Source organism: Homo sapiens, chromosome 7, assembly GCF_000001405.40.
Source record: "Homo sapiens chromosome 7, GRCh38.p14 Primary Assembly".
In the NCBI taxonomy this organism is placed as follows: Eukaryota; Metazoa; Chordata; class Mammalia; order Primates; family Hominidae; genus Homo; species Homo sapiens.
The window spans coordinates 65,802,356-66,372,306 of NC_000007.14; the positions used below are offsets into that span (position 1 = coordinate 65,802,356).

Here is a 569,951-nt window from a genome sequence, read left to right on the forward strand (position 1 = left end):
CAACAACAACAATATTAAAAAAGTAAGTTATATTTGCCACTGTAGTCATTTCTGGAATTAAAACAATAAAATGATATTTCTACTAAAATGTTTTTCTAGCTAGAGGTGACAGGCGTGGCTGTAAGTCCTTGATGGAAAAGCCTGGCTCTGAGCTGCAGTCCTGGCACTCTCCATTGCCCCTGCAGTCCCCCATCCTGTACTCAGCTGTCTTTGTCAGTGCAAGAATAGTGACCACTGCCTCCATGGTGTTGAGAGGCACCATGGTGGCTCACAGTACACCTAAGTACTTGAATGAAGTCTAATTTGCTGGGTTTTAGCTGCTGTGTTATTCCTGGGTCAATCTTGTGAGCAACTAAATATTAATGATTGAGTTTCTTTTCTTTTTTGTTTTTTTGAGACAGAGTTTCACTCTTGTTGCCCAGGCTGGAATGCAATGGCGTGATCTCGACTCATTGCAAATTTCGCCTCCTGGGTTCAAGCGATTCTCTTGCCTCAGCCTCCCAAGTAGCTGGGATTACAGGCATGCACCACCATGCCTGGCTAATTTTTGTGTTTTTAGTAGAGACAGCTAATTTTTCTGTTTTTAGTAGAGATAGGGTTTCACCAAGTTGGTCAGGCTGGTCTCGAACCCCTGACCTCGGGTGACCCACCCACTTCAGCCTCCAAAAGTGCTGGTATTACAGGCATGAGACACCGCACCTGGCCTGATGTGATGGTTGAGTTTCTTATTATATCTACATTTCTGTAGAATTTTAGTGGCTGAAGAAAGTATACTAGTGTTAATTTTTTTTTTCTTGAAAGAAGTAATTTACTCTTCATATAATTACTTGCCAGTCATGGGAAGGAAAAGTCAGGGTTTTTGTCCACAATGATAGAAATTATTGTTACATTACAGGATGATTCTGCGAACTCCTTTAGGGAAAAACACTGGTCACATCACGACTGTTTTACTAGCTGTGAGACCACCATTGTACTGGCTACCATAACATTTCTTGGTTTTCTTTCTAGACCTGAACTAGTTATTTCCTACTCGCCTCCTGGAATGGCTAATAAAATAAACACTAAAGGTAAGAGATTACCTGTACTTCCTATTATATTTCACTGCGTTAAGACATCCTTTCTCAGCATTCCTTAAATCACACAGAATCACTGGCCACTCTCTTTGTGGAACTGGCAGTTAGTTTCTTGGCTTTTTAAGGTGTTTTATTTAATGGACCTCTTTTTCCTTCTTTTTTAAAAAAAAAAAAAAATATTGGAAATGTCACATTTGCAATCCCACTTCATTCATGTTTCCATGGCTTTGTTGAGCCCCCTGTGGAGGATTACACTACAAGTTTAATTCTGCAGGTTCCTTTGAAAAGAGCCAAACTGAATAAATTTTAATACTCTGCTCTTATAAAGCATCTCCTTCTGTATTTTTTCCTACAATATACTAAAGTAATTCTGTGCTTATTTTTCAGCTTTGCAGTCCCCAAAAAGACCATGAAGCCCTGAGAGTAATGGAAAGGTTCCTGAAATTGAGGTCACTGTGGAAGGTAAGGGCCAGTCCTTGGCATGTTTCTGTTGATTCTCCAGTTTAATAGTTATGTCAATTCACTAGCTACATGTGTATACAGATGAAGGTAACCAAATTAGTTTTACGTGTGAACAGCTGCCTGTGATAAAGCTAAATTTCCGAATGTCTTTAATTAATTTAATTTCTGAATGTCTTTAATTAATTAATTAATCAATCAGAGATCTCTCCTCTACACGAGGTGCCATCCTTTCCTGAAGGAGCTCCTTGTAAAGTGCATGAGGTGTTCTTTTTTTTTTTTTTTTTTTTTTTGAGACAGAGTTTCACTCTTGTTGTCCAGGCTGGAGTGCCGTGGCGCTATCTTGGCTCACGGCAACCTCTGCCTCCTGCGTTGAAGTGATTCTTTGGCTTCAGCCTCCCGAGTAGCTGGGATTACAGGTGCCCACCACCACACCCAGGTAATTTTGTATTTTTAGTAGAGACAGGGTTTCTCCATGTTGGTCAGGCTGGTCTCGAACTCCTGACCTCAGGTGATCCATCTGCCTCGGCCTCCCAAAGTGCTGGGATTACAGGCACAAGCCACTGTGCCTGGCCAAGGTGTTCCTTTTGGTAAAAAGTCACACTCCGTGACCACACAGGCCTGAGCCTGAATTTATAAAGATTTGAACAAGGTGAACAATGACACTATGTAGAAGGGAGGTTAATTCCAAGGTGACAGGAACTTTATGAAGTAAATTACACTTAAATTAGGCCTTGCTGGAAGAGAAGAATGTCACCAGGGAGAGACAAAGCTACTCCTGATAGAAGGAATAGCATGAGCAAAAGTGCAGATTAAAAAGTCCAGGTAATGATGACAATCTCATTCTAGGGAGCATATTTTATTCCAACTATATCTGGTTTTAGAGTCAGAAGAAGTCCTGGGACCAGCTGGTTCTAGGGTCACAGTAGTTGTACTCTAAAGCAACTCATCCATACTGTCTTCAATTGATATATTAGTGAGGGAAGCAACTGAAGAAGTAATGACCCCAAAGCTTCACCAGGATAGTGAGATGAGAGGCCACCACAAAGACCAAGACGTTCAGAAGGAAAGGCAGGACAGTGAGAAGACAAGCTGTCCTGAAGCCAAGTAACACATGCTTAGGTTGAGAGGTGGAGGAGAAGGTGTTTTATAGCATGGTGACACATTCTGCAAAAGCACTGAGAGCTGCACAAGACAGTGGTGTGAGCCTCCGCAAGGAGAGAGTGCCAGGTCAGCGAGCCCTGGGGGAATACAGTCTCCTTTAAAATATTCTGGACAGAGGAGAGCAGCTAGCAAAGTGAGTCTGATTTCTACTCTTTGTTTCACCTCCTAACTCTAGTATAAAGTGACATTGTATATGCTGGTGCTCTGATCTCGGTCTGTGGATATTAGATATTAAGATTGGGGAGAAAATAAAACAGCCAGTTAAAGTGCACCATTTTTACAGGCACTGTCAGTAGCATATAAGAAATAGCATGTTTCTCAAAAGTAAATTGGTTCATAGTAGTCAGTTGGCACATTCAGCGTGTACTTCTATGAGATTTTTTTGGTATCTTTAAACTCTTCATTCATTAATCCTGTTAACTCAAAGCTTATTTAATAACATAAGCTCTTGGTTATGAACTAGATGTTAGGAACAATAGAGAAATGTAGAGCTAATGTCATGAGTTAAAAGGATTGGGGCTGTAGGAATAATGTTACCAGGAATAACTTGAGGAATGTTTGCTACTGTAGCTAGCTGTGATTTTCCAAATAGGGAGGTGCCTGTTTTTCTCACATAAAAGTAATTGTGCAGGTAGGCTGAAGCTGACATTGGTTCAGTTGCTCAAACATGGTTAAGACTGGCTTCCCTGTGCTTCTCTTCACTCTCCTTTCTGGTGCACGATGACCAAGAGAGCTCCTGTCATCATATCTCCATCCATCATGTCTCCATCCAATTATAAGTAAAGAAAATGCAGCATGAGCCCTGCCTGCACCCATGGTCAGGAAAAGCAAGAGGCTTTTTTTGAATCCTAGCAGAATTTTGCATAAGCCTCTTGGTTTTAAAAAAGATGAATTTTAAAATAATAAAATAAAGCACAAACTCTGAGGCCAAAGTGATAGGATTTAAATCTGTGCTCTGCCACTTAGAAAAATTACTTAAATTCTCTGTTGTTTAGATTGCACACCTGTAAAATGGGAGGAGGAAAATAATATTTGACTCATGATTTTTAAAATTTGAGATGTTATTTCTTTAATAAACAGCTGCTATCATTTCAGAACACTTGCTATTTAGGCAGTTAGGAATTTTGCACTAGAAGGAATGTAAAGAAAGACGGTGGGCATTTGTAATGGATTTAACATTCATCATTTGGCTGCCTGACTGACCCCCAGAGCTGTGATTTTACTCATGAATTTTTCAGAAGTCCCTTAGCTAGCAATGAGTGTAACCAGCCTCCCACTCTCACCATTCAGTGCTCTTTTGTTCTTCTCTGTTTCCCCTCAAACTTGTTTATCCTCACAGAGTGATTAAAACTTGCATTTCTTTTCTTTCCTTTTTAGAGACAGGGTCTTGCTCTGTCACTCAGGCTGTAGTGCAGTGGTGTGATCATGGCTCGCTGTAGCTTCAAACTGGGCTCAAGCAGTACTCCCACCTCAACCTCCCAAGTAGCTGGGACTACAGACGTACACCACCATGCAAAGCTAAATTTTTTATTTTTTGTTGTAGAGATGGGATAGTGCTGTGTTTCTCAGGATGGTCTCAAACTCCTAGCCTCAAGTGATCCTCCTGCCTCAGCCTCCCAAATTGCTGGGATTATAGGCAGGTATGAGCCACCTGTGCCTGGCCCCCATTCCCTTTTTTTAAATAACAACTTTATTGAAATATAGTTCACATACCATAAATTCATTTATCAAAGTATGCAATTCAGTAGTTTTTATAATATTCATGGAGCTGTGCATCTATCATCACAATCCGTTTTAGAAGCTTTCATTACCCTGTAGAGAAATCCACACTTCTTAGCCACTTCTACTCCCCTCATCCCCCTGTGTTCCCATAGGCAACCACTGATCTATTCTCTGTCACTATAGATTTGCCTAATCTGGACCTTTTTTTTCTTCTTTTTTTTGAGACAGAGTCTTGCTCTGTCATCTAGGCTGGAGTGCAATGGTGCAATCTCAGCTCACTGCAGTCTCTGCCTCCTGGGTTCAAGCAATTCTTCTGCCTCAGTCTTCTGAGTAGCTGGGATTATGGGCGCCTGCCACCACACCTGGCTAATTATTGTATTTTTAGTAGAGACAGGGTTTCACCATGTTGGTCAGGCTGGTCTCAAATTCCTGACCTCATGATCTGCCTGCCTCGGCCTCCCAAAGTGGGATTACAGGTGTGAGCCACCGCACCCGGCTTGGACCTTTTATATAAATAGGATTGTGCAATATGTGATTGTTTGTGGCTGGGTTTTTTTTCCCTCTTAGCACAGTGTTTTCAGAGTTCCTTCCTGTCATAGCATGTGTCAGTATTTCGTTCCTTCTATGGCTGAATAATATTCCATGGTAGAGACACACCACATTTTGTTTATTCATCAGTTGATGAACATTTGGGTTGTTTCCATGTATTGGCCACTGTGAATAATGCTGCTATGAATATTCATTTATAAGTTTTTGTGTGGACGTATATTTTTATTTCTCTGGGATATATACCTAGGAGAGAAATTGTTGCATTCTATGATACTGTACATTTAGCATTTTGAGAAACTATTTTCCAAAGTGGTTACACCAGTCAGGTGCAGTGACTCACACCTGTAATCCCAGCTACATGAGAGGCTGAGGTGGGAGGATCACTTGAGCCTACAAGTTAAAAGAGACCAGCCTGGGCAAGATAGTGAGATCCTATCTCGATTTTTTAAAAAATCAAATTAAAATGACAAAAAAGAAACACCCAAACAAAGTGGTTAAACCATTTTTTGTTCCCACCTATAATGTATGTGGGTTCCAATTTCTTCAAATTTTCACCAGCATTTCTTTTTTTGAGACAGGATCTCGCTGTGTCACCCAGGCAGGAGTGCAATAGTGTGATCATGGCTCACTCCAGCCTTGAACTCTCAGACACTTGGGATCCTTTTACCTCAGCCTCTTGAGCAGTTGGGACTACAGTCACAAGCCACCACACTCAGCTAATTTTTTTTATTTTTAGTAGAGACAGGGTTTCACTATGTCACTCAGGCTGGATTTCGAACTCCTGGACCCAAGTGATCCACCTGCCTTGGCCTCCCAAACTGCTGGGATTATAGGAGTGAACCACCATGCCTGGTCCTCTATCTCTTTTCTCTCTTCCTTTTTTCCTTGCTAGATTGAAATGTGTCATGTACCAGCTATCCATCCAATGACTGCCCATCAGTTCCAAATTCACCCTTCACTGCCGGCTCTGCAAACATAGACGTGGGTTCCTTATATGCTTCCTCTATCAGCTGGTACATTATTAAATGTTGTCACTACATTGTGCTAGAGGGACTTTGTAAGAGGCTGTTCTTTCTGATTGTAGTGTGTCAATCTCCACAGCCACTGAGCTTGTCCAGCACTGGGCTCCTGCCCTGCACGGTGCTCAGCAGCACCCAGTGACCAGCAGTTTCTCTGAACCTGCATGGGTGGTTTTGTAGTGAGACAACTGTTCATTCATAGCTTAATCTAGCACCATAGAAGGCAGATTTTCAGCAAATTCCAGAGGGCAGATTGCTAGCATGTTCCACCATGTGGTAATGCAGCAATTCTGCCATTGAATTACCCATGACTGTGCCCTCTCCAAGGGTGACTGGATCTCAGCCCTAGTGAAGAGTCCCTTTCTTGGTCACTCCATCTCATCATAGGGACAGTAGGGGCAGTTACTGTTCATTGTATCAGCTGGTCCTATACTTTTTTTTTTTTTTTTTTGAGACAGGGTCTCCCTCTGTTGCCCAGGCTAAAGCACAGTGACGAAATCATAGCTCACTGCAGCCATGACCTCCCTGGCTCAAGCAATACTCCCACCTCAGCCTCCCAAGTAGCTAGGACTACAGGTGTGCACCACCACACCTGGCTATTTTTTTTTTCTTTGGTAGAGACAGGGTCTCACTGTGTTTCCCAGGCTGGTCTCAAACTCCTGGCCTGAAGCAATCCTCCTGCCTTGGCTTTTCATATTACTGGAATTATAAGCATGAGCCACCATGCCTGGCCTCTGATAGTCCTGTGTTCTCTAGAGTTCTTCTTACTTTTTGGTAGCCAATCTCTTATTATGCTGTTGCCCTGTTATAATGAATAATTCTCTGTATTAAATTTTACCACTTTAAACTTTTGAGTGGTTTTTGTCTCCTGATTGGACTCTAATATGCTAAGAAGGGTCCCGGCAGATAGACTCACACAGATGGGATTTGGGCATAGGTTTGGTTATCCAAGGGACCATGCTGAGCTCCTTGCCAATGGGAAATGGGATGCTGGTGATTTCCAGGAAGTGACCTCACAGTTTTCTTGGGGGACTTTACTGGTCCTTCTTCAGGAAACCCTGTCCTTACCCCCATCATCACTCTTTCACTCTCGTCTTTACTCATCTTTAGCCTCAGCCGAGATGTCTCACCCCACTCTCTCTGATGCAACAAGAAGCCCCTGGGGAACGTTTCAGTCCCACTCTGTACTTCTGTCACATGCTCATCACAGTCTGGTAAGTGCTGGCATACGATTCCTAGATTAGTACATTTTGCATTGCTATAAGGAAACACCTGAGGCTGGGTACTTTATAAAGAAAAACAGTTTATTTGGCTCACAGTTCTGCAGACTATACAAGTAGCATGGTGCCAGGCTGGGCACAGTGGCCCACACCTGTAATCCCAGCACTTTGGGACGCTGAGGCAGGAGGATTGCTTGAGCCCCGAAGTTTGAAACCAGCCTGGGAAACATGGTGAGACATTGTCTCTACTAAAAAAAAAAAAAAAATCAGCCAGGCATGATGGTGCACTGATGCATGCCTAATGCATGCCTATGGTCCCAGCTACTTGGGAGGCTAAGGTAAAAAGATCTCTTTAGCCCAGGAGGTCAGGGTTGCAGTGAGCCATAATTACACCACTGCTCTCTAACCTGAGTGTCAGAGTGAGACCCTGTCTCAGAAAAAAAAAAGCATAGTGCCAGCATCTGCTGGTGAGGACCTCAGGAGGTTTCCACTCATGGTAGAAGGAGAAGGAGGAGCCGGCACGTCACTTGGTGAGAAGACGGAGCAAGGGAGAGGGGAGGAGGTGCCAGGCTCTTTAAACAGTTAGCTCTCACATGAACTAGTAGAGAGAGAACTCACTTATTACCATGGGGAGGGCACTAAGCCATTCATGAGGGATCTGCCCCCATGACCCACACACCTCTCACCAGGCACCATCTCCAACATTAGGGATTTAATTTCAATATGAGAATTGGAGGAGACAAACATTGAAACTATATCAATTTCCTGCTACCCTATAAGCTCTGTGAGGGCAGAAACTCTTACACCTTGTTCACTGCTGTTTCCTGGGCACCTATTATAGTGCCTGGTATGTAGTAGGTGCTCAAGAAATATTTGTTAGAGCCTGATGTGTTGGCTCAAGCCTGTAATTCCAGCACTTTGGGAGGAGGGGGCCAGGGGATTGCTTGTGCCCAGAAGTTGAAGACCAACCTGGGCAACATAGTGAGAACCTGTCCCTAGAAAAAATAATAAACTGGTTGGGTGCAGTGGCTCGTGCCTGTGATCCCAGCAGTTTGGGAGGCCGATGTGGGTGGATCACCTGAGGTCAGGTGCTCAAGACCGGCCTGGCCAACATGGTGAAACCCCATCTCTACTAAAAATACAAAAATTAGCCAGGAATGGTGGCATACACCTGTAATCCTAGCTACCTGGGAGGCTAAGGCAGGAGAATTGCTTGAACCTGGGAGTTGGAGGTTGCAGTAAGCCGAGATCGCCCCACTGCACTCCAGCCTGGGTGACAGGGTGAGACTTCATCTCAACAACAAAAAAAAAAAAAGAAAGAAAAAGGAAAAATAATATACTTAACCAGTTGTGGTGGTACATGCCTGTAATCCCAACTACTTGGGAGGCTGAGGTGGGAGGATCACTTGATCCCAGAAGATGGAAGCTGCAGTGAGCCATAATCACCCCACTATACTTCAGCCTGTGTGACAGAGGGGGACTCTGTCTCAAAAAAAGTAAAAAAAAAAAAAAAAAAAAATTTGTTGGGGAAAAAAAAAGTGAACAAGAAAAGGTGTCAGGAGAGTACTGTGAATGTGGGTCATGTCAGTAGAGTGTAGGGACTTGGGCAGGAGCAGCTGGACCCCAAGAGTAGATTGGTGGAGACCAGGTCATTCATCCTAAGCAGTTTGCCTTGTAGCATGTAGATGAAATATCCCACGTTGGCTGCTGGTGACTGAACTGGGCTTCCTGTTTCTGTGTTTGGTTTGACCATCACAGTGTTGAAGAACTGTTGAAGTGAATACCTTGCAGTTTGCTACGGTTTCCCCCCTTCTCCCACATTACTCCAGCCTCCTTCCCTCACGTAGGTTGCCTGACCCGCTGATACCTGTGTTTGCTATCCCTGCAGATGGGTGGGTAGGAGGCAATTTAAGGAGGAAGATTTAATATGTGAGTTATAGAAAGATAAATAGACTGGGCACAGTGGCTAAAGCCTATAATCCCAGCACTTTGGGAGGCCAAGGCGGGAGGATTAGTTTGACCCAGGAGTTCAAGACCAGCCTGGGCCACATAGTGAGAACACCCTCTCTACAAAAAATGAAAAAAATTAGCCAGGCATGGTGGCATGCACCTACAATCCCAGCTACTTAGGAGGCTGAAGTGAGAGGATAGCTTGAGTCCAGGAATTGAAAGCCTCAGTGAGCCATGACCTTGCCACTATACTGCAGCCTGGGTGATAGAGTGAGAGACCCTATCTCAGAAAAAAAAAAAGCAAGAGAGAGATAAATAGATCCAGCATTGGTGGGAGTGTGCTTTTGAGTGCTCTTTAGGAGAAAATTTTATTTTAACATTTTTTTCTTCTTTAAATTTTTTATATTCTCTTTTCTTTTTTTTTTTTTTTTTTTTTTTTGAGATGGAGTTTTGCTCTGTCACCCAGGCTGGAGTACAATGGCACAGTCTCAGCTCACTGCAACCTCCACCTCCTGGGTTCAAGCAATTCTCCTGCCTCAGCCTCCTGAGTAGCTGGGACTACAGGCCCGTGCCACCATACCCAGCTAATGTTTGTGTTTTTAGTAGAGACGGGTTTCTCCATGTTGGCCAGGCTGGTCTTGAACTCCTTACCTCGTTATCCATCTGCCTCGGCCCCCCAAAGTGCTGGGATTAGAGGCGTGAGCCACTGTGCCTGGCCAAATTTTTTATATTCTAGCAAACCATTTCTTCAACAAGGAGAAATTAATTTCATCCAAAGAGCCCTAGGAGCAGGGCAGACTCAGAAAATCAGAGGCACTGTACTCAGTTTGAGCAGCTTATATCTTTGGACCGCTAAGTTGGCCAGCATCAGTCTGGGTCCATTCTCTTCTCTTTAATTTCTCAAACACAAAGTGCTCTGCTGGAGTCTGAAGTCAGATATGTAGTAGATCAGCAGTGACTCGGCAGCCTGCTATGTTTTGAGGCCTTACGCTAGGAAATGTGCGGGATACAAAATGTAAGGGAAGGCTGGAATAGAGCATCTCCTGGGGAAACAAGAGCCAGAGATATGGTGTTGCCCCATGGAGACAGCCAGCTGGTGTTTGGCAGTGCTTTGTGGAAAGGCCGTACTTTGGTAAGGTCTCTCCAATCTGGAATGTGGCCTACAATATTATAGGCCCCCAAACTCCAGTTTTGTTTTTTGTTTTTTTTTTTTAAGACAGAGTCTCAGCTCTGTCACCTATGCTGGAGTGCAGTGGTGCGATCTCGGCTCACTGCAACCTCCACCTCCCGGGTTCAACTGATTTTCCTGCCTCAGCCTCCTGAGTAGCTGGGATTGCACACATCCACCACCACACCCAGCTAATTTTTGTATTTTTAGTAGAGATGGGGTTTCACCATGTTGGCCAGGCTGGTCTCGATCTCCTGACCTCAGATGGTCCACCGCCTGGGCCTTCCAAAGTGCTGGGATTACAGGTGTGAGCCACTGCGCCTGGCCAAACTCCAGTTTTTCATGTTCCCTGCATAGGTCAGGGTTGTAGGGAGTGATTCATTCTAGCAGAACTCCCTCGATTTTAAGGCAGGTATTCTATTTATTAATTGACAAAGGAGGCATATTTCTCCCCTGGTAATATAAAGATTTAGGTCCTTTTCCCAGTGACTCTGTTTCCACTGTGAGGGTTCTTGGAAAACTAAGCAGAGGATGAGGAAAAGACTGTGAACAAGCTTGCTGGTCCATCCCTGTCCTACAAAAGAGCATACCTCTTCTGTAACCAGAAGACCCTTTTATTTAGTCAAGGCTGGACAGACTGAGATGAGGGGGTGTGTGTGTGTCTGCATGTGTCTGTGTGTGTGTGCGTGTGTGTGTGTGTGTGTGTGTGTGTGTGTGTGTGTGTATGTATGTGTATGTTGAGACAGGGTCTCACTCTGTCACCCAGGCTGGCATGCAGTGGTGAGATCAGAGCTCACTGCAGCTTCCACTTCTGCAGCTTCCACTTTCATCCTCCCACTTCAGCCTGCAGAGTAGCTGGGACTATAGGAATGTGCCACTGCACCCAGCTCATTTTCTAATTTTTTGTAGAGATGAGGTTTCACTGTGTTGCCTAGGCTGGTCTTGAACTCCTGGCCTCATGGGATCCTCCTGCCTTAGTCTCCCAATGGGCTGGGATTATAGGTATGGGCCACCTCAGCTGACCTACGATGATTTTTCAACAATGCGATTCCTCTTTTACAGAGCCACCTAAGCTGAAGATTCCCTTGAGAACAAGGGCTAGCCTGTGATTTCGTGACCTTTCTTCCATTTGTGGTTCTTGCCAAGTGGAATTTAAATGACCTTTTATCAAGATGGATAAACCCAAGTTTCCCAGTGCCAGAATATAGAAAATGGATGGATAAGTAAGTCCCACTCAGCACCCATAGCCCAGACATGGGGACCTCAACACACCTGGGTCCCAGACATCACCTTTCATTGTGAGTAGCTCAGAGATGACATTCTTGGTTGTTAAGTACCCACTGGCAATAGTTTATATAACAGCAAGTGAAGAAATAAATAGTCACCAAAACATTTTCTGTTCCCAATTCCAGCATTAATTGGATTAGATAGTTATCTTATGAAGAATTTTCATATACCACAGTCCTGACCATATGTTCAAGTCAACAGAAAAATTCTATTAAACAGTCAACCTTCTGTCTCACTCTGTTGCCCAGACTGGAGTGCAGTGGTGCAATTATGGCTCACTGCAGGCTCAAGCAATCCTCCTGACTCAGCCTCACAAGTAGCTGGGACTACAGGTGCTTGTCACCACACCTCACTAATTTTCTCATTTTATATATATATATATATCTCAATACCCCAGGACTGACTGGAAAACTTGAGTATGTGTGGATTTTGGTATACATAGAAATGGAGGAGCTGGAACCAATCCCCCCATATACCAAGGGACAAATTGTATCTGTTTTTACAGTTATACTGTAGGATACATTATGTTCCATGACAATGGTAATTTTTAGTGACAATTTTTAATTGAGTGGAATTACCATAAAAATAATAAAAGTAGCAGCTAATATTTACTGAGCTGTTATGAGATCCCTATAAATACCATAGATTTTTAAATTCCCCGTAACTCTTCCTTATTTCACTTAACCACTTTATCTTAAATTACTCATGCTTGCTTCGGTAGCACATATACTAAAGTTGGAACAATAGAGAGATTGGCATGGCCTCTGTGCAAGAATGACATGCAAATTTGTGAAGCATTCCATATTTTTTTAAAAAAGAGAAAAAAAATACCCCAAGATTTTCACTGTGTTTGTGCATATGACCTTTTGTTTAGGTTGAATTATATCCAAAGATGATATTTCCAGAAGTGAGATTACTGTGAGTCACAGGGCATGAGCATTCTTATTATGCTTGATGTAAATTGCCAAGCTTTCAGGCATGGTGGCTGTCGACCTATAATCCCAGCACTTTTGGAGGTTGAGGTGGGAGGACTGCTTGAGGCCAGGAGTTGGAGGAGGCAGTATAGTGAGTCACTGTCTGTATTATTTTTAAAAAATTGCCAAGCTTTACCCTGGAAGGTTTATTTACAATTTAAACATCACTAATAGTAAAAGAAAATGCCCATTTCACTGCACCTTTGCCAGCACAGGGTATTATAATTTAACAAGTTATTTTCTGTTTGATTATTTTTAATAAATAAAAGACCTCATATTACTTTATTTTCATTTGTCACTTTTTTTTTTTGAGACAGAGTCTTGCTCTCTCACCAGGCTGGAGTGCAGTGGCATGACCTTGGCTCACTGCAACCTCCGCCTCCCAGGTTCAAGCAATTCTCCTGCCTCAGCCTCCTGAGTAGCTGGGATTATAGGCACACGCCACCATGCCTGGCTAATTTTTGCATTTTTAGTAGAGACAGGGTTTCACCATGTTCGTCAGGCTGGTCTTGAACTCCTGAACTCATGATCCATCCACCTCGGCCTCCCAAAGTGCTGGGATTACAGGCGTGAGCCACCGTGCCCATCTTATTTGTCACATTTTAACATCTTTTCTTATGTTAGCTTGTTAGCTTTATTTCTTTATTGTCTTTTTTTTTTTGAGACTAAGTCTCGCTCTGTCTTCCAGGCTTGAGTGTAGTGGCACAAGCACAGTCTCAACTTACCACAGTCTTGACCTCCTGGGCTCAGGTGATCCTTCCACCTCAGTAGCTGGGACTGTAGGCACATGCCACCATGCCTGGCAATTTTTTTTTTTTTTTTTTTTTTTTTTAGTACAGATGATGTCTTGCTATGTTTTCCAGGCTGGTCTGGAACTCCTGCCCTCAAGCAATCCTCCCCGACCCCCTCCCAAAGTGCTGGTATTATAAGTGTGAGCCACCATGCCTGGGCTGTCTGTGACTTCTCCATTTATTTATAGAGTTAATGTGTCTTTTACTAATTTGACAATCTATTTATTTAATCTCTTTAAATTATAAAAATAGTAAATATTTTTAAGAAAGAAGTGAAAATTTTCCTTTGCTCTTTAGACCCATGATCTTATCTCAGGAAATAATTGCTATTGAGAAAAAGGGCCATATTTTTCAAGATACAGGCTAATTGGACTTCACTTCACATTTTCATATTTCATGGACATCTATGCCAATACCTATTGATCTTTCTTAATCCTTTTCATGGTTGCATAATATTTTATTATATGGATGTATCACAGTTTACCAGTCAGCCGCTATAGGCATTTAGGCTCCTTCTACTATTTGCTTTGAGCTCTTTATATAATTAAAAATTAACCCCCTCAGCCAGATGTGGCAGCTCACACCTGTAATCCCAGCACTTTGGAAGGCTGAGGTGGGAGAACTGCTTGAGGGTAGGAGATTACCATCAGCCTGGTCAACATAACAACACTTTGTCTCTACTAAAAATTAAAAAAAAAAATGAGCTGGACATTGTGGTGGACACCTGTAGTCCCAGCTCCTACGGAGGCTGAGACTGGAGGATCACTTGAGCCTAGGAGGTTGAGGCTGCAGTAAGCTATGATCATACCACTGCACTCCAGCTTTGGTAACAGAGTAAGACTGTGTTTCTTAAATAAAATAAAAATCAGGTGGGAAGATTTCTTGAGCCCAGGAGGTTGAGGCTGCAGTGAGCTGTGATCGCACTACTGCAGTACAGCCTTGGCAATAGAGCAAGACCCTTTCTCAAAAAATAAAATAAAATAAAAATTACCCTTTATCATATTTCCCAGTGACACCTTCCCTCCTACATTTTTCCTAGAAGCCCTTGAATTTTGTTTGCTTTTCACATACCATTTAAAACTTTTAAGTACTGATGTCTGTCTGTGTCATCCCTCTTTTTTTTTTTCTTTTTTTTTAAAGAATGTCTTTATGTCACTTTCAGCTGAATCTACCATGAAAGACTTCAGAGTCCAGGAAGAGAGACTGACTGGGCAACATCTTATTCAGGTACAAAAAGACTTGAACTATAACACAAAAATGGTCAAATAACAGTACATGCATGAAGTGCAATGGGAAGCTCTTCTGGAGGGTGAGAGAAGCTTCCAGTTAAGATAACATTGAAACCGGGTCCTGAAAGATGAGTAAGAGTTGCATGAGAGTGGGGAGGGAAGGGGGAGGTGGAGGGGTGGGGAATGGGCTGGGATGGGTTGGAGTGAGCTCCCCAGGCAGGGAAACCAGCACTGTAAAGACCTGGACAATGAAAATGGCACATTTTATTCAGGGAATGGTGAATTAAGTGTGGCAGGAATGCATTGGAGAGACAGTAATTTGCTTGTATGGAATTTTGCCCAAGAGACCTCATTACAGTTTCTAATCTGTTGACATTATTATGCATCCCTCTCCTTGTCAAATAGTTTAGAATAGGTATAATGATCACAATAACACCAATCATAGTATTTCATTAGTTCTCACAAAATCACAGATAGGTGCCACAGTTATCTCCATTTTACACACAAAATGGTGAAGACTTGTGGATAATAAGTGATTTGCCCAAGCTCACCTGGATATTAAGACTGAGTCAAATGTTGGGTCTTGTTTGACTTTAATGCTTGCTTTGTTCATGAGCACCATGCATTGCCTCTCCTATGCAGTTAAGCAGGTAGACAGGTGAGAGAAGAACCCATGTTTCTCTCTACTCACACACTTCTGACAAAATGTGAGTGCAGAGTTTCTACACCAATTCTCCAACTCTCTGGATACCAACTGCGTATCCCACAGTTCCATCCTGACACTACCTGGAGTTAGTGCAGACCCTACAGATTAGGGGCTCAGTCCCACGAGACCACCCTCACTTTAGATGCTAGTTGCAAGTCCTAGGTTGTCACCTGTATTTTGACCAACCAGTTAGAAATCAGGGGTTCCCATGATCCTCTTATTGGGTTTAATTATTTGCTAGAACAACTCACAGAACTTAGAAAAACAGGGTTTTTTTCCTTTTTTTTTAAGAGACAGGGTCTCGTTCTGTTGCCCAGGCTGGAGTGCACTGGTGCAATCATAGCTCATTGAAGCCTCAACCTCCAGGGCTCAAGTGATTTTCCTGCTTCAGCCTCTCAAGTAGCTGGAATTACAAGTTTCCCACCACCACATCTGGCTAATTTTTTTAATTTTTTGTATAGATGGGGTCTTGTTACATTGCCCAGTCTGGTCTCAAATTCCTGGGCTCAAGTGATTCCCCCACCTCTGCCTCCAAAAGTGCTGGGATTACAGGCATGAGCCACCACATCTGGCCAGTTTATTTTCTATTACTGGCTCAGTGTAAAGGCTGCATCTCAGGAACAGCCAATGAAAGAGATGTATTGCAGGGTAAGTGGGGAGGGGCACAGAGCTTCCATGCCCTCTGTTGGGCATGCTACCCTCCCAGCACCTCCTTGTGTTCAGCAACACAGAAGCTCTCCAAACCCTGTTGTTTAGGATTTTTATGGAGGCATGATTGATAAAATCATTGGCCATTGGTGGTTAAGTCAATCTCCAGCCCCTTTTGCCTCCTGGAGTTCAGCCAGTAAGGCTGAAAGTTCCAAGCCTCAAAAAATGTGGTTGGGGTTGGGCACGGTGGCTCACGCCTGTAATCCCAACACTTTGGGAGGCCGAGGTGGGCAGATCACCTGATGTCAGGAGTTCAAGACCAGCCTTACCAACATGATGAAACCCCGTCTCTACTAAAAATACAAAAATTAGCTGGTCATGGTGGCACATGCCTGTAATCCCAGCTACTCAGGAGGCTGAGGCAGGAGAATAGCTTGAACCCGGGAGGCGGAGGTTGTGGTGAGCCGAGATTGTCCCATTGCACTCCAGCCTGGGCTGCAAGAGCCAAACTCCATTTAAAAAAAAAAATGTGGTTGGTTTCTCTGGCAACCAGCCCTTCTGAAGCAGTCTAGGAACTTCCAGCCACCCAGGCATCTCAACAGCATCCCACATGCTTTCTTACCATGCTGCAGATCTGAAAGAACTTAGAGGTCCTTGTGTCAGGAACCTGGGACTAAGACCAAATATTAAAACAGAAGGTGCTCCTATTACCTCTATCACTAAGGACTTTATAAGAGCTTTAGAAGCTTTGTGCCAGGAACCAGGGGCAAATACCAAATATGTATTTCTTTTCTTATATTTGAGACAGAGTCTCACTCTCCTACCCCAGCTGGAGTGCAGTGATGTGATCGTAGCTCACTGCAGCCTTGACCTCCTAAGCTAAAGCAATCCTCCCACCTTCACCTCTCCAGTAGCTGGGACTACAGATGTGCATCACCATGCCCAGCTGATTTTAATGTTAATTTTGTAAAGGCAGGGTCTTGCTATGATGCCAAGGCTGATTTTGAACTCTTGGCCTCAAGCATTCCTTCCTCTTTGGCTTCCCAAAATGTTGGGATTATAGATGGGAGCCCCCATGCCCGCCAATCACAAGGATCTTTATAAGAGAAAGGAGGTAGGAGAGTCAGAATTAGAGAAGGAGATGTGGTGATGAAAGAAGAGGTCAGAGAGGAAGATTTGAAGATGCTGCACTTCTGACTTTGAAGATGGAGTCAGGGGCCATCTTCAAGGTGAGTCAAGGAATGGGGGTGGCTTCTAGAAACTGGAAAAGGCAAGGGAGCACATTCTCTCTAGAGCCTCCAAAAGGAATGCAGCCCCTCTGACACCTTGACTTTAGCCTTACTAGACCTAGCTGGGTTTCTGGGCCCCAGAACTGTAAGATGGTAGATTTCTGGTGTTTTAAGCCACTAAATGTAGGGTAGTTTGTTGCAGCAGCAAGGAGAAATGAACATGAAGCCAGGGGCAGTTGCTCACGCCTGTAATCCCAGCACTTTGGGAGGCTGAGGTGGGAAGATTGCTCAAGCCCAGGAGCTTAAGACCAGCCTGGGCAACATAGTGAGACCTCATGTCTACAAAAATTTTAAAGAAAAGGCTAGGCGTGGTGGTTCACACCTGTAATCCCAGCACTTTGGGAGGCCGAGGGGGGTGGATCTTGAGGTCAGGTGTTCAAGACCAGCCTGGCAAAGATGGTGAAACCCCGTCTCTACTAAAAATACAAAAATAAGCCCGGTGAGGTGGTGCGCACCTGTAATCCCAGCTACTTGGGAGGCTGAGGCGGAGAATCACTTGAATCCGGGAGGCAGAGGTTTCAGTGAGCCAAGATCATGCCATTGCACTCCAGCCTAGGTGACAGAGTAAGACTCTGTCTCAAAAAAAAAAAAAAATTAGCTAGGTGTTCTGGCGTGCACCTGTAGTCTCAGCTCCTAGGGAGGCTGAGACAGGAGGATTGTTTAAGCCTAGGGCATTGAGGTTGCTGTGAGCTGTGATTGCACCACTGTACTTCAGCCTGGGCAATAGAGCAAGACCCTGTCTCAAAAAGAAAGAAATGAGCATGCTGGGAATGGGGACAGATGGCAATGTTAGGTAGAGTGGTCAGGGTTGGCCTCATAAGTGAAAATTGAGCAAAAGTTTGAAGCAGGTGATGGAGCTGGCCAAGGTGCTGAGGGAAGAGCACTGTAGGCTGAGTCAACAGGATAAAGGCGTTAGGAGGAAACTCCCTGGTGTGTCTGAGGCTCTGGAAGGAGGCCAGAGGAGCAAAGAGATAGAGGGAGTGAAGCAGGCGAGGAGGCCAGGGAGTTGCTGGGCTGGGATCAGTACAGATCATGTAAGCCCTGGAGGCTATTGCTGGGGCTTTGGCTTTTATTCTGACTGAAATGGGAACTGTGGGTGGGGGTGTTGGGGGTGGGTTCTGAGCAGAGAAGCATCGTGATCTTTCTCCTGATTTAAAAGCACCCCCTGGCTGCTGAGTTGAGAAAGACTGTGGGAAGATTTGGGTAGAAGCAGGGGGGCTGAGATTTGGCAACATCCAGGCGGGAGATGAAGTCAGTCAATAGGATTTCCTGACAGACTGGATGTAAGCTGTGAGAGAAGGCAGGAGTCAAGGTTGAGTTTGGTTCTAATTGAATTATTAAGTAATTTTTGAAAACACTACTGCCTTTCCCAATCCTACCAAGTAAAGGATGCTAGATTAAAGAAATCGCAAGTCAGGCCACACAGGTGCAGTGGCTCACACCTATAGTTGCAACAGTTTGAGAGGCAGAAGATGGGAGTATGTTTTAAGGCCATGAGTTCGACAACAGCCTTGCAACATAGCAAGACCTCCCTCTACAAAAATAAAAGAAAGAAATTTAATAAAATAAAATAAATATGGCCGGGCATGGTGGTGTGTACCTATGGCCCCAGTTACTCAGGAGGCTGAGGTGGGCAGATCTCTTGAGGCTAGGAGTTTGAGACCATCTTGGACAACATAGTAAGACTTCTCTGTCTACAAAAATTAAAAAAAAAAATAGCCTGATATGGTGGTACTTGCCTGTATTCCCAGGTACTGGTACAGCTGAGGCAGGAGGATCTCTTGAGCCCAGCTGGTCAAGGCTGCAGTGAGCTATGATTATACCACTGCACTCCAGCCTGGGTGACAGAGCAGGACCCTGTCTCAAAATACAAATATGAATGAAGTGAAATCTCAAGTCAGACCAGTCCCTTCTAGGCTATGCAGGCCTTGCAACCACATAGCTGCGTGATCAGGATTGTGTGGCTGTGGATGAGGAGACCCCTGCCCAATTGTTGTTGGCTATATAATCAGTTTATTTTTAAATATAGTAATCAGATATATTTCATCATGCTTAATGGTCTCAAATATGTGTGGGTTTTGGAATTCTCCTTAGAACAGGTTGTAACATCTTATTGGCTCTGTCATTCCCTGATTTTTTTTATCTTATCAGTTTTTAATAAGATCAGAATTGGTATTAGACTACCTAATCAGTTTTGATTAAGGAGAAAATGAAATTGTTGTTCGCACTTTATCCAAGATTGGTGTCATATTTGCTAAATCAAATCAATACTTGAACAAATGCAAAATTAGGGCTTCTTTATCATGAAACACTATGTCATTCTTGAAGAAGATGCCTTTTTTTTTATTTTTTAAAGATGGTGTCTTGCTTTTGTCGCCCAGGCTGGTGCAATGGCGTGATTTTGGCTCACTGCAACCTCTGCCTTCTGGGTTCAAGCAATTCTCCTGCCTCAGCCTCCTGAGTAGCTGGGATTACAGGTGCCCGCCACCACACCCATCTAATTTTTGTATTTTTAGTAGAGATAGGGTTTCACCGTGTTGGCCAGGCTGGTCTCAAACTCCTGACCTCAGGTGATCTGCCCACCTCAGCCTCCCAAAGTGCAGGGATTACAGGCATGAGCCACCATGCCCAGCCTCCATTTCTTTTTTGTAGTTTTTAATAAACAGTTGCTATCATTGCAGACTTGCTATTTAGGCACTTAGGAATTTTTCACTAGAAGGCATGTAAAGAAAGACCATCAGCATTTGTAATGAATTTAGCATTCATTCTTTGACTGCATGACTGTCCCCAGAGCTTTAACTTTACTAATGAATGTTTCAGAAGCCACTTAGCTAGCAACTGGGCCTTACCAGCCACTTACTCTCGTTATTCAGTGCTCTTTTATTCTTGTCTATTTCTCCTCAAACTTGGCTACACTCACAAAGTGATAAAAACTTGTATTTTCTTTCCTTTTTAGAGACAGGGTCTTGCTCTGTCACCCAGGCTGCAGTACAGTGACATGATCATGGTTCACTGTAGCCTCAAACTCCTGGGCTTAAGCAATCCTCAGTCTCCCAGGTAGCTGGGACTACGGACGTGTGCCACCATGCCCAGCTAATTTTTTAATTTTTTTATCATAGAGATGGGATCTTGCTAGATTGCTCAGACTAGGCTCAAACTCCTGACCTCAAGTGATCCTCCTGCCTCAGCCTCCCAAAGTGCTGGGATTACAGGCAGGCATGACCACCTGTGCCCAGCCACTTATTATTTTAAATAATAGCTGTATTAAAATATGATTCACATACCCTTCAATTTATTTATTTATTGAAATCTGCAATTCAGTAGGTTTTAGAATATTCACAGAGCTGTGCATCGATCACCACAGTCACTTTTAGAACCTTTCATTACCGTATAGAGAAATCCGCACCTCTTAGCCACTACCTCCTACTCCTCCCTACCTGCCTTGGCCCCCCAGCCTTAGGCAACCATTGATTCATTTTTTATCACTATAGAATTTCCTAATCTGGACAAATAGAATTGTACAATATGTGATCTTTTGTGGCTTTTTTTTCCCTCTTAGCACAATGTTTTCAAAGTTCCTTTATGTCATAGTGTGTATCAGTATTTCATTTCTTGTATGACTGAATAATATTCCATGGTAGAGACACACTGCATTTTGTTCATCTGTTCATCAGTTGGTGGACATTTGGGTTGTTTCCACGTATTGGCTATTATGAACAATGCTGCTATGAAGATTGCTGTACAAGTTTTTGTGCGGACATATATTTCTATTTCTCTGGGATATATGCCTAGGAGTGAAATTGTTGCATTATATGATGACTGTATATTTAGCCTTTTGAGAAACTGCCAGTTTGTCTTCTAAAGTGGCTACACCAGTTGGGTGTGATGGCTCACACCTGTAGTCCCAGCTACTCAGGAGGCTCAGTTGGGAGGATGGCTTGAGCCCACAAGTTCAAGATCAGCCTGGGCAAGATAGCAAGACCCTGTCTTGATTTTTAAAAAATCCAATTAAAATGACAAGAAAAGCGTGGTTACACGATTTTATGTTCCCAACAGTAATGTATGTGGGTTCCAATTCCTCCACATCTTCGCTGACTTTTTTTTTTTTTCTAGACAGGGGCTTGCTCTGTCTCTCAGGCTGCAGCACAGTGACGGCATCACAGTTCACTGCAGCCTTGACCTCCCAGGCACAAGTGATTTTCTCATCTCAGCCTCCTGAGTAGCTGATAATTACAGGTGCATGCCACCATGCCTGGCTAATTTTTATATTTTTTTGTAGTGATGGGGTTTTACCATGTTGCTCAGGCTGGTCTCTTACTCCTGGCCCCAAGTGATCTGCCCACCTCAGCCTCCCAAAGTTCTGGAATTACAGGCTAAGCCACTGTGCCCGGCCTTCACCAACATTTGTTATTATCTGGTTTTTTTTCTTTATATCTTAAAGCAGTATAAGAACAAGTGTCTTCAATTATAGTAAACAAAAAATATAATCCCAGGGCATTGGGAGGGTGGGAGGGTGAGATAGGAAGATCTTTTGATGCCAGGAGTTTTTTTGTTTGTTTGTTTGTTTGTTGTTTGTTTGTTTTGAGACAGAGTCTCACTTTGTCACCCAGGGTGGAATGCATGCAGTGACGTGATCTTGACTCACTGCAACCTCTGCCTCCCAGGTTCAAGCGGTTCTCCTGCCTCAACCTCCCGAGTACCTGGGATTACAGGCTCATGCCACTACTGCCTGGCCAATTTTTGTATTTTTAGCAGAGATGGGGTTTCGCCACATTGGCCAGGCTGGTCTCGAACTCCTGACCTCGGGTGATTTGCCTGCCTTGGCCTCCCAAAGTGCTGGGATTGCAGGCATGAGCCACCACGCCTGGCCTGATGCCAGGAGTTTTAGACCAGCCTGGGCAACCTAGCAAGACCTCGTCTCTACAGAATATTTAAAAATTAGCCAGATGTGGTGGTGGCTGCCTATAGTCTCTCTCTGTATTTTTTTATTTTTTTATTTTTTTTTTACTTTTTGAGACATGGTCTGGCTCTGTCACCCAGGCTGGAGTGCAGTGGTGTGATTATGGCTCACTGCAGCCTGAAACTCCTGGGATCAAGTGATCAACCCTCCCACCTCATTCTACCAAGTAGTGGGGACCACAGGTGCATGCCACCTGGGTCTCGCTATGTTGCCCAGGCTGGTCTTGAGCTCCTGGCCTCAAGTGATCCTCTCACCTTGGCCTCCAAAAGTGCAAGGATTACACATATGAGCCACCATGCCTGGCCCCTACCCTGCCTATTGAGAACCAAAAGAATGATCCAAATTCTCCTTAGCTCAACTCGAGCCATTTCCCTATTGCTTCATCAGCAAGCAGCTGGTTATTGGGCTGTCCAGGCCTCCCAAGCAGCACAGAAATGAGGTGAGGGAGTTTTCCTGCTGCTCCACTCTGTGAGGAGTTGGAGGATGATGTTTACTTGTTTGCAGAGAGAGATGCCTTGTAGGTACCTTAGGATGGAGGGGATCCTGATTCCAATGTCCTTTTTTTCTTTAGAAACAGGACCTTGCTGTGTCACTCAGGATGGAGTTCAGTGGTCCTATCATGGCTCATTGTAGCCTCAAACTCCCAGGCTCAAGCGATCCTCCCACCTCATCCCTCCCAGTAGCTGGGACTATAGGTAAGTGCCATGACACTCGGGGAATTTTGGGTTTGTTTTTTTTTTTGTAGAGATGGGGCCTTGCTATGTTGCCAGGGCTGACCTTGAACTCCTGGACTCAAGGGATTTTCCTGCCTTGGCCTCCCAAAGTATTGGTAATACAGGCATGAGCCATTGTGCCCACTATCTCTGGTTCTTAACCTTCTGCCTCCCTCTTCCACATTTAAAGAACACTTGTAATTACATGGGCTCACCCAGATACTCCAGGATAATCTTGTTTTAAAGTCACCTGATTAGCAACATTAATTCCATCTGCACTCTTAATTCCCCCTTCCTATGTAATTGTGTGGTGTAACATAGGACATGAGCAGTTGGGGGTGGGGGTCATTACCTTGGCCACCACAGTGACTGTTTTGTGCCAGGCACTGAGCTAAGCACTGGTGAATTAAACATGAATAACACATACTCCCTAATCTCCATTCATATATGGGAGGAGCACCTCACCTCCCATGCTCCTGAGAATCTGGGGAGTCAAGGAAGGCTTCCAGGAGGAGATGATGCCAAAGCAGACAAGTGACAGAGGAGCCAAAGCTAGCCAGGAAGAGAGTAGAGATTTAAGGGGAAGCATATTCTAAGCAGAGGGCATCACCCACTTCAGAGGCTCCCAGAGGAGAGAGAGTGGGCATTCAAGGTGCAGATGAGGCTCAGTTGGACTCTACAGCAGGTAAAATGGAGAGGGGCAAGCAGTGAGGCTGCCTTGCAAGGCAGGGTAGAGCAGGGGTTTGGACTTAATACCCAAGGCAAGGAGAAGTGATGTAAATGGGGGAGGAGTAATGTGATGAGATTCATGGATTAGAGACGTGGCCCAGGCTGCTGTGTGGAGAAGGCACCAGGGAAAGCAGATGGCTCAGTGGGTGTGCTGGAGACCTAAAGCAGGGGAAACACTGAGTTTAGGGAGAGGTTTTTTTTTTAAATATAAGAAGTTTGATTAGTTTAAATGATGGTGAAGGAGCTAAAAGGGGGGGATAGGTAATGATACAGGGAAGTGGGAGGAAGAACTGACAAGTGAGGTTCCAGAGAGGGCGGGAGAAGTAGGGGGATCAGCACTTTCTTTTCTTTTCTTTTTCTTTCTAAGACAGGGTCTCACTATCTCCCAGGAGTGCAATGGCATGATCTTGGCTCATTGTAGCCTAGACTTCCCAGGCTCAATGGGTCCTCCCACCCCAGACTCCAAGTAGCTGGAACAACAGGTGTGCACCGCCACCACACCTGGCTAACTTCTTTCTTTTTTTGGTAGACACAGGGTCTCACTATGTTGTACAGGCTGGTCTCCAACTCCAGGCCTTGAGCGATCCTCCTGCCTAGTCTTCCCAAATTGCTGAGATTACAGGCTTGAGCCACCATGCCTGGCCTCTGCTAGTTCTGTATTCTCTCGAGTCGTCTTTACTTTGTGCTGTTTTGTCCCTCATTATGCTGATCCTCTATTAAAATTAATACTTTTTTTTTTTCAGATGGAGTTTCACTCTTGTTGCCCAAGCTGGAGGGCAATGGTGTGATCTCGGCTCACTGCAACCTCCGCCTCTCAGTTTCAAGCGATTCTTCTGCCTCAGCCTCCCAAGTAGCTGAAATCACAGGCATGTGCCACCACGCCCAGCTAATTTTGTATTTTTAATAGAGGCGGTGTTTCTCCATGTTGGTCAAGCTGGTCTCAAACTCCCGACCTCAGGTGATCTGCCTGCTTCAGCCTCCCAAAGTCCTGGGATTACAGGCGTGAGTCACCACGCCCAGCCAAAATTTAATACTTTTTATATTAAAATTACATATATATATTCTTACTTTTATTTTTTGATACTGGCTTTCACTCTGTCACCCAGGCTGGAGTGCAGTGGCACAATCTCTGCTCACTTCAACCTTCACTTACCAGGCTCAAGCAATTCTGCCTCAGACTCCCGAGTAGCTGGGATTACAGGTATGTACCACCACACCCGGCTAATTTTTGTGTTTTTTGTAGAGATGGGGTTTCACCCTAATTCCCAGGCTGGTCTCAAACTCCTGAGCTCAAAGCGATCCACCCGCCTTGGCCTCCCAAAGTGCTAGAATTACAGGTTTGAGCCACCTTGCCCATTCTAGTTTAAACTTTTGAATGGTTTATATCTCCTGATTGGACTCCTACAAATACAGAATTGATGCTAGGAAGGGTACCAGGAGATAGACCCACACAGATGGGATTTGGGCACAGGTTTGGTTATCCAAGGAGCAGAGCTGAGCTCCTTGCCAATGGGACACGGGATGCTGGTGATTTCCAGGAACTGACCTCACAATGACTCAAGCTACCACTTATTGTTGATTGTGATGAAATGCTAGCTGAAGCATATGCCCTGCAAGCTTAGGGGTGCTACACTTGACCACGGCGGCAGTAAAGATGACTCTGAAGAATGGCATGGGATGGATCCTTTTGAATGCACTCAAGCAGGGGTCTCCAACCACAGGTCCATAGAGCCGGAGGTGAGCAGCGGGCGAGTGAGGGGAAACTTCATCTATATTTATAGCCCCTCCCATCGCTCCCATGACCACCTGAGCGCCATGTCCTGTCAGATCAGCAGCAGCATTAGATTCTCATAGGAGCACGAACCCTGTTGTGAACTGTGCATGTGAGGGATCTAGGTTGCACGCTCCTTGTGAGAATCTAATGGCTGATGATCTGTCACTGTCTCCCGTCACCCCAGTTGAACAGTCTTGATGCAGGAAAACAAGCTCAGAGATCCCACTGATTCTACATTATAGTGAGTTGTATAATTATTTCATTATATATTACAATGTAATAATAATAGAAATAAAGTGCACAATATATGTAATGCACTTGAATCATCCCAAAATCATTTCCTTCACCCCGAGTCTGTGGAAAAATTGTCTTCCACAAATTCACTCTGTTTTTTTGGTAGAGACAGGGTCTTAATATGTTGCCCAGGCTGATCTCAAACTGCTTGCCTCAAGTAATATATCCCTCTCAGCCTCCCAAAGTGCTGAGATTGTAGGCATAAGCCACTATGCTCAACCAAGACTGAGTTTCTTAAACCAAATAAAGATTAAGTGAGATTACCTGAGCCCAGGTGGTTGAGGCTGCAGTGAGCCCTGATTACACCACTGCTCTCCAGCCTAGGTAACAGAATGAGACTCTGTCTCAAAAAATAAAATAAAATAAAGTACGATAACATATAAATTAACCCTTTATAACATTCCCAGTAACTTTTCCTCCTAAGTGTTCCCCACAAGCCTTTGAATTTTGTTAAATTTTCACATACCATTTAAACCGTTTAAGAACTTATGTCTGTCTGTGTCATCCCTCTTTTTCAAAAGAATGTCTTTTTGTCACTTCCAGCTGAATCTACCATGAAAGACTTCAGAATCCAGGAAGAGAGACTGACTGGGCAACATCTTATTCAGGTACAAAAAGACTTGGACTATAACTCAAAAATGATCAAATAATAGTGCATGCCTCAAGTGCAATGGGAAGCTCTTCTGAAGGGTGAGAGAAGCTTCCAGTTAAGGTAACACTGAAGCTGGGTCCTGAAAGATGAGGAAGAGTTGTATGAGAGTGGGGAGGGAAGGGGGAGGTGGAGGGATGGGGAATGGGCTGGGATGGGATGGAGTGAGCTGCCCAGGCAGGTAAACCAGCACTGTAAAGACCTGGACAATGAAGATGGCACATTTTATTCAGGGAATGGTGAATTAAGTGTGGCAGGAATGCTTTGGAGAGACAGTAATTTGCTTGTATGGAATTTTGCCCAAGAGACCTCATTACAGTTTCTAATCTGTTAATGTTATCATGCATCCCTGTCCTGGTCAAATAGTTTAGAATAGGTATAATGATCACAATAACACCAATCATAGTATTTCATTAGTTCTCACAAAATCACAGGTAGGTGCCACAGTTATCCCCATTTTGTGAATGAAGTGATGAAGACTTAGGAATAATGAGTGATTTGCCCAAGCTCACCTGGATATTAAGACTGAGTCAAATGTCGGGTCTGGTCTGACTTTAATGTTTGCTTTGTTCATGAGCACCACGTATTGCCTCTCCTATGCAGTGAAGCAGGTAGACAGGTGAAAGAAAAGCCCATGTTAGTCTCTACTCACACACTTCTGACTGAATGTGTGTGTGGAGTTTCTACACCAAGTTCTCCAATGCTCTGGATATTAACTGGGTATCCCACAATTTTATTCTGACACTACCTGGAGTTGACACAGACCCCACAGGTTAGGGTCTCAGTACCACGAGACCACCCTCATTTCAGATGCCAATGCAAGTCCTAGGTTGTTACCTGTACTTTTGACCAACCTGTTACAAATCGGGGTTCCCATGACCCTCTTCTTGGGTTTAATAATTTGCTAGAACAGTTTACAGAACTCAAAAAAACAGTTTATTTTATTTTTTTCTTAGAGACAGGGTCTCATTTTGTTGTCCAGGCTGGTGTGCAGTGGTGCAGTCATAGCTCACTGCAGCCTGGACTGCCTGGGTTCAAGTGGTCCTCCCACCTCAGCCTCCCTAGTAGCTGAGACTACACACCTGCACCACTACATCTGGCTAATTTCTTTTATTTTTTGTAGAGATGGGGTCTTGTTGTGTTGCCCAGTCTGGCCACAAATTCCTGGGCTCAAGCGATCCTCCCACCTCAGCCTCTTAAAGTGCTGGGATTACAGATGTGAGCCACCACATCTGGCCAGTTCATTTCCTATTACAGGTTCATTGTAAAGGATACATCTCAGAAACAGCCAATGAAAGAGATGTACATGCTGGATGTTGTGACTCACGCCTGTAATCCCAGCACTTTGGGAGGCTGAGGTGGGAGGATTGCTTAAATTCAGGAGTTTGAGACCAGCCTGGGCAACATGGTGAAAACCTGTCTCTACAAAAAAAAAAAAAAAGCCGGGTGTGGTGTTGTGTACCTATAGTTCTAGCTACTAGGGAAGCTGAGGTGAGAGGATGCCTTGAGCTGGGGACTGGGGAGGCTTAGGTTGTAGTAAGCTGAGATTGTGCCACTGTACTCTAGCCTGGACAAAAGAGCCAGACCCTGTCTCAAAAAAAAGAAAAGAAAGATGCCCAGGGCAGGGTAACTTTGGGAGCACAGAGCTCCCATGCCCTCTGTTGAACATGCTACCCTCCCAGAATCTCCTGCGTTCAACAACCCCAGAAGCTCTGCAAACCCTGTTGTTCAGGGTGTTTATGGAGGCTTTATCATGCAAGCACGATTGATAAAATCTTTGGCAGTTGGTGATTAAGTCAATCTCCAGCCCCTCTTCCTCCTGGAGTTCAGTGCATGAGGCTGAAAGTTCCAAGCCTCTAATCATGTGGTTGCTTTTTCCGGCAATCAGTCCTCCTCCTGAAAAAATCTAGGAGCTTGCAGTCACCCAGTCATCTCAACAACATCACCAAATGCATTCTTGTCATGCTGGAGATCCCAAAGTTCTTAAAGGCTCTTGTGTCAGAAACCTGGGACCAAGACCAAATATTAAAACAAAAGATGCTCCTATCACCTCTAACACTGAGGTCTTTATAAGGGCTTTAGAAGCCCTCTACCAGGAACCAGGGACAGAGACCAGATATATATTTCTTTTGTTTTCTTTTTTTGAGGCGGAATCTCCCTGTGTCATCCAGGCTGGAGTGCAGCGATGTGATCATAGCTCACTATAGCTTTGACCTCCTGAGCTCAAGCAATCCTCCTACCTCAGCCTCCCAAGTAGCTGGGACTACACGTGCATGTCACCCATGCCCAGCTCATCTTTGTAGAGATGAAATTTAGTTATGTCGCCCAGGCTGATCTCAAACTCCTGGGCTAAAGTGATCGTCTTACCTCAGCCTCTCAAGTAGCTGGGACTACAGGCACACACCACATCCAGCTCACATTTATTTTCATTTTTTTCTAGAGGTGGGGTCTCTCTATGTTGTTCAGGCTAGTTTCAAACTTTGGGTCTCAGATGTTCCTTCTGCCTTGGTCTCCCAAATTGTTGCGATTATGTGTGGCAGCCACCATGCCCAGCAATCACAAGAGTCTTTATAAAAGAAAGAGGGTAGGAGAGTCAGAATTGGAGCAGGAGATGTGGTGATGGAAGCAGAGGTCAGAGAGGGAGATTTGAAGATGCTTCACTTCTGGCTTTGAAGATGGAGTCAGGGGCCATGATCCAAGGAATGGGGGTGGCTTCTAGAAGCTGGAAAAGCCAAGGAAACACTTTAGAGCCTTCAAAAGGAATGCAGCCCTGCTGACACCTTGACTTTAGCCTTAATAAATCTAGTTTGGGCTTCTGGCCCCCAGAACTGTAAGATGGTAGATTTGTAGTGTTTTAAGCCACTAAATTTAGGAAATTGCAAACTATGTTGCAGCAGCAAGAAGAAAGGAACATGAAGCCAGGCATGGTGGCTTATGCCAGCAATCCGTAGGAATTTTAGGCAGGAGGATCACTTGAGGCCAGGAATTCAAGACCAGCCTATGCAACACAGTGAGACCTTGTGTCTACTAAAAAAAAAAAAAAAAAAAAAATTGGCCAGGCGCGGTGGCTTATGCCTGTAATCCCAGCACTTTGGAAGGCCGAGGTGGGTGGATCACCTGAGGTCAGGCGTTCAAGACCAGCCTGGCCAACATTGCAAAACCCCATTTCTACTAAAAATACAAAAACTAGCCGGGCATGGTGGCACATGCCTGTGATCCCAGCTACTTGGGAGGTTGAGGCAGGAGAATTACTTGAATCTTGGAGGTAGAAGTTGCAGTGAGCCAGGATCACACTATTGCACTTCAGCCTGGGCAAGAAGAGTGCAACTCCATCTCAAAATAAAATAAAATAAAATACTAAAAAAATTAGCCAGGCATGATGGTATGCACCTGTAGTCCCTGCTACTAGGGAGGCTGAGGTGGGAGGATCGCTTGAGCCTGGGAATTTGAGGTTGCAGTGAGCTGTGATTGTGCCACTGCACTCCAACCTTGGTAACAAGAGTGAGATCTTGTCAAAAAAATGAAGGGAGGTGGGGGGAGGGAGGGAGGACAGGGGAGGGGAGGGGAGGGAAGAAAAGAAAGAAGGAGGGAAGAAATTAGCATGGTGGGCATGGGGACAGATGGCAATGTTAAATAGTATGATCAGGAGTGGCCTCCTAAGTGAAAATTAAGCCAAGACTTGAAGGAGGGCAAGGAGCTGGCCAAGGTGCTGAGGGAAGAGGATTGTGGGCAGAAACAACTGAATAAACTGTCTGAGGTGTGTCTGAGGCTCTGGAAGGAGGCCAGTGGAGCAGAAGGAAAGAGGGAGAGAATTAGGGCAGGAGGCCAGGGAGTTGCTGGGCAGGGATCAGTACAGACTGTGTAAGCCCTGGGAGGTTATTGCTGGGCCAGATAGGAAATTGAAGAGGGTTCTGAGCAGAGAGGCGACATGATCTGTCTGCCGATTTAAAAGCATTCTCTGGCTGCTGAGTTGAGAAAGACTGTGGGAAGATTTGGGTAGAAGCATGGGGGCCAAGCTGTGGCAACATCCAGGCGGAAGATGATAGTAGTCTTGACCAGGGTCATGGTGGTGTTGAGAGATGGTCAGAGGAGAGAAGTAGGAGAGGAGGCCAGGGAGTCGGTGGGTGGGGATCTTCAGTATGTGTTGAAGACAGTCAACAGGATTTCCTGACAGACTGGATGTGGGGTGTAAGAGAAGGCAGGGGTCAAGGTTGAGTTAGATTCTTACTGAATTATGAAGTAATTTTAAAAACGACTACTGCCTTTCTCAATCCTGTCAAGTATGGGATGCTAGATTAAAGAAATCTCTTCAGGCTCAGTACAGTGGCTCATGCCTGTAGTCCCAGCTGTTTGGAAAGCAGAAATGGGAGTATCTTTTAAGGACAGGAATTCAAGACCAGCCTGGGCAACATAGCAAGACCTCCTCTCTACAAAAATATTTTTCTTTTTTTTTCTTTTTGAGATGGAGTTTTGCTCTTGTTGCCCAGGCGGGAGTGCAATGGCTCAATCTCGGCTCACCGCAACCTCCACCTCCTGGGTTCAAGCGATTCTCCTGGGTTCAAGTGATTCTCCTGCCACCTCAGCCTTCCTGAGTAGCTGGGATTACGGGCATGCACCACCACGCCTGGCTAATTTGGTATTTTTAGTAGAGACGGGGTTTCTCCATGTTGGTCAGGCTGGTCTCGAATTCCCAACCTCAGGTGATCTGCCCACCTCGGCCTCCCAAAGTGCTGGGATTACAGGCATGAGCCACCACACCCGGCCAAAAATATTTTTCAATATTTAATAAAATAAAATAAATGTAGCTACGCATGGTGATATGTACTTGTAGTCACAGCTACTCAGGAGGCTGAGGTGGGCAGATCTCTTGAGGTGTCAGGAGTTTGAGGCCAGCTTGGGCAACGTAGCAAGACCCCTCACTCTACAAAAAATTTAAAAAATAGCCAGGTATGGTGGCACTCAACGCTAGTACCAGCTACTGGGGAGCTGAGGCAGGAAAATGGCTTGAGCCCAGGAGGTCGACCCTGCAGTGAGCTACAAGTGCATAGCCACATTCCAATCTGGGTGACAGAGCAGGACCTGTCTCACAACACAAATAGAAATACAAATAAAATAATAAAATCTCAAGTCAGAGACTTTTGTCTCTGCAGCCCTTGCAACCCCAGAGCCGTGCAGTGGGGTTTGTGTCACTGGGAATGAGGAGACCCTTGCCCAGTGTTGTTGCCTGACTAATCAGTGTTTTAAAAAATATATTAATCAGGGTGGGCACAGTGGCTCATGCCTGTAATCCCGGCACTTTGGGAGAGCCAGGCGGGTGGATCACCTGAGGTCAGGAGTTCAAGACTAGCCTGGCCAACATGGCAAAACTCTGTCTCTACTAAAAAAATACAAAAATTAGCCAGGCATGGTGGCAGGCGTCTGTAATCCCAGCTACTCGGGAAGCTGAAGCAGGAGAATCACTTGAACCTGGGGGGCAGAGGTTATGGTGAGCCGCGATCACGCCACTTCACTCCAGCCTGGATGAAAGAACGAGACTCCGTCTCAAAAAAAAAAAGTATTATATCAACATGTAATTGTTTTATTATTAATATTTAATGAATAATAAAATTTTTTTTTTTCAAGACAGAGTCTCACTCTGTCACCAGGCTGGTATGCAGTGGTGCGATCTCAGCTCACTGCAACCTCCGCCTCCTGGGTTGAAACGATTCTCCTGCCTCAGCCTCCCGAGTAGCTGGATTACAGGCGTGTGCCACCACGCCCACCTAATATTTGTATTTTTAATAGAGGCGGGGTTTCACCATGTTGGCCAGGATGGTCTTGATCTCTTGACCTTGTGACCCGCCCACCTCGGCCTCCCAAAGTGCTAGGATTACAGGCATGAGCCACTGCGCCTGGCCAAATATTTTAAAAATTTTGTCTTGTATTACTTATATCAACATGTAATAGTTTTATTATTATGTAATGAATATTTTTAAAATTTTGTCTTATTTTCTAATTTTAATATAATTATTTATATAAAGAAAAAGTCTTAGAGATCTTCAATAAAGTTAAAAAATGTAAAGGGATGCTAGACCCCGAAAGATTGAGAACTTCTAGTTTAGAAATATTCAGAATAAGCCACATACAACTTGCACTTGGTCTATTTTCTTTCTTTCTTTTTTGTTTTAGTAGATGGGATCTCACCCTGTCACCCAGGCTGGAGTACAGTGGTGCAATCACAGCTCACTGCAGCCTTGAACTCCTGGGCTAAGGATCCTCCTGCCTCAGCTTCCTGAGTAGCTGGGACCGTAGGTATACATGATGACATCTGGCTAATTTTTAAATTATTTTGTAGACATGGGGTCTCACTTTGTTGGCCAGGCTGGTGTCAAACTCCTGGCCTCAAGTGACCCTTCTACCCCTGCCTTCCATCCTAGAGGTATGAGCCACCACAAGGAGCACTTGTTCAATTTTCTAAAAAAATAAAAAAATTCTAAAGTAAGGCTATGAGATGATGGCAGGAAGATAAAAGTAGAAAAACAGAAGAATAAGTTCAAATGACTTATTCACACATATTCTTTTGATAGCAATAATAACTTAGTAGATAGATTTCTTTCAAACAGAAAGCAAATAAACAATGTACAGGAACTTCAACACACACTATACAATATTTCCACGTTGCTGACATCAGTTGTGTAAATTCTTCGTGGTTTACTTGACTGTCGCTATCGGTAGTTGGCTTCTCTGATCATTTTTATCAACTTCCTCATCTGTTAACTTCTCTCCAAGGTATGTCATATCATGACATACTGCTGCTGCACGAACATGGCCAGTGTCATTTTATTAAACTCGTAGAATGCTTCACTAATTTCTTTTTTTACCCTCTGTCTCTGTGTTTTGCATTTTTCTTACCTTTATTGTCAGAAACTCCAGAAAGTCAATCATACTAATTCATCACCATTTGCTTCATTAATTTATACTTTGCTTATATGGAATTTTGCCCAACAGACCTCACTACAATTTCTAACCCATTTTTTGTTTTTTTGTTTTGTTTTTTTCTGACACAGGGTCTTGCTCTGTTGTCCAGGCTGGAGTGTAGTGGTGCCATCACAGCTGACTGCAGCCTCAACCTCCCAGGTTCAAGTGATCCTCCCACCTCAGCCTCCTAAGTGGCTGAGACTATAGGTGCTTGGTACTGTGCCCAACTAATATTTGGACTTTTCCTATATGTGGGTTCCAGAGGGCTGACTGTGAAATGTGAGTATGCATGGATTTTGGTATATGCAGAGATGGGGGGCTGGAACTAATCCTCTCTGTATACCGAGGGATGACTGTATATGTTTTTACAATTATGCTGTATGACACATATTGTTCCATAGCCTTGAAAATGATAATTTTTAATGAAAATTATTTTTAATTGAGAGGAATAATAATAAAAGTAGCAGCTGGCCAGGTGTGGTGGCTCACACCAGTAATCACAACACTTTCGGAGGCTGAGGTAGGAGGATGGCTTGAGGCCAAGAGTTTGAGACAGGCCTCGGAAACCAAAGGAGACACCATCCCTACAGAAAAGTACATGAATTATCCTAGTGTGGTGACATGTTCCTGTAGTCCCAGCTACTTGGGAGGCTGCTGTGGGAAGATCACTTGAGTCCAAGGAGGTTGAGACTGCAGTGAGTCGTGATCAGGCCTCTGCACTCCAGCCTGGGTGACAGAGTGAGACCCTGTCTCAAAGCAACAAAAAAGTAGCAGCTAACATTAACTGACCTTTTACCAGGTGCCTATAAATACCATAGTATAATTTCTTATAACTGTTTCTTACTTAACTTAACCACTCTGTTTTCAATTACTCCCAGAATTTCACTGTGTTTATGCAGATGACCTTTTGTTTAGATTGAATTGTCTCCCCAAGGTATTTCCAGAAGTAAGATTACTGTGAGTCATGGTGAATGGGCATTCTCATTGCCCTTGATGTACATTGACAAGGTTTTGGGTGCCTCCTGGCTATAATCCCAGCCCTTTGGAGGCTAAGACAGGAGGATTGCTTGAGGCCAAGAGTTGGAGGAGGCAGTAAGGTGAGACCCTGTCTCTATTATTTTAAAAAATTGCCAACCTTTACCTTGGAAGACTATGTACAATTTAAACACCCCTCCTAGTATAAGAAAGTGTCCATTTCACTGCACCTTTGCCTGCACAGGGTATTATAATTTAATAAGTTATTTTTTGTTTGATTATTTTAAATAGATAAAATACCGCATATTACTTGGTCACATTTCAGCATCTTCCCTTAGCTTATTAGCTCTATTTCTTTTCTGTCTGTAAATGGTTGTTGTTGTTGTCGTTTTGTTGTTTTGTTTGAGACGGGGTCTTGCTGTGTCACCCAGGCTTGACTGTAGTGGCATAATCATGACTCACTGTAGCCTTGACCTCCCAGGCTCAAACTATTCTCTTACTTCAGCTTCCTGAGTAGCTGGGACTACAAGTGTGCACCACCACTCCCAGCTAATTTTTTTCTTTTTTTGGATAGAGACAGGGTCTCACTGTGTTGTCCAGGCCAATCTCTAGCTCCCGGCCTCAATCAGTCCTCCTGTGTTGGCTTCTTAAATTGCTGGAATTTCAGGCATGAGCCACCATGCCTGGCCTGGGCTAGTCCTATATTCTCTGGAGTTCTCTTTACTTTGTGCTAGCCAGTCTCTCATTATGCTGTTCCCCTGTTACAATGAATAATTCTCTGTATTAAATTTACCACTTTAAACTTTTGAGTGGTTTATGTCTCCTGGTTGGACTCTAATATGCTAAGAAGGGTCCCTGGAGATAGACTCACACAGATGGGATTTGGGGATAGGTTTGGTTATCCAAGGGGCAGTGCTGAGCTCCTTGCCAATGGGAAACGGAATGCTGGTGATTTCCAGGAAGTGACCTCACAATGACTCAAGCTACTGCTTACTGTTGATTGTGATGAAATGCCAGCTGAGGCACATGCCTTGGGAGCTAAGTGGTTGCTGCACTTGACCGCTATGAAGACTGGTGTGGGAATGGTCCTTTTGGATGCACTTCAGCAGGGGTCCCCAACCCCTGAGCCATGGAGCTGTAAGGAGCCACACAGCAGGAGGTGAGTGGTGTTGAGTGAGGGAAGCTGCATCTGTATTTACAGCCACTCCCCATTGCTCACATTCCCGCCTGAGCTCCGCCTTCTCTCAGATCAGCAGCAGCATTAGATTCTCATAGGAGCATGCATCCTATGCAAACCGTGCATGCGAGAGATCTGGGTTGTGCTGTCCCTATGAGAATCTAATACCTGATTATCTGTCACTTTCTTCCATCAATTCAGATGGGACCATCTTGTTGCAGGAAAATAAGCTTAACATGTCCACTGATTCTACATTATGGTGAGTTCTATAATTATTTCATTATATACTACAATGTAATAATGGAAATAAAGTGCCTAATAAATGTAATGCGCTTGAATCTTTTGGCTCAGCTCCTGCCTCCCGGCAGCCTCTCCAGGTCCAGAACTTTCTCCAGTCGGCCTCTACGGGCCAAGCTTGTGGCTCACAATGGCCTATTTAGGCCCATACCCTACCTCATGGCAGTCTCCACAGATGAGGCTGCTGCCTCATGGCAGCCCCCACAGGCCCAGCTCCATCATTACAATGGCCTCTTTAGGCCCAACTCCTGCCTCCCAGCCTTCTCTCCAGGCCCAGAGAGAAGGTTCTCAAGTCAACCTCACCAGGCCCAGCTACTGCCTCTCATCAGCCTCCCAAGGGCCATCTTTTGCCTCACAGCCACCTTCCAAGACTCAGCTCCTGTTTTACAGTGGACTCTTGAGGCCCACCTTTTGCCTCCCAGTGGCCTGTACAGGCCCAGCTCCTGCCATACAACAGTCTCTTTAGTCCGAGCTCCTGCCTCTGGGCAGCCTATACAGGCCCAAAATGTCCATAAGTCAGCCTCTCAAGGCCAAGCTCCTGCCTTCTTCCGTTGGCCTCTCCAGACCCAGCTGCTGCCTCCAGGTGGCCTCTAAAGGCTGAGGTTTCTCCTGGCTGTGCCTGGAGGCCCAGCTCCTGCCTCACAACAACCTCTTTTGGTTCAGCTCCTGCCCAGCTCCTGGTGGCCTTTGTAGGCCCAAAACTGCCTCAAGTCAAGCTCTCCAGACCCACCTTCTGCCTCCCAATGGCCTGGACAGGCCCAGCTCCTGTGTGACAACAGCATCTCCAGGCCCAGCTCTTGCCTCCCAGCTGACTCTCCAGGCCCAGCTTTTGCCTCACGGAGGTCTTCCCTGAACAAGTTTCTACCTGCCTCCCGGCAGCCTCGACAGGCCCAGGTCCTGCCTCACACTAACCTCATTACGCCCAGCTCATGCCTCACGGCAGCCTCTCCAGGCCCAGCTCCTGCCTCCGACGGGCTGTCCAGGCCCAAAACTTCCTCAAGTCGCCTCTTCAGGCACAGCTCCTGCCTAACACTGGCCTCTTTAGGCACAGCTCATGCCTCTCAGTGGCCTCTCCAGGCCCAGCTCCCGCATCCCGGTGGCTTCTCCAGACTGAGAACTTTCTCAAGTCTGCCATTTCAGCCCAAACTCCTGCCTCCCATTGGCCTCTACAGGCCCAACCTCTGCCTCACAGCAGACTTTCCAGGCCCAGTATCTGCCTCACCACAGCCTCCCAGGCAAAGCTCCTGCCTTTCGGCAGCCTCTACAGGCCTAGCTCCTGCCTCCCAGTGGCCTCTCTAGGCCAAGCTCCTGCCTCATGGTGGCCATTCCGGCCCAGCTTTTGCCTTTTTGCAACCTCTTTAGTCACAGAACTTCCACAAGTGAGCCTCTCCAGGCCCAGTTCTTCCTCCTAGCTGAATCTCCAGGCCCACCTCCTGCCTCACAACAATCTCTTTTGGCTCAGCTCCTGCCCAGCTCCTGGAGGCCTTTGTAGGCCCAAAACTTCCTCACGTCAAGCTCACCAGCACAATCTTCTGCCTCTTGGTAGCCTGGATAGGCCCAGCTCCTGCATGACAATGGCCTTTCCAGGCCCAGCTCTTGCTTCACGGAGGTCATCCCTGGCCAAGTTCCTGCCTACCTCCCAGCAGCCTTGACAGGCCCAGCTCCTGCCTCACACTGGCATCATTAGGCCCAGTTCATGCCTCACGGTGGCCTCTCCAGGCCCAGTTCCTGCCCCTGACAGACTCTCTAGGCCAAAATCTTCCTCAAGTCGGCCTCTCCAGGCCGATCTCTTGTCACACTGGTCTCTTTAGGCCCAGCTCATGCCTCTTGGCAGCCTCTTCAGGCCCAGCTTTTGTGTCCTGGCAGCCTCTCCAGGCCCAGCTCCTGCCTTCTGTCAGCCTCTACGGGCCCAATATCTGCCTCACAGCAGATTCTCCAGGCCCAGCATCTGCCTCACCGTGGCCCCCCACAAGCCAAGCGCCTGCCTTTCAGCAGCCTCTACACACCCAGCTCCTGCCACCCAATGGCTCTTTAGGCCAAGCTCATACCTCACGATGATTTTTCCAGGCCCAACTTTTGTCTCATGGCAACCTTCCCTGGCCAAGTTTCCACCTATTTCCTGGCAGCCTGGACAGGCCCAGGTCCTGCCACACACTGGCCTCTCTACGCCCAGCTCATGCCTCACAGTGGCCTCTCCAGGCCCAGCTCCTGTCCCGGGACATCATCTCCAGGCCCAAAACTTCCTCAAGTCGGCCTCTCCAGGCCCAGTTGCTGCCTCCCGGCATTCTCTCCAGGCCTAGCTCTTCCTCCTGGCTGTATCTACAAGACCAACTCCTGCCTCACAACAACCTTTTATGGCTCAGCTCCTGCCCAACTACTGCCGGCCTTTGTAGGCCCAAAACTTCCTCAAGTCAAGCTCTTTAGGCCCACCTTCTGCCTTGCAGTGGCCTGTACAGACCCAGCTCTGGCTTGAGAACAGCCTCTGCAGGCCCTGCTCTTGCCTCTTAGCTCCCTCTCCAGGCCCATCTCTTGCCTCACAGTGGCTTCCGTGGGCCAAGTTCCCGCCTGCCTCCCAGCAGCCTCAACAGGCCTAGCTCCTCCCTCACAATGGCTTGTTTAGGTCCAGTTGATGCCTCTGGCAACCTGTCCAGGCCCAGCTCCTGCCTCACACTGGCCTCTCTAGGCCGAGGTCCTTTCTCATACTGGCCTGTTTAGGCCCAGCTCATTCCTCTTGTCATCTCTCCAGGCCCAGCTTTTGCCTGTTGTTGGCCTCTACCTCACAGTGCACCTTCCAGTCCCACCTCTTGCCTCACCATGGCCTCCTCTGACCAGGTTCCTGCCTTTCGGCAGCCTCTACAGGCCTAGCTGCTGCCTCCCAATGGCCTTTGTAGGCCACGCTCATGCCTCACTGTGGCCTTTCCAGGCCTAGCTTTCGCTTTTTGGCCACTCCAGGCCCAGAACTTCCCCCAGTCAGCCTCTCCAGGCCCAGCTCTTCCTCCCAGCAACCTCTGCAGGCCCAAATCATCCTCAAATTGGCCTCTTCTTTCCCAGCTCCTGCCTCCTGGTGGCCTCTGAAGACCCAAATCGTCCTCCAGTTGGTTTTTCCAGGCCCAGCTCCTGCCTTTTGGTGGCCTCTCCAGGTGCAAAACTTCCTCCCATCAGCCTGTCCAGGCCCAGCTCATGCCTCTTGGTGGCCTTCTCAGGCCCTGCTTTTGACTTGGTGGCCTCTTCAGGCCCAGAACTTGAACTCAAGTCAGCCTCTCCAGGCCCAGCTCCTGCCTTCTTAAGGTCTGTACAGGCCCAGCCTCTACCTCACAGCGGACTCTCCACACCCAGCTCTTGCCTCACTGTAGCCTCCCCAGTCCAAAACTCCTGCCTTTTGGCAGCTTCGACAAGCCCAGCTCCTGCCTTTCAATGACCTCTTTAGGCCCCGCTCATTCCTTACAACGGCCTTTCCAGGCCCAGTTTTTCCCTTTTGGCGGCCTCTCCAGGCCCAGAACTTCCTCAAGTCGGCCTCTTTAGGCCCAGTTGCTGCCTCCTGGCATCCTCTGCAGGCCGAGCTCTTCCTCCCTGCTGTGTCTACAGGCCCAACTCCTGCCTCACAACAACCTCCTTGGACTCAGCTTCTGCCCAGCTCCTGGTGGCCTTTGTAGGCTCAAAATTTTCTCAAATCAAGCTCTCCAGGCCTACTGTCAGCCTCGTGGCAGCCTAAACAGGCCCAGCTCCTGCCTGACAATGGCCTCTCCAGGCTTTTCTCCTGCCTCGCAGCAGGCTTTCCAGGCCCAGCTCTTGCCTCATGGTGGCCTTCCCCGGCCATGTTCCTATCTGACTTCTGGCAGCCTCAACCGGCCCAGCTTCTGCCTCACACTGGCCTCTCTAGGCCCAGCTCCTTTTTCACAGTGGCCTCACTAGGCCCATCTCCTACCTCAGATCTGCCTCCCAAGACCCAGCTCCTGTCTCATGGTGGTCTCTCTTACACCAGCTCCTGCCTCACAATGGCCTCGTCTGGCCCATCTTCTGCCTCACAGTGGCCACTCAAGGCCCATCTTTTGCCTCATGGTAGCCTCTTCTGGTTTTGCTCTTGCCTCACAGTTGCCTCTTCCAGATCCAGCTTTAAGCCTTTGATGGTCAACAGCATCAAGGAGCCTAAAGCTTCCCTGGACTCTCATTTGTTCACTTTACAGCAGAGTGCCTTAGCAAAAACTGTCTCTTAACCTTGAGAGTGGATTTCTGACAAATCGATAGTAAATTCTGCCTGTGTGGTTTCACAGTGATTTCTGTTTTATTTAGTGTCTCATGGTTTTTCTTGTCTACTGGGGGTGAGGAGGGGAATGGGCTTTTGCTTGGGCCCTTTGTCTTTGCCCTGGACATGGTAGCTTCTCACTTCATGTCTTCTTTTTATATTTTTTATAGTTTTCTTTTTCTTTTATAGTTTTCTTAGACAGGGTCTTGCTCTGTCACCCAGGCTGGAGTGTAGTCATGTGATTATGGCTTACTGCAGACTTGGCCTCTTGGCCTCAAGTGATCCTCCCAACTCAGCATCTTGAGTAGCTGAGACTACAGGCATATGCCACCATGCCTGGCTAATTTCTGATTTTTTCTGAGAGGTTGGTTCTCACTAGGTTGCCCAGGCTGGTCCCAAACTTTTAGACACAAGCAATCTTTTTGCCTGGGCCTCCCAAAGTGCTGAGATTACAAACATGAGCCACCATGCCTGGCTTGCCATTTGCTTGTCATGAACTATTAAGAATTTACTTTTTGATTAATACACTATGACTATATACATTTCTATGTAGAGAGAGATTTTAAATTTTTCTTGGATACCAATTTTTTTCTTTTCTTTTCTTTTTTTTTTTTTTTTTTTGAGGCAAGGTACTGCTTTGTCACTTAGGATGGACTGCAGTGGTGTGATCTCAGCTCACCACAACCTCTGCTTTCTTGGCTTAAGTGATCCTCTCACATCAGCCTCCTGAGTAGCTGGGACCCCAGGTATAAGCTGCCATGCCCAGGTAATTTTTATATTTGTTGTAGAGAGGGGGTCTCACCATGTTTCCCAGGCTGGTTTCAAACTCCTGGGCTCAAGTGATCCTTCCAACTCAGCCTCCCAGAGTGCTGGGATTACAGGTGAGAGCCACACCTGGCCTGCCATTTTCTTTTCAAGGATGATTAAGAATTCACTTTATGCCAGGCACAGTGGCTCATGCTTGTAATCCCAGCAATTTGGGAGGACGACGTGGGTCTATTATGAGGTCAGGAGTTCAAGACCAGCCTGGCCAAGATGGTGAAACCCTGTCTCTACTAAAAATAGAAAAATTAGGTGCCTGTAATCCCAGCTACTCAGGAGGCTGAGGCAGGAGAATCGCTTCAATCTGGGGGGGCAGAGATGGAATTGAGCTGAGATCGAGCCACTGCACTCCACCCTGGGTGACAGAGTGAGACTCCATCTCAAAAAAAAAAAAGAATTTACTTTTTTATTAGTATACTGTAAATATTTATATATGTATGTGTGTGTATATATATTCATATATGTATATATGTGTATATTTTCATAGCATACACATACACACACACATCTATATATTGTGAAAGAGATATTTGAATGCCTAGAAGTTGATAAGCTTCTTCCAGGTTTTGAAACCACCCTTAGCACAAACATGAAAGAAGTACAAAGTATCATTATTAATGACCATGGACCAAGATGACCATGAGTCAATAGTACTTTGCACCTCAACCACCTTCCAGCAGAGCATCTCAAAGGGCTGGATGTATCTGAACATCACACCCTTTCACAGGGACTAGGATGCTTTGTAATTGTTACTTCTCTTAAGACCTCAGTGTGACCCTTGTCAACATGAAATCAAACTATTTCTCAAGTGATAGAGATATTGAATAACAGCTTTGGTCAGGAAATAGGTATTGCATTTGGTTTGTCATGACAAGTTCCTGACCTAGTCAGATGGAATATTGCAGAAATTGTGTGTTTGTGTGTGTGTGTGTGTGTGCGCGTGTGTGAACATTCTTGTGCACAGATGTGGGGGTGGAAGTGGGGTTTGAATTTGATAAGACCAGCAGTGGGCAGGCTGCTGGGAGGGGGCACTTATTTTGGCAGCGGCAGTGTAACTCTAGAATTAACAAATGCTTCTAAGCCTCAGTTTTCTCTCTTGGAAAATAAAGATTATAATTCTTGCCTTGATATGTGGATTAGGTGATCCGCTATATGCAAAATATCTAGCATATAATAGGTGCTGAATTAATACTACTTTCTGTAGCTCTTTCTTAATCACTGCTTAATTTTTAAAAGTTTAGAATGACTACTGCTTTTGTAAAAATTATTTGTAATTATTATATAAAATCTAAGTCCTATAGAAAAGTACAAAGCACGCCGGGTGCTATAGCTCACACCTGTAATCCCAGCACTTTGGGAAGGCAGGGTAGAAGGATTGCTCAAGGCCAGGAGTATGAGACCAGCATGAACAACATAGCAAGATCCCATCTCTATAAAAAGTTAAAAACCAGTTATGATAATGTGCACCTGTAGTCCCAGCGACTCGGGAGGCTGAGATAGGTGGATCACTAGAACCCAGGAGTTTGAGACTGCAGCCTGGGCAACAGAGTGAGACCCTGTCAGAAAGAGGGAGGGGGAGAGAGAGAGAGAGAGGAGAGAGGAAAGAAAAGTACAAAGAAGCAAGTAGCAAATCATGAAATTTTCAACCACCAAGAAATAACTCTTAACATTAGGTGATATGGCCAGGCATGATAGCTCATGCCTGTAATCCCAGCACTTTGGGAGGCTGAGGCAGGCAGATCACTTGAATTCAGGAGTTCGAGGCCAGCCTGGCCAACATAGTGAAACCTCATCTCTACTACAAATACAAAAATTAGCTGAGCATGGTGATGCCTGTAATCTTAACTACTTGAGAGGCTGAGGCACGAGAATCTCTTGAGCCTGGGAGGCAGAGGTTGCAGTGACCCAAGATCACACCATTCCACTCTAACTTAGGCAACAAAGAGAGACTCTGTCTCAAAAAAAAAAAAAAAAATTAATTCATACCTCTTTTTGTGCAAATAGGTAGCTAGATAAGTAGATAGATTAATGGACTGAAAATAACTTTGATGAGTGCGGTGGCTCACACCTGTAATCCCCAGCACTTTGGGAGGCTGAGGCAGGTGGATCACAAGGTCCAGAGATCGAGACAATTTTGGCCAACATGGTGAAACCCTGTCTCTACTAAAAATACAAAAATACAACTCCAGCCTGGTGACAGAGTGAGACTCCTTCTCAAAAAAAAAAGTAACTTTACGTATTTTTTATTGTGTTTTAGTTTAAATATATATATAACTTTTATTTTGCTTGCTACAACAGAAGCTGAAGAAACTAAAGTAAGGTGGGAGAATTTCTGAACTTCAGATAAATGCCTATGGGAAAGTGATATCTTTTTATCAATGTTCATTAAAATTATTTTAAAAATAATAAAAGTATTATGATTCTTTTTAATCTGCAGTTTCTGTTTTCACCCACAGCTGCTGTATTTTTGGAATTGGTGCATGTTTGATAGTTTCTGTTTAATGTGTTTATCCTTGGATGACTTTTTTTTTTTTTTTTTTTGACAGAGTCTTGCCCTGTTGCCCAGGCTGGAGTGCAGTGGTGTGATCTCAGCTCACTGCAACCTCCGTCTCCCAGGTTCAAGCGATTCTGCTGCCTCATTCTCCTAAGTAGCTAAGATTACAGGCACACACTACCACGCCTGGCTAATTTTTGTATTTTTAGTAGAGATAGGCTTTCACCATCTTGGACAGGCTGGTCTCGAACTCCTGACCTCAGGTGATCCTCCTGCCTTGGCCTCCCAAAATTCTGGGATTGCAGGCATGAGCCACCGCACTTGGCCTGGGAGAATATTCTTGATTCATTTTCCTTTTCTTCAGGTCTTCCCGTAAGTTCTGACTCTATTCTCATCTGACTCTGGCTGGGGCTAAGGGAAGGTCTGAGGCTGGCTGGAGGTTTTTCTCACATGTACTTATGTTTTCCTGCCCAAAGGCCAGTGGAGTACTTTCTTTATCATTGAAGTTTGATAGCTTAGCCAGGGTTGGCTCGAGGCCAATCACTCCGTATTAGTTTTTCCAGGTATACGGTGTGCCCTTTGGCTACTATGTACTTCTCTATCTCTGCATGCAATCTTTCTTTCTCTTTCTTTCTTTCTCTTTCTTTCTTTCTTTTCTTTCTTTCTCTCTTTCTCCTTTCCCTCCCTCCCCTTCCTCCCTTCCTTCTTCCTTCCTTCCTTCCTTTCCTCCCTCACTCCCCCCACCCTCCCTTCCTCCTTCCTCCATTCCTATGTTTCTTCTTTCAAGACAGGGCCTTGCTCTTTCACCCAGACTCTAGAATACAGTGGTGTCATCATACCTCACTGCAGCCTCAAACTCCTGGATTCAAAGGATCTTCCTGCCTCAGCCTTCCAAATAGCTGGGATTACAGGCATGCACCACCAAACCTGGCTAATTTTTGTTAATTTCTAGAGATGGGGTCTTACTATGTTGCCCAGGCTTGTCTCAAACTCCTGGCCTCAAGCTATCCTCACACCTCAGCTTCCTAAAGCACTGGGATTATAGGCTTGAGCCACCATGACCAGCCCTGTTTTATTTTTTTAGGTTGTCTAACTCAGGGTCACCAATTGACAACCCAGTGTTAGACTACTGTCTCTAATTTCCATAATTATTTTTTCAGTTGTTTTATTGTAGTTCTTTTATCCTCTGATTCAGTTTGATTATATCAAGCATTTCTATGTGTTGAACTTTTTTTTTTTTTTTTTTTGAGACAGAGTCTGACTCTGTCACCCAGGCTGGAGTGCAGTGGTGTAATCTCAGCTCACTGCAACCTCTGCCTCCCAAATTCAAGTGATTCTCCTGCCTCAGCCTCCTGAAGTAACTGGGATTACAGGTGCATACCACCATGCCTGGCACATTTTTGTATTTTTAGTAGAGACAGGGTTTCACCCATGTTAGCCAGGCTGGTCTCAAACTCCTGACTTCAGGTGATTCGCCCCCCTCAGCCTACCAAGGTGCTGGGAATACAGATTATAGGCATGAGCCACTGCGCCCGGCCGCCACATTTCCTTTATTCTTTTTTCCATTGATGGAAAGAAACATAGGTTGATTCCATCTCTTCACTGTTAAGAATAGTTGTCTACAAATTTTTTTTTTTTTTTTTTTTTTTTTTTTTTGAGACGGAGTCTCGCTCTGTCGCCCAGGCTGGAGTGCAGTGGCGGGATCTCGGCTCACTGCAAGCTCCGCCTCCCGGGTTCACGCCATTCTCCTGCCTCAGCCTCCCAAGTAGCTAGGACTACAGGCGCCCGCCACTACGCCCGGCTATTTTTTGTAGTTTTAGTAGAGACGGGGTTTCACCGTTTTAGCCGGGATGGTCTCGATCTCCTGACCTTGTGATCCGCCCGCCTCGGCCTCCCAAAGTGCTGGGATTACAGGCGTGAGCCACCGCGCCCGGCCGTCTACAAATTTTTTTACACTTGTCATCAAGAGATAGAATCTGGTTTCAGGCTGGGTGTGGCGGCTTACGCCTGTAATCCCAGCACTTTGGGAGGCCGAGGTGGGTGGATCACGAAGTCAGGAGATTGAGACCATCCTCGCCAACATGGTGAAACCCCATCTCTACTAAACATACAAAAATTAGCTGGCCGTGGTGGCTTGTGCCTGTAGTCCCAGCTACTCAGGAGGCTGAGGCAGCAGAATCACTTGAACCTGAGTGGTGGAGGTTGCAGTGAGCTGAGATCGGGCCACTGCACTCCAGCCTGGGTGACAGAGCAAGACTCTGTCTCAAAAAAAATAAAAAATCTAGTTAATCTTCCCTTGAATATGAACTTAGTCCCCTGCTTCTATAAGTAGAATACAATGGAAGTGTTGCTCGTGATCTGCCAAAGTTAGGTCATAAAAGATGTTTCCACTTGGCTGTCCTTCCTGGGATGGGTGCACTTAGAACCCATTCACCATTTTGTGAGAAAGCCCAGGCCACATATGGAGGTGATGTGTGGGTGTTCCACCAGATAGCCCCAGCTGAGGCCCTAGCTAACAGCCCACATTAACCAGGAGATATTTGAGCAAGGAAACCATTGAGACTATTCTAACTGCATACTGTTTGAAGGCAACCACATAAGACATCCTAAGCCAGAACTGCCTAGGTGAGTCTAGTCAGCCTTCAGTATTGTGAGAAGACTAATAAGCATCATTGTAACTTTATACCATTACGCTTGGAGTGGTTTGTTACACAGCAATAGATAGCTGATACACAAAGTGGTCTTCCAATACGAATATTATGTCAGTTCTCCACTTGACAGCATTTAATGATTTAGAATTGAGTGTAAAAGTCAAAACCCAATTCTGAATCCATCTGACAAGGGATTAATAACTAGAGTACATAAAGAGCTCAGGTGGAAAAAAAATAAATGGGAAAAAATATAATAATCTGATTTTAAAATGGGCAAAAGATCAGAATAAATATTTCTCAAAAGAAGACATACAAATTGCAAACAGGTATATAAAAAGGTGCTCAACATCATCGATCATCAGAGAAATGCAAATCAAAACTATAATGAGCTATCATCCTACCCCAGTTAAAATGGCTTATATCCAAAAGACAGGCGATACCAAATGCTATTGAGGATGTGGAGAAAAGGGAACCCTGATACACTGTTGATGGGAACGTAAATTAGTACAACCACTATGGAGAACGGTTTGGAGGGTCCTCAAAAAATGAAAAATAGAGTTACTTTATGATGCAATAATCTTACTGCTGGATATATACCCAAAAGGAAGAAAATCAGTATATTGAAGAAATATCTGCATTTCTATATTTATTACAACACTATTCACAATAGCCAAGATTTGGAAGCAATTTAAGTGTCCATCAACAGGTGAATGGATAGAAAAAATGTGGTATATATACACAATGGAATATTATTCAGCCATGAGAAAGAATATAATCCTGTTATTTGCAACAACATGAGTAGAACTGGAGATCATTATGTTAACTAAAATAAGCCAGACACAGAAAGACAAATTTTGCATGTTCTCAGTCATTTGTGGGTGCTAAGAATTAAAATAATTGAACTTATGAAGATAGAGAACAGAATGATGGTTACCAGAGGCTGGGAAGGGTAGTGGGCTGGAGGGGGTGCACAGGAATGATTAATGGGTACAAAAATACAGTTAGAATGAATAAGATGTAGTATTTGGCAGTACAACAGCATGACTATAGTAAACAATAATTTATTGTATATTTAAAAATAGCTTAAATAGGCCAGGTGTGGTGGCTTATGCCTGTAATCCCAGCACTTTGGGAGGCCAAGGGGGGCTGATCACCTGAGGTCAGAAGTTCAAGACCAGCCTGGCCAACATGGAGAAACCCCACCTCTACTAAAAATACAAAAATTAGCGGGGCGTGGTGGTGCACGCCTGTAGTCCCAGCTACTCAGGAGGCTGAGGCAGGGGAATCACTTGAACTGAGGGGGCAGAGGTTGCAGTTAGCCAAGATTGTGCTACTGCACTCCAGCCCCGATGACAGAGCTGGACTTTGTCTCAAAAAAAAAAAAAAAAAAAGCATAATTGGAGATTGTAAAACAAAGAAAGGACAAATGCTTGAGGTGATGGGCATCCCATTCACCCTGATGTGATTATTACACATTACATGCTGTGTCAAAACGTCTCATGCACCCCATAAATATATACACCTACTGTGTATCCACAAAAATTAAAAGTAAAGCATTTTTTAAACCCCCAATCTTGGCCAGATGTGGTGTCCCACACCTGTAATTCCAGTGCTTTTATAGGCCAGGATGGGAGGATCACTTGAGTCCAGGAGTTTGAGACCCACCTAGGCAACATAGCAAGACTGTCATCTCTAATAACAATAAAAAAACTTAGCCAGGCATGGTGGGGCTCAGGCCTATAGTCCCAGCTACTTGGGAGGCTGAGGTGACAGGATCTCTTGAACCCAGGAGGTTGAGGCTGCAGTGAGCTATGATTGCCCCACTGCACTCCAGCCTGGGTGACAGAGTGAGACCATGTCTCTTAAAAACCAAACCAATCCTAGCATGATCGGACCCTGTCTGCCACCCTCTATTCCTTTCCTCTTGCTCAGTGTGCATCAGGCATCTGGGCTTCTTTTCTGCTCCTGTAAATGAATGCCAAGTGGTTTCCCTCTTCAGGACCTTTGCACATGCTCTCCCCTGCCCGAAATGGACTTCCCATACCTCCTGCCATAGCTGGATTTTTCTCATGTTTCAGACCTCAGCTCGCACATCATCTCTCGAGAAATCCTCCCTCATCCTGTGAAGAGAAAATCATCGTCCTTTTCATTGCCTCGTCCTGCCTGGTTCTCTCAAAGCAGATACCACACTAAAAAATCAGCTTGTTATTTATTGAACTGCTTGTCTGCATATCCTCCTCCCAAACTCACGGCAAATCAGAACAGAGGCTCCTTGTGGCAGGAGTCCCATCTTGTTCATTCTCAGAACCTAATATAGTACTTGGCACATAGTAGGCACACAACAAATGTCATTAGAATGAGTAAGTATCAAGGGGTCAGGCGCGGTGGCTCATGCCTGTAATCCCAGCACTTTGGGAGGCCAAGGCAGGTGAATCACCTCAGGTCAGAAGTTCGAGACCAGCCTGGCCAACATGGTGAAACCTTGTCTCTGCTAAAAATACAAAAGTTAGCTGGGCATGGTGGTGCACACCTGTAATCCCAGCTACTTGGGAGGCTGAGGCAGGAGAACCACTTGAATTTGGGAGGCAGAGGTTGCAGTGGGCCAAGATTGTGCCACTACACCCCAGCCTGGGTGACAGAGTGAGATTCCATCTCAAAAAAAAAAAATGAATGAATAAGTATCAAGGAAGGGAGATTTTGTGATTTGCCACCTTTACATGGAAAGCCTACTTAACATTGACATTTTCTATTTGATGGTATTTTTATAATAGGAAATTGAAACTGAGCTAATTAAAAAAGAATAAGGCTGGGCATGGTGATTTATGCCTGTAATTCCAGCACTTTGGGAGGCTGAAGAGGGAGGATCACTTGAGGGTAGCAGTTTCAGACCAGCGTGGGCAACATACAGAGACCCCTGTCTCTGTAAAAACAACTTTTTTTTTTTGAGACAGAATTTCGCTCTTGTTGCCCAGGCTGGAGTGCAGTGGCACGATCTCGGTTCACCAGCCTCTGCCTCCTGGGTTCAAGCAATTCTCCTGCCTCAGCCTCCCAAATAGCTGGTACTACAGGCATGCACCACCACACCTGGCGAATTTTGTATTTTTAGTAGAGATGGGGTTTCTCCATGTTGGTCAGGCTGGTCTGGAACTCCCGACCTCGTCTGATACACCTGTCTTGGCCTCCCAAAGTGCTGGGATTACAGGCGTAAGCCACCTCGCCCGGCCAAAAATAACTTTTAAAAAATAAACCAGGTGTACCAGGTGCAGTGGCTCATGTCTGTATTCCCAGCACTTTGGGAGGCTGAGGGGGGCAGATCACCTGAGGTCAGGAGTTTGAGACCAGCCTGGCCAGCATGGTGAAACCTCATCTCCACTAAAAATACAAAAATTAGCTGGGCATGGTGGCAGGCACCTGTAATCCCAGCTACTCAGGAGGCTGAGGCACAAGAATCACTTGAACCCGGGAGGCAGAGTTTGCAGTGAGCCGATATCAGGCCATTGCACTCCAGCCTAGACAACAAGAGTGAAACTCCTTCTTGAAAAAAAAATTAACCAGATGTGGTGGCACATGCCTATAGTCCCAGCTCCTCCAGAGGCTGAGGTGGGAGGATCACTTGAGTCCAGGAGATAGAGGCTGCAGCGAGCCATGATTGCCCAACTGCACTCAGCCTGAGCAACAGAGCTAGACCTTATCTCTAAAATCAAAAAACAAAAACAAAAAAAAAGGCCAGGCGCGGTGGCTCACACCTGTAATCCCAGCACTTTGGAAGGCTGAAGCAGGTGGATTACCTGAGGTCAGGAGTTCAAGACCAGCCTGGCCAACATGGTGAAACCGTCTCTACTAAAAAATACAAAAATTAGCCGGGCATGGTGGCAGGCACCTGTAATCCCAGCTACTCAGGAGGCTGAGGCACAAGAATTGCTTGAACCCGGGAGGCAGAGGTTGCAGTGAGCAGAGATCACACCACTGCACTCCAGCCTGGGCGACAGAGCAAGACTCCATGTCAAAGAAAAAACAAAACAAAAACACGAAAAAGAACATTTCAGCTGCTTGTCAAGAGACTGGACATGGAGGGGCAAGAGTTGGAGCAGGACATCTGGTGAGGAGCTGTCATTTCAACATCTTTTGATCACTCCAGGCCACGTTTTGAGTGGGGCCTCGGCTAGAATGTGGCCCAGCCTCAGATGCCTTAATTCTGACACTCAGTGCCAGTAGAGGCCCTGTGAGGTCACACTGTGGAGGCTTGTTGGGAAAGTGTTGGCTCTAAAATCAACATCCTGGTTCATTCCTTTGATGCTGGAGACAATGACCTGTGTCTCCTCATATGTCTGCTCAAGACTGTTACAAACAGGGTGGAGTGTCTCTTAGTCTAGGAGCTTGGGCTGCTCTGGAGTTTGCACAAATACAAATAATCATCACAGGTCTCAGGCCATGTGTCTTGGTTATGACACAAAACAGCCCTTCAGCAGTGGATGTCTACATAGTGGAAGTTCCCAAACACCTCTTTTTTTAAAAAAAATATAGAGACAGGGTCTCACTATGTTGTCCAGGCTGGTCTTGAATTCCTGGCCTCAAGAGATCCTCCTGCCTCAGCCTCCCAAAGTGCTGGGATTACAGGTGTGAGCCACTGAGTCTGGCCCTTTTTTGTTGTTGTTGTTTTTAGACAGGGTCTTGCTCTGTCACGCAGGCTGGAGTGCAGTGACGTGATTACAGCTTGCTGCAGCTTCAAATTCCTGGGCTCAAGTGATCCTCCTGCCTCAGCCTCCTGAGAACCTGGGACCACAAGCATACAGCCACACCCAGCTAAGTAAAAAAAAAAAAAAAAAAATTCTGGAGACAAGGTCTCACTATATTGACCAGGCTGGTCTTGAACTCCTGATCTAAAGCCATCCTCCTGCCTCCACCTCCCACCTTGAACACCTCTTTTCTCCAGTTTGAAAATGAAATCCACACTTTGAGAAGGAGGAACAAATGGGGAAGACAGGAAGCCAAGAAGCCAACCAGGCTTGCTTGGATAAACACTAAATCCCTTACATTGGTTTTACTTCAATGATACAGCTAATTAAGGGTTGTTGATTTTTTTAAGTTCCTATTTGGCAAGTGAACAGTTTCTTCCTCAGTAAATTTGAACATCAAGTATCTGTTCTGTGATTGAATGAAGCAAATATTTTACACATGGGGAACCATTGTTAAATGATTGTATTATAGAAAGGGATGAACGGGACAGGGGCAAGGCAGGGTCGGATGTCAGTGCCTGTGTCCCTGTGCTCCCCACCCACCTCCTCTGTCCCTGCTCCCCATGGTGTTTGTCAAGGGGCATAGTGCACTGAAGGAGGGGTTACCAGGTGGCACATCCAGAAGACATCATTCTCGGCTACATGGAATCCACTTACTTTGATCTAATTTCTTTACTCATAAAATTCATTTAACATTCACATCAGCAGCTTCTGAATATCTAAGCCAATTGTTAAACATAGTGATGTTACTGGATTCTTAAAACAAGCTGGAGGCCGGCCGGGCACAGTGGCTCACACCTGCAATCCTAACACTTTGGGAGGCTGAGGGTGGATCACCTGAGGTCAGCAGTCAGAGACCAGCCTGGCCAACATGGTGAAACCCCGTCTTTACTAAAAAAAATACAAAAAAATTAGCCGGGCATGGTGGCAGGCCTGTAATCCCAGATACTCTGGAGGCTGAGGCAGGAAAATCACCGGAACCCTGGGGTCAGAGGTTGCAGTTATCCGAGATCGCACCACTGTACTCCAGCCTAGGTGATAGAGTGAGACTCCGTCTCAGAAAAAAGCAAAACAAGTTAGAGAAGGGTTTTTTTTTTTAGCTTCATTTTGAAATTGTGAAGACAGGCAGTGAGAGTGAGTGAGTTGTCCAAATTCAGGCTGCAAGCTGGAGAGCATGCGATTCCTGGCCTTTTGCAGCCAGGTTGTGTGGGCCAGCTGTGTGGTGGTGTGCACTCCCCTCTCCGTCTGCTGGCACTACCATATACCACGTCTGGCCTTGTCACCTGGAGACCTGGGAGTCTTCTTTTGTTTTCCCTGACTTTTGTCACCAGATCTGCTTACTTACAAGTCCTGTTGGTTTTGCCCCTCCCAGCCTTTCCCGTCTTCCTCCTTTTTATCTTGGTCATTATTTCAACCCAGCTAGAATCATATCTGGCCCAGATTACTGCATTAGTTCCTAGTTGGAGTCCTTTAAACTATCTTTTTTAAACAAAGATGGCTGAACAGGTGGCTCCTGCCTGTAATCCAAGCACTTTGGGAAGCTGAGGCAGGAGGATCACTTGAGGCCAAGAGTTCAAGACAAGCCTGGGCATCAGAGTGAGACCCCCATCTCTACAAAAAAAAAATTAAAATTAGCTGGGTAAAGGAAATAATGTATACAGTGGTCCATTTCCAAGACAAAGTGCCTTAAATCAGATTAGGTCAGCAAACTACAGAAGAAACAGGGTATACACGGCTCAGCATGGTGACTCACGCCTGCAATCCCAGCACTTTGGGAGGCCAAGGCGGGTGGATCATGAGGTCAGGAGATCAAGACCATCCTGGCTAACACGGTGAAACCCCGTATCTACTAAAAATACAAAGAAAAATAGCTGGGCGTGGTGGCGGGCGCATGTAATCCAAGCTACTCAGTAGGCTGAGGGAGGAGAATGGCAAGAACCTGGGAGGCAGAGGTTGCAGTGAGTCGAGATTGCGCCACTGCACTCCCACCTGGGCGACAGAGCAAGACTCCATCTTAAAAAAACAAACAAAAAAGACACCTAAAGCCCCTATCCAACAACCAATAGGTGACATCCAGGAAGATTGTGACCCCATAGTACTCAGCCTATGTATGAGGAAGCGGGAGGGACCTGCACACAAGAGGATAAATTGCTTGTTGAAACTGTTATGAGTGTGCCTGCCTATCAGACACCCAATCCTGCAAGACCATCGTTAAAAGTCTTACTTTCGCTGTTCTCTGGGTATCTGAGTCCATTCTTTGTGTTTGGACAGGTGAGTTTGTTTCTGACACTGGGCATGGTGGTGCAACCTCCACCTCCCAGGTTCAAGTGATTCTCCCTTCTTCAGCCTCCCGAGTAGCTGGGACTACAGGCACCCGCCACCATGCCCAGCTAATTTTTGTATTTTTAGTAAAGGGGTTTCACCGTGTTGGCCATGCTGGTCTTCAGCTCCTGATCTCAGGTGATCTGCCTGCCTCAGGCTCCCAAAGTGCTGGGATTACAGGTGTGAGCCACCGCTCCTGGTCCAGTTGTGAAGTCTTATACAGAGTATCAATCAGTCGATGTTATTCCTGGTTTTGAATGTATTTGTTTTACTTCAAGAGTAAGTTGCTGGGCACGGTTGATCATGCCTCTAATCCCAGCATTTTGGGAGGCTGAGGCAGGTGGATCACTTGAGGTCAGGAGTTTGAGACCAGCCTGGCCAACATGGTAAAATGCTGTCTCTACTAAAAATACAAAAATTAACCAGGCACGGTGGTGGGTGCCTGTAATCCCACCTACTCGGGAGAGTTTGAGGCAGGAGAATCACTTGAACCCAGGAGGCGGAAGTTGCAGTGAGCTGAGATCATGCCACTGCGCTCCAGCCTGGGGGATAGAGTGACACTCTGTCTCCAGGAAAAAAAAAAAGAAGGGAAGTTGTATCTAGAGGAATTAAATGAAATTTGATGCTAAGAGATAAAGGGAGAAAATTGAGAGTGTAAAAAAGCAACATTTAAAGAGTTTAGCTGGTGTTTTTATCAGAAATAGTGTTTCTTGGACTCTTCTCCATTAAAAAAGTGGCCAGGTATAGTGACTCATTCCTGTAATCCTAACAATTTGAGAAGCCAAGGCAGGAGAAATTCTTGAGACCAGGAGATCAAGACCCAGCCTGGGCAACATAGCAAAACTCCATTGCTCCAAAAGGATGTTTTTCAGATTAGCCGAGTGCAGTGGCACACACCTGTAGTCCCAACTACTTGGGAGGCTGAGGTGTGAGGATCACTTGAGCCCAGGAGGCAGAGGTTACAGTGAGCCAAGATCTCACCACTGCACTCCAGCCTGGGTGATAGAGCAAGGCCCTGGCTCTAAAGGAAATTTTAAAGATTGCCCTTGGAATTAAGATTAATATGTATTCCCTGTGATTTCCAGGGTATTAAGAAAAAAAAAAAAGGAGGCAGAAAGACAGAGAAGAAGAAAAAGGAAAATTTGAGCAAGAATGGAAGAAGGGCTGGGTGTGGTGGCTCATGCCTATAATTTCAGCACTTTGGGAGGCCTAGACGGGCGGATCACCTGAGGTCAGGAGTTCGAGACCAGCCTGACCAACATGGCGAAACCCCATCTCTACTAAAAATACAAAAATTAGCAGGGCATGGTGGCGGGCACCTGCAATCCTAGCTACTCGGGCGGCTGAGGCAGGAGAATCACTTGAACACAGGAGGCGGAGGTTGCAGTGAGCTGAGATCATGCCATTGCACTCCAGCCTGGGCGACAGAGCAAGACTGTCTCAAAAAAAAAAAAAAAGTTTTCTGAGCCCGGGTGTAGTGTTTCATGCCTATAATCCCAGCACTTGGGGAGGCTGAGGCAGGCAGATCATTTGAGGTCAGGAGTTTGACACCAGCCTGGCCAACATGGTGAAATCCCATCTCTACTAAAAAATACAAAAATTAGTTGGGCATGGCAGTGAGTGCCTGTAATCCTAGCTGCTTGGGAGGCTGAGGAAGGGAGAATCACTTGAACCCGGGAGGTGGAGGTTGCAGTGAGCCGAGATCGCGCCATTGCTCTCCAGCCTGTGTGACGAGTAAAACTCTGTCTCGAAAAAAAATAAAAATAAGTCAGTAAAATAAATAAAAATACAAAAATTAGCTGGGCATGGTAGTGGGTGCCTGTAATCCCAGCTACTTGGAAGGCTGAGGCAGGAGAATCACTTGAACTCAGGAAATGGGAGGTTGCAGTGAGCCAAGATAGCTCCATTGCACTCCAGCCTGGGCAACAAGAGTGAAACTCCGTCTCAAAAAAAAAATTTAAAAAAAAAAATATATATATAATATATAATATATACTTATATATAATATATATATATATATATATATATAGTGAGAGAGAGACAGAGAAAGTTTACCTCTACTTGATGAGCCAAGTCTCTTCAGTGTGTGAAAAATAAATGCTTTTTTTTCCAGCCACCCCAGACCTCTGGGAAAGGACCCTGGAGCTGTGCCCAAGCATCCCAGCCTTTGCCCTCAATTGCAAACAGAGTGGAGTGTCTCTTAGCTAAGAAGTTTGTGCTGCTCAAGGGTTTGCACAAATACAAAGTTGAGAAATACTCCTTGCTGAAAGGGGTGTAAAAGGCAAAGGACAAACCGGTTGTCCTCTGAAGTGGAGACATTTCTATTCTATGTTGGGCTATGATCTTGGAGAATGCAGGCAAGGAACGAGTTTCGCTGGTTTTTCAGTGAGAGACCCCTTGTAGTAAGAGAGGCTCTTCTCTCTCTACCTGGTGAGTTATTTCACCTCTTTGGTACCCATTTCCTCATGTTTAAACTTAGGAGTGAAACCACACGTCCCCTAAGATCCTTTTCTCTTAGCTGTTCTGTGAGTTAATTAATGAGATTTGTTTTCCCATTAGCATATATCCAAAAAGGTAGTCAGGGTAGGTTTTTCATGTTTCCTGGAACCTTGTAATTGCCCCAAATGAAGTGGGAGTATTTGGAGGAGAAGCCCTTCCTTGCTTCCTTTATTTCATTTTTAGAGACAAAATCTCTCTGTCACCCAGGGTGGAGAGCAATGGTGCAGTCCTGGCTCACTGCAACCTCCAATTCTTGGCCTCAAGTAATCCTCCCATCCCAGCCTCTGGAGTAGCTGGGACAACAGGCTAACACCACCATGCCCAGCTAATTTTTTTTTTTTTTTTTTGAGACCGAGTCTCACTCTGTCGACCAGGCTGGAGTGCAGTGGCGTGATCTCGGCTCACTGCCTCACTACAAGCTCCACCTCCCGGGTTCAGGCCATTCTCCTGTCTCAGCCTCCTGAGTAGCTGGGACTACAGGCACCCGCCACCATGCCCAGCTAATTTTTTGTATTTTTAGTAGAGACAGGGTTTCACCGTGTTAGCCAGGATGGTCTCGATCTCCTGACCTCGTGATCCACCCATCTCGGCCTCCCAAACTGCTGGGATTACAGGCGTGAGCCACCGCACCCGGCCGACCAGCTAATTTTTAAAATTATTTTGTAGAGACAGGGTCTCACTATGTTGCTCAGGCTGGCCTCAAACTCCTGGCCTCAAGTGATCCTTCTGCTGCAGCCTCCCAAAGTGCTGGGATTACAGGCATGAGACATTGTGCCTGGCCCTTCATTGCTTTTTAATTACCTTAATTTTTTGAATATCTTTAGAACTACAGTGGTTTTGTCTTTTGAGGCTAGAGTTGATTTCCATAAATAGTCATTTTGAGCCAGGTCTTTTGAATAAAGTGAGTGGTCAGAGATGAAGCCACAACTTTGGCGAAAACAGTTTCCCAAGGATTATGCCATGAACTCTAAAATGCTGTGTGCCAGTCACTGGGCCACAGTTCACTCCTCTTGCCAAATTCAGAATTGCAAATGAAAACTTTATTTCATTTTATTTTATTTATTTAATTTTTTTAGACAGAGTCTCGCTCTGTCACACAGGCTGGAGTGCAGTGGTGTGATCTCAGCTCACTGCAACCTCCGCCTCCCGGGTTCAAGAGATTCTCCTGCCTCAGCCTCCCATGTAGCTGGGATTACAGGCATGTAATGCCCAGCTAATTTTTGTACTTTATTTATTTATTTATTTATTTATTTATTTATTTATTGAGATGGAGTCTTGCCCTGTCACCCTGGCTGGAGTGCAATGGTGCGATCTCAGCTCACTGCAACCTCCACCTCCTGGGTTCAAGTGATTCTCCCTGCCTCTGACTCCTGAGTAGCTGGGATTACAAGTGCCCACCACCACACCCGGCTAATTTTTGTATTTTTTGTAAAGACAAGGTTTCACCATGTTGGCCAGGCTGGTCTCGAACTCCTGATCTCAAGTGATCCGCCTGCCTTGGCCTCCCAAAGTGCTAGGATTAGAGGCATGAGACACTGCACCCGGCCTAATTTTTGGACTTTTAGTAGATACGGAGTTTCACCATGTTGGTCAGGCTGGTCTCCAACTCCTGACCTCAAATGATCTGCCTGCCTTGGCCTCCCAAAGTGCTAGGATTACAGGCATGAGCCATTGTGCCCAGCTGATTTTTTCTGATATCAAAGGAATCACCAAGGTCTTCCCTTTCTTTTGATTCATTTATTTTCTTGGTTCTGAAATATTTTTTAAAATATGGAATGCTTCATGAATTTGTTTGTCATCCTTTCACAGGGACCATGCTTATCTTCTCCATGTCATGCCACCTTTTGTATATGTGCTGCCGAAGTGAGCACTGGTTCTGGATTGATTGATTGATTTGTTTGTTTGTCTGTTTTTGAGACAGGGTTTCACTGTGTCTTCCAGGCTGGAATACTGTGGTATTATCGTGGCTCACTGCAACCTCTGCTCCCCAGGGCTCAAGCAGTCCTCCTGCCTGGGCCTCCCAAAGTGTTGAGATTACAGGCATGAGCCACTGTGCCCAGCCTGGAATGTTTAACTGCTGACTTTGATGCCTGGTTTTGGTTGTACTAGACACTCCCACTACTTTTTTCTTTAAAAATTACTGGTTTCTTTAGCTCCTTAAAAAGATCTTTGGTGTTTTATATATCAAAATATGTGAGGCCAGGTGTGGTGGCTCATGCCTGTAATCCCAGCATTTGAGGAAGCCAAGGTGGGAGGATCTCTCGAGCCCATGTGTTCAAAACCAGTCTGGACAACATAGTGAGACCCCTGTCTGTATAAGAACTAAAAAATTAGCTGGGCACGATGGTGCACGCATGTAGTCCCAGCTCTTGGAAGGCTGAGGCAGGAAGATCGCTTAAGCCCAAGAGGGTGAGGCTTTAGTGAGCCATGATCATGTCACTGCAGTCCAGCTTGGGTGACAGAGTGAGACCCTGTCTCAAAAAAAAAAGAGTAATAATTGCAGAAACATTTTCTATGCTCCAGATTACTTTAAAAATTAGACCTAATCTTGGCCAGCCATGGTGGCTTATGCCTGTAATCCCAGCACTTTAGGAGACCAAGGCAGGTGGATCACTTGAGGTCAGAAGTTGGAGACCAGTCTGGCCAACATGATGAAAGCCTGTGGGTGAAAGTAAAGTTGGGTGCGGTGGCTCTCCCTGGATTCCTTGATGCTTTTAATACCCTGAGTCCTCTACCCCACTCTGAGCCACACTGACACTTGTGCACCAAGGTGCGTGGTGTGGCCCCAGTGCCCACAGGATCGCTTGTAAGAACTGCTCCTTCAGCCCCCACCTGTGGCCTTTCCTCCAGGGTGAAGTCTGGTTCCTGATGTTCACGCCATGCTCCTTCTCACCAGGGTGCACGGGCATCACTGCCTACAAAACATTTGATTGAAACCTGTTCCTCGTGGGGCCACCTCACCTGTCCAGGATGGCTTTCTCTGAAGTCAGTTCTCCCACCACAGTGGAGGTAAAGAAAATTATGAAAATTGGCCAGGCACGGTGGCTCACGCCTGTAATTCCAGCACTTTGGGAGGCCGAGTGGGGCAGATCACTCAAGGTCAGGAGTTCGAGACCAGCCTGGCCAACATGGCAAAACCTGGTCTCTAATAAAAATACAAAAAATTAGTCAGGCATAGTGGTGTGCGCCTGCAATCCCAGCTTCTCAGTAGGCTGAGTCAGAAGAATTGCTTGAGCCTGGGAGGTAGAGGTTGCAGTGAGCTGAGATCATGTCACTGCACTCCAGCCTGTGCGACAGAGCAAGAGACTCTGCCTCAAAAAAAAAAGAAAAGAAAAGAAAAAGAAAATTATGAACACTCTCTCTTGAATAGATGGGCATCTCCTGAACAGGGAGGTGCTTGAGGGGAGGTCCTGGCAGGTGGCACAGGGAATCCTGGCAGAACAGCAGCTGGGACTTCAGTGTATTCAGTGTCTGGACCACAATGGTTCCCTTTGTCACAAGTATCCATCTACATTCACTGACTTATATGGGGGAACCTGGGGAAAAACCAATGATATGGTTTGGCTGTGTCCCCACCCAAATCGCTTCTTTAATTTTAGCTCCCATAATCCCCACATGTTGTGGCAGGGACCCAGTAGGAGGTAATTGAATCATGGGAGTGCGTTTTTCCCATGCTGTTCTCATTGATAGTGAATAAGTCTCAGGAGATCTGTTAGTTTTATAAAAGGGCAGTTTCCCTGCACATGCTTTCTTGCCTGCCACCATGGAAGATGTGCTTTTGGTCTTCCTTTGCCTTTGGTCACAATTGTGAGGCCTCCCCAGCCATGCTGAACAGAGAGTCCATTAAACCTCTTTCCTTTATAAATTACCCAGTCTCAGGTATGTCTTTGTTAGCAGCGTGAGAACAGACGAATACAATCAACTTCAATAGCTTAAGTAGGTCTAGCCACCACTCCAGAAGAGATACAGGATTATAAACCATGGTGGCATCCACACAGTGCTAACTCAGCATATGTGCAGAGTATATGAACTGTGGGGCTATGGTGGGCTCCACCTAGATTTCTTTCTTTTTTTTTTTTTTTTTTTTTTGAGATAGAGTCTTGCTCTGTTGCCCAGGCTGGAGTGCAGTGGCGTGATCTCAGCTCACACTGCAAGCTCCACCTCCCGGGTTCACGCCATTCTTCTGCCTCAGCCTCCCAAGTAGCTGGGACTACAGGTGCCCGCCACCACGCCCGTCTAATTTTTTGTATTTTTAGTAGAGACGGGGTTTCACTGTGTTAGCCAAGATGGTCTCGATCTTCTGACCTCGTGATCCACCCGCCTCGGCCTCCCAAAGTGCTGGGATTACAAGCATGAGCCATGGCGCCCAGCCCTCCACCTAGATTTCAAAACATGTGTTGAACAGCTGGGCGCCCCAGGCAGAAGTTTGTCACAGAGGTGGAGCTCATGCCTGTAATCCCAGCACTTTGGGAGGCCGAGGAGGGCGGATCACGAGGTCAGGAGATCGAGACCATCCTGGCTAACATGGTGAAACCCCATCTCTCCTAAAAAAAGTACAAAAAATTAGACGGGCATGGTGGCGGGCACCTGTAGTCCCAGCTACTCAGGAGGCTGAGGCAGGAGAATGGCCTGAACCCAGGAGGCGGAGCTTGCAGTGAGCTGAGATATAGCCACTGCACTCCAGCCTGGGCGACAGAGCAAGACTCCATCTCAAAAGAAAAAAAAAAAAACTTAGCTGGGTGTGATGGCGGGCCCCTGTAATCCCAGCTACTCAGGAGGCCAAGGCAGGAGAATCGCTTGAAATCAGGAGGTGGAGGTTGCAGTGAGCCGAAATTGTGCCATTGCACTACAGCCTGGGCAACGAGCGAAACTCCGTCTCAAAAAAAAAAAAAAAGTGGCCAGGCGTGGTGGCTCATGCCTGTAATCCCAGCACTTTGGGAGGCCGAGGCGGGTGGATCACGAGGTCAGGATATTGAAACCATCCTGGCTAACATGGTGAAACCCCGTCTCTACTAAAAATACAAAAAATTAGCTGGGTGTGGTGATGGGAACCTGTAGTCCCAGCTACTCTGGAGGCTGAGGCAGGAGAATGGCGTGAACCCGGGAGGCCGAGCTTGCAGTGAGCCGAGATCGTGCCACTGCACACCAGCCTGGGCGACAGAGTGAGACGCCATCTCAAAAACAAAAACAAAGAAAGAAAATATCTGCCTTATATCTGTCCTACCATTATATTTTGGAGGCACCTTTTTTTTTTTTTTAATTTCACAGGCTCACAGCTGTTGCCTCAGAATGAATTGTGCCGTGGGTCTCACCCATATCTGATTTAGATGAGACTCTGAACTTTAAACTTTTGAGTTGGTCCTGAAACAAATTAAGACTTTTGGAGCTATTGGGATGGAATGAATGTATTTTGCAGGTGAGAAGAACATGAATTTGGGTGGTTGGGGCAGAATGCTATGGTTTGAATGTATCCTCCAAAGTTAATGTGTTGGAAACTTAATCCCCAATGCAACAATGTTGAGCGGTGCAACCTTTAAGAGATAATTAGGTCAGGAAGACTTTGCCTTCAGGAATGGATTAATGTCGTTATTGTGGGAGTGGGGTTCATTATGATGCGAGTGAGTTTCTTATGAAGGATGAGTTCTGCCCCCTTCCTGCTCTCTCTCACCATGTGATACTTTCTGCCATTGTCTGATATAGCAAGAAGGCCCTCACCAGATGTAGCCCCTCTACTCAGACTTCCCAACCTCCAGAACCCTGAGTCAAATAAATTTCTGTTCATTATAAATTACCTGTTATAGCAGCACAGAATGAAGACAAGTGCGTCTGAATTATTCACCCTGGAGAGAAGAAACTGGTTTAAAAAACGCAGATTTTTTAGTGTCTCCCAGAGCTCTGAATCTAAATCTCTGGATATCTAAACCTCTGGACATGTAATTTTTAACAATTTTCCTGGTGATTCTTAAGCACTTCAAATTTGAGAACTGCTGCTCTATACCCAATATCATTTTAACCTGGAAAATATGCACTCACCAACCGTTCAATGTTATTACCTGAGTTTGCCTGATCATAAAGGTCACTAGAGGGCTTAATAAAAAACCAAACACCGAATGTTCTCACTCATAGGTGGGCACTGAACAATGAGAACACATGGACACAGGAAGGGGAGCATCACACACCGGGGCCTGTTGTGGGGTGGGGGGAGGGGGGAGGGATAGCATTAGGAGATATACCTAATGTTAAATGACGAGTTAATGGGTGCAGCACACCAACATGGCACATGTATACATATGTAACAAATCTGCACGTTGTGCACATGTACCCTAAAACTTAAACTGTAATAAAAAAATAGAACTAAGAAGTTACATAGTATAATATGCCATGAAAGTAAATGTATTTAATAAGAGAAGAAATGGAAAATATCAAATAAAGCAATATAATAATTTCAAAAAATATATATATATATTTACATTCTTAGGTCGCTCTGCTGGTGGGAATCATGAATGAAACAAAGCCCAAGAATTTACATTTATTTACTTATTTGCTCTTTTTAAAATGGAGTCTCTGTCACCCAGGCTGAGGTGCAGTTGTGCGATCTCAGCTCACTGCAACCTCCACCTCCTGGGTTCAAATGATTCTCTGGCCTTAGCCTCCTGAGTGGCTGGGATTACAGATGCCCGCCAACATGCCCAACTAATTTTTGTATTTTTAGTAGAGACAGGGTTTCACAATGTTGGCCAGGCTGGTCTCAAACTCCTAACCTCAGGTGATCCACCCAACTTGGCCTCCCAAATTTCTGGGATTCGAGGTGTGAGCCACCATGCCCAGCCAAGAATCTACATTTAAATGCAGTTGTTAAATGTTCTTCTAAGTAACTGTGTACACATTTATCTATTTTGTGGAATTACTGGAAGATAGATCACTTACATTTTGGATAGCTTTAGCCCAGTATGATAATTTTAGTTTTTGAATAGCAGTTTATTTTAAGCCATTGCTTCCAGAAGAATTTAATCTGATCCAATGTTGCATTTTTCTTTCACCCATAGAGACAAGAATGAAGATAATAGCTATAGCATTTATTGAACATTAACTATGTGCCTGTCACCATGTAACTGATTCTCCTCAAACCCTCAGAGGCATGGACCACTGTACTACTGCCATCCCCATTTTATGGAGAAGATACTGAGGCAAAGGGGAGTTAAGTACCTTGCTAGGCACAGGCAGTTATTAACGCGGTAGAGCTGGGATTCCAAACCATTCTTGTAAGCAACGCAACACTGCGTCTCTGGACTTAATCCAGACAAATTTCTCTGATGCTTAAAAGTTGCCTGCATTAAATGCGCTTTTGTGAAATTCCTTCCTTCCTTCCTTCTTTTTTTTTTGTTTTTTTTTTGAGATAGAGTCTCTCTCTGTCACCCAGGCTGGAGTGCAATGGCACAAACTCCGCTTACTGTAACCTCCACCTCCTGGTTCAAGTGATTCTCCTGCCTCAGCCTCCCGAGTAGCTGCAATTATGGGTGCCCACCACTACACCCGGCTAATTTTTGTATTTTTAGTAGAGACAGTGTTTCATCTTGTTGGCCAAGCTGGTCTCAAACTCATGGCCTCAGGTGATCTGCCTGCTTTGGCCTCCCAAAGTGCTGGGATTACTGGCGTGAGCCACCACACCCGGCCAAAATATATTTCTTATATAAAAGAGAAAGTTTTCCTTGTGTTGTGTTCTACTCATGGTTAAAAGGTTCCTAAAATGGGCCTTGTTGTTTTCTCTTCTTCTTCTTCTTCTCTAGAGCAGCTAGAAAGAAAGACACTTGTTCTTAACCCAAAGAGGCCTCTTCTAAAAATGTTTTCTATATTGGTGAGACTAATTAAACTGGAAAAGTTCATCAACTAAATGATGAAACAAGGTAAAGCCTTTTGTTAATTATTTTTGAATAATTTATTCCTGGCCTGCCACCGTGGCTCACGCCTATAATCCCAGCATTTTGGGAGGCTGAGGTGGGAGGATCACGAGGTCAAGAGATCGAGACCATCCTGGCCAACATGGTGAAATCCTGTCTCTACTAAAAGTACAAAAATTAGCTCAGTGTGGTGGCACATGCCTGTAATCCCAGCTACTCGAGGGGCTAAGAAGGGCACTTGAACCTGGGAGGTAGAGGTTGCAGTGAGCTGAGATGGTGCCACTGCACTCTAGCCTGGTGATAGAGTGGGACTCCGTCTCAAAAAAAAAATTATTCCTGGGCTCCGTATGACTTGTTGAGGAATTGCAAGATACTGGGAAGTCTCTAATTAGGGAGTTTTAGAATAAACAGAAGTATAAACATTCATAGGAGTTAGATTTGAAGACAACTGCTTTTAACACACAGACCCACCAGGAAGTGAGCATCTTGGTGGGGGTTATTTATTATGTGTTTTACTTTGAACAGAGAACATGCACGTTCATTAGCTCAAAAGTGTTCTTGTCCTCGCATAGTGAAGGAAATGTGTGCAAGATAAGGATGAATGTGGCATGCAGGGAGATCCAGGCACGGCTGGCATTTGGCTTTGCTGATGGCTGCAATGTGGACTGTGGACTGTGGGCAAATTAACTCACCACTTTTTGAATGGCCTTTAGAGAGGAAATCCTAAAAAGATTCCAGGACCTGCAGCAGCCACACAGGAGATTGAGTATTCAAGGGAATAGAATGCTGGAGAACACAGAGACAGTTAGGTTAACTAAAGAAGATGAAAAATTAGTCTGGGCTCAGTGCTTCATACTTGTAATCCCAACACTGTGGGAGGCTGAGGCAGGAGCATCACTTGAGCCCAAAAGGTTGAGGCTGGCCTGAGTGACATAGTGAGACCCCCATCTCTACAAAAAATAAAAAGAAATCAATTGGGTACGGTGGCATGCACATGCGGTCACAGCTACTCGGGAGGCTGAGGTGGGAGAATTGCTTGAGCCTGGGGAGGTGAGACCCTGTCGAGGAGGAAGAGGAGGAGGGGGAAGAAGAGGAGGAAGAAAAAATAGAAGAAGAGCTGGGTGTGGTGGCTCATGCCTGTAATCCCAGCACTTTCGGAGGCCGAGGTGGGCAGATCATGGTCAACAGATGAAGACCATCCTGGCCAACATCATGAAACCCCATCTCTAATAAAAATACAAAAATTAGCTGGGCGTGGTGGCATGTGCCTGTAGTCCCAGCTACTCAGGAGGTTGAGGCAGGAGAATCACTTGAACCCAGGAAGCAGAGGTTGCAGTGAGCTGAGATTGTGCCACTGCGCTCCAGCCTGGTGACAGAGGGAGACTCCATCACTAAAAAAAGAAAGAAGAAGGAGAAGGAGAAGGAGTAGGAGAAGAAGAAGAAGAAGAAATGGTCTCTGAGCAGCCATGAAGAGTAGGAAGATAACCCAACCTACCTCTCGCTGGGTCTATGGGGAAAATATTGATTAAGGCAGAGCAGGTCTTCAGAGAGAGACTAGGTTTGGTGAGTAAGAGATTCGAAAAGCTAGAAGGGAATGAGGATATTTAAGTTACTCTTATTGCATAATATATAACCCCAAAACTTTGGGTGCTTAAAATCATCTTTTTTTTTTCATGGTTCTGGGAGTTGACTGGGTTCAGGTAGGTGATTTTCACTCGGGGTGTCTCATGCTGTTGCAGTGGCTGGGGCTGGAGTCTTCACAAAGCCTTCTTCAGTCCCATGTCTGGCAACTGATGTTGGCTGTCATCTGAAACCTGTGCTGGGACTGTTGATTGGAACATCAAAATGTGGCCTCTCCCTGTGATCTGGGCTTCCTCACAGCATGGTGGCTGGGTTCAAAGAGCAAGCATCCCAGGAAGACCATGGAGAAAAGGTGTCCCCTTTTATGAGCTACCTTGAATCACTTCTGCCAGTCACAGACCTTCTTGAATTCAAGGGGGAGGAGCACAGACCTGACCTCACCATGGGAGCAATGTTAAAGTTATGTTGAAGAAGAGCACATGCTATTATTATTATTATGTCTTGCTCTGTCACCCAGGCTGGAGTCCAGTTGTGCAATCTCGACTCACTGCAACTTCCACCTCCCAGATTCAAGTGATTCTCCTGCCTCAGCCTCCCGAGTAGCTGGCATTACAGGCACATGCCACCATGCCCAGCTAATTTTTGCACTTTTAGTAGAGATAGGGTTTCCCCATGTTGGCCAGGCTGGTCTCAAACTCCTGACCTCAGGTGATTCACCTGCCTAGGCCTCCCAAAGTGCTGGGATTACAGGTGTCAGCCACCACACCTAGCACATGCTATTAGTAAAAAGTCAGAAAACAGTCAGGTGAGATGGCTCGCACCTGTAACCTTGCACTTTGAGAGGCTGAGGTGGGCAGATAACTGGAGGTCAGGAGTTCGAGACCAGCCTCGGCAACATAATGAGACCCCCATCTCTATACAAATAAAAAATTGAAAGTCAGAAAAAAAAAGATGTTGGTGAGGATTCAGAGAAAAAAGGAACGCTTATACACCGTTGGTGGGAATGTAAATTAGTACAACCATTACAGAAAACAGTAGGGAGATTTCTCAAAAAACTAAAAATAGAACTGCAATCCAACCAGCAATCTCACTACTAGATATCTACCCAAAGGGAAAGAAATCAATATATCAAAAAGTACCTGTACTCATATGTTTATCACAGCACTATTCATAGTAGCAAAGATATGGAATCAACCTAAGTGTCCATCAACAGATGATTGGATAAAGAAAATATGGTACATGTACACCACGGAACATGACCTAGCCACATAAAGAATGAAATCGTGTCTTTTGCATCACTGTGGATAGAACTGGAGGCCATTCTCCTCAGTGAAATAATTCAGAAACAAAGTCAAATACTGAATGTTCTCATACATGGGAGTTAAACAATAGGTACACATGAGGAGCAACAGATATTGGAGACTCCAAAAGATGGGAGGATGGGAGGAGGGTGAGGGGTGAAAATTTCCTATTGAGTACAATGTTCACTATTTGAATCATGGCTACACACAAAGCCCAGACCTCAGCACTCCACAATATATGCATATAGCACTCCACAATATTTGCCCCTGGTCCAGTTGTGAAGTCTCATACAGAGTATCAATCAGTCAATGTTCTCCCTTGGTTTTGAATGTATTTCTTTTACTTCAAGAGTAAGTTGTCAAGTGTGGTGGCTCACACCTGTAATCCCAGCACTTTGGGAGGCCGAGGCGGGCAGATCACTTGAGGTCAGGAGATCAAGACCAGCCTGGCCAACATGATGAAAACCTGTCTTTACTAAAAATACAAAAATTAGCCAGGCATGGTGGCAGGCACCTGTAGTCTCAGCTACTCAAAGGCTGAGGCAGGAGAATCTCTTCAACCTGGCTGATGGAGGTTGCAGTGAGTCAAGATCACACCACTGCACTCCAGCCTGCGTGACAGAGCTAAAAAAAAAATTTATAAAAATAAAACTAAATAAATAAAAATTGTAAAAAAAGCACACGGGATGGCAGAACTTGTTGCAGCCACCTTGGAATATAGAATTTGCCACAGAGGGCAAGTAGAAAAGTATGTCAGAGTTTAAGATTTCAGAAATCTAGCCATCCAAAAGGATCATAAGAGCCATTCCTGTGGCGGCTTTGGGGAGTGGATGCAAAGGTCATCAGAGCTGAGAAAGACGTGGGATGATGAGTCAGGCGAATTGCATGCTCATCCACATGGATGCTGACATCCTCAGGAAAGCAGAAGGACTTCAGATAACAGAGGGCAAAACACGATTTCATTCTTTTTTTTTTTTTTTTTTTTTTTTTTTAGAGACAGGGTCTTTCTCTGTCACCCAGGCTGGAGTGCAGTGGCATGATCATAGCTCACTGTAGCCTTGAACTCCTGGGCTCAAGTAATCCTTCTGCCTTGGCCTCCTGAATAGTTAGGGCTACAGTGTGTGCCACCACGCCTGGCTAATGTTGTATTTTTATTTTTTGTAGAGATGGGGTCTTGCTATGTTGCCCAGGCTGGTTGATAACTCCTGGCCTCAAGCGATTCTCCCACATTGGCCTCCCAAAGCATTGGGATTACAAGCGTGAGCCACTGTGCTCTGCCTCAAAACACTCTTTTAAAAGCTTTTGTTTTTTTTTTTCTGTAGTGGTGAAATAATTAACCTCTGTGGTGAGGACTTCCTTTTTATTTGGGAAAAGATATTTGCTGTGGGCCTATTGTTTCTGCAAAAATACTAGTAGCTAACATTTTTTGAGTGTCCATTCATTCATTCATTCATTCAAAATATATATATGGGGGCCAGACATGGTGGCTCACACCTGTAATCCCAAGGCCAAAGCGGGTGGATCACCTGAGGTCAGGAGTTCGAGACCAGCCTGACCAATATGGTGAAACCCCATCTCTACTAAGTACAGAAAAAAAAAAAAAAAAAAGCCAGGCGTGGTGGTGCATGCCTGTAATCCCAGCTACTTGGGAGGCTGAGGCAGGAGAATCACTTGAACATGGGAGGTGGAGGTTGCAGTGAGTCGAGATTGCATCATTGCCCTCCAGCCTGGGCAACAAGAGCAAAACTCTGTCTCAAATTTAAAAATAAAAATAAAAATAAGTGAGGGCTTATGAGGCATCAAAGGTCATTTATAGAATGTTGTTAGCAATTTAATTCATGATAGCTAAAAATGGGCCAGATGTCCATCCGTAGTAGAATGGACACGTAAAATTGTGGATATCTAATATAATGGACTATTATACAGTAATGAAAAATAACAATCACTATTCACAATAGCATGGGTAAACCTCCCAGACCTATTGATGAAAGAAGCCAGATGATCAAGAGATCTCATCAACTGAGTAAAGGAATCTATAAGAAGGGAAGTTGCAGGAGTCTACTTAGATTTATTAAAATCATTAGGGATGTAGAGTGAGGTTTTTGTTTTTTGTTTTTGTTTCTTAATCAGTGTGTCATTCTGTCATCCAGGCTGGAGTGCAGTGGGGCAACGTTGGCTCATTGCAGCCTCAATCCACACCCCTGCCCCAAGCCCTCTGGGCTCAGTCAGTCCTCCCAAGTAGCTGGAACAACAGGCATGCACCACACCTTGCTAATTTTGTATATATTTTTGCAGAGACCAGGGCTCCCTATGTTGCTCAGGCTGGTCTTGAACTGCTGGCCTCAAGCAATCCTCCTGCCTCAGCCTCTCAAAGTGTTGTGAGCCACCCCACCTGGGCAGAGCAAGGATGTTTTTGAGGACTGTGGTAGATAGCTTCCTCATATTCATGTCCTGTGTAATCCTCTCCCTCTGAGCATGGGCTGGACCTAGGGACTATTTTCTTTTTCTTTCTTTCTTTCTTTTTTTTCTTCTTTTTTTGAGATGGAGTTTTTCCTTGTAAGCCAGGCTGGAGTGCAATGGTGTGAGCTTGGCTCACTGCAACCTCCACCTCCCAGGTTCAAGTGATTCTCATGCCTCAGCTTCCCAAGTAGCTGGGTTTACAGGCATGTGCCACCGCATCCGGCTAATTTTTGTATTTTTAGTAGAGACGGGGTTTCACCATGTTGGTCAGCTGGTCTCGAACTCCTGACCTCAGGTGCTCTACCCACCTCGGCCTCCCAAAATTCTGGGATTACAGGTGTGAGCCACCATGACTGGCTGGACCTAGAGACTATTTTCTAAGTAGCAATAGACTTCGTAAAAGTGATGGGATGTCACTTCTGGGATTAGGTTTCAAAAAAGGACTGTGATCTCACTCTCATTTTCTTTTTCTGTCTCTTCCTCTTTCTCCTCCCTCTCCCTGGGGTAAGCCTGCCGCTTCTTACCAAGAGGTGCAAGTGGACAGGAAATGATGTCTCCAGCCAACAGCCAGAGAGGACCTCAGGCCTGCCAGCAGCAGTGGAAGTGAGTTTGAAAGAGGATTCTGAAGCCTTGAGAGAGCTGCAGCCCTGGCTGACAGCTTGATTGTATCCTCATGAGAGCCTGAGCCAGAGGACACAGCTAACCTCACCCAGATTCCTAGCCCGTGGAAACTGTGAGGGAAAAAAAAGTTTATTGTTTATTAACTGCTAAATTTGGGGTGATTTTTACCCAACAATAGATAACGAATACAAGGATATTGCTTATTATTCAAAATCACTATATAAAGCCCCTGAAAAATTGAAAGCTGCAACCAGGGAAACACTGAAAATCTCCAAGAACCCTGTGTTTCTTCTTAAAGACAGTGAGAAAAAGCACATACATCTGTTTTCCTTTTAGTTTTGGCCACCAGGAAGCTCAGAGCCAAATTTATGATGCAATTTTAATAACTATGTAAGCCCCTATGGCCTGCTTATCTGTGTTCTTATTCCTGGCCTTTCATTTTATTCTGACTTTTCTTTTTCTTCGTCCTGATTGTATTAGCTCATCTTTATTTTTCTATATTATATGAGTTATGGTAAGCAACTTCAAATTCAGCTTACGGAAAAGCAAGGCATTCGTAAATCTCTCTTTTTTTTTTTGAGACTCTTACTCTATCGCCCAGGCTGGAGTGCAGTGGCACGATCTTGGCTCACTGCAACCTCCACCTCCCGGGTTCCGGCAATTCTCATGCCTCAGTCTCCCGAGTAGCTGGGATTACAGGCGCCCACCACGACACCGGGCTAATTTGTTTTTGTTTGTTTTTTGTATTTTTAGTAGAGACGCGGTTACGCCATGTAGGCCAGGCTGGTCTCGAACTCCTGACCTCAAGTGATCCACCTGCCTCGGCCTCCCAAAGTGTTGGGATTACGGGTGTAAGCCACTGTACCCGGTCCATAAATCATTTTTTAAAAATAGTTTTTAAATTTAAAACATAGTTTTGCACATTAAAAAAAAAGTTTTGCACAGGTCTAACCGAAGGTGGTGGTGGGAAGATCAGGTCATAGGTGTGGGTCTCTGGAGCTCCAAGCATTGGCCAGGGTTGATTTGGATTGGGTCAGAAATATACAACGAAAAAGGGAAAAAGGATGGCAATTGATTGCCATCCCCAGAGGGAGGGGCCGAGGGTTCGCCCAGTCACCCACAGTGGCATCCTTGCAATGTGCTAGTTAGACCGCTCCTTTAAGTCCCTCCCGCACTGGCCCGCTCGGCCCCGCCCCTCTCTGGCTCCGCCCCTCCCCACCCCTGCCCCGCCCATCCCCACCCCTGCCCCACCCCTTTCTCCCCCGGGCTCCACCCCTCGCGCGCGACCGGCCGCGCGGCGCAGCGCCACGCCGCCTCAGTCTCCGCCCGCCGATCCGGCCTCTTCGGCCGTTGCGCACTCCACCCCCTCCCTCCGCGCCCGCGCGCGCCTTCCCCGCCCCGTCCGCCTCACTCCTTTTGGGGCGGTTGGGCCGCGCGCCTGTGGGGGCGGGGCCCGGAGCAGGCCACCGAGCCAATGGGGCGCGGCGGCGGCGGCGGCGGTGGTGGCGGCGGCGGCGGAGGCGGCGGTGGCGGCGGTGGCGGCTGGGTCGGGCCCCGACGGGCGGCGGCGGCTGAGGTGGAGGCGGAGGGAGGCGGCGGCGGCGGCGGCGGGAAGATGGCGGCTCCCGTCCTGCTAAGAGTGTCGGTGCCGCGGTGGGAGCGGGTGGCCCGGTATGCAGTGTGCGCTGCCGGAATCCTGCTCTCCATCTACGCCTACCACGTGGAGCGGGAGAAGGAGCGGGACCCCGAGCACCGGGCCCTCTGCGACCTGGGGCCCTGGGTGAAGTGCTCCGCCGCCCTTGCCTCCAGGTAGCCGGCTTGGGGGAGTGGGCCAGGAGCGGCCGAGCGGGGCGAGGGTGGAGTCTCGGGGTGGGGAGCGCGCGGCGGGAGCTCAGGCCTGGGGGCGGCGGGGACCGGGCCGCTGGGGAACTGACGGGGTCGGGTCGGGGCCAGGCGGGGGGCGGCGGCGGGGCGCTCCTGCCCGGGGGGCGGCCTGAGCCCAGGCCGCGGGGCGGAGGTGGCGGGGCCGCGAGGCAGCCGGGGAGGGATGAGGTGGCAGAGTGCAGCCGGGAGGCCGGGGCGGACGCGGAGCGGTCGGGCGGGCTGGGGCCCGGCTGTGCAGGAGCGCGAGGGGGCTGCGGAGGGTGGGTCCAGGCTGGCTTGACAGGTTTCCTGGTTCTCGGGAGGCGGGCCGGGGGTGTGGGACCTTGTCCACCGCACCCTTGAGACCAGCGGCAACCTCTTGTCCCCCCGATCGCTGCAGCCGAGGCTTTGGGGCCGGCGCGGAGACAGGGGGGTTGCCTTTCCCACTGTCTTCCTGGTGCTAGGACAGGTGTTTCCGTGGTCAGGCCTCTTTGTACTCCAGCGCTAGTGAGAATTTGCAGACTTAACTGGGACGGTGACATTTGCTGGCAAACACGAATTTGACCCTACTGTGGAAGAAGATACCCGCACTTAACATATCTGATTTCTTGGATTCCCTCTCGTATGTTTCAGTGTGCCAGGAGAAGGAAATGGTCTGAGTTTGGGTCTAGTTTAAGCTTCATTGGAGTAAAGGACAAGTATGTTATGTATATGGTGGTGTTTTAGGCATTGGAATGACTTTTAAACGTTGTTGCCTATTAGCATATTCGAGACCAGCATATTGGTCAGGCTGGTCTCGAACTCCTGACCTCAGGTAATCCACCCACCTCTGCCTTCCAAAGTGCTGGGAATCAAGCATGAGCCACCGCGCCTGGCCTGCTTAAGTGCTTAAAATTGACTTTTCTTGGCCGGGCACAGTGGCTCACGCCTGTAATCCCAGCACTTTGGGAGGCCGAGGCGGGTGGATCATGAGGTCAGGAGTTCAAGACCAGCCTGGCCAACATGGTGAAACCCCGTCTCTACCAAAAATACAAAAATTAGCTGGGTGTGGTGGCATGTGCCTATAGTCCCAGCTACTCGGGAGGCTGAGGCAGGAGAATTGCTTGAACCTGGGAGGCAGAGGTTGCAGTGAGCCAAGACCACACCATTGCACCCCAGCCTGGGCAACAGAATGAGACTCCATCTCAAATAAATAAATAAAATATAAATAAATAATTTTTAAAAATTGACTTGTCTTTAAAAAAGTGTATTTAGCATACACTCTAAATATTCTCATAGTTATATCCTGCAAGAGCTGCATGTTTGTGCATAAAACATCAAGTAGTATATTAAAAGTATGTATAAGTACATGTAAGACTAAAGGTAACTGGATCTCTTTATAGTTTTAAATGTGAATTTAATATGTTGTGACTGAAAGTGATGTTTCATTGTGTAGCTGTGGACATAAAATAGTTTAACTTAGATGCTTGCCAAAGGAGGGTAGGTAAAAATAAGATTTGCTAATAAGAAGAGTAGATAACTTATTTGCCATGTATACAGTGAAATTAAGAAATTTGTTCAATTTGATCAGCCTGTTTATAAACTACTTGCAAAAATCAAGTAGCTTATAAACTACCCATTTAATAAATGAATTTACAAATCAACTTGTTTTGCAGGTAGTTTATATGCAGGCTGATCAAAATCACATATGTATATATACATATATAATCACATATATGTACATATATAGACTCATTTTCTTTTGGAAGTGTGTAGACAAAACATCATTGAAAGTTTTTATTTTGTCAAGCTGAAAGACACTTTTCTTTTTTTTTCTGAGACGGAGTCTTGCTCTGTCACACAGGCTGGAGTGCAGTGGTGCGATCTCGACTCACTGCAACCTCCACCTCCCGGGTTCACTCCATTCTCCTGCCTCAGCCTCCTGAGTAGCTGGGACTACAGGCGCCCGCCACAACGCCCTGCTAATTTTTTGTATTTTTGGTAGAGACGGGGTTTCACCATGTTAGCCAGGATGGTCTCGATCTCCTGACCTCGTGATCCGCCCTCCTCGGCCTCCCAAAGTGCTGGGATTACAGACGTGAGCCACCGCGCCTAGCCTGAAACAGACTTTAAATGAAAGCTGATTATTGGACACCTCAAGTTAGTTTTTTTTGAGTGGTGATTGCCATGTAGCAGTAGTACTCAAATATGTGACTCTTTTAGGAAAAGAAAGTTTGAGCCCAGAGGAAAGTTAACAGACAAAGATTCTGAAGAAAATCATCTTCCAGGATCCAGAGTCAGCACGTGGTTTTGGATTGCTCAAACTCACTTTATTCTCATTTCGCAAGCCCTGTGTCTTAATCCAAACACGGTAAGGTAGAGATTAATGAGAGAATCTTGAGAGGCAGGTGTTATCTGTGTGTAAAGTCCTCTATTATTTTGGGGAGGCATAATGATGGAAAGTTCCAGATTTTATATTTCTAAAGAAATATTTCACCGAAATTAGTAGGCTACAATAGAAATGCTGATTTTTCAATTCTACCATGTACAGCCAGTAAAAACAATAACACACCACTATCTCCTGTCACCATCATTTCATTTAACAAAAGGATATTTCCATTCAAACAATTTGAAAGAACAGAATCTCTCAGAATAAAATATTTTTAAATGGAATCATTTAGCTATATGGAAAAGTTTACTTTCAGACCAGCCTGGCCAACATGCTGAAACCCCGTCTCTACTAAAAATACAAAACAAGCTGGGCGTGGTAGCATGCACCTGTAATCCCAGCTACTCGGGAGGCTGAGGCAGGAGAATCACTTGAACCTGGGATGCAGAGGTTGCAGTAAGCCAAGATCGCGCCATTGCACTCCAGCCTGTGTGACAGAACGAGACTCTGTCTTTAAAAAAAAAAAAAAAAAGTTTACTTTCGTGTCCTTACTTTTTCCCATTTTCCCATAAATCGGTGAAAACTCTGCTGCAAACCTGCACCAGCCTGCCAGCTAACATTCAGTTAGCAGTCCCTGCCCCCTTGGTTTGGTACACTGAGCTCAAATCTAAGGGATCTGGGTGGGCTTCCACCTCTCCCAGTTCTTAGGCTTGTGGCCTTATCTTCATGGTGCCTCAGTTTCTTATGTTAAATAGGGCTTTTAACACCTACTTAGGGCCTGGTGCAGTGGCTCACACCTGTAATCCCAGCAGTTTGGGACGCTGACACCTGGCAGACCTCTTGAGCTCAGGAGTTTCAGACCAGCCTGGGCAACAGGGCAAAACCGTGTCTTTACAAAAAATACAAACGTTAACCGGGCATGGTGGCGCATGCCTGTATTTCCAGCTTCTTGGGAGGCTGAGGTGTGAGGATCACTTGAGCCTGAGAGGCTGAGGTCTGCAGTGAGCCATGATGGTGCCACTGCACTCCAGCCTGGGTGGTAGAGAGAGACCCTGTCTCAAAAAAAGAAAAACAAAAAAACCTACTTTGCCAGATTAGTGTTACGATGAAAAGTGATACATGTATGTTCCTGAAATAAAGCCTGTCCTCAGTTATAGCTGTTACCATTGATTGGAGATGTTCTTTTTTTTCCAGTGTTTGATAATAAATGCCTTTAAGTATAAGTTTCTTGTACATACTTGTTTATATGTTTAAACATTAATTGTTTTAATGTAGTTTATTGCTGACTTTATAGCATAGTATAAAGATGTGTTCATTTAAAACAATTTTGAAGTTGTGCAAGAGAAACTAATGCAGAATATTCTTTTTTTTTTTTTTGATGGAGTCTCGCTGCTCTGTCACCCGGACTGGAGTGCAGTGGCATGATCTCAGCTCACTGCAACCTCCACCTCCCGGGTTCAAGCGATTCTCCTACCTCAGCCTCCCAAGGAGCTGGGATTACAGGTGCCCACCACCATGCCCGGCTAATTTTTGTATTTTTAGTAGAGACAGGGTCTTGCCATGTTGGCCAGGCTGGTCTTAAACTCCTGACCTCAGGTGATCTGCCTGCCTCAGCCTCCGAAAGTGCTGAGATTATAGGCATCAGCCACCGTGTCCAGCTGTAATATGCAGAATATTCTATGTAGGTATTTTCTATATATAAGACCCCCTCTAAGAAGGGTTTCTATGTAAGAATAGTACAAATGATCTGGAAAGGTTAATAGGCTTGACAAATCTATGTTTCTTAAAACTGTAAAAATAGTCTGGTTGTCCTATGGTCTATGTATAGAACATATACCATAGGGGATTGGTTTCAGGACCCCTGTTTTTACTGAGATCCTGGCATACTCAAGTCCCCACTGTGGGCCCTGCAGAACCTGAATGTGAAAATTTGGGCCTCCATATATGCAGGTTTCGGTCTGCATTTGGTTGAAAAAGATCCACGTATAAGTGAGCACACACAGCTTAAACCCGTGTTGTTCAAGGGTCCACTGCATTTGAAAATCAAGTCCATAAAAAAGTTGCCTTATTTTACAAAATGTCGGATTACTACCTCTCCCATATCTTAAAAAAAAAGTACCATCTATTTACTACCCCATTGAGATAATAAAACTTTTAGAATTAGAATAGAACCTAGGGCTGGGCATAGTGGTTCACGCCTGTAATCCCAGCACTTTGGGAGGCTGAGGTGGGTGGATCACCTGAGTTCAGGAGTTTGAGACCAGCCTGGCCAATATGGTGAAACCCCTTGTCTACTAAAAATACAAAAAATTAGCCGGGCATGGTGGTGGGCACCTGTAATTCCAGCTACTCGGGAGGCTGAGGCAGGAGAATCACTTGAACCCGGGAGGTGGAGGTAGCAGTAAGCCGAGATTGTGCCACTGCCCTCCTGCCTGGGCAATAAGAGGGAAACTCTGTCTTACAAAAAAAAAAAAGAACCTAGAAGTATTTACTGCTCTTTGCTTTGTCTGAGACTCAGAGGTTAAGTGACTTGCCCAAGATAGCACAGGTAGTAGCAAATTGAGACTTGACACCTGGCTTCCAGAGTACTTATTTAAAGTCCCCTTTGCACCCCCATTTTAAAAATTAAATTCTTGGCTGGACGCAGTGGCTCACGCCTGTAATCTCAGCACTTTGGGAGGCCGAGGTGGGCGGATCACGAGGTCGGGAGATCAAGACCATCCTGGCTAACATGGTGAAACCCCGTCTCTACTAAAAATACAAAAAAAATTAGCCAGACATGGTGGCACACGCCTGTAGTCCCAGCTACTTGAGAGGGGCTGAGGCAGGAGAATCACTTGAACCCGGGAGGTGGAGGTTGTGGTGAGCTGAGGTCGTGCCACTGCACTCCAGACTGGGTGACAGAGTGAGACTCTGTCTCAAAAAAAAAGAAAAATTAAATTCTTGTCTAGGTAAGGCATTCGCTGCTTCGGATTTGAAAGATAACAAAGCATGTACAGTGAAAAGTCTCCTTCATATCCCTTCCACCAGACAGTTCTCCCGCTCAGTAGACCGCTGTGAAACTTTTCAGAGCCGTTTGACACATAGACAAACATCCACGTGACCATATGATTCCTCCCTTTTTTTAACATGGAAGTATCACGTATGCATCCTTATTGATAGCCTGCTTTTTGCTTGGCATTCGTTCCATTGCTCCCATACTTTAAATGCTTATGTTCATATTTAGTGAAATGTTAATAACTGCTAGTACGTAAAAGAGAATTTGTTCTAGTAGTTTTGACTAACCAAGATAAATTTCAGAAATAAAATTCTTAACATTATCATTGTTTCTTGGTATGGAAATTTCAGAAGCAGGTTGAACTGAAAAGAGTCCAAGAGGAATAGAGAAATATCACAAGGAAGTGAATCTGGACTGTAGTAGAGATAAATGTTAATACTTACAGATAATGCTTACTATGTGCTAGGCAGTGTTCTAAATGTTTTGCATACATTATTGAAGTCTCTCAAGAGTCCCATGAGGCAGGTAGCTTTTATCACCATTTTACACATGAGAAAACTGAGCAACGCAGACTAACACTTGATCCAGGTAGTACAGTGGCAGAGGCCTGATTCTAACCCAGGCAGTCTGGCTCAAGAGTCCAAGCTCTTTACCACTACTCTTTCGTCTTCCTTTCTTCCTTTCCCTCCCACCCTCCTTCTTCCTTTCCTTTCTTTTCTCTCTTTCTTTTCCTTCCTTCTTTTCTTTCTTTTTCCTTCCTTCCTTCCTTTTCTTTATTTTTCCTTCTTCCTTCCTCCTTCGTTCCTTGCTTCCTTCTTTCCTTTTCTTTTTCTTTCCTTTCCTTTTTTTTTCTTTCCTTTCTTTTCTTTCTTCTTTAACTTTTTGAGACATTGTCTCACTCTGTCTCCCCAGGCTGAGTGCAGTGGTGCAGTCATGGCTCACTGCAGCCTCAACCTCCCTGGGTCAAGTGATCCTCCAACCTCAGCTTCCTGAGTAGCTGGGTCTACAGTTGCACACCCCACCATGCCTAGCTAATTTTTTCTATTTTTCATAGTGACGAGGTCTCACTTTGTTGCCTGAGTTGGTCTCAAACTCCTGGCCTCAAGCAGTCTTCCCACTTGGCCTCCCAAAGTGCTGAGATTACAGGTGTGAGCCACCACGCCCAGCCTTTTACCACTACTTTAAATTCCATTTAGATCTAATATTGATAGAGTGATAACCATATCAACCAGATTTTTTAAATATGCAAACAATGGTGCCAGTTTCTGTATCTATGTGACAAAAATATATAGAGTTTGTGGTATCACTTTTACCTGTTTAGAGCACTCTTTGGAAAGGCAGGGAAATTACTGTGAAGGTATTGGTATTCCAGAAGTAAGTTCCTGGAGTGTTTGCCTTCTAAGGTGTGAGGACGTGGTTTGTCACACCCAGTTAACTAACAGATAGACGGTGTAGTGAGCTGTCCGGAAGACTTAGCAGGTTAGCCTAGGGAGGAAGGAGAAAGGGGTTCTGGGCACATGGAGGGAGGGGGAGGGAAAAGAGTTTGTTTGAATCTGTCCTAGATTGGGGTAGCTTTTTCGGAGGGAGGCCTTGTCGTGTGGACCTGCTGCATATAAAGACAGGAGAATTGGACCTGAGGTGTGGTGCTAGCTAAAGCGCCACACAGATCTGGGAATTTAAGAGGAGTTCATTTCCTCAATCATTAGGAAGAACTTGAAAGGGTAGCAAACTGTGGTCATTTGAGAAGAACAGCAAGTGGTCATATTTGAATGTAACATATTCAACTGGGTTGGGAAAGAACCAGAATCTAGATCTTGCCCATAGCAAGTGCAAAACCAGGCGTTCTTATAAACCATGTACTCTTGTAAACACTGATAAGACATAGCACTGAGTCCTGAGCTTTTCTTCTATAAAGTTATTGTACAGGTTGAGGATCCCTAATCCGAAAATCCAAAATCTGAAATGCCCCTGTGAGCATTTCCGTTGAGTGTCATTGGCACTCAAAGTTTTGGATTTTGGACCATTTCAGATTTTGAACTTTCAGATTTGGGATGCTCAACCGGTATATAATGCACATATTCCCAAATCTGAAAAAATCCCAAATCCAAAGCATTTCAGCTCCAAAGTGTTTCAGATAAGGAATATTCAACCTGTACTACATTGTACTAGGCTTGTATTAGATTCCCAGTTTTCAAAATTTGTATCTCAGAATCCCTGTTCTCTGTCAATGAAACAGGGATTTCATACACCTTTGATTCACATTTTAATGTTTTAAGTTTAAAATATTATAAATGTTTATACACAGTCAAATGAATCTCATGCTAAATTTTAATATATTAGAGACAACTGATTTGTCTGCCAGGTTATCTCAAGAGAGTTAATACTGAGTGAAAACAAGTGAGAACCCTAAAAGATTACATACTGTATGATTGCATTTATGTAACATTATTGAAATAACAAACCTGCAGAGATGGAGAACAGATTTAGTGGTTGCTAGGAGTTAGGAATGGGAGGTGAGGGGTGGTGTGGTTATAAAGTGGTAGCATGAGGGAGCTGTGTAGGGATGGAACAGTTCAATGTCTCAGGTGTGATTATACAAAGCTGCAAATGTGATAAAAACTTCATACAACCACACACACACATACTGCATATAAATCCTAGCGTACTCAAGTCCCATTTTGCATACAAAACTGGTGAAACCTGAATAAACTCAGGATTGGAGGAATTTGGGCGAGGGTACTTGGGACCTCCCTGTGTACTTTTTTGTAAATTCCTGTGATTTATAATTATAGTAATTTTAAAATAAAAAGTTGGCCAGGCACAGTGGCTCATGCCTGTAATCCCAGCACTTTGGGAGGCTGAGGCGGATGTATCACGTGAGGTCAGGAGTTCAAGACCAGCTTGGCCAACATGGTGAAACCCCATCTCTACTAAAAATACAAAAATTAGCCGGGCATGGTAGTGGGTGCCTGTAGTCTGAGCTACCTGGGAGGCTGAGGCAGGAGAATCACTTGAACCTGGGAGGCAGAGGTTGCAGTGAGCTGAGATCATGCCACTGCACTCCAGCCTGAGCGACAGAGCAAACTCTGTCTCAAGAAAATAAAATAAAATAGACTGGGTGTAGTGGCTCACGCCTGTAACCCCAGCACTTTGGGAGACTGAGGCGGGTGGATCACCTGAGGTCGGGAGTTGGAGACCAGCCTGACCAACATGGTGAAACCCCATCTCTACTAAAAATACAAAATTAGTCGGGCATGGTGGTGCATGCCTGTAATCTCAGCTACTCGGGAGGCTGAGACAGGAGAGTTGCTTGAACCCAGGAGGCAGAGGTTGCAGTGAGCCAAGATCACGCCATTGCACTCCAGCCTGGGCAACAAGAGTGAAACTCCGTCTGAAAAATAAAATAAAATAAAATAAAAAGTAAAAAAGCAAAAAAAAAAAAAAAGTGCATTTAGAATATTTGAGAGAAAATAAGCAAAAGGAAGAAAATGTAAATTATCTATAATGCTTACACCCAGGACAATAATCCTTGGAATAGAGTGTCTCACTTTGTGTATAGAAATGAAACTTTTAAAATGCCATTTTATTTTTTAATTAAAATTTTTTCTTTCCTTTTTTTTCCTCCTCAGAGTTAGAAAGGATAAAAATGTTATTGATTAGTAAGACTGTAGCTTTATGTTGATATTTTGAAATTTTAGGCTAGTGCTTGTTTGTTCATGTAACATATAAGCACATTCAGTACTATTAGAACTGTTGCATTATGCAATAACATGACTGCCTAATGCATATATCAGGATTAGTACATATTGTAAAGTTTTTATTTTTTACCAAAATGTTTACGACTACCAAGTATTCATTCCTTAACACTATTACATAATTAATTTAGAAATGTTTTACTTTTAAAACTTCTGGACAGGTGTAATTAAATCCTTAGATAGCGTTAATGTACTATTTAAAAAACACACACAAAACATTATCATTGGCAAAACATGCTTTATCATCTATTCATCTTTGTGAATCCGGTTTTTCTTGATACCATGCCATCAAAACAAAACAAATTTGACATAAGACTGCCCAATCATCCATAATTTAAAGTTGGTGTTCGTCAGAAGAATTTTATTGTTCTCATTATACATGTTATACATTTGAGCTTTTTTTTTTTTTTTTTTTTTTGGAGATGGAGTCTCACTCTGTCACCCAGGCTGGAATGCAGTGGTGCCATCTCGGCTCACTGCAACCTCCACCTCCCAGCTTCAAGCGATTTTCCTGCTTCAGCCTCCTGAGTAGCTGGAACTACAGGCATGTGCCACCATGCCTGGCTGATTTTTTGTGTGTGTATATTTTTAGTAGAGACGGGGTTTCACCATGTTGGTCAGGCTCGTCTCGAACTCCTGACCTCAAATGATCCACCCCCACTTGGCCTCCCAAAGTGCTGCAATTACAGGCATGAGCCACCACACCCGGCCACATTTGAGCTTTAAAATACATTGATAGAATAAAATACTGCTTTAATCTTTTTTTGTTTGTTTTTTGAGACGGAGTTTCACTCTTTCACCCAGGCTGGAGTGCAGTGGCGGGTTCTCGGCTCACTGCAACCTCTGCCTTCCAGTTTCAAGTGATTCTCCTGCCTCAGGCTCCCGAGTAGCTGGGATTACAGGCACCTGCCACCAAACCCGGCTAATTTTTGTATTTTTAATAGAGATGGGGTTTCACCATGTTGGCCAGGCTGGTCTCGACCTCCTGACCTCGTAATCTGCCCGCCTCGGCCTCCCAAAGTGCTGGGATTACAGGTGCAAGCCACCACACCCAGCCTAATCTGTTTATGTTATAGATGCACATAAAATTTCATTTAGAAAAATGTTCTTGTAGTGCAATATTTAAAGCTATTGAATTACGATTCATAAGTTTTATTTTGTAGTTAGCATCTCTAACTAGGGGAATTTCAGGGACACTGTTGGCTGTCTTGTGATTACCGATCCTTTTAAAAACTCATCGTATTTGAGAAGTAAAGTAGTAGAAAATCTATGACAAAATCAGGAATTAAAGTAGACAGTATACTCAACTCCACTGTGTTTAAAGTGTTTGATTAATTTCTATACATTGTGCCAGTGGTTAAGATCTGGGACTCTAGAGTCAACCTGAGTTGAAATCTTGGCTCTGTCACTTGATCTCTTGTCTCAGCTTCTTCCTCCATAAAATGAGGGTAGTAATAGTGTTAACTCATAGGATTATTGTGACTATGAAGTGTACCAGTACATGTAAATAGTCCTGGTGTCTGGCATAAAGGTACTCATAAAACATAGTTACTGTTATTTTAGAACATGGTTTAGATCTTGCTGTATGTTTAATTTGTCTTTTCCTCACTTAACATGTCACAGCAGGGCACGGTGGCCATAATCCCAGCACTTTGGGAGGCTGAGGCAGGTGGATCATCTGAGGTCAGGAGTTTGAGACCAGCCTGGCCAACGTGGTGAAACCCCGTCTCTACTAAAAATACAAAAATTAGCTAGGCATGGTAATTCACACTGATGGTCCCAGCTACTTGGGAAGCTGAGGCAGGAGAATTGCTTGCACTGGGGAGGCAGAAGTTGCAGTGAGCCGAGATCATGCCATTGTACTTCAGCCTGGGCGACAGAGTGAGACTGTCTCAAAAAAAAGAAAATATTACCACTATTTTCCCATGTTGTTAAAAATTCCACCAGTAATGGAATAGAATATTAGGTGCCCTGTGCCCTTGCCAAATTGGGCATTCTCATTTTTTAGATATTTGCCAATATGATATATGAAAATTGTCATGTTATTGTTTTGATTTGCATTTTCCCCAAGCATCAGCAAGATTTAATGGTTTCACATTTAAAAAATTTATTTTTTAATTTATAATCACCTTGTTTGATAATGAGGTTTTCATGTTTTTATTAACTGTGTTTCTTCTCCTGCCTGGATAAATTTTAGAATTTTTCACATTGATTTAGACGAATGCTAGTACAAAGGTTTTTTCAAGTCTATGATAATTTTAATGATTTTTCTTGGTAATTTTTGTCTGTAGATTCAAGTTCAGACAGGCATTTCCCATTCTGATATTGTGTAAATATATGTAATTTGTTAGTTCTGAAAAACATGACTTCTTAAATCTCCTAGCATGTAGTTTACTGGGTGTTACATGAGTCTACAACATAATTTTTGTACAGACAAAAATTTTGCATTTCTTCTGGATATTGCCTGTTCATACCTTTGCCCATTTTTTCCCTTTCTGGGTTGTTTATCTTTTCTTCTTATTGCTTTATAGGAGTTCTTTAGATGTCACAATGGTTAATCTTTTGTTATATGTGTTACACATTTTCTCTTCATTTGTTATTTGTCTTTTAATTTTGTTTATGATGTCTTTACATAGAAGTGTTAACTTAGGTGGTCAGATCTTTCACTTAAAAAAATTCTTCATTATTCAACTGGAAAATCTTTCACATATTTATAGTTGTTTTTTTTTTCTGGTTTAGCAAAATCTCTACCATCCCAAGATTATCTTTAAAATATTTTCATATATTTTATGTGAAAAAATTTTTTTCACACTGAGCTCTTTTAGTTTGTATGGAATTTCCTTTTGTGTCTAGTGTAAGGGTAGGGATCTAAATTTTTCCTAAATGGATAGGCTTTTGCCTCTCTCAGTTCATTGACTTGTTCATATTTCAAATGCCACAAGGCTTTTCTGCATACATAAGGCCTCTTTCTGGATTCTCAGTTCTGTTCCAGTGACAGGTCGGTCTGTGTTTATTCCATTACCACCCCTCCCCCGTGGCTTTTTATAGAAGTTTGATATCTGATAGGGCAAATATGCTCATTTCCAAATTTTTCTTTGCTATTGTCATGAATTTACTGTTTCCGGTGAATTCTAGAATAATTTTGATGAGTTCTAAGACAAATCCCACTGAGATTTTGATTAGAATTGTGCTAAATTTATAGACGAATATGGGAAGGAGTCAGTTCTCACTAGCAGGTCTTTCCATCAAGGAGCATATCGTATCTGTTTATTCTGGAGTTGCCTCTCTGATAATGGTTTTAACCTAGATGCTTATTGTGGCATTGTTTTGTTCTAAACACATGTATTACAAAGATAGTATTAGAGTAAATTAGTTGAGGGAAAAGCCTTATATCATCTATCCCTGTTTTCATTTCTCTTTTCACCTTTACTTTTGGTCTAAAGAGACTTTATCATGATATATGGTATATGTATACTCTGGTTCTTGTAATAATCGGCAGTATATTATGATCTCTTTTTCTTGTAGTCATTAATTTAATGATTAAGGACCATTTAATCAAGTTGATAACTGTACTTAACTCTTATTGTTAGATATGAAGGATGTTTCCAGTTTCTGAGGGTACACATTAAGATAGTGCCTTTACTTTTGTTTTATTTGAAAAATGTTTCAGGAGGGGTTGTTTTATTTTTTCAAAAAACCTCTTTGAGGTAATACGCAATTGTTGTGAAAATGTCGTACAATATTGCAGCATATAAAGAAGAAGGTGCCTTTTGAGAAGGTGAGAGTTTTTTTTTTATTATTTTATTTATTTTTTTGAGACGGAGTCTCACTCTGTCGCCCAGGCTGGAGTGCAGTGGTGCAATCTCGGCTCACTGCAACCTCCGCCTCCCGAGTTCACGCCGTTCTCCTGCCTCAGCATCCTGAGTAGCTGGGACTACAGGCGCCTGCCACCATGCCCGGCTAATTTTTTATATTTTTAGTAGAGACGGGGTTTCACCGTGTTAGCCAGGATGGTCTCAATCTCCTGACCTTGTGATCCACCCACCTTGGCCTCCCAGAGTGCTGGGATTACAGGCGTGAGCCACTGCGCCTGTCCGAGTTTTTTTTTTTTTTTTTTTTTTTTTTCTGAGACAGATTGTTACTCTGTCGCCCAAGCTGAAGTGCAGTGGTGCAATCTTGGCTCACTGAAACCTCTGCCTCCTGGGTTCAAGCTATTCTCCTGCCTCAGCCTCCCAAGTAGCTGGGATTACAGGCGCACGCCACCAACCCTGGCTGATTTTACATGTTTTTAGTAGAGATGAGGTTTCACCGTGTTAGCCAGGATGGTCTCAATCTCCTGACCTCATGATCTGCCCACCTCAGCCTCCCAAAGTGCTGGGATTACAGGCATGAGCCACCATGCCTGGCCGGGAAGGTAAGAGTTTTGTTCTCCAAACTTTCAGTCATTAGAGTGCCTCCTTGTTACTTTTGCCATATGCTTGTATCATCTGTACTGTTAATTCATAACAGTTTTCTTAAAATTTACTAAAGAAACCCAGAAATCCTTAGTGATAAGAGCTGTGAACTCATACATTGATCTATATTAGATAAATACATAACGTTGATATTATGTACATTGCTGTATATTAAAGAAATATAACATTGATCCATATTAAATGAGTTTTTCAAAAGTATGTATACTTTATGACACACTGGCACAGTGAGTGGAAGTGTAGGTTCTGAAATCAAGGTTTGGTGCTTTTAGATCCTAATTGTGCTATGGCCTCCCTCAGTGATACTAGATAATAAACTTAAGCCTCCACTTCCATTTTATTTGTTAAATGAGGTTAGTATGCCACCTGCCTTGTAAGGTTATTGTAAAATTAAACAGCAAGTGTACAAGCAGTCAGCACAGCCCTAGTACATAGGTGTTGCCCAAATACTAGCTATCATTCAGTAGAATAATTTGTAAATACCTTGCTCCTCCTTCAAAGTTAGTTCTCACACAAGTGTCTCATTTTTAAAGTGTTTACATAGTATTCATTGTAAGAATGTATTGTGATTTATGAAACATAGCCTTTTTTAATTTTGTTTTTTTTCCTGTCATTTAAAAAAAAAGCAACAAATAACAGGATTGCTTCGCAATATGTATCACCATATTTCCCTCCCAAAGGACTGTACTAATTTGCTGTTCTGTCAGTTTAGACTTTATCACTTAGTGATAGTGGGTTTAAAAATAAAAATTGTTTTTGTTTTAGTTAACATTTTATTATTATTCACCAGCCATTAAGGAACACATTAATTACTATTTATTCTTTCTCGTTGAATCTGTGCAATTTTCTGAGAAGTAGGTAAACCCGCCCCTGTGTGTGTATGTGTCTGTGTGTGTGAGATGCAATTTGTGTGGTGCTAGAAATTGAGAAATTACAGTAATTTCTTATTATTCTGGTCAGAGATCCCTGGAATATCAAAATTGTCTGCAATCTATAGTCACTGTTTTCAAGTCTATAGGGTCCCTGGGAGAAATACTTATATTAAATATTTGCACTGACAAATGGACAACAAAAGGACTCTACGTTTTATTCTTAACTAGGACTTGGGCACCAAACTCCAGGGTAAAAGACTGGAATGAACCCAGCTGGTTCAGGTGGAAATGTTGTTTTTTTGGAATCTAGTTAAGCTTAAATTGTTTCAAACTAAAGCAGGCCATGAGATGAACCCTTTTCATCTTCCCAGTTCTCAAACACACTGAGATCTTCCCCACATTTCACTCCTTTCTGTCAGTTGCTCGAGGTCATGTAACCAGAGTGAGCCCATTTGCCCTGGCTGACTGCTGATCTGGCCTTGGACACCTGCCTTGGCCTCTTCTACCGAAGCTGCAGGTTTGGCCCTGTCTCTCCCTTACTGCGGTGGTGAGGGGGGTGCAGGGGGGAGTTGACAACCTTCTTAACCACTTCAGTCACATGAAAGAAGCAGACAAGTGAGCTTGCATCTGTGTGCTGACCTTTTAACAGTGATGCTGCCCAGTACACTCAGACCCAATCAGTGTTCTCACATCTGCCTTCCTCCTTCCTGAGAATTAGGAGAAAGAAGAGCTCAGCCTTGATTTCTTACCTCAAAAGACAGCACAAACAAACTTGCAGCCATTCTCAGAAGTATTGGTTTTCTGTTGGGTTGTTGCTTGTGTCAAGTCAGCTAGAAAGAGGTGGAGTAAAAACTGGCCTGCTGAGTAGTACCCATAATCCATGTCCTCCCCAACCCCCCAACTACACATCAACCTGCAGGGAGTGACTTCTTACTCTTGAGACGCTCTTTCCTCTTGCTTAATGGTTCGTGACAGTTCTTCATTTTCCTCCTACCACTCTCAATTTTTTTTTTTTTTTGGCTGGCTTATTCTCCTGTATCTGGCCATTAAATGTTGATGTCCCACCAAGCAGCCTTAGGCCCTTCTGTCATTCTTCTTTCCCTTAACAGTCACAGCCATGTCCATGGTCTCACTCATGGGTGAATCCAACATTTTTATCTCTACCCCAACCTCTGCTGTTGAGTACTTCATTTGCTAATATCTAATTGCCTACTAGACATCTCTACTTGGATGTCCCAAAACTAATAAATTCAGTATGTCCAAGATTTATTTCATACTCTTCCTCCAAAAATGCTGTTGGCTATCTCAGTGAAAGGCATCACCACCTAAGCAGTTGTGCAAGTCAGAAACCTGGGACTTGTCCATGATTCTCTTCCTCCCCTCCCCCACCAAATTCAATCAATCACCAGGCCCCATTGATTGTTTTTCACGTTCTTTTATTGTGAACTATAACTTACAGAAAAATCATTGAGCGGTGCATCTTTTTGTTGTTGTAATCACCAAAGTATAACCCTGTAACCAACATTCCGGTCATTAAATAGACCAATGCCAGCACTCCAGAAAGCCCTCCCTTAACTTTCCCCTAGTCAACTATATGCGTCCCCCTTCTCAAAAGTTACCTCTGTCCTGACTTTTATGAGAATCATTTTCTTACTTTTCTAAGATCGCACCTAAACTTAGTAGTTTAGTTTTGCTATTTGAACTTTATATAAATGGAACCATTTAGTTTGTTTTCTTTACTTGGCTGCTTTCACTCAGTGTCATTTTGTGAGATTCACCTGTGTTTTATGGAGCTGTAGTTTGTGCATTAGTCATTGCTGAATAATACTCTATTATGAATATAACACAATTGATATATTCATTCTCTCTCTTTTTTTGTTTTTGTTTTTGGAGACTGAGTTTCACTCTTGTCACCCGGGCTGGAGTACAATGGCATGATCTCAGCTCACTGCAACCTCTGCTTCCTGGGCTCAAGCAATTCTCCTGCCTCAGCCTGCCAAGTAGCTGGGACTACAGGTGCACACCACCACACCTGGGTAATTTTTTTTTTTTTTTTTTTTTTTTGAGACAGAGTCTCGCTCTGTTTCCCAGGCTGGAGTGCAGTGGTGTGATCTCGGCTTACTGCAGCCTCCACCTCCTGGGTTCACACCGTTCTCCTGCCTCAGCCTCCCGAGTAACTGGGACGACAGGCTCCTGCCACCACGCCCGGCTAATTTTTTTGTATTTTTAGTAAAGACAGGGTTTCACCTTGTTAGCCAGGATGGTCTCTATCTCCTGACCTCGTGATCCGCCTGCCTCGGCCTCCCAAAATGCTGGGATTACAGGCGTGAGCCACCACACCCAGCCCCTAATTATTGTCTTTTTAGTAGAGATGGCATTTCACCATGTTGGCCAGGCTGGTCTCAAACTCCTCACCTCAGGTTATCCACCTGCCTTGGCCTCCCAGAGTGCTGGGATTACAGACGTGAGCCACCACATCCAGCCTTCACTCTCTTTTTGATTGATATTTGTCTCCAGTTTGCAGCAATTATGAATACTGCAGCTATAAACATTTTTGCATATCTTCAGTTTTACTTGGTAATGCCAGACTATTTTCCAAAGTGGTTGCACTAGTTTAGATTCCTACCAACAATGTGTGAGAATTCCTGTTTATCCACCTCTTTGCCAAGGCTTAGAATTGTCAGTCTGTTAAATTATATTAACCATTCTGGTAGGTACATAATGGGTTTTTGTGTGTAACTGAGGTATATGTCATACACAATAAAAACAAAAATGTACAGCCTGAAGAGTATTTTACCTATAAATGTATCTATAACCACTACCCAGATGAAGATATAGAATATTTCCGTCACCCAGAAAGTTCTTTCATGGTAATTTCCAGAAAGAAGCTGCTATTCTAACCACACTGTTTTGACTTTGGCCACTATACATGCGTTTGGCCTGTTTTTGAACTTCATATAAATGGGCTCAGACAGTAAGGACTCTGCTGTGTCTGGCTTCTTTTGCCCAGCATAATTTTTTTTTTTTTTTTTTGCAATTTATCCAACTTGGTGGTGGTATGAGTTACTCTTTTTTTCTTGCTGAGTTCTGTTGTATGATTATATTACCCTTTGTTTATTCATTTTCTTATTGATTGTTTCTAGGTTTTGGCTATTGTGAATTAAGCTGCTATGAACATTCTCATATATACTAATTTCTCTTGTGTATATATCTAGGAGTGGATTTCTGGGTCATGGGATAGGTGAGTGTTTAACTTTATTAGAAACAACAGAACAGTTTCCCAAAGTGGTTGTACTAATTAACACTCCACTTTGGTTTTAATTTGCATTTCCCTGATTACTAATGAGGTTGACCAGCCTTTTATATGTTTTTCGGCCATTTGGATATCTTCTCTGTGAAGAGCTCATTGAAGTCTTTTGGCTAATTTTCTGGTTGGTTTGTATAAGGGATAAATGTATTGATCCCCTCCCCTCCCTGCCCCATACCTGTGTTGCATGTATCTATTACTAGCTAGTGGCTGGCCTTTCCTTTTTATTCTCTTAAAGGTGTCTCTTCACTAACAGAATTTTTTTTATTTTTGTTTTTAATTATTATGGATACATAATAGCCATACATATTTATAGGGTAGATGTGGTATTTTGATGCAAGCATAGAATGCATGGTTATCAAATTAGGGTAGAGTACCCCATCACCTGAATCATTTATCATTTCTTCATGTTAGGAATATTCCAATTCTAGTCTTTTAGTCATTTTGAAATATAAAATAAATCATTGTTAACTGTAGTTGCCCTATTGTGGTACTGAACACTAGACTTACTCATTCTTTTTAACTGTATTTTTGTGCCCAGTCACCAATCCCTCTTTATTTCCCACTTCCCTTCCTGTCCTTTACTCTGTCTACATGGGTTCAATTTTTTTTCTTTAACTCCCACATATGGGTGAGAACATGCAATGTTCATCTTTCTGTGCCTGGCTTATTTCTCTTAACATAATGTCCTCCAGTTTTATCCATATTGTTGAAAATGACGGGATTGCATTCATTCTCATGGCTGAACAGTACTGCATTGTGTGTAAGTGCCACATTTTCTTTATCCATTCGTCTGTTGATGGACACTTAGGTTAATCCCATATTTTGGCTATTGTGAATAGTGCTGCAGTAAACATGGGAGTACAGAAATCTCTTCGATACACCAATTTCCTTTCTTTTGGGTGTATACCCAGTAGCAGGATTGCTGGATCACACGGTAGTTCTATTTTTAGTTTTTTTGAGGAACGTCCACATAGTGATTGTACTAATTTACATTACCAACAACAGTGTACAAGGGTTCCCCTTTTTCCACATCCTCACCATCATCTCATCCATTTAAACTGGAGTGAGACGATATCTCATTGTAGTTTTGATTTGCATTTCTCTGATTAATGGAAATTCTTAATTTTAATGTAGTTGAATATTTCTGCCTTTTCCTTTGTAATTGGGGGTTTTTGTATCCTGGTGTGAAGATAATCTACATTATTTTCTGTTACTGTTTTGCCTTTCTCATTTAGATCAACAATCTCTGGAATTTTTGTCTGTGTGGTGTGAGATGGGGTCAGTTTGTTATTCTAGATGACATGAAGATGATGATGATGATGTTTAGTTCCATTTATTGAAAAGGCCATCTCCTCCTGCTTTGTAGAGCTACCTTGGTCATAAATCAGGTAGTTATGTATACCAGGATTTGCCTGCCTCTTCTATTCCTGTTTGTCCTCTCCCAGTGACCCATTGTCTTAAGTACTGTATTTCAGCAATTCTCAAAGTGTGGTCCCAGGACTATGCAGGTTTCCTGAGACCCTTTCAGAGGCCAGGTCAAAACTATTTTGATAGTAACACTTGGTTGTTTTTTGCCTCACACTCATTCTCCCACAAGTGTACAATAGGGTTTTCCAGAGGCCGCATGAAATGCAGTGTTGCAACAGATTGAATGCAGAAGCAGATAAGAGAATCCAGCTGTCTCCCATCAAGCCAAACATTAAGGAGATTTCCAAAACATATCCAACAGTGCCACTCTTCTCACTCATTTTTTTAATCTGTTTTGGAAAACAGTTATTTTTCATTAAAGTGTTATTTATGTTAGCATATAATAGATTTCTTGTTATTTTTAAATGAATGAATTGATATTTAAAACTTTCCTGTTTGGACCTGGTGTGGTGGCTCATACCTGTAATCCATCAGTTTGGGAGGCTGAGGCGGGCAGATAACCTGAGGTTAGGAGTTCGAGACCAGCCTGAGCAACATGGTGAAACCCTGTTTCTACTAAAAATACAAAATTAGCTGGATGTGATAGCACATGCATTTAATCCCAGCTACTTGGGAGGCTGAGGCAGGAGAATCACTTGAACCTGAGAAGTGGAGAGGTTACAGTGAGCCGAGATCATGCCACTGCACTCCAGCCTGGGTGACAGAGGGAGACTCTATCTCAAAAAAGTAAAAATAAATAAATAAATTTCCTGTTTTAATTTCTAATGTGATAAATATAATAGGTATGTGCCACTGCACTCCAGCCTGGGTGACAGAGGGAGATTCCATCTCAAAAAAAGTAAAAATAAATAAATTTCCTGTTGTAATTTCTAATGTGATAAATATAATAGGTATAATGCATGTTAACTAAAGCATTTTAGAGTCTCAGTAGTTTGCAGGAATGTCAAACCAAAAAGTTTGAGAATCACTCGTCTAGTTTTATGTCTTGATATCCAGTGGATAATAAATCTTGGTTATGTGTGGCCCTGGGCCCTGTGCATTTCCACATACATTTTAGAATCAGCTGTGATGTTCCACAAGAATACCTGTTAGGATTTTGATTGGAATTGTGTTGAATCAGTTTGGGAATAATTGACTTTTTTTTTTTTTGAGACGGAGTTTCGCTCCTGTTGCCCAGGCTGGAGTGCAATGGTGCGATCTCGGCTCACTGCAACCTCCGCCTCCCAGGTTCAAGCAATTCTCCTGCCTCAGCTTCCTGAGTAGCTGGGATTACAGGCACCTACTAGCACGCCCGACTAATTTTTGTATTTTTAGTAGAGATGGGGTTTCACTATGTTGGCCAGGCTGGTCTCGAACTCCTGACCTCAGGCGATCCACCTGCCTCAACCTCCCAAAATGTTAGGATTACAGGCATGAGCCACTGCGCCCAGCCAAAATTTTTTTTTTTTAATCTACACCTGCTGTAATGGGAATTTGAAATCTTTATACTATTGAATCCTCTGATTCATAGACATAATTTCTCCATGTGTTTTGAACTTTAATTTTTTTCTCAATTTTGTTACACAATTTTGTGTATAAAGGTTTGCACATTTTCCAAACAGAATTTTTGAAGGAAAAAATTCTACTTAGAAATAAATTGGGGCCGGGCACGGTGGCAGCACTTTGGGAGGCCAAGGCAGGTGGATCACGAGGTCAGAAGATCGAGACCATCCTGGCTAACACGGTGAAACCCCATCTCTACTAAAAATACAAAAAATTAACTGGGCATGGTGGTGGGCACCTGTAGTCCCAGCTACTCGGGAGGCTGAGGCAGGAGAATGGTGTGAACCCGGGAGGTGGAGGTTGCAGTGAGCCGAGATCGCACCACTGCACTCCAGCCTGGGCGACAGAGCGAGACTCCGTCTCAAAAAGGAAAAAGAAAGAAAAGAAAAGAAGTAAATTGGCCAGGCATAGTGTCTTGTGCCTGTAATCCCAGCACTTTGGGAGGGCAAGGCAGGAGGATCACTTGAGCCCAGGAGTTTGAGACCAGCTTGGGCAACACAGTGAGACCCTATCTTTACAAAGAAAAAGTAAGAGAAACTTAAGAATTAACAAGAAAATGAAAGATATTTCTGAAAAACATTGCAAAACTTTACTGAAGCTCATAAAAGAATTGAATAAATGCTAAAACATATTTTGTTCTTGAACAGGATAGCTCTCACATTTGTAAGATGTCAGTATCTGCTGTAAGTTGCTGTATTTTATATTGTTAGAAAGATCCTTTTTTACTTTTTATGATTTCTAAAGTTAAGATACGCCTTAAAGCTGATGACATCTTCCAGGTACTTCTGGCCATATGGTAATTATGAAGTTAGGTTAGGAGCATCTTAACCAACTTACCTTACATAACTTTACTTTCATTATAAGCACAAGTTAGATGGGATATGAAAACAGAAACATTTAAGTCTAAAGAAGCTATTTCAATTGGCATAAAATAACTGTGCATCTTAAATTGAAAATGTATTAAATTTAGTGAAATAGGCCAGGCACAGTGGCTCATGCCTATAATCCAGCACTTTGGGAGGCTGAGGATCACTTGAGGCCAGGAGTTGGAGACCAGCCTGGGCCATATAGTGAAATGCCATCTGTGAGAAAAAAAAAAAAAAAAAAAAAAAAAAAATATATATATATATATATATATATATATATATATATACACACACACACACACACACACATATAATTTGTGAATTTAAAGTAATCCCAATTAATATCTCAATAGGCTTTTCAAAACTTGATTCTAAAGTTTATATGAAAGAACGAAAATGAAACTTTTCACAAAAATTATGAAAATCTGTTCATGAGGGAGGTATTAGTGCTGTGAAATATTAAAGTGTATGTTGAAGCCAAACCAATTTGAGCATCAGATCACTGGCACAGAGCTGACAGCACTGAAGTAGCCTCATCTATAGAAATGTTTTATGTGGTCAACAGTGGTATATGTGATGAAAATAGTGAATTCCTTAGTAAATGGTATTGGGTGAACTGAGTAGCCATTGGGAAAAAAAGAGAACTATCTTGCTATCTCACTTCTTTTTTTTTTTTTTTTTTTTTTGAGACAGAGTCTCCCTCTGTCCAGGCTGGAGTGCAGTGGCGTGATCTCGGCTCACTGCAACCTCCGCCTCCCGGGTTCAAGCGATTCTCCTGCCTCAGCTTCCCAAGTAGCTGGGATTACAGGTGCCCGCTACCACACTCGGCCAACTTTTTTTTTTTTTTTTTGTAGTAGAGCCGGGGGTTTCACCATGTTGGCCAGGCTCGTTTTGAACTCCTGACCTCAAGTGATTCACTCGCCTCAGCCTCCCAAAGTGCTAGGATTTTAGGTGTGAGCCACCGCGCCCAGCCATTATCTCACTTCTTTTGTTTAACATGTCTATGAGATTTATTTATGTTGTATATTGCAGTTCTTCTTTAGGATATCACATTTTATCTGTTTTACTATTGATGAAAATTTTGGTTGTTTCTATATTTTGGCTAAAGTGAATAAAACTGCTAAGAACATTTATACATGTTTGGTGGACATAAATACTCATTTTCTGTTGGAATTGAGTGGGACTGCTGGGTCATAGGATGTATGTTTGTTTAGTTTTGGTATATATTGCCAGTTTTCCAGAATAATTGCAACAGCTTACCCTCCTACCAGCAATGTAATAGGTTCCGCTCCTATCTTCCCCTCCCTCCCTCCCTTCCTCCCTCCTTCCTTCCTTCCTTCTTTCCCTCCCTCCCTCCCTCCTTCCCTTTTCCTCTTCCTTTTCTTCTTCCTCTTTCTCTTCCTGCCTCTCTTATGATTCTTCATCATTCAACTTGAGCCCTTGCATACAGAAAAAAAAGTTGATGAATTTGCGTAAAAACAGACACGCTGCTGGGCCTGGTGGCTCATGCCTATAATCCCAGCACTTTGAGAGGCTGAGGCAGGCTGATCACTTGAAGCCAAGAGTTCGAGACCAGCCTGGCCAACAAGGTGAAACTGTCTCTATTAAAAATACAAAAATTAGCCAGGTGTAGTGGCACATGCCTGTAATCCCAGCTACTTGGGATGCTGAGGCAAGAGGATTGCTTGAACCTGGGAGGTGGAGGTTGCAGTGAGCCGAGATCGCACCATTGCACTGCACTCCAGCTGGGGCAACAGAGCAAGACTCCTCATCTCATAAATAAATAAATAAACAGACAACCTAGACATGGCAAAAACTAGTATAAACAAAATTGGGACTCCAGTGATAAGCTGGGAAGAAATAGTTGCCATGCAGCATGTTCAAAGGGCTAATTTCCTTTAAAAAGCAGGATCGCTTGCTGATAGAAAAGACCAACAACTCAGTAGACAGGTGGGCACATTCAGAGACAGTTCAAAGGAAAGACAAGTGGCTCCTAAATGTATGAAATGATCCTCAGTTGCAGTCAGTGTAAGAGTTAAGCAAATTGAAACTATACTGAAAGCATTTTAAAAATACCCGATTAACATGATTAAGAAGTTTGATTAGCTATTGACTAAGGTGTAGGAAGATAGCTACTTCCGTATATTAATGGTAAGTTTCTAAACTCTATGGAGAGCAGTTGAATAATATCCATTAAAGTTTAAGAATGCACATACCTTGTGTAGTATAGTATAGTTTAGATCAATTGTGATGTATTTACACAATGGGATATTATAGAGCAATAAGAATGAATGAATTACAGTTCACCCAACATGAATGACTCACAATCATAATGTTGGGTGAAAGAGCCAAACACAAATATAAATTCAAAAAAAGACAAAATTGTGGTGTTAGAAGTCAGGGTAGTATTACTCTTGCGGAGCTCACTGGATGGAGACATGAGGGGATTTTGGAGGCTTATAATCTTTTTTTTTTTTTTTTAATCTCTGTGTTATGTGGAATTACACTGAGAAAATTCATCAAGCTATGAACTTAAGAATTATGTACTGTTCTGAATGTATGCTATACTTCAATACACATTTTAATATAAATAAAAATAGTGTGTATACATCAAGTCACACATCACACAATCACACATAAAGAATGCACATAACTTTTGTTTTAGCAGTTTCATCCTAGGCATGTAACATATATTTACACACACTCTTGTATATGTGGGGCTTAAAAATAGCATGAAGGTATTCATTGCTGTGTTTATAAGCACAAAAACTTGTGCAAAACCTAATTACCCATAACTAGGGAACTGGTAAAATAATTGATACAGTCATACAGTAAATTTGTAGCAGGTTTTTTTTTTTTTTTTTTTTTTTTTTTTTGAGACAGAGTCTCACTTTGTCACCCAGGCTGGAGTATAGTGGCACGATCTCGGCTCACTGCAACCTCTGCCTCCTGGGTTCAAGCAATTCTCTGCCTTAGCCTCCCGAGTGTATGGGTTACAGGCGCCTGCCATCACGCCCGGCTAATTTTTGTATTTTTAGTAGAGACGGGGTTTCACCATCTTGCCAGGCTGGTCTTGAACTCCTGACTTCATGATCCACCCACCTCGGCCTCCCAAAGTGTTGGGATTACAGGTGTGAGCCACTACGCCCGGCCAGGTAGCAGCTCCTAAAAGGAGTAAGGCAGTTGTATATGAAGTAATTTAGAAAAGTCTCTGAGATACATTAAATGAAAAGACCAAAGTGCATGAACAGTATGTGTAGTATGCCACCGTTTGTGTATGGGTGTGTTTTATCTCTATAGGCATATATTTGCAAGCATATATAATTGGAATATATTTGGAAAGATGGGAAGATATGCTAACACTGGCTGTCTCTGAGGAGTGGAACCGAGTGGCCAGAAGGCAGAATTGGGTGACACTTTCTATACTAATTTGTGACTTAACATTTTTTAAAATTTTTAATTGTGATAAAATACATGTAGCAAAACTTACTATCTTAAACATTTTTAAGGGTACTGCTCAGTAGTGTAAAGTATATTCATATTGTTGTACAACCAGTCTCCAAAACTTTTTCCTAGCCATTAAACAAGTACTTAATACTTCCCCTACCCTTGGCAGTCACCATTCTACTTTCTGTTTCTATGAATTTGACTACTCTAGATAGCTCATGCAAGTGGAATCATATAGTGTTTGCCCTTTTGTAACTGGTTTGTTTCACTTAGCACAATGTTCTCAAGGTCCATACTATTTTGTGACTTTTGAATACTTTACTTTGTTTATTATCCATTTTTAAAAGAGCACTAAAGTAAAAAGACATGACCTTATTCAGAGCTGATTAATTACATGGTAAAAAGTTGAAGGCTGGCGTGTCTTATTCATTTCAACCAATATTAAATGCCAGTTTGGGCAGCAAAACAACTTTCTGCCAAAGTGCCATTTGAAGCCTGGTTTATGACATGTTTCTCCTTTTGTCATCTTTGGGTGCCACCCAAAATGCAGGCTCAAGGCCGCAGCCTCTTGACTCTGTTCAACAGTTTCCCCCCTTGGCTTATTGTCCAACATTGGCCTACTCTTCCAAATCCACCTCTTTATCCCAGGAACAAGCTGCTTCTATGCCAAGGGCATGGCTTCCTCTTTGCAGATTGTCTCATATCTCTGACCTGGAAAAAAGGGGGTTTTTCATTCTGCTAGCTTTTTAGTGCTGCTTTGAGATCATTATTCTAGAGCCCTCTGCAGTAATGTTTTTTCTCATGGATTGAAATTCATTGTTTCCAGTAGGATTTTTGACTAGACGTGGAAACAGAAGGACAAATTGAAATGACTCTGAAGCTTATGGGAGGACTGAGTATCATTAACTGGCACAGAGGGAGAAAGGCAGGCTCTAGGTGGAAGGTATGTGACTTGCTTTTGAAAACAGTGGTGTGAGATTCTGGCCTGTGAAAACAGCTGGAGTTACGAGATAGAAATGGGGACTTAAAAAATAGCTTCATACCAGACGTGGTGGCTCACGCCTGTAATCCCAGCACTTTGGGAGGCTGAGACAGGCGGATCATCTTAGGTCAGGAGTTTGAGACCAGCCTGACCAACATGGAGAAACCCCGTCTCTACTAAAAATACAAAAATTAGCCAGGCGTGGTGGTACATGCCTGTAATCCCAGCTACTCGGGAGGCTGAGGCAGGAGAATCGCTTGAACTCAGGCGGCAGAGGTTGCAGTGACCCAAGATCACGCCATTGCACTCCAGCCAGGACAACAAGAGTGAAACTGTCACACACACACAAAAATAGCTTTGTGCGTGTGTGCATGTGCACGCACGTGTGTGTGTGTGTGTGTGTGTGTGTGTGTGTGTGTGTGTGTGTGTATTGAAAATACAGAAAAATAGCCAGGTGTGGTGGCTCATGCCTGTAATCCCAGCATTTTGGGAGGCTGAGGTGGGCAGATCACAAGGTCAGGAGATCGAGACAATCCTGGCTAACACGGTGAAACCTCATCTCTACTAAAAATACAAAAAAATTAGCCAGGCGTGGTGGCGGGCACCTGTAGTCTCAGCTACTCGGGAGGCTGAGGCAGGAGAATGGCATGAACCCGGGAGGGGAGGCGGAGCTTGCAGTGAGCTGAGATCATGCCACTGCACTCCAGCCTGGGTGACAGAGCGAGGCTCTATCTCAAAAAAAAAAAAAGAAAATATAGAAAAATAAAATGTTACACACAAAACAGATCATCATTCTTAATACCTTAAGTGAATTAACTGCTGTTTGTTCCTCTGGTTGTATACGTATAAAACTACATACATAGCTGGGCATGGTGGCTCACGCCTGTAATCCCAGCACTTTGGGAGGCTGAGGCTGGTGGATCACTTAAGGCCAGGAGTTCGAGACCAGCCTGGCCAACGAGGTGAAACCCCATCTCTACTAAAAATACAAATATTAGAACTGGGTGTTGTGGCACATGCCTGTAGTCCCAGCTACTCGGGAGGCTAAGGCATGAGAATCGCTTGAACCCCAGAGGCAGAGGTTGCCGTGAGCCAAGATTGCGCCATTGAACTCCTGCCTGGGTGACAGAGCAAGACTCTGCTAAAAATAATAATAAAAATAATAATAATAGAAGTACATACATAAACTTTAAAATGTAATAGAAATTATATTTTGTATTCACCCTTTTCCCCTCTGTGAATGAAGAAGTCCAAGGCCAGTCACGTAGTACTTCTGCAAAAGAGGTTATGAATGAATTTGTGGGACTTGTTGAAATTTCACAGGTGAGATCCTACACAGATGGAGAAGAAAATGAGGCAAGAATAGGATTTTGGAAACTTGCCTAGAACTTTCAAGATTCAAGAATCAGAAATGATAATCAAAGAGATAGGAGAATTAAGAGTTTAGTGTCAAACTAAGAAGAGTGAATTCCAAGAAAAAAAGGAGGAAAAATTTTGTTCGGTGTTATAAAGAGGTAGAGCTGGATGAAGACTAAGCATTTAAATACTAAGTTGAGGGCATAGTAGCTGGCATGTGCCTATAATCCCAGTGTTTTGGGAGGCCTAGGCGGGAGGATGCCTTGAGCCCAGGAGATTGAAGCTGCAGTGAATTATGAGCCAATGCACTCCAGCCTGGGTGAGAGTGAGACCCTATCTCAAAACAGCAACAACAACAAGATACAAATTGAGAAACTGTTACTTGATTTGCGATATGTATTCTGTCCAGCAGTGATAGAATAACAAGGACTGGGTTTACCTTGCTATTTTAAGCAACAATATATGAAATAGCAATTTGTAGGCATTGGGTAACAGGCAAAGCAAGACTGTGGTCACTGAAAGCTGGGAAACAAACCTACTGAGCTCTATGGTTGCCCCAATTTATTATCTGGAGGTAGTTTTCAGGCTGCAGAGCAGGGATGGGGAAGTCAAACAGAGCATGGTGTCTTAGAATTGGGAGGACAAGATGGGGGTTGGCGGGGAGGGAAGGTTGTCATCATTCGTGGGGCAGAGTACCAGAGAGGTGGGAGTTGTACACAGAACTCCAGTGATAGGTGGAGGAGTCTCCTGAAATCTGGTTGAGTCCTGATCTACAGGTGCATGAGAGGAGAACACCTGAGGCCAGAGAAAGAACCCCACTGGAAAGCAGCAGGCCAAACAATTCCTGGGACTCAACACAGAGCTGGGAATAGTCTGTGTTCCCATTAGCCAGAGTATATACAAGGGCATCAAAAGGGCATTGTAAAGAGGCTAAATTCGCCCTAATTTAAAGGCTACTCTGGATCTACTCTAACAATGAAAAAGCAAGTCTTGGAAGATACAGCCGATTTAAAGAATCTTACCTGTGTGTGAGAACAAAGTCCAGCCCTATTTAAAGAAAAACACAAAATCCAACACCCAAAACACAAAACTCATAGTGTTTGGCATTCAGTAAAATGACCAGGCATGCAAAGAACCAGGAAAATGTGATGTAATCAGGAGAACAATCAGCAGAACTAGATCCAGAAATGACAGAGATGATGGAATTAACAGACAAAGACATGAAAACAGCAATTACAAATATGCTGTCAGTTCAAAAAAGTAGAGGAAATGGTTAACATAATGGAAAGAGAAGTGGAAGGTGTATTTTAAAAAGACCCAAACAGAACATCTTGAGTTGGAAATAAAATTTAAAATACAGTGATGGCATTAACAGAAGTTGAGGCACTGCAGATCAGTGGACTTGAAGACAGCAATAGAAACTGTCCAAAATGAGAACAGAAAGAAAAATGGAAACATTGATAGAGCATCAATGACTGTAACAAGGACAATTGTTAGAGATAGAAATAGTCTAACATATGTGTAATTGGAGCCCCAGAAAAGAGGGAAAGGGGAGAACAGAAAAAAAAGATTGTAAAAAATAATGACAAGAAAATTCTCAAATTTGATGAAAACAGTAAGCCCACATATTTAAGAATCCCAAGGAGAATAACTATAAAGGAAACCACACCAAGGCACATCATCATCAAACTGTTGGCAACCCATTATAAAGAGAAAATCTTGAAAGCAGGCAGAGAAAAAATACACATCATGTACAGAGTAACAGAGATAAGGATGATAGCAGACTTCTCATCAGAAATTTAGCAAATCAAAATACAATTGAGAGACATCTTTAATTTTATTTATTTATTTATTTATTTATTTATTTTGAGATGGAGTTTTGCTCTTATTGCTCAGGTTAGAGTGCAATGGCGTGATCTTGGCTCACCGTGACCTCCGCCTCCCGGGTTCAAGTGATTCTCCTGCCTCAGCCTACTGAGTAGCTGGGATTACAGGCATGTACCACCATGACTGGCTAATTTTGTATTTTTAGTAGAGACGGGGTTTCTCCATGTTGGTCAGGCTGATCTCGAACTCCCGACCTCAGGTGATCTGCCCACCTCGGCCTCCCAAAGTGCTGGGATTACAGGTGTAAGCCACCACGCTTGGCCTTCATTTTTTTTTTTTTTTTCAAGACAGAGTCTCACTCTTGCCCAGGCTGGAGTGCAGTGGCATGAACTCAGCTCACTGCAACCTCTGCCTCCTAGGATCAAGTGATTCTCCTGCCTCAGCCTCCCAAGTAGCTGTGATTACAGGCGCATGCCACCACGCCTGGCTAATTTTTTTATTTTTAGTAGAGACAAGGTTTCACCATGTTGGCCAGACTGGTCTCAAACTCCTGACCTTGTGATCTGCCTGCCTCAGCCTCCCAAAGTGCTGGGATTACAGGTATGAGCCACTGTGCCCAGCCTGGAGAGACACCTTTAAAGTGCTTTTTAAAAAAGACTACTGGGGCTGGGTGCAGTGACCAACACCTGTAATCCCAGCACTTGGGGAGGCAAGGTAGGAGGATTTTGAGATCAGCCTGGGTGACATGGCGAAAGCCTATCTCTACAAAGAATGCAAAAATCAGCCAGGCATGGTGGCGCGCGCCTGTGGTTCCAGCTCCTTGGGAGACTGAGGTTAGAGGATTGCTTGAGCCTGGGAGGCAGAGGCTGCAGTGAGCTATAATTGAGCCACACTGCACTTTAGCCTGGGTGATAGAGCGAGACCGTGTCTCAAAAAAAAAAAAAAAAAAAGGCCTACTGGAACTTGTTGCCAGCAGACCTGCACAAGAAGTGTTGAAGTTATTCAGGCAGAAGGCAAATGGTTTAAAATGGAAATTTAGATCTTCACAAAGGATTGAAAAGTGCTAGAAATGGTAACTGGGAGTAAACATAAGAATTTTTTTTCCATTTTATTCTCTTTAAAAGATGACTGCATTGAAGGTGATTGCTAACAGGTACAGGATTTCCCTTTTTGCACGATGGAAATGTTCTGCAGTTAGTGGTGATGGTTGCACAACATTGTGAATTAAAGAAATAGTAGCTTTAAAAAGATAGTTGCTTAAAGCAAAAATAATAATGCATTATAGGTTTTATAACACATGGGAGTAAAAGTTATGACAATAGCCCAAAGAATGGAAGGGGACGGGAAGGGTATAAGAAACCTTAGTCAGGTTATTTATTTATTTGAGACAGAGTATCACTTTGTTGCCCAGGGTGGAGTACAGTAGTGCAATCCCAGCTCACTGCAACCCCTGCCTCCTGGGTTCAACAAGGTTCAACAAGCCTCCCGAGTAGGTGGGATTTCAGGGGTGTGCCTCCACACCCAGCTAATTTTTGTATTTTTAGTAGAGATGGGGTTTCACCATGTTGGCCAGGCTGGTCTCAAACTCCTGACCTCAAGTCATCTGCCTGCCTCAGCCTCCCAAAGTGCTGGGATTACAGGCGTGAGCTACCGTGCCTGGCAGAAACCTTACTAAGGTTCTTAAGCTGTACATGGAGTGGTATACTTCACCTGGAAGGCAGACTGATAGTTAACAATGTATAATTTAAAACCTAGAACAACTACCATAAAAATTAAAGAGGTATAGCTAATAAACTGATAGTGGAAATAAATAGAATTCTAAAAAGTAATTAACCTAAAAGAATGCAAGACATATGGGGAAAGAAACAAAGCACAGATGGGATGAATAGAAAAAGACAGCAAAATGGTAGATTTAAACAGTCTTGGATCCATTATCACATTAAATGTAAATGGTCTTGAAAAATTCATTCAGGTTAAAAATACAAGAGAAGATAAAAATCTCCATTTTCACCATCATTAAGTGTACTTCTTTCCAGTTGATTTTTGTCTGTGTATATATATGTGTGTATACATTTCTTCCTGTGTATGTATGTATATATGTATGTTATACACATCGTATACATATTATGTATATATACATGCACGTGTATATACATACACATGCCTGTATGTATATGTATATGTATACATATAGGTATGTATATATATACACCTACATACATACACACACATATGCATACAAATGCAGGTGTATACACATAAATAATGTGCAGTTTTTTAGAAACAAAATTGGAATCATGCTTTTTGTTTCCTTTAACTTTTAATCGTGAACATTTGGACCTGTAATAAAATATTTGAAAACAGCTTTTAATGTCTGTATAGTATTCCACTGAGTGCCACATTATAACTTGTTTCAGTCTAGATAATTTGTCACATAAGTTGTTTTAAATTGGCGTGGTTATTTTTTTTATTTTTTTATTTTTTTTGAGATGGAGTCTCGCTCTGTCATCCAGGCTGGAGTGCAGTGGCGCGATCTCAGCTCACTACAACCTCTGCCTTCTGGGTTCATGCCATTTCCTGCCTCAGCCTCCCACATAGCTGGGACTACAGGTGCCCGCCACCACACTCGGCTAATTTTTTGTATTTTTAGTAGAGACAGGGTTTCACCATGTTAGCCAGGATGGTCTCAATCTCCTGACCTCGTGATCCACCCTCCTCGGCCTCCCAAAGTGCTGGGATTACAGGTGTGAGCCACTGTGCCCAGCCAAATTTGCCATTTTAAATAATATGAGTATTCTTGTATACTTCCGTGTAAATCTTTACATCATTGATTTTTTTGGCTGTATTCCTACAAGTAGAATTGTCAAATTTACATCTAGAAAATTTAAACAATTTGTGTTTCCACTACAGATGTATGGAAGTGCCAATTTAACCTTATGCTTGGTCCACGTGTGGTATTAGTATAAAAACATCGCCACCCAGATTTTTCAAAAACTTGATTACCCCAGACACCCAATCCTCACCGTGCTTGTAGGATACTTACTTTATCTCTGAAATCTTTGAAATTCTATCAAAATCTCTTTGCCTTAAATTTGGCTAAAACATAAAACGTATACATTTATTTTTTCCTTTTCTTCTCTTCCTGCCCCTTTTCTTCATCAACCTAGTTTTCTTCATTCACTTCTTTGGTTACTGCTTCAGCTTCATTGGTTCTAGAATGTGAGCGTTTTGAAGACACATTCCGTATCTCCCATATTCTCTGTTGTATCATGGCCATAGTATACTAGATGCTCAATAAATTTGTCAAAAAGGCCAGGCACGGTGGCTCATGCCTGTAATCCCAGCACTTTGGGAGGCCAAGGTGGGCGGATCACCTGAGGTCAGGAGTTCGAGACCAGCCTGGTGCCAGTGGTCTCAACTACTCGGGAGGCTGAGGTGGGAGGATTGCTTGAGCTCAGGAGGATGAGGCTGCAGTGAGCTGTAGTACCACTCCACTCCAGCTTGGGTGACAGAGCAAGACATTGTCTCAAAAAGAAAAAAAAAAGGAGTATGGTGAAATTTTTAGTAGTATAAAGTTAGGTCTAAGAGTTTTATTTGCAAAGATTACCATGTGGGAGTAATCTCTAGACATTTTTGACTTACTGGCCTATTTTGTAAGACCCCCAAAGGTGGAGAACTGGATCAGGGAAACAAGCAGATCTTGAATACACACTGCCTATTTTTGAGAGGACCACAAATTCAGAATTTGAAAGAATTGGAGTTATTCCTTTCCTTAATTACACTTTGGCCCTAGGGACCCAGAAATGAATGTGAGTTCCTCTTCTCTAGGAGTCCAGTTTAATGCTAGACATACATGGTAATAAGCAGAGTCCGTGCAACAGAAATCAGTGGCGTGAAAGTAAAGGGGAAGAGATCCATAATTCATGGTTGACTTGACGTTTTCCACTGAGGGGCCAGCATGGGTTTTATGCAGAATGAAGGACATTTGAGATTTCATTTTGGGGCCATAGGAGGCTATAACCTGGGATGGGTAAAAAAATTATAAAGCAGTGCTTACGCTCAGGTTGGGGACCTTGAACTTGTACTGGTGCTAATTATGGGTTTTTTCCTAGTAGTATTTACAGCCCCTATACAAGGGTGGAAAGTGAAACTAGTGTATTTACTCAAAATAGGTGACTTGAAGGAAAATGGGATGGAGCAAAGTAGTGCTTTATAATCAGCCCCAGTTTTAAGGATAAGACTGCTAGAGACTCATTACTTTTCACATTATAATGTGAAATTAATCATTAAAACTTAAGTAAAAATGGAGGTTTTTGGCCAGGCTCGGTGGCTCATGCCTGTAATCCCAAGCACTTTGGGAGGCCGAGGCAGGCACACCATCTGAAGTCAGGAGTTCGAGACCAGCCTGGCCAACATGGTGAAACCCCGTCTCTACTAAAAATACAAAAATTAGGCATGGTGGCGTGTGCCTATAATCCCAGCTACAACAGAGGCTGAGGCATGAGAATCGCTTAGAACCCGGGAGTCGGAGGTTGCAGTGAGCCGAGATCATGCCATTGCACTCCAGCCAGGGTGAGACTCTGTCTCAATAAATAAATAAATAAAATAAATAAATGGAGGATTTAAATATCTTTCCTCATACAAAAAACTATTCATGGTAGCAATATTTCTGACGGCCTCTGGCATCCTTTTGTTACTAGCTAGAAAGAGAAATGTAGATTGCTTTCACAGTCCAGAATGACCCTCCCTAGGCCTCCCGCTGTTCAGTTGTGATTACTGTCAATAAACACCACTGTGAATACTACTGTTTTGTTTCATTTTGTTTTAATCAGAGAGAAAAGGTTTTAATACTTTCTCTGTGACTAGGTAGGCTAATGATCTACAGATCTTTGAGCAGGTGTTTATTTTTCAAGTTCAAGTTCACTTGAACTTCAGGGAGTCTGAGATTACAATCAGAACATTTGGTTATTTCCAATGACAGTTTTACTCAGCTGGTTAACCTAAGCAAGATAGGTTTTGTTTTCAAGATCTTCCCTCATCAGTTTTTTTTTTTCCCGTATCAAAGACAACAGTTTCAATGGAGCGAACACTGGATTAAGTATGAAAATGTGCTCTGGTCCCAGCTTTGATTACTTACTGGGAAAACAAGCAAGCAGTGTGTCAGATCTGTTAACTCCTTTGATACACAGAGGCCACAACTGCTCTGCTCATGAATATTGACAGTTAAGACATTTTCCTATACCCTTCAAATTTGTATTAGTAGAATCTCAGTTAATAGAAATTTATTTGGCTGGGTGCTGTGGCTCATGCCTGTAATCCCAGCACTTTGGAAGGCCGAGGCGGGCAGATCACCTGAGGTCAGAAGTTCGAGACCAACCTGGCCAATAAGGTGAAACCGCCGTCCCTACTAAAAATAGAAAAATTAGCCGAGCATGGTGGCGCATGCCTGTAATCCCAGCTACTTGGGAGCTGAGGCAGGAGAATCGCTTGAACCCGGGAGGCAGAGGTTGCAGTGAGCCGAGATCGCGCCACTGCACTCCAGCTTGGGTGACAGAGCAAGACTCCATCTCAAAAGAAGAAGAACAGAGATTTATTCAAGATTATTTATCTGGATTTAATCTGTTGACACAAATTCAAAATGCAAGTAACTACTTAAGGCTAGCCTGGTATTTCTCAAACCACTGAAGGCAGAGTTTTTAAAATTTCAAATCCAGGCCGGCCATGGTGGCTCATGCCTGTAATCCCGGCACTTTGGGAGGTCAAGGCAGGTGGATCACGAAGTCAGGAGATGGAGACCATCCTGGCTAATATGGTGAAACCCCATCTCTACTAAAAATACAAAAAATTAGCTGGGTGTGGTGGCATGCACCTATCTTCCCAGCTACTCAGGAGGCTGAGGCAGGAGAATTGCTCGAACCTCAGAAGCAGAGGTTGCAGTGAGCCAAGATCGTGCCAGTGCACTCTAGCCTGGGTGACAAAGCAAGACTCCATCTCAAAAAAAAAAAAAAAAAATTCCAATCCATTGTAGACTGATATGTTTGCAAGATGAAGTATTAAAAAATAAATAAAAACATCAGACATGTAAAATACAAGCTCATGTAATTTATTCAGCTGAATTACGTTTTAATAATATCAATACAATACAGGCTGGGCACGGTGGCTGATGCCTGTAATCCCAGCACTTTGGGAGGCCGAGGTGGTTGGATCACCTGAGGTTGGGAGTTCAAGACCAGCCTGGCCAACATAGCCTTGGCCTCCCAAAGTACTGGGATTACAGGCGTGAGCCACCACGCCCAGCCTAATTTTTTTTTTTTTTTTTTTAGTAGAGACAGGGTTTTGCCATGTTAGCCAGGCTGGTCTCAAACTCCTCACCTCAAGCGATCCACCCACCTCGGCCTCCCAAATTGCTGGGATTGCAGATGAGCCACCGTGCCCGGGCACAGCATCACTTTCAAGTGACAATATAAAGCTAAGCTTTGCTATGTTTTGATTTAATAATACTCTTAAGTAGAGAAACCATTGTTACCGAGATGTCGTGATGGGAATGGAAGAAGAGATCTTAAAAACAATTTCACCAAGTTCAGGATATGGACTTCCAATTGTATCCACAATAAAGCAAGTCTCTTTAATCCTTTATCTTTCAGCATTAGCCAATTGTAACAGTTTATGCCATGAAGAGTTAAATTATCTTTAGGTGAAGGAAATAGATTTGGTTCTATTACATTTCCTGTGTGTGGATCTCATTGGTTGAAAAATTAAATTTCAGAATGTTCTGTTTCATTTATAAGGTATTTGGTGATCATCTGTCGAAACTGTTCTTTGAAGCTTCTAACTTTTGTTTTAGCCTTTGTGTGTGTGTGTGTGTGTGTGTGTGTGTGTGTGTGTGTGTGTGTGTGACGGAGGCTTGCTCTGTCGCCCAGGCTGGAGTGCAGTGGTGCAATCTCAGCTCACTGCAACCTCTGCCACCCAGGTTCAAGCGATTCTCTTGTCTCAACCTCCTGAGTAGCTGGGATTACAGGCATGTGCCACCATGCCCGGCTAATTTTTGTATTTTTAATAGAGACAGGGTTTCAGGATCTTGGCCAGGCTGGTCTTGAACTCCTGACCTCGTGATCCACCCACCTCGGCCTCCCAAAGTGCTGGGATTACAGGCATGAACCACCGTGCCTGGCCTTGTTTTTGCCTTTTAATCTTACCTGTTGTTAAAAAGCCTGTTGCTTTCCTTCCTCGTAAGGAAGTATTAAGATAATTAAAAGTAACAAGTTGGCTAACAAGTTCACATCTTTTAAAAGTTGGAAACAAACTTGTTTCTTACCTTGCAGAAGCACTGAGTCTGTTCTGTAATTCAAATTTCTCCTCAGTACCATTGTTTTAATATGAACATTATTTTAACATTAATTCACTAACAGTATCCTTTTCTATTAGCACATAATAAAGACAATAATCATTAATATGTATTTGCATTCTCATGATTCTTATTATGACACTACACACATACTGTTTAGTTCAACTGACATTTTTTGTACCGAGATCACACACCAAGCAGTGTGTGATTTTCTTTCTGGTGCAAGCTGCTTAATCTGGGGAACTACTCCAGAATGTTTTCTTGTCATTGCAGCTGTGCTATCAGAACATTCTTGTATACAAAATTCCAGACCAGTTTTGTTGCCAACATAATTCTCATCGTTTTACCCAGTTCAGAACTAGTTGTGTTTGTTGGATGTAAAACTGAGAAAAAGAGTTAGTTCTTCCTTCACATCACCATCATCTTTGGATAGCACATTAGCAATATCTGTGCGCTTGTCAAGGTACAATGAAAAGCACTTTGCAAGTTTTTTTTTTTTGTAAATTGGTCTTCTGTATCATTAGTTTCCAAAGGTAGCAAGCTGTGCTTTCATTGGAAAGTGCAGATTTACCCTTTCATGTAAGTGATATTCACTTGTTCTTGACAATAGCATTTTCATTTTAGCAATCCAAAGTGCTGGGACAGGAAGCATGTAAAACATTTATGGATAAAATACTGATCATCTGCTTCTATTAGCCTTTAAAATGTAGTATCTTTCAAAGAATTCTCTCTGTTTTGAGCTTATGTCTGTACATTTGGTTTATAAATGCCCCTTAAATTTTGATGATTTTGTTGCTCCATTAACCAGTATATCTCTTCAGTTAACACACTGTGATGTTACACTTCACCATTAATTATGGCTACAATCCTGAACTCAGTATATGAGGGCTCAGCCCCACTCCTGAGTGAAAGTGGTGTGGCATCTTTTGGTCTTCATCTCTTTGGATTCACTTCCTTCACTGTCCTGTGGTTTACTATATTCAGAGGCATGTCTTTTCCACTGAAAAGATGCTGCAAAATCAACTGAAGCTTGTTTATCCATATGTAAATTTGGTTAAAAAGAATGTAAACTTCATTTCTCTAGTTTAACTCATGTTAAATTACAAATTTAAATACAGGCTTAAAATGAAAATGTTTGCAAAATTAAGTAGTTATAAAAATGAATAAACCCATGCATTTTCTCAGATTTTTGTATACATTTAGGTAGTTGGTAAAATAGGCATAGCATTTCCCACATAACTTGATTCTGCCATACCTGCCTAGTACATGTCATGCCATATACACCTCCCCATGTGAGCTTGACAGCACCTAGATAGGTTATTACTCTCTGTTCAGCAAGACAAATCACTGGTCGTGCACTTGCATGTCATGGCATTGTTGAATGTGTATAAAAGTTTTGTTTGTTTGTTTGTTTGTTTGTTTTTAAGCAGAGACAGCATCTTGCTATTTTGCCCAGGTTAGTCTTGAACTCCTGGGCTCAAGCAGTCCTCCCACCTCAGTGTCCCAAAGTGTTGGGATCACAGGCATGAGCCACCATGCCTGGCCTATACAACTTTCTAAACACTTATTCTCAATTTCTGAACTGACCCTGTCGTGGATTCATAACAAATAATTCATAGACCAGCACTGGTTTGTGGTTTTGCTCTGATAGGCATTTTGCTCTGACTGGATGATTGTATCATTCTTAGAAAGTTATAGGCTTTACATGCATTAAGTCCATAGAAAATAGCTAGTTTCACTGCATCTTTTTAAAGGATTTATTTGATACCTATTATATCACACAACAGGGCACATTACCCACTATTGACATATAATCCCATAATATAATATCAAGGTAAAAGGGGGAGGACTGATTGAGCCTGGGAAACAGAGGTTGCAGTGAGCCGCTATTGCACCATTGTACTCCAGCCTGAGTGACAGAGCAAGACCCCATCTCAGGGAAAAAACAAGAAATGCTGTAACTTTATATTTCATCGTATTGCACTCTAATTTTCAAAAGCTTGACAATGCATTCATTTATAGGCGTCTACTATTTTAACTAGAATTTCAGAACATTTAAAGTAGGCATGAGCTGTGCGTAAATGTTTCTGAGGTGTGAATTTACAAAAGTAGCTTATATTAGTGGAGCTGTAGAATATTGTTTTTTCTCCAGGAAGCCACCAGGAACCATATATTGTGTGCTGGAGCTTGTGGCTCTTTCCGAGCTCACAGTGTTGACAGCTGATGCATTTCAGTGCGTGTAACATCCCGTGTTTCTCAGCTGGCTCAATCGCATGTCAGTTTCTTCTGATTTGTGTAATGGATTAGTGAGAATAACCTCATGAAGCATCTGCATGTTGAATCTTAATGCACAAAGGCCCATGTAGCAGGCAGTATGTTCCTCAACAGCTGACTGAGGGCTCCAAGGAAGCTTTACTGACACCATGACTAGGTTTGTCGTGGCTCGTACCCTTTGAAACTGGGCACTTAAGGCCTAGTGTGTAAGAATCTAGTACATCAGTGCTTCTCACATTGTGATGAGGAAATACTCCTCCCACCCATCAGGTGGGGATCTATACTTTGTAAAATACAATTGAAACAAAGTACTAGAAAAATTCATTTTAAAAGATAAAAATATAAAATATAAAACATATGCCACATTTTTATTAATAGATTCAATCATAAAATTACATTTTAGTAAATTTACAACATGGGAAAGTTTTTCTTTTCCATTTCTGTATGTATTTCATCATGGACTAGTAAACAGTTCCAGGAGCAGCACCGGTCCGTGGAACCCACTCTGAGTAGCACTGTGGTAGTTACTGAGCCTTGTGTGCCAATCTGTCTGCGTTACTGGCAAGATTAGGTAGGGAGGTGTGGGTATCTCAGAGAGCTGGTAATGCTGTCAGCAGCAAAACTGCAAATGAAAGAGCATCCTGTGGGGCTGCTCCCTCCACAGATCTGAAATGTGTATGTCAGAGCCCATCTTGGCTGCTATAACTATGAAAAATTGAATTTTTATGAAATATATATCATATTCTTAATTCTGATAGTGAATTTTCTGTAGAGGAAGATTGCTTCTCTGAGTTCTGGGAACGTTCCTGGTTCCCTTCTTTAGCACTGTTGCATAGACCCTTTGTTTTTTTCATGTAACGTCCTTATGGAAGGAGATCTGGGCCTGCTATTCATTGTACTACAGCAGTCAAATAGGAGTTGGGGTGTTCTCCACCCAGATCTTCACACACATATAATATTCTGTGCCATTAGAAGGGAAAAAAGAGGCAGGCGCGGTGACTCTCACCTGTAATCCATACTTTGGGAGGTCGAGGCAGGTGGATCACTTGAGGTCAGGAGTTTGAGACCAGCCTGGCCAATGTGGTGAAACCCCATCTCTACTAAAAATACAAAAATTAGCCGGGTGTGGTGGTGGGTGCCTGTAATCCCAGCTACTCAGAAGGCTGAGGCAGGAGAATTGCTTAAACCTGGGAGGTTGGAGGTTGTGGTGAGCCGAGATCGGGCCACTGCACTCCAGCCTGAGCGACAGAGTGAGACTCTGTCTCAAAAAAAAAAAAAAAAGGGAGGGGGGTGGGGGTGAGATGTGGTGGAATGAGAATATTCAGTTACCAGGATGAACATTCAGAGGTCTGATTGAAATTATATGGATGAAATCACTAAGGAAAATTTCTGAGTAGTTCTTTTGGTGTGGCTTTTTGTGCCAAAATAAACTTTTAGGGCCTCCCTCCAGTACTAGGTATATGGGAGAGTTTCCAAAGCTGCCAAAACACAGAGCTGGAATGACTACAAGTGGGAATTGGAATGGCCTCTTGACACACCTTAGACTCCAACCCTTATTTCTTGAGTTTAGAGGCATTATAAAAAAATAAAAATGTGTCTTGAATTTGGTACAGTGTATTAATATAGAGACAGTAAATCTTCAGTGCCTTTATTTTATTTTTAATTTAATTTTTTGAGGCAGGGTCTCACTCTGTCACCCAGACTGGAGTGCAGTGGTGCAATCCTGGGCTCAAGCGATCCTCCCACCTCAGCCTCCTGAGTAGCCAAAGCTACAGGTGTGCACCATCATACCACCATGCCCAACTAATTTTGAAAATTTTTGTAGAGGTGAAGTCTCACTTTGTTGCCCAGGCTGGTCTCCAACTCCTGGACTCAAGTGGTCCTCCCGCCTTGGCCTCCCAAAGTGCTGGGATTACAGGCGTGAGTCACTGCACCCAACCCAGGCACTTCTTTTTTGCCACTGTCTCTCCTATCCCTTCCCTCTATATCTTCTGTAAATAAATTGTCCTGCATCCTTAACCTCCCCATCTTTCCCTTTGCAATCTTACCTCAATGAAACTCACCTCTTCCAGCACTGCTTTTTAATGGCAATTACTCATTCTCTCACAGCCCATATACCATGGAGTCCAAGAGAGTGGTAACAGCATTCTTTCTGCTTCCCCTTGCTGTTTTCAAGCTAATTCTTTTCCACCCCTATATTGTTTTATTATTTTCATTCTTAGAATTCTCTTGTTTGCATCTACTTACTCTCCCTCTGGCTGGGTGTTGTGTCTCAACCCTGTAAGTCCAGGACTTTGAGAGGTTGAAGCGGGAGGATAGCTTGAGACCGACCAGGAGATTGAGACCAGCCCGGGTAACATGGCAAGACTCTGTCACTACAAAAAATAACAAAAATTAGCTGGATGTGGTGGCACATGCCTTGTGGTCCCAGGTACATGGGAAGCTGAGGTGAGAAACTCACTTGAGCCTAGGAGTTCGAGGCTGCAATGAGCCATGATTGTGCTACTGCACTCCAGCCTGGGTAACAGAGCAAGACCGTGTCTCAAAAAACAAAAAAACCCGCAAATACTTAACTCTCCCTCTTCGGTTTGTAATTTGTGATTGTGAGCTTATTTTTTTTCTTTTTTTTTTCTTTTTTTTTTTTTTTGAGACAAGAGTCTCACTGTGTTGCCCAGGCTGGAGTGCAGTGGCTCGATCTCGGCTCACTGCAAGCTCCGCCTCCTGGGTTCACATCATTCTCCTGCCTCAGCCTCCCGAGTAGCTGGGACTACAGGCCTCTGCCGCCATGCCTGGCTAATTTTTTGTAGTTTTAGTAGAGACGGGGTTTCACCGTGTTAGCCAGGATAGTCTCGATCTCCTGACCTCGTGATCCACCCACCTCAGCCTCCCAAAGTGCTGGAATTACAGGCATGAGCCACCGCGCCCAGCCTTTGTGAGCTTATTTTCTGAACTCTTTTTTTTTTTTTTTAGATGGAGTCTTGCTCTGCCACCGAGGCTGGAGTGCAGTGCTGCGATCTCTCCTCACTGCAACCTCCGCCTCCTGGGTTCAAGTGATTCTCCTGCCTCAGTCTCCCAAGTAGCTGGGACTACAGGCGTGCCCAGCCTGATGGTACCTTTAATCTGTAATTCTCCCTTCGTCTCTCCATCCCTTGCAGTTTATTAAAGAAACCAGTTTTTTTTTTTTTTTGGTTTAGTAGAGTTTCCTACCATCTGGGAAATTGGGAGTTAGATAGTAGAGGCATGATTGGGGGTGAGGCTATTTATATTCAATGCCTAAATCAACACCTAATTTATTAGGTGTTGCAAAATGGTGCTATTCCATCATTCATTCTTCATGTGTTAGCTGCAATACTTGTATAAGAGGAAACCTCCTGGCTGGGTGCAGTGGCTCACACCTGTAATCCCAGCACTTGCTGAGGCGGGCAGATCACTTGAGGTCAGGAGTTCAAGACCAGCCTAGACAAAATGGTGAAACCCCGTCTCTACTAAAAATACAAAAATGAGCTGGGCATGGTGGTGTATGTCTGTAATCCCAGCTACTTGGGAGGCTGAGGCGGGAGAATCGCTTGAACCCAGGAGGCGGAGGTTGCAGTGAGCCAAGATCACGCTACTCTACTCCAGCCTGGGCAGCAGACCGTGACTCTGTCTAAAATTAAAAAAAAAAAAAAAAAAGAGGAAACATCCTTTTTGTCTACTGCTTGATTACCCAGTGATACAGTTTGTATAGAGAAGGCAGGTTATGTGCCTGGTTTTTTTCTCTTTATTTGCCAGTTTTGAAAATAATGAGTTGGTTCCCTAGCATTTCCCATGTTGACCAATTAGTTTGTATTATTAGAAAGTCATAGAATTTAAATGTGTTTGATGTGCTTCAATCCATTGTGGTTATTATTCTTATTGACACCCAGACTTCTCTGCCTTCTTCTAAGTCCTTTTCTCCTGACTTCCATCGCCTTCGATAGCTTCCTTGTTTGGTATGACCAGATGTTCTTGGTTCATCTTGTGCATTTCCTGTCCCCTACCTGAAACTAGCCATTTCTCTGAGCTCAGAGTCCTAGATTCTTTTAGGGGGAAATGGAATTAGAAGATCACAACCTAGATCTTATTGCTATAGATTGGTCATTGTTTGATATAGGAAACATCTTTTTTTTTTTTTTGAGATGGAGTTTTGCTCTTGTTGCCCAGGCTGGAGTGCAATGGTGTAATCTCAGCCCACTGCAACCTCCACCTCCCAGGTTCAAGTGATTCTCCTGCCTCAGCCTCCTGAGTAGCTGGGATTACAGGCCTGCGCCACCATGCCTGGCTAATTTTGTATTTTTAGTAGAAACGGGGTTTCTCCATGTTGGTCAGGCTGGTCTCGAACTCCTGACCTCAGGTGATCCACCCACCTTGGCCTCCCAACGTGCTGGGATTATAGGCATGAGCTACCAAGCCTGGCCTGAAATATCTTTTTTTAGGATAACAGTTCATGGTTATCTTTAAAACATTCCCAATTCAAATTCAGGACTTCAGAGTGTTTATTTTATCTCCTATATCTTATCCCTTTTCTTCTACACCAGGAGTTTTAGGTCTCAAGGATGTTAGATGATAGTATTAGCATATCACGTAATTAGTCATTTACTTAATTCCTCATTTTACAAAGTGAGACTTTCTCCCGTGCACCAAGAGCCCCAACGAGACAAAAAAGTGTCCTGGTTACTTTCTCACAACTCTTTTTTCTTTATCTTCACATTCCTAATCCAATTGGTGATTAAGTCCTATTGATTTTACTTTAATGTTTCTCATCTCCACCCCTTCCCTCCACCTTTTCTCTGTGCGTTGATTTAGGCCTTCATTGTTCTTCTAGGTTTCCTATCCTTCCATTCTGCTGTGCATGTGGCTATGAGGGTATAGTGTAAAGTGCTTTTTGCCTGCATAGGACAGTCAGAATTCCTGTAAGTCTCTCCATGATTTGTCTTCTGTCTACCTCTCCTTCCTTGATACACTATACTCCAGGCATTGGAAGTAACCTGCAGTTTGCCAGACTTTTCATGTTCCTCTGCCTTTGCTCAGCTACTTACTCATTGGGTCTCATATGCCCTTTCCTCTCCCATGATAAATTTTTCCCAACATTTTATTATGAAAATATGAAACATACAGAAAACTTTAAAGAATTTTCTAGAGAATGCCTGTATATCCACCACTCAGATTCTACCATTAACATTTCACTTGTACTTGCATTTTTATTTGCTATACAATTATCTACCCCTGTATCCATCACTAAAAACTTTCTCCTAAGTACTTTAGCATGCATATCATTAGTTCATTATTTGACACATTTTCTTTTGAGCCAAAATACACATACAATGAAATACACAGATTTGAAATGTATATTCTCTGAATTTTAATGAACATGTACGCCTAAGTAAGCCAAAACTCTGTCAAGTTATATAGGGTGGTGGCTTTGCCTACCAGGGAACATTTGACAATGGTCTGGAAATAGTCTTGGTGTCACAACTGGGCAGGGTCGCGATAGGTTAGTAGTGACATCTAGCAGGTAGAGTCCAGGGACAGCTACAGTGACAGTTCTGTCTCGATAGTGCCACTGTTGATGAGCTTTGATACTTTGCTACTACATTACTACAACCCTAAAGGTTTCATCATGCCTCTTGCCAATCAGTTCCCTACCCCGCAACCTCCTAGAGATAACCATTGTGATTCTTTTGTTCTACTACAGTTTTCCTTGTTCTAGAAGATCATATAAATGGAATCAAACATTGTATACTTCATGGCAGTATTGCCTAAAAAGGGAAACATTGCCTGTAACTCTTCAGGGAATGCAAAGTTTTTCCATGGATTATAAAAGAAATCCCTTGGAGGGTTTCACATAAAGGACACAGAGATATGTAGATAATATTTTCAGCAACATTGCCAGAGCAAATTAAGCAAAGGCATTCGTATGACCATTTCCTTTTGAAATTACTAAGACATAATGCTGACATGAAACTCACTGCAAGCGCTTTTACATAGGAGAGACATACTGTCCAAAGACATAGCTTTCTGGTGGTCTGGGTTGATTTAAGAGTCAAACCTAGAGAAATGAATGGTTGGGATGATCTTCACTTTCCACAAAGGGCACTTTTCTCAGCCAGGTGTCAGTAACACATGCACAGCATCCATTTCAAGGTGCTTTCTTGCTTCAGTGCAGGTAACCTATGGTGTCAGTTAAGGCGAAAGCCACCAAATTTGGAGATCAAATAAGAGGTAACTGAGAAAATATATGTCGTGTTAATGTTAGCTGTGCAATTTTTTCTCAAAGGTGGTATAAGAGAATATCTGAAGGCAAAGGAAGATTCTTTAAAAACCAACAAAACAGGCGGGACGCGGTGGCTCCCATCTGTAATCCCAGCACTTTGGGAGGCTGAGGCAGGCAGATCACTTGAGGCCAAGAGTTCAAGACCAGCCTGGCCAACATGGTGAAACCCCATCTCTACTAAAAATACAAAAGTAATCCAGGTGTGATGGTACGTGATTGTAATCCCAGCTACTCCGGAGGCTGAGGCACAAGAATTGCTTGAATCCAGGAGATGAAGGTTGCAGTGATCGCGCCACTGCACTCCAGCTTGGGTGACAGAGCGAGACCCTTTCTCAAAAAATAAATAAGTAAAAATAAATAATAAACTAAAACAACAGCATAGCTGTGGTTCCACTCCAAGAGAAGCTCAGGTCCCCATAGTCCTACACTACCTGTTCATCCTTAACGGCTCTGATGGCTAATAGTCATATGTTTATTAGTCATTGATTAATGGATTGATGGATTTATCAAAGGTTACTTGTTGATGTCATTCAGTCTCTTGACTTTAAATACCAAGCTATATGCTGACCACTCCAAAATTTTTATTTCTAACTTAACTTGCAAATTCATATATCCATTTGCCTCTCTGACATTTCCACTTAAAAGGTAGTTCAACTTGTGTCCAAAACTGAATTCCTGATCCTGAATTCCTGGTCTCTGAAGCCTTTTCTTTCCTAACTCAGAAAATAGCAACTTTTCTTCCCAGCTAGTAAAGTCAGAAACCTCTGTGTCATCTTAGACCATTTTCTTGCCTCATGCTGCACATCCAGTCTGCGAGCAAGTCTTGGTGGCTCTACCTTCAAAATATATCCTGGGCCTAACCAGTTTTCACCACCTCCACTGCGGTCATCTTGTTCTAAGCTACCATGCTCTCTGCTGGGATCATTGCAGTAGCAGACTGAGTTTATTTCCATCCTTCTTCCTCATAGTCTATTTTCAATACTACAGCCAGAGTGACCTTTTAAAAATATAAACAGTGGCCAGGCCGGGCGCGGTGGCTCATGCCTGTAATCCCAGCACTTTGGGAAGTAGAGGCGGGCAGATCACAAGGTCAGGAGATCGAGACCATCCTGGCTGACACAGTGAAACTCTGTCTCTACTAAAACTACAAAAAAATTAGCCAGGTGGCCAAAACCACCCCTTGGATGCCCATTTTGTTCAGAGTCAAAGTCATCATCATGGCCTAAAGACCCCATGATCTACTGCTACCCTTGCCCTGGTGTTTTTTTTCTTGTGGCTCCTGTTACTCTTCCCTTCTTACATTTGCTTGCTCTGTTCCATGCATCCTGGCTTCCTGGCTGTACCTCACACCCGCCGGGCATGCATGACTTGCTTTCTCACCTCAGCGAGGCCTCCTCACCTCACCACCCGACTTCAAATTTTGAATATAAGTTTAGATTGCAGTTCCTTCAACCCTGTACTCATCTTTCCCTGCTTTGTTTCTGTTTGCTTTTCTGCTCGTCTCTCTCTCCATGAGAGGGTAGACACCATGAGGACATACAATGTTGTCTATTTTGTTTATTGTGTTCCCATCACCTGATACCATGCCCGACAAATGCTGGGCACTCAATAAGTATTTTTTAAATAAATGTTTGGGTCTCTCCCACCTGCTGGACCCTGCTACACACTGGGGACTCACTGCTGAATGATCCTTCTCCTCCTGGAGCATAGACTGGTATAGGAGACACCGTTATTGATTAACATATAGATTCGTGTACATAATTTGAGATAGAAGCTCTTGAGAAAGGAGCTTTGGTTGTAGGAGAGGATAAAATAGAAAGCTAACAGGAGGAGTGGGGAGGCTCCTTCTTGGCCAGGTGTCAAAAGCTGGGATCTGAAAGATGAGAATTAAGTAGCTTCTGTGGTGTCGTGTCCTTTCTCTTTCCTACACTGTTTTTCTCTCTTTTAAAAATTAAAGATGGGCCAGGCACGGTGGTATGCGCCTGCAGTCCCAGCTTCTTGGGAGGCTGAGGTGAGAGGATTGCTTGAGCCCAGGGGTTCAAGGCCAGCCTGGGCAACATAGTCCCTGTTTTTAGAAAAAAAAAAAGACAGAAAGGAAGAGAGGGAGGGAGGAAGAAAAGAAGGGAGAGAAGGAAGAAAGGAGAAAGGAAAGAGAAAGAGAAAAAGGAGAAGGAAAGAAAGAAGAAAGAAAGAAAGTTAAATATGGGTCTTTCTACACATTGACCACTTTTATTAATCTTTGATTTGTACTATTTTTGTTTCCTTTTTCATAGACTGCTTCTCTTACATTTATTAGTATCTTTTACTTTGGGGGGGGTTTAACTGGCTGTTATTTTTGTAACTTTTTGAGATTGATACTTAGAGCACTAATGCATGAAGTTATGGTTATAATTTCTCTCTAAACACAGTGTTAGCTACATCCTACAGGTGTTGATAGTAGTATTTTTAGTAGGCATTTTATAGACCTTTTATATGTTCAATTTAATTATGAATATATTTGGATTTAAAGCTAACGTCTTAGGATTCCTATTTCCCCTACCAGTGCCATGTTCATTTTTCTCTTTCCTTGCCTTCTTTTGGATTAATCAAACATCTTATTCCATTTCCCCCCACTGTATTATCTTATTCATATACATTAATTTACCTTTTAGAGACAAGGTCTTGCTGTGTCACCCAGGTTGGAGTGCAGTGGCGAGATCATAGCTCACTGCAGCCTTGAACTCCTGGCCTCAAGCAATCTTCCCACTTCACCTTCTCAAGTAGTTGAGATTACAGGTGCGTGCCACCATGCTCAACTAATTAAAAAAATTTTTGGCCGGGCACGATGGCTCACGCCTGCAATCCCAACACTTTGGGAGGCCAAGATAAGTGGATCATGAGGTCAGGAACTCAAGACCATCCTGGCCAAAATGGTGAAACCCCGTCTCTACTAAAAATACAAAAAATTAGCCGGGCGTGGTGGCGGGCGCCTGTAGTCCCAGCTACTCTGGAGGCTGAGGCAGGAGAATGGCATGAACCCGGGAGGCGGAGCTTGCAGTGAGCGGAGATCATGCCACTGCACTCCAGCCTGGGCGACAGAGCGAGACTCCATCTCAAAAAAAAAAAAAAAATTTTTTTTAGAGACGGGTCTCACGGTGTTACCCAGGCTGGTTTCAAACTCCTGGCCTCGGGGATTCTTCAACCTTGGCCTCCCAACGTGCTGTGATTACAGGCATGAGCCACCTCATTTCTTTTAAATCATTACCCTGCAGGTTATACCATGCATCCTTGGTTTATTGAACTCTAATATAAATTAATAGTTGTATCACTTTTCTGTCAGTGCGTGGACCTTTGGATATTTAGGCTTCATTTACCAATCACGTACCTTTTTTGTCATTATTGTCATTTATTTTAATTCTGCATATTTTTGACTCCACAAGACATTTTGTTTGACATAGTATTCATTTAGTCTCCCTCGTATTTCTCCTTTCAATCGTTATTTCCCCCTCTATCTTTGCAGTGCTTCTGTCTAGGATCATGTTCCTTTTTTTTTTTTTTCTTGAGACAGAGTCTTGCTCTGTCACCCAGGCTAGAGTGCAGTGCAGTCGCGCAATCTTGGCTGACCGCAACCTCTGCCTCCTGGGTTCAAGTGATTCTCCTGCCTCAGCCTCCCGAGTAGCTGGGATTACAGATGTGCTGCACCACCACTTCTGGCTAATTTTTGTATTTTTACTAGAGACGGGGCTTTGCCACATTGGCCAGGCTGGACTCTAACTCTTGGCCTCAGGTGATCTGCCCGCCTCAGCCTCCCAAAGTGCTGGGATTACAGGCGTGAGCCACTGCGCCTGGCCAGATCATGTTTCTTTTGCCTGAAGAACTTCCTTTGGCGTGAACAAATTCAGTTTTTATTCATCTGGAGAAGAAATTGTTTTTAACCTTCATTTTCAGCCGAAATGTACACTTGCACCTGGAATTGTGGATTGGCAGTTGATTGTCTTTTGGCTTTCTTTCCTTCTGTTGGTATTAGCTGTCAGTCTTAGTTTTGCTGCTTTAAGAGTGCTGTGTTCTTCCCTGCCTTCTCTGGCAGCTTTTAAAGATGGCTAATTTTCTTTCGTTTTCAGAAAGTTTACTGTGATGTGCTTGCAAAAGTATTTACGTGTCCTGCTTGGGGTTCAACTCTTCTTGAATCTGTGGCTTAGTGTGTCTTTCTTCAGTTTTGGAAAAATTTTAACCATTATCTCTCTCTCTCTCCAAATTTTGCTTTTGTCCTATTCTTCCCCTGTTTTTGCTGATGATAAAGTAGAGCATTTGATCATAGGAAAGGTAACTGAGTTGGAGTTATTAAGGACATAATTGATGTGCTTGTTCGTCTGTGTGAGGCTGACATCTCTTAAAAAGATGATAGGAGCAGGGTGCAATGGCACTTTGGGAGGCCAAGGCAGGTGAATCGCTTGAGCCCTGACGTTCAAGACCAGCCTGGGCAACATAGCAAGACCCTGTCTCTCAACAAATCACAAAAATTAGCCGGGTGTTGTGGTGCATGCCTGTAATTCCAGCTACTTGGGAGGCTGAGGCAGGAGGATCACACTTGAGCCTGGGGAGGTCGAGGCTGCAGTGAGTTGTGATTGCACCACTGCACTCCAGCCTAGGCGATAGAGACCCTGTCTCAAAAAGAAAAAAAAAAAGATGATAGTAATTGGGGAGGAGAGAAAGACTGATAAGCAAGGAGTGAAACAGCTTCCTTGAATGAGAGCGTGTGAGGGAGTGACTCCAAGTGTGATTATGAGGTTGGCAGGTGGCAACAGAGAGCAGTGGCTGGAGCATATGTAGTTATATGGAAACACACCTCCAAGAAGCAGGAAGATTTGCAAGAGGGAAAGAGAAGCAAACTCCTGACAGCAAAAATGAAAAGGAAGGACGGTATTTTCCTTCCTGGCCTTGACAAATTAAGAGTGTGAGACCAAAAAGTGTTTCCAGCTGAATGGGCTGCAAGAGAATTCATATTGTCAGGGAAGAGCGAAAGAAGGCAGAAATATTTTTCTAAAGTTAATAGCTTATTGATCAATGAGCAGGGATTTCAGAGGACAGAGCTGAGAGGTTTTGGACAGGAAAGGAATGAGACATTAGATTTTAATGAAAAGTACAGAGCAGTGTGGGTTCATGTGATGATCGGTGACTTAGGAAGCCTCACCTTCTGGCAGTGACAGGTAGAAGGGATGCTTCGAAGCTAATGGGATCGGTCTTGCTAGTTTCTGAGATATGGGTGGGTAGTTGGATTTCTACTCTGATTACAAAGTCTTCCCCTTCCAGTATAGCAGTGCATGAGGTGGTACCACCCTAAGGTTTTAATGTGTTGAGACTTAAAGCCTGTAGCAGAGGGTGATCTAGCCGGGGTAGGCTTCCCAGTAAGGAATGTGAGATCAGTATGTTCTAATATCTTCATACATGGCTTACTGAGGCTGGGCATATCAGCTTCCCAAGGTTTTTCAAGGTTTTGAGATTGTAAAACCCAAAGCTAGACCCTGGACCAGGTTCAATGCACCAAGTTAAACACCCATTGTGAGGCCTTTAGTGGCCAATCAGCCACTTAGCAGCAAACTCGTCTTTGCCTTCTGTTAATCTGGACGCTGACTTTTCATCCTAGAATGGCACACTCTATTGATAGTGACATTATACTGCAGTTAGCCAGCTTTTTCTGTTAAGAGCCAGAAAGCAAATACTTTAGGCTTCACGGGCCATAGGATCGTTGCCAAACTAACTACATGACTATTCTATAATATTATAGTTTGAAAGCAGCCAGAGTAATACAAATGTAAATGGCTGTTTTCTGATTAAACTTTATTTACAAAAACAAGCAGTGGGCTAGATTTGGCCATGAGTTGTAGTTTGCCAACCTCTAGCCAAGTAAAACCTCCAGGGTATTCCTCACTGGAACCACTGTTAGACTTTGACAGTACACTTCATGGTAAACTTTTTATGTGACACGTGGTCTTCAAATTGGGTGAAAATCTATCTAGTAATTTTTGCAGATGTGGTAACAAATGATGAAGTGCTTAGTTTTTATTTATATGGAATATAAATATTTGTTACTCTGTATTCTATGAATCTTTTTCTCAGCATTTGATACAGAATATTGTGTTCTTCCTTAGATTCTCCTGTACCTTCCTGTTACCGTTCTCTCTCCTGGTTCTCCCCCGCTTCCAGCTGTTTTCCATCACCTTCATGGGTGCTTTCCCTCCTGGTTGGTCCTTTGCTTAACTTGTGGTGTTCCCTAGTACTCCATCCGTAATCTTCCCTTTCCCTCATATTCTCCCTGAACACTCTTCTTCATGGCTATCATGTTTAGAACCATACTTCTAAATCTGCATTTCAGATCCATCTAGAAACCTTCAGGTTTTTATTTTGGGCTGCTTATTGGATGGAGTTATCTGTGTGACTTGGAGGTATGTGAAAAGTCAACATGTCAAAACTCAACTCAGTCATCTGTTCTTCCTCCTGTGTTCTTTGTCCCTTGAATGGCCTCACTATCTATTCAGTCATCCTGGAAACCCGGGAGTCAGTCATTCTTCCTCAATTCAGCCAGTTGTCAGATCCTGTCAGTCTTACTTCTTCAATCTTCGGATCCATCTTCAGTGCTCTAAACTGTTACAGTCTCCGAGTTGGTCTCACTCTTTCCAGTTCTGACCCCTTCAATCTGTGTTGTATACCAATGCCACAGTGACTGTTAACCCCTCAGGCAGAATTCAGCCTCTTCATTTGAGTCCATAGGTACTTGGTGTATTTAGTACATTATATTATGTTTCAGAGTATGATGTTTTTCCCTGTTCTTTAAGCTTCTTGAGGGTAGGGGCTGTCATTCAGTCACAAGAAATAGGTGTTGGAAGCAGTAAGGGCTTTGAGGTTCTCTATATGTTAGGTTGGTGCAAAACTTCAAAGCCTTTACTGCTTGTAACACCTATTGCTTATTATATAGGATTTGATAAAATTTGAGTAAGTGCATTTTAGATTCCAAGATAAACATAATAGATTTAATGCACGTGCTTATTTCTATACCCTTAGGAAACCCCAAGGAAATGAGAGTAAAGGAATACAAGAAATTGTATAAAACCACAGGACAAAAAGAATGAGAAAATAGGCAGAGTCCAAGAACACTGGCAGCCAAGCGTCTTCATTCCAATCTGTACCCTAGAAGTAGGAGGCTGGTGGAAATGATTTTTCTGAGAGAAATATTTTTTTCTAGAAAAAAATATGTACAGATATTGACCTTTGGGGACCACTAATGATATAATTAACTCTGCTTAATTATTCACCTATGGTAACATCTGTAATTATTCACCTATGGTAACATATGTTGGGTGTTGACAAAGCCACACTCAATAAGAATTCTATTCTGCCTTTAAATTTTAATGAATTATTATTATTATTATTATTATTATTATTTGAGACAGAGTCTCACTCTGTTGCCCAGGCTGGAGTGAAGTGGCACCATCTTGGCTCACTGCAACCTCCGCCTCCTGGGTTCAGGCGATTCTCCTGCCTCTGCCTCCAGGGTAGCTGGGACTACAGGCACCCGCCACCACGCCCAGCTAATTTTTGTAGTTTTAGTAGAGACGGGGTTTCACCATATTGGCCAGGCTGGTCTTGAACTCCTGACCTTGTGATCTGCCCGCCTCAGCCTCCCAAAGTGCTGGGATTATATGCATGAGCCACCACACTTAGCCTAATTAATTTTTAAGCTTCAAGGGAACACTTACATACTGCTGGTGAGAATGTAAATTAATACAACCTCTTTGGAAAACAGTATGGAGATTTCTTAAAGAACTAAAAGTAGAACTAACTACCATTTGATCCAGCAGTCCCACTCCTGGGTATCTACCCAGAGGAAAAGAAGTCATTCTATGAAAAAGACACCTGCACATGCATGTTTATAGCAGCACAATTCACAATTGCAAAGACATGGCACAAGCCTAAGTGCCCACTGGACCAATGAGTGAATACAGAAAATGTGGTATATATACATCAGGGAATACTACTCAGCCATAAAAAGGAATAAAGTAATGGCTTTTGCAGCAACTTGGATGGAGCTGGAGGCCATTATCCTCAGTGAAGTAACTCAGGAAGGGAAAACCAAAAACAATATGTTCTCACTTATAAGTGGGAGCTAAGCTATGAGTACTCAAAGGCAAACAGTATATATACTAGATATACTAGACTGTGGAGATTCAGAAGTGGGAGGTTGGAAGAAAGGTGAGGGATAATACACATATAGTGTGGCCAGGCATGGTGGCTCACGCCTGTAATCCTTGCACCTTGGGGGGCTGAGAAGGGCAGATCACTTGAGGCCAGGAGTTCAAGACCAGCCTGGCCAACATGGTGAAACCCCATCTCTACTAAAAGTACGAAAAATTGCTGGGCATAGTAGTGGGTGCCTGTAGTCCCAGCTACTTGGGAGGCTGAGGCAGGAGAATCATTTGAACCTGGAAGACAAAGGTTGCAGTGAGCCAAGATCGTGCCACTGCACTCCAGCCTGGGCAACAAGAGTGAGATGGTGTCTCAAAAAAAGGAAAAAAAAAAATCATAATGGGTACAATGTACACTAATTGGGTGACAAGTGTACTAAAATCCCAGAATTCACTATATGTAGGATGGATATGGATTCACTATATATAGTGGATTCTGGGATTTTATATATTGTATAATTCATCCATGTCAACCAATAACCTCTTGTACCTGTGAGAAACAAACTCATCTGTCCAAACCCAAAGAATGGACTCAGAGACCAGGAGAACAGCGAAAAGTGAGACTTTGAATGGCAGCCTTGCAAGATAAGGTGTCTGGTGGACAGGCACACCCAGCACAGTCACAACAAGCCATTTATCCCCTCGTGTGCAGGTCCCTCCCCCAGTTGCTCATTGGCTGAGTACTGCAGGTTTACAATCTTCCCAGACTTCGCCTATTGGTAGTTGGATTAAGATTTCAAGTATGTTCTTTAGGATCTTTCTGCTGCATTTTATTGTAGCCCACCATGCATTGCAACAGTCTCAGCACTCTCCAAACATTTGTCTTTTGGCCCTAGTGGCTGCACTTAGCTGATAAGAAAGGGTACAATTATTTATGTTGCAAGATAGCCTAAACTAAATTATTTGGTGGGGTGGGGAGAGGGTAGTTAAGGGGGCCCCAACTGATAGGCGCCTGGCTGCTGGGTGAAAGGGGAGGCAGGAAGGAGGAGGGAGCGGTGTTGGCTCAGTACACTCTGCTTCTTTATCTCTTTATTTCCGTGAAGGCTGTTTAAACCTATAGTAAGGCACTTAGAATTGAAAGTGGACTGCCACATATAGGTTATTTTCTACATGCCCCAAGAACTATTGAATTTTTTTTTAATGGGAAGAAAATTTTAAGCTTCTATACAGTGATATTCACTATTTGGTTTATAGTTTGTTGAGTTTAGAGAAACATGTATAGTCATGTAGCCACTATTAGCATCAACATCAAAACAATCCCTACCCCTACCTTTTTTCCTTCTTTTTTTTTTTTTTTTTTTTCAGATGGGGTCTCACTGTGATACCCAGGCTGGTCTTGAACTCCTGGGATCAAGAGATCCTCTCACCTCAGCTTCCCTGATAGCTGGGATTACAGGCATGTGCTCCTGGCATAGAACAATTCCCTTTTGTAGTCAGGCTTTCCCCATCCCTAACTCCTGGCATGTGTTTATTCTCTACCCTCATAGTTTTACCTTTTCCAGAATATCACTTAAATGGAATTTTATACTGTCTAGTCTTTGAGTCTCACTTTGTTCACATGTATTTGAGATTTATCCGTGTTGTTTCATGTATCACCAAATGAAACAATTCCTTTTTATTGCTGAGTGATAGTCCATGGTATGTACCAGTGTATTCATCCATTCACCCATTGAAGGACAATTGTGTTGCTTACGTGTGGGACAATTATAAATAAAGCTACTCTACGTTTCCAAACAGGTTTTTGGGTGAGCATAAATTTTTGCTTCTCTTGAGTAAATGGGGTGGAGAGGGTGAGGATTGCTGGGTCATATGATAAGTATATGTTTAACTTCATAGGAAACTCCCAATTTGATTTCCATACTATTTTGTGTGACCACCAGCAATGTGTGAGAGTTTCAGTTGCTCCACATCCTCACCAGTACTTGGGTATTTATTTTGTTATGTTTATTTGCTCTTCTGGTAGGTGTGTAGTGGTGTATCATTGGGATTCTCATTTGTATTTCTCTAATAACTAAAGATAATGGGCATCTTTCCATGTGCTTATATGCCATCTATATATATTTGGTGACTTGTTTGTTTAAATCTTTTGCCTTTAAACAAATTAGATTGTTTGTTTCCTTATGGTTCAGTTTTTAAGAGTTTTTGAAAAAAGAGGGCTGGGCATGGTAGCTCACGCCTGTAATCCCAGCACTTTGGAAGGCTGAGGCAGACGCATCACCTGAGGTCAGGAGTTCAAGACCAGCCTGGCCAACATGGTGAAACCTCATCTCTACTAGAAATACCAAAAAAAATTAGCTGGGTGTGGTGGGAGGCACCTGTAATCCACCTATTCAGGAGGGTGAGGTGGGAGAATAGCTTGAACCCTGGAGGCAGAGGTTGCAGTGAGCCGAGATCGCGCCACTGCACTGTAGCCTGGGTGACAGGGAGACTCTGTCTCAAAAAATAAAATAAAAATCAGTTGTGTCTGTTTCTGAGCTCTGTATTCTTCTCTGCTGATCATTGTGTCTGTCCTTTCACCACTACCACACTGTCTTGATTACAGTAGCTTTACAACATCTTGAAGTTAGTATGTGTTCACCAACTTTATTTTTCAAAACTGTTTCGGCTTTTCTAGTTTCTTCACTTTTCTGTGTAACATTTGTCACTATCCACAAAAAAATGCTACTGATATATATATATATGTATGTGTGTGTGTGTATGTGTGTGTGTGTATATATATATATATATATATGGTTTTTTTTAACTTTACTTTTAAAAATTTTTTTTTGTAGAGACAGGTTCTCCTGGGCTCAAGTGATCCTCCTGCCTTGGCCTCCCAAAGTGCTGGGATTGTAGTTGTGAGCCACCATGCCTGACCCCTACTGATATTTTGGTTAGCTTGCATTGAGTGCAGAGATCAATCTGAGGATAATTAATATCCTAAAAATATTTAGTCTTCCAATCCACAAACATAATATCTCTATGTATATAGGTTGTCTTTATTTTTATCAGTTTTATAATTTTCAGCTTATAAATACTACACGTATTTTGTTAGATATGTGCCTATGTATTTGTCTGTGTGTGCTATTATAAATTATATTACAAATATTTTTATTTCTAATAGTTCATTACTAGAATAAAGAAACATAATTTTGATTTTTGTATATTGGTCTTGTGCCGGGTAACCTTATAAACTTCTTAATTCTAGAAGCTCTTTTGCATTTTCCTTATGTGGAAATGAGACCACTCAAATGAGGATGAGTAAAGCTATTATTCAGAGCTTGCTATAGGAAGGTCATCAGTCACTACTATTTGCATTTGGCATAGACTCAAATGGGATTCTTAAAGAGGAGTGTAAAAGCTTTAGAGTGGAAGAAAGAAAAGACTTCAGGTGTGCCCTGACTGGAAGTTGTTGGCGTGGAGGAGCTGGAAGCAAGGCTCGCTAGAAGTGAGTCCTCCTGAGTGAGTGGTTAGGGGAGCGTATTTGGCTTGCTGTGCTTGTTCCTAAATTGGAAACAGCAAAAATTAGGGAAGCATGCAGTTATTGATCAAGCATTGGCTGTTTGGAACTGATTGCTACAGCGGTTGTAGTTTGGCTTCCTTGGTTGGTGGCTGCAGAAATTGTGGGTCAGAGTTCTGTATGTATATATGGTTTAGGCATCGTCCATTTTTGTATTCAGTCTCACTTGGGATTTTCTATATAGACAATTGTGCCATCTACAAATTGAGTTTTATTCCTTCTTTTCTGATCTGTATGCCTTTGATTTTTTTTTCTTCCTTTATTTTACTGGCTAAGGTCTTTCAGTACAATGTTGAGTAGGAGTGGTGAGAGCAGACATCCTTGCCTTCTTCCTATCTTAGGGAGAAAGAATTTCGTCTTTCCCCATTGAATGTGATGTTAACTGTAGGAGTATTTTAGATGACCTTTATCAAATCAAGGAAAATTGCCTCTCTTCCTAGCTTGCAGAGAAATTTAATCATGAATAGATTTTGTATTTTGTCAAATATATTATCTGCATCTATTGAGATGATCATATGGTTTTTCTTCAGTCTGTTAACATGATGAATTACGCTGATTGGTTTTTAAATGTCAGACCTGCCTTGCATTTCCAAAATTAATCCCACTTGGTCATGATATATTATCCTTTCTGTATATTGCTGGATTTGATTTACCATATTTTGTTGAGGGGTTTTAAGAGTCTATTTTCATGAATGATATTGGTCTGTGGTGGTTTTTTTTTTCCTTTTTTTCTTTTAATGCTTTTATATGGTTTTGATGTCAGGGTAAAGCTAGCCTTACAAAATGAGTTAAGAAGTGTTCCCTCCTCTTCTGTTTTCTGGAAGAGATTGTGTACAATTGGTATTACTTCGTATATATTTGGTAGAATTTGCCAGTGAAACCATCTGGACCTGCAGTTTTTGTTTTCTTTCAAGATTTTTAACTAGTAATAGGAATATTCAGATTCTGTATTTCTTGAGTGAGTTTTGATATTTGTGAATTTCAAAGTATTGGTCCTTTTCATCTAAGTTGTCAAATTTATGGGCATAGAGTTCCTTTATTATCCTCTTAATGTATATAACTGTGTCTAGTGATATCCCTTCTTTCATTTCTGATATTAATACTTTGTATCTTGTTTTTTTATTCTTTTGTCAGAGGTTTATCAATAAAGGTTAGCTAGAGGTTTATTGATTTTCTTTTTCTTTTTTTGAGATGCAGTCTCGCTCTGTGTCCCAAGCTGGAGTGCCGTGGGGTGATCTCGGCTCACTGCAACCTCTGCCTCCCAGGTTCAAGGAATTCTCATGCCTTGACCTGCAGAATAGCTGGGATTACAGACATCCACCACCATGCCCGGCTACTTTTTATATTTTTAGTAGAGACAGGGTTTCACCATGTTGGCCAGGCTGGTCTCAAACTCCTGACCTCAGGTGATCCCTGGCCTCAGCCTCCTAAAGAGCTGGAATTGCAGGCATGAGCCACCATGCCCAGCCCATTTATTGATTTTCTTGATCATTTCAAAGAACCAGCCTTTGGTTTCATTTATTTTCTCTATTGTTTTTCTGTTTTAAATTTCATTAATTTCTGCTCTAAGTTTTGTTTTGCTTTCCTTCGTTCTGCTTGCTTTAGATCTAAATTGTTCTTTGGGTTTGTTGTTGTTGTTGTTTTGAGGCAGGGTATCATGCTGTTGCCCAGGCTGGAGTGCAGTGGCACGAACTCAGCTCATGGCAACCTCTGCCTCCCGGGTTCCAGTAATTCTCCTGCCTCAGCCTCCCAACCAGCTGACATTACAGGCACCCGCCACCACCTCCAGCTAATTTTTGTATTTTTGGTAGAGACAGGGTTTCACCATGTTGGCCAGGCTGGTCTCGAACATCTGAGCTCAAGTGATCCATCCACCTTGGCCTCCCAGAGTGCTGAGATTACAGGGTGAGCCACTACACCTGGCCTGTTCTTTTTGTCATTTTTTAAGGTGGTAGCTTGGAGTAATAATTTTAAACTTTCCTTTCTAATATAAGCATTTTAATGCTATAAATTTCTCTCTCAGCACTACTTTAGCTGCATAACACCAATTTTAATTTGTTATATTTTTATTCAGTTCAAAATTTGTTATTTCCTTGAGACTTCCTCTTTGATCCATGAATCTATTGTTCAGTTTTCAAAGAGTTGAACATTTTGAAGATATCTTTCTGTATGAGTTCTAGTTTAATTCTATTATGGTCAGAGGACATACTTTGTACAATTTCAGTTATTTTAAACTTGAAGTTTGTTTATGATATGTTTATGTTTTGTTTACGATGTGGTCTATCTTGATGAAACTTCCATGTGTATTTGTAAGGAATGTGTGTGCAGCTGGGCGCAGTGGCTCATGCCTGTAATCCCAGCACTTTGGGAGGCCAAGGCGGGTGGATCACGAGGTCAGGAGTTCAAGACCAGCCTGGCCAAGATGATGAAACCCCATGTCTACTAAAAATACAAAAATTAGCCAGGCACAATGGCAGGTGCCTGTAATCCCAGCTACTCGGGAGGCTGAGGCAGGAGAATTGCTTGAACCCAAGGGATGGAGGTTGCAGTGAGCCGAGATCGCGCCACTGCACTCCAGCCTGGGCAACAGAATAAGACTTCGTCTCAAAAAAAAAAAAAAAAAAAAAAAGTGTGTCGGCTGTTGTTGGGCAGAATATTTTGTAAATGTCAGATCAGGTTGCTTGATGGTTCTCTTCAGACCTGTATCCTTTCTGATCTTCTGCCCACCTGTTCTGTCCATTACTGAGAGAGAGAGAGATTGAAGTCTTTAAGTATAATTGTGGATTTATTCTTTCTTTCAGTTTTGTTAGTTTTTGTTTCATTTATTTGGGAGTTCTCTTATTAGATTTCTGTATATTTAGGATTGTTTTATCCTTTTGGTTAATTGATCCTTTTACCGTTATATGTCTCTTTCTTCTCTGGTAAGTTCCCTTGTCCTGGAGACTACATTTTCTGGTATTAATACAAGCACGGTACCTTTTGTTTTTTTTCTTGTGCAAAGTTTATACAACATAAAGTTTACATTTTAACCATTTTCTGGATTTCTTTTGATTAGTGTTTGTATGATGTAACTTGTTTCATCTTTTTACTCTTAACCTATGTTATTATATTTAAAGTGAGTTTTTTGTAAATAGCATATACTTGGGTCTTTTTTGCTTTTCAGTTCAGTTTGACAATGTATGTCTTTTATTGGTATATTCAGACCATTTACTTTTAATGTAATTGTTAGTATGTTTAGATTTAGGTCAACCTCTCTGTTTTGGTTTGTCCTTTCCCCTATTTCATGCCTTTTAGATATTGGTATTTTTTGGTATTTTATCTATTGACTTTTTATTTTTATCTCTGTGAATTCTTATGTGGTAGCTCTAGAGATTACAGTATGCACACATAGCCTTTCGTATTCTAGTTAGATTTTATATTTAGCAACTTTAAGGAGAATATAGAAATCTTACAACTATTAATATAAAGATTCCTTAATCCTCCCCCGCCTTATGTTATAATTGTCATTTGTGTTATATCTACATATATTGAAAACCCCACTCCACAATGTTACATTTGCTTCCAACAATCTTAAGTTTTTAAACTGAAAAAAAATCTTTTGATGCATCTTTAGTCAGTTTTCTAAAAATTTTAATGTAAATTAGCTGCGTGTGGTGGCTCATGCCTGTAATCCCAGCACTTTGGGAGGCTGAGGTGAGAGGATCACTTGAGGCCAGAAGTTCAAGACCAGCCTGGGCAACATAGTGAGACCCCCATCTCTTTAAAAAAAAATCATTTTATTGTAAATTGACAGTCAATAATTGTATATATTTATGGAGTACAACATGATGTTATAATTTACCAATATAATATAGAATAATTAAATCAAGCTACTTAACATATCCATCACCTCAAATACTTATTTTTTGTGGTTGAGAACATTCGAAATTTATTCTCTTGGCAGTTTTGAAATGCAGAACACACTATTATTTACTATGTTCACTATGCTGTGCAATAGATCTCAAAATAAAACTTATTCCTCCTGTCTGAGATTTTTGTATCCTTTGACCACCATCTCTTCATTCCTCCCACTCCCCCAGCCTCTATAACCACCATTCTACTCTCTGCTTATATGAGTTCAATTGTCTTAGTTTCCACATGTAAGTGAAAACATGCAGTATTTGCTTTCTGTGCCAGGCTTATTTCATCCAGCATAATGTTCTCCAATTCCATCCACGTCACCAATGACAGAATTTCTCTCGTTTTAAAGGCTGAAGAATCTTACAAATGTTAAAGCACTTTAGATATTAAAAAAAAGTCTAGGCTGGGCTCAGTGGCTCATGCCTGTGGTCTCAGCATTTTAGGAGGCCAAGGCGGGCAGATCACGAGGTCAGGAGTTCGAGACCAGCCTTGCCAACATAGTGAAACCCCGTCTCTACTAAAAATACAAAAAATTAGCCGGGCGTGGTGGTGGGTGCCTGTAATCCCAGCCACTCAGGAGGCTGAGGCAGGAGAATCACTTGAACCCGGGAGGTGGATGTTGCAGTGAGTGGAGATCGCACCACTGCACTCCAGCCTGGGTGACAGTGTGAGATTACATCTCAAAAAAAAAAAAAAAAAGGGGGTCTATTTCAGATATTTACCATTTCTGAAATTTCATATTTCCCTCTGGTGTCATTCTCCTTCAATGTGAAGAACTTCCTTCAGCATTTCTCATAGTGCCAGTCTGCTGGTAGTAAGTTCTCTTTATTTTCTTGCTTCTGGAAGTGTCTGATTGTTCTTGATCCCTCAAAGAGATCTTGAGGGATGTAGAATTCTCAGTTGACAGTTCTTTTCAGTACTTTAAAGATTTCGGCCTCCATGGTTTCTTTTTTTTTTGAGATGGAGGCTTGGTCTGTCACCAGGCTGGAGTGCAGTGGCGTGATCTTGGCTCACTGCAACCTCTGCCTCCCAAGTTCAAGCGATTCTCCTGCCTCAGCCTCCCGAGTAGCTGGAATTACAGACGCACGCCACCACGCTCATCTAATTTTTGTATTTTTAGTAGAGACGGGTTTTCACCATGTTGGCCAGGATGATCTTCGATCTCCTGACCTCGTGATCCATCCGCCTCAGCCTCCCAAAGTGCTGGGATTACAGGCATGAGCCACTGCACCTGGCCCCCTTCATGGTTTCTGATGCAAAATTGGTAGGCATTTGAATTCTTGTCTACTTATATAATGTGTCATTTTTCTCTGGATGCTTTCAAGGGCTTTTCTGTCTTTGGTTTTTAGTAGTTTGGTTATGATGTGTCTGGGTGTGGCATTCTTCGAGTTTAATCAACTCTCATGTTAACTGAGTTTTTGAATCTATAAATTTTTATATTTGGCTAAATTTGGGAAGTTATTAGCTACTATTTTTTCATACCTTTTTGTGCATCAATCTCTTTCTTTCTCCTTCCAGAAGTCCAGTGAAATAAATGTTAGACCTTTTGATACTGTCCTATATTTCAGATTGATATTTAAGATTGTTCTTTAAGTCTCTATTCTTTTTTTTTTAACATGTTTTTCCTCTCTGTTGTTCAAATTGGATAATTTCTGTTAATCTTTCAGCTCACTGAATCTTCCCTTTGGTATCTCCATTCTGCTATTGACCTCATCTAGTGGATTTTTAATTTCAGATCTTATATTTTTTAGTTCTATAGTTTCCATTTTTTTTTTTAATGGTTACTTTTTCTCTGCTGAGAACTTCCATCTTCCCAGTCATTTCTCTTTACTTTCACTTATGGAACATAGATGTAATAACTGTTTTAAATCTGATTCTGGTAATTCCAGCATCTGTGTCATCTCAGGGTTGACATCTGTTCATCATCGTTTGTTTCTCTTGAGAACTGGTAACATTCTTCTAGTTCTTTGTATGTCATATAATCTTGGAGTGCATCGTCAGTGTATTTTGAAGAGTATGTTTAAGAGTCTGGGTCCTGTTAACATCTGGAGAATAATGATTTTGCTTTGTTTTAACAGGCAATCCAGTTTCACAAGCTCTGCCTCTCCTTCTGTGGGTGATGGGTTCAATGCCAGTTTTATTTTAAAAGCGTTTGCTATCCTGTTTGAGTTTGCCCTCATGTGCGCCTCTCAGTGATTTGTCTGCAATTTGAATGATGGTTTATATCATAGTTTATTTCTGAGAGACTTTGCTGTGCCTTTGGGGTCTATTCCATGCATGTGCCACTTGGGTGAGTCTGGGGCTTGTGTTAGTTCCTACACAGAATTAAGGGATTCCCTTCTCTGGTCCTTTCCTTGCTGGGATTTTCTTCCCCATCTCTGGCTCCCAGGCACCCCTTTCGCTGTTTCTCTTGCTAGAAAGATGGGTTTCTCTCAGACAGTTTTAACCTCCTTCTCTGTCACACAGTTCCATGTGACTGGCTTCACCCGAAGAGTGAGGCAGTGAAAGAAAAGAGAAGAAACAACAGGATTCCTTTTACATGCTTACAGCCACAGAGACCCCTTCTCTCATTTCTTCCAGGGAAAGAGACAGGCTTTGAGGTGCCTGGACTGCTGGCCAACCTTTAGGCAAGGCCAAGAGGGAAAAAATAATGAATGTGAAAGTACGCTGTCATCATGCTCTCCAGCCCACATGGATCTCTTGTCCTCATCCTCTGGCCAGAAAGAAGTTTTATGGGTTTTGTTTTGTTGTTGTTGTTGTTGTTGTTTTGCTGTCTGACCCCTCACACACCTTACCCCTTGGGCAATTCTGCAAAGAAGAGGGGAAAAGAACCCAAGAAACTCCAGTGTACTACTTGATCTTCCAGTTTTTACTCTCCTCTATCAACCAGCTATTTTTCCTTTTCAGAATCCTCAATTGCTTTTTGTGTTGTCCAATTTTTAATTGTAACCTGTCAGGAAGAGCAGCTTGTAGTGGGCATATTCCATTTTATCCAGCACTGGAATTGGCATTCAGATTTTTTTTGTTTTATTTTGTTTTGTTTTTGAGATAGTATCTCATTCTTTTAGGCTGGAGTGCAGTAGCACAAACACAGCTCACTGCAGCCTTGACCTCTGGGCTCAAGTGATCCTCCCACCTCAGCCTCCCTAGTAGCTAGGACTACAGGTGTGTGCCACTACATCCAGCTAATTTTTTTTGGTGGTGGTTTGTTTGTTTGTTTCGGTAGAGTCAGGGTTTTGCCATGTTGCCCAGGCTGGTCTCAGACTCCTGGGTTCAAGCAATCCCTCCAACCTCAGCCTCCCAAAGTGCTGGCATTACAGGCGTGAGGCAGTGTGCCTGGCTGACACTCAGATTTTTAATGCCTTGGTCTTACAAATGAATAGACGGTTAATGGTCCTCAAACATTTGAGAAAAGTCTCTAGTATGAGAGACAGACACATATGGATGTATGTCCAAGGAACTCAGAGCAACCAAAAATTGAAGTAGCCAGAAATAAACTTAAAATAAACATAAATTATTTGATCTCCTTAGATCTAAGAAAAAGTGATATCCTTGGCTGGGTGCAGTGGCTCGTGTCTGTAATCCCAGCACATTGGGAGGCTGAGGTGAGTGGACCATTTGAGGTCAGGAGTTCGAGACCATCCTTGCCAACATGGTGAAACCCCGTCTCTACTGAAAATATAAAAATTAGCCAGGTGTGGTGGTGGGTGCTGGTAATCCCAGCTACTTGGGAGGCTGAGGCAGGAGAATTGCTTGAACCCAGGAGGCGGAGGTTACAGTGAGCAGAGATCAAGCCGCTGTGCGACCGAGCGAGACTCCGTCTCAAAAAAAACCATCTCAGAAAAAAAAAATGATATCCTTAAAACAAGATGCTATTTATGTAAAAGGAATAATCAGAGACTAAGAGAGAACACATAAAATTAAACATATGTTAGCAATAAGTTTAATAAATGAATTTAACAGGTTTGGGAGAGTATATCATGGTAATCTCCTAGAAATGGAGTAAAAGGAAAAAGAGGGCAAATAGAAAAAAAGATCAAAGAAAATTAGAGGGCCAACATTTGGCTAAGAAATGTATGAAAATTTCCTAATATTGAATAATGTGAATTTCTGCATTGAAAGAGCCCTTCACAGTGAATGACTCAACTCCCACAACAAGGCACATCCTTTGTGAAATTTGAGAATGCCCAGATTAAAAAGAAGATTCTTAGAGCAGAAACAGGTCACATTCGAAGCTCAGAATAGCATCAGAATTTTCAAGAACCACCTCTGAACGCAGGATGGTGGAAGAGTATCTTTAAAAATGTTGAGGGATTTGTGGCCTTCAGTGCTGCCAAGGAAGCATCATTCAAGCCTCTCTTCCCACTGTGGGCATGTCTAAACCAGAGTCTCCTAAAGAGCCCGAACAGCTGTGGAAGCCTTGAAACAGCGAAGCCTTGAAACAGCCGAGTCCGGGGAGCCCTTCTGAACCATGGGGAATGCTCATGACTGTGTGGTCCTAGACCCAGACTCCAAGCACTCCGGGGGCTTTGGGTTGGTCATCTGCCACTGTGGAGGAGATGGATGCAGCCATGAATCAGGGCCACACCAGGTGGTTGGAAGAGCTGTGGAACCTCAGAGAGCTGTCTGAAGAGAAGATTCTCAAAGACTGGGTGCCCATGTGACTGTGGAAAAGATATTTGTTGGTGGCATTAAACAGGACACCGAAGAACATCACGTAAGAGATTATTTTGAACAGGATAGGAAAATTGAAGTGATTGAAATCACAACTGACTGAGGCAGTGGCAAGAAAAGGGTCTTTGCTTTTATAACCTTTGATGACCACGACTCCGTGGATAAGATTGTCATTCAGAAATACTATCCTGTAAATGGCCACGGCTGTGAAGTAAGGAAAGTCCAGGTTGCAGCAAGACATGGCTGGTGGCTCATCCAGCCAAAGAAGTAAAAGGGGTCCTGGAAACTGGTGGTGGTCGTGGAGGTGATTTGGTGGAAGTGACAAGTTTGGTCATGGTGGCTTTCATGCCAACCATGATGGTGGTGGATATGGTGGCAGTGGGGATGGCTATCATGGATTTGGTAATAATGGAAGCAATTTTGGATGTGGTGGAAGTGACAGTGATTTTGGCAGTTACAACAGTCAGTCTTCAAATTTTGGACCTATAAAGAGAAAAAACTTTGGAGGCAGAAGCTCTGGCCCCTATGGTGGTGGAAGCCAATATTTTGCCAAACCCTGAAACCAAGGTGGCTGTGGTGGTTGCAGTAGCAGCAGTAGGTATGGCAGAGGCAGAGGGCATTCATTTCTGCCGGAAACAAGGCTTAGCAGGAGAAACAAGGCTTAGCCAGAGCAGCGACAGGGAAGCCACAGGTTACAACAGATTTGCGAACTCAACCAGGCACAGTGGTGTCAGGGCCTAGCTGCTTCAGGGATATGCTTCAGACAATACTCATGTGTATGGGCAAAAGACTCGGGGGCTGTAATTGTATAACAGGGCATTTTAGTTTCTGTTCTCTGGAAACTGAAAACAGTCCAACAAAGAATTTTAATGTAGACTATTTTTGCACCCATGCTGTTGATTGCCAAATGTAATAGTCTGATCATGACGCTAAAGAAATGTGTCTTTAAAACATTCTGAGGGAAAATTGTCTTTTTTTTTTTAGTTTTTATGTTTTTGTGACAGGGTCTCACTCTGTCACCCAGGCCGGAATGGAGCGATGTGATCCTTGTTCACTGTGGCCTCGAACTGCTGGACTCAAGCAGTCAACCTACCCCAGCTGCCCGAGTAGCTGGGGCTACAGGTGTGTGCCACCACACCTAGCTAATTTTTTTATGTTTTCTAGAGATGGGGTCTCACCATGTTGCCCAGGCTGGTCTGGAATTCCTGTCCTCAAGCAATCCTGAACCTCCCAAAGTTCTGCAATAACAGGCATAAGCCATCACACCTAGCCAGAAACTTATTTTTAATGTATAATTACATACCCAAACAATCAATCAATTATGATAGCAGAAGAAAGATATTTTTAGATGTCCAGCATCTCAGAAATTTGACCTCCAGTGTGTATTTTCTCAAGGAAAGAAACTATTAGAGGATTGTGCCACCAAGTAAAGTAAACCAAGGAGAAATGGAAGACACCAAATATAAGAAATGGAAGATTCAGTGTGGGGAAGAGATTGGAAGTCTTAGGACGACAGCTGCAGCAGGACCAGAGAGTAGCCAGCCTGACATGTCATCCAGAGTGCTCCAGGAAGGCAAGGGCTCCAAGAGAGATGTCTTCAGAGAAAGATGCAAATCATAGATTCCTTCACATGGTTGATCTTGTTTAAAGTATTGCTCAGAAGGGGTTCAGAAGACCAATAATAGTGACATAGAAAACTAAGCAAACAAAATATAAATTCATAACTCCATGAAAAGCAATTTGTGCTCAAAAGGAAATATGATGACAGCTAATTATAGATATTTTTGTGATGGACAGTATAACATGTCCCTGGAAAAATTTATTTTCTACGGAATTGAGCCCTAAAAATACCAGAGCAAGGAACCTATAGCTTAAGAGAGTCCTAAACAACATATCAAGTAAAATAGAATGAGAGTGGGGATTAAACTATATAGTGTCTAGGAATGCTCACTTGTCAATCCTTAGAGAAACTAAGGATAAAAGTTGGGATAGTTAGTGCTTTTAGAGGAAAGAAGAGGTGTTTAATTGCATTGGGGCACAGACAGGGGCTAGCAAAGTTCTATTTCTTTTTTTTCTTTTCTTTTAAGACAGGCTCTCACTCTGTCACCCAGGCTGCAGTACAGTGGCACAATCATAGCTCATTGCTTGCAGCCTCAAACTCCTGGGCTCAAGTGATCAGCCTTCCAAGTAGCTGGGACTACAGGCATGTGCCATCACGCCCAGCAATTTTTTTTCTTTCTTCTTTTTTTAGGTAGCGACAGAGTCTCATAATGTTGCCCAGGCTGATCTTGAACTCCTGGGCTTAAGCAGTTCTCCCACCATGGCCTCCCAAAGTGCTGGATTACAGGCATGAGCCACCATGCCCTGCCAAAGTTCTATTTCTAGATGTGGGTGTGGCTATAAGGGTATGTGCCTTGTAAAAAATAATTTTTAAAAATACATTATTCAATGTATTTTTGTACGCTTATTTTATATTTACTATACTGTTTGGTATATTATGATGTTAATATAATATTTTTTAGAAAGACCCCAGGAGAGTGGTTATTCTGGGGGAGGAAGGGTAACTGGAAGAAGGGAATGGGTGCCTCTAAGGTGCTGCTGGTATTGTTGTGTTTCTTTTTCTTAAGGTTTTTTTTTTTTTTTTTTTTTTTTTGAGAGTTTTGCTCTATCATCCAGGCTGGGGTGCAGTGGCGTGATCTCGGCTCACTATAACCTCTCCCTCTCGGGTTCAAGCGATTATCTGCCTCAGCCTCCCAAGTAGCTGGGACTATAAGGCGAGTGCTACCACGTATTTGAGTAGAGATGGGATTTCACCATGCTGGCCAGGCTAGTCTTGAAATCTTGGCCTCAATTGCTCCACCTGCTTTGGCCTCCCAAAGTGTTGGAATTACAGGCGTGAGCCACTGCGCCTAGCCGTATTGCTGTTTCTTCATCCGGCTACTGATTCACGCATGTGTTCAGCTCATAGAAATTAACTGAACTTCATACACCTGTACTTTATGATGTATAATGATGCTCCAATAAAAAGTATTTTTAAAAAGTACCAGAGGTTATGGGACAGGAATGGAGCAGACCACTCAAAACCAATGTAATCTTGGGACCAGAGGATGAAAGCAATGATATTTCTAGTAAAACTACTGACAGAGTTTAAAGACTTGTTGGCCGGATGCAGTGACTCACACCTGTAATCCCAGCACTTTGGGAGGCTGAGACGAGCGGATCATGAGGTCAGGAGATTGAGACCACCCTGGCTAACACGGTGAAACCCCATCTCTACTAAAAATGCCAAAAAAAAAACTAGCCTGACATGGTGGCGGGCACCTATAGTCCCAGCTACTTGGGAGGCTGAGGCAGGAAAATGGCATGAACCCGGGAGGCGGAGCTTGCAGTGAGCCAAGACCACGCCACTGCACACCGGCCTGGGTGACAGAGCGAGACTCCATCTCAAAAAAAAAAAAAAAAAAAGACTTGTTGAATTTTTTTCTTTTCTTTTCTTTTTTTCTTTTAATCGAGATGGAGTCGTGCTCTTTCACCTAGGCTGGAGTGCAGTGGCGCAATCTCGGCTTGCGTCCTGGGTTCAAGCGATTTTTCTGCCTCAGTCTCCCAAGTAGCTGGGATTACAGGCGCCCGCCAGCACATCTGCATAATTTTTGTATTTTTAGTAGAGACGGGGTTTCGCCATGTTGGCCAGGCTGGTCTCAAACTCCTGACCTTAAGTGATCTGCCTACCTCGGCCTCCCAAAGTGCTGGGATTCCAGGCATGAGCACTTTTAACATGCTGGGGAAAATGATGTCTGGACCGTGCAACTTGGTGTTGTGTTACTGTCATTCTTCTATTTACTGATCGCCTATGACTTGATTTACTCTACAGAATCTTGTTAGAACAGATCATTCTGGGCTCTGTGTCAGACAATATAGTGATAACCATATAAACAATATATACTGATAGAACCAAAAATTTTGATATAAGTACAAATTATGGTATAATTGGGAGGGGGATAGGGAAATGAAAGTCTACGAAATCATAGTCTAGTTTAGCATACAGTGCTAGATGATCCAAAAATAATAAGTGGCCAGGCCTGGTGGCTCATGCCTGTAATCCCAGCACTTTGGGAGGCTGAGGTGGGAGGATCACTTGAGCCCAGGAGTTCGAGACGAGCCTGGCCAACATGGCGAAACCCTCTCTACAAAAAAAAATGTTTTAAATTTAAAAACAAAAATAATAAGGAATTTTTGTAAAAAGAAATTTGTGGGTAAATATTGAGAGAAACCAGTAAAATGAGTTGCTTCTAAGGAGGATACCTCAGGGGTCAGAAGAATGCTGCTTTTTGTTCCAAGTCTTGTAGCACTATCTGATTTTTTTAAACTATATATAACTGTAATAACATTAAAAATAATGAAAACAGCAACTTACCAAATAAGTTTACAAATCTTCCACTAAGTTCCTCAGAGCATCTTACATGTACCCATCTAAGCCTCATAATTGTTTCTCCCACCTTTTTAGACTTTCCAAGGTCCATTCTTCCTTTTTAATGGTCAGGAGTTCGAGACCAGCCTGGCCAATGTGGTGAAACCCCAACTGTACTAAAAATGCAAAAAAATTAGGTGGGGTAGTGGCAGGCACCTTTAATCCCAGCTACTCAGGAGGCTAAGGCAGGAGAATCCCTTGAACCTGGGAGGTAGAGGTTGCAGTGAGTCGAGATTGTGCCATTGCACTCCAGCCTGGGCAACAATAGTGAAACTCTGTCTGAAAAATAAATAAATAAAAATAAAGATAATTTTAAGATTATTGTTTTAAAGAATAAATGTTGATATTCTTAAGGTGGTAAAAGCAAGATAATGGCATATTTATTAGTAACAAAAATTTAAACAACAAAGAAAAAGCAAATGATTTCCAAAATATCAATAACAAATCAGTAAATAAAGGTAATCAGAAGTTTAACTTCCTTGTGGCTGGGCACAATGGCTTGTGCCTGTAATCCCAGCACTTTGGGAGGCTTCAGTGGGCGGATCACTTGAGGTCTAAAAACTACAAAAAATTAGCCAGGTGTGGTGGAACATGCCTGTGGTCCAGCTACTTGGGAGGCTGAGGCAGGAGAATCACTTGAATCTAGAAGATGAGACCAGCCTGGGCAACATGATGAAACCCTGGCTCTACCAAAAATAAAAAAAATTAGCCCTGCGTGGTGGTGGGAGCCTGTAATCCCAGCTACTTTAGGAGGCTGACACAGGAGTCTCACTTGAACCCGGGAGGCAGAGGTTGCAGTGAGCCGAGATAGCACCACTACACTCTGGCCTGGGTGACAGAATGAGACTCTGTCTCAAAAAATAAAAATAAAAGAACTAAAAGTAATTCTCAAGTGATGAGTATGTAGAGGTGGAGATGAAACAAGAAAGGCGTAATTATTGAAGCTGGGTGATGGGTACCTGGGTTTTTTTTGTTTTTTTGTATGCGTTTTGTTTTTATAGTACCCTTTCTCTTTACCATAGCAAAATAATACATGGGTGTTTATTACACTCTTGTGCTCACTTTGTGTATATGCATTTGAAGTTTTCTATAATTTTTTTTTTTAAGAAAAAGCAATATTTGGCTGGCCACAGTAACTCACACCTGTAATCCCAGCATTTGCAGAGGCCAAAATAGGTGGAATGCCTGAGCTCAGGAGTTCGAGACCAGCCTGGGCAACATGATGAAACCTCATCTCTACCAAAAATACAAAAATTAGCCAGGCACGGTGGTGGATGCCTGTGGTGCCAGCTATTCGGGAGGCTGAGGAGGGAAAATTGCTTGAGACTGGGAGGTGGAGGTTGCAATGAGTGCAGATTGCACCACTGCACTCTAACATTATTGACAGAGTGAGACCCCGTCTCAAAAAAAAAAAAAAAGCAACATTCTGGCTTACCATATTAGCGAGTCAAAAGATAATATTTAGGGCTGGGTGCGGTGGCTGATGCCTGTAATCCTAGCACTTTGGGAGGCCAAGGCGTACGGATGACCTGAGGTCAGGTGTTCAAGACCAGTCTGGCCAACATGGTGAAACCCCATCTCTACTGAAAATACAAAAATTAGCTGGGCGTGGTGGCGGGTGCTAGTAATCCCAACTACTCAAAAGGCTGAGGCAGGAGAATCACTTGAATCCAAGTGGTGAAGGTTGCATTGAGCTGAGATTGCGCTGCTACACTCCAGCCTGGGCGACAGAGCCAGACTGTCTCAAAAAGAAAAAAAAAAATAGCAATGTAAACATATTATTTAGAAATGTGGAAGTAAATAAGAGTGAAAACAGGGCCGGGCGCAGTGGCTCACGCCTGTAATCCCAGCACTTTGGGAGGCCGAGGCGGGCAGATCACGAGGTCAGCAGATCGAGACCATCTTGGCTAACACGGTGAAACCCCATCTCTACTAAAAATACAAAAAAATTAGCTGGGCATGGTGGTGGGCGCCTGTAGTCCCAGCCACTTGGGAGGCTGAGGCAGGAGAATGGCCTGAACCTGGGAGGCGGAACTTGCAGTGAGCCGAGATCGCGCCACTGCACTCCAGCCTGGGCGACACGAATGAGACTCCGTCTCAAAAAAAAAAGGTGGAAACAGTTAACAGACATCAAAGTGGATGCCTCTGGGATGAGAACTGACTTGGGGAGGGCTGGAGGAGGGAACATCTCTGTATTAGAAGGCTTTGATTTTATTTTATTTTGAAACCTTATGCATGTATAACTTTGATAATATATTCATTTGTGGATTGCCACATTGTTTTCGAGGAAAATACCCATGTGATCTTACATGAATAATCAGGCATAGACCAGTGCTTTGAATATATAAAAATTCTGTTTAGCCATGATAATTTTGGCAGTATGCCATTTATTTCTGTTGCCAAAGGCAGTGATTTAAATTGGAATTCCTGCCTGGGATGAGTAGGGCTAAGAGGTTTGATTACATATAGTTTCCCCATCTGTACTCTGGCCTCCAGCAGTTTGTTCTTTATGCAGCAGCGAAGAGTGATCATAAATAAGCTTATCTCACTCTCCAGTTTGAAAGCTACTAAACGTCTTTCATAGCAATTAGAATAAAATTCAAACTCTTCGGCATGGCCTACACACAAGGCCCTAAATAATGTAAATGATTGGACTCGCTCCCAGTTCTCCTGTCACTCTCCTCAATCACCATGCCCCAGCCTCAGTGGCCTTCCTTGGCACACCCACAGCTCATTCCTACCTCAAGGCCTTTGACTTGCCATTGCTCATGAGACCGATTGCTTACCATCACTCAGGATCTCATTCAAAACTTCATTCCTGGAAAAGGTCCTTCCCGACCATCAAGCTAGAGGAGCTTGCTGCACCCCTTCTCTGCCCACAGCTATGGATCTCCAAGTGTGGGCTTCAGACCAGAAGCGTCAGTGTTGCCTGCAAGCATTTCATTTTGTGTTGTGTTTTCTCTGGAAATGCAGAGTCTTAGGCCCCACCACAGACCCACTGAAGGAACAGCTACATTTTAACCAGACCCCAGAGTGATTGTGCTTTAAAAATTTCAGAAGCACTGATCTAGAGTTTCCCCTTCTAATTTTCCTGTGTATCTGTTACAAGGTGTGTCCATTGCTGCAGGTAATCTGGCATTTGTTTACCTGTTTATTATTTCTCTTCCCTAAATAGAATTTAAGGTCCACAAGGGCAGCACCTCGTCTGGCTCGTTCACTTCTGGATCCCCGGCACGTAGCGTCAGTGCACACAGTACATGCTCAATAAGTATTTAGATGAGTGAAAGAATAAATGAATATAATGGAAATTATTTTATGTTCTTTGAAATGTATAACTGAAGGCTGGGTGTCATAGCTCAGCCTGTAATCCCAGCACTTTGGGAGGCCAAGGTGGGAGGATTGCTTGAGTCCAGTACTTCAAGACCAGCCTTGGCACATGGCAAAGCTGCAACTCTATAAAAAAATACCAAAAAAAAAATATATATATATAGCTGGGTGTGGTAGTCTCAGCTACTTCGGGAGGCTGAGGCAGGAGAATCACTTGAACCTCGGAGGTCAAGGCTGCAGTGAGTCATGATTGCAACTGCACTGTAGCCTGGGCAACAGAGGAACATCCTGTCTCAAAAAAACAAAACAAAACAAAACAAACAAAAAGGATTGCATAATTCTACAATAAAAATCTTCATGGCTTTCACTTGTTTGTAAAATCGGGGTGATTTTTCTCTCCCAACATCATCGTTATACAGGGGTTTCATTCTATATCTTGGGCATCAAGTGCTATTAAACTATTGTGGCCTGTGAAGAATTACTTATTTATCCTTGCTTTGGGGCAGTTTGTCTTCAGAACCAAAGTTTAGATTTTGTTTAGACTGATTCTCTACTGACTTAACACCATAACTGGTTTTTTTTTTTTTTTTTAGTATTTAAGAAGCACTCTCGTTCAATCCAGAGTTAACATTATCTTTAAAGGTTTTTTATTCAAAATGAATGTTTGATATTTGTATCAAGTTTTATCAAATAAGTTAACAATTTAAAAAAAATCAGGTTTTAAAAATGTTAAGTCAAATGCAAGATTTAAAGTTAAATTGCAAATAAAAACTGATAGGGCATATAATGTATCCAGTTTTTTACATCTGAGATAGGATTCCAGGAAAGACCTATAGTTTCTGATATTATCCTGCATTTTTTTTTTTTGAAATGGAGTTTTGCTCTTGTTGCCCAGGCTGGAGTGCAGTGGTGCAGTCTCGGCCCACTGCAACCTCTGCTTCCAGGGTTCAAGTGATTCTCCTGCCTTAGTCTCCCAACTAGCTGGGATTACAGGTGCACACCACCATGTCCGGCTAATTTTTTGTATTTTGAGTAGAGACGGGTTTCACCATGCTGGCCAGCCTGGTCTCGAACTCTTGACCTTGTGATCTGCTCGCCTCGGCCTCCCAAGGTGGTGGGATTATAGGTGTGATCCACGGGCCCGGCCCTACATTTAAAAAATACATTCCCAGTATATTTCTTAATGCATATCCTGGTGAAATTTGTGAAGAAACAACTTTTCAATCTATATTCTTTGAGTGAATAAATAGCACAACTTACATTCTATGGTTTTCAACTGGGGGCAGTCGTGTCCCAGCGGATGTTTGGCAATGGCTGTGACTGCATTTTTGGTAGTCACACCTGGGATGGAGGAGTACTGGCAGCATCTAGTTGGGGGAGCTCTGGGGTACTGTTAGTTATGTAATGCACAGAACACCCCACAGCACAAAGAATTATCTAGCCCAAAATGTCAGTAGTCCACTGTTAAGAGACAGTGGACAACTGTCTCCTTCTGCATAGAGAAGTCTCCTTCTGCAAATACTAATGCCATTGGAAAACGAATACTTTGCCCTACCTTCTGGAGAAGAGAATATATAGAAATTGGCAACTGAGAGATTCAGATGGGTATACTGGCACCTTTAGATATGTTCATTTTAGATGATTATTTCTAATCAGAAATCTAGTGACTGGCCTCCCTCTCTTTGGGGCAAATCACTCTCTCAACACAGGACATTTAAGACATTTCACAACTTAGTTGATTTTAGAATTGGATAACGTTCTCAAATAATGATACATTTTTTAAAATAGGGAAATTCAAATATAGGGTTACTGGTTTTCCTTATTTTACAGATGGGGTCGAGGATTTGGTCTTTTGGGTTCCATTTTTGGAAAGGATGGTGTATTAAACCAGCCAAACAGTGTCTTTGGACTTATATTTTATATACTACAGTTATTACTTGGTAAGTATTTATCAATACAAAAATAAGTTTGTTATATTCCGTTTAGTACTTTGTGTCTTTGCCCTGAAGTGTCTTGATGTTAAAGCATGTGTTATTTATAGAACCACTAGCGTGTACAACATTTTTGTGTTATGAAAACTTGATTCACTGAGATTTTTATTATATTATTGTTGAATTTATGTCAATTGCTGTTTAATCATGGAGAGCAGTATCTCATGATGTCCAGAAAAACCAGTCCCATTCCAGGAAATTATCACTCCCATCTTCCCTGTTAACGTTTTTCCTTATTTTATAGACTCAGTGGCCTTGAAAAATATCATATATTAAGGGGACATTAACAAGAAACCATATTCATAATCCCATTACCTTTACATATCCACTATTTCCACAGTCTTCTGCTTTTAAAAATAATTTTTGGGCTGGGTGCGGTGGTGCACACCTGTAATCCCAGCACTTAGGGAGGCCAAGATAGGCAGATCATCTGAGGTTGGGAGTTCGAGACCAGCCTGGCCAACATAAAGAAACCCTGTCTCTACTAAAAATACAAAATTAGCTGGGCGAGGTGGTGCATGCCTGTAATCCCAGCTACTCATGAGGCTGAGGCTGGAGAGTCACTTGAACCCGGGAGACGGAGGTTGTAGTGAGCTGAGATCGCGCCATTGCACTCCAGCCTGGGCAACAAGAGCGAAACTCCGTCTCACAAAAAAGAAATAAATAATAATAATAATAATAACTTGGGGCCAGGTGCAGTGGCTCACACCTGTAATCCTAGGACTTTGGGAGGCCGAGAAGGGCAGATTACTTGAGCCCAGGAGCAACATGGTGAGACTCTGTCTCTGTAGAAAATACAAAAATTAGCCAGGTGTGGTGGCACACACCTGTAGTCCCAGCTACTTGAAAGGCTGAGGTGAGAGAATCACTTGAGTCCAAGAGATGGAGGTTGCAGGGAGCCGAGATCACACCACTGCACTCCAGCCTGGGGGTCAGAGCAAGACGCTGTCTCAAAAACTAATAATTTAATGTGAACTGTGTTTCAACATAGTGTCGTTTATCCTAAGTGTTATTGTTAACATCTAGGTTTCACTCCTTTTACTTCCAAATAATGCTGCAGTGATCAACTTTGTTTAAAGACCTCCTGCTCCTTCCTTCCTTTGAATTATCTCCACAAAATAAATTTCCAAGCATAGTATCAAAAAACACAGATATTTTCAATTTTAATCAGTGTTACCAATTTGCTTTTCCCTCAGTTCTTTGGTTTCCCTGAAGCTCCAGCGGTCTTTATTTTTAAGACATGCTTTGTAAAATTTCTTTTTTTTTTAATTGTAACGATAATCTTCACCTGGAAAAATTGCTAATAGTTACACATTAGTACCTATTACTTTAATTTTTACTCTTTTTAATTTCCTTTTATTGCCCATTTAGCATTTAGTTATTGGATCCCGATACTAGTACATTTTTATATGTGTTACAAACATTTTATGCATTCTTTATCCTTTTTTGTTAGTGTTATGAATTTGTATTGTATTAAGTTTTTATACTTTTAGAGTTAAATCCATCTGTTGATGCCTTTGCATTTTATTTTTCTTCTTTTTTGTAGATCTTGTTGCATACCAATGCTTTTGTATTTTAATTGTTAATATTCCATTACCTGTCAGCTCTTCTGATTTGGTTCATTAAAAATACATGTAACTCTTCTATCTGAAATTGATTTGTTATGAGGCAAATTATAAATCTAAATCATCCTCAGTAGTTCTGTCGAGTTTGCCCAGTTCCATATCTATGTATTTATCTTGCAGAAGTAGAAAGATGTGTGCACAAGGATATTCATAGCAGTACAGTGTAAAATAGCAAAAAAAAAATGGAGGTAGGTTACAAATAGATAATGGTTGAATAAATTAGAAAATACTATGAAATACTATGTAGCCATTAAAGGAAAAAGGAGATCTATGTTTATATCCTAGAAAGATAAAGACACTATTTAGTGAAAAAAGCAAATTTTGGTATAATAGGTATAGGATAAACGTGTTTGTATACATGCATGTAAATGCATAGAAAAGGGTCGGGTGGTTGGGGAGGAGGGAGAAATTTCACTAGGTATTCTGCATGTTTCCATTTTGCTGGATTTCTAGAGAAGAATATGAAGTATAAGCCCAGATGCAAGATGTTTTCCTTTAAAGGCAAAGAACCTAAGAACAGCCTTTGACTAGATTAACTCTTGAAGATAGAGGTGTGACAGCCAAATTTTTGTTTTACCATTAATTTAATGCCATGGTATATACATATTTTAAATCATATTTATCACATGTGTTTTTTCATTCGCATTTTTTGACTCGCATTTAGATGCTTCACGTGCCTTTTAATGTTGGTGTCTTCATGGGAGGCACATTTGAACTAACCTAGCAATTTCCAGAGCACAGCATCTGTACTCCCTTCTAACCTGTTTGAGACACAGCATTTTTAATTTAATTTTTTCATAGGTAATCCATTCACGTGGTTCAAAAGTTTTTAAAAAGGACCGGGCACAGTGGCTCATGCCAATAATTCCAGCATTTTGGGAGGCCAAGATGGGTGGATCACGAGGTCAGGAGTTCAAGACCAGCCTGGCCAACATGGTGAAACCCCATCTCTACTAAAAATACAAAAATTAGCCAGGTGTGGTGCCGCACACCTGTAATCCCAGCTACTTGGGAGGCTGAGGCAGGAGAATTGTTTGAACCTGGGAGACAGAGGTTGCAGTGAGCTAATGTCGCACCATTGCACTCCAGCCTCGGTGACAGAGCGAGACTCCTTCAGGAAAAAAAAAATATATATATATATACATATATAAAATGTTACACAAAGAAAAATCTATCCCACCCCTTCCCTTTATGCCTGGTTTCCAGTGCTCCTCAGCCCCGACTGGTAGCTTGTTATTGTCTCTTTATGCATATACGAGAAAGTACAAATACACAATCTTAATTTTCCTCCTTTTTAAAATATAAAAGGCAGATGCTATACCCACTGTTCTGCAGCTTGCATTTTCTTTTTTTGCCTGATGAATATATCATGGTGATTTTTCCATATCAGTATATTAAATGTCTTCATTCTTTTCTACAGCTGCAGAATAATCCATTGCATAATTGTACCATCATTTATTTAGAGTTACAGCACATTTTAAATTCCACTGGGAATTTGACCCTGAGCCAAACGTACCTAGCTGCATTACAGTAGCATTTAATGGATATCTGGTATTTATACACTATTCTAAGTGCTTTAATCCTGCATTATCTCAGCTCATTTAATTGCCCAGCAGTCTTAAGAAGTAGGCATGATTGTTATCCCAATTTTACAGTTGAGAAAAGAAAGGCATAGAGGAAGAAATAAGTTGCCCGTATCATTCTGAAGTTAACTTTCTTAGGTAAAATTGTGACCACATTAATTTCGAAATGTTAGTTGTTTAGCATAGGTGAAGTCAGCAAACTTTTTCAGTAAAGGGCCTGGCAGAAAATAGGCTTTGCCAGTTGCCGCAGCCACTCAACTCTTCTAGTATGAAAGCAGTCACAGACATTACGTAATGAATGACATTACATAAATGAATGAGCATGGCTGGGTGCCAATAAAACTTTATTTACAAAAGCAGGTAGCTGGCCAGATTTGCTAGTCCCTGCAACAAGTAATTCAGCAGCACCTTAGTCTTGAAGTGCCCTATGAAAGCATCTAGGCCCGTGGCTGTGCGGCAGCCGGCCCACAGGCGTCTTCTTGTTGCATTTTTTTTTTTGCCAACAGGGCCCAGGATTTCAGCTCTTTAACTGACTTCTTTATACCTGCTCCCACCTGTTATTTTGTTCCTGTTTCTGTTATCCTTATCCATGAGTCATTGGGTAGGAGGGTAGTTTAACATGCTCTGCCTTCTCTGTCCTTGAAAATAAATGCACATATTCTCTATACTGTTGCCTATAAGAAATTAAAAACAATACATGTGAAGATAGAGTCCAGAATTCAGGTGCCTTTTTTTTTCCTTTTTTTTTTTTTTTTTTTTTTTTGAGACAGAGTTAAGACTCTGTCGCCCAGGCTGGAGTCCACTGGTGCAATCTTATCTCACTGCAACCTCCGCCTCCTGGGTTCAAGTAATTCTCGTGCCTCAGCCTCCCTTGTAGCTGGGGTTGCAAGCGTGCAATACCATGCCCAGCTAATTTTTTTTTTCTCTTGTACTTTTTAGTAGAGAGGGGCTTTCACCATGTTGGCCAGGCTGGTCTCAAATTCCTGACCTCAAATGATCTGCCTGCCTTAGCCTCCCAAAGTCCTAGCATTACAGGCATGAGCCACTGTGCGTGGCTTCAGGTGCCTTTTTGTATTGAGAGCCTGGATTTAGCACACATGTCCACCATTTTTCTTGATCAGGTTTGACCCACATGCAGCCAACGGGCAAAATGTGGTTTCCCTTATCCACCAGGGTGAGCCCTTCCTGAAATGTTTATCAAGAGTTTCTTTTTCTCTCTTCAGCAGCTTGTTGGTGTAGTCACCTCTCATTGTGGATTTTTAATCAATTTGATCTAAACATGGAAAAGCAAATTTTACTTTCCACAGATGGGCAGGATGTAGTGAAAGTCCAGAGAAGGTTCTCACCAAATGTGTGCAGCTCGGAAGAAAAAGGTTGTGGTCCTCATGTCCCGTTATTCATTTGGTGTCTTGGGGCTGTTGATGTTACAAGTCAGCTTCATTGCTTAATGTGATTGTGAGATTGCATGTTTTCTTTGTGTGCATATTTTCAACTAGGCTAGTTTGTGAAATTAGTAATGTTTTACCTGAAAGATTGAGAAATCAAAAACATCACAGCTATAAAACTGGCATTTGGCTGGGTATGGTGGCTTATGCCTGTAATCCCGGCACTTTGGGAGGCTGAGGCAGGAGGATCACCTGAGGTTAGGAGTTGGAGACCAGCCTGGCCAACAAAAAATCAGCCAGGCGTGGTGGCACGTGCCTGTAATCCTGGCTACTTGGGAGGCTGAGGCAGGAGAATTGCTTAAACTCAGGAGGTAGAGGTTGCATGAGTTGAGATTGTGCCACTGCACTCCAGCCTGGGCGGTAGAGTGAGACTCCATCTCAAAAACCCCAAAACCTGGCATTATCAACTGCAGAGTCAACCTGTATAATTTTAACAAAACAGAGCAGTATTTCTGTTCTCAATTTTCAGAGTTGGCAGGAAGATCAGTATTCAAACACTGCAGCAAGTCACACAGTGTTATTCCTTGTCACTCAGAAAGCCTCTCTCCAGCACCAAGGCCTGACTGAGCCTGCGTCTCTTCTCTTACAGGCATGACAGCAAGCGCTGTGGCGGCTTTGATCCTCATGACGTCCTCCATCATGTCGGTCGTGGGGTCCCTGTACCTGGCCTACATTCTGTACTTTGTGCTGAAGGAGTTCTGCATCATCTGCATCGTCACGTACGTGCTGAACTTCCTTCTTCTCATTATCAACTACAAACGACTAGTTTACTTGAACGAGGCCTGGAAGCGGCAGCTGCAACCCAAGCAGGACTGACGCCCGACAGACTCCACCCTAACAGTCTCAAGCCCCTTTCCATTCAGTTTATTTTGCAGCAGGTTTTTATTATTATTATTATTATTATTATTCACAACAGACACTTTCCCTAAGAATCTCAAACTGATTTTTAAAAATCCGGTAAATTAGAAGGGGCCCTCGCTATTTTCTGTGTCAGTCTTCATTTTAAATATGGATACAAAAAGGATACGCCGAGCCAATCAAAGACAAGCTTTAACTTTACTTTGAAGTGTTTCTGAAATGATAAAATGTAGCCCTAGCCCCCTGCCCTCAATTGTAAAGTGAGCAACCATTGCTAGTAATTCTTTAATGTGTATAAATTCAATTTCAGGTATAACAAATGTGATCATGACATGAAAATATTCTAGAATAGATACTGTATTAAATATTGCCATGTTTACAATATGTAATATGTTTTTAGCCGATGGATTTAAACATGTAGATTCAACTAGAATCCATTTGTGATATTTGTAAATAAAGGTAGAAATATTAGATCCATTTCTGCAGAACTTACTGTACAGTTTAGTTGGAGTGTAGCACTGAAGAACTGTCAGCTCAGCGTTGACTGAGGAGATAGTGAAAATAGCCTATACACAGCATCTTGTGAAAAGTACTGGCAGCCGTGGTTGCAGCAAATAATAGGGCAAAAAAAATAATAATAGGGTGGTCGGTTCCCTTTCATCTCCCTCTTCTGAAAGGAAAAAATTGAATTGGAACGTTCAAGTCCAGTTTGTGTTCAGTCATAAAACTGGGCCAGTTGTTAACCTTACAGAATGAGTCATGTGGCCAGACCTTCAAGTCCAAGGCCTTCAGACACTAAGGATGGGAAAATGGGTATTTTTCTTTGGAGAAAAGCTGGAAATATAAACATGGCATTTTTAGGTAAAGTTTCTTCCACTAGTTGAATTTTCATGCAGATATTTTTCCTTAACGTTGGTGCCAGTCAAGCAAAGAGTATTATGATGGAAAAGACCAGTCCAAGCCCCATCGCTCCGGAGTGGGAGCCAGTGTTCTTGCTAATTGTTTCTTTCTGCACTAACCACTCAGATGTCTAATTTAATTGTTTTGCAGTCAAATACTGGATTTGTAACCTTCAGGGCTGACATGCTGCCCAGTTTGCTTCATCGGGAGAATAGCAACAGGTAGACACATCTCAAGGCTAAATCTGCTCATGTCGCCACTGCTCTCATAATGACACACATGCAGTAAGAAGACTTTTGTAAGGGGATTTGAGTACACCCAAATGAAATTGTGACAGGATGTTTGTATGGTTAACATCTGATATCAGAATGTTAAAAGTGCCTTCTGTCTTAAATCTCAAACCAAATATTTTGTGTGTTGACCTTGGGCAGAAGAAGTGTCCTTCCCTCCTTTCTTCACCGTCAGGTAGAAAACCTGCACTCTGCAGAAGGGTCCTGTGTGATCACTTAATCCTCTGGTTGAGAAGCAGCAGTAATGTTTTTGCTTCCAACCTGATTAATCATTTTATGTTGAAAATAGTCAATGAGACCAGTATCTCTTGAGTGCTTTATTTGCCTTCTCTTTGAAGGGAGGGGACGGGCTCTGCTCTGTAAACTCAAATGTGTAGAGTCAGCAACAATTCCGTAGCTTCCAACTGACTCAGAATTGATGCAACGTAGGTCTTCTGGCCCGAGGCAGGTATCAAGTCCAAATCATAATGAACTTTTCACCAGTTTCAACCAGTTTCTTAAAAGAGAGCTTAAGTCAAGATTTCATCAAGACTTGTGTTTTCCCATGAATGTGAATCTTTCAATGGCTGTTGGAGTATGTATGTACTGTTCTTGCATTCTGAAGTAGTTAAAGAACTCTAGAAAGTACTGATTGGCCATCTGGTGTCTATGGAGAAAGAAGTCCTCACGTTTGAGGGCTGTACAGTGAGGCCATCTTGTAGCAGCGCATCCAGCTCTACCAAGGCAGTCCTCTGGTTCTTTTTTCTAAGCTACAGTGGAAATGGCCTAATGGTTAAAACTGTGGTATACATGACATCGGTTGTGCTAAACAAGTTCCTCGTGTCCCAATATCCAATGGTTTTTCATCCTATTTTGTATCAATCAACAGAGTATAGTTAAAGCTTGTCTTGATGTTGCATTCTTGCAAATGTCTTCAACTCTTACCTGAGAAAACATGGCAAAATGGTCAGCCAGACCCTTCCAGTTTTTCCTTTGCTTTTCTAAGCCTCGGGGAAACCACTGTTTCAGTTGTATAAAAACTTTTGCCACATTCCTATGGCCCAGTCGAATTAATACCCTTTTTCTCACTGAGAGAGGAACACGTACTGCCTGTCATAACAGCATTGTAATGCCAGTGTCTCAGTAACAGAATCCTGGTGGGTGTTAATTGGGTGTTTTTTGCCCTGGAGAATTCAGATTCCTTTCTATACCTCCGATTCTGCCCAGAAGAGGGGGGGAATCACCAGTGTTACAAAATTAGAAGATTGTTTTGCCTGTTTTAGACTGAATATTTGAACACTGCAGCATTACTAGCCACCAGTGTTAAAGGACAGATGAGGGGAAACATTTGTTTTTAGCAGTAATTCCATGCCTCATCTTTTTTAAGTGATTTGTTCCAAATGAAGCCATTTATTGACTTGATGTTCACAAATATCATTTGAAGAAATAACAGGAATTGGGGTTAGATGATAAATTCTAGGGAATCTAGGTGATTTGGAGGATTTCATTTGTTTTGCATTACAGCTAGTTGCTCTCACTAAAGGTAAATTTCCGGTGAAATAACTCAGGTTTAACTAGCTGTGTGCCCAGAATCACTGTTCCTTCATACATGTGTCCTCTCCTTAAATTCATTACTTTCAAATGATGTTCAAAGCATTGACTATTTTCATTCAAAGAAACTACATTCGGCCGGGCACGGTGGCTCACGCCTATAATCCCAGCACTTTGGGAGGCCGAGGCGGGTGGATTACCTAAGGTCAGGAGTTCAAGACCAGCCTGGCCAGCATAGTGAAACCCCATCTCTACTAAAAATACAAAAATTAGCCAGGCGCAGTGGCACACCCCTGTAATCCCAGCTACTCGGGAGGCTGAGGGAGGAGAATTGCTTGAGCCCGGGAGACAGAGGTTGCAGTGAGTCAAGATCATGCCACTGCACTCCAGCCTGGCCAACAGAGCGAGACTGTCCCCCCCCCAAAAAAAAAAGAGAGAGACTGCATTCAAAGAGGACCAAGACTACAGTGAAATTAAAACTGTTTGCTGGCTGGGCATGGTGGCTCACACCTGTAATCCCAGCACTTTGGGAGGCCGAGGCGGTTGGATCACCTGAGGTCAGAAGTTCGAGATCAGCCTGACCGACATAGTGGAACCCTGTCTTTACTAAAAATACAAAAATTAGCTGGGCATGGTGGCGGCACCTGTAATGCCAGCTCCTCCAGAGGCTGAGGCAGGAGAATTGCTTGAACCCAGTAGGTGGAGGTTGCAGTGAGCCACAGTTGCGCCATTGCACTCCAGCCTGGGCAATGAGTGAAACTCTGTCTCAAATAAAAAAATAAAAATAAAAACTATTTGTTGACTTTTGTTTTTCATTTAGTTTTGGAAAAGACTATTTGCAAAAGTACAGAGTTATCTTCAGCAATTACTTCACAACTTAGATTGGTACCAAGAGTGACAGGAGATCTTGTCTTGGAAGATCATTATTAGATGCCAACAAGGAGACCCACTGTGATTTCTGGTAACCTATTTGGGGAAAAAGACCTAATGACCTAATATGCAATTTCTGTCCTCGTGTCTTTTTCTCTAACACACAGTCATGGGTGAAACATTTCAGACACCTCAGGCAGCACTTATGGTTTCTAATTGTGAGAACTACCCTTCCATCAAACAAAAAGGGCAAGGGTGGGAGCCCCGGCTACTTGGTTAAACATTTTTTACTACAAATTCGCCCAGAAAAGGTGAAATATTTTGTTATAAAACTGTATTAAGCATGGCCTAAGTATTTATTAGGTATATGATCTGTGTAGTATGTTCCATCAGAAATATTTCTTACTAGTGCTTTAAGCTCCAGAGTAAACAGTCATTTAAAATGGAGTTCACTGGGCAGGTTTCCCCTTTAATCTAGATAGAAATACTCTTTATCAGAGATTTAAGGCACTGTTTTGCTAACTGGTAAATAAAACCAAATGTAAATATGTAAGAATGTTTATTTGTTGCACATAACTTTTTTGGTATAAAATAAATGTAGAAGTTACCTGTGGAAGTTGTGCTCCCATTATTCTTAAACTGCAGGGTTGCATTCCAAAAGAACTGAAACGAAGTCTTTTTAGACTCAGTAGGAGCCTTATATTCTTGAAGTCAATACTGTAACCTCATTTCTAAGGTATACAGGGTTGATTCTTTTTCTCTTAAATCATATGTAACTTGCAGAAGATTCAGAGTCCTCAGACCTCTAGTTCTTGGAATTCCTGTAGGTTTACGGTGTATGTGATTGTCAAGAATTAATGACAAAAATGTGTCACTGCCTACAGTTCTGTGAACACTCAGAATGTATTAATGAGCTGTTTTTCCATAGTTTTACTTTAGCTTACCTTGAATACTCCCTGTATAATCCTCTAAAAAGGTAGCATCGGCAAGAAAGATGAATCCGTTGGAAATACAGCTGAGCCATACTTCACGGAATAGAACAAGTGTGTTCTGTGCTGGAGCTCAAGACCTGTGGAAAGGGACTGCCCCCACTGGGTGCAATGGCTCATGCCTGTAATCCCAGCACTTTGGGAGGTAGAGGCGGGTGGATCACTTGAGGTCAGGAGTTCAAGACCAGCCTGGCCAACATGGTGAAACCTGCCTCTACTGAAAAATACAGAAAAATTAGCCAGGATTGTGGTGTGCGCCTGTAATCCCAGCTATTCAGGAAGCTGAGGCAGGAGAATTGCTTGAACCAGGGAGGCGGAGGTTGCAGTGAGACGAGATCACGCCACTGCACTGCAGCCTAGGCGACAGAGGAAGACTCCAGCTCAAGAAAAAAAACAATGGACTGCCCCTAATTTGTAAACCATTTAAATGTGTCTATTACATTTAACTTTTCTTAATGTTTGTCAACTAAAAGTTTTATTCATTATACTTTGACATACTGGAACACAAAACTTGATTCCTTTGAAAAACTAAAGAGAAGTTGATAAAAAAAATACAGAAGCTCTAGATTCCTAATTGGAACTGACTACACTCATTTTTAAAAAATGGACGATGCCTAATAAAACCACATGAAATTAACTTTATTCTTTCTTTCATGGAGCTTGCACAGGAAAGCTAAAAAGGAGGGTCTGTGTGGAGACACGGGGCTCAACCACAAGAGAGGGGAAAATCAAGTTCTATAGCAAGAACCATATTGGAGGCCGGGCACAGTGGCTCACGCCTATAATCCCAGCACCTGGGGAGGCTGAGGCGAGCAGATCACCTGAGGTCAAGAGTTCGAAACCAGCCTGGCCAACATGGTGAAACCCCATCTCTACTAAAAATATTTTTAAAAATTTAGCTGGGAATGGTGGCAGATGCCTGTAGTTCCACCTACTTGGGAGGATGAGGCAGGAGAATTGCTTGAACCCCAGAGGTGGAGGTTGCAGTGAGCCAAGATTGCGCCACTGCACTCCAGCCTGGGCGACGGAGCAAGACTGTCTCAAAACAAACAAAACAAACTGTATTGGTTCATTGTCTTTCAACTGACTGGACACCAAAAGGAGTATTTTTCCAAAGCGTATACTTCAAATCAGAATTGATGCACCATCCTTGCCTTACTGGAGCCCAGGAAGAGAGGGAGGACAGATTCCTTAAGGAAAGACTGTGCTCTGGGAGGGGGCAGGTAGCGTCATTTTGGGGTGTAAAGGCATGGAATGCTGATTTGTAGGCAAAGTTGTTTAAGGAGGTCCTGTCACATTCAGTGGCATCCGTTATGATAAAGCCAATAGGCTTTTACACTCATCTGTCCATTTCTGTCAAGACCCTATGGCTGAGGTCAAAACAATGTTCTGGGAGAACCAGTTACCTCTAACCTTCCAATTCAGACACTGCCAGCTTAACTATGTAGAAACTGGCACACAGACCCTGTTAAGTGCTGCAACAATGACAGCGTTTCTATGAATTTGTTGGTACATGTGGGACTTTAGCTCATCTGAGGAGTCGAACAGCAGCTGTGAAAGTCTTCTACTCACTCCCTGTCGAGGCTGGCCTGGTTTGCTACACAAACACGGTGGCCCTAGGACCATGGGGCTATTCCTGCAGACGCCCTCGGGAACCAGCTGCTCTGAACGTGGTGGGGGTGTTGGAGCAGCAGTTTCTCAAAAGTCCACACACAGTTAAAGCTCTGAAAACAGCACGACGCACAGAAATGATTTCAGATGCTTTTCAGTAGCCACTTTCATGCCAACTCTTTATTTCCATAATAGAAAATCTTTTATTTCCACCTTTAGTGTTCCCTGCTAGAATAGATGACCACAAAACCCAGGCCAGAAACGTTCTGGTCTGCCGTGAACAGTCCAGGAGGCACTTGTTCTGCTGCTGTGGAAGTCGCCCTGACTCGGGGAGGAAGGGACACGCAGGTGGTATCAGTCTTGCTCAAGTAAACAGGCTGTTTTCCAAACATTGTGACTTGGCTACTGAGTGGGGATACCTGGTTTCATTGGCAATCTTCCAGTATCTCTCTCGCAAAAGGAACGCTGCACTTTTTGGTTGTCTCTGCCGAGTGAAGATCCCCTTTTTATTCCCCAGCACTCTCGTCGGTGCTACAAAAAAAAAAAAAAGACACAAAGCGATTCAGATGTCTTCTGATGGGTCAAGTTAGAACCAGTCTGGAGCTAAGGTAGGCACTAAATAGAAATGTCTTTTTTTTTCTTTTTTCTCCCTGTTGCCCAGGCTGGAATGCGGTGACACAATCATAGCTCACTGCAGCCTCAACCTCCTGGGCTCAGGCAATCCTCCTGCCTCAGCCTCTCCAGCACCACCATGCCCGGTAATCTTTTATTTTTATTTTTTAGTAAAGACAAGGTCTCATTATGTTGTCCAGGCTGGTCTCAAACTACTGGGCTCAAGCAATCTGCCCTCCTTAGCCTCCCTAAAGTGCTGGGATTATAAGCACAAGCCACCATGCTCAGCCAAATGTCCTCTTACAGTTTCAGGATGCTTGCTCTGAAGTGACAATTTATGGGTTGAAATATTTAAATACCACTGCTCTGCCCAAACACCCAGGTTCCCTGGTGTGTTAATTTCTAGTTTTCTAGTCTGTTAGGGGAAAAAAACCCAAAACAGTGGCCAGGTGTGGTGGCCAACGCCTGTAATCCCAGTGCTTTGGGAGGCTGAGGCAGGTGGATCACCTGAGGTCAGGAGTTCAAGATCAGCCTGGCCAACATGAGGAAACCCGCCTCTATTAAAAATACAAAAACTGGCTGGGCACATTGGCTCATGCCTGTAATCCCAGCACTCTGGGAGGACAAAGCAGGCGGATCACAAGGTCAGGAGATTAAGACCAGCCTGGACAATATGGTGAAACCTCATCTCTACTAAAAATACAAAAATTATACAGGCATGGTGGTGGGTGCCTGTGGTCCCAGCTACTCAGGAGGCTGGGGCAGGAGAATCGCTTGAACCCAGGACGCAGAGGTTGCAGTGAGCTGAGATTGTGCCACTGCACTCCAGCCTGGGCGACAGAGTGAGACTCCATCTCCAAAAAAAAAAAAAGCACTAAAAGTTTATCTTTTATTTGCAAACTAAGGTTTACATGCTGGGTACCCAGCTGTCTGGTAACTGGGTAGGCAGAGGGCTAGGGGTATCTGGGACAGTTACCCTTGAAAAGCCTTGGGCCTTTCTGAAGAGATAGCGCCTAGTGGGAGCCAGGGTCCTGACCAGCCACAGGTCCCTGCGTGGGACCTACTCATGGAGTTCAAAGTCCGCCGGGGCTGACGTCCAGCTTGGCAGCACCCACCACTGGTGGTCATTAGGCCTGAGCTGAGCCTGGTGGAGGAGCACAGCTGGCAACGACCTGTCAGGGCTGTGCTCTCAGGACATTCTCTGTCCCCAGTAAGACCACCACTAAATGGAAATGTTAAATGGAAAGGGGGCTTTCCCCACCAAAAGGTTCAAGACTGTTTCTTCCATAAGTGAACACAGGCATCGCCAAGTACTTCATCAAATGCAGCCCTTACGACACCAACAAGGAGGTGGCATTATCCCCACTGGACAGGCTTATGAAAAGCTTAGGTGACTTGCCCAACGTGATGCAGCTCATTTCTTTTTTCTTTTTAAGACCGAGTTTCAGCTGGCCATGGTGGCTCATGCCTGTAATCCCAGCACTTTGGGAGGCCCAGATGTGCGGATCACCTGAGGTCGGTAGTTCAAGCCCAGCCTGACCAACATGGAGAAACCCCGTCTCTACTAAAAATACAAAATTAGCCGGGTGTGGTGGCGCATGCCTGCAATCCCAGTTAATCGGGAGGCTGAGGCAGGAGAATTGCTTGAACCTGGGAGGTGGAGGTTGCAGTAGGCTGAGATAGCGCCACTGCACTCCAGCCTGGGAAACGAGCAAAACTCCGTCTCAAAAAAAAAAAAGAGTCTCACTCTATTGCTCAAGCTGGAGTACAGTGCTGTGATCTTAGCTCATTGCAACCTCCATCTCCCAGGTTCAACAGATTCTCATGCCTCAGTCTCCCAAGTGGCTGGCATTACAGGCATGCGCTACCACACCCGGCTAATTTTGTATTTTTAGTAGAGATGGGGTTTCTCCATGTTGGCCATGCTGGTCTCAAACTCCTGACCTCAGGTGATCTGTCCACCTTGGCCTCCCAAAGTGCTGGGATCACAGGCTTGAGCCACTGCGCCCAGCCTGCAGCTCATTTCTTACCGCATAAAGCCTCGCACCTCTCCACAAAACTGCCATCAGGGATGTCCCCAGAAACCATTTATCACAGGTGCCACGCAGAGGACAGCTTCCTGTTCTCCTTTTCCCTTTACCTCTTCCTTCTCACCTCATCTTGTTCATTCATTCATCCGTATTCCATTCTCACTCTTACGCTTTACCTTTCAAAGGCCTGTCTTTCCCTGTAAGTAATGTATTATAATTCCCACCATTACCACATGCTTCTCCAACCCACCAAACTGCTATCTTCAGTTTATGGTAAGTCCATAAACTAAGAAGAAATGGGACACATTCATTGCGAACTTGGCAGCCCCTCATCCATCCTCACAAGACACCGCAGATGTTATTCTCTTTGAAGACCAATCTTGTGTTTTAAAGACAAGTCTCACTCTGTTGTCCAGGCTCTTGTGCAGTGGTGCAATCATAGTTCACTGCAGCCTCCAACTCCTGTGCTCAGGTTATCCGCCTGCCTCAGCCTCCCAAGCAGCTGAGACTACAGGCACACACCACCACGCCTAGCTAATCTGTTTATTTTTTGTAGAGATGGGGTCTTGCTATGCTGAACAGGCTGGTCTTGAACTCCTGGCCTCAAGCGATCCTCCCACCCTGACCTCCCAAAGTGCTGGGATTACAGGCGTGAGCCACTACACCTGGCCTGAAGACTTGTAAATGCTGCCAAATTCAAGATGCGTTGAAACTCACCTGTATTTGATAAGCCTGCTTTTCGCAAGTAATATACAACAGACTGAAATACCTTAAGTTTCTCAGGCTTTGTACCCTTCTATGGAATAATGAGTGTATCCCAAAAGTAAATCCATGATGAGGTCCCGTTTTTCGTTCCTCCTTGGCTACAAAATAGACAAGGAAAAGGCAAGCCAGCCATTTCCGATTCACTATAGCTGACTCTCCTGTTTGCTTTTTGACCGTATTTGGGAGGCGGGGGCCTGATTGCTTTCCTACTTCCTAAACACAACTTACTTTTCCTAGAAAATTCTCAACGCAACCTACATGGATTAAACCAGCTTCCCCAACTTTGTTTCCAATATTCTTACAATTGAAATGGCCAGAATTGGAAAGGCAACCTGAAAAAATGAGGACGGGTACGTTATCCCATGAGCCAAACTGCCACTTACACTGTTCAGTCATGAAATCGGCAAAATTCCAAATGAGCTCTCCAACCACGTATTTTCTGCGTTTTTGATCCAGACCCAGATGGTACTGCTCTAGCAGACTTTTCTGGTACTCTTCAGTGAACATCAGAGGTGGATCCTAGGATTCAAGGCAAAGAGAATGTAAGAGTCAGAACTGGCAGAATTGTAAATGTTAGATAAAAATAAAGATCCACTTGATGGTGACCAAAATATCTGTCTTCACAGGGGGCTATAGTGACTGCAGGACTCACTGATGCTGGGGTAAAGACAGCCAGGGAATGATGTAACCCAGAATAAAAAAGGAGGTTTAAAAAAAAAAACAACCTTAATGAGCAGCTGCTTTATTTATAAACGTAATTTGACATTCGTTTCACATTACTTTTCCACCTCTATCTGCTGGTACAGTCTTAAGGCTAAACTACACTACAGGCAAAAATATGTCTTTCAGTCAGGTGCAGTGGCTCATGTCTGTCATCCCAGCAATTTGGGAGGCTGAGGTGGGAGGACTGCTTGAGCCCAGGTGTTCAAGACCAGCCTGGGCAACATAGCAAGACCCCATCTCTACAAAAAGTACAAAAATTAGCCAAGCCTAGTGGCACACATCTGTGGTCCCAGCTACTTGGGAGGCTGAGGTTGGAGGACTGCTTGAGCCCCAGAGATCAAAGCGACAGTGAGCTGTGTTCACACCACTGCACTCCAGTTTGGGTGACACAGTGAGACCCTGTCTCTAATAAATATATATATATATATAAAAATTAAATTAAATTAAACTCAACCAAACCAGGCTGGGCATGGTACCTCAGGTCTGTAATGCCAGCACTTTTGGAGGTCGAGACAGGAGGATCACTTCAGCCCAGGATTTCAAGACTAGTCTAGGCAACACAGTGAGACCCAGTCTCTACAAAAAGTCAAAATATTAGCCAGGTGTGGTGGCGCACGCCTGCAGTTCAAGCTACTTGGGGCTAAGGAGGGAGGATCGCTTGAGCCCAGGAGGTTGAGCAGTGAGCTGTGATTATGCCACTGCACTCCAGCCTGGGCAACAGAGTGAGGCTGTCTCAAAAAAATTTATTTAATTAAACTAAATCAATTCAGTTATCCTAGTCATATATCAAGACCTCAGTAGCCATGTGTAGCTAGTGTGTACCATTTCAGACAGTGCAAATATAGAACATTTCCATCATTGCAAGTTTGTTTTTTTTTATTTTTTGAAACAAGGTCTCACTCTGTCACCCAGGTGGGAGTACAGTGGTGCAATCATAGCTGAATGCAGCCTTGACCTACTGGGCTCAAACAATCCTCCCACCTCAGCCTCCCAAGTGGCTTGGACTACAAGCACTCATAACCATGCCCAACTAATTTTAAATTTTTTGTAGAGATGGGGTCTATGTTGCACAGACTGGTCTCAAACTCCTGGGCTCAAGAGATCCTCTGACCTTGGCCTCCCAAAGTGCCAGCATTCCAGGTGTGAGCCACCATGCCCAGCACTGCAGAGGTTCTATCAGCACTGACCTAGACCCTCTCAAGAGTTTCTTAAGAATTCAGAGCTAGGGCTTGGCACGGTGGCTCATGCCTGTAATCCCAGCACTTTGGGAGGCCAAGGCGGGCGGATCACTTGAGGTCAGGAGTTCAAGACCAGCCTGACCAACATGGTGAAACCTCATCTCTACTAAAAATACAAAATGAGGTGGGCGTGGTGGCGCATGCCTGTAATCCCAGCTACTCGGGAGGCTGAGGCATGAGAATCGCTTGAACCAGGGAGGTGGACATTGCAGTGAGCCGAGATCGCGCCACTGCACTCCAGCCTAGGCAACGAGAGCGAAACTCTGTGTCAAAAAAAAAAAAAGAATTCAGAGCTGGTTACCTTTTCAAAGAGGATGCGCAAGCAAATATATCCAAGAGCCACTTCCCCTACTTGACTAGTTTGCAGAAGTGGCATTCTGTAAGCACGATAAATTTAAGGGTGCAAACAGAACAGCGCAGTCCACTGTGGGTGGCTGTTCCCTGTGTGTCAACCAGGAGCTGTGACAAACAAGTGTGAGCTGGCTGGGGTGGGAATGAGGGGCTGGATGGGGTTCAGGAATCCACAGGAAAAAAAAAACCTCACAAGACAAACCAACATATCTTTGGTGAGGAGGACAAAAAAATGAGATAGATTAAAAAAATGACGACAGGCTGGGCATGGTGTCTCATGCCTGGATTCCCAGCACTTTGGGAGTCTGAGGCAGGACAATCACGTAAGGCCAGGAGTTCTAGACCAGCCTGATAGACTCCATCTTTACAAAAAAATTTAAAAATAGGCTGCACATGGTGGTTCATGCCTGTCGTCCCAGCTACTCAGGAGGCTGAGGTGGAAGAATTACTTCAGCCCTTTAGTTCAAGGCTGCAGTGAGCTATGATGACACCACTGCACTCCAGCCTGGGCAACACAACAAGACCCTGAAAAAAAGAAAAAGAAAAAAAGGCTAGCACAGTGGATCATGCCTGTAATTCCAGCACTTTTGGAGGCCAAGGCAGGAAGATCAATTGAGTCCAGGAGTTTGAGACCAGCCTGGACAACATAGCAAGACCCTATATCTAAAATATGAAAATTAAGAAAAAGGATATTTTAGTTGGTGATTATGGTGCCAACATGGGCATTCCAGGCAGAAGAAACAGCTCAAGCAAGAGCAGGAGAGCAAGCGAGGGCAGTGGAAACAGATCAGTGGCTGGGATAGAGGGGAGAAGGGGATGAAAACCCAGGAGAGAGCAGAGGACACTGAGTGTCCTGACCAGAGGTTAGGGCTTTGTCCTGTGGGCCTGGGGGAGCCAATGACAGGACTCCCAAAATTTTCAACTGTGGCTGGTGCAGAGGCTCACACCTGTAATCCCAGCACTTTGGGAGCCTGAGGCAGATCACTTGAGGCCAGGAGTTCAAGACCAGTCTGGGCAACATGGCAAGACCCCATCTCTACAAAAGTAAAAAAATTAGCCAGGCGTGTTGGCATGTGCCTATGGTCCCAGCTACTCAGGAGGCTGAGGTGGGAGGATCACTTGAGCCCAGGAGGTTAAGGCTGCAGTGAGCAGTGATCGCACCACCACACTCCAGCCTGGGTGACAGAGAGATCCGGTCTCAAAAACAAATACAAATTTGGATCTGTTAGAAAGACCACTTGGGCACGGGTGATAGGAGGCTATCTGGAAACAAAGCCAGTAAGGAGGCCACCTCTGAGGACCAAGTGAGTGGGGCACAGGCCTGGCTGTTGGCGGTGAGGGAACGTGGACGGGGCCGTGGGAGGAGAGCCCAAAGCTGAAGCGAGGGGAGCAGTGCAGTGGGCGCAGGTCAGGCTGGAGGAGGTGAGTGACATCTCTGCCCTGAGAGAACACACAAGCAGAAAGCTCAACACTGCTTACCTGGTGAAACCCTGCAATCGTTTCTGCTCCATACTCGCTCTGAATAATGGGCTTCTGATACTTCTTATACCAGTTCTCAAACTGGGTGGCCAGCTGCAGCTGAATCAACTCCAGGTGCCCGTAGTCGTGATACCAAGAGTAGTAGCTGTTCAAACAGATCACATCCACATACGGAGCCTAGGACCAGAGCAGCAGAGCCCGTTCAGCACTCAGTAGACAGCATGACTCAGCATTCACACACTGCGGGGGCTCCTCTGGCAGAGAAGGTAAGGGGGATGTAATCCCAGCACTCTGGGAGGCTGAGGCAGGAGGATGGCTTAAGACCAGCCTGGGCAACACAGCAAGACTGCAGCATTACAAAAAATAGTAGTAAGAAAATTAGCAGGGCACGGTGGCTCATGCCTGTAATCCCAGCACATTGGGAGGCCAAGATGGGAGGATCACTTGATCCCAGGAGTTCGAGACCAGCCTGGGCAACATCACAAGCCCCCATTTCTACCAAAAAAAAAAAAAAAAAAAAACCTAGAACGGGAACAGCTGCCTCCTGGGGCTGAGAACGTCCAAGTGTACCAATTTAGATCCTGAAATTACCCTGCCATAGGCAAGAAACATGGTCACAAAGTGGCCCAGAGGAGGTAGGCCTGGGACTCCACACTGACACTCATGACGTGCGCCGCTGGGAAGGGCTGTGAGAGGCACAGCAGCTGCCAACGCACAGCCCTCAGCCAAAGCCCAGGGCCCCCACCACTGGAACTGACTCCTCTCCAGGCAGCACTCCCATCACTGGGCTTCCCCTCACCTTGCCCTGGAGAAGCGCTGCCACCCGAGGGGCCGATGCAGTCATTCTCACAGAAAATCTTTTGTTTTGTTTTGGAGACAGAGTCTCGCTCTGTCGCCCAGGCTAGAATGTTAGTGGTGCGATCTCAGCTCACTGCAACCTCTGCCTCCCACCATCAGGTGCTTCTCATGCCTCAGTCTCCCGAGTAGCTAGGATTACAGGCGTGCGCCACCACGCCCAGCTAATTTTTTGTATTTTTGGTAGAAATGAAGTTTCACCAGTTGGCTGGGCTGGTCTTGAACTCCTGATCTCAAGTAATCTGCCTGCCTCGGCCTCCCAAAGTGCTGGGATGATAGGTGTAAGCCACCATGCCCGGCTGTCACAGAGGATCTTGAGGGAGCTTTCACAAGGCAGCACTGTGGACTGCAGAGGGCCAGAAAAGTCACTCCAAGGAGCAGGGCGGTGACGACCGAGTAGGACCACCCCAAGCTTCAGCATAGCGGTGCTTACAGCTGAGCAGCAGGGGCTTCTGTGTCCAACTGGCTAGTTTCTAATGCGTCCTGAACACATTTCTTTCTAGTAAAAATGCTGGCCGGGTGTGGTGGCTCACGCCTGTAATCCCAGCACGTTGGGAGGCCAAAGTGGGCAGATCACCTGAGATCAGCAGTTTGAGACCAGCCTGGCTAACATGGCAAAACCCCATCTCTACTAAAAAATACAAAAATTAGCTGGGTGTGGTGGCATGCACCTGTAATCCCAGCTACTCAGGAGGCCGAGGCAGAATTGCTTGAACCTGGGAGGACGAGGTTGCAGCGAGCTGAGATTGCACCATTTCACTCAAGCCTGGGCAACAGAGCAAGATTCCATCTCAAAATAAATAAATAAATAAATAAAGAATGCTAATGTCAGCCAGGCACTGCAACTCATGCCTGTAATCACAGCACTTTGGGAGGCCAAGGCAGGAGATCACTTGAGCTCAAGACTTTGAGACCAGCCTGGGCAACATAGAGAGATGCCACCTCTACAAAAAGATATAAAATTAGCTAGGCGCAGTGGTGAAAACCTGGAGTCCCAGCTACTCGGGAGGCTGAGGCAGGAGGATCACTTGGGCTCAGGAATTCAAGGCTGCAGTGAGCTGTGATTGCACCACTGCACTCCAGCCAGGGCAAGAGAGTAAGACCTTGCCTCTACAAAAGAAAAAGAAAAACTCAAGTTCCAACCCTGGACGTACTAAATCAGGACCTCAGAATGCAGAGATCTGGCATTTCATAAAAACTTCCCCTAGAGATTCTCATCAGCCAGGTGTGGGCCAGATGAACTCTAAGCTCCCTTAAATCTTTGATGTTTTATGAGTCTATTAAATCGAAGTGCAAAAAATGCTGAGTCCAAACTGAGCAAACAAATCCCATCTCCCTATGCCCAGCCTCCTTGGATTGAGAAAGCCACACTGCCTGGCGAGTAAGCAGGGGGAGAATTCTCATTAACCCAAAGACCATCTGTGAAAACAGACTGGCTGCGGCCGGGGTGTGGTGGCCCACACCTGTAACCCCAGCCCTTTGGGAGGCCAAGGCAGGAGGATTGCTTGAGCCCAGGAGTTGGAGACCAGCCTGGGCAACATGGCAAGACCCTGTCTCTATCTTTTTAAGTAAAAAAGAAAATGAAATAAAACCCAGACTGGCAGCGCATGGTTCTTCCTGGCTGTTCCCATGACCAGGCTTCAGGACAAGCCCAGGCAAAGGCAGGGAGAAGTGGGGTGGGGACCCCCAGGCTCACCCCCTTGTCTGCTGCATAGTTAGAGTTGCTCACAAAGGTCACAGGCCGGGAGGGGTCCAAGGATTTGGTGTGAGCGATCACCATCCTGTCCACAAAAGGCAGAAGAAACAGGTTCCATCAGTCCAGGAATGGCTCAGACACCCTCCCATCCTCTCTGTCCCATCTTCCACCGCCAGAACACAACACGGGGCCAGGCACGATGGTTCACACCTGTAATCCCAGCACTTTGGGAGGCCGAGGTGGGTGGATCACTTGAGGTCAGGAGTTCAAGATCAGCCTGGCCAACATGGTGAAACCCCAACTCTATCTACTACAAATACAAAAATTAGCGGCCAGGCGCAGTGGCTCACGCCTGTAATCCCAGCACTTTGGGAGGCCGAGGCGGGCAGATCACAAGGTCAGGAGATCGATACCATCCTAACACGGTGAAACCCCGTCTCTACTAAAAATACAAAAAATTAGCCGGGCGTGGTGGCCGGCGCCTATAGTCTGAGCTACTCAGGAGGCTGAGGCAGAAGAATGGCGTGAACCCAGAAGGAGGAGTCTGCAGTGGGCCAAGATCATGCCACTGCACTCCAGCCTGGTCCACAGAGCAAGACCCTGTCTCAAAACAAACAAACAAAAACAAAGGGGAAAAAAAAAAAAGCATGGAGCCGCTGCTTTCTTCCCTAACTTGAGATGTATTTTACATAAGGGCATATGATCCTCTAGTCCTAGACCGAGCTCTCTAACATCACTCCTTCTACCCCCATCTCCGAATCCTATACCCCCAGAGGAGCAGCCACTCTTCCAGGTACACAGAGCTGAGGTCACTAGGCTGGACACTGGCAAAAATGAGGTTGACGCCCTGAAACAGCTCTTGAACACAGGAGGTGGATGGATGCAGATTTGGGAGGGATATTTATTAATGCATCAAGCAAACGGAGTGCAGGCTGGGAGGCAGGCATGGGGCTAGGTGCGAGGTGCTCAGCAGTGACTCAAATCTAAGTCCACAGGTCCTGGGCAGTGGGAGTGGAGACGCATGCAGAGAAATGGTGCAAGTGCCGGGCAAGGCGGCTCACGCCTAGAATCCCAGCACTTTGGGAGTTTTACCAGAGACCAGGAGTTCAAGACCAGCCTGGGCAACATAGCAAGACCTTGTTTCTACAACAAATTTAAAAATTAGGGGCGGGCATGGTGGCTCACGCCTGTAATCCCAACACTTTGGGAGGCCGAGGCGGGTGGATCATGAGGTCAAGAGTTTGAGACCAGCCTGGTCAACATGGTAAAAGTCTATCTCTACAAAAAAATACAAAAAAAACCTAGCTGGGCATGGTGGCATGCGCCTGGAATCCCAGCTACTCATGAGGCTGAGGCAGAAGAATTGCCTGAACCCAGGAGGTAGAGGTTGTAGTGAGCCAAAATTGCACCAGTGCTCTCCAGCCTGGGCAACAAGCAAGACTCCATCTTGCGGAAAAAAAAAAAAAAATTTAAACTTAGCCTGACATGGCCGCACACACCTGTGGCCCCAGCTATTTGGGAGGCTGAGGCAGGCAGATAACCTGAGGTTGGGAGTTCGAGACCAGCCTGACCAACACGGAGAAACCCCATATCTACTAAAAATACAAATTAGCTGGGCGTGGTGGCGCATGCCTGTAATCCCAGCTACTCGGGAGGCTGAGGCGGGAGAATCACTTGAACCCAGGAGGCAGAGGTTGTGGTGAGCCGAGATTGTGCCATTGCACTCCAGCCTGGGCAACAAGTGCAAAACTCCATCTCAAAAAATAAATAAATAAATAAGAAGAAATGGCCCTTAGAAGGGAAGAAAAACCCAACAGAGGGACCCGTCTGTGCTCAGAGCTCCTGGCACCTGCCCGAGGCCTCCACAGTACAGACTGTTTTTGTTTTTGTTTTTTTGAGAGACAGAATCTCACTCTGTAGCCCAGGCTGGAGTGCAATGACATGATCTTGGCTCACTGCAACCTCCACCTCCTGGGCTCAAGCAATTCTCCTGCCTCAGCCTCCCAAGTAGCTGGGATTACAGACGCCCACCTCTGTGTTCCGCTAATTGTTTTATTTTTAGTAGAGACAGGGTTTCAATATCTGTTGGCCACGCCGGTCTCAAACTCCTGACCTCAGGTGATCCACCCACCTTGGCCTCCCAAAGTGCTGGGATTACAGGCGTGAGCCACCGCACCCAGCCTAGACTGTTGTTGAAGCCTGTTTTCCTCTTCTCTTTCCTCAGTTCATTTCTTCTTTTACGCCCTCCCCCATCATTGCTCTGCCTATCCGAAGGCTGTGGCTGGCACAGATCAGAAAAGAACCCCCTAGCCTCAAGTTCCAAACCCACACTCTCCAACAGCCAGGCTCTCAGATGGGAAACTTCAAAGCCTGTGACAGCCTGGCTGAACCTCTCCAGCCTGGGTGGCTCCCTCCAAATCCTGCCCCAGAAAACAGGCATCTCCTCTGGCCACCTCCCAAAGAAGCCTCAAACACCTGCTCCTGGAAGCCTGTACTCTTCCCCTTCGCAACAAAGGGCCTGTCCACCCAGTCCTGCTGAGCACACCCCTGTGCCCCCAAGCTCTGAATTGTCCTTGGCCCAGGCTGCAACAACTTCTCAGAGCCTTCTGCCTGCTGCAGACTTGGCTCAGCCCAAAGCACTGCATGAAATTGGGGTGTGCTGTATGAGTCAAGAGGCATTTCTACCACCTCTCCTGCTTCTACCCCAAGTGAAAAATCCAACTCTGAACGCTGAGTTAGAACTGCACGATTGTAAGGAAGAAAAGGGGGCCAGGTGTGGTGGTTCACACCTGTAATCCCAGCACTTTGGGAAGGTGAGGCAGGAGGATCACTAGAGGCCAGGAGTTCCACGCCAGCCTGGCAAACATGGTGAAACCCAGTCTCTAATTAGCCGGGCACGGTGGCTCACGCCTGTAATCCCAGCACTCTGGGAGGCCGAGGTAAGTGGATCTCCTGAGGTCAGTAGTCCAAGACCAGCCTGGCCCAACATAGTGAAACCCCGTCTCTACTGAAAAATGCAAAAGTTGGCCAGGCGTGGTAGCTCACGCCTGTAATCCGAGCACTTCAGGAGGCCGAGGCAGGCGGATCATGAGTTCAAGAGATCGAGACCATCCTAGCCAAAATGGTGAAACCCCGTCTCTGCTAAAAATACAAAAATTAGCAGGGTATGTTGGCGTGTGCCTGTAATCCCAACTCCTCAGGAGGCTGAGGCAGGAGAATCACTTGAACCTGGAAGGTGAAGGTTGCAGTGAGACGAGATTGCGCCACTGCACTCCAGCCTGGCCACGGAGTGAGACTCCATCTCATAAAAAGGAAAAAAGGAAAACTTAGCTGGGCGTGGTGGCATGTGCCTGTAATCCCAGCTACTCGGGAGGCTGAGGCTGGAGAATCACTTGAACCTGAGCGGCAGAGGTTGCAGTGAGCTGAGATCATGCCCCTGCACTCCATCCTGGGCAATAGAGGGAGACTGCATATCCAAAAAATAAAAAATAAAGCAAAAATTAGCTGGGCGTGATGACACACATCTAGAATCCCAGCTACTTGGGAGGCTGAGACAGGAGGATCACCTGAGCCTGGGAAGTCAAGGCTGCAGTAAGCCAAAACTGCACCGCTGCACTCCAACCTGGGCAACCAGAGTGAGAACCCATTTTGAAAAAAAAAAACAGCCCCAGCACAGTGGTTCATGGGTGCCTGTAATCCTAGCTACTCAGGAGACTGAGGCAGGAGAATCACTTGAACCCAGGAGGCAGAGGTTGTAATGAGCGGAGATCACCCCACTGCACTCCAGCCTGGGCCATATAGTGAGACTCCATCTCAAAAAGAAAAAAAAAGAACAAAAAAGAAAACCACAATTTGGGTGGGTAGATATTTGGTCCCCTGAACTATCTGGGTATGGACGGCCTTCCCATTGGGCTGGACACGAGGCCGATCTTGAACAGCACATGCCCACCGAGGCCAGCCACCTGCCAGGGTCTCCTTCCCACTCTAGCCGAGGGCAGGGAGGGAGCACTCACTTCAAGTAGTAGCCAGCAGATTCTAGGTGGGACGCAGGCTCGTTGGCCACAGACCACATCACGACCGCGGGGTGGTTCTTGTCCCTACGCACCACTTCTTCCATCACCTGCATGTGGTGATGCAGAGAAACGTTGTTGAAGAACTGCCTGCGGGCCAGGAGGGAAGGGACAGAGGGTCACGGTGACGCCCCCGGGCTGGGCAGGCGGAGCAGGTGCACAGCAGAGACTCACGGCAGCGCCAGGCCCACGCCGGGACACTCATCGATGACCACAATCCCATAGCGGTCACACATCTGCATCACTTCCTCTGCATAGGGGTAGTGGCTGGTACGGAAAGCGTTGGCACCAAGCCAGCGAAGCAGGTTGAAGTCCTTCACCAGCAGCGGCCAGTCGAAGCCCTTCCCTCGGATCTAGGAGATAGCAGAGCCAAGTGACCCCTGTCCCTGTCGAAGCTGCACTTCCTCTGAGAGCCAGGACCCTGGAGAGCCACCCCATGAGCCCCCTCTCCATTTGGAGCCATTTGCCTCATTGCCCTGAGCTGCCCTCAACTGCAGGACACAGGGAAGGCGAAAGTGGAGGGTGACCAGAAGCAGCCCCGACAAGGACCCAGGAGCCCCAACACACGTCCGCATCCTCATGCTTGTTGACACCGTGGAAATAGAAAGGTTTCCCATTGATGAGGAACTGGCTCTTGGTGACAGCCACAGTGCGGATCCCCACAGGGAGTGTGTAGAAGTCAGACACAGGCCCCAGTGACGTCTGTGCAGTCAGCTGCACCTATGACAGCCAAAGCACCAGGTGTGAGCACCCCGACAGCCTGAGCCCCATCCGGCCTGCCCTCCAGCAGGAAGGCCCCTCGTGCACCCCAGCAGCTGCCTCTGGGCCTGTAAGCAGAGATGCAGCAATCAGAGGTTCTGCCCTACCCTGGCTGACCCTGGGAACCTGCCCTTCAAAACATGGCCTTCCCTTTGACAAGACAAGGTGGCTCATGCCTGGAGTTCCCACACTTTGGGAGGCTAAGGCAGGAGGATCACTTGAGTCCAGGAGTTGAAGACCAGCCTGCTGACAGACTGAGACCCCATCTCTATAAAAAAAAAATGTTTTTCTTCTGAGACAGTCTCAGTCTGTCCCCCAGGCTGGAGTGCAGTGGTGTGATCTCAGCTCACTGCAGCCTCTGCCTCCTGAGTTCAAGCAATTCTCCTGCCTCAGCCTCCCGAGTGGCTGGAATTACAGGTGTTCGCCACCATGCCCAGCAAATTTTCATATTTTTAGTAGAGATGGGGTTTCACCATGTTGGCCAGGCTGGTCTTGAACTCTTGGCCTCAAGTGATCCACCCACCTCAGCCTCCCAAAATGCTGAGATTACAGGCATGAGTCACTCTGCCCAGGCTACAAAATTTTTTTTATTTAGCCAGACATGGTGGCATGTGCCTGTAGTCCCAGCTACTCAGGAGGCCAAGGCAGGAGGACTGCTGCAGGCTGAGAGTTCAAGGCTGCAGTGAGCTGTGATCAGGCCATTGCACTCCAGCCTGGGTGACAGAGTGAGACCATCTCAAAAAAAAAAAAAAAAAAGAAAATGGGCCTCCCACCAAGGGTGAGAAACATCAGAAAGCTCAGAGGACCATGCCTGCCCATCCACCTGTCTTGGGCTCCTGCTGAAGCCAGGGTCACCACATGGGGGCAAAAGACCTCCCTTAGGCATGTCCCAAACCACCATTACCTCCAATGAATACAGATAGGCAGGGCGTTCGTGCATCAGGTACGGCCACCAGAGGCTGACACCTGGCACCTTAAGTTGGCCCTGGGTCCCAGTCCCATTCGCCACGACTTTGTTTTCTGCATCCAAAAGACGCACTTCCAACTTGAACAGGTTACTGCCCTTGACAGAGATCTGGTAATTCACCAGCCCTGCAAGAAACAAGAGAGACCAGGGCTGAGGGAGGGACACGACCTGAGTCACACAAACAGGAGCGCCCTGCAGCCACCGCTGCCAGGCAGCCATTTGTTTCTGTTGCTTTTTTTAAATTTAATTTCTTATTTTTTTTTTTTGAGACGGAGTCTCACTCTGTCCCCCAGGCTGGAGTGCAGTGGCATGATCTCGGCTCACTGCAACCTCCACCTCTGGGGTTCAGGTGATTCTCCTGTCTCAGCCTCCCAAGTACCTGGGATTATAGACGTGCACCACCATGCTTGGCGAATTTTTATATTTTTAGTAGAGATGGGTTTTGTCATATTGGCCAGGCTGGTCTTGAACCCCTGACCTCAGGTGATCCACCCGCCTTGGCCTCCCAAAGTGCTGGGATTACAGGTGTGAGCCACCGCACCCGGTGCTTTTTTTAATTTAAAAAAAGATTTTGGCCAGGTGCAGTGGTCACACCTGTAATCCCAACACTTGAGGAGGCTGGGGTGGGAGGATCGCTTGAGACCAGGAGTTCAAGACCAGCCTGGGTAACATAGGGAAACCACTTCTTCCCTAAAAATACAAACAATCAGCCGGTCGTGGTGGTGCGTGCTTGCAGCCCCGGCAGCCCCAGCTACTTGGGAGGCTGAAGTGGGAGGATTGCTTGAGCCAGGAGTTCGGGGCTGCAGTGAGCTATGATCTTGAGGCAGGATAGGTAGTCAAGGAAGTGACCGTGTCCCTCAGACATGCCAACCACGGCACTGAGACACGTGACGTGTGAACAAGCATGTACAGCTACTACGCATGTGCAACCAGAGGACGGCCCAGAACGTGCTTACAGTAACACCTCTTCCCAGCTCCTTAGGAATTCATCACGGAAGACTCCCAGAAAGGGAGTTTCCCCAGTAATAATCGGTGCTGTCTCATCCTTACGAGCAGCCTGTCCTGAATTCTGTGTCTCAGGGTGAACTGTGCATTTTGCACTTCACTATTTTTTTTGAGATGGGGGTGTCACTCTGTCACCTAGGCTGGAGTGCAGTGTTGCAATCTCAGCTGACTGCAACCTCCACCTCCCGGGTTCAAACAATTCTCCCATCTCAACCTCCTGAGTAGCCGGGATTGCAGGCTCACACCACAATGTCCAGCTAATGTTGGCTAAGCTGGTTTGAACTTCTGAGCTCAAGTGATCCACCCATCTCGGCCTCCAAAAGTGCTGGGATTACAGGCATGAGCCAGTGCACCCAGGCTGTTCTAAACTTAACTTCCAAAATACCTTTCCTTGGCAATAAATTGCTCTATGGTGCATTGTCTTTGCTGTGGGATTCTTTTTTAAATTCTTTTTTATTCATTTATTTTATTTTATTTATTTATTTTTTTCTTAGATAGGGTCTCAGTATGTTGCCCAGGCTGGTCTCAAACTTTGCAGCTAAAGCGATCCATCCACCTTGGACTCCCAAAGTGCTGGGATGACAGGCATTAGCCACCACACCCAGCCTAAATTCTTTTAAACTTAGAACCGCGGCCCCACAACGGCTGTCAATAATCTCACCACTGCACTCCAGCCTGGGCCACAGTGCAAGCCTCATCTCAGAAAAAGAAAAAGATATATATATATTTTTTTATTTTTATTTTTTGACATGGAGTCTCGCTCTGTCCCCTAGGCTGGAGTGCAGTGATGCAATCTCAGCTCACTGCAAGCTCTGCCTCCCAGGTTCACGCCATTCTCCTGCCTCAGCCTCCCGAGTCGCTGGGACTACAGGCCCCTGCCACCATGCCCGGCTAATTTTTTGCATTTTTAGTAGAGACGGAGTTTCACCATGTTAGTCAGGATGGTCGCGATCTCCTGACCTCGTGATCCCCCCACCTTGGCCTCCCAAAGTGCTGGGATTACAGGCATGAGCCACCGCGCCCGCCCTGAAAAAGATATATTTTTAAAAAGAAAAAAAACTTAAAACAAAAATTTTTCTTAAATACAGACCGAGCGCTGTGGCTCATTCCTGTAATCCCAGCATTTTGGGAGACTGAGGCGGGTGGATCCCGAAGTCAGGAGTTGAACCAGCCTGGCCAACATGGTGAAACCCCATCTCTACTAAAAATACAAAAATTAGCTGGACGTGGTGGCACACGCCTGTAATCCCAGCTGCTCAGGAGGCTGAGGCAAGAGAATTGTTTGAACCCGGGAGGCGGAGGTTGCAGTGAGCCAAGAACACGCCACAGCACTCCAGCCTGGACAACAGAGCAAGACTCCATCTCAAAAACAAAAAACAAAAACAAAAAAAACAGGGTATCCCAGCTGGGCACAGTGGCTCACGCCTGTAACCCTTGCATTTTGGCAGGCCGAGGAGGGTGGATCACCTGAGGTTAGGAGTTCAAGACCAGTCAGGCCAATAGAGTGAAACCCTGTCTCTACTAAAAAAAAATAGAAAAATTAGCCGGGCGTGGTGGCGGGTGCCTATAATCCCAGTTACTCGGGAGGCTGAGGCAGGAGAATCGCTTGAACCCGGGAGGCAGAGGTTGCAGTGAGCCAAGATCACGCCATCGCACTCCAGCCTGGCGACAGAGCGAGACTCCAGCTCAAAAAAAAAAAAGAAGAAAAAAAGAAAGACAGGGTCTGCGTCTGTTGCCCAGACCAGAGTGCAGTGGTGTGGTCATAGCTCACTGCACCCTTGACATCCCAGGCTCAAGTGATTCTCCTGCCTCAGCAGCTGGGACTACCGGCACACATCACCATCCCTGGCTAATTTTTTAATTTTTTGTGGTGATGGCCTCACTATGTTGCCCAGGCTGCTCTTGAACTACTGGCCTCAAGTGATCCTTATACCAGGGCCTCCTTGCAAAGTGCTGGATGACAGGCATAAGCCACCATGCCCGGCGCCCCCCCCACCGAAGCTGCCTGTTCCTTGAGCACGATGTGTAGCAAGGGGAGATGGAGTGAGAGTAGCACCATAGAGAAGGGACAGGATTGCCACCCCGAGCTGTGTGACGTTAGGCCAGACCCCTCTTCTCCTAGCGAGGTCAACCACACGGGTGATTTTGGGAGCCCGTATCCGCTCACACAGGCTGAATTTTAGCTTCATAGGTGGAAGGGAATCTGTGAGGGTGTAGAGATGCTGGGAGCACCTTTTTCCTGGGAGAGCTTTCCAAACAGGGAACAAACAGAGCCACCCTGGGCCCCGCTGAGAGGATCCTACCAGAAGCCCTCACCACTGTCTTGCTCCACGCTGGTGGTGACGGTGATGTCATCGATGTAGGTGGTGGGTGTCGTGTACAGAAGTACAGACCGCTGCAGTCCAGCGTAGTTGAAAAAGTCAAAATATGTGTTCTGGACAAAGTAACCCTTGGGATACCTAGGATGGGAGGACTGTGGTTTGCTGGGCCCTTGCTCTGGGTCCCCTGACCTCAGCTCACAGGCCTCCCTGGCCTCCCCAGATCCAAGGCCTCCACTCTGTGAAGGCCACCCAGTCCCTACCAGGAAGACCACAGGGTGGGGCGGGAAGGTGGGTGTGTGCAATGGAGGCAGGATGGTACCCACTTGGAGGTGTCAGTCAGGTATTGGATGGTCCCTGGTGGCAGGGTGGTGGGGGTGAGTGTGTTGTTGATGGCGATAGTGATTCGGAGCCGGGAGGGCAGGGGCCCCACCTGGACCAGGTTGCTGATGTCGGCCTCGAAGGGGAGGTAGCCCCCCTCATGCTCTAGCGTGTCGACCCCATTCACCCACTGCAGACACAGGAGATACGGGGAGGGGGCTGCAGGTCAGGGCATGAGGAGGCGCCCTACTATCGGGCACTCCCTCACATAACCTGCAGCATGGGGCTCCGGGGCCTTCCAGCCAGACGGGAAGAATGACATCCCAATGGGGTAGATCAGGCTACCTATCCCCCTATACAGGGCACAGCCCCCAGGGCAGGGCAGGGCAGGACCCCCCACCATCCCACCCCAGCATACATGCCGTGGGTGGCAGCTGGAGGTCCCATGCTGTTCAGCAGCCGTGCCCCCCCACCCGCCCTGCCTGCTCCTGGCCGCACTGACCACGATGGCATAGGAATGGGCACTGCCAATCCTCAGCACCACTCTTGTGCGCAGGTCCTGGGTCCATCGCTCCGGCAGGATCACCTCCCGTTCGTACCACACCCAGCCGACAAAATGCCGCAGACGCCAGTCCTGGCTGATGTCATTGAAGCTGGAGGGAACTGGCATGTCCACGGTGGGGCCTGACTGTGGAGAGAAGAGCCGGGCTCAGCTCCTAGGCCCCCAAAAGGGTCCAGGACCAGTGTGCTGCACGGCTGTGCCCCCAGGCCTAGCACAAGCCCTGACACATAGCGGGGATTCTTGGCAGAAAGGACAGATAACTTGCTGATGACAGGTCAACTGCCAGGGCGATCTGTGCACCTGGGCCAGTGGGGCCAGGAGTTCCTCCTCAGAGTGGATGGGGCACAATATCTCCTGAGACAGGAGCAAGCCCAGGGCCACATCCCAGCCAGAGGCAAGAAGGTTCAGACCTGTGACTAAGAGGCAGATGGCCACTGCCTGTCACAGGGAGGAAGGCTGGTTGGAGGAATGGGGGGAGCTTTGCTTAGGACACTGTGAGTGGGGTGCACACTGGCACCCAGCCCCCTCCTCTTTCCCTCCTGTACTGAATGCTGCAAAGTCAGAATAAGAGGATGTAGACCAGGCAAAAGCCGCCCAGACCTCACCCAGTTCCACTTCTCTGCAGATCACATCCAAGTCAGGAGGGGAACAGGGGTGGCGTCCTGGGCCTGATGTCATGTCCTGTCCTCTATGTGAACCTTGAAAACCAAGGGACTTCCTGCCTCGGCAGAGCTGACCTCAGGACATCTAAACTGTCACCTTCTCCCGATCCCCGGGCCCAGCTCTGTGCAGTGCATGCCGCTGTGGCCAGAGTGTGTGGGTGGCTCATGCCAGTAATCAGCGCTTTGGGAGGTCAACGTGGGAGGATGGCTTGAGGCCAGGAGTTCGAGACCACCCTGGGTAAATAGTGACACCCTGTATCTTTTTTTTTTTTTTAAGTTTTTTTGCCTTTTTTTTTTTTTTGGAGACGTAGTCTCACTATGTCGCCCAAGTTGGAGTGCAGTGGCATCCTGATCTCAGCTCACTGCAACCTCTACTCCCGGGTTCAAGCAATTCTCCTGACTCAGCCTCCCAAGTAGCTGGGATTACAGGCATGAACCACCACACTTGGCTAATTTTTATATTTTTAGTAGAGATGAGGTTTCACCCTGTTATGTTGGCCAGCCTGGTCTCAAACTCCTGGCCTCAGGCGATTCGCCCGCCTCCACCTCCCAAAGTGCTGGGATTACAGGTGTGAGCCACCGAGCCCAGATAATTTTTTTTTTTTCAATTAGCCAGGCGTGTTGGCACCCCCTAAATTGCAAGGCTGGGGCGGGAGAATCGCTTGAGCTCAGAAGTTAGGCTGGCGCCACTCCGCCCCAGCCTGGGAAACAGGTGCAAACCCAGTCTCAAAAAAATTTTTAAAAATTAAAAATAAATATTGAAAGGAAGGATACTGCACAGACTCAGCCTTTACCTCGGGAAAGGGCTCGGCAAGAGCCTTTTCTCCTCCTGCCTAATCCGCCCCGGCCCTCCAGGGTGCTCCTGTTCCCCCGTCCCCCAAGCCGGCGCCCCCAAGCCCGTTGACCTTTAACCTCCTGCGGGCCCCAGCTCGGAGACGCCCAGGGGAAGAAGTCTGCGGGGGGCCCGGGCTCCCCTACTCCCACCGCCGGGCTTTCGGGCGCCTCCCGGCCCTGCCCCGAGATCGCACCTCCCACAGCGGCCGCCGGTACCACTGCTCCTCGAAGCCCCGGCGTCGGTTGTCAGAGAAGTCGGCGCGGAAGCTCCAGAGGCCGTCCAGCTCCTTGCACTCCCGCGACGGGCTCTCCTGGGGGTACAGCATCCCGCCCTGCAGCCCCAGCGCGCAGCCCCACAACAACGGCCCGAGCGCCGCCCAGGCAACCGCCGACCCCCGGGCCATGCTTCCCGGTCCCCCGCTCGGCCACCGTCTGCGGCGCTAAGAAAAGCGCGGGAGGTGCCCGTAGGGCGGGTCGCGTGACGCGCCGGTGTCGTGATGCGCCTGAAGCCATCCGCGCCATCTTGGTTGAGGACGAGTGCCAGGCCTGGAGGGGCGGGGCCGGGCGCTGCCCGGTAGGGCTTGTGGCTGGAACCCCAGGCTAGGCCTTTGGGGAAACGGGACCCTCACCCTCAGCCCCAGCCGATAAGGGCGAGGTCTGCTCCCCACCCCGACCCAGGCTGGACGATCCAGGGCCGCAGGCCAGAACAGAACCCCTGAGATCGGTGGGATCCCCCTGTTTCTTCAAGGAGCACCTCCACTTGCTTTTCCCAGCAGGAATTCAAGGAGGCCCCAGCGGCGCCTCTTCCATGCCTGTCTGATGCAGCCTCTTGCAGGGATGCACGTCCTTGGGATGCGGCCATAGCCTTGACCCTGGGCTTCTGGAGCCCTGACCTTAACCCAGGGGCCAAGAGCTCCCTCTTGGTGTTGCAGGCACATAAAGATGCAGGGAGAGAGGCCAGGTGCACTTTGGGAACCCGAGGGGGGCAGATCACTTGAGGCCAGGAGTTCGAGACCAGCCTGGCCAACGATAGTGAAACCCCGTCCCTATTTTGTAAACATACAAAAAAAAAAAAAAGAATTAGCGGGGCGTGATGGTGCGTGCCTGTAATCCCAGCTACTCAGGAAGCTGAGGTAGGAGAATCGCTTGAACCCGGGAGGCAAAGGCTGCAGTAAGCCGAGATCGCACCACTGCACTCCAGCCTGGGCAACAGAGCGAGACTCTGTCTCAAAAAAAAAAAAAAAATTGCAGGGAAAGGGTGCCCTGCGGGACCCCAGTTTACTCCAGTAGGGAAGGCACCGTGTGGGAGAGGTAGAGGAGGAGATCTGGAGACAGCAAAGGAGACATAGATTTATGGAGGGGACTTTCATACAGGGACGGTGCAGTGGCCATTGCTGGACATGAGAACCACTACCATTTGTAAAAAGCATGCAGCTTACATAACATTTTCAACTAGCATCCTCGACCTGTTACTGGTGGAGTTCCGGGTGGTGAATCCCTACACATCAGCAACAACCTCAATTCTTGCCTCCTCAGAAGAAAGAATTGCACTGAGGGGCATAAGGCAGAAAGCCAGAGGGAGGTAAGCTGCAGAGCAGTAGTAAAAGCTTGTTAAAAAGCAGGCCAGTGCTGAGCGTAGTGGCTCACACCTGTAATCCCAGCACTTTGGGAGGCGGAGGTGGGGGGATCACGAGGTCAGGGGTTTGAGACCAGCCTGGCCAATATGATGAAACCCCATCTCTACTAAAAAATTAGCTGGGCATGGTGGCATGCGCCCGTAGTCCCAGCTACTCGGGAGGCTGAGGCAGGAGAATCGATTGAACGCGGGAGGCAGAGGTTGCAGTCAGCCGAGATCGCACCACAGCACTACAGCCTGGCGAGAGAGCAAGACTCAGTCTAAAAAAAAAAGCAGGCCAGGCACAGAGGTTCAGGCCTGTAACTCCAAACTCCAGCACTTTGGGAGGCCAAGGCGGGAGGATCACTTGATATCAGGAGTTTGAGACCAACCTGGCCAACGTGGAGAAACCCCATCTCTACTAAAAATACAAAAATTAGCCAGGCGTGGTGGCAGGCACCTGTAATCCCTACTATTTGGGAGGCTGAGGCAGGAGAAATGCTTTAACCCAGGAGGCAGAGGTTGCAGTGAGCTGAGATCACGCCACCGCACTCCAGCCTGGGCTACAGAGTGAGATGCCATTTCAGGAAAAAAAAAAATATTAAAAAACTTTAGAACAGGAAGGAAAGAAGGAAAGTACAACTTGGAAGAGGGCCAAGTGGGTGATCTAAGAAACCAAGTGCCTTGGCCAGGTGCGGTGGCTCACGCCTGTCATCCCAGCACTTTGGGAGGCTGAAGCAGGCAGATCACCTGAGGTTGGGAGTTCGAGACCAGCCTGACCAATATGGAGAAACCGCATCTCCATATTTAGCTGGGCATGGTGGCACATGTCTGTAATCCCAGCTACTCGGGAAGGCTGAGGTGAGAGAATCGCCTGAACCAGAGATTGCAGTGAGCCGAGATCACGCCATTGTACTCCAGCCTGGGCAACAAGAGTGAAACTCCTACAAAAAAAAAGAAAAAGGAAAACAAGTGCCCAGCTTGACCTCTTGACTCAGGGTTTCATAGATTGGCATCCTTCCAGGATCTTGCCACTCCTGATTCCTTAGCTGGGGCTCTGAACATACATTCTTAGACCATAAAGTCATTCGCAGGGTGCACAACAGTTACGGATGTCAGGTGCCTCTGCCATACAGAGGGAGCCCTCATGTCCTAGGAAGCTGGCCTGGACACAATTGTTTGTATGATTACTCCCCCACCCCCTTTTTTCATGCTCACCAAATCCACCTTCTGAAAATGGACCTCAATACTGGAAATGGAGTCCCCAGCATAGTGAAAATAAGTACATTCTGGGAACTGACAAGGCCTAAAGGCTCTCTCCCAAATGTTTACATTGTTTTTTTATTTTCATATTTTCTTTTTTTAAATTTTACTTTTATATTTCATTAGTGAAATCTTGACATGCTTAAATTAGAATACAGTTCACTGTTTATGAGGCAGCTTTAGGCCAAATTTAACAAAAGTAAGAAAAAGTAGGATGCAGACGTTTATACAGTATGTAAAAATCAGTAATTCAGGCCAGGGGCAGTGGCTCACGCCTATAATCCCAGCACTTTGGGAGGCTGAGGCGGGCAGATCACCTGAGGTCAGGAGTTCAAGACCAGTCTGGCCAACAAGGTAAAACACCATCTCTACTAAAAATACAAAATTTAGCCAGGCATGGTGGCAGGTGCCTGTAATCCCAGCTACTAGAGAAGTTGAAGCAGGAGAATCACTTGAACCCGGGAGGTGGAGGTCACAGTGAGCCAAGATCACACCACTGCACTCCAGCCTGGGGGAACAGAGCAAGACTCTGTCTCAAAAAATTAAAAAAAGAAAAGAAAAGAAAAAAGAGTGAGAATCACTAATTGCCACGAGAATGGCACCATGCCATTCATGAGGGACCTGCCCCTATGACCTAAACACCTCCCACAAGGCCCCACTTCCAACATTGAGAATCAAATTTCTTTTTCTTTTTCTTTTTCTTTTTTTTTTTTTGAGACAGAGTTTCGCTCTTGTTGCCCCAACTGGAGTGCAATGGTGCCATCTTGGCTCATCACAACCTTCGCGTCCCAGTTTCAAGCAATTCTCCTGCCTCAGCCTCCCGAGTAGCTGGGATTACAGGCATGCATGCCCGGCTAATTTTGTATTTTTAGTAGAAATGGGGTTTGTTCATGTTGAGGCTGGTCTCAAACTCCTGACCTCAGGTGATTCGCCTGCCTTGGCCTCCCAAAGTGCTGGGATTACAGGCGTGAGCCACTGGGCCCAGTGGGGAATCAAATTTCAACACAACACTTGGTGGGGCCAAACAAACCATAACCAAACCACAGGATAGGTACTATTATTACTACCATTTCTCAAATGTGGAAACTGAGACACATGAAGGTTCAGTAACTTTTCTAACACCACAGAGCTAGTAAGATGCAGAACTGGGAATCTGACCTAATCAATCTGTTTCCAAGTGTTTATGCTGTCACTCTGAATCACTCTGCCATACCACCTGGCAAAGGCTTTTTTTTCTTGAGAAAGTGTCTTGCACCCAGGCTGCATCACAGTTTACTGTAGCCTCGACCACCTGGGCTCAGGTGATCCTCCTGCCTTAGCCTCCCAAGTAGCTGGGACTACAGACACATGCCATCACACCCAGCTAATTTTTAAAAAAATTTTTATTTATGTATTTTTTTTTTGAGACGGAGTCTCACTCTGTCGCCCAGGCTGGAGTACATTGGAACAATCTCAGCTCACTGCAACCTCCGCCTCCCAGGTTCAAGCGATTCTCCTTCCTCAGCTTCCTGAATAGCTGGAATTACAGGTGCATCACCATGCCTGGCTAATTTTTGTATTTTTAGTAGAGACGGGGTTTCACTATGTTGGCCAGGCTGGTCTTGAACTCCTGACCTCAGGTGATCTGCCTGCCTCGGCCTCCCAAAGTGCTGGGATTACAGGTGTAAGCCTTCATGCCTGACCCTATGTCCAGCTAATTTTTACAACATTTTGTTGGCCAGGTGTGGTGGCTCACACCTGTAATCCTACCACTTTGGGAGGCCAAGGCAGGTGGATCACCTAAGGTCAGGAGTTCAAGACCAGCCTGGCCAACATGGCAAAAGCCCATCTCCACTAAAAATACAAAAATTAGCCGAGTGTGGTGGTGCACACCTGTAATCCCAGCTAATGGGGAGGCTGAGGAAGGAGAATTGCTTGAACCTGGGAGCTGGAGGTTGCAGTGAGCTGAGATCACAGCACTGCACTCCGGCCTGCGAGAAGGGAGCAAGACTCCATCTCAAAAAAAAAACAAAACATTTTTTAGTCTGGGCATGGTGGCTCATGCCTGTAATCCCAGCATTTTGGGAGGCTGAGGCAGGTGGATCACCTGAGGTTGGGAGTTTGAGACCAGCCTGACCAACATGGAGAAACCCTCATTTCTACTGAAAATGCAAAATTAGCCAGACATGGTGGTGCATGCCTGTAAACCCAGCTACTCGGGAGGCTGAGGCCGGAGAACCACTTGAACCAAGGAGGCGGAAGTTGGAGTGAGCCAAGATCTCACCATTGCACTCCAGCCTGGGCAACAAGAATGAAAGTCTGTCTCAAAAAAAAAAAAAGTTTGTATTCAGGGTTTCACTATGTTGCCTAGGCTGGCCTTGAACTGCTGGCCTCAAGCAATCCTCCCAGCTCAGGCTCCCAAAGTGTTGAGATTACAGGCATGTTACCCAGGATAATCTCGATCTCCTGACCTCATGATCCGCCTGCCTTGGCCTCCCAAAGTGCTGAGATTACAGGAGTGAGCCACCATGCCTGGCCTGATCTGTTTCTTTTTCAGAGACACAGATACTATCCAACATTTTTCTTTTTTCTTTCTTTCTTTCTTTCTTTCTTTCTTTTTTTTTTTTTTTTTTTTTTTTTTTTTGAGACAGAGTCTCACGCTGTTGCCCAGGCTGGAGTGCAGTGGTACAATCTCAGCTCACTGCAACCTCCACCTCCCAGGTTCAAGCAATTCTCCTGCCGCAGCCTAATAAGAAGCTGGGATTACAGGTGCTCACCACCACAACTGGATAATTTTTGTATTTTCAGTAGAGACGGGGTTTCACCATGTTGGCCAGGCTGGTCTCAAACTCCTGACCTCAGGTGATCCTCCAGCCTTGGCCTCCCAAAGTGCTGAGGTTACAGGCATGAGCTGCCATACCTGGCCAGCCATTCAACATTTTTCTGATATCTTTGTTTTAGCTGTTGTGTTTTGCTGAATTAAAGCATCTGAATTTGGTAAGCATTTGTAAATCAAAGAAAATTACTGAAGCGTGTCTCAGTCATTTTTAGAGGTCATTTTGTGAAAGTTGAGGATGCAGTGGGAGGAAAAAAGAAATAAAAACCACAGGAAATATTTGTGATGCATGCTTTTTTTTTCCAAAGACGGTCTGGGGACTTCAATATTTAAAGGGAAAAAGAGGCCGGGCTGGGTGGCTCATGCCTGTAATTCCAGCACTTTGGGAGGCCTAGGCAGGCGGATCACCTGAGGTCAGGAGTTTGATATCAGCCTTGCCAACATGGTGAAACCCCGTCTCTACCAAAAATACAAAAATTAGCTGGGTGTGGTGGCACATGCCTGTAATCCCAGCTACTCGGGAGGCTGAGGCAGGAGAATTGCTTTAACCCAGGAGGCAGAGGTTGCAGTGAGCCGAGATCACACCACTGCACTGCAGCTTGGGCAACAGAGCAAGACTCGGTCTTAAATAAATAAATAAATAAAGGGAAAGAAAGTGAGTAGTAGGGGAAGGCAAAATAAAAAAACAAGTGGGGAGGGAGAACAAATTGAAGCGCCAAGTGATCGTGTTCCTTTGAGTCTTTGATCAGCGTTTACAGAATCTACATTTTACATGTGGAAAGAAAAGGGTGGAGAAATAGTCAATTATGCATTTATCTTGAGCTCAGTGAATATGCATTTTTTTCATGAGATAAATAAACATAGAGTACAGGAAGCAGTCAGATATGCTTTTGTCTCCAGTGCACAGAGGGATGACTTTTAGTTCTGTCCTTTGTCCTTTACCTGTGAAGACAAGTTTTTCATTTATGCTGTCAGGGTGAAATTCAACAGCACTGTTTTGCCCAGGCATGGTGGCTCGTGCCTATAATACCAGCACTTTAGGAGGCCAAGGTAGGTGGATTGCATGAGGCCAGGAGTTGGAGACCAGCCTGGCCAACATGGTGAAACCCCATCTCTACTACAAATAAAAAAATTAGCCAGGTGTGGTGGTGCATGCCTGTAATCCTAGCTACTCAGAAGGCTGAGGCAGGAGAATCACTTGAACCAGGAGGTAGAGGTTGCAATGAACTGAGATGGCGCCATTGCACTCCAGCCTGGGCAACAGAGCAAGACTCTGTCTCAAAACAAAACAAAACAAAACAAAACAAAACAAAACAAAACCAGAACTGTTTTAGATGAAATTCAAGAAATTAAACAGAACTGTTTTCCTTTCACATATTCAATGTCAGTAACTCATCTTTCTGGGTTTGAGATACTGAAAGAGCAATGTCTGGCCTCATCCAAACCCTGGTAGATTTATCACCCAAGAAATTTTGAATATCAAGACCCTACCCTCTTCCCTGAATAATGACTGTGAAAGGAAAATAAATCTCAGGACCACCAACTCACTAAGCCAAAAGCAAAAGTCAAGCTGGAAACTGGATCATGCAAACCTGCCTCTCCCATTTTATTCCTAAATAGATAGCTACAAAGATTTTTTTTTTTTTGAGATGGAGTCTCACTCTGTCACTCAGGTTAGAGTGCAGTGGCGCAATCTCTGCTCACTGCAAGCTCCGCCTCCTGGGTTCATACTTTGGGAGGCCAAGGCAGGCGGATCATGAGGTCAGGAGATCAAGACCATCCTGGCTAACACGGTGAAACCCCATCTCTACTAAAAATTTAAAAAGTTAGCCAGGCATGGTGGCACACGCCTGTAATCCCAGCTACTTGGGAGGCTGAGGCAGGAGAATTGCTTGAACCTGGGAGGCAGAGGTTGCAGTGAGCTGAGATCGTACCACTGCACTCCAGCCTGGGTGACAGAACGGGATTCTGTCTCAAAAAAAAAATAGAGACAGGGTCTAGCTCTGTCACCAAGGCTGGCATGCAGTGGTGCAATCGTAGTTTGCTGCAGCCTTGATCTCCTGGACTCAAGTGATCCTCTCATCTCCACCTCCTGAGTAGCTGGACCATAGGCATGCATTACCATGCCTGGCTAATTTTTTTATTTGTAGAGATGAATTCTCACTATGTTGCCCAGGCTGGTCTCAAACTCCTGGCCTCAAGCAATCTTCCTGCCTTGGCCTCCCACAGTGCTGGGATTTCAGACAGGAGCCACCACGATGGCCACATAGGCAAGATTCATTAAATCATTGGTCACTGGTGATCAACTCAACCTTCAGCTCCTCCCTATCTCTGGAAATATGGGGGCAGGGGGCTGAAAGTTCCAATCCCCTAATCATGAGGTTGGTTCCCCTGGCAACCAGGCCTCATTTTGAGGCTATTCACGAGGCCCCAGAGATCAGTCGTCTCATTAGCATCCACAAAGACACTTACCACTTTGCAGATTTCAAGGGTTTCAGGAGCTGTGCACCCAGGAAACAGGGACAGAGACCATATATGTGTGTTTGTGCATATATGTATATATGTTTGTGTGTGTGTATTCTTTTTGTGTGTTCTTCCTTCTTTTACACTGTAGTTTTCAGATCTTACAAATATATATTATTATTTCATGTTTATATTATAAAAGGAAAATAAAATCTCGGGACCTCAGACTCACTATTCTACAGGGAAAAGTCAAGCTGGGAACTGGGTCATGCAAACCTATCTCCCATTTTTTTTTTCTAAAGAGATAACTACAGACCGGGTGCGGTGGCTCACACCTGTAATCCCAGCACTTTGGGAGGCCGAGGCGGGCGAATCATGAGGTCAGGAGATCGAGACCATCCTGGCTAACATGGTGAAACCCCGTCTCTACTAAAAAAAAAAAAAAAAAAATTAGCCAGGCATGGTGGCAGGTGCCTACAGTCCCAGCTACTCGGGAGGCTGAGGCAGGAGAATGGTGAAACTGGGAGGCAGAGCTTGCAGTGAGCTGAGATCGCACCACTGCACTCCCGCCTGGGCGATAGAGCGAGACTCCGTCTCAAAAAAAAAAAAAAAAAAAGAGATAACTACAAAGATAAAAGACTACATACCTCCCTCCGAATTTGCTCCAAGAAAATTCCTTGTGGGCCTCAAGATATTGACCCTAAAAGACTTCTGTTGAGACTGGGTGTGGTGGCTCACGCCTATAATCCCAGCACTTTGGGAGGCTGAGGGAGGTGGATCACCTGAGGTCAGGAGTTCGAGACCAGCCTGACCAACATGGTGAAACCCCATCTCTACTAAAAATACAAACATTAGCCAGGTATGGTGGTGGGTGCCTGTAATCCCAGGTACGTGGGAGGCTGAGGCGGGAGAATTGCTTGAACCTGGGAGAAAGAGGTCACAATGAACCGAGATCATGCCACCGCACTCCAGCCTGGGCGACAGAGCAAGATTCTGTCTCAAAAAAAAAAAAAAAAAAAAAAGAGTTCCGTTGAATTTCACCCTGATAATGTCAATGGATAACTTATGTTCACAAGTGATGGACAAAGGACAGAACTAATTGTCACCCTTCCACCCACCTGAGACAAATCTACATCTGGCTGCCTCCTCTACTCTATGTTTATTTATCTTATATAAAATGCAGATTCACTAAGTGCAAAATTAATGCCCAGGTGACTGTTCTTCTACCCTCTCCTTCCACATGTAAAATGTGGACTCAGTAAACACTGATCAAAAGATCCGAATGCAATTGCTTTCGAATGCAACTCTATTAGATATATACCTTCTCTTTTTTCTTTCTTTGCTCTTTCTCCTACTGCCCGCTCTTTTCCCTTTATTTATAGAAGTCCCCAAACCCTCTTTGGAAAAAGCACAGATAGCAGATGTTTCCTGTACTTTTGTGTGTGTTTTTTTTCTTTCCTGGATACGCCCTTAACATTGGCAAAATCAACTAAAATGATTCAAGACTCACCTCAGTCCTTTTCTTTGGCTTGCGATATAAATGGAATCATAGAGGCCAGGCACGGTGGCTCACGCCTATAATCCCAGCACTTTGGGAGGCCGAGGCGGGTGGATCACCTGAGATCAGGAGTTCAAGACCAGCCTAAACAACATGGCAAAACCTTTTCTCTACTAAAAATACAAAAAATTAGCTGGGCATGGTGGTCCCGCCTGTAATACCAGCTACTTGGGAGGCTGAGGCAGAAAGAATTGCTTGAACCCGGGAGGCGGAGGTTGTAATGTGCCAAGATCATGCCAGCGCACTCCAGCCTAGGCAACAGAGTGTGACTCCACCTCAAAACTAAATAAATAAATAAACAAATGAAATCATATAATGTGTGATTATTTGCCTCTTAATGTTTTAAAATCAAACATTTACACTGTAATTCTGCTTTGTACCAAAATTCATCAGAAACAATTTTCTTAGCACTGTGATTTTATTTTCAAAATTAGCTGAACATTATAGCAAAGCTAAGTTACAATTTTCTCCTGCCTTCCCTGAAGAAAAGCCCTGAGGGATTTTGTTTTATTTTGTTTTTAGGTTTTTTATTTATTTATTTATTTATTTATTTATTTATTTTGAGACACAGTTTCGCTCTTGTTGCCCAGGCTGGAGTGCTGTGGTGCGATCTCAGCTCACTGCAACCTCCACCTCCCGGGTTCAAGCAATTCTCGTGACTCAGCCTCCTGAGTAGTTGGGATTACAGGCATGCGCCACCACACCTGGCTAACTTTTGTATTTTTAGTAGAGATGGGGTTTCACCATCTTGGCCAGGCTGGTCTGGAATATCTGACCTCATGATCCACCCACCTTGGCCTCCCAAAGTACTGGAATTACAAGCGTGAGCCACTGCGCCAAATGTTGCCATCTCTTTTCCATTAGTGGAAGCATGTCTGTTGCACTGGGACAGGAATTAAAAGAAATTAAAGAATGTGTAAGCAGAAACTCAGTTGTATGTGAGAAAACCCAATTCCCCCTTAGAAAGAAAGAGCTGGAGTCCTTTAAAAATTAACTGGCTGCTTTTCTGTGGCTAGTGAGCCTTATCACTCCTCCTTTCCCAGGTTTTGTGAAGACCCTGTTTCTCTTTTCTTTCTTTTTTTTTTTTTAAGGGTGAGAAGGGCAGGGTTTATTGGGCAAGAAGGAAATAAAAAGGGAAACAGGGACTCTCAGCAAAGCGAGAGTTCTGCTGGTAGGCTCACTGCCTCACAGATTGAATTCCCAGTTACCACTCCAGAACAGGGGAAGCCAGAATCTTCCCCTCTGCAAATGGTGTGAAATTCCATGGCTCCACCCCAGTGCACATGCCTCCCTGTGCACAGGCCGGTCGAAGGTTCTCGGGGAACCCCTTTATACTTGGCTGTCTCACTGGGGTCAAGCAATCCTCCAGCCTTGACCTCCCAAAGTTCTGAGATTACAGGCATAACCTACAGCATCCAGCCTCCAGTACTTTTATCATTGGTGTTTCTGTGAGATTTCTTTATATATATATATATATGTATATATTATACTTCAAGTTCTAGGGTACATGTGCACAATGTGCAGGTTTGTTACATATGTATACATGTGCCATGTTGGTGTGCTGCACCCATTAACTCATCATTTACATTAGGTATATCTCCTAATGCTATCCCCCCGACTTCCCCCACCCCACAACAGGCCCCGGTGTGTGATGTTCCCCTTCCTGTGTCCAAGTGTTCTCATTGTTCAATTCCCACCTATGAGTGAGAACATGTGGTGTTCGGTTTTTTGTCCTTGTGATAGTTTGGTGAGAATGATGGTTTCCAGCTTCATCCATGTCCCTACAAAGGACATGAACTCATCCTTTTTTATGGCTGCATAGTATTCCATGGTGTATATGTGCCACATTTTCTTAATCCAGTCTATCAATGTTGGACATTTGGGTTGGTTCCAAGTCTTTGCTATTGTGAATACTGCCAATATCCCTGATGAATATTGATGCAAAAATCCTCAATAAAATACTGGCAAACCAAATCCAGCAGCACATCAAAAAGCTTATCCACCATGATCAAGTGGGCTTCATCCCTGGGATGCAAGGCTGGTTCAACATACGCAAATCAATAAACATAATCCAGCATATAAACAGAACCAAAGGCAAAAACCACATGATTATCTCAATAGATGCAGAAAAGGCTTTTGACAAAATTCAACAGCCCTTCATGCTAAAAACTCTCAATAAATTAGGTATTGATGGGACGTATCTCAAAATAATAAGAGCTATTTATGACAAACCCACAGCCAATATCATACTGAATGGGCAAAAACTGGAGGCATTCCCTTTGAAAACTGGCACAAGACAGGGATGCCCTCTCTCACCACTCCTATTCAACATAGTGTTGGAAGTTCTGGCCAGGGCAATCAGGCAGGAGAAAGAAATAAAGGGTATTCAATTAGGAAAAGAGGAAGTCAAATTGTCCCTGTTTGCAGATGACATGATTGTATATCTAGAAAACCCCATTGTCTCAGCCCAAAATCCCCTTAAGCTGATAAGCAACTTTAGCAAAGTCTCAGGATACAAAATCAATGTGCAAAAATCACAAGCATTCTTATACACCAATAACAGAGAAACAGAGAGCCAAATCATGAGTGAACTCCCACTCACAATTGCTTCAAAGATAATAAAATACCTAGGAATCCAACTTACAAGGGATGTGAAGGACCTCTTCAAGGAGAACTACAAACCACTGCTCAATGAAATAAAAGAGAATACAAACAAATGGAACAACATTCCACACTCATGGATAGGCAGAATCAATATCGTGAAAATGGCCATACTGCCCAAGGTAATTTATAGATTCAATGCCATCCCCATCAAGCTACCAATGACTTTCTTCACAGAATTGGAAAAAACTACTTTAAAGTTCATATGGAACCAAAAAAGAGCCCGCATTGCCAAGTCAATCCTAAGCCAAAAGAACAAAGCTGGAGGCATCACGCTACCTGACTTCAAACTATACTACAAGGTTGCAGTAACCAAAACAGCATGGTACTGGTACCAAAACAGAGATACAGACCAATGGAACAGAACAGAGCCCTCAGAAATAATACCACACATCTACAACTATCTGATCTTTGACAAACCTGACAAAAACAAGAAATGGGGAAAGGACTCCCTATTTAACAAATGGTGCTGGGAAAACTGGCTAGCCATATGTAGAAAGCTGAAACTGGATCCCTTCCTTACACCTTATACTAAAATTAATTCAAGATGGATTAAAGACTTAAATGTTAGACATAAAACCATAAAAACCCTAGAAGAAAACCTAGGCAATACCATTCAGGACATAGGCATGGGCAAGGACTTCATGTCTAAAACACCAAAAGCAATGGCAACAAAAGCCGAAATTGACAAAAGGGATCTAATTAAACTAAAGAGCTTCTGCACAGCAAAAGAAACTACCATCAGACTGAACAGGCAACCTACACAATGGGAGAAAATTTTTGCAATCTACTCATCTGACAAAGGGCTAATATCCAGAATCTACAAAGAACTCAAACAAATTTACAAGAAAAAAACAAACAACCCCAACAACAAGTGGGTAAAGGATATGAACAGATGCTTCTCAAAAGAAGACATATATGCAGCCAACAGACACATGAAAAAATGCTCATCATCACTGGCCATTAGAGAAATGCAAATCAAAACCATGATGAGATATCATCTCACACCAGTTAGAATGGCGATCACTAAAAAGTCAGGAAACAACAGGTGCTGGAGAGGATGTGGAGAAATAGGAACACTTTTACACTGTTGTTGGGACTATAAACTAGTTCAACCATTGTGGAAGACAGTGTGGCTATTCCTCAGGGATCTAGAACTAGAAATACCATTTGACTCAGCCATCCCATTACTGGGTATATACCCAAAGGATTATAAATCATGCTGCTATAAAGACACATGCACACGTATGTTTATTGCAGCACTATTCACAATAGCAAAGACCCTGTTTCTTTAGCTATGCTGCTGCAAGGTCACTAGACAGATAACCTCAAGTCATAAAACATGTTTTTCCTTGAAAAGTAAGAAAGTATGTAATGCATGTCTCAGTTAATTAAATAACTGTCTTTGTTTCTCTCTTCTGTAATATGCTTCCCCCTGCACAGATCTCCCCCGACCCCATGAAATGCTTTTTTTTTTTTTCTGAGACAGAGTCTCACTCTGTCCCCTATGCTGGAGTGCAGTGGCGTGATCTTGGCTCACTGCAACCTCCACCTCCTGGGTTCAAGCAATTCACTGCCTCAGCCTCCCAAGTAGATGGGATTACAGGTGCCCACCACCATGCCCGGCTAATTTTTGTATTTCTAGTAGAGATAGGGTTTCACCATCTTGGCCAGGCTTGTCTTGAACTCCTGACCTCAGGTGATCCACCTGCCTTGGCCTCCCAAAGTGCTGGGATTACAGGCATGAGCCACTGCACCGCACCCATGAAATGCTTAAAAGGCAACTTAACTCTTTATTCGGGGCTCAATCCTTTGGATGTTAAGCCGACTGGGCCGGTGCACCAAAATAATAAATATCCTCCTCAATCCAGTCGGTCTCTCTGATTCCTTATCAATCCTACCACATTTCCTTATAAAAAATATACTCGGCTGGGCATGGTGGCTCATGCCTGTAATCCCAGCATTTTGGGAGGCCGAGGCGGGCAAATCACAAGATCAGAAGATTGAGACCATCTGGGCTAACACGATGAAACCCTTTCTCTACTAAAAAAATAAAAAAAAAAATCAGCCAGGTATGGCGGCAGGTGCCTGTAGTCCCAGCTACTGGGAAGGCTGAGGCAGGAGAATGGCATGAACCTGGGAGGTGTAGCTTGCAGTGAGCTGAGATCGCACCACTGCGCTCCAGCCTGGGCAGCAGAGCGAGAGTTCATCTCAAAAAAAAACAAACAAACAAACAAACAAAAAAAACCCTATTTTCCTTGGATACTTTTCACACAGTCACCTGTATTATATTTAGTAGGTCAATTATGTATATTGATCAGAATTCTTAACACTTCCTAACTTTAATTTCCAGTGAAAATGAGGTTGTAGGCAATTATGGACTACTTGTCATTTAACAGCATTCTCTAGTAGATTAGCATACTTATTAATACATCATTTTATAATTTTTTTCTGCGACAGGGTCTCACTGTGTCAGCCAGGCTGGAGTACAGTGACATGATTATAACTCTCACTAAACCTCAAACTCTGGGGCTCAACAGACCCTCCTGCCCCACCCTCCAGAATAGCTGGGACTACAGGCATGCACCACCACACGGTGCTAATTTTTGTAGTTTTAGTAGAGATGGGGTTTCACCATGTTGGCCAGGCTGGTCTCGAACTCCTGATCTCAGGTGATCCACCTGCCTCGGCCTCCCAGAGTGCTGGGATTACAGGTGTGAGCCACTGCACCCAGCCTCATTTTCTTTGACTTCACTTTGTTGTGGTTCACTTTATTGCATTTCTTAACTTTTTTTAATTAAAAATATAATTAATATTTGACACAATTGAGATGGAGTCTCTCTATGTTGACCAGGCTGGTCTCGAACTCCTGGCCTCAAGCAGTCCTCCCATCTGAGCCTCCCAAAGTGCTGGAATTATAAGCTTGAGTCACCGTGCCTGGCCCATTTCTTTCTTCTTTTTTTTTTTTTTTTTTTTTTTTTTGATGGAGTCTCGCTCTGTCATCCAGGCTGGAGTGCAGTGGCACGGTCACGGCTCACTGCAAGCTCTGCCTCCCAGCTTCACGCCATTCTCCTGCCTCAGCCTCCCAAGTAGCTGGGACTACAGGTGCCCACCACCATGCCTGGTTAATTTTTTTTTTTTTTTTGTATTTTTACTAGAGATGGGATTTCACTGTGTTAGCCAGGATGGTCTTGATCTCCTCACCTGGTGATCCACCCGCCTCAGCCTCCGAAAGTGCTGGGATTACAGGCATGAGCCACCCACCCGGTCCCTTTTTTTTTCTTTGAGACAGAGTCTTGCTCTGTCGCCCAGGCTGGATTGCAGTGACTCGATCTCGGCTCACTGCAACGTCCGCCTCCTGAGTAGCTGGGATTACAAGAGTGCGCCACCATGCTCGGCTAATTTTTGTAATTTTAGTAGAGATGGGGTTTCCTCATTTTGGCCACGCCGGTCTCTAACTCCTGACCTCGTGATCCGTCCACCTCAGCCTCCCCAACTGCTGGAATTACAGCCGCTGCAGTTCAATGGCACGATCTTGGCTCACTGCAAACTCCGCCTCTCGGGTTCAAGCGATTCTCCTGCCTCAGCCTCCCAAGTAGCTGGGATTACAGGTGTCCATCACCAGGCCCGCCGAATTTTTGTATTTTTAGTAGAGACAGGGTTTCGCCATGTTGGCCAGGCTGGTCTTGAACTCCTGACCTCAAATGATCCTCCCGCCTTGGCCTCCCAAAGTGCTGGGATTCCAGGCATGAGCACTTTTAACATGCTGGGGAAAATGATGTCTGGACCGTGCAACTTGGTGTTGTGTTACTGTCATTCTTCTATTTACTGATCGCCTATGACTTGATTTACTCTACAGAATCTTGTTAGAACAGATCATTCTGGGCTCTGTGTCAGACAATATAGTGATAACCATGTAAACAATATATACTGATAGAACCAAAAATTTTGATGTAAGTACAAATTATGGTATAATTGGGAGGGGGATAGGGAAGTGAAAGTCTACCAAATCACAGTCTAGTTTAGCATACAGTGCTAGATGATCCAAAAATAATAAGTGGCCAGGCCTGGTGGCTCATGCCTGTAATCCCAGCACTTTGGGAGGCTGAGGTGGGAGGACCACTTGAGCCCAGGAGTTCGAGACCAGCCTGGCCAACGTAGTGAGACCTCATCTCTACAAAAAAAATTTAAAAATTAAAAAATATGAATAAAAATAATAAGGCATTTTTGTGAAAAGAAATTTATGGGTAAATATTGAGAGAAACCACTAAAATGAGTTGCTTCTAAGGAGGATACCTCAGGGGTCAGAAGAATGCTGCTTTTTGTTCCAAGTCTTGTAGCACTATCTGATTTTTTTAAACTATATATAACTGTAATAACATTAAAAATAATGAAAACAAAACAGCAACTTACCAAATAAGTTTACAAATCTTCCACTAAGTTCCTCCGAACATCTTATATGCACCCTTCTAAGCCTCGCAAATGTTTCTCCCACCTTTTTAGACTTTCCAAGGTTCATTCTTCCTTTTTAATGGTCAGGAGTTTGAGACCAGCCTGGCCACCATGGTGAAACCCCACCTCTACTAAAAATGCAAAAAAATTAGCTGGAGGTAGTGGCAGGCACCTGTAATCCCAGCTACTCAGGAGGCTGAGGCAGGAGAATCCCTTGAACCCGGGAGGCAGAGGTTGTAGTGAGCAAAGATTGCACCACTGCACTCCAGCCTGGGCAACAAGAGCGAAACTCTGTCTCAAAAATAAATAAATAAATAAGGATAATTTTAAGATTATTGTTTTAAAGAATAAATTTGATATTCTTAAAAGTGGCAAAAGCAAGATAATTGCATATTTATGGTAACAAAAGTTTAAATAACAAAGAAAAAAGCAAATGATTTCCAAAATATCTATAACGAATCAGTAAATAAAGGTAATCAAAAATTTAACTTACTTAAGGCTGGGCCCGGTGGCTTGTGCCTGTAATCCCAGGACTTTGGGAGGCCAGGGTGGGTGGATCACTTGAGGTCTAAAAAATTCAAAAAATTAGCCAGGTATGGTGGAACATGCCTGTGGTCCCAGCTACTCGGGAGACTGAGGCAAAAGAATCACTTGAATCCAGGAGATAGAGGTTGCAGTGAGCCGAGATCGCGTCATTGCATTCCAGCCTGGGCAACAGGGTGAGACTCTGTCTCAAAGAATAAATATAAAAATAAATAAAAGAACTAAAAGTAACTCTCAAGGGATGAGTATGTAGCGGTGAAGATGAAACAAGAAAGGCATAATTATTAAAGCTGGGTAATGGGCACATGGGTTTTTTTGTTTTGTTTGGCCTGTTTGTTTTGTTTTTATTTGGCTTTTCTCTTTACCATAGCAAAACAATACATGGGGGTTTATTACACTTTTCTGCTCACTTAGTGTATATGCATTTGAAGTTTTTTAGTATAAAATAAATTAAAAAAAAAATTCACGCTGGTAATCCCAGCACTTGGGGAGGCCAAGGCAGGTGGATCTCCTGAACTCAGGAGTTCAAGACCAGCCTGGGCAACATGATGAAACCAGGCTCTGCCAAAAATACAAAAAATTAGCCCGGCATGGTGGTGGGCACCTGTAATCCCAGCTATCCAGGAGGCTGAGAAAGGAGAATTACTTGAACCCAGGAGGCAGAGGTTGCAGTGAGCCGAGAAAGTGTGACTACACTCTGGCCTGGGTGACAGAACGAGACTCTGTCACAAAAAATAAAAATAAAAATAAATAAAAGAACTAAAAGTAATTCTCAAGTGTTGAGTATGTAGAGGTGGAGATGAAACAAGAAAGGCATAATTATTGAAGCTGGGTGATGGGTACCTGGGATTTTTTGTATTTTTGTGTGTGTTTTGTTTTTATAATACCTTTTCTCTTTACCATAGCAAAATGATACATGGGTGTTTATTACACTCTTCTCTTCACTTTGTGTATATGCATTTGAAGTTTTCTATTACATAGTAAACTTTTTTTTTTTAAAGAAGCAATATTTAGCCAGCCACAGTAACTCACACCTGTAATCCCAGCATTTGGGGAGGCCAAGACAGGTGGATCACCAGAGCTCAGGAGCTCGAGACCAGCCTGGGAAACATGGTGAAACCCTATCTCTACTAAAAATATAAAAATTAGCCAGGCATGGTGGTGGACGCCTGTGGTCCCAGCTACTTGAGAGGCTGAGGAGGGAAGATTGCTTGAGACTGGGAGGTGGAGGTTGCAATGAGCGCAGATCGCACCACTGCACTCCAACATGATTGACAGAGTGAGACCCCATCTCAAAAAAAAAAAAAAAAAAGCAACATTCTGGCTTACAATATTAGAAAGTCAAAAGATAATATTTAGGGCTGGATGCAGTGGCTCACACCTGTAATCCTAGCACTTTGGGAGGCCGAGACGGACTGATGACCTGAGGTCAGGAGTTCGAGACCAGCCTGGCCAACATGATGAAACCCCATCCATACTGAAAATACAAAAATTAGCTGGGCATGGTGGCAGGTGCTAGTAATCCCAGCTACTCAAAAGGCTGAGGCAGGAGAATCACTTGAACCCAGGAGGCAAAGGTTGCATTGAGCTGAGATCATGCCACAGCACTCCAGCCTGGGCGACACAGTGAGACTGTCTCAAAAAGGAAAAAAAAAGAAATAGCAATGTAAACATATTATTTAGAAATGTGGAGCTAAATAACAGTGAAAACAGTTAACAGACATCAAAGTGGATGCCTCTGGGATGAGAACTGACTTGGGGAGGGCTGGAGGAGGGAACATCTCTGTATTAGAAGGCTTTGATTTTATTTTATTTTGAAACCTTATGCATGTATAACTTTGATAATATATTCATTTGTGGATTGCCACATTGTTTTCGAGGAAAATACCCATGTGTTCTTACATGAATAATCAGGCATAGACCAGTGCTTTGAATATATAAAAATTCTGTTTAGCCATGATAATTTTGGCAGTATGCCATTTATTTCTGTTGCCAAAGGCAGTGATTTAAATTGGAATTCCTGCCTGGGATGAGTAGGGCTAAGAGGTTTGATTACATATAGTTTCCCCATCTGTACTCTGGCCTCCAGCAGTTTGTTCTTTATGCAGCAGCGAAGAGTGATCATAAATAAGCTTATCTCACTCTCCAGTTTGAAAGCTACTAAACGTCTTTCATAGCAATTAGAATAAAATTCAAACTCTTCGGCATGGCCTACACACAAGGCCCTAAATAATGTAAATGATTGGACTCGCTCCCAGTTCTCCTGTCACTCTCCTCAATCACCATGCCCCAGCCTCAGTGGCCTTCCTTGGCACACCCACAGCTCATTCCTACCTCAAGGCCTTTGACTTGCCATTGCTCATGAGACCGATTGCTTACCATCACTCAGGATCTCATTCAAAACTTCATTCCTGGAAAAGGTCCTTCCCGATCATCAAGCTAGAGGAGCTTGCTGCACCCCTTCTCTGCCCACAGCTATGGATCTCCAAGTGTGGGCTTCAGACCAGAAGCGTCAGTGTTGCCTGCAAGCATTTCATTTTGTGTTGTGTTTTCTCTGGAAATGCAGAGTCTTAGGCCCCACCACAGACCCACTGAAGGAAAAGCTGCATTTTAACCAGACCCCAAAGTGATTGTGCTTTAAAAATTTCAGAAGCACTGATCTAGAGTTTCCCCTTCTAATTTTCCTGTGTATCTGTTACAAGGTGTGTCCATTGCTGCAGGTAATCTGGAATGTGTTTACATGTTTATTGTTTCTCTTCCCTAAATAGAATTTAAGGTCCACAAGGGCAGCACCTCGTCTGGCTCGTTCACTTCTGGATCCCCGGCACGTAGCGTCAGTGCACACAGTACATGCTCAATAAGTATTTAGATGAGTGAAAGAATAAATGAATATAATGGAAATTATTTTATGTTCTTTGAAATGTATAACTGAAGGCTGGGTGTCATAGCTCGGCCTGTAATCCCAGCACTTTGGGAGGTCAAGGTGGGGGGATTGCTTGAGTCCAGTATTTCGAGACCAGTCTTGGCACATGGGAAAGCCCCAACTCTACAAAAAATACAAAAAAAAAAGGATTGTATAATTGTACAATAAAATTTCATGGCGGCTGGGCGCGGTGGTTCACGCCTGTAATCCTAGCACTTTGGGAGGCCAAGTTGGGCAGATCACAAGGTCAGGAGATTGAGACCATCCTGGCTAACATGGTGAAACCCTGTCTCTACTAAAAAAAATACAAAAAATTAGCCGGGCGTGGTGGTGGGTGCCTGTAGTCCCAGCTACTCTGGAGACTGAGGCAGGAGAATGGCATGAACCCGGGAGGCGGAGCTTGCAGTGAGCTGAGACCGTCCACTGCACTCTAGCCTGGGTGACAGAGCGAGACTCCGTCTCAAAAAAAAAAAAAATCTTCATGGCTTTCACTTGTTTGTAAAATCGGGGTGATTTTTCTCTCCCAACATCACTGTTACACAGGGGTTTCATTCTGTATCTTGGGCATCGAGTGCCATTAAACTATTGTGGTCCGTGGAGAATCACTTATTTATCCTTGTTTTGGGGCAGTTTGTCTTCAGAACCAAAGTTTAGATTTTGTTTAGAGTGTTTCTCTACTGACTTAACACCATAACTGGTTATTTATTTTTTAGCATTTAAGAAGCACTCTCGTTCAAGCCAGAGTTAACATTATCTTTAAAGGTTTTGTTATTCACAATGAATGTTAGCTTGTTATTTGTATCAAGTTTTATCAAATCAGTATTAACAATTTAAAAAAGAAAATCAGGTTTTAAAAATATTAAGTCATATCCAAGATTTAAAGTTAAATTGCAAATAAAAACTGATAGGGCATATAATGTATCCGGTTTTTTACTTCTGAGATAGGATTCTAGGAAAGACCTACAGTTTCTGATATCGTCCTGCATTTTTTTTTTGAAGTGGAGTTTTGCTCTTGTTGCCCAGGCTGGAGTGCAGTGGTGCAGTCTCGGCTCACTGCAACCTCTGCCTCCTGGGTTCAAGCGATTCTCCTGCCTCAGCCTCCCAAGTAGCTGGGATTACAGGCACGCACTACCATGTTGGGCTAATTTTTCGTATTTTGAGTAGAGACAAGGGTTTCACCATGTTGGCCAGCCTGGTCTCAAACTCTTGACCACGTGATCTGCTCACCTCGGCCTCCCAAGGTGCTGGGATTACAGGAGTGAGCCACGGGCCCAGTCCTACATTTAAAAAATACATTCCCAGTATATTTCTTAATGCATATCCTGGTGAAATTTGTGAAGAAACAACTTTTCAATCTATATTCTTTGAGTGAATAAATAGCACCCCTTACATCTATGGCTTTTAACTGGTGGCAGTTGTTTCCCAGTGGACGTTTGGCAATGGCTGTGACTGCATTTTTGGTAGTCACACCTGGGGTGGAGGAGTACTGGCAGCATCTAGTTGGGGGAGCCCCGGGGTACTGTTATGTAATGCACAGAACACCCCACAGCACAAAGAATTATCTAGCCCAAAATGTCAGTAGTCCACTGTTAAGAGACAGTGGACAACTGTCTCCTTCTGCATAGAGAAGTCTCCTTCTGCAAATACTAATGCCATTGGAAAACGAATACTTTGCCCTACCTTCTGGAGAAGAGAATATATAGAAATTGGCAACTGAGAGATTCAGATGGGTATACTGGCACCTTTAGATATGTTCATTTTAGATGATTATTTCTAATCAGAAATCTAGTGACTGGCCTCCCTCTCTTTGGGGCAAATCACTCTCTCAACACAGGACATTTAAGACATTTCACAACTTAGTTGATTTTAGAATTGGATAACGTTCTCAAATAATGATACATTTTTTAAAATAGGGAAATTCAAATATAGGGTTACTGGTTTTCCTTATTTTACAGATGGGGTCGAGGATTTGGTCTTTTGGGTTCCATTTTTGGAAAGGATGGTGTATTAAACCAGCCAAACAGTGTCTTTGGACTTATATTTTATATACTACAGTTATTACTTGGTAAGTATTTATCAATACAAAAATAAGTTTGTTATATTCCGTTTAGTACTTTGTGTCTTTGCCCTGAAGTGTCTTGATGTTAAATAAAAGCATGTGTTATTTATAGAACCACTAGCGTGTACAACATTTTTGTGTTTTGAAAACTTGATTCACCAATATTTTTATTATATTAATGTTGACTTTATGTCAATTACTGTTTAATCATGGAGAGCAGTATCTCATGATGTCCAGAAAAACCAGTCCCATTCCAGGAAATTATCACTCCCATCTTCCCTGTAAACATTTTTCCTTATTTTATAGACTCTGTAGCCTTGAAAAATATCATATATTAAGGGGACATTAACAAGAAACCATATTCATAATCCCATCACCTTTATATATCCACTATTTCCACAGTCTTCTGCTTTAAAAAATAATTTGGGGGCTGGGTGCGGTGGCTGATGCCTGTAATCCCAGCACTTTGGGAGGCTGAGGTGGGTGGATCACGTGAGGTTGGGAGTTCAAGACCAGCCTGACCAACATAAAACCCATCTCTACTAAAAATACTGAAAGGGTGGCCTGCCCCTCCACACCTGTGAGTATTTCTCATCAAGTGGGACAAGAGACTGAGAAAAGAAATAAGACACAGAGACAAAGTATAGAGAAAAAAAAGTAGGCCCAGGGGACTGGTGTTCAGCATATGGAGGACCTACACCAGCACCAGTCTCTGAGTTTTCTTAGTATTTATTACTATTTTTACTATTTTAGTGAGAGGAATGTGGCAGGAGAGCAGGGTGATAGTGGAGCGAAGGTCAGCAAGAAAATGTGAGTAAAGGAATCTGTGTCACAAATAAGTTTAAGGGAAGGTACTATGTCTGGATGTGTACATAGGCCAGATTTATGCTTTTTTCCACTCAAACATCTCAGTGGAGTAAAGAATAACAAAGCAGCATTGCTGCCAACATGTCTCGCCTCCCACCACAGGGCAGTTTTTCTCCTATCTCAGAATCGAACAAATGTACAATCGGGTTTTATACCAAGACATTCCCTTCCCAGGGGCAGGCAGGAGACAGAGGCCTTCCTCTTATTTCAACTGCTAGAGGCCTTCCTCTTTTACTAATCCTCCAGGGCACAGACCCTTCACGGGTGTCAGGCTGGGGGATGGTCAGGTCTTTCCCATCCCATGAGGCCATATTTCAGACTATCACATGGGCAGAAACCTTGGACAATACCGGGCTTTCCAGGGCAGAGGTCCCTGCGGCTTTCCGCAGTGCATTGTGCCCCTGGTTTATTGAGATGGGAGAATGGCGATGACTCTTACCAAGTATACTGCCTGTAAACATTTTGTTAACAAGGCACATCCTGCACAGCCCTAGATCCCTTAAACCTTGATTCCATACAACACATGTTTTTGTGAGCACAAGGTTGGGGCAAAGTTACAGATTAACAGCATATCAGGGCAAAGCAATTGTTCAGGGTACAGGTCAAAACGGAGTTTCTTATGTCTTCCTTTTCTACATAGACACAGTAACAGTCTGATCTCTCTTTCTTTTCCCTTCATATCCCCCTTTTCTTTTTGACAAAACCGCCATAGTCATTATGGCCTGTTTTTGTTGGTCGTTGTCTTTTTGGAGCTGTTAGATACACCTGTAAACTAACAACAGACAGAACAGGCATGCAAGGATTAATACAAATTTACAATAGTGGAACTTTTGATAGTTTTAACCCAAGTGACGAGGTTAAGATTTGTGAGGCCATCAACAGCTTTTACAATTGTCTTAGTTTTTGGTACCAAATTTAAATGGGCTTTTGATGCCTTAAAAATTTGGTTTTTTAATTTTGAAATATTTAAAGTAAGATTATTTTTTCTGTTTTGTAGATGGCGTTTAACCATGTCCCATTGATGTTCAGAGTCATTATAGGCTCGGGGTGTAATACAAAAATCTGACGTATTTCAGTCACACTGTAACTGAAAAAGATATTTCAAGCTCATGGAGCCTATCTCTCATTTAAATGACAGTTTGTCTAAGATTATTAATTTGGTTTGCCAATTTTGGATCTATTTGGGTCTGAGAATTGCACAATTTTGAGGAATTCTTTTGCCAATTATTTACATATTTAGCAGTTTGAATAGAAGAGTGTAAAGCAATTCCAGCAGCCGCAGCAGTAGCTGTGACTGCAATAAGACCCATAATCACATAATTAAAGTAAAAATGAATCTTTTGGATCTAGTTAGAACTTTTTTTAATACTTTTGTTAAAATACGGACAGATGGGGAAGACTCTCATGGTCGGTCTATGGACACAGGGATCCACATGCCCTCTCTTGCCCTCACTAGCAGAATATGGTGCTGCCAATTAAAAGTTGAATCAATGCAAGTAAACAATCTACAATTTTCACAGGTTATAGTTTGGGAATCTGGTTTAATAACTGTGTTTTTTACAACTAGTATATAAGGGGGTTTTACACAACTTTGTAAAGGAATTGTTAAATTGGAATTTAGGTTGATAGTATAATATGGCTTACGACTTTTTGGTTTTATAGCTTGATTTCCAGACCAAATTTTAACGTGGTGCAAAGCCACAGTAAGTTTTTATAATTTTGGATGTTTAGGACTAGTAACAGGACGAACTAACTTTGGTTGAGGTGATGAAATTCTCTTTTTACCCCATTTTTATGGATAGGGTGATTTAAACCTTTATAAAACCTGGTCTTGCCTTTTAGTTAAATCACTAATAGAGGCTGGATGAATGGGCCAGATGGATGGGGCCTGTGAACATGAGTGAGTCTGGCCTGTACAATTATAATATAATTGGCCTCGAGGGGCCCAGTTTATAATAGTTTCCAATTTATTGTTTTGTAATACCACAGCAGTATCAGTCACACATTTTTTCCAAACTAAGACTTTTGGGCCTTTTGATTTTTTGGGAATTTCTTGGGGCAAGGCTTCCCCTTACGCCTAAATTTTAATGATCTTTGATAAGAAGAGTCCTGTAAATTATTTATCTGTGGCTCCAGTGACATTTCACTTACCATGTGATAAGTAAATCTACTGGTGGCACTGACAGTAGGTACTTCTACCCACCAAATTTGGGTTGTAGGCGTTAAGCATCCTGGTGCCTTTTCTAGGCAAATAGGGGGATAATAATACCCAATGGAAATATTTATTATTATTTCTTTTTTTTTTTTTGATTGGGCACGGCAACGATCATCTGTGGGGCCTGGTACCCACGCACTATTATTAACATATTCTTTAATAGGATTATTTATCCATGTGACTGCCCAAATTAAGGACAGGAAAGGCACATAGGCCCAGTAAGTATAATTAGCTGCAGCTGTTTCTGCAGACATGAGGAGACTTACCACCGTTGATACAATTATCAAAGCTGTAACCAGTATATTTTCTAGAGTTTGTATTACCCTTGTTTTTTTAGGCTTTTTTTAGCTAACTGTGTCAGCTTCTTTAGTGGACCCCAGGTCGGCAGCTCCGCTTTTTTGGTGGATGACAGCTTTATCTGTTTTTTTGATATTACCATTTTGTTTACTTGGGGAGTCGATGATGCTTGATTGTGGGTTTTTTGTTTTTGCAGAGGCGCTTTTTTTGCATCTTCGATGGGTTTATTGTAGAACTTTAAATGTCTAGTGGGTATTCAAACAGGAAGCTGATTTTTTTCTGGTGAAACACAAGTAGTCCCAACTACGGAAGGCAGAGGACAAGGGGGGTGAGGCAGGAGGATCACTTTAGCCTAGGAGTTGGTGGCTGAAGTGAGCTATGATCGCACCACTGCACTCCAGATTGGGTGACAGAGCCACATCCTATCTCTAAAACTAAAAAATTAAAACATACAAAATCATCTTGTTTGGTCATCTCTTAGAAATGGATGAATTCCTTTTCGAGATGAAGATTTAATGTTTCCCAGATTTCACCTATTATCTTAGTAAACAAAACGGGGACTTAAAGAGGCAGGAGTTAATAAACAGAAATACAGGTACAGTGCCTCTGCCCTGAAAGCACTTAACCCAGCTGGAGAAAAAAGACAAATACATGCAAATTTTCACAACAAAAGATCTGAGTGACAGATATAGTGATCATCTGCCTCAAAGAAAGACACAGCTCATTGCTGAAAGGGTGGCCGAACAGTGTGGACCCTGAAAGACTACAGAACTTCAGAGGAGATCAAATGACTGCAGTGACCACCCCTGTGCAGGCGACAACTTCTACATTTCTCTCTCAATTTGACCCTGGAGCTGCAGATCCATCTTTCCAATCAGCTCAGTAAGTATTTACTGCGTTAAAGAGCTTCTGGAGTGAAAACATGAAGAAGCCATGACTCCTGCAGCCATGTGTTGGGGGAAGCAGAACACTTACCCACTCTCCCTGAGCCTCAATTTCCTCATCTGTGAAATAGGAATGATAACAGTACTTACTATCTTATGAGAGGATTAAGAGGGATGAAAATCTTCCCAGAGGCTGCAGCTACCATTTATTGCTTGCTTTCCATGTGCAAGTACATTGAATCCTCAGATTTCACTGACACTGAGATAGCAAATAACTTGTCCACAGTTGCAAAGCTAGTAAATGGCAGAAAAGCTCCTGTTCTTGGCCATCTGCTTCTACTGTACATGTGATAATGGATCGAAAGTGTCATAATGCCATCTGTCCCACGATAGTTTCTCCATAAATGGCAGTCATTATTAGGGCAGTTCTAGTCAATTTCTACTGCTTGTAGAATGTTTACTCCCCCAAATGTTTACTCTAGACTCAAGAAAGGAGACTCCACAGAGATGACCCTTGCACTAGACCCTGAAGGCTTTTCAACACAAAAGGGATGGAAGGGACAGACAGCCAGGGCAGGAACAACACAAAGACATGCCCAGAGGAAAGAAAGCTCCCGGAGTTTCAGGAAACAGCTAGAGAGGGGTAGGACATGGGGTGAAAAAGTCATCTGGGACAAGATCGAAAGGGCCCTGACTATCAAGAGGCTGGGTGTGACTTGGTCAATATAGGAGAACAACCAAGGAAGAGGGGCATGTTCTGGCTGGTGCTGGCAGCGATTCTGGAAGACCCAAGAAAATGGAGGCAGACAGTGAGGAACGCACTGTAACACCCTCTGGGTGAGCAAGAGTAAGGTTATGAAGTTGGCCAGCAGCGGCAGGCATGCCAGTAAGTGTCTAAACAGGTGAAATGCTTCCCGTTACCCTCAGGTAAAGTCAACAGGACCTGTGTAGATTGTGTCGGGGGAGGAGGAGTGAAGGAACAGATAGTTAAGGTTAGGTTGTTTAGAAAAAAATACATTATTTAGGCCGGGCACGGTGGCTTACACCTGTAATGCTAGCACTTTGGGAGGAGGTCAGGAGATCGAGACTATCCTGGCTAACACGGTGAAACCCCGTCTCTACCAAAAATACAAAAACTTAGCCAGGTGTGGTGGTGGATGCCTGTAGTCCCAGCTACTCGGGAGGCTGGGGTAGGAGAATTGTATGAACCTGGGAGGTGGAGCTTGCAGTGAGCCGAGATTGCACCACTGCACTTCAGCCTGGGTGACAGAGCGAGATTCCGTCTCAAAAAAAAAAAATTATTTAAAATGAAATTTGAGTTTGCAGTACCTTTATACCTCTGAAGACGTTTCTGTCAAAAGTGTGTCTTAAAAAAAAAAAGCGTGTCTAGTTTGAGGCCTAATTTGGTCTAGAACTAAAGAAAAAAACCAGCACTAGATTTAATTGCAAGGAGTTATATGAAACTGTGGAGTGGATATTATGCTCCAAAAACCAACTGTGGAGTGAGTGAAGACCAGGACAGAACACCATAAAGTGCCTCCATTTAAGAGGCCAGGAGAAGCCAGGCCTCCCCTGGGATTATAGGCACATGCCACCATGCCCAGCCAATTTTTATATTTTTTTAGTAGAGACGGGGTTTCACCATGTTGGCCAGAATGGTCTCGATCTCCTGACCTCGTGATCCACCTGCCATGGCCTCCCAAAGTGCTGGGGTTACAGGCATGAGCCACCGCGCCCGGGGTTAACCAAACCTCTTCTTTTTTTTTGAGATGGAGTCTTGCTCTGTTGCCCAGAGTGGAGTGCAGTGGCGTGATCTCGGCCCACTGCAACCTCCGCCTCCGAGGTTCAAGCAATTCTTCTGCCTCAGCCTCCTGAGTAGCTGGGACTACAGGGGTGTGCCACCATGCCTGGCTAAGTTTTTGTATTTTTAGTAGAGACAGGGTTTCACCGTGTTAGCCAGGATGGTCTTGCTCTCCTGACATTGTGATCCACCCACCCTGGCCTCCCAAAGTGCTGGGATTACAGGCGTGAGCCACCGCACCCGGCCACCTCTTTCATTGTCTCTACTTTCTCCCCTTGCTTCTCAACTCCCTGCACCCTAGCTCTTGCCCAAGCGATCACCAAAAGTGTTCTTCCTTCAAGGGCCTGGTGCCTCCACATGGACAAATCCAGCGGTTGCTCCTCGGTCCTACTCCATCTGACACTGCTGATCATTCCCTCCTTAAAACTGCCTGCCCTCGGGGCTTCCATGACATCTTCTCTTTCAATTCTTTTCTGATATTTCCGACTCTCCCTTCTTCATCTCCTTCTGGATTTTCTCTTCTCCCACGAGGCTCTGGCACTCTCATGGTGCTGACTTTCATCCTCTGACCCTCCTACTGACGTCCTCACCCAGGCCTCACAATGTCAGCTACCACTACAAGCTATAACCAAGAAGTCCATGCTTTCTGGAGACAGAGAGAGGAGAAGGACCAGAGAGCAGCAGACCAGAGGTGGGGATGGGCAGTGGGGTGGGTGAGGTGGGGGAAGTGTGCGTGGTTAATGGGTATGAAAAATAGAAAGAATGAATAAGGTCTAGTATTTGATAATCCAACAGGGTTACTATGGTCAGCAATAATTTCATTATACATTTAAAAATAACTACAAAAGTATAACTGGATATGTTTATAAGACAAAGGATAAATGCTTGAGGTGATGGCCACCCCATTTACCCTACTGTGATTATTACACATTGTATGCCTGTATTGTAATATCCCATATACTGGCCAGGCGCAGTGGCTCACGCCTATAATCCCAGCACTTTGGGAGGCTGAGGCGGGCGGATCACTAGGTCAGGAGATCGAGACCATCCTGGCTAACATGGTGAAACCCTGTCTCTACTAAAAATACAAAAAAATTATCTGGGCGTGGTGGTGGGTGCCTGCAGTCCCAGCTACTCGGGAATTTGAGGCAGGAGAATGGCTTGAACCTGGGAGAGAGAGGTTGCAATGAGCTGAGATACGCACCACTGCACTCCAGCCTGGGCAACAGAGCAAGACTCCGTCTCAAAATAAAAAAAGGAATATCCCATATACCCAAAATATATACACCTATCATGTACTCAGAAAAATTTAAAAATTAAAAAACAGCCATGTCCTCATGCCATGTGACCTGAGCTTCACACATTTGTGGCCGACTGCCTGCTAGATTTCTCCACCTTGACATCTCTGACATGCCATGAACTTAACACGCCCCAGAGTGACCCTACAGCCTTCCCAACAAACCAGCTCTTCCCATTGTACTTCTCTTCTCGGTGAAGTGCCAGGCACCCAGGCCAGAAATCTGAGGGTCCTCCTTGACTCCTCCTTCACCCACTGCACATATTCAGTCACCAAGTATCAATGATTACACTTCTTTCAGGACATCTAGGCTAGGCGTGGTGACTCATGCCTGTAATCCCAGCACTTTGGGAGGCAGAGGCAGGCGGATCATTTGAGGTCAGGAATTTGAGACCAGCCTGGCCAACATGGTGAAACCCTGTCTCCACTAAAAATATAAAAATTAGCCGGGCATAGTGGTGGGCGCCTGTAGTCCTAGCTACTCGGAAGGCTAAAGCAAGAGAATCTTTTGAACGCGGGAAGAGGAGATTGCAGCGAGCGAGATCGCGCCACTGCACTCCAGCTTGGGCAACAGAGCAAGACTCCAACTCAAAAAAAAAAAAAAAAAATGCTGGGCTTGGTGGCTCACGCCTGTAATCCCAGCACTTTGGGAGGCCAAGGCGGGCGGATCATGAGGTCAGGAGATCGAGACCATCCTGGCTAACACGGTGAAACCCCGTCTCTACTAAAAAAATACAAAAAATTAGCCAGGCATGGTGGCGGGCACCTGTAGTCCCACCTACTCGGGAGGCAGAGGCAGGAGAATGGCATGAACCCGGGAGGTGGAGCTTGCAGTGAGCCAAGATCGTGCCACTGCACTCCAGCACTTCAGCCTGGGCGATAGAGCAAGACTCCGTCTCAAAAAAAAAAAAAAAAAAAAAAAAAAGATACCTATCCCTTCCTCACCATTTCTACAGCCCACTCCAACCTCTTGGTTAGAGGATGATGGCCTTCATCTTCAGTGGGCTGCCACTTTTTCAATCTATCTGCACTCATACAAATAAAGTCTCTTTTAAAAGACAGAAACATAGTCATCTCATTATCCTGCTTGTAATCCTCCCACTGTCCTCACAGGTTGTAGTCTGAACTTGAATTTCCTTAGTTCAGCCCCCAGAACCCTCTGAAATCTGGTCTTTGTCAGTCTCTATAGCTTTGTATGGCCCTACTTTGCACTCATATCCCAATTGACCCAAACTGCAAACACCCTACAGAAAAGCACGAGGCTACTTCCTGATCTCAGGCCCTACTTGGCACATGGTGTTTGCTGACACTTCAGTGTCTCTCCACCGTGTCCCTACCATAGCACCTCCACTGTGTTCATCTTTGTGTCCCCAACAACCAAGACAAAGCTGCCATGAGGTAAACGTAATCTGAAGCATACATGAGAGAAAGAGCTAGGGAAGCCCCGACTTGCAAAAGTTCATGGGAGAGAAAGGGGAAAACTCTGGGGAGATACGGGGCAGGACTCCACTCTCTGAAAGCAGCCAGGGTACCCGACTGCAGACACCAGGAAACCTACAACTCATCCGTCGACTCTGAGCTTTGCTGGTCCCAGAGGAACATATTCCAAATACGTTGTCAACTCCCAAGAATAATCTGTGCCCAGAAGAGTCCTTTTTAGGGATGCAAAGTTATTTATGACCCTATCTAAGCTGGGTCTTGAAGGCAAGTCCTCTTGCTATATTCCCGGCAGACCTAATCCCAACCCTAACACAGAGCTGTATACTTTAGGGAGGAGATGTCAGTATGAGAGCTGGGGCTACAAGCCAGGCTGCAGTTCTTTGGGAACTAGGTGCCTGAAGCAAAAACTAAAATGATTAAAGAGCCAAATGCTTCAGAGGAAGTAACATGCTGTAGAAAAAAATGACACAGAGCCAGGTGCGCGGTGGCTCACGTCTGTAATCCCAGCACTTTGGGAGGCCAAGGCGGGTGGATTCTTTGAGGTCAGGAGTTCAGGACTAGCCTGTCCAACATGGTGAAACTCCATTTCTACTAAAAAAAAAAAAAATTAGCCGGGCATGATGGCAGGCGCATGTAATCCCAGCTACTCAGGAGGCTGAGACAGGAGAATCACTTGAACTGGGGAGGCGGAGGTTGCAGTGAACCAAGATCACGCCATTGCACTCCAGCCTGGGCAACAAGAGCGAAACTCCACCTCGAAAAAAAGAAAAAATGACACAGGACATCGTATCACAGTGACTTGCAGTTGAGTCCCAACACTACTGCTTTGCTGAATAAGGTTATAAAGTCAAACAAAACATGGTTCCTACCCTACCCGCAAGGTCTCTCTGGTAGTGGAGGTATTTAAGCAAGTTAATAGAGCCCCAGCTTGTACTAACAGAATCAGACCCATTAAGGGCTGTTATCTTGAATCTCCTCTCCCTGAGAGAATGGCAGAGAAAAATTCTGTTGTGAATATTCAAACACCAGGATTAAAGACGCTTCAGGAGTTCCTGTTGTAAGTGTAATGTCTTAAGCTGCAACTAGCACACAATGGTCCAGGTCTTGATGGCTTTGGTCAAGCAGCTCCCTGGGTCACGGGACACTGAGGCTGTTTGAACTGCAAGGGCTGCAAGTTCCCAGAGAAGGAGCCAGGCCCAGCCACAGTGAAGAAGCCTGCCTCTCCCTCTACTGGCTGTTGGACAACAACACTGCCTGTAGCGTTTGCTCTTGGCAGTCATGGAACCAAGTAATTAATGAAAGGGTTGAGGTTAAAAGGTTTAGAAAGCCTTTTAAAAAGATTTTTGGCCAGGCGTGGTGGCTCACCCCTGTAATCCCAGCACTTTGGGAGGCTGAGGCAGGCGGATCATGAGGTCAGGAGATCGAGACCATCCTGGCTAACACAGTGAAACCCCATCTCTACTAAAAATACAAAAAATTAGCTGGGCATGGTAGCAGGTGCCTGTAGTCCCAGCTACTCGGGAGGCTGAGGCAGGAGAATGGTGTGAACCCGGGAGGCAGAGCTTGCAGTGAACCGAGATCGCGCCACTGCACTCCAGCCTGGGCGACACAGCGAGACTCCGTCTCAAAAAAAAAAAAAGAAAAAGATTTTTTAAAATCCTCGATTTCAAGATCACAAGTGGAAAAAAGGAGTTGAAATTAATCCTTCTTGAATATTACAGTCTGCTTTAAATTTATATAGATTATGGCCAATCATGAATCAGCTTGCAAGACAATGCCTATTTATGTGTAGGTTTTTTGAACAGTCTTTGTCCATATTTATAGTGGAAAAGATGTTGGGCTTAGGAAGCAATACATCAGCCCAGACAAAGAGCTGAAAAGAGGCCTTAGAAATCAACTGTTAGGACTTCTGCTATAGGACAAGATGGAGAAAGCCCACGAAAGCCTTTCTCTCTGCATAGATTACAATGAGAAATTTTGAGACAGCTGGGCGCAGTGGCTCACACCTGTAATCCCAGCACTTTGGGAGGCTGAGGCGGCGGATCACCTGAGGTCAGGAGTTCAAGACAAGCCTGGCCAACATGGAGAAACCCCATCTCTACTAAAAATACAGAAATTAGCGCTGGTGGCATGCACCTGTAATCCCAGCTACTCAGGAGGCTGAGGTGGGAGAATCACTTGAACCCAGGAGGCAGTGGTTGCAGTGAGCCGAGACTGTGCCAATGCCCTCCAGCCTGGGCAACAGAGCGAGACTCCGTCTCAAAAAAAAAAAAAGAAAAAAAAGAAGAAGAAATCTCCAGACAAAATACACAAAAATATACCTGAGGACTCTGAAAAGCAAATTAAAAGCAGGTGGCCTGGGAGGGAAACAAAACCTGAGAACCATTTGGGGTGGAGGATGAATCTGAGTTTCTTGGGGCTTTTTTCCCTCTTTTCTCTCAGGGCCTCAATCCTGGTGCAGCTGTGGTGGCCTCTATAGAAAGCTCCAACTCCAGGAGAAACCCAATCTTTCTGGCCAGGGAACTGAGAAAGGCTGGAGACCTGGGAGGAGCTCACAACTCAAGGGCAGCCCCCAACACAGGGACCAGCAGCAGGCATAGCCCGGAAGGGAGCCCTTGCTCTCCAAAGTGCCCAAGAGTCATTTTTTCCTTTTCCACTTTCCCTGCTCTGCTCCAAGGACAGCTCTAGTAACAACCACACACAGGCAGGCAGGTAAACCTTTGAGAGACACTGGGAACAACCACACCTAGGCAGGCAGGTAAACCTTTGAGAGACATTCAGAACAACCACAAACAGACGGGCAGGCAAACCTTTGAGAGAAACTCAGAACTTGTGGCTAGAGGACCAAAAAAGGGATCTCATGTGAACCAGAGTACGAGCGGGGGAGTCCCAGAGAGGAGAGCTAGAGAAGGGGACTCCTCCAAACTTGAATATCAATCAACACAAATCCTAGGTTCACCTGAGCTATTTATGTGCAGAACAGCACCAAAACAGCAAGCATGGAACAGACCCAGCACAGCAAAGACCCCGAGTGAGAAGGGAGCAAGTTCCACCGCCAGTCCAGTCCCATATGCAAAGACTCAGAGTGGCAGGGCAAAGGTTTCAAAAACCAAATGACACTGAAATCCTTGCCCCGACTTGAAGTCCGAACCTAATTGGATTGACAGTCTCCTAAAACACAAACCAGAGGCTTTTAACAGGACCCAGAGTCCAAACAATATAATACTCAAATGCCCAGGATACAATCTACAATTACCTCGACCACGAAAATATGACTCATTCTCCAGGGAAAAGGTAATCAACAGATGCCAAGCCCATGATGACCCAGATGTTAAAATTATCAAGATTCTGCTACTATAACAACCGGTGGTAAAAGTAAACATTCCTGAAATGAATGGAACAATACTAGTTCTCAGGAAAGAACAGAAGTTATAACAAATAACCAAATGGAAACTTTAGAACTGAAAAATACCTGAAATGAAAAATTCACTGGTAGGCTTGATAACGGAAGATGCCAGAACAATCTGTGTGTATACAGACAGATCAACAGAAATTATCCCGTTAAGACTTTGAGGCTGCAGTGAGCCTGATCGCGCCACCGCACTTCAGCTTGGGCAACAGAGTGAAACCCTGTCTCTATTTAAAAAGAGACAGAAAAAAAGAGAGAAATTATTCCATTTGAAATATAATTTTTTTTAAAAAAAGGAACAGAACCACAGAAACCTGTACAGCAGCATCAGAGGTCTACCAATCACCCAGGAGTGATTGGGTGATTGGAGTCTCTCTCTGTCACCCAGGCTGGAGGGCAGTGACACAGTCTCAGCTCACTGTGTTTTTGGAATTCAAGAAAAGGAGGAGAAAGAGTTTGGGACAGAAAAATATTTCAAGAATAGTTAAAAACTTCACAAATTTAGTAAGAAACATAAATTTACATAATCAAGAAGCTCAGTAAAGATAAATTGGGGAAAAAATGCTGAAATATATCATTATCAAATTATTGCAGACCAAAGACTTGAACAATCTTTTTTCAAATTTAATTTTATTTAAAAAAATTTTCCTTAGGCTAGTCAAGTGAAGCAGTGGGAGTAGAGAGGGAATACAAAAATCTTAAAAGCAGCCAGAGGAAAATGACACATTAGGGTTAGGGTGATAGCAGATTTTTAAAAACTTTTTTTCAATTAATTATTATTATTATTATTATTTTCTTTTTTTGAGATAGAGTCTCACTCTGTCTCCCAGGCTGGAGTGCAGTAGCACGATCTCCACTCACTGCAAGCTCTGCCTCCCGGGTTCATGCCATTCTCCTGCCTCAGCCTCCCAAGTAGCTGGGACTACAGGCACCCGCTACCACACCCGGCTAATTTTTTGTATTTTTAGTAGAGATGGGGTTTAATCGTGTTAGCCAGGATTGTCTCGATCTCCTGACCTTGTGATCCGCCCTCCTCAGCCTCCCAAAGTGCTGGGATTACAGGCATAAGCCACCACGACCGGCCCCCATCTCTATTTTTTAAAAAATAATTAATTGGGCCAGGCGCGGTGGCTCATGTCTGTAACCCCAGCACTTTGGGAGGTCGAAGCGGGTGGATCATGAGGTCAGGAAATCAAGACCATCCTGGCTAACACGGTGAAACCCATCTCTACTAAAAATACAAAAAATTAGCTGGGCGTGGTGGCGGGAGCCTGTAGTCCCAGCTACTCAGGAGGCTGAGGCAGGAGAATGGCGTGAACCTGGGAGGTGGAGCTTGCAGCGAGCAGAGATTGCGCCACAGCACTCCAGCCTGGGTGACAGAGCGAGACTCTGTCTTAAAAAAAAAAGAGATGGGGTCTTGCTATGTTGCCCAGGCTGGTCTCAAACTCTTGGCCCCAAGTGATCCTCCTGCTTTGGTCTCCCAAAGTGTTGAGATTACAGGCATGAGCCACCACACCTGGCCTGATTACAGATTTCTAATCAGAAACTGTGACAGTCAGAAGTCACTGAAATGACATCTTTAAAGTTCTGAAGGAAAAGACCAATCAACCCAGTGAAATTATCCTTCAGGAATGAAAGAAACTAATTACATTCTTGGCTGGCGCTGTGGCTCACACCTGTAATCCCAGCACTTTGGGAGGCCGAGGCAGGCGGATCACAAGGTCAGGAGATCGAGACCATCCTGGCTAACACGGTGAAATCCGGTCTCTACTAAAAATACAAAAAATTAGCCAGGTGTGGCGGCGGGCGCCTGTAGTCCCAGCCACCTGGGAGACTGAGGCAGCAGAATGGCGTGAACCCAGGAGGCGGAGCTTGCAGTGAACCGAGATTGCACCACTGTATTCCAGCCTGGGCGACAGAGAGTGAAAGAAATGATGACATCTTGGGTAGACATAAAAGACTATTTTTGTTATCTTAAGTTCTTTAAAATATGTAAGAATATAGAAAGTAAATAGGCCAGGCACGGTGGCTCACGCCTGTAATCCCAGCACTTTGGGACGCAGAGGTGGGCAGATCACGAGGTCAGCAGATCGAGACCATCCTGGCAAACATGGTGAAACCCTGTCTCTACTAAAAATATAAAAATTAGCTTGGCGTGGTGGCACATGCCTGTAATCCCAGCTACTCAGGAGGCTGAGGCAGGAGAATAGCTGGAACCAGGGAGTCCGAGGTTGCAGTGAGTCAAGATCGCGCCACTGCACTCCAGCCTGGTGACAGAGTGAGACTCTGTCTCAAAAAAAGAAAAAAAAAAGAATATAGAAAGTAAATGTTAAAACACTACTAACAGTACCTAGATTTTATGTTTCAATGTATGTAGATTATATGTTATAAATACAACAACTATAATGTAAAGAGACTTATATACATTTACTAACTGGTCAAATATTAACTCTGGACTATAAATGGTCAGGCATGCATATTATTATCCTTACAGTAACTACTAAAAATAAAAATAAACAAAAAAGATACAGCCAAAAGACTACAAATCTTTTTAGATTTATAGATACAGAAAAAGCAAGTGACAAGATTCAACACCCAATCTCAGCAATTTGAACTTCGTAAACCTGTTGAAGGACATCCATAGAAAACCTACACTAACATCATACTTAATGGTAAAGGACTGACTGTTTCCCTTGAGATCAGGGACAAGATGAGGATGTCTGCTCTCACCACTCCTACTCAACATCGTCCTGTAGGCCCCAGCTGGGGCAATGAAATAAGAAAAAGAAAAGACATACAGATGAGAAAGAAATAAAACTCTATTTGCAGACAACATGACTGTCAGCATAGAAAATCCTAAAGAATAAACTAAAAAAGTTCCTGGAACTAATAAGTGTATTTAGCAAGGCTGGAGGGCATAAGATCAATATAAATTCAGCTATATTTCTATATCAGCAATCAAGAACTGGAAATGAGCACCATTTATAATAGCACCCAAAATTATAAAATAGGTATAAATTTTAAAAAATTTGTGCAGAACCTGTACGCTACACTGTTTTCATGGACTGGAAGGCTCACTATTGTTGTTGTTTTTTTTAACCTTTGACTGATCTTAAATTATTCATATTGTTGGCCGGGCGCAGTGGCTTACGCCTATAATCCCAGCACTTTGGGAGGCCGAGGCGGGCAGATCACGAGGTCAGGAGATCGAGACCATCCTGGCTAACACAGTGAAACCCCATCTCTACTAAAAATACAAAAAATTAGCCGGGCGTGGTGGCAGGCACCTGTAGTCCCAGCTACTCAGGAGGCTGAGGCAGGAGAATGGCATGAACCCAGGAGGTGGAGCGTGCAGTGAGCCGAGATCGCACCACTGCACTCCAGCCTAGGCGACAGAGACTCTGTCTCAAAAATAAATAAATAAATAAATAAATAAATAAATAAATAAATAAAATTATTCATATTGTCAAGATGTCAATTCTCTGCCAAAACTGACCTATAGATATAACACAATCCCAATCAGAATCTCAGTAGGATTTGTTGCAGGTATCAACAAGTCAATTCAAAAATGTTACATAGGCCGGGCACGATGGCTCATGCCTGTAATCCTAGCACTTTGAGAGGTCGAGGCAGGGGGATCACCTGAGGTCAGGAGTTCAAGACCAGCCTGGCCAACACGGCGAAACCCCATCTCTACTAAAAATACAAAAATTGGCCGGGTGCAGTGGCTCACGCCTGTAATCCCAGCACTTTTGGAGGCTGAGGCCGGCAGATCACCTGAGGTCAGGAGTTTGAGACCACCCTGACCAACACGGTGAAATGCCATCTCTACTAAAATTACAAAAATTATCTGGGCGTGGTGGCACGTGCCTGTAATCCCAGCTACTCAGGAGGCTGAGGCAGGAGAATCGCTTGAATCCGGGAGGCAGAGGTTGCAGTGAGCAGAGATCACACCACCGTACTCCAGCCTAGGTGACAGAGCGAGACTCCATCTCAAAACAACAATAACAACAACAATAGAAATTGTGAAAGATGACACAAACAAATGGAAGCACATCCATTGAAGACTTCCTAATATTAAGATGTCAATACTACCTAAAGTGATTGATATATTATTCAATGCAATCCCTATCAAAATCTCAATGGTAGGCCGGGCACGGTGGCTCACACCTGTAATCCCAGCACTTTGGGAGGCCAAGGTAGATGGATCACGAGGTCAGGAATTCGAGACCAGCCCGGACAACATAGTGAAACCCCATCTCTACTAAAAATAAAAAAATTAGCCATGGTGGCACATGAACTCGGGAAGTAGAGGTTGCAGTGAGCCAAGATCACGCCATTATACTACAGCCTAGGTGACAGAGCGAGATTCTGTCTCAAAAAAAAAAAAAAAAAAAAAAAAACCTCATTGGCATTTTTCTCAGAAATAGGGAAATCCATCCTAAAATTCATATGAAATCCAAAGGGACCCCAAGTAGCTAAAACAATTTTGAAAAAGAAAAATAAAGTCTGAGTAGTCATACTTCCCAATTTCAAAACTTCTTGTAAAGCTATAGCAATCAAAATAGTGTAGTATTAGCAGAGAAACAGATATACAGACCAACAGAGTAGAGAGCCCAGAAAGAAAACACTTGCATATATGGTCAAATAATTTTGATAAGGAGACTAAGACCATTCAAGAGAGATGGATCATCTTTTCAGCAAATGGTACTAGAAAAACTGGATATTCACATGCAAAGGAAAGAAGGTGGATCCTTACCTTATGCTATATACAAAAATTAACTGAAAATGGATAAATATTTGCAGTGATAAGTATGCTAATTACCTTAATTTGAGCATTAAATATTATATACATATCAAAATATGACTTTATATGCCATAAATATGCACAATTATGTCAATTAAATCTTTTAATTTAAAATTCTTTTTAATTTTTAAATAGAGGATCAAATACTTAAACATAAGACTAAAACAATAAACTTCTTAGAAGAAAGCATACAGAAAACGCTTCATGACACCGAAATTTTGTTTTTTGTTTTTTTTTTGAGACAGAGTCTCACTCTGTTGTCCAGGCTGGAGTGCAATGGCATGATCTTGGCTCATCACAACCTCCACCTCCTGGGTTCAAGAGATTCTCCTGCCTCAGCCTCCTGAGTAGCTGGGACTACAGGCGTGCGCCACCACACCCAGCTAATTTTTGTATTTTTAGTAGAGACAGGGTCTCGCCATGTTGGCCAGGCTGGTCTCGAACTTGAGAACTCAGGTGATCCGCTCACCTCGGCCTCCCAAAGTGCTGGGATTACAGGCATGAGCCACCGTGCCTAGCCATGACACTGAATTTGATAATAGTTTATTGGATTTCTGACATCAAATGCACAAGTAACAAAAGAAAAGCGACAAATTGGACTTCATTTAAAAACTTTGTGCACCACAGGACTCTTACCAACAGAGTAAAAAGACAACCCACAGAATGGGAGAAAATATTTGCAAACCATATATCTACAAAAGGATTAATATCCAGAATATATATAAAATTCCTAAAACTGAACCAAAAAAACCTCATTCGAATTTGGAAAAAGGACCAGGTGTGGTGGCTCACATCTGTAATCCCTTTGAAAGGCTAAGGTGGGTGGATCAGTTGAGCCTAGGAATTTGAGGCCAGCCCAGGGAATGTGGAGAAACCCTGTCTGTACAAAAAATACAAAAATTAAGTGGGCATGGTGGTGGCATGCCTGTAGTCCCAGCTACTGAGGAGGCTCACCTGAGCCTGGGAAGGTCAAGGCTGCAGTGAGCCAAGATAGCACTATTGTACTTCAACCTGGGCATCAGAGTGGGACCCTGTCTCAAAAACAAAAAGAGGGAAAATGACTGGAATAGATATTCTCCAAAGAAGACATACAAATGGCTAATAAGCATGTAAAACCATGCTCAGCATCACTTATCATTACGGAAATGCAAAATAAAACCACAATAAGAGACTACTTCACACTTCATAGATGCTAGAGGGAGGGAGGAAAGAAGGAAGGAAATAAATGAGAAAAGTTGGCAGGGATGTGGAGAAATTGGAACTCTAGTGTACTGTTGTTAGGACTGTAAAATGGTGTAGCCAACAGAAAAAAATAGTATGGTAGTTCCGCAAAAAAGTTAAAAACAAAAATATTATATGATGTATCAATTTCACTTCTGTGTACCCAAAGAACTGAAAGCAGGGTCTCACAGAGATATCTGAGCCCCCATGCTCATAGCAGCATTATTCACCATAGCCAAAAGGTGGAAGGAAGTATCCATCAATGGATGTTAGAAAATCAAACTGTGGGCCAGGCGCAGTGGCTCACACCTGTAATTCCAACACTTTGGGAGGCCGACACGGATGGATCACTTGAGGTCGGGAGCTCAAAAATAAGCCTGACCATCATGGTGAAACCCTGTCTCTACTGAAAAAATACAAAACAATTAGCCAGGCTTGGTGGCGAGTACCTGTAATCCCAGCTACTTGGAAGGCTGAGGCAGGAGAATCGCTTGAACCCGAGAGGCAGAGATGGCAGTGAGTCGAGACTGCTCCACTGCACTCCAGTCTGGGCAGCAGAGCGAGACTCCATCTCAAAAAAAAAAAAAGAAAGAAAGAAAAACAAAATGTGGTTTACATATAAAATGGAATATTACTCAGCCATACAAAGGAAGGAAGTTCTCATACATTATTTTTTGAGATGGAATTTTGGTCTTGTTGCCCAGGCTGCAGTGCAATGGTGCAATCTCAGCTTACTGCAACCTCCGCCTCCTGGGTTCAAGTGATTCTCCTGCCTCAGCCTTCCAAGTAGCTGGGATTACAGGCATGCGCCACCACGCCTGGCTTATTTTGTATTTTTAGTAGAGACAGGGTTTCTCCATGTTGGTCAGGCTGGTCTCGAACTCCCAACCTCAGATGATCTGCCCACCTCAGCCTCCCAAAGTGCTGGGATTACAGGCATGAGCCACCACGCCCGGGCAAAGACATTATGCTAAATGATATAAGGACAAATACTGTGCGATCCCATTTACATGCAGTACTAAGTATAGTCAAATTCATGAAGACAGAAAATAGAATGGTCGTTGCCAGGGGCTAGGAGGAGGGGAGAATGGGTAATTTATTGATTACTGGGCACAGAGTTTCAGTTTTGCAAGATAAAATGTTCTGTGGATAGATGGCAATGATTGTACAATGTGAATTTACTTAATGCCACTGAACTGCACACTTCAATTGTTAAAATAATTTTAAAAATTAAACATTCAGATATGACTTAAAAAAAAGAAAAAAACACCGTATGGTTCCACTTGTATGAGGGAGTCAAACTCATAGAAACAAAAACCAGAACGGTGGCTGCCAGGGACAGAGGAGAAGCAAGTGCAGAATTGTTTAAGGGATACAGAATTTCAGTTTTGCAAACTGAAAAGGTCTGCATATTGGTTGCAACAATTGAACTGTACACTTAGAAATGGTTAAAATGGTAATTTTTTTTGAGACAGAGTCTTGCTCTATCACCCAGGCTGGAGTGCAGTAGCGCAATCTTGGCTAACTACAACCTCCCAGGTTCGAGCAATTCTCCTACCTCAGCCTCCCGAGTAGCTGGGATTAGAGGTACCTGCCACCATGCCTGGCTAATTTTTTATTTTTAGTAGAGACAAGGTTTCATCATGTTGGCCAGGCTGGTCTTGAACTCCTGGCCTCAAGCGATCCACCCGCCTCAGCCTCCCAAAGTGCTGGGATTACAGCTGTGAGCCACCACACCTGGCCTAAAATGTTAGATTTTGATATGTGTATTTATTTATATATATTTTTTGAGACAGAGTTTCACTCTTGTTGCCCAGGCTGGAGTGCAATGGCGCAATCTCAGCTCACCGCAGCCTCTGCCTTTCAGGTTCAAGCGATTCTCCTCCCTCAGCTTCCCGAGTAGCTGGGATTACAGGTATGTGCCACCACACCCAGCTAATTTTGTATTTCTAGTAGAGACAGGGTTTCTCCATGTTAGTCAGGCTGGTCTCGAATTCCCAACCTCAGGTGACCCGCCTGCCTCGGGCTCCCAAAGAAATGGGATTACAGGCATGAGCCACGGTGCCCGGCTATGTTATGTGTATTTTACTACAGTTTTTAAAAAATGTTATACACCAGTACAGAAGATACACATGGAAGATTTGCACACACACACGGAAGATGTTTTGTCTTCAGAGTTCACTTGGAGAAAGAGGGTGGGAGAAGTGCATTTAGTTCGTGGATTGTACCACCTGTGTGCCTGATGTAACACCAAATGGGTCCTCCAAAAGAAAGTTACTGATTATTCTAAGTGAAATGACAAAAGCTTTTGAAATTTATCAGCTCTAGAACTGACTCTAAAAAACTTGGGCTAGTTTTTTTCTCCTCTAAACTCTTGATCTATGATGTTTTCGATTTTAATAGGTTGAACTCATTCCAGACCAAGAAAAGGAACTGGACACTACAAGAACTCACAGAATATGATCAAGCCACTTTTGCCTCAAGCAAACACAAACATCAAAGGACTTCATTGATCAATTTTATAAAAAGTACTTTAACTTGTCAACCCTACTTTTCATCCAATTTGGTCTGAATTCTGGGAGTGGGGGTGATGGGATAGGTCATACAAACTGGAACTCCAAGAAAAGATTTTTAAAACCCCATTAAGTTTTGTTCCTTACTCTAGAAGGGTCCCTATGTCTAACGTTTAATTGTTTCATCTACAATACTATAATCCTCCTTTAAATCCAAACTCAGCTGAATATCAATACACGGTTGCTACGAATGGCTTTCCTCAGCTATCATTTCACCATGTGTCACTCTCTTCCTACTTAAGAGGTTAACTTACTTGGTCAACTTGTGGCTTTTCATTGCTGTGAGAAATTCTCTGACAATCTCAGGACTCTGGTGCCTGCACAGTGTTTTTGATATGTATTTTCACGTCTGGAAAAAGAAAAAAGCCAAACATAACACAAAGAACCCTGAATGAGAAAAAGGAAACGCAATGGCTGTAATTAAAATTCTAAAATTTTGTTTTAAAAATCCTGTACAAGCCGGGTACAGTGGCTCACACCTGTAATTCCAGCACTTTGGGAGGCCAAGGTGGCCAGACTACCCAAGGTCAGGAGTTCGAGACCAGCCTGGCCAACATGGTGAAACGCCATATCTACTGAAAATACAAAAAAAAAGCTGGGCATGGTGGTGCATGCCTGTAATCCCGGATACTAGGGAGGCCGAGGCAGAAGAATCACTTGAACCCAGGAGGCAGAGGTTGCAATGAGCTGAGATCGCACCACAGCACTCCAGCCTGGGTGACAGAGTGACACTCTGTCTCAATAAATAAATAAATAAATAAATCCTGTATAAAACAAGCAAAGAGGTGTTCAGGAGAACCAATCTTCATGTAATTGGAATTCCTGAAAGAGAAAACCAGTAGCTAGGACAGGAAGAATAAGTAATGAAATTTTAGGAGAAAACTTTTCTGATGTTAAAAAAAAAAAAAAAACTCACTCTGACAATTATGTTATATTTCGGACAATTTTTTTAAAGGGGGAACCCAAAGAATAAAATAAATTGCCTTGAGTCTACATGGATATATACTAATGAATAAATAAATGGGTAAGAAGAGACAACTTTTTCTTATGGAAGAATTCTAACTCATATGACCTGGGTGCAGTGGTGCATACCTGTAATCCCAGCACTATGGGAGGCCAAGGCAGGAAGATCACTTGAGCCAGGAGTTTGAAACCAGCCTGAAGCAACACAGCAAAATCTAGTCTCTTAAAAAAATATATATATAAAAATCTAATAAGCATAGAAGGAATGAGAAAAATTTTTAAATCACTATCAGGCAACTGTACCATAGTTATAATTACTTCAGGAAAGATCCACCAATGAATGCTAAAATTGGTGGTTAAAAGCATAAGCAAAGGGTAGGCTGTTTTCCTAGCCACAAAGCATCTCCCAAAAAATATTTTTTAATTACTGTGGTGGTTTTAACATATATCCACAAATTCTTTGATATCCCTCCCTTCAAGAGGTGAAGCTTAATCTCCCTCTTCCCCTTGAATATGGGCTGAACTTGGTGAATCCTTTCTAACATAATATGGAAATGAAGAAACAGTAGCTTTACAGTGGACAATCCAGGCAGATACTATCTTAACCAAATGACCAAAGTTAACAATAGTAGCCATAAGAAACACCGACATTGGCCGGGCACGGTGGCTCACACCTGTAATCCCACCACTTTGGGATGCCGAGGCGGGCGGATCACGAGGTCAGGAGATTGAGACCATCCTGGCTAACACGGTGAAACCCCGTCTCTACTAAAAAAATACAAAAAATTAGCCGGGCATGGTGGCCGGCACCTGTAGTCCCAGCCACTCGGGAGGCTGAGGCAGGAGAATGGAATGAATCCAGGAGGTGAAGGTTGCAGTGAGCCAAAACTGTGCCACTGCACTCCAGCCTGGGAAACAGAGAGAGACTCCATCTCAAAAAAAAAAAAAAAAAAGAAAGAAACATCGATATCATGTACCCTGAGATATCAGGACACGAGAAGGGGAGATCACCTCTGTGGTACTCTTCCTCAAAAGCCACAGGTTCTGTGTAATCATAAGAAAACGTCAGACAATCACAAATCAAGGGACGTTCTACAAAATACTTGACCAGCCCTTCACAAGTGTCAAGGAAGACAAAGGAAGAGTAAGGACACAGAACAAATGACATTATGGGAACATGTTAACTAAATATAAAATGGTATCCTGAGCCAGGTGCGGTGGCTCACACCTGTAATCCCAGCACTTTGGGAGGCCGAGGCAGGTGGATCACAAGGTCAGGAGATTGAGGCCATCCTGGCTAACACGGTGAAACCCCGTCTCTACTAAAAATACAAAAAATTAGCCAGGTGTGGTGGCGGGCGCCTGTAGTCCCAGCTACTATCGGGAGGCTGAGGCAGGAGAATGGCGTGAACCTGGGAGGCGGAGCTTGCAGTGAGCCGAGATCATGACACTGCACTCCAGCCTGGGCGACAGAGCGAGAGAGACTCCCTCTCAAAAAAAAAAAAAAAAAAAAAAAAAAAAAAATGGTATCCTGAACTGAATCCTGGAACTCAGAAAACAGCAGTGGGAAAACAAGGTATTCAAATAAAATTTTAGCTTAGTTTAATAGTATGTACCAATGTTAATTTCTTGGTTTTTCATGGTATAGACCATGGTTATGTAAGATGTTAACATCGGAGAAAACTATGGGAAGGGTACACAAGAACTCCCAGCACCTGTCTCTACAACTTTTATGTAAGAGAAAAATGGCTGGGCGCAGTGGCTCACACCTATAATTCGAGCACTTTGGGAGCCCAAGATCGGCGGATCACCTGAGGTTGGGAGTTCGATACCAGCCTGACTAACATGGAGAAACCCCATCTCTACTAAAAATACAAAATTAGTCAGGCGAGGTGGCGCATGCCTGTAATCCCAGCTACTCAGGAGTCTGAGGCGGGACAATCACTTAAACCTGGTAGGCGGAGGTTGTGGTGAGCCAAGATCGTGCTATTGCACTCCAGCCTGGGCAACAAGAGGGAGACTCCATCTCCAAAAAAAAAAAAGAAAAATGATTTCAAAATAAAAGGTGTTTTTTTAAAATTGATTTGCAATGGTCTGATATTTTCTCATGATTACACAGAATTTGTGGCTTTTGAAGAAGAATACAGATATAATTTGAGAGGAATTATAATTACATATTTTGGGAAGAATCTGAAACTTGAAAAATAAACAATAGCCTTAAGTGTCTAAGTCCCCAGCACTTTGGAAAGATGCGGTGAGAAGATCCCTTGAGCCCAGGGATTCAAGACCACCCTGGACAACAACAAAAAAATTAGCCAGGCATGGCAGTGCATACCCATATTCCCAGCTACTTGGGAAGCTGAGCTCGGAGCACCACTTGAGCCTGGGAGGTTGAGGCTGCAGTGAGCAGTGATTCCCTTTCAAGGAGAAGTGAGAGCAATCTTTTAGACTATTCCTTCTAACTTTGTAGCTGGCTAAACACTACACTTGACCAAACTCCTCCCACTTTTATAAACAGAATAAAAATCAGGTTACAGTAAAAGTATTCAAATCAGATAAAAGGCGATCTTGATTTCAGCAGCCAGTCGTTGGGAGAATAAACCCCCCTCCCTCAATGGTACTTTAGGTAGGCCTGGCAGAAGCCCAGCCTTACTTCATAGGTGATAGTGTTCAAGTTCTGTTGCCCAGAGCTGTGTTTATTCTTTCCACTTTCTTTACGCTGCTCTTTCAGATCAGTTAGTAAATGAAACACCCAGGAGAAGATACACAAAAGAAGTTTATGAATAAATTTGAGAAATATATCTATCTAAGGTCAGTGGTTTTGAAGGATAAACAGGAAACTGTAGTACTTCCTTTCACCCGCCCATTACGCAGCTTCCAATTCTTGGATTTGAGCAAATATGAGTCCCAGAGGCATATGACATTAAAAAAATGCTCTTTTATATAAGCCAAATAATCCAAATTCATTAATTTACCTAAAATATTTCAAATATGGCCAGGTGCGGTGCCTCATGCCTGTAATCCCAGCACTTTGGGAGGCTGAGGCGGGCGGATCATGAGGTCAGGAGATCAAGACCATCCTGGCTAAAATGGTGAAACCTCATCTCTACTAAAAATACAAAAAATTAGCCAGGCGTGGTGGCAGGCACCTGTAGTCCCAGCTACTCTTGAGGCTGAGGCAAGAGAATGGCGTGAACCTGGGAGGCAGAGGTTGCAGGTTGCTGAGATCACGCCACTGCACTCCAGCCTGGGCAACAGAGCAAGACTCCATCTCAAAAAAAAAAAAACAATTTCAAACATTTCCTATGAATATACACATCACTAATCTCCTCTGATCTCAAAAATATACTATTTGAAAGCAAATTTTCTTAAAACAAATATTTTGTTAAAAAAGAATTCTGCTTCTCTAGTATAAAAATCTAACATAGGCCAGGTGCAGTGGTGCACACCTTTAATCCCAGCACTTTGGGAGGCCAAGGCAGGCGGATCACGAGGTCAGGAGATCGACACCATCCTGGCTAACACGGTGAAACCCCATCTCTACTAAAAATACAAAAAAAATTAGCCGGGCGTGGTGGCGGGCGCCTGTAGTCCCAGCTACCCGGGAGGCTGAGGCAGAAGAATGGCATGAGCCCGGGAGGTGGAGCTTGCAGTGAGGCGAGATCATGCCACTGCACTCCAGCCTGGGCGACAGAGTGAGACTCAATCTCAAAAAAAAAAAAAAAAAAAAAATCTAACATAATAATTTCTTTCTGGAAAAGAAAAATTTTGAAGCAAGTGATAAGACAGAGTTTACCAAAAAAAGGGGAGGAAAAAATGCTATGGATTTTTAGAAGCAAACTTTCCCCACAAGGATAAAACATGCATGCATTAGAGTGCTGGAGGCAGGGGGGAATCTCAGTCTCATTCCTGTTTTAGAGATTCTACCACAGAAGTGAAGAAAATGCAGGCTCACACACCATCACTAAATACAATGCGACCCCTCTCATCTGCTGTTCCTTTCAGAAATAGTGGCATGAGATCAATGAATGCAATGTTTCCCCAATGGATAAAACACCCAAACGCCTAGCAAAGTCCAAACTGGACAAGGAGGCTCCTAAAAGCCAAAGGCTTGGCCAAAAACCATTCAACCATTTCCTTCCTGTTCTAAGCTGCAACCACTTGAGACTGAGCCTTTAGAGAGGAAAGAATATGGCCAACTCTGTTTATTCTACTACCTTCTTTTCTTTTGGGGGGATGTGGAAGGGAGGCGGTTTCTTTCTTTTTGCTGTCTTCCACTCTGGGAGCTTTTTTTAGGGGACAGGGTCCCAAAGGCTGTCTCCCAGGCTAGAGTACAGTGGTCATCACTGTAACCTCAAACTCCTGGGCTGAAGCAAACCTCCCCTCTGCCTTCCAAGTAGCTAGGACCATAGTAGGTGTTTGCTACCATGCCCAGCTAATTTATTTTTTTAAGAGCTGGGGGTCTTGCTAGGTTTCCCAGGCTGATCTCTAACTCATAGCCTCAAGCAGTCTTCTCTCCTTGGCCTTCCAAAGTGCTGAGATTACAGGCATGAGCCACAGCACTTAAGCTACTACCTTCTAGACCTCCTCTGAGTCTTCCTGAGTTTAGACTCTAGCACATGGAAAATTCACAGTCAAGGTATAAATGGTTCTTTCTACACCTGGAGTGAGCCTATCAGATGGTTTTGCTAGTGCCAAATAGGAGGCAAAAATGCTGGAATATCTTCCGTCTTACCAATCTTTTTCCTTCTTTTCCTTTCCCTGGGAACCCCACCCTAGGCCCCAAAAATTATAAATTTGTTAATTTCTACTATTCAGAAAGGTGAGTCAACTAAACTCACTTTCAAAATAACAATGTTAATACCCAAAAGACTATTTGAAGATTAAAATAACAATGTATAAAAGCATTATAAATATATAAATATATCAAGGGTGATAATTAGGAAAAAGCATAAATATTTCAATGGGAAATTTTGCAGAAACAGCTCTAAAATAGATGCTTCTATCCTATGACTACATCCCAAATGATTATCTAGAATCTTTGAGATTTACTGAAATTTGCCTGCTCTGAATTAGAGTCTTCCCAGCTTCCCTGAAGTACTACGTATACGTATAACATATAAAGCTTAGACTATTCCAAGGTCCACTAGATGGTGCCACATGTCTTGTTTTGAAGTGGAAAATTCAACTACATCCTTTTTTTTTTTTTTTTTTTTGGAGACAGAGCCTGGCTCTATTGCCCAGGCTGGAGTGCAGTGGCGTGATCTTGGCTCATTGCAACCTCCCCCTCCCAGGTTCAAGTGATCCTCCTACCTCAGTTGGGATCCCAAGGAGCTGGGACTACAGGCACGTGCCACCACAGCTGGCTAATTTTTGTATTTTTAGTAAAGATGGGGTTACACCATGTTGACCAGCCTGGTTTCGAACTCCTGACCTCAAGTGATCCATCTGCCTCAGCCTCCCAAAGTGCTGGGATTATAGGCGTGAGCCATTGCACCTAGTCTGAATTCAGTCATTTCTAACCAAAATCAATTCAACAATCTTACAAGCAAAGGGCAAATTATCAGAGAGGAAAATGTAACAGTTCAATTTACCACGTAGTTACTGAGAAGCGCAGAATCGACATCCTTCCTGAAAAAGAAAAGTAAGTTATCAGTCTGGGCTCACACCCCTTTCTGGGTATCAAATATCTGTAAAAGAATTCCCATCTGCCGGGCGCTGTGGCTCACACCTGTAATCCCAGCACTTTGGGAGGCCAAGACGGGCGAATCACATGGTCAGGAGATTGAGACCATCCTGGCTAACACAGTGAAACCCCGTCTCTACTAAAATGCAAAAAATTAGCCAGGTGTGGTGGCGGGCGCCTGTAGTCCCAGCTACTCAGGAGGCTGAGGCAGGAGGATGGCATAAACCCAGGAGGCGGAGTTTGCAGTGAGCAAAGATCACGCCACTGCACTCCAGCCTGGGCGACAGAGCGAGACTCCGTCTTAATAATAATAATAATAATAATAATAATTCCTGTCAAGTTGGGGGCCAGGCACGGTGGCTCACACCTGTAATCCCAGCACTTTGGGAGGCCGAAGCAGGCGGATCATGAGGTCAGGAAATCAAGACCATCCTGGCTATCATGGTGAAACCCCGTTTCTACAATCAATCAATCAATCAATCAATAAAATACAAAAAAAAATCAGCCGGGCGTGGTGGCAGGTGCCTGTAGTCCCAGCTACTCGGGAGGCTGAGGCAGGAGAATGGCATGAACCGGGGAGGCAGAGCTTGCAGTGAGCCGAGATCGCGACACTGCACTCCAGCCTGGGCAACACAGAGAGACTCTGTCTCAAAAAAAAAAAAAAAAAAAAAGAATTCCTGTCAAGATGTAGTAGTCCGCTTTTAGAATTTGGGGACTACCACCTAAAACTGAAACTGAGAAATGTCTTAAGTCCAACATGGTTTAGCTAGCTGTGGGCAATTTCAGAGCAGACTTGGGAACAAAGTGCTGTCCCATCCAACAGCCATGTCCTCTCCCCATTATTATCTGCCTCCCATCAGCTATTGACATCTTGGGCAGCCACGTCCTCCTGCTGAATCAACAGAAATGGCCCACTTAACACCAATGTCACCACTGGGAATTCCAGCCATGGGCAAGTATCCTGCCAAATATCCACCATGCTCCCAGGGTGTTCACCACCTACGTCAACTCAACAGGTACAGTCAGGGTGGCAAGCAGTGGCCAAAAGCCTGGTTCCCTGTGTAACAGTTAATCCAGGCAATATGCCATCTTTCCTGAGTGAAGAAACAACAATGTGATGTATATTAAATCACAATCGATCCACTCTACAATAGCATATCAGAAAGCATTGTTTTCAGCAGTCTGCAGGCAGTGGAGTATGACAAAGAATATAGTTTTGAAATCAGATTTGGGTTCACATTCTAGCTCTGCCATTTATATGCTGTGAGAGTTTTAGTTAATTACTCCCTAAGTTTTCCTTCTAAACTAAAAATGGGATGAAACTAGTATCTAAAAGTGTGGCCTGGATTTCAATCCAGCTCTTGCATTCTTTGGCTATGTGAATCTGGGCAAGTTACTTAATCTCATTATGCTTAAATTTCCTATCTATCAAATGGCAATTATAGTATCAACCTTGTAAGACTGTTCACAGGGTTCACTGGAAACATGTAAAATACCCGGAACATATTAAGTGCTCAATAAGCACCAACGTTATCATTACTACTACCTGTGCAACTACCACTACCACCAGCTCCTCCTACCTCATCAAACTGTTATGATGAAGTGAGACAACAAATTTTAAAAGTTTAGCACAGTTCTTGGTACTTGTATTAACATCTCCATAATGGAAGGTTATTATTTTTAAAAGATATTATCTCAGTTAATTGTCATTAAAAACCCTATGATGTAGAAGCTATTCGTATGATTCCTACTCTATAGACAGGAAGCCAAGGTTCAGAAATTAAATAACTTGCTCAAGGTCACACAGTAAGAAGTCTAAATAAAGTGGAAGGCAACTATGGAGTTGTGGGAAATGAGACTGGACTGGATGAATGGAAACTGGTAATGCAGAATCCTGAAAAATCAGGTAGAGGGGTCTGTGCTTGACATATTGTGCAACAGAGACCCCTGTATGTCTTAAACCAGGAGTGCAGTGAGATGATGCAAATGATGACCCAAGATTTCAAAAGCATGGGCCAAACAGATAGTTGATTTCCCAGTCAATAAATAAAGCAAAACCAACAGTGGTTCACACAGGGCTCAACCTAGGCCTTAGGTCATCAGCACAGTGATGTCAGCACTGTAATCAAATCAGCTCTGTGAAGCTTACCAAATGCTACCAGTGATTCAAGCTACGATTTCACAAAAGTGCTGCTTTGCCCAAATGACCACAAACACACTGAAGTCACAAAGAGTATCATATTTGAAAGGAATCTAACACAGGAAAGACAATGCATAATTAGTGCATGTGACAGAGCTCATTTAAAATTGAAAATGACAAATCAAACCACATGTCATCTTTGCCTGCTTAATCAGGAAATCAGCCCACTGGCTTCCTCCTATCTTTGCTTGAAATTGAGTTATAACTCCCTGTGCTCTCCAAAATATGAGGCGTTAAGACATCCCTTCCTGGAATAGTTAACTGGAGAAAAAATATGAATATTGTTTCTCTTCAGGACCAACGGATCCATCCCAGGTGCACCGTTACAATTTCATTTCCAAATCATTGCCCCTTCTCTGTCATTCAGAATATTGCACGCTCTGCGAAAATTTGTCCTTGGCCATTCCAAGTTACTATGCCACTGAAAAAGTCAATACTGTAATGTAAGAATCCAAAGAACATTCTTTGCCTCTTCTAGAACAAATATAAAGGAGGAAAACTCTCTTTCACATAAGTTTTAATGAATCTGTGTTTTGGGATCAAGAGAACAATCGATGTTTACACAGGTACTGCATTTTGCAGACTCTGGCTGACAGAAACTGATTTATTCATTGATTTTCTTTTATCAGCAAGATAATTGTTTTTAACCCAGCTAAATACTCTGACAAAATGCCAATGTATGCTAGGCCCTTCTTTATTTAACAAAAGGTCAAGAGGTACCTTATCTACCTTTTTATGAAGTCCTAAACGGGCTGTATGTGTTGTGGAATTTTTTTTTAAGGCAGTTTTTACCCTTGAGAAGTTACTGTAACCACACTAAATGACAGGTTGTTGGCAACAGGATATGGTGAAACCAGACAGACATCAACTTAATCAAGTTATCCAATTTCACAGCACCAATAATGATGTGATGCATGAGAAAGACATCCCTCAGAGCAATCCAGCCCCAAGATGTTTAATTCAAATCTATCCATGAGGATATAATCAGAGAATTCCAAATTGAGGAACAGTCTTCAAAACAACTGGGTTAGATTTAGACTCTTCAAATATCAATGTCATTTGTCACAGTGCCAATGTCACAAAAAGAAGCTAAGTAAACTTCCAGAGGAAAGGAAATTAAAGAAACATGACAACTAAATGCAATGTGTAGTTCTTCACTGGATCCTGAATTGGGAGGAAAAAGAACACTATTAGGACAACTGAAGGAATGTGAGTTTACATTGCATCTTTTTTTTTTTTTTTTTTTTTGAGACAAAGTCTGGCTCTGTTGCCCAGGCTGGAGTGCAATGGCACGATCTCGGCTCACTGCAACCTCCGCCTCCCAGGTTGAACCAATTCTCCCACCTCAGCCTCCCAAGTAGCTGGGACTACAGGAATGCACCACCACACCTGGCTAATTTTTGTATTTTCAGTAGAGATGGGGTTTCATCACGTTGGCCAGACTGCTCTCCAACTCCTGACCTCAAGTGATCCGCCCGTCTCAGCTCCCAAAGTGCTGGGATTACAGGCATGAGCCACCGCACCTGGCCTACATTGTATCTTAATAATAGTAGATATATCAGCGCTAAGTTTCCTGAGTGTGATAAGGCGACTGTAGCTACATAGAATGCCCTTTTCCAAGAAGGGGTGAAATGATCTGCTGTCTACAACTCTCTAATGGTTCAGTAAAGTAAGTGTGTGCACCTGTGTATGGAGAGAAAGCTCATGCCTGTGCAAAAGAAATAAGGGAATTCCAGGCACGGTGGCTCACACCTGTCATCCCAGCTATTCCGAAGGCTGAGAAAGGAGGATCGCTTCAGCCCGGAGTTTAGATCCAGCCTGGGCTCAAGTGTCTCTAATTAAAAAAAAAAAAAAAGAAAGAAAGAAAGCCAACCTGGCCAACATAGTGAAACTCTGTATCTACTAAAAATACACAAAATTAGCTGGGTGTGGTGGCAGGCGCCCGTAATCTCAGCTACGCAGGAGGCTGAGGCAGGAGAATCACTTGAACCTGGGAGGTGGAGGTTGCAGTGAGCCAAGATGGCAACACTGCACTCCAGCCCAGGCGACAGTGTGAGACTCCCTCTCAAAAAAAAAAAAAAAAAAAAAAAGAAGGGAAGGGGGAAGGGGGAAGGGTAGCAAATACCCAAATCAAAATGTTAACAAGTGGTGACTTCAGGTAATGAGTATAATACAGGTATTTGTGGTACTGTTTTTGCAGCTGTTTCACAGGTTTAAAATTTTTCATGCTAAGAAGTTAAGGAATATGAAAATGTAAAACTAAAATAAAGAATGCCATAAAGTTAAAAATAAAATTACTGTAACTTATAATTGAGGATGTAAAATACATTTGCCCCAAAAGTTTTTTTTGTTTTGTTTTGTTTTCTTTTTTTTCTTTTTTTTTGAGATGGAGTTTTGCTCTTGTTGCCCAGGCTGGAATGCAATGGCCCAATCTCATCTCACTGCAACCTCCACCTCCCGGGTCCAAGCGATTTTCCTGCCTCAGCCTCCCAAGTAGCTGAGATTAACAGGCATGTCCCAGCTAATTTTGTATTTTTCGTAGAGATGGGGTTTCTCCATGTTGGTCAGGCTAGTCTCGAACTCCTGACCTCAGGTGATTCCCCCCCCACCGTGGCCTCCCAAAGTGCTGGGATTACAAGCATGACCTACTGCTCCAGGTCTTCAAAAGTGTTTTAGAGCTAGTAGAACTTAATGGACACATCTAGCAATTATAAATGTACAAGCTGTAGATCTCTACAAAGCTGGAACTGTCTGCTCTACAGCTCACACTTTAGTATTATGTAATACGTTCACATGCAATCAGATTTCCAGAAACTGCTTACCTATACAAAAACTTCATATTCTCCTGTAGGACTTAGAATAGTACTTATTTTATTTACATGTGTTTAAAGCAAATACTCCAAACGCATTTTAAAGACTGTCTAAATTTATACTACAGGCAGGCAGTTACTTAATTTCCTTAAGTAATGAATTAGATGACTGAAGTTGACTTTCTAGTTGACATTTAATTTGTAAAATTTGCTTAACTTGGTGAGTCAATTAAATGGATATAAACAATTCAGTTTATTCGGAAACTGAATTCCGAATAAACAGAACAAAATGATCTCTTGGTGAACTTTCCTCAGAAGCACACACATACACAAACGGCACATGCAAACAGTGCCTATTAATTGCCACACAGTCAACTCTTACGCAGGCAACGACGAAAAGAATTGCTCAAATTCTCCTATGCCCAGCCTATGCTATCAAGTCATGCTCTGAAAAACTAAAGTCTGGTACAAGCAAACTGGGCAGCTTCTGAAGTCAATGAACAACTTAACCTGTAGCATTCTCTTGGGAGCTAGCAAACGAGTATCCTCTTTGCAGTCCTGTTACTGGGATGTTATAGTACCTATTACCCACCTTTTCTAAATATCAGTATTTCCAGCTGTGAAAAGAAAGAAATCCTGACACTACCTCAAAAAGATGGTACAGAAGATAGTGTCCATTTTCCTAATTATATATATTACATTCAAGAATAAAAGAGTGGGCTGCGGGCGCGGTGGCTCACGACTGTAATCCCAGTACTTTGGGAGGCTAAGGCGGGCGGATCATGAAGTCAGGAGATCGAGACCATCCTGGCTAACACAGTGAAACCCCGTCTCCACTAAATATACAAAAAAATAGCTGGGCGTGGTGGCAGGCGCCTGTAGTCCCAGCTACTCGGGAGGCTGAGGCAGGAGAATGGCATGAACCTGAGAGGCAGAGCTTGCAGTGAGCCGAGATCACGCCACTGCACTCCAGCCTGGGCGACAGAATGAGACTCCGTCTCAAAAAAAAAAGTGGGCTGCGCGGTGGCTCACACCTGTAATCCCAGCACTTTGGGAGGCCAAGGTGGGCGGATCATGAGGTCAAGAGATTGAGACCATCCTGGCCAACATGATGAAACCCTGTCTCTACTAAAAATACAAAAAAGTTAGTCAGGTGTGGTGGCGGGCGCCTGTAATCCCAGCTACTCGGGAGGCTGACGCAGGAGAATCGTTTGAACCCAGGAGGCAGAGGTTGCCACGAGCTGAGTTCGCACCACTGCACTCCAGCCTGGTTGATGGAGCAAGACTGTCTCAAAATAAATAAACAAATAAATAAAAAGAATAAAAGAGTTGACACAAACCTTTCCAGCCATATCAATGATCATTTATAGACAAAGTTAGCCAAATAGTAAATACCTAATATACAGAAATACCTAACTTTGCTATATAAATATTTTGCATGGTGGCACATACCTGTAGTCCCAGCTAGTCAGGAGTCTGAGGCAGGAGAATCGCTTGAACCCAGGAGGTAGAGGTTGCAGTCAGCCGAGATCGTGCCATTGCACTGCAGCCTGGGTGATAAGAGCGAAACGCCGTCTCAAAAAAAAAGAAGAAATTTCTGGTATTATTATTATTATTATGTATTAGTTACTTAGTAGGTATTTCCTCAATCAGAATTTTAAAAAGTAGCAAAAACTTAGAGGAGTTGTTCATTGTGCCTCCTCGCTTCAGGTTCTGGGAGTGTCTGATAGAGTTACAATATACAGGCATCCTCTGGTATGTATCGGAGATTGATCCCAGGACCCCCACATACACCAAAATCCGAACATGCTTGTGTCCCAGAGAGCCTTGCAGAACCAGCAGCTAGGAAGCCAGCTCTCCACATATGCAGGTATATTCTCATCCCTCAAATACTGTATTTTCATTCTCTGCGTTTGGTTGCAGATGTGGAACCTGCAGATATGGAGGGCCAACTGCATTTATTTTTTAAAATCTGCGTATAAGGAGATCCATGAAGTTCAAGCTCGTGTTGTTCAAGGGTCAACTGTATCTGCAACTCAAGGTTCTGCTAAAGATCCTAAGGAGCAGACTTCCAAAGGTCACGCCTCCTGTTGAAGACCAGGTGAGGACCAGAAGTTAGGCTTCCAGACCTTTCCACTCCAGGGCCCTTCCACTCCCAAATCACATGTCTATCTCAGGAAACCTCATTTTCCCATGAATTACTGGCTGCAAAATTCTTGATTGGTTACAGGAAGTCACTGACTACTTGGCAGAAGTGGACAGGCTGTTACAAGAACAAAAACCCCTTGATTCAAACCATTTCACTTAGGAAAATCAGAAAATATACACGCCTAGCAACTAGGATGCTAGCTAATGAATTTATACAGTCGGCTCTCCTTAGCCTCAGGTTCCACATCCTTAGATTCAACCAACCTGGAATGAAAAACATGCAAAAAAAATGTTTAAGAAAATGCTACATTGTTGCTGACATGTACTATGTAGTTAGGCCTAGGATGGCTGCCTCTACACTGAACATGGATAGACTGCTTTTTGTCATTATTCCCTAAACAACACAGTACAACAACTATTTACACAGCCTTTACATTGCATCATGTATTATAAGTTGGTTGAGAATCAAACTGGTTTTCCTCTGCTCTCACCTGACAACAATCAACACAGAAGACTTCTGTGACCAGATGCGTGGGGATTTTTCTCTATCAATAAGTAAGCCATCAATTCTGCAGCCAGCACTAGCTGGGTACCTTCCAATCCAATTCAATTCGGACACTAACTATCTGAAAACAGTGTCAGATTCCACAGGCTGAGGGCTCAGTCCCAGAAGACTGCTCCTACTTCAGACACCAGTCACACAGGTCAGGGCCTCCAGAACTTCTCAATGGCGGGCTTCAAGCTGCAGTTCCCAGGACCTCCTCTTTAGGCTTCATTAATTTGAACACTTACTTAGGTTTACTGATTTATTATAAAGGGTATTACCAAGGATACAGATTAAGTGGTGCACAGGATGAGGGATGGAGAGGGGGCACAGAGCTCTCTGCCCTCCCCAGGCATACCACCATCCAGAAACTTCCACCTGTTAGGCTATCCAGAAGTTCTCTTGGGCATTTTGTAGAGATTTCACTAGAGAGAGATTATTGAAGCATGACCAACCTCACAGTAACTGATTGGATAAAGAGTGTCATCTAACTGAGTGCAGAAACCCAGCAAGGCCCATCCAGATTCTCCTTGGCCTCTCTCTATTTCTTCCTCCTGGGTAAGGGGCACGACCCCCTCTGAAACGGGGGTCTTGTAACCTAAAATCAGACAAGATACTTCAGAGATTTCTTTACGGCCAGCTCTAAGACAGAAAGGCAGGGGATGATTAGAGGGCAAGAGACAGATCTTCTGTTTTCTGAGGCCTGCTTCTGAGGCTTAGAGTGCCCCAACATTCTAACAAAAGACTGTCCTTCACCTTTACTGCTCTGAAGCTGTTCCAAGGCCACTTCAGGAACCATGGACAAAGGACAAATACTTTAACAAAAGTTATGCTTACTGTTTTAGTCATTTAGAAAGTAACAAGGACTATGGCAGTTATGAGCCAGGAACCATGGACAAAAACTGGTATTACATGTCATGGTATCATAATAAGGCATCTAGAGATGATTTAAAGTATATGGGAGAATATGCATAGATCATATGCAAATACTACACCGTTTTATATCAGGGACTTGAGCATCTGTGAATTTTGGTATACGCAGGGGGTCCCGGAACCAATCCCCCAAAGATGCTGAGAGATGACTATATTTATGAAGCTAATAAAGTATTGTTATATTACTTTATTGAACAAGTATTTGCTGAATGCCTACTGTGTGCCAGATGCAATGCTAAGCACTAGGTGAACAGACACTGGTCCCCACCCTCCAAACAAGTAAGCATACATTTATCACTGCAACTTGTAATTATTTGAGGGAAAGTAAATCAAGGTGCTATGAGAGACAAAAAGAGCTTATGTTAGTTAGACTTACTGAAGAGGAAAGGCAACTTTGAAAAGGGACACAACCCAAGTAGAGAACAGGTGGCCAGGTGTGGTGGCTCATGCCTGTAATCCCAGCACTTTGGGAGGCTGAGGCAGGCAGATCACCTGAGGTCAGGAACTCAAGACCAGTCTGGCCAACATGGAAACCCTGTTTCTCCTAAAAATACATAAATTAGCTGGGCATGGTGGCACACACCTGTAATCCCAGCTACTTGGTAGGGTGAAGCAGGAGAATCCCTTGAACCCAGGAGGCCAGGAAGCAGAGGTTGCAGTGAGCTGAGACTGCACCACTGGACTCCAGCCTGGGTGACAGAGGAAGATTCCATTAAAAAAATTAAAAATAAATAAATAAGAAGATGAGAACAGGGCGAGGGCGAGGGCGAGGAGGAAAGTATACCAGACAGAGGGTACCGCAACGCAATGGTACTCAGGAAGTGCTTAGAAGGTTAGAGGAGAAGGAAATACCTGTCAGTGGAAAGTGTGTGTCTAGGAGGTTGGGAGAGTGGCAAGTGGTAAGGCTGGGGAGTAGGTGAGGTTTTACAGGGTCTTGCAGGTCCTGGTAATAGATGGAGATTTCCTCTAAGTGCAATGGAAAGTCAATGAAGGGTTTTATCCAGGGGTGACATGTTCCAATCATTACTTAAGATCACTCCAGTTGCCATGTGGAGAACAGAATGGAGGCTGGGGAAGAGTGAACACTCAAAGGCTATTGCTTAATCCAGCCCAGAGGTGATGGACTATAAAGCTAACAGTGGAGATGCTGAAAAGTAACTGCATTCAAAATACATTCTAGGGTGGAGACAACAGGACCACTGATGGACTGGATTTAGGAAGTGAGGAGAGAGGGCTAGATTTTTGGTCTATGCAATTGGATAGATGATGAGAAGAAGGTTAGAAACATATCTTTGGGAACTATCAGCACATAGATGGGTTAAATGACAGAGTGTGGAGAGAAAGGGTCCCAGGACTGAGCCCTAAGATACTTCAACACTTAGACATCAAGCAAGGGAGGAACGAGACCCAGGGAAGGACACTGTGAAGTAGTCCTTGATGTAGGAGGAAATATCAAAAGGGAGCATATATCACAAAGAAAAGAAAGTTTCTAGAGTTTCTGTATTAACCACTGCTGAGAGATCAAGAAAGTTGAGGCCAGAAAATCAACATCTGCATTTGACAAGATGGAGGGATCAGGTTTTTGTTTTTGTTTTTTTTTTGAAACAGTCTTGCTTTGTCACCCAGGCTGCAGTGCAGTGGCACAATCTGGTTCACTGCAACCTCTGCCTCCCGAGTTCAAGTGATTCTCCTGCCTCAGCCTCCTGAGTAGCTGAGATTACAGGTGCCCACCATCACACCCGGCTAATTTTTGTATCTTTAGTAGAGACGGGGTTTCGCCATGTTGACCAGGCTGGTCTCAAACTCTTGACCTCAGACAATTGGCCCATCTTGGCCTCCTGAAATGCTGGGATTATAGGCGTAAGCCACTGCGCCCCACTGGATCAGGTAATGTTAACAGTCATTTCTGTAGACCAGTGAGGATGAAAGCCCAACAGAATGGTTGAGAGAATGAGGGTCTAATCAGCACTTTCAAGAAGTTTTGTTGGGATGGGAAGCAGAAATGGAGTAAGAGGTGGACATGTGGCCAGGTGTGGTGGCTCACACCTGTAATCCTAGCACTTTGGGAAGCCGAGCTGGGCTGATTGCCTGAGCTCAAGAGTTTGAGACCAGCCTGGGCAACATGGTAAAACCCCATCTCTACTAAAATTCCAAAAAGAAAAAATAAGCTGGGCATGGCGGCATGCACCTGTAGTCCCAGCTACTCGGCAGGCTGAGGCAGGAAAATTGCTTGAACCCAAGAGGCTGAGGTTGCAGTGACACAAGATGGTGCCACTGCACTCCAGCCTGGCAACAGAGCAAGACTCCGTCTCAAAAAAAAAAAAAAAAAAAAAAAGAGGCTGACATGTATGTGAGGACAGGATTTTCTTAAGATGAATACACTAAAGCAGGATTGTATGCTCACAGGAAATGCTCTAGTAAGTAGGGAAAAATTAGTAATGATGGCTTATACAAGAGTAAAATATATTAATAGTTTTTCAGGTTGCAGATGAAATCCCATCAGTAGGTTGCAAAATTAATTCAGTAGGTCAACTTATTTTTATTTTTATTTTTTTTTTAGACAGAGGCTTGCTCTGCCACTCTGGCAGGAATGTAGTGGCTGGATCTCAGCTCATTGCAGCCTCCTGGGATCAAGCGGTCCTCCCATCTCAGCCTCGTAAGTAGCTGAGACTACAGGCATGAACCACCACACTCAGCTAACTTTTTTATTTTTTGCAGACACAGGGTCTCCCTATGTTGCCCAGGCTGGTCTCTACCACCCAGGCTCAAGTGATCCTCCTGCCTACGCTTCCCAAAGTGCTGGCATTACTGGTATGAGCCACACGCTTGGCCCCATTCATTTTAACAAAAAAATAAACAATATGAGAGTGTACGCCATACATTATTGTTTCATGAGCCTTTCATTTCAGTTACACAGACATATTATGTTACGTCAATAAAAAAAAAAAACTCAAAAGGAGCCAGGTGAGGTGGCTCACACCTGCAATCCCAGCACTTTGGGAGTACAAGGCAGGAGGATCACTTGAGCTCAGTATCACCTTGAGACCAGCCTAGGCTGTAGTGAGACCCTCTGTCTACAAAAACTTAAAAAAAAAAAAATGAACAGTGAGTGATGGTGTGGGCCTGCAGTCCCAGCTACCGGAGAGGCTGAAGCAGGATTGCTTGAGTCCAGAAGGTCGAGGCTGCAGTGAACCATGATTACACCACCACACTCCCACTGGTGGACACAGCAAGACTCTGTTTCTTAAGAAAAAACAAAATTAATTAATTAAAAATATAAACATCTGAAATGCCATAGTACATATAACCATTAAACATGAGGCAAGAGAACGTGAAGGAAACTGTATCAGTCAGTTCACAGAGAACACAAGTTAGGTAATACCTACAAGTTAATATCAATCATATAAAACCCACATTCGGAGTAGATGCAAAAACTTCCATTTGCACTAGGCGCAACGAACAAGCACGGAAAAGACCACGTGGAGTTAAACTGTCAGAAAACCTTTTACCCTCGCCTGTACACACCCACACACCCCGTGCTGTTTCTCCGGTCCCAGTCCTGGCTCACATCCTTCCCTTCTCCACCCAAAAACTCGCCCCTTCCCTCACAGTGTTGACTGTTCCCATCAAACTCTGAGGGCAGCTCTTCGGAGTGAGGGCTCCCCAGGGCCCGGTGGGGCAAGCAGAGCTCTACCTGGACCTGATTCGTCTCTCCTCCACCTACTTTCAGGGCGGACAGACTCAGGCCTTTACAGCCTGCTAAGTCCCGGGTCGGATACCAGGCTGGGCTCCACCCCCGCACTGTGACCCAGAAACGCTGGTAAATGAATGAGAGAAGGAGGGGGCACATTGAAAGGCAGCCGGACACGGAGGTGCTCGGCCCCGCACCCCAGACACAGGTTGTGGAGGTTCGGAGGGGCTTGAGTCCCGTTCGTCCCTGTCCCTATCCCGGGGCCCTCCCGGACAGGGCCAGCCAGCCCCCTGCCCTCACTTCCGTACGAGGGTCGCCCAGTCCCCACGGCTCTCGGCTCTCAGAGGTCCAACTGTTAGGCTCCTCGCGTACCAAAAGGGACGCGTCCAGACTAGAGTCTGGACTTCCATGAGGTCCAGACTCGTCGCCTCTGGCTGCCAGCAGACAAGGAACTTCACACTCTACAGCTCTCCCCACCGTCGCCAACAGCGCCAAAGTGCCAGCTCCGCACGCCAAGGTGCAAGCCAGGAGCGCCGCGCTTCATGCCGGGAGCTTGGCGGACTCGGAACCTCGCGCCGCAGGTTCTCCTTTCTCGGGGGTGGGGGTGTTGGGGGGGGTGGGGGCGTGTTCCTGTATCCTTCGCCCAGGCCGACTTCAGACTGCTGAGCGTTTGCGGACAGGATTATCTCGTGTTTTCTATTGTTTGTTTGTTTGTTTTGAGACGGAGTCTTGCTCTGTCGCCCAGGCTGTAGTGCAGTGGCGCGATCTCGGTTCGCTGCAGCCTCTGCCTCCCGGGTTCAAGCAATTCCCTGCCTCAGCCTCCCAAGTAGCTGGGATTACAGGCACCCGCCACCATGCCCGGCTGATTTTTGTATTTTTTATTAGAGACAGGGTTTCACCATCTTGGCCAGGCTGGTCTTGACCTCCTGACCTCGTGATCCACCTGCCTCAGCCTCCCAAAGTGATGGGATTACAGGCATGAGCCACCGTGCCCGGCCACCTGGCTAATTTTCTTTTTTTCTTTTTTCTTTTTTTGAGACGGAGTCTGGCTCTGTCACCCAGGCTGGAGTGCAGTGGCGCAATCTCGGCTCACTGCAAGCTCTGCCTCCCAGGTTCACGCCATTCTCCTGCCTCAGCCTCCCGAGTAGCTGGGACTACAGGCGCCGGCCACCCTGCCCGGCTATTTTTTTTTTTTTTTTTAGTAGAGACGGGGTTTCACCGTGTTAGCCAGGATGGTCTCGATCTCATGACCTCGTGATCCGCCCACCTCGGCCTCTCAAAGTGCTGGGATTACAGACGTGAGCCACCGCTTCTGGCCCCCTCTGGCTAATTTTCTAAAAAAAAATTATTTGCTGTCCAAAGGGTCAGCTAGAATTTTTCTTTTATTTTTTTGTAGAGATGGGAGAGTCTCTATGTTGCCCAGGCTGGTCTTGAACTCCTGGCCTCAAGTGATCCTCCCACCTCCACCTCCCAAAGTGCTGGGATTACAGGTGTGAGCCACCGCAATGGCCTTTGTTCCCTCCTTTGTAAATAATAAATGTGTTAGATAATCCTCATAAAGTGCCTGGCACTTTATTAATTACTGTGGCAGTACAACCATGACTCTCTGTGAAGTAGATTCCTTTATTATTGACATTTTATAATTGAAGAAACTGAGGCAGTCTTGGAGAGATTATGATTTACCAAAAGTCACTCATCTAGGAACTTGTCCGGTGGGTATTGAACCCCAGTCAATCTGAACAAACACAACAGATGCATTAACTAGAGACTGGTGAGTGGATGAATAAAATGTACTACATTTGTACAATGGAAAACTATTTAAAAATAAAAAGGAGGCCAGGCTTGGTCCCAATACTTTGGGAGGCGGGGGCAGGATTTCTTGAGACCAGGAGTTCCAGACCAGCCTGGGCAACATAGCCAGACCCCCTATCTACAAAAAGTTAGCCAGGTGTGTGGTGGTGAGCACTTGTAGTCTCAGGTACTGGGGAGGCTGAGGTGGAAGAATCACTTCAGTCGGGAGGTCGAGGCTGCAGGGAGCTATGATCATATCACTGCATTCCAGCCTACAGAGTGAGAGACCTTGTTGCAAAAAATACATATAGATAGATGGATAGATACATGCTACAACATGGATAACCTCCCAAAACATGACGCTATTAATAAGTGAAAGACGCCACACACAAAATAATACATATCACCTGGCCACGTGGCTCATGCCTATAATCCTAGCACTTCAGGAAGCCAAGGCGGGTGGTTCATCTGAGATCAGGAGTTCAAGACCAGCCTGGCCAACATGGTGAAACTCCATCTCTACTGAAAATACAAAAATTGCCAGGCACAGTGGCTCACGCCTGTAATCCCAGCACTTTGGGAGGCCGAGACAGGCAGATCATGAGGTCAGGAGTTCGAGACCAGCCTGGCCGACATAGTGAAACCCCGTCTCTGCTAAAAAAACAAAAATTAGCCGGGCATGGTGGCAGGCGCCTGTAATCCTAGCTACTTAGGAGGCTGAGGCAGGAAAATTGCTTGAACCCGGGAGGCAGAGGTTGTGGTGAGCCAAGATTATGCCACGGCACTCCAGCCTGGGCGACAGAGCAAGACTCCTTCTAAAAATATATATACATACCGTATGATTCACTTTATATAGAATGTCCAAGAAGAGGCCAATCTATGGATACAGAAAGAAGGCTAGGAGAGGGGTTGGGTGCAGGGATGGGCAGTGACTGCTAATAGATATGGAGCTTCTCTTTGGGAAACGAAAATGTCCTAAAAGTATTATGGATGGCGGTGGTGGTTGCACAACCCTGTGAATATACTGAAAACATTGAGTTGTACACTTTAAATGGCAAATTGTACAGCATATGAATCCTATATTAATAAAGCTGTTAAACATTTTTTACTCGGCTGAGCATGGCGGCCCACACCTGTAATCCCAGCACTCTGGAAGATGAAGGCAGGTGGATCGCTTGAGCCCAGTTTGAGACCAGCCTGAGCAACGTGGCAAAACCTCATCTTTACGAAAAAAAAGAAATTAACCAGCGCAGTGGCTCGCACCTGTAACCCCAGCTACTCAGGAGGCTGAGGCAGGAGAATCGCCTGAACCCAGGAGGCAGAGGTTGCAGATCGCGCCACTGCACTCCAGCCTGGGTGACAGAGCAAGACTCCATCGCAAAACAATAACAACGGCCAGGCGCGGTGGCTCACACCTGTAATCCCAGCACTTTGGGAGGCCGAGGAGGGCAGACCACAAGGTCAAGAGATCGAGACCATCCTGGCCAACATGGTGAAACCCTGTCTCTATTAAAAGTATAAAAATTAGCTGGGCGTGGTGGCGGTCGCCTGTAGTCTCAGCTACTTGGGAGGCTGAGGCAGGAGAATCGCTTGAACCCAGGAGGCAGAGGTTGCAGTGAGCCGAGATCACGCCATTGCACTCCAGCCTGGGCGACAGAGCGAGATGCCGTCTCAAAAAAAATAAAAATAAAAAATTAAAAAACAACAACAACAACAACAAAGTGCATAAAATGCCACCCAGATCTAGCTGGCCTGGTTAGTGTGGAGAATTCCCTGTACCTTCGTTGAGAAAATGGGGCCCCACAAAGAAATGCTAAAGCTCCTCCTTGTGTTATTCATTCAACAAGTATGTAGCCATGGCCCATCGGGGGCTGATGATACAAATGTGACTAACACACACCCTCTGCACTGGCTAGCTGACAGCGTAGTTGGGGAGCCAGCTCTGGACATAAATAACCACAATGCATTGTGTTTTGACGCGATGGGGCAGGGGAGGGAATGACTAATGAGGCGGAGAGGCGTCCCAAAACCATGGGCCTTTGAAGTGGGTGAGGGGAAAAGCACATGAGGCCGAGGGATTAGGTATGGGCTTCAGTGGAAAAGAGCAGTGCCTCTGACAGCCCCCATGATAAAATGGCTCAGGTGTGACTTAGAGTAGGGAGTTAGCTGGGTGTTCAAATGGTACCCAGGAGGCCGGGCGCAGTGGCTCACACCTGTCATCCCATCATTTCAGGAGGCCAAGGTGGGTGGATCACTTGAGTCCAGGAGTTCAAGACCAGCCTGGCCAACATGGTGAAACCCCATCTCTACTAAAAATACAAAAATTAGCCGGGCATGGTGGCTGGCACCCGTAATCCCAGCTACTCAGGAGGCTGAAGTAGGAGAACCGCTTGAGCCTGGGAAGCAAAGGCTGCAGTGAGCCAAGTAAAAGTTCTTTTTACTGTCTGCACCTCTGGCCCTGAATAGTCGCTGATCACCATGACAATTAAGGGTATGGGCCTTGAGATGCAAAGAAAAGATTATCCTGGATTTTCTACATGGTATCAACCTAATCACAGGGGTCATTAAAAGCATAGAATCATTCTCAGCTAATGTCAGAACCCAAGGGAGGTGTGGCTAGGGAAGAATGGTCTGAGAGATGCAATGTTCCTGCCTTTGATGGTAGAGGAAGAGACCATGAGCCAAGAAGTGTAGGTAACCTCTAGAAGCTGAAAAAGGCAAGAAAACAGATTCTCCTCTGAAGCTTCCAGAAAGGACTGCAGCCCTACCAACACCTTGATTTTAGCCCAGTGAGACTCATGTAGGACTTCTGTATTAGTCCGTTCTCACACTTCAATAAAGAAATACCTGAAGGCCAGGCACAGTGGCTCACATCTGTAATCCCAGCATGTTGGGAGGCCACGGCGGGCAGATCACGAGGTCAAGAGTTTAAGACCAGCCTGGCCAACATGATGAAACCCCATCTCTACTAAAAAAAAAAAAAAAAATCCAAAAAAATTAGCTGGGCATGGTGGCGCACACCTGAAATTCCAGCTACTGGGGAGGCTGAGGCAGGAGAATTGCCTGAACCCAGGAGGTGGAGTTTGCAGTGACCTGAGATTGCGCCACTGCACTCCAGCCTAGGCGACACACACACACACACAAAAGTAAAGAGAAAAAGAGAAATACCTGAGACTAGGTAATTTATAAAGAAAGATTGTTTAATTAGCCTACAGTTCCAACGGCTCTAGAGGAAGCATGGCAGCATCTGCTTCTGGGGAGGCCTCAGGGATCTTCTACTCATGGCGGAAGGCAAGGGGGAGCAGGAGCAAGAGAGGAGGGGAGGAGCTACATACTTTTTTGTTATTATTTTATTTCTCTATTTTCTTTGAGACGGAGTCTCCCTCTGTCACCCAGGCTAGAGTGCAGTTGCACGATCTCGGCTCACTGCAACCTCCACCTCCCAGGTTCAAGCGATTCTCCTGCCTCAGCCTCCTGATGGACTGGGATTACAAGCGTGCACCACCACACCCAGCTAATTTTTGGTAGAGACAGGATTTCACCATGTTGGCCAGGCTAGTCTCGAACTCCTGACCTCATGATCTGCCTGCCTTAGCCCCCCAAAGTGCTGGGATTACAGACGTAAGCCACCACGCCTGGCCTTATTTAATTTTTTTGAGACCGAGTCTCACTCCAGCCCAGGCTGGAGTGCAATGGCGCAATCTTGACTCACTGCAACCTTCACCTCCTGGGTTCAAGTGGCTCTCCTGTCTCAGCCTCCCGAGTAGCTGGGATTACAGGCACGCACAAGCACACCCGGCTAATTTTTGTATATTTAGTAGAGACAGGGTTTTACCATGTTGGCCAGGCTGGTCTCCAACTCCTGGCCTCAGGTGATCTGCCCACCCCGGCCTCCCAAAGTGCTGGGATTACAGGCATCAGCCACCATGCCCAGCCGAAGCTACACACTTTTAAACAGCTAGGTGTCGTGAAAACTCACTCATTATTGCAAGAACAGCACCAAAGGGATGGTGCTATACCATTCATGAGAACTTCGCCCCCATGATCCAATGACCTCCCACCAGGCCCCATCTCCAGCACTGGAGATTACAATTCGACATGAGATTTGTGTGGGGACACAGATCTAAACCATATCGACTCCTAATCCAGTGGTCCCCAACCTTTTTGGCACCAGGAACTTGTTTTGTGGAAGACAGTTTTTCCACTGACTAGGAGGCAGGGAGGTTTCAGGATGGTTTAAGCACATTACATTAAACGTGCACTTTATTTCTATTATGATTACATTGTAATAGATAATGAAATAATTATACAACTCACCATCATGTAGAATCAGTGGGAGCCCTGAGCTTGTTTTCCTGCAACTAGACAGCCCCATCTGGGGGTGATGGGAGATAGTGACAGATCATCAGACATTAGATTCTCATAAAGAGCCCACAACCTAGATCCCGTGCATGCGCTGTTCACAATAGGGTTTACGCTCCTATGAGAATCTAATGCTGCCACTGATCTGACAGGAGGCAAAGCTCATGTGGGAGTGTGAGCAATGGGGAGCTGCTGTAAATACAGAAGAAGCTTTGCTCGCTCGACTACCACTCACCTCTTGCTGTGCGACATGGTTCGTAGCAAGCCACAGACTAGTACTGGTTTGTGGTTCAAGGTTTGGGGACCCTTCTTCTAACCTATAAAATTTTAAGACAATAAATTTGTGGGGTTTTGTGCAGCAGTTTGTTACTGCAGTAAGAGAAAATCAGTACATTCCCGTATATATCTGTTGTTCTGTGCAGTCTGTCTCCTGCTCACTCAGGGTCCAAGGTTACAAAATGCTGCTTCTCCAGGTCCGTCCCCACCTTTTCTGCAGGAGGCTGAGTACCTCTCAGATACCTCCTAGATAGATCCAGGTGTCTCAAAGTATGATATGCACACACACACACACACACACACACGCATGCACGAGCACCCCCAGAGTCTGTGCCCCCAATGGTGGCTGCCACCAGCCTCTGCAGTAGGGGCTGCTATCTTGCTGCGGCAGGCCAGGCTGCTGTTATTCCTGCGCCCTGAGGCATGGCCTCCTGCCTGACACGATTTCTGCAGATGCCTTGAGATGCTTTAATTTATTATTATCTTCATTCTCTGGCTGCTGGAGTCCATGGGGCCTTGTAGGGGGACAATCAGAGTGACAGTCACAGTGTCCCACTCAGGACTGCCCCTTGGACCTTCCAACCAAGCAGGAACCTTAACTCTGCCTTAACTTCCTTGGGAGGAAGGACTGTGTCCTGGAGGCTCCATGGTCCTGAGGGGGCCTGCTCTCCACTCCCAACCCAGCCCTCCAGGCAGGCCTGTCTCCTGGGGCCTCTGCTGTAGGCTTTTTCCCATAAACATACACAGTCCCCAGAAAAGTGCTTGAGATAGTGCTTGGCGCTTAGTAAACACTGCATAAGAATGCTTATTGGCCAGATGCCATGCCTATGCCTGTCACCCCAGCACTTTGGAAGGCCAAAGTGGGAGGATTGCCTAAGCCCAGGAATTCAAGACCAGATGGTGCAACACAGTGAGACCATGTCTCTACAAAAAATTAGCCAGGCAGGGTGGCATGTGCCTGTAGTCCCAGCTATTCAGTAGGCTGAGGCGGAAGAACCACCTGAGCCTTAAGGTTTGAGGTTACAGTGAGCAACACTGCACTCCAGTCTGGGTGACAGAGGGAGATACTGTCTCTTTAAAAAAAAGAAAAAGAAAAGGCCGGGCGCCATGGCTCACGCCTGTAATCCTACCACTATGGGAGGCCTAGGCAGGCAGATTGCCTAAGCTCAGGAGTTCGAGACCAGCCTGAGCAACACAGTGAAACCCCATCTCTACTAAAATACAAAAAAAAAAAAAAAAAAAAAAAAAAGGGGCCAGGCGTAGTGCCCGAGCATTTTGGGAGGCCGAGCCAGGTGGATCACCTGAGGTCAGGAGTTTGAGACAAACCTGAACAACATAGTGAAACCTTGTCTCTACTGAAAATGCAAAAATTAGCTGGGCGTGGTGGCACTTGCCTGTAATCCCAGCTACTCAGGAGGCTGAGGCAGAAGAATCACTTGAACCTGGGAGGTGGAGGCTGCAGTGAGCTGAGATCATGCCACTGCACTCCAGCCTGGGTGACAGAGCAAGACTCCATCTCAAAAAAAAAAAAAAAAAAAAAAAAAATTACAGTGGCTCACGCCTGTAATCACAGCACTTTGGGAGGCCAAAGTGGGCGGATCACCTGAGGTCAGGAGTTCGACACCAGCCTTGCTAACATGGTGAAACCCCCGTTTTACTAAAAATACAGAAAATTAGCAGGGCATGGTGGCTTATGCCTATAATCCCAGCTACTCGGGAGGCTGAGGCAGGAGAATCACTTGAACCCAGAAGGTGGAGGTTGCAGTGAGCTGAAATTGTGCCACTGCATTCCAGCTTGGGCAACAAGAGTGAACCTCCATCTCAAAAAAAAAAAAAGTGCTTATTAATAAATCCCGGCCGGACACAGTGGCTCACACCTGTAATCCCAGCACTTTGGGAGCCCAGGGCGAGCAGATCACCAGAGGTCAGGAGTTTGAGACCAACCTGGCCAACATGGTGAAACCCCATCTCTGCTAAAAATACAAAAAATAGTCAGGTGTGGTGGTGGTTTCCTGTAATCCCAGCTACTTGGGAGGCTGAGGCAGGAGAATCACTTGAACCTGGGAGGTGGAGGTTGCAGTGACCCGAGACTGTGCTTCTGCACTCCAGCCTGGGTGACAGAGCAACACTATGTCTCAAAACAAAACAAAAACAAAACAAAACAAAAACCCTTTATATTTTAGTCTAGTATAATTTCTGTAGCACAGGGATTAAGAAAACAAGTCCTGGCCAGGTGGGTGGCTCACACGTGTAATCCCAGCACTGTGGGAGGCCAGGGCGGGCAGGTCACCTGAGGTCAGGAGTTCAAGACCAGCCTGGCCAACATGGTGACATCCCGTGTCTACCAAAAATACAAACATTAGCTGGGCGTGGGGGTAGGAGTCTGTAATCCCAGCTACACAGGAAGCTGAGGTACGAAAATTCCTTGAACCTGGGAAACAGAGGCTGCAGTGAGTTGAGATCACACCACTGCACTCCAGCCTGGGTGACAGAGCGAAACTCTGTCTCCAAAAAAAGAAAAAAAAAGAAAAGAAAAAAGAAATAAATAAACAAAAAGAAATTGACACTTTCGGTCATAAAGCTTGAAACTTACATTTTATTTTACCTGAGTTCCTTCCTCAGGAAAGGATCCCCAGGCCTCTCAAAGTTTATCAAAGAACTGAAACTCACCAGGTCATGGCATCCTGACAATGAGACTCCGGACCCCTCATTCATCATGATTGCTTCCTTACCCCTCCTGAGTTCCTGTATTCCCACACATAGTTGCATTTCTTCCCTGCTGTATAAACCCCTAATTTTAGTAGTCAGGGAGATGGATTTGAGACTGATCTCCCATCTCCTCAGCTGCAGCACCCAATTAAAATCTTCCTTGGCAATAATCACTGTCTCAATGATTGGCTTTCTGTGCGGCCAACAGCTGGAGCTAGGCTGAACTCTACTGCTTTGGTAACACTAAAAGAATGAAATGTGATCATACACACACAGTGGTTCTAAAACATGTCTGCTAATTTCTTTTTTTTGAGACGGAGTCTCTCTCTGTCACCCAGGCTGGAGTGCAGTGGTGTGATCTTGGCTCGCCACAACCTCCACCTCTTGGGGTTGAAGCGATTCTCCTGCCTCAGTCTCCCGACTGGCTGGGATTACAGGCGCCCACCACCAAGCCCAGCTAATTTTTGTATTTTTAGTAGAGACAGGGGTTTCACCATGTTGCTCAGGCTGGTCTCAAACTCCTGACCTTGTGATCCGCCCACCTTGGCCTCCTAAAGTGCTGGGATTACAGGCGTGAGCCATCGCGCCCAGCCCATGTCTGCAAATTCTCTGACACCCCTCATGGAGTGGAGTCTAATTCCTCCTCACCTTGAACATGGTCTGGCTTTCGTGACTCACTTCCTTTTCTTTTGAGACAGTATCTCACTCTGTTTCCCAGGCTGGAGTTCAGTGGTGCAATCACAGCTCACTGCAGCCTCAACCTCCTGGGCTCTGGTGATCCTCCCACCTTAGCCTCCTGAGTAGCTGGGACCATAGGTGCTCACCACCACACCCAGCTGATTTTTATTTTATTTATTTATTTATTTATTTATTTGTTTATTTATTTATTGTTTTTTGAGACAGAGTAATGCTCTTGTTGTCCAGGCTGGAGGGCAATGGCGCGGTCTGAGCTCCCTGCAACCTCTGCCTTTCGGGTTCAAGAAATTCTCCTGTCTCAGGGTCCCAAGTAGCTGGAATAACAGGTGCCTACGACTACTCCCAGCTAATTTTTGTATTTTTTAGTAGAGATGATGTTTCACCATGTTGGCCAGACTGGTCTTGAACTCCTGACCTCAGGCAACCTGCCCACCTCCGCCTTCTAAAGTGCTGGGATTACAGGTGTGAGCCACCACATCCAGCCCTGACTCACTTCTAAGGAGTAGAATGCAGTGGAAGAGACCTGCATGACGGCTGAGGCTGCATCAGAAAAGTTGATGCAGCTCCCACGTGGCTCTCTCTGGGAATATGGGCCGTTGAAGCACAGAGCCAGGCTATAAGAAGCCCAGCTGCCTCCAAGCCACCATGCTGGAGGGATTGCATAAAGAGACCACACGGTTATACTGTGAGATGTCCTCTGTTCCAGCCCTCAGCCATTCGAGTCTTCCCTGCCTAAATACAAGACATGTGACTGATGAAGCTTTTGAAATGACTCCACATGGTGGTGCGCGCCTGTAATCCCAGCTACTCGGGGGGCTAAGGCAGAATTGCTTGAACCCAGGAGGCAGAAGTTGTAGTGAGCCATGATCAAGCCACTGCACTCCAGCCTGGGCAACAGAGCAAGACTCCATCTTGAAAAATAAAAATGAAAATGAAATGACCCCAGCCTCAGCCAGTACTGTAACCATAGGAGGAACCCTAGGCAAGACCTCATCCTATGTAATTCAACACCCTGAATTATCAGAGGTAATAATTCTGACAGTTGTTGTTTAACAATCTGGAATGTCTCCTTACACAGCAAAAGACAACAGATAGACACATATAGTACTTTGCACATAAAAAACATTGAAAACATAGCAGTCCTGGCCAGGCACGGTGGCTCACTTCTGTAATCCCGGCACTTTGGGAGGGCGAGGCGGTGGGATCACCTGAGGTCAGGAGTTCGAGACCAGCCTAGCCACCATGGTGAAGCCCCGTCTCTACTAAAAATAAAAAAATTAGCCAGGTGTAGTGGTGTACACTGGTGTAATCCCAGCTACTCAGGAGGCTGAGGGTAGAGAATTGCTTGAACCTGGGAGATGGAGGTTTCAATAAGCCAAGATTGTGCCACTGCACTCCAGCCTGGGCAACAGACTGAGACTCCATCTCGAAAACAAAAACATAGCAGTCCTAACTGTTATTATTTCAAACCAGTTTTATCTTGACCCACTAGGACCTTATGTATTAATCATAGCAACTATTATTTATTGAACACTTAGTATAAAACAGACATAGCACATATGCGCACACATTGTTATACTGCTCTTTGATTTATTGTGCTTCACAGAAACTGCATTTTTTACAAATTGAAGGTTTGTGGCAACCCTGTGTTGAGTAAGTCTGTCAGTGGCATTTTTCCAACAGCACGTGCTCACATCATACCTCTGTGTCACAGTTCGGTAATTCTTACAATATTTCAAGCTTTTTCATTATTACTATGTCTGCTGTGGTGATCTGTGACCAGTGGTCTTTGATGTTACTACTACAGTTGTTTTGGGCATCATACACTGTGCCCATTTAAGATGGTGAATTTAATCAACCAATGTGCGTGTTCTAACTGCCTCTCTGACCAACTGTGCCTCCGTCTCACACCCTCTTGCCCTCTTGAATCTCCCTATTTTCTGAGACAGAACAATATTGAAATTAGGTCAATACCTAATGGCCTCTGAGTGTTAAAGTGAAAGGAAGGGGCCTACGTATCTCACTTAATGTCAAAAGCTGGAAATGATTAAACATAGTGAGAAAGACATGTAGAAAACTGAGATGAACAAAAGCGAAGCCTCTTGTACCCATTAGCCAAGTCTCTTGAGACCGAGTCTTACTCTGTGGCCCAGGCTAGAGTGCAGTGGCGCGATCTCAGCTCACTGCAACCTCTACTCCTGGGTTACATGATTCTCCTGCCTCAGCCTCTCAAGTAGCTGGGATTACAGGCATGCACTACCACACCTGGCTAATTTTTGTATTTTTAGTAGACATGGGGTTTCACCATGATGGCCAGGCTGCTCTCGAACTCCTGACCTCAGATGATCTGCCTGTCTCAGCCTCCCAAAGTGCTAGGATTACAGGCATGAGCCACTGTGTCTGGCAGGAAAAGTTCTTGAAGGAAATTAAAAGTGCTACTGCAGTGAACACGTGAATGAAAAGAAAGCAAAACAGCTTTATCGCTGATGTAGAGAAAGTTTGAGTGGTCTGGATAGAAGATCAAACCAGCCACAACATTCCCTTAAGCCAAAGCCTAATCCAGAGCAAGGCCCTAACTCTCCTGAATTCTATGAAGGCCAAGAGGGGTGAGGAAGTTGTAGAAGAAAAGTTGGGGCTGGGCGTGGTGGCTCATGCCTGTCATCCCAGCACTTTGGGAGGCCGAGGTGGGTGAATCACCTGATGTCAGGAGTTCGAGACCAGCCTGGCCAACATGGTGAAACCCCGTCTCTACTGAAAATACAAAAATTAGCGAGGCATGGTGGCCCATGCCTGTAGTCTCAGCTACTCAGGAGGCTGAGGCAGGAGAATAGCTTGAACCTGGGAGGCAGAGTTTGCAGTGAGCTGAGATCATGCCACTGCACTCCATCCTGAGCAACAGAGTGAGACTCCATCTAAAAAAAAGAAAAAAAAAAAAGGTCCAGGCCCAGTGGCTCACGCCTGTAATCCCAGCACTTTGGGAGGCCGAGGCAGGCGGATCACCTGAGGTCCAGAGTTCGAGACCAGCCTGACCAACATGGAGAAATCCCGTCTCTACTAAAAATACAAAATTAGCCATGTGTGGTGATGCATGCCTGTAATCCTAGCTACTCCGGAGGCTGAGGCAGGAGAATGGCTTGAACCCGGGAGGCAGAGGTTGCTATGAGCCAAGATCATGCCATTGCACTCCAGCCAGGGCAACAAGAGCGAAACTCTGTCTCAAAAAAAAAAAAAAAAAAAGAAAAAAGAAATATATATATGTATTTTGGCCAGGTGCGGTGGCTCATGCCTGTAATCCTAATACTTTGGGAGGCTGAGATGGGTGGATCACCTGAGGTCAAGAGTTTGAGACCAGCCTGGCCAACATGGTGAAACCCCATCTCTATTAAAAACACAAAAATTAGCCGGGCGTGGTGGCACACGCCTGTAATTCCAGCTACTGGGGAGGCTGAGGCAGGAGAATCACTGGAAACTGGGGGGTAAAGGTTGCAGTGAGCCAAGATTGTGCCACTTCACTCTAGCCTGGGTGAAAGAGCGAAACTCCCTCTCAATAAAAAAGAAATACATTGGCCAGGCACCGTGGTGCACGCCTGTAATCCCAGCACTTTGAGAGGCCGAGGCAGGCGGATCATGAGGTCAGGAGATCAAGACCATCCTGGCTAACACAGTGAAACCCCATCTCTACTAAAAATACAAAAAATTATCCGGGCGTGGTGGTGGGCGCCTGTAGTCCCAGCTACTCAGGAGGCCAAGGCAGGAGAATAGCATGAACCCAGGAGGTGGAGGTTACGGTGAGCCGAGATCGCTCCACTGCACTCCAGCCTGGGCAATAGAGCAAGACTCCGTCTCAAAAAAAAAAAACAAAAAAACATACATTTTGTAAGGCTATGGCTATGAGAGCTAGTGATTCCTCTGATGGATCTGGGTGAAGCCATTGAAAACTGGAAAGGATTCACCATTCTCGATGCCATTAAAAGCATTTGTTATTCATGGGAGAAGATCAAAAGATGAACATGAACAGAATTTTGGAAGAAGTGGATTCCAACCCTCATGGACGATTCCAAGGCGTTCAAGACTTCAGTTGGGGAAGGAACTGCAAGTGTCGCGGAAATAGCAAGAGAACTAGAATTAGAAGTTCAGGCCAGGCATGGTGGCTCACACCTGTAATCCCAGCACTTTGGGAGGCCAAGGAGGGCAGATCACCTGAAGTCAGGAGTTCGAGACCAGCCTGGCCAACATGGCGAAACCCCATCTCTACTAAAAGTACAAAAATTAGCCGGGGGTGGTGGCACGTGCCTGTAATCCCAGCTACTTCAGAGGTTGAGGCAGAAGAATTGCTTGATCCCGGGAGATGGAGGTTGCAGTGAGCCAAGATTGCGCCACTGCACTCCAGCCTGGGCGACAGAGTGAGACTCCATCTCAAAATAAAAAAAAAAAGAAGTTCAGCCCGAAGATGGGAGTGAATTGATTGCCCAATCCCATGAGCAAACTTGAATTAATGAGTAGTTGCTTCTTATGATTGAGCAAATAAAATTGGTTTCTTCCAATGTGATGTATTCCTGGTGAAGATGCTGTAGATATTGTTGAAATAACAGCAAAAGATTTATACTGTATAAAATCCTAGTTGATAGAGTAGCAGCAGGGTTTGAGAAGATTGACTCTAATTTTGAAAAAAGTTCTCCTATGTGTAAAATGCTATCAAACAGCATCACATGCTACAGTGAAGTTGGAAGTCAATTGATGCTGTAATCTTCACTGTTGTCTTTTTTTTTTTCTTTTTTTTAAGACTGAGTCTCGCTGTGTCTCCCAGGCCCGAGTGCAGTGGCACAATATCAGCTCACCACAACCTACGCCTCCTAGGCTCAAATGATTCTCCTGCCTCAGCCTCCCCAGTAACTGGGATTACAGGCGTGTGCCACCACGCCCGGCCAATTTTTTGTATTTTTAGTAGAGACAGGGTTTCACCGTGTTGGTCCGGATGGTCTCGAACTCCCGACCTCATGTGATTCACCCTCCTCCGCCTCCCAAAGTGCTGGGACCACGGGCGTGAGCCACTGCGCCCGGCCACACTGTTGTCTTATTTTAAGAAATTGCTGGCCAGGCGTGGTGGCTCACGCCTGTAATCCCAACACTTTGGGAGGCCAAGACGGGTGGATCATGAGGTCAGGAGATCGAGACCATCCTGGCTAACACGGTGAAACCCCGTCTCTACTAAAAATACAAAAAAATGAGCCGGGCGTGGTGGCGGGCGCCTGTAGTCCCAGCTACTCAGAAGGCTGAGGCAGGAGAATGGCGTGAAGCCGGGAGGTGGAGCTTACAGTGAGCCAAGATCGTGCCACTGCACTCCAGCCTGGGCGACAGAGGGAGACTCCGTCTCAAAAAAAAAAAAAATTGCTGGCTGGGCGTGGTGGCTTATGCCTGTGGTCCCAGCACTTTGGGAGGCCAAGGCAGGAGGATTACCTGAGGTCAGGAGTTCAAGACCAGCCTGGCAAACATAGTGAAACCCCATCTCTACTAAAAATACAAAAAATTAGCCAACCATAGTGGTGCACACTTGTAATCCCAGCTACTCGGGAGGCTGAGGCAGGAGAATCGCTTGAACCAAGGAGGCAGAGGTTGCAGTGAGCTGAGATCGCGTCACTGCACTCCAGCTTGGGCAACAAGAGCAAAACTCCATCTCAAAAAAAAAAAGAAATTGCCACAGCCATCTCAGCCTTCAGGAACCACCACCCTGATCAGTCAGCAGCCACCAACATCAAGGCAAGACCCTCCACTAACAAAAATGTAATGACTTACTGAAAACTCAGATGATCATTAACATTTTTAAGCAATATTTTTAAAGTTAAGGTAGGTACTTTTTTGTTTGTTTTGTTTTTTGTTTTTTTTGAGACGGAGTCTCACTCTGTTGCCCAGGCTGGAGTGCAGTGGCGCGATCTCGGCTCACTGCAACCTCGGCCTCCCAGGTTCGTGCCATTCTCCTGCCTCAGCCTCCTGAGTAGCTGGGACTATAGGCGCCTGCCACCACGCCTGGCTAATTTTTTTGTATTTTTAGTAGAGACTGGGTTTCACTGTGTTAGGATGGTCTCCATCTCCTGACCTTGTGATCCGCCCGCCTCAGCCTCCCAAAGTGCTGGGATTACAGGCATGAGCCACCACGCCCGGCCTACAATAGCATTTCTATTTTTTATTTTCTTTCTTTCTTTTCTTTTTTAATAGAGACAGAGTCTCACTTATTGTCCGGGCTGGTCTCAAACTCCTGGCCTCAAGTGATCCTCCTGCCTCAGCTTCTCAAAGTGTTGGGATTACAGGCGTGAGCCACTGCCACCTGGCCATCATTTCTATACAATAACAATCATTTATTAAAATATTATGAGGCCGGGCGCTGTGGCTCACGCCTGTAATCCCAGCACTTTGGGAGGCCGAGGTGGGCGGATCACGAGGTCAGGAGATCGAGACCATCCTGGCTAACATGGTGAAACCCCATCTCTACTAAAAATACAAAAAATTAGCAGGGCGAGGTGGCAGACGCCTGTAGTCCTAGCTACTCGGGAGGCTGAGGCAGGAGAATGGCGTGAACCCCGGGGGGTGGAGCCTGCAGTGAGCTGAGACCGCGCCACTGCACTCCAGCCTGGGCGACAGCGAGACTCTGTCTCAAAAAAAAAAAAAAAATATATATATATATATATATACACATATATGTATATATTATGAAAATAAGTCTAGGCGTGATGGCTCATGCTTGTAATCCCAGCACTTTGGGAGGCTGAGGCTTGTGGATCACTTGAGTCCCATAGTTCAAGACCAGCCTGGCCAACATGGTGAAACCCCGTTTCTACTAAAAATACAAAAATTGGCTAACCATGGTGGTGCACACCTGTAATCCCAGCTACTCAGGAGGGTGAGGCAGGGGAATCACTTGAACCTGGTAGGCAGAGGTTGCAGTGAGCTGAGATTGCACCACTGTGCTCCAGCCTGGGTGACAGAGTGAGACCCCATCTCAAAAAATAAAAGAAAACACAGATGAAATAAAGATATTTCCAGACATACAAAGGCTGAGAGGATTCATCACCAACAGAACTGCACTACATAAAATATTAAATAAGCTTTTCAGACAGGAGGAAAATGATAACAAATGAAAATCTGGATTGACAGGAATAAAGAGCATAGGAAATGGAAAGTACATAGGTTAATATATAAGATTTTTATTACTATTTAAATCTCTATAAGTATAATTCACTATTTAAACAAACAGCAATAAACTAGAAAGAGAAGGAGACTTCCTCAACCTGATTATGGGCAACTGTGGAAACCCCAATGCAGAGGATTAAACTGTGTCCCCAGAAAAATACGTTCAAGTCCTAACTTCCAGTACCTGTAAATCTGGTCTCATTTGGAAATAGGGTTTTTTCAGATGTAATCAAGTTAAAACAAGATCATTCTGGATTAGCATGGACCCTAAATCTAAGGACTGATACATTTATAAGAGAAAGGAGAGGGAGTGTTAGTCCATTCTCACACTGCTATAAAGAACTACCTGAAGGCTGGATGCGGTGGCTCACACCTGTAATCCCAGCACTTTGGGAGCCCGGGGTGGGTGGATCACAAGGTCAGGAGTTCAAGACCAGACTGGCCAACATGGTGAAACCCCGTCTCTACTAAAACTATAAAAATTAGCTAGGCGCGGTGGCAGGCACCTGTAATCCCAGCTGCTCGGGAGGCTGAGGCAAGAGAATCGCTTGAACCCTGGGAGCATAGGTTGCAGTGAGCCAAGATCACGCCACTGCACTCCAGCCTGGGCGACAGAGTGAGGCTCCGTCTCAAAAAAAAAAAGAATTACGTGAGACTGGGTCATTTACAAAGAAAAGACATTTAATTGACAGCTCCACAAGCTATATGGGAGTCATGGCTGGGGCGGCCTCAGGAAACTTACAATCTTGGTGGAAGCGTGAAGGGGAAGCAAGCATGTATTCACATGGCAGCAAGAGAGAGAGCAAGTGAAGGGGGGAAGTGCTACACACTTTTAAAAAACCAGATCTGGCCGGGTGCGGTGGCTCACGCCTGTAATCCCAGCACTTTGGGAGACTAAGGCGGGCGGATCAAGAGGTCAGGAAATCGAGACCATCCTGGCTAACACAGTGAAACTCTGTCTCTACTAAAAATGTAAAAAATTAGCCGGGCGTGGTGGCAGGTGCCTCCCACCTACTTGGGACTCCCAAGTAGTCCCAGCTACTTGGGAGGCTGAGGCAGGAGAATGGCGTGAACCCGGGAGGCGGAGCTTGCAGTGAGCCAAGATAGCGCCACTGCACTCCAGCCTGGGCAACACAGTGAGACTCTGTCTCAAAAAAATAATAATAATAAAAATAAAAAATAAGAAATAAAAAACCAGATCTCATGAGAACTCACTCACTATCACAAGAACAACAAGGGAGAAATCTGCCCCTATAATGCAGCCACTTCCCACCAGCTCTCTCCCCCAACACTGGGGATTACAATTCAACATGAGATTTGGGTGGGGACACAGAGCCAAACTATATCAGAGGGAGATTTGGATACAGAGACACAGAGGAGACCCAGGGAGAAGGTCATGAGACGATGGAGGTACAAATCACAGTGATGCACCTACAAACCTAAGAATGCCAAAAATTGCTAGGCATCACCAGAAGCTAGAGAAAGGCAGAGGGAACTAGAGGGAGGCTGAGACAGGAGAATCACTTGAACCAGGGAGGCAGAGGTTGCAGTGAGCCAAGATCACATCGTTGCACTCCAGCCTGGGCAACAAGAGCAAAACTATCTCAAAAGAAAAAAAAAAAAAGAAAGAAAAGAGAATTTTATCTACAATAGCATCAGAAAAGAATAACATACTGAGGCCAGGTGCAGTGGCTTACATCTGTAATCCCAGCACTTTGGGAGGCTGAGGCCGGTGGATAACCTGAGGTCAGGAGTTCCAGACCAGCCTGGCCAACATGGTGAAATCCCATCTCTACTAAAGATACAAAAATTAGCTGGGTGCCGCGGTGGGTGCCTGTAATCCCAGCTACTCAGGAGGCTGAGGCAGGAGGATCACTTGAACCTGGGAGGCAGAGGTTGCAGTGAGCCGAGATCGTGCCATTGACCTCCAGCCTGGGCGACAAGAGTGAAACTCGGCCGGGTGCGGTGGCTCACGCCTGTAATCCCAGCACTTTGGGAGGCCGAGGGGGGTGGATCACTTGAGGTCAGGAGTTTGAGACCAGCCTGACCAACATAGAGAAACCCCATCTCTACTAAAAATACAAAATTAGCCAGGTGTGGTAGTTCATGCCTGTAATCCCTGCTACTTGGGAAGGCTGAGGCAGGAGAATCGCTTGAACCTGGGAGGCAGAGTTTTCGGTGAGCCGAGATAATGCCATTGCACTCCAGCCTGGGAAACAAGAGTAAAACTCTGTCTCCAAAAAAAAAAAAAAAAAGAAAAAAGAAATAAAGAAAGAAAGAAAACCTTACATTTAGGCCAACTGATTTTTTACAAGAATGTCAAGACATTTTAATGGGGATATTTGAAAAGACAACCTAATATAAAAATGAGAAAATGATTTGAATAGATATTTCTCCAAAGAAGATACACGAATAGCCAATAGACATATGAAGAGATGCTCAACATTATTCACGAAAGAGATGCAAATTAAATCCATGATGAGATACTACTAGGCCATAATTTGTCTTTGCAACAACTACTGCAAAGGTAACTACATATCCATATGCAAAAGAATCACTTGCACCCCTACCTCACACTATATAGAAAAATTAACTCAAACTGGAGCATAGACTTAAATTTAAGAGCTAAAACTATAAAACTCTTAGAAGAAAACAAGAGTAAATCTTTATGACCTTGGGCTAGGTAAAGTTTTCTTAGATATGACACCAAAAGTACAAAAAGAAAAAGAAAAAAGAAATATGCTGGACTTCATCAAAATTAAAAACATTTTTGTTGCAAATGATGCAACCAAGAAAGTGAAAAGACAATCCACAGCATGGAAGAAAATATTTTTAGACTGCTAATAGCTGTGGAGTTCTTTTATGAAAAATTTTTTTGCTTTCTTTTTTTTTTTTTTCTTTTGAGATGGAGTCTCACCCTGTCACCCAGCCTGGAGTGCAGTGGCGTGATCTCGGCTTACTGCAACCTCTGCATCCCAGGTTCAAGCAATTCTCTGGCGTCAGTCTCCCAAGTAGCTGGGATTATAGGCACGTGCCACCACGCCCAGCTAATTTTTTGTATCTTTAGTAGAGACAAGTTTCACCATGTTGGCCAGGCTGGTTTCAAACTCCTGACCTTGTGATCTGCCCACCTTGGCCTCCCAAAGTGTTGGGATTGCAGGCGTGAGCCATCATGCCCAGCCAATGAAAATGTTTTTAAATTAAGCTGTGGCAATGGTTGCATAACTTTTGAGTATAATAATCACTGAATCGTGCATTGTAAATGTGTGAATTTTATGCTATATGAATTATATCTCAGTAAGTCTATTTTTAAACAATCAATGTAACTCCTTTATTAAACTAAAAAAGAAAACCATTAATATCTTTCAATAGATTCAGAAAAGTGTTTGACAGGATCAATTCAGCAAATTAGAAATAGAAGAGAACTTCCTCAAACTGATAAAGGGCACCATCAAACAACCTACAAATAACAGCATGCTTGATGGTGAAAGACTAAATGCTTTCCCATAAAGATCAGGTCAAGACAGGAATGTCCACTCCCCTCACTTCTATTCAGCACTGTACAAAATATTCTCTCTTTTTTTTGTACAAAATAATCTAGCCACTGCAATGAGGTTTTTATTTTTTATTTTTTATTTTTTTTGAGACAGAATCTTGGTCTGTCACCCAGGCTGGAGTGCAGTGGTGCAATCTTGGCCCACTGCAGCCTCCACCTCCCGGGTTCAAGAGATTCTCCTGCCTCAGCCTCCCGAGTAGCTGGGACTTCAGGTACGCACCACTGTGCCTGGCTAATTTTTGTATTTTTAGTAGAGACAGAGTTTTATCCCGTCAGGCTGGTCTCGAACTCCTGACCTCAGGTGACCCGCCTGCCTCGGCCTTTCAAAGTGCTGGGATTACAGGCATGAGCCACTGCATCCAGCCTCAATGAGGTTTTTTAAAAAAGACATTCAATTTAGAAAGGAAGAAGTAAATTCTACTTATTCCCAGATGACTATCTATGTAGAAAATTTAATAAAATCTATTTTTAAAAAGTAGGATATAAGATCAACACAAAAATTAAGTGTATTTCCATATGCTAGCAACAACGAATCAGAAATTAAAAGTAAGTTAATAATACAATTTATAATGGCATCAAAAATGTGAAATACTTATGGCTAAATCTGATAACAGATGTTGTTATGAGTTGAATTGTGTTCTCCAGATATATAGGTTGAAGTCTTAACCTCTGCTACCTCAGGTTATAACCTTATTTGGAGACAGGGTCATTTCAGATGGAATTAGTTAAAAGGAGGTTATACTGGAGTAGGTGGGCTCTCAATACAATATGACTGGTGTCCTTATAAGAAAACAATGTGAAGACACAGGGGGAAAATGCCATGTGATGATGGAGGTAGAAATTGAAGTTATGCAGCTGCAAATCAAGTAATGCCAAACATTAACGGTGACACCAGAAGCGAAGAGAAAGAAACAGATTCTGGAACACGTTCCCCTCTACAGCCTTTGAAAGAGGATGGCTCTGCTGACACCTTTATTTCAGATTTCTAGTCTCTAGAACTAAGAGAAAATAAATTTGTTGTTTTAAGCCAGATCAACAGAAATTTTTGTTCATAGTAATTTGTTATAGCAGCCCTAGGAAGCTAAGACAAATGTGAACGTGTGTACGCTTTAAACTATAAAATGTTGCTCAGAGAAGTTAAAGAAGACCTAAGTAAAAGAGATATATACTTTAATAACATGCAAAATTTCAAGAACATATAGAAACTCTTTATTTCCAGCTTTGTCTTCAACGCTTTCAGTTGCTGATGTACAAATTTTTTTTTTTTTTTTTTTTTTTGAGATGGAGTCTCGCTCTGTCACCCAGGCTGGAGTGCAGTGGTGTGATCTCTGCTCACTGCAAGCTCCGCCTCCCAGGTTCAGGCCATTCTCCTGCCTCAGCCTCCCGAATAGCTGGGACTACAGGCGCCTGTAACCATGTCCGGCTAATTTTTTGTATTTTTAGTAGAGACGGGGTTTCACCATGTTAGCCAGGATGGTCTTTATCTCCTGACCTCGTGATCCGCTGCCTCGGCCTCCCAAAGTGCTGGGATTACAGGCGTGAGCCACCGCGCCCGGTCCGCTGATGTACAAAATTATATCTTTATACATTGCATGTCCCCAAACAAAACTAATAATTCTTTTTTTTTTTTTTTTTTTTTTTGAGACAAAGTCTTGCTCTGTCACCCAGGCTGGAGTGCAGTGATGCGATCTCGGCTCACTGCAACCTCCGCCTCCCTGGTTCAAGCGATTCACCTGCCTCAGCCTCCTGAGTAGCTGGGATTACAGGCACATGCCACCACGCCCAGCTAATTTTTGTGTTTTTAGTAGAGACAGGGTTTCACCATGTTGGTCAGGCTGATCTCAAACTCTTGACCTCATGATCCACCCGCCTCAGCCTCCCAAAGTGCTGAGATTATAGGCATGAGCCACCACACCTGGCCTAATAATTCTTTTAAATACATTTGTCCCTTAAATTATGTGGAAAACAAGATGTAGAGTTACAAACTAAAGTTACAATAACACTAGCTTTTAGACTACTATTTTTGAAAATATATTCTTTCTTTAAATCGTTTAGAAAACAAAACGTGGACGCCAGGTGCAGTGGTTCACGCCAGTAATCCCAGCACTTTGGGAGGCCGAGGCAGGCAGATCACCTGACGTTAGGAGTTCAAGACCAGCCTGGACAACATGGTGAAACCCCATCTCTACTAAAAATACAAAAATTAGCCGGGCATGGTCACCAGCACCTGTAATCCCAGCTACTCGGGAGGCTGAGGCAGGATAATTGCTTGAACCAGGGAGGTGGATGTTGCAGTGAGCCAAGATTGCACCATTGCACTCCAGCCTGGGTGACAGAGGGAAAATCTGTCTCAAAAACAAACGAACAAACAAACAAAAAACAAAAAGTGGAGATACAGACTGTTGTTACAATAATACTAGATTTTATAATTACCCATGTATTTATCTTTATTGAGATCTCTAATTCCTCAAATGGCTTGGAGTTACTGACTAGTGTGTTTTCATTTCACCCTGCAGGATTCCTTTGAGCATTTCTTCCAGGGCAGGTCTAGTGACAACAAACTCCCTCAGCTTTTTTTTTTTTTTTTTGAGACACAGTCTTGCTCTGTCGCCCAGGCTGGAGTGCAGTGGCGTGATCTGGGCTCACTGCAACCTCCGTCTCTCGGGTTCAAGCGATTCTCCTGCCTCAGCCTCCTGAGTAGCTGGGATTACAGGCGCCCGCCACCACACCAATCTAATTTTTGTGTTTTTAGTAGAGACGGGATTTCACCATGTTGGTCAGGCTGGTCTCAAACTCCTGACCTCATGATCCGCCTGCCTTGGCCTCCCAAAGTGCTGGGATTACAGGCATGAGCCATTGCGCCTGGCCAGCTTTTTTTTTTTTTTTTTTTTTTAGAGACAGATTTTCGCTCAGTTGCCCAGGCTGGAGTACAATGGCGCGATCTTGGCTCACCACAACCTCCGCCTCCTGGGTTCAAGCAATTCTCCTGCCTCAGCCTCCCGAGTGGCTGGGATTACAAGCATGCGCCACCACGCTTGGCTAATTTTGTATTTTTAGTAGAGACGGGGTTTCTCCATGTTGATCAGGCTGGTCTCGAACTCCTGACCTCAGGTGATATGCCCGCCTCAGCCTACCAAAGTGCTAGGATTACAGGCGTGAGCCACCATGCCCAGCCCAAACTCCCTCAGCTTTTGTTTATCTTGAATGTCTTACTATCTCCCTCACATTTTTTTTTTTTTGAGACGGACTCTCACTCTGTCACGCAGGCTGGAGTGCAGTGGCACAATCTCGGCTCACTGCAACCTCCACCTCCCAGGTTCAAGCAATTCTCTTTGCCACCACGCCCGGCTAATTTTTGTATTTTTAATAGACACAGGATTTCACCATGTTGGTCAGGCTGGTCTCAAACTCCTGACCTCGTGATTTGCCCGCCTCAGCCTCCCAAAGTGCTGGGATTACAGGCATGAACCACCACACCTGGCCACTCTCTCATTTTTGAGGGATAGTTTTGCTGGATATGAGATACTTAGTTGACAGCTCCCCACTTCACTATATTAGTTTTTTGATCTCTATAGTTTCTGATGAGAAATCTGCTGATTTTCATCTTATTGAGGATTCCTTGCATGTCGAGTTGCTTCTCTCATGCTCTTTTCAAGGTTCTCTTCTTGGCTTTCAAAACTTTCATTATAATGTGTCTCACTATGGGTCTCTGATTTCATCTTACTTGGAGTTCATTGAACTTCTTGGATTTTTTATATTCATGTCTTTTGTCAAATTTGGGAAGTTTTCAGCTATTATTTCTTTAAATATTCTCTCAGCACCCACCCCCCTTCTCCTTTGGAACTTTCACAATACATAGGTTGGTGCACATGATGGTTTCCCGCAGGTCTCTTAGGCTCTGTTCACTTTTCCTCAATCTTTTTTCTTTCTATTCCTCAGACTCAATAATTTCCATTGTCCTTTCTTCAAATTTGCTCATTCTTTTTTGTTTTAGGCCATTCTTTGTGTTGCTATAAAGGACTACCAAGACTGCGTAATTCAGCAAGAAAAGAGGTTTCATAGGCTCATGGTTCTGCAGGCTTTGTGGGAAGCATGGTGCTGGCATCTGCTTCTGGTGAGGCCTCAGGAAGCTTACTTACATCATGGTGGAAGGTAATGGAGAGCCAGCCCATCACACAGCAAGAGCAGGAGCAAGAGAGAGAGGAGGGAGGTGTCACACACTTTTCAACAACCAGATCCCACGAGAACTCACTCACTATTGCAAGGAGAGCACCAAGCCATTCGTAAGGGATCTGGCCCCATGACCAAAACACCTCCCACCAGGGCCCACCTCCAACATCGGGATTACATTTAAATATGAGGTTTGGGGGGACAGACATCCAAACTATATCATTTATTCTGCCAATTTGTCATTTTAGTTATTATACTTTTTAGCTGCAAAATTTGTTCTTAGTTTCTTTTGCAGGTTTTCTATCTCTTTACTGATATTTCCATTTTGTTCATATGTTGTTTTATTGGCTTTTTCCATGTCTTCCTTTTTTTTTTTTTTTTTTTTTGAGACAGAGTCTCGCTCTGTCGCCCAGGCTGGAGTGCAGTGGCACGATCTCGGCTCACTGCAACTTCTGCCTTCTGGGTTCATGCCATTCTCCTGCCTCAGCCTCCCGAGTAGCTGGAACTACAGGCGCCCGCCACGGCGCCCAGCTAATTTTTTGTATTTTTAGTAGAGACTGGGTTTCACCATGTTAGCCAGGGTGGCCTTGATCTCCTGACCTAGTGATCTGCCTACCTCAGCCTCCCAAAGTGCTGGGATTACAGGCAGGAGCCACCGTGCCCGGCCTTTTTTTTTTTTAATCACCCGGGCTGGAATGCAGTGGTGTGATCTTGGCTCACTGCAACCTCTGCCTCCCGGGTTCAAGTGATTATCCTGCCTTAGCCTCTCGAGTAGCTGGGATTACAGGCATGCACCACAACGCCCGGCTAATTTTTGTATTTTTATTTTATTTTTTTTTTAAGAAAAGTTTTATTAATGTGTTAATATTTCAGCAAAGTTATTGCAATGGGTTGAAAACACAAACACACTGTTACAGGCTTTAAAGTGACAAACGAGTTTTACACAATTGAAATATTACACATACTTATGGGATTTATTGAATGATTAACAGACCCATAAAAGAAATTAAATCTGAAAGACGAAATCCAGTATTAGCACCTACAATATCTCTGACAGTTAAACTTTTAATGGTTTCTGTCTCCTAATGTATTTTTAAACTCTCTCCCTCATACAGTGCTCTCAAACCCCAAGGATGAACGAAAAGGCATAAGCGGCCCTGATCCTAGAAACGTACAACCAAAAGCAGAGCTACAAATATGGACTCAGACTTGAGAGTTTTACTTAGAAGTAACTTACTGTACTTGAGCCAGTCATAAGTTTTCTGTGCACTGAATACTGTATATGAGAAAATTCTGTGAGTCATAAGGTTTGGGTAGGGATAGTTAAAAATTAGTAATATACAGTATTATTCCAATCAAATTTTTTTCTCGTAAGTTATATTTGTAAGAAAACTATAATTAAAATATTTTTATACCTGCTTATTACATATCCAGGGACCCAGCAGGAACATCTATGTGTTTGATGGTTTGGCATCCACTTTATTGTGCTTACTGATTTTTGTGATGAACAAGCAACACACATCACATCTTCACAACCTTTAAGGTAATGCAACAAGGACATAACATTCTCCAAAGAAATAACTGGAAATTGCATTAAATACTGCTTTAATGAGGAATAATTGCTATAATAAAACAAATAACATTATACATTATTTTTTCAATGAGCTTCAGTTTGAGGAACTGAATAGTAGAAACAGATCTTAATATATGAGTCATGGTAAAACTGGTAAATCTTTGAAATCTAGGAGGTGCATTAGCAAAACCACAGCCACACCAACCTTTGCCAAAATCCTGGAGAAAAGCATTTTATTAATTTAGGGGAACAAGATGGAACACTGGCAAAGATACAACTTGTTGAGGTCTAAAGCTACCTGAGAAGCTGGCCCAAGGAATGAGGAGAACCAATGGTACGTACTGGTGGCAGATAATAAGGTTTGCACTGGGCTGACCAGCTGTGTTTTATTAAATGGCCTTCAATAAAAAAAGTGAAATGCTTCATTGTGTTTTCTCAGAAACTAGTCAAAAGATTACAGAGTCCTACACAATTTGGAGACACAAAGTGGATACTGAGCAACTAAAGGTCTTTCCAGGTGTGGAATTTTACAAAGTCCTTGGAGTAAATGGCAGTGTGGCTCTGGCAGCAGATAGGAATGATACTCTGGAGAGGAGGTAGAGACACTCTGCAGTCGGCCAATGGATACATGAGGGGCCCAGCTAGAAGTAGGATCTTTAATTCTATGGTTTATCTTCCATGGCTCATGCCTCTGCCTTCATAAATGGTAATTTCAATAACTCGCAGTCCTTACTCAATGGAGTCTGTCAGGAGAAGGCCTTGTGGAACATAGATCTTCTCATTCTGCTCTTGAATGCATTTGGAGACTTTCTTCAGAAGCTTCTGGTAATGAGTTTCCAAGCATAGGAAGATGGTATATGCTGTTAAACAAGCCAAACAACCTTCGAGATATGATTGGCCACCAAGCTTCTCTGCTTCTGCATAAAGGTTATTTAGAGTTTGAACTATTTCTTCAAACTGCTGCCTATCAATCTGGTTCTCCAGCTCCATGGAGAACATGGTCTGGAACTGGCAGCCTGTGCCACTGCTGTAGTCTCGCTGAATGAACACCTTTCTGGACTCTGGTGCCTGCCGCAGCCTCATGGCAAGGACAGGACAGGCCGCACTCTAATTTTTGTGTTTTTAGTAGAGACTTAGTTTCACCATGTTGGCCAGGCTGGTCTCAATCTCCTGACCTCAGGTGATCCGTTCACCTCAGCCTCCCAAAGTGCTGGGATTACAGGCGTGAGCCACTTCGCCCTGCCCTCCTATGAGTCTTTAATGCCAAGGATGCTTTGTCAAGATAAAGGCTCACGTCCATTTCAGTGTCAACTGTCAGGGACTCAGCTGCAGACACTTTTGACTCATCTGCTTTCTGTTTATTTGTTTTTGATTTTTTGTTTTTTGCAAGCCTTTATGCTGCCTTCCTGTCTTTTTTTTTTTTTGAGACCAAGTCTCGCTCTGTCCCCAGGCTGGAGTGCAGTGGCACGATCTCGGCTCACTGCAACCTCCACCTCCTGGGTTCAAGCGATTCTCTTGCCTCAGCCTCCCAAGTAGCTGGGGCTACAGGCATGAGCCACCGTGCCCAGCTTGCCTTCCTGTCTTTCTCCTCTTCCTGAGTCTCTTCCCCATCCCTACAGCATGGCCTTCACGTATGCCAAGCTTGCAAGCTTGCTGTTTGTTGCAAACAAACCTGGACTGACAATCTCTCTTCTGTCTTGTGGACAGCCAGACTGACTGTCCTCTTCTACCTGGGTGCCTGTGTACATGTCCTCTAACCCCTAACCCTAACCCTTTGCAGCTTCTGTTTCTTTTCTTTTCTTTTTCTTTTTTTTTTTTTTTGAGATGGAGTTTCACTCTTGCTGCCCAGGCTAGAGTGCAATGGCACGATTTCGGCTCACCGCAACCTCCGCCTCCCGATTCAAGCGATCTCCTGCCTCAGCCTCCCGAGTAGCTAGGATTACAGGCATGCACCACTATGCCCAGCTAATTTTGTACTTTTAGTAGAGATGGGCTTTCTCTATGTTGGTCAGGCTGGTCTCAAACTCCCGACCTCAGGTGATCTGCCTGCCTCGGCCTCCCAAAGTGTTGAGATTACAGGTGTGAGCCACGGATCCCAGCCAGCTTCTCTTTCTTTATCTATAAATAGAACTGTCGTGAAGATGCAATGAGATGAATTTTAGCTCAGAGCCTGCCACCTGGTGACTTACCCATGTTAGGTATTGTGGTTACAGCTCTGCTGTCAAACCACTTCTCCAACTCTCTTTCTAGCCTCAGTTCATTTGTCAAAGGGTTTGGCCCCAGTATTTTGCTGGATATTCAGAAGTACGACCTCACGTCTGCAGAATGCCACTGACTTTCACACGAGGCCTCCCAGGAAGGGATGCCAGGCCTCAGACACTAGCTGTTGGATCTCGGGACTTGCCACTCCACTTTGGCATTTTTCAGGACCACACGGCATACAGTTGATCTAACAGTCTTTCCTGTCCTCCCAGTGGTCAGCTGCAGCCCAGTTCTAGGGCTTCTGTGGGAGAAGACAGGAGAGGGCTGGGAGTCAGGGCACACAGATGTGTCAGATGAGGCTTTGCTTGCAAGGAGCTCACCACTTGGGTGGTGGAGAAGGCCCAGAAGGCACTACTACAGTGCTCCCAAATCAGGAAAAGATTGCTAAATGCCCGTATACTCAGGATCACATGGGAGCCCAGAGTTGGATGCCTGGATCAGCTGGGAGTCTACCTGACATTGATGATGTTTGGCTAGAATACTGATGGACAAGGCCAGGCGCGGTGGCTCACGCCTGTAATCCCAGCACTTTCAGAGGCCAAGGCGGGTGGATCACGAGGTCAGGAGATTGAGACCATCCTGGCTAACACGATGAAACCCCATCTCTACTGAAAATACAAAAAATTAGCTGGGCGTGGTGGTGGGCGCCTGTAGTCCCAGCTACTCAGGAGGCTGAGGCAGGAGAATGGCGTGAACCCAGGAGGTGGAGCTTGCATTGAGCCGAGATTGTGCCACTGCACTCCAGCCTGGGGGACAGAGCGAGACTCCGTCTCAAAAAAAAAAAAAATACTGATGGACGAATGGGAGGTGGCAAGACCGACACTGAGGGAAGGGCATCCCAGGCACAGGGAAGAGCATTTAGGAAGGCTTGAAACAGTCAGGTGCATTCTGGGAACTCCAAGTAATTCCACTCTTGAGTTGAGTGAGGGCTAAACACCTTCAAATCACAAAACATTCCAGCCACTGGTCTCTTCTTCTCCCTCCATTCCATCCTCAATACTATAGCTAGATTTATCTTCCTTCCTTCCTTTCTTTCTTTTTTAACATGGGGTTTCAGCCGGGCGCAGTGGCTCACCCCTGTATCCCAGCACTTTGGGAGGCTGAGGCGGGCAGATCACCTGAGGTCAGGAGTTCAAGAACAGCCTGGCCAACATGGAGAGACCCCATCTCTACTAAAAATATAAAATTAGCCAGGCGTGGTGGTGCATGCCTGTAACCCCAGCTACTTGGAAGGCTGAGGCAGGAGAATCGCTTGAACCTGGGAGGCAGAGGTTGCAGTGAGCTGGGACCGTGCCATTGCACTCTAGCCTGGGCAATAAGAGCGAAACTCCATCTCAAAAAAATAAATAAAAATAAAATAAAATAAAATAAATTTGGCTCCTCTGATTTTAAAATCGATCGGGGTTTCCTATGACCTATAGGACCAAGAACAAACTCCCTCTCTTGACATTGAAGACTCTTCACAGCCTTCTCCCAAACTCCTTCCACCTCTCCTCCCTACCTTTTGTTATAGTTACAGCCACTTGGATGATTTCCTGTTCTTAAAGCAGGCCAGTCACATTTTTTGTCCAGACTTCTCCCTCTGCCTGGAATGTTCTCCCCTTCTTCCCTGGGCAAATTCCCCCCATCTTCCAAGACCCAATGCAGAAGACAGGTTCATTAGAAGCCCCTTCAGGGTACTTCCAGTGCCTAGAATCCAGCCTGACATTTTGGTTGAATAATTAATTAATCAGATCAAGGACCTCTTCCCTGAGTACCCAACATAGCCCCCCTCCCCAACGCCTGTGCTCCCTGCACACCTCCTCCATGCTATGTTGGAACTTCTTGAAGTCAGGCTTCATTTCTTTTGTTTCGTTTCTTTCTTTGTTTTCTCTTCTCTTTTTCTTTTTCTTTCTTTCTTTCTTTTTTTTTTTTTTTTTTCGAGACAAGAGTCTCACTGTCGCCCAGGCTGCAGTGCAGTGGTGCCGTCTCAGCTCACTGCAGCCTCCACCTCCCTGGTTCAAGTGATTCTCCTGCCTCAGCTGTCGGAGTAGCTGGGACTACAGGCACCCACCACCACACCCGGCTAATAGAGACAAGGTTTCACCATGTCAGCCAGGCTCATCTCGAATTCCTGACCTCAGGTGATCCGCCCGCCTCAGCCTCTCAAAGTGCTGGGATTAAAGGCGTAAGCCACTGTGCCCGGCTGCGTTTCTTTTTTCTTTTCTTTTCTTTCTTTCTTTCTTTCTTTCTTTTTTTTTTTTTTTTTTTTTTTGAGACAGAATCTTGCTCTGTCACCCAGGCTGGAGTGCAATGGCACCATCTCAGCTCACTGCAATCTCCGCCTCCCGGGTTCAAGAGATTCTCCTGCCTCAGCCTCCGGAGTCGCTGGGATTGCAGGCACCCGCCACCGTGCCCGGCTAATTTTTGTATTCTTAGTAGAGACGGGGTTTCACCACCTTGGCCAGGCTGGTCTCAAACTCCTGACCTCGTGATCCACCCGCCTCGGCCTTCCAAAGTGCTGGGATTACAGGCGTGAGCCACCGCGCCCGGCCTCCGGCCGCGTTTCTTTTCTTTTTTAGAGGAGTCAGGCTGGAGTGCCGTGGCACAATAGCTCACTGCAGCTTCGAACTCCTGGGCTCAAGTGCTCCTCCCGCCTCAGCCTCCTGAGTAGCTAGGACTGCAGGCGTGCACCACCACGCCCGGCTTTTTTTTTATTATTATTAATTTTTTTGTAGAGACGGGATCTTGTTGTATTGCCCAGGCTGGTCTCCAACTCGTAGCCTCAAGCGATCCTCCCACCTCGGCCTCCCAAAGTGCTGGGATTACAGCTGTGAGCCACCGCGCCTGGCACAGGCTTCATTTCTGATGGTCCTTCCTTTTTCCTTGATGCCTTTCTCTGTACCTGGCACATAGAGGTGCCTGGTACGTGTTTGTTGAATGAATGAATGAATGAGTGAATGAGCGAACATGCCATTTCACCTTATATATCTTGTGAACCTGCCAGGCCCGGGCCTGATGTCATAGCCTCTACCCCTGGCCCGAGTCTCCAGTCCCCTGCGTGTCTGCTGACCACAGCACGAACGCCAGCGCACTACCCTCCTCAACCCCAGCCCAGGCCCCTTCCCCGTCGGGGTCCCCCCAACCCTTTCCCCGCCCGCTTCCCCGCCCCGGGGCCGCTTAGCCTCCAGCTCAGCGGGAGGTATCCCCGCCCACGGCCAGGATTGGAGGATGGAGGCAACGCCCACCCCGCCGGGCGGCCTCCTATTGGCGCGGCCGTCGCCAGGGGTGGGGACAGGACCGGCGGCTGCTGACGCCATCCCGGCCAGAAAAGCCCTGGCCAGTGGCGGGCGCGACACTATCCGTGCGGCCAGGCGGAGGTGAGTGCGCGGCGGCCGGATGGGCGGGACGGGCGTGGAGGACGCCGAGCACCGTGGCGCGCGCTCACGTCCGCGTCCCCAAGGGCTGCGCTCCCTCAAGCGCAGTGCCCAGAACTCGGAGCCAGCCCGGCCCGGGGGACCCTGCTGGCCAAGGAGGTCGTCAGTCCGGTCTTGTCTTCCAGACCCGGAGGACCGAAGCTTCCGGACGACGAGGAACCGCCCAACATGGCCTCGGAGGTGAGTGGGACCTCGGGGACTCCGGTCCTCCTAGCCTCCAAAGGAGAGAGTGGGGGCGCCAGACCTGCCTCGGGCCACCCTGCTGGGAATCGCCCTCCAGGAAGCAATTTTGAAAATTACCTAGGAAGCCTGCACCCCCAGCCCTCCCGGGCGCATCATCTGGAGCCCAGCAGTCACCTTTACCAGGACTCACCAGTATCCGCAGGCAGCCCTTGTGGCAAACCCACCAACCCACACTACTAGGGGTAGAGTGGCTCTGCCCTCACCTCACAGTGATGCCTGCCTGGCCAGGAAAAGTGGCTCCCAAGCCTTCAGCCTTCCAACTCTTCCTTCCTTCTTACCACGTGTCCTCCTGTCAGGTCCCACCCCACACCACATCCCTTCTCCTGCTAGAGCAATTGTCCCTGTTTATAGAATAAAGCTCAGCCCCTAAGTGTTCTTGTCCTTGACTGTGGCATGTGGAAAGAGCCAGGAAAAAGGGGACGTCGCCTCGTGGCTCCAGCAACCCTGGTGCCTGGTCCCTTCCTGTCTCACTGGACCCTGCCTCTTAGGGTCAGTGGCTCCTGGCCTCTCCTCCTGACCACTGAGATGCTGGATTCCCAGGCAGAGGTTTTCCTTCCTTGGGCCATAGTTGATTTATCTGGCAATGGGGGTAATAATAGCTGTCGGCCTCACTCTGTAAGGCACTAGATTATGAGGCCATTGCTTTGGACCCTTCAGGTGAGAGGGGCTGTTCGCCTGATGCTTGATGAAGGGAACTCCGGGAAGCAGGAGGTCTGGGTTCCAGGCCCTTTTGGCCTTCATTAGCTAGCAATTCACTTCCTCTTTCTCAATGCCCTGCAAGCTCAGTGCCCTGCAAGCTTCTGGGTCATGGCAGGGGGGTAGGGCCTGGACTTTGGAGCCAAACAGACTTGGTTTCTGTACCAGTCACTTGAGCCCTTTAAACCTCTTTCCTCATTTGTGAAATAGGGGTAATATTGCCCACCTCATAAAAGGCCGTAATAACATATGTGAAATCCCTAGCACAGGGCTGAGCAACAGTAGGTGCTCAATAAATGGTGGCTAACCACAACAATACTGATATTTCTACTTTGGGAGGCCGAGGCGGGAGGACTGCTGAAGCCCAGGAATTCCAGACCAGCCAGGGCAATGTAATGAGACCCTGTCTCTACAAAAAGATTTTGAAAATTACCCAGGTGTGGTGGCGTACACCTGTAGTCTCACAGGAGGCGGAGGCATGAGGATTGCTTGAGCCCAGGAGTTTGAGACTGCAGTGAGCATGATCTCACCACTGCACTCCAGCCCAGGCAACAGAGTGAGATCCAGTTTCAAAAAAATAAAAATAAAAAAACCTGGCAGGCATGGTGGCTCACACCTGTAATCCCAGCACTTTGGGAGGTCGAGGTGGGCAGATCACCTGAGGTCAGGAGTTTGAGACCAGCCTGGCCAACATGGTGAAACCCCGTCTCTACTAAAAATGCAAAAATTAGCTGGGTGTAGTGGTGGGTGCCTGTAGTCCCAGCTATTCGGGAGGCTGAGGCAGGAGAATCGCTTGAACTCGGGAGGCGGAGGTTGCAGTGAGCTGAGATCGCACCACTGCACTCCAGCCTGGGCGACAAAGCAAGACTCCACCTCAAAAAAAGAAAAAAAACCCACAAGTCCCAAAACCAAAACTGGTATTTCCCATGTACATTCGACCTTAACTGTTGCTCATTCAACCCAGCCCAACTCAGTGCCCCATCCCCTGGCCCTGAAGAGACCATTCTGGCCCAGATGTGTCCTGGCTTGGAGTAGCACCTTCTGCTACCACACTAGGCCTCCACTCTCCTCAGTGCCCAAGGGGAGGCACCTCACTCTGATCTCCCTGTGGGGTCCTCTTATGCCTGCCAGTAAGGATAGGAGTTTGGTTCTAGAGCAGAGTGGTCTGGCTTCCAACAAGCCCAGTGTTCTAGGTGACCTCAGGTTGCCCCAGGCCTTCCTGTAGGTTGGCACTAATTGGTTTGGCTGCAGCTCCACTTATTAAGTAGTTATTTTTATTACTAACAACCTAGGCAGGGTGGCCCAGGAGCCCGCTGGGGGAGGCGGTGCCAGGCTCCTGGCTGAGGGGCAGGCTGGCCCCAATTCTGACTGGCTGGCTCCAGTGATCAGGACCAGGGCCCCACGTGGTGCTTTGCTGGAGATCTAGGCTTGGTGGGGCAGCTGTGGGGTAAGGGGCAGGACCAGCTCAAAGATGGGGTGGGGGCGGAGGCTGCCTCTGCAGGGCAGAGTCCTTTGGCAGTCGGGACTGTTGGGCATAGAGGAGTCAGCTCACAGCTCAGGGCCAGAGCACTGGAGAGGTCTCTGGGGTGCATACAGGAACCAGGAGTGGAGCTGAAGCATGTCCTATCCCCTGCCAGCCCTCCCTTAGTAACAGCTGGCATTTCTCGAGTCCTTCCTGAGCACCAGGCACCGTGTTATGTATGCAATTTGCAAATATTATCTGATTAAATGCTCACAATAAGGCTATCAGAGAGGTACTATTATTATCCTTATCTTATTATTATTATTATTATTATTTTTAAGAAGGAGTCTTGCTCTGTCGCCCAAGCTGGAGTACAATGGCGCCATCTCTGCTCACCGCAACCTCTACCTCCAGGATTCAAGTGATTCTCCTGCTTCAGACTCCCAAGTGGCTGGGACTACAGCTTCCTGCCACCGCGCCTGGCTAATGTTTATATTTTTAGTACAGATGAGGTTTCACCATGTTGGCCAGGCTGATCTCGAACTCCTGACCTCAAGCGATCCACCTGCCTGGGCCTCCCAACCCTGAGGGTTTTTGTTTTTGTTTTTGTTTTGAGACAGAGTCTTGCTCTGTCGCCCAGGCTGGAGTGCAGTGGCACGATCTCAGCTCACTGCAAGCTCCGCCTCCCGGGTTCACGCCATTCTCCTGCCTCAGCCTCCCAAGTAGCTGGGACTACAGGCGCCCAACACCCCCATGCCTGGCTAATTTTTTTGTGTGTGTTTTCAGTAGAGACGGAGTTTCACCATGTTAGCCAGGATGGTCTCCATCTCCTGACCTCGTGATCTGCCCACCTCAGCCTCCCAAAGTGCTAGGATTATAGGTGTGAGCCACCACGCCCAGCCCCTGAGGTTTAATAATAGGTGCCAGGCCAGGTGGTTAATAGAAGTCTGGGGCATTGTAGGGGGACAGAGGAGGATATATGTCCCCATTGGCCATTGTAGACTCCCTTCCACAAAAAGGACGTCAGTGAAGTGACATGCCCACCTCTACCCCACCCTCCTCCCAGTCCTGGGCACTAGGGCTGCTCCCCAGGTGTTCTGTACCCCCTCCCCACTCTGTCCCATGCCCTGGCCTCTGCCCTCTTTCAAAACATAGATGTGGCTGGCGCCTAGGCTCATGCCTATAATCTCAGCACTTTGGGAAGCTGAGGCTGGAGGACAGCTTGAGCCCAGGAATTCAAGACCAGCCTGGGCAACATAGTGAGACCCTGTCTCTACCAATTATTTTATTTTATTTTATTTTGTTCATTTATTTATTTATTTTGAGACAGAGTTTTGCTCTGTCACCTAGGCTGGAGTGCAGTGGCGTGATCTTGGCTCACTGCAACCTCCGCCTCCCGGGTTCAAGCGATTCTCCTGCCTCAGCCTCCTAAGTAGCTGGAACTACAGGCGAGTGCCACCACGCCTGGCTAATTTTTGTATTTTTAGTAGAGACCAGGTTTCACCATGTTGACCAGGATGGTCTCTGTCTCCTGACCTCATGATCCACCCACCTTAGCCTTCCAAAATGCTGGGATTACAGGCATGAGCCACCACTCCCAGTCCTATAAAATTTTAAAAAAATGTCTGGGTGTGGTGGCGCATGCTTGTAGTCCCAACTATTGGGGAGGCTGAGGCAAGAGGATTGGTTGAGACCAGGAGTTTGAGGCTGCAGTGAGCTATGATGGTGCCACCGCACTCCAACCTGGGTAACAAAGTGAGACCCTGTGTCTAAAAAAGAATTTAAAGGCCGGGTGTGGTGGCTCACACCCGTAATCCCAGGACTTTGGGAGGCCGAGGTGGGCAGATCACGAGGTCAGATTAAGACCATCCTGGCTAACAAGGTGAAACCACGTCTCTACTGAAAAAAAAAAATACAAAAAATTAGCCAGGCATGGTGGTGGGCACCTGTAGTCCCAGCTACTCAGGAGGCTGAGGCAGGAGAATGGCGTGAATCTGGGAGGTGGAGCTTGCAGTGAGCCAAGATCCTGCCACTGCACTCCAGCCTGGGTGACAAAGAGAGACTCCATCTCAAAAAAAAAAAAAAAAAAAAAGAATTAAAAAAGATTTTTTTAATGAACAAAACAGGCTCGGCACAGTGGCTCATGCCTGTAATCCCAAGCACTTCGGGATGCCAAGGTCAGGGGATCACCTGAGATCAGGAGTTCGAGACCAGCCTGACCAACATGGTGAAACCCCGTCTCTACTAAAAATATAAAACTCAGCCAGGTGTGGTGGCACACGCCTGAAATTCCAGCTACTCGGGAGGCTGAGGCAGGAAAATTGGCTTGAAGCCGGGAGGTGGAGGTTGCAGTGAGCCGAGATCACGCCACTGCACTCCAGCCTAGGCAACAGAGTGAGACTCTATCTCAAAGAAAACGAACAAAACATAGATGCCTACATACCATTCCTCTGCCCTTGGCTCCTGGGGAGTAAGGGATCACCCAGTGACCTCCTAGAAGGCCAGTGACAATGGGGGGTGTCAGGGTGCTTTTCAGAGCCAAGGGAGTGGTAGGAATTGGGATCTTAGTCCAGCTCCAAGCTGTGAGGGAGAGAGTTGCAGGGCACTTAAGCTTGGTGGAGACCCTCAAGGCCTCTTTGCCTGTCCCTGCAGCAAAGGTTCTGGACACCAGAGCCAAGTCCAGAAGCCCTGGTGGAACAGGGGTGAAAAGCATAGGTTCTGACTTCAGACTGCTGGGCCGCAGCCCTGGCTATCCCACCCCAGGTGAGAGCAGGCTGCTCTGTGCCTCAGTTTCCCCATCTTCATAGTGGAATTGTATTGGTGCCTACCCAGAGGGTTGTGTCAACAATTAGGATGGCACCTAGCACCTTGGTCAGTGGTGGGAAAGGTTCCAGAAGTTCTGCTGTGGTCCCAGGGGTGTCTCAGGCCCTGCCATCATCTCCTTGGAGGGGTGCCATGTGGTGGGAAAGAACCCCAACTTCAAGGCCACACACAGTGGCTCATGCCTGTAATCCTAGCACTTTCAGAGGCCAAGATGGGAGGATCACCTGAGGTCAGGAGTTCAAGACCAGCCTGGCCAACATGGTGAAACCCCATCTCTACTAATGATACAAAAATTAGCTGGGTGTGGTGGCACGTGCCTGTAATCCCAGCTACTTGGGAGTCTGAGGCAGGAGAATCTCTTGAACCTGGGAGGCAGAGTTTGCAGTGAGCTGAGATGGCACCACTGTACTCCAGCCTGGCCGACAAAGTGAGACTCTGTCTCAAAAAAAAAAAAAAAGAACCCAAACTTTTGGTGTTCAGCCATGTTCCCATGCTCACTCCCAGGGTGGTGACTCTGGGAAGGTCTCAGCCTCCTTGTCTGCCCAGTTAGAATGATCTGATGCCCCTGCTACCATCAGACTTGATAAGTTTCCCAAAGACTCTTTGCAAGAAGCACTGTTCTGGAGGGTGGAGGAGAGACTAATTGTTCTTGCTCTCCTGGCCAGAGTGGGAAGCTTTGGGGTGGCCGGTTTGTGGGTGCAGTGGACCCCATCATGGAGAAGTTCAACGCGTCCATTGCCTACGACCGGCACCTTTGGGAGGTGGATGTTCAAGGCAGCAAAGCCTACAGCAGGGGCCTGGAGAAGGCAGGGCTCCTCACCAAGGCCGAGATGGACCAGATACTCCATGGCCTAGACAAGGTACTTGCCGTGGCCCAAGCCCCACCCAAGGCCCCTTCCCTGTGGCCCCAGGCTCCCACCAAATCCCTGAGCAAACAGTGCAGTGTTGCCCATCTGTGGTTTCACATTGAACTAATTATATACTCAAGTGCTGTTTAACTGTGTGCCTTGATGACTGCCTCTCTCCATCCTTTAATGACCCCTGTGGCCCACATGGCTCATGGGTAAAGGTGTGCTGGGCCTGAGATGCCCCCTCCCAGGGTGCGCTTCCAGGACTCAGCTCCTGGGCAGGGACAGTCAGTCACCAGGGATAGGGTGGGACCAAGGCAGGGGCTCTCTTGGCTGCTGATGCCTGCTCACCTGACCCCGGCATTGCTGCTACCCACTACAGGTGGCTGAGGAGTGGGCCCAGGGCACCTTCAAACTGAACTCCAATGATGAGGACATCCACACAGCCAATGAGCGCCGCCTGAAGGTACGACCCCTGGAGCCCCACCGCTTTCCTTGCCTCCCCTCTCCACCTTGCCCAGGGCCACTTTGAGCATTAGCACCATTCTGTTTACTTCGCCATTGGCAGACAGCATGTGAGACCTCAGGACATGAGCCAGGCACCCTGGCTCATGCCTATAATCCTAGCACTTTGGGAGGCTGAGGTGGGAGGATTGCTTGAGACCAGGAGTTCGAGACCAGCCTGGGCAACATAATGAGGTCCCACAGCTACAAAAATTAAAAAAAGAAAAGAAAAAAAGAACAGGCCTCAGCAGAAATGGCGAGAGATTTGGGGAGGACCCGGAGCCCTGGGGTATGGAGGTAGGTTGGCAGGGCTGATGAGGAAAACTGCCCTGCCTGGGTTGACTCCTCTGGGGGTATAGACCGTGACCCTGGGTCTCCCTTCACCTCCAGGAGCTCATTGGTGCAACGGCAGGGAAGCTGCACACGGGACGGAGCCGGAATGACCAGGTGCTTTAGCCCCTCCACCCCCTGCTCCGTGTTGTCCCAACCTTGAGGAGCCCAGGGGGCAGTTAGAGTTCTGCAGCGGTCCTGGCTCCTCAGGGAAGCAACACATCGGCCTCCCTGAGCACCATCTCCTCCTTGCACAGGTGGTCACAGACCTCAGGCTGTGGATGCGGCAGACCTGCTCCACGCTCTCGGGCCTCCTCTGGGAGCTCATTAGGACCATGGTGGATCGGGCAGAGGCGTGAGTCCTACAGGGACACCCAGGGGGCAGACAGAGGTGTGATGGAAGCCTGAACAGGAGACCTAGGGGGCAGGGGTGAACAGCGTGGGGGTGCCAGGCCCTGGGGGACAGGGGCATCCCAGAACTCCAGGATCGAGGCAGAGCAGCCAGGAGTGGGCCATTTCCTGCAGGCCCCAATACTCCCATGCCAGTCTAGCTCAGCAGGCAGAGAAGACTAACCCTTCGTGGGGCTGGGTGCGGTGGCTCACGCCTGTAATCTCAGCACTTTGGGAGGCCGAGGTGGGTGGATCACCTGAGGTCAGGAGTTCGAGACCAGCCTGGCCAACATGGGAAAACTCTGTCTCTACTAAAAATACAAAAATTAGGCAATGTGGTGGTGTGCGCCTGTAATCCCAGCTACTCGGGAGCCTGAGGCAGAAGAACTGCTTGAACCCGGGAGGAGGAGGTTGCAATGAGCCGAGATCGCGCCATTGCACTCCAGCCTGGGCTACAGAGCGAGACTCCTGTCTCAAAAAAAAAGAAAAAAAAAAAAGAAAACTCACCATTTGCAGATTTGAAGGCAGGAAGCTAAGCCAAGCACAGCTAGCTTGGCTGTGCCTGGAGCAGCCAGAGTCACTCCCCACACTGCCTGTCCCCCAGATCCCCCATCCTAAGCTTCGCCTCCCCATCCAGCCCATCTGGCAAAAGACAGAGCCAAAGGCTGCCTCCTGCTGGCCTCATTTCAGGCTTTGGCTTCTGGGACCTGGTGTCTTTGGGACTGGATTTGTTCCTTGCAGACCTGGACGAAGAGCTGCTGAGAAGTCTCCATGTGTTGTCAGAGACCCCTCCTCTTCCTCAACTCCCTGTGACCCCTGTTGTGCAGACTTGGGGGAAAACAAGGGCACAAGAATTGTCACCCAGCAGGTGGTGTGGGGCTGCTAGGAGGAACAGGGAGTGTCTGCTACTGAGTTCAGGGTTTCTTTAATTTTTTGTTGTTGTTGTTTGTTGTTGTTTTTTTTTTTTTGAGACAGGGTTTTGCTCTGTCACCTAGTCTGGAGTGTAGTGGCGCTATCTGAGCTAACTGCAAACTCTGCCTCCTGGGTTCAAGTGATTCTAGTGCCTCAGCCTCCCAAGTAGCTGAGATTACAGGTGTGCACCACCATGTCCAGCTAATTTTTGTATTTTTTTCAGTAGAGATGGGTTTTGCCATGTTGACCAGGCTGGTCTTGAACTCCTGAGCTCAGGTGATCTGCCCGCGTCGGCCTGCCAAAGTGCTAGGATTACACCCATAAGCCACTGCGCTCAGCTTAATTTTTAAATTTTTAACTTTTTAAATTGTCTTTAGAGATGAGATCCTGCTCTGTCACCTAGGCTGGAGTGCAATGGCTTGGTAATAGCTCACTGCAGTCTCAAACTCCTGGACTCAAATGATCCTCCCACCTCAGCTTTCTGAGTAGCTAGGACCACAGGTGTGCACCACCTGTGAGACAGAGTCTTGCTCTGTTGCCCAGGCTGGAGTGCAGTGGCGTGATCTCCACTCACTGCAACCTCTGCCTCCCAGGTTCACGCCATTCTCCTGCCTCAGCCTCCCGAGTAGCTGGGAGTACAGGTGCCCACCACCACGCCCGGCTAATTTTTTGTATTTTTAGTAGAGACGGGGTTTCACCATGTTAGCCAGGATGGTCTCAATCTCCCGACCTCATGATCCACCCACCTCGGACTCTCAAAGTGCTGGGATTACAGGTGTGAGCCACCGTGCCCAGCCGCGAATTCTTTAAATTTTTTGTAGAAACAGGGTCTCACTATGTGGCTCAGGCTGGTCTCAAACTCCCGGCCTTAAGTGATCCTTCCCTCTTGGCCTCCCAAAGTGCTGGGATTAAAGACTTGAGCCACCGTGCCTGGCCTTGAGTACAGAATTTCTTCATGGGGTGATGAAAATGTTCTAAAATTGGTTGTGGTGATGGTTGTACAGTAAAGTGTAAACTTTAAATGAGTAAATTGTGAATGATATCTCAGTAAAGCTGGTTTATTTAAAACAACAGGCCAGGTGCTGTGGCTCACGCCTGTAATCCCAGCACTTTGGAAGGCTGAGGCGGGTGAATCACCTGAGGTCAAGAGTTCGAGACCAGCCTGGCCAACATGGTGAAACCCCATCTCTACTAAAAATACACAAAATTAGCTGGGTGTGATGGTGGGCACCTGTAGTCCCAGCTACTTGGGAGGCAGGAGAATCTCTTGGACCTGGGAGGTGGAGGTTGTAGTGAGCCGAGATCACGCCACTGCATTCCAGCCTGGGCAACAAGAGCGAAACTCTTTCTCAAAAACAACAACAACAAAAAAACAGGCCAGGTATGGTGGCTCATATCTGTAATCCCAGCCCTTTGGGAGGCCAAGGCAGGAGGACTGCCTGAAACCAGGAGTTTCAGACCACTCTGGGCAACATAGCAAGACCCCATCTTTTTTTTTTTTTTTGAGACGGAGTCTCGCTCTGTCGCCCAGGCTGAAGTGCAATGGTGCAATCTCAACTCACTGCAAGCTCTGCCTCCTGGGTTCATGCCATTCTCCTGCCTCAGCCCTCCTGAGTAGCTGGAACTACAGGCGCCCACCACTACGCCCGGCTAATTTTTTGTATTTTTAGTATAGATGGGGTTTCACCGTGTTAGCCAGGATGGTCTCGATCTCCTGACCTTGTGATCTGCCCGCCTCGGCCTCCCAAAGTGCTGGGATTACAGGCGTGAGTTACCGCGCCTGGCCACAAGACCCCATCTTTACAAAAAACTAAAAATTAGCTGGGCATGGTGGCATGTCCCTTTAGTCCCAGCTACTCAGGAGGCTGAGACAGGAGGATCGCTTGAGCCCAGGAGATCGAGGCAGCAGTGAGCTATGATCATGCCACTGCACTCCAGTCTGGGCAACAGAACGAGACCTTGTCTCTAAAAATAAAAACAAAACAAAACAACAAGAAAACAGGACCATCACTCACAGCACCTCTGCCTCTGCCCTGCCTACTTGAATGAGGTGCAGGGCATCTCACCTGCTCAGAGCAGCCCTTGAATGAGCCCCAGCTATTTCTAGGGTCCTCAAACGAAACCTCCCACGGCCAAGTCATACCCAACATGGGCCTCCTCCCCTATTCTGGCCCCTGCTCGGAGATGCTGAGTGACAGAGGCTGGACTTGGGGTGTTTCTGGCAAAGCCTCACTGCAGGAAGCCCCACAGCTCAGGCCCAGTCCTTGGTTCACACGGTCCCACTTCCAGCTTCTTTTGCCCTTAAGACTGATTTGTCCCTGGGAGATCACCAGATCCCTCATTCAGGTGGAGTGCTGCAGCGTGACACTTTTTCCAGGGGTGACCCAGGCCTGCAGGGTTCCAGTGTCACAGGCAGGCCTTGCATGAGCCTCCACCCGAGCTTCTGCTCCTCCTCTCCCACAGGGAACGTGATGTTCTCTTCCCGGGGTACACCCATTTGCAGAGGGCCCAGCCCATCCGCTGGAGCCACTGGATTCTGAGGTGAGCCAGGTGAGGTGCAGGGGCTGTGCTAGAGGGGAGGACCCCGGCTGCCCTGACCCTCCTGCCCCTGGCTTCCCACAGCCACGCCGTGGCACTGACCCGAGACTCTGAGCGGCTGCTGGAGGTGCGGAAGCGGATCAATGTCCTGCCCCTGGGGAGGTGGGTGAGGCTCCAGTGCCCCGAGGGCCTGGTGGGGGTGGCTGCTGCATAGCCTTAGGGATTGACAGAGCTGGGAAGTGCAGAGTGGGACAGAAAACCGCCTTATCTGCTCAGCGGGGGACTCTGCATGGAGCCCCAGCTCTCGCTAAGGTGACGACCAAGCCATTGAATGTGTCTGAGCAGGGCCAGAGCCCTCCAGCAAGGCTCCTGGCAAGCCCAGCCTGCTGCCCTCAGCCTGACATGTGGGAACATGTGTCAGGAGACAAGTGTCCTGCACCCAGGGTGACTTAGTGCTTGGGGACAAGTGTTTTGTGGACACTTGGGGACAAGTATTCTGTACCCAAGGAGACTGGGCCAGGGAAGAGGCTAAGCGCCAGGTGGTTGCCCTGGCAACCAGGACTTGGTTCTCTGTGTGTGCGTTCGTGTGTGTGTGTGTGTGTGTGTGTGTGTGTGTGTGTGTGTCAGGGCTGCCTGCCAGGAGCCCTGGTCACCATGAATCCCTGTCCCTGCAGTGGGGCCATTGCAGGCAATCCCCTGGGTGTGGACCGAGAGCTGCTCCGAGCAGGTGAGACGTCCTGCCCCTCCTCCCCAGGGAGAATCACCCTCAGCACCCGCCAAGACCTGCAGACACACCTGAAACCAGAGGGCAGGGGCCTGTGGCTCCTGGTGAAACCTTCATTCATTGCCTATGGGCACTGAGGTCATCAAGTTCAGGGGTCACTCATGGCAGGGATGCCTGGTACTGAGAGACTCAGGGCTCCTGCCTCCCTCCTGGGACTGTGCAAAAGATCCCTCCCCCCAGCTGTTGCCCCACCCTGATCAGGGGAGGGGGCTGGGCAACCTAGTTGGGGGAGAGGGGGCCACTCCCTGTCCTCCAGCTTAGCCCTGCTTCCTCCCACCCCCCCAGAACTCAACTTTGGGGCCATCACTCTCAACAGCATGGATGCCACTAGTGAGCGGGACTTTGTGGGTGAGTCCTGGGGAGCCAGTCCCCTGCCCTGTGCCTCACTTTAGTCCTTCAGCCCAGCTTCTCTCCAGTTTCCTCCCACACCTCCACGGACAGGCTGGTTGTGGTGATATTGTACACTGAAGTATAAACCTTAAATGGGTAAAGTGGGTGGGGCATGGTGGTTCACCATGCCCAGCACTGGCCAACATGGTGAAACCCCATCTCTACTAAGAATACAAAATTTAGCTGGGTGTGTGGTGGCAGGTGCCTGTAATCCCAGCTACTCAGGAGTTCTGAGGCCAGAGAATCACTTGAACCCAGGAGGCGGAGGCTGCAGTGAGCCAAGATCACGCCAGTGCACTCCAGCCTGGGCAACAAGAGCGAAACTCCATCTCAAAAAATAAAATAAAATAAAATAAAAATAAATAGGCCAGGCATGGTGGCTCACGCCCGTAATCCTAGCACTTTGGGAGTCCGAGGCAGGTGGATCACATGAGGTCAGGAGTTTAAGACCAGCCTGGCCAACATGGTGAAACCCCATCTCTACTAAAAGCACAAAAATTAGCTGGGCATGGTGGTGCATGCCTGTAATCCCAGCTACTCGGGAGGCTAAGGAAGGAGATTCGCTGGAACCTGGGAGGTAGAGGTTGCAGTGAGCCAAGATTGTGCCACTGTACTCCAGCCTGTGCATTGGGAGCGAGACTCCATCTCAATAAATAAATAAATAAATAAATGGATAAATTGTATGTGAGTGATAACTCAGTAAAGCTGGTTTATTTAAAACAACAACAATAACAAAAAACACGCTAGGTGCAATGGCTTACGTTTGTAATCCTAGCACTTTGGGAGGCCAAAGCAGAAGGATTGCTTGAGCCCACAAGTTTCAGAACAGCTTGGGCGACATAGCACGACCCCATCTTTGCGAAAAATGAAAATTTAGCCGGGTCCCCCCACCGCCTAACCTCCTCCTGCCCCCTGTATGGTCAGGCTGGGTGGGGATGGGAGAGGCCTGGTGACTGGGAACCTTTTCTCCCAGCCGAGTTCCTGTTCTGGGCTTCGCTGTGCATGACCCATCTCAGCAGGATGGCCGAGGACCTCATCCTCTACTGCACCAAGGAATTCAGCTTCGTGCAGCTCTCAGATGCCTACAGGTAAGCCCTGAACTGCCACCTCCATCTGCCGCTGCCGGCCTCTGTATCCCCCGCCGCCCGCGGACGTGGCTGCCTTCCTCCCCGTCCCACCCCTCCGCCAGACCTGGCCATTGCGGCGCTGGACCAGCCAAGGGTCCAGCCCCTTCAGCGCCAGCACCTCTGTCCCCAGCACGGGAAGCAGCCTGATGCCCCAGAAGAAAAACCCCGACAGTTTGGAGCTGATCCGGAGCAAGGCTGGGCGTGTGTTTGGGCGGGTGAGCAAGGCAGGGGGAGGGGCGGGGCCTCTGGGCTGATGGTGGGTGGCCAGGGGGGCAGGATCCCGGGTCCAGCCCCTGTGCCTCCCTCTTCCCGCAGTGTGCCGGGCTCCTGATGACCCTCAAGGGACTTCCCAGCACCTACAACAAAGACTTACAGGTGCGAGGCCGGGGGAGGCCTGGCTAGTACGTGCCAGTTCTCAGGGCTCTGGCACACTCAGGCAGGGCCCCACCCCGGGATTGCCATACATCCTCCCATCCTGTGCACACAGCTCCATCCGTGGCTGCCCTTGAACTCTCTGCCCTTCCTTTGTTGGGGTATTGAGTGTTCTTCCCATGGAAGGCAGTGGGGATGCCTCAGTGGGGGGGTGGGGCTGTGGGGACCCTGGGTGCCAGGGGGCTGCTAGGCCCTCACCTCCTGCCATGTGCCTCCCAGGAGGACAAGGAAGCTGTGTTTGAAGTGTCAGACACTATGAGTGCCGTGCTCCAGGTGGCCACTGGCGTCATCTCTACGCTGCAGGCAAGACATCACCCCCCTGCTTCTCCTCCCCTAGGTCCCAGGCACTGGGGTGGGCATGCGGGGAGGGTGGCCTTGGGAGGAGGTGAGGTGGGGCTGGAGGACCTGGGGCAGGGAAGGAGAGGTGTGCTCGCTCCTGCTCCTGGGGAACAGGGAAAGGACAGAAACTGCTGCCATGCAGTGGAAGTAGATGAGACTCAGGGGGCCTGGGGCCTGTCAAATGGCCTGACCAGAACTCTTTAAAAAAAGAAAATCTAAACAAAAGGCCAGGTGCAGTGGCTCATGCCTGGAATCTCACACTTTGGGAGGCCGAGGCAGATGGAGCACTTGAGGTCAGGGGTTTGAGACCAGCCTGGCCAACATGGCGTAACCACGTCTCTACTAAAAATACAAAAATTAGCCAGGCGTGATGGCCCACACCTGTAATCCCAGCTACTCAGGAGGCGGAGGCAGAAGAATAGCTTGAACCCAGGAGATGGAAGTTGTAGTGAGCCAAGATCATGCCGCTGCACTCCAGCCTGGACCACAGAGTAAAACTCCATCTACAAATATATAAATTAAATTAAATTAAATTAAATATCTTTAAAAAACATTTTTTAGAGACAGGGTCACTCTCTGTCGCCCAGGCTGGAGTGCAGTGGTGCGGTCGTAGCTCACTGCAGCCTCAAACTCTTGGGCTCAAGTGATCTTCCCACCTCAGTCTCCAGAGTAGCTGGGACTACAAACATGCGCCACCACGCCTGGCTAATTTTTTTATTTTTTGTAGAGACAGGGTCTCCCTATGTTTCCCAGGCTGGTCTCAAATTCCTGGCCCCAAGCCATCCTCCCACCTTGGTCTCCCAAGGTGCTGGGATTATAGGCATGAGCCACTTTGCCTGGCTGATTTCTTTTAAAATCAATTATTATGGGAAATTTATGTATATAACAGCTAGAGAATGCATAATGAACCCTATGTACCGACACCCAGCTTCAATGATAATCAACTCACGGACATCCTGGCTCCAGCTGTCTTTACCCACAGCTCTCTCCCACTCCCTTACCCCCTTATTTTGAAGCAAATTCCCATCATCACATCATTTCATTCCTAAATAGTTCAGGATATGTCTTGAAATCAGTGTTTCTTGGCTGGGTGCAGAGCCTCATGCCTGTAATCCCATCAATTTGCGAGACTAAGGTGGGCAGATCACTCGAGGTCAGGAGTTCGAGACCAGCCTGGCCAACATGGCGAAACCCCGTCTTTACTAAAAATATAAAAATTAGCTGGGTGTGGTGGTACACGCCTGTAATCCCAGCTACTCAGGAGGCTGAGGCAGGAGAATTGCTTGAACCCGGGAGATGGAGACTGCAGTGAGCAGAGATCACGCCACTGCGCTCCAGCCTGTGTGACAGTGCAAGACTCCATCTCAAAAAAAAAAAAAAAAAAAAAAGGCAGTGTTTCTGGAGGCTAGTCCCCCAACTAGCAGCACCAGCATCACCTCAGAAGTCCTGAGAAATGTGATGTGAGGCCCCACTCCAGATGGCTGAATCAGAGACTCTGGGGGTGCTCCCCAGCAATTTGTATTTTTCTTAGTAAATTCTCCAGTGGCTAGGCCTGGTGGCTCATGCTTGTAATCCCAGCACTTTGAGAAGCTGAGGCAGGAGAAGCGCTTGAGCCCAGGAGTTCAAAACCAGCCTGAGCAACATAGCGAGACCTTGTCTGTAAAATTAAAAAAATTAAATTAGCCAGTCGTGATGGCGTGTACCTGTGGTCCCAGCCACTTAGGAGACTGATGTGGGAGGATCCCTTGAGCCCAGGAGCTCAAGGATGCAGAGAGCCAGGATTGTGCCATTGCACTCCAACATGGGCGACCCTGTCTCAAAAAAGCCCAAAACAACAACAACAAATTAGCTAGGCACGGTGGTGTGCATGGCTGTAGTCCCAGCTACTTGGGAGGCTGAGGCTGGAAGATCCCTTGAGTCCAGGCTGCAGAGGGCTATAATGGCCACTGCACTCCAGCCTGGACAACAGAGCAAGACCCTGTCTCCTAAAACAGAAAACAAATCCTCCAGGAACATCTGATGCATGCTGAAGATAAGGACTCTTTGAAAACATAAAGGCCAGTAAAACATACAGGCCAGTAAGTGTTCATAGCACATGTAAATATTATCGATAATTATGAGAAGATGGTTCAAGTTGAGAGTGAGACAGAGCCGAGTGGGTAAGAGAGTATCTGCCCAAGGCAGGGATGTCCTGGCAGAGGGGCAGGTCCTGGGCCTGGCAGCTTCAGATCCCAGGGTCCCCAGGGCTCACCACTCGCCCACCTGTGCCCCCAGATTCACCAAGAGAACATGGGACAGGCTCTCAGCCCCGACATGCTGGCCACTGACCTTGCCTATTACCTGGTCCGCAAAGGGGTAAGTGTGTAGCAGCCAGGGGGAGGGTGAGGAGATGGGGTGCCCCCCCCAGAGGGTGGGGGAGCTCAGGAATGGGTGCAAGCGGCCCAGCCTGGTGGCTCACCCCTGTAATCCCAGCACTTTGGGAAGCCGAGGTGGGCGGGTCACTTGAGGCCAGGAGTTCGAGACCAGCCTGGTCAACATGGTGAAACCCCGTCTCTTTTGATGTAAAAATACAACAATTAGCTGGGTGTGGTGGCACACTCCTGTAATCCCAGTTACTCGGGAGGCTGAGGCAGGAGAATTGATTGAACTGGGAGGTGGAGTTTGCGGTGAGGTGAGATCGCGCCACTGCACTCCAGCCTGGGCAACAGAGCGAGACTTTGTGTCAAAAAGAAAAAAAAAAAAAAAAGGAAGGGGGTGCAGGCAATGGAGGCAGATCAGGGCATGGAGAAACCTGCCTCAGCGCCATCTTCCTCCCTGGCACCCAGATGCCATTCCGCCAGGCCCACGAGGCCTCCGGGAAAGCTGTGTTCATGGCCGAGACCAAGGGGGTCGCCCTCAACCAGCTGTCACTGCAGGAGCTGCAGACCATCAGGTACGGCCCATCCCCTTCCCCATGCTGCCTCCTAGGAAGTGAGCCTGGGTGCCTGGAGCCCAGGGTGGCCTGGCGCCCTGGCCCACCTCTTCCTCTCTCCCCAGCCCCCTGTTCTCGGGCGACGTGATCTGCGTGTGGGACTACGGGCACAGTGTGGAGCAGTATGGTGCCCTGGGCGGCACTGCGCGCTCCAGCGTCGACTGGCAGATCCGCCAGGTGCGGGCGCTACTGCAGGCACAGCAGGCCTAGGTCCTCCCACACCTGCCCCCTAATAAAGTGGGCGCGAGAGGAGGCTGCTGTGTGTTTCCTGCCCCAGCCTGGCTCCCTCGTTGCTGGGCTTTCGGGGCTGGCCAGTGGGGACAGTCAGGGACTGGAGAGGCAGGGCAGGGTGGCCTGTAATCCCAGCACTTTGGAAGGGCAAGGTGCGAGGATGCTTGAGGCCAGGAGTTTGACACAGCCTGGGCAACACAGGGAGACCCCCATCTCTACTCAATAATAAAACAAATAGCCTGGCGTGGTGGCCCATGCATATAGTCCCAGCTACTTGTAAGGCTGAGGTGAGAGGACACTTGTGCCCAGGAGTGGAGGCTGCAGTGAGCTATGATCACGCCACTGCATTCCAGCCTGGATAACAGAGTGAGAACCTATCTCTAAAAATAAATAAATAAACGAAAAATAAATGGAAGCGGAGAAAACTGGGCAAGGGCAATGAGAGTCGTAGACGGGAAGGGAAGAGGGGGCTCCCATCATAGCCTCTGCTCTGTCCAGGCCCCATCCCCTTCAGACAGGGTATCACAGTGACCTCCTAGGCCAGGAGCGATGGCTCACGCCTGTAATCCTAGCATTTTGGGAGGCCTGGGCAACAGGAAGACTCCAACTACCATATTAAAAAAAACATGAATGAAAGCAAAAACAAAACAACTAGCCAAACTGGGCGCGGTGGCTCACACCTGTAATCCCAGCACTGTAGGAGGCTGAGGCTGGTGGATCACTTGAGACCAGGAGTTCAAGACCAGCCTGGCCAACATAGTGGAACCCCATCTCTAATAAAAATACAAAAATTAGCCGGGCGTGGTGGCGCATGCCCATAATCCCAGCTATTCGGGAGGCTGAGGCAGGAGAATTGCTTGAACCCAGGAGACAGGTTGCAGCAAGCCAAGACTGCATTACTGCACTCCAGCCTGGGCCACAGAGCAAGACTCTGTCTAAAAACAACAACAAAAACTAGCCAGTTGTGGTGGTATGTGCCTATAGTCCCAGCTACGTGGAAGGCTGAGGCGGGAGGATTGCTTGAGCCCAGCAGTGGGAGGCTGCAGTGAGCTGTGATGGCACCACTGTCCTCCAGTCTGGGAAACAGAGCAAGACCCTGTCCCTAAAAGACAAAAAATAAGAAATGTCTGAAACTTATATTTTATTAACAACAAAGACAAACAAGCTAAACTCAAGGAAGAATGAATAACCCCTACCACGTGATTTTGGGAGCAATGACAGATTTTGTTAAAGAACCAAGGCTGGGTGCAGTGGCTCACGCCTGTAATCCCAGCACTTTGGGAGGCCAAGGCGGGCAGATCACCTGAGGCCAGGAGTTCGAGACCAGCCTGGCCAATATGGTGAAACCCCATCTCTACTAAAAATACAAAAAAAAATTTCCTGGGCGTGGTGGTACATGCCTGTAATCCCAGCTACTTGGGAGGCTGAGGGAGAAGAATCACTTGAACCTGGGAGGTGGAGGTTGCAGTGAACTGAGATTGTGCCACTGCACTCCAGCCTGGGTGACAGAAGTAGACTGTGTCTCAAAAAAAAAAAAAGAACCAAAAGCCAGACCCCAGCAGTGAGGATGTGACACCAAATCCCCAAAAGGGTCAAAGCTCTGGGTCACAGATAAAATCTTCCAGAGCAGTTGTTCTCAGACTGTCATTCCTGGCCATCATAATTTTCACCAAGGAGCTTAGAAATGCAAACTTTCTGGCTGGGCACAGTGGCTTATGCCTGTAATCCCAGCACTTTGGGAGGCCAAGGCGGGCAGATCACCTGAGGTCAGGAGTTCAAGACCAACCTGGTCAACAGGGTGAAACCCCATCTCTACCAAAAATACAAAAATTAGCCAGGCGTGGTGGGGAATGCCTGTAATCCCAGCTACTCAGGAGGCTGAGGCAGGAGAATCACTTGAATCTAGGAGGGGGAGGTTGCAGTGAGCCGAGATCACGACACTGGCTCCAGCCTGGGTGACAGAGCAAGACTCTGTTTCAAAAAACAACAAAAATAACACAGTGACCTAAGAAAAAAAAGAAAAGAAAAAAGCGTGGCATGATGGTGTGCACCTGTAATCCCAGCTACTCAGGAGGCTGAGCCAGGATTGTTTGAGGCTAGGAGTTCAAGACCAACCTTGGCAACATTGTGAGACTCTGTCTCATTGGGGGAAAAAAAATGACCTCCTGCCTTGGGTGTCATTGGCAGGACTGGTGGGACCTGATGGGTATGGGTGGCCCCGTCAGTCACTGTCCATCTCCCTTCTTTCCCAGCGTCCCCTGGGCTCCCCCTGCCCTCATTCACCCCTTGCTGAACCTACCCTTTCCTGGACCATTCAGGCACCATCACGGGTATTGCTCAGGCTGAGGCCTGTACCAGCACCGCAAGGGTGACCTGTGACCTCCTAAGGGGCATGGTGTATGGAGTGGTAAGGTCAGCCATCCAGCTAGTATGTGATGCCAGCCACTGGGTTAGCTTCCTGCAAAACAGACACCTCCTCTACCCTAGAGAGTGATGTACAGATAAATTCCCCCACATTGACCTTGAGGGGAGGGTGACTGGGATGCAGGGCCTGGAGGGGACCTGCACCTTGCTGCAGTCAAGGGAGGCATGGCTACACCAAGCCTGCAGAGAGCCCTGAGGCCAGGCCAGGCACACGGCAAGTGTTCAGTAGAGAGCCCGTGGTGACACAGAGACCTCTTCTATGCAAATCTCACCAAACTCCTGATAAGAGATGTCTGAAATTAGAGGCCAAGTACGGTGGTTTATGCATGTAATCCCGACAGTTTGGGAGGCCAAGGTGGGAGGACTGCTTGAAGCCAGGAGTTCAGTTCAATACCAGCCTGGGCAACATAGCAAGATCCCAGCTACCACATTAAAAAAAAAAAAAAAAAAACAGGCCGGGTGCGGTGGCTCACGCCTGTAATCCCAGCACTTTAGGAGGCCAAGGCAGGTGGATCACAAGGTCAGGACTTCAAGACCAGCCTGGCCAAGATGGTAAAACCCCATCTCTACTAAAAATACAAAAAATTAGCCAGGCACTGCCTGTAGTCCCAGCTACTCGGGAGGCTGAGACGGGATACTGGCGTGAACCCGGGAGGCAGAGCTTGCAGTGAGCGGAGATCACGCCACTGCACTCCAGCCTGGGTGACAGAGCGAGACTCCGTCTCAAAAAAAAAAAAAAAAAAAAGCTGGATGCAGTGCCAGACACCTGTAATCCCAGCTACTCAGGAGGCTAAGGCAGGAGAATTGCTTGAACCCGGGAGGTGGAGGTTGCTGTGAGCTGAGATTGTGCCATTGCACTCCAGCCTGGGGAACAAGAGCGTGACTTCACCTCAAAAAAAAAAAATAAACCAAGCCAAGCCAGGCACAGTGGCTCACACCTGTAATCCCAGCACGGTGGGAGGCCGAGGCCAGTGGATCACTTGATGCCAGGAGTTCGAGACGAGCCTGGCCAACATATTGGAACCCCATCTCTAATAAAAATACAAAAATTAGCCGGGCGCAGTGGTGCACGCCTGTAGTCCCAGCCACTCAAGAGGCTGAGGCACGAGAATTGCGTGAACCTGGGAGGTGGAGGTTGCAGTCAGCTGAGACCATGCCACTGCACTCCAGCCTAGGTGATAGAGTGAGAGTCCTTCTCAAAAAAAAAAAAGAAAAGAAAAGAAAAAAACAGCCAAACTTTTTAAATAATTTCATTTTATTTTTAAAAAATCGAGATGGGCTCTATGTTTCCCAGGCTAGTCTCAAACTCCTGAGCTCAAGCCTTCCACCTGCCTCACCCTCCCAAAGTGCTGGGATTACAGGCATGAGCCACCACACCTGGCCTACCATGAATTTAATGGCTCAACATGTGTAATCTGATAATTCTGGACATCACAAGTCTGAAATTGGTTTTACTGAGAAGAAATCAAGTGTCAGCCAGGATCTAGAGGAGGATCCATTTCCTTGTTTTTTCCATTTTCTAGAGGCCACCTGCATTCCTTGGCTTGTAGTTCCTTCTTCCATCTGCAAGACCAGTGGTGTAGCATCTTCAATTCTCTCTCTGCTTCCATTGTCAATCTTTTTTTGTTTGTTTGTTTTTATTTTTATTTTTTGAGACATAGTCTCACTCTGTTGCCCAGGCTGGAGTACAATGGCGCAATCTCGGTTCACTGCAACCTCCTCTGCCTGGGTTCAAGTGATTCTCCTGCCTCAGCCTCCCAAGCAGCTGGGATTACAGGCACCTGCCACCAGGCCTGGTTAATTTTTTTTGTATTTTTAGTAGAGATGGGGTTTCGCCATGTTGGTCAGGCTGGTCTTGAACTCCTGACCTCAGGTGATCCAACCACTTCGGCCTCCCAAAGTGCTAGGATTATAGGTGTGAGACACCCCGCCCAGCCTAGTGCCATTACTTTTTTTTTTTTTTTTTTTTTTGAGACGGGGTCTCGCTCTGTCGCCCAGGCTGGAGTGCAGTGGCGTGATCTTGGCTCACTGCAAGCTCTGCCTCCCGGATTCATGCCATTCTCCTGCCTCAGCTTCCCGAGTAGCTGGGACTACAGGCGCCTGCTACCAGGCCTGGCTAATTTTTTTTTTGTATTTTTAGTAGAGACGGGGTTTCACCGTGTTAGGCAGGATGGTCTTGATGTCCTTACCTCGTGATCCACCCGCCTCAGCTTCCCAAAGTGCTGGGATTACAGGCATGAGCCTCCGCGCCCAGCTGTGCCATTACTTTCAATGGCAAAACCGGCAATTACTTTTGGACGGATACAATAGTAACATCAAGGATCACTGGTCATAGATCAGCATGACAGATATTATTACAATAATAGGCTGGCGCGGTGGCTCACACCTGTTATCCCAGCACTTTGGGAGGCCGAGGCAGGTGGATCACCTGAGGTCAGAAGTTCAAGACCAGCCTGACTAACATGGTGAAACCCCATCTCTACTAAAATGCTAAAAATTAGCTAGGTGTGGTGGTGCACGCCTCTAGTCCCAGCTACTTGGGAGGCTGAGGCAGCAGAATTGCTTGAACCCCAGAGGTGGAGGTTGCAGTGAACCAACATCATGCCATTGCACACCAGCCTGGGCAACAAAAGCAAAACTCTATCTCATTAAATAAATAAATAAAGCCTGAGCAACAAGAGTGAAACTCTATCTCAATAAATAAATAAATAAATAAAACAATAATCCTGGGCACAGAGGCTCACGCCTGTAATCCCAGCACTTTGGGAGGCTGAGGCGGGTGGATCACCTGAGGTCAGGAGTTTGAGACCAGCCTGGCCAACATGGTGAAACCCCATCTCTACTAAAAATACAAAACTTAGCTGGACATGGTGGCGGGCGCCTGTAATCTCAGCTACTCGGGAGGCTGAAGCAGAATTGCTTGATCCCAGGAGGCAGAAGTTGTAGTGAGCCGAGATTGCACCATTGCACTCCAGCCTGGGTGACAAGAGCAAGACTCTGTCTTTAAAAAATAAATAAAAAAATAGTGGCTGGGCGCGGTGGCTCATGCCTGTAATCCCAGCACTTTGGGAGGCCGAGGCAGGTGGATCACCTGAGGTCAGGAGTTCGAGACCAGCCTGGCCAACATGGTGAAACCCTATCTCTACTAAAAATACAAAAATTAGCCGGGTGTGGTGGCGGGAGCCTGTAGTCCCAGCTACTTGGGAAGCTGAGGCAGGAGACTTGCTTGAACCCGGGAGGCAGAGGTTGCAGTGAGCTGAGATCATGCCACTGCACTCCAGCCTGGGTGACAGAGGGAGACTCTGTCTAAAAATAAATGAATAAGTAAGTAAATAAATAAATAAATACATACATAAGAAAGAAGGAGGAGTGGGGGGGGGAGGAGGAGGAGGAGGAACGGGAGGAAACAGCCAGGCCGTGGCTCATGCCTGTAAAGGAGGAAGAGGAGGAGGAAGAAACAGCCAGGCACAGTGGCTCAAGCCTGTAAAGGAGGAGGAGGAAACAGCCAGGTGTGGTGGCTCATGCCTGTTAAAGGAGGAGGAGGAGGAGAAGGAAGAGGAGGAGGAGGAGGAGGAAGAAACAGCCAGGAGCAGTGGAGGAGCAGGAGATGGAGGAGGAGGAGGAAGAAGAGGAGGAGGAGAAAGAAGAGGAGGTGGAGGAGGAGGAGTGGAGGAGAGGAGAGGAGGAGAGGAGGAGGAGAGGAGGAGGAGGAGAGGAGGCGGAGAGGAGAGGAGGAGGAGAGGAGGAGGAGAGGAGGAGGAGGGGAGGAGGAGGAGAGGAGAGGAGGAGGGGAGGAGAAGGAGGGGAGGAGAAGGAGCGGAGGAGGAGGGGAGTAGAAGGAGTGGAGGAGAGGAGGCGGAGAGGAGAGGAGGAGAGGAGGCGGAGAGGAGAGGAGGAGGAGAGGAGGAGGAGAGGAGGAGGAGGGGAGGAGGAGGAGGGGAGGAGAAGGAGCGGAGGAGGAGGGGAGTAGAAGGAGGGGAGGAGGAGGGGAGGAGGAGGGGAGGAGGAGGAGGGGAGGAGGAGGAGAGAAGGAGAGGAGAAGGAGGGGAGGAGGAGGAGAGGAGGAGAGGGGGAGGAGGAGAGGAGGAGGAGGGGAGGAGGAGGAGAGGAGGAGGAGAAGGAGGTGGAGGAGGAGGAGAAGGAGGTGGAGGAGGAGGAGGTGGAGAAGGAGGTGGAAGAGGAGGAAAGGAAGAAGGGAGGAGGAGGAAAGGAGGGGGAGGAGGGAGGGGGAGAAGAGGAGGAGGGGGAGAAGGAGGAGAGGGAGGAGGAGAAGGAAACGGCGAGGCTTGGTGGCTTACACCTGTAGAGGAGGAGTAGGAGGAAGAAACAGCCAGGCTCCCTGGCTCAGGTCTGTAAAGGAGGAGGAGAATGAGGAGGAGGAGGAGAAGGAAGAAACAGCCAGGCCTGGTGGCTCTCACACCTGTAAAGGAAGAGGAAGAGGAGGAGGAGCAGGAGGAAACAGCCAGGCGTGGTGGCTCACGCCTGTAAAGGAGAAAGAGGAGGAAGAAACAGCCAGGCACAGTGGCTCAAGCCTGCAAAGGAGGAGGAGGAAACAGCCAGTTGCAGTGGCTCACGCCTGTAGAGGAGGAGGAGGAGACAGCCAGGCACAGTGGCTCATGCCTGTAAAGGAGGAGGAGGAGGAGCAGGAGGAAGAAGAAACAGCCAGGAAGGGTGGCTCATGCCGGTAAAGGAGGAGAAGGAAGAGGAGGAGGAGGAGGAAACAGCCAGGCGAGGTGGCTCACGACTGTAAAGGACGAGGAGGAGGAGGAAGAGGGAGAAACAGCCAGGTGTGGTGGCGCAGCCTGTAAAGGAGGAGGAGGAGGAAACAGCCAGGCGAGGTGGCTTACGCCTGTAAAGGAGGAGGAGGAGGAGGAGGAGGAGGAAAAAACAGCCAAGCGCAGTGGCTCATGCCTGTAAAGGAGGAGGAGGAGAAGGAAACTACATGGATTGGTGGCTCAGGCCTGTAAAGGAGGAGGGGAGGGGAGGGGGGAGGAGGAGAAGGAAGAGACGGAAACTGCCAGGCACGGTGGCTCATGCCTGTAATCCCAGCAATTTGGGGGGCAGCAGTAAGGAGGAAGGAAGGAGGAGGAAAAAGAATGAGGAGGAGGAAAGAGGGAGGAAGAAAAAGAAACAGCCAAGCGGGCTTGGTGGCTCATACCCATACTCCCAGCTACTCCAGAGGCTGAGGCAGAAGAAACGCTTGAACCTGGGAGGCGGAGGTTGCAGTTAGCTGAGATCGGGCTACTGCACTCCAGCCTGGGCGACAGAGTGAGACTCCATCTCAAAAAAAAAAAAAAGAGCCAGGTGCAGTGGCTCACGCCTGTAATCCATCTATTTGGGAGGCTGAGGCGGGAAGATTGCTAGAAACCCAGGCGTTTGAGACCAGCCTGACCAACATAGTGAGACCCTGTTTTTACAAAAATAAAAATTTAAAAAAAAATTAAAAATTAGCCAGGAATGGTGGCACAAACCAGTCATCCCAGCTACTCAGAAGGCTGAGGCAAGAGGATCACTTGAGCCCAGGCGGTCAAGGCTGCAGTGAGCTATGGTCAAACCACTGCACTTGAGCCTGGGCAATGGAGTAAGACTCTGTCTCAAAAAAATAGTAATAAAGTTTGAAATACAATAAGAATTACCGAAATGTGACACAAAGACAGCGAATGAACACATGCTGTTGGAAAAACGGCACCAATACGCTACCTCAACACAGGGTTGCCACAATCCTCTAGTATGTTAAAAAATGGGCCACGCATGGTGACTCACGCCTGTAACTCCAGCACTTTGGGAGGCTGAGATGGGAGGATTGCTTGATGCCAGGAGTTCGAAACCAGCCTGGTCAACATAGCGAGACCCCCCCCCATCTAAATTGTTTTAAATATTATTATTATTATCTTTTTTTTTTGAGACAGAGTCTTGTTCTGTCGCTCAGGCTGGAGTGCAGTGGCACAATCTCAGCTCACTGCAAGCTCCGCCTCCTGGGTTCACGCCATTCTCCTGCCTCAGCCTCCCGAGTAGCTGGGACTACAGGTGCCCGCCACCACGCCCGGCTAATTTTTTTGTATTTTTAGTATATATGGGGTTTCACCGTGTTAGCCAGGATGGTCTCGATCTCCTGACCTTGTGATCCGCCCACCTCAGTCTCCCAAAGTGCTGGGATTACAGGCTTGAGCCACTGCGCCCGGCCTATTTATATTTTTAAATTTAAAAAATGTTAAGGAATGCAATATCTCTGAAGCACAATAAAGTGAAGTAAAAAAAAAAAAATGAGGCCAGGCACAGTGGCTCACACCTGTCATCCCAGCACTCTGGGAGGCCAAGGTGGGTGGGTAGCCTGAGATCAGGAGTTCGAGACCAGCCTGGCCAAACATGGTGAAACCCCATTTCTACTAAAAATTCAAAAATTAGAAGGGCATGTTGGTGCATGCCTGTAGTCCCAGCTACTCTGGAGGGTGAGGCAGGAGGATCTGTTGAGCCCCAGAGTTTGAGGCTTCATTGAGAGTTCTCATCATGTCACTGTACTCCAGCATAGCTGACAGAGTGAGACCCTACCTAAGAAAAAACTTATAAAATGGTGTATTAAGCCTGGGCTCGGTGGCTCATGCCTCTAATCCCAGTACTTTGGGAGGCCAAGGCGGGCGGATCACGAGGTCAGGAGTTCAAGACCAGCCTTGCCAACATGGTGAAACACTGTCTCTACTAAAAATAGAAAAATTAGCCAGGCATGGTGGTGCACGCCTGTAATTGCCACAGCCATCTCAACCTTCAGGAACCACTACCCTGATCAGTCAGCAGCCACCAACATCGAGGCAAGACCCTCCACTAACAAAAATGTAATGACTTACTGAAAGAAAACTCAGATGATCATTAATATTTTAAGCATTATTTTTAAGTTAAGGTATATACTTTTTTTTCTTTCTTTCTTTCTTTTTTTTTTTTTTTGAGGCAGAGTCTTGCTCTGTTGCCCAGGCTGGAGTGCAGTGGCGCATTCTCAGCTCACTGCAAACTCCGCCTCCCGGGCTCAAGCAATTCTCCCGCCTCAGCCTCCTGAGTAGCTGAGATTACACGCATGTGCCACCAGGCCCAGGTAATTTTTGTATTTTTAGTAGAGATGGGGTTTCTCCATGTTGGCCAGGCTGGTCTCAAACTCCTGCCCTCAGGTAATCTGCCTGCCTTGGCCTCCCAAAGTGCTGGGATTACAGGCGTGGGCCACCGCACCCGGCCTGTACATTGTTTTTATAGACATAATTTTATCGCATACTTAAGAGACTACAGAGGCGGGTGGATCATTTGAGGTCAAGAGTTCGAGACCAGCCTGACCAACATGGTGAAACCCCATCTCTACTAAAATACAAAAATTAGCCAGGCAGAGTGGCATGTGCCTGTAATCCCAGCTACTCGGGAGGCTGAGGCAGGAGAATCACTTGAACCCAGAAGGTGGAGGTTGCAGTGAGCCAAGATCACGCCACTGCACTTCAGCCTGGGTGACACAGCAAGACCCCCTCTCAAAAAATAAAAAAGTTAATTAATTAATAAAAGACTACAGAAGAGTGTAAACATAACTTTTTATTTTTTAAAGGAGGGTCTCACTAAAAGAGGCAAGAATGCAGTGGCATGATCATAGCTCACTGTAACCTTAAACGCCTGGGCTCAAGTGATCCACCTCCCTCAGCATCATGAGTAGCTGAGACTTTAGGTGTGTGCTGCCACATCCGGCTAATCTTTTTATTTTTAATTTTTTAGAAAGTGATTCTTGCTGTTTCCCAGGCTGTTCAAGACCAGCCTAGGCAACACAGGGAGACACCCATCTCTTAAAAAAAAAAAAAAAAAAAAAGTTTTCATTATTCTGGCATGGTGGTGCACACCTGGGGGATCTTGGCTCACTGCAACTGCCACCTCCCAAGTTCAATTGATTCTCCTGCCTCAGCCTCTCGAGTAGCTGGGATTACAGACATGTGCCACCATGCCTGGCTAATTTTTTATATTTTTAGTAGAGATGGGGTTTCTCCATGTTGGTAAGGCTGGTCTCGAACTCCTGACCTCAGGTGAGTCACCCGCCTCAGCCTTCCAAAGTGCTGGGATTACAGGCATGCGCCATCATGCCTGGCTAAGTTTTTGTATTTTTAGTAGAGATGGGGTTTTCTCCATGTTGGTCAGGCTGGTCTCGGACTCCCAACCTCAGGTGATTCAGCCGTCTTGGCCTTCCAAAGTGTGAGATTACGGGCATGAGCCACCGCGCCTGGCTGCAATTTCTTTTTTTTAATTTATTTTTATTTATTTATTTTGAGATGGAGTCTTGCTCTCTCGCCCAGGCTGGAATGCAGTGGCGTGATCTCAGCTCACTGCAAGCTCCGCCTCCCGGGTTCACGCCATTCTCCTGCCTCAGCCTCCCAAGAAGCTGGGACTACAGGTGCCCACCACCACACCCGACTAATTTTTTGTATTTTTAGTAGAGACGGGGTTTCACCATATTAGCCAGGATGGTCTCGATCTTCTGACCTCGTGATCTGCCCACCTCGGCCTCCCAAAGTGCTGGGATTACAGGCCCGAGCCACCGTGCCCGGTCGCAATTTCTTAAAATAAGACAACATTGAAGTTTGCAGCATCAATTGACTTCCACCGTCACTGTAGGATGTGATGCTGTTTGATAGCATTTTACACACGGCAGAACTTTTTTCAAAATTAGAGTCAATCTTCTCAAACCCTGCTCCTACTTTATCAACTAGGTTTTTATGTAGTATTCTAAATCTTTTGCTGTTATTTCAGCAATATTCACAGTATCTTCACCAGAAGTACATCCCATTGGAAGAAACCAATTTTTTTGCTCAGTCATAAGAAGCAATTGCTCATTCATTCAAGTTTGCTCATGGGATTGAGCAATTCACCTCCAGCTAATTTTTTTTTTTTTTTTTTGAGATGGAGCCTTGCCCTGTTGCCCAGGCTAGAGTGCAGTGGCACAATCTCTGCTCACTGCAACCTCTGCCTCCCGGGTTCAAGCGATTCTTCTGCCTCAGCCTCCTGAGTAGCTGGGAGTACAGGCGCGTGCCACCACACCTGGCTAATTTTTGTATTTTCAGTAGAGACGAGGTTTCACTGTATTGGGCAGGCTGGTCTCAAACTCCTGACCTCGTGATCTGCCCGACTCAGCCTCCCAAAGTGCTGGGATTACAGGCTTGAGCCACCGCACCCGGCCACAAAATATATTTCTTTTCTTTGAGATGGAGTTTTGCTCTTTCGCCCAGGCTGCAGTGAAGTGGCACAATCTCGGCTCACTGCAACCTTTACCCCCAGGTTCAAGTGATGCTCCTGTCTCAGCCTCTTAAGTAGCTGGGATTACAGGTGTCCACCACCATGCCTGGCTAATTTTTGTATTTTTAGTAGAGATGGGGTTTCACCATGTTGTTCAGGCTGGTCTCGAACTCCTGACCTCAGGTGACCCACCCACCTCAGCCTCCCAAAGTGCTGGGATTACAGGCCTGAGCCACCGCACCCAGCCCCACCTTTTCTTCTACAGCTTCCTCACCCCTCTTTGCCTTCATAGAATTCAGGAGAGTTAGAACCTTGCTCTGGATTAGGCTTTGGCTTAAGGGAATGTTGTGACTGGTTTGATCTTCTATCCAGACCAAACTTTCTCTGTATCAGCAATAAGGCTGCTTTGCTTTCTTCTCATTCGTGTGTTCACAGGAGTAGCACTTTTAATTTCCTTCAAGAACTTTTCCTGCCAGGCACGGTGGCTCATGCCTGTAATCCTAGCACTTTGGGAGGCCAAGGCAGGCAGATCATCTAAGGTCAGGAGTTCAAGACCAGCCTGGCCAACATGGGGAAAACCCGTTTCTACTAAAAATACAAAACATTAGCCGGTTGTTGGCACGTGCCTATAATCCCAGCTACTTGAGAGGCTGAGGCAGGACAATCACTGGAACCCCGGGAGCAGTGGTTGCAGGGAGCCGAGATTGTGCCATTGCACTTCAGCCTGGGCCACAGAGCGAGACTCCGTCTCAAGAGAGAGAGAGAAAAAAATAACTTTTCCTTTGTGTTCACAACTTGGTTAATGGGTACAAGAGGCTTTGCTTTTGTTCTTTCTCAGTCTTCAACATGTCTGCCTCATGATGTTTAATCATTTCTAGCTTTTGACATTAAGTGAGACATGTAGGACCCTTCCTTTCACTTTAACACTTAGAGGCCATTGTAGGCTTGTTAATTGACCTAATTTCAATATTGTTCTGTCTCAGGAAATAGGGAGACTCAAGAGGGCAAGAAGGCATGAGACGGAGGCACAGTTGGTCAGAGAGGCAGTTAGAACACACACATTTGTTGATTAAATTCACCATCTTAAATGGGCATGGTGTATGATGCCCAAAACAACTGTAGTAGTAATATCAAAGACCACTGATCACAGATCACCACAGCAGATATAGTAATAATTAAAAATTTGGGCTGGGCATGGTGGCTCAAGCCTGTAATCCCAGCACTTTGGGAGACAGAGGCGAGTGGATCACGTGGTCAGGAGATCGAGACTATCCTCGCTAACATGGTGAAACCCCGTCTCTACTAAAAAATACAAAAAATTAGCCAGGCGTGGTGGCCGGCGCCTGTAGTCCCAGCTACTCAGGAGGCTGAGGCAGGAGAATGGCGTGAACCTGGGAGGCGGAGCTTGCAGTGAGCCGAGATCACGCCACCGCACTCCAGCCTGGGTGACAGAGCGAGACTCCGCCTCAAAATAAATAAATAAATAAATAAAATAAAAGTTTGAAATACTGCCAGAATTACTGAACTGTGACACAGAGGTATGAAGTGAGCATGTGCTGTTGGAAAAATGCCACTGACAGACTTACCCAACACAGGGTTGCCACAAACCTTAAATTTGTAAAAAATGCAGTTTCTGTGAAGCACAATAAATCAAAGTGGAGTATAACAAGGTGTGCACATATGTGCTATGTCTGATTTATACTAAGTGTTCAATAAATAATAGTTGCTATGATTAATACATAAGGGCCTAGTGGGTCAAGATAAAGCTGGTTTGAAATAATAATAACAATTAGGACTGACATGTTTTTGTTTTTGGGATGGAGTCTCACTCTGTTGCCCAGGCTGGAGTGCAGTGGCACGATCTTGGTTTATTGCAACCTCCACCTCCTAGGTTCAAGCAATTCTCCTCCCTCGGCCTCCTGAGTAGGTGGGATTACACCAGTGTACACCACTACACCTGGCTAATTTTTTTATTTTTAGTAGAGACGGGGCTTCACCATGGTGGCTAGGCTGGTCTCGAACTCCTGACCTCAGGTGATCCCACCGCCTCGTCCTCCCGAAGTGCCGGGATTACAGAAGTGAGCCACCGTGCCTGGCCAGGACTGCTATGTTTTCAGTGTTTTTTATGTGCAAAGTACTATATGTGTCTATCTGTTGTCTTTTGCTGTGTAAGGAGACATCCCAGGTTGTAAAACAACTGTCACAATTATTACCTCTGATAATTCAGGGGGTTGAATTAGCTAGGAGGTCTTGCTTATGGTTCCTCATATGTTTACAGTACTGGCTGAAATCCTGTCTCAAAAGGAAGTGAGTCATGAAGACCAGACCATGTTTTTATTTTTATTTTTTATTTTATTATTATTATTTTTTGAGATGGAGTCTTGCTGTGTCACCCAGGTTGGAGTGCAGTGGCCCGATCTCTGCTCACTGCAAGCTCCACCTCCCGGGTTCACGCCATTCTCCTGCCTCAGCCTCCCAAGCAGTTGGGACTACAGGTGCCCACCACCACACAGGGCTAATTTTTGGTATTTTTAGTAGACACGGGGTTTCACTGTGTTAGCCAGGATGGTCTCTGTCTCCTGACCTCGTGATCCTTTCACCTTGGCTTCCCAAAGTGCTGGGATTAGAGGCATATGCCACCAAACCCGGCCTTCATTTTTATTTTTATTGTTCGAGATGGAGTCTTGCTCTGTCACCCAGGCTGGAGTGCAGTGGTTTGATCCTGGTCACAGCAACCTCCGCCTCCTGGGTTCAAGCAACTCTCCCTCAGCCTCCCAAGCAGCTGGGATTACAGGCATGCACCACCATGTGGGATCATTTCAAAAGCTTCCTCAGTCACACGTCTTGTATTTAGACTGGGAAGACTCGAATGGCTGAGGGCTGGGACAGACAGGACATCTCACAGTATAACTGTGTGATCTCTCCATGTAATCCCTCCAGCATGGTGGTGTGGAGGCAGCTGGGCTTCTTATAGGCTGGCTTCATGCTCCAAAGGCCCATAGCCCCAGAGAGAGCCAGGTGGGAGCTGCATTACCTTTTCTGACGCAGCCTCAGCAGTCATGCAGTCTCTTTGACCACATTCTACCTCTTAGAAGTGAGTCAGGGCCAGACGTGGTGGCTCATGCCTATAATCCCAGCACTTTGGGAGGCTGAGGTGGGCAGATCACCTGAGTGAGGTCAGGAGTTCAAGAGCAGCCTGGCTAACATGGTGAAACCTCATCTCTACTAAAAATACAAAAATTAGCTGGGTGTGGTGGCACATGCCTGCAATCCTAGCTACTCGGGAGGCTGAGGTAGGAGAATCGCTTGAACCCGGGAGGCAGAGGCTGCAGTGAGCCAAGATCGCGCCATTGCACTCCAGCCTGGAAAACAGAGGGAGGCTCTGTCTCAAAAAAAAAAAACAGAATTAGAAGAAGTAAGTTGGCCAGGCACAGTAACTCTCACATATAATCCCAGCACTTTGGGAGGCTGAAATCGGAGAATCATTTGAGCCTAGGAGTTCGAAACCAGCCTGGGCAATGGTGGTGAAACTCCATCTTTACAAAAAAATACAAAAATCTACCGAGAGCAGTGACTCACACCTGTAATCCCAGCACTTTGGAAGGCCGAGGTGGGCGGGTCGCCTGAGGTCAGGAGTTTGAGACCAGCCTGGCCAACATGGTGAAACATCATCTCTACAAAAAAATACAAAAATTAGCTGGGCGTGGTGGCAGGCACCTGTAATTCCAGCTACTTGGGACCCTGAGACAGGAGAATTGCTTGAACCCAGGAGGCAGAGGTTGCAGGGAGCTCAGACCGCGCCATTGCCCTCCAGCCTGGGCAACAGGAGTGCTACTCCATCTCAAAAAAAAAAAAAAAAAAAATCAGCTGGGTGTGGTGGTGAGCACCTATGGTCCCAGCTACTCAGGAGGCTAAGGTGGGAGGATCGCCAGAGCCCAGGAGGTCAAGGCTGCAGTGAGCCGTGATTGCGCCACTGCACTCCAGCCTGGGATACACAGTGAGATCCTGTCTCAAAAGAAAAGGAAGTAAGTCAGGAAGGCTAGACCATGTTCAAGGTGGGGAGGAGTTAGACTCCACTCCATGAGGGGTGTCAGAGAATTTGCAGACATGGGCTGGGCATGGTGGCTCACACCTGTAATCCCAGCACTTTGTGAGGCCAAGGCAGGCAGATCACAAGGTCAGGAGTTCGTGACCCGCCTGAACAACACAGTGAAACCCCCATCTCTACTAAAAATACAAAAATTAGCTGGGCAGGGTGGCAGGCACCTGAAATCCCAGATATTCAGGAGGCTGAGGCAGGAAAATTGCTTGAAACTGGGAGGCGGAAGTTGTGATGAGCCAAGATCATGCCACTGCACTCTTGCACTCCAGCCTGGGTGACAGAGCGAGACTCTGTCTCAAAAATAAAATAAAGAAATAAAGTAATAATAATAATAAGTGTGTAGCTCCTCCCCTCGTCTCTTGGTCCTGCTCCCCTTCACCTTTGTCATGAGTAGAAGATCCCTGAGTCCTCCCCAGAAGAAGATGCTGCCTTTCTTCCTCTAGAGCCTGTGGAACTGTAAGCTGATTAAACCACCTTTTTTTTTTTTTTTTTTTTTTTTTTTTGAGACAGTCTTGCTCTGTCGCCCAGGCTGGAGTACAGTGGCAGAATCTCGGCTCACTGCAAGCTCCACCTCCTGGGTTCACACCTTTCTCCTGCCTCAGCCTCCCAAGTAGCTGGGACTACAGGCACCCACCACCACGCCTGGCTAATTTTTTGTATTTTTTAGTAGAGACAGGTTTTCACTGACAGGATGGTCTTGATCTCCTGACCTCGTGATCCTCCCACCTTGGCCTCCAAAAGTGCTGGGATTATAGGCGTGAGCCGCCACGCCCAGCCAAACCACCTTTCTTTATAAATTATCTAGTCTCAGGTATTTCTTTTTTCTTTTTTAGTCTCAGGTATTCCTTTTTTTTTTTTTTTAAGACAGAGTCTTGCTGTGTTGCCCAGGCTGGAGTGCAGTGGTGCAATCTCAGCTCACTGCAAACTCTGCCTCCTGGGTGAAGAGATTCTCCTGCCTCAGCCTCCCCAGTAGCTGGGATTACAGGTGTGCGCCACCACGCCCAGCTAATTTTTTTTGTATTTTTTAGTAGAGACGGGGTTTCACCATGTTGGCCAGGCTGGTCTTAAACGCCTGACCTCATGATCTGCCTGCCTCAGCCTCCCAAAGTGCTGGGATTACAGACATGAGCCACCATGCCCGGCCTTCAGGTATTTCTTTATAGAAGTGTGAGAATGGAGTAATACAGAAGTCCTAAATCAGTCTCACTGGGTTAAAATCAAGGTGTTGGTAGGGCTGCAGTCCTTTTTTTTTGAGTCAGAGTCTCGCTCTGTTGCCCAGCCTGGAGTGCACGATCTTGGCTCACTGCAACCTACCCCTCCTGGGTTCAAGCAATTCTCCTACCTCAGCCTCCCAAGTTGCTGGGATTACAGGCGCCTGCCACCACACCCAGCTAATTTTTTAAATTTTTAGTAGAGACAGTGTTTCACCATGTTGGCTAGGCTGATCTCAAACTCCTGACCTCAAGTAATCCGCCTGCCTTGGGCTCCCAAAGTGATGGGATTACCGGTGTGAGCCGTGGCACCCAGCTGGGCTGCAGTCCTTTCTGGAAGCTTCACAGGAGAATCTGTTTTCTTGCCTTTTCCAGCTTCTACAGTTACCTACATTCCTTGGCTCATGGCCCCTTCCTCCATCTTCAAAGGCAGGAATATTGCATCTCTCAGATCATTCTTCCCTTCCCTAGCCACACCTCCCTTGGGCTCTGACATCAGGTGAGAATGATTTTATGCTTTTAATGATCCATGTGATTATGTTGATACCACATAGAAAATCCAGGATAATCTTTTCTTCTTAAGGTCCATACCCTTAATTGTCATGGTGATCAGCGACTATCCAGGACCAGAGGTGCAGACAGTAAAAAGAATGTTTACTCGGCTCACTGCAACCTCCGCTTCCCGGGCTCAAGTGGTTCTCCTACCTCAGTCTCCTGAGTAGCTGGGATTACAGGCGCCTGCCACCATGCCCGGCTAATTTTTGTATTTTCAGTAGAGATGAGGTTTCACCATGTTGGCCAGGCTGGTCTTGAACTCTTGGACTCAAGTGATCCACCCGCCTTGGCCTCCCGAAATGATGGGATGACAGGCATGAGCCACCGCACCTGGCCTACCGGGTATCATTCGAACACCCAGCTAACTCCCTACTCTAAGTCACACCTGAGCCATTTTATCATGGGGGCTGTCAGAGGCACTGCTGTTTTTCACTGAAGCCCATACCCAATCCCTCGGCCTCGTGTGCTTTTCCCTCACCCACTTCAAAGGCCCGTGGCTTTGGGACGCCTCTCCACCTCATTAGTCATTCCCTCCCCTGCCCATCGCGTCGAAACACAATGCATTGTGGTTATTTATGTCCAGAGCTGGTTCCTCAACTAGGCTGTCAGCTAGCCAGTGCAGAGGGTGTGTGTTAGTCACATTTGTATCATCAGCCCCCGATGGGCCATGGCTACATACTTGTTGAGTGAATAACACAAGGGGCATCTTTAGCATTTCTTTGTGGGGCCCAATCTCCTCAGCGAAGGTACAGGGAATTCTCCACACTAACTAGGCCAGCTGGGTCTGGGTGGCATTTTATGACTTTTTTGTTGTCGTTATTTTGCGATGGAGTCTTGCTCTGTCACCCAGGCTGGAGTGCAGTGGCGTGATCTGCAACCTCCGCCTCCCAGATTCAGACGATGCTCCTGCCTCAGCCTCCTGAGTAGCTACGATTACAGGCACGAGCCATCAAGCTGGTTAATTTCTATTTTTTTGGTAAAGATGAGGTTTCACCATGTTGCCCATGCTGGTCTCAAACTGGGCTCAAGCGATCCACCTGCCTTCATCTTCCAAAGTGCTGGGATTACAGGTGTGGACCACCACACTCAGCAGAGTAAAAAATGTTTAACAGCTTTATTAATATAGGATTAATATGCTGTACAATATGCCATTTAAAGTATACAACTCAGTGTCTTCAGTATATTCACAGGGTTGTGCAACCACCACCACCATCTATAATAATTTTAGACAATTTCTGTTTCCCAAAGAGAAACTCCCTACTTATTAGCAATCACTTCCCATCCTTGCCCCCAACCTAGCCTTCTGTCTGTATCCATAGATTGGCCTCTTCTTGGACATTCTATATAAAGTGAATCATACCATATGTATTCTTTTTTTTTTTTTTCTAGAAGGAGTCTCATTCTGTCACCCAGGCTGGAGTGCAGTGGCGTGATCTCGGCTCACTGCAACCTCCGCCTCCTGGGTTCAAGCAATTTTCCTGCCTCAGTCTCCCGAGTAGCTGGGATTACAGGTGCCCCCCACCACACCCAGCTACTTTTTGTATTTTTAGTAGAGACGGGGTTTCACCATGTTGGCTAGGCTGGTCTCGAACTACTGACCTCATGATCTGCCTGCCTCAGTCTCCTAAAGTGCTGGGATTACAGGCGTGAGCCACCACGCCTGGCGATTTTTGTATTTTCGGTAGAGACAGGGTTTCCCCATGTTAGCCAGGCTGGTCTTGAACTCCTGATCTCAGATGATCCACCCACCTCAGCCACCCAAAGTGCTGGGATTACAGGCGTGAGCCACCTGGCCAGGCAATATATATTATTTTGTGTCTGGCTTCTTTCACTTATTAATAGCATCATGTTTTGGGAGGTTATCCATCTTGCAGCATTTATCTATCAGTCTGTCTATATATATTTTTTGCAACAAGGTCTCTCACTCTGTAGGCTGGAGTGCAGTGGTGTGATCATAGTTCCCTGCAGCCTCTACCTTCTGGCTCAAGCGATTCTCCTACCTCAGCCTCCCCAGTAGCTGGGACTAGAGGTGCTCACCACCACACCTGGCTAACTTTTCGTAGTTAGGGGGTCTAGCTATGTTGCCCAGGCTGCTCTGGAACTCCTTGTCTCAAGAAATCCTCCTGCCTCTGCTCCCCAAAGTGCTGAGATCAAGCCTGGCCTCCTTTTTATTTTTATATTTTTGAGACAGAGTCTTGCCCTGTCTTCCAGGCTGGAGTGCAGTGGCACGATCTTGGCTCACTGCAAGCTCTGCCTTCTGGGTTCACGCCATTCTCCTGCCTCAGCCTCCCTAGTAGCTGGGACTACAGGCGCCCACCACCACGCCCGGCTAATTTTTTTTGTATTTTTAGTAGAGACGGGGTTTCACCCTGTTAGCCAGGATGGTCTCGATCTCCTGACATCGTGATCTGCCCGCCTCGGCCTCCCAAAGTGCTGGGATTACAGGCGTGAGCCACCGTGCCCGGCCAGCCTCCTTTTTAAGTAGTTTTCCATTGCACAAATGTAGCACATTTTATTCATCCACTCATCAGTCTCTAGTTAATGCATCTGTTGTATATGTTCAGATTGGCTGGGGTTCAATACCCACTGGACAACTTCCTAGATGAGTGACTTTTGGTAAATCATAATCTCTCCAAGTCTGCCTCAGTTTCTTCAATTATAAAATGTCAATAATAATGCAATGTACCTCATAGAGAGTCATGGTTGTATTGCCACAGTAATTAATAAAGTGCCAGGAACTTTATAAGGATTATTTAACACCCTTATTATTTACAAAGTAGGCAACAGAGGCTATTGTGGTGGTTCACACCTGTAATCCCAGCACTTTGGGAGTTGGAGGTGGGAGGATCACTTGAGGCGAGGAGTTCAAGACCAGCCTGGGCAACACAGTGAGACCCCCATCTCTACAAAAAAATTAAAAAATTTTGTAGCTGACTCTTTGGACAATAAAGAATTTTATTTTAGAAAATTAGCCAGGTGGCTGGGTGCAGTGGCTCACGCCTGTAATCCCAACACTTTGGGAGGCTGATGAGGGTGGATCACAAGGTCAGGAGTTCAAGACCAGCTTGGCCAAGATGGTGAAACCCCGTCTCTACTAAAAAAATACAAAAATTAGCTGGGCATTATGGCGGGCACCTGTAATCCTAGCTACTGGGGAGGCTGAGGCAGGGAACTGCTTGAATCCAGGAGGCAGAGGTTGCAATGAGCCGAGATCACGACACTGCACTCCAGCCTGGGCAACAGAGTGAGACTGATCTCAAAAAAAAAAAAAAAGAAAAAGAAAAAGAAAAAAAGAAAATTAGCCAGGTGTAGCGGAGCGCACCTGTGGTCCCAGCTACTCTGGCAGGCTGGGGTGGGAGGATTGCTTGAGCCCAGGAGTTCAAGGCTGCAGTGAGCTCTGATTGCACCACTGCATTCCAGCCTGGGCGACAGAGCAAGACCCTGTCTCTTAAAAAATAAATAAATAAACTGCAATGTTTCTGGCAGCCCAGATGCCACCAGCCTCACTACTCTCTGAGAGGTGGGATTTTAACATGCAAAGGCCCACTAACCCGATCACGTCTCACAACTTCAGCTGATTAATACTTTGTTAAAACCTAGACCACGAAAACAGACAGAGCCCGGCGAGGTGGCTCACGCCTGTAATCCCAACACTTTGGGAGGCCGAAGCGGGTGGATCACGAGGTCAGGAGTTCAAGACTAGCCTGGCCAAGATGATGAAACCCCGTCTCTACTAAAAAATACACAAATTAGCTAGGCGTTATGGCGGGCGCCTGTAATCCCAGCTACTCGGGAGGCTGAGGCAGGGAATTGCTTGAACCTGGGAGGCAGAGATTGCAGTGAGCCGAGATCGTGCCACTGCACTCCAGCCTGGGTGACAGAGCGAGACTCTGTCTCAAAAAAGAAAAAAAGAGGCTGGGCACGGTGCCTCACGCCTGTAATCCCAGGACTTTGGGAGGCCGAGGCGGGCGGATCACGAGGTCAGGAGATTGAAACCATCCTGGCTAACACGGTGAAACCCCGTCTCTACTAAAAACACAAAAAATTAGCCGGGCTTGGTGGCAAGCGCCTGTAGTCCCAGCTACTTGGGAGGCTGAGGCAGAAGGAGAATCGCTTGAACCCAGGAGGCGGAGGTTGCAGTAAGCCGAGATCCAGCCTGGGCGACAGAGCGAGACTCCGTCTCAAAAAAAAAAAAAGGTTAAAGAAAAAAAGAAAAGAAAACACAAGATAATCCTGTCCGCAAACGCTTAGCAGTCTTAAATCGGCCTGGTGGAAGGATGCAGGGACACTCCCCCACCCTGCCCCCCGAAAAAGGGGAACGCGCAGCGCGAGGTTCCGGGTCCGCCAAGCTCCCGGCATGCAGCGCGGCGATCCCGGCGAGCACCTTGGCGCGCGGAGCTGGCACCTTGGCGCTGTTGGTGGCGGCGGAGACAGCTGTGAAGTGTGAGGTTCTTTGTCTGCTGGCAGCTAGGGGCGACGAGGCGGGACGTCATGGAAGTGTAAGTCTTCTCGGGCGCGTCCCTTTTCGCCCGAGGAGCCCAACGGTTTGACCGCTGAGAGCTGAGAGCCGAGAGCCGTGGGGACTGGGCGACCCTCGTACGGGAGTGAGGGCAGCGGGCCGGCCCTGTCCGGGAGGGCCGCGGGGTGGTGACGGGGACGAACGGGACTCTCGCTTTGCCCTTCCGAACCTTCGCTTCCCCTCCACGCCGTGTCTGGTGCGGGGCCGAGCACTTCCGTGTCCGGCTGCCTTTCAATGTGCCCCCTCCTTCTCTCATTCGTTTACCAGCGTTTCTGGGTCACAGTGCGGGGGTGGAGCCCAGTCTGGTATCCGACCCCGGACTTAGAAGGCTATAAAGGCCTGAGTCTGTCCGCCCTGAAAGTAGGTGGAGGAGAGACGAATCAGGGCCGGGTAGAGCTCTGCTTGCAGCTGTAGGCCCCTGGAGAGCCCTCGGAAGAGCTGCCCTCGGAATTTGATGGGAGCAGTAAACACTGTGAGGGAAGGGGCTGGTTTTGGGGTGGAGAAGGGAAGGACGTGAACCAGGACTGGGACCAGAGAAACAGCAGGGGGTGTGTGGGTGTGTGTGCAAGGCGAGGGTAAAAGATTTTCTGACAGTTTAACTCCACGTGGTCTTTTCCATGCTTGCTCGTTGCGCCTGGTGCAAATGGAAGATTTTGCATCTACTCTGAATGTGGGCTTTATACGGTTGATATTAATTTGTAGGTATTACTATCTTGTGTTCTCTTTGAACTGATTATTTGATACAGTTTCCTTTATGTTCTTTTGCCTCATGTTTAATGGTTATATGTACTATGGCATTTCACATTTTTACATTTTTAATTAATTGTTTTTTCTTAAGAAACAGGGTCTTGCTCTGTCCCCCAGGCGGGGTGTAATCATGGTTCACTGCAGCCTCACTTTCTGGACTCAAGCAATCCTGCTTCAGCCTCTTCAGTAGCTGGGACTACAGGCCCACGCCATCACTCACCGCTAATTTTTTAAAAAAAGTTTTGTAGATGCAGGGTCTCACTACAGCCCAGGCTGGTCTCCAGCTCCTGAGCTCAAGTGATCCTCCTGCTTTGTACTCCCAAAGTCCTGGGATTGCAGGCGTGAGCCACTTCACCTGGCCTCTTCCGATTTTTTTTTAAACACAATATGTCTGTGTAACTGAAATGAAAGGCTCATGAAACAATAATGTGTGGCGTACACTCTCATATTGTCTATTTTTTATTAATATGAATGGGGCCAACCGTGGTGGCTCACACCAGCAATCCCAGCACTTTGGGAAGCTTAGGCAGAAGGATCACTTGAACCTGGGAGGTGGAGACCAGCCTGGGCAACATAGGGAGACCCTGTCTCTGCAAAAAATTAAGAAGTTAGCTGGGTGTGGTGGTTCATGCCTGTAGTCTCAGCTACTTACGAGGCTGAGATGGGAGGATCACTTGATCCCAGGAGGCTGCAATGAGCTGAGATAGAGCCACTACACTCCTGCCAGAGTGACAGTGTAAGGCTCTGTCTTAAAAAAAAAAAAAAAAAAAAATTGAACCACTGAATTAATTTTGCAACCCACTGATGGGATTTCATCTGCAACCTAAAAAACTATTCATATAATTTACTCTAGTCCAAGCCATCATTACTAATTTTTCCCTCTTTACTAGAGCATTTCCTGTGAGCATACAACCCTGCTTTAGAGAATTCATCTTAGAAAATCCTCCGTCCCCACATACATGTCCCCCTCTTACTCCATTTCTGCTTCCCATCCCAACAAAACTTCTTGAAAGTGCTGATTAGCCCCTCATTCTCTCAGCCATTCTGTTGGGCTTTCATCCTCACTGGTCTACGGGAATGACTGTTAAGATTACCTGAACCAGCGGGGCGTGGTGGCTCATGCCTATAATCGCAGCACTTTAGGAGGCCGAAGTGGGCGAATCCCCTGAGGTCAGGAGTTTGAGACCAGCCTGGCCAACATGGCATAACCTCCTCTCTACTAAAAATACAAAAATTAACTGGGTGTAGTGGTGGGCGCCTGTAATCCCAGTAACTCAGGAGGCTGAGGCAGGAGAATCGCTTGAACTCGGGAGGCAGGGGTTGCAGTGAACCAAATTGTGCCACTGCACTCCAGCCTAGGTGACAGGGCAAGACTGTCTCAAAAAAAAAAAAAAAAAAAACCTGATCCCTCCATCTTGTCAAATTCAGAGGTTGATTTTCTGGCCTCAACTTTCTTGATCTCTCAGCAGTGGTTAATACAGAAACTCTAGAAACTTTCCTTTTCTTGTGATGTATGTTCCTTTGCGTATTTCCTCCTACATCAAGGACTACTTCAGTGTCCTTCCCTGGGTCCCGTTCCTCTCTTGCTTGATGTCTAAGTGTTGAGTGGTATCTTAGGGCTCAGTCCTGGGACCCTTTCTCTCCACACTCTGTCATTTCACCCATCTATGTGCTGATGGTTCTCAAAGGTATGTTTCTAACCTTCTTCTCATCATCTATCCAATTGCATAGACCAAAAATCTAGCCCTCTCTCTTCACTCCCTAAATCCAGTCCATCAGTGGTCCTGTTGTTTCCACCCTAGAATATATTTTGAATGCAGTTACTTTTCACCATCTCCAATGTTAGCTTTGTAGTCCATCACCTCTGGGCTGGATTAAGCAATAGCCTTTGAGTGTTCACTCTTCCCCAGCCTCCATTCTGTTCTCCACATGGCAACTGGAGTGATCTTAAGTAATGATTGGAACATGTCGCTCCTGGGTAAAACCCTTCATTGACTTTCCATTGTACTTAGAGAAAATCTCCATCTCTTACCAGGACCTGCAAGACCCTGTAAAACCTCACCTACTCCCCAGCCTTACCACTTGCCACTCTCCCAACCTCCCAGACACACACTTTCCACTGACAGGTATTTCCTTCTCCTCTAACCTTCTAAGCACTTCCTGAGGACCATTGCGTTGTGGTACCCTCTGTCTGGTATACTTTCCTCCTCGCCCTCGTCCTGTTCTCTTCTTTTTATTGTTCTTTTTTTAGTTCGCTTTTGAGATGGAGTCTTGCTCTGTCACCCAGGCTGTAGTACAGTGGCGCAATGTCAGCTCACTGCAACCTGTGCCTCCAGGGTTCAAGATTCTCCTGCCTCAGCCTACCAAGTAGCTGGGATTACAGGCGTGTGCCACCACGCCCAGCTAATTTATGTATTTTTAGTAGAGACGGGGTTTCCATGTTGGCCAGACTGGTCTTGAATTCCTGACCTCAGGTGATTTGCCTGCCTCAGCCTCCCAAAGTGCTGGGATTACAGGCGTGAGCCACCACACCTGGCCACCTGTTCTTGAAGGTTGTGTCCCTTTTCAAAGTTGCCTTTCGTCTTCAGTAAGTCTAACTAACATAAGTTCTTTTTGTCTTTCATAGTACCTTGATTTACTTTCCCTCAAATAATTACAAGTTGCAATAATAAATGTATGTTTACTTGTTTGGAGGGTGGGGACCAGTGTCTGTTCACCTAGTGCTTAGCATTGCATCTGGCACACAGTAGGCATTCAGCAAATACTTGTTCAATAAAGTAATATAACAATACTTTATTAGCTTCATAAATATAGTCATCTCTCAGCGTCTTTGGGGGATTGGTTCTGGGACCCCCTGCGTATACCAAAATTCACAGATGCTCAAGTCCCTGATATAAAACGGTGTAGTATTTGCATATAATCTATGCACATTCTCCCATATACTTTAAATCATCTCTAGATGACTTATTATGATACCATGACATGTAATACCGGTTTTTGTCCATGGTTCCTGGCTCATAACTACCATAGCCTTTATTACTTCCTAAATGACTAAAACAGTAAGCATAACTTTTGTTAAAGTATTTGTCCTTTGTCCAAGGTTCCTGAAGCGGCCTTGGGACAGCTTCAGAGCAGTAAAGGTGAAAGACAGTCTTTTGTTAGAATGTTGGGGCACTCTAAGCCTCAGAAGCAGGCCTCAGAAAACAGAAGCTCTGTCTGTCTCTTGCCCTCTAATCATCCCCTGCCTTTCTGTCTTAGAGCTGGTTGTAAAGAAATTCTCTGACCTATCTCGTCTGATTGTTTCAGAGGGGGTCCTGCCCCTTACCCAGTAGGAAGGAATACCACACACAGAGGCCAGGGAGAATCTGGATGGGCCTTGCTGGGTGTCTGCACTCAGTCTTAGTATTAGATCACACTCTCTGTCCAGTCAATTACTGTGAGGTTGGCCATGCTTCAATCATCTCTCTAATGAAATCTCTACAAAACGCCCAAGAGAACTTCTGGATAGTCTAACAGGTGGAAGTTTCTGGAGGGTGGTATGCCTGGGGAGGGCATAGAGCTCTGCGCCCCCTCTCTATCCCTCACCCTGTGCACCACTTCATCTGTATGCTTGGTAATATCCTTTAAATAAACCAGTAAACCTAAGTAGGTGTTTTGTGAGCCATTCTAGCAAATTAATGAAGCCTAAAGAGGAGGTCTTGGGAACTGCAGCTTGAAGCCCGCCGTTGAGAAGTTCTGGAGGCCCTGACTTGTGTGACTGCTGTCTGAAGTAGGGGCAGTCTTCTGGGACTGAGCCCTCAGCCTGTGGAATCTCACACTGTTTTCAGATAGTGTCTGAAATGAATTGGATTGGAGGGTACCCAGCTGGTGTTGGCTGCAGAATTGATTGCTTGTTTATTGGTAGAGAGAAAACCCCACACATCTGGTCACAGAAGTCTTCTGTATTGATTGTTGTCGAGTGAGAGCAGAGGAAAAACTGTTTGATTATCAACCAACTTGTCATATCTGATGCAATGTAAAGGCTGTGTAAATAGTAGTTGTACTGTGTTGTTTAGGGAATAATGACAAAAAGCAGTCTATCCATGTTCAGTGTAGAGGCAGCCATCCTAGGCCTAACTACATAGTACATGTCAGCAACAATGTAGCATTTTCTTAAAATTTTTTTTTGCAGCCCGGTGCTCATGCCTGTAATCCCAGCACTTTGGGAGGCTGAGTGGGGCGGATCATGAGGTCAGGAGATCGAGACCATCCTGGCTAACACAGTGAAACCCCTTCTCTACTAAAAATAGAAAAAATTAGCTGGGCGCTGTGGCGGGCGCCCGTAGTCCCAGCTACTATCGGGAGGCTGAGGCAGGAGAATGGCGTGAACCCGGGAGGTGGAGCTTGCAGTGAGCCAAGATCGCACCACTGCACTCCAGCCTGGGCGATAGAGCGAGACCCCGTCTCAAAAAAAAAGAAAAAAAGAAAAAGAAAAAAAAATGTTTTTTGCATGTTTTTCATTTGAGGTTGGTTGAATCTAAGGATGTGGAACCTGAGGCTAAGGAAAGCCGACTGTATAAATTCATTAGCTAGCATCCTAGTTGCTAGGCGTGTATATTTTCTGATTTTCCTAAGTGAAATGGTTTGAATCACGGGGTTTTGTTCTTGTAACAGCCTGTCCCCTTCTGCCAAGTAGTCAGTGACTTCCTGTAACCAATCAAGAATTTTGCAGCCAGTAATTCATGGGAAAATGAGGTTTCCTGAGATAGACATGTGATTTGGGAGTGGAAGGGCCCTGGAGTGGAAAGGTCTGGAAGCCTAACTTCTGGTCCTCACCTGGTCTTCAACAGGAGGCGTGACCTTTGGAAGTCTGCTCCTTAGGATCTTTAGCAGAACCTTGAGTTGCAGATACAGTTGACCCTTGAACAACACGAGCTTGAACTTCATGGATCTCCTTATACGCAGATTTTAAAAAATAAATGCAGTTGGCCCTCCATATCTGCAGGTTCCACATCTGCAACCAAACACAGAGAATGAAAATATAGTATTTGAGGGATGAGAATATACCCACGTATGTGGAGAGCTGGCTTCCTAGCTGCTGGTTCTGCAAGGCTCTCTGGGACACAAGCATGTTTGGATTTTAGTATATGTGGGGGTCCTGGGACCAATCTCCAGTGAATACCAGGGGATGCCTGTATATTGTACCTCTATCAGACACTCCCAGAACCTGAAGTGAGGAGGCACAATGAACAGCTCCCCTAAGTTTTTGCTACTTTTTAAAATTCTGATTGAGGAAATACCTACTAAGTAACTAATACATAATAATAATAATAATAATAATAATAATAATACCTGAAATTTCTTCTTTTTTTTTTGAGATGGAGTTTCGCTCTTGTCACCCAGGCTGGAGTGCAATGGCGCAATCTCGGCTGACTGCAACCTCCGCCTCCCGAGTTCAAGCAGTCCTCCTGCCTGAGCCTACTGGGTAGCTGCCTGGCTAATTTTTGTATTTTCAGTAGAGATGGGGTTTCATCATGTTGGCCAGGCTGGTCTTGAACTCCTGAGCTCAGGTGATTCTACCGCCTCGGCCTCCGAAAGTGCTGGGATTACAGGCATGAGCCACCGCGCTGGCCCAGAAATTTATTTAAGGGGAGGAATATTTATGCTTTATTTGATTGACAATTTAAAAATAAAAATTTCTTGACCATTACTTGGAAATGTATTTTCGTCAAGTAAAAGCATACAATTTTTTTTTTTTTTTGAGATGGAGTCTCACTCCATCACCTAGGCTAGAGTGCAGTGGTGCAATCTCAGCTCACTGCAATCTCCACTTCCTGGATTCGAGCGATTCTTCTGCCTCAGCCTCCTGACTAGCTGGGACTACAGGCATGCGCCACCATGCAAAATATTTATATAGCAAAATTAGGTATTTCTATCTATAAGGTATTTGCTATTTGGCTTTGTCTATAAATGATCATTTATATGGCTGGAAAAGTTTGTATCCACTCTTTTATTCTTGAACGTAATATATATAATTGGGAAAATAGACATTATCCTCTGTACCATCTTTTTGAGGTAGTGTCAGGATTTCTTTCCTTTTACAGCTGGAAATACTCATATTTAGAAAAGGTGGGTAATAGGTACTATAACAACTCAGTAACAGGACTGGAAAGAGGATACTCATTTGCTAGCTCCCAAGAGAATGCTACAAGTTAAGTTGTTCATTGACTTCAGAAGCTGCTCCGTTTGCTTGTACCAGAGTTTAGGTTTTCAGAGCATGACTTGATAGCATAGGTTGGGCATAGGAGAATTTGAGCAATTATTTTCGTCATTGCCTGTGTAAGAGTTGACTGTGTGGCAATTAATAGGCACTGTTTGGCCGGGCACAGTGGCTCACGCCTGTAATCCCAGCACTTTGGGAGGCCGAGGTGGGTGGATCACAAGGTCAGGAGATCAAGACCATCCTGGCTAACACAGTGAAACCCCATCTCTACTAAAAATACAAAAAATTAGCCGGGCGTGGTGGTGGGTGCCCGTAGTCCCAGCTACTTGGGAGGCTGAGGCAGGAGAATGGCATGAACCCGGGTGGCGGAGTTTGCGGTGAGCTGAGATCGCGCCACTGCACTCCAGCCTGGGCGACAGAGCAAGACTCCGTCTCAAAAAAAAAAAAAAAAAAAAAGGCACTGTTTGCATGTGCCATTTGTGTATGTGTTTGCTTCTAAGGAAAGTCCACCAAGAGATCATTTTGTTCTGTTTATTTGGAATTCAGTTTCCTCAAGTAGTTGTTTACATCCACTTGACTCACCATTTTAAGCAAATTTTACAAGAAGTGTCAAATGGAAAGTCAGCTTCAGTCATCTAATTCATTACTTAAGGAAATTAAGTAACTGCCTGCCTGTAGTATAGATTTAGACAGTTGTTTTGTTTTTTTTTTTACTCAAGCATTGCTATGTTAATTTGCCAGGCTGCTTTTAGAAAGCACCAGACACTGGGTGGCTTAGACAGCAAACACTTGTTTTCTGACAGTTCGGGAGACTGGATCAAGGTGTAGCAGGTTTGGTTTCTTTTGAGGCCTCTTGCCTGAGCTTGCAGATTGCAAACTTCTTGATATGTTCTCACATGGTCTCTCCTCTGTGTGCACAAGTCCCTGGACTTTTTTCTAGACAGTCTTTAAAATGCACTTAGAGTATTTGCTTTAAACACATGTCAATAAAATGAGTACTATTCTTTCTTTCTTTCTTTTTTTTTTTTTTTTTGAGATGGAGTCTCGCTCTGTCGCCCAGGCTGGAGTGCAGTAGCCCCATCTCGGCACACTGTAAGCTCCGCCTCCCGGGTTCACGCCATTCTCCTGCCTCAGCCTCCTGAGTAGCTGGGATTACAGGCGCCCGCCACTACGCCCGGCTAATTTTTTGTATTTTTAGTAGAGACGGGGTTTCACCGTGTTAGCCAGGATGGTCTTGATCTCCTGATCTCGTGATGCGCCCGACTTGGCCTCCCAAAGTGCCGGGATTACAGGTGTGAGCCACTGCGCCTGGCGTAAAATGAGTACTATTCTAAGTCCTACAGGAGAATATGAAGTTTTGTATAGGTAAGCAGTTTCTAGAAGTCTGATTGCATGTGAATATATTACATAATACTAAAGTGTTAGCTGTAGAGCAGACAGTTCCTGCTTTGTAGAGATCAACAGCTTCTACGTTTATAATTGCTAGATGTGTCTATTAAGTTCTAATAGCTCTAAAAAACTTTTAGATGCCTGGTATGGTGGCTCACGCCTGTAATCCCAGTACTTTGGGAGGGCAAAGCGGTCAGATCACCTGAGGTCAGGAGTTTGAGACCAGCCTGACCAACATGGAGAAACCCCGTCTCTACTAAAAATACAAAATTAGCCAGGTGTGGTGGCTCATGCCTGTAATACCAGCTACTTGGGAGGCTGAGGCAGGAGAATCGCTTGAACTCGGGAAGTGGAGGTTATGGTGAGCTGAGATCATGCCATTGCACTCCAGCCTGGGCAACAAGAGCGAAACTCTTGTCTCAAAAAAAAAAAAAGGTGGGGGGGCCGGGCGCAGTGGCTGAGGCCTGTAATCCCAGCACTTTGGGAGGCCGAGGCGGGCGGATCATAAGGTCAGGAGATCGAGACCATCCTGGCTAACATGGTGAAATCCCGTCTGTACTAAAAAAATGAGCCGGGCGTGGTGGCTGGCGCCTGTAGTCCCAGCTACTCCAGAGGCTGAGGCAGGAGAATGGCGTGAACCCGGGAGGCGGAGCTTGCAGTGAGCCGAGATCGCGCCACTGCACTCCAGCCTGGGTGACAGAGTGAGACTCCGTCTCAAAAAAAAAAAAAAAAAAAAAAAAAAAAAAAAAAAAGCCATGCCCAGTGGCTCACTCCTGTAATCCCAGCACTTTGGGAGGCCGAGGCGGGCGGATCACGAGGTCAGGAGATCGAGACCATCCTGGCTAACACAGTGAAACCCCGTCTCTACCAAAAATACAAAAAATTAGCCGGGCTGATGGCGGGTGCCTGTAGTCCCAGCTGCTTGGGAGGCTGAGGCAGGAGAATGGCATGAACCTGGGAGGCGGAGCTTGCAGCGAGCCGAGATCGCACCATTGCACTCCAGCCTGGGAGACAGAGCGAGACTCCTTCTCAAAAAAAAACTAAAAATAAAAAGAATGCCACAAATACCTGTATACGCGTTACCTAGAGTCACCACTTGTTAACATTTTGATTCTGATATTTGCTGCCTTTTCCTTTTTCTCTTTTCTTTTTTCTTTTCCCTCCCTCCTCCCTCCCTCCCTCCCTTCCTTCCTTCCTCCCTCCTTCCCTTCCTTCCTTCCTTTCTTTCTTCCTTTCTTGTTTTTGATTAGAGACACTTGAGCCCAGGCTGGATTCAAACTCCGGGACGAAGTGATCCTCCTGTCTCAGCCCGGAGTAGCTGGGATGACAGGTGTGAGCCACAATGCCTGGCATTCCCTTATTTCTTTTGCACAGGCATGAGCTTTCTCTCCATACACAGGTGCACACACTTACTTTACTGAACCATTAGAGAGTTGTAGATAGCAGATCATTTCACCCCTTCTTGAAAAAGGGCATTCTATGTAGCTACAGTCGCCTTATCACACTCAGGAAACTTAGCGATGATAATCTACTATTATTAAGATACAATGTAAACTCACATTTCTTCAGTTGCCATAATAGTGTTCTTTTTCCTCCCAATTCAGGATCCAGTGAAGAACTACACATTGCATTTAGTTGTCATGTTTCTTTAATTTCCTTTCCTCTGGAAGTTTCCTTAGCTTCTTTTTGTGACATTGGCACTGTGACAGATGACATTGATATTTGAAGAGTCTAAATTTAACCCAGTTGTTTTGAAGACTGTTCCTCAATTTGGAATTCTCTGATTATATCCTCATGGATAGATTTGAATTAAACATCTTGGGGCTGGATTGCTCTGAGGGATGTGTCTTTCTCATGCGTCACATCATTGGTGCTGTGAAATTGGATAACTTGATTAAGTTGATGTCTGTCTGGTTTCACCATATCCTGTTGCCAACAACCTGTCGTTTAGTGGTGGTTACAGTAACTTCTCAAAGATAAAAACTGCCTTTAAAAAAATTCCCCAATACATACAGCTCGTTTAGGACTTCATAAAAGGTAGATAAAGTACCTCTTGACATTTTATTAAATAAGGAAAGGCCTAGCATACATTGATTGGCATTTATTCTGTGAATATTTAGCTGGGTTTTAAAAAAATTTATCTTCCTGATAAAATCAATGAATAAATCAGCTTCTGTCAGCCAGAGTCTGTTACACAGAGTACCTGTGTAAACATCAATTGGTTCTCTTGATCCCAAAACACAGATTCATTAAAACTTATGTGAAAGAGGGTTTTCCTCCTTTATATTCGTTCTAGAAGAGGCAGAGGGTGTTCTTTGGATTCTTGCATTACACTATTGACTTGTTTAGTGGGGTAGTAACTTGGAATGGCCAAGGACAAATTTCCCACGACGTGGAATATTCTGAATGACAGAGAAGGGGCCATTATTTGGAAATAAAGTTGTAACAGTGCACCTGCGATGGATCCATTGGCCCTGAAGAGAAAAAACATTCATATTTTTTCTCGAGTCAAGTATTCCAGGAAGGGATGTTTTAATGCCTCATATTTTGGAGAGCACAGGGAGTTATAACTCAATTTCAAGCAAAGATAGGAGGAAGCCAGTGGGCAGATTTCCTGATTAAGCAGGCAAAGATGACATGTGGTTTGATTTGTCATTTTCAATTTTAAATGAACTCTGTCACATGCACTAATTATGCATTGTCCTTCCTGTGTTAGATTCCTTTCAAATATGATACTCTTTGTGACTTCAGTGTGTTTGTGGTCATTTGGGCAAAGCAGCACTTTTGTGAAATCGTAGCTTGAATCACTGGTAGCATTTGGTAAGCTTCACAGAGCTGATTTGATTATAGTGCTGACATCACTGTGCTGATGACCTAAGGCCGAGGTCTATCTCTTTGTGAACCACTGTTAGTTTTGCTTTATTTATTGACTCGGAAGTCACCTATCTGGCCCATGCTTTTGAAGTCTTGGGTCATCATTTGGATCATCTCGCCACACTCCTGGTTTAAGAACATACAGAGGTCTCTGTTGCACATTACAAATCAAGTGCAGACCCCTCTACCTGATTTTTAAGGATTCTGCATGACCAGTTTCCATTCATCCAGTTCAGTCTCATTTCCCACAGTTCCATAGTTACCTTCCACTTTATTTAGACTTCTTACTGTGTGACCTTGAGCAAGTTACTTAATTTCTGAGTCTTGTGCTTTATCTCTGCAGAGTAGGAATCATACGAATAGCTCCTACATCACAGGGTTTTCAGTGAGAATTAACTGGGATAATATCTTTTACAAATAATAGCCTTCCATTATGGAGATGTTAATACAAGTACCAAGAACTATTCTAAACTTTTAAAATTTGTTGTCTCATTTTATCATAACAGTTTGATGAGGTAGGAGTTGCTGGTGGTAGTGGTAGTTGCCCAGATAGTAGTAGTGATAATGTTGGTGCTTATTGAGCACTTACTATGTTCCAAGTACTTTACATGTTTCCAGTGAACCCTGTGAACAGTCTTACAAGGTTGATACTATAGTTGCCGTTTCATAGATAGGAAATGTAAGCATAATGAGATTAAGTAACTTGCCTAGATTCACATGGCCAAAGAATTCAGGAGCTGGATTTAGAATCCAGGCCATACTTTTAGATACTAGTTTCATCCCATTTTTATTTTAGAAGGAAAACTTAAGGAGTAATTAACTTAACTAAAATTCTCACAGCACATAAGTGGCAGAGCTAGAACATGAACCCAAATCTGATTTCAAAACTATGTTCTTTGTCATACTCCACTGCCTCCAGACTGCTGAAAACAATGCTTTCTGATATGCTATTGTAGAGTGGATCGATTGTGATTTAATATATGTCACATCGTTGTGTTTCTTCACTCAGGAAAGATGGCATATTGCCTGGATTAACTGTTACACAGGGAACCAGGCTTTTGGCCACTGCTTGCCACCCTGACTGTACCTGTTGAGTTGACGTAGGTGGTGAACACCCTGGGAGCATGGCAGATATTTGGCAGGATACTTGCCCATGGCTGGAATTCCCAGTGGTGACATTGGTGTTAAGTGGGCCATTTCTGTTGATTCAGCAGGAGGACGTGGCAGCCCAAGATGTCAATAGCTGATGGGAGGCAGATAGTAATGGGGAGAGGACATGGCTGTGGGATGGGACAGCACTTTGTTCCCAAGTCTACTCTGAAATTGCCCACAGCTAGCTAAACCATGTTGGACTTAGGACATTTCTCAGTTTCAATTTTAGGTTGTAGTCCCTAAATTCAAAAAGTGGACTACTGTATCTTGACAGGAATTCTTTTACAGAATTTGATACCCAGAAAGGGGTGTGAGCCCAGACTGATGATAGCTTACTTTTCTTTTTCAGGAAGGATGCCAATTCTGCGCTTCTCAGTAACTACGAGGTAAATTGGATTGTTACATTTTCCTCTCTGATAGTTTGCCCTTCGCTCCTGAGATTGTTAAATTGATTTTGGTTAGAAATGACTGAATTCAGGCTGGGTGCAGTGGTTCACGCCTGTAATCCCAGCACTTTGGGAGGCTGAGGCTGGATCACTTGAGGTCAGGAGTTCAAAACTAGCCTGGCCAACATGGTGAAACCCAGTCTCTACTAAAAAATACAAAAATTAGCTGGGTGTGGTGGCACATGCCTGTAGTCCCAGCTACTTCGGATCCCAGCTGAGGCAGGAGGGTCACTTGAACCCAGGAGGCGGAGGTTGCAGTGAACTAAGATGTGCCACTGCACTCCAGCCTGGGCAATAGACCAAGGCTCTGTCTCAAAAAAAAAAAAAAGAAAGAAAGAAAGAAAAAGAAAAAAGAAATGACTGAATTTATTTGGATTTTCCACTTTAAAATAAGACATGGCAACATCTGGTGGACCTTGGAATAGTGTAAGCTTGACACGTTATACATAGTACTTCAGGAAAGCTGGGAAGACTCTATTTTAGAGGGGGCAACCTTCTCTAAATCTCAACGATTCCAAATCATCATTTGGGATGTAGTCATAGGATAGAAGCATCTATTTTAAGGCTGTTTCTGTCTGCAGAATTTCCCATTAAAATTTTTATGATTTTTCCTAATTATCACCTTTGATATATTTATATATTTATAATGCTTTTATACATTGCAAATAGTCTTATGGGTATTAACATCCTTATTTTGAAAGTGAGTTTAAGCCGAGCACAGTGGCTCATGCCCATAATCCCAGCACTTTGGAAGGCCAAGGCCAGCGGATCACGAGGTCAGGAGATTGAGACCATCCTGGCCAACATGGTGAAACCCCATCCCTACTTAAAAAATAAAAAAAGAGAGTGAGTTTAGTTGACTCACCTTTCTGAATAGTAGAAATTAAGAAATGTAGAATTTTTTGGGCTTAGGGTGGGATTGCTGGAGAAAGGAAAAGAAGGAAAAAGGTTGGTAAGAGAGGAGATATTCCAGCATTTTTGCCTCCTATTTGGCACTAGCAAAACCATCTGATAGGCTCACTCCAGGTGTAGAAAGAACCATTTATACCTTGACTGTGAATTTTCCATGTGCTAGAGTCTAAACTCAGAAAGACTCAGGAGGTCTAGAAGGTAGTAGGTTAAGTGCAGTGTCTCACGCCTGTAATCTCAGCACTTGGGAAGGCCAAGGAGAGAAGATTGCTTGAGGCTATGAGTTAGAGCTCAGCCTGGGAAACCTAGCAAGACCCCCAGCTCTTAAAAAAATAAATTAGCGGCCGGGCGCGGTGTCTCACGCCTGTAATCCCAGTACTTTGGGAGGCCGAGGCGGGCGGATCACGAGGTCAGGAGATCAAGAACATCCTGGCTAACACGGTGAAACCCCGTCTCTACTAAAAATACAAAAAATTAGCCGGGCAAGGTGGCGGGCGCCTGTAATCCCAGCTGCTCGGGAGGCTCAGGCAGGAGAATGGCGTGAACCCGGGGGGTGGAGCCTGCAGTGAGCCAAGATTGTGCCACTGCACTCCAGCCTGGGCGACAGCGAGACTCCGTCTCAAAAAAAATAAAAATAAATAAATTAGCTGGACATGGTAGCAAACACCTACTATGGTCCTAGCTACTTGGAAGGCAGAGGGGAGGTTCGCTTGAGCCCAGGAGTTTGAGGTTACAGTGATGACCACTGTACTCCAGTCTGGGAGACAGCTTTTGAGACCGTGTCCCCAAAAAAAAGCTCCCAGAGTGTAAGACAGCAAAAAGAAAGAAAGAAACCTACCCCCTTGTGGTGCTCCCCTCCCCCGCCCCACAAAAAAGAAGGTAGTAGAATAAACAGAGTTGGCCATATTCTTTCCTCTCTAAAGGCTCAGTCTTAAGTGGTTGCAGCTTAGAACAGGAAGGAAATGGTTGAATGGTTTTTGGCCAAGCCTTTGGCTTTTAGGAGCCTCCTTGTCCAGTTTGGACTTTGCTAGGTGTTTGGGTGTTTTATCCATTGGGGAAACATTGCATTCATTGATCTCATGCCACTATTTCTGAAAGGACCAGCAGATGAGAGGGGTCGTATTGTATCTGGTGATGGTGTGTGAGCCTGCATTTTCTTCACTTCTGTGGTAGAATCTCTAAAACAGGAATGAGACTAAGATTCCCCCCTGCCCCCAGCACTAATACATGTATGTTTTATCCTTGTGGGAAAGTTTGCTTCTAAAGATCCATAGCATTTTTTCCTTTCTTTTTTGGGGGGTAAACTCTGTCTTATCACTTGCCTCAAAATTTTTCTTTTCCAGAAAGAAATTATTATATTAGATTTTTATACTAGAGAAGCAGGATTCTTTTTTTTTTTTTTTTTTTTTTTTTTCAGATGGAGTCTCGCTCTGTCACCCAGGCTGGAGTACAGTGGCACCATCCAGGCTCACTGCAACCTCTGCCTCCCGGATTCAAGTGATTCTCCTGCCTCAGCCTCCCGAGTAGCTGGGACTACAGGTGCCGCCACCATGTCCAGCTAATTTTTTGTATTTTTAGTAGAGATGGGGTTTCACCGTGTTAGCCAGGATGGTCTTGATCTCCTGACCTCATGAACCGCCCACCTCACCCTCCCTAAGTGCTGGGATTACAGGCGTGAGCCATCATGCCTGGACCCAGAATTCTTTTTTAACAAAATATTTGCTTTAAGAAAATCTGCTTTCAAATAGTATATTTTTGAGATCAGATTAGTGATGTACATATTGATAGGAAATATTTGAAATATTTTAAGTAAATTAATGAATTTGAATTATTTGGCTTATATAAAAGAACATTTTTTAAAAATGTAATATGCCTCTGGGACTCATATTTGCTCAAATCCAAGAGTTGGAAGCTGGGTGATGGGCGGGTGAAAGGAAGTACTATACTTTCCTGTTTATCCTTCAAAACCACTGACCTTGGATAGATATATTTCTCAAATTTATTCATAAACGTCTTTTTTGTATCTCCTCCTAGGTATTTCAGTTACTAACTGATCTGAAAGAGCAGCGTAAAGAAAGTGGAAAGAATAAACACAGCTCTGGGCAACAGAACTTGAACACTATCACCTATGAAGTAAGGCTGGGCTTCTGCCAGGCCTACCTAAAGTACCATTGAGGGAGGGGGGTTTATTCTCCCAATGACTGGCAGCTGAAATTAAGATTGCTTTTTATATGATCTGAATGTTTTATTCTAACCTGATTTTTGTTTGTTTGTTTGTTTTTTGACACAGAGTCTCGCTCTGTCGCCCAGGCTGGAATGCAGTGGTGTGATCTTCGCTCACTGCAAGCTCCACCTCCCAGGTTCATGCCATTCTTCTGCCTCAGCCTCCCGAGTAGCTGGGACTGCAGGCGCCCTCCACCACGGCCAGCTGATTTTTTGTATTTTTAGTAGAGACAGGGTTTCACCATGTTAGCCAGGATGGTCTCGATCTCCTGACCTCGTGATCCGTCCGCCTAGACTTCCCAAAGTGCTGGGATTACAGGCATGAGCCACCGCGCCCAGCCTACTCTAACCTAATTTTTATTCTGTTTATAGAAGTGAGAGGAGTTTGGTCAAGTTTAGAGTTTAGCCAGCTACAAAGTTAGAAGGAATAGTGTAAAAGATTGCCCTCATTTCTCCTTGAAAGGGGATCACAGCTCACTGCAGCCTCAACCTCCTAGGCTCAGGTGATGCTCCCAGCTTAGCTTCCCAAGTAGCTGGGACTATGGGCATCCACTGCCACGCCTGGCTATTTTTTGTTGTTGTTGTCCAGGCTGGTCTCCAACTCCTGGGCTTAAGGGATCTTCCCACTGCAGCGTCCCAAAGTGCTGGGAACTTACACGCTTAAGGCTATTATTTTTCAAGTTTGAGATTCCTTCCAAAATATGTAATTATAATTCCTCCGAAATTTTATCTATATTCTTCCTCAAAAGCCACAAAATCTGTGTAATCATGAGAAAGCATCACATCATTGCAAATCAAAGAAAAAAAAGAAAAATCTTTTTATTTTGAAATCATTTTTCTTTTTTTTTTTTTGAGACGGATTCTCGCTCCTGTTGCCTAGGCTGGAGTGCCATGGCGCAACCTCGGCTCACCTCTGGCTCCCGGGTTCAAGCGATTCTCCTGCCTCAGCCTCCCGAGTAGCTGGGATTACAGGCATGCACCACCTTGCCCGGCTAATTTTGTATTTTTAGTAGAGACAGGGTTTCTCCATGTTGGTCAGGCGGGTATCAAACTCCCGACCTCATGTGATCCGCCCACCTCTGGCTCCCAAAGTGCTGGGATTACAGGCGTGAGCCACCGTGCCCAGCCATTTTTCTCTTACATAAAAGTTGTAGAGACAGTGCTGGGAGTTCTCATGTACCCTTCCCATAGTTTTCTCTGATGTTAATATCTTACATAACCATGGTACAGTGATCAAAACCAAGAAATTAACATTGGTACATACTATTAAGCTAAACTTAAATTTTATTTGAATGCCCTGTTTTCCCATTGCTGTCTTCTGGGTTCCAGGATTCAGTTCAGGATACCATTTTGTATTTAGTTAACATGTCCCCATAATGTCATTCAATCTATATCCTTACTCTTCCTTTGTCTTCCATGACCTTGACACTTCCAAAGTCTCGTCAAGTATTTTGTAGAATGTCTGTTGATTTGTGATTGCCTGATGTTTTATTATGATTACACAAAACCTATGGCTTTTGAGGAAGAGTACCACAGAGGTAATCTCCCCTTCTCGTGTCCTGATTTCTGGGGGTACATGATATTGATGTTTCTTATGGGTGATGTTGTTAACTTTGGTCATTTCGTTAAGATGGTATCTGCCTGGTTTCTCCACTGTAAATCTACTGTTTCTTCATTTCCACATTATGTTAGAAAGGATTTGGCTGGGCGTGGTGGCTCACACTTGTAATCCCAGCACTTTGGGAGGCCGAGGCAGGCGGATCACAAGGTCAGGAGATCGAGACCACGGTGAAACCCCATCTCTACTAAAAAGAAAAAATACAAAAAATTAGCCGGGCGTAGTGGCGGGCGCCTGTAGTCCCAGCTACTCAGAGAGGCTGAGGCAGGAGAATGGCGTGAACCTGGGAGGTGGAGCTTGCAGTGAGCCGAGATTGCGCCACTGCACTCCAGCCTGGGCGACAGAGCAAGACTCTGTCTCAAATAAATAAATAAATAAATAAATAAGATGAAAGGACTTACCAAGTTTAGCCCATATTCAAGGGGAAGCGGGGCGGGGGGATTAAGCTTCACCTCTTGAAGGGAGGGATATCGAAGAATTTGTGGTTGTATGTTAAAACCACCACAGTAATTAAAAAATATTTTGTGGGAGATGCTTTGCGGCTAGGAAAACAGCCTACCCTTTGCTTAAGCTTTTAACCATCAATTTTAGCATTTATTGGTGGGTCTTTCCTGCAGTAGTTATGACTATGGTACAATTGCCTAAGAGTGATTTAAAAATTTTTCTCATTCTTGGCCGGGTGCGGTGTCTCATGCCTATAATCCCAGCACTTTCGGAGGCCGAGGCGGGTGGATCACGAGGTCAGGAGATCGAGACCATCCTGGCTAACACGGTGAAACCTCGTCTCTACTAAAAATACAAAAAGAAATTAGCCGGGCGTGGTGGCAGGCGCCTGTAGTCCCAGCTACTTGGGAGGCTGAAGCAGGAGAATGGTGTGAACCCAGGAGGCGGAGCTTGCAGTGAGCCGAGATCGTGCCGCTGCACTCCAGCCTGCAGTGAGCCGAGATCGTGCCGCTGCACTCCAGCCTGGGTGACAGTGAGACTCCGTCTCAAAAAAAAAAAAAAAAAGAAAAAGTTGTCTCTTCTTACCCGTTTATCTATTCAGTCGTATATATCCATGTAGACTCATGGCAATTTATTTTATTCTTTGGGTTCCCCCTCTTTAAAAAAATTGTTCAAAATATAACACAATTGTCAGATTGAGGGTTTTTTTTTTTTGAGATCAGAAAAGTTTTCTCCTAAAATTTCATTAGTTATTCTTCCTCTTCTAGCTACTGGTTTTCTCTTTCAGAAATTCCAATTACACGAAGATTGGTTCTCCTGAATGCCTTTTTGTTTTATACAGGATTTTTTTTCTTTTTTGTTTTCTTTTTTTTTTTTTTTTTTGAGACAGAGTCTCACTCTGTCACCCAGGCTGGAGTGCCATGGTGTGATCTCGGCTCACTGCAACCTCTGCCTCCCAGGTTCAAGTGTTTCTCCTGCCTCAGCCTCCCTAGTAGCTGGGATTACAGGCGTGCACCTCCACACCCAGCTAATTTTTTGTATTTTTGGTAGAGATGGGGTTTCACCATGGTGGCCAGGCTGGTCTCGAACTCCTGACCTCAGGTGATTTGGCCACCTCGGCCTCCCAAAGTGCTGGGATTACAGGTGTGAGCCACCGTGCCCAGCCTCTACAGGATTTTTACAAACAAAATTTTAGAATTTTAATTACAGTCATTGCCTTTGTTTTTTCTCATTCAGGGTTCTTTGTCTTATGCTTGGCTTTTTTCTTTTTTTTTTTTTTTGCCAGACGTTAAAATACATATCAAAAACACCATGCAGGCACCAGAGTCCTGAAATTGTCAGAGAATTTCTCACAGCATTGAAAAGCCACAAGTTGACCAAGTAAGTAAATCTCTTAAGTAGGAAGAGCGTGACACATGGTGAAATGATAGTTGCTACATTCGTAGCAACCGTGTATTGATATTCGGCTGGGTTTGGATTTAAAGAAGGATTATAGTATTGGAGATGAAACAACTGAAAGTTAGACATAGGGACTAGAGTAAGGAACAAATCTTTTTTTTTTTTTTTTTATAAATGAAGAAAGTTCATTTATCCTAGTGATACTGTATTACTCTGCCTGCTTATTCTGCAAAATTAGCAGAGATTAATTTACATTCTCAAAAAAGACGGGTGAGGGGAAATGGAAATGCTTCATGGAAAAGAAGGCAAATTTAGGTCATAGGTAGAGATCTCAATCAAATGGGCCAAAATACAGTTTATTTATATCTGCTAACTCCCAACTGCTAGCATCTGACCACAGCATAACAAGCTTGGAATCGGGGAACCTGGGCTGTAGTCCAGTTTCTGCCCCTTATAGCACCATGACCTTGGAAAAGGTATTTGACCTCTCTGAGTTTCATTATCCTTACCACTGAATAAGGATCATCTGCTAAACTCACAAGGCTGGGGAAAGGGTGAAGGGTGGTGTCTTCATGGAAACAATATGTGTAGATGTCCTTTTTGGACTCCAGAAGCCATAAATGATGCAACCTTATTTATTAACCATTAATGTGAACAGGGCCAACCATTTCTATGTTATTAACACTGCTTCTTCCCTAATGATTCAATTCAGATAAACCTTACAAAGCACTTCACACCAAGAGCTGAGTATCAGGGCCACTTGGTTCTTACAGACGCAGTGCCTCCAAGCCAAAATTGGTAGAACCAATAGTTCTACTCTTAAAGCAGGACCTCTCTAGCCTCCCATTATCTAGATGAAAATGAGCTTACTAATTTAGAAACACAAGTGAGTATATTCTAGGCTAACCAAAGTAATTCTTCTCTAATTATTGAGAACATTAAATGTCACGAGCTGATCTCAAAATATTAGTAAAATAAGTTAAATTGTTTTGAAAGGAAGGAAATGTGATAATGTAGAAATGGGGAAAAAACAAGACAGAATTGAAATATTATATTAATCAAGTACTAACCCTGGTTTGAATGGGTAAATGCAGAAGACCTTTCTTCCTTCTTTTTTTATTTATTTATCTTTTTTTTCAAAATTATACTTTAAGTTCTAGGGTACATGTGCACAACGTGCAAGTTTGTTACATATGTATACATGTGCCATGAGGAACAAATCTTAATGGGGTTTAAAAATCTTTTCTTGGCCAGGTGTGGCGGCTCATGCCTGTAATCCCAGCACTTTGGGAGGCTGAGGTGGGTGGATCACCTGAGGTTGGGAGTTCTAACCAGCCTGACCAACATGGAGAAACCCCATCTCTACTAAAAATACAAAATTAGCTGGGCGTGCTGGCACATGCCTGTAATCCCAACTACTAGGGAGGCTGAGGCAGGAGAATCGCTTGAACCTGGGAGACGGAGGTTGCGGTGAGCCAAGATCGCGCCCTTGCGCTCCAGCCTGGACAACAAGAGCAAAACTCTGTCTCAAAAAAAAAAAAAAATCTTTTCTTGGAGTCCCAGTTTGTATGACATATCGCATCAACCCCACTCCCAGAATTCAGACCAAATTGGATGAAAAGTAGGGTTGACAAGTTAAAGTACTTTTTATAAAGTTGATCAGTGAAGTCTTTTGACATTTGTGTTTGCTTGAGGCAAAAGTGGCTTGATCATCTTCTGTGAGTTCTTGTAGTTTCCAGTTCCTTTTCTTGGTCTGGAATGAGTTCAACCTTTTAAAATTGAAAACGTCATACATCAAGAGTTTACATGAGAAGAAAACTAGCCCGTTTTTTTTTTATTGGTTTGTTTTTTTTTGAGATGGAGTTTCACTCTTGTGAGTTCATGCTGGAGTGCAATGGTGCAATCTCGGCTCACCGCAACCTCTGCCTTCGGGTTCAAGTGATTCCTCCTGCCTCAGCCTCCACAGTAGCTGGGATTACAGGCATCTGCCACCACACCTGGCTAGTTTTGTATTTTTAGTAGAGACGTGGTTTCTCCATGTTGATCAGGCTGGTCTCGAACTCCCAACCTCAGGTGATCCATCCACCTCGACCTCTCAAAGTTCTGGGATTACAGGTGTGAGTCACCGTGCCTGGCCAATTTTGTATTTTTAGTAGAGATGGGGTTTCACTCTATTGGCCAGGCTGGTCTTGAACTCCTGACCTCAGGTGATCCTCCTGCTTTGGCTGCCCAAAGTGCTAGCATTTCAGGTGTGAGCCACCGTGCCTGGCCTATGTATACATTTTTGAATTGACTTGTTGATATCTGGAACAAATCCTGCTGAGATTCTGATTGGGATTGCCTTACATCTATAGGTCAGTTTTGGGGGAGAATTGACATCTTGACAATATTAATAATTCAAGATCGGACGGGCACGGTGGCTCACACCTATAATCCCAGCACTTTGGGAGGCTGAGGCAGGTGGATCACGAGGTCAGGAGTTCAAGACCATCCTGGCCAACATGGTGAAACCCCGTCTCTACTAAAAATACAAAAAATTAGCCGGGTGTGGTGACGGGGGCGCCTGTAGTCCCAGCTACTCGGGAGGCTGAGGCAGGAGAATCACTTGAACCTGGGAGATGGAGGTTGCAGTGAGCCGAGATTGCGCCACTGCACTCCAGCCTGGCGACAGAGCGAGACTGTCTCAAAAAAAAATTTAATAATAATAATAATTTAAGATCAGTCAAAGGTTAAAAAAAAACAACCCGCCAATACTGAACCTTCTAGTCCATGAAAACAGTGTAGCATACAGGTTCTGCACAAATTTTTTTAGATTTATACCTATTTCATAATTTTGCGTGCTATTGTAAATGGTGCTCATTTCTAGTTGTTGATTGCTGATATAGAAGTACAGCTGACTTTATATTGATCTTATGCCCTCCAGCCTTGATAAATCCACTTATTAGTTCTAGGAACTTTTTTAGTGTATTCTTTAGGATTTTCTGTGCAGAAAGTCGTGGTATTTGCAAACAGAGTTTTACTTCTTTCTCATCTGTATGGCTTTTCCTTCTTTTTCTTATTTCATTGCCCTGGCTGGGGCCTCCAGGATGATGTTGAGTAGGAGTGGTGAGAGCAGACATCCTCATCTTGTCCCTGATATTAAGGGAAAACAGTCAGTCCTTCACCATTAAGTATGATGCTAGTTTAGGTTTTCCATGAATGTCTTTTACCAGGTTTAGGAAGTTCAGATTGCTGAGATTGGATGTTGAATGTTGTCACTTGCTTTTTCTATATCTATAAAGCTAAAAAGATTTGTAGCCTTTTGGCTGTATCTTTTTGTTTATTTTTGTTTTTAGTAGTTACTGAAGGGATCCCTACTAGGTTACTAGTAGGGTTAATAATATGCATGCCTGACCATTTATAGTCCAGAGTTAATATTTTACCAGTTGGTGTATATAAGTCTCTTTACCTTCTTTTTGTGTTATGGTTGTATTTATAACATATAATCTACATACATTGAAACATATAATCTGCATACTATTAGTAGTGTTTTTACATTGACTTTCTGTATTCTTACATATTTTAAAGAACTTAAGAGAACAAAAATAGTCTTTTTGTCATCATTTCTTTTCCTCTCTATTCCTGAAGTGCCCTGCGTCCTTTTTATCATTTACTTCACCAGGAAGAACTGCCTTTGGCACTTTTCTGAGAACAGGTCTCTTGGCTACAAATTCTCTTATTTTCATTTAGCTGAGAATGTCATTATTTCCTTTCATTCCTGAAGGATAATTTCACTGGGTTGATTGATCTTTTCCTTCAGAACTTTTAAGATGTCATTTCAGTGACTTCTGGCTGTCACAGTTTTTGATTAGAAATCTGTGATCAGGCTGGATGCAGTGGCTCATGCCTATTATCTCAGCACTTTGGGAGGCTGAGGCGGGAAGATCACTTGAGGCCAGGAGTTTGAGACCAGCTTGGGCATCATTGTGAGACTCCATCTCTATATTTTGAAAAATAATTAATTAAAAAAAAATTTTAATCCGCTATCACTCTAACCCTAATGTGTCATTTTCCTCTGGCTGCTGTTAAGATTTTTTTTATCCCCCTCTACTCCTACTGCTTCACTTCACTAGCCTGGGCGCGGTGGCTCACGCCTGTAATCCCAGCACTTTGGGAGGCCGAGGCTGGCAGATCACGAGGTCAGGAGATCGAGACCATCCTGGCTAACACGGTGAAACCTCGTCTCTACTAAAAAAAAAAAAAAAAAAAAAAATCAGCTGGGCATGGTGGCGGGCGCCTGTAGTCCCAGCTACTCGGGAGGCTGAGATAGGAGAATGGCGTGAACCCGGGAGGCAGAGCTTGCAGTGAGCCAAGATGCGCCACTGCACTCCGGCCTGGGGGACAGAGCGAGACTCCGTCTCAAAAAAAAAAAAAAATTTAAATAAATTTCAAAAAAGATTTTCAAGTCTTTGGTCTTCAATAATTTGATAATGATATATTTCAGCTTTTTTTTCCCCAGTTTATTTTTGCTGAGCTTCTTGATTATGTAAATTTATGTTTCTTACTACATTTGTGAAGTTCTCAGCTATTTTTGAAATATTTTTTCTATCCCAATCTCTTTCTCCTCCTTTTCTTCAGCTCCCAGAAACACAACTGGTAAACCTCTGATACTGCTGTACAGGTCTTTGAGGCTCTGTTCCTTTTTAAAAAAATTTGTAGTTCAAATGGAATAATTTCTCTTTTTTTTCCTGTCTCTTTTTTTAGTAGAGATAAGGTTTCACTCTGTTGCCCAAGCTGAAGTGCGGTGGCACCCTCAGGCTCACTGCAGCCTCAGAGTCTAATGGGATAATTTCTGTTGATCTGTCTGTATATGCACAGATTGTTCTGGCATCTTCCGTTATCAAGCCTACCAGTGAATTTTTCATTTCAGGTATTTTTCAATTCTAAAGTTTCCATTTGGTTATTTGTTATAACTTCTATTCTTTCCTGAGAACTTGTATTATTCCATTCATTTCAGGAATGTTTACTTTTTCCCCCAGTTATTATAATAGTTAGAATCTTGATAATTTTAACATGTCATCATGGGCTTGGCATCTGTTGATTATCTTTTCCCTGGAGAATGAGTCGTATTTTCGTGGTCGAGGTAATTGTAGATTGTATCCTGGACATTTGAGTATTATATTGTTTAGACTCTGGGTCCTGTTAAAAGCTTCTGGTTTGTGTTTTAGGAGGCTGTCAATCCAATTAGGTTCAGACTTCAAGTCGGTCTTGCCTTCCGGGGCAAGGATTTCAGTGTCATTTGGTTTTGAAACCCACTCTGGGTCTTTGCATATGGGACTGGACTGGCGGTGGAACTTGCTCCCTTCTCACTTGGGGTCTTTGCTGTGCTGGGTCTGTTCCATGCTTGCTGTTTTGGTGCTGTTCTGCACATAAACAGCTCAGGTGAATCTAGAATTTGTGTTGATTGATACTCAAATTTGGAGGAGTCCCCTTCTCTAGCTCTCCTCTCTGGAACTTCCCTGCTCCTACCCTCTGGCCCACATGATACCCCCTTTTGGGTCCTGTAGCCACAAGTTCCGAGTTTCTCTCAAAGGTTTGCCCACCTGTTGTTACTAGAGCTGTCCTTGGAGCAGAGCAGGGAAAGTAGAAAAGGGAAAAGGGAAAAATGACTCTTGGGCACTCTGGACAGCAAGGGCTCCCTTCCAGGCTACGCCTGTTGCTGGTCCCCACCTGGGGGGCTGCCCTTGAGTTGTGAGCTCCTCCTGGGTCTCCAGCCTTTCTCAGTCTCCTGGCGAGAAAGATTGGATTTCTCCTGGAGTTGGAGCTGCTTGTGGGGCCACCGCAGCTGCACCAGGATTGAGGCCCTGAGAGAAAAGGGGAAAAAGCCCCAAGAAACTCACATCCATCCTCCACCCCAAATGGTTCTCAGGTTTTGTTTCCCTCCCAGACCACCTGCTTTTGTTTGCTTTTCAGAGTCGGGTATTTTTTTTGTTTTTTTGTCTGGAGATTTCTTCTTTTCTTTTCTTTTTTTTTTTTTGAGTTGGAGTCTTGCTCTTGTTACCCAGGCTGGATGGAGTGCAGTGGCACAGTCTCAGCTCACTGCAACTGCCGCCTCCTGGGTTCAAGTGATTCTCCTGTTTCGGCCTCCTGAGTAGCTGGGATTACAGGTGCATGCCATCACCGCTAATTTTTGTATTTTTAGTAGAGACGGGGTTTCTCCATGTTGGCCAGGCTGGTCTCGAACTCCTGACCTCAGGTGATTCGCCGCCTCAGCCTCCCAAAGTGCTGGGATTACAGGCATGAGTCACTGCGCCCGGCTGTGTCGAAATTTTTCACTGTAATCTGTGGAGAGAGAAAGGCTTTCGTGGGCTTCCTCCATCTTCTCCTGTAGCAGAAGTGCTAACAGTTGATTTTTAAGGCCTCTTTTCATCTCTTTGGGCTAATGTATTGCTTCCTAAGCCCAACATCTTTTCTACTGTAAGTATGGACAAATACTGTTCAAAAAACCTACAAATACATAGGCATTGTCTTGCAAGCTGATTCGTGATTGGCCATGATCTATATAAATTTAAAGCAGACTGTAGTATTCAAGGAGGATTGATCTTAGCTCCCTTTTTTCCACTAATGATCCTAAAATCGAAGATTTTTTAAAATCTTTTTAAAAGGCTTTCTAATCCTTTTAACCTCAACCCTTTGATTAATTGCTTGTTTCCATGACTCTGCCAAGAGTTAACGCTTCAGGCAGCGTTGTTGTCCAACAGCCAGAAGAGGGAGCGGCAGGCTTCTTCACTGTGGCTGGGCCTGGCTCCTCTGGGAACTTGCAGCTCTTGTTATATTTGTGAGCATAACACATTCAGTTATACTCTTGTAGTTATTTTTAAATGTACAATTAAATTATTGTTGACTGTAGTCACCCTGTTGGACTATCAAATACTAGATCTTATTCATTCTTTCTATTTTTTCATAGTCATTAACCACGTGCACTTCTCCCACCTCGCCCACCCTGCTGCCCGTCCCCGCCTCTGATCTGCTCTCTGGTCCTTCTCCTCTCTCTGTCTCCAGAAAGCATGGACTTCTTGGTTACAGCCTGTAGTGGTAGCTGAGATTTTGAGGCCTGGGTGAGGACGTCAGTAGGAGGGTCAGAGGATGAAAGTCAGCACCATGAGAGTGCCAGAGCCTCTCTGGAGAAGAGAAAATCCAGAAGGAGATGAAGAAGGGAGAGTCGGATCAGGAAAGAATTGAAAGAGAAGGTGTCATGGAAGCCCCGAGGGCAGGCAGTTTTAAGGAGGGAATGATCAGCAGTGTCAGATGGAGTAGGACCGAGGAGCAGCCGCTGGATTTGTCCGTGTGGAGGCACCAGGCCCTTGAAGCAAGAACACTTTTGGTGATCACTTGGGCAAGAGCTAGGGTGCAGGGAGTTGAGAAGCAAGGGAAGAAGGTAGAGACAATGAAAGTGGCTTGGTTCTGAAGCCAGCAGGGAATGTTTGTGCGCTGACCCCCTTAATTCCACCACCCCAGACTGGAGTGTGGAGTGCATGGGGGCCTGCTGTGACCACAGCAGTGCTCAGCTCCTTGGGTGTAGGACAGGGAACTTGCTTGGTGGTTTGACCTCGAGTTGGAGTTTTTCAGGGAGCGGTTGTGAATGTCTTTGCTGATCTTCTGGTCATCTCGTTACCTATCCTCTGTAGCTTTTAGTCTTTGCGATCCCTCTTCTCCCTCTTCACGTGGAGACCTCTCAGACGGGAACTGAGAAAACTAACCGGAATGAACTCATCTCCCTTCCAGTCCTTTCCGATTGGCTGCTGGTTCCCCTCACCGTGGTCTCAGTGGAACATGAGCCCCTTTGCTGGAGATTTGGGCAGCAGTTTCTGAGGGTCTTTACTTTTCCCTCCTGGAATTTCAGCCTCTCCATGTGTTTGTCTCCCCAGCCGGTGGCCATTCTCCACTCTCCTTCCAGACCCTCCCTCCTTCGGCTGGAGCTGCTTTTTTACTTCTGTGTTATCAAGAGGTTCGTTCCTCCACAATCATTCCTCAGTCCTCAGAGTCCAGTTGTCAGCACAGCTGTCATTCCACTGAACTGCACAGGCCACCAATGACCTCTTGGTTGGCAAATACAGTGACTTCTATATTGACACAGTCAACCTATTTTTCTCGCTCTGTCTCCCAGACTGGAGTGCAGTGGTGTGATCATAGCTCACTGAAGCCTCAGACTCCTGGGCTCAAGCAATCCTGCCTCAGCCTCCTGAGTGGCTAGGACTACAGGTGTATGCCACCATGCTTGGCTAATTGTTTTATTTTTATTTTTTGTAAAGACAGAGTCTCACTTTGTTGCCCAGGCTGTTTTTGAACTCCCAGCCTCAAGTGATCCTCCTACTTTAGCCTCCCAAAGTGTTGGGATTACAGATGTGAGCCACCGTGCCTGGCTTCTCCTGGCCCGTTAAATGGAGGCACTTTATGGTGTTCTGTCCTGGTCTTCACTCACTCCACAGTTGGTCTCTGGACCCATAATATCCACTCCATGGTTTCATGTAACTCCTTGCAAATAAATCTAGTGCTGGTTTTTTTCCTTTAGTTTTAGACCAAACTAGACACACTTTTTGACAGAAGCCTCTTCAGAGTTATAAAGGTACTACAAACTCAAATTTCATGTTAAATAATGTATTTTTTTTCTAAACAACCTAACCTTGACTCTATCTGTTCCCTCACTCCTCCTCCCTGATCCTACCCAATCTAGGCAGTTGTCAAGTCCTGTTGACTTTACCTGAGGGTGACGGGAAGTGTTTCACGTGTTTAGACGCTTACTGGCATGCCTGCTCCTGCTGGCCAACTTCATAACTCACTCTCACTCACCCAGGGGGTGTTACAATGCATTCCTCACTGTCTGCCTCCATTTTCTTGGGTCTTCCCAAATCGCTGCCAGCACCAGCCAGAGCATGCCCCTCTTCCTTGATTGCTCTCCTATATTGACCAAGTCACACCCAGCCTCTTGATAGTCAGGGCCCTTTCGATCTTGTCCCAAATGACTCTTTCACCCCATGTCCCACCCCTCTCTAGCTGTTTCCTAAAACTCCGGGAGCTTTCTTTCCTCTGGGCACGTCCTTGTGTTGTTCCTGCCCTGGCTGGCTGTCCCTCCCATCCCTTTTGTGTTGAAAAGCCATCAGGATCTAGTGCAAGGGTCATCTCTGTGGAGTCTCCCTCCTTGAGTCTAGAGTAAACATTTGGGGGATTACAAGCAGTAGAAATTGACTAGAACTGCCCTAATAATGACTGCCATTTATGGAGAAACTATCGTGAGACAGATGGCATTATGACACTTTCCATCCATTATCACATGTACACTAGAAGCAGATGGCCAAGAACAGGAGCTTCTCTGCCATTTACTAGCTTTGCAACTGTAGACAAGTTATTTACTCTCTCAGTGTCAGTGAAATCTGAGGATTTGATGTAGTTCCACATGGAAAGCAAGCAATAAATGGTAGTGGCGGCCTCTGGAAAGATTTTCATCCCTGTTAATCCTCTCATAAGATAGTTAAGTACTGTTATCATTCCTATTTCACAGATGAGGAAACTGAGGCTCAGGGAGAGTGGGTAAGTGTTCTGCTTCCCCCAACACATGGCTGCAGGAGTCGTGGCTTCTTCATGTTTTCACTCCAGAAGGTCTTTAATGCGATAAATACTTACTGAGCTGATTGGAAAGATGGATATGCAGCCCCAGGGTCAAATTGAGAGAGAAATGTAGAAGTTGTTGCCTGCACAGGGGTGGTCACTGCAGTCATTTGATCTCCTCTGAAGTTCTGTAGTCTTTCAGAGTCCACATGATTCAGCCACCCTTTCAGCAATGATCTGTTTCTTTCTTTGAGGCAGATGATCACTATATCTAACTGTCACTCAGATCTTTTGTTGTGAAAATTTACATGTATTTGTCTTCTTTCTCCAGCTGGGTTAAGTGCTTTCAGGGCAGAGGCACTGTACCTGTATTTCTGTGTATTAACTCCTGCCCCTTTTAGTCCCTGTTTTGTTTACTAAGATAATAAGTCAAATTTGGGAAATATTAAATCTTCATCTCAAAAAGGAATTTACCCATTTCTAAGAGATGACCACACAAGATGATTTTGTGTGTTTTAATTTTTTAGTTTTAGAGATAGGGTGTGGCTCTGTCGCCCAGGCTGGAGTGCAGGCTAAAGCGATCCTCCTGCCTCACCTCCTTGTCCTCTGCCTTCCGTAGCTGGGACTACAGGTAGCTGGGACTACAGGCGCAACCCATCATGCCCAGCTAATTTATTTTAATTTTTTTGTAAGGTTTTTTAATGTCGCCCAGGCTGATTGGGAATGCCTGGCCTCAAGGGATCCTCCCACCTGGCCTCCCAAAGTGCTGGGATTACAGGCATGAGCCACCACACCTGGCCTAAGGTGATTTTGTTAGTTGGTACTTTCTATAATTTGGATGAAGAAAGCATTATTTTCTTCACATTTTCCAGATAGGAATTACCGTCCTGGGCCGGGCACGGTGGCTCACGCCTATATCTTACCACTTTGGGAGGTCGAGGCAGGTGGATCCCCTGAGGTCGAGGGTTTGAGACCAGCCAGGCCAACATGATGAAACCCCATCTCTGCTAAAAAAATACCAAAAATTTACTGGGTGGGTGTGGTTGCGAGCATCTGTGATCCCAGTTACTTGGGAGGCTGAGGCAGAAGAATCACTTGAACCCTGGAGGCGGAGGCTACAGTGAGCCAAGATCGTGCCACTGCACACCAGCCTAGGCAATAAGAGGAAAACTCTGTCTCAAAAAAAAAGGAAAAAAGAAAATGACCCCCCTGTTTTTAAAATGGCATATGCCCTGCTGCTTTGTTTCCTACAATCATGCCTCTGATACCCATTCGTACCGTGGGCTGGGAGTCACTCACATACACGCTCCTGTTCCCATTCTCTCGATTTACAGTTGAAGGAACTGAGGGCCACACTCCAGTGGTTCTCCCATTTTTTATCTGGCAAATTATTCTCTGTGCAGCTCAGTCAGGACTCAGGACTTAGGGCTATGCGAGTTGTCAACGCTGTACTTTCCCTCCACAGAGCTGAGAAGCTCCAGCTGCTGAACCACCGGCCTGTGACTGCTGTGGAGATCCAGCTGGTGAGTGAAGGGCGCCTGTGCTGGGGAGGCTGCTGTGGGTCTGAGATGTAGAATGGCTGTGGTGGACAAGCCAGGAACTGCGTTTTTTTTAAGAGGCTGCCCAACCACTCCATTTCTTAAGGAAAAAGAGACCTTGCCAGTTTGATCCTAGTTAGTGTGGACTTAGGGACCACAAAACACTGGAGGAGATTTCATTCCTCCTCTAGGGTTTTGGCTGATGACTTGGCGGCTCTCCGACTCCCCTGATGTCCAGGCCATTCTGGCCATTGCTTCCCTGTAGGCGTTGTTGCCAACCAGATGTTGCATAAAAAACATGAAATTCAGCATGTCTCTGGTGAACATTCTCTGTCCCCACGCCCACCCTTCACCCTGCTCTTGCTTCCTCTCTTTCTGGGTGAGGGGAGCATGTGTGCGCTGTCCCATCAGCTCCCTTCCTTGCTCATCTCCTGGCCTGGCCTCCCACGCCGGAAACCTGCAAGCCATTCTCTTCCTTTCATCTCACAGTCAGGGAGTCCCCAAGTTCTGTTGCTTCTGTCTTCGTTCTTGCTTCTCTCCCCCGTGTACTGCGTTGATTTCTGCCATTATTTCTTCACGCGGCTCTTGCGGTTATCCTCTCCCCATTCTCCCTGGCTCCCCAAGTCCATCTCCCACATCACCGTCAGAGATCACATCTAAAACCATGAATGTGATCCCATTTCCCTGCATAAACCGTTTATTTAGTACAGCCTCATCACTTGTGAAGTCCGCTTTGTACTGAGAGCGTAGGCTTTGGAATAGGAGGAGGCAGCCAGAGTAGAGGGGCCTACGATGGGATAAGGGGCCCGGGAAATGATCCAGGGAGATACCCGGGCCACCACTGGGCACGCTGTGGCCGCTGCCTTCTTATTACAGGGCAGAGAGCATCGGTACCTGACAAGTGTTAAGCAGGCCGTCTAATTGCCAGTTTAAAAAAAAAAAAGAAGAAGAAACTTTAGAGAATTAACAAAATGAGAATAAAGCAGTTTCCAAAGTCAGTTTTAGAAATACTTAGCTCTTTGTCAAATTTCCTTTAGAAAAGTATGGAAGAAAATGGTCAAAAATACGATTTTTAGAGTTGCTAATGGAAAAACTTTTTAAAAGGCCACAGGGTATTTAATTTTTTACTAAATTGTTCATTGTCTTCCTAGGGTTGTTTTTGCCCTTCAGAATGTACCCAAAATTAAATTAGAACAGTTCCTTTCATGAAGGGTGCCTTTCTCTGGGAACCCGCCTGTAGGCTAAATAGAAACCCCTTTCTCATGTGTCCTGATTATTTTCATGCTTTACACTGTATTGGAGTTTCAACCTAGAGCTTAGAGGAGAGAAAAAACAAACAGAACAGCAAGAAACGAATCCCTGTCCCTCTGGGTTAAAGATCATATGTCATGTCTCCTCCAGCTTTAATCAGCAACATATGTTACTCATGGCTTAATGACAGGCAGAGAGAAGAGATGAGGATTAGTGTGACCTCAGCCAGAGCCTGTGGAAAGTGGTATCATTACTTGGGGGAAGATTTGCTGCTATTGAGAGTGCCTGGGGTGGGCCGGGCGCGGTGGCTCATGCCTGTAATGCCAGCACTTTGAGAGGCCAAGGTGGGCAGATCACCTGAGGTCAGGAGTTCAAGACCAGCCTGGCTAAAGTGGTAAAACCCCATCTCTACTAAAAGTACAGAAATTAGCTGGGCATGATGGTGCACACCTGTAATCCCAGCTACTTGGGAGGCTGAGGCAGAATCACTTGAACCCGGGAGGCCAAGGTTGCAGTGAGCCAGGATTGCACCACTGCACTCCAGCCTGGGTGACAGAGTGAGACTCCATCTTGGGAAAAAAAAAAAAAAAGAGTGCATGGGGTGTGCCAGACACGGTCTCAGTCCTTGGTCCTGGTGCCTGTGATTGTCTGTCACTTCGAATGCCCGCCCCATAGTCTTGGAAGGGGGCAAGTGTCCTCTCCATTTTAGCCCAGAGGGCTGGTGAGTGGCTGATTGGGACCTTCTGATTCAGAAGCTTTACTTTGCTCCTCCAAGCCAGGTACTTGTGCTTGATGAGAAGAAAGATGTGTGTGGCATCCCCTGAGATGGTTTCCTTCTCGTTTCTACAAAGTAGGTAGGCCTTGGTAGAAACTGCTGTTTCTCAGTAGTTGGACCATTTTATAGCCAGATTCTTCCCACTCTGGAATTTGGCTACAAAAGGTAGCAAATTGTTTACCAAGGTTTGTAGCAGTATCGCTTCTCACCAGAGTGAATAAGAAATGAAAGCTGTGGCCGAACATGGTGGCTTGCGCCTGTGATCCCAGCACTTTGGGAGGCCAAGGTGGGAGGATTGCTTGAGGCCAGGAATTCAAAACCAGCCTGGGCAACATAGTAAGACCCCATCTCTACAAAAAATGAAAAAAATTAGCCAGGTATGGTGGCGCACACCTGTGGTCCCAGCTACTCAGGAGACTAAGGTGAGAGGATTGTTTGAGCCCAGAAGTTCAAGGCTGCAGTGAGCTATGATAGTGCCACTGTACTCCAGCCTGTGTGACTGAGCAAGAACCTGTCTTTTAAAAAAAAAAAAGCAAATGGCTGGGCACGGTGGCTCACGCCTGTAATCCCAGTACTTTAAGAGACCGAGGTGGGTGGATCACCTGAGGTCAGGAGTTTGTGACCAGCTTGGCCAACATGGCGAAACCTCATCCCTACTAAAAATACAGAAATTAGCTGGGCATGGTGGCGGGCACCTGTAATCCCAGCTACTTGGGAGGCTGAGGCAGGAGAATCGCTTGAACCTGGGAGGCGGAAGTTGTAGTGAGCGAAGTGTAGTGAGCGTGACTGCACTCCAGCCTGGGCGACAAGAGCGAAACTCCTTCTCTAGAAAACAAAAGGAAATAAAAGGTTTCACTTACAGTGGCAAGCACAAAGGACTTGAGTGAGAAGTTCCCTATATTAACACTAGAGCCATTTTTTCTCCCTGGGTTCAGAAAACAGTCCCAGCATCCAACATTTATTAGCATTCACTTGGAAGCCAGGTGTCTTTTGGAGGCTGAAGCCTCACCTCTTCAGTTACGCCTGGGCTGTGATTTGCTGTGGCCCTCTGATGACTGCCTGCTGACTCAGAGGCTCGGTGAGGAAATGAGGTGGCCACCCAGCTTAGGACTTGTTGTGCCCGGTTGTGTATTGATTTGGAATGATTTGTGAGCCCTCCGGCCTGAGGTCAGTGAATCCTGTGACCTCACAGGCCACTGCCCTGAACAGCACTACCATCTAGGCCTGTTAGTGATTTCGTGATTATGAAGTCTTGACTCATATAGAGCGTTATTGCTTGTAAAACACTGTTACATGTGTTCTCCTTTTGTCCTCGCTGTAGGCGTTACTTTCATTTTACATTAGAGAAAGTTGAAATTTAGAAAGCCAGATTCAGTGAACTGTTCTGGATCAAATATTTAATAGTATACATTGTTGCTATCAGATCTTTGAATCATTTTGAGGAAAGTAGGACTTTAGGTTTGGCGACTTCAAGTTGCCATTTTTGGAGGTCGGCAACCCGGTTTGATGCTCCTGGGATTGAGATAATAAATGTATCATTTATGTTAACCCAGCTGTTGATACTTTGGATTTTTAAGTTTTATTTCCCCTTATGTTCTCAACTACCTGAAATGGTTGGTATCTGAGAACCTTGAGATGGTGCTTTGAACTTTACTTCTTTATTTGGACTGTTTCTCCTGTGTTGGAAAGAAAAGGTGAAAGGCCGGACACAGTGATTCATGTCTATAACCCCAGCACTTTGAGAGGGTGATGTGAGAGGATCACTTGAGCCCAGGAGTTCAAGACCAGCCTGGGCAACCCCATCTCTACAAAAAATAATAAAAAATAATTAGCTGGACATGGTGGCACATAGCTATAGTCCCAGCTACTTGGAAGGCTGAGGCAGGAGGATTGCTTGAGCCCAGGAGTTTGAGACTGCAGTAAGTGATGATTGCGCCCAAAGAATAAAGCAGGGAAAGGAGGGAAATAGCCAAGATTTGATTATTTAACCTGGAGAAAAGATGATCTCCGTTTGAGAAAATAATGTGCAGAAAAGAATTTTGCTAAGTTCACTAACGGCCGGAGCTTTTATCAACATCCAATCCTCCTTAATTACAGTCAAGACCTTTTTTTTCAACCTAAGGTTCCCAGTCACAGGAAGAAACCCTAAGCTGCATTAAACTAAATGAAATATAAACAAAAAAGAAACTTTCAGAAATAAAAAACTTACTAGCACGTCTTGGATCACTAGGATAAATGACAATGACTACATTATCCCTCACCCCCACCTTTTTTTTCCCCAAAGAGAGTGGGTCTTACTCTGTCACCCAGGCTGGAGTGCAGTGGCACGATCTTGGCTTACTACAACCTCTGCCTCCTGGGTTCACACCATTCTCCTGCCTCAGCCTCCCGTGTAGCTGGGACTACAGGCGCACGCTGCCACGCCCAGCTAATTTTTTGTATTTTTAGTAGAGACGGGGTTTCACTGTGTTAGCCAGGATGGTCTCGATCTCCTGACCTTGTGATCCGCCCACCTCAGCCTCCCAAAGTGCTGGGATTACAGGCGTGAGCCACCGCACCCGGCCCCATGTCTGATTTTAAAAATGGGTTTTTGGCCGGGCGCGGTGGCTAACTCCTGTAATCCCAGCACTTTGGGAGGCCGAGGTGAGTGGATCGCCTGAGGTCAGGAGTTCGAGACCAGACTAACCAACATGGAGAAACTCTGTCTTTACTAAAAATACAAAATTATCTGGGTGTGGTGGTGCATGCCTGTAATCCCAGCTGCTAGGGAGCCAAGGTCATGCCATTGCACTCCAGCCTGGGCAACAAGAGTGAAGGGGGGGAGTTGAAGATTGTTTCTTTCTCAGAAGAGAATTTACATTTTCCTGAGCCATGGAATCTTTAGAAAATGGTCATTTTATTTCACAGCATCATAGGGAGTAGCCCCCATTGATTCACTCAGGATCTCCCCCATCCTGGGACACCAGGATTATTATCTAGTTGCAGAAACACTTTTGGGCTGAAGTGAGTGGAGAGACCAGGGTTTTGCCAGGAGTTCGTGGTGTGACCTTGGGCGTGTCACATGACTTCCTGAACTGTGCTGTTGTCTGTAAAGGGAGGTGGTCAGACTGGGATCCTCTCCAGGATTGCAGGCCTGTCTTATTATCTTGTTTTACTTCAGTCTGCCAGGATTTCTTTCTGGAACTCCCTGTGGTCCCAGTTGCCGGATTTCAGAGATTGCTGTGGGGAATGCCATGGAATAGAATCTGGCCACCTTGAGCTGAGAAAGGTGTTTGTGATTGATGGTTGATGCCACCAAGCAAACAGGGTTAAGCAACTTGACTGCCTGCCTGCTGCTTTTAAAAAGGCAGCTGACGACCTAATTCTGTTTAGAATTAGGGGCGAAGCTAAGGAAACTGGCTCAGGCTGTGAGTATCATCTCTAGATTCAGATTTCTGGGACCACATCAGAAACCAGGTTTTATGTGGACCTTTGATGGGCAGTGTGGTGTGCAACGTGGGGGACTGTGGGTTTTAGACTGGGCAGTTCTGGCTGGGGATTCCAGTTCTACCCCTTAGCAGCATTGTTGGGAGGACGAAAGGAAATGCCGGATGGGAAGTGCAAGATGCAGCTCCAGACACATGGGAGGCCTCCCTGCAGGGCTGTTGCTAGTGGGAGTGAGGATTAGAAGAAGGCTCCAAACCATTTGGCACATAGTGGGCATCATCAACCGTGTTGCTGATACAGTTCATTAAATTACAGATGTGTGCCTGGCACAGTGGCTCACGCCTGTAATCCCAGCACTTTGGGAGGCCAAGGTGGGTGGATCACAAGCTCAAGAGATTGAGACCATCCTGGCCAACATGGTGAAACCCCGTCTCTACGAAAAATACGAACAGTTAACTGTCTGTGGTGGCTCGTGCCTGTAGTCCCAGCTATTCGGGAGGCTGAGGCAGGAGAATTGCTTGAACCTGAGAGGCGGAGGTTGCAGTGAGCCGAGATTGTGCCACTGCACTCCAGCCTGGCGACAGAGCAAGACTCTGTCCTGCCCCCCCAAAAAAAAAATTACAGATGTGCTTGTGAAATATAAAAGTACATAAAGTGCCATTTAACTTCTTCGAGATGCATATGCAACCTGTTCACCACTTCTCTCTGTGTGTGTGTGTGTGTGTGTGTGTGTGTGTGTGTGTGTGTGTGGTTATATAACTTAGCTTTTTCCTTTTTTTCTTTTCTTTTTTTTTTTTTTTTTTTAGACAAAGTCTTGCTCTGTCACCCAGGCTGGAGTGCTTGGCTCGACCTCCTGGGCTCAAGTGATCCTCCCACCTCAGCCCCCCAAGTAGCTGGGACTATTGGCACACACCACCATGCTTGGTTGATTTTTTTTGTTTGTTTTTAAGAGATGGGGTTCCTCTGTGCTTCCCAGGCTGGGGGTTTTCCTTTTCTTTAAAGAAAAATGCTATCCTACAACTTGGTTTTTACTGACCCATTTTGATCAGTCGCATTGGCTCAGTCCAGGATGTGACTTGGCTCCACCCTTCCGTCTGTAAGATGGAGAGGACTCACGAGGACCCAGGCTGTGAGGTCTGTGTGCCAGGAGGCCGGGCTGAGACCATGAGCACAGTGGGCAGGGCTGCCCAAGGCTGTAAGTTTCATTTGTAACCCTGGAGGATTTTCTTTCCTTCTGCAGATGGTGGAAGAGAGTGAAGAGCGGCTCACGGAGGAGCAGATTGAAGCTCTTCTCCACACCGTCACCAGCATTCTGCCTGCAGAGCCAGAGGCTGAGCAGAAGAAGAATACAAACAGCAATGTGGCAATGGACGAAGAGGACCCAGCATAGAAGAGCACAGCTGGCCCCGGCGTTTCATGAAGTCAGAAGGCCTGGCAGCCATTTCCTGGACGTTGAGAGGATTGTTTATTTGATTTTTATCCTCATCCCAGCAGGCCTGGCTTTGTGGTTAGTTGGGTACATCACAAAAATAAGTTAAAAAGAAATATTTGTGCCTTGGGGAGAAGAAACATGGTGAAAACAGGCTGAGGTTGTCAGGGCAGAGAGCTGAAGGTGGGGACAGTGACCGCGGACCCCTCTGTGCTTGAAAGATTTCCTCCACGGCCTTTGCCCCAGTTGTGGGGAGGTCTCTGTGCACAGCGGGGAAAATGCTTGTGTCGCCTTTGGTGGGCCATGTCCTAATTAGTTTCATCTGCTTCCCTGGGAACTTACTAAGGGGCCCAGAGCACTGTTGGAAGTCTGGTTAGAGTCCCCAGAGAGTTACTCTAAGTTAAAATGAGCCACTGACCTTGGCTCACCTTAGAGGAATTTCCTCGAGAACAACAGAGATAAGAAAAGAACCGGCCTGGCCAATCCTTCAACAGCTCTAGAGCCCCTTTTCTCTGCTGGCAGGGGCTTTGTTTACCAGCTCACTGTTTAGGCTAAATGTTAGGGACCAGATCACTGCAGTTGAAAACGGGCACTCCAGGCTTAGTGACAGTGGCAGCAGAAACAGTGTTGGCTGCCTTTCTGACCACCCCACTTTCCTGCCCTGAGACAGCAGCCCAGGGCAGGTGCTTCATATTCAGACCAGGTAAGCCTCATTTGCACAACAGTCAAATTGTTTGTTCCTTTAAAAAGGACACAATTAGCCTGGCACGGTGACTCATGCTTGTAATCCCAGCACTTTGGGAGGGCAAGGCAGGCGGATCACCTGAGGTCAGGAGTTTGAGACCAGCCTCACCAACATGGAAAAACCCCATCTCTACTAAAAAAATACAAAATTAACCAGGGGTGATGGCACATTCCTGTAATCCCAGCTACTCGGGAGGCCGAGGCAGGAGAATCGCTTGAACCCGGGAGGCAGAGGTTGAGGTGAGCCAAGATTGCACCATTGCACTCCAGCCTGGGCAACAAGAGCAAAACTTCATCTAAAAAACAGAAAATATTAAGATGATTACCATGTGAAAACCTTTTTAATATTCAGGATTTGGAAAGTATAGTTGCCCCAGGCATGTGGTTGTTGCCTTAGGTCCTGCGAATATTGCTGAAAATCGGATTTTCCACATTCACTTTCTTCCCTGTTTTAGGGAAGAAAATGATCATAGACATTCGATTTTCCAAATTGGCGCTCTTATTTTCAATGCTAATTGGATTACTTCTCTTCCAACCCTCCTGCCCGTCCATCCATCCCAGTCCCCAGGCATCTTAACCTTACCATCTGAGCTTCAGCTGAAATCTGTTTATAGGCAACATTGAAAGTACCAGATTGGGGCCAGGTGTAGCGGCCCACACCTGTAATCCCAGCACTTTGGGAGGCGGAGGCTAGCGGATCATGAGGTCAGGAGTTCAAGACCAGCCTGGCCAACATGGTGAAACCCCCATCTCTACTAAAGATATAAAAAACTAGCCGAGCGTGGTGTTGCATGCCTGTGATCCCAGCTACTCGGGAGGCTGAGGCGGGGGAATCGCTTGAACCGGGGAGGCAGAGGTTGCAGTGAGCCAGATCGTGCATTGCACTCCAGCCTGGCCGACAGGGTGAGACTCCATCTCAAAAAAGAGAAAGTACCAGATTGTACTTTTAAATCTGTCTAGCGTATTGAGAATTTTAGTGGGAGCTGTTGATTTATTTCTCAGGGCATACATGTGCCAATCTGTCTCATTGTTGTCTCTCTCTTTTTTTTTTTTTTTTTTGAGACAGTCTCGCTGTGTTGCCCAGGAGTGCAGTGGCACGATCTCTGCTCACTGCAACCTCTGCCTCCCAGATTCAAGCGATTCTGGTGCCTTAGCCTCCTGAGTAGCTGGGACTTACAGGCACGTACCACTATACCCTGCTAAAATTTGTATTTTTAGTAGAGACAGGGTTTTGCCATATTGGCCAGGCTAGTCGTAATGTCTCTTTTTAACACTGAATATGTTAGGTGGTTTTTCTTGATGGATTTAGGGTTAACCTAGTTAATAATAAATTGTTTCCAGGTAATTATCAAGTTTTGTCATTTTATAAATCTGAAGAGTTAATATTGTCATCGATACAAATAAAGTGAAATCTGACTGAGGCTAAAATGTGTGATTTTTTTCTTAAAAGACTGACTCTATTTAGATCTACTTTTTTTTTTTTTTTTTTTTTTTGAGACGGAGTCTCGCTCTGTCACCCAGGCTGGAGTGCAGTGGCGCCATCTAGGCTCACTGCAAGCTCCGCCTCCTGGGTTCATGCCATTCGCCTTCCTCTGCCTCCCGAGTAGCTGGGCTAATTTTTTGTATTTTTTAGTAGAGACAGGGTTTCACCGTGTTAGCCAGGATGGTCTCAATCTCCTGACCTTGCCCACCTCAGCCTCCCAAAGTGCTGGGATTACAGGCGTGAGCCACCTCGCCCAGCCTAGATCTACATTTTTAATTGGATTTCAAGAAAAGTTTAAGTTTCTATATTTGAGACCTGAATTTAACCTCAGTTTTTTGTTAAACCAGGTTCTGGAAGACTTAACTTTATAAGAAATGAACATATATTCTGTGTAATTTTCCCATCACATTAATAATAAATGTTTCAGAAATAAAAATTGGCCAGGCTCAGTGGCTCACGCCTGTAATCCCAGCACTTTGGGAGGCCAAGGAGGGTGGATCATGAGGTCAGGAATTCAAGACCAGCCTGGCCAACATGGTGAAACCCCATTTCTACTAAAAATGCAAAAAGTAGCTGGGTGTGGTGGCAGGCAACTGTATCCCAGCTACTTGGGAGGTTGAGGCAGGAGAATTGCTTGAACCCGGGAGGCGGAGGTTTCAGTGAGCTGAGATCGTGCCACTGTACTCCAGCCTGGGTAACAGAGTGAGACTCTGTCTCAAAAAAAAAATAAAAAAAAATTAAAACAACTTAATTAATGGAGGTAGAGATTTGAAGAATGGTTATCAGAGGCTAGGAAGGGTAGTGGGGGTTGGGGGGGATGGCTAATGGATACAACAATATAATTAGATAGAAGGAATAAGATCTAGTATTTGATAGCACAACAGGGTGACTACAATCAAAGATTTATTGTACTTTTTTTTTTTTTTTTTTGAGACAAGGTCTCATTCTGTCACCCAGGTTGGAGTGCAGTGGTGCAGTCTCAGCTCATGGGCTCAAGCAACCTGGGCTCAAGCAATCCTCCCACCTCAGCCTCCCGAGTAGCTGGGACCACAGGTGTGTGCCACCACACCAGGCTAATTTTTTTGTATTTTTTTGTAGAGACGGGGTTTTATCTCATTGCCCAAGCTGGTCTCAAACTCCTGAGCACAAGCAATACGCTTGCCTTAGCCACCCAAAGTGCTGGAATTACATGGGTGAGCTACCGTGTCCAGCCTCAATTTAAAAATAAAGAGCATAATTGCATTGTTTGTAACACAAAGAATAAATGCTTGAGGGGATGGATACCCCCTTTACCCTGTGATTATTATGCATTGCATACCTGTATCAAAGTATCCCATAAATATATACACCTACTATCTACCCACAAAAATTAAAAATTAAAAAAATAATGGCCAGGCATGGTCGCTCATGCCTGTAATCCCAGCGCTTTTGGATCACCTGAGGTCAGGAGTTTGAGACCAGCCAGGCGAACATGGTGAAACCCCACCTTTACTAAAAATACAAAAATTATCCAGGTGTGGTGGTGTGCGCCTGTAATCCCAGCTACTCAGAAGGCTGAGGCAGGAGAGTCACTTGAACCCAGGTGGCAGAGGTTGCAGTGAGTTGAGATTACGCAACTACACTCCAGCCCTAGTGACAAAGCGAAACTGTGTCTCAAAATAATTAAAATTTAAAAATAAGAATAACTAAAAGTATAGATTTTGTTTGTTTGTTTGTTTGTTTTTGTTTTTGAGACCAAGTCTCACTCTGTTGCCCAGGCTGGACTATAGTGGCACGATCTCGGCTCACTGCAACCTCTGCCCCTGGGTTCTAAGCAACTCTCCCTCCTCAGCTCCAGAGTAGCTGGGATTATAGGCAAGCGCCACCGTACCTGGCTAATTTTTTTTTTTTTTTTTTTAAGTAGAGATGGGGGTTTCACCATGTTGGCCAGGCTGATCTTGAACTCCTGACCTAAGGTGATTCACCTGCCTCGGCCTCCCAAAGTGCTGGGATTACAGGTATGAGCCACTGCACCCATCCTAGATTGCTTATAACACAAAGGGTAAGTGCTTGAAGGGATGGATACCCCATTTTCTATGATGTGATTATTACACATTGCATGACTATCAAAACATCTCATGTAATCCATAAATAATACACCTACTATGTACCCACAAAAATTAAAAAACAACAACAAAAAACCCCACACCACTACCTCACTGATGCCATAATGTTTAACCATGCCTTTCACTTAAAGAATTCCAGGAAATAAGCCAGGTGTGTGGCTCGTGCCTGTAATCCCAGCACTTTGGGAGGCCAAGGTGGGTGGATCACCTGTCACCTGAGCTCAGGAGTTCGAGACCAGCCTGGGCAACATGGCAAAATCCCGTCTCTACTAAAAATACAAAAAATTAGCTGAGTGTGGTGGCATGCGTTTGTAGTCCCACCTACTCTGGAGGCTGAGGCACGAGAATTGCTTGAACTGAATTCAGAAGCAGAGGTTGCAGTGAGCCAAGATTGTGCCACTGCACTCTAGCCTGGGGGACAGAGTGAGACTCTGTCTCAAAGAAAAAAAAAAATTCCAGGAACTGGCCTTAGAAAATCTAAATATCAGAGTGAGGTTGGGGAGTGTTCCACCTCAGGAAGAAATGCTGAGTAATTGATTTACAGCCCTTTTGTCACCGGCCAGACCACTAAATTGTCCATTACCCAAGATAACCATTGCAACCAGATATGCCGACTTGCATGCCTTGCCCATCATGTGCTACCAGCTCAGCCTGCAAACCTTACCCCTGATGTCAATTCCCACACTTTGTCTAATTAAAAAAAAGCACTCCTACTGGCTTTTTTCAGAGAGTCAGCTGGAGCGTCCTTGTACTGGGGCACAAGCCCCGAAATAAAAGCCTTGTCTGGGGCCAGGTGTGGTGGCTCTTGCCTGTAATTCCAGCACTTGGAGACTGAGACAGGTGGCTTACCTGAGGTCAGGAGTTTGAGACCAGCCTGGTCAGCATGGTGAAACCCTGTCTCTACAAAAATACCAAAACTAGCCAGATGCAGTGGTGCAGCCTGTAGTCCCAACTACTCAGGAGGCTGAGGCATGAGAATGGCTTGAACCTGGGAGATGGAGGTTGAAGTGAGCTGAGATCACACCACTACACTCCAGCCTGGGTGACAGAGTGAGACTCCATCTAAAAAGAAAGAAAATTAATAAGGGGACCAGCAGATTTCCCAGACAAGGCTTTTGCTTTGTTTTTTTAAGGTGGAGTCTTGCTCTGTTGCCCAGGCTGGAGTACAGTGGTGTGATCTCAGCTCACTACTGCAACCTCCACCTCCTGGGTTCAAGCAGTTCCCTTCCCTTAGCCTCCCAAGTAGCTGGGACTAAAGGCATGCACCACCACACCTGGCTAATTTTTGTATTTTTAGTAGAGATGGGGTTTCTCCATGTTGGCCAGGTTTTCTCGAACTCCTGACCTCAAATGATCCCCCTGCCTCAGCCTCCCAAAGTGCTCCCAAAGTTACAGGCGTGAGCCACCTCACCCAGCATGATTTAGATAAGACTTTGAAGCTTAGACTTTTAAGGGTGATGCTGAAACAAATTAAGACTTCTTGGGGTTATTAGGATGGAATGAAGATATTTTGGATGTGAGAAAGATATGGATTAGGGGAGCTAGGGGAGAATGCTATGGTTTGAATGTTTTTCTCTTCTCCAAAAATTTATGTTGAAATGTAATCCCCATTACAATAGTATTGGGAGGTGGGGCCTAATGGGAGGTCATGAGGGCTCTGCCCTCATTAATGGATTAATACCACTGTATAAAGGGCTTACTGCCATGTGAGGACACACATTTCATCCCTTTGTACCCTCTGCCTTGTGCCATGTGAGGATCCAGCAAGAAAGCCCTTATCACACCAGATGTGGGCACCTTCTGCTTGGACTTTCCAGCCTCCAGAACTGTGAGAAATACATTTCTGTTCTCTGTAAAGTACCCAGTCTGTAATATTCTGTAATAGCAGCACAAAATGGACCAAGACATTTTGCTTTCTCCTCAGGCCGATCCCAAGACACAAAAAATGTCCTGCTAATTAGTGAAGGAGTTCACTGGCACAGACCCAATCTGCAGACAAAGAAATGGCTGCCTTTTCAAATGCCTACTTTCCAACAACAAAAATCACAAATTGTATTTAAAAAAACAAGGCCGGGTGCGGTGGCTCACGCCTGTAATCCCAGCACTTTGGGAGGCTGAGGCAGGTGGATCACGAGGCCAGGAGATCAAGACCACCCTGGCTAACACGGTGAAACCCTTCTCTACTACAAATACAAAATATTAGCCGGGCGTGGTGGCGGACTTCTGTAGTCCCAGCTACTCTGGAGGCTGAGGCAGGAGAATGGCATGAACCCGGGAGGTGGAGCTTGCAGTGAGCCGAGATAGCGCCACTGCAGTCTGGCCTGGGCAAAAGAGCAAGACTCCGTCTCAAAAAAAAAAAAAAAAAAAAAAACCAAGGTAACATGGACTATTTCAAGGAAGAAAATGAAGTGGCAGAAATTATATCTGGAGAGGCTGGGAGCACTAGCTCACGCCTCTAATCCCAGCACTTTGGGAGGCCGAGGCAGGCAGATCACTTGAGGTCAGGAGTTCAAGACCAGCCTGGCCAACATGGTGAAACCCCGTCTCTACTAAAAATACAAAAATGAGCTGGGTGTGGTGGTGGGCACCTGTAATCCCAGCTACTCAAGAGGCTAAGGCAGGAGAATCACTTGAACCCGGGAGGTTGCAGTGAGTTGAGATTGCACCACTGCACTCCAGCCTGAGTCACAGAGCAAGACTGCATCTCATAAAAAGAAAATAAAGAAATTATTCCTGAAGAGACACAGGTATCAGACTTACTAGACAAAGACCTTAAAACCATCTTAAATATGCTTGAATAGTTAAAGAAAAGCATGGACAAAGAACTAAAGGAAATCAGCAAAATTATATATTAATAAAATGAGAATATCAATAAAGAGATAGAAATTATAAAAAGAACCTAAGCAAAAATTCTGGAGATGAAAAATACAATAACTAAACTGAAAAATTCAGTAGAGTCAATGGAAGGATCGAGCAGGTAGAAGAGAATGAACAAACTTGAAGAAAGTACATTTGAAATTACTTTGAGGAGCAAACAGAAAAGAACAAACAGTCCAGGCATGGTGGCTCATGCCTGTAATGCCAGCACTTTGGGAGACTAAGGCAGGCAGGTCACCTGAGGTCAGCAGTTCAAGACCAGCCTGGCCAACATGGTGAAACCTCATCTCTACTAAAAACACAAAAATTAGCTGGGCGTGGTGGCAGGCACCTGTAATCCCAGCTACTCTGGAGGCTGAGGCAGGAGAATCACTTGAACCCAGGAGGCAGAGGTTGCAGTGAGCTGAGATCGCGCCACTGCACTCCAGCCTGGGCGACAGCAAGACTGTCTCAAAAGAAAAAAAAAAAACCTGTCAACTAAGGATTCTATACATGTAAAAGTGTCCTTTAGTTACTATTAAAAAGAAAGTAACTAAGATGCCAGAAATAACAAGTGTTGGAGAGGATATGGAGAAAGTGGAACCCTTATGCACTGTTGCTGGCAATTTAAAATGGTGCAGCTACTATGGAAAACAGTGTAGCAATTCCTCAAAAAATTAAAAATAGAATTATTATACAATGTAGCAATTCCATATCTTTGTATATAGCTCGCCCTCTGTATCCATGGTTTTTTTGTTTTTTGTTTTTTTTTGAGATGGAGTCTCACTCTGTTGCCCAGGCTGGAGTGCAGTTGCACAATTTCAGCTCCCTGCAACCTCCACCTTCCGGGTTCAAGAAATTCTTGTGCCTCAGCCTCCTGAGTAGCTGGGATTACAGAAGTGCACCACCATGCCCAGCTAATTTTTGTATTTTTAGTAGAGACGGGGGTTTCATGGTGTTGGACAGGCTGTCTCAACTCCTAAGCTCAGGTGATCCACCCACCTCAGCCTCCCAAAGTGCTGGGATTACAGGTGTGAGCCACTGCGCCCAGCCTGTATCCATGGGTTCTGCATGTTGATTCAACCAGCTACACATGGACATTGTAGTTAGGCCTATGATGATTGTGTCTGTTCTGAAGATGTACATACCTTTTCTTCTATCATTATTCCCTAAACAATACAGTATAACAACTATTTACACAGCATTTACATTGTATTGGGTATTATAAGTAATCTAAAGATGATTTAAAGTATACAAGAGGATATGCATAGATTATATGCAAATACCACCTCATTTTAAATAAATGACTTGAGCATCTGTGGATTATGATATCCTCAGTGTGTCCTAGAACCAATCCCCTGTGGATACTGAGGGATGACTGTATACACAAAATAATTGAAAGCAAGGTCTTGAAAAAATATTTATACACCCATGTTCACAGCAGTCTTATTCACGGTAGCAAAAAATGGAAACAGTCTGGGCGCAGTGGCTCACACCAGTCACCCAGCACTTTGGGAGGCCGAGGCAGGTGGATCACTTGAGGTTAGGATTTGGAGACCAGCCTGGCCAACATGGTGAAACCCTGTCTCTACCAAAACAACAACAACAACAAAAAGTAACCCAGCATCGTGGCACATGCCTGTAGTCCTAGCTACTCGGGAAGCTGAGGCAGGAGAATCACCTGAACCCAGGAGGTGGTGGTTGCAGTGAATGGAGATCACACCACTGCACTCCAGCCTGGGCAACAGAGTGAGACTCTGTCTCCAAAAAAAAACCATACACACACACACACACACACACACACATACACACACACAATATGGAAACAATCAGTGTTCATCAGTGAATAAATGGATAAGCCAAATGTGGCATATACATACAATGAAATATTATTCAGCCTTAAAAAACAAAAAAATTTTCAGACATTACAATATGGATGACCCTTAGGGATATTATGCTAGATGAAGTAAGCCAGTTACACACAAAAAATATTGTATGATTCCACTTATAGAAGGTACTTAGCATAGTCAAAATCATAGAGACAGAAAGTAAAATGGTGGTCTCCAGGGGGTGGGTGGAGAGGGGTTGGAAGTTATTGTTTAATAGGTATATGTTTTTTGTTTTACGAGATGAAAAGAGTTGTGGAGATAGATGGTAGTGATGGTTTACAACATTTTAAATATATTTAATATCACTAGACTGCACACTTAAAAACTGTTAAGGCAGGGCACGCACGGTGGCTCACGCGTGTGATCCCAGCACTTTGGGAGGCCAAGGTGGGAGGCTCACTTGAACCCAGGAGTTCCAGACCAGCCTGGGAAACATGGTCAGACTTCATCTCTACAAAAATTAAAAAAATTAGCTGGTTATGGTGGCATGTGCTTGTAGTCTCAGCTACTCAGGAGGCTGAGGGAAGAGAACTGCTTGAGCCCAGGAAGTCAAGACTGCGGTCAGCTGTGTTCGCACCACTGCACTCCAGCCTAGGCAACAGAGAGAGACCCTGTCTCAAAAATTAAAAAAAAAAAAATTAGACCAGGCATGATGGCTCACGCCTGTAATCCTAGCACTTTGGGAGACTGAGGTGGGTGGATCACCTGAAGTCAGGAGTTTGAGACCAGCCTGGCCAACATGGCGAAACCCTGTCTCTACTAAAAATACAAAAATTAGCCAGGCCTGGTGGCGGGTGCCTGCAGTCCCAGCTACTGAGGAGGCTGAGGCACGAGAATTGCTTGAACCCAGGAAGCGGAGGTTGTGGTGAGCCAAGACTGTGCCACTGCACTCCAGCCTGGACAACAAGAACGAGACTTCGTCTCAAAAAAAAATTAAATAAAAATGGTTCAAGGCATGTGAAATACAAAGACAATTTAGATATCTCTGCTTTTTTTTTTTTTTTTTCTGAGACAGGGTCTCACTCTGTTGCCCAGACTGGAATGTAGTGGTGTGATCTTGGCACACTGCAACCTCCAATTCCCAGGTTCAAGCAATTCTTGTGCCTCAGCCTCCCGATAGCTGAGACTACAGGTGTGCACCACCATGCCCGGCTAATTTTTGTATTTTTAGTAGAGATGGATTTTGCCATGTTGACCATGCTGGTCTCGAACTCCAGGCCTCAAGGGATCCTCCCACCTTGGCTTCCCAAAGTGCTGGGATTACAGGCATGAGCCACTGCACCATGCATCAGCAAAACAGATAGGTTGGAAACCTCACCCTTAGCATCTCAGATGTGACCTTATTTGGAGACTAGGTTTTTTGACACTGGTAATCAAGTTGAAATGAGGTCATTTGGGTGAGCCCCAGTCCAATATGACTGTTGTCCTTATAAAAAGGGGAAATTTGGACACAGAGACACACGTAGAGAGATGATGTGAAGAGACACGTGAGAAGACAGCCAACTATAAACCAAGGAGAGGGGTCTGGAACAGAGCTCTCAGAAGGAACAAACCTGGCTCCCACCTGTGACCCCAGCACTTTGGGAGGCTAGGCGGGCAGGTGACCTGAACGCAAGAGTTTGAGATCAGCCTGGGCAACGTGGCAAAACCCCATCTCTAAAAAAAATCCAAAACTTAGCTGTGCATGGTGGTGTGCACCTGTAGTCCCAGCTACTCAGGAGGCTGAGGATGAGCCCAGGAGGTTGAGCCCAGGAGGTGGAGGTTGCAGTGAGCCAAGATTGCACCACTACACTTTAACACTTTAGCCTGGGTGACAGAGTGAGACCCTGTGTCAAAAAAAAAAAAAAAGGAATCAACCCTGTCATTACCTCTAGCCTTTGGACTGTGAGACAATACATTTTTCATGTTGAGAAAGAGAAAAAAATAAACTAAGCATTTAACTCTTAACATTCTAGGTCATTCACCATTTGGCTTCCAATAATATTTCCAACTTTAAATCTCTTGTGGCTGAGTGCAGTGGCTCTTGCCTGTAATCCCAGCACTTTTGGTGCCTGAGGCCGGAGGATCACTTGAGGTCAGCAATTTGTTGCCAGGTTAGGCAACAAAGTGATTCCCCATCTCTATAAAAAATTTTTTTAGGCCAGGCGCAGTGACTTGCGCCTGTAATCCCAGCACTTTGGGAGGCTGAGACGGGTGGATCACCTGAAGTCAGGAGTTCAAGACCAGCCTGGCCAACCTGGCAAAACCCCATCTCTACTAAAAATACAAAAAGTAGCCATGCATGGTGGTGCACACCTGTAGTCCCAGCTACTCGGGGAGGCTGAGGCAGGAGAATCGCTTGAACCGGGAGGTGGAGGTTGCAGTGAGCCAAGATTGTGCCATTGCACTCCAGCCTGGGCAACAAAGCGTGATTCCGTCACACACATACAAAAAAAATTTAATTATCTGGCATGGTGGCACACATCTGTAGTACCAGCTACTCAGGAGGCTCAGGTGGGAGAATGGTTTGAGCCCGGGAGGTCCAGGCTGCAGTAAGCCGTGACTGTACTGCTGCAACCCACCCTGAATGACAGAGTGAGACTCTGTCTTAAGAAAAAAAATTATCTTGCAGAACCTTCTATTCCAGCTGAATGGGTTCGCACGTAAATTTTCATCAATTTTTATTGAGTGTCTATGACGCAAGGTTTAGGACTACGCAGTGCAAGGCTTAGTTAGGACTAGGCAGTGGAGACATGATATGACTCAGACAACCAGGTCCCCTGCCTTCTGGGAGAGGAGATGCTAAATGACCAAGATCACAATTCACCACTGAATTACAACTGTGGTAAGAGTTACAAAGGAGAGTGCGCTAAGAACCTGACCTTTTCTGGGAGACACAGGAAAAGTTCTTTGAGCAAGTAATGTTTGGACACGAAGGATAAGTAGAAGTTAACCAGTGGAGGAAAGAACATTGTGCGAAGATATTTTGTGTTTTCCCTTCTCTGTGCTTTTGTGTATTCAGTTCCATCTGCTTATACAGCATGCCTGTTTCAAGTATCCAAATCCTAACTCAAGATTTGGCTCCTGGCCTGGCGCGGTGGCTCACATCTGTAATCCCAGCACTTTGGGTGGTGGAGGCAGGTGGATCACTTGAAATCAGGAGTTCGAGGCCAGGCTGAGCAACATGGTGAAACCCCGTCTCTACAAAAATATAAAAATTAGCTGGACAGGTGCCTGTAATCCCAGCTACTCAGGGGGCTAAGGCAGGAGAATCGCTTGAACCTGGGAGGCAGAGGTTGCAGTGAGCTGAGATTGTGCCACTGCACTCCAGCCTGGATGACAGATTGAGGCTCCATCTCAACAACAACAACAACAACAACAAAAAAGCTTTGGCTCCTGCCCTGCTTTTTCTGGAAAGCCATTCCTGACCATCTTACAAAGTACTCTATCCTTGCAATACATTGGAGGAGTTTGTAAAACAAACTTGTTATAAGCTATACATGGCCTTGTGATGTTTTTGTGATTCTTGCCTTGCTCTGTTATGTAAATCCAGGAGTCACTTTTGATTCCAGTTCTATCCAATCCACTTACTTCAGTTTTATGTCCATGAAGGACTTCCTGGGAAAAAAATTAGAGGATTTGGTTTTGAAATAATCTTTAATTTTTTAATTGTATGATAAGACACAGATACAAAAAAAATCAAAAACAAACAAATAAATAAATAAATAAAAACACAAAACATGTGAACTGGCCGAGCTGTGGTGGCTAACAATTGTAATCCCAGCACTTTGGGAGGCTGAGGCAGGCAGACCACCTGAGGTCAGGAGTTCGAGACCAGCCTGGCAAACATGGCAAAACCCTGTCTCTACTAAAAATACAAAAATTGGCCAGGTGCAGTGGCTCACGCCTGTAATCCCAGCACTTTGGGAGGCCGAGGCAGGTGGATCACGAGGTCAGGAGATTGAGACCATCCTGGCTAACATGGTGAAACCCCATCTCTACTAAAAATACAAAAAATTAGCCGGGTATGGTGGCGGGCGCCTGTACTCGGGAGGCTGAGGCAGGAGAAAGGCGTGAACCCAGGAGGTGGAGCTTGCAGTGAGCCGAGATCGCACCACTGCACTCCAGCCTGGGTGACAGAGCGAGACTCCGTCTCAAAAAAAAAAAAAAAAAATTAGCTGGGAGTTGTTGCAGGCACCTGTAATCCCAGCTACTTGGGAGGCTGAGGCAGGATAATTGCTTGAACCCGGGAGGTGGAGGTTGCAGTGAGCCGAGATACCCCTACCACACTCCAGCCTGGGCAACAGAGCAAGACTCCATCTCAAAAAAACAAAACACAAACAAAAAAACCACGGACAAAAGGAGAGAACTATTATTATTACTATGTTATTATCATCATTATTATTATTTTTTAGAGATAGGGTCTCACTCTGTCGCCTCCAGCTGGAGTGCAGTGGCACGATCATAGCTCATTTGCATCCTTGAACTCCTGGGTTCCTGTGTCAGTGTTAGGATTGCAGGCATGAGCCCCTGCACCCGACCTAAGGAGAGAATTATAAATAAAATGTGTTAATTATAAATCATAGTTTTATGAATTTTAAGGAGAGCTTATAATTGTAACTACCACTCAAGGACAAGAAGTAGACTGGCTGTGGTGGCCTATACCTAGAATCCCAGCACTTTGGGAGGCTGAGATGGGAGGATTGTTTGAGGCCAGGAATTTGAGACCAGCCTGAGCAACATAGCAAGACACTGCCTCTACAAAAAAAAAAAAAAAAAAAAAAATCCCAACAATTAGCTGGGTATGGTGGCATGCAGCTGTAGTTCCAGCTACTTGGGAGGCTGAGGTGGGAGGATCGCTTGAGCCCAGGAGTTTGAGGCTGCAGTGAGCTATGATGGCGCCACTGCATTCCAGCCTGGGCAACAGAGCATGACTGTATCTCCAAAAAAGAAAAAATGAAAGAACTCTTTTACAGCCACTACGGAAACCTCCCTTTTGTCCTGTCTCAAATACAATGACCTTTCTCCTGCTTAAAGCACCCACAATCCTGACTTCGCAGAAACCATTTCTTTGGGGGTTTTTTTTTTACAGTTTTATTACTATTCCTTACCATGATAGTTTTCTCTTGCACTTTTGTCCACTTTAACATGTCTTTTAAGACTCTGGCTGGGCGCGGTGGCTTATGCCTGTAATCCCAGAACTCTGGGAGGCTGAGGCAGGCGGATCACTTGAGGTCAGGAGTTCGAGACCAGCCTGGCCAACATGGTGAAACCCCGTCTCTACAAAAATACAAAAATTAGCTGGGCAAGTGCCTGTAATCCCAGCTACTCAGGAGGCTGAGGTGGGAGAATCACTTGAACCTGGGAGGTGGAGGTTGCAGTGAGCCCAGATCGGGCCATTGCCCTCCAGCCTAGGCAACAGAGCAAGACTCTGTCTCAAAAAAAAAAAAAAAAAAAAAAAGACTCTTTCTAGAGGATCACCCTCGATTCGTTTCTTTTTACTTTATTTTATTTTACTATTTTTTTGTAGAGACAGGATCTTGCTATGTTGCCCAGGCTGGTCTTGAACCCCTGGCCTCAAGCAATCCCTCTGCCTCAGCCTTATCCCTTTTTATTCTTTTTTTTTTTTTTTTTTTGAGATGGAGTCTCACTCTGTCGCCCAGGCTGGAGTGCAGTGGCAAGATCTCTGCTCACCACAAGCTCCGCCTCCCGGGTTCACACCATTCTCCTGCCTCAGCCTCCTGAGTAGCTGGGACTACAGGCGCCCGCCACCACGCCCGGCTAATTTTTTTGTATTTTTAGTAGAGACAGGGTTTCACCGTGTTAGCCAGGATGGTCTCGATCTCCTGACCTCGTGATCCGCCCGCCTCGGCCTCCCAAAGTGCTGGGATTACAGGTGTGAGCCACCGCGCCCGGCCCCCTTTTTATTCTTACAGTTTCATGATGAAGAGCCCAAGAAGTTTGACCTGTAGAATTTCACATAGTCCTGGATTTTGCTGATGGCTTACTTATTGCACAGTTCAACTTGTTAATTGTCTTATGTTTTTCCTTCATTTTAGCAGCTGGATCCATAAGCTCAGTCAGATTCACACTTGATCCCTTTGGCAACACTATAGGTGGTATTGTGATCCTTCCTTATGAGGGACATAGTGTGTTTTTGTGACTTACGCTGCAAGATATAGTTTGTATAGGGCAGGCAAGATGAATGTTTGATTCTTTCCCATTTTTTGCCTATTTTCAAGGTAATGAATTGGCTTCTCTTTTTTTGAGACTGGGACTTATTCTTGCTGCCCAGGCTGGAGTGCAGTGCTGCCATTACAGCTCACAGCAGCCTTGACTTCCCTGGCTCAGTTGATCCTCCCACTTCAGCCTCCTGAGTAGCTGGGACTACAGGCATGTGCCACCACGCCTGGCTAATTTATTGTATTTTTAGTAGAGACGGGGTTTTGCCATGTTGTCCAGGCTGGTCTGGAACTCCTGGCCTCAAGCGATCCACCTGCCTCGGCCACCCAAAGTATTGGGGTTACAAGTGTAAGCCACTGTGCCCGGCCAATTTCATGCTTTTTTAAGGCTGAATAAGAGTCCATTGTATGTGTATCCTGCATTTTGTTTATCCATTCGTCTGCTGATGCACATTTGGCTTGTTTCCAACTTTTAGCTATTACAAATAATGCTGCTATGGACACTGGCATGCAAGTATCTGAATCCCTGCTTTCTGATCTGAGTATGTATCTACGAGTGGAATGACTGAATTGCTTAGTAATTGTGTGTTTATCTTTTTGAGGAACTGCCAAACTGTTTACATAGCAGCTGTACCATTTTATATTCCTACCAGCAATGCACAATGTGGTTCCCATTTCTCCACATTCTTGCCAACCCTTGTTATTTTTCATTTTCTTTTTTAAATTTGTTTTTCATATCAGCCATCCAAATGGGTGTGAAAGGGGATGTCATTGTGGTTTTGATCTGCATTTCCCTAATGATTCATGATACTGAATATCTTTTCATGTACATTTCAATCTGTATCTATATCTATATATATATATATATATCTTCTTTGGAGAAATGCCTACTCAAGTCCCTTGCCTTTTTTAAAATTTTTAATTTAATTTAATTTTTTAGTGACCATGACCCAAGACACAGCCCTCAGGAGATCCCGAGAACATGTGCCCCCACCCTTGCCTTTTTTTTTTTTTGGTGGGGGCAGATGGAGTTTCGCTGTTGTCTCCCAGGCTGGAGTGCAATGGCAAGATCTCAGCTCACTGAAACCTCCGCCTCCTGGGTTCAAGTGATTCTCTTGCCTCAGCCTCCCGAGTAGCTTGGATTACAGGCGCCCGCCACCATGCCCAGCTAATTTTTTGTATTTTTAGTAGAGATGGGGTTTTCAACATGTTGGCCAGGCTGGCCTCGAACTCCTGACCTCAGGTGATTCACCTGCCTTGGCCTCCCAAATTGCTGGGATTACAAGTGTGAGCCACCATGCCTGGCGATTTTTAAATTGATGTTTTGTTGTGTTTTTTAGTCACAGGAATTCTTAATGTATTCTGGATATCAATCTTTATCATATATGTGAATTGCAAATATTTACTTCCAATCTGAGGGTTGTATTTTTACTCCTCTGATGGTGTTCTTTGATTAGTTCTCCCTCCCCTTTTTTAATCTTTGTGAGACAGGATCTCACTGTGTCACCCAGGCTGAAGTGCAGTGGTGCCGTCATAGCTCACTGCAGCCTCGACCTCCTGGGCTCAAGCGATCTTCCCTCCCAGGTAGCTGGGACTACAGGTGTGCACCATCACTCCCAGCTTTTTTTTTGAGACAGAGTTACACTCTTGTTGCCCAGGCTGGAGTGCAGTGGCATTATCTCGGCTCACTGCAACCTTCTTCGCCTTGTGGGTTCAAGCAATTCTCCTGCCTCAGCCTCCCAAATAGCTGGGATTATAGGCATGCACCACCACGCCCGACTAATTTTTGTATTTTTAGTAGAGACGGGGTTTCGCCATGTTGGCCAAGCTGGTCTCGAACTCCTGACCTCAGGTGATCCGCCTGCCTCAGCCTCCCAAAGTGCTGGGATTACACTATGTTGCCTGGGCTGGTCTCGAACCCCTGGCCTCAAGTGATCCTCCCACCTCGGCCTCCCAAAGTGTTGGGATTACAGGTGTGAGCCACTGCACCCTGCCCCCATTTTTAATTAACAAGCAATTTATGGGGAGATATTTGAGAGAAATATTCTCTTACCACATTTTTACTCACTACTCTTATATTCTAGTGATGATTCTTGCCTCAACCAATAGCTACTAGTTTTCAACACCAACCACATTCCAGGTGCTGCACTAAGGGCTCTGCATGCCTTATCCCTATGTCATAGAGGAGGAAACCAAAGGTGCAGAGTGAAAAAATGGCCCAGGCACTCCCAGGGAGCAAGTACTGGAGGCGGAGGCAGACAGCTGGGTGCAGTGGCTCACACCTGTAATCACAGCACTTTGGGTGGCTGAGGCAGGAGGATCGCTTGAGTCCAGGAGTTTGAGACCAGGCTAGCCAACAAAGTGAGTCCCCATCTCTACAAAAAAATTTTTCAGGGCCAGGCGCGGAGGCTCACGCCTGTAATCCCAGCACTTTGGGAGGCTGAAGTCGGGGATCAACTGAGGTCAGGAGTTTGAGACCAGCCTGGCCAACACGGCAAAACCCTGTCTCTACCAAAAATTACAAAAATTGGTTGGGCATGGTGATGCACGCCTGTAGTCCCAGATACTCAGGAGGCTGAGGCAAGAGAATCCCTTGAACCTGGGAGGAGGAGGTTGCAGTGACCCAAGATCGCGCCACTGCACTCCAGCCTGGGCGACAGGGTGAGACTCTGTCTCCAAAAAAAAAAAAAAAAAAAAGATGCAAGTCGACCTAGACCTGTCTGCTCCAGAGCTAGAGATCACGTGCTTGGGCTTGGGAAGCAAGTGTTTGCTGGGAACTCGAAACGCCCAAGCATCAGATCTATTGAGCAATCCTGTTTCTAAAGCTCCTTCCCCGTGGTTCCCAAATACCCCTGACCAAGGAGGAGGATGGAGCAAGTAGACTTTAGGGCTGGGGGCTGTGACATGCTGGGTATGGCTTGCAGCCAAGAGTCAATCTTCCCTTCACTCCCCCTAGAGTACTAGCTACTCAGAATGAGCCTCTGTTAGAAGCTTCGTGGGTCATTAATTACATGTCTGCCGTGTCCTGCGTGCACGGCTGGGTCAGTGGCTGTGTTCGTAGAACCGGAAGACCCATGTTGTCCTTGCACAGGGCAGGGGCAGAGAGTCCCAGGAACCTGGTGGGTTCTGGGTTAAATGCTCTCTTTTTCCCCCTTGTGGGGCCTTAGCTGGAAGGGCCAGAACATGGGCAGGGTGGGGTCCTGGGGGCAGGGAGCCAGAGTCTTGAGTCATAGGGACACCAAGGAGTCAGGGCCAGGGCAGGGTGCGCTGAGCCAGGGAAACCAGAGGACAGCCAAGGTCTGAATGCTGGGAGATGCGGAAGTCACCGATGCAGGCGAGGTCACAGGAGGGGACTGCAGTCAGGATTGGAGCCAAGAACAAGCCCCGGTGAGCCAGGATCACATAGGACCAGGGCAGCAGAGCCTGAGCATGTATTTGCAGATCTCTGATGCTGGAGGCTTGCTCACCCTCTGGCCCACCCTCAGCCCTCATGTAATATGAGGAACAAATGTATGTTGTAAGCCACTGGAATGTTGGGGTTGTTTGTTACTGCAGCAAAAACTGACTAAGAAGCAGCTTAATGAAAAGAAAACAAAAAATACACCACCTCCTCAAACCAAAGCTCTCTTGTGAACATTCCTTCATTCATTTATTTTGGGGGATGGGGTCTCACTCTGTTGCCCAGGCTGGAGTGCAGTGGTGTGATCTCGGCTTACTGCAACCTCCACCTCCCAGGCTCAAGTGATCCCCCCACCTCAGCCTCCCAAGTAGCTGGGACCACAGATTTGCACCACCATGCCCAGCTAATTTTTGTATTCTTTGTAGAGATGGAGTTTTGCCCTGTTGCCCAGGCAGGTCTCGAACTCCTGAGCTCAAAGCAATCCACCCCCATCGGCCTCCCAAAGTGTTGGGATTACAGGCCTGAACCACTGCGCCCAACCTATGCATTCTTGTGAACATTTAAACAATACGGATGTATATAAAATAAAACATGAAGTTCTGGCAGGGCGTGGCAGCTCATGCCTATAATCCCAGCACTTTGGGAGGCTGAGGTGGGAGGATCACTTGAGCCCAGGAGTTGGAGACCAGCCTGAGCAACATAGTGAGACCCCATCTCTACAAAAAATAATTTTTAGAAAAGCATTGCATAGTGATGCATGCCGGTATTCTCAGCTATATGGGAGGCTGAGCTGGGAGGATCACTTGAACCCTGGAGGTTGAGGCTGCAGTGAGCTGTGATTGCACCAATGCACTCTAGCCTGGGTGACAGAGTGAGGCCTTATCTCAGGAAAACAAAAACAAAAAAAACACATAAAATTCCTCTTCATCTCCCTCCTGATCCTGAAGGAGTCATCATTGATAACATTTTGGTGTATATACTTTCAGAGAGCCAAGTTTTGAAATGGCTGTTTACTAATCTTAGTGAAATAAAATTCACACTTATGGATGCAGGAATTAACAGAAGAAAATATGTCAAGACACATAAAAATGATAAGAAATCAAAACTTTGGACACAGAGGCTCACGCCTGTAGTCCCAGCACTTTGGGAGGCTGAGGTGGGCAGATCACTTGATGTTAGGAGTTTGAGACCAGCCTGACCAACATGGTGAAACCCAGTCTCTCTCAAAAATAAAAAAGTTCACTGGGCATGGTGGCACGTGCCTGTAATCCCAGCTACTCGGGAGGCTGAGGCGGGAGAATTGCTTGAACCTGGGAGGCAGAAGTTACAGTGAGCCAAGATCGTGCCACTGCACTCCAGCCTGGGCGACAGAGAGAATCCATCTAAAAAAAAAATTAAATTCAAATTTCATTGTTCATAAATCAAGTTTTATTGAAACATAGTAATGCTTTTTTGTTTGTTTTGAGACAGGGTCTTGCTCTGTTGCCCAGGCTGGAGTGCAGTGGTGCCAACACAGCTCACTGCAGCCTTGAACTCCTGGGCTCAAGCAATCCTCTCATCTCAGCCTCCCAAGTAGCTGGAACTACAGGTGTGCACCACCATGCCCAGCTACTTTAAAAATTTTTTTTGTAGTGACGGGATCTTGCTATGTTGCCAGGGCTGTTCTCCAACTCCTGGGCTCAAGCAGTCCTCCTGTCTTGGCCCGCCAAAGTGCTGGGATTACAGGCATGGGTCACCATCATGCCCGGCCCATGCTTATTGGTCTATATATTGTTTATGGCTGCTTTCATGCTAAAACAGCAACGTGGAGTATTTTGGCAGAGACTTTATAGGCTGCAAAGCCTAAATAATTTACAATATGGCTCTTTACAGAAAACATCTGCTGATCCTTCATCAGCCAAATTAGCATTTGGCATACTGCCACCTTTATTTTCTCTCTCTCTTTGGATCTTTTTTTTTTCTAAACCATTTAAAATAAATTATAGATATGACACTTGTCCTTATATACTTTGGCAATGATATGGTTTGGCTGTGTCCCTACCCAAATCTCGTCCCGAATTGTAATAATCCCCACATGTCAAGGGCGGGGCCAGGTGGAGATAATTGAATCACGGGGGTGGGTTTTTCCCATGCCATTCTCCTGCGAGTGAGTAAGTCTCATGAGATCTGATGGTTTTATAAAGGGGAGTTCCCTGCACACACTCTCTTGGCTACCACCATGTAAGATGGGCCTTTGCTCCTCCTTTGCCTTCTGCCATGATTGTGAGGTCTCCCCAGCCATGTGGAACTGTGAGTCCATTAAACCTCTTTCTTTTATAAATTACCCAGTCTCAGGTATGTCTTTATTAGCAGCATGAGAACAGATTCATACAAGCATGTAACTCTAAGAGCAGGTGTATTCTCCTACATAAACCACATCACAGTTAACCACACCCAGAGCATTGACCATGAATATAATTATATTAACTACTATTCAAATTTCTCCAAAATTGTTCTGAAAATGTCCTTCAGAGCCTTTTCCCCCAGTGCACTACGTAAACATCACATAATGCATAAAGTTGAGTAAGTTGCCTTTAATCTAGATCACACTTTTTAATTTTATTTCAATTTTTTTTTTGAGACAGAGTCTCACCCTGTTGCCCAGGCTGGAGTGCTGTGGTGCAATCATAGCTCACTGCATCCTCTGCCTCCCAGGCTCAAGTGATCCTGCCTCCTTAGCCTCCCAAGTAGCTGGGACTGCAGGCATGCACCACCATGCCCAGCTAATTTTTGTATTTTTTGTAGAGACAGGGTCTCACTGTCGAGTCAGCTGCCTTTAATCTAGAGCAGTTGCCTAGTCTTTTTTAAAAATAATTTTTATCCAGAAGCAGTGGCTCTCGCCTGTAATCCCAGTGTTTTGGGAGGCTGAGGCGAGGAGTTCAAGACCAGCCTGGGCAAAACAGTGAGGCTTTGTCTTGACAAAAAAGTAATACTAAGTAAACAACAACAACAAAAAAATGCTGGGCATGGTGGCTCATGCCTGTGGTTTCAGCTACGGGAAGCTGAGCGAGGAAGATTACTTGAACATAGTAGTTTGATGCTGCAGAGAGCTGTGACCATACCACTGCACTCCAGCTCCAGCTTGGGCAACAGAGTGAGACGCTGTCTCAAAAAAAAATTTTAATATTATTTATTTTATTTTATTTATTTTGTTATATAGAGATGGGGTCTTGCTATGTTGTCTAGGCTGGACTTTTACTCCTGGGCTCAAGCGATTCTCCCACATCAACCCCCTGAGTAGCTAAGACACAGGCACACATCATGGCACGGGCACCCAGTCTTTTTTGATTCTCATGAAACTGACATTTTTGGGCCAGGCTCAGTGGCTCAAGCCTGTAATTCCAGCACTTCAGGAGGCCAAGGCGGGCAGATCACTTGAGGTCAGGAGTTCGAGACCAGCCTGGCCAACATGGTGAAACCCCATCTCTACTAAAAATATAAAATTAGCCAGGCATAGTGGCCCATGCCTGCAACCCCAGCTACTCGGGAGGCTGAGGCAGGAGAATCGCTTGAACCCGGGAGGCAGAGGTTGCAGTGAGCCGAGATTGCGTCCCTGCACTCTAGCCTGGGTGACAGAGCAAGAATCAGTCTCAAAAAAAAAAAAGAAAAAAGAAACTGACATTTTTCAAGAGTCCAGGCATCTGTTTTACAGATTATCTCTCAATTTGGATTTGTCTGTTTTTTTCCCTGTCATTACTAGATTCAAGTTCATCATTTTGGGCAGAAATTCTCTCTCGTTGTGAGACGGATGACGTTGTGATCTTCTCGTGGCATCACAGTGGGAGGTTCATCTTGTCACGTTGTCCCACTATTTGTGCTAAGCTTGTCACTTATTATGTGGTGTCTGCCAGAGTTATCTGTTGTACAGGTAATTTTTCCCTCTTTGTAATCAATAAGTGGTCCATGGGGAAAAGCTTTGAGTTGTAGGAATAACCTGCTCTCCCACATCCTTTTGCCCTGTGGTTTTGGTCTCCACTGATGATTCTTACCTGAATCAACTGATGTCATGGAGGATGTAAATGGACATCAATATTTTCTTAAATGGTCCCCAAATGGTTTCAAAGTGCAGCTGGGGCTGGCAGTCACTGCAGTGACTGCTTCTTGATCTGTGTTAACAAATTCCCTGGATATCTCATTAAAATGCGCATGTGGGCCGGGCACACTGGCTCACAGCTGTAATCCCAGCACTTTGGGAGGCCTAGGCGGGTGGATCACGAGGTCAGGAGATTGAGACCATCTTGGCCAACATGGTGAAAACCCGTCTCTACTAAAATACAAAAAATTAGCCGGGCGTGGTGGCACGTGCCTGTAATCCCAGCTACTTGGGAGGCTGAGGCAGGGGAACTGCTTGAACCTGAGAGGCAGAGGTTGCAGTGAGCTGATAGCACGCCACTGCACTCCAGCCTGGTGACAGAGCAAGACTCCGTCTCAAAAAAAAAAAAAAAAAAAAAGCGAATGTGGATTCAGCAGGACTGGAGTGATATTGACATTAAGTGGTTCTAACAAGCCCCCAGGTGCTGCTGACCCACGTGGATCGCACTTCATTTTATTTCACTTTTTTGAGACAGGGTCTTACTCTTGCCCAGGCTGGAGTGCAGTGGTGCAATCACGGCTCACTGAAACCTCTGCTTCCTAGGCTCAAATAATCCTTCCCCCTCAGCTTCCCGAGTAGCTGGGACTAACGGCGTTTGCCACCACACCCAGCTAATTTTTGTATTTTTTTCTTTTCTTTTTTTTTTTTTGAGACAGAGTCTCGTTCTGTCACCCAGGCTGGAGTGCAGTGGCGCAATCCTGGCTCACTGCAAGCTCCGTCTCCCGGGTTCACGCCATTCTCCTGCCTCAGCCTCCCGAGTAGCTGGGACTACAGGCGCCCACCACCACACCCAGCTAATTTTTTGCATTTTTAGTAGAGACGGGGTTTCACCATGTTAGCCAGGATGGTCTCGATCTCCTGACCTTGTGATCCACCCGCCTCAGCCTCCCAAAGTGCTGGGATTACAGGCGTGAACCACCGTGCCCGGCCAATTTTTGTATTTTTTGTAGAGATGGGGGTCTCGCCATGTTGCCCAGGCTGGTCTCAAACTCCTGGGTTCAAGTTATCTGCCCGTTTTGGCCTCCCCAGTGCTGGGATTACAGTTGTGAGCCACTGCACCTGGCCTAAAGTCAGTCTAGATAATACCTACAATTTATTCTGGATTATACCTTTCTTCCCTAACTTAGTTTTGCCTCCTGTATCAGTTAAGTTTCCTAGTTACAAACATCAGCACATACTCTAGTTAGCACAGAAAAGGCACTTTTCAAAAAAAATTTATTTATTTATTTATTTATTTGAGATGGAGTCTCACTCGGTAGCCCAAGCTGGAGTGCCATGGTGTGATCTTGGCTCACTGCAACCTCTGCCTCCGGGGCTCAAGTGATTCTCCTGCCTCAGCCTCCCAAGTAGGCAGGGATTACAGGCACCTGCCACAATGCCTGGCTAATTTTTTGTATTTTAGTAGAGACGGGGTTTCACCATGTTGCCCAGGGTGGTCTCGAATTCCTTAGCTCAGGTGATCTGCCCACCTTGGCCTCCCAAAGTGCTGGGATTACAGGTATTTATTTATTTGAGACAGGGTCTCTACCACCTAGGCTGGCTGGCATGCAGTGGTGCAATCATAGCCCATGGCAGCCTCAGACTCCTGGGCTCAAGCCATCCTGCTGCTTCCGCCTCCAGAGTAGCTGTGACTATAGGCACACACCACCACACCCACCTATTCTCTTCCATTTTTTGTAGAAAGAGGATCTCGCTATGTTGCCCAGGCTGGTCTCAAACTCCTGGCCTCAAGCACTTCTCCTGCCTCAGCCTCCCAAAGTGCTGTGATTACAGGCATGAGCCACCACACCCAGCCGAAAAAGCATTTATTATCAGGCACTGGGGAACTCTCAGAACCACTAGGGCCCTGGGCTCCCAGGAACAGTGCCCAGACCACGTTGCAAAACTGAAATGATGAGAGAACCAGCCTTCCAAGTGCAGGACACTGAGCCAATGTGCACTGATGCCAGGGACAGAAACCACTGCATCCACCACTGTCACCAGCACCAATGCCACATGTGTATCTGGAACTCAACCTCACAGCTATTGCCAGCCCCCAGAGCTGGACATTGCTGTGGTCATCCTCACCAGCAGATGGATGGACTCCACATAGAGCCTGCTTTTTCATGTTGTTTATTTAATTAATTCTTTTTTTTTTTTTTTTTGAGACAGAGTCTCACTGTGTTGCCAGATTGGAGTGCAGAGGCACAATCTTGCCTCACTACAACCTCCGCCTTCCAGGTTCAAGCAATTCTCCTGCCTCAGCCTCCCAGGTAGCTGGGACTACAGACAGGCATGTGCCACAATGCCCAGCTAATTTTTGTACTTTTAGTAGAGAAAGGGTTTCACCATGTTGGCCAGGATGGTCTTGATCTCTTGACCTCATGATCTGCCCGCTTCGGACTCCCAAAGTGCTGGGATTACAGGCGTGAGCCACCGTGCCTGGCCTCTTTTTTTTTTTTTTTTTCTGAGACGGAGTCTCGCTCTGTTGCCCAGGCTGAAGTGCAGTGGCGCAATCTGGGCTCACTGCAAGCTCTGTCTCCCGGGTTCATGCCATTCTCCTGCCTCAGCCTCCTGAGTAACTGGGACTACAGGCATCCACCACCACACCCAGCTAATTTTTTCTATTTTTAGTAGAGACGGAGTTTCACCGTGTTAGCCAGGATGGTCTTGATCTCCTGACCTCGTGATCCACCTGCCTTGGCCTCCCAAAGTGCTGGGATTACAGGCGTGAGCCACTGTGGCTGGCCATTTTTTTTTTTTTTTAAGAGACCAGGGTCTGGGACTGGGTGTGGTGGCTGAGGCCTGTAATCCCAGCACTTTAAGAGGCCAAGACGGGTGGATCACGAGATCAGGAGATCAAGATCATCCTGGTTAACATGGTGAAACCCCGTCTCTACTAAAAATACAAAAAATTGGCCGGGCGTGGTGGTGGGTGCCTGTAGTCCCAGCTACTTGGGAGGCTGAGGCAGGAGAATGGCATGAACCCGGGAGACGGAGCTTGCAGTAGGCCAAGATCACACCACTGCACTTCAGCCTGGGAGACAGAGCAAGACCCCATCTCAAAAAAAAAAAAAAAAAAGAGACCAGGGTCTTACTGTGTTGCCCAGGCTAGGGTGCAGTAGCATGATCATAGCTCACTGCAGCCTTGAACTTCTGGGCTCCAGCGATCCTCTCACCTATGCTTCCCAAAGTGATGGGATTACAGGTTGCACCACCATGCCTGGCTCATGTTTATTTCTAAAGTATCACAACAGTATGTTGGATTAGTGGAGCCTCAGTCACATGACCTAGCCTAAGTCACATGACCATTCCTTAGCTGCAAGGGAGGCTGGAGAATCATGCTTCCTGGCTTCTAACTTGGGGGATGGGGTAGTGGCAAGACTCATAAGGCAGAAAATTCTTCAAAATAGCTCACAAGACCGGGCACAGTGGCTCATGCCTGTAATCCCAGCACTTTGGGATGCTGAGGCAGGTGGATCACCTGAGGTCAGGAGTTTGAGACTAGCCTGGCCAACATGGTGAAATCCTGTCTCTACTAAAAATACAGAAATTAGCCAGGCGTGGTGACGCACGCCTGTAATCCCAGCTACTGGGAAGTCTGAGGCAGGAGAATCACTGGAAGCTGGGGAGTAAAGATTGCAGTGAGTCAAGATCGTGCCACTTCACTCTAGCCTGGGTGAAAAAGCAAAACTCCGTCTCAAAAAAAAAAAAAAAAAGAAATACATTCTGTAAGGCTGTGGCTACCATAGCTAGTGATTCCTTTTCTCAAATGGGCACAGTGACTCACGCCTGTAATCGCAGCACTTTGTGGGGTGGAGACGAGCAGATCACCTGAGGTCAGGAGTTCGAGACCAGCCTGGCCAACATGGAGAAACCCCATCTCTACAAAAAATACAAAAATTAGCTGGGTGTGTTGGCACATGCCTGTAATCCCAGCTACTTGGGAGGCTGAGGCAGGGAGAATTGCTTGAACCCGGGAGGCAGAGGTTGCAGTGAGCTGAGATCATGCCACTGCACTCCAGCCTAGGTGACAGAGTGAGACTGTCTGAAAAAAAAAAAAAGTCAGCTCACAAACATGACAAATATCCACAACACAGTTATAAACATAATGACTGGGCATGGTGCTTTACGCCTGTAATCCCAGCACTTTGGAGGCCAAGATGGGTGGATTGCTTGAGCCCAGGAGTTCGAGACCAGCCTGGATGACATAGCAAGAACCCCGTCTCTAAAAAAATAAAAATTAAAATAAAAAAAGCAAAAAATAGCCAGGTGTGGAGGCATATACCTGTAGTCCCAGCTATTTGGGAGGCTGAAGTGGGAGAATTGATTGGGCCTGAGAGGTTGAGGCTGTAGTGAGCCAAGATGGTGCCACTGCACTCCAGGGTGACACAGAGACCCGGTCTCAAAAACAAACAAACAAAAGAATAGACAAAATAACCACTGAGAAATCTGTGAAGAATAAGAGTGAGTAGGCCGGGTGTGGTGGCTCACGCCTGTAATCCCAGCATTTTGGGAGGCTGAGGCAGGTGGATCACGAGGTCAGGAGATCGAGACCTTCCTGGCTAACACAGTGAAACCCCATCTCTACTAAAAATACAAAAAATTAGCCAGGCGTGGTGGCGGGCACCTGTAGTCCCAGCTACTCGGAAGGTTGAGGCAGGAGAATGGCGTGAACCTGGGAGGTAGAGCTTGCAGTGAGCAGAGATCGCGCCACTGCACTCCAGCCTGGATGACAGAGTGAGACTCCTCAAAAAAAAAAAAAAAAGTAATAAGCCGGGTGCAGTGGCTCATCCCTGTAATCCCAGCACTTTGGAAGGCCAAGGCGGGCAGACCACCTGAGGTCAAGAGTTGGAGAACAACAACAAAAAAAAAAGAGCTGGAGAACAGCCTGACCAACATTAAGAAACCCCATCTCTATTAAAAATACAAAATTAGCCGGCCGTAGTGGCGCATGCCTGTAATCTAATCCCAGCTACTCGGGAGGCTGAGGCAGGAGAATCGCTTAAATCCGGGAGGTGGAGGTTGCAGTGAGCCGAGATCATGCCATTGCACTCCAGCCTGTGCAACAAGAGCAAAACTCTGTCTCAAAAAATAAAGAGTAATAACAGAGATTCTTCCTCTTATGTGGAAAAATACGTTGTAAAACTGTAATCATGTGTAACACCAGAATGAGAATAGATAAATCATTGAGGTATATATACATATACACATATATATATAAGTCTCGGGAGAAAATGGACTTATGTAAACACTCACACTTTACATCCAAGTTAATAACAAATGCATTAAAGAGTTAAACTGATTTGTTAATCCATTAAAATACTAGAGAGAAAGTATTTATTTATTTATTTATTTAGAGACAGAGTCTTGCTCTGTCACCCAGGCTGGAGTGCAGTGGCACAATCATAGCTCACTGCAGACTTAACCTCCTGGGTTCAAGCAATTCTCCCTCCTCAGCCTCTCCAATAGCTGGGAGTACAGGCACCTGCCCCTGCACCTGGCTACTTTTTTTCTTTTTTTGAGACTGAGTCTCCTTCTGTCACCCAGGCTGGAGTGCAGTGGTGCAATCTTAGCTTACTACAACCTCCACCTCACAGGTTCAAGCGATTCTCATGCTCAGCCTCCTGAGTGGCTGGGATTACTGGTGCATACCACCACATCTGGCTAATTATTGTATTTTTGGTAGAGACCAGATTTTGCCAGGTTGGCCAGGCTGCTCTTGAACTCCTGACCTCAAGTGGTCTGCCCACCTCGGCCTCCCAAAGTGCTGGGATTACAGGTGTGAGCCATTACACCGAGCCTACAACTTGCTGATTTTTTTTTTCTTTTGAGATGGACTATTGCTCTGTCGCCCAGGCTGGATTGCAGTGGCACGATCTTGGCTCACTGCAACCTCTGCCTCCTGGGTTCAAGTGATCCTTCTGCTTCAGCCTCTCGAATAGCTGGGATTACAGATGTGCACCACCACACCCGGCTAATTTTTGTATTTTTAGTAGAGATGGGGTTTTACCATCTTGGCCAGGCTGTTCTTGAACTCCTGACCTTGTGATCCACCCACCTCGCCCTCCCAGAGTCGCCCGGCCACCTGGCTGATTTTTTAAACTTATTTTTTAGAGATGAGATCTCACTATACTACCCAGGCTGGTCTTGAACTTCTGGCCTCAGATGATCCTCCTGCCTGGGCCTCCCAAAATTCTGGGATTACAGACATGAGTCACCCACACCCAGCTGGAAAATATGTATCAAATGTTATGATGGAAAAGAACTTCCTAAGTTTAATAACATTGGAATAACTCCCAAATAAAAAGATAAATAGCTTTGCCTTTGTAAACAGAACTTATGTAGTTAACACAGAAAGCCAAAGGCAAATAGTCATCTTAGCCATTGTACTGGTAAAGTTTGTCATCTGCTTACTTGTAAGGAGAGGAAATGTCCTGGTGGAAACTCTCTAACTTGCCTAAGTATGCTTTGTTTGTTTGTTTGTTTGTTTGTTTTGAAGACAGAGTCTCACTCTGTCTCTATTGCCCAGGCTGGAGTGCAGTGGTGTGATCTTGGCTCACTGCAACCCTCTACCTCCTGGGTTCGTGCAATTCTCCTGCCTCAGCCACCCAGGTAGCTAGGATTACTGGCATGCACCATCATGCCTGGCTAATTTTTGTATTTTTAGTAGAGACAGGGTTTCACCATGTTAGCCAGGCTGGTCTCAAACTCCTGACCTCAAGTGATCTGGCTGCTTCAGCCTCCTAAAGTGCTGGGATTACAGGTGTGAGCCACTGTGCCCAGCCTTGGCTAAGTGTGCTTTCTTTCCCAGGCCACATTTAACATTCCAGCAATACAGCTCACTTCTGAGGGAGCAAAACTATTCAAGCTAGGCCAGGCATGGTGGCTCACACCTGTAGTTCCAGCTACTCAGGAGGCTCAGGCAGGAGGATCACTTGAGGCCAGGATTTAGAGACCAGCCTAGGCAACATAGTGAGACCACATCTCTACAAAAAAATAAAAAATAGCCAGGCGTGGTGTCGCACACCCATAGAGTCTCAGCTACCCAGGAGGCTGAAGCAGGAGGATTGTTTGAGCTCTCAGGAGGTGGAGACAGTTGAGTGCTGTGATTGTGCCACTGTACTCCAGTCTGGGTGACAGAGTAAGACCCTGCCTCTGAAAAAAAGAAAAAGAAAGATTCTTAAGAAAACCAAGTGCAAAAAATAGGTCACAAGAGTTTTATATAAGTGAAAATAAAATAAACCACTCCAAATCGAGTGGCTTGAGACAATAAACATTTGTTTTTTCCCTTGTTTTATGAGTCTAAATGTTTTATGGCTGGCTCTGAATAGTCAGGGACTGTCTCACTCACATCTGGTAGCTGGCAGGCTGATGGTTCTAAGGGGTCCTCAACTGGGACAGTTCATCTCTGTTCCAGGTGGTCTCTCATCTCCCAAAAGGGCTGGCCCAGGCTTCTTCTCATGGCATTTTTTTTTTTTTTTTTTGAGATGGAGTCTCACTCGTCGCCCAGGCTGGAGTGCAGTGGTGCTATCTTGGCTCACTGCAAGCTCCGCCTCCCAGGTTCACGCCATTCTCCTGCCTCAGCCTCCTGAGTAGCTGGGACTACAGGCGCCCGCCACCATGCCTGGCTAATTTTTTGTATTTTTAGTAGAGACGGGGTTTCACCGTGTTAGCCAGGATGGTCTCGATCTCCTGACCTTGTGATCCACCCGTCTCGGCTTCCCAAAGTGCTGGGATTACAGGCGTGAGCCACCGCGCCAGGCCTCTCATGGCATTTTTGCAGCTCTAAAGAGCGGCAAGAGAACGTGCCCCAAAGTGCAAGCCCTTTTCAAGCCTCTCCTGGCTTCACAATTGCTAAGTTTCCATTGACCAATGCAAGACCGAATGACCAAGCCCAGAGTCCGCAGGGGAGGGTATTACACAAGGCTGGAATACAGGAGGATGTGAACACAAGAGGCCTTCACTATAAGAATCTACCTCAAGTATGTGTATTTATTTGAGACACAGTGTCTCTCTGTTGCCCAGGCTGGAGTGCAGTGGCGCAATCTCAGCTCACTGCAACTTCCGCTTCCCAGGTTCAAGAGATTCTCCTGCCTCAGCTTCCTCAGTAGCTGGAATTACAGGTGCCTGCCACCACACCCAGCTAATTTTTGCATCTTTTTATTTTAATTTTTGAGACACAGCCTCACTCTGTTGCCCAGGCTGGAGTGCAGTGGCGCAGTCTTGGCTCACTGCAACCTCTGCCTCCCAGGTTCAAGTGATTCTCCTGCCTCAGCCTCCCCAGTGGCTGGGATTACAGGCACCCACCACCAAGCCTGGCTAGCTTTTGTAGTTTTAGTAGAGACAGGGTTTCACCATGTTGGCCAGGCTGGTTTCCAAATCCAGACCTCAAGTGATCTGCCTGTTACCTTCCAAAGTTCTGGGATTACTGGTGTGAGCCACTATACTTGGCCTCAAGTATGTTTATGGACCTTAAATCAATTTAATTTAGATTCTGAGTACTCAGGATTGAGCTGGTGAGAAATTCAATCCTGATCATTTTTAGATGATTTCGCTAAACTGTACCTGACCATGGCTGTGCCATGGGGGACCCCTACAGTTGTTGATTGATTGTCCACACTGGTCAGAAGCATAGCTTGGTGGGGGTGTGGTGTATAGAAGGGCAAGTCATTGCCTTCCCTGAGAACATTCTCCAAAAGCAGCACTAAGATTTACTTTGCCATGGGTTGGGTTTCCCAGGAAGCCAAACTTGAGTTAGAGATTAGTGTGCAAGTGATTCATTAGGGAATGCATATGAGATCACCAGTTAAGCCAGGAGTGCTTCAACAAGGCCTTGAAAGTCTGGTGGGGAGGCAGAAGAGATAAGAGGTTTCTCAGACATAGTAAAGATTGATCTGGGGCCGGGCATGATGGGTCACACCTGTAATCCTAGCACTTTCCAAGGCTGAGGCGGGAGGATCACTTGAGGCCAGAAGTTTGAGAGCAGCCAGGCAACATAGCGAGACCTTGTCTCTATCAAAAATAATTTTTTTTTTGAGATAGAGTTTCACTCTTGTTGCCCAGGCTGGAGTGCAATGGCACAATCTCGGCTCACTGCAAACTCTGCCACCTGGGTTCAAGTGATTCTCCCGCCTCAGCCTTCTGAGTAGCTGGGATTACAGGCACCTGCCACCACGCCCAGCTAATTTTTGTGTTTTTAGTAGAGACAGGGCTTCATCATGTTGGCCAGGCTGGTCTCGAACTCCTGACCTCAAGTGATCTGCCAGTCTTGGCCTCCCAAAGTGCTGGGATTACAGGTATGAGCCAACATGCCCAGCCCCCAAACTTTTTTTTAAATTAGTCTGGTATGATGGCATGTGCCTGTAATTCTAGTTACTTGGGAGGCTTAGGTTGGCAGCATCATGTGACCCCAGGAGTTCAATGCTGCAGTGAGCTATGATGACACCACTGCACTCCAGCCTGGTCAATAAAGAGCGAGACTCTGTCTCAAAACAAAACAAAAAACCGCCCCCCCAAAAAAAACAGATTGCTCTGGAACACAGCTGGGAAGCCTGAAGCCTGACTTTAAAGAAAGGGGCTGTGCGTGGCTGACTTCTGATCTCTTGGGATTGGAGTACAGGAAGGGAAGAGAAAAAAAAGTGGAACAGAAAAGGTCTTGTTTGAGTGTGACTGTTGTGAGCTGGTGTCAAATTTGTTGGATGTTTAACGCTGCCAGCTCTTTGGTATTTTGGTGTGTTGGTGAGTTTTCTGAGGCTCTCCTCCCTTCAGTCACTGGGTGTCTATTACCTTCAGTCTCATTGATGAAAGCAAATACCTTTCCATTCTGTCTCACCCCTTAAGTCCTTCCGCAGCCCTCTAGGAAACTAGTGATAACCTTCAGCTTCTCTCTGTTGAGATCTATGTGCACCTCCAAATAGCAAAGCCCTTCTGGGTGGGATTTTTTCTTTTTTTGTTTTTGTTTGTTTGTTTTTGAGACAGGGTCTCACTCTGTTGCCCAGGCTGGAGTACAATGGCGTGATCACAGCTCACTGCAGCCTCGACCTTCCAGATTCAGGTGATCCTCCTATCTCAGTCCCCCAGGTAGCTGGGACTACAGGCACACACCACCACATTCAGCTAAAATTTTTTTTAAGAGATGGGGTGGGGGGGGTCTCACTTGTTGCCCAGGCTGGTCTTGAACTCTTGGCCTCAAGTGATCCACCTGCCTTGATCTCCCAAAGTGCTGGGATTACAGGCATGAGCCACTGCACCTGGCTAACCCCTCCAATCTTAAAGCTTAAAACTTACATCTGTTTTATCTGAATTCCTTCCTCAATAAAGGACACCCAAGTCTCTCAAAAAGTATCAAAGACAGCCAGGCATGGTGGTTCACACCTGTAATCCCAGCACTTTGGGAGGCCGAGGCAGGCGGATCACGAGGTCAGGAGGTCGAGACCATCCTGGCTAACACGGTGAAACCCTGTCTCTACTAAAAAAATACAAAAAAATTAGCCAGGCGTGGTGGCGGGCACCTATAGTCTCAGCTACTCTGGAGGCTGAGGCAGGAGAATGGCGTAATCCTGGGAGGCAGAGCTTGCAGTGAGCTGAGATCGCCCCACTGCACTCCAGCCTGGGCGACAGAGACTCCATCTCAAAAAAAAAAAAAAAAAAGTATCAAAGACTTGAAACTCACCAGACCATCGCACCCAGACAATGAGACTCCAGGCCCCTCATTCATCATGATTGCTTCCTTACCCCCTCCCGAGTTCCTCTTTTCTCAGAGGTAGTTACATTTCTTCCCTGCTGTTTAAGCCCCTAATTTTAGTCTGTCAGGGAGATGGATTTGAGACTTGTCTCCCCTCTCCTGGCCTGCAGCACCCAATTAAAGCCTTCTTCTTTGGCAAGAATCATCGTCTCAATGGTTGGCTTTCTGTGCAGCGAGCGGCAGGACCCAGACTGAATCCCTGGGGTTTCAGTAACACACTGATGTAGCCCCCTTGCTACTCAAAGTATGGACCATGGTCCAACAGCACAATCATCATCTGAGAACTTAAGGTAAATTGTCAGGCCCCACCCCAGCCCTGCTGAATCAGAATCTGCATTTTATTTTATTTTATTTTATTTTTTGGATGGAGTCTCACTCTGTCACCCTGCCACTCTGCATGATCTCGGCTCACTGCAACCTCTGCCTCCCAGGTTCAAGTGATTCTCCTGCCTCAGTCAGCCTCCCGAGTAGCTAGGATTACATGCATGGGCCACTGTGCCCAGGTAATTTTTTTTTTTGAGACGGAGTCTTGCTCTGTTGCCCAGGCTGGAGTGCAGTGGTGTGATCTCAGCTCACTGCAAGCTCCGCCTCCTGGATTCACACCATTCTCCTGCCTCAGCCTCCCGAGTAGCTAGGACTACAGGTGCCCGCCACCACGCCCAGCTAATTTTTTGTATTTTTAGTAGAGACGGAGTTTCACCGTGTTAACCAGGATGGTCTGGATCTCCTGACCTCATGATCTGCCAGCCTCGGCTTCCCAAAGTGCTGGGATTACAGGCGTGAGCCACCATGCCTGGCCTTTTTTTTTTTGAGACAGAGTCTTGCACTGTCGCCCAGGCTGGAGTGCAGTGTCTTGATCTCAGCTCACCACAACCTCCAACTTCCAGTTTCAAGCAATTCTCCTGCCTCAGCCTCCTGAGTAGCTAGGATTACAGGTGCCAGCCACCACACCCGGCTAATTTTTGTTTTTTTGTGTTTTTAGTAGAGATGGGGTTTCACCATGTTGGCCAGGCTGGTCTCAAACTCCTTACCTTGTGATCAGCCCGCCTCAGCCTCCCAAAGTGCTGGGATTACAGGTGTGAGCCACCACACCCGGCCTAATTTTTGTATTATTAGTAGAGATGGGGTTTCACCATGTTGGCCAGGCTGTTCTTGAACTCCTGACCTCAAGTGATCCACCTCCTTGGCTTCCCAGAGTGCTGGGATTACAGGTGTGAGCCACCACGCCTGGCCAGAATCTGCATTTTAACAAGATATGATGTGTATGCTCATTAAAGTGAGAAATGCTGGCTTAGCACATTTTCTAGAATGTGATTTTTTGATGATTCCAGTGAAACTGACATTTTTAACAGGAAAAGAAAAAGAAATCAAGGTCGTGGGCTGGCCATATTCTCGCCATGTTCTTTTGCACTGGCCCTCAGTTCAAGCCTTGCGTTAGAATCTCCATGGACTTTCCTCAAACAGCATGAGTCTAGGCCTCAGATCTGATTTGAGGGTTTCAGAGAAGGGGGTCTGTCATCTATGAATTTTGAAGTATCTCTCCAGGTTAAGCTCCCAGTTAAGATTCCCTGATCAGACAGTACAGGGTACTTAGCTGCCTCATACCAAGTTAATTTTTTAAATTGCAAAATTTCTTGAGATATAATATCGGATAAGAAGTGATCCTTGGCTGGGCTTGGTGGCCCATGCCTATAATCACAGTACTTCCGGAGACCAAGGCTGGAGGATTGCTTGAGGCCAGGAATTTGAGACTAGCCTGGGCAATGTAGTGAGACCCCTGTCTCTACAAAACAAACAAACAAAAAAGCTGGGCATGGTGGCACACACTTGTAGTCCTAGCTACTCGGGAGGCTGGAGGCCCAGGAGTTTGAGGCTGGAGGGAGCTATGATCATGCCTCTGCACTCCAGCCAGGGTGACAAAGCAAGACACTGTCTCATGAAAAAAAAAGAAAGAAAAAGGTGACCCTTGGCTGTTTTTCAGAAGCGCAGGGGAAAAGGGGTCATATTTGGAACCTGGATTCTTCTCCATGGCCTCCAAACCTGGAGGAGTGTGGTCCCTCTGGAAGTGTCCAGTTGTGGCATTTCCCTGGTACTTGGAGGACCCAAGGAACTGCTCATTCCACCATCACACCCTGTCCTGCACACACCCCTGCTCAAACTCTGGCCACCAACCCAGGCACAGCTCACAGTCCAGGCTTGCTCAATTCCTCTGCCTCCTCAGACAAGAATGGCTGGAAAAAGTGACAGGGCAGGGTTTCTTGGAAAGCAATCTGGCCTGCATCAGCATTAATGATTAAAACGTGTCCTCATGTGGCAATTCCCCAACTGAGAGCCCATTCCTAAGCTATTTTAACTCATCAGTTCAGAAATTCTAGAGTCCCTGTCCTTAGTTTTTGAGGTCTGGATGCTTTTTTTTCCAGAGGATCCAATCGAGACACAATTGACTAGAAGGCTTCAGAAGCCACAGAAAATACCTACCTACCTATGGCCGGGCGCAGTGGCTCACGCCTGTAATCCCAGCATTTTGGGAGGCCGAGGCGGGCAGATCACAAGGTCAGGAGATCGAGACCATCCTGGCTAACACAGTAAAACCCCATCTCTACTAAAAATACAAAAAAATTAGCTGGGCTTGGTGGCGGGCGCCTGTAGTCCCAGCTACTTGGGAGGCTGAGGCAGGAGAATGGTGTGAACCCGGGAGGCGGAGCTTGCAATGAGCCGACATCGCACTACCGCACTCCAGCCTGGGTGACAGAGACAGATTCTGTCTCAAAAAAAAAAAAAAAAATCCACCTGCCTATTATCTATCTGTCTATCTCATTATCTACTTATCATCTATCTACCTATCCATCCATCTATCTGTCATCCAACTATCTATCCATCTATATACCTATCATCTATCTATTATCTATTTATCCATCTATCTATATACCTATCATCCGTCCATCCATCATCTATTTATCTATCCATCTATCTATATACTTATCATCCATGCATCTATCATCTATCAATCATCTATCATCTATCTATCCATCTATCTAGATACCTATCTTCCGTCTATCATCTATCCATCTACCTATATACCTATTATTTATCATCTATCTATTATCTATTTATCCTTCTATCTATATACCTATCATTCATCCATCCTCTACCTGTCCATCTAGTTATATAGCTATTATCTTTTTTTTTTTTTTGAGACAAAGTCTCGCTCTTATCCCCCATGCTGGAGTGCAATGGCACGATCTCAGTTCACTGCAACCTTCGCCTCCCAGGTTCAAGTGATTCTCCTGCCTCAGTCTCCTGAGTAGCTGGGATTTCAGGCATGCACCACCATGCCTGGCTAATTTTTGTATTTTTAGTAGAGACGGGGTTTCATCATGTTGGCCAGGCTGGTCTTGAACTCCTGACCTCAGGTGATCCACCCGCCTTCCGGCCTCCCAAAGTGCTAGAATTACAGGTGTGAGCCACTGCCCCCAGCCATTTTTTTTTTTTTTTGAGATGGAGTTTCACTTTTGTTGCCCAGGGGCAGGAGTGCAATGGTGTCATCTTGGCTTACCACAACCTCTGCCTCCTGGGTTCAAGGTATTCTCCTGCCTCAGCCTCCCGAGTAGCTGGGATTACAGGCATGTACCTCCATGCCCAGCTAATTTTGTATTTTTAGTAGAGATGGAGTTTCTCCATGTTGGTCAGGCTGGTCTCAAACTCCCGACCTCAGGTGATCTGCCCTCCTCTGCCTCCCAAAGTGCTGAGATTACAGGCATGAGCCACTGCGCCTGGCGATTTCACACTTCTGATCTCCGGAGCTGTGGGAGAATAAGTTTCTGTTGTGCCAAGTCACCCAGTTTGTGGTCATCTGTTATGACAGTCTGGGAAACCAATACACCTCCAGCAGCTCACGGCCAGTCCACCTAGGACTGTGTGTGTATCCTGTGGGCATCATGCAAACCACCCCCACTCCCATTCCACCTTGACTGCCAGCCTAGGGTTGTGTCCAACAGCACAGCAGATATTTGCAGGGAGCAGAGCAACAGGCCAGGGACCGGTGGAAGGGCCTGGCTAGTGGGGCCAGGCCAGGCCCAGGTGTCTGGAACCTTGCAGATTTGCTGCACCCTGGAAATATCCTGGAGATAATATTTACTCTAATGTAATTTACTCTCAAATACTGTACTTCTGCCTTTGGTGCTTTCTCCCCTCTACCTCCTGACCAGGGATCACTAGAGGCCATTGGGGAGTGAGGAGGGAAAGAGCCTTCCTTTTGCCTCTTGCAAACTGGCCTCTCTCCAGGGCATGATCCCAGCAAAGAGCCAGCCCCATTGTGGTAGCCCAGAAGTGCCTGGTGGGCGTTGAAGGGGAGTGGGGTGTCCACCACCCACCCCTTGGTGAGCTGCATGAAGGCTCCCGGCGAGGCATCCCAAATGCCTTCCCTGCTCTCTGCACAGATTCTTGTCCTGGTTGCTTTTCCTTCTCTGCCCAGCCTGGCTCTGCCACCTCCAGCGCCTCCCAGCCTGGGCACCAGCCAGCTGCACTTTCCTTGAATGACTGGCAAGTACAACAGGACCAGGCTGGAATCATCGTCAGATGGGGCACAGGATATTTCCACAGTCATGAAGTATCTCCCAACAGATTACTTATTTATCACAAAAGAAAAACTAACTTTGCAGGGGAGAAAACTGGTGAATTTCTCTTTAACCAAATGATCAATACGTCCCACTATTGGAACAAACAGACCTCATGGGCTCCTGAAACGACTGACACCCGGGAAAGTTACAACACACTTCTGGGGCACATAACTTGTGTACTTCTAGAATGAAAGCCAGAAAGAGAGAGGAAATGTTCCAGATTAAAGGAGACTAAAGTGGCACGACAGCTAACTGCAACACATCTTGCTATAAAGGACATAATTGAAACAATCAGGGAAATTGCACTATGGACTGTATAGTAGATAACAGTGTCTGTGTCATGGCGATGTTAAATTTCCTTCATTTGATCATTGTATAAGAGAATGTTCTTTTTTTTTTTTTTTTTTTTTTTTGAGAGACAGTCTTGTTCTGTCCCTTAGGCTGGAGTGCAGTTGCTCGATCTCAGCTCCCTGCAACCTCTGCTTCTCAGGTTCAAGCAATTCTCCTGCCTGAGCCTCACAAGTAGCTGGGATTACAGGTGCCCACAACCGTACTGGCTAATTTTTGTATTTTTTAGTAGAGATGGGGTTTCACCATGTTGGCAAGGCTGGTCTCAAACTCCTGACCTCAGGTAATCCTCGTGCCTTAGCCTCCCAAAGTGCTGGGGTTACAGGCATGAGCCACCAAGCCTGGCCAAGAATGTTCTCATTTTTAGGAGACACCAATGAAGTATTTAGGAGTAAAGGGACAGAGGACGGTGTCTGTAATTTCAAATGATTCAATAACATTAAACATAATAACCTATCTGTATATATAGAGAGATTAAGCAAATGAGGCAAATGTTAATTGGTGAATCAACAGTTGGACACTTGGTGAATTGTATGGATATTGGAGTTCATGGTATTCTCACAATTTTTTTCTATGTTTAAATTTTTTTCAAAATAAGGTTTTAAATAAAAACAAGTCTGGGTGCCATGGCTCATGCCTGTAATCTCAGCACTTTGAGAGGCCAAGGCAGGAGGATCCCTTGAGCTCAGGAGTTTGAGAACAGCCTGGGCAACATAGTGAAACCCGGTCTCTATTAAAAAAATTTTCCCAAGTAGCTGGGATTTATAGGCACATGCCACCATGCCTGGCTAATTTTTGTATTTTTAGTAGAGACAGGGTTTCACCACGTTGGCCAGGCTCGTCTCGAACTCCAGACCTCAGGTGATCCACCCTCCTCAGGCTCCCAAAGTGTTGGGATTACAGGCGTGAGCCACCACACCCAGTCTAAATTTTTTTTTAAAAAGCCAGGTGTGGTGGCATGTGCCTGTAGTCCCAGCTACTCTAGAGGCTAAGGTGGGAGGATTGCTTGAGCCCAGGAGGTGGAGGCTGCAGTGAACCAAGACTACACCACCACACTCCAGCCTGGACAACAGAGTGAGACCCAGTCCCAAAAAAAAAAAAAAAAGTAAAAAACAAGGCTGGGCACGGTGGCTCACGCCTATACTCCCAGCACTTTGGGAGGCCGAGGCAAGTGGATCACCTGAGGTCAGGGTTTCCAGAGTAGCCTGGCCAACATGGTGAAACCTGGTCTCTACTAAAAGTACAAATATTAGCCAGGCATGGTTGTGTACACTTGTAATCCCAGCTACTTGGGAGGCTAAGGCAGGAGAATCGCTTGAACCCAGGAGGCGGAGGTTGGTTAGCCGAGATAGCACCACCGCACTTCCTCCTGGGTAACAGAACAAGAATCTGTCTCAAAAAAAAAAAAAAGTAAAAAGTAAAAAACAAACACGAACCATAGGGCTTTTTGTCTATAGGTAACAGAGATATAGAATAAAGTGAACTGGGCCGGGCGCGGTGGCTCACGTCTGTAATCCCAGCACTTTGGGAGGCCGAGGCAGGCAGATCACCAGGTCAGATCGAGACCATCCTGGCTAACAAGGTGAAACCCCATCTCTACTAAAAAAATACAAAAATTAGCTGGGTGTGCTGGCGGGCGCCTGTAGTCCCAGCTACTCGGGAGGCTGAGGCAGGAGAATGGCATGAACCCGGCAGGCGGGGAGCTTGCAGTGAGCTGAGATTGCGCCCACTGCACTCCAGCCTGGGCAACAAAGCGAGACTCTGTCTCAAAAAAATAATAATAATAAGTAAAAAAGAATAAAGTGAATTGATGATTCTTGAGGGAAATGCCGTCCCATCGTTCAGTTGACTCCATCTCATCAAATATTCCCAGGCCTGTCATGGGCCTGTCATAACAGCTTCCTATCTATCTGATGTAGGTGAGGGTGGAGAACCACACAAATACACAAAGAAAGAGAGTACAAAGTAGATTGGGAGAAGTGCCTTAAGAAAGGAATAAATCAGACTGGGCAGGGTGGCTCATGCCTGTAATCCCTGTGCTTTAGGAGGCCGAGGCTGAAGGATCTCTTGAGGCCAAGAGTTAGAAACCAGTCTGGACAACATAGCGAGACCCCTGTCTCTACACAAAACTTAAAAATTAGCTGGATGTGGTGACGTGTGCCTGTGGTCCTAGCTACTCAAGAGGCTGACGAGGGAGGATCACTTGAGCCCAGGAGTTTGAGGTTGCAATGAGCTATGATCATGCCAGTGCACTCCGGCCTGGGTGACAGTGAAATATAATCTCTAAAAAAGAAAGAAAGAAAACGAAAGGAAGAAAGGAAGGAAGGAAGGAAAATAGGGAGGGAGGGAAGGATGGAGGGAGGGAGGGAGGGAAGGAAGGAGAGAGGGAGGGAAGGAAGGAGATAGGGAAGAAAGGAGGGAAGGAAGGAGATAGGGAGGGAAGGAAGGGAAGGAAGGAAGGAAGGAAGGAAATAAATCAGGGTACAGATCACAAGAGTCGTAGAGATGGGTCCCTGCCTATCGGAATTGTCTTTCGTGGTGTGATGTGAAGGTTGGCTGAAGTTTTGCTGGCAGAGTTATGCTGGGAAACACAGGTGGATGGAGCTGCAGGAGGAAAGGAATAGAAGCGGAGCCCTGGGCACACTAAGGGATGAGTAAGTCATCATGGCCTTGAGTGCTTTTACTAAGCATGCTTTTCTTTCTTTCTTTTCCCTCCCTCCCTTCCTTCCTTCCTTCCTCCCCCTTCCCTTCCCTTCCCCTCCCCTCCCCTCCCGTCCCCTCTCCTTTCTCTCTCCCTTCCTTCCTTCCTTTTTCTTTCTTTCTTTCCTTCCTTCCTTCCTTCCTTCCTTCCTTCCTTCCTTCCTTCCTTCCTTTCTTTCTCTTTCCCCTTCCTTCCTTCCTTCCTTCCTCTCTTTCTCTCTTTCTTTCCTTTTCTTTGTTTTGTTTTTTTTTTTGACAGAGTCTCACACTGTTGCCCAGGCTGGAGTGCAGTGACGCGATCTCAGCTCACTGCAACCTCCACCTCCCAAGTTCAAGTGATTCTCTGCCTCAGCTTCCCAAGTAGCTGGGATTACAGGCATACGCCACCATGCCCGGATAATGTTTGTATTTTTAGTAGAGACAGGGTTTCACTATGTTGGCCAGGCTGGCCTCAAACTCCTGACCTTGTGATCTGTCTGCCATAGACTCCCAAAGTGCTGGGATTACAGGCATGAGCCACTGTGCCTGGACTCATGCTTTTCCTTTACCCTTCTTAGGTTCAGTGACTGGGGCCTGCAAATTAAACAGACAAAAGACAGATTAACAGGAGAAATTTTTTTTTTTTCCTTTAATACAGAGTTTTGCTCTTGTTGCCCAGGCTGGAGTGTAATGGCATGATCTCGGCTCACTGGAACCTCTGCCTCCCGGGTTTAAGCGATTCTCCTGCCGCAGCCTCCCAAGTTGCTGGGATTACAGGTGCCTGCCACGACGCCCAGCTAATTTTTTGTATTTTTAGTAGAGATGGGTTTTTGCCATGTTGGCCAGGCTGGTCTCGATCTCCTGACCTCATGTGATCCACCTGCCTCAGCCTCCCAAAGTGCTGGGATTACAGGCCTGAGCCACTGCACCTAACTGAGAAAAGGTTTATTTCACATGCATCTGAGAACCAACAAAAAAACCCAGCTGGCTCTTTAAGTATTTAGAATTAAAGATTTACATATCTAATTTACTAGTGGGGAGGAAGGAGGGAGATATGGGCTTTCACCTACAATAAACTGTGGGAAGTTAAATATCTGAGGGAAACTAATGGAAGAGAAAGGTTATTTAGTAAGGTTTCTTTCTTTTTTTTTCTTTTCTTTTGGAAATGGAGTCTTACTCTGTCACCCAGGCTGCAGTGCAGTGGCGCAATCTCTGCTCACTGCAACCTCCACTTCCTGGGTTCAAGCAGTTCTCCTGCCTCAGCCTCCTGAGTAGCTGGGATTATAGGCACCTGCCACCATGCCCAGATAATTTTTGTATTTCTAGTAGAGACCGCATTTCACCACATTGGACAGGCTGGTCTCAAACTCCTGACCTCAGGTGATCCTCCAACCTCGGCCACCCAAAGTCCTGGGATTACAGGGGTGAGCCACCACGTCTGGCCAATTTAGTAAGGTTTCTTAGTCTTGTGTGATAAGAGTTATCTGCTAGTTGCTTTCAGAGAACAACTAATATAAATTTCCTTTACGAAAGGGAAATTTATGCTCCAATTTTAGGGAGAAAGGGGAAGACAGAGAGCTCCTATGTTTGCTGTTTGTTTCTTAATTGCCTTCGGCTCAAAATAAGCCTTATGCCAAAATGGCATATTTGAGGGTGGCATATTCTGAACCCTTCATATGTAATTGATCACCAGATTCTCCACTAAACTGTAAGCCCAATAATGGTAGCAGGGCCCGGTCATGGTGGCTCACGGCTGTAATCTCAGCATGTTGGAAGGCTGAGGGAGGCAGATCACTTAAGGCCAGGAGTTCGAGACCCGCCTGACCAACATGGTGAAACCCCGTCTCTACTAAATACAAAAATTAGCCAGGCATGGTGACACGCGCCTGTAATCTCAGCTACTCGAGAGGCTGAGGCATGAGAATCACTTGAACCCAGGAGGCGGAGGTTGCACTGAGCCAAGATTGTACAACTGCACTCCAGCCTGGGCAACGGAGTGAGACTCTGTCTCAAAAAAAAAAAAAAAAAAAGGAATGGTAGCAGGGACTGTCTTGGTCACTGCTGTGTCCTCAGAGCCTAGAACAGTGCCTGGTGTGGGGCTTTGGCAAAGCCTGTGTGCTGGTGTCCCCTGGATCCTGCAAGAGTCTTCTAGCCCTTGAAGAAGGTGCTTGCCCTGGGAAAGGGACTTGGGAGGGTGGCAAGAAGCTGGTAGCCCTTCTAGCCTCTTTTTGTTTGTTTGTTTTTTTGAGACAGAGTCTCGCTCTGTTGCTCAGGCTGGAGTGCAATGGCGTGATTTCGGCTCACTGCAACCTCTACCTCCCCTGTTCAAGTGATTCTCTTGCCTCAGCCTCCCAAGTAGTTGGGATTACAGGTGTCCACCACTATGCCTGGTTAATTTTTGTATTTTTAGTAGAGACAGGGTTTTAGTATGTTGGTCAGGCTGGTCTCGAACTCCTGATCTCAGGTGATCCACCTGCCTTGGCCTCTGAAAGTGCTGGGATTACAGGTGTAAGCCACTGCACCCTTTTTTTTTCTTTCCTTTTTGACAAAGTCTCACTCTTGTTGCCCAGGCTGGAGCACAGTGGCGCAATCTTGGCTCACTGCCACCTCTGCCTCCCAGGATTAAGCAATTCTCCTGCCTCAGCGTCCTGAGTAGCTGGGATTACAGGTGCCCACCACCACACCTGGCTAATTGTTGTGTTTTTAGCAGAGATGGGTTTCACCATGTTGGCCAGGCTGGTCTCAAACTCCCGACCTCAAGTGAACTGCCTGCCTTGGCCTCCCAAAGTGCTGGGATTACAGGTGTGAGCCACTGCACCTGGCCCCTTCCAGCCTCTTTAACCAGGGAGGGAAAGCTAAGCCACAGGAGGAAATGGCACTCTTGAAGCAGGTCGCCAGGGGCCTAAGCAGGCCGTCCAAGGGGTAGGGTGCAGGTAGGGTAGTGTGGCAGTCAGTCCTGGTCTGCGCTGGTGTCACTGGTCAGCATCTGTGGACAGGGAAGGGCCAGCTGCTCCCTGAAGCACCTCCCACTCAGCCTCTCCTTCCTGGAGCTTCTCACCACTCTGAGAGTCCTAGACTTGCCTAAGAGGGGAAGGCATACCCCTGGAACTATTCCACCCCATACTTAGAAGCTAGGTGCTTAGAAGCACCCAGCGCCCCTCTTTAGTGTAATCTAAGCCCCTCATCCTATATCTCCAACTCAGCAGTTCTCAAACCTGGTAGAGGAACAGAATTTATTGGGGAGCCTTTTTTTTTTTTTTGAGACAGAGCCTCACTCTGTCGCCCAGGCTGGAGTGCAGTGGTGCAATCCCAGCTCACTGCAACCTCCATCTCCCTAGTTCAAGCAATTCCCCTGCCTCAGCCTCCCAAGTAGCTGAGATTACAGGTGCACGCTACCATGTCCGGTTAATTTTTTTGTATTTTTTATATTTTTTAGTAAAGACAGGGTTTCACCATGTTGGCCAAACTTGTCTCGAGCTCCATACCTCAGGCAATCCACCTGCCTCAGCCTCCCAAAGTGCTGGGATTACAGGAGTGAGCCACTGTGCCTGGCCCTTTTTTTTTTTTTTTTTTTTTTTTGTAGACAGATCTTCCTCAGTTGCCCAGGCTGGAGTGCAGTGGCATGATCACAGCTCACTGCAGTCTCAAACTCCTGGGCTCCAGCAATTCTCCCACCTCAGCCTCCCAAGTAGCTGGGACTACAGGTGCACACCACCACACCTGGTTAACTATTTTTGTAGAGAGTGGGTCTTACTATGTTGTCCAGGCTGGTCTCAAACACCTGGCCTCAAGAGATGTTCCTGCCCAGCCTCCCAAGTAGCTGGGACTGCAGGCATGCATTACTACACTGGCTAACTTTTTTTTTTTTTTGAGACAGAGTCTCGCTCTGTCGCCCAGGCTGGAGTGCAATGGCATGATTTCGGCTCACTGCAAGCTCCACCTCCTGGATTCACGCCATTCTCCTGCCTCAGCCTCCCGAGTAGCTGGGACTACAGGCGCCCGCCACCATGCCTGGCAAATTTTATTTTTGTATTTTTAGTAGAAATGGGATTTCACTGTGTTAGCCAGGATGGTCTCGATCCCCTGACCTCGTGATCTACCCTCCTCGGCCTCCCAAAGTGCTGGGATTAAAGGCGTGAGCCACCGTGCCTGGCCCATTCTGGCTAATTTTTAAAAATTTTTTTGTAGAGCTGAGGATCTCCCTATGTTGTCCAGGCTGGTCTTGAACTCCTGGCTTCAGGCGATCCTCATGCCTTGGCCTCCCAACGTGTTGGGATTACAGGCGTGAGCCACTGTGCCTGACCTTTGTTTTTTTTTTTTTAAGTGGAGACAGGGTCTCTCTATGTTGCCCAGGCTGGAACTCCTGGCCTTAAGTGATCCTCTGTCTTGGCCTCCCACAGTGCTAGGATTACAGGCGTGAACCACCTCGCATAGTTCTATTATTATTATTCTTTTTAAATGAAGTGTAACAAACATACAGAAAAGACCAGGCATGGTGGCTCACTCCTATAATCCCAGCACTTTGGGAAGCTGAGGCAGGAGGATCACTTGAGCCCAAGAAATTCAAGACCAGCCTGGGCAATACAGTGAAACCCCCGTCTCAATTAAAGAAAAATAAAATAAAATTTAAAAAAATACAGAAAAGCCCACATGTATATGTAGCTTGATGAAATTTCACAAAGTAAATAAACCAGCTAATTGCTCCCATTTCAAGAAACAGCATATCACCAGCCAGTCTCTCTGAAGACACCCTAATGCTGCCCGTCAATCACTAGCCCACCCCATCTCACTGTGGGGGTTGTGGGGAGTTCCTCCCAGATCATCTGCTTCCTAAAACTGCGGAGAGGCTGGTGTTTACTTTACTAAGCTATGCAGGTAGTTTAGATGCATGGTGAGGTTTAGAAAACATTCCTGGAAGCCTTACAATCTCCTTGGTCATAAGTAAAACTAGAGGATGCTTTGCTCTCAGCCTGGAACACAGCACAGCTGTCTGTCTGGGTTTCCCTATGGAGCAGTGGACATTTCCTGAATCTGGGGTCTGCAGAGCACATGGTGGCAGCTCCCGGGTTCAGGAAGCCCAGTTGGTCGGCTCCAGCCTGGGCATGTGGCCCTCTCTCCCTGGCAGGAGTTGCATGAAGAGGTATTTTTGGAAGGTGCAGGAATTCTGTAGCCACTTGGAAAATGCCTGCTCATAGGCTGGGCTGAATTTTCATTTTCAAATGATGATGTGGCTGAGGGGCCTGACCTGCCCAGTTTTCCAGGATCTAGGGGTGGAGAAAGTCAGGAGTCCTGCTCACATTTTTCTTTTTCTTTAAATTGTATCACCCTTTTCTTTCTGCCTTAAATCCCTGTATCCCAGAAGCTTCAAGAGAACTGTGAGGTGCTTCCCGCAGGCCATTGACTCTCTGATGCTGTATGCAGGTAAGTGTTTCATCTCATCCCAAATTAGCCAGGGCTTTTAGGTCACTTTAGGTGGAGTGAAAGCTTAACTCTCAGTTCTCCGTCAAAGATCTTTGGCTCTGGAGTCCTCTCCTGGAGTCTCCCTGGCCTTTCCTGGCAGGACCCTGAGTGACCCAAGTGTCCTCCTGTTCTCCCTGGGTCCCGGCTCCTGGCTCCCGTGCCCTGCTGGCCTTCTTTGACAATTGCAGTGTTTGCTGTTCATCTAGCCATTCATTACCTGTCCATCCGTCCATCCAAACATCCATCCAGTGCCAGGCCAGTTGCTGCTGGTTGTGACAGACACATTCATCTCCTTCTTTTTTTTTTTTTTTTTTGAGATGGAATCTTGCTCTGTCTCCCAGGCTGGAGTGCAGTGGTGCAATCTCAGCTCACTGCAACCGCCACCTCCTGGGTTCAAGTGATTCTCCTGCCTCAGCCTCCCGAGTAGCTGGGATTACAGGTGCCCACCACCACACCCAGCTAATTTTTGTATTTTTAGTAGAGATGGGGTTTCACCATGTTGGCCAGGCTGGTCTCGAACTTCTGACCTCAAGTGATCTGATCGCCTCGCTTCTTGAAATTCTGGGATTACAGTCGTGAGCCACTGCACCTGGCCTCAAATTTTTCATTTCTGAGGGACTCCCCATCTCTGCCATTTCCCACCTCTGCCACCATCTTCCCTCCGTGCCAGACCCGAGAATGAAAATGCCATGAAGAGAGCTTTGCTGCATTTGTGTCCCTTTTTTTTTTTTCTGAGACAGAGTCTCGCTCTGTCGCCCAGGCTGGAGTGCAGGGGCACTATCTCGGTTCACTGCAGCCTCTGCCTCCTGGGTTCAAGGAATCTGACTGCCTCAGCCTCCTGAGTTACTGGGACTACCGCCGCGCGGCACCATGCCCGGCTAATTGTTGTATTTTTAGAGAGGAGGTTTCACCATGCTGGCCAGAGGTTTCACCATGCTGGCCAGGATGGTCTTGATCTCCTCACCTCGTGATCTGCCCGCTTCGGCCTCCCAAAGTGCTGGGATTACAGGCATGAGCCACTGCGCGGGGCCTGTGTCCTTCTTAAGAGCAAAGCAATCCAACAACCCCCAAAGGAAAAGTGCTGGAGGACAATGCTGCCTTTTCAGTTCTCAAAGCCTGCACATTCCTAGGTATGTTGCATAGACTTTCCCTCCAGGAGGTGAGGTTGCTGTAGTAAGGAGTCCTCACTCATCCTTGGCCAGGTCTTCTCTAGAGGTGAGTTCCCAAGGTAGAAGCGGTGCAAAGGCTGACCTAGAGGAGAGAGACTCGCAGCTCTCACTGGGATGGCAGCAAGCACTGGCCCATTTTCTCCTCTTCTGGGCTCTGCCAGGGTTGCGTAGGCTGTTTGGAAGAAAACAGGCTGTGAGCCCTTTGAATTGCCTGAAGATGGGGCAAAGCCATCTATACACAGGTGAAGTTATCTTTTTTTTTTTTTTTTTGAGATGGAGTTTCGCTCTGTCACCCAGGCTGGAGTGCAGTGGCGCAATCTCGGCTCACTGCAAGCTCCGCCTCCGGGATTCACGCCATTCTCCTGCCTCAGCCTCCCGGGTAGCTGGAACTACAGGCGCCCGCCAGCACACCCGGCTAATTTTTTTGTATTTTTAGTAGAGACGGGGTTTCACCGTGTTAGCCAGGGTGGTCTTGATCTCCTGACCTCATGATCCATCCGCTTCGGCCTCCCAAAGTGCTGGGATTGCAGGCGTGAGCCACCGCGCCCGACCGAGGTTATCTTTTTTTAATTTTTTTGAGACAGAGATTTGCGCTGTCGCTCAGGCTGGAGTGCAGTTGCACAGTCTCCGCTCACCGCAGCCTCCACATCCTGAGTTCAAGCGATTCTCCTGCCTCAGCCTCCCGAGTTGCTGGGATTACAGGTGTGCCCCCACCACACCTGGCTAATTTTTGTGTTTTTAGTAGAGATTGGGTTTTACCATGTTGACCAGGCTGGTCTCGAACTACTGATCTCAAGTGATCTGCCCTCCTCAGACTCCCAAAGTGCTGGCATTACAGGTGTGAGCCACCATACCTGGCTGATGCTCTCTGGTGAGGTGATCTAATTCTGGGCTGATCACCTGGAAAGGTAAAGCCCGGGAGAGAAAATAGAAACGCAGAAAGAGTGTTCAGAATCTATGAGGCTCATTAAATTACACAGAGGAATAGAAATGTGGTGTGAATCAGATGTGCATACAGTCTTGGACAGTTTTTCAGGAACAAGTTTTCCTTTAAAAAAAAGTTATGTATTCATTCCTTGTAAATAGGTAATCCAGGCCAGGCGTGATGGCTCATGCCTATAATCCCACCACTTTGGGAGGCCAGCGTTGGAGGACTGCTTGAGCCCAGGAGTTCAAGACCAGTTTGGGCAACATAGCAAGATCCCATCTCTACCAAAAAAAAAAAAAAAAAAAAAGTAAAAGGCTGGGCACGGTGGCTTACACCTGAAATCCCAGCACTTTGGGAGGCCAAGGTGGGCAGATCACATGAGGCCAGGAGTTCGAGACCAGCCTGGCCAACATGGTGAAACCCTGTCTCTACTAAAAATACAAAAATTAGCTGGGCGTGGTGGTGGGCACCTGTAATCCCAGCTACTCGAGAGGCTGATGCAGGAGAATTGCTTGAACCTGGGAGGCAGAGGTTGCAGTCAGCCGATATCATGCCACTGCACACCAGCCTGGGCAACAGAGCGAGACTCTGTCTAAAAAAAAAAAAATTAGCAGGGAGTGGGTGGCGTGCACCCGTAGTCTTAGCTACTCAGGAGGCTGAGGTGGGAGGATCACTTGAGCCCAGGCGTTTGAGGCTGCAGTGAGCTATGACTATGCCACTGTACTCCAGCCTGGGTGACAGAATGGGACCCTGCCTATTAAAATAAGAAAAAAAAAAAAAAAAGGTAATCCAAGCATATAGCACATAATTTTTAAAGGTGCCCAAGAGTACATAGCAAAGAATTAGTCTCTTTCCTATTCCTGTGCCCAAGTCCTTCAGTTTCCCTCCCAGAGACAACACTGTTACCAATTTAATGTGTGCATCTTTCTTGATATTTCCTCTGAAAATAACAAGTGTGTGTGTATGTGTATTTTAAATATATACAAATGGGTATATTATACACACTGTTTTGAACTTTGTTCTTTTCACTTGAGTATATTTTGGAGTTTTTTTTCCTTCTAGCACATATACTATATGTGTTGGGGCAGATTTAGAAAGCAGGAAAAGTTCATCTTGTTCTCAATAACCCTGAGCTTTGCTTCAGATCAAGCTGTTTCTTACTTCTGCCTCAGAGGCTGGACCCTGTCAGAGGCTGGACCCTGCTTCTTACTTCTGCCTCAGAGTGTAGTCCCCGGATCACCTGAAGCTGTCCTGCTCAGTGAGACATCCTGCCGTATGACAGGTTTCACTGAAAGGATCGTGTCCTTTCTTCTTACTGAATTCCCCACATCTAGAATTCGTTCTCACAGTTTAATACGTGCTAGGAGGACCAGTGTCAGCTCCCTATGTGGCTACTCAATTCTTTTTCTAGGTCTTATAGGTGGGGGAAGGATTTTCTGGGCAGTGTGGGAGGTTATCTCAGATCTCCATCTCTACTTTGTGGAAAGAGCCTGGCAGGGGCTGTGCACCGGTGGTGGCTTCCGTATTACTGAGGCCATGGTGAGTCCTTTTCCTGAAGAGGTCTGAAATGTAGAAAGCAGAATGTAACTTGGCCCTTGCTTAACATTAAAAGACTGGTTAGAGGATCGCTTGAGGTCAGAAGTTCGAGACTAGCTTGGGCAACATAGTGAGACCCTGTCTCTAAAAACAAAACAAAAGGTGGGCGCGGTGGCTCACACCTGTAATCCCGTCACTTTGGAAGGTGGAGCCGGGCAGATCATCTGAGGTCAGGAGTTTGAGACCAGCCCGGCCAACATGGCAAAACCCTGTCTCTAATAAAACTACAAAAAAATTAGCTGGGCATGGTGGCAGGCGCCTGTAATCCCAGCTACTGGGGAGGCTGAGGCTGAAGAATCACTTGAACTCGGGAGGCGGAGGTTGTAGTGAGCCAAGGTCATACATACCATTGCACTCCAGCCTGGGCAACAAGAGCGAAACTCCATCTCAAAACAAAAACAAACAAACAACAAAATTGCTGTCTACCATCTTATAGTCAGTTTTCTTATCTATCTCTGTGTGTGTGTGTGTATACACCCACACACATATATACACACACACACATATACACACAAACACACACACACACACACATATATATAATTATTATTTTTTTTTTTGGGTGAGAGGCAAGGTCTCAGTCTGTCACCCAGGCTGGAGTGCAGTGGTGCCATCATGGCTCACTGCAGCCTAGAACTCCTGGGCTCACGGGACCCTCCTGCCTGGGTTTCCCAAACTGCTGGGATTACAGGCGTGAGCCACCACACCCAGTCAGCTGATTATCTGTAGAAGGAGATATCATATGTACCTTAGACAGTTGCTGTAAAGATCAAATGAGGTCCACACAAAAACTTCTTTTTTTTTTTTTTTTTGAGACGGAGTCTCACTCTGTTGCCCAGGCTGGAGTGCAGTGGCACAATCTTGGCTCACTGCAACCTCCACCTCCCGGGTTCACGCCATTCTCCTGCCTCTGCCTCCCGAGTAGCTGGGACTACAGGCGCCAGCCACCATGCCTGGCTAAATTTTTGTATTTTTAGTAGAGACGGGGTTTCACCGTGTTAACCAGGATGGTCTCGATCTCCTGACCTTGTGATCCGCCCACCTCGGCCTCTCAAACTGCTGGGATTACAGGCGTGAGCCACTGCACCCGGCCACACACAAAAACTTCTACACAAATGTTCATAGCAGCATCATGTATAATAGCCAAAAAAGTAGAAACAGATGTCCATCAATGGATTAATGGATAAATAAAAGATGATGTCCAGCCAGGCACGGTGGCCCATGCCTGTAATCCCAGCACTTTGGGAGGCCAAGGCAGGCAGATCACTTGAGGCCAGGAGTTCAAGATCAGCCTGGGCAACTTGATGAAACCCCGTCTCTACTAAAAATATAAAAATTAGCCAGGCATGGTGGCACATGCATGTAATTCTAGCTACTTTGGAGGCGGAGGCATGAGAATCACTTGAGCCCAGGAGGTGGAGGTTGCAGTGAGCCAAGATCACATAACTCCACTCCAGCCTGGGAGACAGAGTGAGACTCTTCAAAAAAAAAAAAGGTGATGTCTGTATAATGGACTATTATTCGGCCGTAACAAGGAATGAAGTGCCGATACATGCTACAACATGGATGAACTTTGAAAATATTATACTGTGTGCAAAGGAAGGTAGTTACCTTCCCGGGTTCAAGCAATTCTCCTGCCACAGCCTCCCCAGTAGCTGGGACGACAGGCGTCCGCCACCATGCCCGGCTAATTTTTGTATTTTTAGCAGGGACGGGGTTTCACTATGTTGGCCAGGCTGGTCTCGAACTCCTGACCTCAGGTGATTCACCAGCTTTGGCTTCCCAAAGTGCTGTGATTAGAGGCATGAGCCACCCCACCTGGCCTAGCAGAGAGCAATTTTGAATACAGCTGTTAGATTCTGCACTCATGCCTTCTCTAATCCATGTCACTGGAGTAGAAATAATTGCTTTGACAGAACCTGGTGTAGATGTGTCTGTAGGAAGAAACTGTAAAATGAATGGATCATTTTGTGAAATATCTGCCCTTTCCCCACCTTTCTTTTGCTTCTTTGCCTTTTTCTCCCTAGTTTTCATTTCTTTCTTTTAGGGCGTCAGCCCCCCACCTCTGTGGTTGGGAGGGACTATTGCACGTCTACACTCTCGTGGGGATGAAATAGTGTTTGAGTTCGTTATTTGCATTTGCGCGTTATCTCCCCGAGGAGATGACAGCTTCTCTGCCAGCAGCGGGCAAAGGTGGGCTCTGAAGCAGAGGAGAGGAATTATCAGGAAAAGCTCATTTTCTTCTCCTGTCCTAGGGTTTCACTGATGAAGGCCTCTGGGACACCCACGTTGGGGGTGGGGGCGGTGAGGACCGCCACCTGCCCGCGGCTCCCCTGCAGCCAGGCCACGCGCGCTGTTGCTAGGGCAACCACCCGGCCAGGCCTGCGGCTGCCGGGAAGCCCCCTCGGGAGCGCGCACGGGAAGGGCTGTGGGGGCGCTGGCCGGCTGCGACGTCAGACCCCCGCCCCTCGGCGCCTGCCGGACCCAGCTCCATTCCCAGCCGCGCCTCCTTCGGTGGGCAGCCGGCCGGAACTCACGAATCAGAGCAGCCGACACATCGTCCGCTCAGCCAATCGTAGCAGATGTGTGATCCCGCCACCTCCCCGGACCCTGGCGGTTGTCGCTGAGTTGGCGACCGCGGGAGACGCTGCTGAGGCGGCTTCGGTTGCGGGTCGGAACGGCGCTGCTCTGCGGGGCCGGTCCAGGCTGGCAGCTGCCGGCGCTTGGCGGTGAGGGCGGGCTCCCGAGTGGCCCCCCACCGAAGGCGGTGGGACCAGCGGCTGAGGCCAGGATGCCGTCCAGGCGGCGCGGCGGCTCCTCACTCATCCCAGGTAAGGGGGACGCGGCGCTCGCTGCGGCTCCGCTCCCCTCTCGTCTCCTCACACCCGGCCCTGTGCCCCGTCCTGGCATCCCTTGGCCCCTTGTCGCCTTCTGCTCGGTGCCTCCCGGTTGTCCAACCCCGCCCCCGAGCGCGGAGCCCCGGGTCTGGCCCGTCCGGCCCCTGCTCCCACGCCCCTTCCCCCATCGCCGGCATTTCCCGGGCTCGGCTTCGCCCCGGCCGCCGGGGCCTCTCCCCTCTGCCCTTTCTCTCCCTTCTCGCAGCCCTGGGACCACGTCCTAGCCCCGCAGTCCCCTGGGATGAGACCCTCGTCTCGCCGGGATCGGACATTTGCCCCCACGTCTACCCCGGCTGCGCTTCTTGAGCTCATCGCCCCATCATCCTACCCGTTGTACGTAGTCCTGTCTGCATGGCAGTCGCCCGCCCCGCTCCAGGTGTCCCTGGGTCTTGCCCTTTTGCTCCTAAGCACCTTCCTTTCCCAACTCGCCTCTTCTCCCCTCACTTTGACCACCCACCATCGCAATCTCCTCTTCCTTCTCTTACTCTTAAACCTCCAGACACTTTCCCACTCTCTGCAATGCCGGATTCATCGCTTTTTTTTTTTTTTTTTTTGAGAGATGGAGTCTCTATGTTGCCCAGGCTGGCTTCGAACTCCTGACCTCAAGCTATCCTTCTGCCTCGGCCTCCAAAGTGCTGGGATTACAGGCGTGAGCCACTGCGCCTGGCTCAGATCCATAGTGTAATATCTTCATTCGTCCTTACATGAGCTGCACCCCATAACATGTAAAGTCCCTTGCCCAGAGTCTAGCACACAGTAGGCCTGGCACATGGTGGGTGGTCACGCATGTTAGCCTCTTCCTCCTTCCAGGCGTTTTGTACTTTCCAGATGATGGTAGCAAGAAGTCCAGTGTCCACAGGGATTTGACTCTGCCTGAAGAATGGTATGGGAGATGGCAGGAGAAATTGGTGAACTCCAGTAAAGCGATTAAATGGTCAATTACTGCATTCATTAAGAAGAAACAATTCTGCTATCCGTGCCATGTATTGTTTTATGTTAATTGCCTTTGTAAAGGATTCTTAGGCTGCTAGTCAGCAGGCTTTGCGGTGTAATTACTCCCCATCCCCTCTCCATCCCCATCTGCAGTGTTTGGGTAACTTTCTTTTTAGGAAAGAAAGAGCCCCTACCTCCCAGCTAAAGTGGCATAGTATATAAGCAATGTGGTACGTGTTTATCTATTAGCTGGATAGTCCAGGGAGCTGCAATGAATTTTCATCTTTTAAGATCCAGGAGGAATCAGGATTTGGATTTCCTGGAATCAGCTGCTGTACAGACCAAATATGCTTAAGAATGAAACTTCTGACAAGTCCTCTAAGAGTGAGAGAGGAATTATCCACCCCTCTCCCTCCCCCTCTCCAAACACTCGCTCTTGGAGGAAATAGCGAGTCGATTTTTAAAAAAGAGTAAAATACGTTTGACTTTTTAAAATGATAAAAGCATTGTCATTGGCCCTGTACTATTCTTGCCACCTTTGCTCTGATGGTCTCAAGCCTGGACGAATCAGTCAGCTTTTTCTGCTCCTGGGCTCCCAAGGCAGACTGGCAAAAATCATATAACTAAACTGCTGGGTGCTGTTTCTGCACTTCTGGATCCTGGAGATCCTTTGACTTAACCTCTAGATTCCTCTTATGTCCTAAAATCTAAATGGCTGTTTATGGATCTTTACCATTTTTCTCTGACTCTTTGTCCTACTCTTGCCTTCTCTTCATTGCTTATTTTGCCACTTAACTTCACAGAATAAATTGGTGGGCATCAGCCCTGAACTCTTAAGGAGAGGTCATTTTTGTCTGTGCCTGTCTGTACCTGATTTCTAATATCCTTTCCTCTGATCTCAGAAGAAGAGGGGTCTTACTTTCGAAAGCTAACGTCTTTGATCTCTTCCCATATTATTATTTTTTCTGTTGGATGGTATACATCCTCAGGTTTCCACCATTCAGACCAAAACAAAGCTTTTCTTGATGCTTCCCTTTTCTTTTTTTATTCTTCTCAGATTAACGTGGCATTCCTTAGGGTTTCATTTTTGTTCTTTTCTCTAATTTCCTTGTGTGATTACACTTCCTTTCATGGCTTCAAATAGCACCTATATATTTATGGTTTTCAAAGACGTCTATTTAGTCCCCGTTTCTCTTGAACCTCAGGTTCTAATTTTCATCTGCCTACTGCATAGCTGTATGTGGATGCTTGATTACTTCAAATGTGGTTACCTTTTCCTTCCCTTTCTCTCCACCCATAGCCCCCTTTAAGCACATATACAAACATTACTATTTTAAGATCTTTACTCTAGAAACCTTAAAATCATCTTCTTTTCTCCTCACATTAAGTCTAGCATAGATCCTATTGTTGTTGCTACCTCAGATCTTTTTTTTTCCTCTCTTCATAACATCTTTTTTTTTTCTCTCTCTTCATTGCCAGAAGACTGGTTCAGACCTTGGTTATGCTTTTTCTGAACCTCTGGGTCCTGTAGTCTACTTAATCCTCCACGTTGCTGCTGGAATTGGTTCCATTTCTGAACTATCAATCTGATCATGCTGCTTGTTTTCTTTAAAAATTCTCATCAGCTCCCAAACCCTTAGCATGTTGAGCCAGTCCTTCCAAGCCTTCTGTAGCATGGGCGCATCCCCTTCCTGGGCCCTTTGTGATCCAGAGAAAAAAGCAGTAAAGAAACAGACCATTCACTACCGTAAAATCAAGACTGTGACAGAGATGACTACAGGGTGCTCTGGGAGCATCACCCTGGTGAGAGTGAGGACAAGTTTCTGTCTACAGGCACCTAGGACTTTTTCTGACTACCCCTCCTCCTTAGTTTGGGTTAGGTGACTTTTCTTTGTGTTTCCACAGCACCCTGTACATACTTCCATCTCCATTTTTACCACTTATACCATTTTTAGTTTTTTTTTTGTGACACAGTCTTGGTCTGTTGCCCAGGCTGGAGTGCAGTGGTAACATCTTAGTTCGCTGCAACCTCTGCCTCCAGGGTTTGAGTGATTCTCGTACCTCAGCCTTCCGAGTAGCTGGGATTACAGGCGCCTGCCACCACACCCAGCTAATTTTTGTATTTTTAGTAGAGACAGGGTTTCATCATGTTGGACAGGCTGGTCTCAAACTCCTGACCTCAAGCAGTCTGCCTGCCTCAGCCTCCCAAAGTGCTGGGATTACAGGCGTGAGCCACTGTGCCCAGCCCATTTTTACTATTTATAATGTTCTGTTTTCTTATTTTTCTCACTGACTTGAGAGTGAACCCTTTAAGAGAAAGAGTTGTGTCATATCTCATTGTATCTCCAGTTTCTAGCAAATTGCCAAGTACATAGTGCTCAGTAAACTAAGTTTTCAGAAGAGCTGAATCTAGACAAGGAAAGGTAAGGGGAGATGGGCAGTTTGGAAGAGAAGGTAACATATGGAAAAGTGTGTCTTAGGCTAGGCGCGGTGGCTCACGCCTGTAATCCCAGCATTTTGGGAGACTGAGGCAGACGGATCAAGACCATCAAGACCAGCCCGGCCACATGGTGAAACCCCATCTCTACTAAAAATACAAAAATTAGCCGGGCGTGGTGGTGGGCGCCTGTAATCCCAGCTACTCAGGAGGCTGAGGCAGGAGAATCGCTTGAACCTGGGAGGCAGAGGTTACAGTGAGCTGACTCCAGCCTGGGCAGCAGAGTGAGACTCCATCTCAAAATTAAAGAAAAAAGAAAAATGTGTGATAACCTGGTGCTTTTGGGAAAGAACTGGTAATTTGGAAAGGCTGGAGAATGGGCATAATGAGCAATGAGGCTGGGAAGGTATATGGGAGCCGCTCATGAATGACCTTGTGTGTCCTAACACATAATCCTGATGATAGCGAGGAACCTTTGAAGGATTTCTTCCTGGGCAGATCTTACAAAGTCTGGCTTGTTCCCATCTCAGGCTTTGTGTCTTGCTGCATGCCTTGCCTTTTGCCTCAGCCATATAAAATCACCTCTATTACCTGAACATGCCTAAATGGCTTTATGTTTCTCTTTCTCCGTGGAATGCGTTTTCCCACTTAGCCACCTGTAGATTATACAGGCTTCTGGTTATCTCTGCAGTAAAGCATTCCCACATCTGCCTGCAATCCATGTCTCTTCATCTCTACTGTCATTTACTTGTTTACATGTCTTTCTCTACTCTAAGGGTAGGGCTTTGAAATCAGGATGGGTTTTGATTCATGTCTGCATCCCCTACTCTGGCAGGTAACATGAATGAGTATTGTGACCAGGTATATTTTGATTATGTTTATTTATTTTTCTAGAGATGGGAGTCTTGCTATGTTGCCCAGATTGGTCTTGAACTCCTGGCTTCAGGTAACCCTCTGCCTTGACTTCCCAAAGTGTTGGGATTATGGGTGTGAGTCACTGCGCCTGGCCCCAGGTGTATTTTCAGAAAAATTACTCTGATCTCTGGTAGCATTGTAGAGAACAGGTTAGAGAGGGGCAAGACTAGGTGCACAAAGACCAATAGGTGGTCATTATAGGAATGTAGGTGAAAGATAATGAGGCCAGTGAGGCTAAGGGGTTAGATTTGGGAGTGAATTTGTGGAGTAAGGAGAACTGGTTAGGTGTATAGGTGAGAGAGAGGGAGAAGGAAGGGTCAAGGATGACATACTGAGTTCAGGCTTGGGTGTCTGGGTAATGGTGGTTCTGTTCATCCAGGTAGGAAATACAGGAAAATAAACAAATTTTGAGGGAAAAGGAGGAAGCCAATGATAACATCTTGATGCCCAGGAAATCGCCTGAGAGAGCAGTTGGCCCTAAAGATGGAGATATATATGGAGGGTCTGTGCTAGAATTGAAAGTGAAGTCATCAGAAGTAGGTGAGATTGCCTGGTTCAGTGATTTTCAACATAGGCACTACTTAAAAACCACCTGGGGAGCTTTTAAAGAATGAGGATGGGGGATCGAGGCATCCACAGGGATTCTGTATCATTTGGTCTGGTGCAGGGCCAGACCTTGTTACTTTAAAGATGCTTCCCATGAGATGGTGATAGGTATCTAGGACTGAGAACTGGGCTGAGAGCCCAAAGAGGGAGTGATAGAACCCTGAAGAACAATAGTAGTAACTCATCCTTTAAATATCAGGACAGCTGGGTGTGGTGGCTCACACCTGTAATCCCAGAGTTTGGGCAGATTGAGGTGGGAGGATTGCTTGAGACCAGGAGTTTGAGATCAGCCTGGGCAACATAGCAAGATCCCTGTCTCTACAAAATAGGAAAAAACTAGCCAGGCACATGTGATGGCACATGCCTGTAGTTCCAGCCATGTAGAAGGCTGAGGCAGGAGGATTGCTTGAGCCCAGGAGTTTGAGGCTGCAGTGAGCTATGATCATGCCATTGCTCTCCAGCCTGAGTGACAGAGTGAGACCGTCTGTCTGTCTGCCACACACACGCGCGCGCACACACACACACACACCAGGATAAATATTGCCTTTGTTGACATAGTTTCTTGCTTTCCTGGTACTGTGTACATTTACCTATTAAAGGAGTTATCACATTTTATTTAAATTATATCTGCTGGGTCCATTTTTATTTTTATTTTATTTTTATTTTTTTTTTGAGATGGAGTTTCGCTCTTGTTGCCCAGGCTGGAGTGCAATGGCGCGATCTTGGCTCACCGCAACCTCCGCCTCCCAGGTTGAAGCAATTCTCCTGCCTCAGCCTCCTGAGTAGCTGAGATTGCAGGCATGCACCACTACGCCCAGCTAATTTTGTATTTTTAGTAGAGACGGGGTTTCTCCATATTGAGGCTGGTCTCGAACTCCTGACCTCAGGTGATCTGCCCACCTCAGCCTCCCAAAGTGCTGGGATTACAGGTGTGAGCCACCACGCCCGGCTGGTCCATTTTTATAGCTAAGGAATTCCTTGAAGTCTGAAACCATGCCTTATTTATCTTTTCATCACTGCCTTGCACAGTACTTGATACATTTTAGAAACTTGATAAAAGTTGGTTGAATAAATCAGTTGATAAGTGATATAAAACAGAGCTTGAACTCATGATTTTGCAAACTGACCAGCTGTTTCTTTCTTTCCTGCTTAACAAGTCACTGGTCAAATATGCGTAGTCATTCTTGTTTTAAAAACACACAGTCTTGCCGGGCGCAGTAGCTCATGCCTGTAATCCCAGCACTTTGGGAGGCCAAGGCAGGGGGATCACGGGGTCAAGAGATGGAGACCATCCTGGTCAACGTGGTGAAACCTGGTCTCTACTAAAAATACAATAATTAGCTGGGCATGGTGGTGGGTGCCTGTAGTCCCAGCTACTCTGGAGGCTGAGGCAGGAGAATCCCTTGAACCCGGGAGGCGGAGGTCGCAGTGAGCCAACATTGCACCACTGCACTCCAGCCTGGCGACAGAGCAAGACTCTGCCTCAAAAAGAAACAAACAAAAAAACCCCGAAACAATCTTTATAAATTAGAGTGGATTAATATAAATATTATTTGCTCTGTAATGTCTTGGCTTTTAAGGTGGTTAAGCTGTGACAGTTACTACAGAGGTTTATTCAGGCTTTGTCTTTAGAAGATACTATTTAAAATAGACTTTATTTCATACGATTAAGGTATATCGATCTTGTATCTTTTTAAAACAAATAGCTCTTGATTTTAGGCTCATGAGCTTTGGAATTTTTAACTAGAACAAAAACTGTCAATTTGATAAAAGATCTTGAACAGTGGCATAACAATTTCTTTTTAACTAAGAAAATTAAGGAAGTAAGGAATATGCCTTAAGCAAGCCCTATACCTAAATGAATCTCACTGGGATTGGTGATGGGTAGGAAGAAATAAATAATTCCCATGTATTTAAGCACTGTTGTAGGAAGCACCTGTGATTGCTCATATATTGATATCAGTGTATTTTCTTTTCTTTTTTCTTTTTTTTTTTTTTGAGACAGAGTCCTACTCTGTCGCCCAGGCTGGAGTGCAATGATATGATCTCGGCTCACTGCAACCTTCGTTTCCCGGGTTCAAGAGATTCTCCTGCCTCAGCCTCCCAAGTAGCTGGCATTACAGGCTCCCGCTACCAGGCCCAGCTAATTTTTGTATTTTTAGTAGAGACGGGGTTTCACCATGTTGGCCAGGCTGGTCTCGAACGCCTGACCTCAAGTGATTCCCCCACCTTGGCCTCCCAAAGTGCTGAGGTGTGAGCCACTGCGCCCGACCTCAGTGCATTTTCTATTTTCTGATTTCTCAGGGCTTAGATATAAACCATGGAATCTTTTGTTCTTTGTTTTTTCTTAAGATTTTGTCAGCTGTTTCTTTTTATAGGATTTGTGGTTGACAGTTCTTTGCTTTTAACATTTGAGAAATGTTGAGAAACTTTTTTCAGATAAGAAACCCTGTCATTAGAATTCATTTTCTTATAGGTAACATCCTTTCTCCCCAACTGCTTTAGAGGTTTTTTCTTTGTCTTTAGTTTTCAGAAGTTAAATTATGATGTGTCTGCACGAATTTCTTTGGGTTTTTCTGTTTGGAGTTCTCTTAATTTCTTGAGCTGCAGATTTGTCTTTTACCACATCTGAGAAGTTTTCAGTCACTTCTTAGAATAATTTTTCAGTACCACTCTCTGTCTCCTTTCATTCTGTGACTGAATGTTAGATCTTTTGTTACTGTCTCACAGGACGTAAGGCACTATTTTCTTTTAATTTTTTTCCAGTCTTATTTTTTTGTCTGTTGTTTAGATTGGGTAATTCTTGTTTCAAGTTTATTGATTCTTACCTGTGTTATATTCATTCTGCTGTTGAGCTAACCCACCGAGTTATTATTTTGGTTGTTTTTCAGTTCTATAATTTTTATTGGGTTTTTTGTCTATTCTACTTCTTTGGTGAGATTTTCTATTTTGTCATTTGTTTAAAGAGTGTATGTAATGGCTTGTTAAACAATAGGCTGGGCGCGGTGGCTCACGCCTGTAATCCCAGCACTTTGGGAGGCCGAGGCGGGCAGATCACGAGGTCGGGAGATCGAGACCATCCTGGCTAACACGGTGAAACCTCGTCTCTACTAAAAATAAAAAAAATTAGCCAGGCTTGGTGGCGGGTGCCTGTAGTCCCAGCTACTTGGGAGGCTGAGGCGCGAACCCAGGAGGCGGAGCTTGCAGTGAGCGGAGATCGTGCCACTGCACTCCAGCCTGGGAGACAGAGTGAGACTCCATCTCAAAAAAAAAAAAAAAAGAATAATGGCTACTTTAAAATCTCTGTCAGATCATTCCAACATCTGATTCATCCTGTTGTTGGCATCTGTTAATTGTCTTTTCTCATTCAAATTGTGGTTTTCCTGGTTCTTGCTACGATGAATGACTTTTGACTGTATCTTGGACATTTTGGATATTAGGAGTTATAGATCATATTTAAACTTTATGTTTTAGTAGACAGTCACCTGAGAAGGAGCATGTAGCTCCCAGCCTGCCTTTTGTTTCATAACAGCTTTATTGAGATATAATTCACATGCCACATGTTCAACCATTTAAAGTGTAAAATTCATTTACTTTTAGTATATTCATATAGTTGTACATCATTACCACAATCAATTTTAGAACATTTTTACTACCCACAAAAAAACCATACCACACACTCCTTAGCCATTATCCTCAACTCTCCTACTCTTCATCCTCTCCATCCCTAGGCAACCACTAATCTATTTTCTGTCTTTATAGATTCATATTATATAGAATAGAAATATCTATTTTGAGCACATAATAAAGACAATCATATATAATATTGTCCTCCTTTATTTCATTTTTAGAGTAATATATACTATTACCCTATATTAACTATTAATATTTACTAATTTTTTTGTAATTTTAAAGTATTTATAAGTATAAATATAAATTATATTTATTTATAAATAGTGAGCTGCAATTTATTTTTGTAGTGTTTTTGGTTTCAAAATCCAACTAAAATTGGCTGTATATGTAATGAGTTCGGAAGTGTCGTTAAGAATTGGTGTTGCTGGTGCAGTGACTGATGCCTGTAATTCCAGCACTTTGGGAGGCTAAGGCAGGCAGATTGCTTGAGCCCAGGGGTTCAAGACCAGCCTGGGTAACATGATGAAAGCCCGTCTCTATAAAAAAATATGAAAATTAGCATGGCATGGCGGCACACACCTGTAGTACCAGCTGCTTGGGAGGCTGAGGCAGGAGGATCTCTTGAACCTGGGAGGGGAGGCGAGATCCTGCCACTGCACTCCAGCCTGGGCGACAGTGTGAGACCCTGCCTAAAAAAAAAGCCACCAACAAAAATATATATATAAATATATAATATGCATTTAATATGTTTTTAAATATGTATTATATATTTATATGTATATTTTTATTGGTTAAAATATATATTTTTATAGATATACATTTTATATAATATATATTATATATTACACTAAATAATTTATAAGATATATGCATTAACTATATAAATATTAATATGTTTTAAATATATATTTAATATATTAATCTATATTATATTAAATATATTTATATATATATGTTTTTTGAGATGGAGTCTCTCTCTGTCACCAGGTTGGAGTGCAGTGGCGCGATCTTGGCTCACTGCAACCTCCGCCTCCCGGGTTCAAGCCATTCTCCTGCCTCAGCCTCCTGAGTAGCTGGAACTACAGGCACGTGCCACCAAGCCCGGCTAATTTTTGTATTTTTAGTAGAGACGGGGTTTCACCATGTTGGCCAGGATGGTCTCCATCTCTTGACCTCATGATCTGCCCACCTCAACCTCCCCTCCCAAAGTGTTAGGATTACAGGTGTGAGCCACCATACCTGACCCTAATATTATATATATGTATATATATATATTTTTTGAGATGCAGCCTTGCTCTGTCGCCCAGGCTGGAGTGAAGTGGCGCGATCTCGGCTCGCTGCAAGCTCTGCCTCCTGGGTTCACACGATTCTCCTTCCTCAGCCTCCTGAGTAGCTGGGACTACAGGTGCCTGCCACCACGCCCAGCTAATTTTTTGTATTTTTAGTAGAGATGGGGTTTCACCATGTTAGCCAGGATGGTCTCGATCTCCTGACCTCGTGATCCGCCCGCGTCGGCCTCCAAAGTGCTGGGATTACAGGCGTGAGCCACCGCGCCCAGCCTCCTAATATATATTTTTAAGAAGAATTAGTGTCAATTTTTTTTTTTAACTTTTGATAGAATTTACTAGTGAAGCCATCTTGTCCTGGTTTTTCTTTTTCTTTCTTTTTTTTTTTTTTTGAGACGGAGTCTCGCTTTGTCGCCCAGGCTGGAGTGCAGTGGCACGATCTCGGCTCACTGCAAGCTCCACCTCCTGGGTTCACGCCATTCTCCTGCCTCGGCCTCCCAAGTAGCTGGGACTACAGGCGCCCGCCACGACGGCTGGCTAATTTTTGTATTTTTAGTAGAGACGGGGTTTCACCGTGTTAGCCAGGATGGTCTGGATCTCCTGACCTTGTGATCCGCCCGCCTTGGCCTCCCAAAGTGCTGGGATGTGAGCCACCGCGCCCGGCCAATGTCCTGGTTTTTCTTTGTGGAAAATTTTAAATTACTCTTTCACTTGCTTTGTTATAGATTTATTCAGATTTTTAATATTTTCTTGAGTCAGTATTAGTAGTTTGTATCTTTTAGAAATTTGTCCATTTTATCTAGATTACTTTGTTGGATTATGCTTGTTTATGATCACTTTTATTTTTGTAGGGTTGGTAGTTACGTCTCCTTTTCATTACTGATTTTCATAATTTGAGTCTTCTCTCTTTTGTTATTGGTCGGTCTAGCTAAAAGATTGTTAATTTTGCTGATCTTTTCAAAGAACCAGTTTTTGGTTTTGTTGATTTTCTCTGTTCTATTTTCTGTTTTATTTATTTCACTGTAGTCTTTATTATTTCCTTCTTTCTGATGGTTTTGGTCTTGTTTGCTCTTTTTCTTTTTTTTTTTTGAGACGGAGTCTTGCTCTGTCGCCCAGGCTGGAGTGTAGTGGCGCGATCTTGGCTCACTGCAGCCTCCACCTCCCAGGTTCAAGTGATTCTCCTGCCTCGGCCTCCCGAGTAGCTGGGATTACAGGTGCCTGCCACCACGCCCAGCTAATTTTTGTATTTTTAGTAGAGACGAAGTTTCACCATGTTAGCCAGGATGGTCTCAATCTCCTGACCTCGTGATCTGCGTGCCTCAGCCTCCCAAAGTGCTGGGATTACAGGCGTAAGCCATTGCACCCAGCCCTGTTTGCTCTTTTTCTAGTTTCTTAAGGGAGAAAGTTAGGTTGTTGATTTGCAATCTTTTTTAATACAGGTGTTTACGCTATAAATTCCCTCATAGCACTGCTTTTGCTGCATCCCATGAGTTTTGTACTTTCAACTCAAAGTATTTTGTAATATTCCTAATGTTTTCTTTTTTTGCTCATTGGTTATTTAGGAGGGTGGTATTTCATTTCCACATATTTGTAAATTTCCCAAACTTTTTTTTTGGTTATTGTTTTTTAATTTTATTTCATTTTGGTCAGAGAATATACTTTATATGTTTTCAGTGGTTTAAATATATTGGGACTTGTTCGAAAGCCTAACACATGGTCTATCCTAGAGAAAGTTCCATGTCATTTGAGAACAATATATATTTTGCCATTGTTGCTTGGAGGCTTGTATAGATATTTGTTAGATCTAGTTGATTTGTAGTATTGTAGTCTTCTATTTCCTTGCTGATATTTTGTCTAGTTGCTTTATCCATTAGTGAAAGTGGGATAGTGAGGCCTCCAACTGTTATTGTTAAATTGTCTATTTCTCACTTGAATTCTGTCAGTTTTTGCTTCATGTATTTTAGGGCTCTGTTGTTATTTGCATATATGTTTATAATTGTATTTTTTTGATGAATTGTTGGATTTTCCCTCTTATAAAATGTCTTTTTTGTCTCTTTTGTGGTAACAATTTTTGTCTTAAAGTGCATTGTATCTGACATTGTATAGTTTGCTGTTTGCATGATATATCTTTTCCCTTTGTTTTGCTTTCAGCCTGTTTGGTCTTTGAATCTAACACATCATTTATTTATTTATTTGTTTGTTTGTTTGTTTGTTTGAGATGGAGTCTTGCTCTGTCGCCCAGGCTGGAGTGCACTGGTGTGATCTCGGCTCTGCCTCCTGGGTTCAAGCAATTCTCCTGTCTCAGCCTCCCGAGTAGCTGGGACTACAGGCGTGTGCCACCATGCCTGGCTAATTTTTTGTATTTTTAGTAGAGGTGGGGTTTCACCATGTTGACCAGGATGGTTTTGATCTCCTGACTTTGTGATCCGCCCGCCTCGGCCTCGCAGAGTGCTGGGATTACAGGTGTGAGCCACCGCGCCTGGCCTTTTTCTTTTTTTTGAGATGGAGTCTGACCCTGTCGCCCAGGCTGGAGTGAAGTGGTACGATCTTGGCTCACTGTAACCTCTGCCTCCCGGATTCAAGCAATTCTCCTGCCTCAGCCTCCTGAGTAGCTGCGATTACAGGCACCCACCACCATGCCCAGATAATTTTTGTGTTTTATTAGAGACAAGGTGTCACCATGTTGGTCAGGCTGGTCTCAAACCCCTGACCTCAAGTGATCTGCCCGCCTTGGCCTCCCAACATGCTGGGATTATAGGTGTGAGCCACTGTACCCGGTCCCCCTTAAGATTCATTCTAATGTCATTTTCTTCGTGTAGCCTTTTCTGAGCCTATGGATGTGATCCTTCCTTGAAATGCCTGTATGTCTTTGTTCATGCCTTTTGTATGCTCTTTTTATTATTTTATCATGGCATATATGGTTAGTTTCTTTTCTTCTCTCCTTGCTAAGCTACTAGTTCTTTGAAGGCAGATGATAAATCATACTCATTTATATGCTCATTTAATGTATGTAACATTTAATTGAAATGTATGAGTAAGAATTTTCTACCCTGTAAAAATTAAATAACAGTACATGGTTGTACATGTGATATGTTTTTATAATTATTGGAAAGGTATAACAAGACAATGAAAGTTCAGTTTTGCCCACAGAAATTGCTATTATAGGGCTGGGCGCGGTGGCTCACGCCTGTAATCCCAGCACTTTGGGAGGCTGAGGCGGGGAGATCACAAGGTCAGGATATCAAGACCATTCTGGCTAACACAGGTGAAACCCCATCTCTACTAAAAATGCAAAAACGTTAGCTGGGTGTGGTGGCGGGCGCCTGTAGTCCCAGCTACTTGGGTGTCTGAGGCAGGAGAACGGCATGAACTTGGGAGGTGGAGCTTGCAGTGAGCTGCGATTGCACCACTGCACTCCAGCCTGGGTGACAGAGCAAGACTCCATCTCAAAAAAAAAAAAAATTGTTATTATAGTGTTTTATTTTATTTTATTTTATTTTGAGGCAGAGTCTGGCTCTGTCATCTAGGCTGGAGTGCAGTGGCGCAATCTCAGCTCACAGCAACCTCTGCCTCCCCGGTTTAAGCAATTCTTTTGCCTCAGCCTCTTGAGTAGCTGGGACTTCAGGCATGTACCACCACGCCTGGCTAATTTTTTTTTTTTTTTTTTTTTGGTATTTTTAGTAGAGACAGGGTTTTGCCATGTTGGCCATGCTGGTCTCGAACTCCTGACCTCAAGTGATCCACCCGCTTCAGCCTCCCAGAGTGCTGGGATTACAGGCATGAGCCACTGCACCTGGCCATAGCAGTGGTTTCTGATCAAATATTTGATGCCCAGCTTTTCATAGAGAACATCACAAAATTCCAGCTCCAAGTAATTTTGGGCTAGAGGCATAATTTCCCACAACAAACATGGGAAACCTACTTTCATATGAGAGTGACTAGGCTAAAGCAAAACTAAACTGGAAAATATACAGGAAAGGTAGAGCTATTTGCCAGGCTACTTTCTAGCCTCCGTATATATCTGTTATTTCTTGAGTCCAAATCTAGTTCTCCATTCTTAATCTCTCCCAGATGAAATCTTCAGGGACTTGCAGAAAGTGTGCAAATATGCATCCTGCTCATTTTTATAAGTAAAGCATAATGGCTACATGGATTTATAGTTTTCTTCTGTCATTCTAATTAGATCTGAGGTGGTCATGATAGGACAATTCTGGAGAAAATACAGTTCAAAAGCTGAGTATATTTTTAAAAACTATTTGCTAATGAAAGCCTTATAAATAATAGCAGATGGTCTTAAATTTACTTCATTTGCACCATAATTGTTGCATACCTGGCTTTTTGTTCATGCCAAGCCTAATAATGACTGGGACGTACCATGGTATACAGTCAGACCTGGGTTCCAGCTTGGCAAATAATTTGCCATGTAGCAGTATATTAAGGAAGTTTTTTATTCCTTCTGGGCCTCAGTTTCCTTATGTGTAAAATTCTAGAACAGAAATGTTCCTTTACCTTATTTTTCGTTGCAGCAATGTAAGGGATTGCAAAAAAGATTTTGATTCATTCATCAACAAGAGTGCAAAGTGATGATAGAGGCAGATGAAATAGACTGATCAATAAAGGGAGTGGATTAGAAGAGCAAGGGTCAAAGGAAAAAAAAAGGAGGTGAACTCTGTATTTTTAGTTTTTTTTAAATGTAGTCAAACCATATTATAACACTGGAACCAGAAGAAAAAAGTAATGTTCTAATCCTAGGAAAGCATTAGCTGTCTGGGCTTTTATTGAGAAAGTTTTAGCAGGATCAGTCAATGCACATTTATCAAGTGCTCAATATGCTTGTAGTATATTGTTATATACTATGGAGAAACTGAAAAAGATAAGATATAGTCAATATGTCCCAAGAACTCACAACTAATTATACTTATAGAATCTAATTACAGCCATAATTACCTTATTGGCAATCTAAAATTCATTAATTCATTCAAAAGGCTCTAGTTTCAAGGAGCTCACAGCCTACTGGAAAAACAGACAAAGTAACCATGTAGTGTGAGATGTGATATAGGGTAAATACAAGGGCACTAGGAAGGACACCTGTGTCGTATGTGGCAGAGAGCTTTCAGGAAAGCTGCGCAGGAAAGATGGCATTAAAGTGGAATGTTGAAGGATGAGTGAGAGTCATCAGGCAGAGAGACACGCAAAAGCTGCAGTGCATGCGGAGGCTCAAACAAGGAAGGGATGCTTCAGGTGGATGACAGTGGCACTGGGTGAGTGTGTGGGGGTGGTGGGTGGGTGGGTGGTGAAACAGGCTGGGGAGCAGACAAGGGCTGGGTCAGGAACGGCCTTGTACTAACGTTATGGTGAGGACTTAATTTTTTTGAAAAAAGTAGAAAGTTGTGGAAGAGGTTTAAGCAAGGGAGCATCATAAGTATATTTGCATTTTAGAAAGGTCGTTCCTGGCTGGGAGCGGTGGCTAACACCTGTAATCCCAATGTTTTGGGAGGCCAAGGTGGGTAGATCACCTGAGGTCAGGAGTTTGAGACCAGACTGGACAACATGGTGAAACCCCGTCTCTACTAAAAATGCAAAAATTAGCTGGGTGTGGTGGCACATGCCTGTAATCCCAGCTACTCGGGAGGCTGAGGCAGGAGAATTGCTTGAACCTGGGAGGTGGAGGTTGCAGTGAGCCGAGATTGTGCCACTGCACTCCAGCCTGGGCAACAGAGTGAGACTCCGTCTTAAAAAAAAAAAAAAGCTAATTCCTGAGACAAGTTAGTGATTCAACTGATGGAAAGAAGTCAGAACTCAGACCATTTAGGAGGCTGTGGAGTTCATATGAGAAAGGAAGAGGGTGAGGATTAAACTGATTTTTTTTCCGTAATTATCAGCAGGGAAAAAAATTGAGGGAAATCAAGTAAAGGGAGATGAAGGAGGAAGAATTGACGGGACTTTACCAGTTACTCATGGAGAGGTTAAGGGAGAAACTACATAAAGGTTCCCTGGTTTTAAGCTTGAGAATCAGAGAGAAAGTGGTTCATTGACCAATGGAGGAAAGGGAAGAGTAAAAGAGATTTACTAGGGAAGGTAGGTTCCATTTAGTGTTCGTTGAGTGTAACATGCCGGTGAACATCCAGATAGAATTGTCCCTTAGCCTTTAAATGATCAAGTCTGAGATTGGGATAGAAGTCTTGGTTGCAAATCGATTTGAATCATTACAGTGTAAGTGAGAGCTGGCTGCAGATGAAGCAGGGTGAGTGTAGGAGTGTGAGTAAGGGAATGCAGTGCTGTAAATTAATCTTTGGTCACTGCTTTGTGATGTTGCTTTTGAAACATAAGTTTGAATACAGAGTTGACTTTTTAAAATCTGGGCTTTTCTTTTTAGTGTCATTGATTACTGTTAGTATTCTAACAGTTAATATCTGTAGGACTCTTTCTTTCCAAAGACTTGGAAAACTGTTTTTCCTCTCTGCTATGAATTTTGTAATTATTTTATTGATTGCAGAATATCTTTTTGAGGCAATGATTGAAATTGCAAAGTTTTTTTCATCAGTTCCAGATTACTTTCTTTCTGTTTATTCATAGTTCCTTGTTTCATTTTCGATGTTTATTTGTTGACTATTTGCTTTATATCAGATGACTTTATAGGTATTTTAAGGGGATTTAAGAAAGATATCACTAGTTACCTATTCGTCTATAAATTCCTTGCTTAGGCCAAGTGTGGTGGCTCACGCCTGTAATCCCAGCACTTTGGGAGGCCGAGGCAGGTGGATCACAAGGTCAGGAGATTGAGACCATCCTGGCTAACACGGTGAAACCCTGTTATTAAAAAATACAAAAAAAGAATTAGCTGGGCGTGGTGGCAGGCACCTGTAGTCCCAGCTACTGGGGAGGCTGAGGCAGGAGAATGGCATGAACCCCGGGAGGTGGAGCTTGCAGTGAGCTGAGATCGTGCCACTGCACTCCAGCCTGGGCCACAGAGTGAGACTCCGTTTCAAAAAAAAAAAAAAAATTTCCTTGCTTTGTATTTTATCTGGTGTTCATGTATCTGCTGCATATTAAATAATGAATGGGTTTTAATTTGTGATTTAAAGGAACTTAAATAGTCTAGTGAGGTAAACTAACCACAATACAGTGGTATGTGTGCTTTGAGGTTACAGAAGAGGGAACAATTGATTTTTGTGCAGGAAAGACGAAAAAAGGCAGTCAGGGACAGGTTGACTGAGGAGATATGTGTAAAAGAGAGAAAGCGGCATGGTACTGGAGGCAGCACCATGAGCAGAGGCCAGGCGTGGAGGGGTCTGATGTCAATGGGGAATGATTCTCAGGGGGTCAGGCTGCATGGGAGGAGTGCTGGGAGGTGAAGGTAAAGGTGGAAGATGAGCAGGAGACAGTGAAGGAAGGGTGCCCTGGGCCCCTGTTCTTTAAAAGCCCCTTCACATGTTTCCATGTGATTGCCCCAGCAGTGCTGTGAGAGAGAACTTGCAGGTGTCCCTTTTTCCTTTGCATTTTGTCTCCAGTCTGTCTTCTTCCTTTTGTAATTTCTACTCTAATTACTTGTGAAGAAGGGTTTGATTATCATTATCTCTATTTTGTGGATGACAGAACTGAAGCTTAATGATTTATCTAGTGCCATGTGACTAAGAAAAAACTGATTCCAGACTAGAGCCCAGGTCTTCTGACTCTAATACACCAGGCTTCTTTTACATTAATTCAATGCCATCTTCTCTTCTACTTTTTCTATTCAGTTACTTTTCATTCTAAAGGTTATGAGGGGCTGGGTGTGGTGGTTCATGTTTGTAATTCCAGCACTTTGGGAGGCTGATGTGGGAGGATCACTTGAGGCCAGGGGTTCAAGACCAGCCTGGGCATCATAAGGAGGCCTTGTCTCTACAAAAAAGAAAGAAAGAAAGAAACAAAAAATTAGCCAGGTATGGTTTGCATGCCCCTGCAGTCCCAGCTACTTAGGAGGCTGAGGTGGGAGGATCACTTGAGCCCAGGAGTTGGAGGCTGCAGTGAGCTATATGCCATTGCACTCCAGCCTGGGTGACAGAGTAAGACCCTGTCTCAAAAAAAAAAAAAAAAAAAAAAAAGTTACAAGTTTGGTAGAAAAATGGCATAAACTTGAGTTACCGAATAAGAATATATAATTTGAAGAAATTTGCTTTCTTTGTTCCTCATCATGGGTGGTCTAAACAGATTATAAACATGAACTTGATGAATCTAAAAGATAAATAGTTTAGCCAACAATGATTTCCTGATTTATAGGTCTGAGAAGTTTGGAACTTGGTAACTTCAATTTTTTATTTTGTTTTATTTCATTTTAACTCTTTATTATGAAAAATTTCAAACATATCCAAAATAGAGACTGCTATATTGAGCCCTCAAGTGCCCATCACTCAGCTTCAACAGTGAGCTCATAGCAGTCTAATTTCATATATACCCTCCACACATTCCTGCTCTCAGATATTTCTGAAGCAAAGCCGAGACATCATTTCATTTAACTTGAACCTTTACAGATGTTTTGCTTTAGTTTAACTTGTGCTCCTGTCTCCATTTGTGTTCTAGGCATTAGGTCCAGTTCTTGGTATGGGTTTTTTTGAAGTTCACTGCTCCTTTAAGTAGTGAGTATCAGCTGACTTTCAAAGATTGTCAGCTGTGTATACCATATTCTTCTTGCCATTTGCTACTCGTTAGTGGGTCTGGTGCCAGCCCCTAACGTGCAGCTAGGAAAAGGTGTTCCCATGTTGATGCTCTGACCATGAGCTGACATAAGAATGGCTCTTGCAACAATGGTTTCATTTAGGTCAGATTTGAAGTCTGTACTGCATGGCAAAGCTGTCATTCAAAATCAGTCTCTGTGCATTTATTCATTGGCAAGTTCAAGCATGTGATAAAATTATTTTTCCTTTTGCTAACAGGCTAGAAGTAAATGGAGAAACCAGATACAGACTGGACTTTAGTCAGCAGGCACAGTGGTATTGGCTGTTGCTGTTTGCCACGTTGGTTGGCATCATGAATGGGTATGAGAGGCAAGGAACTAGTGATTAACAAAGGAAAGACAGCTTTTAGGGGCGTTGTTACATTCCTGTAATTTATCTTTTGCTAGGACATGTCCCCAGCATCTCTTTGGACCTAGAATATAGCCATGTTCCTGATTATAACAGCAGGGTGTGGTGAATGTGCTCTTGAGTGTGTGTACCTGGGCCTGTGTGTGTGCACTGGGTGTTGGGCATGGCCTTGCTGGCTGCTGACCTCTGTATCTCTACTTTTGTTGACTGATCCTGTTTTTGGTTAGCAATCTTAGTTTATAAAATTTGCAAATATGTAAGTATAGAAATGTAATGTCAGCACTCTCTTCTCTAAGGCATTATTTCTAGGAGTCTATTTCATTTGGCCTGCTGGGAAAGAGCAGTTCTATTAATAGTGATTCCTCAGATACGTTTATTGCAGTGTTTCAGTGCTTTTTCTCTCCCCTGGAGATAAAACTGAGCCTGAACATTCTGGTATTCTTTTTTTTTTTTTTTTTTTTTTTTTTTTTTTGTGAGATGGAGTTTCACTCTTGTTGCCCAGGCTGGAGTGCAATGGCACGATCTTGGCTCACCACAACCTCCACCTCCTGGGTTCAAGCGATTCTCAAGCCTCAGCCTCCTGAGTAGCAGGGATTACAGGCACGCGCCACCACGCCTGGCTAATTTTGTATTTTTAGTAGAGACGGGGTTTCGCCATGTTGGCCAGGCTGGTCTTGAACTCCTGACCTCAGGTGATCCGCCTGCCTTGGCCTCCCAAAGTGCTGGGATTACAGGCATGAACCACCGCACCCGGCCCATTCTGGTATTCTTTTTAGATCAACCTTAGCTCTATAAATGTCCTAGTTGAGAAAATATTGATCTGCTGTCTGAAAATACAGCAAAGTGGAGTTTAAAAGTAATGGAAAGAGGGCCTGGCACAGTGGCTCACGCCTGTAATCCCAGCGCTTTGGGAGGCTGAGGCGGGCGGATCACCTGAGATCAGGAGTTCAAGGCCAGCCTGGGCAACATGGTGAAACCTCATCTCTACTAAAAATACAAAAATCAGCTGGGCGTGGCGGCACATGCCTGTAATCCCAGCTACCGGGGAGGCTGAGGCAGGAGAATCACTTGAACCCAGAAAGCAGAGGTTGCAGTGAGCCGAGATTGTGCCATTGCACTCCAGCCTGGGTGACAGAGACTCAGTCTCAATAAATAAATAAATAAAAAGAAATAAAGTAACGGATAGAGGCCATGTTTGTGTGTGTGCATGCACACGCACACGTGTGTAAACACACATGCACACAGTGTTTTAGTATATAAGGGTAATGATCAGGCCAGCTTTTACTGTACTTCTTAAATCAAAGGACTACCTTTTTTTAGAATTTGAGAAGAATTAGTATGAAGGTGTGAGTGGAGCCTCAAACACTATAGTCTCTTATCTAGAAAAAGGTACTTCCCAGTTTGGTTAGGTACCTGTTTTGTTTTTGTTTTTGTTTTTGTTTTTGAGACGGAGTCTTGCTGTTTCACCCAGGTTGGAGTGCAGTGGTGTGATCTCGGCTCACTGCAAGCTCTGCCTCCCAGGTTCACGCCATTCTCCTGTCTCAGCCTCCCGAGTAGCTGGGAATACAGGCGCCTGTCACCACACCTGGCTAATTTTTTGTATTTTTTAGTAGAGACGGGGTTTCACCATGTTAGCCAGGATGGTCTCGATCTCCTGACCTCGTGATCCGCCCGCCTCAGCCTCCCAAAGTGCTGGGATTACAGACGTGAGCCACTGTGCCCCGCCAGGTACCTGTTTTTTTGTAGGTTCAGTATACACTGTGAGCTGGTGCTCTGCTAAGTATGCTCTGGTAGAGGATGGGACATAGGCAAATCTCTGGGCTTCAGGCATTCAACATCTTTTGGACTAAGTAAAATATATATGATTTGATGAATAGTGACCTTTGAAGAATAGGTAAGATTTAGAGAAGTCACGAGGAGAATGTGCTACTTGGGCCTCAGTTTGTACATCTATAAAATGAGAGCATTATACGTAGATGATCTAAAGACCCCTCTTAGGACTGATTCTGCAAGTTAAGAAACATCCAAAGAGAGAAAATTAGGCTTCACAAGCGTAATGAAAACTAATGAGAATGTTTTTGGAGAAGCCAAAATCCCTTTGTTTTCCCTTTTTGGTATCCCTTACAAGGCCTTTGATCATTTACTTGTATTCAGATATCTTGAAGGGCTATGGAACATACTCTCCCCCTATTAATTAACGTACATTTAGCGAATGCCTTTTAATGTTTAATTTAAAATACAGCAAAAATTAAAACTTGAAGAGAATCACTCAAATTTGTGTCCGTTGACAACTAACAAGTATGCTTGAATATATGGCAAGGTATTCTTTGCCCTAAATTATCCCTTAGTAAAGAGGGAGTTGCCTTCATTTGAGTCCTTATGAAATCTCTGAAGGTGAGGGGTGCCTTCTCAATTACTTTGAACAACAAACTACTGTTTTGGGATGATAAGCTATTATCATCAATTAGTGCTACTTTTTGGATGCCTATAGGGATTTCCTGACAGAAGCAGTGGAAAAACAGGCGGAGAAATTTAACACAGTTTGGTGTTGGATGCCTTAAAATAAGCTTTTTTTTTTTTTTTTTTTTTTTGAGATGGAGTCTCACTCTGTCGCCCAAGCTGGAGTGCAGTGGTGCAGTCTCAACTCACTGCAACCTCCGCCTCCTGGGTTCAAGCAATTTTCTGCCTCAGCCTCCCGAGTAGCTGGGATTACAGGCACCCGCCATGATGCCTGGCTAATTTTTGTATTTTTAGTAGAGACGGGGTTTCACCATCTTGGTCAGGCTGGTCTTGAACTCCTGACCTTGTGATCTACCCGTCTCGGCCTCCCAAAGTGCTGGGATTACAGGCGTGAGCCACTGCGCCCAGCCCAAAATAAGCCTTTAAGTGACCATTTGGAAAACAAATACCAGGCTTTCAGCAGAGGAATGGCACAATCTTTTTGTTTAATTAATTAATTAATTAATTTAGTTAGTTTTTAGAGCTGGGGTGTGGCTCTGTTGCCCAGACTGGAGGGCAGTGGTGTGATCATGGCTCACTGCAGCGTCGACCTCCTGGATATCAGCAATCCTCCCACCTCAGCTTCCCCAGTCCTTTTGTTTTATAAAAACAAGGACCCCTCTGGATGCCGAGTTGAGAATAGACTCTAATGGGCAGCAGTAGAAGTAAGGATACCTGTCAGTAATCCTGGTGCAAGATGCTGGCAGTGGTAGTGGATGTGTTGAGAAGTAGTCTGATTCTGACTGTATTTTGAAAGTAGAGCCAACAGATTTTTTTTTTTTTCTCAGATTTGGATGTTGGGTATGAGAAAGAGATGAATCAAATATTTATTAAATCCTTTATAATCAAGCACACTTCACCCTCCCTTACCTAACAATTCCTCTTCTAAAATTTAGTTTAAGAAAACAATCGTGTGTAAAGATGTTTGTAAATACAAGAATAGTTATCATAGTAATATATCACAGTAATGAAGATTTAAAAACATGCAAATAATAATGGAGAATCAGCCAAATAAATGCTGGTAAATCCTTTCAGTAGAGTACTATGCAGGCATTAAAATGATCTACAAGTATGTTTTTGGACAAGGAAATGCATTACAAGTATATTTCCAGGTTTAGTTTTTGTATGTATTTTGCTGGGAATTTGAGGTTTCTTTTTTTGTTTTTCAAAATTAGTTTTCAATACTGGGAGTATTTTAATGGGAAGTCATTAGAGGGTATCAGAAACTATTGGTTGCTTCTTTAGTAATGTAGAAGGCTTTCATGTTAACTTTTGATTGGTGAATATTTTGTATCTCTACTTTCAAAGGTAGTTACCTTGTTTTCCTACAATCAAATTGTTGTTAAGGAAATTTTATTTTCTTGCTCTCTTTCAGCAAATCAACTAAGGTAATTTTTGAAAGAAGTTGAATCATTTATTACCTGTTGCATTCTGACATGTATCAGAAGTTGGCAAGTTAAGTGTAATTTAAAATAGTACAAAATTTTATCAAAAAGCTTTGCCATTTCAGAGTAGTTATTTATCTTCCCTCATGTATCATATATGTAACCCCCTAAATAAATGGAATATACTAGAAGAATCATTCCTGTATAACTGTATAAATGGTTGAAATGAAATCAACCATATTGGATCCATAAGCTTATTGGATCCATAAGAACACTTCTCTTTGGTTCACTGAGTGAGTTTGGTTTGCTTTGTTCAGATTTTAAATCAATTTTTATTTAAGTGTTCATAAGATGGAAAATACAAGACTTTTTCTAGGATCATTCCTCTGCTATAAATTATTTGCTTCATATATTTCTATCACACCGAATCTATTATCTGTTCAATCACAAACATTAATTGGAAAATTGAGGATCAGAAACTCCTGTTCTTGGTTCTCTCCTGCCATCTGTCTTCCTCCTTCCCCCAGTGTTTCCCCTCAAATCTCTTGTGATTAAAAAAAAATTTTTGAAATTACTACATAATAAAATAGAATTTTTTATGCACAGTTCTGTGACTTTTGATACATATATTGAGTCATGTAACAGTTACAATACAGAATAGTTCCATCATCCCAGTTATATCCCTTTATAGTCACACAGTCCCCTGGCATCCACTGATCTATAGTTTTGTCTTTTTGAGGATGTTTTATGAAAGGAATAATTTTGAGACTGGCTTTTTTTTTTTCTGAGACAGTCTCGCTCTGTCACCCAGGCTGGAGTGCAGTGGCACGATCTCGACTCACTGCTAGCTCCGCTTCCTAGATTCACACCATTGTCCTGCCTCAGCCTCCGGAGTAGCTGGGACTACAGGCACCCGCCACCACGCCCAGCTAATTTTTTGTATTTTTAGTAGAGACGGGGTTTCACTGTGTTAGCCAGGATGGTCTCGATCTCCTGACCTCGTGATCTGCCTGCCTCGGCCTCCCAAAATGCTGGGATTACAGGCATGAGCCACCGCACCCGGCTGAGACTGGCTTCTTTCACACAGCATAATGCCTTTGAGATTCATCCAAGTTGTTGCACATATCAAGAGTTTGTTCCTTTTTATTGCTGAGTACTATTCCAGCAGTGAATATGTCACACTTTATTCAGATTAACTCATTGGATAATTTCCAGATTTTGGTGATTATGACTAGAGCTGCTATAGACATTTATGTACAGGTTTTGGGTGAATAGGGTTTCATTTACTAGGATAAATGCTCAGGAATGCCATTGTTGTATGGTAAGTATATATTTACATTTATTGGACTCTGCGAAACTCTTTTTCACAGTAGATATATCTATCATTGGGCATTCCCAGTAGCAAAATGTGGGAGTTCCAGTTGCTTTTTATCCTTGTCAGCACGGTTCAGTATATTTTAGCCATTCTGTTAAGTGTTTAGTGATTTTTTAAAACAGTATTATTGAGATAAAATCCACATACCATAAAATTCCCTACTATCTAGGTTTAGAGTATTTTATCACTTCAAAAAGAAACCCCATACTCATTACTAGTCACTTCTTGGGAGGCCGAGGCGGGCGGATCATGAGGTCAAGAGATCAAGAGCATCCTGGCCAATATTGTAAAACCCCGTCTCTACTAAAAAATACAAAAATTAGCTGGACATGGTGGCACGCACCTGTAGTCCCAGCTGCTCGGGAGGCTGAGGCAGGAGAATCACTTGAACCTGGGAGGCGAAAGTTGCAGTGAGCTGAGATTACGCCCCTGCACTCCAGCCTGGGTGACAGTGCAAGACTCTGTCTCAAACAAACAAACAAAAACTAGTCACTCTTCATCTTCCCCCACCCTCCAGCTCCAGGCAACTATTTTACTGTCTACAGATTTGCCTATTCTGGACATTTCATGTAAATGGAATCATACAGTATGTAGTCTTTCATAAGTGACTACTATTGTGTCTGGAATTGGTGGGTTCTTGGTCTCACTGACTTCAAGAATGAAGCCGCGGACCCTCGCGGTGAGCGTTAAGCTCTTAAGGTGGTGCGTCTGGAGTTTGTTCCTTCTGACATTCGGCTGTGTTCGGAGTTTCTTCCTTCTGGTGGGTTCATGGTCTCGCTGGCTCAGGAGTGAAGCTGCAGACCTTCACGGTGAGTGTTACAGCTCTTAAGGCAGCGCGTCTGGAGCTGTTCGTTCCTCCCGGTGGGCTTGTGGTCTCGCTGGCTTCAGGAGTGAAGCTGCAGATCTTCGTGGTGAGTGTTACAGCTCATAAAAGCAGTGTGGACCCAAAGAGTGAGCAGTAGCAAGATTTATTGCAAAGAGCGAAAGAACAAAGCTTCCACAGTGTGGAAGGGGACCCGAGCGGGTTGCCACTGCTGGCTTGGGCAGCCTGCTTTTTATTCTTTTATCCGGCCCCACCCACATCCTGCTGATTGGTAGAGCCGAGTGGTCTGTTTTGACAGGGCGCTGATTGGTGTGTTTACAATCCCTGAGCTAGATACAAAGGTTCTCCACGTCCTCATCAGATTAGTTAGATACAGTGTATCGACACAAAGGTTCTCCAAGGCCCCACCAGAGCAGCTAGATACAGAGTGTCGATTGGTGCATTCACAAACCCTGAGCTAGACACAGGGTGCTGATTGGTGCGTTTACAAACCTTGAGCTAGATACAGAGTGCCGATTGGTGTATTTACAATCCCTGAGCTAGACATAAAGGTTCTCCAAGGCCCCACCAGAGCAGCTAGATACAGAGTGTCGATTGGTGCACTCACAAACCCTGAGCTAACCACAGGGTGCTGATTGGTGTGTTTACAAACCTTGAGCTAGATACAGAGTGCTGATTGGTGTATTTACAATCCCTGAGCTAGACATAAAGGTTCTCCACGTCCCCACCAGACTCAGGAGCCCAGCTGGCTTCGCCCAGTGGATCCCGCACCGGGGCTGCATGTGGAGCTGCCTGCCAGTCCCATGCTGTGCGCTCGCACTCCGCAGGCCTTGGGTGGTTGATGGGACTGGGTGCCGTGGAGCAGGGGGTGGCACTTGTCAGGGAAGCTGGGGTGGCACAGGAGCCTATGGAGGGGGTGGGAGGCTCAGGCATGGCGGGCTGCAGGTCCTGAGCCCTGCCCCGTGGGAAGGCAGCTAAGTCCCAGCTAAGGCTGGCACTGCTGGGGGACCCAGTACACCCTCTGCAGCCGCTAGCCTGGGTGCTAAGCCCCTCATTGCCCGGGGCCGGCAGGGCCAGCCAGCTGCTCCGAGTGCGGGGCCCGCCAAGTCCACGCCCACCCGGAACTCCAGCTAGCCCGCAAGCACCACGGGCAGCACTGGTTCCCGCTCGCGCCTCTCCCTCCACACCACCCTGCAAGCTGAGGGAGCCGGCTCCAGCCTTGGCCAGCCCAGAAAGGGGCTCCCACAGTGCAGCGGTGGGCTGAAGGGCTCCTCAGGTGCCACCAAAGTGGGAGCCCAGGCAGAGGAGGCGCCCAGAGCGAGCAAGGGCTGTGAGGACTGCCAGCACGCTGTCATCTCTCACTATCACTTAACATCTTTAAGTGATAGAAGTGGATGCAAGGTTTATCCATGTTGTAGCATGTATTTGTTCTTTTTTATGGCTGAATAATACTGTATTTTGTGGATATACCACATTTTGTTTATCCATTTATCAATTCATGGACATTTTGGTTGTTTCTACTTTTTGGCTATGAATAACAATGCTGTGAACATAGGTGTACAAATTCTTATGTGGAGATGTGTTTCAGTCCTCTTGGGTAGAACTGCTTGATCACATGGTAACTATTTTTTAATTTATTTTGTTTCTTATTAAAAAAAATTTTTTTTTTTTTTTTTTTTTGAGACAGGGACTCACTCTGTTGCCCAGGCTGGAGCTATGGTGTGATTATGGCTCACTGTAGCCTCAACCTCCCAGGCTCAAGTAATCCTCCCACCTCAGCCTCCTGAGTAGCTGGGACCACAGGCACGTGCCACCATGCCTGATTAATTTTTTGTTTGTTTGTTTTTTGAGACAGAGTCTCGCTCTGTCTCCCAGGCTGGAGTGCAGTGGCGTGATCTCCACTCACTGCAAGCTCTGCCTCCCGGGTTCACGCCATTCTCCTGCCTCAGCCTCCCGAGTAGCTGGGACTACAGGCGCCCACCACCATGCCCGGCTAATTTTTTTATGGGTTTCACCATGTTAGCCAGGATGGTCTCGATCTCCTGACCTTGTGATCCACCTGCCTCGGCCTCCCAAAGTGCTGGGATTACAGGCATGAGCCACCGCGCCCGGCCCATGCCTGAATAGTTTTTAAATTATTTTTTGTAGAGATGAGGTCTCATACTGTGTTGCCCATGCTTGTCTCACACTCCTGGGCTCATCTCCCACATCAGCAGTAACTCTCTGTTTAGCCTTCTGAGGAAAACTGTCAATGTGTTTTCTAAAGTGGTTGCACCATTTTACAATCCCTTCAGCACTGTATGAGGGTTCTAATTTAACCACATTTTATCAACATTTGTTACTGCCCATGTTGTCATCTAGTGGGTGTCAAGTGGTATCTCATTGTGATTTTGATTTGTATTTTCCTAGACTGATGATGTGGAGCATCTTTTCTTGTGCTTATTGACCATTTGCATATATTCTTTGGGGAAATATGTATTCTGATTCTTTGCCCATTTTAAAATTGTTATTTATCTTTTTATTGTTGAATTGTAATAGTTTTTTACGTGTTCTGGACACAAATCCCTTCTCAGGCATATAATTTGCAGATATTTTCTCCCATTTTTTGGTTTGTCTTTCACTTTCTTGGTGGTGTCCTTTGAAGCACAAAAATTTTTAATTTTGATGGAGTCCAGTTTATCCATTTTTGGTGGTGATGTTTGTACTTTTGGTGTTGCGTCTAGGAAACCACTACTTAACCCAAGGCCATGAAGATTTACACCTTTGTTTTGTTCTAAGAGTTTTATGGTTTTAGCTTATACATTTAGGTCTGATTCATTTTGAATTGATTTTTGAGAACAGCATATGGTAGGTATCCAACTTCATTCTTTTGCATGTGGATATCCAGTTGCCTGAGCACCATTTGCTGAGAAGACTCTTATTTCCTCACTGAATTGTCTTGGCACCCTTGTCAAAAATCACTTTCCCATAAACATCGTATTTCCAGATAATTCTGTTCTATTCATTTATGTGTCCATTTTTATGCCAGTACTACATTGTCTTACGATTGTAGCATTTAGTTTTGAAATTGGGAAGTGGGGGTCCTCCAACTTTGTTCTTTTTTAAGATTGTTTTGGCTAGAATGAGATTTTATAAACATAAATTGGAGAAAGTAACTCCATGCATGAAATATTCAAATCAGTGATACCTGACTACGTCTATCATAAAATTCATATCTTTAACTTGACCTACAAGATTTGTGATCTGACCTCTGCCCAGTTTGACCTTTCACCCACTTTCCCTCTTGGTCACTGCCTTGCAGCTTCATTGGCCTACTTCCTGCTTCTTTTTTTTTCTGAGACAAGAGTGTCTCTCTCTCACCCAGCATGGAGTGCAGTGGCGTGATCTTGGTTCACTGCAACCTTCGTCTTCCAGATTCAAACAATTCTCCTGCCTCAGCCTCCGGAGTAGCTGGGATTACAGGCATGTGCCACCACGGCTAATTTTTGTATTTTTAGTACAGACAGGGTTTCACCATTTTGGCCAGGCTGGTCTCAAACTCTTGACCTCAGGTGATCCACCCGCCTTGACCTCCCAAAGTGCTGGGATCACAAACGTGAGCCACCATGCCTGGCCTACTTCCTGCTTCTTGAATGCGTTAAAACGCCTTCCCGTTACATGGCTTTTGCATATCTACGTACTTTTTCTTGGAATGCTCTTCCCTTCACTAATTCCTACTCATTCTTCAGGTCTTAGCCTAAATGCCATTTTAAAAGAAAGACTGTTCTTTTTATTTTTAAAATATTGCTTTATCTTTTCCTAGTTAGAAAAGCAACATACAAGTTCTTTAAAGCAAGCTTGAAAAATAAAAGCATGGCTACACACACACACACACACACACACACACACAGACACACACACACACACGGAAACCATAGGACAAGCATTTAATGTTTCAGTGCCATCAAATGTCAGCTTGTTATTGGTCGTTTGGGTTTTTCATTTTTTCTGTTTGGAAGCCTGCAGAATTTTTCGTGCTTGGAATTGCCAAGATGTGTCCAGATTGGGTCTGTTACCATTTGTTTTGCTCTATGGATGTATAGATCCTTACATCTATAGTGTCTGTTTACATTCAGGGAAGTTTTGTTTGTTTGTTTGTTTGTTTGTTTTTTGGAGACGGAGTCTCGTTCTGTCTCCCAGGTCGGAGTGCGGTGGCAGGATCTCAGCTCACTGCAAGCTCCACCTCCCGGGTTCATGCCATTCTCCTGCCTCAGCCTCCCCAGTAGCTGGGACTACAGGTGCCCGCCAACACGCCTGGCTAATTTTTTGTATTTTTAGTAGAGATGGGGTTTCACCGTAGCAAGGATGGTCTCGATCTCCTGACCTCATGATCTGCCCACCTTGGCCTCCCAAAGTGCTAGGATTACAGGTGTGAGCCTCCGCGCCCAGCCGGAAGCTTTCTTTTTTTGAATCTGTAATATGGTTTTACTTTCTTTAACCAAAATGTTATTGTATAATAGGATCGACTCTTCTCTGTTTTCTACATTATTCTCTTTTCTTGCCATTGTTTCCTTTTCTTTCTACCTGGCTCCTTTTGAATTGAACATTAGGATATCATCTTAAGTGTGTCTTTTAACATAATGGATGCAATGTTCTGCATAGATTTTTTTTTTTTTTTTTTTGAGACAGAGTCTTGCTCTGTCGCCCAGACTGGAGTACAATGGCGCGAACTCGGCTCGCTGCAAGCTCCGCCTCCCGGGTTCACGTCACGCCATTCTCCTGCATAGACATTTTAATGCTATATTGCCACCAATTATCTTAATACTTTTTTCTTTGCAGTTTTTTCTTATTAAGCTGATATTTTAATCTCAACCTAGTCTTTGTGATTCTTTGTTGAAGCTTTATATAGTGCCTGGCACAAAACTATGTGCTCAAACATATATTGAATGAATGATTAAAAGAGTATACACATGAATAAATAAGAACCAGTTCTTAGTTGGTGTATTCTACTGAGACTGTCAAAGTACTTCTCTAGTAATGAATTCCTTTTTTAAAAAAAAGCTGTATTGAAGTGTAATTTATATATATAGTATGTGAACTTCCAAAATCTGAGACAGGTATCAGTTAGTTTAGAAAGTTTATTTTGCCAAGGTTGGGGAACACGCCTGTGAAGCAGCCTCAGGAAGTCCTGATGACGTGTGCCCAAGGTAGTTGAGATACAGCTTGGTTTTATACATTTTAGGGAGACATGAGACATCAATCAATATATGTAAGAAGTACATTGGTTCCGTTTGGAAAGGTGGGACAGCTCGAAGCAAAGGCAGGAAGACTTGAAGCGGGGAAGGGGCTTCCAGGTCACTGATAGGTGAGAGACGCACAGTTGCATTCTTTTGAGTTTCTGATTAGCCTTTCCAAAGGAGGCAATCATATATGCATCTATCTGTCTGACTGAGACTGATACCTGTCTCAGACTTTGGAGGTTCACATACTATATATATAAATTACACTTCAATACAGCTTTTTTTTAAAAAAAGGAATTCATTACTAGAAAAATACTTTGACAGACAGTGAGCAGAGGGATGACTTTGAATAGAATGGGAGGCAGGTTTGCCATAAGCAGTTCCCAGCTTGACTTTTCCCTTTAGCTTAGTGATTTGGGGGCCCCAAGATTTATTTTCCTTTCACAAGTATGAGGGTGTAATTCAATAATTTTTTAGTAGATTTTATAGGGTTGTACAACTATGACAACAGTTCAGTTTTAGAACAGTTCAGTCACCGCAAAAAGTTCCTTCATGTAAGCTTGCACTTAAATCCCTGCTTTTTCACTCTGTCTCTATAAATTTGCCTTGTCATTTAAATGTGTGCTTATGTTGCTCTCATATATATATGTATATACACACACACACTTTTAGGATTGTTTATATCTAAACAACTTTAATGAAGTATATATAGTGTAAGGTATATGTACTTTATTTAAGTATATATACTTAATGTATATATACTGCCTTTGCTTTGAGCTGTCCCACCTTTCCAAACGGAACCAATGTACTTCTTACATATATTGATTGATGTCTCATGTCTCCCTAAAATGTATAAAACCAAGCTGTATCTCAACCACCTTGGGCACAGGTCATCAGGACTTCCTGAGGCTGTTTCACAGGCGTGTTCCCCAACCTTGGCAAAATAGACTTTCTAAATTAACTGATACCTGTCTTAGGTTTTGGAAGTTCACATACTATATATAAATTACACTTCAATAAAGCTTTTTTAAAAACAAGTGTGCACACACTTTATAATTGTTTTCATTTTTAAGCATGGCTTTCTAGGAGTTGCCTTCCTGTCTGCATAGCTTAGTGATCAGTGGTCACCCAGTGCTTGGACAGTGGTTGCCTCAGACATCTTGAGCCAGTAAGGCATTTGTCCTCTGCCAGTAGATCTCTGTGGGTAGGGAGCACATACAAAGTTTAGGCTTTTTCAGATCTGCTGTCTTTTACTTTCCACCCAGTCCTTTCATGTCTCCTCTGTGCCTGCATGCCACTTCTGGGTTGGCCAACAAATGTGCCCCACCCAGACTGCAACCTCCACCTTCTAGAGCTGTTCACCCTCTCACTCGCCTCCCACCTGCTCCATCACTTACTCTGACAGTGCAGGTGGTCATGTGCGTTCTTCCCCACTCCAAACTCAGTGAACTGTCAGTCCTAATGGTTTGCCTTGCCCTGCTCTGCCTTGCAGAACCTCTGTACCTACTGAATGAGTAGATGAGGTGGGAGTAACCTTACACAGACCCTCATTGTTCTTACCCACCTTTTAGCAGTTTTTCAAGCATAAATGCTTCTCAGGTTGTTGTATTCTTCTGGTGGATTTCCAGAGCACTGAAAGGGTTGTTTTGCCCATTTCACCCAGCTTTATCATTGGTTTTTGGGGAGAGGAATTAACTACCTTCTCACTAGGCTGTAGCTGGAAGTCTTCCCTCTCAGAATGTATTTTTTAGTGTAGTTAGTCATTTCCCCAGGTATATTTACTGTATCCTTAGGGTTCTCCAGAAAAACAAAACCAAACCCCTGTGTTAGGGTTTTACAGAAAAACAACCAGTAGTCAGGGTAAGGCAAACCATTAGGACTGGCTGCTTTGCTAGTGGGTTGGAAGGGATCTCACTGAATTTAGAGTGGTGGGTAACGCGCATGCCCACTCTGTATATGGGGAGGGGTCGGGGGTAGGGAGAGAAAGAGACTGATTTTAAGGAATTCACTTATGCGATTGTGGGGCTTTCAAGTCTGAAATTCACAGGGCAGTTGGGCAGAGATGAGTTGATGTTGCAGTCTTGTTCCCGGACCAAACTGAGGGTCGGGTTGCTGTTTCTTGTGGCCCAATAACGAGATGCAGATGAACTGGGGAGGAAGAGAGTTTTTATTTCTGTAACTGTTACAGGGAGGCCTGGAAATTATCACCAGACCGACTTAAAATTACAAAGTTTTTCTGAGCTTATGTACCTTCTAACCTATATGTCTGCATGTAAGTGTGCATTCATCTGAAGATGTAAGTGATTAACTTCTTTTAATCTGTAACTAAAGTCTGAGTCCTGAAGCCCTTCTTCTGGAGCCTCAGTAAGTTTACTTCATCTAAGTGGGTCTAGGTTCTGGGGTGATTACCCTTATCTTATCTCCTGCTAAATCACGGAGATTTGGAGAGTTCCTTCAGACCTCCAATAAACTTGTTTGTGGAGGCCTGGGGAGTTTCTTCAGACCCCTAATAAAACTTGTTTAATCCTAAATGGGTCCTGTTAAGAATTCCTTCGTTATTTTGTCATGCTTTAAGGCCCAGGAAAGGCCTGGGCAAAACTCTTGGTGCGCTTTTGTTACATTCCAGCCTTTGTATAACAGCACTGGCTTTTTTTTTTTTTTTTTTAGCTTTTAATATTTAACTTAACCACTCAGTCAGTACTGAAACAGTTGTTATGGAGGCCTGCGTTAGTGAGACCTGGCCTGCCACAGTCTTAACTCCAGATTCTGCTCGGTAGCAGGCTGGACACACAGGCAGGGTTTCTATGTTGTAGTTCTTTTCCAGGAAACCTCAGTCTTTGCTCTTAAAGCCTTTACCTGTTAGATGAGGCCTTCCTGTATTATGGAGGGTAATCCACTTTACTAGAAATCTGTTGATTTAAGTGTTAATCACATCTAAAATATACCTTCACAGACATATCTAGATTGGTGTTTGATCAAACAACTGGACACCAAAGTCTAGCCAAGTTGACACATAAAATTAACTGTCACACTTGCCTTCTGAGGATTCAGGGTAAATTATTTTGGTGTACATGTAGTCTGGTTGCTGTCTGTTTCCCACTGTATACCCTTGCTCTAGCTAAACTAGCAGCTCCAGCTGTTTCATATACATGCTTCTGCTTTTGCACATCCATGTCTTTGGTCATAGTGTACCTGCAGCATGGAGTGCTTCCTGTGTCCAGATCTTACCTGTCCTTCTGAGGATTAGATCACAGATACTTATACATACAATTTTGTTTGCAGCCTATACACTAGCTTTCCTAAACTTCTTCCTGTCACCTAATTATGCTGTGTTCTGTCTTGCCATTGTGCTTTTGCACACAAGTTCCTTTGGTTTAGAATATCCCTCCCTCTGTCTTTTCTTTCTTAAAGAGACAGGGTCTCAGTGTGGGCTGGTCTCGAACTCCTGAGCTCAAATGATCCTCCCATCTCGGTCTCCCAAAGAGCTGTGATTACAGGCGTAAGCTGCTGCACCTGGTCCTTCCTTCCTACTTTCTGTAAAACTTTTACAGCTTCCTCAGGTCAATTACATGCTCCTTTTCATTATGCTCCCATTGTCCCTTTGCGTATTTCCACGGAGGCACTCATCACATTTTATTGTTATTGTTTACATATCTGTCTGTCAAAAGGCTTTGTTTTCCAACAGCAGAAGTTACTATACTGTTTTCCTTTTCAAAGTTGGTCCTCAGTCGAGCCTATCTGGTCTGTAGTACCTAAATAAATTGTGGGATAATAAACTGAATCTCTGTTAAAGATTTGGAAGTTGTTTCATATTTCTTCTATAATTTCTCATTGTTAGAATGTGGAGATAATGACTGCTTGGAGGTAAAGCAAGTCTGAATAGCAGAGATCAGCCTTGGGTTGGACTCCAGACATTCTTGGGCTTATTAAATATTTGGTTGACTCACTGATAGAAATAGTTTTATTTATTTTCCATTCTTTACCAGGTACATAGCTTCAAAATTACTTCATTAACAAAAGCTGTTTCTGATTATAAACATTGATTTATTTTTACTCAAATTTGTATATACTGTATATACTGAGTAAAACAAATTTTACTCATTTGTTTTTGTTTTGTTTTGTTTTGTTTTGTTTTTTTGAGACAGAGTCTTGCTTTGTTGCCTAGGCTGGAGTGCAGTGGCATGATCTCAGCTCACTGCAAGCTCTGCCTCCTGGATTCATGCCATTCTCCTGCCTCAGCCTCCCGAGTAGCTGGGACTACAGGCACCCGCCACCATGCCCAGCTAATTTTTTTTGTATTTTTTTTTAGTAGAGATGGGGTTTCACCGTGTTGGCCGGGATGGTCTCCATCTCCTGACCTCGTGATCCGCCCGCCTCGGCCTCCCAAAGTGCTGGGATTACAGGTGTGAGCCACCGCGCCCGGTCTCAATTTTGTTTTAAGAATATCAAAGAATCCAAGACTGTTTCAGCTTCTTTCTACCTAAAATGCAGTGGTGATAACTGGTGACTGATTTGTAAGCAATCTCAATGTAATGATAAATAACCTTTTCCTTTCTCTACTAGATGTTGGTTATCTTTCTGAAGTAGACTGTCCATGGCCTGAACATTTTCCGAAAATCATTTTGAGCAAAATATCTGTTTAATAACAAGATAACCACATCAAGATGGTTGGAAAGCTGAAGCAGAACTTACTATTGGCATGTCTGGTGATTAGTTCTGTGACTGTGTTTTACCTGGGCCAGCATGCCATGGAATGCCATCACCGGATAGAGGAACGTAGCCAGCCAGTCAAATTGGAGAGCACAAGGACCACTGTGAGAACTGGCCTGGACCTCAAAGCCAACAAAACCTTTGCCTATCACAAAGATATGCCTTTAATATTTATTGGAGGTGTGCCTCGGAGTGGAACCACACTCATGAGGGCCATGCTGGACGCACATCCTGACATTCGCTGTGGAGAGGAAACCAGGGTCATTCCCCGAATCCTGGCCCTGAAGCAGATGTGGTCACGGTCAAGTAAAGAGAAGATCCGCCTGGATGAGGCTGGTGTTACTGATGAAGTGCTGGATTCTGCCATGCAAGCCTTCTTACTAGAAATTATCGTTAAGCATGGGGAGCCAGCCCCTTATTTATGTAATAAAGATCCTTTTGCCCTGAAATCTTTAACTTACCTTTCTAGGTTATTCCCCAATGCCAAATTTCTCCTGATGGTCCGAGATGGCCGGGCATCAGTACATTCAATGATTTCTCGAAAAGTTACTATAGCTGGATTTGATCTGAACAGCTATAGGGACTGTTTGACAAAGTGGAATCGTGCTATAGAGACCATGTATAACCAGTGTATGGAGGTTGGTTATAAAAAGTGCATGTTGGTTCACTATGAACAACTTGTCTTACATCCTGAACGGTGGATGAGAACACTCTTAAAGTTCCTCCAGATTCCATGGAACCACTCAGTATTGCACCATGAAGAGATGATTGGGAAAGCTGGGGGAGTGTCTCTGTCAAAGTGAGTAGAAGATACGTTTTTTATTTTGACTCTATATTTAGCTAATAATGATCTATACATATGTATGTATGTGTTTTATGTATATATGTGTGTATGTTCCTGTGTGTATATATAGAAACTGAAGACCTTTTCTGGAACAGATACAGCTTCATTGATGAGGTTTCTTTTTTTATTAATTCTCTACTAGTTTATTACAGATGTTCACTTATTTATACTTCATTTTTTCATTTATATATCGTGGCCCTCTTTATTTGTTTGATGGATACAAACCCACCTTACAGGCGGTGAAAAGCCTTCTTCAGGGTCTCAGACCTTAATGCCAATCATTCAGTTTTAGTGGCTTCTGATTTCTAATTTCTAGATATTGTTGTTAATGAGGATAGTTGGCTTTTGTGTGGATTAAGGTTAAAATCAGGAAGTGCATATATCATGTTAATGAGCACATAGTGAATTATAAGCATTTTGAAATTTTTAGTGGTAGAGAAAAATAAAAGCTTCGTCTAACCTAATCTCTTCATTTTATGGACAAGAAGACTGAGTCACAGTAAGATTAAAACGATTTGTTCAGATTTAGATGGCAAGGCCAGAATTCGAATCTGTGCCTTGGTCTCAATGAGGTCGTGCTTTTCTCCGTGGCATTTTACTACGTGTTGTGCTTCCTTTGTCATCTGAAGGATATAACCTCTCTTATTTTTTACAAAAGGCTAGAGAATCTCCAAAATTTGGAAGCCTAATCCATACAAGAAGTTCCTTGGATTCAAAACTTCTCAAATGATGATTTTTAGCATTTTGCTTCTTTTCTTATGAAGTGACAACTAGTATACCCTCTAACCTGTCTTGATGACTTATATACCTGGAATGAGGATATAAAAATGGAAACTACTATTAAATTCAGGTAGCATCTCTTCATGAAGAAGAGTTGGCTATAACTAAATTTTATTTTTGTTTTTTTTCTTTTATCAAAGTAATATATAACACCTGTAAAAAAGAAATATATAAGGTGTTATATATACATATATAAAAAGAAATATAAAAGGTGTTATATATACTTTTTATCAAAGTAATATATAACACCTGTAAAAAATACTTTCCTTGTGTGCCCTTCTTACTTTCACCAAGGAATATCTGCTTAATTTTTTTTTGCTGTATAGAACTTGTATAGTAAATAGATTTCTTATGTAGATAATCTCAAAGGAACAGCTGCCTGCCTGTACCAAGCTTTCAATTATTGATTATAAGTTATGACATACCATCATTGTAGTGGCTCTAGGTTGTTTTTATTGATTCAAAGAAAATTTCAGCTCTGGCTACTCTGATTGCAGTTTATTATTATTTCCAGATAATAGACTATAATTGATTTTTAATCACCTGTATTAGGTATTTCAGTCTTTGTGCTTGTATGTTGGCCCGGCACCGATGCCACCTACATCTGCTAATATAAAAGGAGGCCATTAGACCACCAGCCTCTTCAGTAGGGATTAAAGAGATATGCTTAAGTTAAATTTTGGTGCTAATCAGGAAGAGAACATTTTGTGTATATACTTGCTATGTTTAAGGTAAACATAAAGGCCAAGAAAATTCATAGAAATTATATTATGAATTAATGAATTTTAGAAAGTAAAGAGATGTTACTTAGCATTTCAGTATGTGGAATGGAGGCCCTGTAAGGCTCTATGTTTTTTCAAAAATTAACATGTCACAATCATGAGTAGAACCTACCATGCTTATTCCAAGATTTTTGCATTTGGGGTCTTTCTAGTTTGGGGCTATTATGGATCAAAGTTGCTAAGAACGTTCTTGTACATTACTTTTGGTGGATATAGCATTCATTTCTTTTAGGTATATACCAATGAATAGAATTGCTGGATGACAAGGGGTGTGTGTGTGTGTGTGTGTGTTTGTGTGTGTGTGTGTGTGTTTAACAGATACTTTCTAACAGTTTTCCAAAGTGTCTCTATCATTCATGTATGGCTGTACTGTAAATGAACATGTTCTAGTTGCCTCACATCTTTACCAACACTTGGTATTTTAGTCTTTTCTGGTAGGCTACAATTGTTTTTTAAAACTTAAAAGCAAAATAATATTTGAACCCCTTTTTGAAAGAAAATCTTACCCAGAATTCCAATATAAAACAAGAGCTGCTTTGGTTGAGGTGAGTCTAAACTAGACCATATTTCCTTCTTTTGTTTTTGAGATGGAGTCTCTCTGTGTCATCCAGGCTGGAGTGCAGTGGCATGATCTCTGCTCACTGCAACCTCCATCTCCCAGGCTCAGGTGATCCTCCCATCTCAGCCTCCCGAGTAGCTGGGATTACAGGCACGCATCACCATGCCCAGCTAATTTTTTTTTTTTTTTTTTGTATTTTTGGTAGAGCCCCATGTTGGCCAGACTGGTCTCAAACTCCTGAGTTCAGGCAATCCATGTACCTCAGCCTCCCAGAGTACTGGGGTTACAGGTGTGAGCCACTATGCCTGGCCAGCCATACTTCTTTTTTAAAGATTGAATCCCTACTCTCAAAAACTGCTTTTTGGGGAATAAGGCAGAAAATACAAAATTATTACATAGTGCCAAGTTGTAAATATCCCATGTTCATTATAATAAAGAATTTATTGCCCACAGTCAGTCATCCTGTGTGCTTTTCGTTTTATTTAAACATTTTTATTCTGGGAAATTTTTTTTTTTTTTTTTTTTTCTTCGAGACGGAGTCTTGCTCTGTCGCCCAGGCTGGAGTGCAGTGGCATGATCTCGGCTCACTGCGAGCTCGGCCTCCCAGGTTCACGCCATTCTCCTGCCTCAGCCTCCTGAGTAGGTGGGACTATAGGTGCCCCCCACCACGCCCAGCTAATTTTTTTATTTTTATTTTTAGTGGAGACAGGGTTTCGCCATGTTAGCCAGGATGGTCTCGATCTCCTGACCTCGTGATCTGCCTGCCTCGGCCTCCCAAAGTGCTGGGATTACAGGCGTGAGCCACCGCGCCTGGCCGAAAATTGTTTAAAGTAAATATTTTAATACTTAGTTCAGTATTACTTAGTATTACAATACTTAAATATTTAGGCAGCCTTGAAGGTTTGAAGATGTCACCAGATGGCCTAGGGATACTTGTAGAAGCTGTTGAAAATAGAGATATCAGGAGACCTTCACAGTTCTGCCTCTTATCTTGTTAATTTTTGAGAGTTAACCTTTACTTTGCTTAGAAATTTCCAGTTATTTACAGTCAGGGTGGCATCTCTTGCGTCTCTGGGCTGTTCCAGTTACAGAAAAGTCAGAGGCTCCTGCTCAAGTATCTTGAAAAGAAAGCAGAAGTAAAGTTTGAGGCTATTTACGTTGCCCTCTTCTCATGGTTTGTGGAATTTTTTGTGGAATTTTAGTTGTCTCCATCAGGGAACTTTTGGGAAGTTACAAGAGCGTACAGTTACTTCTGTTATTAAACTCATTATGATACCATGAAATTACGTGGAACAAATAAAAGTCAAGTTTGCTAGGTCAAAAGAGCAAATCCAGAAAAGCAGATTAATGTAACAGTGACGCTTAGACAACAAGTACAGGAATCACAACTACAATTCAGAGACGAGTTCTTATCTACACTTAGGGCAGAAAGAGAATATAGCAACTATTAAACACAAATAAATTAGAATGAAAAAGATAATAGTAGTGATAAGTACAAGAGAACAAATAAGAACATGAAAACTGACACCCTACAGCTTCTAATAAGTAAAGCAGACAAAAAATCCTCTAAATCAGATCAAAAGCAAAGAAAGACTGAATAAATGAGTGAAAATAATGTAAAAAGGTTTTTGGAAATGGAGACATTTTTGAGGAAGTAGGAAGAATAATTAGTAATTTATTAAATTCATAACTTTCTTTTTAATATAGAAAGTGAAATTTAGTTTTGTTAAAGAAAAAATTATTCAGTGATACCTGCTAAGGCATGAGGCAGTGTTTATTTAGCACCACTGCAGGAGGTACAGGGACCACTGCAGTCGGGTCTTGCAGTGGGGAATAGAGATTGGACTTAACTCTGAATACAGCATGGGCAAGTGAGAATTTGTAGCCAGAGAGTAAGGTGAGGGTCAGTGGATGGAAAATTACTACGAGGAAACATCAGGGGTCAGGGGCATTCTGGCTAAATTTACCTGATAGGATTCTCACTGAAGACAGGCCGGGGTGATCAGACATCACCTGGAGGGTGGTGGAGGATGAGAAACCCGATCAGATCCTGAGAGTGATTAGATATCAAGGGTAGGAGGTTCTTGCTAAACTGCCTTAGCAGGGTTCTTTGCTAAAACTGGATTTTATAAAGAAGTGCACAGATGGTCCTAGGAGAAGGTTCAGGAGCCTGACTGAAGTTTGGTCACACAAAGAATCTTTGTCAGTTTGGAAACTTAAAATTCTTATGTCTTATGGGATTAACAGAAAGATAACTCAATAGCCACTTGAAATTCTTCTGAAATTTAAGGATAACAAGAATATTTTGAGCAAGTGAAGAGAATGACAGACCATATTCACAAAGATATGAGCATTAATAGCATGGAAAATTAACAGCAGGCAAATTAGGATCACCTGAGCTCTACTAGCTCAGTCTGAAATATCCCAGAAGAATTTTATAAATATTACATGTGGTGTTTTGTTTTTGTTTTTGTTTTCATGAAGCTATCAGAGAACAAGTCTGTTTATTTGTGAAAACTTCTCCTTTGTGAAGGCACTGCCTAAGGATGCTATTGGGCTATTGGGGTTGTGTCTTTTTTGGTTTTTTTTTTGGAGACAGGGTCTTGCTCCATCACCCAGGCTGGAGTATAGTGGCAAGATTGTAGCTCACTGCAGCCTTGAACTCCTGGGTTCAAATGATCTTCCCACCTTAGCTTCCTGTTAGTAGCTGGGATTACAGGTGCATGCCATCATGCCTGGCTAATTTTTTTTTTTTTTTTTTTTTTTTTTTTTGGTGGAGACAGGGTCTCACTATGTGTTACCCAGGCTGGATTCGAACTCCTGGCCTCAAGCAGTCTTCCTGCCATGGCCTCCCAAAGTGCTGGGATTACCGCTGTGAGCTGCCATGCCCAGCCTCCTTTTACAAGCTATATTGAAGAGAGAAGTGACTGAGACATCTTAGCTGGAGAGGAGGAATTGAATAAACAAGGGATACAAGTGACAGAGTAAAATGGGCTGTGAAAGGAAATCAGAGAGCTGATGAAACATTGCATTTCAAAGTGTGTCAGGGAAAGATTGAGAAGAAGCAGAACCAGAACATGAATTAATAAGGCAACATTTGTACTTTTCTTGGAGAATATAGCAATTGGTAGCAAAAATTAGAAGTTGGATATCAGATCATTTATTAGTTTGATTAGATTTCTCTACAAATAGTAGAGATCCAAAATAACAAAGATTTCCAAATAATGACTACTATGTAGAAGGCAGACCAGGGCTGCTTTGTCAGCTTTGCAGTCATCTGGCATTTAGGCTGCTTCCAGCTTTTGTCTCCATCATCCCCAGGATCCAAGTTGGAGCGCCAGTCATTTCATCTACATTCTAAGCAGCACAGCAGGGGTGGATGTGTGTAAAACAAATGGCGTTTAGTATTTTTTGAGGATATTTCTTAGAAGCTTCCAGGTAGTACTTCTTGCTTTTCACTGGCCATAACTGGGGTTCCTTTTACTAAGAAAAATCAATTGGATATTGGGATAGGCAGATAGTAGTCTCTGCTACATTATTGAGCACCTACTATGTGCCAGACACTGTGTTAGCTCCTTGAGATAAAAGGTCTTTGCCTTAAAGGAACATATGATCTAATAGAAGACTTAGATTCATATATAATGCAGGGTTAAGAACTATGGTCACCACTGCTTCTTCATTGGTGAATAATTAAAAACAAACAAAAAGAGGCCAGGCACAGTGGCTCACACCTGTAATCCCAGCACTTTGGGAGGCTGGGGTGGGCAGATCACCTGAGGGCAGTAGTTCAAGACCAGCCTGACCAACATGGTGAAACCCCATCTCTACTAAAAATACAAAAATTAGCCAGGGGTGGTGGCCCATGCCTGTAAACCCAGCTACTCGGGAGGCTGAGGCAGGAGAATCACTTGAACCTGGGAGGTGGAGGTTCCAGTGAGCTGAGGTCGTGCCACTGCACTCCAGCCTGGGTGACAGAGCAAAACTCTGAACAACAACAACAACAACAAAGAACTATGGAAAACCAAGGAGAGGTGCCTAACCCAGTCTGAGGTGTTCAGAGAGGTCATCTTGGGCAATGTGTCATGAAACTGAGCCCTAAAGAAGGGTTTCCTCAAGCTTGGTATGACATTTTAGTCAGATAATTATTTGTTGTGGCAGCCATCCAAGATGATCAACAGATAAAGGGAAGCGCATTTAGTTTTGACTTAGGGAATATTGTGCTCCCTGGGTGACCCATGGTTAAGGCGCTGTAGTTCTTCCTTGACTGTCCAGAATGTCTTTCCTTTTCCTTAGCCAATGAGCCACCCAAGAAATGTTACTCCTGGGAGAAGCCTGTGCCTAACTGTGGTTTACAGAATTCAAAGGGAAGAGGTAGTATGGAGGACTCCTTGTGGCTTCACTCCTGGCCCAACCCAGGGCCTCAAAAGGACCTAAGGAACAACTACGCCCTGTTATGCCTGACCTATGGACCCTACCCTCTTGACCATATAATGGAAGTCAGCTAAGCTTAGTCCCACCTGGACCTAGAACATGGTGTTTGTTTCCCATAGGTGAATATATTTTTGAAAAATATATTTTTGAAAAATAAGTAAAACAAAACCAAATCAGGAAATAATCATTGAGAAGTTACAATATGAACACCTTAACAAAGATGAGTAACAATGTGGTGTTTTTTGCTAGAGAGTTCATTTCCAGGCAGGAAGTAGTGTGAAACAAGGTTTGAGAGAAATGATGCGGACCAGGCTTTGGAGGGCCTTATATTTTAAGCTAAAGATATTGAATTTTAAGCCAGTTGCCTTCAGACTTCTCTTATTAGTGGAGCACCCTTTTTTTCAAGTGAAATCTTGTTCGGAACCTTGGTAGATGATGTACTTGGAAGTGAAGTGGCCCTCCTTTAGGCAGCATTTAATTTTGGTTGGATTTAACAAAGAAAACTGAAGTGAAGCTCATGGAATTGCAAAACTACAATTTTGTTTTTAAAAGAAAAACATTGATTGTAATGTGTAAAATTTACAAAACTGATACACTTTTAATTGGGATTATATTGGTTTATAAAAACATTTAGTGTTTTTTTTTTTTTTTTTTGAGACAGAGTCTCGCACTGTCTTCTGGGCTGGAGTGCAATGGCATGATCTCGGCTCACTGCAACCTCTGCCTCACGAGTTCAAGTGACTCTTCTGCCTCAGCTTCCTGAGTAGCTGGGATTGCAGGTGCGTGCCACCACACCCAGCTAATTTTTTTTTTGTGTGTGTGTTTTTAATAGAGATGGGGTTTCACCATGTTAGCCAGGATGGCCTTGATCTCCTGACCTCATGATCCGCCTGCCTCGGCCTCCCAAAGTGCTGGGATTATAGGCGTGAGCCACCGTGCCTGGCTCAAAACATTTAGTTTTAATAGGCATTTTAGGGTATGTCTTAGTCCATTTGGGCTGCTATAACAAAATACCACAAACTGGGTTCTTACAAACACAGAAGTTGATTTCTCGCAGTTTTGGAGGCTGGGATGTCCAAGATCAGGCACTGATGGATTCAGCATCTAGTAAGGGCCTGCTGTCTGGTTCATAGATGGCACCTTGTGTCCTCACATGGTAAAGGAGGTGAAGAATCTCTCCCTGGCCTCTTTTGTAAGTGCACTAATAAGGACACTTCCCAAGTTCCCATCTCCTAATACAGTCACATTGGTGATTAGGTTTTAACATGAATTTGGGGGGACACAAACATTCAGTCCATAATGAGGTATAAAACTTAGAAGATTCCTGTTTTTTTTAAAAAAATTCTTTTTTTTTTTTAAGATTTAAAATGTAAGCCTAGTTCAGAGTATTTTGCCAAGATGAAGTGTAGGGCAAATTGGATCTTTAAGTAGAGTAACCTATTACATTGATTAACTACTGTCAAAGAAAAGCCAAGCACATCAAGGGAATTATGGTTGGTACCCATCCAGATATTATACATGAATTCATGGTTCCTCCTTGGTCCTTTTCTGAATTACCTGTCTAATGAAGAATTATTTCATTGTTTTTGAAAACATCCTTACATTTCCTCATTGCTGAAAATCATGTTTTCAAACATCAACCATTCATCACAATCACATACAGAACCTTTAAAAGACCTAAAATTTCTGATTCAGGAGGTCTGGGATAGGCCCAAGAACTTGCGCTTCTAACAGGTTTCCCGGTGATGCTAATGTTCCTGGCCTGATTTCACTTTGAGAACCACTGCTTAAAATCATGCTACGTTTTGTTTGCTTCATTTGTGGACTCAGACTTTCTTGCCCCTACAGCCTGGGCTGCAGCCACACTGAAATAATTGTAGCTACAATTATTGCCACACCATTTATTTAATCAGTTCCTTTGAATGTGTTGTTTCCTGTGCCTGCAACACCTTTCTCTCACTTCATTTCTTCATCTGACCAACTCATGGTTGTATTTCAAGATTTAGTTCAGGTTTCCTTTCCCTAAGGAAGATCTCTCCAAGGCCCCCCTCTGTCTGGGATGTACTTCCTATGCTTTCATGAGACACTTGGCAAATGGAAAAGGGTTGATACTTTGAAGCTGGCTAGACTTTGTTTAAAGTCTTTCATTGACACTAACTGGTTTTGTAACATTGCATCAAATACTATCTCTCTCCGTGTCTCCATTTTCTTATCTATAAAACAGGGAAGATGGTGATGATGGTAATGATACCATCCAACATCTACTGAACATTTGTTATGTGCCAGGCAGTATGCTGAGCTCTCTGTGTGCCTTATCTCATTTAGTTTTTATATTTACCCTTTCACACTCACCCATAGGTGCCTTAAACATCTTAATTTTATAGATGAGGGACTTGAGGCTCCCAGAAGTTGAGGAGCTTGTCCTCCGTCCCACAGTTGGAAGATGGTAGAGCCAGGCTGTGGACTCAGGTCTTTGTCTTCATCTATACTTTTAGCTCTTGTTGTATATACTTACAGCATTTATGAAGACAAACTAAAACAGTGTGACAGTGGCTAAGCACACGTTTTAGAGTCAGACAGACATAGGTTCAAATCCTAGCACTGTCCTTTATTGATTATGTGACCTTGAGTGAGTTATTTGGTTTTGTCTAGTCTTGGTTATCTCATCTTTCCTTTAGTTTTCTTATCCTGGAAATGGGAATGATAATATGTTAGATCCCCCTTATCTGCAGATGATATGTTCCAAGACCCCAGTGGATGCCCGAAACCCCACTGATGGTACCGAGCCCTATATATACTATGTTTTTTCCTGTGCATATATACCTGTGGTTAATTTATAAATCAAGCACAGTAAGATTAACAGCAGTAACTAATTATAAAGTAGAACAATTATAACAATATGCCAGTATTACTACTTTTGAGCTTTATGGCCATGATTAAGTTAAACAAGAGTTACTTCAACGTAAGCACTGCGATACTGCTACAGTCCATCTGATAACAGAGGGCTACTAAGTGACTAATGGTGGGTAGTGAGTGTACATTGCATGGACGTGTTGAACAAAGGGATGATTTACATCCCAGTCTAGACAGAGTGAGACAATGTTAGATTTCATCATGCTACTGAGAATGACATGCAATTTAAAACTTATGAGTTGTTTATTTCTGGAGTTTCCCATTTAATGTTTTCAGACCACAGTTGACTGCAGAGAACTACCTGAAACTGTGGATAAAGGCTTACTGAAATAGTATCCATTAAGGATGATAATAATAACTATCCATAGGGTTGTCGTGAGGATTTAGTTAGAATGACTATAAAGCCCTTAGCCAAGTGCCTGGTATATAATGAGAGGTTGAAAATGTTACCTGTTGTCTTTATTATTATAATAATAAGGATGATAATAATACCGATTGCAGATGATGGTAAGTAGTATTTATAGAGTTGTGAGAATTAAATTACTACAAAGCCTTTAGAATAGCACCTGGCACATAGAAATTGTTCAAAGTGGTACTTATTAGTATGTTATTTTTATTGTCGAACGCTTATGCACTGTTCCCCTCCCTCTCCCCATCCCAAAATAATGAGTGTGAAACACCTAGGTTAGTAGCAAGTGCACCACAGGCTTTTGTTAATGTTCTTACACATGCTCCTGTAAGCTTGTTTAGGGCAAAGGTAGTCTTGAAGTCATGAAATGTTTGTCTCAATGAAGCAAAGTAAGCACCCGATTTGAATAGCTCTAGTAGGAAACTAACATGGCAGGTTGGGAATGCTGGCATTACAGTAACAATAATCTCTGAAACTACTTGGAGGTGACCTTTGATATTTCATTGTCATGTTTTCCCTTTTTCCTTTGTTTCTTTGTTTAGTTTGCCTGTTGGTAAACTTTATATAAATGGGATCATGGTCTGTGTTTTTTTCGGTCAGGTTCTTTTTTTTTTTCTCTGGCCTAACATTTTCTTTTGAGATTTACCTGTGTTGTGGTATATAGCTATATCATCAGTTTTAATTGCCAAAATACTATTCTCTGGTATAATATAGATTATTTATACATTTTTACTATTGATGAACATTTGGATTGTTTTTAGTTTGGAGCTAAGGACATTTTTGAAGGTGTTTCCTTCAAGAGTTTCTCTAAGATATACACTTTGGATTAGAATAGCTGGATTATGAGCAGTATGCATATTCCACTTGTTTTTCTTTTTTGTTTTTTGAGATGGAGTCTCGCTCTGTCGCCCAGGCTAGAGTGCAGTGGTGCGATCTCGGCTCACTGCAAGCTCCGCCTCCCGGGTTCACGCCATTCTCCTGCCTCAGCCTCCCAAGTAGCTGGGACTACAGGCGCCTGCCACCACACCCGGCTATTTTTTTGTATTTTTTAGTAGAGACAGGGTTTCACTGTGTTAATCAGGATGGTCTCGATCTCCTGACCTCGTGATCTACCCGCCTCGGCCTCCCAAAGTGCTGGGATTACAGGCTTGAGCCACCGCGCCCAGCCTTTTTTTTTTTTTTTTGAGACGGAGTCTCGCTCTGTCGCCCAGGCTGGAGTGCAGTGGCGCGATCTCTGCCCACTGCAAGCTCACACCATTCTCCTGCCTCAGTCTCCCAAGTAGCAGGGACTGCAGGCGCCCACCACCATGCCCGGCTAATTTTTTGTATTTTTAGTAGAGACGGGGTGTTAGCCAGGATGATCTCGATCTCCTGACCTTGTGATCCGCCCACCTCGGCCTCCCAAAGTGCTGGGATTACAGGCGTGAGCCACCGTGCCCGGCCAGTAGCTTATCTTTTAACTTCCTTTTTAATATCTTTTTTGTCAATGACCTCACTTTAACAGAATTAAGAAAAATAAGAAAAATCTTTTGATGAATTTAAGTTTTAAACTTGTATTTACCAATCTTTTTCTTTAGAATTTTTTGTAAAAAAATTCTTCCATACTCTGAGGTCATAAAAATAGTTTCCCATGTTTTTTCCAAAACTTAAAACAAATTTCTTTTCATGTTAATCTGGAATTTATTAATCAATATGGAATTTATTTTCTTGTGTGAGGTGCAGATTCATTTTCATATTTTTTCTATAAAGATGACCAGTTTCCCGGAACCATCTATGGAAATACAGTCAGTACTTTGGATCCATGGGTTCCACATCCATAGATTCAACTAACCTCAGGTCAAAAACATTCAGGGGGGAAAAATTCCACAGAGTTCCCAAAATTACAACTTGAGCTTGCCATGTGCTGAATACTACATTGAATCTACGTGAATGAAGTGATGTGTGGGCATCGTTAGGTTAGGTATTATAAGTAATCTAGAGATGATTTAAAGTATAAGGGAAGATGTATGTAGGTTATATGTAAATACTGTGCCATTTTATATGAGAGATTTGGGCATCTGTGGATTTTGGCATTTGTGGGGAGTCCAGAAACCTAGGGGATTGTCCTAATGACATGCAGTACCAGCTAGGTTAAACATCAGGTTTCCATGTATGCATTATTCTTTTAGTGAGATCGCTTTCTTTTTTTTTTTTTTTTTTGAGACAGAGTCTCACTCTGTTGCCCACGCTGGAGTGCAGTGGCACGATCTCAGCTCACTGCAACCTCCGCCTCCTGGGTTCAAGCGATTCTCATGCCTCAATTCTCCCGAGTAGCTGGGACTACAGGCGTGTGCCACCATGCCTGGCTAATTTTTTGTATTTTTAGTAGAGACGGGATTTCACCGTGTTAACCAGGATGGTCTCTCTCTCCTGACCTTGTGATCCGCCCACCCTGGCCTCCCAAAGTGCTGGGATTACAGGCATGAGCCACTGCACCCAGTCAAGAAATCCTTCTTCACTTAGTCTATCCTAATGCCATATACCACTCTATTTTAATTACTGCAGTTTTAGAAAATGTCTTCGAGTTAGCCAGGCGCGGTGGCTTATGCCTATAATCCCAGCACTTTGGGAGGCTGAGGTGGGCGGATCACTTGAGGTAAGGAGTTATACCCCAGCCTGGCCAACACGGTGAAACGCCATCATTACCAAAAAATAAAAATTAGCTGGGCATGGTAGCGGGCACCTTTAGTCCCAGGGAATGGAGGCAGAAGTTGCAGTGATCCAAGATTGTACCACTGCACTCCAGCCTGGTTGACAGAGTGAGACTCTGTTTCAAAAAAAAAAAAAAAAAAGAAAGAAAGAAAATGGCTTAGAATCTAATAGGGTAATCTCCCTGCTTAGTTCTTCTCTAGGAATGTCTAGGCTGTTTTTAAACCCTTTGGTCCTCCGTATATATTTTAAAATCAACTTGCCTGATTTCATGAAAAATCAGACTAAATTTACATTGAACCTGTAGGTAATTTGGGGGAGGATTGCCATTCTTAAAATATTAAGCCATTCTATCCATAATACAGTGGGCCTCTCCTTTTATTTAGGTCGTCTACAATATCCTTTGATGGTATTGTATTTTATAATGTTCTTCATAAAAGTATTGTACTTTATTTGATAAGTTTATTATTCAGTACCTTCTTTTCATTGGTAATGTAAATATGTGTATTGTTTTTATTTATTTAAGTTATTCATTTATTCTTTTGGGATGGAGTCTCACTGTGTTGCCCAGGGTAGAGTGCAGTGGTGCGATCTCAGCTCACTGCAACCTCCGCCTCCCGGATTCAGGAGATTCTCCTGCCTCAGCCTCCCGAGTCGCTGGGATTGCAAGTGTGAGCCACCAAGCCTGGCTAATTTTTGTATTTTTAGTAGAGACAGGGTTTTGCCATGTTTTCCAGGCTGGTCTCAAACTACTGAACTCAGGTGATGCACTCGCCTCAGCCTCCCAAAGCGTTGGGATTATAGGCACAAGCCACCATGCCCAGCCAGATATGTGTATTGTTTTTAAATGTTCTTTTAGTTGCTGGTGTATATAATTGTAAATGACTTTTGTATATCTATATCCCGCAGCTTTCCTAATGTTTTGTGGTTTTGCCTAGGCTAGGACTTCTAATAGTAGTAAGCAACCTTATTTTAAAACAGTTGTTGTTGCCAGGCGTGGTGGCTCACGCCTGTAATCCCAGCACTTTGGGAGGCCAAGGCGGGTGGATCACTAGGTCAGGAGATCGAGACCATCCTGGCTAACATGGTGAAACCCCGTCTCTACTAAAAATACAAAAAATTAGCCGGGCGTGGTGGCGGGCGCCTGTAGTCCCAGCTACTCGGGAGGCTGAGGCAGGAGAATGGAGTGAACCCAGGAGGCGGAGCTTGCAGTGAGCGGAGATCATGCCATGCACTCCAGCCTGGGTGACAGAGCGAGACAACGTCTCAAAAAAAAAAAAAAAAAAAAAGTTGTTTTTAAGTGGGGACAGTTTGTTCCCTAGGGGACATTTGGCAATGTCTGGAGACTTTTTGGTCATCACAGTTGGGGAAGTGGAGGTGATACTGCTGGCCTCAAATAGAAAGAGGCCAGGGTGTTGCTAAACATCCTGCAATTATAGGACAGCTACTACAACAAAGAATTTATTCAGCCCCAAATGTCAGCTGTGCCAAGGTTGAGAAACTGTATTTTAAAGGGAATGCCTTAAACAATATTTTATTATTATGCAGAATTCCAAACACAAAAATAAATTGGTAAACAGAATTCCCAATACCAACAGTTAACTATTGTAGGCCAGTATTTAACTCCTTTCCTTCCCCCAACTTCTGCTGAATTATTTTAAAACAAATACAAGATATCACATCATTCCATCTGTAAATACTTCTCTGTGTGTCACTAAAGTAGAGGTTCCCAAATTATGGTTTCAGAATACCCAAAAAATCCTTCAGACCCTCCCAGAAGATCTCCAAGGCTAAAACTATTTTCACAATGGTACTAAGATGTTATTTGAATTTTCATTCTGTTGACATTTGTGCTGATAGTGCAAAAGAGTTGAAAATTGTGGATGCCTTAGCACAAATCAAGGCTCTGGCACCAAACTGTACTTAGTGGTCATTGTACTTTTAGTACTGTCAAATTCTCTTCTGCTTAAAAAAAAAACCAACTAGATTTAAGTAAGAATGTGATTCATGAAGCAGTACAGTTTTTTTTAGTCTTCTACCTAATGGTTTTAGTGATCATTGATGAATCATTGCCCAGACCTACTATTTTATTAAGTCTGGCCAAATGGTGGTAGTCTAATTTAAAATTTCCTTCTGTATTCATTAATGATATTTTTCTATAAAGAAGACTGTGCTTATACCAACTGTTTAGTTACTCCTAAATATCCTTTGTGTAGGAAATGGAGGAAAATGATTTATTTATTTTTTCCCAGAACAGAGTTCACTCTAAAGGGAATATGTTTAATGAATTTTGTTGTATTTATTTTAATGTACATTATTGGTATATGCTGTTAGTTTTCTTTCTCTTTGTTGATATCTTTTATCAAGTTAAAGAATTTCTCTTCTATTTCTAGTTCACTAAGAGTTTTCAAAGTTAATGGATATTGTATTCATTTTCCATTGCTGTGTAGTAAGTTACCCCAGAATTTAGTGGCTGAAAACAACAAACATAAAAGTTTCTGTGTGTCAGGAATATGGACACAGCATAGCTGGATCTTCTGCTTCAGAGTCCCTCACAAGGCTGCATCAGGGCTCGACTGGGGAAGGAATGATTTCCTAGTTCATGTGGTATTTGGCAAGATTCAGTTCCTTCTCTGTCTTAGGTGGAGGGCCTTAGTTTCTTGCTGTGTGTTTCTGTATATGGCTACTTAACATGGCAGCAGGCAAACAAGAAGAGCCAGAGAAAGTAAAGAAGATGGAAGTTACATCTTTTCCAGCCTTATCTCAGAAGTGACATCCTATCACTTTTGCCATATTCATGAGAATCAAATTCCTAGGCCCAGCTAAAATCAAGTAGACGGGATTACACGAAGGTAGGAATATCAGGAGTTGGGAACCATCAGGTGCTATTTTAGAAGCAGCCTTCCAGCCTGCCCTGTGGCCCCCAATGACTCATGTCTCTTGCATATGGCCCTCTTAATTTGCCCCTTCCTCCAGGTCTCCAAAAGTCTCATTCTGTTACAGCATCAGCTCAAAGTCCAGAATCTTGTCATCTAAATCAGGTCCAGTTGTGAGTGAGGCTTATGGGTGAAGTTTCTTTTTTTTCTTGAGACAGCATCTCACTCTGTTGCCTAGGCTGGAGTGCAGTGGCGCAGTCATGGCTCACTGCAGTCTCAACCTCCTGGGTTCAAGTGATCCTCCTGCCCCAGCCTCCTGAGTAGCTGGGATTACAGTTGTGTGCCACCACACCTGGCTAATTTTTTTATTTTTAGTGGAGATAGGGTTTCGCTATGTTGCCCAGGCTGGTTTCAAACTCCTGGGCTCAGCCCCCCAAAGTGCTAGGATTACAGGTGTGAGCCACTGCACCTGGCCAAAGTTTTTAAAATACAGTTCCTTGTGTACAGTTCCATTCAGTCTGTAGAAATGTGACATTAAAGATACAAGTTATCCTCCCTTCCCTATATCCAGTATACAAGGGTGGAACAGGCATGGGATAATAGACATTCCTGTTTAAAGGAGGGAAAATAGGAGGCACAGAAGTGTTACTAGTCCATATCAATTCTGAAATCCAGCCAGGATGTTAGAAGTTCCTTGATTCCACCTCTGAGTTATTCTTCCTTTTTCATGAAAGGTAGCATGTGTTAGCAGCTGTGTAGTTTTTTATTAGTCTGCTTCCTGCCAGTAGAATTTTGGGAGTCTAGTGACCTCTTTTCGTGTTATACTATTTCTGGGTTTTTTTGGTCCAGCCTGGCAGTGTTGCTGCTGATATAATTTTCTCAAAAACTTTGTCAGTCCTTTGTGAAACTCACTGGTGTTCATTCCATTGGGTAATAGTCACACCCACGAATCTAAGGTACACCCTTCTTTACTTTGTGATCTTTCTCAGATGGCTGAGGGACAATGTTCTTAAGTTTCCTAGAGCCCCTGTTGTTGAGTCGCGAGGACCTATTAGGCACACCCTTAATTTCTTTAAAGAGCCCTTTGTATGACAGAATTACTGGGAACCATTTTCCAAGTAGCCCACCACAAAGGTTGTATTTTGTCAAATTGAAGGAGTCATCTGACTTTCCTTAATCATAAGCTACAAATATAATAAGCTACATTAATAGATTTTCTAATATTTATTTAACTTTGAATTTCTGGAAAAAACCCAACTTGGTAATGATTTATCATCTGAGCTTTGTTTTTGGCTTTGGTATGCTAATTTTTGGCTTAGGATTTTTATATCTATTTCATGAGTGACACTGACCTGTAATTTTCCCTTTTCTTACTCTCTATGTCTGTTTTTTTTTAATATAGTTATGCTTCCCTTACAAATTACTTTTGATTGTCTTTTCCCTCAATTTTGGATCACATTTTCCTGATGCTCTCATTTGAGTAATTTTGGAGTTATATTTTGTGTTTCTAAGTCCTGTTAAAATCCTTGGAAGAATGCTGATTTTATTTTTGTTTTGGTAGACTGTCAGGCTGGTTAGGTTCTAAACCACAAGTTTTCTCACCTGTGAATAGTATTTCCAGTATCAGTTCAAAGACTGTGCTATGCTACTTTGGGTCTTTCCTATCCACAGACCATTTATTAGTTAGTTTGGAGCTTTGGCAACAGTTTATATTTTAATTTATTCTCAGAGCCTTTGCTGTGCTTCCCTGAATCTCTCTTATGTGTGAGCTAGAAGTTGTGCTGGTTCATGTGCAAAATTACGGGAAACCCTTTCTCTGGCTCATCTTTTCCTGGATTCCCCACATCTCTCTGGCTCACAGAGGCTCCTTTCATTGTTATTCTAGTCAGACGTTTGGATTTCTTTCAGAGCTTTAGCTGCCTGCGATGCGTTTCTGTATGGCTGGTGCCACCCTTAGGGTGAAGAGCTCAGAAAAAGTGTTAAAAATAATGAGAATGATTCTTACGCTCCTTAGACCACTGTGGTCTTTCCCAATTATTTTTGCCTGAAATGAGGGGTTTTGCCCAGAGTTTTTGCTGCTCACATTTGTGCATAGTGTGGACTTATGGTTCTAATTTTATTCTAAGGATCTTTATATTTCTCAGGGTTTTTTGTTTTGTTTTTTGAAAAAGTCTTAGTTTCTTAGCAGGTTATTTTTGGTTTATTTAATTCTGGGTTGGCAATAATTTTCTCTTAGTGTTTTGAAGATATTATTCCACCATCCACTAGTTGCAGTGGTTGCTGTTGAAAAACCTGCTGTCAATAATTGTCAGGCCTTTGTTATATGTCATTTCTCTGACCACTTTAAGCTCTTTATCTTTTGTGTATTTTGTTTTTATTACTGTATTTTGTGAGTAGGTGTGGATTCCTTTTTTTGTTTAGCTTGGTAAATGCTCTTCTTGTAAATATAATTTTAGTTTCTTTAGACAACATAGGGCTATTTAAATTGTTTCTTAAGTGAGCTTTGGTAGTTTGTCTTTCAAGGAATTTGTTCATTTCCTCTAAGTTGTTGAATTTATGGGCATAAAGTTGTTCATAATCCTTATTATCATTTTCAATCCATAGAATCTGTAGTGATCTGTAGAACCTTGCATTCCTGAAATCAGTAATTTTTACTTGGAACGTGTTGAGCTCTTTGGATCAGTGAGTTTTATAGTTTATATAAAATTTGGAAAATTGTGTACTTTTTTTTTCCAAATTTTTTTTCTCTTCTTTCTCCTTTCCTTCAGGACTCCAATTACACATATATGAGACTGTTGGAAATGTTTCCATAGTTCACTGATTTTTTTCAATTTTATTTTCAAAAATAGGCTTTGTTTTTTATAGCAGTTCTGGATTCATGGCAAACTTGAACAGAAAGTGTAGAGAGTTCCCATATATGACTTATCCACACACATGCACTGCCTCCCCCAATATCAGTATCCTACTGGTATATTTATTACAATCGATGAATTTATATTGACACATTATTATAACCCAAAGTCCATAGTTTACATTAACGTTCACTCTTGGCATTGTATATTCTGTGGGTTTTGACAAATGTATACTACCATATATCTACCATTTTAGTATCATACAGAATATTTTAACTGTCCTAAAAATCCTCCGTGTTCCCCCTATTTATCCTTTCCTTTTTCAGCCCCTTGGCAACCACTGATTTTTTATTCTAGCCATAGTTTTGCCTTTTCCAGAATGTCATGGAGTTGGAATCATACAGTATGTATTCTTTTCAGATTGGGCTCTTTCACTTAGTAATATGCTCTTTACTCCATGTCGTCTCATGTCTTGATAGTTTATTTCTTTTTAGCACTGCTGTCAATACAGCTTAAGTATCTCTTATCCGAAATGCTTGGACTAGAAGTGTTTCCAATTTTGGATTATTTTGGATTTTGAAATATTTGCATATACCTGATTAGATATCTTGAGAATGGGATATAAGTCTAAATATGAAATTCATTTATGTTTCATATTACACCTTATGCACATAGCCTCAAGGTGATTTTATACAATATTTTGAATAATTTTGTTAATGAAACAAAGTCTGTGTTAAGTATGTGTGGAATTTCCCACTTGTGGAGTCAATGTGAATGTCACAAAATTTCGTATTTTGGAGCATTTCAGATTTTTAGATTAGGGATGCTCAACGTGTACTTGAATGACTGTACTCCATAATAACTGTGGAATAATCTGTGGAATAACTGTTTTAATGCATTTGGTAATTCTAACATCTGTGTTATTTAAAAATGAGTATTTTTCTCATTACGAGTTGTGTTTCCCTGTTTATTTGCATGCCTGATAATATTTGGATGCCAGATGTTGTAAATTTTACTTTTTTGGTTGCTGGATATTTTTTGTTTGTTTTATTTTTGTTTGCTGGATATTTTTGTAGTTCTGCAAATATTCTTGAGCTTTGTTCTGGGATGCAGTTAACTTACTTGACCAGTTTGATCTTTGGGGTTTTTGCTTTTATGATTTGTTAGGTGAGTCTGAAGAAATACTTAGTCTGTGCCTGATTATTCCCTATTACTGAGTCAAGACCTGGCTGAGTACTCTACTAATATCCAATAAATTATGAGTTTGTCCACTCTGGGTGGTAAGAGCAAGCACTATTCCTTGTTCTATGTGAGTTCTGGGCACAGTTCCCTGTAAATTCGTTCTTTCCATTTAGCACATCTCCAGAATTCTCTCTGTATACAGCTCTCTCCTCTTTGATTCTCTGGCCTGAAAACTCCAACCAGGACTTTCAGCTCCATTTCTCAACTTAGAGTCTGCTGGGCTCTGCCTGGGACCCCCTTCTTATACCACAGTCTGGATATTTTCTCAAGGCAGTAAGCTGGGGCAATTATGGGGATCACTTTTTTCCCCATTTCTCGGGAAACAGTCTTCTTCATTGCCCCTAATATCCAGTGTTTTGAAAATTGTTGTGCAACGTATATTGTCTTTTTTTTTTTTTTTTTGGTTCTTTCGGGTTGGATTACTTTGAAGCCTTTCATTTATAGATATTTCAATATGGTCCTTTGAAAGATAAGCACTCTTTACTTTTTTCTGAAACCTTTTATATTATCTGAACTCATCACGTGTGGGCAGCACTGTGTTGCTGTGTTCATGAAACATTTATAAGTTATGTACTAGTTTGCTTTATTTCCCAGTATATCAGTTTTGTTCAGTAACAATCATTTGATAGATTAGTGCTCACCTTTAAATTTTTTAAAATTTTGGGCAGCTGATGGCTATGTGTGTTATCTCCTATTTCTTTATGTTATCCTGGATTCAGAGCCATAGAATACTACCTAGATTCTTTAGGAAAGTCTTTGTGTGCCTGACATTCTGTTTATTCTTTTCATATATTTAAAAAAATATATTTAATACATGTATTTTTCCATAAAATATATGTTGTCATATTGGGTTCAGATCTTGGCTTTACCACTTACTGACTGTGGGACCTTGAATCAGATACCTAACCTTTGTATGCCTCATTTTCTTCATGTGTAAAATGGTGATAGTAATGGCATTTACGTCATAGGGTTGTTAATAAGGTTTAAATGCATTAATAATATGTAAAGAGCTTAGGATAGTATCTGGCATCTAAGTGCTATAAATGTGTGTTAGCTCTTATTATTTTTACCACAACTACCACCACCACTGCATATATTACTGCTAGTGTCCATGCCAGGAGAACCATGTCTGTTCCCTAGGTGGCATATGGGTGTGTGTATGTAAAGATGAGGTGACTGTGTGGTCTTGTGCTGCTCTCTCTGAGCCCTCCTTGGCCTCTGGAGTAATAGTATTGCTGTCCACCTGGTCAATGTGTCCTGCTGATAAGTGCTGTTGCAGTCTGTGGTCAGCAAATGGTCCAGTGGTTCTCCTTGCTTCACTGGCCTCACCTTGGCTCATGCTGACTCTGAGGTTTGGGTGTCATATTCTTTAAGCCCTGGACCTGGGCAGTAAGACAAATAGCCCTTAGTTACTGAATCTCTTTGCCTCCCCTGGGGCAAAACCCTGTCCTTCAGTGATTTTGCTAGCAGAATCCCCACCTCCCTTCCTCTTCTTTCATTGGGCATACAGAAAATTTGGGATGCCTTTTATGCCTTGTGGGAGCCAGAGAACTCTGGATAACTAAATCCATGCCCTCCTTCCTCCTAACCCTTCTATGTTGATGATTCCGCCCCCACATTTTCATTAAGGGTCATCTTGTGTAGCAGTCTCCTCCCAGAACCCCAAATGGGAGATGGATCAAAGATGCCTGTTTTTTTAGCTTTTTCTTCCATCTGCCTAGCATGTCTTTTCCCTTTTGGAACTCTATCCTGGAGAGAGGAGATGAGAACAGACTTGTGTCACTGCTGCTTCCTTCCCACTGTTCTCTTCTCCTGTCATGAAGACACCAGAAGTCTAGGCCGGGTAGACTTTCCATTTCCTCTTCCACTTTCCTTTGGGCATGATGGCAGGTGTGATACTGGGAAGGGGGAATCTGCTTGCTGATAAGGAAATGTGTGTTGGGAGATATTTTAAAAAATATAATCCTTGGCTGGGTGCGGTGGCTCATGCCTGTAATCCCAGCACTTTGGGAGGCCGAGGTGGGCAGATCACCTGAGGTCAGGAGTTCAAGACCAGCCTGGCCAACATGGTGAAACCCCATCTCTGCTAAAAATACAAAAAAATTAGCCAGGTGTGGTGGCATGTGCCTGTAGTCCCAGCTACTGGGGAGGCTGAGGTACTAGAATCGCTTGAACCTGAGTGGTGGAGGTTGCAGTGAGCCCAGATCGTGCCACTGCACTCCAGCCTGGGTGACAGAGTGAGACTCCATCTCCATAAAAAAATAAAAAATAAAAAAATAAAAAAATAAAATAAAATATTATCCTTGTTAAACAGGTTAAAGGGAAAAAGAATATTTTAGGGTAAAGGTGGGGGTGCCAGTTTAGATGGGAATTAGGGAAGGTTTCTCTGAGGACATAACACTTGAACAATTTCAAGGCTGTTTTGTAGTATTGACAAAATTTAATACTAGGATCAAGATTGCTTGTGCACAAAGCCAAAAGATGGGCTCTCTTATGCCCTCTTCTTCCCATACTGCAGTTAGTACATTCTGTTTTCTGCAGTGGTAACTCTTTCTGGCCTAATTGCTCAGTTTCTCATACTAGTCTCTGTAACACATTTATTCTGCTTATCACTATAGAGTCCTAGTATGTAGAGGCTGACAAAAACCTGAGGCAATATTTCTTCAAGCAAGCTACCGGTTTCAGAACCATCTGGAACACTTAAAATTGCTCCTCTCGAACCCACTCCAGTGTCATAATTACTAACAGTTTCATTTGGAATCTGATACTGTTGAATTTATCATATTACTTGAGGACGAGCAGTTTGTTATTGTTATCTTTTTAGCCACACAGCATTGTAAATTCTAAGTAAATGCTTGATAAATTGATTTATTAGGAAGCTAGGAGAGAGGCATTTCAAGTGGTTTAAAAAGTTTTGCTATTTGGGGGTGACATCAGCAAAAGCGGCACAGTAAAGAAGTGTAAAATTTTACCCTTCCATAAGAGCGACAGAAGAACTGGCAACACCTGTCAGAATCAACTTTTTCAGAACTCTAGAAATTAACCAAAGACTTGAAAAAAAGTGTGAAGAGTGCTCATTCACAAAAAATGGCTGAATCTTAGTAAGAATAGTGAGCTTACCCAAGCCCCATTCCCTGTTCCATGTGTCAGCTGGGGCTGAAATAACAGCCTGTGTTTCTGTACTGGAGGGAGCAGAACAGACCTCATTGTAAGTATTTGTTTTGCCTTCTTAGGTGGATCCCTGGATGAATGACTTCAAAACCTTGTCTCTATTTCTCCTGACTCAGAACTGCCCTACTTCTGAGATCGGGGAGGACAGTAGTTATCAAGAAACATTTACAGACAAATAATTTAGTCATTGCTTCCTGAATCAAGAAATAACAATGGGGGCAAACAGTAGACTAACTAAAGAGCCTAGGAGCAGAGATTGGGAATGAGATGTCTATGAGAGCTTTGAAAAGCTTCACATATTCCCAAGAATGTAGAAGGCCACATGCTTGGCAAGGACTGTATGCATGCCCAGGGAAGACTTCTACCTCTCGCTGATCTTGAGGCTCTGTGAAAGCAGGAAGTGAAGCCTAAGGCAGAGTTAGAAGCTACCTGGCTAAGTAGTGAAGGTGTATCCCAAACCTACCCAGAGCCCTTCTGCAAAGACAGACAGGTTTTTTGGTTCCAAGCATTTAAGGCAGTCTGTTCAGTTGTTAGCTGGCCATTAAGCTAACAGAATAGAGACTCCAGTGACTGCACATAACAAGGAATACAGATTTTACAGAATTAGTTTTGATAAGTCTTGAAACAAACAACTACAACAATAAGCAGCAACAAAAAATTCTGGAGAGGGGAGAGAATCTGATTCCCAGAGTTGCCACATTATAAGATTTAAAATGTCTAGTGTTTAACAAAAAAGTGTAAGATATGAAACACAACAAGAAAAAAAGCCATGAATAGAAATTGTCCCTGAGGAAGCCCAGACGTTAGAATTTCTAGACAAACACTTTATATTAGCTATTTAAAATAATTCTTCAAGAGCTAAAGAAAACCATATCTTAAACAAAACAAAACAAAACAAAAAACCCAAAAACCTAACTGAAAGTTTGAGAACAGTGTCTCACCAATTGAGAATATCAACAAAAAGATAGAAATTATGAACTAAACCAGATAGACAAGCATGGTAACTGAAATGAAAAATTTGCTTCTAGGGCCCATCAGGAGATTTGAACAGGAAGAAGAAAGAAATTTGAAGGTAGTTCTATTGACTTTATCTAATTTGAAGAACAGAAAAGGAAAAAAGTAATTAGGAAATATAAATAGAGCCTAAAGAGACCTGTGGGATACCATCAAGTGTACCAACATACACATGACAGGAATCTCAGAAGGAGAGGAGAGATGGTGGGGCAGAAGGATATTTGAAGAAATAATGGGCCAGGTGCAGTGGCTCATGCCTGTAATCCCAGAACTTTGGGAGACCAAAACAGGCAGGTCTCTTGAGCCCAAGAGTTTGAGACCAGCCTGCGCAACAGCGTGAAACCCTGTCTCTACAAAAAATACAAAAATTAACCATACGTGATGACATGTGCCTGTAGTCCCAGCTACTCAGGAGGCTGAGGTTGGAGGATCACTTAAGCCCAGGAGGCCATGGCTGCAGTGAGCTGTGATTGCACTACTGCACTGCAGACTGGACGACAGTGTGGAACCCTGTCTCAAAAAAAAAAAAAAGAAAAAAGAAAAAAAGGGAAAGGGAAGTGAAATAGTGGCTAAAACCCCAAATTTGATGGAAAAGCATGCATTTATGCATACAAGAAGCTCAGTAAACTCCAAGCAGGATAAAACCAGAGATTCACAGCTAGACACATCATAATCAAACTGTTGAAAGCCAAAGATAGAATCTTTAAAGCGGCAAGAGAAAAGCAGCTCATCATGTACAGGGTAACCTCAGTAAGATGAACAGCAGACTTCTCACCAGTAACTATGGTGCCCAGAAGGCAATGGGTTGATGTACTCACATCCCTGAAAGGAAAAAGCCCAGCAAAAACTACCATATCTGGCAAAACTCCCCTTGAGAAATGAAAGAGAAAGAAGATATTCCTCATAAACCAAAACTGTGAGAATTGTAGCTAGCAGACCTGCCTACAACAAATGCTAAGGGGAATTCTTCCAGCTGAAATCAAGATGCACTAGATGGTAACTCAAATCTGCATGAAAGAATAAAGAACATGGGTCAAGTTAACTACATCGGTTAACTTAGCACTGGCCCAAGCTGGTTCCCAGAAAAAGGAGACCGTCCAATAATCAACTGCCAGAGGACAGGAAGGATGAAACCATATTTTTCTCTCCTCTTCACTTTCAGGAGCCCTGCACATTTCCCATATTTCAGTATATAATTTTTGAGTAAATTAGCAAGGTGAGATCTTTTCACCAGTCTAATTCTACTAAAAAAAAAAAAAAGTAGGCTTAGTATTATTAGTCCATAGGGAATGCAGTTTAAAACCACAGTGAGATACCCCTCTATATTCACCAGAATGGTTAATATTAAATGAATGGACATTACAGAGTAATGGCAAGGATAATGTTGGTAGGAGTTAAACTAGTATAACCATTTGGGGAAACTATATATTATGGCTACTTAGCAAAACATGCCTAGCTTATAACCCTACAAATCCACTCCTACATATATTCACAACATAAAGAAGTTATACACTTTAAAAATTACACTAAAAGACTTACAGAAGAATATTTATAGCAGCACTATTCATAGTAATAGCTGAAAGCTAGAAATGGATCCAAGTACCTATCAACAGGGGGATGTATAAATAAAATACATTATATTCATGCAATTAGATATTACTCAGCAATAAAAAGAAGCAAACCAGTGATACATACAACATGGTTGAAGCTCAGAAATATACTAAGTGTACACAGCCAGCTGCAAATAAGTATATACTGTAGGTTTCCATTTATATGAAGTTCAAAAGTAGCTAAAACCAATCTTTTGTGATAGTAGTTAGAATAGTGGTTATTCTAGGGGGCTGACTGGGAGGCAACACAAAAGAGACTGTTGAGGGGCTAGAAATGATCACTGTCCTATCTAGGTGGTGGTTACATGGCTGTATATATAAAATTTTGAGTTACACACTTCAGACAGTGTTGCTGTTAAGATCTGTGTATACTCCATATTATGAAAGATAATTTTTAGGATCTTAAAAAAAATCTTGATTGCTCTGTCAGTGTTATTGAAATCAAGGATGTATAATATTATCAAGTTCAATCATCCTAAAAGGAAATTCAATTATAGTTTCATTTTTGTAACTGTTAAAAGCATTAAGATATAAACATGTTAAACAATTCTCCTTTGAGACATAAACATAAAAACAGGTCTACTGATGAGTCTGTTGATTACCCTATTGCATTTTAGCCAATGTTTAAATATTTGGTCATGTATGTTATTCTTGAAGTGCAGAATGTGCTTAGGGTAATTATTAGCAACATTTAACCAAATTGGTTCTGTTATTTCACGCTGGAGGACCAGAGCAGGATGAGTCAGTAAGGGGACTTTTGAGAAATGAAATGTCAGTGTTTTTGCAACCATTTGTAGGCCATAAAAAAAAAAAATCAGATTTGTTCTTACAAAGAATGCAGGACTGGCCAAACACCAAGATGTTGCTACACAGAGAGAATAAAACAACCAGAGACAAAACCACAGCAGAACTGCTTTCATCCCCAAATTGCAGAATAAGTACTGAGATATGACCGAGAAACAGGGGAGAGAAAGGGTAAACAGTGGAGGAAAGAGATTTTTTTGACCTTATGCTAACTATTAATCTGAAGCTAGAAATGCTGATTTTATCTGAAAAATTAGAGCTTTCCACAGTTATTCATTTATTCAACAAATATTTGTTAAACTTCCATTATGTACCTAGAATCATCCTGGGCGCATAAGATGGAGCAGCAGACAAAACAAAAATTCCTGCCCTTATGGAACATATATTGGGGGAGGGGGTGTGGCAGAAATGCATACACATATTGTACATGTAGCAATGAGGTTAGATTAGATGGCTACTTTTTCTCTTTCTTTCCTTCTTTCCTTCCTTTCCTTCCTTTCCTTCCTTCCTTTCGTCCTTTTTTTTTGACAGGGTTTCCATCTATCACCCAGGCTGGAGTGCAGTGGTACAGTCTTGGCTCACTGCAACCTCCTCCTCTCGGGCTGAAGTGATTCTCCTACCTCAGCCTCCCAAGTAGCTGGGATTACAGGCATGTGCCACCACGCCCAGCTAATTTTTATATTTTTAGTAGAGATGAGGTTTTGCCATGTTGCCCAGGCTGGTCTTGAACTCCTGACCTCAAGTGATCCACCCACCTCAGCCTCTCAAAGTGCTGGGATTACAGGTGTGAGCCACTGCACCCGGCCAAGGTGGCTACTTTTTAAAATATGCCATAGTTTAGCCTTCAACTATATATGCCTTATGGAACCTCCAGTTTAATGCTGCTGTTGATACCCCTCTTAGATTTTCTAATGAGACCTTCCTCAGCACTTTAATAATGAAATCTACTATATGACTCAAGGTTGATGTGTCTTACTCAGTGGCAAAGAACAGAATAAGAAATAGATCCAAACATATCGGAATTTAAGACAGTGGAATGATATCTTACAGAAAGGAGTCAGGGTATTGGGTCCTAAAATCAACACAGATCAAAGCTGAAATTAATAAAATAGAGAAAAATAGAATAGGATAAATAAAAACCAAAATCAATTCTTTGGGATGGTCAGTAGAAATGTAAACCCTTTGCAATATTGATGAAAATAAAAGTGAATATGTATCATAAAGGATGAGGAAAGAGAAATAATCACAACTGTAAACGATTTTTTTTTTTTTGAGACAGAATCTTACTCTGTTGCCCAGGCTGGAGTGCCTGGCTCACTGCAACCTCTGCCTCTCAGGTTCAATTGATTCTCCTGCCTTAGCCTCCTGAGTAGCTGGGATTACAGGCACGCGCCACCACGCCTAGCTAATTTTTGTATTTTTAGTAGAGACAGGATTTCACCATGTTGGCCAGGCTGAACTCCTGACTTCAGGTGATCCGCCTGCCTTGGCCTCCCAAAGTGCTGAGGTTACAGGGCGTGAGCCACCACGCCCGGCCTATAAAAGACATTTTTAAAAAATGATAGGAGAATACAAGAAAGTACATTTGTAATACATTTGAAAGTCTAGAAACAGTGGCTGATTTTTGAAGATAGATGGAGAGCTTCAGTAGGTTGATTAGCACCAAAGAGATTAAACGGTGATTAAGAGATATCATTTAAAAAGGAAGAGATGATACACAACTGAATTATTTCTAATCAGTGGAGAACAGATGAGTCCGATGCTATTTAAGCTATTTTAGTAGATGGAAAACTCCCCATTCATTTTCCAAAGCTATGATTTAATGTCAGAACCCAATAGAAATTACATAAAAGAAAACTTTAGATTAGTTTTCTTATGCATGCAGATGCTAAAACCATAAATAAAATACCAGTAAATAGAATTCAGCAGTGTAGCAAAAACTGATCAGCTATTATGACCAAATAGTTTTTATTTCAGCAACAAAAGAATAGTTCACTACTAGAAAAATCTGTCAACAGAATGTACTACATCAATAAATTAAAGGAGAAAACCATATGATCATATCATTCAGTGCTGAAAAGGCTCTGGGTACAATTCAGTTGTCATTCATAATAAAAGCTCTTAAGAAGGAACAGGAAAAACACTACCTAGATATAGTAAAGACTGCACTCAACATGTTTTTACTAAGCATCCATTATATGCCCAGTAATATTCCAGCAGTTAACAGACAAAACATTTAGAGCCATCTCATTTTTTAAAAAAGAAGGAGTTGAATGTTTAGTTTGTCAGATGGTAATAAGCGCTTTGAAATAAGAAATAAAGCAGGGAATAGGAGGTTGCCAAGAGCTGGGATGTAGGAATTGTCAGGGAAGGACTCATTGGTAAGGTGATATTTGAGTAGAGAACTGTAGGAGAGCAAGTCAACAAAGCAGGCAAAAATTCCAGCCATCATGTATCCTACGGTCTCATGGTGGGGGAGGGGGCAATACAAAAAACATGATAAAAACATATAGCATATTAGAAGGTTATAGTGGAAAAAAGGAAAAACAGAGGAAAGTAAAGGGGACCAGGGCCCAGAGGATTTTGAAGGTCAGATTATAAAGTTAGTAGTCTCATTGAGAAGGTGATATCTGAGCAAAGTCTCAAAGGAGGTGAGGGAGTTAGCCAAGTAGATATTACAGGAAGGAGTGCTCCAGGCAGAGAGAAGAGTCACAGTAAAGTAGCTATCAAGAGACCACGCCTGGCCTAGTCAAGGACCTACAAAGATGTCAATAGGACTGGAGTAGAGTGAACAAGGGAGTGTGTGAAGGTCAGGTTATTTTATGTGGGACCTTGTAGACCACTGGAAGGACTATTTTAAAAATTACCTTAATGAATTTTTATAAGGCAAACACTCTTATAACTATTACCCATGTTAAGAAATAGAACCATATCAGTCAGTCCAGAAGCTTTTTCATGTACCCTATCCCAAACTAAGTCCCCTCCTCTTCTCCCAAACTATCCACTATTTTGGCACCTTTAGAAATCACTTACTCTGCTTCTTTATACTTTTATTACCCAAATGTGCATTTAGACATTGTAGCTTATTCTTACTCATTAAAAATAATTTGACAAGTCTTCTCTTTTAATCGACAGATTTCCAAGTGATCCATTCCTTTCTTTACCATACACTATTTTTTGAAGAACCCAAGCTATTTAGCCTGTAAAGTTATTCACAATCTGAATTTTGCTGATTGGAAAATTGTGCAGTTTTGCAATCGAACTGCTGATTATCCAGCATGTTCTTCTGAATTCTCTACTTCCTGTAAATTGATCGCTGAGCCCAGAGGCTTAATCACACTCAAGGTCTTATTTGGTGAGGCTATATACATTATGTGTGGTTGTCATTTTTCTTGTGATTTTAGCAGCCATTGATCCTCAGTGCCTAGATTCATCAATTTGTTGACTATTGTAAAGTGCTGATATTCTAATTCTGATCTCTTTTCTACATCTTACTTGGAACAATTTTATGAAGAGACATATCCTTGCCTCTATATTTTTTGGTTGCCCAGGGTTACAGCTTTTCATATACAAAAAGCATAATAAATACTTGATTCTTTTGCTTTTTTGGGGCCAGTTTTCAAGATAATGGTTTGGTTCCTTTTCATCTTCCCAAGAGACCAATTTTATATGTTTCTATCTGTTGCAATTAGCATTTTTATTGAGTTCAAATTGTTCCTTCTCTGGCCACTAGATGCTTCTACACATTGCCTCCTGAGTACTTTTGCTGTGACCTCAGTTGTGTCTGATAGCTTCCTTGCTACCTGGTATGATAACATCTGGTGTGACAAGATAGTACATGCTCAGCTGAGCTTAGTGATCAGCTGGGACTACAGGTGCCCGCCGCCACGCCCGGCTAATTTTTGTATTTTTAGTAGAGACGGGGTTTCACCCTGTTAGCCAGGATCATCTTGATCTCCTGATCTCGTGATCTGCCCGCCTCAGCTTCCCAGAGTGCTGGGATTACAGGCGTGAGCCACCGTGCCTGGCTTGTTTATTTTATATCAGTGCAAGTTGGTACCCTTTGACCTACATCTCCCCATTTCCTCCCATTTCTGCCCCTGGTAACCACCATCCTACTCTGCTTTGATGTGTTTTACTTTTTTAGATTCTGCATATAAGTGAGATCATACAGTATTTGTCTTTCTGTGTCTAATTTATTTCACTTAGCATAATGTCCTCCAGGTTTATCCATGTTGTTACAAATGGCAGTGTCTCCTTTTTAAAGGCTGCATAATATTTCATTGTGAGTATATATTAATCCATATATATGTATATATCCATATCCATATCGTATATGTATCACCATTTCTTTAGCCATTCATCCCTACATTTTAGGATTTTTTTTTTTCATTTTAGGACATTTTCAAAGGATTGTAAAAATTCTAAAAAGAGAATACGCAACAGATTATTCTTTGGATTATAGAGCCTAAACTATTTGCTGTCTAGTCTTTTACAGAAAAAATTTGCTGACATACACTCTAGTAGATTCTTCAGAAAGTGTCTGTGGGAACAATATTCTCTGAGTTTGTAACTTTGATAACAGCTGCTCTGTGCCTTTTATACTTTTACAAGTCATTTTTCCTGGATGTAAGATTCTTGGCTTATTTTTCTTCCATATGTATATTAAATAGATTGTTCAATTTCTTCTGGGGGAAAAAAGTATTGATATTCTACAAGAAAAGAAAATTAGAAGCCAGTATTTCTGGTGAATATAGATGCAAAAATCCTCAACAAAATATTAGGAAACAAAATTCATCAGCACATTTATAAGGATCATTCACCATAATCAAATGGGACTTATATTTGGGATACAAAGGTGATTCAAAATAATGCAAATTAATAAATGCGATATACCACATTTACAGAATGAAGGACAAAAATCGTATGATCACCTCAATAGATGCAGAAAAGGCATTTGACAAAATTCAGCATCTTTTCATGATAAAAACTCTCAACCAAATTAGATACAGAAGGAAGGTATGTCAACACAATAAAGACTATCATAAGCCCACAGCTGACATCATCCTCAGTGGTGAAAAGTTGAAAGCTTTTCCTGCAAGATCAGGAACAAGACAGAATACCCACTCTCACCCCAATTCTTTTTTTTTTTTTTTTTCTGAGACATGGTTTCACTCTGTTGCCCAGGTTGGAAGGCAGTAGTGCAATCACAGCTCACTGCACCTCCTCCTCCGGGCTCAAGCAATCCTTCCACCTCAGCCTCCCAAGTAGCTGGGACTACAGGCACATACCCTCATGCCTGGCTAATTTTTGTATATTTTATAGAGTTGGGGTTTTGCCATGTTGCCCAGGCTAGTCTTAAACTCCTAGGCTCAAGCAGTCCACTCACCTTGCCCTCCTAAAGTGCTGGGATTACGGGTGTGAGCCACTGTGCTTGGCCTTACTCTCACCACTTCTGTTCAGTACAGTACTGGAGTCCTAGCCAGAGCAATTAAGCAAGAGACAGAAATAAAAGGCATCCACATCAGAAAGGAAGAAACTAAATTGTCTCTGTTTGCTGATGACATGATCTTACATATAGAAAGTCCTAAAGACTCCACCAAAAATTGTTAGAACTAGTTAATGAATTCAGTAAAATTTCAAGATACAAAGTCAACATTCAAAAATCAGTAGTGTTTCTATACACTAACAATGAACTGTCCAAAAAAGAAATGATGAAAACAATCTCATTCACAATAGCTACCAAAAAAAAGACTTATGAATAAATTTAAAATTTAATCAAGGAGGTGAAAGACTTGTACACTAAGAACTATAAAACACTGATGAAAGAAACTGAACACACTAATAAATGGAAACATATCCTGTATTCGTGGATTGGAATATTGTTTAAATGGCCACACTACCTAAAATGATCTATAGATTTCAATACAATCCCTATCAAAATTTCAATGACATTTTCACAGAAATAGAAAAAGCACTTGTAAAATTTATGTAGAACTACAAAAAGCCCCAAATAGTCAAAGCAATCTTGATAGAAAAGAACAAAGCTGGATGCATCACAGTATTTGACTTCAAAATATACTGTAAAGCTATAGTAATCAGAATAGCATGGTACTGGCATAAAAACAGACATATAAACGAATGGAACTGAATAGAGCGCCCCCAGAAATAAACCCACATATTTATGGTCAGTTGATCTTAAGGGTGCCAAGAATACACAATAGGGAAAAGACAGTCTCTTAAATAATGTTGGGAAAACTGGATATCCACATGAGAAGAATGAAGTTAGACTCTTACCTCACATCATATACAACAACCAACTCAAAATGGATCAAAGTTTTATCTTGGAAAAAAAAAAATTTTTTTTTTCTTTTGAGACAGGGTCTCACTCTGTCACCCAGGCTGGAGTGCAGTGGTGTGATCTTGGCTCACTGCAACCTCCGCCTTCTGGGTTCAAGCGATTCTCTCACCTGAGCCTTCCTAGTAGCTGGGACTGCAGGCATGTGCCACCATGCCCAACTAATTTTTGTTGTTGTTTTCTTTTTTCTTTCTTTTCTTTTTTTTTTCTTTGGTAGAGACGGGGTTTCACCATGTTGGCCAGGCTGGTCTTGAACTCCTGACCTTAAGAGACCCACCTTCCAGCTGGGCACGGTGGCTGACGCCTGTAATCCCAGCACTTTGGGAGGCCGAGGTGGGTGGATCACAAGGTCAGGAGATCGAGACCATCCTGGCTAACACGGTGAAACCCCATTTCTACTAAAAATACAAAAAATTAGTCAGGTGTGGTGGTGGGTGCCTGTAATCCCAGCTACTCAGGCTGAGGCAGGAGAATGGCGTGAACCCGGGAGGTGGAGCTTGAAGTGAGCGTTGAGATCGCGTCACTGCACTCCAGCCTGGGCGACAGAGTGAGACTCCGTCTGAAAAAAAAAAAAAGATCCACTCGGCCTCTCAAAGTGCTGGGATTACAGGCATGAGCCACCTGTACCTGGCCTCAAAATGGATTAAAGGTTTAAATGTAAAACCTGAAACTGTATAACTATCAGAAGAAGACATAAGGGAAAAGCTCTGTGACATTGGTCTGGGCAATGAATTTTTGGATTTGACCTCAAAAGCACTGGCAACAAAAACAAAAATGGTCATATGGGATTATGTCAAACAAAAAAGCTCTGCACAGTAAAGGAAACTATCAACAGAGTGAAGAGACAACCTATAGAATGGGTTGATATATTTGCAAACCATATATCTGATATGGAGTTAATATCCAAAATATATAAGGAACTCAATTCGGCAAGAAAACAAATCTAAAAAAATGGGCAAAGAACCTGATAGACATTTATCAAAAGAAGACATACAAATGGCCAACAGTTATATGAAAAAAATGCTTAGCATCGCTAATCATCAGAGAAATGCAAATTAAAACTACAGTGTACCTCATACCTGTTAGAATGGCTATTATAAAAAAGATAGGCCAGGTGCAGTGGCTCACACCTGTAATCCCTGCACTTTGGGAGGCCGAGGTGGGTGGATCACGAGGTCAGGAGGTCGAGACCATGCTGGCTAACACGGTGAAACCCCATCTCTACTAAAAATACAAAAAATTAGCCAGGTGTGGTGGCGGGTGCCTGTAGTCCCAGCTACTTGGGAGGCTGAGGCAGGAGAATGGCGTGAACCCGGGAGGCAGAGCTTGCAGTAAGCCAAGATTGAGCCACTGCACTCCAGCCTGGGTGACAGAGCGAGACTCCGTCTCAAAGAAAAAATAAAAAAAAATAAAAAAAGATAACAAGTGTTGGCAAAGATGTGGAGAAAAGGGAGACCTATACACTGTTGGTGAGACTGTAACTTGGTACAGCCGTTATGGAAAACAACATGGAGGTTCCTCAAAAAATTGAAAATAGAGCTACCATATGATCCAGCAATCCCACTACCAGGTATGTACCCAAAGGAATTGAAATCAGAATGTGGTAGATATACCTGCACTCACATGTTCATTACAGCACTATTCACAATAGCCAAGATATCAACCCAAGCATCCATTCACAGATGAATGGATAAAAAGAAAATGCGGCATACATACACAATGGAATACTATTTAGCCTTTAAAAGGAGGAAATCTTGTCATTTGCAACATCGTTAATAAACCTGTAGAACATTATTGTAAATGAAATAAGCCAGGCATGGAAAGACAAATACTTGGGATCTTATTTCTATGTAGAACCTAAAAAAGTCAAATTCATAGAAGCAAGAGTAGAATGGTGGTTACCAGGGCCTGGAGGTTAGAGGAGTGGGGATTAGAGATGTTGGATTAAAGGATATAAAATTTCATTTAGACAGGAAAAATAAGTTCAAGAGATGTATACTGTGGTGACTATAGTTAATAACAGTGTATTCTATACTTGAAAATTGCTGAGACTAGATTTTAAATGTTCTCATGACAAAAAAGTGATTATGTGAGGTAATGCACATGTTAATTAGCTTGATTGAGCCATTTCACCATGTATACATATTTTAAAACATGTTATATATTCAGTTTTCATCAGTTTAAAAAACTTAATTTAAAAAAAAAAAGTTTTGATGTTGAAAAGTCTGATCTAATTTTCTTCTCCTATAGGTAATTTGGATACCTATACTTTGCCTAGATACTCAAATATTTTTTCTTTAAAGTGCAATAATTTTAATATGTTTTGTTGGTCATCATATAGCAGATATTCTCAGATATACCATGTGTTCTGTCAATATATAGATTAAAAAAACTTTTTAAAAATAATGTTTTCTTAAATTTTGGTTTTTAGTATTTGCTGTGTTCCCTTTGATTCTCTTCTTCAAAGACTCCTATTTTTCATTAAAGACTTTTTTTGCCTGTTAATATTTTTCACTTTCTTTTGAATTGTTTTATTTCTTCTTAAATTTTAAAAACATTTCATATATATATATATATGTATTTTTTTGAGGCAGAGCCTCACTTTGTCTCCCAGGCTGGAGTGCAGTGGTGTGATCTCGGCTCATTGCAACCTCTGCCTCCTGGGTTCAAGTGATTCTCCTGCGTCAGCCTCTCAAGTAGCTGCGAGTACAGGCATGTGCCATCATGCCTGGCTAATATCTTCTATTTTCAATTAGTTTAAATTGGAAAGCTTTTAAATCTTTGAAGGCATTCTATTTCACTTATAATTTCTTTTAAGATTCTCTTGTATTTATTAACTCTTGTCTTCCTTCTAGTTTAGTTTATTTTTGTAATGATTTTTCCTTCCATTTCTAAATTCCTGAGCTCTATCACCTTATTTCTAATATGATTTATGTATCATTTTCTCAGTGTCTTTTAGCTTGTTTTAAAATAGTAAGTTACAATTTTAATGTTTTGTGGGCATGTCTTTTTTTCTCTATAGGAATGTTCTTCTTCTTCTCTGTTTTCTTTTAACAACTCTTTATGGTATTTGACCAAATACTTTTTTGTCACTCATTTTTACTGAAAAACAGTTTTCTCAAGCTTTTGGGAGGAGGAATAGTTCAAGCTGTCTTTATTAATTTCATAGCTCTCCATCTCCTGTTTTTTGGTTTTGTTCTGGTAAAGCGTTAAATAATATGGTGGCTTGCTTTCTGAGACTTCCTGACTCCATAGCCTCCCCTCGCTTGTATCGGGGCCTTCTCTTTCCTTTGTCTCTGTCACCATTGTAATTAGCCCAATTCTGATTCTCCTCCCAGAAGTTTCTAATTGCGATGTCCTGTCCTGGAAAGGAGCTTTGGCTGGTTGGTTTCAAGTTCATGTTTCCCATCTTTCTCTGGCCCCTTTGAGAACCTACCAGTGGCCCTTATAGTCACTTTTTGGTTTGATGAAACCCTTCCCAATTTCAACTGGTGTTCTCAAATAGATCTGCTCTGATTTTTAGAGTTTGGTTTATGGCTGCTGTGGTGTTTCCCATTCTCAGTTTTCAGATGCGTTGTTGCTTCTTTTTCTTTCACCACATTAACATTCATTCCATGAGGGGATTGTGGTTACTGTTGGTTGTCTCCACGAACTTGTATTTTGGAGTTTGTGAGCTACTTTGTCATCTAGTTTTGTTGTCCATGGTGTTTTAGTTTTGTTATTGGATTACTTTGCATGTTTTTAGGGAATGATTTGGTGAGATGAAAACTATTCAGAATAGTTTTTTCTATTTGGATGATCTCATCAAATCATCCCCTAAATCTATACAAATCAGGAAATCTATTCAAATAGGAAAAACTATTCTGTGATTACTCAGATTCCCTCTCATTTCCAGTGCCTAGTCACTCTGAGTGACTAGGGAGTCATTGCAGGATTTTGAGCAATGGAGTGACATGACCTGACTGGTGTTTTAAAGGCTCTGTCTGGTGATAGACTGAGAATAGACCATAGAAATGTAGAGGAAGAAGTAGGGGGACCTATTAGAAGAATGTTGCAGAAATAGGCTGGGTGGATCACTTGAGGTCAGGAGTTTGAGACCAGCCTGGCCAACATGGCGAAACCCTGTCTCTACTAAAAATACAAAAATTAGCTGGGTGTGGTAGTGGGTGCCTGTAATCCCAGCTACTCAGGAGGCTGAGGCTGGAGAATTGCTTGAGCCCATGAGGTGGACGTTGCAGTGTGCTGAGATTGTGCCACTGCACTCCAGCCTGGGCAACAAGAATGTGACTCCATCTCAAAAAAAAAAAAAAAAAAAAAAAAAAAAATTGCAGAAATCCAGGTGAGAGATGTTTGCTTGGACTTGGGGAGCAGCAGTGGAGTTAATGAGAAGTGGCCAGATTTGCATATATTTTGAGGTATAGTTGATAAGATTTCCTGATGGATTTGATGTGAAGTATGAGAGAATGTAGTTGAAAAATAACTCTGGTTTTGTCCTGAGCAACTGTAAGAATGGAGTTGCTTTTAACTGAGATTAGAAGGCTGAGGCTGCCGTGCGGGTAAGGTAGACTTTAGGGGTGACATAAAGAGCTCAGTTTGGACTATGTTGAGCTTGAGATAGTTATTAGACTTCTGAGTGAAGATACTCTTCGTGATTCTGCGAGTCCCATGACAGCATGAGGTAAAAAAAGAAAGACATTGGGCCGGGCGCAGTGGCTCACGCCTGTAATCCCAGCACTTTGGGAGGTCGAGGTGGGCGGATCACGAGGTCAGGAGATTGAGACCATCCTAGCTAACACGGTGAAACCCCATTTCTACTAAATATACAAAAAAGTAGCTGGGCTTGGTGGCGGGCGCCTGTAGTCCCAGCTACTGGGAGGCTGAGGCAGGAGAATGGCGTGAACCTGGGAGGCGGAGCTTGCAGGGAGCCGAGATCGCACCACTGCACTCCAGCCCACTGCACTCCAGCCTGGGTGGCAGAACGAGATTCCGTCTCAAAAAAAAAAAAAGTTTATCATAGAAAATTGGAAAATATGGATAAGTTAGGTAAGAAAATAAAAATCATGCTGCATTGTAAACATTCTGATATGATTCTAAACATACATATAACATGCATTTAGAACACATCGCTTTTTTCTTTCCAACTTTTAGGTTCAGGGAGTACATGCACAGGTTTGCTACCGGTAAATTGTCTGTCACGGGGGTTTGGTGTACAGATTGTTTCATCACCCAGGTAATAAGCATAGTACTCTATGGGTAGTTTTTCGATCCTCACCTTCCTCCCACCCTCGACCCTTAAGTAGGCCCAAGCGTCTGTTGTTCCCCTTTGTATCTATGTGTGCTCAGTGCTTAGCTAGCACTTATAAGTGAGAACATGCAGTATTTGGTTTTCTGTTCATGTATTAATTCGCTTAGGATAATGGCCTCCAACTCCATCCATGTTGCTGCAAAGGACACTATTTCATTTTTTTATAGCTGTGTAGTATTCCATGGTGTATATCTACCACATTTTCATCATCCAGTCCACTGTTGTGGGCATTTAGGTTGGTTCCATGTCTTAGCTATTGTGAACAGTGTTGCGATGAACATACAGTTACATGTGTCTTTATAGTAGAACGATTTATATTCCTGTGGGTATATATCCAGTAAGGGGGTTACTGGGTCTAATGGTAGTTCTGAGTTCTTTGAGAAATCTTCGAACTGCTGTCCACAGTGGCTAAACTAATTTACATTCCCACCAGCAGATATAAGCATACTCTTTTCTTTGTTTTGTTTTGTTTTAAAACTAAAGCTTATTCTGGCCAATTTACTCTACTATTTTCTAATAACAGCTCATAGATCAGAAACGGTCTTTGTTTTAAACTTTCCTATCCATATGAAACACAATGATGTTGGGGTAAGAGGGGCCTTTTCTCTAAATGAAAATACAATACTTATTCTGTATAATTCTAGAGGGCCCAGAGATGTGGAAATAATGTATTTGTAAGAATTATATTAAACAATCTTTATTTGATAAATAGTACCTTACAATCCTAATGCTATCTATCAAGCTTCAGTAAGAGCAATTTCAGCATCAAGTAATGAACAGTAGCTAAACTGACAAGAGATCAATCAAAAGGGCTTTAAATGGAGCAGCACCAGCTGATGTGCTGCTAAGGCTCTGGGCATTCAGGACTCTCCTATGGGGAAAACGGAATCAAACCAGCAGGTGCTCTGGACCTAAGCCTTCACATCGTGACCTGCCTCCCTCCTGGGGGTGTGGTGGCCCACAGTCCCCCTGGCATTTCTCGGCCCTTGTGGGCTGCAGACGGAAATCCTGGCACCAAAGGACAGCTTGGGAAAGGCTGAAACTTGACCTCACAGTCAGCTGGCTTCTGCCTATTGTGGTCATTTTCTTTCCAGAGCACCTAGAGCACTCGCACAGTGGACGTGGAAGCCACCCAGCATTCTTGGGCTGTTTTCTCATAGAAGAGGACCTTCCTCTAAGCATTGGAAGCGTCTTTCTCCAATTCCTGGGCCAGATCTTGGGCCATCTTCTTGTAGGTCATGGGTCTGACACACATGGTTCAAGTTTTCGTGGCTATTGTGAATGGGATTGTGTTTTTGATTTAGCTCTCAGCTCGGATATTGTTGGTGTATGGAAATGCTATTTTTGTACAATGATTTTGTATCCTGAAACTTTACTGAAGTTGTTTATCAGATCTAGAAGCTTTTGGGCAGAGACTGTGGGGTTTTCTAGGTATAAAGTCATATCGTCTGCAAATATGGAAGATAGTTGACTTCCACTCTTCCTGGATGCCTTTATTTTTCTTACTACTCTATCTAGGACTTCCAGTACTGTGTTGAGTAGGAGTGGTGAGAGAGGGCATCCTGGTCTTATTCTGGTTCTCAATGGGAATACTTCCAGTATGGTATGCTTCCAGCAGCACATCAACTGGTGCTGCTCCCTTTAAAGCACTTTTGATTGATTTCTTGTTAGTTTAGCTATTGTTCATTACTTGATGCTGAAATTGCTCTTATTGAAGTTTGATAGATAGCATTAGAATTGTAAGGTACTATTTATCAAATAAAGATTGTTTAATATAATTCTTACAAATACATAATTTCCACATCTGTGGGCCCTCCAGAACATTTCAGCATGTTCTGGATGTTGGCTGTGGGTTTGTCATAGATATCACTTATTGTTTTGAGGTATGTTCCTTCGATGCCTAGCTTGTTGAGAGTTTTTAACATGAAGGGATGCTGAATTTTATTGAAAGCATTTTCTGTGTCTATCGAGATGATCATGTAGTTTTTGTCTTTAGTTCTGTTTATGTGATGAATCACATTTATTGGTTTGTGTATGTTGAACCCACCTTGCATCCCAGGGATAAAGCCTACTTGATTGTGGTGGATTAGCTTTTGATGTGCTTCTAGTCTCTGTTTCCTAGTATTTTTGTTGAGGATTTTTGCATCTGTGTTCATCAGGGATATTGGCCTGAAGTTTTCTTTTTTTGTTGTATCTCTGATAGGTTTTGGTGTCAGAATGATGCTGACCTCATAGAATAAGTTGGCAAGGAGTCCCTCTTCCTGAATTTTTGGGAATAGTTTCAGTAGGTTTGGTACAAGGTCTTCTTTATACATCTGATAGAGTTTGGTTATGAATCCCTCCTGTCTAGGGCTTTTTCTGGTTGGTAGGTTTTTTAGTACTAATTCAATTTAGGAACTCATTATTGGTCTGTAGAACACATTTTCACAAAGTTGAATTTCTATTGTATATACATTTTAAAATCTTCTTTCACAAGACATGACCTGAGCATTTTCTAATAGTGAAAGTCTTTGAAAACATGGTTTTTAATGGTATTTCATTACATGTTTTACTGTAATAAACCTAACCACTTGGATTATGTACTCTTTCACTCATTCCTTTTTGCATATCTGTTCCATCCCCTATGCTTTAATATGGAGGATTTGGTTTCTTGTAGTAGTTGCTGGGTATCATAATTCAGACCTGTGGTTTGGCAGTCAGCCTGGCTGTAGTGTTTAACTGAGTCTCGTGGAAGATCCATGCTTAAAATGAATGTCGTGGAGAATTGTATTCACCTCAGTCATTCAAGACTTTGGCATAGACCCCATTCCTTGAGGAGGAGTTGCCGCCACTGTGACTGCCACAGACGGAAGGAAGCCTGGGCAGTTGGGACTGGGGAGAACTTGCTGAGTCACAGATATCTTGTCTCAGTGTGCATGGGCCGTGTGTATTGAAATGTACCAGTCTGTGAGGCACTATGTTTTGAGGTCTCAGTAAGCTAAAGGGGTGTAGAATGGTATCTAGTTCATACCGTAGTATGCTTTAGATCTAAGTGTTGGTTAATTCTGTAAGGACTGAAGGAATAGGGGAGATTTAATGAGCTCCTTGCAGTCTGCAGGTTATTATCGAGAAAAGAAAATTAGGCTCTCAGTTCCAGGCCCATTTCCCTCTAATCACTGTGTCCTTTTGAACAAAAGTTGGCAAACTTTTTCTGTAAAGGGCCAGATATTTTTAGCTTTGCAGGCCATATGATTTCTGTTGTAAGCATTGAGCTCTTCTGTTATAGAGCAAAAGCAGCCATAGGCAGTACAGGAACAAATGGCCATGGTTATGTTCTAGTAAAACTTTATTTACATAACAGGCAGCAGGCCAGATTGGAGCAATAGTTGTCAACTCCTGCTTTGAAAATGTTTTGGAAACTGTGTCTCCGTCTGTTAGTGGTCATTATCCTCAGTCTCTTAGGATCAGAGTTTTTCTTAGATTACAAAACTGGATCATACAGACCTGACTTCCAGGTCTGCGTTCTCTCCACTACACTTTGCTGCCTCTTAGAAAAACATAAGCTAAATAACTAGAACCCATGGAAAGAGGGAAAAGTGAAGCCCAGAGAGCTGATGCGGGACTAAGAGGCAACTCTGAGAGTTTCAATGTGGAATGTTTGTGTGGCTCCCCAACCAGACCGTGACCTCCTTGAAGATTGGGACTGCATCGTATCTTGTTCTCATTTTCTATTTTATTTTAATGATCTATCCTTTGGGTTGAACGAATGTGTTTCTTGAACCCGATAAGTGCAACACTGAGTAAACACTTGTTTCTTTTCTCCCTTCCATCCTCCCAACTTAGTAGCTTCAATACATTCTTAGCTCTCCTCACTTGCTATTCTCTAACCATACCACGTGGCTGGGCACGGTGGCTCATGCCTGTAGTCCCAGCACTTTGGGAAGCCGAGGTGGGCAGATCACCTGAGGTCAGGAGTTCAAGACCAGCCTGGCCAATGTGGCAAAACCCCACTAAAAATACAAAAATTAACTGGGTATGGTGGTGGCCTGTAATCCCCAGCTACTCAGGAGGCTGAGGCAGGAGAATCGCTTGAACCCAGGAGGCAGAGGTTATAGTGTGCTGAGATTGCGTCACTGCACTCCAGCCTGGGTGACAGAGCAAGAGTCCGTCTCAAAAAACAAAAACAAAAAAAACCCCAGGTTATCTCCATGAATGTGAATATTGATGTGGTCCTTCTGTCAGGAAGACATCACCTGAGACCACACACAGAAAGCCTATTTTTCCTTAGGATACAGTCCTACATCAGGGTTGACAAAGTTTTTTTGTAAGGGTTAGATAGTAAATATTTTAGATTTTGCAAGCCATATGGTCTCTTCCTCAGCTACTCAACTCTGCCGTTGTACTACAAGAGCAGCCATAGACAATCTATACATGAATGAGTGTGGCTGTGTTCCAGTAAACTTTACTTATGGATATTGATACTCAGATTTCACATGATTTTCATGTGTAATGAAATGTGATTATTTTTATTTAAAACATTAAAAATGTAAAAGCCATTTTTTGCTTGCAGGCCAGACAAAAACAGGCAGTGTGAGTCAATTTAATTTAATGTGTGACTCATAGATGCTAACCCTTGCCTTAGCTGCTTAGTAACTTGCCCTAGTCATGTGTTACCCCATGAAAAGAATGGCCTACTTCTGTCATATTGTCTCTAACCTCTGTCATTTCATTTATGATGCTATGTATTATGTGTACCTTTGTCTCTCTTGCTGGATTCTGAGTATCTTGAGAGGTAGGCCATGGCCTAGTCAGTCATCTTTGTATCCTTAATATCAAACCCACATAGTGGGTATTTAAGAAGTGACTGTTGAATTTGAATTTTATGCTTGATATATATAAAATGTCATTTCTGCTGATCTTAAAGAGAAACACTTGACTGATATGCATAGGTTTCCCATGTTCTTCCCCTTGAGAGGCCATAGTTAACTGCATTTGCTGCTAGCGGCTCTTGTAAACTCAGTGGTTATACAGCAAAGCCTTTGCAAAGTCTTTTATTTTAGAGCTCTTTTTCAGACAAGAAATGATTATACTTTTTCTTCAAATCATTTATTCAATCATAATGATAAATATGGCTTTCACTATTCTGATGAAGCAGAGCTACCATCAGTGTGAAATAATAATAGCCGTTGTTTAGTGAGCATCTACTACATTCCAGTCAATTCAGATTTTTTCTCTAGATTTTTGGTGACCTTCTGATTACTATTAATTTACATTTTTTTTATTGTTCTCTACATGTCAAACAAAACAAAGCAACAATATCAAAAACCCACATGCTTTTTCTTCATACTGTCTATATTATTGAATGACAGACAAACATCTGTCCTTCAAGTCAAATATTAATTAATCATAGACTCCTTTCTCTTTTTCTTCACCCCGCCTTATCTAATTGGCCACTGTCTTAGCTTTTTTTTTTTTTTTTTTTTTTAAAGATGGAGTCTTACCCTGTTGCCTAGTCTGGAGTGCAGTGGTGTGATCTCGGTTCACCGCAACCTCCATCTCCTGGGTTCAAGCAATTCTCCTGCCTCAGCCTCCCAAGTAGCTGGGATTACAGACATGCACCACCACACCTGGCTAATTTTTGTATTTTTAGTAGAGATGGGATTTCGCCATGTTGGCCAGGATGGTCTCGAACTCCTGACCTCAAATAATCCACCCACTTTGGTCTCCCAGTGTCTTAGCAGTTTTAAAAATTATCTTTGGAATTTGTCTCATCTCTATTTCTAATTCATTTAATCTAATTGAAGCCTTAATCATTTCTTTTCTTCCAACATGTTGAGCATCTGTTCTGATTTTCCTGACCCCACTTGCCTCATTCTCCAATTATTCTTCCCATAGTTATCAGCACTGAATGCTAATAATAATACTTTGTTCATATCAGTTGTTATTAAAACTCTTCACTTATTCCTTATTATCTTCAAGGTAAGCCCAGCTTCCCAGTCATGACATACAAGACTCTATGTGTGACCCCAATACTTAACACAGATGTGTTTCAGAATTCAGAATTTTTTGGATTTTAGAAAAGTAATACAGTTTATGCAATACATATATAACATCCTCTGCTCATTCCTGAACACTGATGGGAGTGAATGGCAGGTGCTTTTAATAATTACGCTGAGGTAAATTATGCTAGGTGTAAACTGGACCTGTCCTGGGCAAACGAGGATGTTCTTTACACAGTTTAAGAATGTCAAGCAAAGAACATTAGGGATGAAGCAATACAGGGAGAATAGATAGAGTGAAGGGAGCAGTGGGTTAAGTGGAGTCCTGGAGAAATATTTGAAAAGGGAGAAAGGAATGTGGCTCCTGAGGTAGGAGGGAAACCTGGAGCAGGTAGCCCCACAGAAGCCCAGGGAAGAGGCATTGTTTTTCTATTATTTTGGAAGCAGATCCCCTTTAGGAGACTCCTCATCAGATAATGATTATTCACTAAGAGGTTATATTCTTAATTAAAAGGGCCTTTACCTTTTCTTAGAATACTATGTTTGAATAACTTTTTATGTATTACGATATAAAAGTCTCTTTTAAGCATTTCTGTTTTATAGTCATTTGGCCAAAATCTAATTCAGATCCAGCTTAAATCCAAATGTCATTTGATGCTACATTTTATCCTGAGGTTGCTAGTTATTTAGTCAAATATAGTGAGTATAATCACTACAGGCTTAGAGTAAATTTCCATGTCAAGAGGTAGAACACATTTATTCTGTAATATTGAATCCTGTAATATTGAAAATCAAAAACAGCCCTTTTTTTTCTTCTGTAGAAAATAAGATTTTTAAGGAAGGCAGCAGGAAAATAGAACAAGTGAATATTTTACGTTCTTAGTGGTTTATGGTTGGCAGTTTTCCCCCAACATTTTGTTACGAAAAGTTAAAATGTACAGAAGAATTGAAAGACTTATACCCACCAGCTAGATTGTGCCATTAACATGTTGCTGTATTTACTTTATCACTGTCCATCTCTCTGACCATCTATTTGTCCCTCTTTCCATCCATCAGTCTGTCTTTTTTTTGGTAAGCATTTCAAGTAAGTTGACTGACAATTTTTCTAAGCAGCTGTATCTTTATTTTGTTACTGTTTTTTTCCTGGATGTTGTAATTACAGTGTCAAGACATTTAATAATGCACATGTTTCAGCTAACCCTTTTCCCAATTTCTAGAAATCTGAGATTGCCAATAATCCCTGTCAATCTTAAATTATTTTTTAATTCTGGTAAATAGTGTCAAACCTGATTAGTGCCCTCTTTCTCAATTGTTTTGTAATCCAGACAACTGTTAGTCATTAAAACATAATTTATAGTGGTTTTAAAGCATGATTTTCTAAAAAATTTTAAATAAATATTTATTCATATTATGTTGTTTTCAGAGTGGAGAGATCTACAGACCAAGTAATCAAGCCAGTCAATGTAGGAGCTCTATCAAAATGGGTTGGGAAGATACCGCCAGATGTTTTACAAGACATGGCAGTGATTGCTCCTATGCTTGCCAAGCTTGGATATGACCCATATGCCAACCCACCTAACTACGGAAAACCTGATCCCAAAATTATTGAAAACACTCGAAGGGTAAGTGAGATTTTTTAAAGCAACTGAGAAAACTAGATTTTGAATTTGGGATCTGAATACGTTTTTTTCTTATTTTATTTCTTGCTATTTAATGATCAGAAAAATATATTTTTTTTTTTTTTCATTTATTTTTATTTTATTTTATTTTATTTTTTTTATTATACTCTAAGTTTTAGGGTACATGTGCACATTGTGCAGGTTAGTTACATATGTATACATGTGCCATGCTGGTGCGCTGCACCCACTAATGTGTCATCTAGCATTAGGTATATCTCCCAATACTATCCCTCCCCCCTCCCCCAACCCCACCACAGTCCCCAGAGTGTGATATTCCCCTTCCTGTGTCCATGTGATCTCATTGTTCAATTCCCACCTATGAGTGAGAATATGCGGTGTTTGGTTTTTTGTTCTTGCAATAGTTTACTGAGAATGATGGTTTCCAGTTTCATCCATGTCCCTACAAAGGATATGAACTCATCATTTTTTATGGCTGCATAGTATTCCATGGTGTATATGTGCCACATTTTCTTAATCCAGTCTATCATTGTTGGACATTTGGGTTGGTTCCAAGTCTTTGCTATTGTGAATAGTGCCGCAATAAACATACGTGTGCATGTGTCTTTATAGCAGCATGATTTATACTCATTTGGGTATATACCCAGTAATGGGATGGCTGGGTCAAATGGTATTTCTAGTTCTAGATCCCTGAGGAATCGCCACACTGACTTCCACAATGGTTGAACTAGTTTACAGTCCCACCAACAGTGTAAAAGTGTTCCTATTTCTCCGCATCCTCTCCAGCACCTGTTGTTTCCTGACTTTTTAATGATTGCCATTCTACCTGGTGTGAGATGATATCTCATAGTGGTTTTGATTTGCATTTCTCTGATGGCCAGTGATGATGAGCATTTCTTCATGGTTTTTTGGCTGCATAAATGTCTTCTTTTGAGAAGTGTCTGTTCATGTCCTTCGCCCACTTTTTGATGGGGTTGTTTGTTTTTTTCTTGTAAATTTGTTTGAGTTCATTGTAGATTCTGGATATTAGCCCTTTGTCAGATGAGTAGGATGCGAAAATTTTCTCCCATGTTGTAGGTTGCCTGTTCACTCTGATGGTAGTTTCTTTTGCTGTGCAGAAGCTCTTTAGTTTAATTAGATCCCATTTGTCAATTTTGTCTTTTGTTGCCATTGCTTTTGGTGTTTTGGACATGAAGTCCTTGCCCACGCCTATGTCCTGAATGGTAATGCCTAGGTTTTCTTCTAGGGTTTTTATGGTTTTAGGTTTAACGTTTAAATCTTTAATCCATCTTGAATTGATTTTTGTATAAGGTGTAAGGAAGGGATCCAGTTTCAGCTTTCTACATATGGCTAGCCAGTTTTCCCAGCACCATTTATTAAATAGGGAATCCTTTCCCCATTGCTTGTTTTTCTCAGGTTTGTCAAAGATCAGATAGTTGTAGATATGCGGCATTATTTCTGAGGGCTCTGTTCTGTTCCATTGATCTATATCTCTGTTTTGGTACCAGTACCATGCTGTTTTGGTTACTGTAGCCTTGTAGTATAGTTTGAAGTCAGGTAGTGTGATGCCTCCAGCTTTGTTCTTTTGGCTTAGGATTGACTTGGCAATGCGGGCTCTTTTTTGGTTCCATATGAACTTTAAAGTAGTTTTTTCCAATTCTGTGAAGAAAGTCATTGGTAGCTTGATGGGGATGGCATTGAATCTGTAAATTACCTTGGGCAGTATGGCCATTTTCACGATATTGATTCTTCCTACCCATGAGCATGGAATGTTCTTCCATTTGTTTGTGTCCTCTTTTATTTCCTTGAGCAGTGGTTTGTAGTTCTCCTTGAAGAGGTCCTTCACATCCCTTGTAAGTTGGATTCCTAGGTATTTTATTCTCTTTGAAGCAATTGTGAATGGGAGTTCACCCATGATTTGGCTCTCTGTTTGTCTGTTGTTGGTGTATAAGAATGCTTGTGATTTTTGTACATTGATTTTGTATCCTGAGACTTTGCTGAAGTTGCTTATCAGCTTAAGGAGATTTTGGGCTGAGACGATGGGGTTTTCTAGATAAACAATCATGTCGTCTGCAAACAGGGACAATTTGACTTCCTCTTTTCCTAATTGAATACCCTTTATTTCCTTCTCCTGCCTGATTGCCCTGGCCAGAACTTCCAACACTATGTTGAATAGGAGCAGTGAGAGAGGGCATCCCTGTCTTGTGCCAGTTTTCAAAGGGAATGCTTCCAGTTTTTGCCCATTCAGTATGATATTGGCTGTGGGTTTGTCATAGATAGCTCTTATTATTTTGAGATACGTCCCATCAATACCTAATTTATTGAGAGTTTTTAGCATGAAGGGTTGTTGAATTTTGTCAAAGGCCTTTTCTGCATCTATTGAGATAATCATGTGGTTTTTGTCTTTGGCTCTGTTTATATGCTGGATTACATTTATTGATTTGTGTATATTGAACCAGCCTTGCATCCCAGGGATGAAGCCCACCTGATCATGGTGGATAAGCTTTTTGATGTGCTGCTGGATTCAGTTTGCCAGTATTTTATTGAGGATTTTTGCATCAATGTTCATCAAGGATATTGGTCTAAAATTCTCTTTTTTGGTTGTGTCTCTGCCTGGCTTTGGTATCAGAATGATGCTGGCCTCATAAAATGAGTTAGGGAGGATTCCCTCTTTTTCTATTGATTGGAATAGTTTCAGAAGGAATGGTACCAGTTCCTCCTTGTACCTCTGGTAGAATTCGGCTGTGAATCCATCTGGTCCTGGACTCTTTTTGGTTGGTAAACTATTGATTATTGCCACAATTTCAGAGCCTGTTATTGGTCTATTCAGAGATTCAACTTCTTCCTGGTTTAGTCTTGGGAGAGTGTATGTGTCGAGGAATGTATCCATTTCTTCTAGATTTTCTAGTTTATTTGCGTAGAGGTGTTTGTAGTATTCTCTGATGGTAGTTTGTATTTCTGTGGGATCGGTGGTGATATCCCCTTTATCATTTTTTATTGTGTCTATTTGATTCTTCTCTCTTTTTTTCTTTATTAGTCTTGCTAGCGGTCTATCAATTTTGTTGATCCTTTCAAAAAACCAGCTCCTGGATTCATTGATTTTTTGAAGGGTTTTTTGTGTCTCTATTTCCTTCAGTTCTGCTCTGATTTTAGTTATTTCTTGCCTTCTGCTAGCTTTTGAATGTGTTTGCTCTTGCTTTTCTAGTTCTTTTAATTGTGATGTTAGGGTGTCAATTTTGGATCTTTCCTGCTTTCTCTTGTAGGCATTTAGTGCTATAAATTTCCCTCTACACACTGCTTTGAATGCGTCCCAGAGATTCTGGTATGTGGTGTCTTTGTTCTCGTTGGTTTCAAAGAACATCTTTATTTCTGCCTTCATTTCGTTATGTACCCAGTAGTCATTCAGGAGCAGGTTGTTCAGTTTCCATGTAGTTGAGCGGCTTTGAGTGAGATTCTTAATCCTGAGTTCTAGTTTGATTGCACTGTGGTCTGAGAGACAGTTTGTTATAATTTCTGTTCTTTTACATTTGCTGAGGAGAGCTTTACTTCCAACTATGTGGTCAATTTTGGAATAGGTGTGGTGTGGTGCTGAAAAAAATGTATATTCTGTTGATTTGGGGTGGAGAGTTCTGTAGATGTCTATTAGGTCTGCTTGGTGCAGAGCTGAGTTCAATTCCTGGGTATCCTTGTTGACTTTCTGTCTCGTTGATCTGTCTAATATTGACAGTGGGGTGTTAAAGTCTTCCATTATTAATGTGTGGGAGTCTAAGTCTCTTTGTAGGTCACTGAGGACTTGCTTTATGAATCTGGGTGCTCCTGTATTGGGTGCATAAATATTTAGGATAGTTAGCTCCTCTTGTTGAATTGATCCCTTTACCATTATGTAATGGCCTTCTTTGTCTCTTTTGATCTTTGTTGGTTTAAAGTCTGTTTTATCAGAGACTAGGATTGCAACCCCTGCCTTTTTTTGTTTTCCATTTGCTTGGTAGATCTTCCTCCATCCTTTTATTTTGAGCCTATGTGTGTCTCTGCACGTGAGATGGGTTTCCTGAATACAGCACACTGATGGGTCTTGACTCTTTATCCACCTTGCCAGTCTGTGTCTTTTAATTGCAGAATTTAGTCCATTTATATTTAAAGTTAATATTGTTATGTGTGAATTTGATCCTGTCATTATGATGTTAGCTGGTGATTTTGCTCATTAGTTGATGCAGTTTCTTCCTAGTCTCGATGGTCTTTACATTTTGGCATGATTTTGCAGCGGCTGGTACCGGTTGTTCCTTTCCATGTTTAGCGCTTCCTTCAGGAGCTCTTTTAGGGCAGGCCTGGTGGTGACAAAATCTCTCAGCATTTGCTTGTCTATAAAGTATTTTATTTCTCCTTCACTTATGAAGCTTAGTTTGGCTGGATATGAAATTCTGGGTTGAAAATTCTTTTCTTTAAGAATGTTGAATATTGGCCCCCACTCTCTTCTGGCTTGTAGGGTTTCTGCCGAGAGATCCGCTGTTAGTCTGATGGGCTTTCCTTTGAGGGTAACCCGACCTTTCTCTCTGGCTGCCCTTAACATTTTTTCCTTCATTTCAACTTTGGTGAATCTGACAATTATGTGTCTTGGAGTTGCTCTTCTCGAGGAGTATCTTTGTGGCGTTCTCTGTATTTCCTGAATCTGAACGTTGGCCTGCCTTGCTAGATTGGGGAAGTTCTCCTGGATAATATCCTGCAGAGTGTTTTCCAACTTGGTTCCATTCTCCACATCACTTTCAGGTACACCAATCAGACGTAGATTTGGTCTTTTCACATAGTCCCATATTTCTTGGAGGCTTTGCTCATTTCTTTTTATTCTTTTTTCTCTAAACTTCCCTTCTCGCTTCATTTCATTCATTTCATCTTCCATTGCTGATACCCTTTCTTCCAGTTGATCGCATCGGCTCCTGAGGCTTCTGCATTCTTCACGTAGTTCTCGAGCCTTGGTTTTCAGCTCCATCAGCTCCTTTAAGCACTTCTCTGTATTGGTTATTCTAGTTATACATTCTTCTAAATTTTTTTCAAAGTTTTCAACTTCTTTGCCTTTGGTTTGAATGTCCTCCCGTAGCTCAGAGTAATTTGATCGTCTGAAGCCTTCTTCTCTCAGCTCGTCAAAATCATTCTCCATCCAGCTTTGTTCTGTTGCTGGTGAGGAACTGCGTTCCTTTGGAGGAGGAGAGGCGCTCTGCGTTTTAGAGTTTCCAGTTTTTCTGTTCTGTTTTTTCCCCATCTTTGTGGTTTTATCTACTTTTGGTCTTTGATGATGGTGATGTACAGATGGGTTTTCGGTGTAGATGTCCTTTCTGGTTGTTAGTTTTCCTTCTAACAGACAGGACCCTCAGCTGCAGGTCTGTTGGAATACACTGCCGTGTGAGGTGTCAGTGTGCCCCTGCTGGGGGGTGCCTCCCAGTTAGGCTGCTCGGGGGTCAGGGGTCAGGGACCCACTTGAGGAGGCAGTCTGCCCGTTCTCAGATCTCCAGCTGCGTGCTGGGAGAACCACTGCTCTCTTCAAAGCTGTCAGACAGGGACACTTAAGTCTGCAGAGGTTACTGCTGTCTTTTTGTTTGTCTGTGCCCTGCCCCCAGAGGTGGAGCCTACAGAGGCAGGCAGGCCTCCTTGAGCTGTGGTGGGCTCCACCCAGTTCGAGCTTCCCGGCTGCTTTGTTTACCTAAGCAAGCCTGGGCAATGGCGGGCGCCCCTCCCCCAGCCTCGCTGCCGCCTTGCAGTTTGATCTCAGACTGCTGTGCTAGCAATCAGCGAGATTCCGTGGGCGTAGGACCCTCTGAGCCAGGTGTGGGATATAGTCTCGTGGTGCGCCGTTTCTTAAGCCAGTCTGAAAAGCGCAATATTTGGGTGGGAGTGACCCGATTTTCCAGGTGCGTCCGTCACCCCTTTCTTTGACTCGGAAAGGGAACTCCCTGACCCCTTGCGCTTCCCAGGTGAGGCAATGCCTCGCCCTGCTTCGGCTCGCGCACGGTGCGCACACACACTGGCCTGCGCCCACTGTCTGGCACTCCCTAGTGAGATGAACCCGGTACCTCAGATGGAAATGCAGAAATCACCCGTCTTCTGCGTCGCTCACGCTGGGAGCTGTAGACCGGAGCTGTTCCTATTCGGCCATCTTGGCTCCTCCTCCCCCAGAAAAATATTTTGAATTAGAAAAATTTGGGCCTAGTGGCCTGGCACGCTGGCTCATGCCTGTAATCCCAGCACTTTGGGAGGTCGAGGCGGGTGGATCACAAGGTCAGGAGATCGAGACCATCCTGGCTAACACGGTGAAACCCCTTCTCTACTAAATACACAAAAAATTAGCCAGGCGTGGTGGTGGGCGCCTGTAGTCCCAGCTACTTGGGAGGCTGTGGCAGGAGAATGGCATGAACCCGGGAGGCAGAGCTTGCAGTGAGTAGAGATCACGCCACTGCACTCCAGCCTGGATGACAGAGCGAGACTCCATCTCAAAAAAAAAAAAGAAAAACTTGGGCCCAGCATAGGGCTGACACCTGTAGTTTCAGCACTTTGGAAGGCCGAGATGCGAGTGAGCCCAGGATTTCAAGACTAGCCTGGGCAACATAGTGAGACCCCCATCTCTACAAAGAATATAAAAATTATCCAGGCATGGTGGCACATGACTCTAGTCCCAGCTACTTGGGAGGCTGAGGTGGGAGGATTGATTGAGCCTGAGAGGTCAAGGCTGCAGTGAGCTGAGAGTATGCCACTGTACTGTAGCCTGGGTGACAGAGCAAGACCCCGTCTCAAAATAAGAAAAAAGAATGAAGAAAAATTATATTTGTAGAATGCTTTCTTATCAGCAGTCTTCCACTGCATTTTAAGGATAACTGGCTCGTTGGGGATAGTTCTTAGGGTATTTTGCTCAGTTTCTAGGAATGATACTCACTGTTGGGAGATTTATTCTCAGCCAATTACTGCAGATCTGCATAAACACCATAATTATTAGTGACCTTACTTCTGATTTCTTTCTTTCTGTAAATCTAATAGCCACTTTACTTTTAAACCTTTGTTTAGATGAGGCATAATTTTTGGATACCTAAAAGCTAAACATTGGTTACACTAGAAAAATTATTAAACACTAGCCTTCTGATTAAGAGAAAGTTGCTATTAAAGTGACATTACAGTTTTTATTTTAATAAGTTATGCTCACGTCTTTACAATATATTATTTCAGAAAGTGCTGAAAATTCAGAGCTAGATTATATAGCCTACCAGTTGAGTCTATTTCAAATCAGATCTTATACATTCTTTTCTTTATTGCAGTAAGATATATTTAACATAAAATTTACCACTCTGACACTTTTTAAAGTGCACAATTCAGTGGCATTAAATACATTCACATTGTTGTGCAACTGTCACCACCGTCCATCTCCAGAACATTTTTTGTCTTCCCAAACTGAAATTCTGTACCCATACTCTTCATTGCCTGGTCCCTGTCAACTGCAGTTTTTTGTGTCACTTGTATATATTCTTTTTTGAAACTACATTTCAAATAAGACAACCATGCTAGCATAAGTTCACTGATAGGCTATTTGATTCCAAGGTGAAAATTCCTTGGCTTTGTCTGATATTCTCTTGTTTATATCAGTGTCCTTCCCTCCCTACAACCATATAACCGTATCATGTTTTTATTCTGTCTTTTGATAACTTTAATTGACAAATTTATGCCACATTTATTTCATGAGATTAATTTCTATGTGAATTCCTTTCTCTTAGGTATTACTTTTATTTCCCCTTTTCAATTCATTATTAGCAGCTATATGGGAAGAGCTGCCTTCTTGTAAACCATCACATATGAGGGCAAATTAAAAAAAACAATAATCGCTATCCTCTTTACACTTTTTATATATATATAAATATTTCCATTATAAAAATATAAGCTCATTATATGAAACTTACAAAATTCAAAGGATAAGAGAATAAAAATCACCTGTAATGTTCCCACCTAGACACATACACATATTATTCTTTTTTATTTTCTTATTTATTTACACATATTATTCTTAATATTTTGATGTATTTTCTCTCCTCTGCATTATGTTAAACAAAGGTAAGATTACGTATATCATCTTACCTTTATATACACAGTTTTGTATCCAGTCCTTTTAATATTCACGAGCATTTTCCCATTGTGTGCATGCTTTTTAAACATAATTTTTATAGTTATAAACCTTCATAGAAGCCACCTTAAATTCTTTCTGAAGCACAGTAGTAAATGAATGAATAAATCAACAAACAAAATACATTTCCCTGGTAGATGTTCTACAATTGATTTTACCATTTTGTTGTTTACCGTTTTCTCTTTGACAAATTGTGCTGCAGTGAACATCTTTGCAGATACTCAATTTTAGGATTTTTTTTTTAAGGTAGGATCAATAAAAATAGAACTAAACCAGGGTAAAGTATCTGAGATTTTTAAAAGGTGTTTGATATCTATTGATACTAAAAAACCTTTGGGCTGGCCACAGTGGCTCACGCCTGTAATCCCAGCATTTTGGGAGGCTGAGGTGGGTGGATCACTTGAGCTCAGGAGTTCAAGACCAGCCTGGACAATGTGGCAAAACCCCATCTCTACAAAAAATACAAAAGTTAGCCAGGTGTGGTGGCACATGCCTCTGGTTTCAGCTGCTTGGGAGGCTGAGGTGAGAGGATTGCTTGAGCCCAGAATTTTGAGGTTACAGTGAGCTGAGATTGTGCCACTGCACTCCAGCCTGGGTGATGGAGCGAGATCCTGTCTCAAGAAAACAAAAACAAAAAACAAACAAACAAAAAACCTTTGAACTGCCAGCATAATTGAGGTAATTTATTTTAGATTTTTGTTGGTTTTAATAGATTTCATTGATTAATGTAATTGAACATTTTCCAGTTATTAGCTATATGTATATATTCTTTTATGAACTAAGTTTTTACTTTATTTATTTGAGACAGAGTCTTGCTCTGTTGGCACAATCTTGGCTTACTGCAACCTGTGTCTCCTGGGTTCAAGTGATGATTCTCTTGCCTCAGGTGGGATTATAGGCACATGCTACCACGCCTGGCTAATTTTTTTTAATTTTTTATTTTTAGTAAAGTTAGGGTTTCGTTGTGTTGGCCTGGCTGATCTCAAACTCCTGACCTCAAGTGATCTACCTGCCTTGGCCTCCCAAAGTGCTAGGATTACATGAGCCACTCTTTAAAGTTTTATATGTATTAAAGTTTTGTGAGCTCTTTGTAATTGGTAATTCATAGCTATCTCCTTTGCACAATAGTGAAAGGGTTTTTTATTACCAAGATACATGTACAATGCTATTTTGAGGGTTCTTAGGCAGTAGACATTATAGTTTTCCTACATGCAAATTGGCTTGGCTAGATTATCCTTTGCTTTCTTGAGTGGTGGGTTGGGAAGAATGCTATGGTTTGAATCCATGTGACTAAAGAATCTATTTCATACACACTTGTGGTTTTTGAAAGGATTTCAAAATACCCACTGAAATTAAAAAACACCCACCCTTCCCCCCCCCCTCCCCCACCGTCTCTGCCTATCTTTAAAGTGACAGATAATTTTGAGGAAGAAAAGATGAAGTGTGAACTATAGTGGTGTTTTTGGGCCTTTTGTGGTAATGCATACAAACTGACAGTCTTGTCTTGTGAGGGTAGGTTTCATAAGACCTTTTTGCAAACTAAATCCTGTGTATCTTCAAAGCTTTTTTGCCTGTAATAAGTCAGATGCTAATGTATCCAGCACTGATGATCATGAGGTTTTTGTAAAGCAGTGCTTGAAAAGAGATTGTTGACCGTTAGCTATGATATGAGATGGGCCCCAGAGAAAGAGGTGGCTGGCGAAGGTGTTTTCCTTAGTTATGGGGTGAGAGTGGGAGAAAAATAACATTTTGACTGAGAATATAGGATTTATATCTCTAAGCCTAAAAATACTGGGTTGGTTTTTTTTTTTTTTTTTTTTTGGTACAATTCTGGGTAGTCTGCAAGTAATATTGAGTCAGCACATTTTAGGGACATATTACCCAATATTGAATGGATAATCATGCTTCATGGTTACTGTGACTCACATAGTAAATTGGTAATGAAACGTTAACATATTTTATACCCTGTCCCACCATAGTCTCTAATCCTAAAATTATAGTATATTTCAGTAAATGGTGCTGTCTAGGTTACATCGTCAGCCTTCTTGCATAGATTCTTAACCTTTTAGACTTAGGAACTTATTTGAGAATTTGATGAATCCTGTGGATCCCCACCTCAGAAATACAGACACATGAATACACAGATTTCACTCACAATTTCAGTGGATACATAGATATACCAGAAGTCCATCAGATTAAGGACTCCTATTAGCCACAATTTCAGTGGATGCATGTGTGCCAGAAGCCTGACAGATTAAGGACTCCTATTTTATAGTCTCCTTGCTCAAGCTCATCCACTCATAGGGCTTTCATTACAGCCTATTTGCTGATTATCATAAATCTGTATTTCCTAGTGGGTCTCTTTCCTGAGCCCTAGGTTCATTATTTCCAACTGTCTTCTGTATGTGTCCACCGAAATGCTCTCAAGGACCTCAAATTCAAAGTCCAAAATTGAATTTATTTTCTAAACTTGTTCCCTGAGAGGCAGAAGCTAGGTGGAATTGTTCATTAAACTGAGCAGGAATCCACCTTGAGAGTGGGGATGATGCTGTGCTCATCTATACTTGCGGTACCTATGAGCCAGAGAGCAGATTTGAGGAACAGAGTCCTCAGGGCACATGGCTCAAACCCCAAAACAATTCAAGAACCTGGTTGCTAAAGTTAGAGAGCTGAAAAGCAGATCCAATTTATGAATGGAATATTTAGTTGGAAACCTGAGTAGATAGTACTGAGGAAGAGCAAGTGATCAAATGGAAAAGCATGTACCAAGGTGCAGAACCCACAGTAACAGACAAGAAGAAACATGAAAATGAAGTCAGCTGGGGGACAGGGGTTAGATTAAATCCCTAAACCAAACAACAAAAAGCTGCAGCAGCAGTTGGAATTGATATTCTTACATTAAAGGTAAAGCCTGGAATGAATGCATACTTGTGTTTTCTGGTTCCTATACTCAGCAAAAACTGCTTGTTCCTGTTTTTTTCTATCTCCATACATAGCATGCTTATTCACCCAGTTACCCAAATTAGGTCTCCTCACTTAAAATTCATGAATGACTCCACTGTTACTACAGGATAGAGTCTAGACTTCTTAGAATGACATTTACTTTTCTAGTATTTGGGTATTTTCTCATTATCTTTTTGTTGTTGATTTCTAATGTGACCATTATGGTCAGAGAACACTCATTATGGTTTGTTTCAGTCCTTTGAAATATATTGAATATTGTTTTATGGCCAGTATATGGTCTTATGTGATCAGTTGAAAAAATATGTATTCTGTGATTGTTGCAGAGTTCTGTAAATATCAGTGAGGTCAAGAAATTTTATAGTGTTGTTACAGTCTAAATCTTATTTGATTTTTTGGTCTGCTTTATTAATGTTGGGAAAATTATGAATTTTTCAAATTTTCCTTACATTTCTAGCAATTTTGTTTCATGTATTTAGGATCTATATTATTGGGAACACACCCATTTAGACCTTCTTGAAGAAGTAACTCTTTTGTAATTATGAAATATTTCTCTTTATCTCTGCTGTTACCCTCTGAAAGTCTACTTTATCTGATATGAATATAGCCACAACAGTGTTTTTATGTATACTATATACATGGTATATTTTCCCGATTCTTTTACTTTTAATCTGTGTCTTTATATAGCTGGCTTTGTTTGTTAATCCAGTTTTATAGTCTCTGCCTTTTAAATGGAGAGTTAATCCACTTACATTTAATGTAATTATTCATCTGATTGGATTTAAAACTACCATCTTGCTATTTGTTTTTTATTTGGATCATCTATTTTTGTTTCTTTGTTTCTCTTTTCCTGCCTTCTTTTGGATTAATCTTTTTTGGTATTCCATTTTATATATTATCTCCTCTTTTTAGCTATACCTCTTCTTTTTGTTTTGTTTTTGCTTATAGTGGTTACTGTAAGACATGGGCTGCACATTTTTTATATTGTAAAAATCCAGATAGTAGGCCGGGTGCAGTGGCTCACACCTGTAATCCCAGCACTTTGGGAGGCTGAGGCAGGTGGATCACAAGGTCAGGAGATCGAGACCATCCTGGCTAACATGGTGAAACCCCCGTCTCTACTAAAAATACAAAAAGAATTAGCTGGGCTTGGTTGTGGGCACCTGTAGTCCCAGCTACTTGGGAGGCTGAGGCAGGAGAATGGCATGAACCTGGGAGGTGGAGCTTGCAGTGAGCTGTGATCACTCCACTGCACTCCAGCCTGGGCAACAGAGCGAGACACCGTCTCAAAAAAAAAAAAAAATCCAGATAGTAAATATATTATGCTTTGTGGGCCACAGTTGGGCTCTTTGTTCTTTACTTGAAGATCCAGATTTTCATCTGGCATCATTTCTCTTTAGCCTGATGCACTTCCTTTAGCAGTTCTTATAGTAAAGACATGTTGACTACTAATGCTCTTAGGTTTTTTTTTTTTTTTTTAATTTGAAAATGTGTTTGTTTTTTTTTTAATTTGAGAATATTTTGCTGGACATAGAGTTCTAGGCTATTGGTCGTTTTGTATTTTTTTTAACTTTCAACATTAAAAAGATACTATTTTATTGGCTTCCCATGTTTTTGATGAAAGTCAGCTGACATTCTTATGAATGTAATTTTTTTTCTTTGACTGCTATAAGATTTTTCCCTATTTTTGGTTTTCAGCAGTTTGATTATAATATACCAAATTCGTAGCTCCGTTCTACTGCCATCTCCTGTGTGGGCCTCAGTTTTGATTAGTTTTTATTAGCCTACCTTTGAATTCATTGATCCCTTCTTTTTCTGTGTCCAGTCTGCTGTTAAACCCATCTGGTGACTTCTTCATTTCAGATCATTTATTTTTCAGTTCTAGAATTTCCCTTTCTCTGCTGGAATTCTTTGCTCTTTACCCATTCTGTTGATCTTTTCCTCTAAATTATTTAACATATTCATAATAACTTTTAAAGTCTTCATCCACGGATCTCTCCCTGTTGACTTTGTTTCTTTATTATGGGTTATAGGCACACCTTGGAGAGACTGTGGGTTTGGTTCCAGACCACCAAAATAAAGTGAATATCCCAATAAAGCAAGTCACACATAATTTGGTTTCCCAGTACATATAAAAGTTATACACTACATTGTAGTCTGTTCAGTCTGTAGTAGCATTGTGTCAAAAGAAAACACAATGCATATGCCTTAATTTAAAATACTTTATTGCTAAAAAAAAAATGCTAGCAATCATCCAAGCCTTCAGCAAGTCATAATCATTTTGCTGGTGGAGACTCTTACCTCCATGTTGATGACTGCTAGACCATTCAGGGTGGTGGTTGCTAAAGATTGGGGTGACTATAGCAATTTGTTTTGTTATGTAATATTCTATATCCTTTGCTGTCTTTTCAACAATATTCACAGCATCTTCACCAGGAGTAGATTCCATCTCAAGAACCACTTTCTCTGCTCATTCTTAAGAAGCAACTCATTCATTCAAGTTCAATCATAAGATTGTAGCAATTCAACCACATCTTCAGGCTCACTTCTAGTTATAGTTCTTTTGCTATTTCTACCACATCTGCAGTTCCTTCCTCCACTGAAGTCTTGAACCTCTCAATGTCATCTGTCTGATTCTTCCAAATTCCTGTTAACATTGAAATTTTGACCTCCTCCCATGAATTACGAATGTTCTTAATGGCATCTAAAATGATGAACCCTTTCCAGAAGGTTTGCAGTTGACTTTGTGCAAATCCATCAGAGGAGTTGGTATCTATGGCAGCTATAGTCTTAAGAAATGTATTTCTTAAATAATAATCTTGACAGGGCCAGGTGCAGTGTCTTAAACCTGTAATCCCAGCACTTTGGGAGGCCAAGGTGGATGGATCACCTGAGGTCAGGAGTTCAAGACCAGCCTGGCCAACATGGCGAAACTCCATCTCTACTAAAAATACAAAAATTAGCTGGGTGTGGTGGCGCATGTGTGTAATCCCAGCCACTCAAGAGGCTGAGGCAAGAGAATCGCTTGAACCGGGGAGGGAGAGGTTGCAGTGAGCCAAGATTATGCCACTGCACTCCAGCCTGGGTGACAGAGCGAGACTCCATCTCAAAAAAAAAAACAAAAAACAAAACCAACTTGACAGTAGAAATTACTCCTTGATCCATGGACTACAGAATGGATACTGTGTTAGCAAGCATGAAAACAGCATTCATCTCCTTGTATATCTCTATCAGAACTCATGGGTGACAAGGTGCATTGTCAACGAGCAATAGTATTTTGTGAGAAATCTTTTTTCCTAAGCAATAGGTCTCAACAGTGGGCTGAAAATTGCATTTTTATGTTATGGAGATAGCTTCTTTCCTTAATCTTCATAAACAAACAACCTCTACTAGCCTCCAACTTTTCCTCTCACAGCCTTTATAAAATTGAAGAGAATTAGGGCCTTGCTCTGGATTAGGCTTTGGCTTAAGGGAATGTCATGGCTGGCTTTATCTGTCTAGTCCACTAAAACTTTTGCCATGTCTACAGTAAGACTCTCACTTTCTTACCACTTGTGTGTTCATTGGAGTAGCACTTGAATTTACTTCAAGAACTTTTCCTTTGTATTCACAACTTGACTATTTGATGGAAGAGGCCTGGCTTTCAGCTTATCTTGGCTTTCAACATACCTTCCTCACTAAGCTTGATTGTTTCTAGCTTCTGACTTAAAGTGAGAGATATGCGACTATTCCTTTCATTTGGACACTTAGAGCCCATTGTTGGATTATTAATCGGCCTTTTTTCAATATCAATGTGTCACAGGAACAGGGAGGCCCAAGGAGAGGGAGAGAGATGGGGGAACAAACAGCCAGTTGGTGTAGCAGTCAGAACATACACAACATTGATTAAGTTAATTATGTTATATGGGCTTAGGATCGTGGCACCCCAAAACAATTACATGGTAACATCAAAGATCTCTGATCGCACATCACCGTAACAGATACAATAATGAAGAAGCTTCAAATATTGCAAGAATTACCACAGTGTCATAAAGAGACATGAAGGGAGTGCATGTTGTTGGAAAAATGTCACCAACAGACTTGCTCACCACAGGATTACCACACACCTTCAATTTGTAAAAAACACAACATCTGCAAAGCACAATGAAATGAGGTATGCCTGTACTCATTTGCTTCTTCACATGTCTTAGAAGTTTTAACTGCATACTGGACCTTTTGTATAACAGAGGGGTAGAGAATGAACTAGGTAATACTTTTTGTTTTATTTTTGTTAAAGAGAGCAGTTCTTTCCTCCAGCAGGTAGCTAAGGTGATCACTCAAATTTGACAGTGAATCAAGCTGAGCTGGGGCTGAGCAGTAGCTTTAATTGATTTCAGTTTGCCTCTGGATTCAAATGAGATTAAGGAAATTTGACTTTTAGCCCAACCTTAGCTTTCTATATCATTTAGACGAGGGGTTCATTTCTTTGATTTTAGCAAGATTGCAGCTGGGAGGCAGTTGGGTTGAAGATTAAATTAATTTACTTTACCTCTGGATTGCAACTATAGCAGGGCCCTGGAACCCAAGCACCACACAGCATTGGGAGATCTCTTTCTGTCTCTCACTGTGCTCCCACCAGCACTTACTAAGATTCTCTTGTAGTATTACATGTAATTGTCAGGTCAAGAGATTTGTTTTTACACTTGGGACTCTTTCAGATTCTAATTAATCATACCAGTCCACAGTCTCACTAAAAGTTTGGCTTGTTTCAGCAAAATCTTTCCACCTATGGGAGACCTCCTTTTCTGCCCACTTGTACCCAGACAGGCAATTGATTCAAGGTAGCTAGAAACAGGCTTTTGTTTCTCTGTGAAGAACTCATCCTTCTCCAGAAATTGGCTCAGTTAGACTTCTTGGCATTCATTTACTGCTTTTTCATGGCTTTACAGAAAAGTATGAAGTTTAGTTTATCTGGTGTTTTCTTGTTTTGATGAGAGCAGTGGTCTTTTGGGATCAGCTGCATTCAAACCAGGTTGGAATGCTTTAGAATGATGGCATTAAGATTCTTTGCCTTCTGCTTTCAACCTTCCTTTTCAACCTCATCTCTTTTTATTCTTTTAACCACACCACAGTGCCTCCCTTTCATTCCCACAGCACATTGTATACCTCCATACCTTTGTTCCTTCTGCCTTGATTGTCCTTCTTCTCATCTTACAACTTTGTCCTTTAAAACTCAACTCACATGACACCTCTTCTGTGCCACAGATCCTCCTGCTACAATGTACCTACCTTTACTTGTGTACTTTCACATTATATTGTGATGATTTATATTATATGCTGCTGCTTTTAAACTAAGGACATGCCAGACATGCCTTCATCTGAAAATGTTAATATAGTTCAAAGTGTTGCTATAGTCTTTGTTTAGTTAAAGTAACAACTTTCTGGTCTGAAAAAAAAAAGACTATGCATCCCTTCAACAGAATAAGATAGTTTTAAAAGTAATGATATGGGAGCATCTCTTAAGATATGGTCAGTGTTATGTTTTACCATTTGTATTTAGAAAAACAGCTGTGTGTGTATGTATGTATGTATGTATGTATTAATTTATTTTGAAACGGAGTCTCATTCTGTCACCCAGGCTGGAGTTCAGTGGTGCGATCTCTGCTCACTGCAACCCCCGCCTCCTGGGTTCAAGCAATTCTCCCACCTCAGCCCCTAGAGTAGCTGGTGTTACAGGTGCATGCCACCATGCCTGGCTAATTTTTATATTTTTAGTAGTGACAGGGTTTCACCAAGTTGCCCAGGCTGGTCTGAAGCTGCTGACCTCAGGCGATCTGCTCACCTTGGCCTCTCAAAGTGCTGGGATTACAGGCGTGAGTCACTGCACCTGGCTTGTATATGTAGTTTTTTAAAAAAATAAATAAGTAAAGACTTTTCAAGGACAAAGATATCATTTGCATTTTGTAGCCTGAGTGCCAGTAATACTTGACAATTACTTGATGCTCAATAAAATGATTCTTATTAGCAAAATAAACCTTACACGTAGAAAAAGAATATGCCAGGAACCAAGAAAAGGGATATTCAGATATGAGGCTCTTGGAGTTACGGCTCAGCTCACAAGGATTCTGCCGTAGGTGAGAAATGCTCCATTACCCAGAGGCAAAGCCCCAGAGGTTGTGGCAGCACTTTATGACTATGTATCAGTCTGGGCTCAGTCAGGGAAACATTGAGCCACTGTTAAGTGTTATAGGAGTGAGGGGTTTAATATAGTAATTAAGGCCTGTGCAAATATGGGAGGACTAGAGAAGTGAAGGTCTGCACGTTTTTTATTGTATACTGGACACGTTGTTTACAATAGGAGTAGGGAATGAGCTGGATACAGCTACAGTTGGAAGACCAGAGGAATAGGCACTGATGACTGAAACCTGCAGCTCTAGAGAGGGCAGAGAAGTGCTAGGAAACTGCCTCTCGCTGCCAAAGTAGGACTCAGTGTGGGATCCCAAGGAAAGGTCTGTGAAGACTGCCACGGGGATAAAGTGGAGCTTTAGGAGAGGCCAGTGGAGCGACTGCATCTGACTGCCCTGACCTCTTAAAAATAATGGCTTCTACTTCATTTCCACCTTCTAAAACTCACAGAAGCCTCTGACCCAGAACCACACAGGGAAAGGAATTCTGGGAGACTTAATTTTCTGTCCTAGACAACAGTGGTGGTGGTGCCAGTTGACCATCCAGCATAGGCCATTCCTTTGCCAGCCTGGCTTACATACACACCTACTTAAACCATATTTAACTGCCAGATAAAGCTAAATGCTCTGCTTAACATGTTGTAACTATCGCTTAGCAAACTGAAAACATGCTAAGCACTCCCTCAAAGAGGAGATGCTGTATTTCATATTGTGCTTTGTACATTTCTGGCTGATATGAATGTATTCCACTAGCTGAGTCACATCCCCTCTTTGATATCCTAAAACTTACATATACTGAGATACAGAGTTAGCCATTTCCTTTTTTTTTTTTTCTTGGCAAGGTCTTGTTCTGTCACCCAGGCTGCAGTGCAGTGGCGCCATCATAGCTCACTGCATCCAGAATCTCCTGGGCCCAAGCGATCCGCCTGCCTTAGCTTCTTGACTATAGGTGTGCACCACCACACCTAGCTAAATTTTTTTTATTTTTAACTTTTTGTAGAGACAAGAGGTATCACTGTGTTGCCCAGGCTGCTCTTGAACTCCTGGCCTCAAGCAATCCTGTTGCCTTAGCCTCTCAACGTGTTAGGATTATAGGCATGAACCACCGTGCCCAGCCAGAGTCAATACACCTTATATTAGAGAGTATTATTAGACAGGGAAAAGTGGAAAAAAGAATTCGTTAATATATTCAGTATATATTCATATCAAAGCAAAGAAGAATATCTGCCAAACTATTGTAGTTCTCATTTTCTGTACCTTTCATGTGATCATGGCAGGTATCTGTCATTTCTTTCTTCCTCTAGCCATTCCATGTTCCTTTGGTCCTCAGTAGTCACCTCAGATGGTCTTTGTTCTTTGCCTGGTGGGGTGGCCTAAACCTTCATTCTGGGGTGTATGTACCAATAAATGGCCATATTGTTTTGCTCTAATATCCCGTTAACTTTCCATAATAAACAAGTGTAATAGAAAATCCTAGGTTCCAGGCAATTTCTTTCCTTCTTCCATTGAGTATTTTTTTCCCATTGTGTATTTTAAACTTGGTTCTTCCTTGATAATCGGGATCAATCAGCCTAGCTATTATAGTACCTGCCTTACTTGTCTTTGGCTAAGTGGCATGAGGAGCAAGAAGTGCTGAGTTAACAGTCTCAGCTCTCTGTTCAGTGGAAATAATGTTGTGTCTCCCCCAAAGAAGCACTTCTCCCTTGAGGATTAAGACCTGTAAACTGGGAGAGCCCACAGCTGCTGCGAGTTTTCTTTTGGGGAAGGATTTTGATAATATTTAGTGAATATAGGGCTATTTCGATTTTCTTGTTCTTGTATCAATTTTGATAAATTGTATTTTTTAAAGTAATTTGGCCATTTCACTTAAGTTGTCAAATTTGTTGGCAGGAAGCTGCAGTATTTTCTTAGAGTCCTTCTAATCTTTGTCAAATTGATAGTGATAACTTTTCTATTCCTCATGTGATGACCCCTTGATTCCGCCTCTGTCCACACCTGTTAGTGATTCCCTCCACCTGAATGTGGACAGGACCTGTGACTTGCTTGGAACGAATAGAATACAACAAAGGCGATGGGAGATATGTGATTGCATGATTATATTATATAAGATTACAGCACTGGACTGGCTGGAGTGTGCACGTCTCTCTCTCTCTCTCTCTGGACATAAAGACTGTTATCTTGTATAGACTCTGGGTTCCTTTATAATACTCTTGTGAATGCATTTACTTTTGTTTTAGCAGGCAATCAACTCAGGTAGGCTGGATTATACATTGTTTTGCCTTTTGCAGGCAGTGATTCAAATCCCAATTCAGTTATCAAAGCAAAGCCTTTGCTAAACTGGTTTGGGTTTGTCCTGTGCATGTGTGATTCAGAGGTTAAGGTGAGACCCGTGTAGGTGCATACATAAAAGTGGAGAGCTCCTTCACCTGCTGTTTCTGCTCCAGGAGTTTGCTCTGACTCCCTGTCTTTCTTTGGCTCCTTTCCCTGCTTGCTCTGACCAGAAAGAAAACAATTCCTATCAGAGTTTTAGCCACCTACGTGTGCTGCTTAGTGACTGAAGCTGTCCCACCCTCAAGGAAAAACTTGATGAGAAAAAAATAAACAAACAGAAAACTCACCCTGTAAGGTCACTTCTCCAACTTTTTACTTCCCTCCACAATCTGCCTGCTTTTATTTACTTTCCAGATCCTCATATAGTTTTTTGTTTTGTTTTGTTTTGCTGTGTTTTGAGATGGAGTTTCACTCTTGGTGCCCAGGCTGGAGTGCAGTGGCACAATCTTGTCTCACTGAAACCTCCCCCTCCCGGGTTGAAGCGACTCTTTTGCCTCAGCCTCCTGAGTAGCTTGGGATTACGGGCAGCCGCCACCATGCACGGCTAATTTTTGGTATTTTTAGTAGAGACAGGGTTTCACCATGTTGGCCAGGCTGGTCTTGAACTCCTGACCTCAGGTGTCCCACCCACTTCAGCCTCCCCACAGTGCTGGGATTACAGGTGTGAGCCACCGCGCCTGGCCCAAGGTAGTTATTTTTTAAAAGTTTGCTCAAACTTTATAGTTGTAATTAGAGGGAGGAACAACTTTATGGGATGTAGGTGGCTTAACCTCACCATAATGGAACCAAAACTCCACTTCATTCACTTTTTTTTTTTAGATGGAGTCTCGCTCTGTCTGCAGTGATGAGATCTCGGCTCACTGCAAGGTCCGCCTCCCGGGTTCATGCCATTCTCCTGCCTCAGCCTCCTGAGTAGCTGGGACTACAGGCGTCTGCCACCACGCCCGGCTAGTTTTTTTGTATTTTTAGTAGAGACGGGGTTTCACCGTGTTAGCCAGGATGGTCTCGATCTCTTGACTTCGTGATCCGCCCGCCTCGGCCTCCCAAAGTGCTGGGATTACAGGTGTGAGCCACTGCGCCCGGCCCACTTCATTCACTTTAAAATGAAGTACTTGACCAGAAGCAGTACTGTTTAGAATGCCATTATGGTGAATAAGATATTTTGTAAGGGAAAGGATGCTGGTTTTTGACAGAAATGTTGTGGGCAGAGAAGGAAATCTTCATTGAGTAAAAGCAGTGTCCTTTTTAGATGGAAGCGGTCCAGTGTGATCATCCTGCTACAGATGGCTGCCCAGACCCCCTGGGAGCAGCGCTTTATTGGGGCACCATTGTTGGCCTCTCCTGTTGGCAGGTTGGACACTTAGCCATGATTGTTGCCAGGTCAGCCTTGACAGGTGGAAGCCTGTGTCACTGAGCACATGCATGACCTTCATTCCTGTTGCTCTCACAGTAGGATATGAACTTTGTTCATTAGCGTTCTGAGCAAGGGAAACAGTGGCTGATAAAATAATGAGTCATTTTGTCCACTTGGTTATTGAGAGCCTCCTCTGCTGAGATTATACATTGGTCATCATTTACATGGGACACAAATACCCTCACACTTTGTCCTGTTTGAGAATAGTTTATTGACATAGCTCTTTTCTATATCTTACCACAAGTTTCCCAACCTTATTCTAAGTTTCTGAATTTCCAGTCAAACCATCTGCTGCTGACCACAAATCAGTGTGGATTCGTATTTATAGCCATCACTCCTTTGACACAAAATGTGCAGTCATGTACACTGCTTCGAGTGTATGATGAGCAGCCTAAGCGACTTGGGCAACTTGGTAGCCAGTGGTAAAGTGTTCAGTCCTTACTAAATCCTAGTAGCAAGCAAGGGCTCTTTCTCAAAAGGGAGAGTAATGATCTCCAGAAGTTAGCATAGCTTTGCTCTAAAATCCTAGGGTTCTATACTGTGATTTACCTCTAGGGCCTGCCATACCTCCACACATCACTCATGAAGTATCATCCTGTATCTTAAGTTTTTGTTGGCGATACTAATCTCTGCAGTTCCTCTAGGAATGCAGTATTACTTTTGGTGTAATATTTTGGTAGAGAGAGGCAGCTCTAATGTAACCCCTGAGGTATGGCTTTAGTATGCTACCCATCTCTGTTAGTCCTAGGGACACCATCACCAATCAGCCACCACCAGAGATCTCTACAGCTCACACCATTCTCTTTTCCTACTCTACCTCTGCGTGTGCTTATAAAGTATAGCCATGTGCCCATTGTTTCTGTCATGAAGCGTCACCAGTTGGCTGCTGTGACTCAGAGATCTTTTCATCCTTCCCTTGGGTTCAGGGAATCTATTTCTCTGACAGCCTTTCCCATTGTTATTTCTAGCCTGCAGCGAACAAGCACTAAAGAGCTTTTTAGGGATGTTGTTGCCCCCTTCACCAATGTATTTCTCAAAGGCTTGGTAAAGGAGTGAGTTCTCTAGACATTCCTGGGATGTAGTTAGGAGATCAGTGAACAGATCAGTCATACGTATTAAATACACCCCAGTATTCCTTATTTTCTAACCTTTTGAATAAATTTTATTTTGAGACTGAGTTTTGCTCCTGTTGCCCAAGCTGGAGTGCAATGGCACTGTCTCAGCTCATTGCAACCTCTGCCTTCCGGGTTCAAGCACTTCTCCTGCTCAGTCTCCTCAGTAGCTGGGATTACAGGTGCCCGACACCATGCCCAGCTAATTTTTGTATTTTTAGTAGAGACAGGGTTTCACCATGTTGGTCAGGCTGGTCTTGGAACTCCTGACCTCAGGTGATCCACCCACCTTGGCCTCCCAAAGTGCTGGGATTACAGGCATGAGCCACTGCACCTGGCTTGAACAACTTTTATTTACAGTATACCAAGGAGGTTCTGGCATCTAAGCTTCATTTAATGTAAGCCACTGATGGATCCAGGTTTTGGCCAACCAGGTGAGGAAATTGTTAGAGTTATTCCCTGATTACTCAAGCCAATATACTGCATCCAAAATATCTGGTTAATGTACTCATATATTGATAAATTTGACCAAGTCCAACGTTACATTCCTTCTTGTCTGGTCTAACATTCTTAGGATTCATTGCTACACACTTCCTAGGTTTCTGCAAGTACAAATGGGCAAAATCTAGCACAATGACCCTAGCCCTCTGAGGGTCACAGCAGGTTGGTTCAGGAGTAGGAACCTGACCCAACACAGGCAAATAAAGGTCTTTCCCTGGGACTGTGAAATGGTACCAAGGGAAGAAAGGTGGTTTCTCTCTGGTAGGGAGGGCCACTGGATATAAGGCACAGGAACTGTTGCTGGAAGCGTTAGACACTGCTGACTGCTTGTTCCTTTTTCCCTGTTAGTAAAGACTATTCCTTTAAAAAACCAAAAAAGGTAGATAAAAATGCCAGATATTCATTTTCCCATATACTCTTGTGGGTGGAATGACCACTTGACCATTTTTTTGTAGCCAGTGATACATAAGGAGATTTTTTTTTAACAGGGAAAAAAAGAGCTTACAAATTTTATGTGCACATGTGTGCATGGGAGTTATACAATTCTTTTAAAAAAAAAACTCAAATGGCTAGATGATTGACACTTTTGTACCACCCTGAGATACAGAAAGAATAGGGGCTTGGATCATGGCCAAACAAGTTATGGTGGCAAAACAGGTTATGGGAGGAAGAGAAGACCACCTTTGCCTGGCTAGCAAAGGTAGTCTTGAACTCTCACAGGCAGCAGCCCTCAGAAAGAATGGATAGTAGCCAGTGATAAATGTTTCTAGCAGACCTTTAAAGGTGTTAGACTCTCAGTTAATCATTCTTAGGTCTGGATAAGGAGATGTTTGCTAGGGATTTTCTGGGAGAGATTTAGCTTTCTGAGAAAATAAAGAATTGTGTGAAAAGAGCTTACTCTTTCCTTCCTGCTTTTGAACATTGCTGTGAAAGAACATTATGCTTAGCCCTGCTGCAGCCACTTTGTGATCCTAAGAGAAGTTATCATCAATAACACACTGAAGGTGACAGAAGGAAGATTAGGGCAGAGGCTTCCCTTGATTTCTGGGCTTAGGACTGTCCATCCACCTCATGTCTGGACTTCTTGTTATGTGTTTGACATACTTGTACTCAGTTATTCTATTACCGTGTGTTCACTGCAAATGGGGTCGTGTTCCTCAGTGTGTAAGGGAATAAAGCCAACCCATCGAGAGAAGCAGAGCCAAAGAGGTCAAGGGAGTGTCTGGCAGGGGTTGAGGTCCTGGTTCTGGTTGCCCATGAAGATCATTTCCAGCTCTGCCCTTGCCACAGTTCCAGGAAACATTTCCCTTTTTGACTGTATTACTTGAATTGGGTTTCTGGGCTGTAGTAGGAATATTCCAACTAATACCATACTGGGTAAATTTGAAGTATGATAAATTTTAAGCTACTTCTCACTTTATTTCTTGTGCCTAAATTTGAAGAGTATTTATTTATTTATTTATTTATTTATTTATTTATGAGACAGGGTCTCGCTCTGTTGCCCAGAGTGCTCTGGAATGCAGTGGCACGATCATAGCTTACTGCAGCCTTGACTTCTTGGGCTCAGGTGATCCTCCCACCTTGGCCTCCCAAAGTTCTGGGATTATAGGCATATAGGCATGAGCCACTTTGTCTGGCCTAAATTTTAGTTAAAGAAATTCTTATCTCATTCTTTCAGAATTTTCATAGGCCTTCAAAGCAACAACCATGGAGTTAAATTCATTTCCTCAACTTGGCAGGATTTTTTTTTTCCCCTATTGAAGTATTTTGTCTTTTTTTTGTGTGTGTGTGACAGGGTTTCACTCTTCGCTCTGTTGCCCAGGCTGGAGTGCAGTGGCATGATGATAGCTCACTGTAGCCTTAAACTCCCCTGGGCTCAAGCCATCCTCCCACCTCAGCTCCCTGAGTAGCTGAGACCATAGGCATGCACCACTATGCCCAACTAATTATTGTATTTTTTGTAGAGACAAGATGTCACCATATTACCCAGGCTGGCCTCAAACTCCTGAGCTCAAGTGATTCACCTGGCCCGGCCTCCCAAAGTGCTGGGATTACAGGAGTGAGCCACTGTGCCCAGCCATTTTGTTTTATTTTGAAAGAAGGCTGAATTGATTCCTGCAGGCATTCTGTAAAGAATATATAAGGAAGTTCAAAGTAGCACATTTTACCATCTCTCAGAATACCTCAGTCTTTCTTCTGATGCATCACTTTAAGGCTTCGATTATTAAACAAGCAATTACTAAACAGTTGCTTTTTGGAATACTACCTTCTAGTGCTTCAGGAGATGCAAAGATCTGGCTTGTATCCAGGAAGAAAATACAGGTAATTGGATTGGAGAGAGAAGACATGCCATAGAAGAAAATGAAATAATAATAAGATGGGAGAAGAATTTTTACTGTGTTTTAAAGGGTTAAAAACTGTTGGAAACCTAAAAATTTGTCCACAGGACGAGGCTGAAAGTCTGAGACTACCCCACAGGAATAGCCTTGTCAAGGCCTGATTGTGCCCTTTGACTCATCCTTCAAAGTCAAACCTTTCTCATCTTCTCTCCCAGCTTTGGCACTGTCATTCCATAAGTGTATCCCAATAATTTGTGTTTTCTGCCAGAAATCCTTTTGGGGCTAATGAGTTTCATGCACTTGTATTTGCTGTGTAAAGTAGGTTTTCCTATACTTGTACTTACCAGATTAAATGTCAAAGGATCCAGCTCTTTGTTGGTTTTGTGTACAAGCACAAATTGCACTTGCTCATGCCATTCAGAATTTCGTACATTTTAGTTGTCTTTTACAACTGTAATCCCATCTGAAGGTCTATGGGAAATTCAGTTCCTTAAGAAATAGGTTCCCCTCATCCTTCTCTTTCTGCCTTCATTAGTGAGAGTACTTTTTGAGAGCAAGAGAACATTTGCAGTGAAGAGGTTTAGTTGGATAGCTATTTATACAGTTTTCCTTGGAATTTTAAAGAATGAAATAATTTCTCTTTATGTCAGCAAATGCCTATTCTGAACATTCAGAATGACTGTTCTGAACAGTAATGTTTAACTCTTAAAAAACATGGTATTTATAAATGAGAATATAATAAATCAGTATTAGAAGTCATTTTTTACCCCATGCTCTAATTCAGGAGAAAATAGGAGATACTTATAGGTTAACTTGGTGTCTGATTACCAGTGCCTGATATAATTTCTCCAATTCCCTTTTTAAAAATCTATTAAAATATCGTTAATTTAAAAAATCCCTTTAAAATGAAGATATGAAAAGCTCTATGCTAAAGAATAGGGAAATTTTCCACTAAGTCGATCATTGATTGTATTGTGGCTTTTCCTTAAACCCAAAGATTACCCAAAGATTACTGTAGAAGTGACACTACGAAAAATCAAATTAATGATAGGGAGAGTATACATTAGATGCTCTTCCAGAATGTACAGCAAAAGAACAGAGATGAAGATTGATAGATGAGAGAAAATGATACCTATGAAAGAAAAAAATAGAGATTTAACTGGTGACTAATAGATGTCTGCAAAGGAGACAACAGAAGTGGAACAAAAGCATGGATCAAATGTGTCATTGTGGAAGACTTTCCAGGGTTGAAAATGACCTGAAGAATAAAAGAGCTCACTGTATTCTAAAGAACATTATGAAAACGTGTCTGTACCTAGACATATTTTGCTGGTTTTCTTTTGATTTTAAGGATCCTGAAAAAAAAAAAAAAATCCTGCATATATCAAGGCACAAAAAAATGAGCTTTCAACAAAGAAACAAAAATGATGCTGGTAGCCAGGCGCGGTGGCTCATGCCTGTAATCCCAGCACTTTGGGTGGCCAAGGTGGGCAGATCACAAGGTTAGGAGTTTGAGACCAGCCTGGCCAACATGGTGAAACCCTGAATCTACTGAAAATACAAAAAATTAGCTGGGTGTGGTGGCATGTGCCTATAATCCCAGCTACTCGGGAGGCTGAGGCAGGAGAATCATTTGAACTCGGGAGGCGGAGGTTGCAGTGAGCCAAGATCATGCCATAACTCTCCAGCTTGGGTGACAGGGCGAGACTTGATCTCAAAAAAAATAAAATAATAAAATAAAATAAACAAATTATGCTGGCTACAAAATTTTCTTTTGCAAATACTAAATGTTGGAAAATGATGGAGCAGTGGGCAGTGATCCTTAGCTTATGTGGTCTTTGAACTCCCTGCAGTAATATTTGGACCTCTATGTCTTGATGCAAGTTGATTTTCCTGGGAATAGAATCTATATCGTTCCTCATATTTTCCAGGATTTCATGAAACAAAGAGTTAAGAACTACAGTAGTGGAGCAATATTCATGGTGCTTTTTCTTTTTCTTTTGAAATAATTAAAAACTTACAGAAAGGCTGTAAGAATAATACAGAGAAATCCTGTGTATTCTTTCCCAAATTCATGTGTTTGTCTTCTCTCTCTTTCTCTCTCCTTATAAAATATTTCAATGTTGTTAGTTATCTCAAAATGGACTTTGTAGTTTTTTTTTCCTCCCCTACCAGTACAGGTTTCAGTCTAAGATCACATCATATATATAGTTTTATATTGTTTTAGTTTTCTTTATCTGTAACAGTTTCTCAGATGCTCTCTGTCTTCCATGATACTGATATTTTTTTGAAGAATGCTGGCAGGTTATTTTACAGTGTTCCTCATTCTGGGTTTGTCTGATGTTTCCTCTTGATTATTATTCGGGTTATGCATATGAGGCCACAATACTAGGTAAATTGTGTGGTTTCATTCTCAAGGTATCCACATCTGAAGGCGTATGATGTTCATCTGTCACACCGTTGATGTTAATTTCGATCTCATGGTAAATGTGTTTTTTCGGTGTCTCCACTCTATGGTTACTTTTTTATCCCTTTCAATTAAAAAACAATCAGTGGTCGGGCACTGTGGCTCATGCCTATGATCCCAACACTTTGGGAGGCAGAGGCAGGAGGATCGCTTAAGCCCAGGAACTCAAGACCAGCCTGGGCAACATAGGGAGACCCCATCTCTACTGGACTGGTGGCATGTGCCTCTTGTCCCAGCTGCAGGAGGCTGAGGTGGGAGGATTGTCTGAGCCCAGGATGTCAAGCCTGCAGTGAGCTGAGATTGCACCACTGCACTCCAGCCTGAGTGACAGAGTGAGACCCTGTCTCAAAAATAAATAAATTAATTAAAAATAAAAACGATCAATGTGGAAAAAACTTGAAGACTGTGCAAATAGCCATATGTTGCTTAACGATGGGAATACATTGTGAAAAATGTGTTATTAGGTGATTCTGTCATTGTGCAAACACCATAGGGTGTACTTACATAAATTTAGATGGTATAGCCTGCTACATAGCTAGGCTATATGGTTTAGCCTATTGTTCTTAGGCTACAAAACTGTACAGCTTGTTACTGTACTGAATATTGTAGGCAGTTGTAACACTATGATAAGTATTATATAAACATATCTAAACATAGGAAGATACAGTAAAAATACAGAATTATAATCTTATGGGACCACTGTCATAAGTGTGGTTTATTACTGACCAAAATGTCATTATGTGGCACATGGCTGTATCTTGCTTTTCATCAGGCTTTACACTCTAGATGAGCATCCATTGATTATTCTTACCCACACCAATGGTACAGTTATGATAGTTGGAAAATGCTGCTTTTTTCCAACTCCACTACTCCCTCCATTTCATGGTATTCTAATGAATGATCATTGTCACAAAATTCAACACCTAATTGTATCTGTTATGATAATGAAAAGAAACAAATGACCCATTCAAAACAGTTCAGTTGAAAAGAGTTTATCAAAGGAATGACTTAACACGGTGTGGCCACAGTAAGGGAATCAACAAGGAATGGTGAAGCACCCAGTAACTAGCAACAGTGGGAAGCCATTGCCACCCTTAGACCTGCGGAGGCAAAGGGAGGGCACATGGTTATCAGGCTCGTGAAACTGGAATTCATAGAGGAGGAACCACCTACAGGTGCTGTGTCTCTAGAGAAAAACAGCCACTGTCAGCACAGAGGCAAGGTTGAGACAAAGCTGGGGGAATCAGCTGAGTTCTTCCTGCTGCTGCTCTGACCTGTTAGTAGTGCTCACGGTTGCCCAGTCATAAGCCAAAGGACAAGAAAGCCTGGGTGATGCAATCTGGAGAGCTTGACCTCCTGGGGCACAGAAGGTGTTGCGGGGTTGTGGGAATGGTAGTATAACCAGCACACTAGCTAAGATTTTATTAATGTGACAAGACAAGAAAAAGATCTCTGATGCGCAAGAACTGAATGGAGAGTTCAGATCATGTTCTTAGATGGGAAGATTGAATAGTATAAATATCTTGGTTCTTGCCACATGAATTTGTCTACTTAATTCCAACAGTCTAATGGAATTACGGAGGGAGTAGGGGTGATGGTGGGGTAACATTGTTAAAATGATTCTAAGTTCAATCAGGCAAGAATAACAAGAAAAAAAAATTCGGGCCAGGTGCGGTAGCACACGCCTGTAATCCCAGCACTTTGGGAGGCCAAAGCAGGCAGATCACCTGAGGTCTGGAGTTCGAGACCAGCCTGACCAACATGGAGAAACCCTGCCTCTACTAAAAATACAAAATTAGCCAGGCATGGTAGCACATGCCTGTAATCCCAGCTACTCGGGAGGCTGAGGCAGGAGAATCGCTTGAACTCAGGATGCGGAGGTTGCGGTGAGCCAAATTCATGCCATTGCACTCCAGCCTGGGCAACAAGAGTGAAACTCCATCTCAAAAAAAAAAAAAAAATTCTGATTTCACTGCGTAATTTTAAAAATAATATTTTAATTTTGTTTTGAACTAAATATTTTAAAATTATTTGTGTTCATAAATTATTTAGAATTGTTTTTAAGGGTTTTCTAAGTTACATTTTTGTTACTCCTTTCTGACTTAAATATAATATAGTTAAAGAATATTATCTAAATGATACTAATTCTGTAAAATGTTGTTGAAGCTTAATGATCTAAGACGGGTCAGTTTTTGTGAATCTTACTGTGTGTGTGTTCCTGAGAAGGATGTGTATTCACTAATTAATGGGTGCTGGGTTTTATTGGTAGGCCAGAAGTCAAACTTGACAGTTATGTAGCCCTTAATTCATGCTAATGTTTTGTATCATTGGTCTGTAAATAACTGAAAGAGCTGTGTTGAAATCTTCCACTTTGTGGATAGATTTGTTCATTTCTCTCTAAAGTTGTCAAATTTTGCTTTATTTTGAGGCTATTTTTTGAGAGCTTACAAATTTAGATTCATTAGCATTTTCTAGCAAATTGAACATTTTATTGTAACATACGGACTATCACTAAAAATGCTTTTTGTCTTACAGAGTAGAATTGCTAAATAAAATACAGGATGCTCAATTAAATTTGAATTTCAGATAAATGTTGAGTACTTTTTTAGTATAAGTATGTTCTACATATTGCAAAAATTATTCATTTTTCACAGGAACAGAAAACCAGATACCACGTGTTCTCACTTATAAGGGGGCACTAAATGATGAGAACACATGGACACATGGCGGAGAACAAGACACTGGGGTGTACTGGAGGGTGGAGGGTGGAGGAGGGAGAGGATCAGGAAACATAACTAATGGGTACTAGGCTTAATACCTGGGTGATGAAATAATCTGTACAGCAAACCCCCATGACATGAGTTTACCTATAGAACAAAACTGTACATGTTCCCCTGAACTTAAAATAAAAGTTAACAAAAAAAGTCTGGCATGGAAAGACATAAACATGCGTGGAGCTGGTTGTCTCTGATCTTGCACCACTTGTGATAAAGTTGTTTGTAGTATTTAATGAATGTGTTCAAAAATCTGTATCTTTAGTTATATGTACTTCTTGGTCCTAATATTACTGATTTGTGCTACCTATACAGTTTTGGTGGGGGGTTTGCTTATTTGGGGGATAACCTTACTACTGGTTTGTCTCTCTTATTAGTCTTTTCAAGTAATACTTTCTTTGGCTGTATTCTGTTGCTCCTTTTCTAGCTTGTTTAATTGAACATTTAATTAAATATTCATCATTCCTTTTGAAAAAATTGTTGTTTATCTGACATTCAAATTTAACTAGGCATCCTATGTTTTGTTTGTTTTTGCTAAATTTGGGAGCCTATTTAAAAACTATTTTGTTTGATACTAATATAGCTATCCCCAATATTTTTTGGTTATAATTTCCCTAGTATATCGTTTTTATAAATTTCATTCTTTGAGTCTTTGTGTTTTAATGTTTTTTTTTTAATATCCTATAGTCAGAATTGTTAGTCTAATCTTACCTATGTTGTTTTTCTAGGAAGTGTAGGGCTTTTTTATTGGGATTGCAGACCTATTGTCCCTTTTTTAAAACTATATTTTCAAATGCTTTTTATTTTTCCCACTTGTTTTGTGCTTTTGTGGACTGTTTTCTTTTTGCATGATTTTAAAAAAATTCCATGTTCTCTTACTATTATTTTAGACATTACACATATTTATTATTTTGTTAACCTTTAAATATTACTGTCAGGCCAGGCACGGTGGCTCATGCCTGTAATCCCATCACTTTGGGAGGCCAAAGCGGGTGGATCACCTGAGGTCAGGTGTTCCAGACCAGCCTGGCCAACATGGCGAAACCCCGTCTCTACTAAAAATATAAAAATTAGCCAGGCGGGGTGGCAGGCGCCTATAATCACAGCTACTGAGAAGGCTGAGTCAGGAGAATCGCTTGAACCTGGAGGCAGAGGTTACAGCGAGCCGAGATCATGCCATTGTACTCGAGCCTCGGCGACAGAGCAAGACTCTTTCTCAAAAATAAATAAATAAATAAATATATATTACTGTTCAAACTCTACTTGATAAAGTTATTTAATATTTTTAAATCCCCACACAAACATCCTAACTCTGATAACTACCCTTTTAATGCTTATGCTATTACTGTTGAATATTTAAGTTCTTTTTTTAACACTATATGTTAGACATCATCATTACTGTTACTTTATATGGACAGTATTATGTTTATGTATATGTTTACCATTTCCCATGCTCACAATTACTTCTTGCATCTAAGATCATCTTTCTCAGATTGGTTTCCTTTTTTTTCCCCCAAGTACATTCTTCAGAATTTTTTTTTTTTTTTAGACGAAGTCTCACTCTGTTGTCAGGCTGGAGTGCAGTGGCACGATCTCAGCTCACTGCAACCTCCCCCTCCTGGGTTCAAGGGATTCTCCTGCCTCAGCCTCCCGAGTAGCTCCTACTACAGGTGCCCGCCACCACGCCTGGCCAATTTTTGCATTTTTAGTAGAGATGGGGTTTCACCATGTTGCCCAGGCTGGTCTCGATCTCCTGACCATGTGACTCGCCGCCTTGGCCTCTCAAAGTGCTGGGAGTATAGGCGTGAGCCACCACGCCCAGCCTAGAAGTTTTTTTGGTAAAGGTAAATTGATGGTAGACTCAGACTTTGCATATTTGGGAATATTTTTACTTCACTCTAATTCTTGAAATGTTGTTTTGTTGAATAGACTAGGTTTATAGTAATCTTCCATCAGCACTTTGAAGATATTTTAACATTTTCTGGGCCCTAGTTTTGCAATTGAGAAGTTACTATCAGCGTAGTTGCTATTTCTTTGTGGGTGACTTTACTCTCTGATTTTTAAGGTCTTCTTTATATAACTGTATTTTCCAATTTTACTACAATATAGCTAACTGTGGCTTTTCTCATTTATTTGTTTTGTTTTGTATATTTATATGATTTCCTGTATTTTATCAGTTCTATAAAATTCTCGACCATTTTTCTTTGAATATTTCTTCTTCTCCGTTCTCTCCATTTTGTCCTTTGAACTCCAGTTATTTGAATATTAAAATGTTGCATTCTGTCCTCCAGATAGTTTAACAACTCTTTCATGTTTTCTGCCTTCTTACCTCTATCTGCTAGATAATTTCTTTAGATCAATTGTCTGATTCACTCATTCTTTCTTCATCTGTTTCATTTGCTCTTTAACGTGTCCAGTATATTTTAATTAAAAATATATATGTTGGGTTATTTTTAGCCTGCCTGCTACTTTAAAAAAATACTCTTTTGTTCCTTTTAAAACATCAAAAGTTGATCTGAAGTGTTTCAGCAGTTGAACTCCTAGGTCTTCATTGTCAGCCTGCTGTACTTGTTTTCTTCAAGAAGATAGATATCTCTAAATGTTGTCATATCCTTTTTTGTTATTGAATCAAAGTAGCTGAATTTGATAGAAGTTCAGTGTTGCATTGTCCAGATACACAGTTTTGAGGTTTGAAAGCTTGAATAAGTGCCAGTGGACTTCATGCAAATGCTTTATATATTTTTCACCTAATATATTTTGAATTTCAACAAGTAACACATTCTCTTAAATACTGACTTGATAGGCAAGTGAGCATAGCAAGCTTCATCTTTTAGTGAAAGTCCATTGATCCTGTTTCGTAATTGGATGAAGAGTGTCCAAACTATTGCCAGTAGCTTTCTGTTTTCCCATCATTTTTCAACCCAGAAATATTTATTTTTCTTTCCAGGGAGGCATTAGCAGTACCCTGGAAGCTCCCCTCCTACCCCTCCAAATTATTCCCTCCTCCTCTTTACTTTTCTCCAAAGATAATCTCTGTCCTGAATCAAAAATCGTCCCCGCTTCCTGGTAGCACCCGATCTGGAAGAAACCCAAAATCACCTAACCAAAACCTGAATCATATAATAGTCTTTTCTAATACTCTTTTACTGAGACATTCCACAATTCCCAATTATATGTGTTATTCCTTGCTGAAATGAATAATGAACCCAACATGTGCAACTACAGCTATGTTCCTGGTAACCTTTGGCTGGGAGGATTGACAATATTCATTTGTGTCTGGTTTCTTTCTTTCTTTTTTTCTTTTTCTTTTTTTTTTTTTTTTTTTTGAGACGGAGTCTTGCTCTGTCCCCCAGGCTGGAGTGCAGTGGCACAATCTCGGCTCACTGCAAGCTCCACCTCCCGGGTTCACTCCATTCTCCTGCCTCAGCCTCCCGAGTTGCTGGGACTACAGGCGCCCGCCACCATGCCTGGCTAATTTTTTGTATTTTTAGTAGAGGCGGGGTTTCACCATGTTAGCCAGGATGGTCTCGATCTCCTGACCTTGTGATCTGCCCGCCTCGGCCTCCCAAAGTGCTGGGATTACAGGCGTGAGCCACCGCGCCCAGCCTGGTTTCTTTCTTTTTAACATTTTGTAAGATTCATGTTTTTGCATGTAGTCATAGTTTTTTTTGTGTGTGTGATGGAATTTCACTCTTGTTGCCCAGGCTGGAGTGCAATGGAGTGATCTCGTCTCACCACAACCTCCGCCTCCCAGGTTCAAGCGATTCTCCTGCCTCAGCCTCCCGAGTAGCTGGTATTACAGACATGTGCCACCACGCCCGGCTAATTTTGCATTTTTAGTAGAGATGGGGCTTCACCATGTTGGTCAGGCTGGTCTCAAACTCCTGACCTCAGGTGATCTGCCCGCCTCAGCCTCCCAAAGTGCTGGGATTACAGTTGTGAGCCACCGTGCCCGGCCTTGTTCATTTTTGTTATTTAATATTATGCTATAATTACATAACTATTTGGAACTTTTTGACTCTGTTTTAATGTTGATACACAGTATCTTTGTACATATCATTTGGTGAACATGAATAATGCATTTTTGTTGGGAGTATGCCTGGGAGTTATATTGGGAGTTCCCAAGACCACTCATAGTAATCAGAAGTTATGATTATGATTATAGTTGATTACAGCAAAAGGATATGAAGTAAAAGTCAAGAAAGGGAAAAGGCACATGGGCAAAGTCTGGAAGGAACCAGCTGCTCACTTTCCAATGTGCCCTCTCAGTGGAGTCAGACAGGACATGTTTCATTTCCCCAGCAACATGTGTGACAACACACACAAAATGTTTCCAATCAAGGAAGCTCACCTGAGCTTTTGTGTCCAGAGTTTTTATTAGGGGTCAGTCATGACATAGGCATTTGGTATTACCTGCACAACTGACTTCAGGGTCAGGCTCCAGATCCCCAGAGAAAAAGCAGGTGTCAACCATAAATCACATTGTTAGCATAAACTATCTGGTTAAACCAGTACAGCATGGCCCAAGGCCTCAGACACATGAAACATTTCTTATCAGACATAAGATTCTATGATAGGAGGCAGCCAATAGCCAGTCCTGAAAACAGGCCTGTCTTGGGAATGTGCAACCAGGCCTGCTGAGTTAATAAACTTTTCCAGCAGAGATTGAAAAGGATGGGTCAAAGGATATCTGTAGGTACAAATTTGAGAGATAGTGCCAAAGAGTTTTTCAAAGTGATTATACCTGTTTACTCTCTAACCAGCAGATGTGTAAGAACTTCAGTTCTTCTACTTTGCCAATACCTTGTACAGTTTAATCTTCTAAAATTGTAATTTTCTTCCTCGTGTCTATTGATATCTCATTTTGGTTTACATTTTTATTTCCTTAGTAACTGAGACTGAGCACCTTTTCATATGTCATTGACCAGTAGCCTATGTTGTGAAGTGCCAGTTCAGGTTCTTTGCCTGGTTTTCTTTTGAATCATTTGCTTTTTTCTCATTGATTTTTAGGAATTATTTACATGTTTTGATATGTACACTTCATGTGTGTTTCAAATAACTTCTCCCATCTATCTGCCTTGCCTTTTCTCTCTCTTAAGGCTGTCTTTTGAAAAATAGAAGTTAATTTTAATGTCTAATTTTGTGATCTTTTTCTTTACTGCTTTTGGCATACCATTTAATAAATCTTTTTTCCAATTCAAGTCCTTGGATATATCCTCCTATGTTATCTAATGAAAAGTTTATTGCTTTACCTTTCTCTTTTAGATCTGTAACCTGCCTGGAATTGATTTCTTTTCATTGTGGTAAGAAACACATGACATAAAATACTCTCTTAAAGATTTACAACTGTACATCTCAGTAGTGTTAAACATATTTACAGTGTTGTAAAACAGATTCAGAAACTTTTTATCTTGAAAAACGGAAAACTTTATACTCATTAAACAATAACTCTCCATTCTTCTTCTCCCCACTCCCCTCCTTGCTGCTCCTGGCAGTCCCTATTTTACTTTTGTCTCGATTTAAGTACCTCATGTGGCATCAAATAGTATTTGTCTCTTTGTGACTGGCTTGTTTGAGTTAGCATAATGTCCTCAAGTTTCATCCATGTTACAGGATGTGACAGGACTTCCTTTTTAAGGCTGCATAGTATTTCATTGTATGTCTGTACCACATTTTGTTCATCCATTCATCTGTTGATCAATTTGGGTTGCTTCCATTTCTTGGCTATTGTGAATAGTGCTGCAGTGAACATGATGTGCAGATATCTCTTTGAGTTCTTGCTTTCAGTTATTTTGTGTATACTCAGAAGTGGAATTGCTGAATTATATGGGAGTTCTATTTTTTATTTTTTCAGGAAGCTGCCGTACTGTTACTCCATAGCAGCTGCACTATTTTACATCCCTTCCAGTAGTGCACAAAGGTTCCAGTGGTGCACAAAGGTTCCAGTTTTCCACAGCTCACCAACACTTGTTATTTTTTTTATTTTTTTATTTTTTATTTTTTTAAATAGTAGCCATTCTAATGGATATGAATGGTAACTCATTATGGTTTTGATTTGCATTTCTCTGATGATTAGTGATGTTGAGCATCTTTTCATATGCTTGTTGTCTATTTATGTATCATCTTTGGGAAGAAATACTTTGTTCATTTTTAATTGGATTTTTTGATTTTTTGCTGTGAATTGTAGAAGTTCTTTATGTAATTCTGAATATTAACCCCATAGCAGATACATGACTTGCAAAATTGTGTTTCTTTAGAGTTGATTTCTTTAACTTTATTTTGATTCTTTAATTGGGCCATCTATCCAGACCAGGCTGGTCTCGGACTCCTGAGCTCAGGCAATCAACCCGTATCAGCCTTCCAAAGTGCTGGGATTACAGGCGTGAGCCACCCTGCCTGGCCGCTGTGGATTTTTAAATAAACGTCCTTTATCATGTTAAAGAAGCTTTCTTCTGTTCTTAGTTTACTAAGTGTTTTGTTATGAAGTGATGTTGAGTTTTGCCCAGTGTTTTTTTCTGTGTGTATTGAGATGATGTGTTTTTCTTTATATTTTATTATTATGTATTACACTGGATGATTATCTTACATTGAACCACCCTAGCATTCCTGAGATAAATCCAAATTGGGCTGCATCGAAACTAAAAACTTTTGTATTACAAATGTTATGAAGAAAGTGAAAAGACAACCCACAGATGCTATCTAGAGATTGGTATCCAGATTATATAAAGAATTCTTGCAAGTCAAATAATAAAAATTTACATCACCCAATTAGTAGTTTAAGTCAGCCAGAGTTGGTTCCTCTTGAATCACCCAATTTGTGGTGAATTGAAACTATAATCAGATACTACTTCACACCCACCGGGATGCTTATAATAAAAAATACATGGGAAATAGTACAGTAGTTCCTCAAAAAATTATAGAATTACCATTTGATCCAGCAGTTCCACTTCTGTGTATATATACAAAAGAGGTCAAAGCAGGGATACAGATATTTGTGCACCAGTGTTCATAGCAGCACTATTCACAACAGTCAGAAGGTGGAAACAACCTAAATGTCCATCTACAGATGAATGGGTAAACAAAATGTGGTAAAGATGGATCAATAGATCACAAAGGAATATTATTCAGCCTTAAAAAGGAATGAAATTCTGATACATGCTACAATAAGGATGAAACTTCAAGACACTGTGCTGGGTGAAATAAGCCAGACACAAAAGGACAAATGTTGTATAATTTGACTTATGGGGTACATAGAATAGGTCAATTCATAGAGATAGAAAGTAGAATGGAGGTTATCAGGGGTGGGGTATGATTTCATTCCTGTAAAGTTCAGAGTTACTCTTATTGGAGGAAAGGATACATTATGACTAGAAGGAGGGACAAGGAAGGCCACTGGGTCATCTTCTATTTCTCAATCTGTGTTTACTCCATAGAATTTGATTGAGCTGTTTAGCTGTGGTTTGCACATTTTCCTTTACGTATAAACTTTTTACATATATACTTTTATTAAAATCTACTTAAAATGGGGAAAAAAAAGATATCTAGATTTCAGCTTTTAAATGCTGGTGCAATGATAGCCATTTTCGGCTGGGTGCAGTGGCTCACACCTGTAATCCCAGCACTTTGGGAGGCTGAGGCAGCTGGATCACCTGAGGTCAGGAGTTCAAGACCAGCCTGGCTAACATGGTGAAACTTTGTCTCTACTAAAAATTAGCCAAACCTGGTGGTGGGTTCCTGTAATCCCAGCTACTCGGGAGGCTGAGGAAGGAGAATTGCTTGAACTCGGGAGGCAGAGGTTTTGCAGTGATCCAAGACTGTGCCACTGCACTCCAGCCTGGGTGACAGAGTAAGACTCTGTCTCAAAAAAAAAAAAAAAAAAAAAAAAAAAAAACAAGACAAAACACTCATATCTGAAATGTGGTTTACATAGAATGTTCTTCCAGGCAAAAAAAACAAGATTAAAATTACTGGTTTTGAAAATGTATTCTGTTCTTTCTTATATCAAAGTCTTGATGTTGGTGGCTAGAGAGAACTTCTTAGGTTTTCTACCTGTATTAGTCCGTTTTCATACTGCTATAAAGAACTGCCCAAGACGGGGTAATTTATAAAGGAAAGAGGTTTAATTGACTCATAGTTCAGCATGGCTGGGGAGGCCTCAGGAAACTTAAAATCATAGTAGAAGGTCAAGAGGAAGCAAGGCACTTTCTTCACAAGTCACAAAGGAGAAGTGCTAAGTGAAGGATGAAGAGCCCCATATAAAACCATCACATCTCGTGAGAACTCACTCACTATCACGAGGACAGCATGGGGGAACCTCTGCCGTGATTCAGTGACTTCCACCTGGTCTCTCCCTTGACACGTGGGGATTATGGGGATTATAATTCAAGAGGAGATTTGGATGGGGACACAAAGCCTAACCATATCACTACCATTTTTCTTTTCTTTTTTTTTCATGCCTGGATTTTTTCGTTGTTCCCTCATGAACATTTTAAAGTGTAATTAAGCAAAAGAGAATACTATACAATGGTTTTTAACAATTTTTTTAAGTTTCCCCCCTCCCCCCAAGACAGGGTTTCCCAATGTTGCCTAGGCTGGTCTCGAACTCCTGGCCTCAAGTGATTCTCCCACCTCACCCTCCTAAGTAGCTGGGACTACAGACATGTGCCACTGTGCCCAGCTGCCTATACAGTGTTTTTATTTTATTTTATTTTTTTAAGATGGAGTCTTGCTTTGTCACCCAGGCTGGAGTGCAGTGGCATTATCTTGGCTTACCGCAACCTGTGCCTCCCGGATTCAAATGATTCTCCTGCCTAAGCCTCCCAAGTAGCTGGGATTACAGGCACCCGCCTCCATGCCTGGCTAATTTTTGTATTTTTAGTAGAGACAGGGTTTCACCATGTTGGCCAGGCTGGTCTCGAACTCCTGAGCTCGTGATCTGCCCGCCTTGGCCTCCCAAATTGCTGGGGTTACAGGCGTGAGCCACCATGCCTGGCCTTTAATTTTTTTAAAAAGTAAAACTTCTTTAATTTTCTTCTCGCAAGAATTGAATAGAATGATAGAATGAATGCCAGTATTTTATAATGTTGTATCCAGCAGGTTGCAATCAGGGAGGCTCCAACAGAGTCACTTTTTCTGTCTTTTTATGTTCAATCTATGCTGTAAATTGGTTTCAGAAACTTCTGTGAGTCTATCAACTGTAAAAATGGAGATGACTATGAAAGGATCTTACGCTTTTATTCTTCTTTGATCCACATGTCTGTTTGTTCCTCCATCTAGAATATAAAGATGATTAAGACTCTACCTGTCTCCTTTAAGTCCAGTGAAGAAGATAGATTTACAATTAATGGTAATTCAGTATAACTGCCGTAAGAACAGGGCATTCAGAATGCCCTGTGAGCTCAGAGATGGCGCTACTGTATTCTCATGTTTAAAGGATAAGTAAAAGTTCCCCAGTTTGAGAAAAGAGGGGAAAAGGACTCCAGTGAAAGGAAATTGATGAAATTACTGTTGACTTTACTTGTATATATTAACTGTCTTTCAGTGTCTCTGAAAACTTGATTTGGGACTATTTCCTTTGAACAGAAATAATAGCATTCCTGCCTGATAAATGTCCTGTGGTCAAATAATATGATTTCCTAATCATTCTGCACACTAAACTTCCCCCCACCAGGAAATCAATGCCTTAATGCTAAATTTCCTCTGTACTACTTTCTGTAAGAGTAAGAGGTTCCTATTTCACAGTCACGACACATTCCCAACTCAATTCACATTCCAATCCATCTTGTCCAACTTCATTGAAAGTTGATACACTGAACCATTTCCTTTACTTAAAAGAAATAGAATTCTTCCTAAATTCTATCTACTGTTGGAATAGAAAGAATATCATGCTTCTAGACTGACTAATTTTTTTTCTTCTTGATATAAGTATTGACAACATTTATTCATTTGTTTCTAGGCAGCACAAGACTGTTGAACTTTCCTAGAACTGAGTCTGAGATTTGCAAAGCTGCCAAAATATTTTGAAACAAATGAAAATATGTAAACATGAATGTTATCAGCTGTTTTACAGTATTTGTGTTTTAGAGATAATGAGCATCTGGTGGACCACAGGAGCCCAGGGGGATTTCAAACTCCAGATTCCTTTTTGTGTAATCATATCTGGCTGGAGTTATTTGTTTTCTCTGCATGTGAAACTATCAAGTCATAATTCTTCAAAGGGGAATGTTTATTGCATTATTTAAAAATAATAAATTATATTACTAAATAAATAACAGCAGGCCAGGCATAAACCAATGATGAAAGTTTGTCAGAAACTAAGGCTTCTGATTAATTCTGTGCTCTGGACTATAATTGGAAGGAAGGATTATATTAGAGTTTACAATGAGTTTACAGAAAGAAAGGAGAGGGATAAATTATATTTAGTTCACAGTAAATCTGAATTCAGAACCCCTGGTTGTAAGACTAGTCTTTTAACCTTTAGAGTTAAAAAATGTATATGTACAGCTGGGTGCAGTGGTTCACGCCTGTAATCCTAGCACTTTGGGAGGCCAAGGTGGGTGGATCGCTTGAACCCAGGAGTTTGAGACCAGGATGGGCAAAATGGCAAAACCCTGACTCTATAAAAAATACAAAAATTAGCTAGGTGTGGTGGCAGGTGCCCATAGTCCTAGCTACTCAGGAGGCTGAGGTGGGAGGATCCCTTGAGTCTGGGAGGTCAAAGCTGCAGTGAGCCGTGATTGTGCTACTGTACTCCAGCCTGGGTGACAGAGAAAGACCCTGTCTTAAAAAAAAAAAAAAGTGCGTGTGTGTGTGTGTATGTACGTTGAAGAAAACTATGAGAAAAAGCAAAAATGTAGAGTCCATAATGCATAATGTTGTGTTAAGCACATAGTTTAGTCATTGGTACATATTTCTGGAGATGGTCTAAAGATCTATTTTTTAAAAACTGATTTTAGTTAAATCAGAGGTTAGCAAATCACAGCCTGCAGGCCAAATCTGGCCTATCATACATTTTGTTTGTCTCTTTGTTGTGTTTTTGGTGTTTTTTTTTCTTTCTTTTTTTTTTCCTTTCCTTTTTTTTTTTTTTTTTTTTTTTTTTTTGAGACAGAGTCTTGCTCTGTTACCCAGACCAGGCTGGAGTGCATTGGTGCGATCTCAGCTCACTGCAACCTCTGTCTCCCAGGTTCAAGCAATTCTCCTGCCTCAGCCTCCTGAGTAGCTGGGATTATAGGTGTGCACCACCATGCCCAGCTAATTTTTGTATTTTTAGTAGAGATGGGGTTTTACCATGTTGCCCAGGCTGGTCTCAAACTCCTGAGCTCAGGCAATCTTCTCGCCCCAGCCTCCCAAAGTGCTGGGATTACAGACGTGAGCCACCGCGCCTGGCCCTATCATACATTTTGGTAAATAAAGTTTTATTAGAACATACTATGCTCAATCATTTATATGTTTTGTGTGGCTGCATTTGCCCTGCAGCAGTAGAGCTGAGTAGTTGGAACAGAGACTGTGGTTCATACAACCTAAAATATTTACCCTGGCCTTTGTTACAGAATAGGTTGCTAACCTCTGAGTTTCTCAGTTTTAGCCCATTCACAAATGAAATAGTTTTTTTTTGTTGTTTTTTTTGAGACAGCCTCACTCTGTCGCCCAGGCTGGAGTGCAGTGGCATGATCTTGGCTCACTGCAACCTCTGCCTCTTGGGTTCAAGCAATTCTCTTGCCTAAACCTCCTGAGAAGTTGGGACTATAGGCACATGCCACAACGCCTGGCTAATTTTTGTATTTTTAGTAGAGACCAGGTTTCGCCATGTTGACCAGGCTGGTCTTGAACTCCTGGCATCAAGTGATCTGCCTGTCTTGGCCTCCCAAAGTGCTGGGATCCCAGCCTCTCTCTCTCTCTTTCTCACTCTCTCTCTCTCCCGCTCTCTCTCTCTCTCTCTCTCTCTCTCTATATATATATATATATATATTTTTTTTTTTTTTTTTTTTTTTGAGACAGGGTCTCATTCTGTCACCCAGGCTGGAGTGCAGTGGCATAATCACAGCTCACTGCAGCCTCAACCCCACGGGCTCAAGCAATTCTCCTGCCTCAGCCTCCCAAGTAGCTGGGATTACAGGTGCGCACAACCACGCCCAGCTAATACTTGTATTTTTTTGTAGAGACGAGGCTTCTCCATGTTGTCCAGGCTGTTCTCGAGCTCCTGGAACTCAAGCAATCTGCCTCAGGCAGGAATCCTGAAATTCTGGGATTATAGGTGTGAGCCACTTCTCCTGGCCCACAAATGACATATTCCTTATAATCTACTACAGTGAGCTTTGCATGGTTAATATATTTGTTGTGTTGAAACTATCTTCCTGATTTTTTCCAATTTTTTATAGAGAAACCTGGAAAGAATAGTACCATAAATACCTATATACCCTAACAGAGAATTATTGTTAAAATTTTGCCATATTTGCTTTATCTTCTCTGTGCATATGTATACTCACATGGCTTTTTTTTTATTGGTATTAGTTGAAAGTTGCAGATATTATGCTTCCTCAGCGCATATCCCTAAGAATAAAAGCATTTTCCTCGACAACTGATTATGTTAAAATTTGAAGACGTGTATGAGGTTTTTGTTTGTGAGGGCTATATGACTGGCGTTTCTCCAGTATATGACACTTTGTTCATCCCTATGTTCCTCTTTATAAACTGCAGAAATTCTAAATATAATGCATTAGTTGTCTATTGCTTGCAAGTAGTAGACTGAATGATGGCTCCATAAAGATGTCCACTTCCATTAGATAAAGAAAATGTGTACATATACACCATGAAATATTGCACAGCCATAACAAAGAGCGAAATCATGTTCTTTGCAGCAGTTTGGATGGCGCTTGAGGCCATTATCCTAAGTGAATTAATGCAGAAACAGAAAACCAAGTACCTCATGTTCTCACTTGTAAGTGAGAGGTAAACACTGGGTACAAATGGACATAAAGATGGGGACAGTAGACACTGGGAATACAAGAGGGCAGAAGAGGGAAGGAAAAATAAGGGTTGAAAAACTACCTATTGGGTACTGTGCTCACTACCTGGGTGACAGGTTCAATCATATCCCAAACTTCAGCATCACACACTATACCCCTGTAACAAACCTGCACATGTACCCCCTGAATCTAAATAAAAGTTGGAAAAACAAATCAACCCAGATGGCCATTTCCTAATCCCTGGGGTCTGTGAATATGTTACCTTATCTGGCAAAAGGAACTTTACAGATGGAATTAAGGAATTTTAGATGAGGAGATTACCGATCATCTGGTGGGCCTAAAGTAATCACCAGGGTCCTCATAAAGGAGAGGCAAGGGAGTTGAAGGTAGAGAAGGGGCTCTGAAGATGGGAAGCAGAATAAGTGTAGGAAATGTGAGCTTGCCACACTGCTAGTGTTGAAGATGGTGAGGCTAAGAATTTTCACATCCACTTTCAAAACCATTGTGTCCTGGCTCCTTTTAAACCATCTTTCCCTCAATTTCTCTGTCCTCTTACATCTTATTGTAAACACCAAGAAGAAACCTGGCAGTTAACTTTGCTTGGAAATCTTTTTAGCTAGACCATCTAATTCATTCGGCACATTTTCTACCTTCCACATCACTGTAAAATTGGGTTGCTAAACTTTCCACAACTACCTAACAGAGATCCCTTGCCTCCAGTTTCTACTCAGATGTTCCTCACATTCCTTAAAACTCACAGTCCACCTCCTAACAATCTAAAATCTACCAACTATCAATTCCTGGCAATTTAGGCTTTACTGCTCCTCTCCTGAAAGGCCTTAAAGTATTAGAACTGGGCCCTATTATTAGAACCTATTTCCCAGTTCTAATATTCCTCCCACATTTTTGGTATGTGTGACAATGGAACTTTACTCCTGATACCAAAATCTGTATGATTTATATATGAAGCATAACAAATTATTCTAAAACGTATTAATGGCTTAAATCAACAAACGTGTTGTCTCATAGGTTCTGTGGTTCAGGAATCCAGGCAAAGCTACCTAGATGCTTCTAGCTCAGGATCTTTCATGAAGTTGCAGTCAAGCTGTCAGCTGGGCTGCAGTCATCCAAGGCTCAGCTGGGAGAGGATCTGCCTTCAAGCTCTCTCATGTGACTGTTGGCAGGCCTCAGGTTTTCACTGGCTGTTGGCTGGAGATGCCAGTTATTTGCCACATGAGCCTCTGTCTACGGCAGTTGACAACATGCAGCTGGCCTACCTCAGAGCAAGCAACCAAGCAAGAGAGCAAGATAGAGTGCTCAAGACAAAAGATAACAGACTTTTTGTAACTTAATCTCAGAAGTAACATCCCATCACTTTTGCCAAATTCTGGTTGTTAGAAGCCAGTCACTAGATCTGTCCCACACTTGAAGAGGGTTAAACAAGGTCATGTTCTTCATAAGATTAATCCAAGTACAGAATTGGCTTAATAACATTTCTGACGATTTTTCCTATAACTTGTAAAACCTTGGCTATCTGAAACCCTTGGGAAGTGAATCATCCTTAAAAGCTAAGTTTCTGGATAGATTTTTACCATGAAGGGACCAAATCTTAATAATTTGGAGTAGAATCACTTCTGCATTTGATCACATATTTCTTGCCTTTTAAAATAAATTACTGATCATTATTTGAAATTTTATTTCATCAAAAGAAAATTAGCAATTGTGTGTTATAAAAAGAAGGTGTCTGTCTTCTCCTTATGTAGGGTATAGAACTGTTCATCTCTTTACTAAAAACTTAAGGCTTCTGTCTGCCTTTTATAATTTCTGTTTCTTTCTTTGTTTCATTTGTTACCTCTTAGTTATCAGTACTTGCCCATTGCCTTCCTGTTTACTGTATCTAGTAAGTTGCTGCAAAAGTAATTGTGATTTTTGTATTAAAACAAATGGCATTAGATTCTCATAGGAGCACGAACACTTTTGTGAACTGTGCATGTGAGGCATCTCGGTTGTTCTTGCCTTATGAGACTCTAATGCCTGATGATCTTTCACTGTCTCCGATCACCCCCAGATGAGACCCTCTAGTTGCAGGAAAACAAGCTCAGGGCTTCTACTGATTCTGCAATATAGTGAGTTGTGTAATAATTTCACTATATATTATGATGTAATAATAACAGAAATAAAGTGCACAGTAAACGTAATGTGCTTGAATCATCCGGAAACCATCCCCTCTGCTGGTCCATGGAAAGATTGTTTTTCACAAAACCGGCCCAAAGTTGGGGACTACTGCTATAGAGAATTGGATCTGCGGTCTACAAGTAATGTTAATGACATTTATTTTAAGTTGCACTGAGACTTTTGTTTACATCTTTTTTTTTTTTTTGAGATGAGAGTCTCGTTTGTGTTGCTCAGGCTGGAGTGCAAGGCACAATCTCAGCTCACTGCAACGTCCGTCTCCTGAGTTCAAGCGATTCTCCTGCCTCAGCCTCCCGAGTAGCTGGGATTACAGGTGCCCGCCACCAAGCCCAGCTAATTTTTTGTATTTTTAATAGAGATGGGGTTTCACCATACTGGTTGGCCAGGCTGGTCTTGAACTCCTGACCTCAGGTGATCCACCCGCCTCGGCCTCCCAAAGTGCTAGGATTACAGGCATGAGCCAACATGCCTGGCCTGTTTACATCTTAATTATGAATTGTTACTATAGTCAGCCCTTTGTATCTGTGGTTTCCACATCCATAGATTCAACTAACCATGGACTGAAAATATGTGGGGGGGAAATGATGCTTACATCTGTACTGAACGTGACGGACTTTGTCATTATTTCCTAAAAAATACAGGATAACTATTTACATAGCATTTGCATTGTATTAGGTGTTATAAGCAGTCTAGAGATGATTTAAAGTATACAGGAGGATATGTGTATGTTACGTGCAAATACTACACCATTTTATATAAGGCACTTGAGCACCTGTGGATTTTGTTATTCACAGGGGATCCTGGAAACAATCCCCTGTGGATACCAAGAGATGACTGTATAGGGGAGGCCGTGGTGACAGATGAAGTGGCACTGGGCTTAGTAAGGGTAAGAAAGCTAAGAGTGGCCTGAGGACAGATGACAAACATGACATATTGCTCACTTTAGCCAATGCTCAGAATCTCTTAGGTTTTTGAAACTTCACAAGCAATTTAGGCAAACTCTCCTTTCTTCTCTATCTCTGTATTCTATGTAATCCCACAGTTGAAGGCTGTTCTTATAGTGGAATTAATTATACCTCACTCCAAAAACTTGACCCTGATTTCCGTCTACAAACCCAAAGCAGCAAATACAATTTACTTTTATATTTGAATTATTTTCTTTGTAATGGTGTCTGTTGACAGCCAAAGCCTCTTGTATGGAAACATACCACCACTGCCACAAGTAAAAGCTATAAAGCAGTGTTAAATACTGTATATAGAGCTCACATTTGTATATGCATTTCTTTTAGGTCTTATGTAGTGTGTGTACTGTGGAAGATCGAGAAAGTGCGTTAGGTTGTTAGACAAAAGACCCAGAAGGCCTGCTAGAGATGCCACAGGTGGAACTAAGAAAGCAATCTCTGTGTCACTCAGGCTTTGAGAAACTTCCTTCAGAATCATAAAACATTAGAACTGGGAAGGTTAAAAAATCTTTAGTCTTTTTTTCCCAGCTCCAGTCTCTTGTGAATAATTAACAGTAAAGTTAAAGATTATGGGAATTACGTGCCTCCTTTTTTCCCTTGCACAACATAGAATTTGTTTTCTAATAGTAGTTTATTTGTTAGCTTTGCATTCCCATAAGTGATGGTTTCCAGCCTTGGCAAACCCTTGCAGCCTCCAGCCACAAGTCCCCTGGACCTCAGAGAATGTATATACTGTATGTGCACCCTAATAACATATTTCCTTAAAACTAGTACTACTGGATCCTCTAACTTTAGTACATGTCTTTCATGTCCAACTTTTCAGAGGCCGCCAAACTAGCAACCCTAAACTCATTTGTCACTATCAAAACATAATATACGAATATGGAAAGCTAATATAAAAATGGTAAGGGACTGAGCCATTTGGAAGGTAACTTAATGTAAGTGCCTGAAAAACAGGGATACAAAAAAGCAAAGGGACAAGAAGCAAGCCAGTTCACCCTGAACCCTACAAATGTTTGGGAATTAGAAACATCAAGTATTACAAATTAGGGGAAACGGATGAAGTCTGATACTAAAAATAGGGAGGTTGACAGTCTGTGTAGGAACAGTTAGACTTCCAGATCCTTATCTCTATACCCCACCTCCCCCTCTGCAGAAGAGATAGATTCCCTTAGGGAGGAAGAAAACTAGAGAAAATAAAGACACTAGGGGGAGAGTGTGATGTCAGCAAGATAGTGGAATAAAAGATACCTGGCATCACTCTTCCCACAAAAATGCAACTAGAAATTATTCAGGCTGGGCGCGGTGGCTCACTCCTGTAATCCCAGCATGTTGGGAGGCCGAAACGTGTGGATCACTTGAGGTCAGGAGTTCGAGACCAGCCTGGCCAACATGGTGAAACGCCGTCTCTACTAAAAATACAAACATTAGCTGGGCATGGTGGTGGGTGCCTGTAATCCCAGCTACTCAGGAGGCTGAGACAGGAGAATTGCTTGAACTCGGGAGTTGGAGGTTGCAGTGAGCCAAGATCATGCCACTGCACTCCAGCCTGGGTGAAAGAGCGAGACTCCATCTCAAAAAAAAAAAAAAAAGTATTCAAAGACAAGAATATCAACCTGAGTTCACCAGAACTTGGGGAAGAAGTGGAGAAACCTCCTGGGCCAACAAAATTTTTTGTAAAATAAGTGGTCATTTCAGACTGTGCCACCCCTTCCCCCCAAGCTGGCATAACACCACTCAGGGAGAATTTTCCTAGCCCTGCAGTTTCCAAGGTGAGAGGAAGGAATTGGAGGTGTGTATTCAGTCTCCTCACTGGTCTGGGAATCTTCCCAGGGAGCCCACTCCCGTCCCATCAGGGAGAGCCAGGAGAGCTGAACTATCTGGGGTAAAGTGGGGACAAAGAGCAGGGCACTGATTGTAGCAACTAGTATATGGATCTTGCAGCTACTCTGTACTCTAATTAGCCGAGACACCCTATTGACAAGGATGGCCAGTGTCTTAGTGCCACTGGGGTGTAATCAGTGGGAAGGCCTGAATCCCTGGTCGGATTTTCCACAAAACTTAGTGCTCACATGGAACCTTCCCGTGGCCCAGAAACAGCTATAAGATTGGGATTAAGCTGGGCATGGCAGCTCATTTCTGTAATCCCACTTTGGGAGGCCAAGTTGGGTGGATAATTTGAGCCCAGGAGTTCAAGACCAGCCTGGGCAACATAGCAAAATCCCACTTCTACCACAAAAACAAAAGTTAGCTGCATGTGGTGGTACGTGCCTGTAATCCCAGCTACTTCAGAGGCTGAAGCAAAGAGTCGCTTGAGCCTGGGAGACAGAGGTTACAGTGAGCCAAGATCGCACCACTGAACGCCAGCCTGGGCAACAGAGCAAAACTGTGTCTCAAAAAAAAAAAAAAGTTGGGATTAACTTCCAGTGTACACTTAAGCACTTAAGACTTTCACAGACTGGGAAATGATGACAGGATAGCAATATAGTTGGAGAACAATGTTTACCTTTCGGTGGTCACTATAAGTCTTCCTGTCTGTGAAACAATGTCAGGGCAAGTTAGTTTAGTTTTAGTGCAGTGTTTTGAACGGCAGGGCAAGTTAGTTCTGTTTTAGTGCAATGTTTTGAATGGCAGGGCAAGTTAGTTTAGTTTTAGTGCAGTGTTTCAGTTCTGATGCTCACTGTAAGTCTTCCCCAGAATGGGAAGAAACAATAGGCCAGTACTTAAGCTCTCATACTAAGTAAAGGCCCGAAATCACCAAAGAACACCTGCAAAACCTAGAAGAAATGGCTGTGTCCTCAAATGTGCAAGCATCAACATAAACAAGCAATGATTATGAAAACTTAGGGAAATATGACACCACCAAAAGAAACCAACAAAGCTCCACCAGTGGACTCAGAAGAATTGAAGATCTATGAAATGTCAGACAGAGAATTCAGAATAAGCCTCTTTAAAAAGTTCAGTGAATCTGCCAGGCATGGTGGCTTACGCCTGTAATCCCAGCACTTTGGGAGGCCGAGGTGGGCAGATCACGAGGTCAGGGGATCGAGACCATCCTGGCTAACATGGTGAAACCCCATTTCTACTAAAAATACAAAAAATAAGCAGGGCCTGGTGGTGGGCACCTGTAGTCCCAGCTACTCGGGAGGCTGAGGCAGGAGAATGGTGTGAACCCAGGAGGCGGAGCTTGCAGTGAGCTGAGATTGTGCCACTGCACTCCAGCCTGGGAGACAGAGCAAGACTCCGCCTCAAAAAAAAAAAAAATGTTCAGGGAATCACAAGAAAATAGAGATAGAAAATTAAATGAAATTTAGAAAGCAATCCATGTATGTAGTGAGAAATTTGACAAAGAAATAGAAACAAGAAAACAAATAGAAATCCTATCTATAAACAATACAGTAACTGAACTGGAATAACTCATTGGAAAGCTTTAGCAGCAGACTTAATCAAATAAAAGAATTGGTGAGCTTCAGGACAGAACATATGAAATTACCCATTCAGAGGAGCAAGAATAAAAAAGGGTAAAGAAGACCTACAAGAATTGTGGAATACCATCAAGCAGACTAACCTCTGCATAATAGGAATTCCTGAAGATGAGGAAGAAAAGGGTGTAGAAAGCATACTTAAGCAAATCATGGCTGAAAAAGTCCCAAATCTAGAGAAAGATGACACTGTCTAGGTACAGGAAGCTCAGTGATCAGCAATTAAAATCAACCCAAAGAAGAGATACCTATGGCACATAACAATCTGGTTAACAAAAATCAAAGACAAAGAAAGATTACTCAAGGCAGCAAGAGAAAAGAAATGTGTCCCATTCAACATACCCCAATAGAGCTTTCAGCAGATATCCCAGCAGAAACCCTGTAGGCCAGCAAAGAGTGGAATGGTATATTTAGAGTGCTGAAGGAAAAGAAAAAAACTGCCAAGCAAGAATACTGTACCCAGCAAAGTTACCCTTTATAAACACAAAGGCAAGATAAAGATTTTTCCAGACAAACAAAAGTTGAGGGAATTCATCAACACCAGACCTGTCTTACAAAAAATGCTAAAGGGAGCTGTTCAGTCAGAAAGTGAAGGATGCTAATGGGTAAAAAGAAAGCATCTAATGGCATTAAACTCACCGGCAAAAGAAAGAAAACTCACTGGTAAAAGAAGACTTCTGAAAAATTCAGAATATTGTAATACTGCAAATGGGATGAGTAAACCACTTATATTTTAAGTATGAAGACTAAAAGACAAATTTTTTTTTTTTTTTTTTTTTTTTTTAAGACAGAGCCTCGCTCTGTCACTCAAGCTGGAGAGTGCAGTGGTGCAATCTCAGCTCACTGCAACCTGCACCTCCTGGGTTGAAGTGATTCTCATGCCTCAGCCTCCGAGTAACTGGGATTACAGATATGTGCCAACACACCTGGCTTATTTTTGTATTTTTAGTAGAGACAGTATTTCACAATGTTGGCCAGGCTGGTCTCGAACTCCTGACCTCAGGTGATCCGCCCATCTCGGCCTCCTGAAGTGCTGGGATTACAGGCTTGAGCCACCATGTCCGGCCGACAAAACTATTAAAAACAGTAACTACAACGGTTATTTAGGAGACAGACAATTGTTTAAGCAATAAAAAGATTAAATCAAAACATCAAAAAGTCAAAATGGCAATGGCGGTGTTAAAGTATAGAGTTTTTGTTACTTTTCTTTGCAAAGTTAAGTGATTATCAGTTTAAAATAACCTATTATAAGATTTTTTTGTAAGCCTCACAGTAACCATAAAGCAAAAACCTATAATAGATACACTAAAAATAAATAGCACAAAATCAAAGCACGCTGCTAGAGAAAATCACTTACCATAGAGGAAGACAGTAAGAGAGGAAAATAGGAAGAAAGAATCTACAAAGCAACCAAAAACAAGGAACAGTATGGCAGTAGTAAACCCTTACCTGTCAGTAATAACTTTGAATATAAATGGATTAAATTCTTCAATTAAGAGTGGCAGAATGGATTAAAAAACAAGACCCATCCATATGCTGGCTACAAGAAACTCACTTCATCTGTAAAGATAAGCACAGACTGAAAGTGAAGGTATGGAAAAAGATAATTTATGCAAATGGAAACCAAAAAAGAGCAAGAGAGCCTATAGTTTTATCACATAAAATAAACTTAAATCAAGATGGTTAAAAAAAAGACAAGGCCATTATATAACGACAAAGGGGTCAGTACAGCAAGAGGATATAACAATGGTAAATATATATACACCCAACACCAGAGCACCCAAATATATAAAGCAAATATTAATAGACCTAAAGAGAGAGATAGACTGCAATACAGTAATACTAGGGAACATCCACACTTTCAATGTGAACAGATCATCCAGACAGAAAAGAAACAAAGAAACGTAGACATTAAACTGTACTCTGGACCAAATGGACCTAACAGATATTTACAGAACATTCCATCCAACAGTTGCAGAATACACATTTTTCTCAACAGCACATGGAATATTCTCCAGGATTGATCATACATTAGGTCACAAAACAAGTTTTAACAAATTTTTAAAATTGAAATTATATTTATCTTGTCACAGTGGAATAAAACTAGAAATCTATAATCAGAGGAACATTGGAAACAGTACAAATTAATGGAAATTAAACAACAAATGGACCAATGAAGAAATTTTAAAGTAAATTTTAAAATTTCTTGAGACAAATGAAAATGGAAACAAAATACCAAAACCTATGGGATACAGCAAAAGCGGTTCTAAGAGGGAAGTGTATAGCAATAAACGTCTATATCAAAAAAGTAAAAAGACTTCAAATAACCTAACGATACACCTCAAGGAACTAGAAAAGCAAAACCAAACAAACCCCCAATTTTTTGTTCTTTTTTTCTCCGTGAAAAAAGGCATCTAAAAAACAAACCAATGTTAATAGAAAGAAATAATAAAAGAGCAGAAGTAAATGAAACCAAGACTAAAAGAATACAAAGATCAATGAAATGAAAATGTTTTTTTGAATAGGTAATCAAAATTGGCAAACCTTTCAGAAGACTAAGTGTTGGGGGGTGGTGGGTGGGGGGAGAGAAGACCCAAATAAGCAAAACCAGAGGTGAAAAATGGGACATTGTAAGTGATACCACCGATATACAAAAAGATCATTAGAGACTACTATGAACAACTATACACCAAAAAATTGCAAAGCCTAGAAGGAATGTGTAAATTCTCTGACACATACAACCTACCAAGATTGAATCAGGAAGAAACAAAAGACCTCAACAAACCAATAATGAGTAATGAGATTGAAGCCATATAAAAAAAGTCTCTCAACCAAGAAAAGCCCAGGACCTGTTGCTTCACTGCTAAATTCTGCCAGACATTTAAAGAACTAATACCAATCCTACTCAAACTCCTCAAAACAAAAATTTTTTTGGAAGAGAAGGGATTACTTCCCAACTCATTCTACAAGGGCAACATTACCCTGATACCAAAACCAGACAGGATGCAACAAGAAAATGACAGGCCAACATCCCTGATGAACACAGATGCAAAAATCCTCAACAAAATACTAACAAACCAAGTGCAACAATACATTAAAAAGATCATCCTGGGATACGAAGAGGGGAAGAACAGACTTACTTGAGGGTGGGGGGTTGGAGGAAGGAGAGGATCAGAAAAAATACCTATTCGGTACTATGCTTATTACCTGAGTGATGAAATAATCTGTACACCAAGCCTCTGTGACACACAGTTTACCCACATAACAAACCAGCACATGTACCCCTCAACCTAAAAAAAAAAAAAAAAAAAATCATCATGATAAAGTGGAAATCCGAGGGATGCAAGGATGATTCAGCATACCCAAATCAATAAACATAGTACATTACATTAATACAATCAAGACCAAAAACCATATGATGATTTCAATAGATGCTCAAAAAGCATTCAGTAGAATTCAGCATCCCTTCTTGATAAAAATTCTCAACAAACGGTATAGAAGGAACATACTTCGGTGAGGTGTAGTGGCTCATGCCTGTAATCCCAGCAATTTGGGAGGCTGAGGTGAGTGGATCCCTTGAAGTCAGGAGTTTGAGACCAGCCTGGCCCACATGGTGAAACCCCATCTCTACTAAAAATACAAAGCCTGGGTGATAGAGCGAGACTTTATCTCAAAAAAGAAAAAAAAAAGAAGGAACATATCTCAAACCATATATGACAAACCCACAGCTAACGTCATGTTCAACAGTGAAAAGCTGAATAATGAATAATTTTTCTCTAAGATTAGGAACAGACAAGGATGCCCACTCTAACCACTTCTGTTCAACTTAGTACTTGAGGTCCTAGCCCAAGCAATTAGGCAAGAGAAAGAAATAAAGGGTACCCAAATTGGAAAGGAAGAAACCACATTATCTTTATTTGCAGATAACATGATCCTGTATTTAGAAAAACCTGAAGACTCCTCCAAAAACTGCTAGAACTGATAAACAAATTCACTTAAGTTTCATGATACAAAATCAACATAACAAAAATCTGTAGCATTTCTATACATCAACAGCAAGCAATCTGAAAAAGAAATCAGAAAAGCAATCCCATTTACATAGCTACAAAAAAAATAAAATACCTAGGCATGAACTTAACCAAATAAGTGAAGAATCTCTGTGATGAAAACTGTAAAAGACTGATGACAGAAATTGAAGAGGACATATAGAAAATGAAAAGATACTTCATACTCATGGATTAGAAGAATTAATATTGTTATGGAGTTCGAGACCAGCCTGGCCAACATAGTGAAACCCCATCTCTACTAAAAATAGAAAAATTAGCCAGGCCTGGTTGTGGGTGCCTATAATCCCAGCTACTCAGGAGGCTGAGGCAGGAGAATCACTTGAACCTGGGAGGCAGAGGGTGCACCAAGCCGAGATCATGCCACTGCACTCCAGCCTGGGTGACAGAGTGAGACTCCGTCTCAAAAGTCAGTATTACCCAAAGTAATCTACAGAGTCAGTATAATCTCTATCAAAATACCAATGACATTTTTCACAGAAATAGAAAAAACCTAAAATTTGTGTGGAATGACAAAAGACCTTGAATACCTAAAGCTATCCTGAGCAGAAAGAACAAAGTTGGAGACATCTCACTGCCTGACTTTGAATACCACAAAGCTATGGTAACCAAAACACCATGGTTCTATATATATGTGCACACATTTTATACACACATAGGTATATAAAACACCTACAAATTTTTGTTTTTTGAGACAGAGTCTCGCTCTGTTGCCCAGGCTGGAGTGCAGTGGCATGATCTTGGCTCACTGCAACCTCCGCCTCCTGGGTTCAAGCAATTCTCTGCCTCAGCCTCCCAAGTAGCTGGGATTGCAGGCACCCATCACAAATGCCTGGCTAATGTTTTTGTATTTTTGGTAGAGATGGGTTATCACCATCTTGGTCAGGCTGGTCTTGAACTCCTGACCTCATGATCCACCTGCCTCGGCCTCCCAAAGTGCTGGGATTCCAGGTGTGAGCCACCGCACTCAGCCTAGACCTACAAAATTATACTTGGAGAATCCTGACAAAAAGGCTGGCTGAGAAAGCACACCCATAATTATACTCAACTCTCATATAGAGAACTCCATTTAACTTTGTAGTGCTTCATAGCCAAGACTTGCCAGAAATTGGCAGAACATCTCTAACATAAGAGAGACCAAAAGAAAGAAAAATGTACCTCGGAGATAACAAAAACAATGTAATAAGCAAAAGAAATCATAAATGAACTGTAATTAATATTCTTGTAGAGGTGAGGTGAAGGAACAAGAATAAATTGCTATTTTCTAAAACATTCAGAAAGCTTGGGAACTAAAAATAGGAGAGCTGAAATTTAAAATCAGTGATTGGATAAAGTTGAGAAAATATCTTAGTAAAACAAAAAGAAAAAACAAGAGATGACTTAGAGAGAAAAGATAAGAAACTTAGAAGCAAAATTCAAGTTGTCTGATGTTTAACTGACTGGAATTCCAGAAAAAGAGAATAGAGAAAACGAACAGCAGGATGTTATCAAAATGACAATATAAGAGTAGATGGACATGTATCTGTTTCCAATACCACTGAGTGAGGAAAATAAGCCACAGTACCATGAAACTGTAGAACACCAAGGACAAAGAGAAGCTGCAAAAACTGAAAAATCAACTCTTCAATCAGAAAATTGAGGCTTCAGGGCAAACCATTCTCCCAAAAACTGGAGGGAATGGTGCATACTGAGAATCACAGATTACCTCCAGAAACCTCACCAGATTCTCAGGGTAAAGAGAAAAATCTCCTCAAGCTTTAGGTAGGGAGAAGGGGAAATCATCATCTTGAAATAAGCCGTAGCACTCCTTAGCAATGGTTTGCTCTCAAAGTAAACTGTTTAATCAAGCCTAATTGACATGTGCTTTACCAGAGCCTAACAGACCTGGAGGAAGATGTGTTAGTCCATCTTGCATTGCTAAAAAAGAATACCTGAGACTGGTAATTTATAAAGAAGAGGGGTTTATTTGGCTCACATTTCTGCAGACTGTACAAGAAGCATGGCACCAGCATCTATCTGCTTAGCTTCTGGTGAGGCCTCAGGAAGCTTTCCCTTATGGTGGAACACAAAGGGGAACAGGCACAGCACATGGAGAGAGAGAGAGCAAGAGAGAGAGGGGAGGGAGGTGCCAGACTCTTGAACAACCAGATCTCGCACCAGGTCTTGCGTGAACTATAGTTATAGAGTAAGAACTCACTCACAAGTGCAGGGACAACATCAAGCCATTCATGAGGGATCTGGCCCCATGACCCAAACACTTCCCACTAGGCCCCACCTTCAACACTGGGAATCACATTTCAGCATGAGTTGGAGGGGAAAAATACCCAAAGTGTATCAGAAGGGAAACACCCAACTGCAGCCCTCTCTAGCCTTCCTGTCTTACCTAATTGGGGAGAAGGGAACCTGAGAAGCACTTGTGAAAGTCACGGCCCAGGCACACAGGCTCACTAAAAGACTGAGAACTAATTATGTGATTATAAGACACTCCCCCCACCACACACACCTCACCACCACACCAATCAGTCTCCTGTGTAATGATAGTGGATTACTGCTAAATGAACTAATTTTCAGACCCTATTCTATTTTAATAAGGAGTCTTTAGGGAAACGAAGAAATGATAGATACAAAAACAAGGATGTGATTGTAACAACGTGGGTACAGCTGGAGGCCATTATCCTAAGTGAATTAATGCTGAAACAAAAAACCAAAAACTACATGTTCCGAACTCATAAGTGGGAGCTAGACATTGGGTATTCATGGACATAAAGATGGGAACAGTAGACACTGGGTACTGCAAGAGACAGGAGAGAGGGAGGGGAGAAAGGGTTGAAAAGCTGCCTATTGGGTACTATGCTCACGACCTGGGTAGCAGGATCAGTTGTACCCCAGACGTCAGCATCACACAAAATACCCTTGTAACCTGCACGTGTACCCCTGAATCTAAAATAAAAATTGATTTAAAAAAGGACACTAAAGGAAATGTAACCTATACAGCTACACAAAACAGTAAACACAGCCCAACTCTTAGCCAGAGAAACATAAAGCCTCAAACAAGAGGACTTTTTACCGCAGTTTCTTCTACCCAGTATATCATGTCTGCTTTCAACAAAAACTTACAAGACATGCTAAAAGGCAAAAATCAAAGTTGCATGAGGCATAACAAGAATCAGAACCATTGCCAGACTCATTTATGGCAGCGATTTTTGGAATAATCAGACTGGAAATTTTAAATAAGTATGATTAATATACTAAAGGCTCTAATGGAAAAAGTGAACAACATGCAAGAAAGGTGGGTAACATAAGCAGACAATAGAAACTCTAAGAAAGAACCCAAAAGAAATACTAGAAATAAGCAATACTATAACAGAAATGAAGAATGCCCTTGGACTTATTGATAGAGTGGAAAGGACAATAGATAACCTGGGAAAGATTCAATGAGCTTGAAGATATGTCAGTAGAAAGTTCCAAAACTTAAACTGCAAAGAGAAAAAAGAATAAATGACAGAACATGGCGGGGCCTGGTGGCTCACACTGTATCTCCACACTTCAGGAGGCCCAGGTGGGAAGATCACTTGAGACCAAGAGTTGAGGGCCAGCCTAGGCAACAGAGAGAGATCTGTTGACTCCACAAAAAATAAAAAGGAAAAGAATAGGATATCCAAAAACTGTGGGACAGTTACAAAATTATATATATTTAAGTCCTTGCTTTGGCTGAACCTAACACTAAAATTGGAACAATACCAAGAAGATTGCACAACATGGCCCTGTGCAAGGATGATATGTAAGGTCATGAAGCATAGAAAAAACATTTCTAATTGTTTTTTTTAGATGGAGTCTCACTCTTTCACCTGAGCTGTAGTGCAGTGGCATGATCTTGGCTCACTGCAACCTCTGCTGCCCAGATTCAAGCGATTCTCCTGCCTCAGCCTCCAGAGTAGCTGGGATTACAGGTGTCTACCACTGCGCCTGGCTAATTTTTGTAATTTTAGTGGAGATGGGGTTTCACCATCTTGGCCAAGCTGGTCTTGAACTCCTGACCTCGTGATCCACCTGCCTTGGCCTCCCAAAGTGCTGGGATTACAGGTGTGAGGCACCTCACCCAGCCAACATTTCTAATTTTTTTTTTTTTTTTTTTTTAGACATAGTCTCACTCTGTCGCCCAGGCTGGAGTACAGTGGTGCAATCTCGGCTCACTGCAAGCTCCGCCTCCTGGGTTCATGCCATTCTTCTGCCTCAGCCTCCCTAGTAGCTGGGACTACAGGTGCCTGCCAACACATCCAGCTAATTTTTTATACTTTTTAGTAGAGACGGGGTTTCACCATGTTAGCCGGGATGGTCTCGATCTCCTGACCTTGTGATCCGCCCGCCTCGGCCTCCCAAAGTGCTGGGATTACAGGCGTGAGCCACCGCGCCTGGCCAATTTTTTAAAAAATTAAAAAAAATATGTGTATGTAAAATTGTGTACACACGATGGGAATAACAGAGGAAAAGAGAGAAAGGAATAGAAGAACCATTTGAAGTAATAATGACTATTTTCAAAACTAAAGACAGATGCCAAACCACAAATCCAGTTTAGAAAGTTAAGAAAACAAGCAAGATCAATACCAAATGCCAGGTGCGGTGGCTCACACCTGTAATCCCAGCATTTTGGGAGGCCGAGGTGGGCAGATCACTTGAGGTCAGGAGTTCAAGACCAGCCTGGCCAACATGGTGAAACCCTGTCTCTACTAAAAATAGAAAAATTAGGCCTGGTGGCAGGTGCCTGTAATCCCAGCTACTCAAGAGACTGAGGCAGGAGAATTGCTTGAACCTGGGAGGCAGAGGTTGCAGTGAGCTGGGCACCACTGCACTCCAGCTTGGGCAAAAGAGTGAGACTCCATCTCCAAAAAAAAAAAAAAAAAAAAAAAAAGATAAATACAAGAAAGTCTGTACCCAGGCACCTAGGCATATCATAATCAAATTGCAGAAAATCAAAGATAACATCCTGAAAAAACCTAGAGGAAAAAAAACACCTATGGAGAGTGGAGTGAAATATCTCTATATTTATTATGTCTTTATTATGTTTTTAATTATGTTTTTCATTTATTTTTGTGGTTACCTGGTAGGTGTATATATTTATGGGGTACATGAGATATTTTGATGCGGGTATACAATATGTAATAATCACATCAGGATGAATGAGGTATCTGTCACCTCAAGCATTTATCATTTTCTTGTATTACAAACCATCTAGTTATACTCTAGTTGTTTTTAAATAAATAGTTAATTATTGACTGTAGTCGCCGTGTTGTGCTATCAAATACTAGATTTTATTCCTTCTATCTAATAATATTTTTGTACCCTATAATTATCCCCTCCCCCACCCACCTACCCACTACCCTTCCCAGCCTTTGGTAACCATTGTTCTACTCTCTATTTCCATGAGTTCAACTGTCTTAATTTTTAGCTCCCACAAATAAGTGAGAACATGTAAAGTTTGTCTTTCTATACCTGGCTTATTTTACTTAACATAATGACCCCCACTTCCATCCATGTTGTTGCAGATGACAGGGTCATTCTTTTCTATGGCTGAATAGTACATATATATATATATATATAATATTTCCTTTATCCATTTATCTGTTGATGGACACTTAGATTGATCCCAAATCTTGGCTATTGTGAATAGTGCTGCAGCAAACGTGAGAATGCAGATATCTCCTTGATTTACTGATTTCCCTTCTTTTGGGTATATTCCTAGTAGTGGGATTGCTAGATCATATGGTAGTTCCATTTTTAGTTTTTTGAGGAACCTCCATACTGTTCTCCATGGTGGTTGTACTAATTTATATTCCCACCAACAGTGTACCAGGGTTCCCTTTTCTCCACATCCTCACCAGCATTCGTTATTGCCTGTCTTTTGGATAAAAGCCATTTTAACTGGGATGAGATGATATCTCATTGTAGTTTTGATTTGCATCTCCCTGATGGTCATGACGTAATATTGAGTACCTTTTCATATACCTGCTTGCCATTTGTATGTCTACTTTGTAGTAATGTCTATTCTGATCTTTTGCCCATTTTTTATTGTATTATTCGATTTTTTATTGACTTGTTTGAGCTCTTTATTCTGGTTATTAGTTTCTTGTCAAATGGATAGTTTGCAAATATTTTCTTCCATTTGGGGGATTGTCACTTCCCTTTGTTGATTGTATCCTTTGCTGCATAGAAGTTTTTACACTTGGCATGATCCCATTTGTCCATTTTTGCTTTGGGTGCCTGTCTTTGTGGGGTATTACTCAAGAAATCTTTGCTCAGTGCAATGTCCTGGAGAGTTTTCCAAATGTTTTCTTTTAGCAGCTTCATAGTTTGAGGTTTTAGATTTAAGTATTTAATTCATTTTGATTTGATTTTTGTATATGGCAAGAGATAGGGGTCTAGTTTCTTTCTTTCTTCTTTTTTTCCTTTGCTTTTCTTTTTTTTTTTTTTTTTTTTTTTTTTGAGACAGGGTCTCACTCTGTCTCCCAGGCTGGAGTACAGTGGTGTGATCACAACTCATTGCAACCTCCACCTCCCAGGTTCAAGTAATTCTAATGCCTCAGCCTCCTGAGTAGCTGGGATTTCAGGTATATGCCACCATGCCTGGCTAATTTTTGTATTTTGAGTAGAGACGGGGTTTCACCATGTTGCCCGGGCTGGTCTCAAACTTCTGGCCTCAAGTGATCCACTGGCCTTGACTTACTAAAGTGCTGGGATTATAGGTGTGAGCCACCATGTCCAGCAAGTATCTAGTTTCATTCTACTACATATGGATATCCAGTTTTCCCAGCACCATTTATTGAAGAGACTGTTCTTTCCCCAATGTATGTTCTTGGCACATTTGTTGGTAATGAGTTCTCTGTAGATGTGTGGATATGTTTCTGGGTTATCTGTTCTTTTCCATCAATCTGTGTGTCTATTTTTATGCCAGTACCATGCTGTTTTGGTTACTATAACTCTGTAGTATAATTCGAATTCAGGTAATGTTACTCCACCAGTATTATTCTTTTTGCTCAGGATAGCTTTGGTTATTCTGGATCTTTCATGGTTCCAGGTAAACTTTAGAATTGTTTTTTCTATTTCTGAGTAGAAGAATTTTATTTTATTCATAGCTATTGTAAATGGGATTACTTTCTTGACTTCTTTTTCAGATTGTTCACTGTTGGCACATAAAAATGCTACTGATTTTTGTATGTTGGTTTTGTCTTCTTCAACTTTCTGAATTTATTAGTTCTAATAGTTTTTTTGGTGGAGTCTTTTGGTTTTTCCAAATATAAGGTTATATTATCTATAAACAAGGATAATTTGACTTCTTTCTTTCTAGTTTGGATGCCCTTTCTTTCTATTTTCTTATTGCTGTAAGACTTACAGAATGAAATATTTAAAGTATTGAAAGAAAAACCCCACCAACCTATGGTAACTCCATGTTTCCAGTTGGTAGTTGCTTAGGCAAAACACCTTGGAGTCATTCTTGATTCTCCTTGTCCCTCACATCCCACATCCTATCTGTTAGGATATCGAGATGTAATAAGAAAAAAAAAATTGTAATCCTCCCCTTCTTACCACCTCTATTTCTATCTCCTTGGTCCAAGCCATCATTATCTCTTCTCTGGATTATTGCTATAGACTCCATACTACAGTCTAAACAGAGCAACTAGAATGATTAAAGTCCAATCTAGTACTACTACAGAAGCTTCCCATTTCACTACCTGTCTATGAATTACTTAATTTCTCTGTGTCTCAGTTGCTTCATCTGTTAAAAGAGAATAATACCTCCTCAGGAGATTGTGTGATTGATGAGGAGGCACTTACTTAATACCAACCTGATGCACAGAAAATAGTAAAGTTTAGCGATTTTTTTTATTATTTTAATTTCCAATTTGCCCTTCAAATCAGAAGCTTAGTTTTGTCTTATTCTTCAGTGCTTGAGGTGGGAGGGTTTGTAGAAACATTTGGCTTCTGAATACCTAGCTCATTGCTGTCAAGCAGAATCCTCCATCTTTTAGTGCCTGAAAATATTCAGATGTCCAGAAACATTAACCAAAGGAAATTCCATTTCTAGCTCTGCTGTTTGTATAGGCAATGTAGTGGGTCAGTTTTCTGCACTGTGTAGAAATTGCTTTGTCAGTGGAAAATGTTATTTTCGTCGGTTTTACAGTTCCTAACTTTTGAGGCATTTGTTCCCTGGAGGATACTAAAAGAAGGAAATCTTCAGACAGCTGCCCACTGAATTTTTGCGTGAGCCTTTATTTGATATTTTACCCAGACCCCTTTTGGTTTTTTATTACAGTAACATCGCATACCTAGGTTTTTTTTTTCTTCTTCATATAAGCCTTACCTATCTGGAACTGTCAGTACTAGGAAGGTACTTATAGTGTTGAATGTTCCCACTCATATTTCCTGTTATGCCTTATGCTTTTTATAACAAGCCAAAAAGAGGAAGAAAGATTTCACCATAGATTTGCTAAAGGCAATGTGGGATGCAATGAGTGTGGTTTAATGGAAGAGCCCTGGGGTGCGGCCTCTGAGCCTTGCTCTGCCACTGACACCTGTATGACTGCCTGGGCTTGAGTTAAACGTTCTGCATAAATTCTAGCAGAAGAGGCTAGCTCAAAGAGGAGATTCAGTGTCTGAATGTCTGAGAGAGTGTGAAAATAAGAAAAGTTGGCTGGGCGCCGTGGCTCACACCTGTAATGCAGCACTTTGGGAGGCCGAGGCAGGCGGATCACCTGAGGTCAGGAGTTCAAGACCAGCCTGACCAACATGGAGAAACCCTGTCTCTATTAAAAATTCAAAAAAGTAGCCAGGCGTGGTGGTGCATGCCTGTAATCCCAGCTACTCAGGAAGCTGAGGCAGGAGAAGTGCTTGAACCTGGGAGGCAGAGGTTGTGGTGAGCCAAGATTGCGCCATTGCACTCCAGCCTGGGTGACAGAGCGAAACTCCGTCTCAAAACAACAACAACAACAACAACAAAGTCAAGTCACTTGAGACCTCAACCCACTGACAAGAGAAGAGGGACTGGGGCAGACCCAACCTGAACTGGTTCTGTAAAGCAGCCACGGCACAGACCAGAGTGGACTGTGGGCCTGAGCAGTGTATGCCCCTGGGGCCTGGAAAGTAGGGGCTGGGACTTCATTTCTTGAATAGAGGGAGAAGGAAAGACACTTGAGAATCTGGTAAAAACAAAAACAACAACAACAAAAAACCCAAAACAAATAAAACATTCTAGTAGCTTCAGCCCCTCCACTGGGCATGGTGTCTTCTTGACCCACAGACAATAGGCAGGCAAAGTAGATGGAAGCAAGTGCTAACATGATACACAGCTCCCAGGGCTTAGACACTTCCCACCTCAGCAAGCTGGACCCATCCAAGCTGTGGTGTCAGGGTAGAACAAATGATTCTTTTTTTCGAGATGGAGTTTCGCTCTTGTTGCCCAGTCTGGAGTGCAATGCTGAGATCAGCTCACTGCAGCCTCCGCCTCCCAGGTTTGAGCAATTCACCTGCCTCAGCCTCCTGAGTAGCTGGGATTACAGGCGCCTGCCAACACGCTCAGCTAATTTTTTGTATTTTAAGTAGAGATGGGGTTTCACCATGTTGGCCAGGCTGGTCTCGAACTCCTGACCTCAGGTGATCTGCCCGCCTTCGCCTCCCAAAATGCTGGGATTACAGGCATGAGCTACCGCGCCCAGCCGAACAAATGATTCTTATATGTAGATTCTTTAGGGAGCAGCTAAGCCAGCCCCCATTGACTGGGGGAGATGATGGTAGCTTTGAGACACTCCTAGCAGCTGCAGTTTTGTTATCCTGCACCCTGTTCACTTTCCAGGGCCATGCACCTCCACGGAAATACCTTATCTATAAGCCTTGTGTCTCTACTTCAGTTTAGGTCTCCTAGACTGTAACGGAGAACAAAAAAAAAAAATAGACCAAGTTTTAGGCATTGCAGGAAAAAAAAGTGTGTTCATTCTCTGAGCCTCCGAAGTAATGCAGCTATATTTATAAGTGGATCAGTAAAAGGAGAAACTTCTTTAGGTTTTTAGACCTGGGATTCAGCATTGAGATTTTCTGTGCTCTGAAGGACTATCCAGTAACTGTCCTTCCAATAACTTTCCTTAGTTTCTTGTTACAATCGCGATTCCGGTGGTTATCAAACTTCTTCCTAGTGGATTGCTTTTCCACTCTTCATTGACATTACTTGTTCCCAAGTTTTTTTTTGCTGTTGCAAAGTGTTGAAATAAACATCTTTGTACTTAAATGATATATGTGTAACAGTAAATTTTTAACATTAAACCACTGACTTAATTCATTTATTGAATTTTGTTGTAGTATATCACACATACAGTATACCAATCATTTATCAATAACTGATGTGTTCACAAAATGAACACATGCTCATAATCACTACTGATATCAAGACAGAAAATTACCAGCACCCTGGAAGCCTCTCTCAGCTTCTCTCTCTCAATCACTACCACCTCCTTCCTACCCAGGGCAAACAGTATCCTGATTTCTAAGATCATTGATTTGTTTTACCTACTTAGTAGCTTTAAATTTTTTAAATGAAGATGTAGTATATTATTCTTTGGAATCTGGCTCCCCACCTCCTCATCATTATGTTGAGATTCATCTGTGTTGTTGCTAATGTAGCAGAGTTCATTTTTTTGTTACTGTATAGTGTATCATTATATGCGTAGATCACGTTTTTTAATTTATTCTTTCTCATTGCACTGTTCTGCAATGCCACCTTGCCGTAAACCAGGCATCTGCATCTGAGGGGCTGTTTCTGGACCTGTCATTCTGTTTCATCGATATATTTATCTATCCTTGTGCCAAAACCCTACTGTCTTACTTATGGCTATATCATTAACTTAGCTAATGTTTAGAGCTATGTAATGTAGATAATTGTAGCTGTATAATAGTAATGTATCGATATCTGGTAGAATAAGTTCTTCTACTTTGTTATTCTTTTAAAACTACCTTGACTATTCTTGGCCCTGTGTATTTCCATATAACTTTTACAATCAAGTTGAAATTACTCCCTCCCCTCCAAAAAAAAAAAAAAAGCATGCTAGAATTTTGATTGGGAATTCTTTGAGGAGAATGGCTATCTTTATTATATTAAATCTTCCTGTCCCTGAAAGTGGTATGTCTGTTTATGTGGGTCTTTAATTTCTCTCAATAGTGTTTTATAGTTTTCTGTGTTAAGGTTTTATATATCTTTTATTGATTTACTCTTACATATTCAGTGGGCTTTTAAATGTAATAAATGGTATTTATCACAAATTTATCATAAAGATTCCTAATTATTGCATGTATTAGAAACATTTTTATATATTAAAGCATAGGTTTTTAATTATAAGATTTTATGAGATTTACGGTTTATATCATTTTAAGAATCACTTAATATTCAAATTCAAATCACCATGAGAATTCTGGGTAAATTGAGAAAAGTAAAGTTGGATTAAATCCAGGGTTGTATCCTTGGAGAATTCAAAAGGAACCAGGAAGAGCTTGTTCCTAAACTGCGTGAGTTCTGTGTTGGTTGCTTGAGAGAGATTGCCTAGGGCTTGCTTCCTCTCTCAGCTAAAGTGATTGGGATTTGGCAGTCAGGGTGCTTTTGTTTTTAGGGTACCCTGAGCCCTCTCCTAGCCAGCCCACATTTGTGAGCACTCGGTAAACACAGAGCAGGAGGGAATTACAGTGAATGGGGATTTCCCTCAGTGCTGCCCACTGGCTGCTCTTGAACTGACAGGCTTCTTTCTCATTCTAAACTCACCAGCAGTGGAGCAGTAAACCCGGCCACGGTCAGGCATGGCACATGTCCTGCAATGATGGGGACTGGACCTGTTGCCTTAAACTCACGCCTGCTTTGTTTTTCCAGGTCTATAAGGGAGAATTCCAACTACCTGACTTTCTTAAAGAAAAACCACAGGTACTGTGTCTGCTTTTTCCTCCTGATGTATACTAGATTGGCTCTTGCATTGAAGTAATATTTTTAAAGAGATAATGAAATTAAAAAGACAGAAACAAGAAAACCAAAAAGAAAAGAAGAAAAGGGATAGTGATATGTGCTGGGGAAGAAAGATCAGCGTCTGGGACTTGTTGATTTTAACAATAATTTAACACAGTCTTAATTTCAGAGAGCTCAGTGTCTCCCAAAACCAGGGAAATACTTTATTGATAACCAAATTCTGATTGCTTGAGGTCCTGCACAAGCCGCCCAGTGGGTAAAGCTGCTCCAGCGTTCCAGTGCCTAATTTGAAATAAAAATGTTCAGCGACCCTCTCTGTTCCTACTCTGTGTACTGTACATCCTTGCCCCTTTGACTTTTCTCATTTGGAGCCCAGATGACTTATATATACACATAGTCACTGGCCCCTGGGAAGGACAGTGAGAGTTTGAAGGATTAAAGCCAGCATGGTGGCTCATGCCTGTAATCCCAGCAATTTGTGAGACCGAGGTTGGCAGATCACTTGAAGTCGGGAGTTCAAGACCAGCATGGCCAACATGGTGAAACCTCATCTCTACTGAAAATATAAAAATTAGCCGAGTATTGCAGAATTTGCCTGTAATCCCAGCTACTTGGGAGGCTGAGGGAGAATCACATGAACCGGGAGGTGGAGGTTGCTGAGCCAAGATTACACCACTGCACTACAGCCTGTGTGACAGAACAAGACTGCCTCAAAAAAAGAAAAAATTAGCTAGGCATGGTGGCGAGGCCTCTGGTCCCAGCTACTTGGGAGGCTGAGGCAGGAGGATCGCTTGAGCCCATGAGGTGGAGGTTGCCATGAGTTTAGATTGTGCCACTGCACTCCAGCCTGGGTGACAGAGTGAGACCCTGTCTCAAAAATAAAAAAAATTAAGCAGATTCAGAGTTTTCCCTGTAACGTCTTCTCTCACTGACTTGCATTCCAATCCTGTTTCCTGGGTTGGAAAGAAACAGGGAGTCTCACGGCTGACATGCCTAGAGGAGCCCGGCATCCTGCCTCTGGGCATCACTGTCATGCCCATATGGAAGTCAGAAAAAATGGACACTCATGGCCTGAGTGCAGCCGACTTCCCTTTCCAGCAAGGCGATGATGCATGTTGCCTCCAGGCTGCTGCTGTCAGTGATTAGCTTGTCAATAGGAAGAGGAGACTCAGTTTTGAACTCAGTTTCTGAAAGCGTTCCAGATAGAGGTTGGTGAAGCAACAGCACCTCAGAGACTTGTGTGAAGTCCAGTTGCCTGATGCAAGCCTGGAGTAAATGGGCTGCCCTCTCTGAGGGAAGCCATGTCTCACACCAGAGTTGAAGCCTCTTCCTTCCTGACCCTTTTCTGAAAACACTTAGCCGCCAGTAATTGATACATATGACTTGAGTGTTTCAAAGTACTTTCAAGGCATATTCTTATTCACATATATTTACTATTCATCCATTCATTCACTTATTCACCAATTGTTTACCCAGTGTCTACTATGGTGAGGAATTAGAGTAAGTCCTCAGGAGTCACGGGGGAAAGAAAGACCTCAAGGAGCTCCTGATTTATCCAGAAGAATCCGACCACCTCGTGCAGACAAGGGGACACAGAGCTCTGGGCCCAGGCTGGGCATGATGTCCCAGAAACCTGGGCAGATTCATGAACAGACTGACACCGGCTGTGGAAATTGGAGCCAGAGAATATTCCAAGAGGCTGTCTTGAAGGAATATAAAATCCAAAAGCGCCCAGGTGCGGTGGTTCACGCCTGTAATCCCAGCACTTTGGGAGGCCCAGGTGGGTGGATTGCCTGAGGTCAGGAGTTCAAGATCTGTTTAGCCAACACAGTGACACCCCGTCTCTACTAAAAATATAAAATAATTAGCAAGACTTGGTGGTGTGCGCCTGTAATCCCAGCCTGGGTGACAGAGCGAGAGTCTGTCTCAAAAAAAAAAAAAAAAAAAAAAAAAAAAATTCCAAAAGCCGGTTTGCATAACAAATCTGAAGAAGTCAAGAAAAGGTATTTGAGACTAAAACTAAAGGGACACTCCTGCTTCACAACATACCTAAAAATATTTCCAAATGGATTGCACACCTAAATGTGAAAGGCAAAATAATGAAAGTTGTTAGAGGATATAGAAGAGCCAGGCATGAGGCTCACGCTTGTAATCCCAGCACTTTGGGAGGCAGGCAGATTGCTTGAGTCCAGGCATTCAAAACCAGCCTGGGAAACATAGCCAAACCTCATCTCTACTAAAAATACAAAAAATTAGCTGGGTGTGGTGCATGCCTGTAGTCCCAGCTACTTGGGAGGCTGAGGTGGGAGGATCACCTGAGCCCCAGAGGTTGAAGCTGCAATGAGCCGAGATCACACCACTGCACTGCAGCCTGGGCAGTCAATCCTGTCTCATAAAAACGAAGAAGATAATAGAGGAACCATCTTTATGACCATAAGAGGACAGGATTTCTTAAGCCCTAAAAAGTACTGATTATTAATTTAAAGGTAGATAATATGAACTACATTATAATTGAGGATGTTTATGTAATAAAAATCATGAGAGTAAAATAGTGAGCCTAAGTAGGAGAATATATTTGAAACAAAGGACTTATCTGGAGCCGAGTGCAGTGACTCACACCTGTAATCCCAGCACTTTGGGAGGCCAAGGCGGCTGGATCACGAGGGCAGGAGTTTTAGACCAGCCTGGCCAACATAGTGAAACCCCATCTCTACTAAAAATACAAAAAAAAAAATTAGCTGGGCGTGTTGGGCACCTGTAATCCCAGCTACTTGGGAGGGTGAGGCAGGACAATCGCTTGAACTCAGGAGGCAGAGGTTGAAGTGAGCTGAGAACGTGCCACTGCACTCCAGCCTGGGAAAGATTGCGAGACTCCCTCTCAAAAAAAAAAACAAAAAACAAACAAACAAAAAACTCATCTGTGGAATATAGATCATCATCGTAAGGGAATTTTTTTTTAAATTGGGCAAAAAGCCTGGACAACATAGCAAGACCCTATCTCTATCAAAAAATTAGCTGGGCAGGGCCAGGCGTGGTGGCTCCCACCTGTAATCCCAGCACTTTGGGAGGCTGAGGCGGGCAGATCACTTGAGATTAGGAGTTCAAGACCAGCCTGGCAAACATGGCAAAACTCCATCTCTAAAAACAAGTACCAAAAAAAATTAGCTGGGTGTGGTGGCACACACCTATAATCCCAGCTGCTCCTGAGGCTGAGGCAGGAGAATTGCTTGAACTCAGGAGGCAGAGGTTGCAGTGAACCGAGATTGCGCCACTGCATTCCAACCTGGGTGACAGAGCAAGACTCCATCAAAAAAAAAAAAAAAAAAAAAAAGGCTGAGCGTGGTGGCATACTTGGGAAGCTGAGGCAGGATGATCTGTTAAGCCCAGACAGCTGTGATTGTGCCACTGCACTACAGCCTGGGTTACAGAGGGAAACCTTGTCTATTAAAAAAAGAAACAATCATGCAGAAGTGTGCACACAGAGACACACACACGTAGAAAAGGGCCCATAAGGTCTTCAGTTTAACTTCTAATGAAAATCAGCAGAAACTCATAGAACCTTCAGATTGAATAATTAGCTAGAATGGTTCATAAAACTCGGTAAAGTGTAGTACTTAACAATGACAGTTTTATAAAGGATGCAGATCAGGACCAGCCATAAGATAGAAGTGGGCCCAGGAGGGTCCTGAATGCAGAGCTTCTGTGCCTCCTCCCTATGAAAGCAGGGCACGTCACCCTCCCGGCACACCCATGTGTTCACCAACCGGGAAGTGCCACTGAACTTCCACACCCAGCATTTTTATTGGGGTTTATTTATGCAGGCAAGATTGATCAAATCGTTGGTCATGTGTTAGAACTCAATCTCCAGCCAACCTCCCCTCCCCAGAGTTGACGTGGGCTCCAAGCCCCAGCCCCTGATCCCATGGTTGGTCTTTGTGGTGAGCAGCCCCATCCTGAATCATCTCATAACATAAATCCAGATGTGATCCAAGGGCATCAGAAATAACAAAGACACTCTTGTTACCCAGGAAATTCCAAGGATTCGGCATTTCCCTCCCAGGAACCAGGGGGAAAGGCCAGTCAGATTCTTGAGCATACCACAGTAGTGCACTGAGTTCATCTGAAAGTGAACAGAGCCTGCGGGCCACCCCTCATGTTTCAGTGGGGACGGTCACTTCTCATGCTGACCAACTTCAAGGACATTAAAACATCTTTTCTTTCCTTCAACAGACTGAGCAAGTGGAGTAGCAGAACCAGGAGCCTCTTCCATACATGAGGTGAGGGTTGGGGGACATTGCCAGGTCTTTCTGTTTCCCACTCGGGCTCTTGCAGGGGGCTGGGTGGCCAAGGTGGAGAGCACAGCTCTGGAGTCCGTCTGCCAGGGTTGGAATCCTGCCTCTTCACTTTCTGTGTGGAAGCAAGCACATTACTTCACCTCTCTGTGTCTTCATTTATTCATCTATGAAATGAGGATAATATTAACAAGAGCATGGTGGTGAGAATTAATCATCATCCAAGAGCCTGGCTCATAATAAGCGCACAATAGTATTGTTATTTTCATTATGAACCATGAAATATTTCAGCTGAAAGGGACCTGGAGGCCATCAAGCCCAACTCCCTGTTTACTGATAAGGAAGCTGGTCCCAGAGGGAGCAGGTCGTTTGTCAGGACCATAGTCCATAGGCAAGGAAACCCAGAACTCAAGAGTGGCTGTTTACTTCTGGTTACCTGTTCAGCCAGGGCCCCAGCCACCCATCCCCACCTCCAGTGGCTTTCTTCGTGTGCTGGACTTGCAGATGTTTTTGCCCTACTGCAATTTTTGTTTGTTTGTTTGTTTCTTGGTTGGTTTTTCAAGTTTGCCCTTGCTTGTTTTAATGTATTATGGATGGCTTATGTGAGTAACCTATATTGTCTCATTGGACTAAGTGCTACATTGTAGACAAGGCCAGCCTTGCCTTCTCAGCCCTTTTTCTATCTGAGTATGTGGCCCTCATCAGGCACATGTCCAGGGACACCAGCTCATGAGTGGCAAAGCTGGTTTCTCAGCCCAGATCTCCAGGTGCAGCTGCTCAGAGTTCATACCCTTGTCCCAGACTTTCAGTCTCTGCTTATCCACCCAAACTTTCTTAAGATCAGTTTTGCTCCAAATGATGTGGCAAAGCCTTTGATCAGTTGTAACTTGAACAGCCTTTTCAAAAAATCTGATATTGGCTGGGCATGGTGGCTCATGCCTGTAATCCCAGCACTTTGGGAGGCCAAGGTGGGCAGATCACAAGGTCAGGAGTTCGAGACCAGCCTGGCCAACATAGTGAAACCTCGTCTCTACTAAAAATACAAAAATTAGCTGGGTGTGGTGGCAGGGACCTGTAATCCCAGCTACTTGGGAGGCTGAGGCAGGAGAATCACTTGAACCCAAGAGGTGGATGTTACAGTAAGCCGAAATCGTGCCATTGCACTCCAGCCTGGGTGACAAGAGAGAGACTTCGTCTCAAAAAAAAAAAATTGGCTGGGCGTGGTGGTGGGCACTTATAGTCCCAGCTACTCGGGAGGCTGAAGGAAGAGAATTGCTTGAAGCCAGGAGGCAGAGAGGTTGCAGTGAGCCGAGATTGCAGCACTGCACTCTAGCCTGGGTGACAGAGCGAGACTTCGTCTCAAAAATAAATAAATAAATAAATAAAAATAAAATCTGATATTGATAGTGATTTTTTCTCATAGTTTACTTGCTGACCTTTGTTTTTTTTTTTTATATAATGTTTTTATTTTTACTTTATATAATGATGTATTGTGCATACTCCATACCAGGCATAAAATACCAAGGATTTTATTTGCATATATATAAGATGATATATATATAACAGATACGCTAAATTATATATACATCTATATATAAAATTGTATTCAGTTCTCAAACCACTCTGGCAAGCTGGTAGTATTCCTGTTTTGCTAGTGAGAAAACAGGTTGAATGTGACTTGCGGTGCGTTGATGGATTATAGACATAAGAAGCACATGGACGCTGGTCCGTCATGTCAAAATCCCAGATGGCAGCAAGCTGCTAATATTGACAGGTTCTAGGATTCAGGTTTCCTTTTTGCTGAGGAGCAAATGCTGAATGTTAGTCTTATGCCCTGTGGGTCTGCATATTTAACAGCAGTTATCAGGCCTTGGCTAATTTTGTTTATACAAAATGCTTTCAAACTTCATAGGTAATCTCCCTGCCCGCCCCACCAAACACACACAAGGCCTCATTTCTTTACCAGCGTGTTGTAGGATGGACCGCATCAGCAGTTGCCTCTGCAGCATTTCACCCTGGCTTGTGTGTGGAGGTTGGGAGGGGCCAACCTGTGCTGAGGAGGACTCAGGAGAACTGGGGACACAGCAAAGCCCTTAGGATGGATACTATCTTTCTTATCTTTTGGGTCCCTTTGGCATTTCAATAACAGTATCTGTGTTCTCTGGAGCTTCCTTTAAAGAACCTTAGGATCCATTTCTTCACGTGAGGAGGAATCAGGGTGCTGACCCCTGGACACTTAAAGAACCTTAGGACCCATTTCTTCACATGAGGAGGAATCAGGGTGCTGACCCCTGGGACACTTAAAGAACCTTAGGACCCATTTCTTCACATGAGGAGGAATCAGGGTCTTGACCCCTGGACACTTAACCTTAGGACCCATTTCTTCACATGAGGAGGAATCAGGGTGCTGCCCCCTGGACACTTAAAGAACCTTAGGACCCATTTCTTCACATGAGGAATCAGGGTGCTGCCCCCTGGACACTTAAAGAACCTTAGGACCCATTTCTTCACATGAGGAGGAATCAGGGTGCTGCCCCCTGGACACTTGAAGAACCTTAGGACCCATTTCTTCACATAAGGAGGAATCAGGGTCTTGACCCCTGGACACTTTAAGAACCTTAGGACCCATTTCTTCACACGAGGAATCATGGTGCTGACCCCTGGACATCTGGTGCCCCTGACAGTGCCCCCACAGTAGCAACAATAGCAGATGACAGTCAGTTATTTAGAAATGGGCAGGAGCAGCCCTGGTTTTGGCCATCTGCTTGCTTTGCACCCAGCAGCTACTTGCATGCATCTGAAAGCACCAGAGTGAGGGTGTGTGTGCCTCCCAGGCAGTCTTCCTGAGGCAGCTGTTCTCAACATCCATCCTCCTGGCCCCTGATCTGCAGGAACCTCCCCAACCGCCTGGCTTGTCTAGGCCTGTAGCTGGGAAGGAAGAGACGAAGACACAGGGAGAACACACCGGGACTCCACACCTGTAACCACATTCTGTTTGTTCGCCCTAGGAAAGATTGCTGCCTTTTCAGCAGAAGGGAAATTCCTAGGATTGGCTGTCCCCTGCCAAGCTTGGTGGAGCGTCTGCACCTTGGCTGCGCCGCCTGTGCATTTGCCAGTTTCCTCCCACTGAGAGGATGGAGGTGTCCGCACAGCTTTGGGCCTCGTGAGGGATCTGCCTCCTGAGCAAAGAGCTCTTGATCCCGATTTCATGCACAGCCCTGCAGTAAGGAGCCCAGAAGGAACATGTGTTTCCTGTTAAAACTCCTCTTGTTCTCTTTTCTTACATTATGACGTTTGTTTTCAAGGAGAGGGTTTAAAAATGGGATCCTGTAAGCAGACTTGGGCAGTCTCCTTTTGAAATAGGTTGTCTGTACATGTTCTAATGTTTTGTAGAACACGTGTGCCTGTTTAAGTGTATTGATGTGAATAATATTAAATATCCTAATTATTTAATTCATTGTATTGTTTCTGAGAAGTTGGGAAATTACCATTATACATTTACAACCTAATGACTTTTGTATTTTATTTTTCAAAATAAAAGCTTTCAATGTGAAGCATTCTGGTAGTTACATGTTTTCATTAATGTGATTTCAGAGAAGCACAGACCTTATCAGATGCTGATGTGATAAACCAAAGTTTCCTTGGTTGGCTGTATTGTAGATACTCCCCTGGAGCCATCACCTTTTTTTGGAGGGGGGTGGTGGGTAGAGGCAGGGTCTCGCTACATTCCCCAGCCTGGGCTCAAACGATCCTTCTGCCTCAGCCTCCCAAAGTACTAAAATTACAGGTGTGAGCCACGGTGCTTGGCCTGCATTATCATTTTGTAGTGAAGTTTTCTTTTTATTTCAAGAGAGAACCTATTGCCATCCACTTTGAGAATCCTGTTCTATTTCATGCTTGCAGACTGTATTTAAGGACATGGAAGTTACTATTTCCACTTGTTTTCTAGAAGCCTTTGTTATGAAACCCAGGATGTCCAGATAGTAGTAATAATTCCCATATTGAGTGTGTTCACATATGTGCCAGCCATGAAAAGGGTATATAACATGTTATCCCATCTCTGCCCCAAAACTTGTACCTATCCATTTAGGTCATATCCATATCAGTAACTGCAGTATTTTCTACTGTCACTTGAGCCAGAAACTGAAGAGTCACACTTGATTTCACCCTTTTCCTCCCTCTTTCCATTCGCATCCAAGATCTTTGATCCTACCTTCAACGTATTTTTTGGATCACAGCAGAATAAGAGTTTTTAGAATGCACATCTGGACAGGAGCCTCCCCGCCTGAAACATTTCAGTGGCTTCCATTTCACTTAAAAGAGTCCAGACTCCTGTCAGGGCCGGCAGGGTCCTCCTCTCCATCTCATCGCAGGCCTCTCTCCCAACCTCACCGCTTGTGCTCTAGAAGTATCTTTATTTTCAGAACATAGCAAGTTCTTCCTGTCTCTACATATCTCCTCTCTCTGGAATGTTCTTCCCTTTGGCTATTTAAGATGAAGTTTTGCTCTGTCACCCAGCTGGCCTGCAGTAGCACAATCTCGGCTCACTGCAACCTCCGCCTCCCAGGTTCAAGCAATTTTCCTGCCTTAGCCTCCCGAGTAGCTGAAATTACAGGCATGTGCCACCACGCCCGGCTAATTTTTGTATTTTTAGTAGAGACAGGGTTTCACCATGTTCACCAGGCTGGTCTTAAACTCCCAATCTCAAATGATCCTCCCTCCTCAGCCTCCCAAAGTGCTGGGATTACAGGCGTGAGCCACCACACCCAGCCCCCTTTGTTCTTTGTCTGATAGGCTCCTTCTCAATTCTGTGGTCTCGGTAAGCCTCACTTACTCAGAGGGATTTTCCCTGGCCTCTTAAACTAAAAGGTAATTCTCCCGCTGCTTGCCTTCTTCATGGTCACACTTTGCAGTGTTTCATCTGTTTGTTGCCTTTTTTATTATCTGTCTCCTCCACCAGCCAATAAGTTCCTGGAGTTCCAAGACTATGTTTTTTCTTGTCTGTTGTACTTTTGGCACCTAGCAAACTGGCACTTTCTAGAAACCAAGTAAGGCCGGTCGCAGTGGCTAATGCCTGTAATCCCAGCACTTTGGGAGGCCGAGGTGGGCGGACCACAAGGTCAGGAGATGGAGACCATCCTGGCTACCACGGTGAAACCCTGTCTCTACTAAAAATACAAAAAATCAGCTGGGTGTGGTGGCGGGTGCCTGTAGTCCCAGCTACTTGGGAGGCTGAGGCAGGAGAATGGCATGAACCTGGGAGGCGGAGGTTGCAGTGAGCCGAGATCACACCACTGCACTCCAGCCTGGGTGATAGAGCGAGACTCCGTCTAAAAAAAAGAAAAGAAAAGAAAAGAAACCAAGTAAAATACTTGGTGAATTACTAATCCTCCAAAGAGCCTTCTGACATACATACTGTTTTACAGATCAGGAAACAGGCTCAACTAGGTCAGGTCACTTACACAAGGCCCCCCACCTAGTGCCACAGGTGACTTGGCATGTAGCTGGGCCCAGGCACAAGCCTGACTCTAATGTCCTCTGCAGTCCACTTCCCTAGCCCTGTCCCTTTCCATTTAAAATGAATATGTCCAGCCTGGGCAACATAAGGAGACCCTGTCTCTACAAAAAAAATTTTTTTAATTAGCCAGGCATGGTGTGCACCTGTAATCCCAGTTACTCGGGAGGTTGAGGCAGGAGAATTGCTTGAACCTGGGTGGCGGAGGTTGCAGTGAGCCAAGATCATGCTACTGCACTCCAGCCTGGGCGACGAGGGAGAATCTCTCAAAAAAAAAAAAAAAAAATTAAAAATACTGCTGTCAGATCAATCTTGTGTTTAACACTGTTTTAAGTCACTCATTTGCTCCAAAACCTTTAATTCTCCAATGCCTAACATTACATCTAAATGTCTAAGCTGGCCAGGCATGGTGGCTCACACCTGTAATCCCAGCACTTTGGGAGGCCAAGAAGGGTGGATCACCTGATATCAGGGGTTGGAGACCAGCCTGGCCAACATGGTGAAACTCCATCTCCAATAAAAATACAAAAATTAGCCAGGTGTGGTGGCACACACATGTAATCCCAGCTACTCGGGAGGCTGAGGCAGGAGAATCACTTGAACCTGGGAGGCGGAGGTTGTGGTGAGCCAAGATAGCACCATTGCACTCCAGCCTTGGTGACAGAGTGAGACTCCATCTAAAAAAATTAATAATAAATGTCTAAGCTATTCTGCTGCCACAATGTGGCCTTACTGCTCCCTGATATACGGTGCCTTTCTCCTCCCTTGTTTCATTCTCTTCACTTTCTTCTTCCAGATGCTCGTACACCCAGTCCCCCTACCTGGGAAATCACAACCTCATTAAGAGCTCAGCTATCTTAAGTCCTATTTCCTCATGAAGTCTAACTCAACTGCTGCAACTTCCGAGTAGCAATTAAATCAGCTCCAGCATAACCTCTTTTTTCCCTTGTCTCCTGTGTTAGTATTATGTCACTAACTTTGTGGGGACAAGGTCATATAACACTCTAGAGCATATCAGAATGACAGAACATCTTCAGCTATAACCTACCTAGATACCAATATTTGCCCCCAAGGCAATGTTTGATTTTTATTCCCCATTATGAGAAACAAACTCACCCCTCCAAACCCAAAGAATGGACTCAGAGACCTGGAGAACAGCGAAAGTGAGACTTTTAATGATGCTCTTGTAATATTGGGTGTCTGGCAGCAGGCACACCCAGCACAGTTTCAACAAGCAATTTATCCCCTAGTGCACAGGTGCCTCCCCCAGTTCCTCATGGGCTGTGTATTATGGGGTCACAATCTTCCCGGACATTGCCTATTGGTCGTTGGGTAGGGGCTTCGGGTGTTTTCTTTAGGGTTGTCCTGCTGCGTTTTGTTGCAGCCCACAATGCATTGCAATCCTAGTTAGCTCAGGGGCTCTTCAGGTATTTGACTTATGACTTAAGTAGCTGGGGCAGGCTGATAAGAACAGGCAACACGAGCTATTTTGCAGCTAGTAAACTTTCATCTTAGACTAAACTTCTTTGGTTCAGGTGAGGGTAACTAAGGGGGTTGGGGGGGGGTGACAAGCAGGCATTGGCTGTCCAAGCAGGAGCCTACTGTATCCTGTTTTCTTCTGTAGTCTACTGACCTAAGTTGATTTAAGGCACTTTGTCTTGGAAATGGACCACTGTATACATTTCCTTCACCCAGCTAAGTTTTAAATTTTTTTTGTAGAGGTGGGGTCTCACTCTGTTGCCCAAGCTGCTCTTGAACTCTTGGCCTCAAGTGGTCCTCCTGCCTCAGCCTCCCAGAGTGCTTGGATTACAGGCATGAGCCACCTGTTCGGCCATCATTGTTTAAACAAAAAAGTTTAGAGGACTCCCAACTAGGAACTATTGCAATAATCTGGGCCAGATATTATTCTAGCTGGGTTGAAACAATGACCAAAATAAAAAGGAGGAAGATGGGGAAAGGCTGGGAGGTGTACAACCGACAGGACTTGCAAGTAAGCAGATCTGGTGGCAAAGGTCAGAGAAAACCAAAGAAGACTCCCAGGTCTCCAGGTGATGAGGCTAGACATGGTACATGGTAGTGCTGGCAGACAGAGTGGGAGTGCATACCACTACACAGTTGGCCCACACACTCTGGCTGCAAAGGGCCAGGGACCGTGTGGTCTCCAGCTTGCTGCCTGAATTTGGACAACCCACTCACTCTCACTGCCTGTCTTCACAATTTGAAAATGAAGCTAAAACAAACCCGTCTCTAGCTTGTTTTGTTTTTGTTTTTTTCTGAGATGAAGTCTTCCTCTATCACCCAGGTTGGAGTGCAGTGGTGCAATCTTGGCTTTCTGCAACCTCCGACTCCCAGGTTCTAGCGATTCTCCTGCCTCAGCCTCCCAAGTAGCTGGGATTCAGGTGCCCACCACCATGCCCAGCTAATTTTTTTGTATTTTTTTCAGTAAAGATGGGGTTTCACCATGTTGGCTAGGTTGGTCTCAAACTCGTGACCACAGGTGATCCACCCGCTTCAGCCTCCCAAAGTGTTAGGATTACAGGTGTGAGCTACTGCACCCAGCCTCCAGCTTGTTTTAAGAATCCAGTAACATGATTATGTTTAACAATTGGCTTAGATATTCAGAAGCTGCTGGCTGGGCATGGTAGCTCACGCCTGTAATCCTAGCACTTTGGGAGGCCGAGGCGGGCGGATCACCTGAGGTCAGGAGTTCAAGACCAGCCTGATCAACATGGAGAAACCCCGTCTCTACTAAAAATACAAAATTAGCCGGGCGTAGTGGCACATGCCTGTGATCCCAGCTACGCGGGAGGCTGAGGCAGGAACTTGCGGTGAGCCGAGATTGCGCCATTGCACTCCAGCCTGGGAACAAGAGCTAAACTCCATCTCAAAAAAAAAAAAAAAAGACATTCAGAAGCTGCTGATGTGAACGTTTAATGAATTTGTTTTTTGTTTTGTTGTTTGTTTTTGTTTTTTGAGATGGCGTCTCCCTCTGTCACCCAGGCTGTAGTGCAGTGGTGAGATCTCAGCTCACTGCAACCTCCACCTCCCGGGTTAAAGCAATTCTCTGCCTTAGCCACCCTAGTAGCTGGGATTACAGGTGCCTGCCACCACGCCCAGCTAATTTTTGTATTTTTAGTAGAGGTGGATTTTCACCATCATGGCCCGGCTGGTGTTGAACTCCTGACCTCGTGATCTGCCTGCCTCATCCTCCCAAAGTGCTGGGAGCCACCTCACCCGGCCCGTTGAATGAATTTCATGAGTAAACAAATTAGATCAAAGTAAGTGGATTCCATGAAGCCGAGAATGATGTCTTCTGGATATGCCACCTGGTAACCCCTCCTTCAGCGCACTGTGCCCCTTGACAAACACCATGGGGAGCAGGAACAGAGGAGGTGGGTGGGGAGCACAGGGACAGGCATGGTGACATCCGCTCCTCCCTTACTCCCGTCCCATCCACCCCTTTCTATAATACAATCATTTAACAATGGTTTCCCATGTGTAAAATACTTGCTTCATTCAATCACAGAATAGACACTTGGTATTCAAATTTACTGAGGAAGAAACTGTTTCACATGCCAAGTAGCAACTTGAAAAAATCAACAACCCTTAATTAGTTGTATTATTGAAGTAAAACCAATGTAAGGGATGTAGTGTTTATCCAGGCAAGCCTGGTTGGCTTCTTGGCTTTTTTATCTTCCCCATTTCTTCCTCCTTCTTAAAGTGTAAATTTTATTTTCAAAACTGGGAAAAGAGGAGTTCAAGGTGGGAGGTGGAGGCAGGAGGATGGCTTTAGATCAGGAGTTGAAGACCAGCCTGGTCAATATTGGAAGACCTTGTGTCCAGAAAATTTTTTTTTTTTTACTTAGCTGGGTGTGGTGGTGCATGCCTGTGGTCCCACCCTCTCAGGAGGCTGAGGCAGGAGGATCGCTTGAGCCCAGGAATTTGAAGCTGCAGCAAGCTGTAATCATGCCACTGCATTCCAGCCTGCATGACAGAGCAAGACCCTGTCTAAAAACAACAACAAAAAAGGGCCAGACTCAGTGGCTCACACCTGTAATCCCAGCACTTTGGTAGGCTGAGGCAGGAGGATCTCTTGAGGCCAGGAATTTGAGACTAGCTTGGGCAACATAGTGAGACCGTGTGTGTGTGTGTGTGTGTGTGTGTGTGTGTGTGTGTGTTTAATGAGGTGTTTTGGAACTGCCACTATGTAGACGTCCACTGCTAAAGGGCTGTTTTGGGTCATAACCAAGACACATGGCCTGAGAGCCTGTGATGATTATTTGTGTTTGTGCAAACTCCAGAGCAGCCCAAGCTCCTAGACTAAGTGACACTCCACTCTGTAAGTCTTGAGCAGAATATAAAGAGAGACAGGTCATTGTCTCCAGCATCAAAGGAATGAACCAAGATGTTGATTTTGAAGAGCCAACACTTCCCCAAGAAGCCTCCACAGTGTGACCTCACAGGGCTTACACTGGCACTGAGTGTCAGAATTAAGGCATCTGAGGCTGGGCCACATTCTTGCAGAGGCCTCACTCAAAACATGGCCTGGAGTGATCAAAAGATGTTGATGTGGCAGCTCCTCACCAGATGTCCTGCTCCCACTCTTGCTCCTCCATGTCCAGTCTCTTGACAAGCAGCTGAAATGTTCTTTTTAGTTTTTTTATTTTTTCTTTGAGAAAGAGTCCTGCTCTGTCACCAAGACTTGAGTGCAGTGGCGTGATCTCTGCTCACTGCAACCTCTGCCTCCTGGATTCAAGCAATTCTCATGCCTCAGACTCCCAAGTAGCTGGGATTACAGGTGCATACCACCATGCCCGGCTAATTTTTGTATTTTTTTAGTAGAGATGAGGTTTCACCATGTTGGTCAGGCTGGTCTCTAACTCCTGACCTCAGGCGATCCACCCGCCTCGGCCTCCCAAAGTGCTGGGATTACAGGCATGAGCCACCGCACCCGGCCCCTTGATACTTATTTATTCTAATGACATTTATTGTGTGCCTACTATGTGCCAAGTACTATATTAGGTTCTGAGAATGAACAAGATATGACTCCTACTGTAGGGAGCCTCTGTTGTGATTCGCTGTGAGTTTGGGAGGAGGACATGCAGACAAGGAATTCAATAAATAAGCTGATTTTTGAGTTGTGATATCTGGTTTGAGAGAACCAGGCAGGACGAGGCATTGAAAAGGAGGATGATTCCCCCTTCACAGGATGAGGGAGGATTTCTCTGCAGGGGTGATGTGTGAGCTGAGGTATGAAACATGAGAAAAATCCAGCTATGGCAAGAGGTATGGGAAGTCCATTTCGGGCAGGGGAGAGCATGTGCAAAGGTCTTGAAGAGGGAAACCACTTGGCATTTACAGGAGCAGAAAAGAAGCCCAGATGCCTGATGCACAATGAGCAAGAGGAAAGGAATAGAGGGTGGCAGACAGGGTCCGATCATGCTAGGATTGGTTTGTTTTTTAAGAGACATGGTCTCACTCTGTCACCCAGGCTGGAGTGCAGTGGGGCAATCATAGCTCACTGCAGCCTCAACCTCCTGGGTTCAAGGGATCCTGTCATCTCAGCCTCCCAAGTAGCTGGGACTATAGGCCTGAGCCCCACCATGCCTGGCTAAGTTTTTTTATTGTTATTAGAGATGACAGTCTTGCTATGTTGCCTAGGTGGGTCTCAAACTCCCATACTCAAGTGATCCTCCTATCCTGGCCTCAAAAAACACTGGAATTACAGGTGTGTGCCACCACATCTGGCCAAAATTGGGAATTTCAAAATGCTTTACTTTTAATTTTTGTGGGTACACAGTAGGTGTATATATTTATGGGGTGCATCAGATGTCTTGATACAGGCATGTAATGTGTAATAATCACATCAGGGTGAATGGGATGCCCATCACCTCAAGCATTTGTGCTTTGTTTTACAAACAATCCAATTATGCCTTTTTTTTTTTTTTTTTTTTTTTAGACAAAGTCTAGCTCTGTCTGCCAGACTGCAGTGCAGTAGTGTGATCTTGGCTCACTGCAACCTCTGCCCCCCGGGTTCAAGCGATTCCCCTGCCTCAGCCTCCCAAGTAGCTGGGACTACAGGCATGCACCACCACGCCCCACTAATTATTGTATTTTTAGTAGAGACGGGGTTTTGCCATGTTGGTCAGACTGGTCTCGAACTCCTGATCTCAGTTGATCCGCCGACCCCGGCATCCCAAAGTGCTGGGATTACAGGCATAAGCCACCATGCCTGGCCTCTTTTAGCTATTTTTAAATATACAATAAATTATTGTTTAGTGTAGTCACCCTGTTGTACTGCCAAATACTACATCTTATTCATTCTAACTGTATTTTTGTACCCATTAATCATTCCTGTGCACCCTCTCCAGCCCACTACCCTTCCCAGCCTCTGGTAACCGTCATTTTACCCTCTATCTCCATGAGTTCAATTGTTTTATTTTTTAGCACCCACAAATGACTGGGAACATGCAAAATTTGTCTTTCTGTGTTTGGCTTATTTTAGTTAACATAATGATCTCCAGTTCTACCCATGTTGTTGCAAATAATAGAATTCTATTCTTTCTCACGGCTGAATAATATTCCATTGCGTATATGTACCACAGTTTCTGTATCCATTCACCTGTTTGTGGACACTTAGATTGCTTCCAGATCTTGGCTATTGTGAATAGTGTTGCAATAAATATAGAAATGCAGATATTTCTTTGATATATTGATTTTCTCTCATTTGGGTAGATACCCAGCAGTAGGATTACTGGATCATAAAGTAGCTCTATTTTTAGTTTTTTAAGGACCCTCCAAACCGTTCTCCATAGTGGTTGTACTAATTTACATTCCCACCAACAGGGTACCAGGGTTCCCTTTTCTCCACATCCTCAATAGCATTTGTTACTGCCTGTCTTTTGGATATAAGCCATTTTAACTGGGGTGGGATGATAGCTCATTGTAGTTTTGTTTTGCGTTTCTCTGATGATCAATGATGTTGAGCACCTTTTCATATACCTGTTTGCCATTTTTATGTCTTCTTTTGAGAAGTGTCTGTTCCGATGTTTTGTCCATTTTAAAATCAGATAATTCGATTTTTTGTGTTGATTTTTTTTCCCACCTGAACTCCTTATATACTCTGGTTATTAATCCCTTGTCAGATGAGTTCAGGATTGGGTTTTGACTTTTTTTTTTTTTTTTTTTTTTTGAGATGGAGTCTCACTCTATTGCCTGGGCTGGAGTGCAGTGGTGCCATCTTGGTTCACCACAACCTCCACCTCCCAGGTTCAAGCAATTCTCCTGCCTCAGCCTCCCCAGTAGCTGGTATCACAGGTGCCTACCACCACGCCCAGCTAATTTTTTGTATTTTTAGTAGAGTCGGGGTTTCACCATCTTGGCCAGGCTGGTCTTGAACTCCTGAGCTCGTGATTCACCTGCCTTGGCCTCCCAAAGTGCTGAAATTACAGGCGTAAGCCATCGCACCTGGCCTGGGTTTTGGTTTTTACACTCAATTCTAAATCATTAAATGCTGTCAGGTGGAGAACTGACATAATATTCGTATTGGAAGATCATTTTGTATATCAGCTATCTATTGCTGTGTAACAAACCACCCCAAGCTTAATGGTATAAAGTTACAATGATGCTTATTAGTCTTCTCACAACACTGGAGGCTGACGAGACTCACGTAGGCAGTACTGCCTTTGTATGTCTTATGTGGTTGCCTTCAAACAGTATGCAGTTAGAATAGTCTCAATGGTTTCCTTGCTCAAATATCTCCTGGTTAATATGGGCTGTTAGCTAGGGCCTCAGCTGGGGCTATCTGGTGGAACACCCACACATCACCTCCATACGTGGCCTGGGCTTTCTCACAAAATGGTGAATGGGTTCTAAGTGCATCCATCCCAGGAAGGACAGCCAAGTGGAAACAGTGTCATCTTTTATGACCTAACTTTGGTAGATCATGTGCAACACTTCCACTGTATTCCAATTATAGAAGCAGGGGACTAAGTTCATATTCAAGGGAAGAAAAACTAGATTTTTTTTTTTTGAGATGGATTCTTGCTCTGTCACCCAGGCTGGACTGCAGTGGCCCGATCTCGGCTCACTGCAACCTCCACCTCCCAGGTTCAAGTGATTTTGCTGCCTCAGCCTGCTGAGTAGCTGAGACTACAGACACAAACCACCATGTCCTGGTAACCCGCCTCAGCCTCCCAAAGTGCTGGGATTAGAGCTCTGAGCCACTGCGCCTGGCCCGAAACTAGATTCTATCTCTCGATGACAATTATAAAAAAAAATTGCAGACAACTATTCACAACAGTGAAGGTAAGGGATCAACCTAAGTTTTCTTCCATCAATGGAAAAAAGAATAAAGAAAATGTGGCGGCTGGGCACAGTGGCTTATGCCTGTAATCTGTAATCCCAACACCTTGGGAGGCCGAGGCGGATGGATCACCTGAGGTCAGGAGTTTGAGACCAGCCTGACAAACATGGTGAAACCCCGTCTCTACTAAAAATACAAAAATTAGCTGGGCATGGTCGTATGCACCTGTAATCCCAGCTACTTCGGGAGGCTGAGACAGGAGAGTTGCTTGAACTTGGGAGGCCGAGGTTGCAGTGACCTCAGATTACACCACTGCACATCAGCCTGGGAGACAGAGTGATACTCCATCTCAAAAAAAAAAAAAAAAAAAAGGCTGAACACATAGAAAATTCTTGATATAATCAAAGTGAATCAGAGGTTAAAAGAACTACATTAAAGCAACTGAAAAAAAATTATGGAAATTAGAGACAGTAGTCTAATACGGGGTTGTCAGTTGGTGACCCTGAGTTAGACAACCTAAAAAAATGAAACAGGGCTGGCTGGGAGTGGTGACTCATGCCTATATTCCCAGTGCTTTAGGAGGCAGAGGTGGGAGGCTAGCTTGAGGCCAGGAATCCGAGACAAGCCTGGGCAACATAGCAAGACTATCTCTACAAAAATAACAAAAATTAGCCAGTTGTGGTGGTGCACGCCTGTAGTCCAGCTACTCAGGAGGCTAAGGTGGGAAGATCCTTTGAGCCCAGGAGTTTGAGGCTGCAGTGAGGCATGAAGACACCACTGCGTTCTAGAGCCTGGGTGATAGAGCAAAACCCTGTCTTGAAAGAAAGAAGAAATGTAGGAATGGAGGGAGGGAAAGGAGGGAGAAAGGGAGGGAGGGATGGAGAGACAGAGAGAAAGAGAGAGGGAGGGTGGAAGCGAAAGGAGAGAGAGAGAGAAAAGAAAAAAGAAGAAATTAAGGAAGGCAAGAAAGAAAAAAAGGAAAAAAAAGAAAGAAGAAAGAAAGAAAAAGAAAGGAGGAGAAGTATTGCATGCGGAGATTGAGAACTATATAGTCAGTAGTCAAAGGGCACAAAGTATACCTGGATAAACTAATACAGAATGATTGGCCTAGAGTCGACCCTGGTTAAGCTGTTGAACTTCAATGATAAAGAAAGTACTCTACTGGCCTTTGAGCAGGAAAACATAACGTACATGTGAGAAGAACCTCCAGCCAGCCTCAGACCTTCACATAGCCCCAGCTAGAGCCAGATGACAATAGAGTCAGATCTTGAAGAACTGAAGAAAAGGAAAATGAATCAAGAATATTCTCCCAGGCCAGGTGTGGTGGCTCACGCCTGCAATCCCAGCACTTTGAAAGGCTGAGGCGGGAGGATCACCTGAGGTCAGAAGTTCAAGACCAGCCTGGCCAAGATGGTAAAACCCCGTCTCTACTAAAAATACAAAAATTAGCCGGGTGTGGTAGTGTGCACCTACAATCCCAGCTACTCAGGAGGCTGAGGCAGCATACTCGCTTGAACTTGGGAGGCAGAGGTTGCAGGTAGCCGAGATCGCACCACTGCACTCCAATGTGGGCGACAGAGCAAGACTCTCTCTCTCTCAA

At 44.2% G+C, this 569,951-nt stretch overlaps 5 protein-coding genes, 3 long non-coding RNA genes and 6 pseudogenes across 47 annotated transcripts, besides 39 other annotated features; 9 read left to right on the forward strand and 5 right to left on the reverse strand.

The window, feature by feature from the left end:
- On the forward strand, window positions 12,317-12,420 carry RNU6-912P (RNA, U6 small nuclear 912, pseudogene; annotated as a pseudogene).
- LOC124901659 (uncharacterized) lies at window positions 24,649-32,658 on the forward strand. Of its 3 annotated transcripts, none has more exons than XR_007060364.1 (4): window positions 24,649-24,851; window positions 25,247-25,387; window positions 26,262-26,326; window positions 32,536-32,658. It is a non-coding gene; the product is annotated as an uncharacterized LOC124901659 (long non-coding RNA). The 3 variants fall into 3 exon arrangements; XR_007060362.1 differs by having other exon boundaries at window positions 24,804-24,851; window positions 25,189-25,387; window positions 32,536-32,575; XR_007060363.1 differs by having other exon boundaries at window positions 24,804-24,851; window positions 25,189-25,387; window positions 32,539-32,573.
- Window positions 36,687-37,198: an enhancer, noted in NCBI's record as "H3K27ac-H3K4me1 hESC enhancer chr7:65304029-65304540 (GRCh37/hg19 assembly coordinates)". NCBI's record gives its function as "activates a minimal SCP1, AML or CMV promoter by ChIP-STARR-seq in naive H9 embryonic stem cells {active_cell/tissue: H9 hESC(naive)}" and the evidence as "EXISTENCE:reporter gene assay evidence [ECO:0000049][PMID:30033119]".
- On the forward strand, window positions 37,349-40,047 carry LINC03129 (long intergenic non-protein coding RNA 3129; the record flags this gene model as incomplete). Its single annotated transcript, XR_002956508.2, has 1 exon — window positions 37,349-40,047. It is a non-coding gene; the product is annotated as a long intergenic non-protein coding RNA 3129 (long non-coding RNA).
- RNU6-973P (RNA, U6 small nuclear 973, pseudogene) lies at window positions 57,305-57,411 on the reverse strand (annotated as a pseudogene).
- On the forward strand, window positions 63,417-157,203 carry VKORC1L1 (vitamin K epoxide reductase complex subunit 1L1). 4 transcript variants are annotated; one of them, XM_011515831.3, is made up of 4 exons: window positions 63,417-63,444; window positions 69,290-69,383; window positions 146,316-146,425; window positions 151,719-157,203. In XM_011515831.3, the coding sequence occupies exons 1-4, from the start codon at window positions 63,432-63,434 to the stop codon at window positions 151,943-151,945; spliced, it is 444 nt and encodes a 147-aa protein (XP_011514133.1). In that variant the 5' UTR covers window positions 63,417-63,431; the 3' UTR covers window positions 151,946-157,203. The 4 variants fall into 4 exon arrangements, with proteins under 4 accessions (XP_011514133.1, XP_047275879.1, NP_775788.2 ...); XM_047419923.1 differs by lacking the exons at window positions 63,417-63,444; window positions 69,290-69,383 and adding exons at window positions 70,719-71,210; window positions 73,467-73,614; NM_173517.6 differs by lacking the exons at window positions 63,417-63,444; window positions 69,290-69,383 and adding an exon at window positions 70,719-71,210.
- Window positions 70,411-70,470: a silencer, noted in NCBI's record as "silent region_18200". NCBI's record gives its function as "represses an Ori minimal core promoter by ATAC-STARR-seq in GM12878 lymphoblastoid cells {active_cell/tissue: GM12878}" and the evidence as "EXISTENCE:reporter gene assay evidence [ECO:0000049][PMID:35858748]".
- Window positions 70,491-70,990: a silencer, noted in NCBI's record as "silent region_18201". NCBI's record gives its function as "represses an Ori minimal core promoter by ATAC-STARR-seq in GM12878 lymphoblastoid cells {active_cell/tissue: GM12878}" and the evidence as "EXISTENCE:reporter gene assay evidence [ECO:0000049][PMID:35858748]".
- Window positions 70,491-71,117: a biological region, named in NCBI's record as "H3K27ac hESC enhancer GRCh37_chr7:65337908-65338459".
- Window positions 70,566-71,117: an enhancer, noted in NCBI's record as "H3K27ac hESC enhancer chr7:65337908-65338459 (GRCh37/hg19 assembly coordinates)". NCBI's record gives its function as "activates a minimal SCP1, AML or CMV promoter by ChIP-STARR-seq in primed H9 embryonic stem cells {active_cell/tissue: H9 hESC(primed)}" and the evidence as "EXISTENCE:reporter gene assay evidence [ECO:0000049][PMID:30033119]".
- Window positions 70,704-70,883: a silencer, noted in NCBI's record as "fragment chr7:65338046-65338225 (GRCh37/hg19 assembly coordinates)". NCBI's record gives its function as "represses an EF-1alpha promoter that drives an FKBP-Casp9 reporter gene in an ReSE screen in both phorbol 12-myristate 13-acetate-treated (for megakaryocytic differentiation) and untreated K562 erythroleukemia cells {active_cell/tissue: K562 | K562(+PMA)}" and the evidence as "EXISTENCE:reporter gene assay evidence [ECO:0000049][PMID:32094911]".
- Window positions 71,431-71,500: a silencer, noted in NCBI's record as "silent region_18202". NCBI's record gives its function as "represses an Ori minimal core promoter by ATAC-STARR-seq in GM12878 lymphoblastoid cells {active_cell/tissue: GM12878}" and the evidence as "EXISTENCE:reporter gene assay evidence [ECO:0000049][PMID:35858748]".
- Window positions 71,669-72,220: an enhancer, noted in NCBI's record as "H3K27ac-H3K4me1 hESC enhancer chr7:65339011-65339562 (GRCh37/hg19 assembly coordinates)". NCBI's record gives its function as "activates a minimal SCP1, AML or CMV promoter by ChIP-STARR-seq in primed H9 embryonic stem cells {active_cell/tissue: H9 hESC(primed)}" and the evidence as "EXISTENCE:reporter gene assay evidence [ECO:0000049][PMID:30033119]".
- Window positions 119,338-119,520: a silencer, noted in NCBI's record as "fragment chr7:65386680-65386862 (GRCh37/hg19 assembly coordinates)". NCBI's record gives its function as "represses an EF-1alpha promoter that drives an FKBP-Casp9 reporter gene in an ReSE screen in K562 erythroleukemia cells {active_cell/tissue: K562}" and the evidence as "EXISTENCE:reporter gene assay evidence [ECO:0000049][PMID:32094911]".
- On the forward strand, window positions 136,405-137,007 carry HNRNPA1P75 (heterogeneous nuclear ribonucleoprotein A1 pseudogene 75; annotated as a pseudogene).
- Window positions 158,329-179,858, reverse strand: GUSB (glucuronidase beta). Of its 12 annotated transcripts, NM_000181.4 has the most exons (12): window positions 179,619-179,858; window positions 177,869-178,054; window positions 177,372-177,556; window positions 177,044-177,186; window positions 173,660-173,847; window positions 172,564-172,716; window positions 172,171-172,349; window positions 171,940-172,086; window positions 167,927-168,011; window positions 165,376-165,552; window positions 161,968-162,103; window positions 158,329-158,708 (listed from the first exon to the last, which is right to left on the reverse strand). In NM_000181.4, the coding sequence occupies exons 1-12, from the start codon at window positions 179,826-179,828 to the stop codon at window positions 158,542-158,544; spliced, it is 1,956 nt and encodes a 651-aa protein (NP_000172.2). In that variant the 5' UTR covers window positions 179,829-179,858; the 3' UTR covers window positions 158,329-158,541. The 12 variants fall into 12 exon arrangements, 11 of the variants coding, with proteins under 11 accessions (NP_000172.2, NP_001280033.1, XP_005250354.1 ...); NR_120531.2 differs by lacking the exon at window positions 167,927-168,011; NM_001293104.2 differs by lacking the exon at window positions 177,372-177,556.
- Window positions 164,848-166,047: an enhancer, noted in NCBI's record as "MED14-independent group 3 enhancer chr7:65432190-65433389 (GRCh37/hg19 assembly coordinates)". NCBI's record gives its function as "activates an origin of replication core promoter dependent on BRD2, BRD4, P300/CBP and CDK7 cofactors, and independent of MED14, by STARR-seq in HCT116 cells {active_cell/tissue: HCT116}" and the evidence as "EXISTENCE:reporter gene assay evidence [ECO:0000049][PMID:35650434]".
- Window positions 164,848-166,585: a biological region, named in NCBI's record as "MED14-independent group 3 enhancer GRCh37_chr7:65432190-65433389".
- Window positions 165,793-166,585: an enhancer, noted in NCBI's record as "H3K27ac-H3K4me1 hESC enhancer chr7:65433135-65433927 (GRCh37/hg19 assembly coordinates)". NCBI's record gives its function as "activates a minimal SCP1, AML or CMV promoter by ChIP-STARR-seq in primed H9 embryonic stem cells {active_cell/tissue: H9 hESC(primed)}" and the evidence as "EXISTENCE:reporter gene assay evidence [ECO:0000049][PMID:30033119]".
- Window positions 167,519-168,020: an enhancer, noted in NCBI's record as "H3K27ac hESC enhancer chr7:65434861-65435362 (GRCh37/hg19 assembly coordinates)". NCBI's record gives its function as "activates a minimal SCP1, AML or CMV promoter by ChIP-STARR-seq in primed H9 embryonic stem cells {active_cell/tissue: H9 hESC(primed)}" and the evidence as "EXISTENCE:reporter gene assay evidence [ECO:0000049][PMID:30033119]".
- Window positions 171,636-172,346: an enhancer, noted in NCBI's record as "H3K4me1 hESC enhancer chr7:65438978-65439688 (GRCh37/hg19 assembly coordinates)". NCBI's record gives its function as "activates a minimal SCP1, AML or CMV promoter by ChIP-STARR-seq in naive H9 embryonic stem cells {active_cell/tissue: H9 hESC(naive)}" and the evidence as "EXISTENCE:reporter gene assay evidence [ECO:0000049][PMID:30033119]".
- Window positions 177,687-178,447: an enhancer, noted in NCBI's record as "H3K4me1 hESC enhancer chr7:65445029-65445789 (GRCh37/hg19 assembly coordinates)". NCBI's record gives its function as "activates a minimal SCP1, AML or CMV promoter by ChIP-STARR-seq in naive H9 embryonic stem cells {active_cell/tissue: H9 hESC(naive)}" and the evidence as "EXISTENCE:reporter gene assay evidence [ECO:0000049][PMID:30033119]".
- Window positions 179,904-180,033: an enhancer, noted in NCBI's record as "active region_26076". NCBI's record gives its function as "activates an Ori minimal core promoter by ATAC-STARR-seq in GM12878 lymphoblastoid cells {active_cell/tissue: GM12878}" and the evidence as "EXISTENCE:reporter gene assay evidence [ECO:0000049][PMID:35858748]".
- LOC105375336 (uncharacterized) lies at window positions 189,915-242,059 on the reverse strand. Of its 5 annotated transcripts, none has more exons than XR_002956511.2 (5): window positions 241,935-242,059; window positions 235,699-235,821; window positions 229,145-229,181; window positions 222,842-222,936; window positions 189,915-190,021 (listed from the first exon to the last, which is right to left on the reverse strand). It is a non-coding gene; the product is annotated as an uncharacterized LOC105375336 (long non-coding RNA). The 5 variants fall into 5 exon arrangements; XR_927617.3 differs by lacking the exon at window positions 189,915-190,021 and adding an exon at window positions 199,526-199,840; XR_002956510.2 differs by lacking the exon at window positions 189,915-190,021 and adding an exon at window positions 222,070-222,275.
- On the reverse strand, window positions 222,826-226,302 carry LOC100419772 (CGRP receptor component pseudogene; annotated as a pseudogene).
- Window positions 241,727-242,227: an enhancer, noted in NCBI's record as "H3K4me1 hESC enhancer chr7:65509069-65509569 (GRCh37/hg19 assembly coordinates)". NCBI's record gives its function as "activates a minimal SCP1, AML or CMV promoter by ChIP-STARR-seq in naive H9 embryonic stem cells {active_cell/tissue: H9 hESC(naive)}" and the evidence as "EXISTENCE:reporter gene assay evidence [ECO:0000049][PMID:30033119]".
- Window positions 241,727-242,277: a biological region, named in NCBI's record as "H3K4me1 hESC enhancer GRCh37_chr7:65509069-65509569".
- Window positions 241,798-241,887: an enhancer, noted in NCBI's record as "active region_26077". NCBI's record gives its function as "activates an Ori minimal core promoter by ATAC-STARR-seq in GM12878 lymphoblastoid cells {active_cell/tissue: GM12878}" and the evidence as "EXISTENCE:reporter gene assay evidence [ECO:0000049][PMID:35858748]".
- Window positions 242,208-242,277: an enhancer, noted in NCBI's record as "active region_26078". NCBI's record gives its function as "activates an Ori minimal core promoter by ATAC-STARR-seq in GM12878 lymphoblastoid cells {active_cell/tissue: GM12878}" and the evidence as "EXISTENCE:reporter gene assay evidence [ECO:0000049][PMID:35858748]".
- Window positions 249,466-249,644: a silencer, noted in NCBI's record as "fragment chr7:65516808-65516986 (GRCh37/hg19 assembly coordinates)". NCBI's record gives its function as "represses an EF-1alpha promoter that drives an FKBP-Casp9 reporter gene in an ReSE screen in K562 erythroleukemia cells {active_cell/tissue: K562}" and the evidence as "EXISTENCE:reporter gene assay evidence [ECO:0000049][PMID:32094911]".
- Window positions 253,186-253,275: an enhancer, noted in NCBI's record as "active region_26079". NCBI's record gives its function as "activates an Ori minimal core promoter by ATAC-STARR-seq in GM12878 lymphoblastoid cells {active_cell/tissue: GM12878}" and the evidence as "EXISTENCE:reporter gene assay evidence [ECO:0000049][PMID:35858748]".
- On the reverse strand, window positions 267,145-268,984 carry LOC644667 (golgin A7 pseudogene; annotated as a pseudogene).
- Window positions 273,105-273,634: a silencer, noted in NCBI's record as "silent region_18203". NCBI's record gives its function as "represses an Ori minimal core promoter by ATAC-STARR-seq in GM12878 lymphoblastoid cells {active_cell/tissue: GM12878}" and the evidence as "EXISTENCE:reporter gene assay evidence [ECO:0000049][PMID:35858748]".
- ASL (argininosuccinate lyase) lies at window positions 273,464-291,221 on the forward strand. 4 transcript variants are annotated; one of them, NM_000048.4, is made up of 17 exons: window positions 273,464-273,501; window positions 273,684-273,738; window positions 279,448-279,642; window positions 280,013-280,096; window positions 280,525-280,581; window positions 280,722-280,819; window positions 284,230-284,307; window positions 284,389-284,466; window positions 284,979-285,031; window positions 285,374-285,436; window positions 286,452-286,566; window positions 286,736-286,820; window positions 286,921-286,980; window positions 287,257-287,340; window positions 289,651-289,731; window positions 290,202-290,308; window positions 290,413-291,221. In NM_000048.4, the coding sequence occupies exons 2-17, from the start codon at window positions 273,727-273,729 to the stop codon at window positions 290,555-290,557; spliced, it is 1,395 nt and encodes a 464-aa protein (NP_000039.2). In that variant the 5' UTR covers window positions 273,464-273,501; window positions 273,684-273,726; the 3' UTR covers window positions 290,558-291,221. The 4 variants fall into 4 exon arrangements, with proteins under 4 accessions (NP_000039.2, NP_001020114.1, NP_001020115.1 ...); NM_001024943.2 differs by having other exon boundaries at window positions 273,464-273,738; NM_001024944.2 differs by lacking the exon at window positions 286,921-286,980 and having other exon boundaries at window positions 273,464-273,738.
- Window positions 273,735-274,014: an enhancer, noted in NCBI's record as "active region_26080". NCBI's record gives its function as "activates an Ori minimal core promoter by ATAC-STARR-seq in GM12878 lymphoblastoid cells {active_cell/tissue: GM12878}" and the evidence as "EXISTENCE:reporter gene assay evidence [ECO:0000049][PMID:35858748]".
- Window positions 283,949-284,576: an enhancer, noted in NCBI's record as "H3K4me1 hESC enhancer chr7:65551291-65551918 (GRCh37/hg19 assembly coordinates)". NCBI's record gives its function as "activates a minimal SCP1, AML or CMV promoter by ChIP-STARR-seq in naive H9 embryonic stem cells {active_cell/tissue: H9 hESC(naive)}" and the evidence as "EXISTENCE:reporter gene assay evidence [ECO:0000049][PMID:30033119]".
- Window positions 297,850-298,411: an enhancer, noted in NCBI's record as "H3K27ac hESC enhancer chr7:65565192-65565753 (GRCh37/hg19 assembly coordinates)". NCBI's record gives its function as "activates a minimal SCP1, AML or CMV promoter by ChIP-STARR-seq in primed H9 embryonic stem cells {active_cell/tissue: H9 hESC(primed)}" and the evidence as "EXISTENCE:reporter gene assay evidence [ECO:0000049][PMID:30033119]".
- Window positions 311,368-311,558: a silencer, noted in NCBI's record as "fragment chr7:65578710-65578900 (GRCh37/hg19 assembly coordinates)". NCBI's record gives its function as "represses an EF-1alpha promoter that drives an FKBP-Casp9 reporter gene in an ReSE screen in K562 erythroleukemia cells {active_cell/tissue: K562}" and the evidence as "EXISTENCE:reporter gene assay evidence [ECO:0000049][PMID:32094911]".
- Window positions 312,205-312,334: an enhancer, noted in NCBI's record as "active region_26081". NCBI's record gives its function as "activates an Ori minimal core promoter by ATAC-STARR-seq in GM12878 lymphoblastoid cells {active_cell/tissue: GM12878}" and the evidence as "EXISTENCE:reporter gene assay evidence [ECO:0000049][PMID:35858748]".
- CRCP (CGRP receptor component) lies at window positions 312,463-352,213 on the forward strand. 5 transcript variants are annotated; one of them, NR_024548.2, is made up of 7 exons: window positions 312,492-312,615; window positions 325,349-325,385; window positions 327,772-327,893; window positions 328,389-328,487; window positions 331,925-332,019; window positions 343,088-343,145; window positions 349,853-352,213. NR_024548.2 is itself a non-coding variant. In NM_014478.5 (6 exons), exons 1-6 carry the CDS (start codon window positions 312,608-312,610, stop codon window positions 350,000-350,002), a joined length of 447 nt encoding a protein of 148 aa, NP_055293.1. In that variant the 5' UTR covers window positions 312,492-312,607; the 3' UTR covers window positions 350,003-352,213. The 5 variants fall into 5 exon arrangements, 4 of the variants coding, with proteins under 4 accessions (NP_001135886.1, NP_055293.1, NP_001035737.1 ...); NM_014478.5 differs by lacking the exon at window positions 327,772-327,893; NM_001142414.1 differs by lacking the exons at window positions 327,772-327,893; window positions 328,389-328,487 and having other exon boundaries at window positions 312,463-312,559.
- Window positions 312,872-313,400: an enhancer, noted in NCBI's record as "H3K27ac hESC enhancer chr7:65580214-65580742 (GRCh37/hg19 assembly coordinates)". NCBI's record gives its function as "activates a minimal SCP1, AML or CMV promoter by ChIP-STARR-seq in naive H9 embryonic stem cells {active_cell/tissue: H9 hESC(naive)}" and the evidence as "EXISTENCE:reporter gene assay evidence [ECO:0000049][PMID:30033119]".
- Window positions 312,987-313,281: a silencer, noted in NCBI's record as "tiled region #11837; K562 Repressive DNase matched - State 1:Tss". NCBI's record gives its function as "represses a minimal TATA promoter and a strong SV40 promoter by Sharpr-MPRA in K562 cells {active_cell/tissue: K562}" and the evidence as "EXISTENCE:reporter gene assay evidence [ECO:0000049][PMID:27701403]".
- Window positions 345,651-346,850: an enhancer, noted in NCBI's record as "MED14-independent group 3 enhancer chr7:65612993-65614192 (GRCh37/hg19 assembly coordinates)". NCBI's record gives its function as "activates an origin of replication core promoter dependent on BRD2, BRD4, P300/CBP and CDK7 cofactors, and independent of MED14, by STARR-seq in HCT116 cells {active_cell/tissue: HCT116}" and the evidence as "EXISTENCE:reporter gene assay evidence [ECO:0000049][PMID:35650434]".
- Window positions 346,130-346,309: an enhancer, noted in NCBI's record as "active region_26082". NCBI's record gives its function as "activates an Ori minimal core promoter by ATAC-STARR-seq in GM12878 lymphoblastoid cells {active_cell/tissue: GM12878}" and the evidence as "EXISTENCE:reporter gene assay evidence [ECO:0000049][PMID:35858748]".
- Window positions 375,584-375,747: a silencer, noted in NCBI's record as "fragment chr7:65642926-65643089 (GRCh37/hg19 assembly coordinates)". NCBI's record gives its function as "represses an EF-1alpha promoter that drives an FKBP-Casp9 reporter gene in an ReSE screen in K562 erythroleukemia cells {active_cell/tissue: K562}" and the evidence as "EXISTENCE:reporter gene assay evidence [ECO:0000049][PMID:32094911]".
- On the forward strand, window positions 396,435-558,088 carry TPST1 (tyrosylprotein sulfotransferase 1). 13 transcript variants are annotated; one of them, XM_047420959.1, is made up of 6 exons: window positions 396,435-396,604; window positions 437,970-438,915; window positions 484,156-484,354; window positions 550,150-550,200; window positions 554,470-554,516; window positions 557,540-558,088. In XM_047420959.1, the coding sequence occupies exons 2-5, from the start codon at window positions 438,071-438,073 to the stop codon at window positions 554,485-554,487; spliced, it is 1,113 nt and encodes a 370-aa protein (XP_047276915.1). In that variant the 5' UTR covers window positions 396,435-396,604; window positions 437,970-438,070; the 3' UTR covers window positions 554,488-554,516; window positions 557,540-558,088. The 13 variants fall into 13 exon arrangements, with proteins under 13 accessions (XP_047276915.1, XP_047276913.1, XP_047276916.1 ...); XM_047420960.1 differs by lacking the exon at window positions 396,435-396,604 and adding an exon at window positions 402,979-403,566 and having other exon boundaries at window positions 556,444-558,088; XM_047420962.1 differs by lacking the exon at window positions 396,435-396,604 and adding an exon at window positions 402,979-403,566 and having other exon boundaries at window positions 556,699-558,088.
- Window positions 402,602-402,871: a silencer, noted in NCBI's record as "silent region_18204". NCBI's record gives its function as "represses an Ori minimal core promoter by ATAC-STARR-seq in GM12878 lymphoblastoid cells {active_cell/tissue: GM12878}" and the evidence as "EXISTENCE:reporter gene assay evidence [ECO:0000049][PMID:35858748]".
- Window positions 403,022-403,381: a silencer, noted in NCBI's record as "silent region_18205". NCBI's record gives its function as "represses an Ori minimal core promoter by ATAC-STARR-seq in GM12878 lymphoblastoid cells {active_cell/tissue: GM12878}" and the evidence as "EXISTENCE:reporter gene assay evidence [ECO:0000049][PMID:35858748]".
- Window positions 432,793-432,993: a silencer, noted in NCBI's record as "peak6545 fragment used in MPRA reporter construct". NCBI's record gives its function as "represses an SCP1 promoter by STARR-seq MPRAs in K562 erythroleukemia cells {active_cell/tissue: K562}" and the evidence as "EXISTENCE:reporter gene assay evidence [ECO:0000049][PMID:32103011]".
- Window positions 512,445-513,100: an enhancer, noted in NCBI's record as "NANOG hESC enhancer chr7:65779787-65780442 (GRCh37/hg19 assembly coordinates)". NCBI's record gives its function as "activates a minimal SCP1, AML or CMV promoter by ChIP-STARR-seq in naive H9 embryonic stem cells {active_cell/tissue: H9 hESC(naive)}" and the evidence as "EXISTENCE:reporter gene assay evidence [ECO:0000049][PMID:30033119]".
- RNU6-313P (RNA, U6 small nuclear 313, pseudogene) lies at window positions 541,948-542,059 on the forward strand (annotated as a pseudogene).
- Window positions 547,223-547,722: an enhancer, noted in NCBI's record as "H3K27ac hESC enhancer chr7:65814565-65815064 (GRCh37/hg19 assembly coordinates)". NCBI's record gives its function as "activates a minimal SCP1, AML or CMV promoter by ChIP-STARR-seq in naive H9 embryonic stem cells {active_cell/tissue: H9 hESC(naive)}" and the evidence as "EXISTENCE:reporter gene assay evidence [ECO:0000049][PMID:30033119]".
- Window positions 560,105-560,269: a silencer, noted in NCBI's record as "fragment chr7:65827447-65827611 (GRCh37/hg19 assembly coordinates)". NCBI's record gives its function as "represses an EF-1alpha promoter that drives an FKBP-Casp9 reporter gene in an ReSE screen in phorbol 12-myristate 13-acetate-treated (for megakaryocytic differentiation) K562 erythroleukemia cells {active_cell/tissue: K562(+PMA)}" and the evidence as "EXISTENCE:reporter gene assay evidence [ECO:0000049][PMID:32094911]".

Coding starts and splice junctions, on each gene's coding strand:
- VKORC1L1 (XM_047419923.1), top strand. CDS start 70,876: ATGGGGCGCGGCGGCGGCGGCGGCGGTGGTGGCGGCGGCGGCGGAGGC. Junction 71,211..73,466: donor TCCGCCGCCCTTGCCTCCAG/GTAGCCGGCTTG, acceptor TGACTCTTTTAG/GAAAAGAAAGTTTGAGCCCA. Junction 73,615..146,315: donor TGTGTCTTAATCCAAACACG/GTAAGGTAGAGA, acceptor CTTATTTTACAG/ATGGGGTCGAGGATTTGGTC.
- GUSB (NM_000181.4), bottom strand. CDS start 179,828: ATGGCCCGGGGGTCGGCGGTTGCCTGGGCGGCGCTCGGGCCGTTGTTG. Junction 173,848..177,043: donor CAGCGTGGAGCAAGACAGTG/GTGAGGGCTTCT, acceptor TGTTTCTTGCAG/GGCTGGTGAATTACCAGATC. Junction 168,012..171,939: donor TCTGCTGGCTACTACTTGAA/GTGAGTGCTCCC, acceptor TTTTGTGGACAG/GATGGTGATCGCTCACACCA.
- ASL (NM_001024943.2), top strand. Junction 279,643..280,012: donor TACTCCATGGCCTAGACAAG/GTACTTGCCGTG, acceptor TACCCACTACAG/GTGGCTGAGGAGTGGGCCCA. Junction 280,820..284,229: donor ATGGTGGATCGGGCAGAGGC/GTGAGTCCTACA, acceptor CCTCTCCCACAG/GGAACGTGATGTTCTCTTCC.
- CRCP (NM_014478.5), top strand. Junction 325,386..328,388: donor CGCTTCTCAGTAACTACGAG/GTAAATTGGATT, acceptor ATCTCCTCCTAG/GTATTTCAGTTACTAACTGA. Junction 328,488..331,924: donor TGAACACTATCACCTATGAA/GTAAGGCTGGGC, acceptor TTTTTTTGCCAG/ACGTTAAAATACATATCAAA.
- TPST1 (XM_047420957.1), top strand. CDS start 438,071: ATGGTTGGAAAGCTGAAGCAGAACTTACTATTGGCATGTCTGGTGATT. Junction 438,916..484,155: donor GGGGGAGTGTCTCTGTCAAA/GTGAGTAGAAGA, acceptor TGTTGTTTTCAG/AGTGGAGAGATCTACAGACC. Junction 484,355..550,149: donor TTATTGAAAACACTCGAAGG/GTAAGTGAGATT, acceptor TTGTTTTTCCAG/GTCTATAAGGGAGAATTCCA.